General features: G+C 36.9%; 3 protein-coding genes across 4 annotated transcripts; 1 reads left to right on the forward strand and 2 right to left on the reverse strand.

The window, feature by feature from the left end:
- Positions 1-24,964: 24,964 nt before the first annotated feature.
- Positions 24,965-69,646, reverse strand: SLCO1C1 (solute carrier organic anion transporter family member 1C1; the record flags this gene model as incomplete). 2 transcript variants are annotated; one of them, XM_082635864.1, is made up of 14 exons in its annotated part: positions 24,965-25,259; positions 27,037-27,154; positions 31,229-31,293; positions 32,879-33,063; positions 35,301-35,466; positions 38,465-38,660; positions 43,951-44,115; positions 45,115-45,360; positions 47,200-47,298; positions 48,845-48,991; positions 52,551-52,675; positions 57,601-57,733; positions 68,266-68,407; positions 69,518-69,646. In XM_082635864.1, the coding sequence occupies 14 exons, from the start codon at positions 69,644-69,646 to the stop codon at positions 25,037-25,039; spliced, it is 2,139 nt and encodes a 712-aa protein (XP_082491990.1). In that variant the 3' UTR covers positions 24,965-25,036. The 2 variants fall into 2 exon arrangements, with proteins under 2 accessions (XP_082491990.1, XP_082491991.1); XM_082635865.1 differs by lacking the exon at positions 48,845-48,991.
- Positions 69,647-126,091: 56,445 nt separating this feature from the next.
- On the reverse strand, positions 126,092-439,257 carry PDE3A (phosphodiesterase 3A). Its single transcript, XM_082636832.1, has 16 exons — positions 438,274-439,257; positions 250,178-250,228; positions 185,990-186,247; positions 183,854-184,008; positions 178,304-178,428; positions 161,912-162,131; positions 158,507-158,592; positions 155,163-155,317; positions 153,644-153,781; positions 147,851-147,962; positions 141,028-141,141; positions 140,692-140,891; positions 138,656-138,859; positions 137,817-137,972; positions 136,228-136,483; positions 126,092-130,184 (listed from the first exon to the last, which is right to left on the reverse strand). Exons 1-16 carry the CDS (start codon positions 439,234-439,236, stop codon positions 129,943-129,945), a joined length of 3,435 nt encoding a protein of 1,144 aa, XP_082492958.1. The 5' UTR covers positions 439,237-439,257; the 3' UTR covers positions 126,092-129,942.
- LOC309812199 (serine-threonine kinase receptor-associated protein-like) lies at positions 401,823-404,118 on the forward strand. Its single transcript, XM_082635835.1, is given in 3 exon segments — positions 401,823-402,386; positions 403,090-403,198; positions 403,202-404,118. Coding segments are annotated over 3 exon segments (999 nt in total). The 5' UTR covers positions 401,823-401,898; the 3' UTR covers positions 403,604-404,118.
- Positions 439,258-576,716: the final 137,459 nt, after the last annotated feature.

Genomic DNA, 576,716 nt, shown 5'->3' on the forward strand with positions numbered 1-576,716 from the left:
TTCTCAATTAAAGGGAACTGAGGAATGAAGACCTGGGCCTGGGAAGGTTAGGATCCAGTCATCTATAGCAGACTGGGGCCCACACTCAGGAGATTCTGATTCAGTTGACCAAAGATTATGATGTTTTAATAAGCACTTCAGTGAACTTTTATGTTATGCCAGATTTTGAGGACCACTGTAGCAGAGCTAGAGAACATTTTCAGTTGATTTTGTGAACTTCCTTTTCATTCAGAGTAGGGATATAGTCTACGGGTTCCAATGCTATTGATTTTCTCTTTAAATTTCTGTTCTACCCAAGTCACATCACTTTGTTTTGAGACAACTGTGTTGAAAGAATGAAGGTAAAACAGTACAAATTAGTAGACCCTTTTTAATCCCTAAACTAAAGCTTTCTGTTGAAATTCTGGAGTGTTTCCAGAGGTCAAAGAGCATTTGCTCTTTTTCTTACATGACTGTTTTAAGTACTTGAACTGTTCTTGTGTGACTTGTGGAAGGATATATGTGGTCAGGAAAGACGTTGCAACAGCTCTTTCAAGATCAATATTATGCTAACACCCATGAGTCAACAGAATTGCAAAATTTGCTAAAAATTATCTTATTGGTATTTACTTCAGAGATAACCATCCCAGTTCTGATGATATATCATGGTCTTTGAAATCTGATAGATTTTGATGCCAATTTGTCTCTGCTACTTGCTAGCAGTATGAACCTAAGTAGGTTATCTAAACTTTTCTGAACATGAATATCCGTATCTGTAAAGTAGGAAGACAATACTTGGGGTAAGGATTAAATAATGTATGCAAAGTGCTTTGCATAGTACCTGACAAATTACAGAGTTGATACCTAATAAGATTCATTGCATGACATTAGTGTATTATAAATACTCAAAGCAATTAATTCATATGAAATGAGTAAAAATAAAATCTCCATGACATGTACCCAGCAGTTTTGATTTCCAGAGTACTCAGAGGGGTCCGCAGGCATTCTTGAAGAGGGAGACTTTAGGCTCAAGGACAACCTGCAGCTGTCTCCTGCCATACTTCTCTTAGCAATGGTCAAGAGGCAGCCCCATAACACAACATTGTAAATCAACTATACTCTGATAAAATTAACTTTAAAAAAAAGAGGCAGCTCTGGGAGGCTGCAGACGACTCCTGGAAAGAACCTCACATCTTTCTACCCACTAGAGCCCTGGCATCGTCATGATTGATCTTATTGTGGCCATCATTTCTCTTGTGTTGGTCACCACCATGAGAAGTGAGGGATTCCCTGTTCAGCTCCTGTCTAATCCCCATATGGCTCTGCACCCTCCCGTATCTGCCCTCATCTCCTATCCCTCTCCCAACCCTGAACTGAGATACTTCTCTTGAGATGTTTGGAACTCATGGTTAATCACAAGTAGAATTCCCTCTACCTTCAGCCTCTTCCCTGACACATTTTGCTTCACCTTCTTTCTTTAATTTAAACCTGGCCCTTCCCTGATGTCATTGCCTTTCAAAGCTGCTGTGATCAATGGGGGCTACATTGTTCTCCATTTTGCTCCATACCAGATGCCTTGGTCTCCAATTTCCCTTACTGTGCTACTTCCTTTCTGTTTTCACACCCTCTTCTCTCAGAATCCATTGTTATGAATTTCATATCTAAAGACTCATATCACTTCATCTTGGTGGAATCATCTACCAGTCCTTGAGTCACTCCCACTTCTTCCATGAGTTTTAGCTCTTGATTCAAAGCCAATCTTTCAAAATATTCCTGCTGTAATAATTATCGGTAATTTTAATATCCATGAAGAGAATACTTCTAATTCCCTGACTTCTTAGCTTTTCAACTTTCTCTTCCTCAATAGTCTTGCTTCTACTCACTACAATGGACAGATCCTAGACTTTGTCACATCAAAACTGCAACTTCTCCATAATACAAGTTTCAAGAATTGAAGTTCCACTATCTATCTTGCCAGCTCACACACTGTAGTACCCCAGATGCTTCCACTGACCAGGATCTATCTGACCATTGATTGATTTTACCAGAGGTTTCACTGTGCCTTATTTCATGTTGTCATTTCCCTCCATATCTGGGTTAAATTTAATGGTCATGGTAATCACTTTCTTCCATATATCTTCAAGTCATTTGTGACCCTGGCATCATTTTAATTGCTTGACAAAACACAACCTAGATTAAATACAACTCTCAGACTACTCTGTCCATTCATCCATGCTGCTGAACGTGGTTGAAGAAAAACCCTCAGCCGTGTTGACTTTAAATTTAGGATCATGAAGTTCAAATGGGTCTTTCTTGGGCTTAGGTATCATGTTGCATTTTCCCAATCCATGTCGCCCTGCTTTCTCAGTAACTATTTTTTGCCTTCATCTCTCTCCTCAAAACTCTAACACATCTTTGCCTATCTGCACCTTCAGCTGATGATGATTTCACTAACAAAAATGAAGATCAAAATTTCCCAATTCTTCTTTCACCACATCTGTCTACCTATAGCATCAGTACAACATACTCTGCCTTGATGAACTGTCTATGCTCTAGCTAAGGCCAGCCTCCACTTATGCACCAGATTACTTCCTCTGGCATTCCCAAGGATAGCAGTTTTTCCTTTCTAGAGAAATGTTCCCCTCAGCATATAATCATGCCATCACTTTCCCATCTTCAAAAATCCCTCTTTTGATCCCATTCCCTTTCCTGGTATTAACATTATTTCTGTGCTATTTTTACATTAAAAAAAAACTCTTCTCAAAATGCATATGTATAATTAATGTTTTACATTCCTTTCCTCATATTCTCCCTTGTGGACACTTCAATCAAGTTTTGCCCCCAACTCCTCACTCAAACTACTCTTGCCTAAGTCATAAATTACCTAAATGCTACATGTAATGGTCTTCAGCTGACTTGACATATTAGCAGCGTTTTTTCAGAGCTGATTACTTTCTACTCAGGACACCATCTTTTGTGGTTTTCCTCTTAACTTACTACAATACAATTTAATGCAAATACAATTTAATGTTTTGACATATGTATTCACTGATGAGACCAAAATAATGAACATAAAAGTCACTCCCAGAAACTTTCTCCTGCCTTCTCTACTATTCCCCACCCTAGACCAAGCCATTGATCTGCTTCCAGCACTATGGATTAATTTACATTTTGTAGAATTTTATACTAATGTAATCAAATTGTACGTACTGTTTTTGTCTGACTTCTTTAATTGAAAATAATTATTTTGAAATTCAATCATTCTGTGTATATCAATAGTTTCATTTCTTTCTATGCTGATTAGTATTCCAAATATGAATATGTCACAATCTAACTATTTACCTGTTTATAGAAATTTAAGTTGTTTTCAGTTTTGGTCTACTACAAATAAAAGTATTATGAACATTGGTTTATAAGTATTTTTGTGTACATATGCTTTCATTTCCCTTAAAAAATACCTGGTAGTGGAATGCCTGGCTTACACAGGAGGTGTGTGTTTAAGTTTTTAAGAAATTGCTAAACTGTTTTCTAACATAGTTGTATCATTTTACATTCACATCAATAGTGTATGAGTTTCAGTTCCTCCACATCCTCACCAAAAATTGGTATAAATAGTCTTTTTAATTTTAGTCCTTTTAGTAGATGTGTAGTGGTATCTAATTGTGGTTTTAATTTGCATTTCCCTAATAACAAATGATGTTGAGCATCTTGTCATGTGCTTATTTGTTGTCCATCTCCCTAAATATAATTTTAATTTTGAATTGTTTTTCCTTGTGAAATGTCTGCTCAAATCCTTTGCCCAGTTTTTACTGGAATTTTTGTCCTCATTATTGAATGGTAAGAGTTCTTTAGATGTCTTCAAACAAGGCCTTTCTTGGATAAATGTTTGCAAACATTTTCAAGAGCAAAAGTTTAAAATTTTGATAGAGTCTAATTTATTTTTTCTTTACAGTTTATGCTTTTTGTGTTCTATGTGAGAAATCTTTACCAGAATCAAGGTCAATGAGATTTTCACATTTTGTTCTAGAGATTTTATATTTTTAGCTATTACATTTAGGTCTATATTCTATTTTGAATTAATTTTAGTATAAGGTGTGAGGCAAAGTCAAGGTTCATTAATTTGTCCATTGTTATCTAACTTATTTAGCATTGTTTGTTAAAAAGATTATTCTTTCCCTATTAACTTGACTTAGAATCTTTGTAAAATATCAGTGAAACATAAATGTGTTGGTCTATTTCCAGACTCTGTTCTATTCCATTGATCAATATGTCTATCTATACATCAATACCATAGTATCTTGATTACTATAGCTTCAAAAAAAGTCTTGAAATGAGATAGTGTTAAGTCTTCCTACTTTGTTCTTCTTTTTCAAGGATGTTGTGGCTATTTTAGGTCCTTGGCACTTCCATGTAAATTTTTTGATCTGCTTGTCAATTTCTGAAAAAAACCTCTGCTGGAATTTTGGTCAGGATTGCAGTCACTGTATAGATCAGTTTTGGTATAATTGGCATCTTAGCAATATTGCAACATATAATTCATGAACATGGTATATCTCTCTTCCGTTTAGTCTTGTTTAATTTCTCTCAGCACAGTTTGTAGTTTTCAGTGTACAAGTCTTTCATATCTTTTGTCAAATTGGTAAGCATTTCATATTTTTATACTATTATTGTTTTATTTTAATTTCAATTTCTGACTGTTCAGTGCTAGTATATAGAAATAAAATTGATTTCTGTATATTGGACTTGTGTCCTGCAATCCTGCTAAACTCTCTTTGTAGTTCTAGTGGATTTTTAAAAATATGTTTCTTAGGATTTTTAGTATATGTTACCATGTTCTGTGCAAATAAAGACACTTGTATTTCTTTCTTAGTGTACTGACTAGGACCTCCAGTGCCCTCTCTGGGCTCTCATATCACAAAATAAAAGTGGTGAGAGCAGGCATCCTTGCTTTGTTCCCAATGTTAGGGGATAGAATTTTCAGTATTTCACAATTAAGCATGTTGCTACCTGTACGTTTTTGTAGATGCAGGTTAAAAAACTTTCCTGCTATTTCTATTTTTTCTGAGTTTTTTTTCATCATTAACAAATGACTTAACATTCAAGAGTCAATCAAGGTAATTCACTGCATCAGTAGGATAAAGAGAAAAAAAATCCTTAAACTTATATCATCTCAAAAGATGAAGAAAAAACATTTGATGAAATTCTTCATTCACTTATGATAAAAACACTTAGCAAACTATGACTAGAAATTCCTTAAAGTAATACAGAGTTTCTACCAGAATACCTATATAATTATCATACTTCATTATATTTTTATTGGACATCAAGGTATTGATGGATAGGGAGAAAATAGAGGGTCCAATAAATTGGAAGTCCAATGAGTTAGGTGAAAGGCTATTTGAGAGAAATTGAGGGAATGAGATGAAGGAAAAAGGTGGAAATTTAAATACATTATTTTGGAGCAGTTCCAGGTGATGACAAATACCAGAATATGGCTACAGGATGGGGTGACTGCAGTTGAACAGAGGTGTGCATTTTCCCACTGCTCAAAAAGGCATAGAAATTCTACTCAAGGCTGTCTGTGTTGAGCCTTCAGGGCAGTGTTGTACAAATACACCTGTGATGATGAAAATGTTCTATAAGTACATTCTCAAATGCAGTAGCAAGTAGGTACACATGGCTATTAGAAACTGAATTTTTAACTTTATTTAATTCAGATTTAAGTCACCACATATATTTAGTGGCTACCTTATTTGATACCATAACTTCAGGGTGTCAATCTGTACCCTGGTGGAGCAGAAGAAGAATGGCCTTTTCCCAAGACTGTCACAAAATCTCACTTAAACAATTCCTAAGGCTTTTACCTTGAACCTAACTCTTTCCAAAGACCAAAATACCAAATCATTAGGCTGTTAAGACACAGAGGGGATAGGAAATGCTGATTACTTCTATTTTCATACATGATTTCCTTCTTTCTCCTCTATTTTCTCCCTTCAATTTCCTGCTGTCTCTCAGGATCAAGGATCAAGCACAATGTCAGATATTATAATCACTCAATATGTGGTAGCTATTATAATAGACTTTTCTAATTATAAACAATACCATAATGAGCATCTTTTAATGTAAATATTTGAAAACATCTATGATTACTTCTATGGTGTACTATTCTAGCACCAAAATTACTGATTCAAAGAGTGTAAGCTTTTAAAAACTCACTTTTCAAATAGCTTTCCAGAAGGATTCTATCAGTAACAGTCCCTCCATATATATTGCACTTCTCAATTTATATCTGTCATATCTTTTTTTCAATCTTAGATTATTAGTTGCAAAATGGAAACTCACTGTTATTTCATTTTTCACTTATTTGATTATAGAATATATTTATGCTAATTCCATAAGACCTTACGATAAAGTCCTCTAATATATTTCATATGACCCAGGTATTATTTCCTTCATCTCTTTCTAGTTATCTTTGGCTCAAACTCAGAATAATATTTTTTCATCCTCAAATGGCAAAAATGTGTGTCCTCTTGAACAGCACCAGTATAGCATTTGGTTTTCTGTAATAGGAATCATGATTAGCCCTATTTTCTGGTATATTCTTAATACTACAGGACACACAATAAACATTTTTTTTCTGGAAATTCTAACTTTACTGGATAATTCTCAAGTTATTTGCTCTCACGTGATATAACAAAGACCAGTCACAATCCCCAACATTGTCCTTGGACCAAAAGAATTACAGAATTCTCCTGTTCTCAACTACTGCTGATCAAGAAAAGCCCCTGAAATTCCAGTTATGACGTGACTTCCTTGAATCATCTTGTCCATTTTCCTCAGGCTTCTCTAAGTGTGTCGTGTCCCATGGACTTCATGGCTTCAGATGTTCTCTTGGATATCTGTAGCTGCCTAACAATTTTCATAACACAACACACTGGCTAGTTTAATCAATTATTCCAGAAGCGAGGACTAGAAGAGCTGGTAGTTTTGGGAGTAAAGAAGTCCTAAGTAGATGGGAGCTGACATTATGGCTACAAATCAGAAGCACATACCAAGACCCAAGTGGAAATTACCTGTATAGTACTGATGATTGTGAAATTCTTCAGCCAGTAGGTGGAAGCAGACTCCTGTCTGTAAAGAGGGAAACTATAAACAGCTCACATATCTGAGTAGTTATTTAGCACTTTGCAGTAAAAGCAGCTTTCATTCTCCAGGAATCTGCTCTTTCTTGGGCAATATTTATGCAGCCACTAATCCCTATTCAAAGGAGATTAGGAGCCTTCACAAGTTTAACCCATGCCTAGGATATTACAATATTTTCTATGCAACTTCAGGTTAGGTGAAGTAAACATAACAAAAGACTAAAACATCATCTGAGTAGGTTTTTAATGCTAATAAGTTAATCATTTACCTGGTAAATGAATTCTATCCTTACCTCATTCTCCTAAAAAGACAGTGCTATTTGACTTAGGGTCTGGAAGGCAGGATTGGACTAGGAAGGGCAAATCCACAGAGAAGGAAGTAAGTGGGAGGGCAAATGTGATTTAGTAATGGGGATGATGTTGATACCTATCAGGGTTCTTGGCCTTCCCCAAGCAATGGAAATTGATAAGAGGCCAGACAAGAAATTCAAGCAAGGCTCTATTGGGGCTCCTGCAGTGTCAGGGGTGAGTAAAAAACAAGTAACAGTTTCCCTTGCTCGCTCCTCTAGAGGGAAGAGCTGGTTCATTACATGGGGTGAAGATAGGGGTGTGTCAGGTTGAAGGGGGTTGCTTAGGTGGTTTGCCCACCCCTTTGGTGATATTCTGTGCAGAGGGCATGGGCAGTACCCTGCTTTTGCTCCTGGCTCTTCAGAAGTGGCAGTTGGTTGTTTTTGGTCTTTTTGTATCTTGCTGTCCATAATTTACCCCAACTGTGAATTCACACAGTTTTTAGTCCCTTATAGTTTCTTTGTATTCTGTTGTTTAAGGAGACTTTTGTCCAGGTGGAAGCACTGCAGCAAAGGGTCCCAGGTCCCAGGTCCCAGCCTGTCTCAGTGTGATCTTTGAGCTCCATGAGGGCAGGGATATACCTACAATGTTTGCTTCAAAGGCTAAGATACAGTTCCAGATACCTAGTGGATACCCGTTAAATATTTGTTAATAAAATTGTGAATAAGTAAATAGATGTTTGAATGGTGTCTCTTCTCAGGATTTGATAGCTCAGCAGTATCCCTTGTAAAATGTATGTAATAAGAAGTTGAAGGGCAATGGAGAACGATGATGTGGGAGGCTGAAGAATGATCCCAAAAGATATCCACATCTTAATCCCTGGACCCTGTGAATGTTAACTTATATGGCAAAAGTCATTTTACAAATATAATTAAGGATCTTAGTGTGAGGAGAGTATCCTGGATAATCCGGATGGGTCCTAAATGTAATCAAAAGTGTCAGTTAAGAGGCAGGTAGAGGGAGATTTGAACATGGAGGAAAAAGGTCATGAGTCAAGGAATACAAGAGGTCACTGAAAAAGCAAGGAAACAGAGTCTCTCTCTTCTGAGATTCCAGAAGAAACTAGCCCTGCTGACACCTTGACATCAGCCCAGTGAAACTAATTTCAGACTTGTGACTTCAGAGCTGTAAGAAAACACATTTGTGTTGTGTTAAATCACTAAGTTTGTGATACTTTGTATTGCAGTAATAGGAAAATAATACAGGCTTAAAGGCTGGGGAAAGTCAACTTTATTTCCATATGTTGAGAAATACAGGCTTGAGCTGATCTCTGATTATTTGTGTCATCTTTATACATAAGGAACTTTTACATCAGTCTTAAGATAATGGAAAGTAGCTGAATACTGGAGACTGAATACAGCCTACTAGTGCTGAAGAGTCAACTCATTCAACTGACACAAGTTTATTGAGTAGTACTAATATGCTAACCAATGTATGCAGAGCTGGGCATCAACACAAACAAATAAGTTATGTTCACATCCTCAAGAAGCTCACAGACTGATGGTAGCTAAAATGAATGACCTTCGGGTGTGCTGCTCCCTAAGGAATACTCTTGATCATGCATGGACAAACTATCAGATCCTTAAATTTCATTGAATGCCATTAACGAGTCAGTAAAACGTTCAAACTAAATGCTAGAGGAATAAAAATAGCAGGAGCTGGGGGTGGTCTTATAGTAATAGCTTATTGATCATTACTTTCTGTTCCTCTAGATCAGTGGTCAGCAGATTACATACTGAGGACCAAAAGTAACCCCTTGATGGTTTTCTCAAAAAAATGTTTTATTGGAACACAGCCATGCTCATTCATTTCTGTATTGTCTTTGGCTGCTTTCATGCTACGATGGCAGAGTTAAGTGGTTGTAACAGAGATCATGTGGCCTACCTCGAATGTATACTGTCTGCCCTATTTTTAGAAAAAGTTTGCTAACCCCTGCCTTTGTGAACTTTATCCCTTTCTAGCTATTGGTGTTACTCTTTATGCTGGGCTCCATATCAAAACCTATAATGAGTAAAAACCTATAACATCAATTATTTGGCGACTAGACTCAGAGTGGAGCCTGAGACTGACCTACATTCCACTCTCTTAGTCAAATTTTCTGTCTAAGGACTCTGTCTTTCCCAGGTTAATGACATTAAAACCTACCTTATCCTTCCATGACCCAATATAATAACAAGCATGGAAGTGTTTTCCTTATAGGTCTTCCCACTTGCAAAAGGCACAAAGACATAGTAATGTTGGGGTAATTTCCTCACAGGCAAATTAAGTTTAAGACATCTATGGTTAAATAGAAATGTGTCCAACAGACAGCTCTAGATTAGAGATGTCACTTTTAGGAGATATGGTAGAAAAAAAATCTTTGAATACAAAAGAAATCACTCAGGGGAGGGTGCAAGTATGAGTATAAAAAAGGGTAAATTCAGAAGAGATAGAAATGAAGAAGCTGAGAGCAAGCAGTCAGAGAAGTAGGAAAGGGTCCAAAAGAGAATGCAGTCAGGGAAGCCGAAAGAGCTGACGAGTGCTGAAGAAAGATTGAAAAAATGGCTAAGGGACTTCCCTCCTGGTCCAGTAGTAAAGAATCTGCTTTACAATGCAGGGGCTGTAGGTTTGATCCCTGGTCTGGGAACTAAGATTCCACAAGCCATGGGGCAACTAAGCCTACATGCCACAACTACTGAGCTTGCATGCCTCAAAGAGAGAGAGCCCACATGCTCTGGAGCCCATGCACCACAACTGAAGAAGAGAAAACACGCATGCCACAACTAGAGAGGAGTCTGAGCACCACAACGAAAGATTCTGCCTGCCTCAACGAAGATCCCACGTGCCACAACTAAGATCTGATGCAACCAAAAATAAATAAAATAAACTAAAAATAAATCTTTAAAAAAAAAGAAAGAAAAAATGGCTAAAATTCATATATTGAGTTGGAAACTTTGTTATCTGGAAATTGGATTATAGTGTATTGCAGGATGATTACGTATTGAGCTTGAGCATATCTTGGCCATCTTAGAACATGGCAGCATTGTAGCAAGAGTGTAGATTTGAATCCCAGGTCTGCTGTGTACTCTCTGTGCAACTTTGTCGAAATTTGTTAACCTCACTAGGCCTCAGTGCCCTCCTCATTTTGAACACAGGGATAAGAGTTGTACACACATCTAGACTGTCCTGATCAGTAAATGAGATGCTATATTTATATCAGTTAGCACAATGCTTATGCATAGTGATTAATAAATAGTTATTAATATTCTACAGAAATATTTTTGGAAACCTAGCTACAGTATAAGAAGAGGGATAAAACAGAAACTAGAGGGAGCTGTCGGAACTAGAGACTTGTTTTACTTTCTCTTGTCTTTTTTTTTTTTTAATATTTAATAGCTGGAGAGAAAGCAACTTACCATCTAGTGGGAATATAATGTAGGAGAAAAGCTGAAAGCTGGAGCAGTACTTTATTTTGCACCCAGAGCTTTTATGAATTTCCTGTGTCAATTTCTTGAGCAGTCTACAAGTTGGAGGAGCAGGAAACATGGAAATAGCAGGAAAAAGGAAGAATGCAGGTACAGGGACTCATTAACAGCAATGGATGTCCCTGACTATTTGGGAAATTCCTGAGGACTGTAGAATGTTTTGATGAAGGCAAAGAATGAGTGCCCCTGTACTGAGGGTGACTGGATTCCCTGAGGTACAGTGAAGTGGGGAGGAGGGTAGGTGTTGTCTAAGTAATGATACAGCACTTGCCCAACTCCTAGGTGATCATGGCCCAGATTTAGAATGGCAAAGACTCCATTTCAGAATCGCAGTAAACTATATACTTTCGAAACGGCCAGGGTTCTGGCAGGGTGTTGTTTTTTTTTTTTTTTTAATATGTGTTTCTGAATAAGGCAAAAACAGATGCACTTGTTCAACTCCTGAATACTTTTCTGTCTTGGAATTGGAATCTTTCACTACTTTGGATTTTGCTTATGAAGCATGGAGTATGTTCCAATCACAGTGGCCTTAGGCATGAAATAAATAAATGCCTGGATTTTTAAAATGTGGATTTAACCCAAGCCAGACCTGGCCTAAAGCACTGTATAACCTAAGATTTAGTTGTACTGATGTTGGAGGCTGAATGCTAGAAAATGCAATCTATTAAAGGGTCTTATGTGTAGATGCACCTGAGTAGCCTCAGTTGTAAAGTCCAATTAATTGTAAATAATACCTTAATAAAGCCTTTCTGTAAAGAGTAACTCATGTAAAACTTTGGGTAAAATGTTTGTTAGCTTCCAGTATGTAACATCTATTTACATATTTTTTCAGGGACAAATTGATTCTTTTTTAATGGAGAAGAAGTCTTCTACATCTCCAGACATTTCTCCATTGTCCTTCCTACCTCTTTCAAGTCTGGGATGTTTTATTCATTCAATCTTTGGGTGCTTACTCTGTTCCAAGTTCATTACAGTGGAGAATAACAACTATTCCTTGACACTTTGTGGTGCTTGCAGACAATAAATAAATTAGCAAAAAGATCTATATTGCGGAGTGATAACTGCTATAAAGAGAAATGAGTAAGGTCAAGGGGATAAAGAGGGCCAGTGCATGCTATTTTAGAGAAGGTGGTCAGGGAAGACTGCCAAAAAGCTGATGTTGGAACAAAGAAGGAGTGAAGGATCAAGTCCTAGGGGGAAAAATATTGCAGGCAGAAGACTCAGGAGGTGCAAAGACCCATGACTTAGGGGCCGTTTGATGTGTTGAGGGAACAGAGAGGGGGCCCAAGTGGAACAGAGTATGTATGGGTAGAATGAGAGGAAATAAGATTTGAGAGGCAGCTGTGATGGAAGCTGTTGATGGAAGGCCCATGAAAACATTAAATATATAGAATCAACAATTATAGAATCAACAATTATATGCCATATTAGTGTGAGTGCTCTATTTACAAAGTTATCAGAGTTTCTCAGTTTTTATCCCAGCCTTGTCCACCTTGAATTTCAAAGTCTTTGATTTTTAACTCAGGTTGATCAATGGCGGGCCTGGGTGAGAGATTACAGGACGTCACGTGCCCAGCCAGCAAGCTCAGCACAGTCAGTAAGTAACTGGATGTTTTCGGACTATGAGACCTTTCACTTCCGGGGCCCTCATCCTCCTATCTGTTCACTAACAATTTCTGAGATGCCCTCTAGTGCTGATACTCTAATTACCATGGTGATAGGTGCTCTGTGTTCATTAGCCAGCCCTACTGCTGTTACAGGGTTTTTTGCAGGGTGTGAGCTACCAAACATTCTTCTTTACCCACAAATCAACCGTTTTAGCCAGCCCAGAAATCTCAGCTAGAAAGAAAAAGGAAAAAAGAAAACAACAGGAGAGGAAAACTAATTTTGTTATTTAAGTGCAGGAAAAAATTGTGGAATGGAGGTAAAATTTGATTTTATCACAATCAAAACTGAATATCATGAATATGGCATCATATCACGGTCTCTGCTGGTTTGGGACTTTAAAAAAGTTTCAATCAGGTTTGGTAAGTGTCTAGAACACTGGACTAGGCATCAGAAGATGCAGGGTTTGGCTCTTGCTCTACCAATACCTGACTCTGTGACCTTAGCAAGTAAGGTTAACTTGTGTAATCCTCTTATAGTCAGGTTTTTCATGTATAATGGGAAAAAATATTATCAATCTTTATGTGAAATTTAGAGAAAAATATATATGGTAAAATGCTTTATAGACTTTAAAGAAATGGGCAAAAATGAAGAATTACATAGAGGGACTTCCTGGCGGTTCAGTGGTTAAGACACTGCGCTTCCACTGCAGGGGGCACAGGTTCATTCCCTGGTCGGGGAACTAAGATCCCGCATGCTGCACAGCCAAAAAAAAAAAAAAAAGAATTATATAGAAATGATAGAAATGCTGCAAGATAAAATACATATGTAAATTAAAATTGAGGTTTTTTTGGAAAAACGATTTGTAGAGTTCATCAAATATCTAGCTGCTTAGGTAATAGAAAATAGTGTTTCCTTATTGGTTATGTTTTTTCAGTGTGGTCAAAATTTCAAAGATCCAGAAAAACTTTAGAGCACTTAACCTATTTCTATTTCCATATTCTGTTTCATTCTAGTCTATTCTTGCCAAATTCTTCCTGCAGTGAATTCAATAAAGAATATAGAAATTTCAGGAAGAATTATGTAAGGTGTGATTTTTATTAATCTTGTTCACAATTCCTAAAGGAAGTTTATTTTTCCTATATCATTAGTTCATTCATTTACTCAACACCGAGTTTGTAACATGTGTCCAGTAATATACAAGATGGTATAGATTAATAAAAGAATCTCTACCATCAGTCTGTACTGGGCCACTACCTGGTACTTTGGGGGTGCCGTGAGGCTGAGGTCCAGGGAAGCTGACTAGAGATGACTGAACTAAATCGTCATGGAGGAGGAGGAATTAACAAAGTCCTTGCTCAGGATGTGATGCTGCTGGTCTGTGGGGCTAGTTAGAAGTGTAGAATCTCAGGCCTCACCCCAGAACCACTGAATCACATCTGTTTTTCAAACAAGATCTCCAGGTGATTCATAGACATAATAAAGTTTGAGAAGCCCTGAGCTGGGTGAAAATCTGAAAAAAAGGAGAAAGTGTTTTCTAGGCAAAAAAAAATAGCAGGTCTGAACAGCACATTTAGGAAACTACATGTAGTTTAATACAATGGGCCACAGGATCTAGTGAAGAATTTGAGTGAGGGTTTTTGTGGGAAATGGAGTGAAGAGGTTGTCATGGACCAGATCCTGAAAGGCCACATTTTACCAAGGATGTCTGAGGTTTCCTGAAGATGTTGGAAGGCTACCAGATGATTTTTTAAATTAATTAATTAATGTATTTTATTTTTGGCTGCATTGGGTCTTCGTTGCCGTGTGCGGGCTTTCTCTAGTTGTGGCGAGCGGGGGCTAATCTTCGTTGCAGTGCATGGGCTTCTCATGGTGGTGGTTTCTCTTGTTGCAGAGCACGGACTCTAGGCGTACAGGCTTCAGTAGTTGTGGCGCACGGGCTTTGTTGCTCTGCAGCATGTGGGATCTTCCCAGACCAGGGCTCAAACCCATGTCCCTGGCATTGGCAGGTGGATTCTTAACCACTGCACCACCAGGGAAGTCCTTACCAGATGATTTTGAATAGCAGATTTAAATCATAAGCAGATTTAAATTTTAGTTGTATGACATATATATCACTGGCTTTTCTATCAGACAAGAAAAAAATGACATAAGAAGTATCAACTTTGAAAAGGAGTCAAAATAACACTCTTTCATAGATACTCTCTCTGATTACCTCCCAAGAAACACCTGGAGAATCAATTGAGCAAACTAAACCAATAATGGACTTTGGTAAAGAAGGCCAGTTAAAATATTAACATGAAGCTCCTAATAGCTTTGCTAAATCTGTTACACAGAAAATATAATAAAAGATCCTAAATAATCTTTTAGAAAATAAAATAGGCAACACTGTGAAGCAATTATGCTCTAATCAAGATGTTAAATTAAAAAAAGAAAAGAAAATAGAAGAGAATAAAACATTCCAAATTATATTAACAACGTAAATATTGAAGACTATAAGTAAACTTAGTTAGAAATATTTGGTGTGTACATATTTTTTTAAAGTATAAAATTTTATTGAGAAACATAAACCATGTTGCTAATGGGAAGATTCAGTGTTATAAAAATATCGGTTTCTAGGGTTGGTGCTATGAGATTATGTGACATTGTGATTTATAATAAGAACAGAGCTCCTAAAACCATTGGAATTTCCTAAGTGATAAAAGTGATAAAGTTGAAAGGGGCATTTTTGTTCTTCATAACAAGCCCCTTTCAACCACCTGAGTTTATGTTAATGAGGTAATTTAAGGAAAGTCCCTAAGGAAATGGGGCTGGTTGCCAGGGGAACCAAATACTTGAACCACTGCAACTTTCAGCCCTGCCTCCCCACCACCTCCAGGGATGGGAGAGAAGCAGGAGGTTGAGTTAATCACTAATGGTCAATGACTTAATCAATCTTGCTTACTTATGAAACTTCCATTAAAAAAACCCAAAACGATGCGTGGTTTCAGAGAACTTCCAGGTTGGTAAACCCTTGGAAGTACCTGGAAAGAACATGAAAGCTCCATACTCCTTCCCACATACCTTGCCCCATGCATTTCTTCCATTTGGCTGTTCTTGAGTGGTATCCTCTCATAATAAATCAGTAATCTAGTAAGTCTTCCTGAGTTCTGTGAGCTGTCTAGGGCATACTTCATTTTATTGTGTGTATGGTCAGGCCACTCACGGTGGCTGTTCTCTTGCTCTCTGTACATCCCAGGCTCGACCAGTAAGCACCTGCTTCACCCTCACCCTACTCACTTGACTGACTTTCCTACATACTTGCTGCAGGTTCCAGCCAGTGATTGCTCTTATCAAAGGGGCAGTAAGGGGCGTGCCCCTCTGCTAGTTTCCCTGGTAACTGACGAGCCAACCTGACATCAATTCCCACTATAACTGGCAATCTCCCCCTCCCCGCTCCGGAAAAAAGACTGCCGCCATGTCGTGCCCTCCATCTGCTTCACTGGGTGGGGTGTTGTGTCAGGACCTCGCTTCAGAAAGGTAAGCTCCCCCCCGTCCCCCATCCGTTAAACCATTGATGTCTCTGCCACTGACTTCGGGCTCTTTCTTCAGTCTTGAAGCTGGGCAAGTACAGGTCTTGGAGGCCTGCGGCGTGCAGCCCAACTTGTGTTTCACAGATAATTGCGTCTTTTACAAATTGAGGGTTTGTGGCAACCCTGTGTCAAACAAGTCTACTGGCTCTGTTTTTCCAACAGCATTTTTCTCCCATATGTCTCTGTGTCACATTTTGGTAATTCTTAAAATATTTCAAATGTTTTTATTATTTGTTATGGTGAGCTGCGATCAATGATCTTCGATGTTACTACTATGCATGACTTGCTGAAGGGTGTTGGCTAGCATTTTTCTAGCAATATAAAATATTTTTAAATTAAGGTATGTACATTGTTTTTTTAGACCTACTGCGATGGCACACTTAATAGACTATATTCACTTTATGTCTGTGGTATGGAACCGAACACGCAATATCTCCGAGGTTTGCCTGTATTGAACCTGAAGCGGTTGTTGTGGTCATCTTTGATTTATAACCAGATGGTCAGAATCACAGGTGATTGTCCTCTGAAGGGGGGGGCCCAGTCTTGTCGGATGAGCTCTTAATCTGTGGGATCTGACAATTACTCCAGGTAGATAAAATTGAGTTAAATTGTAGGACACCCAGTTGGTGCTGGAGAATTGGTTGGTGTGCAGGAAAAAAAAAACCCTGCTTGAGAAAAATGAGGTTTTTCTTTTAGTTTAAATAGTGTATATAGTACAGAGAAGAAACAGGTAGTTTTTATTCTCTCTTTTAGATTAGTAGTCTCAATTGGATATTTTTGGAACCTGACAAAATAATCCTAAACTTATTCAGAAAAAAAGAATGAACATATTTAAGAAATTTTAGAAATGAATCATACGAAGGAAGACATGAGTTGTCAGAAATTAAAATGTATTTTTACATTTTACAGGTATAATTCTTATATAGAGTGATCCTGGACAGAAACAGTACCTTAGAACATGAATGTATTTGGTGATAGGATCTTTAAAGGTGTGATTAAGTTAAAATGAGGCCATTAGAATGGGCCTGAACACATTTTTTCTGGTTCTTATAACAAGAGGAGATTAGGACAGAAAAAGAGACATCAGGGATGCATATGCACAGAGAAAAGACCTTGTGAGCACAGTGAGAAAGCAGCTGTCTGCAAGCTGAGAGCCCTCAAAAGAAACAAACCCTGCCAAACCTTGACCTTGGGCTTCTAACCTCCAGACTGTGAAAAACTAAATTTCTGTTGTTTGAGCCACCCAGTATGGTACTTTGTGATGGGAGCTATAGCAAACTAATACAGCTCCCAAATTAGAAAAATAATTATTTTACATGGGACACAGTAATGTGTTATCTTATCATTAATAAGATAACTACCAAAACAAACATATAAGCAAGGCTGTGAACACAATCTCTAAAAGAAGAGATATGACCAGGATACATATAAAAGTTTTAACTCACTGGCAAAGACATGGAAATCAAAACATTGAGATGCCATTTTTAATTTATACAATTGATAGATTAGTGAAGTTTGAGGAGAGCTAATCTTTCAAATGCTGTTTGTGTAAGGCTCTACTGGCTTTGCCTTTTGGAATGCTGTTGGTTAATATGTTTGAAACATTCTATCCCTAGGAGTCTATTTTAAATAAATAAATAAAGATAAGGAAAGGATGCATGCATGAAATTTTCCTTGTAAATTTGTTTATACAGCAAAAAGATTTAGAAAGTAAAACTAATTTATTAATAACTTAAGTCTTAAATCCTTAATCACATTAGTAAAAAATCTTGGACTTGTGGGTAGGAGATGAGATAGGAAGTAAAAACTTCTTTTTAGTTAAATTTTTTTTTTAAAGTTTAGCTTTATTGATCTGTAATTGATGTATATCCATTCATGTGTGACAGACATGTAGTTGTTTTCATATCTTGTCTATTGTGAATAATGTTGCAATGAACATGGGAGGGTAGATATCTCTTTGAGATACTGTTTTCATTTCCTTTGGCTATATTCCCAGAAATGAAATTCCTGGATCATATGGTAGTTCTATTTTTAATTTTTTGAGGAATCTCCATACTGTTTTCCATAGTGGCTGAAAAATTTGTACATTCCTACCAACAGTGTACAAGGATTCTCTTTTCTCCACATCTTTACCAACACTTGTTAGGTCTTGCCTTTTTTGATGATAGCCGTTTTAACAGGTATGAGGTGGTATCTCATTGTGGTTTTGATTTGATGGTTTCCCTGATAGTTAGTAATGTTGAGCACCTTTTCATGTATCTGTTAGCTATTTGTATATCTTCTTTGGAAAATGTCTGTTCAGATCCTGTGCCCATTTTTTAATCATATTGTTTGTGTTCTACTACTGAGTTGTATGAGTTCTTTATATATTTTGGGTATTCACCACTTATATGATTTTCTTCCATTCCATAGGTTGCCTTTTCAGTTTGTTGAGGGTTTCCTTTCCTGTGCAGGAGCTTTTTAGTTTGATGTAGCCCCACTTATTTATTTTTGCTATCGTTGTGCTTGCTTTGGGTGCAAATCTAAAAAAACTATGCCATGACTAATGTCAAGGAGCTTACCCCAATGTTTTCTTCTAGGAGCTTTATGTTTTCAGGTCTTACATTTAAGTCTTTTAAATTTAACGTTTTAAGTGTCTAATCATACATAAAGAGACTCAACAGACAGTATTTATTATCTGATTCTTGGAATTTTTAAAAGAGAATATCAAAGTATATTTTTATAATTTGGGGATAACCAATGGCAGAATATTTTTCAGAGTGTGAAAGAAGAGGCTATGACTTCTATAATTCTGAGAAATAAAAGCAAAAAGATAGTACAGATAGCATATGGAAGACTGAAAGGAAAACATACGGGAAAAAATTTAATGAACAATATAGCAAAAATAAAGCCAAACATTACATGTGATAATTAAGTTTTTTTTTTTTGTTTTTTTTTTTTTTTTTTTTTGCGGTACGCGGGCCTCTCACTGTTGTGGCCTCTCCGGTTGCGGAGCACAGGCTCCGGACGCGCAGGCTCAGTGGCCATGGCTCACGGGCCTAGCTGCTCTGCGGCATGTGGGATCTTCCCGGATCGGGGCACGAACCCGTGTCCCCTGCATTGGCAGGCGGACTCTCAACCACTGCGCCACCAGGGAAGCCCTAAGTATCTTATTAACAGACAAAATTTTAGATAAAGTAAAAATAAAATTCAATTCTGTACTGTTAACAAATATCGAACCTTAAACAAAACACAGCAATTTTTTTAAAATAAAGCTAGGACCAAAGATATATCAAGTAAACACAATCAATAAAGAAAGCAGAAATGGCAATGTTAATTAATTGAGAATTAATTTATTTAAAATACAATTCAAATAAAAATTATTAACTCTGACAAAGTTTTAAAAATCAAATATATGAATTATAAGGATACAATATTTATGAAACACAACATTCAATTCTACAAATAAACCTTTTTTTAAAAGTGGAAGCAATTCACAAAAACTCACTCAATTGTAATCAGAAGATCTTGACTCTCAAGCCTTGAAGAGAAAACAGCAAAGAAAATAAGTATCAAAACATGTGAATGGGGGCTTCCCTGGTGGCGTCGTGGTTGAGAGTCTGCCTTCCGATGCAGGGGACACAGGTTCATGCCCCGGTCCGGGAGGATCCCACATGCCGCGGAGCGGCTGGGCCCATGAGCCATGGCCGCTGAGCCTGTGCTCCGCAACGGGAGAGGCCACAACAGTGAGAGGCCCACGTACCGCAAAAAAAAAAAAAAAAAAAAAAAAAAAAAAGACGTGAATGGTATAAAATTTAATTGATTTGGCTTGGTAAATATATACCTAGTATTAGCATCTATAATCAATGAACATACTTTATTTTTAAAATCTGAACATTTTCACAAATTGATGATGATTTGGCTTAAACCCTCAAATTTCCAAAATACTAAATTGAATAGGCTATATTCCCTAACTATAAATGTAACTAATCTAAAAATTAAAAGTTTAAACAGAAATATCTGAACACAGGAAATTTTAAATCATTCTCCTTTTAGAGCAAATAGGAATTTTGAATCAAATAGAAAATCAAGAATGCATTTGTAAACAGGAAAACATCATTGGTACTACAGCATGGCAAACCTTCTTGTTATGAACAAAGCTGGACATTGACATATTAAAATTTTTATTACTAAGCTAGAGCATACAGTTGTAAGACTACAAATTAAGTAGTTAAAGAGTTTTTTGAAAAGCATGCCTAAAGAAAGCAGAAGGAAAAGAAGTAAAGTAAAATACAAAAATTAAACAATTAAACAGCAAATCACAAATGCCATTTCTCTGAAAAGTCCAATGGAATAAGTTCCTGGCAAGCATAATATGCAAAAAAGACAAACCCAAATATACAAAATTAAGAATGGGAAAAGGGTATAATAATTATCTTAATTGCTCTAAGTTTATAGTATTAAAAATGTCTTTTAAAAATCTGGAAGATTTTTATAGAAAAAATACAAATGTTGAAAGTTGAATCAGTAAGCTGATTTTTTTTTAAAGCTACAATAACCAATCAACTTTTCAAGGATTATTTCTCAAAAAGGCTAAAAACATTTTTTCAAATGTAAAAGGAACAGAAAATTCCTATGTTATAAAATCTTTTTCAGACATTTAAAAACAAAATAGTTTTCTAGTTAATTTTTTAAAACTGCATAATCCTGACAGAAGCTGTTAAAGATAGCAAAAGATTTTACAAAGAGAAGGATAAACTTGTGTTTTCCAAATATATTGTACTGAAAATTAGTTAGGTCCAAGACTTGTTAATAAAACAGTGGATTCAATGCCAAATAAGTTTGAGATACACATCCCCTTTAGTAGACTGGAATGTACCGCATCACATTAAAGAATCTGAGAGATTCGGCAATCATATGAGAGCTATCATTAACTCAATATATTCCCAAATTATTCAAACATAAAACACTTTTAAACATCACACTTATTATTATTTAAATATGCTAACGTGCCCCTAATGCCTCATTAAATATGTTTTTCCCTCTTTTTCATTTTTTTCTAACGGTAGGTTTCATGACTTCAACAGTAGATGGCATCGGTCATGATCATAACTACTCAGGCCTTTCCTAGATTTAATGGTTGCAGAGTTGACTATAATTGTCATCATTCTTAACAATGTAAAAGTAAAGGTACTTTACCCAGAAAGAGGGAGATGGGCCAGAGTTTGGAGACACGGAGGGAAGGGAGGGAACCTCTAAGGTCTTCATTTTGAGAAATGGGGAAACATATGGTACACAATGTTTATTGAACAAGAAATGGAGGTATTGGTGTGACATTTGAGGAACTCAGAATAGTGACCCCAGCATGTACAGATTACCTGGGGAAGAACAACGGGGCATGAGTAAGTGACATTAGTTCTAATCTATCAGGATAGAGAGTCAGTAAACATTGCCCACGTTAATAAATCAAGAAAGTGGTATGTGCATATTATTTAAAGATACTGGGAGTGACCATCAGAAAAACCAACAGATCAAACTGGTTAGAAGTAATTCCCTTTGAGGAATAGAAGTGACGGTGGTGTGAAGGACTGTTACTTCTCATTTTAAATCATTTTGTACCATTTGATTCTTTTTTAACCATGGGCGTGGTTTAGCATGCTAAAACTTCTCTAATGTCTATGTACAAAATTTGACTTTCAGCGAAGTTAGTGGAAGACAACAATTTAGGATCTAGATTAATATGGGGATAACGTTGCTGTTTGAATTCGATAAACCTCAGTTTAAATCTTGGCTTTACCAGCTAAGAGAAAATATTGGCTTTGCACAAGTAACTAAAACTCTTTAAGCTTCCTCTGAACATACCAGTACTTTTACCTAACACGTAAGGTTATTTTGACCTTTGAAATTGAGATAATGTGTCTAAAGCACTCAGCACACATAAAGAGAGTGCTTAATATTTGTTATATTTAATAGTTATTATAACAATTATAACTGTACATGCTACAGTCAACTTATTCTTTCAATCTTCTTTTATGTCTGAGTCTATAAATTTATAATAAGTGGGGATTTCTTAACTGCTCATTGTCACAAAAATTCTTCCAGCTGTTTTTAGAGGTTTCAGATTGTTTGTTTTTATTACCTGCTTTAGAGGCATCATGATGTAATAGAAGAACCCAGCATTAGTTTGACTGCCTCCACCTTGGGCAAGTCTTTTAATCCAATTGAAGTCACTCCACTTATAAAATGATATTGCTGGAGTGTTTCCTGTCTGAAGATGAGAGTGAATCAGATGTTCATTTGAGGTGCTGGTCACCTCCAGGGGTCATGACTGTATAATAAATGAATAAAGTGGTGCAACTGTGGGATCCTACATGTCCATCAAGGCCTTACCTCTAATGCTTGGCCCTGGGGCTAAGGGAATTTTTTGACCTCTGAAATGGGGTTTGGTTTCTCAAAAACAAAACAAACAAAAAAAGAATCATGTGCTTTCTGAGGCATGAAAAGCCTGCTTACTTCTGTCAGCTGAATTTACTCATTTAAAACGTCAAGGTTCCTTTTAGTAAATTCACTTTGCCACTAAATGATACCCTCATATGCCATACAAATGAGTTTAGTATGTATAATTCCACTGTTGAATGAACGGTTATGCATAAAAATATGCTTTTCATTAACAGTTGGTGCTTTTATGAAAAAAATAATTTTAAATATGCTTTATGCTAATTTTTATTTTTCAAGGCATTCGAGAGTACACTGGATAGGATCCTGTTTAGAAATTTACTTGCAAAGAAGTTATTTTTCAGAATATTGCTACAAAAGCTTTGGAAAATAAAGAGGATGTGGGAGACAGGATGAGGAACTTGAATTTCAATTATATCTCTACAAAGAAAACTCTTGAAAAGTGTACCCACTCACCCATTCAGTAAATATCCGCTATGGGTAAGACTGATACTGAGATGACAAAAAGGATTCCTGCTCTCAAGTTAGTACAGCAGCAGCAGGTCTGAAGTAGGCCTGCTGGAAACAAACCAAGTCTATTTTCATTTTTAAAAATAGTAAAATATGAAATAATCTGGCACCACCAATTCAAATAAAATGACAAAATTAATATGTATTTAAAGGAAATTTTCCCTGCACTCCATCCCCACACTTTTCATCTCTAGTTTTTTCCATTCATCATATTCTCAGGACTGGTATATAAGGGGAAAATTTATTTGATCCTTCCACTGTGTGAGTAAGGCGACTGCATTTCTTTTTTATTTATTTATTTATTCATTTTTGGCTGCGTTGGGTCTTCATTGCTGCGTGCGGGCTTTCTCCAGTTGTGGCGAGTGGGGGCCACTCTGCTGTGGTGCACAGGTTACTCATGGCAGTGGCCTCTCGTGTTGTGGAGCACAGGCTCCAGGTGCATGGGCTTCAGCAGTTGCAGCACACAGGCTTCAGTAGTTGTGGCACACAGGCTCAGTAGTTGTGGCTCATGGGCTAAGAGCACAGGTTCAGTAGTTGTGGCTCATGGGCTAAGAGCGCAGGCTCAGTAGTTGTGGCACACGGGCTTAGTTGCTCCATGGCATATGGTATCCTCCCTCTGGGGCTCGAACCTGTGTCCCCTGCATTGGCAGGCGATTCTCAACCACTGTACCACCAGGGAAGTCCTGTGACTGCATTTCTGAGCTGGAATTTTGTTGCACTCAGGCTCCCAAGAAATACCTCAAAGAGACTCCTTGTTGGGAGTGCCCTGTTTGTGTGTTCTAAAGCCTGATAAGAATTGCGGCTGTGGATTCCAAGATTCCACTGCAGGGGAGGGGTGGATCTACCTAAGTTTGCTTTTCTTGGGAAGGTCAGGCCCCTTCTAGGGTGCAGCAGTGGTGGAGGAAGAAAGACATAACACATAGTAGAGCTGAAGATTAAAGATGGTGGACTGCTGAATCTACTAGTTCCAGTGAGAGCAGGACCAGGAAGCCAGTGAACAGGAAATACCTGGCATGACTTTTTCAGTTACAGAGAAACAGGGAGCTATCTGGCAGACTGTACCAATGGCACCACCCTGCCCAGAAGCCTTGTGACAGATGCCAGGGAGAGCACCAAAAGGGACCACACCATCACTCACCCCATCACTCTGTGTTCCTGTTATAACATCTAAGTTTATTGTAGACTTTCAGAAATTCACTATCAAATATATTTTAGGACCACATCACAATCATAAGCCTGGAGCTGCTTATATACATTAAAATATGGGCAGTATTTAACAATATTTTTTACTCCATTGAATTCATAGAAAGACAGGAAAGCATATGAATATTAATTTTATTACTTTACAACTATGGTCACTTAAAATCTCACACATAAAATACATGCAGAAGAGTTAGTAATGGTAGAAGAGTTAGTAATTCAAAATTCAAATTCTCCAAGATCATTTACAAATATACATTTCTATATCAATTATTGTATTTCAAAAGAAAGAAGGAGCTTAAAATGAAATCTTCCTCTACATGTTTTGACTCCATCCTAACATCATCATTAAGGTGATATTTGAAGGAGACCAAGATGTCGTTTAATTTTTTTTTTTAAGTTTTTAAGATTCTCTTATCCTAGGCAAGTATCTCAGTTTAGAAATTACTTTACACATAGCCATTAAACTATAGTGACAATTGTTCTACTAGGAGTACAGCTAATATATCAATGGGCACAGGCAAAGCTAAGCAGAATGAGTAAATAATATAAGGAATTTGTTTATAAATTAAAATATTTAAGATTAACTTTACCATCTATACCTTCTGTAACTTGATTAATTATATTTGTTATCACGTACGTTATCTAATACTTAGGATCAAAAACAAAGTAGACATCTGTTTGAAAGGAGAAAGAATTTACACATTTAAAACCTTTTTGATTAAAACTTGTTTGCAGAATTTCCAGAAATTGGAAAACATGGCTTCAAGTCATCATTTGTCTAAAGCTGCGTTTCTTTGCCTGGCCAATAGCTGGGTTGTAGCAAATGATCACTCGTCGTACAGTTTTCCTTCCTGATTCTTGTAGACACCATTGTTCTTTCTCTCTTGGTTCTGAAGCTTCTGTGTTTTGAAACATAATTTTTCTTTAAAGTGAAAAGTACTGCAATACTTAGGAAAATGGACATTGTGCCAAGGATCATGGTTAGTCCCAGATACATATGTCTAGAAGAAGAGAGAATGTCCATCTTAATTATTGCAACTATCCAACTTTAAATAAAATGTAATAATATCATCCCAAAATATCAATATCAATAAAACTATCATGAGGATGGTTTTAAGAATGCAGATTCAGTGGCTATAAAAGACCTTCCTATGAACATTTGACAGACTATTGAAGGCAATAAGCTAATATAAAGCAATTTTAGTAGTACCATCATTTTCAGTCACTGATAATTATATAATCTGTCCCATCCTCTCTGTAACTTATTTCCTTAAACCAGGTAACTATATCCCTGTTTGCCCAGAACAGTCCCAGATTATGCTAGTGTTGTCCCAGTGTAGTTTTTAATAGTGCCCCCTTTCACTCTCAAAAGTACCCAGGTTTGCATGATAAATTATGTGGTTACCCTCCCCTCGAAGCTTGCCCAAATTCACTTCTACGGAAAAACTGCAAGAAGCAACATTAAGGGGAAATCAGAGCTCTCAGTAGAGTAGACTGACTTAAGAACAAACCAGAGGTTTCAATCCATTTCTTCCATGAGTAGCCTTTAGTTCTACATTAGATTATAAGACACAAAGGTTTGAAAGGACAGGTTAAATGATTCATGCTGGTTACCTTGTATGTACACTCATAGTCTCTGATTGAATTACATTGTCTTTGCACTAAAATACAGCCTTAGTAAATGTGAATAAAGTGCCAATTCTCCTCATAGATCAGGTCCCTTTCAAAGACCAAAATAAATTTCTCACATAACATCAAAGCCTATTAAGTCAAGCAAATTTATTTGAGATGGTCGGCTAAATTCACATCCAGCTTCCAACTTACACAGTCCAGCACCAAGTTTATTTCTCTAGAGAATACTCAGCTTGTAAATTGAAAAAAAAATCCTTCTTGCTTTTAAGCCATTGAAGTATTGCTTTAAGCAATAAGGAAACTAAATGTTTGATGAATTGAACTGAATGATACCATAGTGAAAAAAACCATGCCCTCAACCCCATACACACTCACACACACAGAGAAAACCTTTTACTTTTATGCATTTCAAGTACTGGAATAATTGAACATCAGTTTGGCAATAAAAGCCGGACAGATTTACAGCCAAATCCAACTCTTGCCCAGAGGGATTATATCTGACGTAAATGGGACAGTTTGGCTCAGTTTGAAAAAGAATAGAATTAAACCCCAAATGTGACCTAGATTTAAATGCTTCTGAGTTTCAGGGAATTAACTCACTTGTGTGCACAAACTTTGAAAATTCTACTCTATTCTGAAGTCTTATGTCATATTTTTTAAAAATAATTACTCATTTAAAATGGGAGTCAAGATTAAGAATGGGGGAAAAATGAAAGATCTAGCCAAATAATCAAATAATAATAGAATTATTCTATAAAACAGAACAAACTTTTTTTAAAATTTATTTAATTTATTTTTATTTTTGGCTGCGTTGGGTCTTCGTTGCGGTGCACGGGCTTCTCATTGCAGTGGCTTCTCTTATTGCAGAGCACGACGCATGCGGGCTTAAGTAGTTGTGGTGCATGGGCTTTGTTGCTCCGCGGCATGTGGGATCTGCCCGGGCCAGGGCTCGAACCCATGTACCCTGCATTGGCAGGCGGATTCTTAACCACTGCGCCACCAGGGAAACCCCAGAACAAACTTATTGCTTAGACTCTCCTTTTCCTTACAAGCAATGAAACTACATGAGGATTATTAGTGCCAATTGCATTGTGCAAACCTGGGAAGTGGTAGCCGTGAGATGCGGGAATGAGTTTGATACGGTACCTAAAAGCATTTGAATCATATAATCTGCAGGATCCTCTACTTCCACATCTTTTAAATCCCCATTTGAGGCATGAAGTATCAATCAAAACTCCAAAATATACGGGAGCTGGGATTCCTGCTGTGAGAAAAACAAATAATTGCTACTAACAATATATGCATATCTTTTTGCTTAGCCTATAATTAATGATTCTTGGAAGCCATAGTCAGTCCAAAATTCACTGCTTTGGAGATGAGAGGGCATCTGTAGAAAACCAGAATATGTCACCCCAAAATATGCCTCTTGTATGAAGATTATTTTGAGCTGATAATTTTGAGAAACAGAAGTCATAGAAGAAGCTCTGAAGACACAGCATAAGTTTCCTTTTTGTAAGGAAGATGTACATTTACAAAGGAAAATATTTTCAAGGGTCTCTCCCTTTCTGTACCAGGGTGAGAAGAATTCCAGATTCAAGAAAGAGCTAACTGACCCTATTTTGCATAAAATTCTGTAAGCAAGAAGATCACATAGATGAAGATATCTAAGTCAGTTTAGATTATTTCGTATCTTAAATAAATATCCTCTTATATACATTGTCCATCTAAATAGATTATTTGCCACTGAAAAACATTTAGGTGATAACTAACTTTACATTGCTCTTAATAACGTGAAGATGTTCCTCAAGATTCAAATGCTTGCCATCTTCTGTATGTTTTAAAATTTTCATAATGGCAAATTCAAACATTCACAGAATTAAAAAGGATGATGTAATACAACCTCATGTACAGTCACTAACTTTAACAATTATTGATATCAATATTTTGCCACTCCTGTGTTATCTCTCTCCAGTCCCACAACCCAACGTGCATCCAGAAACTATTTTTTTTAATATTTTAAGAGATACCTCAGATATCATGTCATTCTCCTTATATGTATTTCAGAACACATCTCTGACATTTTAAAAAATATATCACTCTGCCATTTAACACATGACACATTTTATAATTTCTCACTTTCTTGCACAAAAGTTGTCCCACAATCATCTTATGCATTTTCTACCCTAGACCTTGGTCAGTTCTCCAAGGTGCTGTGGTTTCTTTACTGAGGAATGATACTTAGATAGCACAGATCATTGCTATGGGTGCTCATTTCTCCTGGGTTAAATAGGTTCTAGATTTTTCAGGAGACAGTTATAAGATACACATTATTTTAAAATAAAGCTATATGAGTTCATATTAACATTTTAAGTTTAAATTAAGAATGAGTTTTACTTAAATTTTTTATTTTATGCTTTTATCGCTTTTCTATTATGCTGAAAATATTGATCCCAAATGATATTAACATAATATCTTATTTACTTTAATCTTAAAATACACAATAGTTTTAACATAACAATGCCAAAGTTAATATTAATGACAAGACCATAAAATGTACTGAAGCAATGGGGATTTGGTAATAATTCTATTTTCCATGTAGTTTAAAGTTTTTTCTGTATGGTTATGTCACCCATATAATATAGAGTTAGTTTTGGTTTGTTTTAAGAATTTCTTTGGTTCTGTTAATTATTTTAAATTATATAAAATTTTTGCATGCTTTCAAATTAAAAATTATACAACAGTTACATTTACAAAGTCTCATTTCCATCCTGTTTTCTCTCCCCTTTTTCCTTTCTTCCCTAACAGGTAAAGTTTTTTTAAAAATAGTATTAGTTTTTAGTTTATGCTTCCATTGTTTCTTTTTGTTAACAAGAGCAAATACCTCTGTGTCTGTGTGTATAATATTTCCACCTTTCTATACTTACACCAAGTGCATCATACTATATACGTTGTTCTACATTTTGCTTTCTTTCACTTAAAAGCATATACTGGAGATTACTTGATATGAATTGTGTCCCTCCAAAATTCATATGTTGTAGCCCTAACCCCCAATGTGATTGCATGTGGAAAAAGTAATTAAGAAGATAATTAAGGTTAAATGAGATCATAAGGGTGGGGCCCCAATCTGATAGGAATGGTGTCCTTATAAGAAGAGGAAGAGACACCAAAGGTCTCTCTCTCTCTGTGCATTGAGAAAAGATCCAGGGAATGAACAGTGGGAAAACGGCCATCTGCAAATAAGGAAGAGAGGTCTCACCAGACATCAACCCTATTGGCACATTGATCTTGGACTTTACAGTTTTCAGAACTATGAGAAAATAACTTCCTGTTGTTTAAGCCCCTCAGTCCAGGGTGTTTTGTTATGACAGCCAGTACTGACTAATATACTTGGTAACATTAGAGAGAGATTTTCCCCATTTGTCCCTACAGCTGCATAGTATCCTATTATGTGGGTTTACTATAGTTTATTTAACCAGTCTCCTACTGATGTACATTTAGACTGCTTGTAGTCTTTTACTATTATAACTAATGTCACAGTGATTGAACATCCATAAGATTAGACTTACTTCATAGTTTTGCTAGCACATTTTTTACATCAATTCCTAGAAGTGGGATTGCTAGGTCAAAATATAAGTAAGTCTATATGTAATTTTGTTAGTTATTGCCAAATATCCCTCTCCAGAAATAGTATAATTTTCACAACAGCAGTGTATAAGTGTATCAATTTTCTATTTGTATTGTAATACATGACAAACAACATTTGGTAATTTGCCTATCTGATAAGTAAGAATCAGTATCAGTGTAGTTTTAATTTGTACTCTTCTTATTATGAGGGGCCTTGACCATCTTTTTTATATTGAGGTATTTACATTTATTTTTCCATGAAATGGTTGTTTATATCTTTTACCCCATTTTCTCTTAGGGTGTTGATCTTTTTATTCTCAGTACTTAAGCGTTCTCCTTACAATAGGGATATTAGTCACCTGTCTGTTATATAAATTGAAAAAAATTGTATGTAGCTTGTCGTTTGCTTTATGATATTTTTGTCATTTTCAAGTATATATATATATATTTATTTTTATACAGTTTTGAAGGTTACTTTCCATTTATAAAATATTGGCTATATTCCCCATGTTGTATAATATATCCTTGAGCCTATCTTATACCCAGTAGTTTGTATCTACCATTCCCTCACCCCTATATTGCCCCACCACCAGTGGTAACCACTAGTTTGTTCTCTATATCTGTGAGTCTACTTTTTTGGGGTTATATTCACTAGTTTGCTGTATTTTTTAGATTCCACATATAAATGGTATCATACAGTATTAAGTATATTATTTTCATTTTTATGGAATCAACTTTATGAATTATTTCTTTTACTTGAGATCTTTTTCACACTGTAGGTTATATCTGTGTTCTCAAAGGGAGGTAGATAGACTAATTACAGCCAGGGATGTACTTCAGGCTCAATAGCCTTTTTTCTAGATAATCTCTGTTTTTATATTGTAGAATTAGAGCCAGCCATGATGGCATAAACCTCCATTTTTGTTGTTTTCCCAATTTTATCAGGATTATATTCTATCTTCACATATATCCATTTTTATATCAAGATTTATTTAAACCACATTAATTTAAAGCTCTGAATTTGTTTTTCTTCCAGGTAGTTCCTCTCTGTCAAGTTACAGAGGAACATTTACAATGTTTTTTACTATCTTCTTTAGAATCTAAACTCTTTAAGGACAAAAACCTCATCTAACTTAATCACTCTGTTTTTTATGGGTTTTAACTAATGAATATCGAAAAATCTGGTAGTCAGAAGAAACCATTCCTATTACATTTAACAAATTGTGAATTCAAATCCACACTGCTTTTATTGTTTGAATGATCTTACCTTTCTACCAATGATATATCCTAGTATTGAGAGTAGCTCAAAAGAATTCCTTCCATCTAATAACTTAAAAAATTATATTTAGAGTTCAGCTTTTCTTACTGATTCAATTTTTGCTTTCCTCTCAGAGGGCTCTTTTATAACAGCAATGGATTTTTTGACACTAGACCCATGCTAGAAGAGACAAGATTGTTAAAAAATGTCAATACTCTTATAAGATCACTTTATCATGGGTACAGCATTTGTTCTCAATATTTCTGAAAAAAAGGAAGAGAGTAGTCAAGGAAAAGAGGGAGGGAAGAAAGATATGAAGGAGGGAAGAAGATTAAAAGAAGAGGGATCTACTACTGACATCATTTAGTATGTGTCATAATTCTGTAAAAATATTTAGAAAATTATTCAAAATACACTTGTAATGGCTACCATAATTAAAGCATAGATTATACTTACCAAGAACTCTTACTGCTAAGGTGTAGATACCCAGGGCAAAAGACTTAAGTTGTGGCTTAATGCACCTAAAATCAACAAAAGCATTATGACAAAAAATATAATAGTACATTAAAACAAATAGTAATGTCAGTGATAATCTACTGAACATAATCTACTGAACACATTTCATCAACATGAAATGATGTTAGAATTCAAGTAGCATTTATGGAGAACCCACTAATATTCTAACATAGGGAAAGCAAATTATGTAAAAGCCTTGTTCCATTATATGCAGTGTATCGAAGAATTTATAGTTAATATTTCTAAAAGGTAAATCACTCTTACATGACATATTCAAATGGTGTTAGGTAAAGTAAAATCAAATTTAATCAGTAAAATAACAAGGACTCACAGGGGAAAAAATTCTAAGAAATTATAAGAATTTGAGGCACAGTAAAGGATTAATAACCTATAACTAGTTTTTGTGGGTTTTGGTCTAAAAGCACAGGACCCTATTGACTCAAGTTGAATCAGAATCATTGTGACATGCTAAGTGTTTTTGCTAAATAGTGGGGACCTGAATTTACCAGTCAAGTACAAAAGTACCTGAAATAACAAGACCATCCTTAATATGACTGTATAACTTTAACTGATGGATTGGCCTATAGATTTTAAATGTAATAATCATGAGGATATATAATAACTACTGAGTGTTAACCATGGTAGTAAGTTCTTCATATGTATAATATTTAGTCTCTGCTTTAAAAGAGTCAAAAATTACAACTCTTCTCCTTGAAGCAAATGACATTTCCTTCTGACATCAAAATAAAGTGTGGTTTATTTGAGGGACTGGTGGAGAGGAAAATTCTTCCTCTATTGGCCTGATTATTCACTTGGCCCAGGTGACTACTTGGCACAAGGTAAGCAAATGTTGGAGAAATAGGTACCCATGAAGAACGATCCTGGTCTGAGAATTCTGGGGCAGTGCTTTCCCATCAAACCCATGTTTCCTTTTGAAAGCATCAATATCTCATGTTCTCCTTAAACCCTTTTACAAAAACAGATTTGTGGATGTTAGATCCTATCTTCTGTAGATCTTTCCTAATCAATTTCTATAATATGTTGTGGGAAATTAAAGCTATATACAATATTTTGATTAGTTTCATTTTAGAAAAACTTAATATCCATCTTTTGATATATGAATTAATTTCAAAATCACCTAATCCATCTCATAAAAGATTGATTTACAATAAAATTTGACTTTTCATGTTTAATAATTTTATCGAAATTTGTAATATCTTTAGGTGATTTCAGTCAGTTGTTTAACAGTAATACTTGCAACACTAATTCAATGAGGAGGAAAATTTTATCACTGAAAATACTTGTTACAAAACTAATATTTTAAAATTTGAATTTACTTATATATTTTATAAAGATCTAGGATAGGAGAGCCAATAAAAAATGTTCAAGCATAAATTATGGTAGAAAAACTTCTATTCAACCACATTATCTATATAAAAACCTAACGTGGGAAAAGCATACAAGTAGAATAAGTTTCCTAAGAGAGCTGTAAGGAATCATAATGATTCCACAAAGCAGAGTTTGAAATCACTGCTGTAGATGATCACAGTATGTCATATTAAAATTGGGGCAGGGAGAATCAGTGTTCACCTCAGAAGCAATATGTATCCAGGTATCCCACCTAGAGACAAAGTATAGGATGTGATGACTGAAATTACAAGGAAATACAGAAACATTTTGGGACATCCATTATCTTTTTGACAGCTGCCCACCATGCCTGAGGAATTTCCTGATTTTGAGGCGGCAATTCCCACACAGGTGCAGTTATCAAATATCTGTAATACAATAGGGAAAAATCAAATTATTGAGGTAACTTGTATATAAAATTAAAGACAAGTATTTATTTTAAAAGAATTTATAGTATACATTTATTACATAAACAATGGGGAAATTTTTATATTTCTGTGTTAGAATATATCAAGCAAAGCAAAATCTAGAGAGACAACATTTCATTATCCAAAGAGCAGTGATCTACAAACTATTGAACCTATAGAACCATCTCCAAGCAAATCCCACCAAATCCAACAGTACCTTATGTTCTTCTCTACCACTTCTAAGTCTAAGCCACCATTTTTGCTTGCTTTGATTATCACAATGGTCTCTTCATGCTCAACATGTTTCTACTCTCTTTTCCACAATAACCCAAATGAGCCTTTAAAAATAGCAGTCAGATTGCATCACCATTCTCAACCTTCCAATGACTTCTCATTGTACTTGGATAAAATCCCAAATCCTTATAGTGGCTTCCACACTATCCATGATGCATCTCCTGAATCCCACTCTGATCTCATCGCCCAATGATCTTCCTCCTCTCCCTCTACTTCAGCCACACACATGGGTGCCTATGGGGCCTTGGCCAACCCTCAAATATGGTGAGTCTACCCAGGGCTCATGGCCTTCCTATTTTCTCTGCTGAGCAATTCTTCTAGGGAGTTACATGTCCAGCACAAACACTTCAGGTCTCTGGCATGCAGTGTTTTCAATAAATGGAAACTCTGGTTAAGAAAAATCTTCCAGTGCAACTAGAGATTATCATATTAAGTGAAGTAAGTCAGAAAGAGAAAGAGAAATGCCATATGATATCACTTATATGTGGAACCAAAATATGACACAAATGAAATATGAAACAGAAACAGAATCACAGACATAGAGAACAGGCTGGTGGGTGCCAAGGGGGAAGGGTTTAGGGGAGGGATGGAGTGAGAGGTTGGGGTTAGCATATATAAGCTATTATAATATAGAATGAATAAACAACAAGGTCCTACTGTATAGCACTGGGAGCTATATTCAATATCCTATGATAATAAAGGAAAAGAATATTTTTTAAAAAAAGAATGTATATATACGTATAACTGAACCACCTTGCTATACAACAGTAATGAACATAACATTGTAAATAACTGTACTTCAATTTTAAAAAAAAGTAAATCCAAAGTAAAAGAGAAAAAGGAAAGAAAAACCTTCAAGCAGTTTGGGCCAAAGAGTAGTGGCCAAAGATCGGGTTTAAGGGGAGGAAAGGAAAGAAGGAAGAAAAGGAAGGGAAGGTGAAAACTCAGATTTCAGATGGGTGGGTGATCTTATATCACTGTTGATAGAGACCAATCCTTTCTGCTCCGAATAACATGTCAAAAACAACAATAAACAGAAAATCAACAAGGATGAATTTGTCTACAGAAGTGTTTGCCTAAGCATTCTTATCTAGTTGATAAAAATACATAAATATATGTGTGGTTTAATTTTCAGCCCTCTAGGGCTGTCAAATACAGGCAGGTTTCATCAGCCACAAGTATAAAGCCATCCAACCACTGTGCCATATACACAACGAGAGTAAGGAAGAGTCTCCGTTTGGGACAGGGATGTAAAGGTGTGATTAGAGGGATGAATTTATTAATGATTGAAGTACATAATACTATTCACAGCTGGTTTCCTACCTATAGTTCCAACCTCATCTTCCTCTTACACCCTACAGGAACCCTTCATTCCAGCCACCTACTCTTTTAATCATTACGCACATTGGCTTGATATCTCGGGCAGAGCTGTCCCAGAACCATCAACCTCCTCACAATTGGGTCCCTGACCCCTGGGTCTAGACCTTTTGGGCTAGACTTCCTAATACTGGCCTCTATTTGCCCTGTCCTCTAAAACCTGCAAAGACCAGGGGTCAGGAGAGATGGATCCCAATGCAGACGTTATTATATGATCTTGTGACTGAGACTTTCTCATTTGAAGCTAGTCTTCCTTATAAACAAAACGAGAGAACTAGATTATATAATTACAAAGTTCCTCCAGCCTATTTCTTTATTCTAATTCTGACGCTAATTCTTCCAACAACTCTAGTTCTACTAGCGATGCTTATATTTCCTGTCTCCACACAAAAGAACAAGGGCAGAGTCAAAGCCAGGGATTTGACTGGTGTGGTCTGCTCCTAGGTTGGTCCCTGAGCCCCCATAGGATTGTATAGTTAAGCATTGTCGCAGGCCTGTGGTCACACACTTTAGAGAAGATGTCTTACAGTAGTCTTTCCACTCCCGGTGGAGGTTTGACAACCAGCAAGACAAGCCGATGCATATGTAATTCCATTTGCACCACACATGGGTTCCCATTTTGTCTCTGAACATTTGCATCTTGAGTTGCAATCTGAAAAGAGAGCTCGTTCATGATAAGAGACAGGTTTGGTTCTGAAAAGAAATGTAATGGTATAAAATATTACCTCTTAGTAGGCAGCACCCTAATACTTTCAAAAATCAATGTTCTTGGGTGATATAAATGTCACTGCCAACAACGTTTGCTTTGGGGGAACACAACTGTCATCAGAAATGCCAGCTTCTGATCATTAAATGTGAATCCACTATTAAATAGCTTTCTCTTGAAAGTTATCTTTCTAGGTTTACAACTTCACATGATATCCAGTTCTTGGCTGATGGCTTTTACTAACATCTACTGACTCTAGAATCTTCTAATATTTTTCTATGCAGTGATGTATGAAAACAACTAACGATAGAAAAGTAAAGTAAACCTTAAGAGCAATTTATGACATTACTCTTATTATATATTAATATAATAACAAACTTATATAATATTCCATCTCATAGAACTACTATGGATTTTGTCACCTCAAATGTAAAAGCAAAAGACCTTTGAGATGTCTTCTAGCAGAATGAAAGGGTATTTAACTAGGCCTCCTAAGAAGTCATCCAGGAATATGTCATCTTATTCTCTTCTCTAAGGCATTAAGTTTTAACAGAGACTGTGTTGTAGTATCTGAAAGTATAAATGTGTCTTTGAAAGCCTAGAATCAGGCCACTATGGACACTGTAGGGCTGAGATTTTAGAAGGTTAGAGCTAAAAGAACTGTGGGTGTGATCTAGGCCAACTTCTTATTGGGCAAATCAGGAAAGTCAGGTCCAAAGTAGGCAGATAATTTGCTCAAATTCACATTTGTTAGTGACAAACCCAGAATTAGAACACTTCCAGGCCTCTGGATTCTACATTTTTGTCTTGCATCAGACTTATTCTCATCATTGCAGAAGAAAAATTTCTTCCACTATCATATCTAAAGCTTATCTATAGTGTTCCTGTTTAATGTCCAGAATCAAAACAGCCTTGTGGAACAAAGAAACTCTGGATAACCCCTGAAGAGCATGTTTATTTTATAAAGCCAATTCTTTTATATTACTGAAGGTGCATTAAATTTATCACTTAGGGCAATCTTGAAGCAGAAATTAATTGCATATATGTTTTATGTAGGATGTGTTGACAGTAGAGTTGTTATTTAAATTTTTAATTATGAGTTTTATCAAATATGCCAGAATGTTTATCCTCAAATGAGATTTTTCTTTCAAAATAGCCATGTTGGGAGGGGAGAGATTTCCCCAGTGATGTTGCCTTTTCTTTGCCTCCTTCCAATAACAAAGCTGCTCTTAAAGGTTAAATCTTTGCCACTGTTGAGAATATTCTAAAAAAGACATGGAAAGCAATTTCAAAGAGGAGTTTTAAACAATGATAGCATTATTGCAATATAGTTATAGTCTTTTAAGATGAACTGCTTTCAGGGGCTAGTACTCAATGAATAATTATTTTGTTTTGTTTAAAAATATTCTTTTATTATCATCTGAGTATACTTTTAATGTAAATCTCAAAATTTTTCTGTTGTTGTCTACTTACATATTTTCTTTGGCTTAAAGATAGCATAATGTCATAGAAAGAACATTATACTTTGAGGAAGTTACTTGACCTTTCTAATCTCAGTTCCCTTTAAACGTGGGTAAAAAAACTTACTTCATAAAGGCATCTGAAGGTAGAAGTGAGATAATAAAACTAAGGTGTTTTCTAAATTGCAAAATATAAAGTACTTTACCACTGTCCATCCACCATGAGGATCTTAGGGATAGTAAAAGATGGCACAGGGCTTCTACTCACTCCAGAATCTTCTTGCAGCTACAACTAACATTCTTAATCTACATTGCTCACTGTTACCAAGGCAACACTACACGCCATTAAGTCTAACTGTTGCTGTGATAACTCTTAGAAGCAACGATATATGAACTTTCATTCATTAATTTTCCTGAACATTTTAGATGGCAAAAGTGTAATTGATGTTCACTTAACAACAGGGGAAACCAGGATAAGGAAGATGATGGAACATGAACACAAGACAGATAGATAAATGTGGAAGGAAGCTGGAGAGCAAGCAGTGAGCAAGAAGCAACTGAACCATCAGGAAACAGAACATAATGTCAGGAGTGTTGGCCTTTGAACCACAGGTGGAATTTTAGGCAGTCAGGCAGATACAGTCAGGGAGGCTGGCCTGGCAACTAGTAGCAGCTCAATAATTTTTTTTAAAACAAATAATGTATAGATAGGTGGAAGGAGGAAGAGAACTGCCTCTTGTAATTCAGGTTCAGGGTAGAGTGATAGCAAGGGCTCTTGAAGGGGAAGGGTGAAGTAGTTTTAAGACCCAGCCTTTAGACTCTGGAAACTAATCACCCACCCCAGGCAGGATGGCATAAGTCTGAAAGCATCAATAAATATTCTTATGATCAGCTGCAGAGAGCTAAAGAGAGCTGGAATGTGGGTCACTGGGTTGAGGGATAGCCATTTTCTCCTGAAATTTCCCTTGATTTGAGTAACAGAGACTATAAAGCATGGCACAGAGACCATTCCAGTTATCTAGGTGTTCAAAGAAAAAATATACAATTGTTTCCATGAGTGGCACATCTATTTTGTGCCCGGTAAGCACTAATCACTTTCATGTATATCATCTCGCCTTACAAAACCTTAAAAGGCTGTTATTATTTCTATTTTTAAAATGCAAAAATTGAGGCTACATTAAATAACTCATACAATGTCACTTCACTAAGAACGGGCAGAGGCAAAATTCAAGGTCTGTATTTTCCACTATCAGGTTGCTGCCCTAAAGTAAGATGTGGATTTAGCATTCTTTATATTTCTCTAACACATTCAAATTCAAAGGAAATGACAGATTTTGGTGCCAATAACAGATTACATGTCATAAACATTGTCCACTATTCCATAATATCCACTATCCCATAATAAAACATCAACTTCTTTTTCTTAGTTACAATGCTTAAAAATTAAATTATCTTATTTTGAAACTCTATCAATAATTTGATTAAACAAGGCAATCTCCTCAGATTACTTAATGAGTGAACATACCCTTGGTAGGAGACTGTTAGTCCTGCTACATCAGAATTTTCACAGCCCAATGCAAAAAGAGAAAGGAATAGGAGGTACCCAAGGACAGATGATCCCAAGTAGAGCTTTGCGGCTCCACACACACTGATTCTGAATTTTTTCATGACTATCCCCCCAGAGAATATTCCAAAGGCCACTGCAGGTATATTGATGAGCCCTGAGGAAAAAGAAAATTTTGTGAATCTCTAAAAGAAATATGAGTACACTCACACAAACTTTCTAAGGGATTATAAAAAATTATACAATAGTTTCTGACTGATTATTAACTACTTGGTTAATTTAAGTTATAGAAATATAGAAATATTTCATAATTAGTTAATAGTTACTCTCCTGTGTCAAGATGACTAAATTATAACATGATTTCAAAAAAGATTAGTAGCACATTTCAAATATACTGTCAACGTGATTCTCCCTTTCAAGTTCCTTAAGATCTATAAGCTGTCCATGAAGGGCCAGTGTGATGGTAAAGTTACTGAACTGCATATGAGATGTGCTTATTGCCCCCCAAAGCTTCTTTTCTTTCATCTTAGGTATTTTTGAGTCATTTAATGAAGTAGAAATTTCACATTGATTTCTTCATTGCACAGTTTTTCCACTCACACCATAAAATGTGTTGCTTTTACTGTGTTCGTCAAAAAGTTCATTTGGTTTAAAGTAAAAATAAGACATTCTTCATTTTCACCAAGAACTTTATTGAACAACGTATTCAGTAACCAAACAAACTTTTTGGCCAACCCAATAAAATGTTTACCATCTAAATATTCCAACTGGAAACGTTAGTTGTAATTTACCCTAGCACCTACAGTTTGTTTCAGTTTATTTTATATGATTTCTCTTGAATTTAACATTTATGTTTATCCATATATCAGGAAAGCTACAAGATAGTTTATTATATATTTTAGTATTATTAATTACTATTACTATTATTATTATTATTTCAGCACACTTGTTCAAGTTAAAGACCCTATTCTTTGTTACTATCCCAAACAAGAGTTATGAGGAATGTGTAAACTGTTTGGAGATGCTCAGCAGAATTACGATATAAACTGGAAACTTTGATTCCCATACAGGTGCATGAAAGCCTTAGCCATTAGGATGAAACAGTAATGAGTTATAGTAATAATAGTACTTTAGGATGTTTTTAAAGCTTTTTTCCCAGAGAAGTAAAAGTCCTGGTTATATCATGGACCCTGACAATATTACTCTAATGTTAGAAGAAATAAATATTAAGATTTTTATTTTACAAAGAGAAAAAAATGCAAGAAAAATTTACATATTCATATAACCAGTTGGGTGCAGACAAAGAAGTAAAATTAACCATCCTTCTTGGGCATAATAAGAGGTTTTGTTTCCCCTCACAAATTAAGATAGTTTTCCATCACCTCACAGATTTTTAATGTAACTTTACTTAATTCTAGAACACATCATAATACAATTCTAAATTTACTATGCTAGCTTAGCCACAAAAATAATAATGCTTTCTCTTATGATCATCTTTTCTCAAACAATTCTCTTAATTTTTCCTTATTTGTCTGTGTAACATCTCCAGAAATTGAGAATGATAATCATTGTCAATGATAGTCAGTGTTGCTGTATCTTGTCTACTACTTACTATCTTATTTAATCAAAAAATTTCAAGAAATTAAGCAAAAATAAATAATTGCAATCTGTGTATTAAGAAGGAAAAGGAAAGATCATGTCCATGTAACTTCATAGTGATAGGAAAAGTCTAAATGAAAGAGTCAGCTGTCTAATCAAATTTCTTTCAGTAGAAATTGGAATGGAAATTTTTTTAAAGCCCATACCCTTTAAAAAAAAAAACATTTTATCACATACTTTCTAGTCCCTGACTGAAAATTTTTTGTTGTTTATTTTTCTTTCTTTTTATTTGCAAAATTAACACAAGCAAATGCTATTTCTAAACTTTAGAAAGAATGTGACCAACATATAAAAACATGTACAGTAAAATAAATTTTCATTGGATCAGTCGGCCCTTGAACACTTTAGGGAAATTTCTATTTATTCTTTCCTCCATGTCATATCAAATGCTTTCTCTGAGAGTAGAAGGGAAATGTGTCTTTTTTGTGCCTTTCCCATATTTTATTACAGAAAGGGTCATTCTCCCATAATCCAAAGAAAAAAGCTGAAGGAGAAAAGAGAGAGGGGTAGGAAAGAAAAAGCGAAGAAAGGGAGAAAATATATTTGTTGAATGAGAGCTATGTGCATTTACAATCCATTTTATATGTCTTTTTTCATCTTTATTTTAACCCAGTGATGCATTTCTTTTCACCATTCTATGGAAAATCAAAACAAGTGTTAGGGATGTTGAATAATTTACCCACTTCCCTTACTCTGCCGTATCCCATACTTAATAATGTAAAATTATAATGCACCCAGGAAAGTATCCTAGTTATAATGACATGGAATTACTAAACATTTTTTACTTAGCTCTCACAAAAGTACTTGAATTATCTATAGATATGCCAGAAACTATGAGGAATTAGAGTTCCAGGCAACCTTTGCTAGATGGCTCAAAAAATTCTAATGATGAGTTTGTTTGGATCTCAGAGTCCATTTCAGTATACAGAGTAGGCTCATGGATTAAAAGAAATCAATCAGCCACAATTCAAAAGATAATTATCAATCAGATTCTTCCTGACAGTTTTTCAAAAATAATTATGCCCAGTGAGGAAATACAACTCAGAAACTCAGGGGAAATAATTTTATTCCTGGCTACATCATGTATGTATGTATGTATGATACATATGCATGATATTGGGCAGGCCATTGAATCTCTCAGAATCTCACATTCTTTCATCTGTGCTAATTACTCTTAAAGATAATTTTACAGGCAAAACATATTTCATTTATTATCTACTTAATAAAGGAATGAGATTACATGTAATTGCATTTCTTTTCTAAGTAACTTCCCCCCCAAAGGGCACTTAATTCTCCTTTATGAAATGAACTTTTCAACTGGAAAATTTTAAAGAACTTATCATTCTAGTGGGAGCAAAATCAAAGGCCCCCAAATCTCTAAGTGTTATGCACATGTTGAATAATGAGAAATAAACATATACTTAAAGGTATGTTCTTCACTACAATTCATGGGGAGAAGACGGTCTCTTCATTTTTGGTAAATGAATCTTGACCTCCCTCACATAACACAAAAATACTTTGTATTATGTGAAAATACTTTGAAAAAACTACTTTGAAATGGATTATAACCTAAATGTGAAAGTTAAAACAATCTACTAGGAACAATATTAAGAAAACATTTTCATAACCTTGGGATTTGACAAAGATTTCTTAAAACAGGCTCAAAATAGCACTAATGAAAGAGGAAAAGATTAAAATTGGGCTTGATTACAATTAAGAAGAGTGAAAAGGCAAATTGAAGTCTGTGAGAAAATATTTGCAAAACATATATTCAATAAAGAACTTGTATCAAGAAAAAATACAGTACGCCTACAAACCAATAAGAAAAAGATTGACAATCCAATTAAAATGGGCAAACGACTCAAATAGAATTAACAAAAGGTAATGAAATGACCAAGAAGCCTGAGAAGAAATGCTCAACACAGTTAGTCAGCAGATAAATGCAAATTAAGCCACAGTAAGATACCATCACACCCCATAAGGATGGTTACAGTGAAGAAGACTAACAATACCAAACATTAGAAGGATATGGAGCAACTGGAGCATTCTTACACTTCTAATGGGAGTAAACATTTGCACAACTGTTTGATGAAATGTTTTGGCAATATCTGCCAGATCGAAACATATTCCCTATGATCCAGCAATTCTACTCCGGGATATAGCCAAAACAAATGAGTGAATCTGCCTACCAAAATATGTGTGGAATGTTCACGCAGTGTTACTTATGATAGCCCAAAGCAGTAAACAACCCAAATGTCCATCAACAAGAAAACAAATAAACTGTGGTATATTTATGTAATGGGATATTACACAGCAATGAGAAGAACAAACCACCACTACACGCAATAACATGAATGAATCTTGTAGATTTCACTTTCATTGAAAAAAGTTACAAAAGATTACATAACTTATTCCATTTATATAAAGTTCAAAAACAGGCAAGACTGATCGATAATGGTGGAGTTCAGAATAGTTATTAACTTGGAGAAGAACATTGGATAGAAGAAGTTTTGAGGGAGCCTTCTGGGGAACTGAATTGTGCTACGTGTTCTGGATAATGATCACCACACAGATATACACATGTAAACATTTATCCAGCTGAGCTATACATTTAAGGTCTGTAGACCTAACTGTTGCTTATAAGTTATGTCTCTAAACACAAAAGAAATGTTAAAATAAAAAGAATGTCAAAATTTCATTCCTCTTCTAGTCTTCTTAAAGTCAGTATAAAGCTTTGATTGGCGTGGATGAGGTGTGGGGTTAAAAAAAAACCCTAAAATATCAATATTTCTTCAGGTCAACCATTAAATAATAAAATTAAATTAATTTGAACCAATTAATGTTGAAAGTAAAATTCAACAGTGATTATAGCCTTCACATTTAGAATTTAGGGGAAGGACAGCAGTTCAAAGAGTCAATTAGAATTACATCTGCTAAGTGCCCATTATCCAGGATTAGTATAAGAAATTTATACATCCCAAAATATGCTCAGCTGTTTCCTCACACACACACGCACCCTGGTCTCTTTCAGAGATAGATGAATAGAGCAATTTTTAAAATATTTTATGAAGAAGAAATTATTTTAAGCCATTGGAGTCTCCTATCATAAAGGAACATGTCCAAAGGAATAGAATATGTTTTATACTTTGAAAGAGTAGCATTAAATAACACCTTTGTGGACTAAAGGAGCTAATCCAGGTTTTAAAGTATCCAATTGCTTATAGGATGGTGGTTATATATTTGGAGATTCTGGTTCTTCTTCATTCATCTTCTTTTTTTTTTTTTTTGCCCTTGAATATGTCTCTTATTGGCTGTCCTGCTGGGCTAGAAACACAGTCCTTTTAAATAACCCAAATGCCAGGAATCAGAGAAGTATTTCAACTCTGAGCAAACACAAACTTTGTTTTGCAATGCACACCTTTTAACCTGTCTGAATACTTACCTTTTGTAATCCTAGAAACTGTTCAGGTAAAATGGCCACTGTTATGAGGTTTCAGCTACACTTGAAAGACAAATATCCAGTACTAACAATCTCCTAATAAAATGCATATTTGGTCTATGTGGTATTCTCGTGGTCATTCACACAGAGTTCTGAACAATTTTTGTTACAAAGTCGTACCACAGACTATCTAAATATTTTACTCTGCTAGATTTTTTCCGCTTACTTTTTGAAATGCCATAAATTACCTTCAGTCTAAATATTGGAACAATTTCTCTAAAATTACTAAGGATTAACAAGACACAGCTGATATTGCCTATTGGAAAGCAGGAAGGACAGAGAAGCATACCGATAACAAAGTTGGCCTTAGAAGACGACTGCCCATACTGTTGCTCAATGTACTTCGGTTTATAAGTCACCATGCCAAATAAGGAATTGAACTGAACGGTGCTTGCACACAAATATAAGAAGTACACTGGATTTCCAAAAAGACTCTTCAGTGATGGCAGAAAATCTATGAGACAAAAATAGCATGGAGTAATTAAAGACAGTGTCACACTTGGCAGAAATACAGCCATGGCATCAGAGCTTAGAGGCTGAGTCTCATTGTCATGGTTCTGAGGAGCATTTATAACACGGTACACACACACACTCTAGATATTAAGCCATTGGCACAAGTCAAGGCTGAGTTCTGGCCAGGCTCAGATCCAGACATAAGCACTCACTTCTACAGGCATAAAATATAGATTATAAATTAGAGTGTCAGACAGGAACAGATTCCTCTGATGTGGGTAAAAAACACAAGGGATAAGAATACTCCCTCACCATTGAGCTGGGAGTCATGGACAGGACATTAAGAACTTGAGTTTTCTGGTCTCCTTCAAACTTGGGTCATGGGTGCAGAGAAGGGAATATGAAAGTTATCTCCAGTTAATTATTGTTAGAAATGAGCTTTGGCATTCTCCCTTCTTCTTTTACGCAGCCAAACAGAAATGTGATGATTTTCTATAAATGTCAATATTGCTGGGCCAGTTGAGGGGGACCAATCTTTCTCATGGCCACCCATTTCCACGTGGAGGGAATTCACTAGAACATGTCTGACCTTTGGCCCTATGCTACACTCCTTTGATTACTAGTGGGACACATGCACTGGAGCACATTTTCAAGTGGGTGGATGCCATCTGTTAAAAGGCCACAAGCCCTGAAGATTCACTCTTTTCAGTCCACCCAGGTGAATGTGAAACAGCCCTCCCAGGGAGGGGCAGTTGCAACGTCTACACTGAGGAGGTGTAAAGGTGGGGACAGCAGCAAAGGAGGTTACTAAGACTCTGGGTCAAGTTCTTCAGTCAGTTTTCCAGTAATAAAGCTGACTTTTTAATAATCTGCTTCCTGTACAGTTTCTCAGTTTTTTCTGAACACATGAAGTGGAGAGAGGGGTATTATTTATAGATCGCCTATAAAGTTTCAACAGGAAAATGGAAACTGTTTCAAAATCAAGGAGAATCTAGCTCACCTCTTGCCATTTCCATGATTTTTGCTTTTTCTCCAAGAGGTGTTTGGTAGTCCGTGTGATCATCCATAATAAACTTAGATTTCTCAGAGGAGGAATTGGAATCCTGTCTGCTCCGGGGTCTTGGTAGACTCTTTGGTAAATACCAGAAAGGCACAGCTGCCAGAAGACTTATGCTTCCTGCTATTAGATAACCAAGCCACCAGGCACCCACCCACTGTGGATCTTTTGGGGTGATGGTTATATGATCTGAAAAAGAGAGAGGGTGGCCAAAGAGCATATACAGCAAAGCTAGTGTGTTGAAAAGTCCTCTTTTTTTAAAAGAAAAATCCAAATGTTACCTCTATCACATCATAAAAATACTTAATAATTCATACATGATAAGCTTTTCTAATCTGAACATTATTGTTATCTTGCTTTTTGAAGGAAAGAGGGTGTTTTCAGAGCATGATTATTTCTCCTTTTGTTTCTTTGATTAAAAGTATAGAGTCTACACACTGGAAGGGGTCTCACACTTCTCTGGGCTTCTGTCTGGACCCATGACAGGAAAAAAGCAACATGTGAGAAAGAATTATGAGGGCTTAAAACCTTCTGCCAGCTACCCCACATGAGTACCACTTTCATATGATTTACACATTGAATGTCTAAGACTTTACTGGAAAAAAAAGTTACGCCCTACGCCCTCTGGCCCAAATCTAGTCTGAGCCACTCAGAATGTTATTTATTAAATGATGATTGAGAATACTTCAGAACTATTCTAGGTCCAAAGCAAGATTTGTATATGTAATTAAAACTTCAATATCTAATCATCATAAAATTTTGTTTTTGATACTATTTCTTATTTGACTAAAAGGTAAGCATTGACAAAGTTTTTTAACCAAATCAAGTTTTTTTTTCTATATAAGAACCTATGAAACATATTATTATACTCTACCTCTACAACATTCTATGAGAATCCTTTGACAACTAGGCTCAATTGGTACTACATTATACTCACTACAGTGTTTTAACTAGTTTACCACTGCATGCACATTGCTTCCCTTTCACAATTTTTCTCTGTACCACTCATCACACCAACACTTTCTTATCTATATCAGTCTCCACGACCAGATTTTAAACTTCATGAAGTAAAGGAACGCAACTATTAGGTTCACTCTGGTTTTTCCATAATATCTTACAGAAAAAGCCGAGTGAACTTTTTGGCCAGGCCAATATCTTGTTCGCTGTGGTAGAACATCACTTGAGATAGAGTAGATGTGAAATAAATTTGGTAGGAATAATGAATAAATGAATAAATAAAAATTTTGGAATGCATATTCCAGTTTATTTGATTAAAAAAGAACTAGCCCGTTTTGCATTCTTTGTTAACACACAATAATCATTTATAATACACACTAATGACAATGCAATTCCAGAATTTATAAAAGTGAAACTTGTTTTCTTGTTTTGTAACTGCTTTCTAGGGTGTCTTTTAAAAAAACAGATGAATTTTATCTATGTCAAGGGACTACATCTTATATAAGGAAAGAAACAAATGAATAACTATGGAAAGATGAGGCCTCCATTTATTCCCTCCACAAGCATTCGCCCAGAAGGAAAGTTAGTCTCACTATAATATGCCTTCTACTAAAAAAGACTCGTACATTAAATAAGGAAATTTTAGTTGCCAGAAGACTTTCAATCTTTGGCCTTTCTGACAAGTCCAGAAATATGTTATCAATTGATGCGACTGCAGTAAATGTTGATTCACCTGAAACCAACAAGAGCCAAAAAGTAGCCACAGTTGTTAGTCTTAACTAAGCTGGAATGCCTTTGAACTGGGAAACCAGAAGTGGAAACTGATACATCCGAATAACAAACCAGGGGTCATCCGGTTCTAATCACCACCTATTTTTCCTAGTCCATACACATAAATCATGTGTGATGATTGCATCAGTAATAAGTTTTCCATGGATTATTTGCACTTTATGAAAGACTACCATCCTGTCATTTTATAAAAAGGCAATTTGATATTTTCTATACTATTCCTATTAAAAAATTACAGTAACTAAATAAAGTAAATGAATAAATAGAAATAAACTCCCTTACCTAGATTTACAAAGCCAATGTCAACATACAGTTTGGCACATAATGAGCCTAACAGGAAGCCAAAGATCGGTCCTATAATTGCAACCGTCTGCACACACCCTGCACCAAAAAAAAAAAAAAAAAAAAGCAATTTCTTTGCTCTTGTAAATTAAGTTTTAAACAAGAAATGTGCATAAGATTCAGTTAGTCACTGAAAATGTTTCCTCAACTCTTCCCTTAAGTGTGCTTGATTTGTCAATTTTTCAACCTCATGAATAGGAAATAAGTCCTCCTCAGTGCTGGAAGAAGAATGAACATTTTTAAGGCATTAATTATCTCTTAGTAAGAAAACACTGAGACTCTGAAGAAGTTAATTTCCCCAAATGGAGCAAATTGTTCTCCCTAGGATTAGATTCCCCCTAGTGATAAAAATCAGAATTATACTATTTTGACAGTCTTTCAGAAACCTTTCATGGTCAGTTAAGCATAAAACTTGTTTTGACATTAAAATGGATTTCTTCCATGTTAATGAAATGTGCTTGCATTCAGTGCTTCTGGGGGACCATCTGCAAGTGCAGTAACTATGCAGCCAGCAAAGAGGTAGACTTGGGAGGGAGGAGAGGTGTCCTCTGGAATGCTCATGACCCACCTGGGCAGCTTTAACAGGCAGGTGGAGCAGATCTCCCAAATGACACCATTTCTAGTGACCAGAAAGATTGCTCTTCCTTGCAAAATATGGCCCATCTGCCTTTCATTTCATCACTGAGCTTACACACATATCCCTGGGAGAATGGTTTAAATTAACTGGAGGAGTAAATAGCAATTACCTGGTCCTTTTCAGAATAGAAGAGAAGGCAAAGCAGAGTGAGCGGGCTCTGAGCTCCTGGACAGGACAGGGACACCCTGATGCCTGTGTGTGTCGCTTGACCACAGTCTTTCCTCTGGTCCCCAGAGTAATTGCCTAGCATGTGCCATGGAGCTTCTGTTCTAATTCTGGGTCCTAATTTATGCTACAGTTTTCCATTAGAACTGGTGCCCTGTTTTTAACTACAGCATGCTTGGATATCATCAGAGACCTCTGGAGTTCTGTGTGAGTAGCCAGGGCAGAACCATACCATGGACCTACTTACAGCCCCTCAATGAATTTAAATCTTGTCCTTCTGTCTCTGAGGGTGAGACTCTCAAAAGGCCAGATCCCCCAAAATCAAGACTAATGTATGAAACAGAACAAATTTAACTTCCGAGACATAAGAGGCACTCAATAAATACTGCTCCCATTCGTTTACCTTTGGAGTATGCTATATTTGGGGTTTTGTGATTTTAGCTGCTGGTTTATCTGCTGGGGCCTATCCAGACGTATGGTTGGCTCAGGCCTTGCTCTTGTCCTTCTTCTGTATCCATGAAGATACTTGCACAAGTCATATATCACAGCAGTTGAGCTCACAGATATTTTCTTTTAATGTGATATTCTTTCCCTAATGCAATAGGTCCTTCTGACTGAAGTTTCTTTGCTATCCAAATCCTCAGTGTGGACTTCAGAAAAATGTGAACTGAATAAAAGAGTTGGATATGAAGTATAAAACCTTCCACACCCTATTTAGTTGAGAATGAAGTTGAGAAAACCAGGTACCCTGTATCCCAAGAAGATGAATGAGGTGGACATTACCAATATAGAAAGCCACATTGTCCTCATTAGCAAAATCATCAAGGTAGGCGATGCCTAGAGGCTGAATGGGAGTTTCTCCAATGCCACGAAGAAGGTTCCCCAGGAAGACGTAAGCCCACATGGAGGAGCTGGCATCAATTTCACATTCTTGAAAGGAAAGCAAACGAGGTTGAAACTCGATCACTATCGAAGTTAAACACTTATTCTGCATGTCAACAAGTTGTCCTAAAGTTGCATGAGAATGCAGAAGTGAAATTTGCCATAAACTTAATTTGATAGGAGTTTGAGCAAGATATTTTAGGCAGTGTAAATCTCCTAGAGAACAAGGAAATCTATTGCTTCTTGTTCCTGTCCCCTTATTTCTTATTTTCTTTCTTCTTATTTCATATTTATAATGAATTCTTTGAATTTCTACACTCCAGTAAAATTCAATATCCTGTCTGGGACAAAATACAAAAATTTGAACAAGGATTTTCTCACCTTAATCTTCAAACTTTTCTATTTTGCAACAGAAATCACTTGTAATTTTATTGCTGAACAAGTTTTATCTGAAATTCAAAATTTTATATGGGTGATACTTCAAATTTGAACAGCATTGCCTACAGTTATAACTGATAGTGAATGGCCAGGTTAAGGGCTCACATTTCAGAAACAAATTCATATAAAAATTTAAAACCTTATATGCCTCACTTGTATAACTATTCCAACAAAAAGAACCTTTTGACCATATTTTTAGAGGGAAATTCAAAGCTAACAATTTAAAAATGCTTTCATAAAAGTCATGTCTTAATATGAACATGTGAAGTAGAATAATTACTTCCATATAATAAATTAAATATACTTTGAAGAGTTTGGTGGCTTTAATAAAAGCAATAATATTAACCATCTATAAAAAATCACCACTTCTGGATTCTCCCTTTCTGCAAGGCACTGGGCTAAGTGGTTTGCAGACATTTTCAAATTGAATTCTCCTAATAACCCTATGAGGCAGGAGATATCTTCTCCTCTAGTAAACTTGAAAGTGACTTTTGAAGGTAAAGTATGGGTTATGAAGAACCGGGGTGAACGCTTTTGTATAGATGAGTCAGACTCTGTGACAGAAAAGATTACTATGTAGTCATGTTGCTTTTAGTTCTGATTCTGCCTCTTCTAGAAATGTAGCCAAGTGACCAGGGATTTTTCACTTATCTTCCTGGATTTCTATTCCACTCCCCAAAATATAATGGGGACTCCTTTTTAAAAATTGATTCCAGGGATTCCCTGGTGGCACAGTGGTTGAGAGTTCGTCTGCCGATGCAGGGGACATGGGTTCGTGCCCAGGTCCGGGAAGATCCCACGTGCCGCGGAGCAGCTGGGCCCATGAGCCATGGCTGCTGGGCCTGCGTGTTCAGAGCCTGTGCTCCGCAGTGGGAGAGGCCACAACAGTGAGAGGCCTGCGTACCGCAAAAAAAAAAAAAAAAAAAAAATTGATTCCAATGTCAGTTCCAGCCCTGACATTTGTGGGGTTCTATGCTTGTTGGTAGAGGAGTCTTGTAGATAAGTGCAGACACCTTAGCTTTGTGCTTTCCAGTACAGCGGCTACAAGCCACATGAGGCTATTGAAATTTAAATTAATAAAAATTACATGAAATTTAAATTCCATTTCTCAGTCACACTGGCTATATTTCAAGTACTCAATAGTCTTGTGCAACTAATAGCTATTGTACTGGGCAGTATAGATACAGAACATTTCCATCATCACAGAAGTTCCTGTGGAGAGCTCTGTTCTAGAGTATTTGGGTGAAATGGGGTTTGTGTGCAAAGTATTTTTGAGAAGAGCCCTCTATTTACCCCACTAACCCCTTTAGGATAAGCCTTGTGTCCGCTATGTCTAATATCCACATAAATCTATGACTTTAAGGGAGCAGGATCTCATCTAAAGGAAAGAAAAGTATTGAGTTGTGAGTCTTATACTCTGGACTTGCCTAATAACTTGTCTCTTTACGTTAAAAAATTTTCATTCCCCACCCTAAACCCTGTGTCTCTCTTTTTAACATTCAAGGCTTAAATATTTCCTAATTAGTTGTATTGTCATTTATACCATGTCTCTCCCCTGACTGTCAAAACCAAGAACAAAATAAAATATCTTCAATGACTGTACATTGTGTACAGGTGAAAGTCCAAATTCTTTAGCTCATCTCCTTGTCTCTTTATATGGACCTGAATTAAACTTACTATCCATTATATTCTTATATAAACAAGCCCTCTGTTCTCATCCATTGATTTTTATATGCCCTCCTGAATTTACCTATTACCTTCTTTCACATTTGCTTTTTCTTCTAGAATGCTTTCTTTTCATATAGCATGACAGGGTAAATTTGTTTACATGTTTATGGTCACCCCGTGTGATTTTCACCCCTCATATTTCAATATTTCTTTTAATCTTTTGACCCTTCCCTTCATTCAAACAGCCAGACTTCTCAGGTTCATTGACCAGGAAAAGGACATCTCAGAAGGAAGCATTAATGAGGATGTTAGGGGAGTGAAAAGGGTTTATGGTGTAGATAAAAGATTTAGATGAGTAGCAGGTATATAAAGAAGGACTTCCACACTGCCTCTGTAGAAATGGATTCCCCAGTCTAGGGTAGGGAGTAAGATGAGGGTGGCGGGGAGGAGGTGTTGAGCATATTTATGCTAAAAGGCTATGGAGAGAGGATTTGAGCACCTGCCAGTGCAGCATCGCAGAGACATAGCAGACACCTGTGGGTAGAGTCATGGACTCCATGAGTGAAGAGAACCTGTGCCACTGTGGCCAGGAAGAACTCAGGGATGTAGCAAGGTCCCGAAGATGAGATGGCTGCACCGTATAGCTAGGCATCCCTGCCCCTACCTCTTCACAAGGTTCCCAATGCCTAGAGTAACACAGAAGAGATGGTTCCCATGCTCCCAAGGGTGGCCCACACATAGCCTTGCTTTGCAGTATGGGTCAGCCACGTGGAACTCTGGATATGCTAATGAAATTCCCCAAATCCTCTCTTGTGTGGAAAGTAGAATTATTTCCATGTTTCCATGATGGTCACTTTTGCATCAGAGAGCCACTGTGCTAAAAAGGACACGAACATGGACATAAGATGACCCCAAGATGACATGTATGAACAAACAGTGTGGCCAGAGGGATTTTAGATATTTAGGCTGACAGAGGACTACTGATAACACCAAGACCTCCCCTCCCACAGTTTTCTCCTTTACTATAATGTAAAGCTCCCTGGAATGTAAGCAAACCCTGGGAACATGGATAGAGATTAGGGACAAATTGACTGAGATTATGTTTTTGCCATTCTGATGAAAAGGGGCTGAACACAGAAATCAAGTTGAGTTTGGGGGAAAAATGTATTTCTTTTATATCTGAGCAATGGGCTGAGGTTTGTACATGCTAAACTAGTTTTACCCTGTTTCACAACTTGCCTTGTTTGGAACCGCTGGAAGCTTTGCTCAGTCACCAGCAATTAATGCCCCATCTTTCCATAATATTTGATTGTCTGCATATTTCCTTAGGGCCTCATCTCTGCTTTATATTCTAGGAATTTTTATGGCACTATAATATCTCAACTTAAGTAGTAAAGCTTTTGACAGCAAAAAATCACATAGATACTTTTTGTTCATATTAAAGCACCTGTAACGTCTTCAAAAAGAGCTTGTTTAGTCAAGTAAAAAATAATCGTCTTACCATTATTTATTTTGGATTGTGATTTTTCCATAACTGAGATTGGTAATGGACTGTTTGACCCCAGGAAACATGGAGAGATGCTGAAAGTGGAATTGGAGAAGAGAGAATACCTTTCATATCTGTACCTGTATAAAAAAAGCATTTTCTTTACTATGAGCTCATTTAACATCATGCTAAAAATATTATATGTGTACTACTTGACTCATTAGGGGACCTGGTTGAGTTTACAGCTGTCGCAGAATCTGAATTGCTAAACCAAACCAGCATTTAGTTCACAGATATTATACCATATCTGAACCAATTACCCAGTGTCATGAGAGAAAATAAAAGAATGATTTAGAGAGGCTCATTTTAATATAAAGTAATGACTGTAATCACCTACTCGATTGGTGAAAAAATATCCAACACTTCATAAAATCATGATTATCTCTTAAAGCAATAATTTAACAATCATGGCCATTGGCACACTGTACTTAGAGTTGTAAATGTAGTAGAACACCTGAACTGTGGTTTCTAGAGAACTGATAATGATACATGGGCTTTTTGAACCATTTTCCCAGATGGTATCCTTTTCCTCTTCAGTTTATTAATCTGACTCTAAGTTATTTCTAACTTCACCCTTTCCTCTGTTTATAAGGTTACTATAGCAGCTGGATTGAAGAGCCAGTGCTGAATGGTAGGGTTGCGATCATTCTATCTCCGGCCCCCCAGTGCCATACTCCCTCTCAAATTATCCTTTAGGAGCCAATTTCTTTGCTCTACATGCACCCTTCAGAGTAGAGGTACCTGATAAAAGGACATCACATCACCTTGATTCTCATTTTGTTCAGGCACTATGTGACTAAAGGCTAATAATCATAGTGATGTTTGAAATATCAATAGTAAAAACCTATTCAGCATGATAGGGGCAAGATGTATTGAGTTATTAATGTATTCAGATCAATAAATCAGTTACCTTATTATCAGTCTTACATAACCTACACCTCAATGGATCTATGAACCCCACTGGAAAAGTAAGAACATTTTTGTATGTATGTGAGTATTTAAGGGAAGAGGTTCATGGTTTTTGTCACTTTTATCAAAATGGGTTCTTGACCAAAATTGGTTAAGAACCGCTTAATGAGGATAACTGTTTTTTAATTTCTAGCTACAGAGGAGAGCATTTAGTATTAAAATCATGGTAAATGTAATTTTCTTTCTTTAATATAATTCCAGAGATACCAGAGACTATTATAATGCATAAAGACTCTTTAAGATGACTGTCAATAGCAATTATGTAGTATTTTGAAAATTTTTAATTACTTGAGCTTTCAGTTTATTCTATCAAAAGGCAACTGCTGCACGCATAATTATTTCGATTTTGAATAAATAGAATTTTATGTAAGTGCTGCCTTTGTCACTAATTACTATATATGACACTGAGAAAAATCAATTAACCTTTCCAAATTTCGTTTTCCTTAGTTGTAAAATGGGGACTATAGATATGGTCTGTGCCTATTTAGGTTCTATTGGGTGAGACAAACAATTGAACAGGGGACCAATGGTATAAATGATTTTAAATCAGGGATATTCATTCTGACCTGGCTTCCAACTCCGACTGACACAATATGCGTGAAGTTCTACAGTAGCCTCCTAAATAGTCTCTCTGCTTTCACATTTGCCCCTCCTGAGTTATTTTCCCAATCTGTAGTCACTGTGTCCCCTTAAAAATATGTCAGGGGGCTTCCCTGGTGGTGCAGTGGTTGAGAGTCTGCCTGCCGATGCAGGGGACATGGGTTCGTGCCCCGGTCCGGGAGGATCCCACATGCTGTGGACCGGCTAGGCCCGTGAGCCATGGCCACTGAGCCTGCGCGTCCGGAGCCTGTGCTCCGCAACGGGAGAGGCCACATCAGTGAGAGGCCCGCGTACCGCAAAAAAATAAAAGTCAGATTGTGCTATTCTACTCAAAACTCTCCTCTGTCTTCACATCCCATTCTGAGGAGGTAAAGTCTTTGCAATGATCTGTGTCCTTACTACCCGAGGTGTGGTCTGCAGACCAGCAGCATCAGCTGAATCTCAACCCTAACCCCAGAGCTACTGAATCAGAATCTACATTTTACCAAGAGCGTCCGGTGATTCCATTGTCCATCAGAGTTTGAGAAACAACCTTGATGTCTCCTCTGTACCCCCTCACACTTTCCCCTTGCTCATCCCTGCAGTAGACCACATGCCTGACTCCCTCCTCCTGCAGGAATATCCCATTCACTGTTCATTTAGCCTGGAATCTTCTTCCCCAGATGTCTGTATGGCTCTCTCCTCATCTCTTTCAGCCCTTCACAAAGGTCACCATCTCGCTGAGCCATCCCCTGAAAACCCTACTTTAAACTGCAGCGCTCTGCACACTCTTATGTGTCTCCCTGGGTTATTTTTTTCTGTAGCACTTAACATTTCTGGTATATCACATTATTTCTCTGATTATTTATTATCTATCTCTTCCTAGTAAGATCCGTGAGAGCAGAGATTTTTGTCACTATTCTATCCCCGTTACCTAGAACAATGATCAATACATATTTATTAAATTCATGAGTTAGATGCGTAAAATAGATAGCTAGTGGGAAGCAGCCGCATAGCACAGGGAGATCAGCTCAGTGCTTTGTGACCACCTAGAGGGGTGGGATAGGGAGGGTGGGAGGGAGATGCAAGAGGGAGGAGATATGGGGATATATGTATATGTATAGCTGATTCACTTTATTATAAAGCAGAAACTAACACACCATTGTAAAGCAATTATACTCCAATAAAGATGTAAAAAAAAATTCATGAGTTAGATGAACTAACACACATAAGGCTGAACACAGTCTGTTGGGGGTAGTCCCTCAGTAATTGATATCTATAATTAATAGTATGTTTAGTTGCACATTGAGGGTATGTCTGCTAGGCAGACAGAGTACACTCCTCGTTGAGAGAACAAAAATTACATTTTGGACAAGTACCCAATTAGTGACTAATGCTGTGAAAGGTTGGAAAGAAGTTATTGTAGTAATCCTCAGTAGACAGCAAACTTCATGAAGGAAAGAACTGTGTTTGGGGGTTTTTTGGTTTTATTTCATTTTGTTTTTTCCCCATTACCTGGCACAGTACCAGGCAAATAGCAGACATAAATAATAAATGAACAAATATATCTTTCAACATATACAAGGTGGTTGATAAGAATCTGTGTTTTTTTGGCACCCTTTGTCAACACTAGCCTGTCTGGCTTCTCTTAGCTGTACTTCTCCTTCTGGTTTTCTTGTATTAGTACGTTATATTTGTCATCAACTTGAAGTAACACTATTATTAATCTCAATGCAACACCTTTGAGACAAATCATTGCTGTCTCTGGTTAAAACCAGCTGGCTTAATTATCTGAGGAGGGTTGAAAACAATACACAATAAGACTGACACAGCTCCTAGTTATGTCAGGAAACTTGGTAAGCATTTTACCTGTGCCATTCCATTTAATATTTGCAACAACATTACGAGCTAAGTATTATTTTTATTACCTGTAATACCTATTTTAAGGTATTATAAACTGAGGCCTAGGAAGGTTAGATGACATGCCCAAGGTCATGTAGAAGAGCTACTGATACACTGCAGAATGAATTACGTCAAGCGTCAAGGATTTATCTAGCCTCTGAAGCTACTTTCAAATTTTAATATTTTTAGTAGTGGAACTCTTTTTCCCCACTCTGAGCGAACTGTTGCATGGAATTTCAATGACTAGAACAGATAACACAGCTATGGATCAATCAGGAGTTAGGTGGATTGGAGACCCTTTTCCTCAGCCTTCTCCTTTGTCTCCTTCTTACCCACTGGCCACATATAACACCTTTGCATAACCTCAGTGATCTAAGGAAACTTCTGCCCTGTGGAAAGGAGGCCAGATAGGTGTCCAAAGAGAAGGCAGAAGTCTTGAAGCCACAGATCCCTCTTCATGTAAAGACAAAGGGGCCAGAGAAACCACCCAAATAGGTAGGAAAGATCCCACACAGAGGATTCTGTGAACTATCTTTACAGATTGGACACAGAAGTCAAGATCAAATTATATTTATATAAGTGACCTGGGAATCCAAGAAAAAGTTTGGACCAGATCATTTCTAAGTCTCTCCAGATCTCAAATGTCATGGTATGATGGTCTAGAGTGGACAGTCATCAAAGAATTACTTGATATATAATTTCCTAAAACATTCTCTTGCTTTAAAACCTCTTGGTAGTCACTTGGCTCAGTAGACAATGGGCAACCACAGAGGAGAAGCAACATGTATATGTGTGAAGAAGTCCTAATGCTGGTTTTAAGAATCCAATTCTATAATTAGAAGACACCTAACCCCGAGAAGGTCACCAGACTCTCCAGGTCATGGTCCTTAGCTCTAAAATTAAAAAAAAGATAAAATATGCTCTCCTGCCTCGCAGGTTGTTGTAAAGGTGAAATGATATGACAAAATCTTTGGAAATACTGAAGTTGTATGCAAGAACTAACAAATTACTAACAAAAGTATCAACAGTAAACTTCAGGGTTAAAGAATACAAGCACCCCCACTTCCACTGAGAAAGTTCTATGAGATAATATTTGAACATCGTATAGTTATTTCAGTTGGTCATGTATCCCTAAGTCAATGATCTGCCAGTCAATTGTACCATGAACCAGCATACTGTCTGTAGCATTCATTTATTACCCCTTTGACACTCATTTGACATTTACCACATAATTTATTACTTTCTCTTTACTTATATATTTTGCCTCCACACCTAAGTTAAAGCATTTGAAGGAAGGCATAATAGTGAAAATTTCCCTTTAAATTTTGTTGACATAAATACATGGTAGTATATTGAAAAAAATTTTTTACAAATGATTAAATCATAAGTGAAATTGTTAGCCTTTTGAAATTTTGCCCAAAGTGGATGTAATAAAAATAAGATATAAATTATCATAGTTTAAGACAGGAGTTATTTTCTTAAATTTAAATAATTAATTGTAATCATCATGCAGTTGTTTGTTAAGGCAAGAAAAAGATGTTTGCTTTAGACTTACTGCTCCATGAAGAACTGAGGCATTGCAATGAGCAATGTTCCAATGCCCATGATTAGGCACCCTGCTCCAATTATTTTTGGCCTGTGAAGTTTGGCTCCAAAGTAGCTAACAAATGTTATAACTAAGAGATTTCCTTTGGGGAAAAGAATAAAATGTTCATAAGTTAGACAACTTAGAAAAAGACATCAGCATAACTAAATGACTATAACTAAATGCATGAATGTGTATAGCAGGTTTGGCAATGTTTTGTTTTGACTAAACCATCTCCCACCATCTTCCCCATCATTTGTCTTTCTTTCCTTTAATCTGAGATGACTGTTGAACTTTCTTCAGATTCATTATTTCAATCATCTCCTCCTTTTATCAAAATATTGATATTTTTATAAACAACCCCTCTACCTTGTTTTCATCCACCTTAATTATTTGTCCATTTAAAGTGTTTTATCAGTAAATCAAATTGTAGAAGGCTTCCTTTAGTTGTTCTCTTAAATTTTCCTTGGTGATTTTGAAGTAAACTGTATTACTCTTTCTTCATTTGTTCACATTTTCTATTAAAACTTCTATTGGTTTCCCATTTACTCTTGAAACATACATCATATAGTATTACTTTAGCTGATATTCCCAAAAGAAAAAACAAACACAACTGTACCTCACTTTAAATGAAATCAAATTAAGAAATGCATATTTATATACTTTTTATAAAAATATAAGATTCAAAATACAAATAAAAATTACTCCACATAACTTCAGAAATACATCAATTATATAAACTCAATGTATGCTCATGATACAAATTTTATAAAACAGAAAGTCTCCATAAATTATACCCATCTTTTTTTTTTAAAAAATAAAGAATACATTTTTTTGAAGGTGGGACTTAAGCCTTTCTAAAATATCTCTAGTGAAGGATGTGATAAATTACTTTTAGTTGATGATGGTGTTAACTGATTAAACATCCTTTAAGGAAGATTTTCTAATGCCTTGCTGTGCACAAAAATTACTGGAAAGGAGTGGTGGGGGAAATAGAAACGTTAAAAATGCAGAATCTTGACAGCTCTCAACAGTTTCTGATTTCATGGATGGGGGAGGGGGATGCAGGCCAAGAAATCTGCATTTTTAATACTAGTTCAAATGTGTTGACAAAGATGGTTCCTGGAACATGCTTTGATAAACATTGCTTAGGGTCTTAGATTTCAAGGGGCTTTAAAGTTTTAGCTATTTGCATTTGGAATATTTAGTTTTTAAGGACTGTGGTGTTAGATAAAGTAAAACTTAGCAATTCTCCAGCAATTGATTGTGATGGCTGTTGGGTGGCCTTGCTTTGACGTTCTCAATGTTTTCAATTTTCCAGAAAGAGTAGTTTCCTTACATCTGTAAGCAATCATCTAATGTACTACTGTTTATTTAATTGCCAGCTTTAGTCAAGTGCAAAAAGAGCAGCAATTTTTATAGTCTTGAGGGCAATAACAATAGAGAAAAAAGCTTGCTCTAGGCTACAGTGGCTCCAGGCTTTATGGCTCCAGGAAGAATTAAGCTCTTTTGAATTTTCATATCAAAAGGACTTGAGTATGAAATTTCTCATTTGATATTTAAGTACTTAGTAGAAGAAATTTTTTACCATATTGATAATTATGTCTATTGTTTTGCTAACGTGTCACAGTAAATAAACCACACTAAAGTGAAAGTTGACTTTCAGTTTATAGGTAATGTGTCCCCACCACCACCACCATTATCTCCCTCCCCAACTCCCATACAACCAACATGTCACAATAAAGGACTCATGTTTACAGGCTGTTTCTGTGTTACATTAGTGGGTGTGCCAAACCGTACATAATACCATTTGAGCTTCTGTGATGTCTATAGAAGTTTTTGTTTCCTTTATTTAGTATCTTTTCTGAGTTCTCAGAAGATATACTTGGAAAAAAAAAGTGATGTATAATCTTTAAAAAATCAAGTTGGATATCAATATTCTTTCACATCTACTATCACTAACTTCTGAAAAAGACAACAGGTCCAGAGAGGTTTACAAATTCATTTTATCAAATTTTCAAGTACTAGATTTTCTCTCTTCCTCTTTTTCTCTCTCCACACCCACACACAGTACTTCAGATAACAGAAAAGAAAGCTACCCAACTCATGCTATAAGACCAATATACCCTTGCAATTCAAACTAGAGAGGGACAATAAAAGAAGAGACCAAATGCAGTTTATTCTAGGAGTGCAACGGTACCACCAAATAAGAAACAAATCTATTAATTAAAGCTCTATATTAAATAATGGAAGAGGAAAAATTCCATTGTTATCTTGAGAGATATAAAACATTTTATATAATTAACCATTCATAATAAGAAAAAATCTGAGCAAATTAACTTTTAAACTGTATCTATCCAAACTGCATAGCACAGGTATTGTTTAATGGTGAAATTTTTAAAGTATTTTCATTAAGATACAAGAGAAGGATGCCCACTGTCACTACTTCTATTGGACATAGTACTGAGCTAATGCAATAAGGCAAGAACAAGAAATAACAAATCTAATAATTAGAAAGGATGATATACAGTTGTCTTCTGTTTCAGACAACATGATTGTTCAGGAAACTATAGCATCTATAGACAATCGATTAAAATTAACATAAATTAAGCAAGACTGCTGTATATGTATAACATTAGATATTAATACTCTTCCAGTATTCCAGAAATCACTAAATAAGAAATGTAACAAAAATTCTTTTCACAATAGCAATGAAAACTTTAAGTATGTAGGAATAAATCTAACAAAAGATAAGTAGTATATTTATAGATTATAAATATAATACTGAAAGCTATATAAAAAAGGAATAACTAAATTGAGATATATACCATGTTCTTGGATGGAAAGACATAACATAAAATTTCAGTTATCTGATTTGATATATAAATTCTATGCAATTTCAGTCAAACCCAAATTGGATGTTTCAGAAAACTATTCCAAGTAGAGCCAAGAAAAAATTTGATGGAAAGGTTGGAAATTTTCCTACCTAGTAACAGAGCTAATTATAAAACTATTAATCAAGAAGACAGTCTTGTATTGAGTCAGGGATCAACAGACTTATGGAAAGATTTACACCTAAGTGATAAGTTAATATATGATAAAGAGGGTATTGAAAATAACTGGGTTAAGTATATATTGAATTAGTGCTGATTGGACAATTCATTATAATAATATAAAGAGATTGCTACCTGACTTTGTATTTTAAAAAATTGTATTTTAAGGATATGCCTTTTCTGGTCCAGGATGTAAGAAGCTAGAAGTATCCACTTCATCCTAAAACCAAGTAAAAAGTTGAAAAATCAACAACTCTTCTTAGATCAGTCAGAAAGATGGGGTCATAGGGCAAACCACTGTCCCCCAAATCGGAGAGACCAGTAGGCAAATGCAGAGAATTGTGGCCAGCTGGAACAAAAATTCACAACAATAAAGCTCTTTGGGAACAAGTGTTATGGTAAGAAAAACCTGAACTATAACTGACAGGAGGCTCAGCATCAGCAATTCTGAGAGATAAAAACTCCAGAGGGACCCAGTGATTGAGGGCACACACTGTTTTGTGAGTTTTAGTTCAGGAGCTCAATTAGATTCTCACAGTGAATATTGGAGAATAAAACTTTTGTGCTTGCAGCATGGGGAGGGGAAAGGGAACTGTTTTGAAATACACCAGAGCACTCTGTTTTTCTTAAGAAAGTCTGCTTTTAGGGGAAACTAGTAACCAGAGTCTAACCTGCTGGGGCATTATCAGAGCCCAACTGACCTGGGGGAAGGGAAATACCCAACTTCAGCTGCTCTAGCTATCCTGTCCCATCAATGAGGGATAGGGGGACTGAGAAGCACATCTGAAGTTCACAGTCCAGAGGCATAGGCTCACTAAGAGCCCGAGACACATAGGACTATAGAATACTTCCTCTCCCTCACACAATACCATCATATTACTAAAGGCCTATTTATAGCAGCTCCTTTTACCCAATACTTCATTTCTGGCTATGAAGGAAAAAATTATAAGACATACTGAAAGTAAAAAGAAAAACTTTTTGAAGAGACAGCAAGAATCAGAACCAGACATGGCAGAGATTTTGGAGTTGTCTGACTAGAAATTTAAGAAAACTATGATTAAGATGCTAGGAGCTCTAATGGAAAAACTAAAGAGCATGCAAGAACACATGGGCAATGTAGATCAGAGAGACAGAAATTCTGAGAAAAATCACAAAAAAAAATTGCTAGAGAACAAAAACATGGTTACAGAAATAAAGAATGCCTTTGATAGGCTTGTTGGTAGACTGGACACAGTTGAGGAAAGAATCTCTGAGCTTGAGGGTATATCAATAGAAAACACCAAAACTTAAAAGCAAAGAAAAAGAGACTGGAAAAAAAAAACAGAATATCCAAGGACGTGGAACTATAAAAGGTGTAACATACAAGTAATGGGAATTCCAGAAAGAGAAGCAAGAGTCAAAGGAATAGAAGAAATATTTAAAATAATGATGACTGAGAATTTCTACCAAATTAATATCACACACCAAACCACAGATCCAGGAAGCTAAGAGAACAATGAGCAGGATAAATGCCAAAAAATCTAAACAAGACATATCATTTTCAAACTACAGAAAATCAAATATAAGAGATAATTTATTAAAAAAAAGGAAACTCACCTTAGTTATAGAGGAGGAAAATAAGAATTACAGCTTATTTCTCTTCAGAAGCCATGCAAACAAGAAAAGAGTGTAGAAAAAAATTTTGAAGTGTTGAGAGAAAAAAAACCCACCAACCTAAAGTTCTGTACCCTGTGAAGTTATCCTTCAAAAGCAAGGAAGAAATACTTTCTCAGACAGACAAATATTGAGGAAATGTGTTTCCAGTAGACCTGCCTTTCATGAAATGTTAAAAGAAGCTCTTCAGAGAAAAAAATAATAATAAAATTCAGAAACTCAGATCCACATAAAGAAAGGATGAGCATCAGAGAAGAAATAAGTGACGGTAAATTTAAAACTTATTTTTCTTATTCTTAATTGACCTAGCAGATAACAGTTCAAAATAATAATATCAAAAATGTGTTCAATGATGTATTCTTATGTATGCATGTTTGCTTATGTATAAGTGAAATAAAATGAATAATAACAGTGATACAAAGGATGGGAGGGAGGAATTCAAATTGAAAGACACAATCTGCCAACACTCACATAGGGAGATACAGATAATCTGAATATACATATATCTATTAAAGAAATTGAACCAATAATTAATATCCTTCCAAAACAGAAAGTACCAGGTCCAGGTAGATTCACTGGTGAATTTTTCCAAACAGTTAATGAAGAAATTATACTAATTCTCTACAATCTCTTTCAGAAGATAGAGAGGGAACACTTCCTAATTCTACAAGTGCAACATTACCCTAATACAAAAACCAGAAAAGGCATTACAAGAAAAGAAAACAACAAACTAATATCTCTCCTGAACATAGGTGCAAAAATCCTCAACAACATATTAGCAAATCAAATCCAACAATATGTAGAAATAATTGTACATTAAGACCAAGCAGGATTTATCCCAGGTATGCAGGGCTGGTTCAGCATTAGAAAATCAATTAATGTAATCCATCATATCAACAGGCTAAAGAAGAAAAATCACATGATCATATCAATATATGCAGAAAAAGCATTTGACAAAACTCTACAACCAATCATGATAAAAAAAAGAAAAAAACTACATAAACTTGGAAGAGAGAGGAATGTCCTCAATTTGATAAAAAAAAAACTACCAAAAACTACAGCTAATATCATACTTAATGGTAAGAAATTCAAAGCTTTTCCACTAAGATCAGGCACAAGGCAAGGCTATCTCCTCTCACCATTGCTTTTCAATATTGTATGGGTAGTCCTACTTAATGCAATAGGACAAGAGAAGGAAACAAAGGTATACAGATTGGGAAGGAAGAAATAAAACTAGCTTTTTTCCCACAAGACATGATCATTTTTGTAGAAAATCTGAAAGAATTAACAAAAGAACTCCTGGAACTAATACATGATTATAGCAGGGTTGCAAGATACAGGGTTAATACACAGAAGTCAATCATTTTCCTATATGTCAGCAGTGAAAAACAGGAATTTAAAAACATGATACCATTTACATTAGCACCCCCTAAAATGAAATAAGTGTAAATTTAACAAAATATGTACAAGATCTATATGAAGAGAAATATAAAACTCTGACTAAAGAAATCAAATAACTCAATAAATGGAGAGATATCCTATGGTCATGGATAGGAAGACTCAGTATTGTCAAGATGTCATTTCTTTCCTACTTGATCTATGCGTTCAATGCAATCTTAATCAAAATCACAGCAAGTTATTTGTGGATAGTGACAAACTGATTCTAAAGTTCTTATGGACAAATAAAATACCCAGAAGAGCCAACAAGATATTGCAGAAAAACAAAGTTGGAAGACTGACACTACCCAATTTCAGGACATACTCTAAAGCCAGTAATCAAGACAGTGTGACACTGGTGAAAGAATGGATAAATAGATACATGGAACAGAATAGATAGCCCAGAAACAGACTACATAAATACAGTTAACTGGTCTTTGAGAAAGGAATAAAGGCAATACGATAGAGCAAAGATAGTCTCTTTAATATATAGTGCTGGAAGAACTTGACATCCACATGCAAAGAGAAAAAAACAAACAAACTGAATCTAGACACAGACTTTACAGTCTTCACAAAAATAAACTCAAAATGGATCACAGACCTAAATGTAAAATGCAAAACTATAAAACTTCTAGAAGATAACATAAGAAAAAACCTAGAAGACCGTGGGTTTGGTGATGACTTTTTAGATGCAACACCAAAAGCCCAATCCATGAAAGAAAAAATTGATAAGCTGGACTTTATTAAAATTAAAAATTTCTGCTTTATGAAAGATGATGTTGAGAGACTTAAAAGACAAACCACATACCAAGAGAAAATATTTGCAAAAGCCATATCAGATAAAGGACTGTTATCCAAAATACACAAAGAACTCTTAAAACCCAACAATAAGAATACAAACAACCTGTTTAAAACATGGACCAAATACCTCGATGGACAGTTCACCAAAGGAGATACACAGATGGCAAATAAACACACAAAAAGATGTTCAGCATCGTATGTCATCAGGAAACTGCAAATTAAGAAACAATGAAACACTACTACATATCTATTAGAATGGCCAAAATCCAAAACATTAAATGCTGCTGAGGGTGTGGCGCAACAAGAACTCTCATTTATTGTTGAACTCTCATTCCAAATGGTACAGCCACTTTGGAAGACAATTTGGTGGTATCTTACAAAACTAAGCATATTCTTCCCATAAGACCCAGCAACTATGCTCCTTGGTATTTACCCAAAAGAGTTGAAAATTTATGTCCCCACAAAAATCTGCACACACAGATGTTTATAGTAGCTTTCTTTATAATTGCCAAAACTTGGAAGCAATCAAGAAGTTCTTCACTAGATGAATAGATAAATAAACTAAGGTCCATTCAGAAATAGATTATTATCCAGTGCTAAACAGAAATGAGTTAATCCAGTCATGAAAAGACATGGAAGAACCTTAAATGCTTATTGCCATGTGAAAGAAGCCAATCTGAAAAGGCTACATACTGTATGATTCCAACTATATAACATTCTGAAACAGGCAAAACTACAGAGACAGTAAAAAGATCAGTCGTTACCAAGGGGTAGGGTGTAGGGATGGATAAATAGGCAGAGCACAGAGGATTTTTAGGGCATTAAAAGTGCTCTGTATGATACTATATTAGTGGATACATGTCATTATACATTTGTTCAATCCCACAGAGTATACAACACCAAGAGTGAGCCTTAACGTCAACTCTGGACTGTGGATGATAATGAGGTATCACTGTAGGTCATCAACTGTAATTAATGTACCACTGTGGTGAGGGATGTTGATAATGGGGGAGGCCATACATGTGTGGGGACAGGGGGTTTATGGGAAATCTTTGTACCTTCTGCTCACTTTTGCTGTGAACCCCAAACTGCCTTAAAAAACAAAGTGTATCTAAAAACATCTATGTCAAGTTGACTAAATACTAAAATGTAAAAAGCAAAAGTTTTAAATATTTAGAAGAAAATACACAGAAAAATATTTGAAACAAAGAATTAATATCTGCAAATATTAGTATGTCTTGATAAGAAGACATTTTATTTTCTTGGAAACTCTGTCATTTTTGGAGAAAGAGTCCTTGTTACAAGAAAATAATTTACTTGGGAAGAAATTGAGTATCCAGTAGGCAGATGTTAGATGATAATGCCAATTGATGTCAAAGGATAAATGAAATTGTTCTGCAAAAAAATAGAAGAATTTAAAGCTAGAGACAGAGAGTGGGAATGGGTCCAGAACTCTGGAAGGAAGAAATGTAAAGAGAGGCAAAAGGAGTAAATTTAAATTATGGTCAGGAAACCCACTTTTCTGGAAAACTAGGGATTGCAAATAACTAGAGCAAACCTGTGATGTTTGGGATAAAGTTTTGCAATGGAAGTCAGAGGACTTTTATTGCATCTAATCCAATAAACAATTTCTATCCTTAGAATGGTCTGGAAGAATTAATATGAATTTAGACTCAGGGCCCTTTTTTACTTCCTGTGCAACATTAGCACTCTCTATTAAATATAGATCCTCTCAAGTTTTGCATTGGGGTCTGGGAATCTAAGAAAACTTTGGACCAGATTCTTCCCAAGTCTCTTCAGCTACAAAATGTTTTTATACTATAATCTAGAGTGAGCAATAATCAATGAATCACTTCATATGTAATTTTCTATCTGCTCATTGCTTCTTTCTGTAAGTCTGATTTATTCTTTTGATCTACACCCAGCTTCCTCTTCATACTTGTTTCTTCTCCTGATGCAGTGTTACCCTTACCTTGACTCTCCATGGACTTTCATTCCATTTAGGGTTGTAGGCAGGGCAGTCATCAAGGAATAAATCAACTCTCCAGGCCTCTCCAATTAGCTTACACAAGGTAGTGATATGATCAGGTGTTTTAGAGACTTGTTACACAAAGTGCAGCCCGTTGATTAATAGCATCAACATCGTATTGGAGCTTGTTAGATATGCAGGATCTTACTTCCCTTCCTACAGAATCAGTCTATGCATTTTAACACAATTGTCCAATCATTTGCGTGAACATTAATGTTTGACTAACACTGAACCAAGAAATCTTTTTCTGGTAGGGTGATGAAAGATGGATTTGGTAAGTAAAAGCCTGAAGATAAAAGGTTACCTATTCACTCTTTTAATTCTTTCTCTGATATTTAGGGTAAGAACTGATATATACAGTATGAACTTGTAGGATCAGGCCACCCAAGATGGCTCTCCTTTTGCTCTATGTACATTCCCTGCTTAACCAGTGCCTGCTTCATCTACACCCTACTTACACTACCAACCTTCTTGTATATTTGCCCCTTCAGCTAGTGATTGTTCTAATTTTAGATCAGAACATCTCCACTAGGATAGCTTGTCAAAGCGGCAGTGAGGGGGCGTGCCACCTACTGGTTTCCCTGGTAACCAATGAGCCAACCTGAAGTCAATTCCCCCTATAACTGGTAATCTCCCCCTCCTCCCTGGGAGCGAAGACTGCCGCCATGTCCTGCCTGCAATCAGCCGTACACGGTGACTTGTTGCTCCAGGACCTTGCTTCAGACGTGTAAGTTCCCCCTATCCGTTAAACCACTGATGTTTCTGTCGCTAACTCTGGGTTCTTTCTTCGGTCTTGAATCTGGACAAGCACAGGGCTTGCTGGCCTGCGGGTGCAGCCCAACAGACCTAAAAAAGTAATTGTTGAAGAGTTGAAATATATTCCTTCACTCTTCTGAAGGTTTAAGTGAAGCTGAACCTGGAGCCATTAGAGATTTTACTATAGCATATATTTGAGTCTCAACAAGCAGAAAGGACCACAGAGACCATTAATTTTGTTTACTTCAAGAAGGAATCAAAGCCCCTTCGTTTATCAACTCAGGAAGCTAAGTGGGATTACACTCTTTAAAGTACTTCCAAAACAGTGACTAAAATCAGTTGGTCTTTTCAAGTTCAAAGTGTACAGTCAATGGCTAACCAAAGAACCCGGAGAGTAGAATTTTTATTGCCTGCTTTGCTCTAGTGTTCTTGTTAATAGAATCCCTTTATCTTCTTTCTAGGTCACTGGGCAGAAAAACTCCTTTTATAGTTTAACTTCTTCTTAAATCATTACAAGATATTTTTCTAGAGCTTCTTTGGATTCTTCCAAATTTTGAATCACAGGGCTTCCAGGATATAAAACTCTTCTGTAAGGACATTTCCCACATACTTTTAACTCAAAATACCAGCAGCATCTCAGTCTCCCTCCTAGAAAAGTTTCACTCTGATTGAAAACTTGTGTGAGTCATATAATAGTGAACACCTGGGGCAGGAAGTTAATTGCTGTTTTGCTTGGAGAGAAAAAATTGCCTGTACTGTAGCACAAGGCCATGGCAAATTCTGTCCAAATAAGATTTTACAGATAGAGTCTGATATTAGCAGACAGCAAAATGCAGTGAGGATGTCATTTAGTCATGCCTAGAAACCCTGTACTTAAAAGTAAAATCACGCATCTGTAATACCTACCAATTTCAAAACTACCGTCAATAACTCCCACCAGTGAAGAAGGGATATCAAACCTTCTCTCTATCTGAGTGATGGTGCTCTTCAGGTAGCCTTCTGCCAGTGCTTTGGCAAAGTAAACAAAAGACAGGGCACCCAAGAACACCTGAAAAATATGACAGGTCACACTTAGTCTAACTCCAGCCTGACATATGACTGGAAATTTACTAAACAGACAAAAAACACAAACCACAAACCAGGTAACAAGCCTGTTACCATTGAAGATTTCATTCAAGCAAAGTAATAGGCTTCTTCCCACCTCAAGCTCATGTAGAGTTTTAAAAATTCAAATAGATTTTCATTCATAATGTATGTTGAATTCCTTTTTTTCCCCCTCTCCCTCAAAGGGCATTCAAAGGTGTCTTCGCTTTGAAAAGAAGATTCATTGCATGGGGAAGCAGAGAGAGGAAGGAACCATTGAAAGGTAAGAAAATAAAACAAAAACCATCAGCCAAATACTTAACATCTTATCACAAGTCTAATAATCATTATTGTGTATTTCACAGCAATGGTTAATGTTCTAGCAGGGAACATAACAGACTGAAAAAGTAGAACTACTATTCTTTGTGTTTAAGTTCATATTCAAGTTAAATTCATATTCAAATTCTTATTCAATGAAAAAAATATTTTTTTTTGATATCTGGCTTGTGTGTTTTGCTAGACCTGGGTCTGTGATGGAGTATCCATAAGGCAGATTATATGAAAAAAAACACATATGTATTTGTTGAGTGAATATTTGATGCAAGGAAAACATAGGAACTTGGAGTCACGTTGAGCACCATTTAAAAGGGAATCCTGTCCCTTACTGTGTGGCCAGGAAAGTCAAATTTTTCATTTATAGAATGGGAATAATATGGATGTTTCATAGATTAAATGTTACAACTGTGCATAGCATAACATCTGGTACATGGTAGATATTTAATAAATATCATTACCTCTCTCCTTTCTGTTTCAGAGGGGCATTCAAGTGAGCCAGGAAAGTAATATTTAGTAATTTAACCTACATAGTCAGGCAAAGATTGCTTTCACTGCCCAGCAAAGTGTGGTTTTCATCAATTGCATCTAAGATCACTTTTTAAAGTGGAAAAAATTTCTCACTTCTAGCTATAGTGTGTAGAAAGTAACTGGATCAAGAACTGAGAGCATGGATTCCACCAAATTCTCTGATCTCTTTAGGTAACCACTTATGGTTGTTTATCATTTAATTGTTTGTTACCTTTAGTTCACCACAGCAGGGTTGTTTCTCCTCTGAGGAGGGATATTCTGTTTTAAAGGAAGGCCTCCCAACAGGTTGCATTGAATTTTTGCTGAATAACTGGATATTTTCTTTGGATGAAGTATCCATTATGAAAACATTCCTTGACTCTGATCTGTCAAAGTTGATTTTTAAAGTAAAAAAAAAAAATTAATTCAAACCCATGCAGTTGATTAGATAATGTTTTTATTTCACAATAGATCACAATTCTGTAGACATAACTTGATGTGAAGTTCCCTCATTTTACCACAGTAAGTTGGCAAAATTTTTCAATTAAAATCGACCAGGATATCTGATTAAGCAATCCTGCTCTTGGGACTCTGTAGCCAGCATTCTTTCTCAATCCCTCCAGTTTAAGCCTCATTATAGCAAAGAATAAATTTAAATGTTGCCTTTGGAATAAATAACGAGGAAGAATTTTGCTAACTTTGTGGGCTTGCCAGCTTAAACTAGAAGCAAGCAGGAAAGGAAGAAGAGGAATTCAGCCATTTGAATATTGATTCATTAGAATTGTCTTTAAAGCCTTTAAATCTATTATTTTAGCAGAATGAATAGACAAGATTGATGCCCCTGGTAGATGCCTATATCACACTGTGATTCTTATACGTTTGTAGTATCCAAAGTAAGGCTTAAAATAAGGCAAAAAAAAAAGAGGACCAATCTGTGTATCATTTTAGCTTGACAAATAGGGAAGCAGCATGATTTATACCTCAGGCTTAGATTTCATTCAGCCAAAAGTAGTCTTTGGCCTGCCTTAAAGTAAGAAAGATGCCTTCCTTCCTATGTCTAATTTCCCACCCTCCCTTTTCCTTACCAAGCCCTGGACAGGTTCACATAATCTGAACCTATTTTCTTTTTGTTCATATCAATATTTACATATCCTATGCACCCACTTCTTTAAGATTCCATATAGCTCAGCGCCTGCCTGATAAAGTAATCTAAGTGAAGGGATTTAAAAATAAAATAACTTCTGTATCACCCTAATGTTTACCAGGTGATGCATTTGTACATTAATAGAGATCTTCTGTATTCTCATCACACTAGCTGAAAAAATAACATCAGGGTAAAACTTAACGTACTGTGGTAGGAGTTTAGAGTTATTCTGTCTGTGTGTTTATTATCTTGACTTTATATAATGCATGTTCTGTGTTTACTCAACCTCATCTTTGATAGTTTGAATTGATAGATAATGTCTCAAACTGAAAAATCAAGAAATAGCAGTATACACAATTTATTTTGAAATATGGAGCTAAATATCAGAAGAAAGACCTAAAAGATTTAAAAGTGGAGGGAGTGAGAAATGGGTTGAGAAGGGTAGGGCAAGGACCTGTTTTGTTTTTTTGTTTTTAAACTTGTTATTAGACTTTTAGATTATTCAATTTCATAAACATGCATAAATTTACTTTTTAAAAATGGACAAGGGAAAGTGAGGAAAACAGAAAAATTTTAAAGCTAAACAAAGAGCAGAGAATCCTAAACAAGAGCAGAAGGCAAAGATACATGAATACAACATTAGTAAGACCTAAACACAGATGTTTAGGAGAATACAAAATAAAAATTATGCAAAATATATAGAAATAACTATAAAGTCTTGACAAAATGGATAACTTTCTAGCAAATATAAATTACCTGTATTGATACAAACCAGGAGAGAAACATACCTAAGGAAGACATTAACAAAAATACTCTAAAACTATTCCCTAAATAAAAATAGTAAGGATAGATGATGTAACTGGAGTGCTTTATTAAGGAATACCCTTCAAGGAAAAATAGCAGATAATGGAAACAGATGCTAATAGTCTCTATTCATTGGACCAAGCCAGAATTATCTTGATAGCAAAATCTCATTAAGACAACACAAAAAGGAAAACTGCAGAGCCAACCTAGAGATGCTAAAATCCTAAATAAAATACTAGCAAATACAAATTAATTAAAATTCCATAATTAAGATTTTTTAAAAATGTAACAATTGATTAATATTAGGAAGTTTGTTCACCTAAATCATTGCATTAAAAATTCAAAATGTTGGGGCTTCCCTGGTGGTGCAGTGATTGGGAATCCACCTGTCAGTGCAGGGGACGTGGGTTCAGGCCCTGGTCCGGGAGGATCCCACGTGCCACAGAGTGGCTGGGCCCATGTGCCGCAGCTGCCGAGCCCGCACTCTGGAGCCCATGCTCTGCAACAGGAGAGGCCACTGTGGTGAGAGACCTGTGCACCACAGCAAGGAGTGGCCCCCGCTCGCTGCAAATGGAGAGAGCCAGTGCAGGGCAGTGAGGACACAATGCAGCCAAAAATAAATAAATAAAATTAATAAAATTAAAAAAAAATTCAAAATGTTACATATGTATATCAAAACATCACATTGTATACCTTAAATATATACAATTTTTATTGTCAATCACATTTCAGTAGAGCTAGAAGAAATTCAAAATGTAAAATAATAAAATTTCAGTAGATGCAATACATCAGGTGATAAAAGTCAACAGCCATTCATGACTCAAAAAAAAATCTAAGAAATTCAGTACATAGATTTTTTTTTTTTTTTTTTTTTTTGCGGTATGTGGGCCTCTCACTGTTGTGGCCTCTCCCGTTGGGAAGCACAGGCTCCGGACGCGCAGGCTCAATGGCCATGGCTCACGGGCCTAGCCGCTCCGCAGCATGTGGGATCTTCCCGGACCGGGGCATGAACTCGTGTCCCCTGCGTTGGCAGGCAGACTCTCAACCACTGCACCACTAGGGAAGCCCAGTACATAGATATTGATACCAACAGCCAACTTCCTATATCCACTGAATCACTAAAACTAGGTTTTCAGAAAAATATTTTGCCAGAACAATGAAAGGGTATTTGGGAAGCAATGGATTAAATAGGTCTCTTTACTACAAAAATACTGAGTACCTTTAATTAAAATCCTGGAGAGACACATTGCTTATAAAAAAAAAATCAAAACAACAAAATGACCTAAATGTCCAACAAATTATGGTATACTCACACAATGAAATCTTTGAAACCATTAGAAATTAGTGTAAAGCAGTAAATATAGTCATATAGAAATATTTTTATTACAGAGGTGATTTTAAAAATACAAGACTTCAAAGCAATATCTATATAACACTCTTTTATAATAGAAACACACATACATTCACAGGTGTGTATACATAGAGACAATGCTTCAGAAAGTTTACAAAGAATAGGTTAACACATTATTTTTGGCTAATGACACTGCAGACGATTTTTTAAAAATGTTTTGTGTATCCATATTTTCTAATTTTTCTATAATGGATGTACAATTCTTATACAAAAAATATTTTAAATATAAAAGATATAGAAATATCAAGAAGCAAGAAATACATACCAGAAAGATTTTTAAAATACAAAATAACATCAAATTTACAGTGTAAAACGCAATTCTCTTCCACAAGTTAAACTCTGTAATACAAACTGGCCTACTGTTTTAGGAATTCAGATGTATTATTTCCGTTCAGTCATAATATTAAACCCAGTGACCAGAAAATGCAAATAAATTGTTTAATAATAAAATACACTATCGGGGGGTGGACCTTCAAGATGGCAAAGGACTGAGACATGGAGATCACCTTCCTCCCCACAAATACATCAAAAGTACATCTATATGTGGAACAACTACAGAACACCTACTGAATGCTGGCAGAAGACCTCAGACTTCCCAAAAGGCAAGAAACTCCCCATGCACCTGGTTAGGGCAAGAGGAAAAAGAAAAAACAGGGACAAAAGAATAGGGATGGGACCTGCACCTCTGGGAGGGAGCTGTGAAGGAAGAAAATGTTCCACACACTACGAAGCCCCTTCACTGGTGGAGATGGGGGGTGGCAGGGAGGGTTGGGGGGAGGAACCTTCGGAGCCACAGAGGAAAGTGCAGCAACAGGGGTGCAGAGGACAAGGCAGAGAGATTCCTGCACAGGGGATCAGTGCCGACCAGCACTCACCAGCCCAAGAGGCTTGTCTGTTCACCCACCAGGGCAGGTGGGAGCTGGAAGCTGAGGCTCGGGCTTCGGAGGTCAGATCCCAGGGAGAGGACTGGAGTTGGCTGAGTGAACACAGCCTGAAGGGGGCTAGTGCACCACAGCTAGCCAGGAGGGAGGCCTGGAAAAAGTCTAGAACTGCCTAAGAGGCTAGAGACGATTGTTTCAGGGTGCACAAGGAGAGGGGATTAAGAGCACTGCCTAAACAAGATCCAGAGAAGGGCACAAGCCGTGGCTATCAATGTGGACACCAGACACGGGCATAAAATGTTAAAGCTGCTGCTGCAGCCACCAAGAAGCCTGTGTGCAAGCACAGGTCACTATCCACACCTCCCCTCCCAGGACCCTGTGCAGCCCGCCACTTCCAGGGACCCATGATCCTGGCACAAATTCCCCGGGAGAACATATGGTGCGCCTTTTGCTGTTGCAATGTCACACTGGCCTCTGCCGCCGCAGACTCGCCCCGCATTCAGTACCCCTCTCCCCCCTCCCCCCCCTGGCCTGAGTGAGCCAGAGTCCCCTAAGCAGCTGCTCCTTTAACCCCGTCCTGTCTGGGTGGAGAACAGACACCCTCAGGTGACTTACATGCAGAGGCAGGGCCAAATCCAAAGCTGAACCCCAGGAGCTGTGCAAACAAAGAAGAGAAAAGGAAATCTCTCCCAGCAGCCTCAGGAGCATCAGATTAAGTCTCCACAATCAACTTGATGTACCCTGCATCTGTGGAATATCTGAATAGACAATGAATCATCCCAAAATTGACGGTGGACTTTGGGAGCAACTGTAGACTTGGAGTTTGCTTTCTGCATCTAATTTGTTTCTAGTTTTATGTTTATCTTAGTTTAGTACTTAGAGCTTATTATCATTGGTAGATTTGTTTGTTGATTTGGTTGCTCTCTTCCTCTTTCTTTTTAATTAATTACTTTTAATTACTTTTAATTACTTTAATTACTTTTTTATTTTAATAACTATATATTTTATTTTATTATTTATTTTATTTTATTTTTTCTTTCTTTTTTTTTTTTCTCCCTTTTCTTCTGAGCTGTGTGGCTGACAGGGTCTTAGTGCTCTGGCCTGGTGTCAGGCCTAAGCCTCTGAGGTGGGAGAGCCGAGTTCAGAACATTGGTCCACCGGAGACCTCCCAGCCCCATGTAATATCAATCGACAAGAGCTCTCTGAGAGATCTCCATCTCAATGCTAAGACCCAGCTCCACCCAACAACCAGCAAGCTCCAGTGCTGGACACCCCATGCCAAAAACTAGCAAGACAGGAACACAACCCCACCCATTAGCAGAGAGGCTGCCTAAAATCATAATAAGTTCACAGACACCCCAAAGCACACCACCGGACATGGTCCTGCCCACCAGAAAGACAAGATCCAGCCTCATCCACCAGAACACAGGCACTAGTCCCCACCACCAGGATGCCTATACAACCCATTGAACCAACCTTAACCACTGGGAGCAGACACCAAAAACAAAGGGAAATATGAACCTGCAGGCTGCGGAAAGGAGATCCCAAACACAGTAAGTTAAGCAAAATGAGAAGATGGAGAAACACACAGCAGATGAAGGAGCAAGATAAAAACCCACCAGACCAGACAAATGAAGAGGAAATAGGCAGTCTACCTGAAAAAGAATTCAGAATAATGATAGTAAAGATATCCAAAATCTTGGAAATAGAATGGAGAAAATACAAGAAACATTTAACAAGGACCGAGAAGAACTAAAGAGCAAACAATGATAAACAACATAATAAATGAAATTAAAACTTCTCTAGAAGGAATCAATAGCAGAGTAACTGGGGCAGAAGAATGGATAAGTGACCTGGAAGATAAAATAGTGGAAATAACTACTGCAGAGCAGAATAAAGAAAAAAGAATGGAAAGAATTGAGGACAGTCTCAGCCTTCTCAAACTCTTCCAAAATATAGCAGAGAGAGGAACACTCCCAAACTCATTCTACAAGGCCACCATCACCCTGAGACCAAAACCAGACAAAGATGTCACAAAGAAAGAAAACTATAGGCCAATATCACTGATGAACATAGATGCAAAAATCCTCAACAAAATACTAGCAAACAGACTCCAACAGCACATTAAAAGGATCATACACCATGATCAAGTGGGGTTTATCCCAGGAATACAAGGACTCTTCAATATATGCAAGTCAATGTGGTACACCATATTAACAAATTGAAGGATAAAAACCTTATGATAATCTCAATAGATGCAGAAAAAGCTTTTGACAAAATTCAGCATCCATTTATGATAAAAACCCTCCAGAAAATAGACATAGAGGGAACTTACCTCAACATAATAAAGGCCATATATGACAAACCCACAGCGAACATCATTCTCAGTGATGAAAAACTGGAACCATTTCCACTAAGTTCAGGAATAAGACAAGGTTGCTCCCTCTCACCACTATTATTCAACAAAGTTTTGGAAGTTTTAGCCACAGCAATCAAAGAAGAAAAAGAAATAAAAGGAGTCCAAATTGGAAAAGAAGTAAAGCTGTCACTGTTTGCAGATGACATGATACTATACATATAGAATCCTAAAGATGGTACCAGAAAACTGCTAGGACTAATCAATGAATTTGGTAAAGTAGCAGGATACAAAATTAATGCATGGAAATCTCTTGCATTCCTGTATACTAATGATGAACAATCTGAAAGAGAAATTAAGGAAACACTCCCATTTACCATTGCAACAAAAAGAATAAAATACCTAGGAATAAACCCACCTAAGGAGACAAAAGACCTGTATGCAGAAAACTATAAGACACTGATGAAAGAAATTAAAGCTGATACAAACAATTGGAGAGATATACCATGTTCTTGAAGTGGAAGAATCAATATTGTGAAAATTACTATACTACCCAAAGCAATCTACAGATCCAATGCAATCCCTATCAAACTACCAATGGCATTTTTCACAGAAGTAGAACAAAAGATTTCATGGTTTGTATGGAAACAAAAAGACCCTGAATAGCCAATGCAATCTTGAGAAAGAAAAACGGAGCTGGAGGAATCAGGCTCCCTGACTTCAGACTATACTACAAGGTTACAGTAATCAAGACAGTATAGTACTGGCACAGAAACAGAAATATAGATCAATGGAACAGGATAGAAAGCCCAGAGATAAACCCATGCACATATGGTCACCTTATCTTTGATAAAGGAGGCAAGAACATACAATGGAGAAAAGACAGCCTCTTCAATAAGTGGTGCTGGAAAAACTGGGCAGCTACATGTAAAAGAATGAAATTAGAACATTCCCTAACACCATATACAAAAACTCAAAATGGATTAAAGACCTAAATGTAAGGCCAGACACTATAAAACTCTTAGAGGAAAACATAGGCAGAACACTGTATCACATAAATCACAGCAAGATCCTTTTTGACCAACCTCCTAGACAAATGGAAATAAAAGCAAAAATAAGCAAATGGGACCTAATGAAACTTAAAAGCTTCTGCACAGCAAAGGAAACCATAAACAAGATGAAAAGACCACTCTCAGAATCGGAGAAAATATTTGCAAATGAAGCAACTGACAATCCCAAAAATATACAGGCAGCTCATGCAGCTCAATATCAAAAAAACAAAAAACCCAATCCAAAGCTGGGCAGAAGATGTAAATAGACATTTCTCCAAAGAAGATGTATGGATTGCCAACAAACACATGAAAGGATGCTCAACATCACTAATTATTAGAGAAATTCAAGCAAAACTACAATGAGGTATCCCCTCACACCAGTCAGAATGGCCATCATCAAAAAATCTACAAACCATAAATGTTGGAGAGGGTGTGGAGAAAAAGGAACCCTCTTGCACTGTTGGTGGGAATGTAAATTGATACAGCCACTATGGAGAACAGTATGGATTTTCCTTAAAAAACTAAAAATAGAACTACCATATGACTTAGTAATCCCACTTCTGGGCATATACCCTGAGAAAACCATAATTCCAAAAGAATCATGTACCACAGTATTCATTGCAGCTCTATTTACAATAGCCAGGACATGGAAGCAGCCTAAGTAACCATAGACAGATGAATAGATAAAGAAGATGTGGCACATATATACAATGGAATATTACTCAGCCATAAGAAGAAACGAGATTGAGTCATTTGTAGCAAGGTGGATGGACCTAGAGACTGTCATACAGAGTAAGTCAGAAAGAGGAAAACAACTACCATATACTAACACATATATATGGAATCTAAGAAAAAAAAATTGTTCTGAAGAACCTAGGAGCGGGACAGGAACAAATTTGCAGATGTAGAGAAGGGACTTGAGGACAGGGGGAGGGGGATGGGTAAGCTAGAATGAAGTGAGAGAGTGGAATGGGCATAATATACACTACCAACTGTAAAATAGATAGCCAGTGGGAAGCAGCTGCATAGCACAGGGAGATCAGCTCGATGCTTTGTGACCACCTAGAGGGGTGGGATAGGGAGGGTGGGAGGGAGGCTCAAGAGGGAGGGGATATGGGGATATACGTATACATATAGCTGATTCACTTTGTTATACAGCAGAAGCTAACACACCATTGTAAAGCAATTATACTCCAATAAAGATGTTTTTAAAAATTAAATAAAACAAATATATATTTTTTTAAATCTCTCTTTGGCTGCAGTAGGAAGAGTGGATTAAGATAATCCGGAGTTCCTTAAGGACCCTCTCTGAATTGAAAAAGAAAACAAAAATATATGTATATAGAGGATTGTTCTTTAATAAATGCAACACTATTTAAAAAATAAAATACCCTATCAGCTATACTAAAAATACCTTTAAAAATTCAAAGGGTCATATCTAGAATGCTAATGCTAAAGAGGGAAAAAAATGTTGAAAATTATATTAAAAACTTGGGACATCAAAACACAATGTCTTCTTATATTTACAGGTATTGTCACAAAAATCACTCTAACTCAAATCCAGAAGTGATAAAACAAGAGAACACCTAGCTGATGTTGTGTTAGGGCGAAATAACATCCAGGTTAAAATACTGACACTACATTGTTTTACTGAAAATACAGTTTCATCTTGATGGCTAATTTGCATATCCTCTCACGTATAGTATGTTTCAAGGAGGCTAGGCTACATTTTTGAGCACTGAGCTATTCATCCATCTGTGAAAAGAAGGGGAAAGGCGACGCTCAGTGACATGAATGGAGAGATCCTCCGGGCTTGCGGGCTCGCTCGCTCGCTCGCTCGCTCGCTCTCTCTCTCTCTCTCTCTCTTCCTCTTCCCCCCTCCCCCTCCCTCTCCCCTCCCCCTCCCTCCCTCCCTCTCCCCCCCCCCTTCTCCCCCTCCTCCCATTAGCAATTGCAGAAGTAGAGTGAATGCAGTTATTTAGCAGGATTTGCATTTGTCAAATCCTTACTTGTTCTCCTACCACTGGAACAGATTTCCACAAAGTTTTCCTCCAACACCCTGGGTTGGAGTATTACTTACTCTGGAGGCCAGAGAAAAATCAGCCAGTTTCTCTTCATTCCAGTTCCAAAAAATGGAATTCTCTGTTCACAGGGGTTTGGAAGGCAGTCCTCCAGTCTTTAAAGAGTACAGTTGCACTAGGAAGGTTGTAGTTGGATTGTGCAAATAGCATGACCTCCATGCCCTGATCCTATAACAGACTCCTTCCAGCAGTCAGCCTCCACAGACCCCAAAGAGAAAGTCAGAAAGGCAGCCACTCCCATCGCTGTCTTGTCTTGGTCATCTCACATGAGGAAAACCTCTGCACTAGCTTGTCTTGTGGACACCAGTATCTCTCCCTTCAGGAGGGAAAATAACCTCGTGGTACTTTCTAAAGAGTATGTGTTGTTAGGAAGCTGATCGCCTCACTGCAAGTAATTGTGTCAGATGCAGATTTAATAAGTACTGTTTATGTGCCACATGATGTATATACTTTGTGCTAATCCTTAAAACAACTCAACAAGGTTGGTATTATAATTCTCATTTTATAGTAAATCATATGACTCAGAGCAGTGAAGTGACTTATCCAAAACAACCCATCAAACAAGTATCAGAATCACAATTTGAACCCAGGTCTGAGTTTATCTGACTTCTTTAACCAGTATCCTCTCCCATTTCCACCATCCTTACAAGGGCCCCTACAAGTTTCATGAGAAGTGCTATGGATAAGACACGTGCAATGCAGAACATAAGGGTTCTTTGACTTCTCTCCTGTGAGACTCTGATGTGATCATCACAAAATACGAAAGCAGAGAACCGGATCTTACCTGGAGGTAGAGATCAGGCAGCCAGTTCCTCTCAGTGTGCCCAGCAAGAAGCTGGACCACACTCCACAGACTGAAAGAGGAAGCAGGTGGATCCTACTGCAGCTTTGAGCAGTTTTATCAGGTGGGGAGAGCCTGGTTGGACACAGAGCAGATCAGGGGAAAGAAAAGATGTAGGGCATCGTCTCACCCTTGGCCAATCTCTTCTCTTTTCTCTTTCCTCCTGGCCTCTTTTCTCTGGCAGTCTGCAGGGAACAGGCCACGCTGGCAAAGCCACTGACGTGCATCTCAGCTCCCAGGGCACAGAAAGAGCTGATGCCTTTGAGCCATTTCTTTGCAATTTGCTGCAAGTTTAAGGCCGCACGTGATAAAGCTTTCTTTATGGGAGAGAGTGAAAAAAGAAAAGACCACTTGTGATCTTACTTGCTGATTCCCAGAAAACACAACTCTGCAGGCGGCAGAGGGTAAGGGAACAGAAGCAGGAGGAGGGACGGAAGTTTGTAACAAAGATCTCTCCTTCTCCTTCCAAGAAGTTTTTAAGCCAGCCTCTCCTTGAGGACATCACTGGAATTCTTTAAAAAAAAAAAAAAAAAAAGCGCTCATGGACTAAAATCTCTTTATGGTTTCTTTTCCCATTGGGATTCTTTCTAGAATCTGCCGGGACCACAGATCTGGTGAGGACCAAGGCTCTGCAGAGTTCTTTCCAGAAAGGATTAATTCTCAAAGAGACATGATCAGTTACTTACACCCACAATTTCTGTGAATCTTAAAAGTAGAAAAAGAAAGGAAAACATTGAAATTTTGGCATTCAGTTGTTCATTCTACATAAATTCTAAGAAAAGAGAGCTCCTTGCACTAAGACATTCTACAATTCTAATAAATTCTTTTTTCGAGACTACCATTTAGAGGATTTTGAGCAGTACTAGCTTGCATGTGGTTTATACTAATAAATGAATTTGCTTCCAGAATCATCCAAGGTCCACCATTTTCTGACATGGCTGTAACTATGGCCTGGTAACTTTACAGTCTCAACTTCTTTGTTAGTGAGCAGAATTTTTATTAAAAAAAAAAAAAACACACATTCACAAGGTGGTTTAAGAATTATATCATGTACTCAACCATACATTTCAAATAACAAAGTACTAAATGACAAAGTTATCATCATTACACATATAATTTCAGTTCACATAATGGTCAGGATCATTAATTAATAGTCAAATATTATTATAAGACATTTTACTACAAAAGAAAAAAAGAAAAATACAAGGAAAATAAAGAAATAAGAAATCTTTTAATGAAGCAACTGTGTATCTGGAGTCTAAAAGACCAAATACTTTATTTGAGCCATCAGCCAACCTTTGCCATCAGAAATAGGGAGCAGGGCTTCCCTCGTGGCGCAGTGGTTGAGAGTCCGCCTGCCAATGCAGGGGACACGGGTTTGTGCTCCGGTCCGGGAAGATCCCACATGCCGCAGAGCGGCTGGGCCTGTGAGCCATGGCCACTGAGCCTGCGCATCCGGAGCCTGTGCTCCGCAACGGGAGAGGCCACAACAGTGAGAGGCCCGCATACCGCAAAGAAAAGAAAAGAAAAGAAATAGTGAGCAAACATCATAACAGGTCTTAGATTTTTCAATGTGTCCAACAGGTGGCTATTGGTGCATTGAAGGGGAGACACTGTTTACCAGCCAAAAAGCACAAAAGGCCTACTTTTTCTCAACAGGGAATGCAATTTTACCCCGAGAGTGTAAGTTGGTCTATTCCTAACTTGCTCAAATTCACTCTCTAACATGATTCCTTTTCTGACCTCTTCAGCCCGTGGTTCATGTTTCTATTTTGAATGCACATCATATACTTATTTTATACATGATATTCAGAGTTTCTCATAAACAACCTTGTACTGGATTATATTCTACTTTCATACTATACACCAGGGTTCAGCAAACTTCCCATAAAAGGTCAAATAATAAATAGCTTAGGTTTTGCAGGCCAATCTCTGTCACAGTCACTCAACTCTGCCACTGTGGTGTGAAATCAACCATAAATGAGTTAACCATGAATGAATGAATTTTCTAGGGTTGTGTAACAAAGTACCTCAAACTGCCTGGCTTAAAACAGTAGAACTTTATTATCTCAGTTCTGGAGGGGAGAAGTCCAAAATCAAAGTGTGGGCAGAGCCATGCCCCCTCTGAAACCTGCAGAGAATCCTTCCTTGGCTCTTCTATCTTCTGGCATTTGCTGCCAATTGTTGTCATTCCTTGGCTTATAGGTTCATCACTTCAGTCTCTGCCTCCATTGCCACATGGTCATCTTCTCCTTGTGTGTCTCTGTCTTCTCCTGTTCTTAAAAGGAAACCAGTCATATTGAATTAGGGTCTACTGTAAGGACCTCATCTTAACTTGATTACATCTGCAAAGTCTTTGGTTCCAAATAAGGGCACATCCATTGATACAGGGGCCTAGGATTTCAGTATATGCTTTTGGGGGGATACAATTCAACCCATAGCACTCATTCTCATTTGCTTCCTTATCTGAGGTGAGGATCACACAATCATTTTATTTATTTATTTATTTTTATTGAAGCATAGTTATTTGGTTATTTGGTTATATGTATAGTTATTTGGTTATATATATATAACCAAATAACTATAACTATATATGTGTGTGTATATATATACACATGAACACATACTTTTTGGATTCTTTCCATTATAGTTTATTAAAATATATTGAATATAGTTCCCTGTGCTGTACAGTAAATCCTTATTGTTTATCTCTTTTATATATGGTAGTGTGTATCTATTAATCCCATATTCCCAGTTTATCCCTCCCCCTTTTCCCCTTTGGTAACCATAAGTTTGTTTCCTATGCCTGCGTGTCTGTTTCATTTTGTAAATAAGTTTACTTGTACTGTTTTTTAGATTCCACATATAAGTGATATCATATAATATTTGTCTTTCTCTGTCTGATTTACTTCACTTAGTATAATCTCTAGGCCCACCCATGTTGCTGCAAATGACATTATTTCGTTCTTTTTTATGGCTGAGTAGTATTCCATTGTACATATGTACCACATCTTTATCCATTCATCTGTCGATGGACATTTAGGTTGTTTCCATGTCTTGGCTATTGTAAATAGTGCTGCTATGGACATGGGGTGTACGTATCTTTTCTAATTATAGTTTTGTCTGGATATATGCCCAGGAGTGGGATCACTGGATCATATGGTAACTCTATTTTTAGTTTTATAAGGAGCCCCCATACTGTTCTCCACAGTGGCTATACGAATTTACATTCCCACCAAGAATGTAGGAGTGTTCCTTTTTCTCCACACCCTCTCCAGCATTTGTTATTTGTAGACTTTTTGGAGATGACCATTCTGACTGGTATGAGGTGATACCTCATTGTAGTCTTGATTGCATTTCTCTAGTAATTAGTGATGTTGAGCATTCTTTCATGTGTCTGTTGGCTATCTGTATGTGTTCTTTGGAGACTGTTTACATCTTCTACCCATTCTTTAATTGGGTTGTTTGTTTTTTTTGATATTGAGCTGTATGAGCTCTTTGTACATTTTGGAAATTAATCTCTCATTGGTCTCATTGTTTGCAAATATTTTCTCCCATTCTATGGGTTGCCTTTTCATCTTGTTTATGGTTTCCTTTGCTGTGCAAAAGATTTTAAGTTTAATTAGGTGCCATTTGTTTATTTTTGTTTTTATTGACATTACTCTAGGAGATGGATTAAAAAAGATATTGCTGTGATTTATGTCAAAGAGTGTTCTGCCTGTTTTCCTCTAGGAGTTTTATAGTATCTGGTCTTACACTTGGATCTTTATTCTATTTTGAGTTTATTTTTGTGTATCGTCTTAGAGAATGTTCTAACTTTATTCTTTTATATGTAGCTGTCAAGTTTTCCAGCACCACCTGTTGAAGAGACTATCTTTTCTCCATTGTATATTCTTGTCTCCTTCGTCATAGATTAGTGGACCATAGGTGCATGGGTTTACTTCTGGACTTCCTATCCTGTTCCATTGATCTATATGTCTGTTTTTGTGCCAGTACCATACTGTTCTGATGACTGTAGCTTTGTAGTAAAGTCTGAAGTCAGGGTGCCTGATTCCTCCAGCTCCATTTTTCTTTTTCTCAAGTTTGCTTTGGCTATTCGGGGTCTTTTGTGTTTCCATACAAATTTAAAACTTTTTGTTCTAGTTTTGTAAAAAATACCACTGGTAATTTGGTAGGGATTGCATTGAATCTGTAGATTCAAAGCACAGGCTTTTAGGCTCTACACTACACTCTCCAGACCTGCCTTTTTCCTTCACAAAGCTACATTGGCCTATGTATGAGAGAATGTCAATGTCTAGCAACTGGGGTTCTCACTTATTTTAAAGATCTATTTAAAAAGTGCATTGATGTTGAGCTTATCTTTCCCTTCTTAAAGTCCCATATCTTTGCAAAATCTTTTCTCACTACTTCATTACACACAAACCTTTCCCTTCTTAAGCACTTTCTGTAATTACCACATACTGCCATTTAAAAGAGAGAAGACATTTTTTGTTGGGGTACAGTTGACTTACAGTGTTGTATTGGTTTCAGGTGTACAGCAGAGTGAGTCAGTTATTTGTATACACATATATATTCTTTTTCAGATTCCTTTCCATTATAGGTTATTATAAGATATTAAATATAGTTTCCTGTGTTATACAGTAAATCCTGCTGTTTATCTATTTTATATTAATATGTAGTAGTGTGTATCTGTTAATCCCAAACTCTGAATTTATCCCTCCCTGCTCCCTTCCCCTTTGGAAACCCTAAGAAAGAAGAGATTTAAAATTCATCAAGTGCTTACCTAGGTATCAGGTACTGTATGGGCATATAAGCAATCATTATATTAATTCTAACAACAAAAAACTTTCTGCTGTACAGCAAAGTGATTCAGTTATATATATATATATATATATATATATATATATATATATATATATATATATATATATATATTCTTTTTCACATTCTTTTCCATTATGGTTTATCACAGGATATTGAATATAGTTTCCTGTGCTATATACACAGGATCTTTATAGGATCTTGTTGTTTATCCATTCTATGCATAATAGATTACATCTGCAAATCCCAAACTCCCAATCCATCCCTCTCCCACGTCCCCCACTCCCTTTGGCAACCACAAGTCTGTTCTCTATGTCTGTGAGTCTGTTTCATAGATAAGTGCATTTGTATCATATTTTAGATTCCACATATAAGTGATATTGCATTTGTCTTTCTCTTTCTGACTTACTTCACTTAGTATGATAATCTCTGGGTCCATCCATGCTGCTGCAAATGACATTATTTTGTTTTTTTTTTATGGCTGAGTAGTATTCCACTGTATATATGTACCATATTTTTATCCATTCATCTGTCGATGGACATTTAGGTTGTTTCCATGTCTTGGCTATTGTAAATAGTGTTGCTATGAACATAAGGGTGCATGTATCTTTTCAAATTATAATTTTGTCTGGATATATGCCCAGGAGTGGGATTGCTGTATCATATGCTAACTCTATTTTTAGTTTTTTGAGACATGCATACTGTTTTCCATAGTGGCTGCCCCAATTTACACTCCCACCAACAGTGTAGGAAGGTTCCCTTTTCTCCAAACCCTCTCAAGCATTTGTTTTTCATCTTCAATTTTTTTCATCAGTGAATTACAGTTTACAGAGTACAGGTCTTTTGCCTTCTGAGGTAGGCTTATTCCTAGTTATTTTATTCTTTTTATTTTGATGGTAAATGGGATTTTTTTTCCTTAATTTCTCTGATCTTTTGTTGTTAGTGTATAGGAATGCAAGAGATTTCTGTGCATTAATTTTGTATCCTGCAAATTTACCAAATTCATTGATGAGCTCTAGTAGTTTTCTTGTGGTGACTTTAGGATTTTCTATGTAGAGTATTATGTCATCTGCAAATGGTGACTGTTTTACTTGCTCTTTTCCAATGTCTATTCCTTTTCTTTCTTCTTCTACAATTGCTATGGCTAGGACTTGCAAAACTGTGTTGAATAAAAGTGGTGAGAGTGTACATCCCTATCTTGTTCCTGATCTTAGAGTAAATGCTTTCAGCTTTACACTGTTGAGTATGATGTTGGCTGTGTTTTTGTCATTTATGGCCTTTTGAGGTATGTTCCCTCTATGCCAACTTTCTGAAGAGTTTTTATCATAAATGGATGTTGAATTTTTGAAATGCTTTTTCTGCATCCATTGAGATGATCATATGGTTTTTATTCTTCAGTTTGTTAATGTGGTGTATCACATTGATTGATCTCCAGATATTGAAGAATCCTTGCATATTATCATGGCATATGATCCCACTTGATGATGGCATATGATCTGTTTAATGTATTGTTGGATTTGGTTTGCTAGTATTTTTTGAGGAATTTTGCATCTATGTTTATCAGTGATATTGGCCTGTAATTTTCATTTTTGTGGTATTTTTGTATGGTTTTGGTATCAGGGTGATGGTGGCCTCATAGAATGAGTTCAGAAGTTTTCCTTCCTTTGCAGTTTTTTGGAGTAGTTTCAGAATAATAGGTGTTACTCTTCTATACATGTTTGGTAGAATTTACCTGTAAAGCCTCTGATCCTAGACTTTTGTTTTTTGGGAGTTGTTAAATCACAGATTCAATTTCAGTGCTTGTAATTGGTCTGTTTATATTTTCTATTTCTTCCTGGTTCAGTCTTGGGAAATTATACCTTTCTAAGAATTTTCCATTTCTTCTAGGTTGTCCATTTTATTGGTGTATATTTGCTTGTAGTAGTCTCTTATGGTCCTTTGTATTTCTTTGGTGTCGGTTTTAAATTCTCATTTTTCATTTCTGAATTTAGTGTTTTGGTCCCTCTCCCTTTTTTTCTTGATGAATCTGGCTAAAGGTTTATCAATTACATTTATCTTTTCAAAGAACCAGCTTTTAGTTTCATTGATCTTTTCTATTATTTTATTAGTCTCTATTTCATTTATTTCTACTCTCATCTTTATGATTTCTTTCCTTCTACTGACTTTGGGTTTGGTTTGTTCTTCTTTAGTTGCTTTAGGTGTAAGATTAGGTTGCTTTTTGGATTTTTCGTTTCCTGTGGCAATCTTGTATTGCTATAAACTTCCCTCTTAGAACTGCTTTTGCTGCATCCCATAGGTTTTAGATCATTGTGTTTTCTATTTCATTTGTCTCTAGGTATTTTTTTAAATTTCCTGTTTGGTTTCTTCAGTGATCCTTTGTTTAGTAGCATATATTGTTTAGCCTCCACGTGTTTGGTTTTTTTTTTTTTTTTTTGCAGTTGTTTTTCTTGTAGTTGATTTCTAGCCTCATAGCATTGTGGAAGGAAAAGGTGCTTGATATAATTTCAGTTTTCTTAAATTTGCCAGGGCTTACTTTGTGGCCCAGCATGTAATCTATCCTAGAGAATATTCCACATGCACATGAAAAGAATGTGTATTCTGCTGCTTTCAGATTGAATGCTCAATAAATATCAATTAAGTACATCTGGTCTAATGGTCATTTAAGGCCTGTGTTTCCTTATTGATTTTTTGTCTGAATAATCTGTCCATTGATAAAAGTGAGGTGTTAAAGTCCCCCACTAATATTATGTTGCCGTCAATTTCTCCTTTTATGTCTATTAACGTTTGCCTTATATATTGAAGTGCTCCTGTGTTGGGTACATATATATTTACAATTGTTATATCTTCCTCTTGGATTGAGCTCTTGATCATTATATAGTGTCCTTCTTTGTCTCTTGTCACAATCTTTATTTTAAAGTCTATATTGTGTGTCTTATGAGTATTGCTACTCCAGCTTTCTTTTGATTTCCATTTGCATGGAATACCTTTTTCCGTCCCCTCACTTTCAGTCTGTGTATGTCCCTAGACATGAAGTGAGTCCTTGTAGACAGCATATATATGGGTCTTGTTTTTGTATCCATTCAGCCAATCTGTCTTTTTTTCTCCCTTGGGGGGGTTTTATTTTATTTTATTTAATAAAAAAATTTTAAATTGAAGTATAGTTGATTTACAGTGTTGTGTTAATTTTTGCTGTACAGCAAAGTGATTCAGTTACATATATATATTCTTTTTTATATTCTTTTCCATTATGTTTTATCACAGGATATTGACTGTAGTTCCCTATACAGTAGGAACTTTTTTGTTTATCCATTCAATCTATGTCTTTTGGGTGGAGCATTTAATCTGTTTAAGGTAATTATCGATATGTATGTTTTTATTCCCATTTTTTTAATTGTTTCGGATTTGTTTCTGTAGGTCTTTTTTTCCTTTCCTCTTTTGTTCTCATTTCTTGTGATTTGATGACTACGTTTAGTGTTGTGTTTGTATTCCTTTTTCTTTTTTGTGTGTATATCTATTTTAGATTTTTGGCTTGCTGTTACCATGAGGTTTTTGTATAGCAGTCCATATATATATGTATATGTATATGTATATGTATATGTATACACACACATTATTGTTTGAAGTTGCTGATCTTTTAATTTCAAATGCATTTTAAATATCCTGCATTAGTACTCTCCTCACAATAACTGATTTTGATATCATATTTTACATCTAATTGTTTTGCATATCCCTTAACTGCTTATTGAGTATACAGGTGATTTCATTACTTTTGTCTTTTAATCTTCCTATTAGTTTTGTGTGGATGATTTCCTACCTTTACTGTATGTTTGCCTTACTGGTGAGCTTTCCTATTTTGTAATATTCTTGTTTCTAGTTGTGGCCTTTTCTCTTCCTCCTAGAGAAGTTCCTTTAACATTTTTTGTAAAGCTGGTTTGGTGGTTGAAATCTTTAAGCTTTTGCTTATCTGTAAGGCTTTTGATTTCTCCATCAAATCTGAATGCATGCCTTGCTGGGCAGAACATTCTTGGTTGTAGGTTTTTCCTTTTCAGCACTTTAAATATATTGTGCCACTCCCTCCTGGCCTGCAGAGTTTCTGCTGAAAAATCAGCAGATAGCCTTATGGGAGTTCCCATGTATGTTATTTGTTGCTTTTCCCTTGTTGCTTTTAATATTTTCTCTTTACCTTTAATTTTTGTCAACTTGATTACTATGTGTCTTGACACGTTCCTCTTTGGGTTAATCCTGTATGGGACAGTGCACTTCCTTGATATGGGTGACTCTTTCCTTTCCCATGTTCGGGAGGTTTGGGACTATTATCTCTTCAAATATTTTCTCAGGCCCTTTTCTCTCTCTTCTCCTTCTGGGACCCCTATTATGCAAATGTTAGTATGTTTGATGTTGTCCCAGAGGTCTCTTAAACTGTCCACATTTCTTTTCATTCTTTTGTCTTTATTCTGTTCTGCAGTAGTGATTTCCACCAATCCGTCTTCCAGCTCACTGATACATTCTTTTGCCTCATTTATTCTGCTATTTCTTCCTTCTAGTATATTTTTCATTTCAGTTATTGTATTGTTCAACTCTGTTTGGTTGTTCTTTATATTTTCTAACTCTTTGTTAAAGATTTCTTGTAATTTCTCGCTCTGTGCACCCATTGTTTTCCAGAGTTCTTGAATCCTCTTTATGTTCATTACTCTGAACTCTTTCTTGAGAATACTGCCTATCTCCACTTCATTTAATTGTTCTTCTGGGGTTTTATTTTGTTCCTTTTCTGGAACTTATCCCTCTGCCATTTCATTTTGTCTAAATTTCTATTTGTATTTTTATGTATGTGGTAGGTTAGTCATTTTCTCGACCTTGGAGAAGTGGCTTCTGTAGGGGATGTCCTATATACCCCAGAATTATACTCCCCTCTCATCACTCAAGGGCCAGGGACCAGCTGGCCCCAGGGTAGGTTCTGACTTGTGTTTGCAGACTCAGTTCTGCAGGCTGCTTCATCATAGTTTTCTTGCTTCTGTTTCTGCCGCCATAGTGGGTGACGCTGTTCTAGAGCCTTGTGCAAGCTTCCTGGTGGGAGGGGCCTGTGTTTTCCCACTATTGTGTGGAACTGGGTCTTGACCCTCTGTTGGTCAGGGCTGGGTCAAGAGGCATGTCTAGAGGCAGCCATGGGTTCAAGAAGTCTTTAGGCAGCCTGTCTGCTGATGAGCTGTGCTATGTTCCCACCCTGATGGTTGTTTGGCCTCTCAGCACTGGAGCCTACAGGCTGTTGGGTGAGGCCAAGTCTTGGTGCTAATGACCCAAGCAAGATATCAGCCCCCACTGAGAGTCCATGCAGATGAACATTCCCCTATACCTCTGCCACCAGTGTCCATGTCCCCAAGGTGAGTCACAGCTGCCCCCTCCTTCCCAAGAGACCATCCAAGACCAGCATGTAGGTCTGGCCCAGCTCCTATAAAGTCACCGCTTTTTCTCTAGGTCTCAGTGTGTGTGAGACCTTGTGTGCGCCCTCCAAGAGTGGAGTCTCTGTTTCCCCCAGTCTTATGGAGTTCCTGCAATCAAGCCCCACTGGCCTTCAAAGCCAAATGCTCTGAGAGTAACTCCTCCCCATGCCAGACCCCCAGACTATGGAGCCTGATGTAAGGCTCAGAACTCTCACCTCTGTGGAAGAACTTCTGGGATGTATCGGGTAGGCCAAAAGGTTCATTCGGTCTTTTCCATAAGATGGATTTAGTAGCACTTAGTTGTCTTTAACTTCATTCGAAACAATTTTTTTAGATTGCATGTGACAGCTGTCATACAAGCATGCATTTAAAAAAAGACTTATCAAAATTGGTGAATTTTTGTGTAGCCATTTTAATATTGAAGATAGAAGAAAGCAACATTTTTGGCATACTATGCTTTATTATTTTAAGACAGGTAAAACGTAACTGAAACACACAAAAAGATTTGTGCAGGGCTTCCCTGGTGGCGCAGTGGTTGAGAGTCCGCCTGCCGATAGAGGGGACGCGGGTTCGTGCCCCGGTCCGGGAAGATCCCACATGCCGTGGAGCAGCTGGGCCCGTGAGCCATGGCCGGTGAGCCTGCGCTCTGCAACAGGAGAGGCCACAACAGTGAGAGGCCCACGTACAGCAAAAAAAAAAAAAAAAAGATTTGTGCAGTGTATGGAGAAGACCAGACGTGTCAAAAGTGGTTCGCGAAGTTTCGTGCCAGGGATTTCTTGCTGGATGTTGCTCAAGGACCTGGTAGACCAATTGAAGTTGATAGTGATCAAATCAAAACAATAATTGAGAACAATGAACATTATACCACGTGGGAGATAGGCAATATACTCAAAATATCCAAATCAAGTTTTGAAAATCATTTACACCAGCGTGGTTATGTGAATCACTTTGATGTTTGGGTTCCACATAAGTTAAGCCAAAAAAACCTTCTCGATCATATTTCCGCATGCAATTCTCTACTGAAATGTAATGAAATGCTCCATTTTAAAACCAAATTGTGAAGGGTGATAAAAAGTGGACATTGTATGACAATGGGAATGGAAGAGATCATGTGGCAAGCAAAATGAACAATGACCAACCACACCAAAGGCCAGTCTTCATCCAAAGAAGTTGATGTTGTGTATATGGTGGGATTGGAAGGGAGTCTGCTATTATGAGCTAATTCTGGAAAACCAAACAATTAATTCCAACAAGTACTGCTCCCAATTAGACCAACTGAAAGTGGTACTTAACGAAAAGCGTCCAGAAATAGTCAACAGGAAACGCACAATCTTCCATCAGGATAATGCAAGACCGCATGTTTCTTTGATGACCAGGCAAAAACTGTTCCAACTTGGCTGGGAAGTGCTGATTCATCCACTGTATTCACCAGACATTACATCCTTGAATGTCCATTTATTTCAGTCTCCACAAAATTCTCTTAATGGAAAAAATTTCAATTCCCTGGAAGACTGTAAAATGCACCTGGAACAGTTCTATTCTCAAAAAGATAAAAAGTTTTGGGAAGATGGAATTATGAAGTTGCCTGAAAAATAGCAGAAGGTAGTGGAACAAAAGGGTGAATACATTGTTCAATAAAGGTCTTGGTGGTAATAAAAAATGTCTTTTATTTTTACTTAAAAAAAACCAAAGGCACTTTTTGGCCCACCCAATAATAATTCTCCAGTTTCTGGATTGCCCACCTTGGGAGGGGGGATGGATTTTATTATATCATGAGTGTGCCCGCCCCCCAATAGTCTCAATGTGCTTTCTTCTTTATGCCTTTGGATGTAGAATATCTTTTTTTGTAGGTTCCTTTTTTTTTTTTATCGTTGACTGTTCAGCAGTTAGTTGTGATTTTGGTGTGCTTGTAAAAGGAAGTGAGCTCAAGGTCCATCTACTTCACCATCTAGTCTCTGATCTCTACTTCTAAACTTTTTGATGATAGCCATTCTGATCAATGTGAGGTGATATCACATTGTTGTTTTGCATTTCTCTAATAAATAGTGATATTGAGCATCTTTTCATGTGCTTATTAGCCATCTGTATGTCTTCTTTGGAAAAATGTCTATTCAGGTCTTCTGCCCATTTTTTAATTGAGTTGTTTGGCTTTTTTTTTGATATTGAGTTGTATGAGCTGTTTATACATTTCAGATATTAACCCCTTGTCAGCCATATCACTTGTAAATAGTTTCTCCCATTCTGGTGTTGTTTTTTCATTTTGTTGATGGTTTCCTTTGCTGTACAAACGTTTCTAAGTTTAATTAAGTCCCACTTGCTTTTTCTTTTCTTTTGTTTCCATTGCCTACAGAGACAGATCCAAAAAATAGATTGCTACAATTTATGTCAAAGCGTGTTCTGCCTATGTTCTCTTCTAGGAGTTTTATGGTGTCTGGTCTCATGGTTAAGTCTTTAATTCATCTTGAGTTTATTTTTTTGTATGGTGTGGGGAAATGTTTTAATCTCACTTTTTCACATGTAGCTGTCCAGTTTTCCCAGCATGAAGTTTTGAAGAGACTGTTTTCCCTCCATTGTATATTCTTGCCTCTTTTGTCATAGATTAATTAATTATATGCATGTGGGTTTATTTCTGTGCTCTCTATTCTGTTCCATAGATCTATGTGTCCTTTTTTGTGGTAGTACCATGCTAATTTGACTGTAACTTTGTAGTATATTTTGATGTCTGAGAGGGTGATATCTCCAGTTTTATTCTTTTTCTCAAGATTGCTTTGGCAAATCGGGATCTTTTGTGGTTCCATATGAATTTTAGGATGATTTGTTCTAGTTTTGTGGAAAATGTCATTTTTTTTAAAATAGAATTGCATTAAATCTGTAGGTTACTTTGGATAGTATGGAAATTTTAACAATAGTAATTCTTCCAAGCCAAGAGCACAGGATATCTTTCCATTTCTTTGTATCATCTTCAATTCCCTTTGCCAGTATTTTATAGTTTTCAGAGTAGAGGTCTTTCACCTACCTGGTTAAGTTTATTTCTAGGTATTTTATTCATTTTGATGCAGTGTTAAATGGGATGTGTTTTTTTTACTTTCTCTTTCTGATAGTTCATTATTAGTGTATAGAAAAGCAACAGATTTCTGTATATTCATCTTGTATCCTGCAACTTTACTGAATTCATTTCTTAGTTCTAACAGTTTTGAGGTGGAGACTTAAGTGTTTTCTATATAAAATATCATGTCATATGCCAAAAGTGACAGTTTTACTACTTCCATTCTATTTTGGATGACTTATTTCTTTTTCTTGTCTGATTGTTGTGGTAGGACTTCCAATACTATGGTAAACAGATCTATGTTAAACAGACATGGCAAGACTGGGCATTCTTGTCTGGTTCCTAATTTTAGAGGGAAGACTTTCAGTTTTTCATTGTTCAGTATGATGTTATCTGTTGGTTTGTCATAAATGGCCTTTAGTCTATTGAGATATGGTCCCTCTATACCCACTTTGATGGGAGCTTTTATCATAAATGGGTGTTGAATTTTGTCAAATGCTGCTTCTTCATCTGTTGAGATGATCATGTGATTTTTAAATTTTATAATTTTTTTATTTTTTAATTAAAAACTTTTTTCTTATAGAAATTTTAAATGTTACTTTTAATTTACAGTTATCAAAAAATACTTGTTATAGTCCCTGTTTTGTACAGTACATCCTTGAGCCTATCTTACACCCAATAATTTTTACCTCCCACTCCCACATTCCTATATTGCCACCCCTGCCTTCACGCTGCTGGTAACTACTAGTTTGTTCTCTACATGTGTGAATCTGCTTCTTTTTTGTTATATTCACTAGTTTGTTCTACTTTTTAGATTCCACATATAGGTGATATCATACAGCATTTGTCTTTCTTTATCTGATGTATTTCACTTAGCATAAGGCCCTCCAAATTAGTATTTTCATCATATATTTAGGTATTCCTGTGTTGGGTGAATGTGTATTAACAAGTGTAATATCCTCTTTTGTATTGATCTCTTTATCATTATATAATACCCTTTTTTGTCTTTTGCTTTTCTTTTAATGACTATTTTGTCTGATGTGAGTATTGCTGTTCCCACTTTCTTGCCATTTCCATTTTCATGGAATATCTTTTCCATACCCTCACTTTCAGTGTGCATCTTTAGCTCTGAAGTGAATCTCTTGTAGGCAGTGTATAGATAGTTCTTGTTTTTTTTGTTTGTTTGTTTTTCATTTTATTTTGTTTTATCCAATCAGCCACCTTATGTCTTTTGATTGTAGCTTTTAGTCCATTGACATTTAAGGTAATTATTGACAGTTATGTACTTATTGTCATGTTATTACTTGTTTTCCAGTTGTTTTTGTAGTTCTTCCCTGTTCATTTTTTCTTCATTTTGTTTCTTCTCTTGTGGTTTGATGATTTTCTTTAGTTGTGCGCTTCTGTTCCTCTCTTTCCAGTTTTTATATATCTGTTGTAGGTTTTTGATTTGTGGTTACCATGGGGTTCATATATTTTGACCTATAACTATATCTGTTTGTTTTAAACTGGTAGTCAAGTTCAAGTACGTTCTAAAGATCTACAGATTTTAGTCCCCACAACCTCATAATATGTTTTTGATGTTACATTTTACATCTTCATGTTTATCCATTAATTGTTCATTGTAATTACAGTTGTTTTACAGTTTTTTTGTTTTACTCTTCATACTGGCTTATTTAAGTGGTTGATCCTCGGTCCTTACTATATATTTGCTCTCCTAGTGGGGTTTTCCCTTTTCTATAGATTCTTTCTTCTTTTTCACTCAGAGAAGACCCCTTAATATGTCTTTTAGGGTAGGTTTAGTATTGATGAATCCTTTTAATTTCTGCTTGTCTGAGAAGTCCTTTATCTCTCCTTCTTTTCTAAGTGATAATCTTGCTGTGTAGGGTATCCTACGTTTCAGGTTTTTCCCTTTTAGCACTTTGAATATATCATGTTACTGCCTGCCTTCTGGTCTGCAATGTTTCTACAGAGAAATGAGCTGATAGCTTATGGGAATTCCCTTGTATAAGACTCTGTTTTTCTCTTGTCACCTTTAGAATACTTTTTTTATCTTTAACTTTTGCCATTTTAATTATGATATGTCTTGGTGTGAGACTGTTTGGGGGACATAATATTTTGGACCCTTTGTGCTTCCTATACCCAGATATTTGTTTTTCAAATACATTTTAGATCCCTCCACCCTTCTCCTTCTGGGACCTCTACAATGCTGATATTTGTACACTTAATATTATCCCATAGATCTCTTAACTTTCTTCCATTAAAAGAATTTTTTTTGCTGTTTGGATGATTTCCATTATTCTATCTTCGAGATCACTTATGTGTTCTTTTGCATCACTTAGTCTGCTATTCATTCCTTCTAGTGTGTTTTTTTTACTTTAATTAAAAATTTTTTTATTGAAGTATAGTTGACTTGCAATATTAGTTTCAGGTGTACAACATAGTTATTCAATATTTTTGTACATTACACACAAAGTTATTATAAAACATTGACTGTATTCCCTATGATGTACATTACATCCCTGGGACTTATTTACTTTATAACTGCTAGTTTGTACCTCTTAATTCCCTTCACCCTTCTCCCTCTGGCAACCACTACTTTGTTCTCTTTACCTGTGAGTCTGTTTCTGCTTTGTTACATTTTTTCATTTGTTTTGTTTTATAGGTTTCACATATAAGTGAGAACATACAGGATTTGTCTTTCTCTGTCTGTCTTTCTTTGTCTTTCTCTTTCACTTAGCATAATACCGTCCAGGTCCATCCAAGTTGTCGCAAATGGCAAGATTTCATTCTTTTTCTATGGCTGACTAATATTCCAGTGTGTGTGTGTGTGTTTATTTGTATCCATTCATCTGTTGATGGGCACTTAGGTCGCTTCCATATCTTGGCTATTGTAAATAATGCTGCTATGAATATCGGGGTCCATATATATTTTCATTTTCTTCCAATAAATACCCAGGGGGTGGAATTTCAGGACTATATGGTAGTTCAATTGTTAATTTTTTGAGTAACCCCATATTGTTTTCCATAGTGGCTGCACCAGTTTACATTCTCATAAACAGTGCACGAGAGCTCGCTTTTCTTCACATCCTTGCCAACACTTGTTATTTCTTCTCCTTTTGATCATGGCCATTCAGACAGGTGTGAGGTGATATCTCATTTTGGTTTTGATTTGCATTTCTCTGATGGTTAATGATGTTGAGCATTTTTTCCTACGCCTGTTGGCCATCTGTATGTCTTCTTTGAAAAATGCCTATTTGGGACCTCTGCCCATTTCTTTCTTTCTTTCTTTCTTTTTATTGAAGTATAGTTGATTTACAATGTTGTGCTAATTTCTGCCATTCAGCAAAGTGACTCAGTTTTACACATATATATTGGTACATTCTTTTCTTATATTCTTTTCTATTATGATTTATCTCAGGAGATTGGATATACTTGCCTGTGCTATATAGTAGGACCTTGTTGTTTATCCATTCTAAATGCAATAATTTCTATCTATTAACCCCAAACTCCCAGTACATCCCTCTCCCTCCTCTCCTCCCCCTTCGCAACCACAAGTCTGTTCCCTATATCTGTGAGTCTGTTTCTCTTTTGTAGATAGGTTAATTTGTGCCATGTTTTAGTTAGATTCCACATATAAGTGATATCATATGGTATTTGTCTTTCTCTTTCTGACTTACTTCACTTAGTATGATAATCTCTAGGTCCATTTATGTTGCTGCAAATGGCATTGTTTTATTCTTTTTTATGACTGAGTAGTATCCTATTGTATATATGTACCACATCTTCTTTATCCATTCATCTGTCAATGGGAATTTAGATTGTTTAGATTGCTTCCATATCTTGGCCATATCTTGTGAATATTGTTACTATGAACAGAGGGGGTGCATGTATCTTTTTGAATTAGAGTTTTGTCCATGTATACGCCAGGAGTGGGATTGCTGGATCATATGATAGTTCTACTTTTAGTTTTCTGACAAACCTCAATACTGTTTTCCACAGTGGCTGAATCAACTTACATTCCCACCAAGAGTGTAGGAAGGTTCCCATTTCTCCACACCCTCTCCAGCATTTGTTATTTGTAGACTTTTTAATGATGGCCATTTGGACCCATGTGAGGTGGTACCTCATTATAGTTTTGATTTGCATTTCTCTAACAATTAGTGACATTGAGCAGCTTTTCATGTGCCTGCTGGTCATCTGTATGTCTTCTTTCGAGAAATGTCTATTAAGTTCTTCTGCCCATTTTTTTTATTGGTTTTTTTGTTGTTGAGTTGTATGTGCTGCTGTATGTTTTAGAGATTAAGCCCTTGTTGGTCGCATCATTTGCAAATATTTTCTCCCAGTCTGTACTTTGCCTTTTCATTTTGTTTATGGTTTCCTTTGCTGTACAGAAGCTTGTAAATTTGATTAGGTTCCATTTTTTAATTTCTGCTTTTATTTCTTCTGCCTTGGGAGACTGACCTAAGTAAACATTGATATGATTTATGTCAGAAAATGTTTTACCTATGCTCTCTTGTAAGTTTTACAGTATCATGTCTTATGTTTAAGTCTTTAAGCAATTTTAACTTTATTTTTTGTGCATTGTGTCAGGGTGTGTTCTAACTTCATTGATTTATATGCAGCTGTCCAACTTTCCCAGCACCACTTGCTGATCAGACTGTCTTATTCCCATTTTATATCCTTGCCTCCATTGTCAAAAATTAATTGACTATAGGTGTGTGGGTTTATTTCTGGGCTTTCTATTCTGTTCCATTAATCCATATGTCTGCTTTTGTACCAATTCCATACTGTTTTGATTACTGTAGCTTTGTAGTATTTTCTGAGGTCTTGGGAGAGTCATGCCTCCTGCTTTGTTTTCTTCCTCAGATTGCCTTGGCAATTCTGGATCTTTTATGGTTTCTTATAAATTTTTGGATTATTTGTTCTAGTTCTGTGAAAAATATCATGGGTAATTTGATAGGGATCGCATTAAATCTGTAGATTGCTTTGGGTAGTATTGCCATTTTAACAGTATTAATTCTTTCAATCCAAGAACATGGGATATCTTTACATTTCTTTGAATCCTCTTTAATTTCCTTATTAATGTTTTATAGTTCTAATGTTTCCTTCATTAATGTTTTATAGTTTTATTAATGTTTCACCTTCTTGGTCAGGTTTATTCCTAGGTTGTTTTTTGCTTTTTTCTTTTTCTAGTGCAACTTTAAAATGTATTTTTTTTTAGATTTGCTTTCTGATATTTCATTGTACATTTAAAGAAATGCAATCGATTTCTGAATGTTAATCTTGTATCCTGCTACTTTGCTGAATTCATTTATTCTAGTAGTTTTTGTGTGGAGCCCTTAGGGTTTCCTTTATATAGTATTATGGTTATCTGCATATAGTGACAGTTTTAACTCTTTCCTTCCAATATAGATACATTTTATTTCTTGTCTGGTTGCTGTGTCTAGGACTGTCAATACTATGTTGAATAGAAGTGGTGAGAGTGGGAATCCTTGTCTTTTTCCACATTTTAGCAGGAAGGCTTTCAGCTTTTCACTGTTCAGTATTATGACTGTGGGTTTATTATAAATGGCTTTTATTATGTTGAGATATGTTCCCTCTATATCCACTTTGGTAAGAGTTTCTTACATGAATAGATGTTGAATCTTGTCAAATGTTAAGTCTATTGAGATGATCATGTGTTTTTTTACCTTTCTTTTGTTAATGCAGTGTATTACATTGATTGATTTGCATATGTTGAACCACCCTTGCGAACTTGGGATGAATCCCACTTGATCATCATGTGTGATCTTTTTTATGTGTTGTTGGATTTGGTTTGCTAATATTTTGTTGAGAATTTTTGCATCTATATTTATCAAAGATATTGGCCTGTAATTTTCTTTTTTGGTGGTATCTTTGTCTGGTTTTGGTATCAGGTTGATGGTGGCTTCATAGAATGTCCTTTGGAGTGCTCCCTCCTCTTCAATCTTTTGGAAGAGTTTGAGAACAATCAGTATAGGTTCTTCTTTTTATGTTTGGTAGAATTCACTTGTGAAGCCATCTAGTCTTGGATTTTGTTTGTAGGGAGTTTTTGGGTTTTATTTTTATTGTTGTTTGTGTTTTTCTTTTCCAGATTCTATTTCATTTATAGTGATCAGTCTGTTCAAATAATCTAGTTCTCCTTGATTCAATTTTGGTGGGTGGTGTGTTTCTAGAAAATTGTCCATTTCTTCTAGGTTGTCAAATTTGTTGGCATATAATTGTTCATAGTATTCTTTTATGTTTTTTTATTTCTGCAGTATCTGTTTAGATTTCTCCTTTTTCATTTCTTATCTTGTTTATTTGGGCCCTCTCTCTTTTCTTCTTGGTAAGCCTGGCCAGAAGTTTGTCAATTTTTTTTACACTTTCAAAGAACCAGCTCTTTGTTTTATTGACTTTTTCCTTTTTTTAATCTCTATTTTATTTATTTTCTCCCTCATCTTTATTAGTTCCTACCTTCTGTTGATTTTAGGTATCGTTTGTTCTTTTTCTAATTCTTTTAGGTGGTAGGTTAGGTTGTTTATTTGAGATTTTTCTTGTTTTTTTTTGTATTGAGGAAGGCCTGTATTGTTATGAACTTCCCTCTAAGAACTGCTTTTGCTGCATACCATAGATTTTGTATGGTTGTGTTTTCAGTGTTGTTTGTCTCAAGGTATGTTTTAATTTGGTCTTTGATTCCTTTGTTGGTTTTGTTAGTAGCATGTTGTTTAGTCTGCATGTAATCATTTTTTTCTCATCTCTTTTCTGGTGTTTGATTTCTAGTTTCATGACATTACAGTCAGAGAAGGTGCTTGAAATAATATCTATAGTCTTAAATTTGTTGAGGTTAGTTTTGTGGTCTAGTATGTGATCAGTCCTAGAGAATGTTCCATGTGCACCAGAAAAGAATATGTATTCTGTTTTTTTGTTTTGTTTTGTTTTTTACATGTAATGTCCTGAAAATATAAGTTAAGTCTAACAGTTCTATTGTATGATTTAGGATCTCCGTTGCCTCACTGATTTTCTGTCTAGAAGATCTGTCCATTGATGGGATTGGGGTGTTAAGGTCTCCTACTGTCATTTTATTCCTTTATATCTTTTAGTATTTGTTTTATGTATTTGGGTGCTCCTATATTGGATGCATATATGTTGGTAGGTATAATATCCTCTTCTTGTATTGATCCTATTATCATTATACAGTGTCCTTCTTTATCTTTCCTTATGGCCTTTGTTTTAAAGTCTATTTTGTCTGATATGAGTATTGTAACTCCTGCTTTCTTGTCATTTCTGTCTGCATGAAATATCTTTTTCTATCCCCTCATTTTCAATCTATTGTGTCATTTGCCCTAAGGTGGGTTTCTTGTAGGCAGCATATTGTAGCCTCTTGCTTTTTTTATCCAGCCTGCCAGTCTGTATCTTTTGATTGGAGCATTCAGTCCATTGACATTTAAGGTAATTATTGATACATATGTATTTATTGCCATTTTAAACCTTATTTTCCAGTTGATTCTATGTTTCTTCTTTGTTTTTTTTTTCTTTTTCTTTTTGTGGTTTGATGATTTCCTTTTATTTTATGCTTGTATTCTCTCTTTTTGGTTTTTGTGAATCTATTGTATGTTTTTAATTTGTGGTTGCACCATTTTTCAAGTATGTTAACTCCTTCTTATATCTGCTTGCTTTAGACTGATAATCATATAGGCTCCAACACATTCTAAAAAAAAAAAAAAAAAAGTATCTACATTTTCTTACTCTCCTTCCCCACATTTTATGGTTTTGGTATCCTTTTTTACATCCTCATGTTTATCCTTTTGATGTTCCTTTTGTTTATCATCACTTTCACAAATAGTTTTTTTTTTCTTCTTTTTGATCTGTATCCTGGCTTATTTATGTGATTTATTTTCCAATTGTCATTTACTCTTTCCTATAGATTTGTGCTTCTTTTCTAGTTAGAGAAGTCCTTTCAATATTTCTTTTAGGATGGGTTTAGTATTGCTGTATTCTTTTAGTTTTTGCTTGTCTGAGAAATTCTTTCTCTCTCTTTCTATTCTAAATGATAATCTTGCTGGGTAGAATATCCTAGGTTGCAAATTTTTCCCTTTCAGAATTTTGAATATATCATGCTACTCCCTTCCGGCCTGCAACGTTTCTGTAGAGAAATCAGCTGATAGCCTTATAGAGGTTCAACAGTAATTAACTATTTGTTTTCTCTTGCTGCTTTTGAATCCTCCCTTTGTTCTTAACTTTTGCCATTTTAATTATAATACATAAGTCTGTTTGGGTTCATCTTGTTTGGAACCCATTGTGCTTCCTGTACCTAGATATCTGTTTCCTTCTTTAGGTTTGGGAAGTTTTCAGCAATAATTTCTTCAAATACATGTTTGATCTCCTTTTCTCTTTCTTTCTGGAATCCCTATGATGCTCAGATTGACATGCTTTATTTTATCCCATAGGTCTCTTATATTGTTTTCATTTTTTTCATTTGGTTTTCTGTCTGCTGTTTTGATTGGGTAATTTCCATTATTCTGTCTTCCAGATAACTTATTCTTACTTCTGCACTATTCATTCTGCTGTTCATTGCCTTTAGCTCAGCTTTCAACTTGGCAAGTGAACTTTCTAATTTTTCTTGGCTCCTCCTTATAATTTCTAATTTCTTTTTCCAGTAATCTTCATTTCTGTCCATAGCCTTTCTTAATTCCTTCTGTATTTTCATTACCTTCTTTTAGAACTTGGTGTCTACTAGGCTGAAGAGGTCTGTTTCATTGTTTATACCTTCATGGGAATACTCTTGGTTTTTTAACTGGGAATGATCCTCTGCTTCATCATTTTGCTTATATTTCTCTTACTCCGTGAGTTTAGGAGAAATGATTATCTGCTGTAGTCTTAGAGGGCTATTTATACACAGGATTGTTCCTGCATAGCTTGTGTGGGTTTAGTATTTTTTTGGTGTGAGAGCTGTTTTTGGCTTGGATGCTTGCAGTCTCTTTCCTCAGTGTAGATGCATGGCCCATGCATGTTCCCAGGAAGGCGGGGGGAGCAGTTGGCATCCAGTCATGGGACCCTCGGCAGTGGCAGAGCATTAGGCCCCATGTACTTTCAGGTAGCTGGGGGCAGTGGTTGGTGCCCAGTCGTGGGACCTGTGGTAATGGGGACAGCAGACCATGCACGCTCCTAGGAAGTTGGCAGCTGTGACTGGCGCCTGGTTGTGGGACCCTTGGCAGTGGCAGCTGTCCCTGCCTGCCTCTGGAGTCCGAGAAGGCAGTGGCAGCTTGTATTCACCCCCAGAGTTCATGTAGGAAGTGCCCTGCCACCTGAGAGCACACATGGAGAAAGAAGCTCCTATGGTGATCCCGCCCCTCTCTTTGCTTGCTCTCAACAATGGCACCTTGCCTCTCTGGCAGACCCAGGCTTCTTCCCATACTCCCTCAGTTATGGTGCACCACACCCTAACCCCCTCAGGCTGTCTCCACACAGCCAACCCCAGTCCTCTCCCCAGCGTCTGACCTCTGAAGCCTGAGTGAGCCTCAGCACCCAGCCCCTGCCCACTCCAGCAGATGAACATCTCAGGCTGGGGAGTGCTGGGCAGTGGCACTGACCATCTGTGCAGGTCTCTCTATGATTTGCCCTCCACATATGCTTTTTGTGCTCTCCTCTGAGGTTCTGAAACTCCCCCTCTGCCTAGCTGATCTCCCCACCAGTGAGGGGACTTCCCAGTGTGTGGAAACCTTTCCTCTTTCACAGATTCCTCCCAGGGACACAGGTCCCATCCTGATTTCTTTCTCTCTCTCTCTTTTTTCTTTTTTCTTTTTTCTCTTGTCCTACCCAGTTATGTGGAGACTTTCTTGTCCTTTGGAACTCTGAGGTCTTCTGCCAGCATTCATTAGATGTTCTGTGAGGATCATTACACATGTAGAAGTATTTTTGATGTATTTGTGGGAGAAGGTGAGCTCCATATCCTATTCATCTGCCATCTGATCCAGTCTCCCTTCTAGTGTGTTTTATATTTCATCTATTGAATTCTTCATTTCTTATTGGATCTTTTTTATATTTTCTAGTTCCCTGTTAAAATGGTCAGTGTGGTGGAGCAGCTGCAGCCAGAGATCTGGACTGCTTCTGGGGTGATGCAGAGTAAGCACCAACAATAGCCACCACCCAATTCCCCCGAGTTCCACCCTGGGTAGGCGCTGTGTCCCACAGTCAACTCTTTTCCCTGGGCCTGACTACCCCAGATCCAGTGCCACCCTGTGATGTCTTTTCCTTGGGCTTGATGACCCCAAATACAATGCCACCCTGTGATGTCTTTTCCTTCGGCTTAATGACCCCAGATACAATGCCACCCTGTGATGTCTTTTCCTTCGGCTTAATGACCCCAGATACAATGCCACCCTGCAATGTAAAGTGAGCAGAGCCAGAACGTTTACTTGGCTCAGGTTGGGGCACGAAGCAAGGTGATTGTGGGAAACCCAGCAGCCACTAGAGCAGAACTGTCTCTGCCATGTGGGCTAGCCAGCATGCGTGTGCTCTTCATGAGCATAGTCCAGGCATTACACAGCCCTTCTGTTTGTCTCAGTGGTCGTCCAACCAGCCAAGGGGACTTATCTCCCTCGTGTAGAATCCCAGGACTATGGTGCCCAATCTGTGGCTCTATCTACTCACTCCCCAGGCTGGGTGTCTGCCTATGTAATCTCCTTTTTTATCTGAGTTCCCTCCCAGGGGCACAGGTCCTGACCTGGTTGATTTGTTTCCTGTCCTATCCAATTACATGTGTATTTTTCTTACGGTCTTGGTTGTACAGGAGTCCTTCTGCCAGTCTCCAGTTAGTTTTCAGTGAGGATTATTCCACATGTAGATGTATTTTTAATGTGTTCATGGGGGGAGATGAGCTCCATATCCTCTTATGCTGCCACCTTGATCCCACCTCCAAACATAATACCTTTTAATAACCCAATCACTTGCTTTCCTGAATGACTTCTCTTCTCAAACTTTCAATATTTCTTTCCCAACTTTCATTGTCAGCTGACCTTGACTAGGGAAGTCACTGATGAAAGAGAAAAAAATCAGGAGAGAAATATTGCAACCTGCCTCACCACATTTACTCTCCACCTATATTTGTATTCATATTATCTGTCTTCCCTTCTGTTCCTATGGATGCTCCATGTTTCTAAGACCAAGCCTTCATCTATACTCCTCATTTAATTCCTCTTCTCTAATTCTTTTCCCACCAAATCAAATTAGTTTTTTTGCTTCCACCATTCCACCACAACTGCTTTCATCAATAACATCAAATGCTTCACATGAATAAATCCAGTGATCAATTTCCAGACCTCATTTTAATTGATCAATTAGCAGAATTGTATACCATTGATTGTGCCCTTCTCTTTGATCCATTTTCTTCACATGGTTTTCAGAACACCACACTCCCTTAGTTTTCCTCCTGCCTCAGTGGTCCTTTCCTCTTAGTCTTCACTGCTGGTGTACCCCACAGTTCAGTCCTTGAAATATCTTCTCTACTTTTACCCCTTTAGTAACCTCATGCAGCCTCATGGCTTAAAGTACCATGTATAATATAAGATAAATGAAGTTAAGAAAAACTTTATAGCCCTAAATTTCCGTTAGGAGTTTTCAGTCTGAAAAATGTATATATCGTAGCTATGGACAGAAAATATCTAGAAGCAATGATCAACCAAGAGCAATAAGTACAACTAGCTCTGAATTGGGGTCTATAAATACCACAAAATAAGGAACCATGGTTTTTTGATATGTGACTGTTACTAAGTCTGGGGACATAAGGTGGGCCCAGAATATCTTGTCATACTGAAAAGCAAGGAGACCTTGGAGACTAGATTGTGCCCAAAGGACTCAGGAGCCAATGTGAACAAGCTCCTGCTAGTCAAATATAGGAAAATTTGAGTATCAGTAAGATAATAACTGTAAGAGTTGAATTATATAGGATGTTTAAATTAATGAATTCATAACAACACTACAAAAAAGTCACATGGTCAACTTTGGATGCTTGTTAAGCACCACTTTAATACATTTAAAACTGGTACTTAGGGGGAAAATTGCATTGATCCTGCCTTTCCTATTCAATATGTTTATTAGAATTATTAACATATAAAGACAAATCTCTCTATAGAAGCATTCCAAATAATAAAAAAGGGGGATGAGAGAATTATAATTTTCAAACCCTAAGGAATTAATGAATGGTCATAAGTGATGAATAATATTGCAAAAAGGAAGCAGCTATTTTGAACATCTTTACGAAAGTTAGAAACTTGAAATATCACCTTTGAAAGAGCCTTCCTCCCTAACTCCAAGCAAAACTAATCTTATTAAGTGTCAGTTTAGATGTAAATACCACTTCATAAGGAATACAGGGAAGAGAATAACATGTTAAATTACACTATGAAAATACAGTCAGCAAAATCCAAAATGGAGAATCTCATTTGAACAAACAACTAATTTTTTTCCCATCCAAAAGGTGCAAGGGAAAAAGGAGATGGGCCTGATTTTAAAATGGGCCAAAGACCTTAACAGACACCTCACCAAAGGAGATATATGGATGGCAAATAAGCATATGAAAAGATGCTCCACATCATCTATCATCAGGGAAATGCAAGTTAAACTGACAATAATATACCACTACAAACTTATTAGAATGGCCCAAATGCAGAACACTGACAACAATAAATGTTGAAAAGGATGCAGAGGCACAGGGACTCACATTCATTGCTGGTAGGAATGCAAAATGATACAGACACTTTGGAAGAGAGTTTGATGATTTCTTATAAAACTAAAGATACTCATCGCACATGACCCAGCAATCGCACTTCTTGGTATTTACCCAAAGGAGTTGAAAAACTTATATCCACTCAAAGCCTGCACACAGATGTTTATAGTAGCTTTATTCATAATTGCCAAAACCTGGAAGCAATCATGATGTTCTTCAGTAGGAAAATGGGTAAACTGTTGTCCATCCAGACAGTGGAATATTATTTAGTGTTAAAAAGACATAGAAGAATTTTAAATGCATATTTCTAAGTCAAAGAAACCAATTTAAAAAGCCTACATACTATATGATTCCCACTATATGACATTCTGGATAAGTCAAAAATATGATGACAGTAAAACGATTAGTGGTTGCTAAGGGTTAGGGGTGGAGGGGAAGGATGAATAGACAGAATACAGATTATTTTTAAGATACTGAAAATACTCTATCTGATACCATAATGATGGATACATGTCATATATCATGTAATCAGACAGCTGTGTGAGGTTTTTTGCTAATGATATGAACCAAACCTTCAGTCCTGAAGGGTCAGTGTTCTTCATGGTCCTGCCTTTATTGGGTTGCTCTAGTTTTCTACTACTTTTACTGTTTGACACAGAAGTACTAAAAGACTCCATTTTAGAATCCTCTGGGCTCCAAATACAATCTTGCCACTACTTTGTAGCAGAACTCTTATTTCAACTTAATAAATTGGGATCAATCAGTTCCTCTCCTGTTGACTCAGTGAGAGAACAAAATGGCCATGTGGTAGCCTCAATTCCAGGTAATGGAAATATCATGTCCTCTGGTCAGAGTATCCCTCATTTGGAAACTACTTCCTCTCAACAAGCAAAACCAAAATTTTAAGACATGGGGAAAAATAAGTTGGTTATTTGATATAATAATGAGATAATTCCTGCTTCCACCCTTTAATTCAAATACCTATGTATTCTGGCTATAGGATAAACAGCAACATATACTGTTAGATGGTCAAGAGTATATACTGCATTATATCAAACCACATCCCAACAGCTTATTTTCTGTCTTTTTAAAAATTTATTTTCTTGAAGTATAATTGATTTACAATGTTGTGTTCATTTCTGCTGTACAGCAAAATGATTCAGTTATACATATATGTACATTCTTTTTCACATTCTTTTCCATTATGGTTTATCATAGGATATAGAATATAGTTCCCTGTGCTATACAGTAGGACCTTGTTGTTTATCAATTCTATATATAATAGTTTGCATCTGCTAATCCCAAACTCCCAATCCATCCCTCCACCTACGCCCATCCCCTTGGCAACGACAAGTTTCTTCTTTATGTCTGTGAGCCTGGTTCTGTTTCATAGATCATTTCATATTATCATATTTTAGATTCCACATATAAGTGATATCATATGGTATTTGTCTTTTTCTTTCTGACTTACTTCACTTGGTATGATAATCTCTAGGTCCAACCATGTTGCTGCAAATGACATTATTTCATTATTTTTTATGGCTGAGTAATATTCCATTGTATATACGTACCACACCTTCTTTATCCATTCCTCTGTCGATGGGCATTTAGGTTGTTTCCATGTCTTGGCTACTGTGAATAGTGCTGCTGTGAACATAGGGGTGTGTGTTTATTTTTAAATTATAGCTTTGTCTGGATATATGCACAGGAGTGGGATTGCCAGATCATAGGCAACTTTGTTTTTAGTTTTTGGAGGAACCTCCATATCGTTCCATAGTGGCTGCACCAATTTACATTCCCACCAACAGTGTAGGAGGGTTCCTGTTTCTCCACACCCTCTCCAGCATTTGTTATTTGTGGACTTTTTAATGATGGCCACTTGGACCCCTGTGAGGTGGTACCTCATTGTAGTTTTGATTTGCATTTCTCTAATAATTAGTAATGTTGAGCATCTTTTCATGTGCTTACTGGCCATCTGTATGTCTTCTTTGGAGAAATGTCTATGAAGTTCTTCTGACTATTTTTCGATTAGGTTGTTTGTTTTATTGTTGTTGAGTTGTATGTGCTGTTTGTATTTTGGAGATTCAGCCCTTGTTGGTCACATCATTTGCAAATATTTTCTCCCATTCTGGTTGTCTTTCCATTTTGCTTAAGGCCTCCTTTGCTGTGCAAAACTTTTGAGTTTAATTAGGTCCCATTTGTTTATTTTTGTTTTTATTTCTCTTGCCTTGGGAGACTGACCTAAGAAAACATTGGTATGGTTTATGTCAGAGAATGTTTTGCCTATGTTCTTCTCTTCTAGGAGTTTTATGGTGTCATGCCTTATTATTTAAGTCTTTAAGCCATTTTGAGTTTATTTTTGTGTATGGTGTGAGGGTGTGTTCTAACTTTATTGATTTACATGAAGCTGTCCAACTTTCCCAGCACCACTTGCTGAAGAGACTGTCTTTTCTCCATTGTATATCCTTGCCTGCTTTGTTGAAGATTAATTGACTGTAGGTGTGTAGGTTTATTTCTGGATTCTCTTTTCTGTTCCATTGATCTGTATGCCTGTTTTTGTGCCAATACCACACTGTTTTGATTACTTTAGCTTTGTAGTATTGTCTAAAGTTAGGGAGGGTTATGCCTCCTGCCTTGTTCTTTTTCCTTAGGATTGCTTTGGCAATTCTGGATCGTTTATGGTTCCATGTAAATTTTTGGATTATTTGTTCTAGAGCTGTGAAAAATTTGATAGGGATCACATTAAATCTCTACATTGCTTTGGGTAGAATGGCCATTTTAACAATATTAATTCTTCCAGTCCAAGAGCATAGGATATCTTTCCATTTCTTTGAATCAACATCAATTTCCTTTATTAATGTTTTATAGTTCTCAGCATATAAGTCTTACATCTCCTTGGTCAAGTGTATTCCTAAATATTTTATTGTTTTTGATGTGATCTTAAAAGGAGTTTTTTTATACTCCCTTTCTGGTATTTCATTGTTAGTATGAAGAAATGCAACCTATTTCTGTATGTTAATCTTGTATCCTGCTACCTTGCTGAATTCATTTATCAGTTCTAGCAGTATTTGTGTGGAGTCTTTAGGTTTTTCTATATATAGTATCATGTTGTCTTCATATAATGACACTTTTACCTATTCTCTTCCAATTTGGATAATTTTTATTTTTTCTAGTTTGATTGCTCTGGCTAGGACTGTCAATTCTATGTTGAATAGAAGTGGTGAGAGTGGGCATCATTGCCTTGTTCCTAATTTTAGTAAGAAGGCTTTCAGCCTTTCACTGTTGAGTACTACATTGGCTGTGGGTTTGTCATAAATAGATTTTATTATATTGAGATATGTTCCCTCAATACCCACTTTGGGAAGAGTTTTTATCATGAAGCGAGGTTGAATTTTATCAAATCCTTTTTCTGCATCTATTGAGATGATCATGTGTTTTTTTCTTTTGTTGTTTTGGTGTATCACATTGATTGATTTGTGTATGTTGAACCATCTTTCTGACCCTGGGATGAATCCAACTTGGTCATTGTGTATGATCTTTTTCATGTGTTGTTGGATTTGGTTTGCTAATATTTTGTTGAGAATATTTGCATCTATATTCATCAAAGATATTGGCCTGTAATTTTCTTTTTTTCGTGGTATCTTTGTCTGGTTTTGGTATCAGGGTGATGGTGGCTTCATAGAATGTCTTTTGGAGTGCTCCCTCTGCTTCAATCTTTCGGAAGAGTTTGAGAAGAATTGGTATAAGTTCTTCTTTGTATGTTTTGTAGAATTCACCTGTGAAGCCAAAAGTCCTGGAATTTTTTTGTAGGGAGTATTTTTATTCCAGATTCTATTTCATTTCTAGTGATTGGTCTGTTCAAATTATCTATTTCTTCTTGATTCAGTTTTGGTGGACAGTATGTTTCTAGAAACTTGTCCATTTCCTCTAAGTTGTTGAATTTGTTGGCATATAATTGTTCATAGTATTCTCTTAAGGTTTTTTGTATTTCCACACTATTATTTCTCCCTTTTCATTTCTTATTTTGTTTATTTGGGTCCTCTCTCTTTTCTTCTTGGTGAGCCTGGCCGGAGGTTTTTCAGTTTTGTTTACACTTTCAAAGAACCAGTTCTTGGTTTTATTGATTTTTTCTATTGTTTATCTCTATACTATTTATTTCTTCTCTGATCTTTATTATTTCCTTCCTTCTGCTGACTTTAGGTTTTGTTTGTTCTTCTTTTTCTAATTCTTTTAGGTAGTAGATTAGGTTGTTTTTTTTGAGGTTTTTCTTTTCTTTTTTTCTTTTTTTTTTTTGAGGAAGACCTATATTGTTATGAATTTCCCTTTAAGAACTGCTTTTTATGCATCCCATAGATTTTGTACGGTTGTATTCTCATTTCATTTGTCTCAAGGTATGTTTTAATTTCCTCTTTGATTTCATCATTGACCCATTGTTTTTTTTAGTAGCATATTGTTTACTCTCCATGTATTCATGTTTTTCTCATTTCTTTTTCTGTGGCTGCCTTCTAGTTTCATGCCATTGTGGTCAGAAAAGATGCTTGAAATAATTTCTATACTCTTAAATTTGTTAAGGCTTATTTTGTGCTCCAGTGTATGGTCAGTCCTGGAGAGTGTTCCATGTGCACTTGAAAAGAATGTTTATTCTGTTTTTTTTGGGTGTAATGTCCTGAAAATGTCAGTTAAGTCTAACTGTCCTATTGTATCATTTAGGATCTCTGTTGCCTTACTGATATTCTGTCTAGGAGATTTGTCCATTAATGTGAGTAGGGTGTTAAAGTCTCCTACTATTATTGTATTCCCTTCAATTTCTGCCTTTATATCTATTGTTTTATGTATTTGGGTGCTCTTATATTAGGTGCATATATGTTGATGGGTGTAATATCCTCTTCTTGTATTGATCCTTTTATCATTATATAGTGTCCTTTATCTTTCTTTATGGCCTTTGTTTTAAAGTCTACTTTGATATGAGTATTGTGAGCTGCTTTCTTGTCATTTTCATTTGCATGAAATATCATTTTTCATACCATCACTTTCAATCTATATGTGTCCTTTGCCCTAAAGTGGGTCTCTTGTAGGCAGCATATTGTAGGCTCTTGTTTTTATATCCAATCTGGCACTCTTTTTTTATATATATATACAGCAGGTTCTTATTAGTTATCTATTTTAGACATATTAGTGTATATATGTCAGTCCCAGTCTGCCAATTCATCCCACCACCCCCTGCTGCTTTCCCACCGTGGTGTCCATTCGTTTGTTCTCTACACCTGTGTCTCTATTTTTGCCCTGCAAACCGGTTCATCTGTACCATTTTTCTAGAATCCACATATATGCGTTAATATACAATATTTGTTTTTCTTTTTCTGACTTACTTCACTCTGTATGACAGTCTCTATGTCCATCCACGTCTCTACAACTGTCCCAATTTTGTTCCTTTTTAGGGCTGAGTAATATTCCATTGTATATATGTGCAACATCCTCTTTACCCATTCGTCTGTCGATGGGCATTTAGGTTGCTTCCATGACCTGGCTATTGTAAATAGTGCTGCAATGAACATTGGGGTGCATGTGTCTTTTTGAATTATGGTTTTCTCTGGGTACATGACCAGTAGTGGGATTGCTGGGTCATATGGTAATTCTATTTGAGGTTTATAAGGAACCTCCATACTGTTCTCCATAGTGGCTGTATCAATTTACATACCCACCAACAGTGCAAGAAGGTTCCATTATCTCCACACCCTCTCCATCATTTGTTTGTAGATTTTCTGATGATGCCCATTCTAACTGGTGTGAGGTGATACCTCATTGTAGTTTTGATTTGCATTTCTCTAATGATTAGTGATGTTGAGCAGCTTTTCATGTACTTCTTGGCCATCTGTATGTCTTCTTTGGAGAAATGTCTATTTAGGTCTTCTGCCCATTTTTGGATTGGGTTGTTTGTTTTCTTAATATTGAGGCTCATGAGCTGTTTATATATTTTGGAGATTAATTCTTTGTCCATTGATTCATTTGCAAATATTTTCTCCCATTCTGAGGGTTGTCTTTTTGTCTTGTTTATGGTTTCCTTTGCTGTGAAAAAGGTTTGAAGTTTCATTAGGTCCCTTTCGTTTATTTTTGTTTTTATTTCCATTACTCTAGGAGGTGGATCAAAAAAGATCTTGCTGTGGTTTATGTCAAAGAGTGTTCTTCCTATGCTTTCTTCTAAGACTTTTATAGTGTCTGGTCTTACATTTAGGTCTCTAATCCATTCTGAGTTTATTTTTGTGTATGGTGTTAAGGAGTGTTCTAATTTCATTCTTTTACATATCGCTGTCCAGTTTTCCCAGCACCACTTATTGAACAGACTGTCTTTTCTCTATTGTATATCCTTGCCTCCTTTGTCATAGATTAGTTGACCATAGGTGTGTGGGTTTATCTCTGGGCTTTCCATCTTGTTCCATTGATCTATGTTTCTGTTTTTGTGCCAGTACCATACTGTCTTGATTACTGTAGCTTTGTAGTATAGTGTGAAATCAGGGAGTCTGATTCTTCCAGCTCTGTTTTTTTCCCTCATGACTGCTTTGGCTATTCGGGGTCTTTTGTGTCTCCATACAAATTTTAAGATTTTTTGTTCTAGTTCTGTAAAAAATGCCATTGGTGATTTGATAGGGATTGCATTGAATCTGCAGATTGCTTTGGGTAGTATAGTCATTTTCACAATATTGATTCTTCCAATCCAAGAATGTGGTATATCTCTCCATCTGTTGGTATCTTTAATTTCTTTCATCAGTGTCTTACAGTTTTCTGCATACAGGTCTTTTGTCTCCGTAGGTAGGTTTATTCCTAGGTGTTTTGTTATTTTTATTGCAGTGGTAAATGGGAGTGTTTCCTTGATTTCTCTTTCAGATTTTTCATCATTAGTGTATAGGAATGCAAGAGATTTCTTTGCATTAATTTTGTATTCTTCAACTTTACCAGATTCATTGATTAGCTCTAGTAGTTTTCTGGTGGCATCTTTAGGATTCTCTATGTATGGTATCATGTCATCTGCAAACAGTAACAATTTTACTTCTTCTTTTCCTATTTGTATTCCTTTTGTTTCTTTTTCTTCTCTGATTGCCATGGCTATGACTTCCAAAACTATGTTGAATAATAGTGGTGAGAGTGGACATCCTTGTCTTGTACCTGATCTTAGAGGAAATGCTTTCAGTTTTTCTCCATTGAGAATTATGTTTGCTGTGGGTTTGTCATATATGGCCTTTATTATGTTGAGGTAGGTTCCCTCTATGCCCACTTCCTGTAGAGTTTTTATCATAAATGGGTGTTGAATTTTGTCAAAAGCTTATTCTGCATCTATTGAGATGATCATATGGTTTTTATTCTTCAATTTGCTAATATGGTGTATCACATTTATTGATTTGCATATATTGAAGAATCCTTGCATTCCTGGAATAAACCCCATTTGATCATGGTGTATGATCCTTTTAATGTGTTGTTGGATTCTGTTTGCTAGTATTTTGTTGAGGATTTTTGCATGTATATGCATCAGTGATATTGGTCTGTAATTTTCTTTTTTCTTTTTTTTTTTTTTTTGCAGTATCTCTGTCTGGTTTTGGTATCAGGGTGATGGTGGCCTCATAGAATGAGTTTGGGAGTGTTCCTTCCTCTGCAATATTTTGGAAGAGTTTGAGAAGGATGAGTGTCAGCTCTTCTCTAAATGTTTGATAGAATTCACCTGTGAAGCCATCTGGTCCTGGACTTTTGTTTGTTGGAAGATTTTTAATCACAGTTTCATTTTCTTTACTTGTGATTGGTCTGTTCATGTTTTCTATTTCTTCCTGGTTCAGTCTTGGAAGGTTATACCTTTCTAAGAATTTGTCCATTTCTTCCAGGTTGTCCATTTTATTGGCATAGAGTTGCTTTTAATAGTCTCTTAGGGTGCTTTGTATTTCTGCGGTGTCTGTTGTAACTTCTTCTTTTTCATTTCTAATTTTATTGATTTGAGCCCTCTCCCTCTTTTTCTTGATGAGTCTGGCTAATGGTTTATCAATTTTGTTTATCTTCTCAAAGAACCAGCTTTTAGTTTTATTGATCTTTGCTACTGTTTTCTTTGTTTCTATTTCATTTATATCTGCTCTTATCTTTATGATTTCTTTCCTTCTGCTAACTTTGGGTTTTGTTTGTTCTTCTTTCTCTAGTTCCTTTAGGTGTAACGTTAGATTGTTTATTTGAGATTTTTCTTGTTTCTTGAGGTACGATTGTATTGCTCTAAACTTCCTTCTTAGAACTGCTTTTGCTGCATCCCATAGGTTTTGGATCATCTTGTTTTTGTTGTCATTTGTCTCTACGTATTTTTTGATTTCCTCTTTGATTTCTTTAGTGATCTCTTGGTTATTTAGTAAGGTATTGTTTAGCCTCCATGTGTTTGTGTTTTTTATGTTTTTTTCCCTGTAATTCATTTCTAATCTCATAGCATTTTGGTCAGAAAAGATGCTTGATTTGATTTCAATTTTCTTAAATTTACTGAGGCTTGATTTGTGACCCAAGATGTGATCTATATCTTGGAGAATGTTCCGTGTGCACTTGAGAAGAAAGTGTAATCTGCCCTTTTTGGATGGAATGTCCTATAAATATCAATTAAATCTATCTGGTCTATTGTGTCATTTAAAGCTTGTTTCCTTATTTATTTTCATTTTGGATGATCTGTCCATTGGTGTAAGTGAGGTGTTAAAGTCCCCCACTATTATTGTATTACTGTCAATTTCCTCTTTTATAGCTGTTAGCAGTTACCTTATGTATTGAGTTGCTCCTATGTTGGGTGCATATATATTTATAATTGTTATATCTTCTTCTTGGATTAATGCCTTGATCATTATGTAGTGTCCTTCCTTGTCTCTTGTAACATTCTTTATTTCAAAGTCTATTTTATCTGATATGAGTATTGCTACTCCAACTTTGTTTTGATTTCCATTTGCATGGAATATCTTTTTCCATTGCCTCACTTTCAGTCTGTGTGTGTCCCTAGGTCTGAAGTGGGTCTCTTGTAGACAGCATATATATGGGTCTTGTTTTTGATTCCATTCAGCAAATCTATTTCTTTTGGTTGGAGCATTTAATCCATTTATGTTTAAGGTAATTATCTATATGTATGTTCCTATGACCATTTTCTTAATTGTTTTGTGTTTGTTTTTGTAGGTCCTTTTCTTCTCTTGTGTTTCCCACTTAGAGAAGTTCCTTTAGCATTTGTTTTAGAGCTGCTTTGGTGGTGCTGAATTCTCTTAGCTTTTGCTTGTCTGTAAAGCTTTTGATTTCTCCATCGAATCTGAATGAGATCCTTGCCGGGTAGAGTAATCTTGGTTGTAGTGTCTTCTCTTTCATCACTTTAAGTATATCATGCCACTTCCTTCTGGCTTGTAGAGTTTCTGCTGATAAATCAGCTGTTAACCTTATGGGAGTTTCCTTGTATATTATTTTTCGTTTTTCCCTTGCTGCTTTCAATAATTTTTCTTTGTCTTTAATTTTTGCCAGTTTGATTACAATGTGTCTCAGTGTGTTTCTCCTTGGTTTTATCCTGTATGGGACTCTCTGTGCTTCCTGGACTTGGGTGGCTATTTCCTTTCCCATGTTAGGGAAATTTTCTACTATAATGTCTTCAAATATTTTCTTGGGTCCTTTCTTTCTTCTCCTTCTGGGACCCCTATAATGTGAATGTTGTTGTGTTTAATGTTGTCCCAGAGGTCTCTTAGGCTGTCTTCATTTCTTTTCATTCTTTTTTCTTTATTCTGTTCTGCAGCAGTGAATTCCACCATTCTGTCTTCCAGGTTACTTATCCATTCTTCTGCCTCAGTTATTCTGCTATTGATTCCTCCTAGTATAGTTTTCATTTCAGTTATTGTATTGTTTATCTCTGTTTGTTTGTTCTTTAATTCTTCTAGGTCTTTGTTAAACATTTCTTGCATCTTCTCCATCTTTGCCTCCATTCTTTTTCTGAGGTCCTGGATCATCTTCACTATCATTATTCTGAATCCTTTTTCTGGAAGGTTGCCTATCTCCACTTCATTTAGTTGTTTTTCTGCAGTTTTATCTTGTTCCTTCATCTGGTACATAGCCCTCTGCCTTTTCATCTTGTCTTTCTTCCTGTGAATGTTCTTTTTGTTCCACAGGCTTTAGGACTGTAGTTCTTCTTTCTTCTGCTCTCTGCCCTCTGGTGGATAAGGTTGTCTAAGCAGCTTGTGCAAGTTTCCTGATGGGGCAGACCGGTGGTGGGTAGACCTGACTCTTTCTCTGGCGGGCAGAGCTCAGTGAAACTTTATTCTGCTTGACTGCTGATGGGTGGGCCTGGGTTCCCTCCCTGTTGGTTGTTTGGCCTGAGGCAACCCAACACTGGAGCCTATGTAGGCTCTTTGGTGGTGCTAATTGCAGACTCTAGGAGGGCTCATGCCAAGGAGTACTTCCTAGAACCTCTGCTGCCAGCCTCCCTGTCCCCATGGTGAGCCACAGCCACCCCCCACCTCTGCAGGAGACCCTCCAACACTAGCAGGTAGGTCTGGTGCAGTCTCCCCTGGGGTCACTGCTACTTCCCCTGGGTCCCATTGTGCGCACTACTTTGTGTGTGCCCTCCAAGAGTGGAGTCTCTGTTTCCCCCAGTCGTGTCGAAGTCCTGCAGTCAAATCTCACTTGCCTTCAAATTCTGATTCTCTAGGAATTGTTCCTCCTGTTGCCAGACCCCCAGGTTGGGAAGCCTGACATGGGGCTCAGAACCTTCACTCCAGTGAGTGGACTTCTGTGGTATAAGTGTTCTCCAGTGTGTGAGTCACCCAACCAGCAGTTATGGGATTTGATTTTACTGTGATTGCACCCCTCCTACCGTCTCATTGTGGCTTCTCCTTTGTCTTTGGATGTTGGGTATCTTTTTTGGTGATTGACAGTGTCTTCCTGTCAATCAATGTCCAGTAGCTAGCTGTGATTCTGTTGTTCTCACAGAGGGAGTGAGAGCACATCCTTCTACTCTGCCATCTTGGTTCAGGGCCCTGTACACTCGCTTATTTAGATGATTTACTTCCCAATTGTCATTACTTATTCCTATAAATTTTTGCTACTTTTCTATTTAGAAAAAGTTCTTTCAATATTTCTTTTAGTATAAGTTTAGTATTGCTGTATTCTTTTAGTTTTTGCTTGTCTGAGAAACTCTTTATCTCTCTTTCTATTCTAAGTGATAATCTTGTTGGGTAGAATATCCTGGGTTGCAAATTTTTCCCTTTCAGAACTTTGAATATATCTTGCTATTCTCTTCTAGCCTGCAATGTTTCTGTAGAGGAATCAGCTGACAGCCTTATAACGGTTCACTCATAATTAACTCTTTGTTTTTCTCTTGCTGCCTTTGAATCCTCACTTTGTCTTTAACTTTTGCCATTTTAATTATAATATGTCTTGGTGTAGGTCTGTTTGGGTTCATCTTGTTTGGGACCCTCTGTGTTTCCTGTATCTGGATATCTCTTTCCTTCTTTAGATTTGGTTTCAGCAATAATTTCTTTAAATACATTTTTGATCCCCTTTTCTCTTTCTTGTCCTTTGGGAACCCCTGTTATGCTCAGATTGGCATGCTTTATATTATCCCATAGGTCTCTTATATTGCTTTCATTTTTTTTTTTCATTTGGCTTTCTGTCTGCTGTTCTGCTTGGGTGATTTCCATTATCCTATCTTCCGGACCACTTATTCATTTTTCAGTCTTATTGAAAATGAGCAGCCTTATTCAGTCTGCTTTTTATTACCTTTAGCTCAGCTTTCATCTCAGTAAATGAATTTTCTAATTTTTCTTGGCCTCTCTTTATAGTTTCTTATTCCTATTTACAGTAATCTGCATTTTAATTGATATCCTTTCTTAATTCCTTCAGTATTTTCATTATCTCCTTTTTGAACCTGGTATCTATTAGACTGAAGTGTTCTATTTTATTGTTTGTTCTTTCAGGGGAATTCACTTAATCTTTAAATTTGGAGTGGTTTCTCTGCTTCTTCATTTTACTTATATTTCTCTTACTCTATATATTTAGGAGAAAAAAATTTTCTACTCTGTTCTTGGAGGGCTATTTTTATGTGGAAGCATCACTGTGTAGACTGTGTGGGTTTAATATTTTTGGTGCAAGGGCTGTTTTTAGTGTGGATGCCTTCCACCTCTTTCCTCCATGTGTGCTGGTCATTATCCCCTTGATAGGGGGTGTGACTTGTGTTGTGGTGATCAGAGCCTGCACTGGCTGTTGCACAAGAACTCCTCTTTGCTCTGTGATTGTCACAGCCCTTTTGGGGGCAGGTCTCCTCCTTAGTTGCTGGAGTAGAATTCTCCAGATCCATTTCTGAACTGCAGTGTGAGATAGGTGGGATATTGGAGCACTCCCACTGGGAGAGGAGCCACTGAGTATTCCTCCACCAGAGCTGTCCAGCAGGATATGAGCTCTGTGGTGTCTCTCTTTCACCCGTTGTGTGGGCTCACAAAGTTTACTGTTTTGGGCCCCACCTTCAGCCCCGCCTCAACCATGGGAAGGCTGGCAATCGGCCCTAATATGCCTGAGGCATTTTTTCCACAAAGTGACCAGCATAAATCCATAGGCTCAGATCCACTGACGTCAGCTACCAGGAGCACAGTAGCCATGCACCTGGACCTGCTGTGGGAGCAATGGAGGCAACCTAGACCCTGGCCCAGCCCAGCCTCCATGTGCACATACCCACAAAGCCCACAGCTTCTAAGGTCAGACACATCCCAGCCAGGGAGCACCCATTGTTCACTCAGATGTCCTGCAGGTTTTGAGTTTACAAAGCCATTGGTGGTGACATAAATCCACATATCTCACAGCCACAGGGAGAGGGCTCAGATTTCAGCCCTGCTTCCTAAGTTTCTTGGCCCCTGGTGATCAGCTCCGATTTTAGCCCTGCCTCTGCATATGGTCAACCCACTGGCACTTGTGCACTCTCAGAACTCGTAGAAGTGGTGCTGAGCCAGATGAGAGTGCTTGGCAAAAGTGGCTGCTGCGGTGGGCCTTGCCCTTCCTTTTGCTTGCATGTGCATTAACAATGGGGTTTCAGTGGCGGCACCATGCCCACTATGAGGAGGCAAAGAGTTAGACTGCAATGCTGGGCCCTACCCCTCCCTTTGCACACTCCTTAACAGTGGCGCTTAGCTTCTATGGCAGGCTCAGGCTTCTTCTGTGTACACCCCCTGGTTGCGGTGGTACTACACTCTAGCCCCTTCAGGCTGTCTCTGCACAGCCAACCCCAGTCCTGTCCCTGGGGCTTTCCTCTAAGGCCTGAGTTTCAGCATCCAGCCCTTGCCCATACCAGTGGATGCACTGGCTTGGGTGTGCAAGGTGGTGACACAGACTGTCTGTGCAGGTCTCTCTCTGTTCTGCCTGCCACAAACCAGTGGATGTGCTCTCCTCCGAGCCTGTGAAGCTCCCTTTCTTTCCCAGCTGATCTCCACACCTGTGAGGGGGCTTCTAATAGTGCAGGAACCTTTCCTCTTTCACAGCTCCCTCCCAGGGGTGCAGGTCCTGCTTCCTTTTTTTCCTCTTTCATCCTACCCAGTTACGTGGAGATCTTTCTTGCACTTTTAGGCGTCTGAGATCTTCTGCCAGCCTTCAGCAGGTATTCTGTGAGAATTGTCCCACATGTAGATGTATTGCTGATGTATTTGTGGGAGGAGGTCAGCTCCAGGTCCTTCTATCCCACCATCTTGATTGGAACACCCAACAGCTTATTTTGAATAGGCTGTTGCAACATTCTCAAGACTGGGCCTCTCCTGCTTTCCCCATTGCCACTGCTGACTTTTTAAAACTGACATGCCTGTTTCATTATGGACATGAGCTTTCTTGATGTGGAACAGCTGTGTAGTCCATATGCCTTCATTATCTTTACTGTGTTCCTCATTCTCATGATTTGTGAAAGATTAAATTATAGCCACCAAAGTTGTCTACCCCCTAATCCCCAAGAAACTGTAAATATGTGAAATTACATGGCAAAAGAGACTTTTCAGGTGTAATTCATGTTAAAGACTTTAATATAGGGAGAGAATCTTGGATCATTTGGTTCCAGTATAATCACATGAGTCCTTAAAAGCAGAGAACTTTCAAAAGCTAGAGACAGAAAGGATGCAGTGGCAGCTGAAGTTAGAAAGTCTCAGAGAACTTTCAAATGCTAGAGACAGAAAGGATGCAGTGGCAGCTGAAGTTAGAAAGTCTCAGGGTGTAAGAATGAATCACATGCCATCGCTGGTTTGAAGATGGGGTGGGGGCTGGGTGAGAGGAGGAATGCCTGGAGGAGTGAGGTGACCTTAAGAAGCTGAGACAGGTTCCCAGAGGACAGCCAGCAAAGGAATGGGACGTTAGCTCTGTAATTGGAAGGAACTGTATTCTGCCAACAAGCTGAATGATTCTAGAGACTTCAGAAAAGAGGCCAGGCTGGCAAACACTTGATTTCAGTCTTGTGAGAGACCCAAAGCAGAGAGTCCAGCCAAGCCCATCTGGACTTCTGACTGACAGAGTTGCGAGCTAATAAATTTGCCTTGTTTTAAGTTACCAAGTTTGTGGTAACTCATTCTGGCAGAAATAGAAAACGAATGCATAATCTTTATCTGCTTTGAAGTCCCTGAAGACCAGAGCCCAAGCCTTCAATGAATTTACCTTTGGCATCTGGTGGGGAAAAGCCAGTCAATTTGACAATGGAGGAAGGAGCAATCCCATTTCCTGAGTATAACTACAAAGTATGAAGAAATACGCCCCTCCCCTATCCAGTTCTGTCTGGTCCCAGTAGCCCAGAGGATCCCAGACAGCACGGGCCACTCAACAACTCTTCACATCTGTCAGATTTCAGCAGAAGTGGACCTGGGTTTCCTCTCTTAAGCCAGCAATGATGTAAGAAAGAATGATCTGGATATGGAGTGGTTCCAGGACTAAAAGAAGCAAGACTGTTTCTTAAAACTATCCTAACAGACAGAAAGTTCTCTAATCATTTAAGAACTGATTACATTTTTTCTTTTCATTGGTCAGGGTGTGGTACTGATTTCCTAAGCTCCAGCTCCTGTGGTTCAGTGGACGTAGGGTTGATCTGTAGAGTTGGACCAAGTATGGATTAGTGTGACCAAGGACACCCTTATCTGAACTCTGAGGCTATTTCAGACAATGGCCTTGGCCATCCCTTTCCTCTTGCCTGGATCTCAGGCTCCATTAGAACTTACCAATCATCACCTCTCTTACTCCATCATGTAAATTAACTTTTCCTTACCTAAGGCCAGTTTGACAGTACCTAAACACAGGAAGGAGATGAAAGTTCAGACTGGACCTAGTTATGGTCTCCCTTCCACTGAGGACCAGAGCATCACCATAAGAGGAAAGCCCTGGGAGAGGGATAGAATCCAGAACTCAAAAAGACATAGTCAATCTTGCCCTGTTGTGCTGCTTGTAGTTGGAAGAATTTGTGTATGCACAAAGGGAGAAAGAAAATGTATTTATACAGAGTGTGAAAATCCCCTACTAATTTGATTTGCCTAAGATATAGAAATATAAATGATTAATGGCTGGTTCCTTTGATAGGGACATTGTTTGAAGCCAGAGTGAAGGAAACTTTGAATATAACAGGCTTAGACATTAGAATTTTGTTTCATAGGTAATCGGGAAATCAATGTGTGTAGATTGAAGAATTGACTCCTTGGGAACTTTGGGTAGAAATTGCATTTTGCTTTTGTTTGTTTCAGAGAACTATATTTGAGTGTTTTCAAACCATTCAAAATTTTGTAAAGCTTTTTGTATATGTAGACCAAAAACAATTCTGAGTCTGTACAACCAACTATCCTGTATATTGGGCATTCATAGACAAACTTGATAGGATAAATTGTATTATTCATAGTATAAATGGCAGCACTGTGTATTTCACAGGACCCTGAAGCTGATTATTAGAAATCTGGTTATCTTGGTTTTGGTGCTAACTATTCTATTAGAGAAAGGGCACAGCTTAGCTGCAGAAAGTTAGATGAAGATTAATGCAGCTAAAAATTCATCAGAGATAGGGAGAGGGATGTGACCATGGGAATAGAAGTCTCCAGGAGTCCTTGGAAATTGTAGGAGGGCCAATGGATGTGTCATTATAGTGTAGGCTGGGTACAGGCTACTGCATTTGGATATGAGAAGAAAGGATGCCTTCAAAAGTGGATGGAGGACTTGGGTTGTACAAATGACTACATCAAACATGATACCACAGAATTATATTTATATTATACATTGTCTTCACATTGTAACATCCACATTGATCATCTGTGACACAATTCTACTAACTTTGAGTATATATTTACTATAACATATATATATATATATGTATGTGTATGTATATGTATATATGTGTATATATATATATATATATATATATATATATATATATATATATATATATATATATATATATATATATAAAACCAAGAGGCACTTCCAGTAATTCTGGCCAAAAAGGAGCATCATTATAGTGTCTAAGCTAAAAAATAATAAAAATAAATACAACTTATCTAATATTTTTTTCTGTACAGATTCTACTTTATACAAAATATTTATCAGCCATTAACTGAGTCACAACAAATACTTGTGATAGGATGATACAAAGTATTGCTACATGTATTAAGTGCAAGATACAGGTGAGAGGACTAGATTTATTTCAACTGCGAAATGATCACTTAAGTCCAACGCCTCACTCTTTTGTTTCTAAAAGTTGATAAATTTGGAAAGTTATTAACAAACATATTCAGGTTTGTTGAGAGTGATGAGAATTACATTGTTAAAAATTACCATGTACAAATGACATCCCTTACACTGTTACTTTGGTTGGCAGTTATTTGAAAATATTGCTTTATAGGAATACTAAATTAATCCAATACTCTCTGGTTTACAAATAATACAGAGACACATATTTGGGACATGCTAATCTGAACTTTCCAATGAAAGTTTTTGTCAGGAGGAGGTAATGACTGATCAGAACAACTGCCCCATCAGGAATCAGAACACATTTTAACACCAAAAACCAAATCAAATTAACCAAACCAGCCAAAACCTCAAACACTCTGAATTCAAATTAAAGTTCTTTCAGTTGCATATCCTAATATTATTATAGGAAGCCAGGGAGAGTCTCGTTTTCATTATTTTGCATTGAGAGTTTCAGAATATCTATAAAAGCACCAATTTTCATTTTGTGATTCATATGATAAAAAATCTATAGGAAGAAAATCAGGGGGTAGTTGGATTCAGTGATATTTATTTCCAGTGCCTGTCAACTAGCAAACTGTTCTTGTTGAAACAAAAATGGTATGCGTTCTTCTGTGAGAATGTATTAGGAAATGAACTGATATTCACAAATGGAAAAAAACCCCACCATTTAAGCAAATATAATATGGCAAAAATCCTATGCACATGTTTTACAGAGTATTAAATAGTCATTTTTTAAAACTAATGAACAAATTTATACTTAAAGTCAAGCCATTGAAACACACTGACAAGTGATATATAGATATATCAGGGTTGTTATTTAAAGATAGCAATACTATAGTAGTGGATTATGCTTATACATAGCTAAAATGAAATATCTGGTATAATATGGGTTTTTGAGTCATAAAAATAATGTTAATTTTTAAAAGAAAAGTGAGGGAAATTCTATCAACCAACAGCTGATATACACAAAGAAAACATCTTTAAGCAATTACTTTTAATTTCACATTAAACCATCTGAATAATTTGCTAGTATATAGAAAGTAAAATTACTAGAATTAAAAAAAAAAATCCTTCCCTTCAAAAAGTATTCAAGCAGCAGTTTCCAAGTGCTAGGGGCTAGTTCACATTCCAAAATGTGTAAGTGCTGATTGTAATAAAGGAAGTCAAGATTGAAATATGGATCCATTAAGTCCCTTTACTCGAGAATAACTGAGAATTAAATTGGTTTGCCACAGAAAAGATGAAGAGGTGTCCTGGGATGATCCTTTAAGTTTTATGTAGTGTTCACTCCCAATCCACAGCTCTGCTTTTTTTTCTTTTTCTTTTTCTTTTTTTTTTTTTTGCTTTTTAGTACCATGGGCTGCACAATGAAACTAGGTGTGGTGAGTTAAAACTTGAGGTGAAAGGCATCTTGCTCCTTATTATAGCAGAAGAGAATTTGTGATGATTTTTCCTTTATTAATTTTGAGTTAGAGAAGGAAAATTGGAGATAAGTCATACTTTTCTCCTGTAAGTTTGACTTTTTGTTTTGTTTTAAAGAGGAAAGAATTCCCTGCTATAGTGTGTTTCACTTGAGATAGGTATTTCTACTGACTCAGAAAATTTAAAGCATTTAAGCTTTAAAAACATTTTTAAAATTACTTTTCTATTTGTGAATCTCAAATTCCAACCTACCATTTGATCAGTCTTAGCAGATGAACGTAGTGCATGTGGTTTATTGATCGGTCAGTGCTTCCTTTGTGAAAGTCAAGATTAATAAGATTTAATTTTTCTTAGTAATGAAGATAAGTATTTGGGTTCTTAACTGTGTTAGAGTTTAGTAAAATATAATCTTCATTAGTAAACCATTTATTTTAAAACAACCTAAAGCATGACAAATCTCTGGATTTGTCATTCCTCTTTCTTGGGATAACTCAGACTCTAATTTATACCCTACATCTAATTAAATTATGGGGACTAAATTTATTTTTATCTATTTCATGTATTATTGGACTCTTCATAAAATATTTTCCTCCCTGAGGCATGCAGAGAATTAGATAAATAATTAAATATTACTTTTTACAGTTTTCTGTTACATAATAGTTCTGATTATATCAAAATGTTTAGCATCTCTATACCACGAAACATCATTTTGTGGGTTTCAATTGATTAAAATTTTTTAACAAATAATCAAATTTATTTGATTATTTTTTTGCTTTGCTTCAAATAATCAAATTTAATATTCTTGGTAGTACTTACTTATGATGATTTAATATTATTCTTTTTGAAGCATTTTTGTTTGAATTATTTACGTGATTAAAGAATCACTTCTTGATGTAAAACAATGAGGAAATCTGCCTGAACATGAACATGTTCAGTATTTCTTATCAATAAGAAGAAGGCTTGCCTTTTCTTCTTTGCTCCACAACTCCTCAAGGAAGCAGAAATCCATGATACCAATGCCTGTCAATGTAATCAACCTTAAAAGTATGATATGGAGAAAAACTAGCTGCCTTCAGATGGGGAATTTGGATTCATAAGAGCCTTAAGCACATGTCAAAAGCCAATTTTGTTTTCCATCTATACACCATTCCATATAGTTTATAGTCTTATCTGTACTAAAACAATCTATACCAGATCAGTATTTTTGAATCCAGATATTGAGTTCCACCAACTAAATAATGGCTTAATCTTCAGTTTTGTATTTTCAAACATATTTAGCAACAAAATTCTCAATTATTTTTTGCCACTATTGTTAACCTTCTATTAGAATGATTTTGTAGTGTGAGCGTAAATATCATAGTACCTAAAACTGGTACATTTCCCTCTGATTAGAAAAGCTAAGCATAGTTTAAATCTGGAATGTTCTTCACCTAAAATGGTGAATTGGTCTCCTAATCTTAAAGTTCCATTTTGTTGGACAGATTAGAAAAATGGACTGACAAACAGTATCAGCAAGGTCATAGTTTTACTTCATAGGGAAATCTCAAGAGAAATGAATGACTTAGAACTGGTTATAAAGTATCTTGCTGCTTGATAGGAGAGAAGGCAGTTGAAAGGAACTCAGTTTGGTTTCAGAGTATATAGATATTTTAGTGCTCAAATACCTGGAGTTGAGCTATTAGCATTTGAAAATTTGTTGATTTTTTCCACACCCATTAGCTGATAATTATATGGAGAATTTGATTTACTGTAGATTATGAAAGTTTACAGAACTCTGTTTTACTGGAGCCTTCTGCCCGTTTGAAAAGGCAGTTTATTTCCAAAATTGCATATAAACCAGGAAAAGTATTAAGTGGGAATCAGACTTAGGATGAAAGAGAAGGGCAATAAGACCCTTATTGTGGTTTTCAGTATTATTTTAGAAAAACTGAATGACAAGGACAGTGGAGATCCCCATATTGATATGGAAGCACCAAAAATACCTCCTAAAGCAGAATAGAAATGATATCTTGATTCTTTACTTCTCATTAGTTAGGAGTTGTTCATCACACAAATAGTTCACTTTTGTAAAGCAGTCGTTTCAAACTTTAGACTTTATTTACAATGATAATTTTCATATCTTTATTACTTAGAAAATAATTTATGTTTTTCCATCATTTAAACAAAAAATAGGCCTGAGTCTCATGCCTTTTGCACAGCTTTTACCTTCAAAGAAAGTTCTCTGGGAAAGTGACAGGGGACATCAGGACATTGCAAATCAAGAGAGGCAGGGGTGTGAGGAAATTGCAATACGTATTATACATGTAATATGAAGTCTGCTTGACATACCATCGTCTTTAGTTTTATTGAGATTGCAATGGTTAGGATTTGTTCTGGGATCCCATCAAAACGGAACAGACATAATTTCGTGTTCTGTGTTTAGAAAGTGGGTATTTTCTTAAACATAATATGAGGAAATTCCTTCACTTCTCAGATGAAGACCGATGTAGATAAATCCCTGTACAGAGCTACTGTCTTCATCTTTGACTAAGAGCAAAACCAGGTCTTATATAAATGACAAAAATAACTTATAGTTTTAAAATATGCTGAAGTGTTTTCACCAAGGAAACAATATTCTCAAGGTTGGCTTAGATCGATAACCAGAAAGACATTCTATCAGCATGCTGGAAATGACATCAATGACATTCTTAGTATACCTGGTCTTTTCCTTAACAGAAAGCAACCACTAGCATCAAGGCCACCAAATTCCAACTTTTCCTACCATTAGTTTCATGGCTGTCCATACAAGTCTTTTCCCTAAATGGGCTAGACATTCCTTCATTTGAAAGACCTGAGTTTATCTAATGGCACCTATAATTAGGCTCATATAAAAATGTAGTAAGTTGCAACAAATACACTGGCACCACAGGAAGCAAGCTCCGGAGTTGGAAGTGAACACAGTAATACTGCTGTCACCAAGGACGGGGAGACCATCACTAGCAGAAAATATCTTTTCATGTCCCTCAGCATCCTGTGGGATATACTGGGTGTGTATGAAAGTCAAGCACTTGAAGAATCGCCATTCCTTTTCTTGAACTGACTTTAGCTTTAATACACTGGCAATTTATCTTTCTTTGAAGAAAAAAAAATAATCTGCCTAGACTGGTGAGCACAATTCTGGAATGAAGAGGTTCTTACTGCTTTAGCCATGATTATTTCATGTACTTGAAAACAGAACAAAACAAAAACCAGGTAGTGTGCTTAGACCTCTACTCTGGCAGCCAGGCGGGCCCCTACTTGGGGTCATGGAGCGTTGAGGAAGCCACCAATATACGGTTATGAATGTATAACTACTCTGTCACCATTTAACTTGCTCCATACCTAGATTTTTCCTGGACTTACATTTATTTTAGAGACATATGGCATTTGGAGCAGGGGGAAAGATTAGTTTTGTTAAGTAATTAGATACAAGAGGCATGTGAGTATAAATGCTTTTTTCCCCCCTTCTGTTATTTGCCATGGAAGGAAAATAAATTCACTGGGGAAATGTATTTGACTCACAGTAAGTTTTGCAAACATAGAGACACACAGGCAATACTAAAAAAAAAATGGAAAACAACTCAGTAAGTCTAAATAATGAAGACCTGATGTTAACTCAAAAAAAAATATTCTCATTATTTAGGTAGAATCTGCATCTATTTGATCCTTTTCATATTTTCCTACTTTTGGGGAAATTTGCCTTGAAACTATGTTTATTTTGTATTGTATTATCTTTGCCTTATTTAAAAAATGCCACGGATTATTGTATAAGCATTGCTTTGGAAGGGAAGAATATCCATTTATGAGAAATGAAGGCATTTTTAATGTAAACACTCTTTTCTATGATTTGAGAGGAAATAAAAAGTAGAAATCACAAGCAAGATTTACTTGAAGCTAAGGTTGTTTAGATGATGAGCAGGCCAGGATAGAGTATCAAAGGAATGTTAGAAGCAAAAAGTGTTGGGAAGAAAGGGACACCAATTATAAACATTCCTCATTGTTTAAGAAAGTCTTTCGCTTGGGAGATGTGGATCCAGAAGTTACCCAAAAGTTAGCCAGAGTTACTAGTGAAAAAACATTCTTTGCAGCATCCTCATTTAATTGGCATAAAATAACTGTATCCGATTATCATTTAAATTAGAACAGGTAGATGAGTGGGTGTTCACAGACCTCCATGCAAATGAACCATCCATCTCTTACTGGGCTTGGAGAGAGCTACAATGTATAAAAATGGTGATTAAAATAGAACTTTATAAAAATGTTTCCCTTTTCCCTTTAAAAAAAAAGTTGACTATCTACAGAAACAAAAACAAATCTTTATATTTACATCAAGATAACTATTCATGACAAATATAACAATATGCAATAAAATATTGAAAGTGAGTATCAACTTTTTAAATAGAGGTTTGGCTCACAGCATAAACAAGTGTAGATAAACAAACCAAAAAAAAAAAAAAAGACTGTCAATGATAGGCCCAGTCCCCCCAAATCCCTCAAGTCTTCCCTGCCAAAAGAAACATGACAATGGGCCAGATTACAGCTAGAAGTCACCCCATCACACCGTGCGTGCAACAGTACAACAGGGTTGTCCGTGCGACCTTTGCCACCCAAAAGCCAATCTTCACCAGTTGCCAAGAATCAGGCTTTCATTATGTCAATAAACACCAAACCCTAGGTTGAAATTTTCCACTTCATCTCTCTCTCACTAGCTATCCCAGAGTGGGTTTCTGTTTGCCTTCCTTTCTTTTTTTTTCTTTTTCTACCACACATTTTGCAGCAAATTAAGACATAGGAGATCCCCGTTAAGAGCCATTTCCCAGGCCTTCTTTGGCGACCTTTTAGAACTGTAACCTGATGAAAAGACCTGACTTCAGCTCCTTCTGAGGTGTTTCTGTTTAAAGAATTCCATCCCCTTCCATCGTGATTTGATTTTTAGGTGAGTGACAGACAGACATACAGACAAACACCTCCTATACATTCATTCAGCAACTAGACTGGAAAATGCCTCAGTCTTCCCGGTTTAAGGCTGGTGACAGAGAGCCTCGAAGGGATGCACAGGCCCGTGGCCCTGTCCCCCAGCCTGCCAATCCCCTCCTTCTGCAGAGGGACTTTTACTGAAGCCAAGTAGAGGCAGGCAAGGATGGCTGCCTCTTAAAGACTCACCAGAGCGAACTTCATCTTGTTTGTTCACATGTGCTGAGTCGTCTGCTGCAGCAATGCTATGAACAACTAAAACCACAAAAATCTCTCTTTACATACACACAAATGAATATACACATGAGCATCCTTTCCATCTCTCTCTCTCATACACACACACACACACACACACACACAATGTTGGCAGGATGTATAAGAATTCAAACAATGCTCTGGAACTTTCATCCCTCAGTACTAAGAGCAAAAGCTTCTTAGTCGTAACCTACATTTGCTACACTGCTTCCCGGCTAAAGCTGCACCATCTCCTTTGGAATTTGTTTTCCTTTAGTTTTTCCTTTATGATTTATTATATCACAGTGACCACTATATATCTTAACATGAATGTTACTAAATCGTGGAGCCAGGAATCCTGGCTTTTCGGTGTGTCTGTGTGTCTGCGTGTGTGTCTGTGAATATGTTTTACATGGATCTATGTGAGAGCTTATATACACACACACATATATACTTCTTCCTTTAAAAAAATCCTTAGAAGCTGGTGTTGTTATAACGTGAAAGCTTCTCTGAGTGAGAGTTTTTTAAACCATGTACCTCACTGTAAAAATAAACACATAAGATGCAAAGAATCCCAAAATGCCATAGCCGTTTGCCCATCTTCTCATATTTCTACAGTGTTGTGTCTAAGTGTTGTGCTGGCTTGAAAAGAGTCTGTGACAAGTCACTCTGTTTAGAAATGTAGCTCATTTATCCATGGTCACTGGTTTGGCTTTGGGGTTGGGGTCTCCTCTCCTCTCGGCTTCCCCTTTTCTTCATCTTCTTCCTTGATGGCCTGGATCTGTTCTGAGGGGTGCTGCTGGGGGGACTGGTCCAGGGACTGATCCTCTATGCCCGCCAACCGCTGTTCCTCCTCAATGACTTGCTTCCACATCTTGTGGTTCTGCAGAAGGTGCTGAGTTATTTGGCAGTAGACTTTTCTTCTTTTGAAAGTTTTCTTTCCTGAGAAAACACCAAATTAGACTACTTATTTGTGTGTTGAGTAATGACAGTTTTTTCCCCTTATTCATAGGGGTCAAGTACCAAATGGATACATATATCCGTCACTTGATGTGTATATTGTACTAATCAGTTTTGAGAGTGGGGAAATAAGAGGAAGATGGCATGAACCATTAACATATCATTGAGATGTACTGTGAACAGTATTTAATATCTGGTAATGTAACATCCAATACAAGGTTTTGTCTGTTTCTTGGAGTTATTACTCTCACTCCATTCAGACTCAAGGTTTTCCACCTAGATTATTGAAATAATTCCTTGTTACGTGTTCCTCTACTTTGTCAACCAATTCAACTCACAAAAGTCTACAATATTCATTTTTTTAAAAAGACAGTTTTGGTAGTACTGTTCTGTTTCCTGTGGACTAAAAAATTAATTTCAAACTCCTCTAGCAGGGAGCTTTGACTCCAGTGGGAAAATAGAGAGTAAACAAGTAAGGACAATTACACTGAGTTGTACAAAGTCTTTGAAAGGTGGCAGAAAGAGAGGGAAATGACTTAGCTGGGAGGATGCTGCATGATGATGGTGGCTTGGACTAGGATGGGGACCATGGAAATGAAGGTGAGTAGATAAATGTGAGATACATTTGTGAGGTATAATCAACAGCACTTGGCAACTGATTAAATGTAAGGAAAAAAGAAGGGAGGAATCAAAGACAACCCTGAGCTTTCGGACGTGAACAGCTGAGTGGCACGATGTACTGAGAAAGGGCACATTAGATGAGCAGAGTTGAGGCGTATGTTGAACATGAAGTGTCTGGGAGACCTCCAAGTGGAGAGGTGAAGTAGGCAGCTATTCTTTTCTAAGCACAGAATACAATGTGCCTTCATTCAAGTGACCATTTTAGACATAAGCCAAGAATTTGGAAGTTAGTTAGGCAGATTCTCACATTGGATTATAAACTTCTCTATGGACAGAAGTTCCCCCCCCTTTTGCGTATATATCTGCAAAGCTCCAGACTTTAGTTAGTATTCAGTAAGAGTTTACTAAATGAATTATGTTCTCTTTAGTTTCTGTTCCACAGTTCCAAGTACATGGTGAAGTGTTGACAAGTGATTGATGATAAAAATAATAAAGGTATGAAAACGTGGTCCACAGGAAATTCTGATCTGAGGCTACATTAAAGAGTTAACAGTACAAGTTACCAGGATGATCTGCAAGGAAATTTTAATTTATTTAACTAAGTAGTAATGATTTACCATGTAAAATCTGGAAGGAAAAACAAAAGAAAAAAATAGTAACAATAACAACAACAAAAAAAGCCGATTGCTATGAGATATGCCATCCACCAAAATTTTTGTGGAAGTGCTAATGATTCCTTCAACAGTTTTATTATTAAAAAAGTTTCTTGTACCTTAAAATATGATAAGATCAATTTTTAAAACATAGTTCAGAAAAAGGACACCAAATTATTTTGAATTACTTTTGAACCATACAGACACATAAGGAAATTATTAAGTTGGATGAATGCCGGGGTGGGGGGGAAATGGATACAGGCAGACTCATAAGCAAGAATTTTTAAAAAATATTTACTATATTCATTATCTTATTCATGAGATGGACCCAACAATCAGCTTATATTGATCACCTACTAACTGACAAGCATTTTTTTGGATGCTATGGAAACGAAGACTAATGAGTCTCAGAGTTTGCCTTAAAGGAGCTTACCGTCTATAGAAGAGAGGGCCCAGAAGATCAAAACTGAAATACACATGCTATGTTTTACGATGGACCTAGATAAGTGACCAAGATGGCCTTAATGTTCCCCTCATCTTCACTAAACTTTAGATAGGTTTCTTCCAGACTCTAGGACCCTGATCTAAAACTTGTAATTGCAAATTCTTTCTCTGCCCCTTGGTAATGTAGATAAATCTTCTCCCAGCCTCTAGCCAGTTTGACAACCCAGGAAACATCTATCTTAAGGACCTGGGAGCCAGCCCTTTGAAATGCAATTATTAAGAAAGATAGGGTCCCTATCACCGATCTCTGTGGGTAGGAAGGAGCCTAACTTCAATAAGCCCTAACTAGCAAACAAAAATGGCCTCATCACATTGACCAACTTCCCTTTAAGGTCCTCAGTACTTTTTCCTTAGCTCATTCCAGCGTGTAAAAACTCTCCTGCCTTTGTTTTCAGTGGAGTTGAGTCCAATGTCTCTCTCCTATTGCAGTAGTCTTGAAGAAAGTCTTCCTTACCATTTTTAACAAGTATGCAGTGCAATTTCTCTCTGACACATCAAAGTATGGCAACATCAGGTACTCAACCTGTGAGGGAGTAGATAAGACTTTTTCCAAAGGACATGACACTTGAGCTGAGATGTAAATTATGAGAATTAAATACACTGGGTGAAGAACGGGCTGGCAGCATTCTAGGTATGTGAAGGGCATGTGTACAGGCAGAGGGCATGGGGCCCTGGAGCATAACACCAATTTCTTCAGTTATAAGATTCTTAACAAGGGCAATATATACATAAAATAAAATTGAAAAAAATCTGAATTCTTTCTATAGAAATCAATAAAATATATTAATCCATTCAATTTTTAAGAGCAAACATTTAAAATTACTTTTCTATCAAAGCTATCTACTTGTTTATTTCTACATTGTTTTTATTGTAGTTAAGTTCAATCTTTACATGTTAATATACTTTTTAACCTAATCCTTTGAGTCAAGCGAGTTACAGATGATCGCTGGGGGAAGGATGGACTTGAATCAGTCATAGCACATGCTCTACTGCTCAAGGTGATTATTCCATCCCAAAGTTATACACGTTCACGGTAGCGCATTCACAAGGAAGAAGCTAACAAAAGCTCAACTTTTCTCTTTTTCCTTTCAGGGCAGCCCCCATGAGAGCAGCTGTTCTCTTATTAATGCTGCTAAACATGAGCAATAAACCTCTCTGGAATTAAACTGAATAAGGTGACGTAGAAGAAAGTTTGTACCAAATAAATTTGCGTAGATTAGAGCCTGCAGGTGGTCTAAAACATGCCTGTATTGAGAGCCAAATTGTTCAGCACTGGAACCTTTTGAAATGAGAACAAAGATCCTTTCATTGCTCAAACTCTAAATGCAGCTTAGTATTTCATTAGAAACCTCTTAGTTTGCTGTAGGAATCTTTCAAATTTAATTATGAGGTGGGGAAAAAATGCCTTCTTTACCCAGGACACCATATTGAAATATTTTATTCTGTGTTTCCTGAGAGATCTCCAAGTTTTGCAAATTGCTGAAATTATCAGTGCCTATTTAATTTACATTTTTTCTGAAATCTAAGTTTCAGGTTAAATCAAGTTAACCATCTCAGTCAATATGAATCCTGAAATTAAAATTACTAAGAGTCAGTAACAATGGGGTTGAAACAAGGAGACCTGGGTTTCCTTTCTGGTTCTGTGGAATCCATCTACACCTTGGGTTGTCAAACTTCTGAGCCTCAGTTTCGACTTTTGTAAAATGAGGCAGCTGAACTGGATGATCACTGATTCCCCTTCCATTTCTAGAATTCTGTTATTCCATGTGGCCAATTTTTACTAGATACTAACACTGCCCAAGATGTATCATTTTCTTGGCTATAAAGGGATAGTTCAAATATAATTTTTCAAAAGCTATGGTTATCAAATCATTCTTGATGATGTTTTAAATTTTAACGTAAAGGTGACCAGTTGACTTTTAGAAGCCATTAGTAAACAGAATCCACAGAATTCTCATTCCTGCTTTAGTGAGCTTGATTAAAAATGGGAAGGTCAGTAGAGTAACACATCAGAATCTGAGAGTCAGTATGGCCACCCAACCCTACAGAACAGAGACAAATCGAATATTTGGTTGGTTGTTGTATTTGCTGCTAAAGCCAATGCTGACGAGTTGAGCCTGTTAAATCTCCTAACCTAGGTTCTTCAATTCTTGATGCCTAGATTATGTATGTGTTGATTCAATGTATTTGAGTTCAAATAGCAATCAAGTAGGGCCCACGGGAACAAAGCTTTTCCAGAGGCTAAGCTGACCACACTTTCCAATAACATTCAGTGGAAAAACTGTCCAGTCCTTAGTCAGACAGCAAATTACCTGGCTCTTTGAATGAAAAAAAAGTAAAAGTATAAAATTCATGCATGTTTATTAAACGAGAAAATGAATAATCCATGAATCCTGTCTTGGCTCCTACCTCTGAATCCCAAGATCAGCACAAAATTTTTAATAGACATCTTTTGATAAGCATCAGAGGAATAAAATAAAATTACTTTGATAATAGAATATTGAAGGAAAACAACTTTTGATTTTCCTCCCGTTCTGTATAATAGTTAATATATGGGTTAGACCTTAAGCAAAAGTCTGACCTAAAGCCAAACTTACCCCATCTCACCAGTCTATGGCTAATAATGAGTTCTTGATCTCTGCTTATGTGAGCTTATGACAGGGCCCTTTATATGAGGGCAAAATAGGTTAATACACACGTTAGAATATCTCTTTACCTAGATGGCCAAATGAACTAAGTCATGCATTTCCCTGACTGTGCTAGGAAAAAAAAAAAAAGGAAAAAATGATCATAATGTCTTTCATTGGTAATATTTTTGGTAAGAGCCTTGAAAAATATCAATATTAAGACTGAACTTCCTTTATGAAGGTAGATAGGAACCACATACTATACTCCCATGACCATAGGAACAGTATTTGTGCAACATCACTGTAAGGGTTATTGGTTTTCCTAATTATGCTATTAGGGCTTCCTCCCTATGGCAGGAGAAATAGTGGAGAATATTTCAAGATGTGAAGAAAAATAATCTTTATAGACAATTAAGTTGAACAGATTAGAACGGCTACATGATGCACTCCAAATCAATGACGAGATGTGACCATTTCTCACTGTCACTATTGCCACTACCCTGGTCCAAAGCCACAGTCATCTCTCACTTGGATAATTTCAACAGCCTCTTAACACACTGCCCTGCTTACACCCTTGCTCTTACCCCAAACTCGAGAATATTCTCAATGCAGCAGCTGAAGCAATCCAGTTAAAACATAACTTGAATCAACTAAGTCTTCTGCTCAAAACCTCTGATGGCTTTCCATGTTACTCAGAGTAAAAGCCAGACTACATACTGTGACCTGCAGAGCCCTATCTTCTAACCCTCCATCATCTCAGTCCCCGCTCCCCACCCCCCTTCCTCTGCTTCAGCCTCCCAGCTCTCCTGATGCTCCTTGAGCACCCAGCCAGTGTCCACATCAGGACCTTTACACGGTTTGCTTTCCTCTCTCCTTGAAATGCTTTGTCCACATCTCTTTCCATGGATCACTCCTTCCCTTGCTTCTTTCAGGTTTAAGAAAAAAAGGATCTCTTATTTAGACCGTCCATGGCTATCTTATCTAAGATGTTAATCTTTCTGCACAATATTTCATATCCTTCTTACTTTTCATTTTTATTTTTAAACTCTAGCATTTATCAGTACCTAACATATTACAGATTTACTGATTTGTCTTTCTTAGTGTCTGCTGACCCGACTGGAATATAAGTCTAAAAGGGCAAGGATTGATCGATTTTTCTTTTTTTTTGTCTGATTTGTTCACGGCTCTGTCTTTACAACCTAGAAGAATGCCTGGCACAGAGTAGGTGCTTAATAAATATTTGATGAATGAATGAGTGACTACTACCTCTTACCACTTTAGCACCTCCCCCGAAGCAAGCCAGGAAAAGCCTATGGCTGGTCTAGATAGTACTTGAGATTCCTAAATCATTCAGATACTCTGAAAAATAGGCTTTGATTACTTAATTGTCTTACTTCATAACAGAGAACATACCTTTTTATGAACATGGTATTATAATAGATTCCACAGTCTGTAATTTCCATTATCATGATATTGGGGAAGGGGGAGTATCCATAATCACTGCAGCAGGTGATGTTTGGACTCAGCTATGAAATTCACGAGAAGCATCAAATTTTTTGTGAACCTAAGTAAGAAAACAATCCCAGGAGAAGCACATTTGAGAGAGATTCTATAACTTACTTGGAGATTCACTATTTTTACAGGTTTCCTCTTCATTTGGTGCTTCCTCCTCCTCCTCTTCTTCTGGGTCATCGGTGTCTCCTGACTCATCACTGTCTTCCACCCATTTCCCTGGCATCAGTCCTGCTGAATCATAGGAGTTGCAGAGAGGACCCACAATGTGCGAGATGAAGGATTCCTGAAGGTTGGCCAACTGAGGAGCAGAACGGTCCATGAAAGGGCTTATTGGTAACCCGAGGCTGGCCTCTTCATCACCCTAGAAATAAGAATGTAACAGGAACAGTTAACTAGAAAGGCAAACGACAAGGAGAGTGTAAAATACAAATAAAGTCACCATTCCCTTGGCATCTAAAATTTGCAAATATGCAAGAACCCAGGCATATGTGTGAAGTCTTTCTTTCCTGGACCGCTAAGAGATTTTCCCCACATTACTAAGATTTCTATCAGACTGCTTTGTTGTCATTTACCACTTTGGTAATCTTGAGGGTTTGGTTTCTGATCAAGGGGAAATACAAGAAATGGTTTAATGTCTAAGTAGATGACCTTTCTTATCACACTAGTCATTGTTCCTTATATTAGAGTATAAGTTAGAATATAAAGGCATCTTAAAAGGCAATGCTGGATATAAATATCCAACAAATAGATAATCTATCATGTTTTCCTTTTGTTTTGCCTTGGCTGCCAGAAATTTTAAAGTAATTTATTCCTCAATTAAAGGTGCTACCTCAACCCAGCTTTGGGTTGAATTATGTCTTCTGTGATTATATAGTTTCTGATATTCTTATTTATCTATGTTTAACAGTACTACTGTATAAGTGTTTACTTTGAACTGATTCATTTCTGGAAAAAAAATATCAGCTTGTAAACCAGAAGTTACCTAGCAACATTAATGAAGGAATTATACCAAAATATCAACAATGGTTATGCCTATGTAGTGGAATTATTATAACTGGATTTTCTCCTTCCTTTACCTTTTTTCTATATTCAATATTTCAGGATTGATTATGAATTTATTCCGAGGAAAGGCAATACATTATTTTCTAGAAAGCACAAACATTTATTTTATATATAAGTCCGATTAATGCTCAAAAAAGTTCTTTCTAATCTTTCTTTAAAAATGTCCAGGGATGGGCTTCCCTGGTGGCGCAGTGGTTGAGAGTCTGCCTGCCGATGCAGGGGATGCGGGTTCGTGCCCTGGTCTGGGAAGATCCCACATGCCACGGAGCGGCTGGGCCCGTGAGCCATGGCCGCTGAGACTGCGCGTCCAGAGCCTGTGATCCGCAACGGGAGAGTCCACAACAGTGAGACGCCCGCGTACCACAAAAAAAAAAAAAAAAAAAAAAAAAAAAGTCCAGGGAAAGGCGATTTATTACTTAATACTTGCAAATAACTTTATCTTAGAGTTTTTATGCTTACAGTTTAGTCCAATTTTTGTCACTTTTAAATCCTCTGATTAAAATTGGCCAGTGCCTTTTCTGATGGTAGCATGAATATGAAGTAGACTGATCACGCTTTTACAGCTTTTGGAAGCTTTAGGGAATTTATGAGCAGCCTCAATATGGATTAAGAGAAATAGTTAAGTTAGTTACCTGTTCATAAAATTCATTGACAATACCCTCTGTCCACTGAAGATGAAGCTCTTTAAACTTAGCTGGCCCATTGATATCAGCCAACTTTATACACATTTGACAAACCAGTAGACGATCATTTTCATTGGTCCAATCTATTCCAACTTCATCATTCACCTGTTTGAGGGACAAAGTTAAAATGGGGTCTGACTCAATGAAAGCAAAAGTTGAACAGGAGCATAAACAACAGAATATTGATTGTCTTCCTACCATGTGCAGATTAGAATGCCAAGTAATGAGAAACATCTCAGCTGTTTCAAATAATGTTATTGGCTTGCATAAATTAATAGTAAAATAGCTCACCAAAAAAAGTAAAATAACAAATGATGGATAATTATTAATTATGGAATTGAAAAGCAATGCTATTTAATATTAACATAGGTTTTAAATTACTATTAAAATAATGTGGCTACGAATAAGAAATTTTGAGTTAACATTTGGGCATTTATGTTTGATGTTTGAAATTCTGCTTCAGGTTTTTGACCTTTACTACTGCCAGGTAATTTCTGTTAGCATTTCACAGAGAGGAGAGCAAATTAAATCAAACAGAAACACAATGATAGTTAGAATTCTATTATTTCTCTGCAGTGCAAAGTATAATCTATACAGACAGCACCTCAGCGTATCAGGTTTCCAGGTTGGGACCAATGCCTAAATATCTGCTTCTGGTTAAACATTTCATTGCCTTTCATTTTCACATTTGACATGTATGAGGTGACAGCAATGTTTTGTTCAACACTTTGATTCCATGACTTCTTTCAATGTGGTCAGAAAATGAAGACTGGTACAAATCTAGTTACCTTGGCATTAAATTTGGCTACGAAGTCAAAGTGTTTCTTCAGGTCAGTGGCCAAAATTGCTTCAATGACAAGGAAACGGAAATGCTTAAATTCCACATGGTCAAGGTTAACTAAGAAGTTATATTCCGGCCGGGACATGAAAAGATTCCACGCAGCAGCTGCATGATGATTCTCCAAAACTGAACGATCATTATAGAGCACCGCCTAGGCAAAGACGAGAGTGAAGAGTTCAACTTTTTAAATTAAAAAACAAAAATAAATGAGAATATGCAAAGCTTTTGGAATCCACCTTTATCATGGAACACAGGAATGTAATCTTGTGACAGCTAGTTATTAAGAATCACTTATTGCTGTACATTGTTTACTTTTCTTGGTTAAATTTCCTTTTTTTTAAGATAAAGTTCATTTCCTTGAAATGTTATTTCATTTCCTTGAAACTTTATTTCAAATTCTTGCAATTGAAGGGCTTAGAGTTAGCTTTTATCAGATTATTATTATTATTTTGCAGGGCACAGGAATTTAACCATTAAAATACGCAAATATTAAAATATGCAAATATACTAATATTCCTAAGAAGTAACTCAGTTACTTCCCACAGCTAGAATAAGAGTGACTTCCTTTTAGTTAAATACATATAACTAATACAGAGGAATGGACTCCCTGAGAAGCCCATAATTCAAAAGATTCTTACCCCACAATCAGCCATAGGAAATATCACCCCCTGTCTACTAATTGAAAGTATATAGTAAATATCTACTTGCTTGAAATTCTCTAGTAATGCTGAGGGAAGCTGCAAAGGAAAAGGAAGTTGCCTAAAAAATGCTTGGAGACTAGTGTGGTAGATTTAGATGGAGGGGGAAAAAGGTATAAGGACAAAAAAGAAAGACCAAGGACATGAAAATTGATATTTTATGAATATTAATAAATATTAATTTATCATTGCTTGCTGATCTGTAATCATTAATCACAGTTGAGAGGCTGGGAATAGGTTGTGTCGTGAGATACCAAGTGAGGCAAGTGAAAATGCATGCATGTGTAGGAAAATTGAATGGTATATGGTGTTGGCAAAAGGATTTGCTTATCTTTAGGGAAAATATGCTCTGGTGTATGAGCGGCACAGTGAAAGAAATTAAAGTAAGCAGTGAGAAAAAAAATCAGGATATTTGTATTGTATACAGATTGGAAGAAAATTCTAGACTAGTCTATAAGAGAGGGTGTGGAAATGGAGGAGAATGGGGAAAAAGACAAAAAGCAAACGTGACCAAAAAAAAAAAAAAAGAGTACTGGACCAGATTGGCCTCTAGATCCTCTAGAAAGAAAAGCAAGATCTTGGGATCTTTAGTAACATGGGTCCAGCTGATTAAATCAAGGTGAAGCTTATTGTTTAATTATATAGATGGAGATGCCTAAATACTTAGTGATTAATATTGGACTTAAATTTAAATACATGCCAAGATGAACTTTAAAGTTACTGTTTTTGGAGTACTATGTTCAGGTAAAAAATTTCCCTTAAGTGAATGAAATAAATTGATTTTTAATTCTTCCTAACCAATAAAAGTGCCATAAGAATAGTAATTGTTATAATGAATATATCTCAAAGGAATGGGATTTATATCCAAAGGAGCCTTACATTCTTAATAGTCTTAAATTTATATCCAAAGAAACTTTTAATTCTTAAATTAGAGAACTAAGAAAGATTTGGTTCTCTAATCTTTTCAGAAAGAAATTTTTGTATAGGTCAGATTTTCTTTGTTGGGGAAGTTCATTAACATGAATTCAAGCGGCTTTTCTTCCTAAGAAAATTGAGAAGGGATCCCCATGGGTGATAAAGTTGCATATGCACCATTGATGACTTAGAACAAACCATGATATCTTTTCAAAATGAGCATGGTCTCTAAGAATTTTATCTCAGGGCTAAATATAAACAGGCACCAAGTGAATATGAGCTAAAGTGAAAGTCAAATTTATAAAATTAATTTCCTTCAGAGAAATCTCAAAATTGAATTATTTCCCCTGATCAAAATTGAAAGATTTACCTGAGGGGCACTAGTTGCAACCAGGAAAGCGTTAGTCCTTCCTGGGTGATCAAAATCATGCATGGCTGCAGCCACATACAGGGCCATCAACTCCAAGGCAGGGATATTTCCAGACAAACATCCGTATTTATCATCTGGCACATTACACATTTTTGAGAATACATATCCCATATGTCCATGTGTAAACCCACTGTCAGAATCTGAGAAGAGACAATGAAGATAATAGAGCTTTTAAGAAAGTATTAAACTGATATCATTTGTCTTGATTTCCTTTTTAAAAAGACACTCTTCTGTTCCCATAATTTACAAGGGAGCACAGAGGGACTTCATACGTACCTGAATCGCTTGCTGATCCGTGATCATTAATCACAGTTGAGAGGCCGGGAATAGGTTGTGTCGTAAGATACCAAACAGCGTGTAAGACATCGGTGGCATGGATTCTGTTATGGTCTGTAACCAATGCAAAGGAACAGTCATTCATCTGTAAACGCTGGGGTCCGAGGACCAAGAGTGCCACCTACTGGATAAAGAGTTTAGTCCTCTCATTTTAATACCTCAGTGAAAGCCAAATATTCTAGGACAAATACTCTGTGATTGCTCTTCCATTCCTCGGTAACATCCAGAGTAACAAGAAAAAAATACAGCAATAACATTAATTACACATGCAGATGTCTGAAATGAAAAAATCTGTCTAGAGTCCACCAGAAACCTAACGTATGTAGGAAACTCACTCTTTGAATCCACTGTGATTTTTACCCTTGTTCTTATTCCCATGTTCCTATATAAAACTACACAGAGGACTGGAAAAAAAGACCCATGATATACTTAACATAGATCAGACCAATGGTCTATACCACCTAGTATTTCACCTCTGATAAATAGCATCAATATAATTTGTGAACTGAACATAGTGTTTTTCTTCTGTATCAAACATAAAACACTGTAATAAAATGAAGAACACATCTTTTATATGTATACTAAATCCACAAAGCAAAAGCAAAATCAAAATCGATAATGTTCTCTGATCTAGAAATTCTAACTTGGGAATAAAGTTCTAGGAAATACCTAAAGAGGAAAAATTAAACCTCTTTGTCGGGCTTCCCTGGTGGCGCTGTGGTTGAGAGTCCACCTGCCGATGCAGGGGACACGGGTTCGTGCCCCAGTCCGGGAAGATCCCACATGCTGCGGAGTGGCTGGGCCCGTGAGCCATGGCCGCTGAGCCTGCGCGTCCGGAGCCTGTGCTCCACAACGGGAGAGGCCACAACAGTGAGAAGCCCGCGTACCGCAAAAAAAACAAAAACAAAAACAAAAGTCTTTGTATAATAGCATAGGGAGTTGAGCCATTCCGAAGAGTAAAAGCTAAGGGGGAACCAAATCTCCTAGTTATAATGTCATTACCATGGGAAGGGGGTCCTATTTCTACATGTGCAGTTCAGCTTCTAGGGGACCATGACCAAAGGCCCACTGTGCTCTTGGCTCACCTTTCTCTGTGCAATTTCCCCATGTTTTTCTCTTGTTTTTCTGGCTTTTCAAAATATTTCATTGATTGGTATGCTTTACCCTAAATATGCTATCTTTATACATTTTATTCCTAATGACCAACCATGATACAATTTCCTTCTCTAATGTAATAGATTACATCTCTGAATAATACTCAACAGATGAGAAGCAAAAACAGAAGAGAAGAAGCAGAATGATAGTGGGAATTTGAGAGAAACACCTGTTCCATGGTCGGGGAAGAATGAAGAATCTATGACATCTGTGGTGTTGGTGGCACACAAGGGAACGTAGGAAGATGATGTCTATGTTCCTACATTTCTGGAACTATTAGGAGTCAGTCTTTAAGCTAAATCTTGGGTGAACGCTCCAGGAACTCAATGGGGGGGGGGGGGCTGTGAGGTCTTTAGAGGATGTCTTCAGAAGAGCTTTGAGAAGCAGACCTCCTAGGCTCCCAAGGGGTCAACAGCAAAACCTGTTCAGTCATTGCCAGAGGTGAATACGGATATTACCTAGTTTCCAAAGAACATTTTTATTCAAACTGGAGTCTCTATTTCTGTATATGGACTACCCCAAGTGATTTAAGACAATTACATTTTATGTCTATACCTGTGCCATGTACGAAGTTGATCACGGTAGAAGTTTCTATATCTACGACAGATCTTTGTCTCTGCTCTGACGTTTATTACCTGTGTTACTGAGTGAGTGACTTAAAACTTTAAGTCTCATTTCCTTATCTTAAAAATAGGGAGACAGTAAGATTGCCTGTTTCATAGTCCAATTGTGAGAATTACAGAAGGGAACCTATTTTAAAGTGGCTGGTATATAGTAAGCTTGCCATTGATGTAAATATCATTCACATAAAATACATGATTGCTCTTAAAACAAGATGACAGATTAGCACAGATGACCTGTTTTCTTTCAAAATCAATGCTGGGTTTGTAAGAATAGAATTGAAGAGTTAAAATAAAAACTATGCTAAGCCCTGGGGGAGGGAGAAGGCAGTGATGACCTGGTAGAGGAAGAATATGCAGCCCGGTCAGAGAGGGTCTGCGACTATGTTGGGAGGGAGCTTCTGGGTTAAGTTCTTTTCCCTTGTGGCAAGCTGGTAAGATTACTGTGTGGATGTAATTACCATCAACATTGCAAGTCAGGGAAACCTGCACTTGCACCCAGTATTACAAGGGTGGGTGGGTGTTAGTATCAGGGTGCTGGCCGAGTCTCTTTGGGGTGAGAAATAGACAATACCACGTACAGGTGAACTTGTTGCTCTTGAGTTATCCTGCTTCCTGCCCTGTTCCTCACCCCAAGGCCCAGGTCCAGAAGGTTTGATAGGTAAGTTTTATAAACTTGCAATGAACAATCGAAAGGATTTAGTGCTGAAAATGTACAAACAAGAAAGCGGCCAAACACATTTTATAAGTCTAGTATCATCTTAAAAACCTTTTTTTCTTTATACATTTTTTTGTATTTTAGAGATTAGTATAATCTTGATTAAAAAACTAGGTAAAGACAGTATACAGGAAAGAAAAATTCCTCCTTTAACTTTTGAGTATAGGTTCAAAAGTACTAAAGAAAACAATAGCTAACGAAGCCTAACTCCATTTAAATACATACATATATTTATAGATAGGTAGATAGAGATATAGTTTGGCAGGTATAGCTCTAAAAGAATTCTGTTGTCACTATCACTTAAGCAGGATGGAAAAACCATCTGCCTTTAAGTAGTCATTAACATGTTTGTTATACAAATATTTACTTCGCACGTACTATGGGCAAATACTGTGTCAAGTGCTGGTATCACTGTTGCTCTTGCCGTTAATTCTCTGGGGACCAGCTCAGGAGCAAAGACACCCAGGAAAGATGCTAGCTAGGTCAACACAGAGGATTGACAAGTTTCTCTAGGACATACGAATATGCTCAGAGTGCTCTTTTTTCTGGCCCTGGAAGGCAACTGACAGGGCTAAGGAATGATTTCAGAGCTCTTCTTATTTTATCATTATTATTCTCATCCTCTTCCTTCATCTCTGCATTTTGGACAAATCCCTTAATAATTCTCTCACCCACCAGGCAACCTCCCCTGCCTTTCTGACAACACATAAGCACACGTGCATGCACTAACACATCACCCGCCCTACGCTTTCCCAGAGCCCGCCCATCCCCTCTGCTGTCTTGATACACTTGTTTTCTCAGTTTTTCCTTATGTCTCAAGCAGTGGGTTGAAGCGAGGTGGAATGGAAGGCTGGGGTTGTATGTAAAACTTATAGATTTTTTTAGACCTGAATTTATAGATTTTCCATTGAGAATTCTCTATGCTCCTATTCACCAAAGGGTGAGGGAAAGTATTAATACTAAAGAACAGAAATGACACTTGAAATATTTTTTTTCTTTGGAATGTAGCTAACGCTTTGATAGTTCTGCCCTTCTAGCTTGTTCCATGTCAACTCAGTATCGAGCTTTAAAACTGGTGGGCACATCACATACAGCTTAATCGAACTGAACTAAACTAAGTTGAGCAAGACTATTCTCATGGCTGCCATTAAATAGTACATGGTGGTGGGATGAATTGGGAGATTGGGATTGACATATATACACTAATATGTATAAAATGGATAACTAATAAGAACCTGCTGTATAAAAAAAATAAAATTAAAAATTCAAAAAAAATTTTTTTTAATAAATAGTACATGATTGTAGGTATTTCTGAAGCATTATCTCCACTTCTCAAACTTGACTAATGAGAATGAGAGGTGCTAGGAAGAATATATTTTAGAGATGAAAGTCTTTGTAAATAGAAAATGCTCTCTTAAGAGTAACTTTGAATCCATGAATGAATATGACCTAACAATTTATCACCTTTACTAGCCAAAAATGCCCAACTGAAAGGGACTGTGAACAATATCAAACATTATTTTCTCTTTGTGCGATTGAATATAAACTATAATTTATCCTAATCTTTTTTGAACAAATATATTTTTGGTATCACATTTCTATCAGTGAGTTTTCTATATTTATAATTTTACCCACTGCTGCTCCATGAAATTATCTATTTATCTATCTATCTATCGAATCTATCTCATTTTTAAATCTATTAATAGATTTTTCAAATTTTAGTAAGGGTTCTGGGTACAAACTTAAAAGCTTTCATACCTTCCCTCTTCTCTTGGAAACTGTTAAACTTGGAACTGTAATAAAAATTTAGTTTCTAATATTTTAGCTCACTATGATAGTAAAGCTAATCTAACCCCATTTTGGTTACCCTTTGGTTTTTTTCATTTAGTTGTGTGGGTTTATACAGAGATATTAGAAATATAGTTCTCTAGGAGTAGATGTTAAATTCGTAGACATACAACAAATTTTTGCACATACTGATTTTAAATAATGATAAACAAAGCTCTTAATAAATGTCCATACTAGTCTAAATTTACAACCCTACAACATGCAAGGTATTATTATTTAAAAGTGATCATCAATTAAGTTAAAACTTTTCTCTGAGAAGATATAAATAAATTCTCTTTATGGGAAATGTCTGGGACTTCTAACAGAACAAGTAAAGTTATTATAACAATTCTTTTCACCTGGAATGAAGAACCTGATATTTCAGGAAAAATATCTGTTTACTTGTAACATATAAATATGTAATAAGACAATATAAAAATGAATAATAAAATTTGGAACCTGAAAACTTCTTTTTATACTTAAATAAATACTGGTCAAATTTCTCTCTGAGTTAATGGTATACTATCTAGAGAAAAGTTAGTAGTTATATCAATTTGAACTCAATGGAACTTGGCAATAGCTGATTATAGCACTAAAATATATTTTGAAATATAATATTAATTTGTAAATTTATTCTGATACTAGCTGTTCTTTAGTGTTTGCAGTGGCTTCCTTTCTTGTAAAAGCTTATTTATGCAATTCCTTAGCCTTTGAGAAATCACTAACACTTAGGTCAATCCCTGGCATCCAACCAGGGTGGGCCCTGGGAATGTGGTATTAAGAAAGCAAGGCTTATCTTGAAATCCTTTCAAACTACCCCTTTTTCATATTTCTTTCCCTACTTCCATGGCCCCATCGGCCAGACTTTCCCACGGCACCCAGCGCTCTTAAGTTCCTCTCTCTACTCCCACTGTCCTATTTTGTCTGCATTTGGTTCCATATTCTCCAACAAATCTCACTTGTAGATTTAATTCTTCATTCTCCTTTTCTGTCACACAATTTGTAGATGCAATAACTCATCCTTCATTTCTAACTCCTCATTCATAACTCATTCCTATCACACATCAACTGTGCACTTTCATCTTAATGTAGCATGTGGATGGCATTTTGAAAACCAACATCTTAATAATGGATCACTTGGTTAATGCACTACCCTACCCCTTTCTGAAAACACTTGTGTTCTAGTCTCCATATAATTTTTATTTAACTTCAGCTCCTTGCAACTACAAACAGACATGGGATTCTAAAGTCCAAGGTATATAAAAGCAAATTTAAAACTTAAAGGTTAAAACACAATTTAAGTAACACACACTCCAGCCAATATATTGATTTTTTTTTTTTTTTTTTTTTTTTTTTTTTTTTGTGGTACGCGGGCCTCTCACTGTTGTGGCCTCTCCCGTTGCGGAGCGCAGGCTCCGGACGCACAGGGTCAGTGGCCATGGCTCACGGGCCCAGCCGCTGCGTGGCATGTGGGATCTTCCCGGACCGGGGCACGAACCCGTGTCCCCTTCATTGGCAGGCGGACTCTCAACCACTGCGCCACCAGGGAAGCCCCTATTGATACTATTTTGACTAGTTTTCTTTCTGTGCATTTATTTCCTAAAAGAGCTACATGATTTCGGTACATTTTTGATTGGATTTACAGACATTTTCTCCAGTTCCATTTATTTTGTAGCATGTAGGACAATGCTACTTACATGTTCTGATGATAATCTGAAATGCTACATATTGAAAATTTAATATCTCTTCTGTGTTCCAATTCCTCATGATTATAAATGACAAACTTATTCTCACAATATTCAAAGTTCAGAAGTTTGAACCTTTGGTTGTGTCCTTTCCTTTGATCTTTACATTTATCTTGATTTTTAAAATGTTCCTAGTAATTTCTCTACAACCACTTCCAGATGTCTCTCCTATTTTATTAATTAGACCATCATCCTCTTGCCCCTCTACTCCCAGCCAGGTTTATCTTATATTGAAAAACTTTAATAGGTAGTGATTTAACTCTGTGGATGCCAGAATAAAGGTTGAGAATTCACCCAATGAGGGATGTGTATTATAAAATGAGCAATAAATTTAACATTTAATTATTTATTTAGCACACAATTAAATTGGAGTTACTATGGGCAAGGTACTATTATAACCCCTTTAGAATTATTACATCATTTTATCCTCCTAACAATCCTATGAAGCAGCCATTATGATCCCCATTTTACAGATTAAGAAATGAGGCACATTGAGATTAAGTAAAACCCAGGGTCTCCAACAGCTGATATGTAAAGGGACCAGAACTCTAACATAAACTATTATCTCCTAATCACTATACCATGTGGCCATACAGGGTATTTTCAATGTGTAATTCTGTGCTAGTAGCTAATAATTCAATACCCCATTACCCATAACAAATTCAATGGATTTTAAAAGTATTAATTCTTATACTTACAAGGAATTTCCCTGTAGCCAATCTCCAAAGCATGAAAATAATTCATAAATTCCTTAACTGGAATTTTAAAAGCTTCAAAGAGGCCCATGTCTTCAAAAAGTCTGTATGATACCTGTGAAAGAAAAAGACAAAGCCTTACAAAACATCCCTCAATGTGTATTAGACGTAAAGAGAAAAATGGGGAAAAAAGTATACATTCCATCAACCATATTAATGTACTGCCCATAGAGACACTTACTGGGAACAGTAAATAGATATTGAAGACCTCCATGTCCTAGCCCTTGTAGTCCCTGATAAGGGGTATATAATCTATTTTTAAAGGTAGAGACATAAAACCCAAGAAACAGCCGACCAAAAAATCCAGTATACACTATAGAAATATATCAGGGTACTAAATTGCATGTGATGTCAGTAATAAGAGAATAATATTGAGTAAACTGCTAATTGTATAATATATAAGTGCTAAATAAAGAATGAGAGAAAGCTTTAATTTGGACTAATTTTATAAATTAAAAAAAAAAGCTTTCTAGAGGATAAAGGATTCAGAGTTGTGCCTTAGTGAAGAATAAGAAGACAGAATTAAGAGAGAGAAAAGGTTGCCTTGGTTGAAATACATAGAGAAGAAAGATTTGTTCTAATCCAGTATGAATAAAAATGTTTAAACTATTTTCCCTCAATTGTCTTCTTTCTCCTTTGAATATCTATTCTCCTTCCAATTACTTTCATAGCTCTGGAGATTCAAATCAAGTAAATAGCTCTGGATGTAATTGGCATATTTGATATGCAAATGAGGGAGAAAGAAAAACACGAAAAAGGCACAGAAGAAGGTAATGGGGAGAGAAACGGTTATTCACATGGCAGAATGGAGTACAGCACCATTTAAAGTGGCCTCACTTTATGTCACAAAGGCACAGTACTGGTTGTAATTCAGGAGACTCTAAGAAAGAATTATTCATCCTTTTTGTTATTTGCATTCCTTCTTAAAATTCTCTTGAAATATTTCTTCTAAATCTTTCATATAATACTTCACGGTTACTTTTCTATTTTTTGTTATTGACTTTAAATCTGTTCAAATTCACTAACATTTTTTAATAGATATTTAATGTTCATCAGTTACATATATTATGTATGTATTTGTGTACATATATACACAGGTATATATAACTAAAAAAGTGATTTATTCATTCAGCATATGTCTTTTGAGTGCCTACTCTGTTTAAGACAATTTTCCATCTACAAGGTATATATATAGATGAACAAAACAAAGAAGTTTTCCTTAAAAGAGCTTATGGTCGGGCTTCCCGGGTGGCGCAGTGGTTGAGAGTCCGCCTGCCAATTCAGGGGACACCAGTTTGTGCCCCGGTCCGGGAGGATCCCACATGCCGTGGAGCGGCTGGGCCCATGAGCCATGGCTGCTGAGCCTGCGTGTCCGGAGCCTGTGCTCCGCAACGGGAGAGGCCACGACAGTGAGAGGCCCGCGTACCACAAAAAAAGAAAAAAAAAAGAGCTTGTGGTCTAGCAGAGTAGGGCAGTAAACCATAGACATAATTAGTAAGGTATATACTATGACTGAAAGTGATGTTATATGAAAAGAGAAAGGGAAGCAGGGAGGGAGGTTCAGAGTGCAAGGGAGGACATGGCAATTGCTGTTTTAAATATGGTGGTTAGAAGAGGCACATTCAGGTGACTTTGTGCAAATAATTGAAGGAGATGCAGAGTGAGGTACAGGGATATCTAAGGAAAGAATTTTCTAAGCAGAGGAAAAAGACAGAGCAAAAGCCCCGAGGTATGTTTGCTATACTCAAGAAACAGCAAGAAGGCCAACACGGCTAAAACAGAGTGAATGAGGACAGGAGTAAAATTTAAGTTAGTAACTGTAGAGTGGTACTGTGTGGGTTGCGGTCTTGCTGTTTGACAGCCAGATTGATCATTAGGAGGACTTTTACACTGAGTGAAGTATGGAGCCTTTAAAGAGATTGGAGCAGGGAAGTGTCTTTATTTATTTAACTTAAGTTCTAAAAGGAGCACTGTGGCTGCCCATTGGGAACAGAGTATGTATATCATACGTGCTTTTTTCACTCTGAATGGCAAGTGTATTTAATTTTTCCCCTTTTTCTGTGTTACATAAAATCTCCACCTCCTCTCTTTAAAAAGGTAACAGAAAGTTAAGTTTGTGGTTTCTATCATATTTCAAGCTAGTTCTTCTTTTATTTATCTTCTCCATACTATTGCTTTAAACTATATTTGAGCTCTTGTTTATAAATACCCAGTGGATTTAACTATGCATGTTACTTCAATAAAAATTATTTATAACAATAACAGCAGCTGCAGCTGTTGACATATATATGTGTGTGTATATATATATATATATGGCATTTAATATGTGTGATGCCTGCTCTAAGTAGTTTACATATATTAATTATTTATATTAATTAATCCAGAGAGCATCTTATGAGATAGATACTGTTAATTATTAACATTTGAAAGCAGAAGACACTAAGGCACAGAGAAGTTGAATGACTTGTAAAAGAGCACACAGTTGACACATTATCAGACCAGAATTCAAGCAGTGTGCTCTTAACTGCTCCAAATCCTACCACCATTATTTGAAAAGCAATACTGTTAGGATTGCAAGTGACTAAACTTTCCTATTATTGTCTTAAAACATTTGAAAGATGAATTGAAAAATTAAGACAAGATATTTAGAGTATGATTTTAAAATAGGAGAATTTTCACAAAGAAGCTGTTAAAAATCAACGGCCAATGATCCAAACTCGTGAATAAAGAAAAGTCACTGTTAAACTGGGTAAATACTGGTAACCAAAAAAGGTAAATACTCTTCCAAAATCTGAATGATGTCCTTTTAAATTTGTTAAAATAAACAAGATAATCATCAAAGAGGCAGGCAGTATGTTAAGGCTGAGAAATCATTTCCATTGCACATATGTCTCTTTAAAAGTCTTTTGAAGTGAGACTTTTTCTGTGTAGTCTCAGCCAAAAGGTGATTTCTTGGAATGTTCAAGTTAATTCATTTCAGCTGTCCTAAAGTCTCACTAAAGTGCAAAAAAATATGCCTTTACACAGTGAAAATTTCATGTTTTTTGTGCTTATAAACTCAAATCAAAGAAAAAAAACCCACAGCAAGGCAAATAAAGTTGTCTTTTCTCAAAGTTCAGTGTTTTGTATTTTGGAAAAATAAACAGTGACATAGTAAGGACCATACAGTTATGTATTTAGTTTTGAAAGATAACTGGAAAAAAAGATACAAAAATCTAATTGTTAATTATATCTAATCTTTCTATTGTCTACTTGTATTCACAACTTTTAGAAAACATTTTGTGGTAAAACTGGTTAAGTTGCACCCTCCCGCCCCACCACCCCCGTTCGCAGAACTCTAAGGGGGTTAGGTACCTGCAATGTTATTTGGTACTCTCACTTGTGCTGTAAAACCAACTGCTATAATAACCACTTTCTACTTTCTCAGACTCTCCATTCTGAGAGTTTGAAAATGTAATAAATAAATGCATTTTATGAAGGGCTGAAAAGGATTTGAAATGAAGGTAAAAAGCCTGGACTTCCGATATACAGATATATCAAATCCTGTGTCCAATATGACTTTAGATGAACAATATATTTTAAGTCTCAGTTTCTTCTTCTATCAACTAGAGATTTAAAGAAATACCTGCATCCAAGTTACTCTGAAGATTAAGTTGTAAAGTTTTGGGAAGTCTGTGACACATAACATCAAATACAAAACAATGTGAGATTTTTCTCTCCATCCCAGGGAACACACTCTCCAGTAGAAGAGAAAAAAGACTTCCTGGCTCACTGCCACATCTTCTTGTGGCACCATTACAGGCATATTTCCAGGTAAAATCACTCCCTCAGAGTTCTGGTATGCAATGAGTTTCAGAGAGTAGGATACAAAACCTCCCTGGAAAAGCCCCAAGGCATGAGGCAGAGGTGGACTGGATAAAACAGCTACCCTTAAACAAACCCTCAAGATCAGCAAGCATAAAAGATGCTGAAGATGCTGCTCAGCATTGAGGAGAAAGAAAGAGAAGAAAAATGGGGCTATTAATTTTCAAAAACATGCATGGATCTTGAGGATATTTTGCCAAGTGAAATAAGTCAGAAAGAGAAATACCATAAAATGATTTTACTTATATGTGGAATAGCACAAATAGCACAAAATTAATGAACAAACCACAAAAAAACAAACATGCAGACATAGAGAACAGAGTAGTGATGGGAGAGGGCAAAAAGGTAAAGGGGGTCAACTGTGCAGTGACAGATGGAAGCTACATTTTTGGTGGTGAGCACATGGTAGTATCTACCGAAGAAGAAATACAATGTGCACATGAAACTTGTATAATATCATAAACCAATGTTACATTAATAAAAAAAATGTTTTAACAAAAATAGAAAGGGGTAGTATCTCTTAGTCAAAGTGCAAGGGCTGCCACTCTGGTTCTCAACGTGTTCATGGTGAGAACAGAGTCCAGTAGAGGCAACAACTGCATGTTATGGAAACTGTAATTATTTTGAGCTTCACAAGCTATCTGTCATTTGAGCATACTTCTTCTGTAGGTAGCAAGTCATTATTTTGACACGTATCTAATTTCCCTGTTGGAATGGGAGTTCCTTTAAGGCATACATTTTTCTTCTTGGAGACTAGCCTAGCACTTCATGTTTGAGGAACTGAAGAGCAAGGGAAAAGCCCACTCTATCTTCTTCCTTCAAACCTTCATGGATCAGGAACCCTCACCCCAAAGTTCTACACTCATACTTGCTCCGAGGTCTGAAGAAAGCCTGTCTGCATTGCATGGAGTAGAATTGAGTCCAACAAGTGATTTCTTTTCTAGTGTTTTGCAGGGAAGGTTTAGAGGCTCCAGTAAATGTGGGTCCTGAATTCTCACCTAAATCTGATATTAACAAACCTGGTAGTCTTTAGTATCTTTGCTGTGATATTTCTTCAATCTGTAAGAACTCACCTAAAATATTTTAAGATAAGCTGATAAATATTATTCCATCATCCCCATTAATTAAGAGTTTTGATAGGGGCTCAATAATAGAGCAAATCCATTTTGTTCCATTTTATTTATTGAGAACAAACATGTTCAAATTCTTAATTTCCGTATGTTTTCTTTCTCCTTCAGAGAAACAAAACGTTTCTTTATTTGGGAAACGTTGAAAGTAGCTGAGCTTAAGGAAAAAATACTTAAGGAAAAAAAAAGGCTCGTTATGCAGTAATAGTTCGTCTTCTATATTTCTTGTGATACCTAAAGGTGTTTTCCATATTAAAATACAAAGAGCTCTAATGTGTTTCTCACAGCACTGGAGGAAACATACTACTGCATAATATCTTATTTTTGATAAGGTGTAAGCACTATACTATTCAAAAGTTAAAAAAACTAGTCGTTGGAAATAATCACAGACAATAAATTAGTGTTTATAAATTGGCAGCTTTCTTCTTGTGAGGGCTTGGGTCAACTTTTCTTTTGCTGAATTCTATGAATTTAGATCACTTCTCTATCTTGCTTGTGTATCCCTGCCCCCTCCATTTTGCCTTAGAAAATACATAATATTTTAATTGGAGAATATGATATTCTACTCACTTGAAGTTCTAATTTTTTTTGTTATCCCACCAGCAAGGAATCTACAGAATGTTGGGTACTGAAATTTCCTTTCTCCACCTAATATTCACCACTGATGTTAAGTATGTACAGAGATATAAACAAACAAGGAAATTTTTTTTACATTTAAAGTCATATGTATGAATGCATTTCTTACCTGACTAAGAATACGGCCACATTTTCTTCCTATTTTCTCCACCAAATCAAAAATTGGAAAATTCCAAGTATTTAGTTGCTCCATAATTGAGTCCAAGTTATCCATGACAAGAGGTTCAGGGGCAAGAATTGGTTTGTCCTGTAATGAAAATAAAAATATTTTAACAGCGTGCAGTTTTTCTACAAAGCAATTTGCTCCTTCTTTGGTAAATTCAATTCAACAATGGAGGTTACCTGAAATAAATGACTTTAGGGTGAATGAGTGATCTTCAAAAAGAAAATCAAAACGAACAAAACATCGACCCCCAAGGTAAGGAGAAAAGGTCTTAATGCTGTTTCAGACCATGAATTTTACATTATTAAGTGCCTGTCTATTCCTGGTTCATACACTCTATAGAAAAATTAGATGTTTCTTTCATAAATTAACACAACTGCTTTTCAGTCTTCTGTAGGGTTCTCAAATAAAGATTCAAGTACTTCAGAACACTGAAATTATATGCAAACTTAGCTCTATATTTTTATGTAAATTTTTCTGAGATGAGGATTCCTGGCTTATATTGAACTCTCAAAAGAAACACGAGTGGGGAGGGGGAGTAAATCACCCCTACTCTAGTTGGTCCAATTTATATTACTGCTTCAAAATCAGCATTAATCCTGTAGAGTTACAATTTATATAATTTTCAGGGATTTTAATTTAATTCCTGTGATCCATGGTTTCCAAAAAGCACACACTGTATATATGAGAAAACATTTTTATAACTGGTCCCAAATGAAGACATTCTTAAGTTTATTTACCAAAAAATAGAAAATAAAGATAATGAGGATAAGGAGACATATACATTATTTTATCTGACAATCTCTTTGATTTAGAAGTATAAATGGTAAATCAGGTAAAAGAAAAATGATAAGAGCAGCAATTGATAATCACAAGACAGTCAACTATTTTCTACCATTGCTGCCTCCCCCAAACTAACCAGACTCAAATATATGCTTTTATCCACTTTAAGTGGATCTTTTTAAACACACAAAATACATCATCATTAAAAGATGTTTTAATGGGTAGCAAGTGTCAATGTAAACCTGGTTTAATTTAACAAGGAAAATAAATATTGTCTCACTTTCTAAATCAAGGAGGTACTACAGAAGAACCAACAGAAGTCCTACAATAACTAATATATTTCATTTTGATTGCTTGATATTTATAAAATATTATTTTACTGATTGAAATAATTCATTTTCCTATGCACATTTACATTTTTAGATTGGGTTAGGAAATATCTGTAATCAGTTGTGGAGATGAATACTTCTGTTTTTAATCACTAACTAATAGGACCGTTAAGGTCCCAGTAAGACTTGGATAGAGAAAAATTATGTTGATACATATAGGGAGGGCTATCATACATGTATAACCCAAGTGACACAGATCTTCAAACCTAATGATTCAGGAATCTATTTCTAAGCCAATTCCTGTCATAGAAACCAATTTCTCAAGTAAATGAGTTAAGTGATTGGGGGGCTACCAGGAATATCATGGCCTCAGGAGTATAGGTGCTGCAAGCTGATGTCTTCCTCAGAGGCTCTCTGGGGCATTCAGTCTCATCTTCGTTCTGTACAATATCACTGCTATCACTGTTGTTATTGGTTTCATAATCAGAGGTAACTTGAGTGGTGTCATCTGTAATTAAAAGAGAAGAGCCTATTATGAAACTTGCAAAGGAAAAAGGGGTCCCATTTAAGTGAATATTCCTAAAATGCACATGGTAGATACAGTGTTTATGGAAATACTGCTTTCATGAGCTTACAAACCAAGAATATAGGATGATAGGGTGGGAAAAAGCACACATTTTTTAAACCCAGTAAAATAGGTGGAGTTATGATCTGTGATTTATAGGACATTCAATAATTCCTCAATAATAATGCTCAGAGCAGTAGTTCCGACCTTTTAAAAATCCTATGACTTTCAAGTTACACCTTTTTTTTTTTTTTTTTTTTTTTTTTGCGGTACACGAACCTCTCACTGTTGTGGCCTCTCCCGTTGCGGAGTACAGGCTCCGGACCCGCAGGCTTAGCGGCCATGGCTCACGGGCCCAGCCGCTCCGCGGCATATGGGATCTTTCCGGACCAGGGCACGAACCCGTGTCCCCTGCATTTGCAGGCGGACTCTCAACCACTGTGCCACCAGGGAAGCCCTACACCTTTTTTTTTTTTAATTGAAGTATAGTTGATTTACAATGCTGTGTTAGTTTCTGTGTACAGCAAAGTGATTTGGTTAGACGTGTAGACATTTTCTTTTTCAAATTCTTTTCCATTATGGTTTATTACAGGATATTGAATATAGTTCCCTGTTCTATACAGTAAAACCTTGTTATTTACCCATCTTATATATAGTTGTTTATATCTGCTAATCCCAAACTCCTAATTTATCCCTCCCCACTTTGGTAACTTACGGTTCCCCCTTTGGTAACCATAAGTTTGTTTTCTATATCTGTGAGTCTGTTTCTGTTTTGAAAATGACTTCATGTGTAGCATATAAAATCCTATGACTTTATATTTCTTTTTCCTTTATCCATGACCCAACACACTAAACCACCTAGTAGCTGACTAGAACCTTACCTCTAGAATGGGCACATGGGTGGGAGAAATTGAGTTGACACCCGAGAACAAAGTGGTCTGTAGAATATACCAGCCATAGCATGTGCTAAAGAGCATGGCAGGTCCTATGTATCCAATCTCGATTCCTAGGGATCTGTGCTTTCTTCTGTCTCTGCCCCTCTCCACGTATCTTTCACTGCACTCAGCTCTGAACTGTGCTAACCAAAGGATAAATCAGGTAATATCAAGTGTCTGAAGAACATGCTTCTGGGGTAAAGACCTCAGGAAGCTTCTCTCAGCTGAATAAAGTGCCTGAATGAAGTTTATGGAGTGCTTGCTATGTGCCAGATACTACGGAAAGCATTTTATTTGTACTAACACATTGAATCCTCTTAACAATCCTATGAGGCAGGTTTTATTGTGTTACTATTATCCTCACTCTGCAGATAGGAAACTGAGGCACAGAAAGTCTACGTAAATTGCCCAGGAGCATACAGCTGGTAAATTCTGTCACCAGAATTGAACTCATGAAGTCTAACCCGAGTTCCTATACTCCTGATGAAGCCTAGCTTTTTTTTCTCTCCTGTTTATTGCATTCCATGGCCTACAAAATCTTTGCCTTTCCCTAAACCACAAAGATATCTGCCTGTGTTTTTTTTCAGAAGTTTTATTGCTTTAGCTTTTACAGTTAGGCCTGTGCTCTATCTCAGAATAATGTTTCACATGGTGTGAAGTAGGGAGTGAGATTCATTTTTTTCCAGCCCTACTAGATTGGAAAATTGGATCTTTGTTGAAAGTTCAATGACTGTATAGGTGTGGGTCTTATGTGGGGCTTTCTACTCTATTCCATTTGATTCTATTTGTCAGCACTACACTTATGTCAGCATTTCACTTTGTCCATTACTGTGATTTAAGTCTTGAAGTCAGGAGACATATATCCTCTAACTTTGTTCTCCTTCTTCAAGATTGCTTTGGATAGTCTAAGTTTGTCATATGTCCTCATATTGCTGGTGAATAATGGCTTTTGTTATGTAGCCTATTCCAACCAGGAGTATTTTGTAGGACATTTCGAAGGACCCATCTGTCTCCCATATTTCTCATGCAACAGCTTTCTAGGTTAGAATCAGACACAGTCTGAAAGTGTAACTGACAAATTTCAATCCCAGAATTTGCAGAAAAATGAAGAAGCACACTCAAAGGCCGTAGCTCTGCAGGAGACCAAAGGTGATAAGGAAACACTCCCCTTATTCTATCAGCCTCAATAGAGTGAGAGATGAGGGACATAGAGAAGGGAATATTCTCACTTCAGAGAGCTACACTATCAGATAAGTCTACAATATCAGATAACTCTCAGAACACAGAACTCTCTTTTTTTATTTTTCCTTGCCTATGTCCCCGGACCTTTGTCCATTGCCGCAGCACACCATTCTTGTGGGCAAATAATCAATATTTATTGAGTATCTATCAAGAAATGCTGGAGCAGATAATTAAGAAACATTCTTAGGTCACTCTATTATGCTAAAGTCTAAAGTTCATGAAAGCCATTTTTTTCTACCTTGCAAACTTTCAGCAAACTTGGTTTTGATAGCAAATCCCCAGGATTGCATCAATAAAAATAAAATAATAATTATTACAGTAATTATGGCAGCAAACACTACTTACAGTGACCCAGATACTATAATAAGTGCTTTATGTGCTTTAGTAATTTAATTCTCACAATAATCCTGTTTGGTAGGTACCGTTTTTATCTCCATTCTACAGATGAAGGAACCAAGAAACAGAGATTACAGGTGAGTCAGAAGTTGAAACAGGATATAAACCAGGCTCCAATGCCTATTTTTCTGAATCTCTCTGTAATACTGCCTCAAGGAAAAAGTATGTTTTCTTCCCTAAGTTTACAGTGATCTAAGCAGGGTCATTTCTCAGGGTGTGCAATGGAGATCTCCACAGAGTACCCTAAAATAGATGACCCTCCAATGTCCAAGATAAAATAACATTTCTGTAGAGTTCTATACATTATATAAAATGGCCTCTCATTTCAAAAATATAGTCATTTGTGTGTAGATGTATAGAAACATTTTGGACAGCTTTGCATCAAAATTTAACCTATGATTAACTCTAGGTAGTAGGATTACAGACAATTTTGATTTCCTTCATTGTCTTTTTAAATTTGTAATCTAAAAAATCAAAAACATATGTTACCTTTTTGATCAGAAAAAGAATCAAGTAAAGCAATTTCCACTTTGAGGAACAGAATCCAATAAAGAATTACCGGTTCTGCTTGGTGTCCGAATGGCTGCCCCACTTCTCTCCAGGGGCCCATCAGCAGGAGTCCCTTGGGAATATGGTCTGCCACAGCTGAGAAATAATGGAACAGTTGTAAGTAGGTCCTTTCTTTTCAGAAAATCATAGACACACCATGTATGCATACGTTTAAGTATAAGTAACAATAATCAAATATTTCTACATTCTACTTAATCGTTTAATGGAAAGAAATCATTTTGTTTTATACATGGATGTTGATATGTAGGATGCTGGGGGGTTTTTTTGTTTTGTTTTGTTTTGTTTTGTTTTGTTTTGTTTTTGTGGGGAGGAGAGTGTGCTGTGTCAATACAAAGGATCAAAAACTCTGTTCAACTCTCATGCTCCTCCATGGTCTAGACCATGCCTGAGGTGAAACTACTGGCAATGTTTTTTTTTTTTTACATTATTTAGAGAATCCTGGAATAGTCTGCTACCTATTTACAGTAGTGATTTTTGAGGTGCCGATGTGTATTTGGTCAAAAATATCTTTCCCAATGGAATCCCTTTGTGTCTGCTTAAAAGCCTCATTATTAGATTTATTTCTATGGGTTATGAGATTTTATGTCCAAAGAGCCCTTTAAGAATAGATTGCATACATGAAAATAGAATAATGATAGATTAATTTTATTTTTGCCACAAAATAAGAATTATTTTTTCAGATTGATCAGTTCCCGTTAAGGCTCTAAGGAAATGAATAAAGTAGACGTACATTTTGATGAAGAGTGGACGTAAAACTGACCACAAAGGTTGCTAGTTGAGAAAAACAGGCCAAGGGAGTGCCCTGTGGGTAATGGAGAAAAATGAAGGTACTAGAGAAATGGGCAGGGTTCTTTAACAGAGGAGGCTGGAGGATGTAGGATACTTTTGCTTTTTCAACAGTTTTGACTGTTTAATAAATTACAAAGTAACCCCACGAATGGCCTGGCAAGTTTCCTCTCTCACTTATCTTATTTAGAGACTTTATGATTAGATTTTAATTCTGTTTTTCGCTTCTGGGTTCTTTCGTCCTGCCTAATATTAGAAAGGGTCTCAGAGAGTTTTTGTTTATTTGTTATTCAGCCACAGGTTACTCACTGTAAAAGGAAAAGAGAAGAGTGATATGTAATAAGTTAATATATTAAATATCTCCTCACCTTTTCCCCCTGAATTGTGTTTATATGTGTAGTAGAGATAAGCATTTCCCGGTTAGAGCATTTTCATCCAAAGCAAATTTATTTTTCAAGCCTTGAATGTAAGCAGAAAGCATCACACACAAAATATTTCTAATTATGAAATCCTATCAGCCTGATTTAGGGACTCAAAAGAAAATGACAGAACCCAAGGAAAAAGCCCATAGTTGTAAATGATGGGCTTACATGTTTGGATGAAACATGTAAAAGTCGAGTTTATTAGTTTGAAGATTTTTCTTTGCAAGATAATACTTAAAAGGAACATTTAAATGAGTAGTTCAAATAGACTACCTCTTTTGCCAAAAAACCAGCTTGTTGCATAGACATTACAGCGGCCAAGAGACTGGGATTCAACGCCAAATCCTTCAAGTTTAACGGGGGAAACCACAATAATTAGTCATGTGTTTCTGGAGCTCTCTGTGCCTACATGGGTGGCTGCCTTGAAGGCAATAATAAAACATGGTTTGAATTATAGATTTATAAAGCCCAAACAAATAAAACACACACTACTGGATTTATAAACATTACTGAACAAGTAGACAGTGAAATTCCCTTGTTTTTCTCCAAAACCTCTTTTATAAAATCCTATTACATTCTTTCTGCTAAGAATACAAAAAAATAGACTGTGGTGAGAAAAGCTAAGTGAGCGGTACATCTTTTCTGAACCTCTCTGTTCTTTTTTTAGGCGATTTATTTCGCACAAGTCTGGAGCTCACAGCGGGAGCGTCTCCCTAGAAACAAAGTGCTGGAAGCAGATGTCCTTGATGCTGGTGACTCCCCTAGGCTTCGTCTTGGCTCGGGAGGCACACCACAAAAAAAGTGTTTCTTGAGGGTGTTCCACCAAACACTAGCTCTAGGGGCAATTATTGGGTGTTAACCTAAAGAAATTGGTTCTGTGGTCAAATAAAGTCAGAAATCACCAGATGAAACAAAACTCAAGAGGTTTTCCTTTTGCAGCACTTCTCAGAGCTTTAAATAAAGTGAGGTGTGTTGTGAATCACTAAGAGCAAAATATGATAGGCCTGTTTTACCACAGAGCATACTTTTTTTGGGGTGGATAAAAGATGGGATTAACATCCCACAGAAATTATTTTATTAAAAATGCTATTATACAGAAGGCAGCAGAATAACTTTTGGATGGTGGAATAACTTTTCACTCTGGTCCTGGCCAAACAAACAAACACAAGTGATTTTCCCTTTGAAACTATTTGTAAAGAGAAAGGAAGGAAAAATAAAGATTATAAAAAGAAATAATCATTTAACATAGAATTTCTGAACAAATGATCAGAAAATGAAATTTGTGAGGCTTAAATCTGAATTCATTGATCAAGCCTGGGTCTGTGACCCAACATTTACTATTAGAAGATTAACATGTAACTAATTTATTCAAACAGTTATCCTCATTAACCTTAGGGGGGAAAATACCATTTTATTCAAGCCACTCGCACGATTATAACTTAGTTTTAAAACACTCAACTCTTTACTACTTAAAAAAAGATTGTAATGCTTTACGATCAGTTATTCAAGATAAAGTTATTACTGAAGAACAATAATATGTTAATCAGTAAGAGGAGGTATTTCTTTTTTAGTGACCGTGTGGGCAAAATAGTCTTATCACACTAGGCTCTTTTTTCTTATCCGCTGTAATAGACAATACTCTGTCATTCCGTTTCAATAGGACAGAGCAGCACAAGCAATTGCTTCACTGTATTCAGAGATCCATTTGAGTCCAGCCATAACGTGCCATGTGTTATCTGCATATTTTTAAAGCATTAAAATGGGAATTGCAAACTTGAGATAAAAAGAAGTACCTTTAAAATCAATATAAAATCCTCCCTGGAGAACAAGTAAAAAATATCCCAACAAAATATCAAATTATACCAAATGACTTGATACGAGTTTTTAATTATATGTTTTATGCATCCTCCATCAGCAAGCAGACAAAATATACGACATTATTTTGTATCATCTCCAAAGATTAGCTGTATGGACTATATGGACTCTCAAATTTCTGTTAAGGGAAAAGCACTGAAAAGTTTCTATGCCAGCCTATTCAACACAAATCACATTATTTGTACTTTCTTGTCAACTACTTTGGGCAACCTACACAGAGGTGCATGGACTGGTGGTAAGTGTTCCTAAGAGGAAAACCAGTATTAGTTTTATTATTAGTTAAACTCCAGCTAATGATATGAATTCCTTACCTGCTACATATAACAGGTGGAGTCAGGATCTGAGGAGAAAGGTCAGGGGCACTCTGAGTGTAAGTTACGGCCCTGTGAGAACTTAGGCCTTGTTTGGCAGTTGCATCGGCAGATTCTGGAAACTGCACTGCAGAAATTTTGCTGACTGGGCTGCTGGCAGGGGTCCCATGGAGAGGTGAGGAAGAGGGTGAGGAAAGAGGTGAAATTTTCACTAGGGAACCTAAGAAAGAAAGAGAGTTATTAAGTCCTAAATAAATGTCTTTGAAAGTCAAAATTGCAATTTTTTTTTAAAAACATATTTATTGGAGTATAATTGCTTTACAATGGTGTGTTAGTTTCTGCTGTATAACAAAGTGAATCAGTTATATGTATACATATATCCCTATATCCCTTCCCTCTTGCATCTCCCTCCCACCCTCCCTATCCCACCCCTCTAGGTGATCACAAAGCACCGAGCTGATCTCCCTGTGCCATGCGGCTGGTTCCCACTAGCTATCTATTTTACATTTGGTGGTGTATATATGTCCATGCCACTGTCTCACTTTGCCCCAGCTAACTCTTCCCCCTCCCCATGTCTTCAAGTCCATTCTCTACACCTGCATCTTTATTCCTGTCCTGCCCTAGGTTCTTCAGAACCAGTTTTTTTTTTTTTTTAAGATTCCATATATATGCGTTAGCATACAGTATTTGTTTTTCTCTTTCTCACTTACTTCACTCTGAAAGACAGACTCTAGGTCCATCCACCTCACTACAAATAACTCAATTTCTTTTACTTTTATGGCTGAGTAATATTCCACTGTATATATGTGCCACATCTTCTTTATCCATTCATCTGTTGATGGACACTTAGGTTGCTTCCATGTCCTGGCTACTGTAAACAGAGCTGCAATGAACACTGTGGTACATGACTCTTTTTGAATTATGGTTTTCTCAGGGTATATGCCCAGTAGTGGGATTGCTGGGTTATATGACAGTTCTACTTTTAGTTTTTTAAGAAACTTCCATACTGTTCTCCATAGTGGCTGTATCAATTTACTTTCCCACCAACAGTGAAAGAGGCTTCCCTTTTCTCCATACCAGCTCCAGCATTTATTGTTTGTAGATTTTTTTATGATGGTCATTCTGACTGGTGTGAGGTGATACCTAATTGTAGTTTTGATTTGCATTTATCTAATGATTAGTGATGTTAAGCATCCTTTCATGTGTTTGTTTGCAATCTGTATCTCTTCTTTGGAGAAATGTCTGTTTAGGTCTTCTGCCCATTTTTGGACTGGGTTGTTTGTTTTTGTGATATTGAGCTGTGTGAGCTGTTTGTAAATTTTGGAGATTATTCCTTTGTCAATTGCTTCATTTGCAAATATTTTCTCCCATTCTGAGGGTTGTCTTTTTGTCTTGTTTATGGCTACCTTTGCTGTGCAAAAGCTTTTAAGTTTCAGTAGGGCCCATTTGTTTATTTTTATTTCCATTTCTCCAGGAGGTGAGGCAAAAAGGATCTTGCTATGATTTATGTGACAGAGTGTTCTGCCTATGTTTTCCTCTAAGAGTTTTATAGTGTGTGGCCTTACATTTAGGTCTTTAATCCATTTTCTGTTTATTTTTGTGTATGGTGTTAGGAAGTGTTATAATTTCATTCTTTTCCATGTATCTATCCAGTTATCCCAGCACCACTTATTCAAGAAGCTGTCTTTTCTCCATTGTATATTCTTGCCTCCTTTATCAAAGATAAGGTGACCATATGTGCGTGGGTTTATCTCTGGGCTTTCTATCCTGTTCCATTGATCTATCTTTCTGTTTTTGTGCCAGTACCGTACTGTCTTGATTACTGTAGCTTTTTTTAATAGTCTGAAGTCATGGAGCCTGATTCCTCCAGCTCTGTTTTTCATTCTCAAGATTGCTTTGGCTATTTGGGGTCATCTGTGTTTCCATACAAATTGTGAAATTTTTTGTTCTAGTTCAGTGAAAAATGCCACTGGTAGTTTGATAGGGATTGTATTGAATCTGTAGATTGCTTTGGGTAGTATAGTCATTTTTACAATGTTGATTCTTCCAATCCAAGAACATGGTATATCTCTCCATCTGTTGGTATCATCTTTAATTTCTTTCATCAGTATCTTATAGTTTTCTGCATACAGGTCTTTTATCACTTAGGTAGGTTTATTGCTAGGTATTTTTTTCTTTTTGTTGCAATGGTAAATGAGAGTGTTTCCTTAATTTCTCTTTCAGATTTTTCATCATTAGTGTATAGTTATGCAAGAGATTTCTGTGCATTAATTTTGTATCCTGCTACTTTACCAAATTCATTGATTAGTTCTAGTAGTTTTCTGGTAGCCTCTTTAGGATTCTCTATGTATAGTATCATGTCATCTGCAAACAGTGACAGCTTTACTTTTTCTTTTTCGATTTGGATTCCTTTTACTTCTCTTTCTTCTCTGATTGCTGTGGCCTAAACTTCCAAAACTATGTTGAGTAACAGTGGTGAGAGTGGACAACATTGTCTTGTTCCTGATCTTAGGAGAAATGGTTTCACATTTTCACCATTGAGAACAATGTTGGCTGTGGGTTTGTCATATATGGCCTTTCTTATGTTGAGGAAAATTCCCTCTATGCCTACTTTCTGGAGGGCTTTTATCATAAATCGGTGTTGAATTTTGTCAAAAGCTTTTTCTGCATCTATTGAGATGATCATATGGTTTTTCTCCTTCAATTTGTTAACATGCTTTATCACATTGATTGATTTGCGTATACTGAAGAATCCTTGCATTCCTGGAATAAACCCCACTTGATCATGGTGTATGATCCTTTTAATGTGCTGTTGGATTTTGTTTGTTAGTATTCTAGTTGACGATTTGATAGTTGATAGTATTCTAAAATCACGATTTTATCATCAGTGATACTGGCCTGTAGTTTTCTTTCTTTGTGACATCTTTGTCTGGTTTTGGTATCAGGGTGATGGTGGCCTCATAGAATGAGTTTGGGAGTGTTCCTCCTTCTGCTATATTTTGGAAGAGTTTGAGAAGGATAGGTGTTAGCTCTTCTCTAAATATTTGATAGAATTCGTCTGTGAAGCCATCTGGTCCTGGGCTTTTGTTTGTTGGAGGATTTTTAATCACAGTCTCAATTTCAGTGCTTGTCACTGATCGGTTTAAATCTTCTATTTCTTCCTGGTTCAGTCTCAAAAGGTTGTGCTTTTCTAAGAATTTGTCCATTTCTTCCAGGTTGTCCATTTTATTGTCATAGAGTTGCTTGTAGTAATCTCTCATGATCCTTTGTATTTCTGCAGTGTCAGTTGTTACTTCTCCTTTTTCATTTCTAATTCTGTTGATTTGAGTCTTCTCCCTTTTTTCTTGATGAGTCTGGCTAATGGTTTATCATTTTGGTTTATCTTCTTAAAGAACCACCTTTTAGTTTTATTGATCTTTGCTATTGTTTCCTTTATTTCTTTTTCATTTATTTCTGATCTGATCTTTATGATTTCTTTCCTTCTGCTAACTTTGGGATTTTTTTGTTCTTCTTTCTCTAATTGCTTTAGGTGTAAGGTTACGTTGTTTATTTGAGATGTTTCTTGTTTCTTGAGGTAGGAGTGTATTGCTATAAACTTCCCCCTTAGAACTGCTTTTGCTGCATCCCATAGGTTTTGGGTTGTCGTGTTTTCATTGTCATTTGTTTCCAGGTATGTTTTGATTTCCCCTTTGATTTCTTCAGGGATCTCTTGGTTATTTAATAGTGTATTGTTTAGCCTCCATGTGTTTGTATTTTTTACAGATTTTTTTCCTGTAGTTGATATCTAGTCTCATAGCGTTGTGGTCCAAAAAGATACTTGATATGATTTCAATTTTCTTAAATTTACCAAGGCTTGATCTGTGACCCAAGATATGATCTATCCTGGAGAATGTTCCATGAGCACTTGAGAAGAAAGTGTATTCATTGTTTTTGGATGGAATGTCCTATAAATATCAATTAAGTCCATCTTGTTTAATGTATCATTTAAAGCTTATGTTTCCTTATTTATTTTCATTCTGGATGATCCGTCCATTGGTGACAGTGGGGTGTTAAAGTCCCCAACTATGATTGTGTTACTGTCGATTTCCCCTTTTATGACTGTTAGTATTTGCCTTATGTATTGAGGGGCTCTTATGCTGTGTACATAAATATTTACAATCATTACATCTTCTTCTTGGATTGATCCCTTGATCATTATGTAGTATCCTTCTTTGTCTCTTGTAATAGTCTTTATTTTAAAGTCTATTTTGTCTGATATGAGAATTGCTACTCCAGCTTTCTTTTGATTTCCATTTGCAGGGAGTATCTTTTTCCATCCCCTCACTTTCAGTCTGTATGTGTCCCTAGGTCTGAAGTGAGTCTCTTCTACACAGCATATATATGGGTCTTGTTGTTTTATCTATTCAGCCCGTCTATGTCTTCTGGTTGGAACATTTAATCCATTTACATTTAAGGTAGTTATCGATATGTATGTTCCTATTCCCATTTTCTTAATTGTTTTGGGTTTGTTATTGTAGGTCTTTTCCTTCTCTTTTGTTTTCTGCCTAGAGAAGTTCCTTTAGCATTTGTCGTAAAGCTGATTTTGTGGTGCTGAATTCTGTTAGCTTTTGCTTGTCTGTAAAGGTTTTAATTTCTCCATCTAACCTGAATGAGCTCCTTGCTGGGTAATCTTGGTTATAGGTTTTTCCCTTTCATCAGTTTAAATATGTCTTGCCACTCCCTTCTGGCTTGCAGGGTTTCTGCTGAAAGATCAGCTGTTAACCTTATGGGGATCCCCTTGTATGTTATTTGTTGTTTTTCCCTCGCTGCTTTTAATATTTTTTCTTTGTATTTAATTTTTGATAGTTTGATTAATATGTGTCTTTGCATATTTCTCCCTGGATTTATCCTGTATGGGACTCCACTTCCTGGACTTGATTAACTATTTCCTTTCCCATATTAAGGAAGTTTTCAACTATAATCTTTTCAGGTATTTTGTCAGTCCCTTTCTTTTTCTCTTCTTCTTCTGGGACACCTATAATTTGAATGTTGGTGCATTTAATGTTGTCCCAGAGGTCTCTGAGACTGTCCTCAATTCTTTTCATTCTTTTTCTTTATTCTCCTCTGTGGTAGTTATTTCCACTATTTTATCTTCCAGGTCACTTATCTGTTCTTCTGCCTCAGTTATTCTGCTGTTGATTCCTTCTAGAGGATTTTAAATTTCATTTACTGTGCCGTTCATCATTGTTTGTTTGCTCTTTAGTTCTTCCAGGTCCTTGTTAAACATTTCTTGTATTTTCTCCATTCTATTTCCAAGATTTTGGATCATCTTTACTATTTTAATTCTGAATTGTTTTTCAGGTAGACTGCCTATTTCCTGTTCATTTGTTTGGTCTGGTGAGTTTTTGCTTTGCTCCTTCATCTGCTGTGTGTTTCTCTGTCTTCTCATTTTGCTTAACTTACTGTGTTTTGGGTCTACTTTTTGCAGGCTGCAGGTTCGTAGTTCCCGTTGTTTTTGGTGTCTGCCTTCAGTGGCTAAGGTTGGTTCAGTGGGTTGTGTAGGCTTCCTGGTGCAGTGGACTGGTTCCTGTGTTCTGGTGGATGAGGCTGGATCTTGTCTTTCTGGTGGGCCGGACCACATCCGGTGGTGTGTTTTGGGGTGTCTGTGACCTGATTATGATTTTAGGCAGCCTCTCTGCTAATGATTGGGGCTGTATTCCTGTCTTGCTAGTTGTTTGGCATAGGTTGTCCAGCACTGTAGCTTGCTGATCGTTAAGTGGAGATCTCTGGGAGAGCTTTCACCATTTCATATTACGTGGAGCCAGGAGGTCTCTTGTGGACCAATGTCCTGAACTTGGCTCTTCCACCTCAGAGGCACATGCCTGACACCCAGCCGGAGCACCAAGACCCTTTCAGCCACATGGCTCAGAAGAAAAGGTAGAAAAAAGTAAAGAAAAAAAAATAAAGTTATTTAAAAAAATTTTTTTAATAATTAAAAAGAAAGAAAGAAAGAAGAGAGCAACCAAACCAAAAAACAAATCCACGAATGATAACAAGTGCTAAAAATTATACTAAAAAAAAAAGAAAGGAAAAAAATAAAAATGGACAGACAGAACCCTACGACAAATGGTAAAAGCAAAGCTATACAGACAAAATTACACAAAGAAGCATACAAATACAACTCACAAAAAGAGAAAAAGAAAAAATAACATCTATCTATCTATCTATCTATCTATCTATATATATATATATATAAAGGAAGAGAGCAACCAAATCAATAAACAAATCTACCAATGATAATAAACTCTAAATACTAAACTAAGATAGACATAAAACCAGAAACAAATTACATGCAGAAAGCAAATCCCAAGTCTACAGTTGCTCCCAAAGTCCACCACCACAATTTTGGGATGATTTTTTGTCTATTCAGTTATTCCAGAGATGCATGGTACATCAAGTTGATTGTGGAGGTTTAATCTGCTGCTCCTGAGGCTGCTGGGAGAGACTTCCCTTTCTCTTCTTTGTTTGCAGAGCTCCAGGGTTTCAGATTTGGATTTTGCCCCACCTCTGCGTGTAGGTCGCCTGAGGGCGTCTGTTCTTTGCTCAGACAGGACGGTGGTTAAAGAAGCAGCTGATTCGGGTACTCTGGCTCACTCAGGCCAGGATGGGGGGGGCGGGGGGGAGGGGTATGGAACGCAGGGCAAGCCTGCAGCAGCAGACACCAGCATGACATTGCAATAGCCTGAGGCGCGCCCAAAATTGCAACTCTTAAGCTTCACCTTGGACTCCTTTTAACTCAGTAAGGACCAGGAGAGTACTCAGGCCACTGGGCCAATCTCCTCTGTGTGCCACCATCTGAAGACAGGATGCACAGTGTGGGCATCTCCACAGCATGAAATACGAGGAATGAATCATCATGAAAAATCAGTGGCAATGTTGACAAGTTCAGTTAAAGCCTTGGTGTCTTGGAGTAACTTCAAAATAGAAGGATATTATTATTATTTTTTTAAATTATTAGGGCCTCCCTGGTGATGCAGTGGTTAAGAATCTGCCTGCCAATGCAGGGGACATGGGTTCGATCCCTGGTCCAGGAAGATCTCACATGCCGTGGAGCAACTAAGTTTGTGCACCACAACTACTGAGCCTGAGCTCTAGAGCCCGAGATCCACAACTACTGAGCCCACATGCCTAGAGCCCATGTTCCACAACAAAAGAAGCCACAACAGTGAGAAGCCCGTGCACCACAATGAAGAGTAGACCCGGCTTGCCGCAACTAGAGAAGCCCACACACATCAACGAAGACCCAACATAGCCAAAAATAAAAACAAATAAATATTTTTTGGCATATAGTTGATTTACAATGCTGTGTTAATTTCAGGTGTATAGTAAAGTAAATCAGTTATACATATTCATATATCCACTCTTTTTCTTTTTAGATTCTTTTCCCATATAGGCCATTACAGAGTATTGAGTTCCCTGTGCTAAACAGCAGGTTATTATTAATCTACTTTATATATAGTAGTGTGTATATATCAGTCCCAATCTACCAATTTATCCCCCCGCTCACCCCTGGTAACCATAAGTTTGTTTTCTACATCTGTGACTCTACTTCTGTTTTGTAAATAAGTTCATCTATACCCTTTTATTTAAGATTCCCCATAAAAGTGATATGGTATGATATTTGTCTTCTGCAGAAGGATATTATTTTCTCCTCCCATTTTGGTTTCTTCTTGGCATTCTGATCTGATGATATCAATAGTTAACAATTTCTCATGTGTTTGCCCTCTCTTGGGTTGTGAGGTTTTTAGCAGCAATAGGATCTGCCACTGTTTTCAACATTAATGTATCTGGAGCAGAGATTTTTAGCAGGCATTGGTTGCTTAAAATATGTCAAGGAAGAAGATGAATTTTTGAGAGGCAACTGGCTTTATTAACCATCCATGTTTTCAGTGAAACTAGTTTTTGTGCGTCAAACAGTACTTTGATCAGCATTGTTTCTGAAGGAAACATTTAAAAGTGGAATATGATCCATTTCAGATCAAACAATAGGCCTCAAGCTCAAATTATAAGTGTGGATATTTGTGTCAAACTGTGTTTACTCTCGATTGTGAAAATTTTACAAAACGCTGGCTTTGATTTCCAAGTGCTGAGGTTTGGGGACGGGACGCTGTCTTTTGAAGTTACTCTCTCCAAACACAGAGAAGGCAGCCTGCACTAAAACTGAAGAAAAGAGAGAAAATACTTCTGAACAACTACCTGCTTACTAATTTTCATGGTTGCCTGGCTGAACAATCTACTGTAAAGCAAATGAAATGAAATCATTAAAAGTCATTTTTCTGTTGCTCACCACTCCAGGGAAATGTACAGCCAGAAACATTCACATCATTGAATAATATGTGTGATGACCTGGCAGCTGGCCTACTTTGCTTCCAGTGTCCAGTTCTCTAAAAAGTTTTATTTGTCACACCCAGAGGTTTTCTGGTCCACTGATGGCCAGGCTTGTTGATGGACTTTTGTAATGTTTAAGTTTCTTGCTGGCACTGTTATTTCTTGTTTTGTTTGCTTTAAAAGATGAGAAATTGTACTCTTCCTTTGATTAAATGTGGAGGCCAACTACCCTTCCTAGTCCTTTTCTCTATATTTCTATTGATTCCTGATCAACAGATCAATCCCCTGCCTTATACTTAACAAATGAAACCACTTAGACTCAGGAAGATTAAATAACCTTCCCAGGGTCACAATGAGAGTAAATAGGAGAGTATGGAGTGAGCCCAGCTATTCTTGGTAAACTGTGCTTTATTAGCCCATTATTCTATCAGAAACTGCCCAAGGAGGGAGAAAAATTCATTACGTTTAAGGCTGCCTTTGTTTTGCTCTTTAAAATGACATGCCTTATGGTTTTTGTTTTTATTTCTATTTCTGTTGAAAAGGTTTAGCTATTTTACCAAAGACACCGATGAACCTTCTCATTGCATAATTTCCTGAGCCAAAAGAAAATTAAGTTCACTAGATTTTTAACTCAGAGTTTCCCACCCAACCTATCATTGTGTGCAGCAAACACACACATTACAGGTGTGCTGTGAAGTACTAATGGTTGTACATTTTTAAAAAAAGAAAGATCTGATTTGGATGCTCCAGAATAAATTTAATTTTTAATATTATCTCTAACATTCTATAATTAGATTTTATTATAATTTTATAAAATAAATACAATTTTTCACCAAGCTCTAAATCCCTTCCCATCTCTCCACTGCTACATAACATTATCATATTCACACATATTATTACACATATATATATGTGCTCTCATGTAAGAAAGGATGGAAAGGGCTAGTTTATTTATTTTTTTAATTATTTATTTATGTACGTATGTATGTCTGCACCGAGCAGCATGCGGGATCTTAGTTCTGCGACTAGGGATTGAACTGTGCCCTGTGCAGTAGAAGCACAGCGTCCTAACCATTGGACCACCAGGGAATTCCCAGGGCTAGTTTAATTTAGACTATTTATTAAATTAAGGCCGACTGAGTCTCCAGATCATCTTAGACAAGCAGCTTAACCATTAAGGAGCTGGATGCTGGTACAATGTGGTTTAAAGGATATCAAGGTATTTGCACAGAGTAAGTATCTCAATGATTTGTTCATTTAACAAATAATGATTGTGTGCCTGATTCCAGGGAGTAAAGGATGCGGTAGTGAAAGAAATAACATCCCCTGCTCTTATGGAGTTTTCAGGGGAGACAGAAACTAGAAAAAGAAGAAGAGGAGAAGGAGGAAGAAGAAGGAAAAGAGGAGGAGAAAGAAAAAGTTGGAGAGTTCTAAGCAATATAAAGAAAAAATAATACAGAGGGTAGAGAACAGAGAAGGACAGTATGCACTAAGGGTAAAATCTGAACGCTGGATGAAATAAGGAAGACACTTAGACAAGTAACGGGGAAAGCATGTTCCAGAAAGAGGGACCTACCTGGGGGGTGTCACAGGATCAGTCAGGAGGTCAATGTGACTGCAGCTTAGCAACGAGGAAGAAGAGGGCAGGGAACGTGGTCAGAAAGGTAGCTGGCAAGGCTACATGGGGCGCCCAGGTCAAGGCTAGGTTTTCATTGCTGCGTCTGAGACTCCTGACACGCATTGCTTTAGGTAATTCCTTAATTATTTTGATAACTAACTGTGAGTTTGGAGATAGTTTTCTACCACTTTTTAAGAGTAGTTGAAAGCCCGTGGGAACACCATCCATTTCTGTCTTGACACGATATATTTTCTGAAGGTAATTTATGAGAGGAGTGATTTTCTTCATTGCTAATTTTTAATAGCTGCCAGCTGATCCTCTCAGAGATGTGCAATTCACTCTTAAAACACAAATTGAAAAATCCACTCGATGATTAGAGTTCTTGGAACTCATGGATTAACTAAACTTAAACAAATAAGCAGAACTTCAGACTCCAGACTCACTGCCTGGGATGAAATTTAAAATAAACCTTGTAACAGAGAAAAAGCGCTTTGCTTTTGCAGTGCTGTCAGGCTACATATTTTGAACGTTCCTAACAAGCAGGGGTCTTGGCAACACCATGAAGAGCGGGGGTATTTTTATTCTCTAGGTGAGAAGATAAAGGTATAAACATATACATGTCTTTTTTCTCAAGCCAAACTATTTCTCTCAGTGTGCCTTATCATGGTTTGCTTAAAGTTTTAAAAACAGAAAGGGTTAGGAATGCCGTAGGAAATGGCCATATATTAACATATATTAGTCTTTACATAGAGAGATATAAGTGCAGATAATAACTAAATACTCTTTCTAGAAAGGAGAGACTGCAAATAAAATTATTTCACAGGAACAGCATATTCTTGTAAGTCTTCAAAAACGATTATTCTCTAAGATTTTTTTAAAGTGTAATCATGTCTAAAGTTAAAGAGATGAAGTTTATGACCTTTGAAGTCTCACCCAACTTTCTGTTACACACACACATCTATACATTCATACACACACACACACACACACACACGTGAAGGAACTCTGATGAATACTCATGCTCTCAAACATATTTATCTTTACTTTCTATTTGAATAATTTTAAGAGACTCCAGGAAAAAGACACAGCACATGAAATACAAACTTTTGGATGATTCAGATCACCCTAATGTGAAATATTTAAAATTAAAATATGACTTTAAAAAGTTCTAAAGTACCAACTCCTTTGAGTAATTGCCTCTTTAACTCCATGCTCCTGTGAACAGGAGAAAATGTGTATCAAGACACAAGGAACGTTGGGCAATCAAAAGGAGATGATAAATAATACTGGAGGGAAATGATTTAAGTGAATCCATCTGTTTGTGTTGTAAAACTCAGTTTTAGTTGAACGAAAAAAGGACTAGTATGTCTGATAAATACATGCCTCTTTTCCACACCCACAGGAAAACAGACAGCCCTAATATTTTTCCAAAACAAAAAAGTATCTAAAGTATAGAGATGCCAAAAAAAACAAAAAAACAAAAAAACACAATGCCATAATTAAAGTTCTCTCTCACTTCAAATTTTCCATAGGCAAAACTCAGTCTAACTTGTAGGTGTAGAGATATCTGTAATAGTTGTAATAGGATGATAAGAATCATAAAAATTATAGGAATCTGGAAAGGGACTACTCGCTGCAGATGTGATAAGCATGAAATTAGAGAGATTATAAAAGCAGAATGACAGAAAGACATCTCGACATATTCAGTGACTCATAATAGAAAAGCAAGATTGAAAATGCAAATTATATTTAAATCTCCCATTTTTAGGCTTTAATCAAAGGACTCCTGTGTGATTTCATCTATTTATTTTATATTAGTAACTGCATAATAATTGGTTGCGTTTCAACTGTTTAAATGAATGCTGACTGATGGAGCCAGAGGACACACTGTTTACTTGCAAAGAACAGATTTCATTAGTCCCGTCTGGAAACAGGTCATTTATCTTCCAGTGTTTCTGTTCTTTCAGTTTATGCTTGCATCCCCCTACCTCTTTTGCTTCCTGCTTCTTATTTTCCTCCTTAGATTCTCTGCACACTTTATTTAATTCCATTTCCTTAGACTCCTTGCCACATAAAGGGGCTTTTCTCAGCCCCTTCCCACAGTTTTCTTGACAACTGGGTGGCAACCACTGTCACTTACATCACACCTACTTAGGGAATCAACCCCAACTTGCCATCTATGCAGGGAAATGAGCTTCCAAACAGAAAGGCCCATCTGATCAGGGAGAAGTATGATTGAATTTCAGCTCTCTGATTCTTGTTGGATATTTTTCTCCCTTTTGGCAGGCTTTCAGGGATTTGTTTAGTTGAATTCAGCACGCATAGGATATAGGTTATTTTATAAATATTTAGCTCTGCTGTGACGGCAGTCTAAAGATGGCACAATGCAAAATCCCTTCCAAAGTAATCAGTGATGGAGTTTTTTTATGTACTTTAAGGCTCTTGCCATTCCCGTGGCTCTCATCTCTACCATCTGCGTTGGTGGTATCTTCCGTGGACATTCTTTTCCTTTCGCACTTTGCCCTTCTTGAGTGCAGGCATATGAAGTCGGGGGCAGGACACAGAATATGAAGCTGTTCCTCATATCTGTCCCATCATTTTCTCTGTTATTTCCAGTGAATATGCTAACCATAAATTTCTATCTTCTTGACTTTACCATGTTGGTTATTTTAAGAATTTTAATTTTATTACCTAAATGAAGAAACTGAGAGACAGAAAACCAAATCCTTTCATTATCTTGTCCACAGCCAAGGAAAAGCCCCCAAAATCCTAATTTTAAATTATCTTAATTTGTCATCCTCAATTTTTTTTCTAGTAAGTCTTTAGGACAAAAGAAAGAATTCTGGACTAATTGTGTGGCCTTGGGCAAGTTACTCAATATTTCTGTGCCTCAGTTTCCTTATCTGAGCCTGTCTTCTGAGCTATACAAGAATGTAGAACACAAATTCATACTTCATCTCTCGGGTTACATATTATTATTGTCTAATATTTTAATTCTTTCCATTAAAAATCTTTTAAAAATACCCACAGATCTGGAAATACTATTATTTACACATATAATGTTTGTCTGGATGGAATCATGGTTTTCAAATTTATGTGTTCACCATTTTTATTAGATCTCAGACTTTTTCTCCGCAATTACTTTTTTTTCTAGAATACATCCATCATACATTCCTTTAGTTAAGATCTGGTAGGTGGTAAGGTTCTGACTTACCTGAAGTTATCTTTAACACATTCCTAGTCTTCTGAGATAGATTTTCCCTACACACAATTTTAGGTTGACTAGTATATTCTCTCAGAACTTTGAAGAAAATATTTTCCTGTGTTCTGACACTCTTTATTTGTGACAGTTCAACTCTCAGACTGACTAAAAGGTAATGTATCTTTTCTATGGCTAACTTTAAGATTTCTTTTCATCTCTGGTGTTCTGTAGTTTCACTGTTTTGTGTCTATGTGTGAATTTTTTTTACTTTCCTCTCCTTCTCCTCAAATAGTTTATGTTCCCTATCCTCTACTAAAACTTTGATCATGTATATTACACTTTCTAATTCCTTCTCCTATATCTCTTAAGGTCTTTTACATTTTCCAGTTTCTCATCTATGTTTCATTCCATGGAATTTCTTCACATTCTCTGCCTTCCAGTTTACTAATTCTCCCTTCAGTAGTCTTTTATGCCATTTAACGTATCATATTTCCCTGATTACATTTCCAAAAGACATTTTGCTGCCCTACAATTATGTCTTCTCTCATTGCTATTTTTTATGACCTCATGTTTTTCTTTAAACATTTGAGTATTTTTTTTAGCACTTAAATATCTCAACCCTTTTAGAGATCTGTACAGGGTTTTGTTTTTTTTTTCTGTTTTCTCTAACTTGTGGTGCTTTCTTGCATGTTTACAGTGATCTTGGTTGTAAGCTCCAATTTGTTTGAACTTGATATGTTGGGGTTGCATGGCCCTTAACTGGTGATGCTCTCCTCCAAAAATTATCTGTACATATTTTTGTAGGGAGCCAAGGGGTCCTTCTGAATTAGAACCACTTCAGTGCCCCTTTAAAAGTCTCAGGTTTAATGTGGAATGCTCAAATTCAGTTCTTCCACCTTGCTGGGGTCCCAAATGAGTCTCTGCATTCCTGAGCTCATCTGCATTTGCCCTCAGTGCAATCCCAGTTTAAGTATTTGCCCACATTGTCCTGTTCCTGACCCTAGTGAAAGCTCATTTCTAATCCTCAGGTCATGAATGACTTGTAAGTTACACACAAAAAAAGTAATGAACATTTCTAAAGAGCAGAGAGGACCAGATTAATTTTTGGAAAATCAGATTACCTTTCATGGTTTCTTTCAGTAATGCAATGCCAATAAAATGGTACTTTGTGGAGGAAGTGTCTTCCTACACTCAACAGTAGAGATTTAAGTCAAGTCAGTGCTTAAATGGTTTCAAGGAATAGTTACCAGTATAAAGTGGGTGATCAAAGGGGAAAGAAAGTACTAAATTTTCTTTTCTAGATGTATGAAACAAAAGAAGTCCTTCCTTAAGTTAGTCTTTCCTTTTAAAATTAAGTTTATATTTCAAGGTGGTCTCTTGAAATATCAGTGGAATGTGAGTACTGGTTCTCTAACCCTTACAGAAACCCTACCATTTCAGGACTTCTGCTTCTGGCTATGATGCAGTAGTTTGTGGTAAATCCATGCTTCTTTGAGAACAAATAGAAAAATTGAGTTAAAAATTTTAAAAGCGATCAAGGGAAGGCAAACCAATTCTGAGAGACTAGGTTTCCAAATAGAAGAGACCCTCAGAAGGGTGAGCCAAAACCCTGTGAACTGTTCTTCCATTCAGAGCATTATTTACTGACCATTGGCATGGAACAAAAGGTTAAGAATCCAGGCAGAGGGATGCAGTTATTAGGAAGGCAAGCCAACAGAGCTTTTAGTAATGTCATGAGGCTGATGACACAAACATTGGAGTTTGGGGCTGCCATGGCAGCCAGAACTTGAATGTGTAACAGCCCAGTGGGAAGAGGGCAGCTTTCCCCTTGAGCCATTTGGGGAATTCTTGAGCTGCTTGAAGATTAAGAAGCTAAGCAGGGAGCTACTGAAAATCTCAGTCGAGTTTTCTGTAACACCGAGAGGTGAAAACTTGGAGTTTGAACATTCCAAGAAGGAGAGGTCAGAGTAGATACCCCAGACTCTCAACTGAGATTCAAGGAGGGGGCCAATTTGGAGATGGAATCTGACAAAAACTGTATTTCAGTTTTGAGTCAGCAGAGATTCTGATTAAATGAGGTAATCTTCCCTCCAAATCATTTTACTTTCCTACCTGAAACTTCATTGATACCTAAACTCCTTACCACAGCTCCTGGGTCCCATACGGCCTCTGTCCACAGACTTGCTTTCATCTCCCATTCTGCATTCAGGGCTCTCCCTTTCTTCTTGTTAGCTTTGCCAGCCATTTAGAATCTTAAGTTGCTGAGGCTTTCCCTCACCAAGTTGGGTCTTTATATCTCTTTTGTTATTTGAAAGTTTCCCCTCACTTCCTTATCATAGCCTTTAACACACTATGTATATAGTAATAGCTGTCCATCTGTTTATAGTCCCCACTAGAATGTAAGTGAGAATTCTGTGAGAGGAGGAACAGGGTCTGGTTTAGTCACTGCTGCTTTCCACAAATTAGTTCAGTGTCAGAGATAGTGAACACTCCACACGTACTTATTAAGTGATGCTTGAGGGAAGGGAGAAGCTAATGCTTAGAAGCACACGGGGTGCACTGACACCATCGTGGAAAACCCCATGCAGATCCTAGATGGGAGAGATGACATCAAATTTCATTCTGTACCTGTTTGAAAGAGAAGGAAAACCTCCTACCCACGGTACTCTTGGGTCTTTTGGTTGCTGGCGTGTGAGCTTTTTCAAAGGGCTCGCAAAGGTTCTGAATTGTATTTTCTCCAAATTTAAATACCTCTCCTTTTCTGTATTTCTATGTTTGGGGGGAGGTGAGTGACACAGAGTAAGAATTTCTTTGAAAAATTGTAATTTTCCTAGAACTTATAAATACCATACTTCTGGAAAATAATTTTCTTTTTTAACAGACACTAAAAATAAAATTGAAATTTGGTAAGTACTTCATTAGCTTTTATATTATAAGATGATGCCTCCAGAGATTATCCTTAACAGTGACACTGATTTCCTACTCATTCAATAAGTTCAAGATAGGATATTTGGTACAGCTACCTTAAAAGAATCTGTATCATCATATAAAGTGGAAATTTAAGTAACTATAGTTGGTTATTGAGGCTTTTGCTTTTTAGAAGAGTCAAACCAAGCACACCTGAGTGTTTCAACACTTGAAGCTTAGTTCATTCCACGACTGCACAGTCAATGAGTATGAGCTTTTTCTCCAATAAGTTACTTACCTGGTCGATTTTGCTTTTTAGCCTTTACGTGGTTAGAGGCAGCAACAGCATAGGACGAAGTGAAGGATCTGCTTTTGGTCAGAGTCATCATCACTGAGTTTTTCCAAGAATCTGGATTAATAGCACTATAAAGACAGGGTATAAAGAAAAATGAAGAAATTATTCATCAAGTATTGGGGCGGACCTTACCAGAACCAACCATCATTTCCATAGTAGACTTTCTAATCTGAGTCATGGTCCAGGTTCAGTGACAGAACCACTTTACTTCCAAATGACAAACAAGGTTATCTAAATTCAATCTCTGCTGCAGGGATACAGTACACACTCTTTAAGGATTCTGGGTTAACAAAAGACAAAAGATAGTTTTACTGTTTATCCCATTACTAGGTATCAATCACCTTCTCTTTCTACTTCTACAATCATGTTCCTCACAGATTTTCTAAAAACATGGCAAATTAACTAGTTAAGATGCAGGTGAACTTACATTAAATATGAATGGCATAATGCTTCCTTCTATACCCTTTTTAATTTATTATTCTTGGTGTAACTAAATTAAAAAATCAAGTGCTTATAAAATCATTCAAAGATAATACTCTTTGCAGTATTGTGAAGGAAAAGGTTAGTAAGAGGTCTTTTAACCTACCATTTCTTTTACTGATGATACCCTGGAAAGAAAGGGATGATGAGACAAATTCCCTAGCAGACACTAATGACAGACCTGCTACTAAACATACTGATGCTATTTACTAGAAGAAAGGTAATAACAGTGAGGCTTCACATAGGGAATGCTTTTAGCTGGATATCCTTGGTCTGTCTAGGTTATTACTGTAAATAAATCTGGAATCAATAAATCTCTGGAAGGTTGGGATGGAGAACATTACAAAACACCATGTAATTAATGGGATATAAATTTTGGAGCTGTACCAAACCAAAATTTAACTGCAGGCATTGCTCAAAACCTTACATGCTGAATCTGAAACAGAATCTATTGCAATTTGAGAGAGAAAAGAATTTGGGAAGTCATGTGGACAATCTTGGACCGCTGCAAAGGAAAAGTGTTTGGTTTGTGTTTGGCTGACACCTGTATGCTTTCAAGAATTAGTAAATTTGGTACTGGGTAAAATCCATCATATGCATGAGGATAATTGGACAATTTGACCTTCAGCCAATCTTAGACTGGCACTGTAAGCGGATGTACCTGGTCTCTCTGGGTGACTTGTAAATAAACCTGAAATGGATGGAATTAAAGGGCCATGAATGGGTGGAGATTGTCATGTAAGCTGTATAATTAATGAGGTATAATTTGGAGGTATTCTATAACCAAAGTGGCATCCTCTGTACAAGCATCATTATGTGTGCCTTGCTTACAATCGTGCACATTAAGCCCAAACCAGAACACATGCTAACATAGAGTAAAAGGACTTTTAGGGTGTTGTACTACCAGTTTGAGACCTCTCAAAGGGAAGGATGCTGAGCATTTGTTGGCTACTTCCTCTATCCCTTTATTATTAGTAAGTTTAGCAATGGGAGAGATCTATAATTAGTGTTGAGTCTGGTTTGACATTCTGCCACTTGTTACCTCATTTCTTCTCTTTCTTTTTCTTTTTTCAGAGAGATGTTTCTTCAACTGTTGACCCAGGTATTTTAAAACTTCATCTTTTCTCCTTATTTTAAATAGCATTTGAAATGTGGAATGAACTCCAGCAATTATCAAATACAATTAAGGAAAGCCTACAAAATAATATTTGTTTCATATCTTTCTTAGAAATCTCATCCTAGGCACTTCACAAATGCCTGGAATTTTGAAACAATAAAATCAAAGAAAACTTTGAATCTGAGATAGATAAGTACACCAATTATTTCCTTCTACCACTATTCTTTCAACTCCTTTTGCTGGATTGATTGACTCATAAGACTTAAAAAAAAAAAAGACTTACTGTGAAGAAATTTTATGTAATGTATATGTGGCCTAGATGTTTCCTTAGCACATTGTACAATAAATGGGTTGTGACTTTTCTATGTAGACTTTTAAAAGATAAGACCTTAACATTAACTGAATTTATTTTTTAATATCTTAAAAAGTTATATTATGAAAGCTAGCTCAAAAACTGCCTGCTACTGTTTTATACTTCTTTAATAAAAACATTTAAAATATGCTCATTTTGAGAAGTTTCATAAAGTGCAATAATGGAGCATCTTTAATGTATGGGAAGTTAATGAACTTCAAGATAAATAAAATTCCAGCTATATATCCTTTCTTAACATAATAAATATTAATTTATTAAACACATATTATTCATAAAATAACAAATCAATATATGTATAGGTGTGTGTATATGTGTGTGTGTATATATACACACACACATGCATACACACTCTGTAATTTACAGGTACTTTCAAATGCATTGCTTTGTGTGATCCTTGCAATAGTTTTCAGCTGCCTATTAAACTTCATCCTCTTGATTCCTGTTTAAATCTCATGAATATGTAATGATTTGAATTCCAGGGAGGAAAATAGCTTGGGGAAACCTTTACTTGGTCTTCCCACACTAACACAGCAGGGGAAAACTATCTGTGTGTCTATTGTAGAAGATCTCAACCCCCCTCCACAAAAGTGGATTTTATAACCTTAGTTCTATCTATAAAAACTTCATCCTAGGTCCTAAAAGTCTTCCCAGGTCCTAACAGTCTCTTTTACTGAGTTTACAGCATTCTTTCTGCCTAATATACAGACGCAGGGGTCAGTCAGTTCCAAGGGCAATGTGAAATGATTAGAGTATGACTTATTTCAGACTTTTTAATTTCTCTCAAGCCTATTTTTTTAAAGCACCTACTGGCATTCTTCCACCTAATTTTACTCCAGTTGTGCCACTGTTCCCTTTTTTCCTAAGAATTCCTTCTGGTGAGTACCAAGGCTCTGGAGACACATCTCTGAGTGATAGGGCCAAGATTCTGATTCTCAATCCAGTGTCTTTTCACTCAGCTGGATTTAAAACTACCCAGGAGTAAATCATCCAGCTCTGTACCTAAAGGAATATAAGCTGAGGACTGTTTCTACTTTTCACTTCTCACTCTTGTTCTTCTTTTGATCACTGCAGTCCTCAGAGAGCCTCAATGAAAAGACAGACATGGAAAGGAAGAAATAAAAGGGCTGCCAGGGAAGAAACTTCAAAGGCTAAAACTCAAATCAGTTTTGAAATGAGTCAGCAGGTTTAGGAATAGGTCTCCTAAGTGAAGAGGTTTTAAATTTGGTTTATCATCAGGGCTGGAGGCTATCTTTTCACTATTTTGACGCACGAGAAAGGATGAGTCAACCAAAACTAGCTGTATTTAATGGTGGTACCATTGCTACTTACTTACACATGGTTTTCCCTTAAAGGGCTCAAATTCTCTTCAGAATGAATCTTATTTCTTTATAATGGTGAAAAAGTTGTACCATTCTCAGATTTTATATCAGGACTTTTAATAGGATAGTGAAATTAAGGAATAGTAAGTTAGACAGTGGAAAAAAGCATACCCAGGCAAGACATCTATTAGTATTTTTGGGACAAAGAGAATGAATGGGATTGTATGCTATTCCTTATCTATTTTGAAAATATTTGAGCATGAGTACTTATTTCATAAAGCAGAATGACAAAATCTTTAGGAGTTAAGCTCATAGAAGTTTTTGAAAGCTTCTTCCTCACGATGATTTCAATGTCAGCCCCCAATCTCATTTAACTAAAAGAAGAGAGAAGTAGGAGAAAAGAAATTTGATGAGAAGTAACAAACAATAACACAAAGAAATGTGGCATTTAAGAATGCTTGAATGGATTTTTGGTAGAGTCATTCTACGGAAAGTAAGTAAAGGAGCATTCTTGCCAAGGTGTGTTGGTAAAATGAAGATATACACTGAGAACACAAATTCATTTTCTTAAGCAACGAATATTTAACTATAATTCCCTACTACTTATCAGTATTTGCTGCAGTAGAAGTCGACAGTGGTCAATATTTTCATAGGAAAATATCATCAATGACTTGTCATTTTAAACTTTAGGAAATGTTCATGAAACAGATGGGGTAACATCCTCCTGTGGTGATGCTTAGAAGTTTTACAAACATCCAGGTAATAAGACAAAGTGGAATTATACTGTTATGTGAAAGAAAGAATCATTCAAAATTGCTTCTGATTCTATAGGTTAATTAGACTACCAATAATATGTTAATATGGAAGAAACCAATTATGCTTTTAGTCAACAAAGCAAGAGAAGTTAGCCATCATTAAATTCTTAAGATTTGAAAGGTTTCCATTTCTTTGCCAGTCTCAGAATGATGCTTTACATATATTCAAAGCCAAGGTCAAGAGAAAATCATTTCTAATATTGCCACCATGTAGTTCAACAAAGATGTGGTAATTTTTCAGTCATTAGGTAATTAATAAAATTAATGCAAATGTTTCACAAATCTGAAATCATGTGGTAAATGTTCTCATAACTATTATTCACATAAGGTATGGTATTTCTATTCTAAATAGAAAAGGACAAACTCAGTAGCTCCCTCTGAAAACACCTCTTTCATGATGATGTTTGCTTCAAAACTCTTTCTAGATCTTTGTATTATCTTTCCTTTAGCTTTGGTAACTCTGACTTTTCAGTCACTTTGTAAAATTATCACTAATATACTAAATAAAGTTTATTCTATTTTTATTGAGGTACAATTGACATGTAGCATTATATTTGTTTCAGGTATATAACATAGTGATTTGATATTTATATATACTGTGAATGATCATCACAGTAAGTCTAGTTAACACCCATCGACATGCAGAGTTGCAAAATTTTCTTTTCTTCTGATGAGGACTTTTAAGCTCTACTCTCTTAGCAACTTTCGAATATACAATACAATATCATTAACCACAGTCACCATGCTGTACATTAAATCCCCAAGACTCATTTATTTTATAATTGCGTTTGTACCTTTTTGAACCCCTTGACCCATTTTGTCTACCCCCGACCCCCCACCTCTGGTGACCACCAATCTGTTCACTATCTAAACAAAGTTTAAATTACCAGCTGTTTGAAGATATTTAGGTGCTCTTAGAATGATGATCTATTTTTTGATCTGATCTTCTGCCTTTGAAATAATGCTAGGAGAGCTGCTCTGGTGGGCTGGGGGAAATCTAACAATCATTTGCAAATGTCAGGTTGGATACCTACCTTTGATTTAAAGATTCAATGTAGATCTCAGTCTAGGTAAAACCTAGCCCACCTTTATTCTGGGCTCACCCTTTCCACCCAAAGTGACAGTGGCAGGCATCACCTCAAGTCACTGTCCCCATTTATACTTAAGGCCATACAACACAATTTAAGCCTAATTATCTAATGTTAATCCCTATACTGCTCTGGATTTAAACCATACACCTTTTTCATTTTCAAAGCTGGCCTCCAGCCAACTATAATTGGCTGGGCCTACCTTCTACTGTAATTTATAACTCATTTTTGGTAAAAAAAAAAAAAAAAAAAAAAAAAAACTTCTCCAAGACATATGAAACCATCAGGAGCACTGCCTAACCTGGATGAAGGTGCTTCATGCAGTTTGATGCTGGCGCTACGGTCCCTCCGTACTGGGGCAGGCTCCAAAGTGGGCAGACCCGTGGCTGAGGTGGTGGTTGTCCAAGTTGATGAAACTCGTCTCAGCAAACCAGGGGGCAAACTCCTTCTCAGGCGCTGGGAAGAAGGAGCATTGATTTTGTTACCAAGCATATTTTCTATCACTAACTTCTATATAATGAAACAAAATGGCAATGAATTTATTAAACTACATTGGTTGAATATCATTTATCTAAAATTTGGGCACTCAGAAATTCAATAAGAAACTCTGGCCAAAATCAATGAATATTATAAAAATAACATTTTGGGGATCTTCATTTCAATGTTTACACAAATATGGGATTATGGGAAATGAGAATCAATTACCTTTGTGACAATTTTATAGTTAAATTAGTTCAATAGGGCTTATACAACTATACACACATCATGTTAGTTAGTTATTATGACCAGTAGATTTTCCTCAAAAGACACTCGTGTGGGACATGGATTAATTTTTATCATCTAGCACAACAGTAGTCGCTATATCAAAGTGTTTATTGATTTATTTTTAATTTCTTGATTCACAAATGACAGGAGCTAAGGGTAAGAGTATAACTCACAAGATGTATCACCTCTCTTGTGGTTAACATGACTTAAGACTGGCAAATGGGTAAAGTCATTAGGACCAACTCCTCTTAATAGAAGACTCTGCTGGTCAACCTGTGACCCCCTCTTTGTTATTTATTTTCCTACCATATCCTAAGTGGGATCTGTGGCACCATCAGCACTCAGGCATGGTTCTGAGCTCACCAGCATGAGCACTGGCCCTCTAACAAGAGTCTTAATCTTAAAAAATCAAAGGGAAGGTAATCTAACACAACTACAGCAATAGTTATAAGAGGTAGGAGGTCAATTCATTTTTATTTGTGGCCAGTTACTCCAAGGAGCACAATTGTGTAGGCAGAGTTTAACAAAGACTCAGTCTGCTCTTCCTGAAGATGGTAAAAACTCTGAGAAGTGAGGATATGGCACCTCAGGATTCAAGAAGACCTCTGATACTAAATAGTTTCCAAAATCTCTTAAAGATCTGGATATGTATCTTAGAACGTAATTCAATAGGAAGAGAAAAGGTCAAGCACTGTAAATATCAGGATTATTGTCTGTAAATCTGTCACTGACTTCATGTCTCTTTTGAGGCCCAAGGGAATCAGTTACTCTCTCCCCATTCCTTTATTGTTATATCATGCTTAGCCGTATCTTTCTCAGAGAAGTAGATGTTCGAAGGAAACTTAAATAACTTAATTGACAAAGTTGCATGAAGGACACTGTCCTGAATCAAGAGACTCACAATGGCAAAAACACAAATGTGACTGACTGACCACCAGCTCCAGAGGACAGCTACTTGTTTACCAAATAAATAAGTATGCTGGATGTACCTGAGACCACTGAAATTCTGATTCTTTTTTTTAGTCTTTAGCATGACTTGTTTTTAACTAATACTGAGGTCTAAACTGGGTCCAGAACCCTATTCCCTAGAGCTTACTTTTGTAAAACTCTTATATATTATATGTAAGAAGAAGAAAATATATGAATCACGAAGGCCATCTTTTACTTTAACTAATCTAACATCAACTAGAACTTTTCTAAGTTCAAAACTTGTTGGGTTTCAGAAAGACATGAGGGTACTATGAAGGCTACCATACTAAGAAATCAAAGAGCAAAGGAATCTTGTGTTTCAGAAGGCAATGAATTTTAAACAGAATCCACAAGAGTAGGAGCAGGGATTTCTGCTGTTTTTTTTTTAAATTTTTTATCACCACTATATCTTTATCCCACAGAACAAATCCTGGTATAGAGAAGAAAAAAATTTCTTGAACGTCTGAATAAAAAAAGGTAATGCAAAAAGGTAAATTTTTTTCATTACAGAAAGCTATCACATTTAAGGATGGAAGTCTTTATGTTTACATTAGTATCACTTTGGTCACCATGACTGACAGACACATCCTTGGGGAGTCACTGATATGAATCTCCATGTGGGTTTGAGGTGATAAGAAAGAGGCCCAGGAGACAATGGGAAGAAACAGTTTCACCCTTTCAGGAACATGTCATTAATACCTACCTTGGGAATAGCCAGCTTGTCTTTTTCAGAGCTTTCTTCAGAATCAGAGCAGGTATAGTTTTCACTGAAGGAAACGACGGGGTTCACTCTGGGCTTGTGAATTGCCTGGATGGTGAGCTGCGTGCTGAGAAGGTTGCTCACTGCCCTCAGGGACGTGCACACGTTGGGGGGCAGAGAAGGGTCTGCCAGGAGGTCGGTGATGAGACCGTGAGCCTCGCCCATCACAGCAATATCCACAGTGATACTGGTTCCTGGAGACTGAGACACCGAACACAGGAGGTCGGGCGAGAAAGGCCTGAGGCTGGAGGCACAGGGAGGGAAACTGGGCTTTTTCTGAAATGCAGACTGAAGTGACACTAGGGTTGCAGTAAAGTAACATTCAAATCACATTTCTGTTTCAAATTTTGCCAAAATTTGCCATGGCTTTTGCCAGTTTTGTGTTCAGGGCACATTTTTATTGTTAGAACCTATGGAGGCACTTTGAGGAGATACAAAGATAAACACCAGTTTTTAAAAAATAGAAAGTATCAGGAAACAAAAAAAAATTCATATTGATCACTCCTTATGAAGAGCTCAACATTTTAATGTATATTATTTAGAAAGCGTCCATTGATAGATGAATGGAAAAAGATGTTTTATACACACACACACACACACACATATATATACACACAAAATGGAATACTACTCAGCTATAAAAAAGGAATTTCATTCTGAAAAGCAACACTAATATAGTATAAAATTTTAATTTTAGTAATATTCTAGTGTGATATTTGAGCCGGGTGTGTGATAATTATTCAACTAATATTAGAGATAAGCACAAAAAGCAACTCAACTTGTTGTTCAGATTCACAAATTGTCCCTCTTGTGGTTAGTAAGAACAGAAATTTCAGTTCTGGAATTCCGTGGCACATCTGTCCCATTCTGCCCAACTGCCTATCAGATTCAGAGTTACTACTCTATATTTGCTAAAGAAATGAAGAGCATTAGAAACAGAGGACAGGACCGTTCCTCACCCTGCTGGTCAGGCAGGAACGTAGGCGGGAAGATGTGGGAATAAGGGAGAGCATGGGCAGGGTCAAGGTTAAGAAAGTAGGTGAAGCTTAAAGACGGCATGCAGATGACTGTTAATATTGGAATGCTACCACAGTATGAGGCACGAGGAACCCACAGAACTGTAAACTGAATAACACAGTGATTGGCGTGAGGTTCTGGAACTTGGCTACTTACATCCCAATCATGACTTCCTGACCCTACCACTTTCTAGCTGCATGATTTGGCAAGTTAGTAAGCTCTCGGTGCTGTGACTTCTCCATCTGTAAAATGGATATAGTAGAGTACCAACCTCAGAAGGTAATGATAAGAAGTAAAAGGGAGATTATAGGTAAAGCACTTACTGTTGTGCTGTAAGTGAACAATTATAAGTGTTCAATAATGATAATGATATAAATAATAGTAATAATAATTCTGGAGTTTTTCAAAAAGAGGCTATTAGACATTTGGCTATGTATTTGGGGGAAAATAAAGTTTAATCATTCTTTCACAACAGACTTAAAAATAAACTCCAGAGAGATGAAAAATTTTATAATCTTGGGATTAGGAAGACCATTAAAAATAATATAAATGGCATAAACTGTCAAGAAAACATCTAACAGATCTGACTAAATGAAGACATAAACTTCTCATAAGCAAATATGTCATAAGCAAAGGTAAAAAACAAATAGCCCATGAGAAAATATATGCCACCCAGAGAAGATAAAACATATGTAAATAAAAGGCTTTTTTAAAAAAATCAATAAAAGATAAACTTGGAAAAAGGAAATGAATATACAATTCAAACAAAAGTTAATAATCAAATATACAAAAGCTACTTGCCTCCCGAATATTTAAGACACAAATTAAAGTAATAAAAAAAGTTTACTTATTAAATTGCAAAATAATGAAAGACTGCTAGCACAGAGTATTAGTAATGGTTTGGGGAAATGAGCAGTGAGTAAAAAATAATCCAATATTATTGCAAAGAAATTCTTGCTGAGTCTATCAATCTATAGTTTAAATTTATATATCCTATAATCTAGCAAGACAATGTAGAAGACATCTAGTCCAAAGAAAAACTACATATATACAAAAATACAAAGATAAGGTCACAAAGCATACTGCAATACTCTGATAACAATCAAAGAATGTGGCCATAAATGCATCATCAACAGAGAAATTGTTTTAAAAAGTTATATTACAAATATACTATAAAGTATAATGCACTTATTTAAAAGATTTGGGTAGGTCTATAAATGTTTATTTGGAAGAATATTCATAAAATATTGTTTCATTTTTATAAAGTATGTCACAGAAAAAGTGAACATATTTTTGCAATCAGAAAAATATGATAATTATGAAAACACCCAACATCTGTGAAGGTATCTAGTCTTATAATAACTATAAGCAAGGATAAATTATTCTGTAAAGCTATCATATAGAAATTAGGTCTTTTCGTACAAGAATAATAAGAGTAGCAATAATAATAATGGTGGACAATAATGGTGACAGCTTATATTTATTCAGCACAGTCTACAAGGTAGGTACTCTTATTACATTCATTTTTATTAGTCAAAAATAACTTGCCAGGACTTCCTGGTGGCGCAGTGGTTAAGAATCCACCCGCCAATGCAAGGGACACGGATTCGAGCCCTGGTCCAGGAAGATCCCACATGCCGCGTAGCAACTAAGCCTGTCTGCCACAACTACTGAGCCTGTGCTCTAGAGCCCGCGAGCAACAACTACTGAGTCCGCGACCCACAACTACTGAAGCCCACGTGCCTAGGGCCCGTGCTCCACAACAAGAGAAGCCATCACAATGAGAAGCCCATGCCCCACAACGAAGAGCAGCCCCCGCTCGCCGCAACTAGAGAAAGCCCGCGTGCAGCAACGAAGACCCAACACAGCCAAAAAAAATAAATAAATTAAAAAAAAAACTAGTAAAAAAAAAATAACTGAGTCAAAAATAACTCAGATAGCTACAGCATGGAAACGTCAGGCTGCAAACACAAATACATACTCTCTTTCCACAGCTCAATAGCTGAACTAGCAGGCCGAAATAAATACTGAACGTTTTCATTGTACGTTACTAAATATATCTGTAATTATTTAATGCTTTATTTAATTATTGTGCCATGTTTTTCTCTCTTTGTAGGTTTAAATATCTTCTATGAACCAACATGAAAATTTAAGTGTAATATTAATAGCTTTAGGATATATAACTATGTGTATTTCACATTTTTATTTACATTGTTAACTTAAAAAATATTTGTGAGAAATGCCATTCAATTAGCTTAACATTCCCTTTTAGAAACGTATTTTCAAGTGCATCTCTAATTATTATGCTTCTGAAAAACTCACCCAGTGTGATCTTATAAAACAGTAATATTTATTCCTACCCATGTTGTTCTAATAATCTTAAACTAGTACATCACTGTACTATTTCCCTAAAAAATTAAATTTTAAGTCAAACTTTGTACCTAGGACATAAAATTTTAAGATGTTTTGACAATAAAATTAACAGTTTATGTTCTAATAGTTAATAGGTTTTCTCAAAATGGTCTCAGTACATAAAACTTACAAATCTGAAGAAAAAGTAGAATGTGCTCATTGACAATGATAATTACATTTAAAAATAAATTATTGGTGAGAAAACAAATGCATCTTATAATTCTCTAATTTTATGTCTTTTTTTTAAAGTAATGGATGTATTTCTTATATGCGCAGAAAAAAACAAATAACTAAAAATTTAAAAGTAACTTTAAAATAGAAACAGAACTGAAAACTCATCCTTGTAAGCCAATGTTAGTGTTACATAAGAACTTAGAAAACAAACACATTGGGTTTTCCTGGTGGCGCAGTGGTTAGGAGTCCGCCTGCCGATGCAGGGAGTGGAGGTTCGTGCCCCGGTCCGGGAGGATCCTACATGCCGTGAAGCGGCTGGGCCCGTGAGCCATGGCCGCTGGGCCTGCGCGTCCGGAGCCTGTGCTCCGCAATGGGAGAGGCCACAACAGTGAGGGGCCCGTGCTCCGGAAAAAAAAAAAACAAAAAAACCAAGCACATTATGTAATTCAATGTTACTTATACTGTCTGTAGCTTTTGTGAAAGCGAAGGTCTTCAAGTGAAAACAAAAGAAATACTCAGGCCAAGCTGCTTTGCTTTGTTGTGCAACAGAAACTAACACGGTATTGTGAAGCAATTACACTCCAATAAAGATCTATTTAAAAAAAAAAAAAAAGCATATTACCCATATTGGAATTGGCTAAGAAACCAAACACTTCAACTATTGGAAAAGTCTCCCTACTGTTATAAAGTCAGGTCTTTGTTTTATTAGTTTTATGATTTAAAAATTAAAATTGTGTAACAATTCAAAGTTGTATCACACATAAGAAGTTATCATCAGTTTTTGGCTCAAATAATGAAAGCCTTCAATGAGGCATGAAATCTAAAACCCACAATCAGATTTGTTTGCCACGAACTTGCCAAAGCTAACCACACACGAAATGATGAAAGACTGAAAGATAGATGGGCTGCTGTTTCAATAAACAGCAGGCAAATTATAAAGACCCAGGCACATCCAGGGAGTCACTATAAAGGAATTTCAGGGGAGAGGGGCTTAGGCTGATTGGTAGTGTTTTTTCATCATATGATACAAAATATGAAACAACACAGAGTGACTCACACAGAGGGTATTTCCACACCTATTCAACTTTCAAAATAATATAATTCAATTTCTAGGTATACCAAATAACTCTCGGAAAAAATTTCATTTAACTGGTGAAATCTTAGCTAGTGATAATAAACACTAAAGGTTAAGTTTATATTAAAGCGACTTTAAAGGAAAGTCTTAAGCTAACAGCCTGAAATCATCTTTGAGTGCAATAACCAACTCTACTGAGCATAAAACCACAGTTGAGTCTTTTTATGGTGCATATGATCAAATGAATCTTTTCCTTGAAAAGAGTGACCAGGCAATAAAAAACATTTTACTTTGCAGGCTCTCCTTATAATGGAAATACTTATATTTAACATTTAAGAAAATGCACGTATAATTTCCTGGGCACTATTTAAATGACAACCAAATTTGGATTGCCACCTCTAAATAGAAAATCTGGAATTTAAGTCTGATAAACAGTGGATTAAAGTGCAGTTTTATATATCAAACCAAAAATAACTGATTCTTTTGGTAAATCCACCACTTTTCAAAGCAACCCGTTCTTTCAGCATCTTCCTTTCCTCCCTTTATCTTCTTCTAGTCTACTTCACCATCTCCAGGATGTCCTACACAATGCTGGTTGCTATAGTAACAATCTAGCTTGCTTCCAAGTTACTTTACTCAACATAAACCAAGGGCCAAGAAAATCTGGAGTCAGAGATAAGTTAAGGAAACAATAACAAATACACTTAGAAATAACATTAGATGTAACTCCTAGACTAGGCATGTATCAATCAATTCAATTATAGAAATTTTGTTTTTACTGTCACTACTAATGTGGTAAAACTTTGAAATTACAGTTCTGGTATGATAAAGGGGAAAGCTTTGAAAATGTGTAGGGGTCAGAAAAAATTTGCACTCTATAAAGGGCATCTAAATTTCTAAACCACCATAAGCCGCAAATTACGAAAAATTTAGCTAATAAATCTATGTGGTCAAACGACTACTAGAATGTAAAACAAAAGTATATATCTTTAAGGAACATGACAAATTATTTACTGCGGCACTGTGTTTGGGTTTCTATCAACATATTGTTCAGAAATGGAGAATTTCTAAAAGAAAAATATCATTAAGAAGTCTTACGAAATAACTACTGGAAGAAGGTAAATGAAAACAAAGAAGTAAACAAACATCATTTCACTCCAAGAAAGTGAAAGTGCCCAAGCGGGAAATCATAAAGGGTTTGGGAAAGTTGACGTCAACAGCAATTACCGATTCAAAATGATTAGGGAGATTATCTGGTATATAGAGGGTGGGGTATAGAAGATAAGGCATCCAATTCTTGACTCCTTTTTTTGGGGGGCAGCACCAGTATAGTCACGTTATAGCTCTTCTCCCTATATATTTTGAAGCAAAGATTAAACTGATAACTTATTGAAATAGGTTAAATACATCCCTGCCCACGGGCAGAAGATGTAATAATTCTCAAGTCTTCCGACTTAGTGAATCACTTGATGTGTCACTTGCTTTGGACATTAATTTATTCTAACTGGAGGTAAAGAATTGGAAGCAGTACAAAAGTCTCTCTTCATAATTCTACATGAAACTCAGAGATAGGTTATAAACGCAAAAGCACTAGAACTGATATAATCATCTCGGTAACCTAGTTGAGACGGTTTATCCCTCAAATTAGGCCGCTTTTTTTTTTTTGTTCAGTATTTTAAGTTTTATGATGGTTTCCAAAACCAACCATGGCTTTTCTCTAGGTGATACTGTATCCATTGGAGCCCTCAGGCCCTGCCCCTGCAAAATCAGAGAACTCGCCTTTATCTTTCTAATATCCCTCCCAATTCTGTAAGCCTAAAGCATTTCTTTACATAACATACATACACACACAAACATCAAAGAAGAAAGAATCAAATAATTTTAAAACTTATTCCTTGGCTCATTAAGAATTTTAAATTTTTAAAAAAAGATTTTGATTTATTTACTTTTAAATTTTATTTTACTGAAGTGTAGTTGACCTATAATGTTGCATTAATTTCTGCTGTACAGCAAAGTGATTCAGAGATATATATAAATAAATTATTTTTCATATTCTTTTCCATTATGGTTTATAATAAGATATTGAATGTAGTTCCCTGTGCTATACAGACATAAAAAACCTTTTAAAATTATTATGTAGACTTCGAAAAGTCCTTGTTTCACCAATTGCTAATCTTACTCAAGCTTCACCTTCTAACTTATTATTGACTCACTGATGGCTGTTTCCCTCCAATGGTAAAATGTCTAGTGTACACCAAGTACTTATGGGGAATAGACTATTTTCTAGAACTTCCACTCCCAATAGTTGAGTTGCACATTTGCCAAGTGTCAGTTTTGTTTGGTCCTAAATCTGTTTAGGCCAGTTGCAACTGTCACTGTAACTTACATATGCTAATAAAATATCTATAAACCAGTGATATGTGAGTAAACAATGGAATAGTTTCTTTAAAAACTAAGTTGAATAATTTTAAAGACTTCATAAACAGACTCATAAAGATGAGGCCCCGACAATGATTTGTTAAATTAAGTAGGGGTGATATAACTGTAAAGATTCAAGAAGAAAATGATAATGTGCCTGAAAGATTTTCAACTCAGAATGCTTCCAAATGGCTGTCATTTCTACTGTAAAAAAAAAAACAACAAAAAACAAAGCAAAACAAAAACAACCCTGAACCTGGTAGTCATATACCATGAAGTATGAGTGTGCTGCATGTAACATAACTTGGAACTCTAATCAATATAGTAAAAATATACCCAAAGAGAAACATTCTTGGCTCTTCATCACAAATGTGTGAAATCTACATATTCATATGTATCAAGTTAAAATATCAACATATTGCTAGAGATATGGAAAATATGTTATATTTTTATGATTCTCTGTTTTAAAAACTTTTAAAATTAACAGATCAACTACTGATTACGAGGGCTCCATACTACTTTAAACCCAACACATTCTTTCACTTGAAATGAGACATAATATAATAGCTACATTAAAGCTATGCACTACCACTCCTGGAACAAGGGATAAAAAGTGAAGTTTGGTTTATGAATTAACACGTGATGTACAAAAAGGTACAAGTATATATTTTCATCATGTATGTAATTTGAGAGGTCATATATGTGAGAAGTTGGAAGCAAAGGTACAAAAAATTGGGATATAAGAGAGGAAGTTTTATTCATTCATCAATATCAAATTTTTATTTTATGAGGTAGTACATGGGACCTTTAAGAACAGGATCTAGAGTCAGACTGCCGGTGTTCAAATTTCAGATCTGGTGAGAAGTGGGGAAAGTCACTTATCTCCTTAGCTCTTGTTTTCTCATCTCTAAAAAGGGCAATAATAATTCCTGCTGTATAGTATTATTAATGATTCAATGAGATCAGGCACATAAAGACCTCAGTAGAGTGCTTGGCCTCCAGTACATGTTTGAAAAATATTATATAACACCACCATCATTATTATTATTGCACTGAAAAAGATTATGTGCAAAAAGGGAGGTATATGTATGTGTGTGTTTGTCTACTACACACACTGGGTCAGTAGTTTCTTTATAAATGAAGGCAGCATAGAGATATCATTTCTCTACTGACAAAACAAAACAACAAATGCAAAACCTTAGTTTCACTTTTTATTCTAGGTAAATGTAGTCATAAAGATTGTATCCCTTACTCCTATATACTCAGAGTAGTTCTGAGATTAATTTTAGGCTCTTAGAAAGTAATTGTACAGAAGTCCTGGTTTCAGTTAATATGGTTGACTGCACTGATATGATTTATAACACACTATGTGAAAGGAATTCTAAAAGTAGGCATCTTAGCTCCATTGGTGGAAGTTTTTTTTTTTTTTCTTTCTATTTAGTCATCTTGGGAGACACCCTGGGAGGCAAACATGGCATGGGAAGACCATTCTCAGGGTGAAAAGGGAATTGGGACAATGGAGGAATAAACAGTGTAAGGGACGACACATAAAAGGAGTCACTGGGACTTTTCTTACCCAGCTTTGGTCCTAATGCTGGGAAAAGATGCCTGAGAGGCTTTGGGGAGCTGTGTCATCCTATTTCTCTAAAGCAGTTTTCCACCCCCTTGCCCTCCAAATCTTTCTCTCTGATACCAGGAAGCAGTCTCTTCATCTAAATTCATTTAGAAGATGAGCTGGATTCAATAAATGATCTTTGGTGCATTACTGGTTCTGACCTCAGAGCCAGCAGAATTGCATATGTGTTTATACTTTCATAGGACCCATTTATAATTTTAGACTTGAAGTTGGTTGGGAAATTTTTTAAAAATGAAATCATGTGAACATTTTGCAGTAACTCATTGTAGGCTGAACCTTGGCTAAATGTCATCCTAAGGAAGCAGATGTTTGCTTATTTTAATTTTCTGGCAGGGAATATGAGTTGACCTTTGGATTTTCTCCTTAAGATAATATGTATGTACAGTAGGAGGAAAACATACAGGGCCCTTCATCAAACTGCTTTCTAAAAACATCTCAGTTGGTCGGGACCCATTTGAGATGTGAGACACAGCAAACTCCAGCAGTTACCAGAATTCTTAACCTCCTTCTCTTTTGATGGTCAGGGAACATTCCATGTCACCAAATAGGATGTAGTACATGCCTTGTGTCCTTATATATTTCCCTACAGTCTGTCTGCAAATAAGCCCCAAAGTGTTAAAATTGTCCCTCTGTTTATGTTTTCTAAGATCTTCCAGACACTAGCAAATTCACCCAACAACCTCAAAAATAACAACTATTACAGAATATTGTTTTATTATTTAGGAAATAAAACATACTTATGAAATCGCTTACTCGAGTAAGCACGCATATCTCTGAGAAGATAACCTTAGCTGCCTTTGATTTCCAGGCTGGTTCTCTCTGTTTCTTCTAATTATAAAAAGATGAGGTGGCTGGCAAAGCTAGGAGGAATTCAGGTAATGGACTCTTCCCAGGACTGCTCACGCAAATGAACTGGGAAGGCTTGGTTAAGTGTAAGTTGCTATGTAAATAAAAAGCATGATTATTTCTGTTAGTGGAAGAAACTGGATTCTCTGATTGAGCACAAGCTTGTAAATATTATAGAAAAAAATCAGACTCTCTGAAATAAGTATGAACCCCTAAAGGTGATGAATTTTGATGGTCTTTTGTTTGTTGAATTTTAAGAATTGCTGTTAAACTTGAACTTGAGGTTTCTGTTTGCTTAGCCTAGAAACAATTTCAGTGAACAACAGATGGCAGTATTCTGCCTTTAAAAAAGAACTCCAGTTGTCTGAACATCTTTTTGAATGAGTGCTGCTCCCTCATTAACATACAGAGTTTAGTTTTCTTTTTCATACAAAAAAAGAAAACACAAAAACTAAAACCAAAACAAAACACAAAAACCTTACCTAAGACTATTGGTAGAAAGTAATAAAAAAATCTTAAATTGTGTTATATCTCTCAGGATCATTGTTAAAGTGAAACTGGAACTACATCCTTAATAATTTTTGTCTCAATTACAAACATTTTGGCTCTTTTACCTTTCTCCATTTTTATAAACTACCCAAGGTAAACATGACCCATTTTCATACACAATTTGATATAAATTTTTCCACGTGCAATTCTCTACTATGATTAAAATATTCATAAAACAAAACCATCAAAATGCACATTTAACACAAGGGTTTTGTGAGCCTTCACTGACATTTTCTTTATCCCCACTGTGTTATCACCAGATTCTTTGACACCTCGTGTGCAGTGGGCACTTACTCAATGCTACTGATTTGCTTCCACTACTGTTGACCTGGGAGATCTTCCCTGCACTCTTTTTTTTTTTTTTTTTACATCTTTATTGGAGTATAATTGCATTACAATTGTGTGTTAGTTTCTGCTTTATAACAAAGTGAATCAGTTATATGTAAACATATGTTCCCATATGTCTTCCCTCTTGCATCTCCCTCCCTCCCACCCTCCCTATCCCACCCCTCCCAGCGGTCACAAAGCACCGAGAGCTCATCTCCCTGTGCTATGCGGCTGCTTCCCTGCACTCTTGCAGTAGCATCCACTCTGGTTGCCATATGAATGCCTGTCGAGGCACTCCTGTACTTCATCCACTGGAAGCACCAAAACCAAAAACAAACAGCTGAAAAACCCTGGGAGCTGTATGTAACTTCCGAGAAACCTTCCATCTCTGAGCAGTTCTCACATGTAGTCAGAGAACCTCTCTCACTGTATTTGTGACAGTTTTCCATTCAGCTTTTGGTATGTGATCATTTGATGAAAGTTGGTCTTCCTCTTTTAGGCTGAAAGTTTTAGGAGGACAAAGGCAATGCTAATTTTTGTTTACCAGTTTAACCCCGGAGCCTCACTTACTATCTGGTACTTTTTAGGCACTCAGTGACATCAGGAATGAGTTAAGTCATAAGTAGCATTCTCTAAACCTCTAAAGATAAGTAAATTTCCTCTCTCCAGTTCTATGTCTTAAAGAAGTATAGAGACAAACAAATTATATTGTCCAAGGTATTTCCTTAAAACAAATAACTGAATTTTCTTGAAGCCATCCTAAAACATTTAACCTTCTAGTACAATTTCATGTTCTAATCTTAAAGTTAAATAAAATATCGAGGACTGTTAGACTGTAATACTGAAATCATGAATAAAAATTATATTCAACAAACTGATTCTGGAATAACTACTATCCAGAAAAATAGTGAAACTGCCAAAGAGAAGTAATGGTACTGATCAAAAAAAGCAACTCTATATTTTTTTATAATCTGCCACATGTATGAAAAGAGTAAGTACAGGATTGAGGTATATGGATTAATATTTTCTGGAAAAGACAAAAATCTTAAAAGGACTGGAGGTAGAAAAAGAATGGCCTTTTGCAGACAAAGTTCAGTGAAGGTCAGCGTGCTTCAGGTTGAAAAGCCTGTTGTCTGTGAACAGCATGCTGACTATAGTTAATAATACTGTATTGTATATTTGAAAGTTGCTAAGATAGTAGATCTTAAAAGTTTTCATCACAGGAAAATCAATTTGTTAACTACATATCGTGATGGATGTTAACTCGACTAGCTGTGGTGATCATTTAGCAACATACACAAATATCGAATGTTATACACCTGAAACTAATATAATGTTATGTGTCGATTATATCTAAATTTATAAAAAAAAAAAAGAAGAAGAAAAGGATGTGTCTGGAGAGATTTGAGGGAATATATCAAGACAGGAAGATGAGCCAAATTCAAGAGCTTTGATGAGCTACTAAAGGCCATGAGAGGACTTCCCTGGTGGCGCAGTGGTTGAGAGTCCTCCTGCCGATGCAGGGGACACGGGTTCGTGCCCTGGTCCAGGAAGATCCCACATGGCGCGGAGCGGCTGGGCCCGTGAGCCATGGTCGCTGAGCCTGCGCATGTCCGGAGCCTGTGCTCCGCAACGGGAGAGGCCACAACAGTGAGAGGCCCGCGTACCGCAAAAATAAATAAATAAATAAAATAAAGGCCATGAGAAACCCTGCAGGGTGGTGATGTTATCGGTATGTATAAAGGAAGAAGTCAGGCTGATTTTCAGGCTTTGGGCTTGGGCAGATGGGCAGCTAAGAATCTTTCCCTAAGTTACTGGAGAAGAAAGAAGCTTTGGTGTGGATGCCGAGATACGCATCTTTGAGTAACTATGTGATGCTCACAGGATGATTCCAGTTGCACTTCAGGAGGGACACCTGAACTGGAAATACGCATTTGGGTACTGACGCCATAGACATGGCCATGGGAGTGTATAAGGAGAAAGAGAAATGGACCGAGGGCAAAGCCATAATCAACATCAACTTTTAAGGGCCAGGGGGGAGAGAAACCCACAAAGAAAAATGAGAAGGAACAACTGAAAACGAAGAGTATAGGGTCAAACGGGCGAAGGGAATGCTTTTGTCAAGAGGGGAGGAGTGGTCAGCAGAGACCGATGAATTTGAGAGATAAATAAATTTTGGAAAATATCCATTTGTTCAGTGTCTGGAAAGTCACTCGTGACACTGGAGAGAACAGTCTCAGTGAAGTACTGAGGTTATGAGTCACACTTCAATCAACTGAGCAAAGAAAGGAAGCTATGAAAATGAAAACAATGTAGACAACTCTTCTGTGAAAACTAGCTGCACAATGGAAGACAGAGATCTATCTGCATCTAGAGGGAAAACAGGCTCTAAAGAGCTGGTGAGCAAGTAAGCAGGCAAAAATGTTGAAGCGGGGAGGGACCCACTAGTGTGAGGGGTTTAAAATGCAGTAAAGACAATGGGATGATAACTGGATCAAGGTGCAAGAGAAGAAAGCAAAGGATAGGGGGACTAACCTTTCACAATAGGGCATCTTTCTCATGGTGACAGTGAGAGAGAAGAATGTTTGTAGATTTGCAGGTGAGAAGTTGGAGTTCTTACCCTTTGGCTTTTATTTACTCTGTAAATTAGTCCTGAGTCCCTGGTTGAGAAAGTAAATCAGGCAATGTTGAGGTTAGGGGTGCAAAAGAGAAGGAAGAATGTTTGAAAGAGGAATGAGAATGAGCTGGCTAGATTCTCTGGCGATCCTGAAGGTCCAGCTGAGTTTGGAGACCATGGAATCCAATATGTTTTCTGTGTACTTTCCAGGGTTGCTTGGCATGAAGTTTTATATGAAAAGGCAATGAACTGAAAATGGGAAGCGTCTGCCAGATGGGAAAGAAAGATCGGACAACTGGACTGGAGATCCTGGTGAGGTAGAAGAACAGGTGCAGGGTAGGTGAGAGAGTAGAAAGGCTTGAAGAAGCATGGCATCAGAATGTGGGGTGGTGTGTCTGCATGAGAAAGTTGGATGCAGGATTGCATGAGTGCACTAGTCTCTCAGGCAGGGAAGGTTTCTGCTTTCTATTAGCAGAAAATAAGGCTGAAAAGGAAATATGAGGCTAGATTTCAGATGCCGATGAATGAAAGGCAAAGTTTTCTAATTCTGTCAGTTGGTAACTGAGTGACGAAAGACGTCTGAGAAGGAAAATGATGTAATCCAAGAGGGCACAGGGCTTGAGGAAGGTGGAGTTGTGGCACAGAGGGAGGCAGATTTGACCAAGGCTGCCACAATAACCACTGTGCAGAAACTGGGTCACTTGCAGCATGAATAACCAGGAAGGGAAGGGTAAGTAAGAGTAACATCAAGGAGAATCAATTGCCCTTGTAATGTGACTGGATATTGGGACCTGAAAAATTGCAATCTATTTGTTCCTGTTAATAGTTGTCTTTACTCTGTCCACAGTATTCTCTCAGTTCCTTCTTCCAGAAATTTCTTCAAGTGCCCCTGCCCTCACAAAACAAAATGTGGATAGTTCACTTGTGAATGTATAAGTCCATATTGGGTCTGACCAATTATCTTTTAAAAAGTTTGCTTTTGGATTTATTATGGTAGTAACCCTTCACAACGTTAAACAACCAAGGGGGTGAGTGGATACTCTTAAGACCCCAAATTATTTTAATACAGCATTAAACACTTCGTAAATGTATTTTAAAAACTCAATACATTTCAGTTTCTACAACTAATCAAAGATACCATCAATTAAGTAATAAGGCTTACAAAGTTATAAATAGATTAAATGTTAAAACACTTGTAAATCAATTTTTTTGGAACTTAGAATGCATTTTTCTAGAGAAATAATACTATACATTGTATAGACCAATCCTAGGTTAGCTCACGAAAGTTTATACAACCACTTAATAATAGATACAATAGCATATTTTCATTGTTCATTGCAAATGCACTCTCTTTCAATCACATTGTGATATTTTTAGAGACAAAATACATTTTATCAATGGTGTGATTCTACAAACAAATGCTGGAGAGGGTGTGCAGAAAAGGAATCCTTCTTGCACTGTTGGTGGGAATGTAAATTGATACAGCCACCATGGAGAACAGAATGGAGGTTCCTTAAAAAACTAGAAATAGAACTACCATGAGACCCAGCAATCCCACTACTGGGCATATACCCAGAGAAAACCATAATTCAAAAAGACTCATGTACCCTAATGTTCATTGCAGCATTATTTACAATAGCCAGGACATGGAAACAACCTAAACGTCCATCAACAGAGGAATGGGTAAAGAAGATGTTGTCCATATATACAATGGAATATTACTCAGCCATAAAAAGGAACGAAATTGAGTCACTTGTATAGAGATGTGGATGGACCTAGAGACCGTCATACAGAGTGAAGTAAATCAGAAAGAGAAAAACAAATATCGTATATTAATGCATATATGTGGAATCTGAAAAAATTGGTAATAGAGGACCTTATTTACAAAGCAGAAATAGAGACAGACATAGAGAACAAACGTATGGATACCAAGGGGGAAGGGGGAGGGTGGGATGAATTGGGAGATTGGGATTGACACATATACACTATTTTTTTTTCATGGAAATGTACATTCTTATTTCTTTTATTTTTTAAAACATCTTTATTGGAGTATAATTGCTTTACAATGGTGTGTTAGTTTCTGCTTTATAACAAAGTGAATCAGCTCTACATATACATATATCCCCACATATCCTCCCTCTTGCATCTCCCTCCCGCCCTCCCTATCCCACCCCTCTAGGTGGTCACAAAGCAACAAGCTGATCTCCCTGTGCTCTGCGGCTGCTTCCCACTAGCTATCTGTTTTACATTTGGTAGTGTATATATGTCCATGCCACTCTCTCACTTCGCCCAGCTTACCCTTCCCCTCCCCGTGTCCTCAAGTTCATTCTCTACGTCTGCATCTTTATTCCTGTCCTGCCCCTAGGTTCTTCAGAACCCCCCCTTTTTTTTTTTGGATTCCATATATATGCATTAGCATATGGTATTTGTTTTTCTCTTTCTGACTTACTTCATTCTGTATGACAGACTCGAGGTCCATCCATCTCACTACAAATAACTCAATTTCATTTCTTTTTATGGATATATATACTATTGATACTATGTGTAAGATAGATAACTAGTGAGAACCTACTGTATAGCACAGGGAACTCTACTCAATGCTCTGTGGTGACCTAAATGGGAAGGAAATACAAAAAAGAGGGGATACATACCTACAAATAGCTGATTCACTTTGCTGTACAGTAGAAACTAACAGAACATTGTAAAACAACTATACTCCAATAAAAAAATTTAAAAAAAGGAATATGGAGGCACTGGGATACAGCCATTTCTGCCTCATTTATTCAACAAATATTAATTGAACATCTACTGGGTACCTGATACTGTCCACACCCTAGGGCTACGGAGATGAATAGGTCTGGGCTGCTGCCCTCAAGCAACTTCCTGTCTAGTGGAAGACATTCAGGGGGCTGTAAGGGATCAGAGGATAAAAGAGGAAACCAGGGGAACCCCGCGGATGTATCACCACTGCCTCTGGTTATTAGGAGAGTGAAAGAAGTTGTTTCTCAACATGAAAATAGGTCTCAAAACATCCGACCATGTGGTTCTTTTCCATACAAACTTTGAAAATGGCTGCCCTGAACTGAGTCGCCATTCTCATCCATATCTCCCCCACAAGTAGGATTTAAAAAAATAAAGCAATTCTCCAGAGAAGACAAGCATGAGAGGGAAGAGGAACTGGTTACAAAGATACTCATCACTCGAATACAGAAACCACTGATTTCTGGGCATTTCCCTCAAAATCTTCAGCCCTTGGAACTCTCATAGCTCCAGTACCCAAGTCTCAAGTAGGAAACATGGATTTCAGGCCTCATCAGCTTCCCATCCCCCAGTAAACAGTAGGAAACCTGAAGCCCCCTTGCTTCTTAGACAACTTGAGGGTCTCTTCCTGCTAACTGGTTTTAAGGGATGGGGTGAGCTGATGGGTGAATAATTTGGCATATAGAGAAGATTTGTGTAAACTATTAAAAGCTTATAATATCATTTCTTGATTTTCCAGAAGGCAACTCACAACTCTAAAAATTACATTATAAAGGGAGTGACTTTCAAAAAGTTTGAAACTAGTGCACAAAAGGTTAAGTAACTTGCCCAAAGTTACACAGGTAGTAAGTGGCAGAGGTGGCATTCCAATCCAGGAAGTCTGAACCTATACTATTCATCCATCGCTAAGCTGCCCATCAGTATTTAGGGTAACTGTTCCTACGTATGGTTATCTACTTTTGACGATATGAATGTATCTTTGTCAATTTGCAACACACTGCTAGTTGTGCAAATTCTTCCTTCAATTAATTATCAACTTAGGCTCTCGTTATCAAGGGGAACTTATTAACGTCATCAGTAAACTCCAAGAATTCCTGGTATACTCCCTTCCTACACATCTTTTCTGAAAATCAAATGAGACTCTTCCCAGAACTAAGTCTTAGGGAAGACTCCACTATTAATATTTTTCTACCAAGAAAAATGCCATTTATTATTTTCCCCATTTCTCCCACTTAAGCCAGATCTCTTATAATATTTGCTTCTGGAAGGAAAAACTAGTGGGCTTTTGTGGAGACTTCTCTTGCTAATAGAAAAGCATCTGTCTTCATTTTCCTTTTAGGTGGTAATGAAAATAAAATTTTATAATGTATCTGTCTACAAGTCTGGGTTAATTACTTCAGTTTAAGAAACTGGTTTTAGTTATAATCTGATTATATTCAGAATGTTATGAGACATTCAGATAATAAATATGATTATCTTTGGGTCAGCAGACCCCAGTAACTCACCAAGATATTTCATAGGCAGAGGTTGGGCAGGATTATAATGATTTTCTATGAGAAGCGTTTCAAAATGATACCTTCTCCCTCACGTTTAGCAACAATGTGTTGCTGAGTCAAGGAGGAAATCAGGCAAGAAAATAAGGCATTTGGTCATAAGTTGAGTCACTCAGCATTTATGTCACAGATTTGTTTTCTTCCTTGTGGACATAATTGCTAGTTCAGTCAATGCTCCCATATGCCGTGAGTATAGCAATAACAGCATACTTACGACGTACAAATGACTAACAATTTGTCGCGATTCAGGGCAGATTCTTTAAGACAGATCTATGCAAAGAAGACAGAATGATGTCAGGAATGATCTTTTAAGATTATAATCTTGTGAGACTAATAAAACTGCTGATTAAAAATGTGGGCTGATTTCTTTTTCTGTGGATCAAGAGGAAGGATCCAGGGAGAAACTGCTAGTGAATTCCTCCTCTTTGGCTATCATTTCAGTTCATTTTAGTTTCATGTCATCTTAAAACAAGCAGATGAGAATGGAAGTATGGTACAAGAGCCCTAATTAGGATATTCCATAGAAACAAATAAGCAAAGTGTTATTAAAGCGAACACAGAATGGAAGCAATGAACACTTTCACATGCTGATTCTGATGGCAAACTGAAGACGAAAATTATTAATACAGAGTGAGGTCTAACTAAAAATAGCTTCAAACTGTCTTTCTTCTGGTTTCAATATTTCTAATGAAGAATTTTAACGTATTATAGTGTCTTTATCAACAGCCACACTCTAGAGAAGATTACAAGAGCTTCTCAGATGCCCATCAAGCAGGTCTTGTGGCTGTTGAATCAATCAACAGACTTGCCAATAACTCTAGGGACTAATGTAGCACTTTGACATCAAGGAGGAGATGTCCAGAGACCTGAGAAATGCCTCAATTCTGAGCTCTCTTCAAACCACATGCGGTGGATGTTGCAACGACTCTCGACTCTCCGTACCATGGTGATTCCACCCCCCAAGGGCAGGAATTTGGTCAGGGATGGGTAGCCCTTAGTCGACGTGAGTCAATGAGACATGAGAAGAACTTTGCTTAGCACTTCCAGGAAAGGAAATCCTGTCTCTCCAGAAGGAAGCATTGTTGCTGCCAGCAGCCATCTTTGGGTCGTAAGTGGAACCAGTTTTGGAATGGAGCCAATAGTGTAACAGTAGCAAAGTGGAGAGAATTAGAAAACCTAGGTCCATCACACAACAGTATTGAGCCATGAATTCACTAATCCTGAAGACTCTTTGCCTCTGGCCTACTTATTGCAAGAGACAATAATACTTCTTTATTACTACAGCTAGTCTGAATAAAGAGTTCTTTTACCTATGGTTGGAAATAATTAACCCAGTATAAAATTTTACCACATGTATATGTGACTACTAGATAAGTAGGTGGTAATGAAAATAAAATCTTACAATTCATCTGTCTACAAGTCAGAGTTAATCACTTTGGTTTAAGAAACTGGTTTTACTTATAATCTCATTATATTCAGAATGTTATGAGACAATAAAAAATATGATTATACTGGGTTCAGGAGAGCCTGGTAGCCCACTGAGAGCCGTGAGATTGAAGCAAGGGACACTTTCACTCTAGCCCAGGGCCTCGCTTCTTTTTTTTTTTAACTTTTTATTTTATATTATAGTTGATTAACAATGTTGTATTAGTTTCAGGTGTCCAGCAAAGTGATCCAGTTATACATAGTTAGGGAGTTTTGGATTGACATGTACACACTGCTCTATTTAAAATGGATAACCAGGGCCTCACTTCTAACACCAGCACCCAGCACACTACCCACATCTGTGCCTGAACTGCAAATTGCCCCATGTCACGGACCTTATGTGACTTGTAATAATTGAAGCGCCATTCATAAAATCCTCCTGTGCAAACATACTCTATTACGCGTGTGTGGCTCTCAGAGGTTCTTGCAGAGAAGAATCCTTTCATATTTATTTTATTCTCCCACAGTGACTTTAACCAGACTCAGCCAAGAGGTGCCTCATTAACTTAAACATAAGAAAACATAACATTTATCCAATCCTTTACTGGGAATTTTAATTTAGCTTTCAATAAATTTCTAAATATAAGTAGGATTTCATCATTCTTGATTTTTCTTCCTGTTGTTTCAGTGAAATATTCTTTTTTCTTTTTAATATCAGTTCCCTACCCCTGGGGACTTTCAATCTCATCCTCCTACCATAGACAGCCCATTTCTTCTTTCAATTTGTGATTTTTTCATTTGATCTCTTTTTCCCTCTCCCTCCTTTCAACCTAAGAAATGGTTAGCATTTCCCCTGCTAATGAAATTGTTCTTCGACCCCATCTAAGGTGCTATTCATTCCTTTTAAAGTCGAATCTATTAAACCCCTGGAAAGAGAGCTCTCTTCTCTCTTAATACCCTGTTTAAAGGTATTGAGTCTTCCACTCATGGCAATCTGATTTCTGTCTCTTCCTGATAAAATAAAATTCTCTGTCCAATACAGACAATATCTTAATTACAATATCTCATGACAACATTCCTGGCTTTGTCTTCCTTTGCCTGGCACTGCAGTCTCTTTCTCCCACCTTGGCTCTGCCCTGGCCTGGCTTTCTACTGGCCCTCTGACAAGGGACCCTCAGCCTGCTTTGCTGGCTCTTCTTCCCTCCCTAATGGTTGTTCCTTTTTATTGTTTTTTCTCATCCTAATCTAAGCCCTTCCCTTCCAGCTCTCACCCTATGTTATAATGAATACCCACCAACCTGGACCTCCAACGCTGACCATTTTTCTGGACCTCAGGCCTGGGTTCCTATCTAGACAGGCCCACTCAAAATGTCTCCTGATTATTTCAGACTCAACTTTTCCAAATAGAAGACTTCCTCTCTTTCTTCCCAAACTCTTCTTTTCCTTCATTTCCTATCTTGGCTATCAACAAAAGCACTCATCAAAACTGGATGCCTTGACTTTTTTTTTTTAATCGATTTTTTTCTTTCTCATCTCCAGCATCAAACTGATCACTGCATCTGGCAATTTCTACTAAAGAGTCTCTGTCAACTACTTTTTTCTTTAAACTCCCTTCATCCTTGCGTTAATCCATTTCTCATTATTTACATGAGGGTGGCTGCAGTTTTTTTCTTCCACTTTTTTCCTACCACAAGCTCATTTTTTTTCCCAATACAAAGACATGAATACGCTGTTCTCTTACTTTCTGCGATGGTTTTCCAAAGTTATAGAACAGGATTCAACTCCTTGGTATGGCTTTAAGTGTCTTCAAATTCAACCTTTAACCCCCTTTTCACAGTTACATTTCCATATACCCGACTAATGTCTTTCCTCCCCAATAATCCTGAGTTATCTCAAATATGATACTGCCACCCCATGCCTTTGCTTATGGTGTTACTTCTGCCGGGAACTCCATTTCTCCAGTATATACATATTAATGATCAAGATCCAAACTTTAAAACATGAAAACATTTTACCTTCATTCTCAAACTGACACCACATTAATCACTTCCACCTCAAACCCTTCGTAGCACTTTGTTCCAACATCTATTTTCATTAATTGCTATTGCTAATTGTTTGCGACCAAATTCCTTGCCAGACTGTGAATTTGAGGGCAAGAATGATTTCTTTATTCATTTTTAATATAATCTTAGTACTCAGCAGACTATAAGAGCTGAAGAAAACAGAATTATTAAATGAGTGAGTTCTGCCTTCTAACACAATATGCTGTTCTTACAAATGGTTCTCAAAAGTTTGGAGACCGGATCATTCCAATCATTCTGAAGAGTGTGTTGCCACCTGGCCCTTAGACTCAGACAAGACCCCCTTCAAGTCCTCACCACCTCCTACTGAATATCCTGTTACTCGAGGCTACTGCCTGCCTGCGATAAATGCACCCAATTGACAGGCAAACACAGACTCCCATGAGCAATGAACAAAAAGGGAATGCTGAAGAAAAGAGAAGCAGCCTGGACTAATTTCCTTCCGACGTTCTCCCTGATTTCCATTAGTCCTTGACTGCGTGGCTCACTGCTTATTTTCAGGGCTCCTTTTATGATTAGTACTGAAGCATAGATGCACTCTTGACACAAAATGGCTTGCTTTGTAGTAAGGACACATTTACATCATGGGAAAATACTAAGATAGAAGGAAAAAAAATAAGAGTGAACAGATTTTGACTCATTACTAAAATAATAGTTTGATACTGTATACAGTATATGATTGCAGACAATAATTAAATTCCTTTTATTTAGTGCAGGTTGATCATTTATACCTTTAAGGAAAGGTGAGTCTGGAGGTCTAGCATCAATCCTTCTGCTTCCTTAAAAAAAATATTATCTTTTGAGTTTTCCGCTAAAGTCAGCACATAAGCATGCCAGACGCTCTTTGAAGACAATATTGTTTCTTCTTTCAGATTTGGGAAAAAATTTTTTTTAATTTTAAAAAAGCCTCTTCAATCTTTGAGTAGATAAGATTCACCACCTTTCTACAATATAACCCAGCTAAGATTGTGAATAATTGCCTTTGTTTTTGGGAGACGTGTTGGTATCCATGCTGGGACATTAGGAATAAACTGAAGATGCTATACTGAGAATTATGTTTGTCGTGAAGCATTTATTGTAGCAAATCTTTTTGTAAATATTAGTAATGATAAGGAATATTACAAGGGAGCAGCTGGAAAGGAAGAGCTTGTTTCAATGCAACTCAAATGCTCCTAACTGGCTAGCTTGAGTTTTCAAAAGAAGCTGGCAGATAAAGCCCTGACACTGACAAGGACACAGTAAGCTGAGGGCAAGATGACCATAACCATTAAGATCATCTGTGTCTCTTTCCTCTGAAATTACACTACCCAGCTGCAGTCTTCTGATACCAGTGTCCTCTCCTCAGCCTATAAATCTACCCAGGTTCCATCTTTTAGACACACTCCAGTCTCTCCTTTGTGAGGACATCCCCCATTCTTCTTTAATCCCATATTCTTCCCCCAATCTCCACTCCCCTGTCAACTGCCACCCAATCTTTCTACCAAACTTTTTGAAAGAACAAGTAGTACTCAGTGTCTTTATTTTCTCATCTTCTGTTCATATGCCAATCCACTGAGCCAGGCTTCTAGAACAAAGACTATAATTGCTCTTGCTATTACAGTGGCTTTTAATTGCCAAATTCAAAGGATACTTTTCAGTCTCTGCATTACTGGACTTCTTCATAGACGTTTTTGGGATTGGTGATGCTCATTTTCTGAAAATCTCTCTTCCTTCAGCTCCCATGCCATCATGACCTTCTAGCTCTTTTCCTATCTTCTGAACAGTCTTTCTCTGTCTCTTGAATTTCTCCCTCGCTTCCCATCCCTCTCAACATTTTAAATGCCAAGTCCCCACATTTCACCTCTCAGCCCATCTCTCTTCTAACACTCCAGACTCTCTCTAAATGTGTCCATGCACTTTCATGACAGCCATACCACCTCTTCTAGATAATGACTCTTAAACCATCTCCGGCCCCAAACCTCTGCCCAGAGCCTTATTCTGCTAATGGACTACTTGGCCACGTGCATTGTGGATCCTCAAACCTCGCTTTACCTGACTCTCCCAATCTGCTTATCTGACTGTAGAATCTCAGTCAGTGTGGCAACATCCACCAAATGATTCACACTAGAAACCTTATCTCCTTCCTCACTCCTTCATGTCATTAATCAGAGTCCTGTCATTTTAACCTCCTATATAGCTTCCCACTCTTTTTTTCACAACTAATACTCGAAGAGTACTTGATTACTTATGTTTTCCACATGCTAAGTTTTAATCATACATATCTTGACAAATGTAGTTACTTCTGTTATCTCCCTGCCTTCCACTCCTCACCATCACCTTCATTTAGTTTATCCCTACAACTCCATTACTGTTTAATTCTTCCAAAAACACTTTTTCTGATTCCCCACTCTGCCCCTAGCTGGGGTAGGTATACATCACCTGTACTCCTATAACACCCTAATTATATATCAATTGTTGCATTTAAGTTGAAATGATTTGTTTGCATATCTTTCTTCACTACTAAAACTGTGTATTTTATTTAACTCTTTTTCTCCAGTGCTCACATTGTATGGTACCCACTAGGTGCGTAAAAACATTTACTGAATTAATAAACACAGTTATTTATTCACTGATGGGTTTGCCCAGGTAGACTCTCCTACTCTGAAAACAAAATACTGAATACCCAATGTAAGCGTTATAATCTGTTTGGCTGTGATATTTCTCAAGAAAAATGATTACACTAACATTGTGGTTTATTCATCAGCCTCTCATGTTAAAATGCTTAAGTTCTTTGAAACCTGAACTCTCTGCGTGAAGTCAGTATGTAGTTTTTGAGTCAGAGAGGGAAAAAAAATAACACCTCTACCAGTCCTTCAGCTAGACTCATGGGACTCAGCCCAGAACAGCCTGACATCCTGGCTCCCCAACGATCTCTAACGAGGTACACATCTTGGCCATTTGCTGTAGGCGTGGGAAGGTTATGTCTGTGTGTCAGGATGAAGACTCTCCTGTGGTTTCTCCCTTGTAAAATGTAATTGTGTTTTGGATCTCGGCATGAGCACTGAGACACCAGGCACTGAAAAGTTATACATTAACTGCTTCTCATTGAAAAATGGTGTTGGTGTCATTAAAGTAAAATTGGATGGTGGTTTGACTGTAAGGTAGCTTGACAATTGATTATTCAGTTCTTTGTCCTGACACTGCATTAAAAATTGAGTGAAATCGATATATCATTTTTTACTGTCTTTAAGCTGTAGCACTGCCCAATGTATGTAATATATTACTGAGCAATGAAAAATTAATTTCATGATTAAGGGAGATAAATTAACGGAACATTACTCTTTGATAGCGGAGACATAAATGAGGAGCTGTTTCAGGACTTTGGGGGGACAACTGTAATATGGCCAAAATGACTATTGCCTAGAGTTATATTCAGGAACATACTGTTTTAATTCTGGCAATGTTTGGGCAAACCTTAACATGTTAGATAAGGGATGATGAATAATGACCATTGTATTATCAACAATGGCAATACTTATGCCTGGTACAAGTGCTTTGTACTTTCAGAGTGGATGGGGAGCTAGGACATGCAAAGTAGGACACTGATCTTAACACTATAGCTTTTCTAAGGTTGATCCTTGGGGAAACATGAACCTGACGTATAACAGACCTAACATGATTTGCATAATCTTGAGCTTTAGGCCCAAGTATACCCCGTGTGAAATATGTGTTTTGTGAATATATTTCTAACCTAAATTCTATCTGAAAAACACCTTGGTGCTGCTTAGGGTGGAAGTTGGTGACTTATATTTACACCGCTCCCTTTTTAATTCCCAACAGCCTTCCCATTTGGATTGTGTTTCTTGACACCTCCTTTTTTTCCTAAGAGTTATTCTTTGATGTCGGTTTCATATTCTTTGCTTCTAACCTCATGTCACCTCACAGAGCTGGGTCTGCTCATGGATACATACAAGATATTGATCATGCTCCTCCAATGTGCCCTTACCTCCTACAGTTGGGAGGGAAAGGGGATCAGAGGAAGCTGAAAGGGGCTGCTTCCACTTCCACAATCTTCACCATCACCTCCCAAATCTTCCTAAACCCTGAACCAGAAACTGAAATTAAAATGAGATGAACACATTCCCCAGCAACTCTGCTCGTACTGTTTATATCTGGAAAATATTCCATGGCGGAGCCTGTACATGCCTTTGGAGGAGGGAATGGTAAGAGCAACTGTATTTGTTTCATTTGCAACATAACAGGGCGCATGGAAAACTGCTTTAGGCTTGTCCCCCACTTGAGCCAGTGGTCTTAACATCCATGCCCCCTATTGCCACTAACAAGATGTCAAGAGATATTTCACTAAACTAAGATGATCAGTCCCATTGTAAGTACCCTATTATGACTGCCAGTGTGGGTGTAAGACTGAGACTAGGTAACATGTATAGCTAATTTTTAAGTCTTTCTAGTTTCCAGCCTCCAATTTCCCTTGGTATATTAGATGCTTCTCTGTTCAACCCAACACAAACCTACCACCATCAAAACTTCTACTTCTGAAATGTATCATATCTTGACTTCAGGTAAGAGTTAGGAAGAAAGTGACCTGGGTAATACAGTTCAGGGCAATCTTAGAATACCACATCATGTACCATCAGTAATATGAGTGACAGCCACAATCACAAAAACTTCTGCTGGTATAAGAACTTTATCCCTTTTTTCATTCTTAAACTGGCTGTAGAAATCAATTCATCCAATTAACTGTTATAGAAATAGGTACATTATAAAAAATATATACTTGTTAACCCAGTGAATGAAAAGTTTGAGAAATGCCAGACCTTAAAACAAAGTAAAACATGACAACCTCTGGCAGTGGGAAGGGCTGATGATGAAGAGGACAGGTCAGCCTGGCCCAAAAGAGTGGCCCTGGGTCAGTTTCTGAGAGCAGATCCTGGCATTTCAAACTGCCTTTCTATCTTCTATATATGGACCCACAGATTTTCTACAAGTTCCTTTTTGTCTGTCCCTCAAAATGGTGTGGGGATAAGAAGGCAGCGTGGGGCAAGATGGTGAGGACAAAGCTGTTTGTATATGTATATAGGGCTATTGTACGTTAGGTATTTTTCAGTCCTGGCATCAATTCACAGAAGCTAGGCTTTTGTTCTAGAGTCCATTGCTGCCATTTTAGACCCTTCAGGTGCTATTGAGTGTGTTTCTGAGGCTGTCAGGATCCACAAAAGATCTTCTGCAGAGAAGATTTTTTTGAATGATCACATTATAGTCCTAATTGAAGCTGAGTAGTTCATGGGTCCTCTGAAGCTGACAGTGAAACATGCCATTCTCCGAGCATGTGTCCCTTATCAGAGCCACTTAAGGTAACAACATCCTACAAAAGGCCCTCTGGGGGTCTCTGAAGGTACAGAGACCTCATTACTCTTACAGTTAGGAAAAGCTTTAGACCACTTCTGGGAATGCAAATGAATGAAATCCCATGCGACAGCTGTAATAAAAGGCTCCTGTCTTTTTGCAAAACATTCAAATGCCATCTGGCAATTTCGTTGACGTCAGCAGGCACAGAAAAACAACTGCCCCACTGCCTTCTTCATTATTGCCTTCCACCCCCAACCTTCCTCTCCCCTCCTCCCTGGCAAAAATCTCCAACTTTGAGTTATGGAGACAGACAGGAGCAGAGTAGCCTTTTAAACAGATTTTCTCTAGTTTTGGTCAACTCCATTTTCAGAAACAGCTTCAGCATCACAGGAGCAGTGGTATTTAACTCCCAGCTCTCCAAATGCCAGTTAGAGGGTGTATAGATCATTACATTAAAAGGAAATTTTAAAGCCTTTTCTATTTGTGTTTTTGGACTCGAAGAATCTTTATTCCGAGACTAGAGGTGTTAAAGAAAACTATTCATCTGACTTCTGATTCAACACAGGTTCTCTTTGATCATTATAAATAAACATCCAGTGTTACACCGAGAACAAGTTTGCAGCCGTAGGGTGCAGACACTTGCCTGAGAACTCATACATCATACATACATCTTTCAACAGTTCACTAGAAGCTTAGATGGACAGATTTTTTTTTTCAATGTTTAAATCATATGATATAGTTATCAAGCTATTTTGTCTTAGACAGGCTCCATGAAAAATAGACTTTTCTAAATTGTTGAACAAAAAGAAAATAGGTCAGTGAAATGTTTGTACCCCCCATCAAAGAAACATAGAATTATAGAAGGAACTCCATCGAACACGAATCCTTTCCAGAAGTCCTAATTAGAAAGGAAACCCCACCCTAGTATTTGCACACAGTATTGAAGGACATAGAAATTTTAAGTTACTATTGCCTATTATGGCTTTTTTTCTTAATTCACAAGGGAGAAGTTGAATACTCACAATACCTAGTCTGTTCCTGGAAATGAGCAGGCACTATTCACAGTAAAGAGTAAAATGGCCTCATTAAACAAGCCAATTAATCAGCCCCCTTTCCACCTCCAAATTGTTTTACTTCTCAAGGTAAACGAATACGCATTTGAATGAGATCCTATCATTTTATCCACATCGCTGGTACCTATTACTTACGTGGTCAGACCGTTATCAGATGAAAAAGGTTTTTGAAAAACAATTTTACATAGTAAATTAAGGATACATCTATTAGGTAAGATGAACCACTCTTGGTATCGCTTAGATACATTGCTATAGACCTAATTTTTTTGTCTTTCCTAATAAAAGTTTTGTTTTTTCACTTTAAGAAAAATCTTAAGCATTCTCATATAAAAGTTATAATTTAAAATGTATAATATAAAAGTTATAATTTTTCATAAAAATCCATTCATCACATAAGGTAGGCAAGTGATTATAAAGTACAGACATGACTACGTTGCTTCTAGGTTGCAGTTTTGTGCAATCACCCCCTCTTATCCATTAAACTCTGTATCCTGCTGCAGCTCACTTGAGGAATATGATACAGTCCCATTAGCAGAAAGAGCAAAGTTAGTAATGGACACCTGGGCTTTGGGGTTCAGTGGGAAGAAATAATGGGAGGGCTTTATAATTTGAAAATTTGTTCCCACTGACTTTAAAGAGAAGAGTGGTCCCCGCAAACCAAGGCCTTGTAGGACTACCTCTCCTCTCCCCACCACGTTCACCTTGACCCCTGCCATTCGTTTTCTTTTTATGAAATCTTTGTGGTTTCTTCCTCTCAAAAGGCTGTGGCTTGCCTGCTCTTCCTCCTTTAAGACTTTGCTCAGCAATTCCTCTCCTCCAGGAGGCTTTTGCTGACCCATGTCTCCTCTGCTTTGCAAACACCCTGTGCACATACCCTCATTTTAATTCCCCCATGTGATGGTGCATGTCCATTTCCCCATAAGACTGTGAACTCCATCCGGGTAGGGAGAGAGTTCTTCATCTTTGTATCCTCAGTGCCTAGCATCGGCGTGGTATTACGTGTTCACCAGACAATGATGGAAGGAATAGAAAAAAGAAGAAACGGTCAGATAAGCAAAGAAATAGAAAGAAAAGGTATCAACCCACGTGAAAACTGAAATGCCATTACTAAAGAAAGCAAAAGAAAAACAAATTCAAGAGATAATTTATTATGGCTGAAGGAAAACAGCTAGGACTTACTGAATATTGATTACTTGCCTAGCAGCATGCTAAGCATTTTCACACATGACCTCATTTAACGGTCAAGAAAAACCTGAGACATGGGATTTGTTATTACCATTTACATATGAGGAATCAGATTCAGAGAGATTTTGTGAATTACTAAAAGCCCCTCATCTGGCAAATGGAGGTGGAAGAATGGAACACAGTTACATGGACACTGTAACTTTACAAGATATTTAATATTTTATGCTGTTTTGCTTAAGGCAGAAGGAAGAATGGGAAAAGAAAGGAAGGAAATGAATAACCTATTGTTGAAGTTGAGGTGAATCTTGAACAGTCTAAGAATAAACCCATTAGACCATAAGATAAAAATTCAACAAGGTACATTTGGAAAATACCAACTTGAGTTTAAGCCTAAACTGCATTTCAGTTCCAAGACTTCATCTGGATTTCTAACAGCTCCCTAGAACAAAAGGTCATTAGTAGCTGCTGATTTAGAGGCAACATCTTCACTGAACATATAAACTAAGCAAGTTTTTCAAAAACACCTGTCACTTGGTAACTCCTGTTTTTATGAGCTGTGTGTATCAGTTTAAGGATGGAAAATAAGAAATCCAGAAGGCCCTGGAAGAATCAGGCAATGGAAAATGTCAATTTAGCAAGTGGAGAAAGAATGAGATCAAGGAACTATTAGGAGACTTGTACTTTCAAGCTTTTAATAATGGGCAGAAAGGTCTAACACACTTTCTAGAAAGTATTAAATAAAACATAGAAGCAAAGAATATTATGAGTACCTTACCTAACCATAACTGCTTTTTAGGGAATACTGTTTTTCTTATAACAGGAAAATCAAGGGAATAGACTCTAAAACTGTCCAGAAAGCAGTTAACATGTCTTTAGAGGAAGGAAAGCAAGAATGCAAATGATGAAAATCACCAGAAAAAGAAGATATTCAGAATTTTAGTGCCAGAACAGGTCTTATCTTGTCTAAGAGCTAGTTTGAGTCAATGTAAAACAGTGTATATTCATAGTAATGTTTTGAGGAGTTATTCCTAGGGTTGTAATATAATAAAGGACAACAGAATTTATACAGCAGTCTAGTAGTCAGTTTAAAGAAAAGGATATTTCAATCCAGTGTCTGGCATTCTACATCAAGTTAGGAAGACCGGATGCTACCAAGGGACAATCAATATGTATAAAGTCTGTTAATGTGCAGAAGGGGATTCTGATTTGGGGGAATAATGCTGCTCAACGTTACATAGATGGAAACATTCTAGAGATATAAGAAACTTAAGAATAGCACTTTGGGCTTCCCTGGTGGCACAGTGGTTGAGAGTCCGCCTGCCGATGCAGGGGACACAGGTTTGTGCCCCGGTCCGGGAAGATCCCACATGCCACGGAGCAGCTGGGCCCGTGAGCCACGACCATTGAGCCTGTGCGTCCGGAGCCTGTGCTCCGCAATGGGAGAGGCTACAACAGTGAGAGGCCCACATACCACACACACACACACACACACACACAAAAAGAATAGCACGTTCACATTGAAATAATCTTATGTTTTCCTCCCTCTGAGGAACAATTTGGGATTCTGAGTCGTGTCATGCATTACTTGATGAAATTTCCTGGGCAACTGACCAGAAGTCTAAAATATCCTCACAAAACTATCATGCAGTTTTGAGTTGATAACATTTTATCCCACTCGTAGCCTCTAATGAGTGAGTATTTCAGAGTTTGATTTCTAGGCTACCTCCCAAAAATGAATTTCTGGAACTGCAAAATGGAGGATGATACTTTTGAGAAAACTGTCCATGTTGGGGCTTCCCTGGTGGTGCAGTGGTTGAGAATCTGCCTGTCAATGCAGGGGACACGGGTTCGAGCCCTGGTCCGGGAAGATCCCACATGCCATGGAGCAGCTGGACCCGTGAGCCATAACTACTGAGCCTGTGCGTCTGGAGCCTGTGCTCTGCAACGAGAGGTCACGATAGTGAGAGGCCCGTGCACCGCGATGAAGAGTGGCCCCCGCTTGCCACAACTAAAGAAAGCCCTCGCACAGAAACAAAGACCCAACACAGCCAAAAATAAATAAATAAATAAATAAATAAATAAATAAATTAAAAAAAAAAAAAAAAAACAACTGTCCATCTGCGTGGCCGTGCTAGACAAGAGTAACAAGTCTTTCTTTGGATTCCCTTCTTGATGCTCCTGAGAGCATCAAGGACTTCACCTCTTCACAAAGTAGTCTCCTGTCATACTGGAAGGCTGTGGTCCTTAGAAGACTTCTGAACCTGAGCTGAGACCAACCTTCAGTTCTCGTTTTGTCCTCATCAGTCAAACCTCTCTTGTATGTCACAGTTTTTCACAGAAATTAAGCTGCTCTCCTGTTCTGTATTACACTAGAATTAATACATATCTCACACCAGTTGTGTTTTCTCCTACTCTTTGTAGACTATAAAAATGAAAGATGCTTTTTAATTTTTTTGTAGGAACATTAGCAGCTTCTTAAAATAACTTCCACTTGTCAATTTAAAAAGGCAAACAGGTCTTCCCTGGTGGCGCAGTGGTTGAGAGTCCGCCTGCCGATGCAGGGGACACGGGTTCGTGCCCCGGTCCGGGAGGATCCCACATGCCGTGGAGCGGCTGGGCCTGTGAGCCATGGCCACTGAGCCTGCGTGTCCGGAGCCTGTGCTCCGCAACGGGAGAGGCCACAACAGTGAGAGGCCCGCGTACCGCAAAAAAAAAAAAAAAAAAAAAAAAAAAGAAAGAAAGAAAAAGAAAGAAAAAGGCAAACAGAAATAATGGTAGGAAACTGAATAAAAATTAGCACTTACTGAGGAATTATCTTAAGCCAGGGACTAGTCTAAGTACTTTATATACATTATGCCATTTAGCCCTCATATCACTCTGGCAAAAAAGTACTAACATTCTACATATTTTACAGATGAGCTCATAGTTTAAATAACTTGCCCAGCGTCACATATGTAGTAAGTGATGGGGCCGTGACATGATCCCAGGTGGTCTCTGACTCCACCGTCTCCGCTCTGTTAATCATTATCCTCTATACTATCTCCTTACTGAAATCCAACTTAGAGAGATTCTTATCAATCCTCTCACTCCTAATGAAATCACCCGTAGGAATTTAAGTAGGGCAAATAAAGCAACTCCTTGAGGATAGTCTAGACATCACTGGAAAAATTATATACCTATACTTCATGACCTCCTAATTTACAACCGTTTATGGAAACCATAGAAAACATGGGCTATTAATATATATATAGTTTCTATAATCACGAATTTACACCCTGAATGAAGCAAGGTAGGGGTAAGGGGAGTATTTCAGAATCTTGAGTTCTTTTGGGAGGTGCCGTAGGAAGGGGGGGCAGTAATCCCAGCCTTCTGGCAGGGCTTGACTCAGTAGAATATGGATATGTTACAAACAAAAATCAGTTTTTGGACAATGAGTGGGGGTGGGAAAAAGGGAAGGATCAAGGAGTAAGTCTGCAATTTTGAAACTTTTCTGCAGAGTTCAAGAGTTCCTTAGTGGGTAGTTTCTCAGGAATAGTTTAGTTTTAGCGATTACTAAAATTATCTTTGTTCCCATCAGCATATTAAGACTGTGGGAGAATATTATTTTAAAATGTAATTCCTTTTATTCTTTCACCTCCATGTTCCACCATGAACTTCACTTTGTCACAGTGCACTTGCTTTCAAGTGCAATCAAGGATCACAGCAGAATAAATATTTCCACTTACAGACAGACGAGAGCAAACACAAAAATGAAAAGAGCTACAGTCCCCCAAATATTGCTATAAATGTCAATGTGTACATCTGCAATGACTATTGTTTCACATCCTAGTTTGTACCCTGGGACAATGGTGACAAACCATTCTCAGTTAAATAATTTACTATGTAAGTGTACATATTTGTATCACTATAATTTTATTACTTCGGTATTCTGGAATATTTAAAAATATAATTTAACAACAATAATAATAATATCTGAGAATGTGCTACTTTTACAAAATGACTCTAATTCTTTCCATGAAAATAATTTTCTTATATATCCTTTTTTTTATATCCATTTTTAAAGGAACAGATCATAGAAGGATAGTTCTATTACATCTTAATTTGGAGGGTAAAGTCTTTTTATAAAAATGTGTCTTCAGACGTCTCTGACTCAGAGAATAGAGACTTGGCAAGAGGATGAAAAATTTAAAAATTCCCCAAACGAAATAATCCAAATACACACCTGCAGAATGCAGAATTAAATCTCTGAAAGGAGCTTCTCTTCTTTATCCTATTAGTCAATGAAGCTGTGCTCAATTTAAAAATTCTGGTGTTTCACAATTTCTCTGTGGATTTTACATTTAGAAACATGCATGTACAAATGTAGATACTACATGCTCAATTCCAAAGGAAGAAAAAATTGCAAGCTCTATTATGCTCTCTATTTGCAATGTCTATAGATGTGTGTATTTAACTGATTTAGCAACAAATTCTAACATGAGGGAAAAGGCGTTGAGGTGGTAGGAGACATATTTGGCTCCAAGCTATGAAGCATGTTGTCCTGAGTTTCTTGTAACTGTATCAATATTAAAGAGTCACTTGTTGCTTGATGATCCTTCAGCAAAACAAAACAAAAACTAGAATGTTACCTCAAAATAATAAGAGTCTGAAAATACTGGGCAATAATAAGCATTCCATTTGCTATGAAATTTTTACCTGCTATTCGCAGTTAAATTTAATATGTTTGTCATGGTGATAAACTATTTCTAGTTTGCCTTTATTCTGCTGGTGATGAAGTCCAATATTCTGAGTGCCTTTCATAATTTTAAAAGGAAATTTAGAAAGAACAGTCTTCTGCTTTTTTTCCCAAGCCCAAATTAGTTCATTGTAAGGAAGGTTGTTTGAAAATCTCTGTAATAAACAAACCCAGAGGCTGTAATTTTCTTGACAGTGGAACCCTCCATTTGCTTCTGAAAGCTGTAGGAGGGCATGTCATTCTTCCTTCCATTTATTAGTCATAATTCACCGCTATCTTTTATGTGCTACCGTAGTTTTGAAAATGACCAAAGCAGATTCAGGAGGTTAATTTATACCATTAGCTGTCACTTTTAGGAAATGCTTTCACATTGGCATGTTTGTCAGGGAAGCCACGTGTATTGAGTGTGTGGAGAAGGGTGGAGGAACATTACTTTAATACCAGGCTGTGCGTTTATTCCTCTGACTTAGCACACACTATTGCTCTTGTTGTCACAAAAAATAAATAGCAAAATATAATTTGCAGTCATTTTTCTAGTTCCATGATCAACAGAAATAGAAACAGAAAAGAATCAGAAAGCCTTTGCCTGTCAAAATGCACACTAGTTCCTTGATCGCTATGATCATAGAGTTAAAATGACTAAATCCTTTTTGGACCTTAGAATATTTTGAATGTTACCAGGGTGGTGATGGAGTTGAATTTTGAAATGACCCTTTCTTCTCTCTCACCCCCATCATCTTTTATTCATCCTTCAAAGTCATCAGCTTCTATGAAATTAGCCCTGAAGACTTCAGCCTAGACTGATTTTTCTCTTCAACTTCTACCCACTATAGTCAACATTAGACCATCAAAATATTATATTGTTTTCTTAACTCTTATGTGTGCCTCATTTTTTTTCTAATCCAAATTTTAAGTTTTGAAAAAAGGCGTTCCTCATATCTTTGCTACTTCCCCACAACTCCCCATCCCCAAGTCATGGGTTCCTTACAACTGGCACAGAAGCCCCCAAGAGCTGGCTTATTACACAATAAATATAACATGAGTGCAGTGATTTTAATTTGATTGAACAGCTACTTCTTTAGTGATAACTACCCAATTTTAATTGGTCATACTTTTATATTACTAAATTTTTATCTAATACACAGTCTCATTTCTCCATCCCAAATAGTGAGGTGTTTCTTAAAGCTCTTGCAATTTCCTTTGTGAATGAATCAACTCTAAGCCAACCTTTTTTTTTTTTTTTTTTAAATTTATTTATTTATTTATTAATGGCTGTGTTGGGTCTTCGTTTCTGTGCAAGGGCTTTTCTCTAGTTGCGGCGAGTGGGGGCCATTCTTCATCGCGGTGCGCGGGCCTTTCACCGTCGCGGCCTCTCTTGTTGTGGAGCACAAGCTCCAGACGCGCAGGCTCAGTAGTTGTGGCTCACGGGCCCAGTTGCTCTGCGGCATGTGGGATCCTCCCAGACCAGGGCTCGAACCCGTGTCCCCTGCATCGGCAGGCAGATTCTCAACCACTGCGCCACCAGGGAAGCCCCCTAAGCCAACCTTTTAAGTAGGTCTTCTGCTTCCTGTCCAAGATGCCTTTGCCCACTTCCTTTCTAATTGGTTCTTCAACTGCTTTCTCTGCACTATAGATTGAGTCTAAAATCCTGACTTTGATTTTTAACAAAGCATTATCTAAGGTACAATGCAGAATCACTGTATATACACTCACTACCTACTAAAAGCCATTCAGAAATTAGCACACAGAAGTGGAATGTTGCTGTAAAAAGTCACGAGTGTATGAAGCAAAGCGTTAGTGACCTGATAGCAGATGGCGAGGAGCTTGCTATTAGAGCCTGGAGGGAGGTGGTCCCTGTGATGCCGGAGAGGACCACATGGTAACACTGTAGCCTCCAGGATCTCAGAAGGTAGACATTGAACCTAAGGAACTTGTAGCTCTAGCAGAGAGGTCGGAAAACAGGATATGGATAACATTAGCTGATTGCTGTGAGCTGTATTCTGACAGGGTAGGACAAGACAGAGATGACCTCAGAAAAAACTGGTATCATTTGCAAGGAAGAAGAAAAAGGAATAGAAAGGACCAAGAACAAAGAAGAGGCAACTGCTTCCCATTATCGGATGGCAAAAGAACAAACTGAGAAGGACACTGAACTAAAATTGCCTGTTGGGCTTCCCTGGTGGCGCAGTGGTTGGGAGTCCACCTGCTGATGCAGGGGACACGGGTTCGTGCCCCGGCCTGGGAATATCCTACATGCCGCCCAGTGGCTGGGCCCGTGAGCCATGGCCGCTGAGCCTGTGTGTCCAGAGCCTGTGCTCTGCGACGGGAGAGGCCACAACAGTGAGAGGTCCGCGTACCGCAAAAAAAATAATAATAATAAAAAAATAAAATTGCCTGTTATGACTCACCTTTGGTAAGAATTAATCAAGAATATGGTCATCACACCCATTGTTCAAACCTCTGAATGAAGATGTCTGAGAGCAAAATCAAATTAAGGTGGTAGTACTCAATCTATCCTTTCAGTGGGATAACATAACTCAGAGAAAAGAGACTAAAGATGCTTTTCTCATGAAAAAGCTGCCAGGGTCTCCCAACAAAGCCTGATAGGCTCACACTGTCAGCATCTAAGTTGGGAGGGAGAAGGACAGAGAGAGAGGAAATCTAAGACATGTATCCAGAAAAAAAGAAACAAAAACAAAACCCTATAGATGTAGTGACTGGTATATGAAACCAAATAGAATCTATTTTAAAAGGAGCTATGTTTTTGAGAGGGTTATACTACCAACACAACCCTTTAATTCCTAATGCTCTATGGGTAGTAAGTGATCAAATAGAGGCACTCAGCCCCCAAAGAGGGCAATGCTTCCCAAATACCCAGTTTACAGGTGGTCCCAGAGGATAATCAGATTAGGAGAATTTATGATGTTGGAGTGGGGTCGGGAGGTGCAGGAGAGAACAATAGGTGGAGTCTTCTGCCAGGAAGCAGAACCAAGGTCTAATAAAAAATGTATCTCATCCCAGAATATGGAACCTCAAAATTGCTTCCCAATGAGATTTTGGAATAGCTTCAGATCAAAGATGCCGTGTGACTTCCTTTCTTCCCTTTCCAAATGATCTTGTTTATTGTGCTGATCTTGTCCGTTTTCCATCTGTGAGTGTGTGAGTATTCTTTGGGGGAGGGTGGGGAGGCTGATAACCTGTCTTTTACACTCAGAGATCTCTGGACCAATAGTAACCACATCCAAATTTGATTTAGAAATGATTGCACAACACTCCCTGTTATGGGTTAAACTGTGTTCCCCCCAAAACTCATATGTTGAAGTACTAACACCCAGTACCCCAGAATGTGACATTATTTAGAGATGAGGTCTTTAGGGTGGTCCTAGTCCAATGTGACTGCTGTCCTTACAAACGGGAATTTGGAGACAGACACAGGCACACAGAGAGAATGCCAGGTGAAGCTGAAGCAGAGATTGGGGTGATGCTTATACATGCCAAGTAATACCAAAGATTGCCAGCAAACCACCAGAAGCCAGGTAAGAGGCATGGAATAAATTCTCTCTCACAGTCTTCAGAAGGAACCAACCCTGTGGATATCTTGATCTTGGAGTTATAGCTTTCAGAACTGTGAGATAAGACATTTCTGTTGTTTAAGCCACACAGTTTGTGGTACTTTGTCATGACAGCTGGAAAATTAATACATTCCCTAATGAGGAAACTATTATGTGCTATGTGAACACTGGTTAGATGGAACTTTCGGGTTGTCTCCCTTGAGAAGGACATAAGTGCATTTCTCTTACCCTGGGGAGAATATTTTTCTTACCCAGTGATGACTAGCAAGGCAAACTAAGGTGGTATGTGTCAACTCTTTCTAACCCGTCAAAGTGAGACCCTCCTTCCCTCTGCCACTGTGACCAGCAACGCCTGACCAGCGGTTCCCGACCTCTTTGGCACCAGGGACTGGCTTCGTGGAAGACACTTTTTCCACGGACCGGGGTTGGGCGGATAGTTCAGGTGGTAACGCGAGCGATGGGGAGTGGCAGATGAAGCTTCACTCGCTCGCCCACCGCTCACCTCCTGCTGTGCAGCCCGGTTCCTAACAGGTCACGGACCAGTACCGGTCCACGGCCCCAGGGGGTCCCCTATCTTACACCATAGCTGCTCCACCATCTCTATCCTGAAGTGAGGACAACACAGAACAGACCCGCGAGCCAAAGCATGATGGGCAACACATGGCAGAGAAAGAAATGACCCTGATGATTTTGAGAGCTGAGGTCTGTTTATCACTGCAGTACCAGCTTGTCTATCCTGACCGATCCTGTCCATGCATTAAAAATAAAAATGATAAGGGAAACAGCTTATTTATGGAGGCTTCCTTGGGGAGCATATTTAGATGAATAATCTGTCTTGTGCTACTTTGTAGTGTAAAACTCCCAGAGGAAGTGAAATCCAGTGCACAAGTAACCTTTAAGAATTCCTCTAACCCCATGAATCCTCAGTTATCCAGTTTCTCCCTGGAACAAGCAATGAAATGAGTGGAATTCTCATAGAACATCTCTTCTCCCACTCTGATAAATGTTCCAAACCCACATTTGTTACTAGTTTGTTTCCGATTTCACGTATCTACTTTTGTCCCATCTTTTGAAAACTGCTGCTTCTGATATATTTATATGTTCACCAAATTTTTCTTAATTGTAAATGGAACCAAAGACTTTTTCCCCCCTTGTTTATGGTAAATAAAATGACTGCACATTTCCACTATATGTCAAATCCCATTTCCATAGCACATAATACAGCCACAAAACTTTAAAGCAAGGAGGGACATTAGCGATAATCCAGCCAAGTTCATTATTTTTTAAATGAATGAAGCTGGAACATAAAGAAGTTATTTAACTCATCCACTAGAGATTATGATTTAAATGAAGTAAGTAAAACAGAGAAAGACAAATATCATATGATATCGCTTATATATGGAATCTAAAAAAATGATACAAATTTTCTCTTTACAAAACAGAAATAGAGTCACAGACATAGAAAACAAATTTATGGTTACCAAAGGGGAAACGAGGGGGATAGATAAATTAGAGTTTAGGATTAACACATACACACTACTGTATATGAAATAGATACACAACAAGGACCTACTATATAGCACAGGGTACTATATTCAATATCTTATAATACCGTATAATGGAAAAGAATCTGAAAAAGAATGAATTTATATATATATATATATATATATAAAACTTGAATATATATATATATATATATATATATATATATATATCTGAATCAGTTTGCTGTATACCTGAAACTAACACAACACTGTAAATCAACTATACTTCAATTAAAAAAAATAAACCAATAAAGGGGAAAAAAAGGAAGGTATTTAACTGGTCCAAAATCATGCTGTTAGTTAGGAGCTAAGCCAGTCAGTATCCAAGTTCAGGTCCTGATTCTCAGTTTTGTGGAAGTAATACAAGAACACACCTGAATCCTAATGTGCACTGATCCAAAAATACAGAGGTCAGTAACAGGGTGGGAGGAGGAGGGACTTATTGTAGGAAACCTTCCTTCCTTACCATCCTCCAATGACCTTTATTACTTACTGGTTGAATTCCAAACTCCTTAGCGGGACAAACAAGGAGTGTCACAGTGGTCCCTACCTAACCCACTGGTTCATCACTTTCCAACACTCTTGCCCAAGGATTACTTGCTCTGAAGGGCTGCTCTACCCTCTGCTCTGACCTTTCACTGGGCTCCCAAAGCACCGCAGCTCATTCCTACTCATGTAGCTTCGCTCTAACGAGATTTTTCTGTGATTCCTTGTTCGGGTAGTTCTTGGGTAATCTGGGGAGCACTTGTTCCAGTTTCTACTTGATATCATGGGAAGGTTTAATACCTTCCTTCTCTAAAATACTTCTGATACAATATTAATGTATTTACCACAGGCTGTGCTTTATTGCAGGCTGACACCTCCTATTCCCCTACTTTATTTGGGCAAACTCAACTGGTTTAGTTCATAAATTTCCAAATCTCTCTCTCTAGTCTGGACCTTCCTCAAGAATCATATGTGCAACTGCCTCTTAAATGGTGAGAAATTGAATCCATATCCCCAATCCCCACCAAAATTTTCTCCTCCTCCTGGATTTCCTAGCTCAATGATTGAATTACACCATACACCTAGTTGTCTCAATTAAAAAAACAGGGTATCCTTTGCCTGTTCTTTAATATATGGATAAATATTTATCAAGCACCTACTATGTGTCAAATATTTTGCTAGGCATTGGGAATACAACTGTGAACAAAGTATATATGGGTTCAGCCCATTTACAGGTTATATAGTCTAGTAGTGAGATAAATGGGTAAATCAAAAATTATTACAAATTATGGTAAATATTATAAAGGAAACAGAAGGCTGTGGTAGTACATAATGGTGAGGTATGGGGAGGGGAGTAGTACCTAATTTAATTTAGAGGAGATTGTGAAAGAAGGCCTTGCGGAGGGCATGACATGACCTTCCTCTGAATTTCTACACTTGGTCCAGCCTGTATTTTATCTGTATTACTGTCATAGAGTCTTAATTTGTCTCCTGCCTCAAGTCTCTTATTTTCAACTCATCTATTATCTGAGTGCTACAAGAGTGACTTTTAAAAGTGTTGAACAAATGATCTTCTATCTATGTTGCTACTGTAATAATCTTTCTAAATTTGGATCTAATTATATTAGGTCCCAATCCAAGGCCCTTAAAAAGCTTTAGAAAAGTATCATCTAAAAATACAGGGACCTGTAAGATGTGAACTCCCTCAGTCTCAAGCCACTTCCTGCCTGGAAGTCTTTCCCCTGTTTTACTGAACAACAATTCGGCAAAATTTTACACACCTGACCTTTGCCTGCAAAGTCCTCCACACCCCTTCCCTAATCTGGCCCCTAATCTGGCCCCTAATCAACTGTCAAGCCAACTCAAACGTAACCTCCTTTCTACCAGGGATCCCCTGACTATTTACATCTTTCTTATAGGCTTCTATCATTCTCAGAGCGTGCTGCCAGCAGAGTCCCAATCACAATTCACTCTATATGTTTCATCCATTAGACTAAGAACAGGGCAGTTTCATTTTTGTGTTCCTATTCCTAATGCCTTGCACAGTGTCTGCCATGCAGAAGAGACACAGTGTTGAATGAATGACTTAATGAAATGATGAATGATGATGTGTATCTGTTTTTATTTTCAGGTGTGCAAGAATCATGCTTAATCTCGTATTTATAGCACTTAACACAAAATACTCAAAGACTGTATTCTGAATGAACATTCACAGGAACACTGTATAGATGTGTGCTATAATGGTAACATAAAGATAAGTGTAACAAAAATTACAATAACTAACTGTAAACTCATGTGTGGCTCTAAAATTCATAATGGTAACATAAAGATAAGTGTAACAAAAATTACAATAACTAATTGTAAACTCATGTGTGGCTCTGAAATTCAACAATCTAAAAGTAGAAACTAGAAAGCATCCATTCATTCCATTTTTATGAATTTATCCTTTCTTTTATTCCTTTGTATAACTCTGTGTTACTCTTTCTGGGTTGCTGAATCTTGTATTCTAACAACTGGACACACTCCATTTGAAAAATGAGAAAGTCCACCTGTGCCTATAGTAACACGTGGCTAAGAAAGAATATATAATATTTTCATTATCACTGCCTTTAGGTAACTGACAAGAAAATTGTTTGCTGCTAGTCAAATTATATTTTTGTGAATTTCCATGAATTGAGCCTACTTAAAATGAAGACTATCTGTCTAATCTCATTTCCACTGGTAAATGACTTCTTAATACTCAAAGAGTCAGTTCCTCTTTTCTGTTTTTTGCTAGTAGAGGATTTAGTCCTTCCACATTATGTAAGACCAAGGCAATCTTTACTTCCTGTTTTCTAGATATCTTAATGCTTCTGCCAAGCTACTCATCCCTCTGTTTTTAATCAGTTTGTATATAGTACTGTCTTTATTTCAGGATGTATACATTTTAATTTTAGTCAATTTTGCTATTTCCTGCTCATCTAACATTCAGTAGGCAATGTAAAAATTATAATACATGAAATAGTGGTCACAATTCAATTAATATATACGACTAATTTTATTCTCAAATTCCTTGCTTCAAAGTGATAGACACTATTTTACTCCAAACCACATTTTAAAATCTTAAAGATCAGTAATGCTGCAATTTAAGCAATTCTCTCAGTAACATTCATTTAATAGATTAGTATAATGAAAAGCTCAAATTAAGACGTGGCATTAGTGGCTAGGTGTGAATTCTTAGGTTTGTGAATATATACAAGTGTTGACCTAATTACTATCATTTTTTAATGCATATGAGTTTAGCTGTACATTTTAAAAAAAACCTTCTCATCAATCATCAGGTGTGTAAGAAACTAAATGAAATTGTCAGATTAGAATTTGTAATTAGAGCTCATTTGTCAGGTCAAATCCAGTACTTTGGGCTTGAAAAAGATAGGAGGGTGAAAGAAAGGAATAGCTTCTCAGTGAAAATTGTATTAACTGCTAATTTTTACAGAAACTTGTGACATGATGTCACTCAGAATAAAGTAGAAAAAGAATGCTTTTCACATGAATGGATGTCTGTAAATCACTCCAAACAACCTCAGAAGTTAGTATGTTATATATTAAATTATATAACAAATTACATATATAAAATATATAAAAAGGATTCCCACTCTCCATCTATGAGGCCACATTATTACCAGTAAACAGCATCGGGTGATTTTTGAAGTTGCCTTTCTTTATTTAAAGTTTATACTTTTGTAATTGTTTATTTAATCAGAGCTTTACTTTCCTCTCGATTTTAATAGGATCTTTTTTTTTACAGCTTAATCTTAATTAATTTTATAGCTTAATTTTTAATACATTAGCCCTAATGAAATGGTTAGATAACTATTAAGGAAGCTGAAATTTACTTAATGTAAGTTCACTTTTGTTTGATGCCAAGTAAAAAGGATGTCAAGTTATGAAGTAAAAATTCAATTTTAGCAAGGACAACTTAGTCTTCACTTGTTTTGCAAATATAGGACATGCGAGAGTAGTATTCTCATTGACAAATAACTGAGAAATATTTTATGGATGATATTATATTCATTCTCATAAACTATTTGAGAAGTAGGCATTCCAAGTGAGACAAATAATTTATCTTACCTATGTAATCAGAGGTGACTCAATAAATAATACATTAAATGACATTTATAGAAGCTTGGAAGAAGGAGATTTCCATTTTGGAGCTGGGTTATTAGGCCATTTCTCGTCTATCAAAGAGATCTGTGTAATGGTAAACTCAACCTAATCATCTCTTCAGTGGAAGAGTTCATAAAGTAGCATCATCTCTCTTTGCCAAAAGATGATTGAGAGATCATCAAGGAAAGAAAGGACAAGGAAAGGACAAGGAAAGAAAATGCAATCAATTAATGTAATCGGAATATTTTGACATAGGTGACTGTGTAAGTTATTTCCCAAGGGAAAATGAGTAGTCTGTATTCTAGGGGATCAGGTGAGAGGGAAGGCCTGGGTCCTTCATGACACATAGAGTGATTAACAGGTGGTGGAAGTGGAGGTAGTGATGGTAGCAAATGATGATAATGGTGTTTCAAGCTACCATTTAAATAAGCATATTTATTCCAGATACTCTTTTGATTCAATGCCTTTACAATGTATTGTATCCACAGAACAACCCAACAAATTAGATATTATCTCATTTTCCAGATTAGAAAATCATGACTGCTAGTGGTTAAATATCACATTACAGCGTCATGTGTTTAATGGTGGCACTGGGATCTTTATGATGTCAAAGGTCACTCTATTAACCACCACACCAACCTGTCCATCATTCCAGTGAGGGTGGAATTCTGCAGGACTACACTCTGAAGTCTGTAGTTCCATGAAATTCCAAGCAAATTGAATTATAACCTTTTGCTTTGACAGGTGTGCAGCTTTCAGAAGACTAGGTATACACCTCCGTGGGCTGCTATTGGTTAAATTAGAGGTTGTAGCCCTTATAGAGGTCTTCCAGAGTTCATATTCAGAAGTAGTTTCTACTCCATCATAAATAAACTAACCTCCTTAACAATCCTGCTGCATACAAGGTAAAGTGGAAAGGTTAGAGCATTGTACAGGTTTGGAGTATTATTTCGTGCACTGTACAAAATAAATCTAATTTTTGGAAGGCAGGTTTGGCAGCAGAAAATGCAGTGGTATATTTCAGTTGGCTGAAACCACCATTTTTTGTCAGAAAAGCAATTCTGAAATGTTTATTTCCTGCACATTTATAAGGCTGTTTGGAAAACCCACCCCTCAAAGGTTGACCTTTCCGTTATTTAAATATTTCTGAGACTCTAAATGTATAACCTCCATCACAGTACAGTGCTTACAGTTCTAATGAAAATTCAGGTTTCATAATTCCTTAAATAAAAATGAGTTTATCTGTTTTAAATGATGGTAACTAGTATTGGTATTAAAAGAACTCACTTTCTACCTTACCTGGTAGTGTTTTGATGGCCTCATGACAAATCAGATCTTAAATATATCTTGGTGAGAGGTAATGTAGCACAGTAGAGTCAAAAGTAGCCCTTCAGAGCCACACAGATGTGGGATGAAATACAACTTTGCCTCTTTCTAGCTCTGACATCTGGCAAATCATATACACTGTTTTGTCTATCTCGTCATTTAGAAATGTGTAATGTGATCCAGAACTCTAGAACACGAGCTTCCTGAGGGGCAAAATACATCCAGGGAACAGCCTCACCACTAGCACAGTAGCCACACAGAGCAGGTGCTCAAAACCTGAGCTGAATAATTATTATTGGCCTTCTAGAATCGTTTTGGAGATTAAAATAAATTATGTGGATAAAATACCTAGCACAAGATGTGGCAAAAAGATACGGTCAATGAATGTTAGATTCTTTTCCATGGTTAACTCAAGATATGTTTTCAATATGTTATTTTAAATCTTTTATCTTTTGTAACAGCAAGCAATGAGAAATTACTTATCGCATAGGGAAAAATTACCAACAAAGTCAATGAAAAAAAAGGCACGAGGAATCTCCAGCTCAGCACATTAGCCTAAGATGAACCGAAACCCAAGTTTGGAAGAGATGCAGGATCACCATTTTGACTGGTAATGACTGATTAGTACCAATGAATATAACAACAGGGATGAGGGGGAGATATTAAATATTGACATTTCTGAATTTTGTATTTCATGCATTTTACAAAGATAACTTCTAAGTAAAGCACGAATACACACTTAAACTACAGAATTGGAATTTAGCAGCCATGGTGGTAAACAGTTTTGTCTGAAACACTAAAATCACTTGCATATCTTATATATAAATGACTTGTCTGCTCAAGTAGTTATTCTTTCAAAATATATTTATTATTCCGTGCTATGTGATAGGGTATTATATATTTCTATGTTCCTCCATAAATTTTAACAAAGAACCTTAAGAACTCCAAGTATGCAATCAATGCAGAAGGAAAATAGGGGAAAATGCAGAAAGAAGGACATTATTAATCTTTAGATAAATATAGATTTAGTACTAGATAAAGATAAAGTTTCACAACACTTGAATCATTTATTTTTGGGTGGAAAGATTGGGTTTTATTTGGGAGTTTAGTGAAATGTTCTAAGCTAATAAAATATGCTGTTTAACTTTCTAAGATAGTTTTGTAACTCTATAAAAATCATTCTAGAACTTTGTCTGTAAAGTTTTTTTCATCCCAGGTCATATTTTTGTTCAAAATTAACATTAAAATTAACCTAAGAAAATGCTTAAGAAGTTAAACAAGTTTATCATTGACTTGATTTCCATTACTTTCTAGGTTTCTTGTTTTTAAAGGCATTTCAATTCTCCTTCTCTAATATAACTCCTGTTGAAAATCTTTATAGAACAAAAAGGTTATTCAGACCTTGTTACGGTAGTAGCACTACAATTTGGTAAATCTCATCACCATGTATAATCAGTAATAAGGTATCTTTTAAAGTTCAGCCTCTGTTAGAACAATTCCCATTTCTTCAAAAATGTGCTTTCCTGAGTACTGATTGGAACTCCAGTTATCCCCAGATTAAAGCAAGGCCACACCACAGCCAGACTTTGAAGTAGGTTAAATGAAAGCTCTGTGTGCTCCAACTTTACACTGTACACCTCATTCACTCATTCATTGATTCAGCATTTCTTAAACAACTTCTGAGTGGCAGTCACTGTGGAAGATTCAAACAAGGCATAGTTCCTGAATATGAGAAGCTTGAGCCTGGCGGGAAATTCTGCATAGATTTCTAAATTCTATGATAAATGCATGATGGATGAAAATGTATTATGGGAGCACAGTTAATACTTAACTAAGGGTTGGTACTCAATGTTTCAACTGTATTGAAGTGGGATTTAACAAGATTAAGGAAAGGTATTTAAGTTACAGGCAGAGAAAACATGCTTGTAAAAGTACAGAAAGGTGGAATAACATGACGCCATCCAAGGTACAGGAAATGTGATCTATTTTGGAGAGAGAAGGAAGATGTTAGGAGAGAGCTAGAAGTCAGAAAATAACAGATGTTGTGGCCTTTTCCTGAGAGTTAATAGGGTGACACAATCAAGTTTAGGTCTTAGAATAATCATTCTGTGATGAGTGTAGAAAGTAGATTTAAAGGGCTAAATAGGGTCGCTTGTGCAGCTGTGCATGTTGTACACTGCACACCCCCAGGGGGCATCACTCATGTAGACTGCACTGTGAATGACTCTCCTTGTGGTTGTGTAACTTACTGCTCTGATGCCAGAAGAGAAACCAGTATCAATCCTCAGTATTATCTCCCTGTCTTTCAACTCCAGTACCATCATTACTTTCCCCTTATAATCTCATCAAACACTCTTCTCATTATGCTTCATTCATAGCAATAAATGACCAATATCAGTTAAAAAAAATGTAAGCTCCCACAATCTGTAGATGAACAAGCAAGGAGTAGCAGAGAAATTTAGCTCTAATTCCCAAATTTCAGGCAGGCGTGAGACAAAGGATATTATTTTAGGCACTGAAATCCACTCACCATTCATTCCAACTCCTTTAAGTCAATGGTATAATAATATGGGCACTCTTCATATCACCTGAGAAACTTCCTAACAGGAGATTTCCTAGGTTCATCTAAAACTTGTCAAACAGAATCTCTCATAAATTCTCTAGGTGATACTGAATGGATATTACTAATCCAAGGGAGAAACTGCTTTAAAATTGTGACCACCTAGAGGGGTGGGATAGGGAGGGTGGGAGGGAGGGAGACGCAAGAGGGAATGATATGGGAACATATGTATAACTGATTCACTTTGTTATAAAGCAGAAACTAACACACCATTGTAAAGCAATTATACTCCAATAAAGATGTTTAAAAAATAAAAAATAAATAAAAAATTAAAAAATGGCTCCCCCAAGTGGAAGTGACGACTCGACTCTACAGAATACAGTCCAGACCTGAGCTTAAAACTTATGGTATGCCTAGGTTTGGAAATTTCCATCAAATGAAGAGCATAATTATAGGATTCTTTTCTGAGGCACACTATTTACGAGACTGAGATTTCAGCACCTCTGGGCTATTCATCACTGTTCAGAAACAAACAGGAAACCCACCATATGAAGTTAGTTCATCTACTCTAATAGAAACTGTTCTATGTAATAATTATTTAAACGACTTCATATTCAGGAAAACAATTACCTTATTTCTAAATCAATTTGAATTGGCTGAGATTTGTATTTCTTGTATTCAATCAAAATCTTGATTCAAACAAAATCACTTGTGCTCTATCCATTTGTTCAAATAGTATCTTATAGGACTAAAAGGAGAAGAAAAAAAAGAACTCACACTTCCTTCTATAGCCATCACTTTTGGTGATTTGAGAAAATACACCTTTTCTCCCACACTGTTTCTAAATATTCTGATCTTCTGTGTGAGTGCATCAGCTTTCAATACCCCTCTTGAAATCTGGCATTCAGAATTGAAAGCAACACCACAGGTGTCATCTGGCCAGTATAGATTTTGTTGAATTAATCCTTCTGCTCTGTCTGCCAAAACTACCATTGCTAATGAAGCCCAAGGTTGCACTTGCTGTTAGAAAAGCCTTACAATGTTGGGCCTGAAGTCAACCCAAATCTTTAAGTCTTTTTCTTTGTTTGTTTATAAGCAAATATGCAGGCACTTTCCATACTGGAATTTAATTAAAATTTTATATGTAAAATTTCATTTCCTCCTCTTCAGTTTAATCTTATTAATTTAGTATTTTAACTGGAGTTTAATGAGAATACATTCTATACCCTTATTTTGTCATTCACACATTAGCTACATATTCCATTTTTTAACGCCAAAATGTAAATGCATCCTTTTGTCTATATTAATCGTTGAAAAAACTCTGAAGATAAGGTGTTGCCTTAGGAGGTTTTAAAGTTCTTATTATTTTTTGATTCTACTCTGCAAAAACTATTCTACTGTGTATGGAAACATGACAGCCCTTTTGTCATATATGAAAAAAAGATAAGATGAATACACAATCTGTAACCCTAACTCCCACATAAATGATTAAACTTTTAAAATAAAAATATATACAACATCTTTACCTTTTAAGCTGCTAAAATAACCATTAAATATTTATATAAAATCTATAGAAAGTAACACTGTTAGAAGACACTGTAGCAATAGAAAATAACATCAGTTTCCAATTATATAGTTTTTGCACATGAAGTTAATTTTAAGAAGTTGATCTGGTGACCCATTACGGGGTGATTTTCTAAAACATGATTTTAAAAAATGTTAAATCTGGTTAAGAAAGCAAATCTATTTGGAATAGAATATTTAATGTTCATAAAATTTCTTGTATTCTTTTCTTAATCTCTCCAAAGAGAAAATGATTTTATTTTTAATACAGGGCATGCTTATGATTACACTTAGGTATTTATGCTAACATATTTCTGGATACATATTAAATTATATAGTGGTCATATACCAGCTTGTTCCAAATGATATTAAAGTAGATATTACTTGATTACATATTTATCAATGTACTCTGAAAAACAAACAAAATGCATCTTGCTTGCCTCCTTGAAAAACTAATCTTGTCCATATTTCTTTTCATATTCTCTAATTCCCATATCTAAACTAATTTTTTCCATATTCTGTAAATTCCCACATGGTCAAATACTATAAAGTGAATTTATCTAAACACGTATCTATTAATGAGAAAAAAACTGTATACATTATGAAAAAGTATAATAAAAATATTTCTAAGCAATCATCTATCAATTAGAATTTTTGAATCAAATATAGAGTTCAAGGCTAGTGTGGCTCCTCCCTCCCCTCTCCCTAGATTTTTTTCTTTTTTTTTTTGCAGTACGTGGGCCTCTCACTGTTGTGGCCTCTCCCGTTGTGGAGCACAGGCTCTGGACGCGCAGGCTCAGTGGCCATGGCTCACGGGCCCAGCCGCTCCGCAGCATGTGGGATCTTCCCGGACCGGGGCACGAATCCGTGTCCCCTGCATCGGCAGGTGAACTCTCAACCACTGCGCCACCAGAGAAGCCCTCCCTAGACTTTTTAAATGCAGGAGTGATCATGTCTCAGGCAGCACAGAGATCTGAAATTTATATAAGGACTTTAATAGAAACTTACAACACATGATATGAGCAGGCTTTTCACTATTTTTTTGCCATTTATTTGGCTTAAAACCAATGGAACAAACTGAACTTGGCGTTGCTATTTCTGTTCAAAAAGAAGAAAAATATATAATTTTACTATTTCTTATGTTTTGGTTTTGGCACTGTGGCTTTTGTTTATGGAAAAAGACAGGAGATGAAAATGCATCATTTTAACTTCACATGATAAATAATCATACCAAACTGAAATTTCCTTAAAAAGCATTTGTTCCTTTTTTTCTTTCTTATTATTATAATGCAGGCTGTTACTAATTCAGTGCAAGCTTGAAAAAAGAAATAATATTAATATCATCTTTAAATTACATTATAGATATAAATGCATGAGAATATGGTTTTTGTACACTGTTCACTGTACTTTGCTGCATGTTTGAAATAAGTTATAATACAAAAAGAGAGAAAGGGGCTTCCCTGGTGGCGCAGTGGTTGAGAGTCTGCCTGCCAATTCAGGGGACACGGGTTCGTGCCCTGGTCCGGGAAGATCCCACATGCTGTGGAGCGGCTAGGCCCGTGAGCCATGGCGGCTGAGCCTGCGCGTCCGGAACCTGTGCTCCGCAATGGGAGAGGCCACAACAGTGAGAGGCCGGCGTACCGCAAAAAAAAAAAAAAAAAAGAGAGAGAAAGGCATCGACTATTTGATATTTAATGTAACACAGCATCTCATAAGTTCTAACTAAGCACATAGTATGTATAATACACTGTTCATTCTGGGAAAATTGTTCACTTCCTATACTGCATCTACCAATTAAAATTTTCATGATCACCAGCACATAAAATGGTGAAAAAAGAATTTCCTTTAAACACTGGAAAGTCAGAGATATTACTCATATTCCTATTTTTCCTTATTAGTATTTGGCAGAAATTCACTCTAGCTAAAACCAGTTATCATTTTAAAGTAGCTAAAAATATCCATAAAGCACTTATCAAGAAGAAAACAAAATTGTCCTAGGATTAGATTTCACAAGCGTACTTGGTACACTGGAATATTTATTTTAAAAAGTCATACAAAGGCCTAAAAATGCAATAAAAATGCATCATACTGTCACATTTTTCAAGAACCAGAGAACTGTCAACCTCCCAAATCATGATGTTCAAAATCGAAGGACTTTCATGTATGTTTCTGACCTTCTCAACATGGCTGCAACGTCATGTCCTTGTCTCGCTTTATGAAATGGTCTTTGCTCTATTTACTAACCCTGTTTCCCTTGGGTATCTTTGTATCATCTTTGATAGACAACTTCTTTCCATTTCTCTGCTCCCAATCCTTTGAGAACTAGAGCTTTTACAGCTGTTTGTACTTCTTTAACTTTCTGACTGATCACATTGGTTTACTTTTTTCCTTTTAATTTTATTTATTTATTTCACATTGGTTTACTTTTGAGATTTCTACTCCATTTGTCTCACCCACAATCTCCTCTTTTCATTTTCTCTCCCCAACTTTTTTTCTAAGTGCTCTTTTAAGTGTGTATCACAGACACAGTGTAAACAACTATCTGTAGTTTGGGGGTTAAAAGGCCTTGAAAAGAAAAGAATACTGTTACAAAATTCTAAAATGGAAATAGTAGAAATTGTAGAAATCCAAGTGTGAACTGTCACCAGAAGTATTTAACCATCATGCCACAAAATTCAGCAAGGAAATTATTTTGATTCAAGTTTGATAACCTGCAGATTTCCAATAAGAACAAACTTGAACTTGTAACACTCAAGAGTTTTCCAGGAATTGGTCATTGCATAAGGCATTACCACAAAAGCAAAAACAAAACAAAACAAAAAACAAACAAAACCGCCCCCTATGATCTGGAAAATCAAACATGTCAAGAAGCTTCTTTGTTGTGATTTTTGAGATAATTTCAGTTCACTAATATCTCTAATGTTGTTCCAGGATTTTGCTTTGTAATTATTACCACCAGTCCCGTGGATTTACTTAATTTTATATAATGGGTGCATTCTATACAAAATGCGTCAATCATTTAATGCTGAGGACAGAACTACCATGCAATCTTCATTCTCCAATATAAAATTTTGTAAAAAATCAATAGTTTTGATGACATTATAAATTCATGTGAGGAATGCTGTTGAATAACCTTTTAGATTGTCCCTAGAATGGAAGCAAAGAAGAATTCCTATGCATAACTAAGATTGTTATGTATTAGAAATATATATATTTTTACATATAACTTGGATATGCACTACTAAGAAATTAAATGAAAATATTCATTCTCTATAAGTTTCTATACATTGTACCAAGAAGATACTAAAAACCTGCATCTTGGTGCTTTCTTGTTTGTATACCAAAACAGATGTCGATATTCACCTTAAAAGATCAACCATTTCCCACAACTGTTTCCTATTTCTGTTGCCTTAATTCACCTTTTCTAGTTAACTGATCTTCCAACTGTCATATGACCTTCCTCACCCTCACCTTACCTCACCTTCACTTCCTGCTCTACCTGATGGTTTGCTTTAGTCAAATATAACCTCGTCTTAGGTTTTTGTCTCCTATGAAAATCTAATGATATTCAGCACTATCTTTTTCCATCAGTTTTATCTAAGAAGTAGAGTAAAATTTTAAAAATCCACCCCCTAAACTTCCCTTTTAAAGTATGTTTTCACAATTAATAAAGAATAAGATCTTACTCTATGTCAGAGATTGAATAAAATCCCCCAGCATGAAATAAAATTATTTCCCTCTGTCAGGTACTTCAATTCAAAGATAAAATGGACAGTTCTCAAGTTTGCATATCTTTCTTCTGTTATTCCAGCCAAGTGGAAGGCAAAACTTTAGAGCTGCAAGTTAGTTTTCAAAAAGTCTGTATTTACTTTATAGGAACTCACAAGCAAAAATACTTGCATTAATTAATGAATTTTCTAAATGTTTACACCAAGATATCTAAAAAAAAAAAGATACAGAACATAATAACAGCGGAAAATGCAAAAATGGTCAGAAACTATCCGTAGCTAAAGTGTTAGGTATTATTACACTTACTTCTTTCAAAGTATGCTTTCATAATTCAGTAAATTTGATTGTTGCTTAAGCTGTTTATAGCTCCTGCAGATAAATAGCTGTCATCTACAGCTGCTTACTTCATTTCTTTGTTTTGTTTCATATAATGTACCAGAAGGTTCTGATTTGGCAAAAACAAGCATAAGGCAGTGCACATGTCAGATGAATGATGTCCACAGTTCCCAAGATAAGAGGGTCATTCAATAAGTATTAAACAACATGTCTACTAATCTATAAACATGGGAGGAAAAAGCATAAATGCCAGTGGCAATTTTCCCTTTTATTTCTGTGGACTTGTTTGATTCCTGTTCATTGATGTCCTTTTAGAGAGACCAAGGCTTTAATAAAGAGTGACTTACTCAAGGTCATCCATCTGTTCAGAAACATATGTTCTGCACAACCACTGCCTGGACAGAGCCACACCCTCTCAGGCTGCTCCCCTGACACTTGAATGCTTAAGTGTGGAAAGAGTGCATTTTTTTCCTCCTAGTTTTCTAGGAGATAATTCTACTGTGAGTAATACTTCACAATGAAATGACTATGATTTTTAAAATTGCTATTTGTTAGACTTAAAGATGGAACCTGGGGAGGCTGGGGTTAGCAGATGTAAGCTTTTGTATACAGAATGGATAAACAACAAGGTCCTACTGTCTAGCACAGAGAACTATATTCAATATCCTATGATAAACCATACTGGAAAAGAATATTTAAAAAAGAATGTATATATATATGTAACTGAATCACTTTGCTGTACAGCAGTAATTAACACACTATTGTAAATCAACTATACTTTAATTTAAAAAAAGGAACCTGAAAGCTTGAAAGCATATATACTTGAAGAAGCATCTTCCCATTTTTCTATATGAAATGTTGAAACTAATCAGTAAATATCTATTTATTCTCTTCGATATGCATGGTGAAGAGATTATGCCATAATCTCAATACTAGTTCCCAACCAGAAGCAATTTTGCCTCCCAAGGAACACCTGACAAGGTCTGGAAGCATTTTTCCTTATCACAACTGGAGGGCGGGGACTCTGCCACTGGCATCTACTGGGGAGAGACCAGAGATGCTGAAGAAGTAATAAACTACTGGGTTTGCTAGTTAAAGAGAAACACCATTTTCCCTTCTCTGAACAAAAACAAAGAAAAATGTCTCTGCGTCCTTTTGACACCATGGATGTTGTGGACATTTCCAAAATTATCCCTACCAGGACAAACTCTCTAAGACTGTGCCTTGTAAAGTCTCTCAATGCAAATTAAAGACATAACACTAAACTCTAACTAGACCAAAGCAATTTCACAGAATGAAGGGGAGGGTAACTAAAGGGTAAAATTTTAAACATCTAGAGGAGGGTTTAATGGACAAGATGGGTGTGAAATACTCATCTTTGTTTTATTTCATATAATGTACCAGAAAGTTCTGATTTAACAGAAACAAGCATAACGCAGTGCACATGTCATGTGAACGATGTCCAGTCTTCAAGATAAGAGGGTCATTCAATAAGTATTAAACAAGCAGGTCCTTTCCTGCCACTAATGTATGTGATGACAAGGCCAGTCCTAACATGTATAGGGCCCAGGCAAATATTTGGTGTGTGGCCCTGTCCACATAAACAAAATTCAAACAAATTTCACAACACAACAATAAAAACAAAAAACAAAAACCTTTCCTTGGAGGGTTGCCAAAAAATGAAATTATTATTGGAACAATTTCTAAACCAGTGGCAACAGTTAGTAGATTAATGTATGGAAAAGTGAAAAAGGAGAAGAAAATGCAAATTAAAAAACACTCTCTTTGCAGAAAAAGTAGCACGGGCAGCCAACTTCATCTAGGGCATGAATTATCCTCGGTAACACATTAGGCATTTGGGTGACGTAATAATGAACTCCCAACCTGCTCACATTAATCCCCTGGAATAAATTATGGGGAAATCTGGATGACAGTCTTTCTAAAATGTATTACATGGAGTTAACTTTAATAAATTTATATAGCATTATTCCAGGTATGCCTGGAAGGCATTTAAATTACTCTCACACTCTCTTTTATCAAAAACAAATGATTTAACCTAGAAAGAATTGATCTGTTACCAAATTAGAGCACCAGGAGGCAAATGTTTAGGTTCATGAACTTTAGTAGCTATTATTAACAGATCCATTCTCTTGAATACCCAAGTAGACAAGATACTGACTGATAATAACTTCCAATCGAAATTCATCCTCGAGACCTACTATAATCCTGCAAGAGCTAACTGATGTAGATAGATGCTGCTTATTCTAGAAGTTTTATAGTGTGGAGCTTCTAGCATGTGGTAGATAATTAAAGCCATGCTACTAAAGAGGACACAGATCATTTTTAATTTTTAAAATTATTTTTTAAACATTGTATTTGGGACTTCCTTGGCGGCACAGTGGTTAAGAATCCGCCTCCCAATGCAGGGACACGGGTTTGAGCACTGGTCTGGGAAGATCCCACATGCCACAGAGCAACTAAGCCCATGTGCCACAACGACTGAGCCTGCACTCCAGAGCCCGAGAGCCACAACTACTGAGCCCGCGTGCCACAACTACTGAAGCCTGCGCACCTAGAGCCCATGCTCTGAAACAAGAGAAGCCACCACAGTGAGAAGCCCGTGCACTGCAACCAAGAGTAGCCCCCACTCACTGCAACTAGAGAAAGCCCACACGCAGCAATGAAGACCCAACACAGACCAAAATAAATAAATAAAATAAAAATAAATAGATTTTAAAATTGTATTCAATTTATTTAAACTAAAAAAAATTAAAACAGTTCACCCATTTCTCACACTCCCCACCCCTTGCAGCCATCAGTCTGTTCTCTGTATCTATGAGCTTTTAATCTATTTTTTTTAGATTCCACATATAAGAGAGATCATATGGTATTTGTCTTTCTATGCCTGCCTTATTTCACTTAGTGTAATGCCTTCAAGGTCCATCTAAGTTGTCACAAATGGTGACATTTCATTCTTTTTTATGGCTGAATAATATTCCATTGTGTATAGATACCACATCTTCTTTATCCATTCATCCACTGATAGACACTTAGGTTGTTTCCATATCTTGGCTATTGAAAACAATGCTGCAATGAACATGGGGGTCCATATATCTTTTTCAGTTAGTGTTTTCATTTTCTTTGAATAAATACCTGGAAGTGGAAATTGCTGGATCATATGGTGGTTCTATTTTTAATTTATGGAAAACCACTGTCTTCCATAGTGGTTATACTAATTTACATTCCCACCAACAGTGCACAAGGGTTTCCTTTTTTCACATCCTCACCAACACTTCATATTTGTTGTCTTTTTGATAAGTCATTCTAACAGGTACAAGGAGATAACTCTTTGTGGTTTTGATTTGCATTTCCCTGATGATTAATGATGTTGAGCATCTTTTCATGTACCTGCTGGCCATCTGTCTGTCTTCTTTGGAAAAATGTCTATTCAGATCTTCTACCCATTTTTAAATCAAATTGTTTTTGTCTTGCTATTGAGTTGTATAAGCTCTTCATATATTTTGGATGCTAGCCCCTTATTAGATATGTGATTTGCAAATATCTTCCCCTATTCATCAGGTTGTCTTTTCATTTTGTTTTTGGTTTCCTTTGCTGTGGAGAAGATTTTTCATTTGATATAGTTCTGCTTGTTTATTTTTGCTTTTGTTGCTTTTGCTTTTGGTGACACATTAAAAAAAATCATTACCACAACCTATGTCGAGAAGGTTACCACTTATCTTTTCCTCTAGTTTTATGGTTTCAGGTCTTACGTTCAAGTCTTTAATCCACTTTGCGTTAATGTTTGTATATTGTGTAAGATAGTGGTCCAGTTTTATGTGTTTGCATGCCATGGTCCAATTTTTCCCCACACCATTTATTGAGGAGGCTGTCCTGTCCTCTTTGTATATTCCTGGCTCTTTTGTCATAAATATATGTGTGGGTTTATTTCTGGGCTCTCTACTCTGTTCCATTGATCTATATGTCTGTTTTTATGATAATATCATAGTGTTTTGATTACTTTATCTTTGTAATATAGTTTGAAATCAGTGATGTGATGTGTCAAGTTTTATTCTTCTTTCTCAAGATTGCTTGGCTATTTGGAGTCTTTCATAGTTCCATACAAATTTTAGGAATGTTTGTTCTATCCTCTGAAAAATACCATTGGAATTTTGATAGGGATTGCATTGAATCTGTAGATTGCTTTTGGGTATTATGGACATTTTAACAATATTAATTCTTCCAATCCATGGACACAGAATATCTTTCTATTTCTTTGTGACCTCTTCAATTTCTTTCATTAATGTCTTGTTATTTTTAATATTCAGTTCTTTCACCTCCTTGGTTAAATGTATTCTTAGGTATTTTATTCTTTTTGATGCAGTTGTAAATGGGATTGTTTTCTTTATTTCTTTTCCTGACACTTCATTATTAGTGTAAAGAAACACAACAGATTTTTGTGTACTGATTTTATATTCTGCAAATTTAGTGGATTTATTAGTTCTAACAGTTTTTTGATGGGGTCTTTAGGGTTTTCTATAACTGATATCATGTCATCTGCAAATAGTGATAGTTTTACTTCTTACTTTCCAATTTGGATGCCTTTTGTTTCTTTTTTTGTTTTTTGCCTAATTGTTCTGGCTAGAACCTTCAGTACTATGTCGAATAAAAGTGGAGAGAGTGAGCATCCTTGTCATGTTCCTGTTCTTAGAGGAAAAGCTGACACAGTACAATGTCCACTGTGAGCTTGTCATATACAGCCTTTAGTATGTTAAGACACGTTCCTTCTATACCCATATTGTTGAGAGTTTTCATCATAAATGGATGTTGAATTTTGTCAAGATCTTTTCTGCATTTATTGAGATGACCATAAGATTCCTATCCTTTATTTTGTTAATGTGGTGTGTCACACTGACTGATTTGCAGATTTGAACCATCCTTGCTTTTCTGGAATAAATCCCACTCAATCATGTTGTATGATCATTTTAATGTATTGTTAAATTCAGTTTACTAATATTCTGTTGAGGATTGTTGCACCTATGTTCATCAGGGATATTGACTTTTAACTTCCTTTTCTTGTAGTGTCTTCCTTTTCTTGTCTGGTTTTGGTATCAAGGTAATGGTAGCCTTATAAAATGAGTTCAGAAGTGTTCCCACCTTTTACATTTTTTGGAAGAGTCTGAGAAGGATTGGTGGTAATTAGTGCTAATATTTAGTAGAATTCACCAGTGAAACCTTCTGGTCCTGGTCTTTTCTTTGTTGGAAGGTTTTTAATTACATATTCAATCCCCTTATTTATTATTGATCTGTTCAGATTTTTTGTTTCTTCATGATTCAGTCTTGGTAGATTGTATGTTTCTAGGAATTTATCCATTTCTTCTAAGTTGCCCAATTTGTTGGCATATAATTATTGATAATAGTCTCTTATGATCCTTTGTGTTTCTGTGGTATTGGTTGTAACATCTCCTCTTTCATTTATGATTTTTTTCAATTTGAGTCCTCTCTCTTTTTTTCTTGGTGAGCCTAGCTAAAGGTTTGTCAATTTTATCTTTTCAAAGAACCAGATCTTAGTTTCATTGATCTTTTCTATTGCTTTTTTAGTCTCTATTTCATTTATTTCTGTCTATTCTTTATTACCTTTTCCTTCTACTAACTTGGGTCTTTGTTTTTTCTTCTTTTCCTAGTTCTTTGAGATGTAAAGTTAGATTATTTGAGACTTTTCCTGCTTCTTGAGGTAGGCATTTATCTCTATAAACTTCCCTCTTAGAACAGCTTTTGCTACATCCCATAAATTTTAACATGTTATATTTTCAATTTCATTTCATTTTAAGCATACCAATAGCCTAGTGCCATCTATTACCTCTTTTCCCACCAGAATATTCAGTTAATTTCTTGTATTGTAATACAATACTCTAATGACTTAGAAACATACAAACCAGAATTTCATTGTCTAAAAAAATACCTAAATTATTTGAAGACTAGATAGATCACACGTAAGCTGTTTCTTCAATAAGTGGTCTTAAGTGTAATTGATAAAACTTGGCTGGTAGTATATATACATTAATATATATGTTAATATACACACACACACACTAAATGACTACAGAATCTGCTTGTCTCTAGTGATAAATAGTTTAGTATATCAATAATATACTAAATACTAAAGAACTGGCTAGTCTCTAACTATTGATAAATATGGGCCTGCTGGTTCCTAGCACAGTAAAGTGTTAGGAAGTTCTCAAATTCACAAATTAAAGTAATCTTTTCCCACAGACCCTTAGCTAAGTGATAAGTAAATTATTGGCTCCTTCAATGCCCTTCTACCACTTTTAAGCTTTCAAAGGAGAGCAATCTTCTATTGTTTCTCTTAACTTCCCACTGAAAAACTTTTCTTCAAGAATTTAGAGGAAAGAAAAAGCAAAAAACATAATTGCCTTCTGAGAATTTTATCCCCTGACTTCGTTTGGTATTACTGGAAATGCTGCCAGAGAAAAGAGTTCTTCCTGCTGCTGGAAGTTTAACCATCATTTAGCATCTTCCCTAATTTGGATGATCTACTATTTGAGACCACATACTTTAAAAAAAAAAAAAAAAGAAGAAAATATCAGCCTGAAAGCTGTGAGCTGACAAATTATGTCACAGAATTTTATTGAGTAAAGGGTAAATAAATCAATTTTAATTAAATTCTTACTGAGTTTGAAGAGTTACATGCAATTAAGTGTTGGAATTTACTTGAAGTAAGATATGTATTTTTCTATATAAGTATTTGATATGAAAGGTACACCTTATCATCTGTGATAATGCACATATAATGTTGGAAGATGACATCAAATTTGAGAAAATCTTTTATTTAGCAAGCATGTAGGAGGAAAGCCAGGAGAAGTTTAACTCTATCCTGGTAATGACGAATGCCCTCAATATGAGCTGATCATTTTTATCCTCTGAGTTAAGGCTGCCTTTAGGTAAAACTATATACTTCCTTCCTGAAGGCCAAAGTCATTTAGTTCAATTTTTGACTCCTCGAAGGCTAAAAACAGTTCCTGACATATATTGGTGTTTTTTGCATTAAAGTAAAATATGTTAAAATTTGTCTTGCAGGCTACCCACTCACATCAGTCATAGCCCACTGCTTTCTACCAGATATGTTCACACATCAAGTCAGTCCCGTTTTGGGAAATCTAAAACAAATGTACTCCATATATTTTCTACCATTCAAGGTTTTCCACTATAATATCCCCAAGTTTATGTACCCTTTCTCTAGCAAGAAAACTGAAGTCACTAGGCTCAAAGTATTTCTTTCATTTCTGTGCTACCTGTCCCTATTTCTTCTCTCTTTTTCTGGTATAGATGTGCCTACTTTCTTTCCAAAACTTCTTCATTTGTGCTTTTTGGTGGATCTATCCAGTAGTTCATTTGAGAACATGGTCAGTTTTTCTGAACTAGGGTAAATGGCGGAGTCTAGGGTGGGAACTGGTGGAGTGTGAGAAAAACACATAAACAGGTGTCAAAGGGACCAGCCCAAAGGACAACACTGGGAGAAATTGCATTCCCTTCCCTGGACTACACTATTTTCTCAGTCCTTAAATAGGTCACTATTTAGAATTTTCAGTGTCTTCTTCTCTCTACTGATTCTCTTTCTTTGCCATTAATAGTTATTAAGACATACATCCCACCTTAGCATAAAAATAAATTTTCCTCACTTCTGCTGCCACCTATTTCTCTTTTGTTTTATTGAAGCACAGTTGATTTACAATGTTGTGTTAATTTCTGCTGTACATCAAAGTGATTCAGATAGACAGATAGATAGATAGATAGACAGACAGACACATTCTTTTTTATATTCTTTTCTATTATGGTTTATCATAGGATACTGAATATAGTTCCCTGAGCTATACAGTAGGAACTTGTTGTTTGTCACCTCTTTCTTAATTCTACTTTTCTTTTAAAACAAAACTCCTCCAAGAGACCTTTCCACTATCTCACACTAATTCTCTTCTTAATTTCTGTATTCTGCTTTTCCACCTATTCTTTTTTTTTTTTTTTTTTTTTTCTATTTTTTTTGCGGTATGCGGGCCTCTCACTGTTGTGGCCTCTCCCGTTGCGGAGCACAGGCTCCGGATGCGCAGGCCCAGCGGCCGTGGCTCACGGGCCCAGCCGCTCCGCGGCATATGGGATCCTCCCAGACCGGGGCACGAACCCGTATCCCCTGCATCGGCAGGCGGACTCTCAACCACTGCGCCACCAGGGAGGCCCTCCACCTATTCTTGACCAAAAATGCATTCTCAGAGTTCACTAATGCCCTGCTCATCACTACATACAAAAGCATTTCCTACTTTTTTTGTTTTCTTGAAACTTTGGTTGTGGTCTCAGCCTTCTTCTGAGTGTAACTTGACAGTATACTCACTACTTCGGGTTCTGCATTACTTCTTCCTCTGGTCTCTAGTGAGCCCATGTACATGCTTTAACTCCCTCCCCAGGCTCCTCCCAGCCCTTACACTGAGTCTCCCTCAAGAATGAGCCTTTCTTCTGTTTTTCTCTTTTAATATCTTTCTTCTGGAATCCATTGCCTAATGTAGTTTGATTATCACACAAATGACTGGCATTCCCTAACCGACATCTTCTGCTTTCATCTGGCTACAGAGCCCAGAACAGCACCTCAAGTATTTGTCTGAAATTCCCTTTTGGAACTGTCATCTTCACTTCTCTCTTGACACTTCTAACACTAAGCTCATCATCTTCCCTGTGAACTGGCTGTGTTACTGGGACTCATTCTTCTTCTTTTTTTTTTTTTTTCCAAAACAACTGATGTATATTTGACCTAAAATATCTTAATTTCAGGTGTAAAACATAGTGATTTGATATTTTTATAGATTATACACTATACAAAGTTATTATAATATCATTGACTATATTCCCTTTGCTGTGCATTACATCCCTATGACTTATTTTTTTTTATAACTGGTAGCTGGGACCTCTTCATCCCCTTCATCTGTTTCTCCCACCTCTCTTCCACCCTCCCCTCTGGAGACCACTAATTTGTTTTCTGTATCTTTGAATTTGTTTCTGTTTTGTTATATATGTTCATTTGTTTTGTTTTTTAAATTCAACATATAAGTGAAAACATGAAGTGTTTGTCTTTCTCTGACTTTGTTTTGTTAGCATAATATTGAAGTACTGGATTACAAATTCTTAACCCTTCTTACTTCCTCCTCATACCTGATCAATAAAGAATGACATTCCCTGGATCATTCTTTCACAGTAGTTCCTGCAACAGTCCCTAGGCAGTAAGTGTTTATAAAGCAGTTATAAAGAAAATTCACAGAAATCCAAACAATCCCACACTTTTCCTGTTCAGACTTTTCCTCAAGCTTTTTTCCCTTTCCCTCTTTGCACTTCTGAAACCTTACTACCCAACCTTGAAGGCTCACCTCAGATACCACCAAATTTCCCAGTTCTACTAGGCATAAATAAATACTCTCTTCCACCTAAACTCTTATCACACTTTGTTTATATACTTAATTTTACATCTACCACTCTGCCTTATATGCAAATTACCTACTCAAGTATTGCTCTAGGGCTTCCCTGGTGGCGCAGTGGTTGAGAGTCTGCCTGCCAATGCAGGGACACGGGTTCAGGCCCTGGTCTGGGAGGATCCCACGTGCTGCGGAGCAACTGGGCCCGTGAGCCACAACTACTAAGCCTGTGCGTCTGGAGCTTGGGCTCCGCCACGGGAGAGGCCGCGACAGTGAGAGGCCCGCACACCGCGATGAGGAGTGGCCCCTGCTCGCCACAACTAGGGGAGACCCTCGCGCAGAAACGAGGACCCAGTGCAGCCAAAAATAAATAAAATTAAAAAAAAAGTATTGCTCTATTTCCAACCATACCTTGTAAGCTCTTGCAATGCAGTAAACTTGTCACTCAGTTTTTCTTCAATGAGACCTACCACAGTGCTATCCACATAGTAAGTGTTTAAAAACCTGTCTTCAGTTAAACTAAATTGAGATGGGATTGGAGTAAGGCCTTGTGGTAGTCGTAAAATATTTAGAGATCTGTGTTCAAATGCAGTCTGTCTGAAATTCCTTTCAAATGGCCGAAAGGCTTTAGACATATTGTCCAAGGAAATGGTAGCAAGATAAGAAGGGATCAATCATCTAAAACATAAATATACTGTCTTCCCCACCCCACCCCCTCACAGTGGAGAATCAGAATTAGATAAGAGGTTACTACTTTTCTGCTTAATTGACTTATCTGGAATGTCCAAAGAATAAAGTATTCTGTTGTAATTGTTATCGTTTTTATTTTTTGGTGTGTGTTTTTGCTTTTGACATTGACAATTTTTTTTTATCTGAGTTGAGGGTCAAGGGGAGACAAAGGTATAGCCCATTTCGAATGCTTATTTAGCTAGTTGAGAGGTTCATGAAAGACCTTGATGCTGATAACGGTAGTTCATGCAAGAACTTTCTAGTGCCTTTGCTTTTCAGAATCATCTCAAGCTTCTAAATATAATCAAACTTTATTTATGAAAATATTTTTCATGTGTATGTGGAATTCTGAAGTTTTTTCGCTATGTGCAATGGCTGGAATTCTAAAAATTTTCATTCTGGGATTTTTTACGTTTAAAGTTAACATAAAGCTGGGCCTTTGTGACATTATATTTCAATTTATAATGACAGAGTGACCAATCCAAACTTGAAGATAAATTATATCCAAATAGGTTACATGGCGAGTATATTATATGTTTTTTCAACAAATTTGAAAAACTAACACTACATTACTTTGAAAGGACATGTTCTCATCAAGTTGCTTGGTGTGTTCTGGTTCAAAATGTCTTTGGTGGCAATAATCAGAAACCACAGAGACTTTTACTGGTGCTCATCTTTACTTTTGATTGGTCTAGAATTACAAAGCATCCACCATGCATTAATTTCATCATTTCATTGCCAATTTTGCCTAAAATTCTGATTTAAAATAGTAAATGTATACAGAGGGAGAGTTGCCAGAGAAAATGGAGATAAGGAAGTGACAGTGAGGGAGAATGAGGCATAAATCCTTTTGGATAATCCTAATTTAATTGGACTGGTTTATATTATCTACTAAATTGATAATGGACAAAAATAAAACCACAGCTATTAAACTCTCCACTAAAAACAACTGACTGACTTGGTTGTATTTTCCTAGTGACTGAAATGAAACTGTTGTCCGTGCAATCTTAATGACAGCACAGGTCATGTCAGCTTGGTAAAACACTTGGGAGACGCTCACATTTCACAATGATCTTTCATATACGGTATCACACAGTAAACTCTCTCTTAACCATATTTTTTAGTGGCAAATAAAACATGTGAGCAGCAAAGATTAAAATGTTCCACCCACTTAATTTTTTATTTAGCATGTTTACAGTCAGGTAAGCACAGGCTGCTAAGAGAGAAATGATTTTTACCTTTCTTCACAAAATACCCTAGGAGGAGAGACAATTTTCTTAGTGTAAAACTCAGCCTTTATTCTGTCAGACAAAGTAATTATGGAAGCAAAACGAATCCACATTGTCTAATTAGGTCATTAAAAAGCATAAATGCGTCATGGAAGCTTTTCTCCTTGCCTAAGACATAAAGTAAGACAATGAGAACAGTCTGGTAATATAGAAAGTTTTATAATTTGTTTCTTTCCAAAATAATAGATCCTTTCATCTTTCTATGTCCCTAAGATGAAGACAGTTCATTTAGAGACAAAACTCTGTAATTAGTTTAGGGTTTACTCTCATTATATTTCAAAATATTTAACCAAAACCAGGAAGGTAGAGAAAAGAAGAAAATACATAGAAAAATTTTCAAAGGAAGGGAATAAAATCAAGAGAGTAGGTTGCTGATCAAACTGTATTCTGCAGAGACAAGATGAATATAAAATCTACATTCATATAAACACAACCAGTCTGGGATACCAGAAAGCTCTTCAGAGGAGTATACGGGCATCTGCCTTTGGGATTTGAAACCTGACTTTAATTACAGCTACCTTAAATAAAAACAAATGGCATGATTCTTTTGTCTCTTCCTCTCTCTCATTACTATTATTTCATGAGTTTTAGAAAACTCATGGCTCAAAGTGTTAAGAAACAAAATGCAAAAAAGGAAAGGAAAAGAAACCTACCTGTGATCCTCTTGGCCCTCGTTTGTGGTCCCATTCTGAATGTCCCATGAGCTGTAAGATAATATAATAATGACAGTAAATTAAATGATACCTATTTTACATGGCAACTATTTCTACTCTTTCTTTTAAAGAATAATGAGGTTTTTGAAATCTATGTTTTAATAGTAGGGTATTATATTGACCTCATGAGTAAATTAACATACCTGAAGTAATACACTTCTGGTTTGATAGCTAATAGTTCAACTACTAGTTGTTTTGAAGATATTTTAATATCACTGTGTGACAAAATGAGTCTGCTAATGTACAGCTTTATGGCTGTCAGGAACATTCTAGGTCAATGTTAAACCACGTTAAGCTTTATTTTCATACCATTAAGCTTCTAGTTTATTAAGAAAATATGCTACAGAAATCTACTAGTGTATAGCTTAGTCTACTGTCAAGAATTACAAGAACCAGAAGGCCAAAATATTTCAATCATTTTAAATTCTGTTTCAATAATATCACAAAAATATGAGAGTTCAAAGAAGCAAAATTATTTAAGGTGAAATATGCCCCCAAAGTACAAAATGTAAATTTTCATAAAAACAGAGACTACAAAACATTATCAAGTTATTCCCATAGTTGTAATAGTCCTGAGCTACTTTGCTTCAAAGCATAATATTTATTTATTGAAAATAACATTTAACTTGAAGAGCATTAAGAAAATACAAGATACCAACTGAGAGGAATAAAATTCCATTTCTCTGTCCAGTATACTCACTAGTCTTGTGTACCAATGGAAGAACTCCTTACCACTAAGAAGCTAGCATGCTAACAAGACATACTATAGAACATACTTCTATACATTAACTTTTCTGTACAACAGCAGTGACTCTTCAGTAGCTATATCAAAAAACAAAGAAACTGATCACAGTAGCAACAAAAAAGTAATATACTTTTGAACATTATCAAGAAATGTTTGATAACCATACACAGGAAATGGTAAAACTTTACTGATAAACATACAATGCTCCTGGTTAAGAAGAGTGAATTCAATAAAATTATTGTGTTCATTTTTACCTAAATAAATTTACAGCTTTAACTCAATTTCAATCAAAAGCTGTTTGTATTTTTTTAAGAAAAAAAATGGAAAAACACAAGCACCTAAATTTTATCTGAGAGAATGAACTTCTAAGAATGAAAATATTAGAAGAGATGAAAATGCCCTAGTGGTTATTGAAATGTATTATAAAATTTAACTCAAATTATAGGATAGTGATTTAAGACTCAAAATACAAATAAATGCAATGTGGTGGACAGTTCTGAAATAAATTCAAGTACATGTAGTAACAAAAGGTAAAAAAGAAAATATAAAAATCAATGGGTATTTGATGAATTATTCAACAAATGAAAAAAGAAAGAAAAAATTGGAGCTGAACCTTACAATATACATAACTTCTATATAGATAAAAAGAGTTAAAATTTTAAAAGATCAAACTATAAGTATAAAATAGAATAAAATCAAGACAAATACTTAAACTACTTTGGAATATATAAAGATTTTCCAAATTAAAAAAAAAACACAGATGAATTTATCAGACTACATGAAATCTTCAAATGTCCGCACAAATGTCAAATTGGCAAAATATCTGCAGTAAATGGTAGGTAAAGAATAATATCTTCAGTACACTAAGAACTCTACAAACTTGCAATAAACACAACTCTAATAGATAATTGGAAGAAAGGATAAGGACAATTTACACAATAAATATCAAGCCAAGAGGTTTACGGGAAACAACTGACTTTGTTGGATGTGAAAGAAATTCAGTATAGACAATAACAAAAAACTACTGTTGCCTATTTTTTAGCAAATTGATAATGTAGAGTATTAGGTTAGGATTTAGGGAGATAAGTATACACATATATTGCTAGCATATAGCATATATATATTGAGATATATATGCATATATATATAACACATAAATATAGACATGTACCATGTATGTCAACTTTAATACATATTACATACTACTAAAAATTCATACACTTTGACCAGTAAATAAAATCGTTAAGAATCTAGTAGTTATAATGTGCTAATCACTGTGTTTCCAACAAAAGGGTAACTATTCAATAAATTATAGTATAGAAAAGAATATAATATAGCAATTAGAAATTGTGTCCACCTAGAGGAGTGGGATAGGGAGGGTGGGAGGGAGATGAAAGAGGGAGGGGATATAGGGATATATGTATATGTACAGCTGATTCACTGTGTTATACAGCAGAAACTGACACACCATTGTAAAGCAATTATACTCCAATAAAGATGTTTAAAAAAAATTGACCTTCAGAGCCTTTTAAAAAATTACATGAGAAATGCTCATGGTATAATAAGTGAAAAATACAACTACGTCATTTTAAATTACTCATTTTTAATAAGACAGTCGATTATTGCAAACCTTAGAAGTATTACAATGATTTAATTATAGTTTGGCTAGCACGCAATTTTGGGTAAATTAGCCCAGATAATCATCACATAAAATTGAATGCTTAATGGATATTTCTTTAATGCTTTAATGTTTTAAATTTGTAGATTTATTGGCAATACACCTGCTAGTAAATATTCATTAATACTAATTTAAAGTTAATTATAATAAGATTAAATACTAATCAACCAATGAAATAGTCTGATTCAGAAACATAAATTAAGGATATTTAAGTAATTATTCACTAGAACTATCAAAACAATTCTTGACAATTTCAACCATTGTCCTACTGAGACTTTGGGAATATCTTTAATAACAGGGAGGCGAGATGCTTGCATTGGCAACTCTAAAGAGATAATAAACTTGAGTACTAGACTGATAAATAAAAATGATTTTTAAGCAGAAGGCTTACCTTCTCCTCTCTCTCACTATTTTATCTAAATCTTCTCAAGAAAATAGGTTATAAATGGCTGTTATGACTATTACCCTCTTGCTAGTGAATTTAAATGAACAGGGTAACTTGGTAAATTCTACCACGCATGAGTATCACAATTAAAAGAGGTAAATACATCAGAAACACGAATTGTCATCCACCTATGTGAATTTAAGGGGGAATATCTGATGATGACAGATACTAAGTCAAGAACATAACATTTCTCCAAGATCAGAACTAAGGTAAGAAAAACACGGGATTCACTGCCCTCTGCCATAAACTATCTTAAAGACAATTTTTAGTCAAAGAACAAAAACATCCAAAATGCAGACTCATTTGGGTCATCACTTACTACAGAAGAGAAGATAATTTACAAACCAGAACTTATAAACCTCCAAAAGTTTCACTCTCCAACCTTTTATTTTAAACTTTAAAATAGTAAATTTGCCAAATGTGTTACGTATCAGAGAGTTATTTCCTTGCAGTATACAATAGACTAATGAGAGAGATTTAGGCTAAGGGAATTCTATTCCACTGTATCATTATATATTTATATTATCTATTTAATACCATGATTATAATATATTTGAAAGTCTGAGTTGACAAAGCATGTGGTAATATTTCAAAATGTATTTTAAAATGATACTGCTGCTACTTTTTTATAGGTAATAAAAAGTTACATAAATCTACATGCTCTGTGAAATATTCAAAAAATAAAAAAACTCTGAAATGAGTAAGATCCTGGAATGTTCTCTATTCAATAAGAAGAAAGGCAAAGGAATTCAACAAAGATTGTATTCCCTTTGGACTTGAGGAAATCACACAAGGGCTTTATCATTAAAAAAAATATCTATTGATACCTTTCATTAAAAAAACCTGAGCCAAAATTTAACATTACTTCAGGGTTGACTATATGGGGTTTGTTACAGTATTTTCTCGCATTTGTTTTTTAAATGCAGAGAAAGGCAGGGAGGGCTGGATAGGGTGTCAGGACTCTGCTTCTTCCCATGATTATTGCATACCTGGCACAGAAAGGGGAGTGAGTATCAGCTTCATATTAGTACATGACAGCATTTGAATTTTTACCCTATTTACAGACACAGAATTTATTTTACTGTCATAAGAGCACTGTCCTCAGATCATGGATCCAGGACTAAAATAAGCACCATGTTTTCAGTAGCCTTTTAAAAAAACTATCCATAGTATGATAAACTGCCTGACTTATTTAATATTACAGATTATTTAAGTTAAAATGAAGCATTTGGCTGCTGGTAAGTATTCCTACTAAAGCAGAACCATAGAGCTAAATGTTTTAGAAATACAGAGATACCTCCTTAGCCCAACTCTCTTAACTAACGATTAGGACAAATGAAAAAAAGTGGTCAGTTATAATAAATAGTAAAGAGGAGAGCTTGCATAATAAGTCAGTGAATTACAGAATTAAGTGCAAACTGATGTTGATGTTATATCAGTGAGAAAGTTGAAACATCCTTTGAGTCCATAGGTAAGGTTAGTGTTAAGTTGCATATGTCCATTGACATATCATGGGATTAGATAAAAGACAGAAATGGGTCATGGACTATGAGGAACAGAAGTAGAATTTGTGGAATCATTTTTTTCTTTTTGCAACTGAAGTCACTTCAATGGACTACACTTTCAAGATAAGTGAAGAGCAGAATGATACTTAGGCCATTCTGGGAAAAGAGACAAAAAGTTTATTAACATGATGTGATACTCTTTTTGGAGGAGGAATGCTTCTGATTTTATGATCAATTGAAACGGAAAACAGAGAAAGAGAGAGAAATTGAAATGAAAAAATGAATAATAAATAGGAAATTCAAATATATTCTGGTTGATAAAGAGTACCTGGCTTAATTCAGGAAGAAAAAAATGTTTGTCTCTCACCTTCTATAAAAAATACCTTCTTGGCTATTTAACTATGATTATGCCTATGGGTAATAACACTTTAATAAACATCTCACCAGAAGGTTTGAGGATATATAGGTCACCAAGGTTATGCCTACACACGGCAAAGAGAAGGAATTCTCCATAAAACTGTCTATCTTTCCTTCTTTCTCAGCTCCCATTAATCAGGATGGGCAAAATGAAGATGCTTAAATTTATTCCTAGGAAATAAAATATACTTCCTTTCAGAGAAACACAATTTGCTATGTAAAGCATTTTGAAAATCCTAACTTCCTTGACACTAAGTCATTTTCATCCTTATGGAATAAATTCTTCTCTCTTTTATTTATTTATTTTTTTTCTCTTTTATTTTTAATAATAAATTTCTACATCACAGCCTTCAGCTAACAGTATGTTACACAGTACTTAGTTCCAAGGAAAACAAAACTGCTGCCAAACACTGAATTTAAAAAGTTCACAGGAGAAACAAATGAGAAGTTAGCATGGAAACAAAATGGTTCTGTCCAAGCAGAGATATTTTTAATAATAGCATGAGAAATGCAGAGTTGAAAGTATGTTTCTGTAGGTAAAATAGTTCCCTTTCTTGTTTATATTTTTCCCTGTGCTATGTTCTATTATTTTTTGTTTGTTTGTTAATATAAACATGAATACCTTTTTAGGGACTTTTTGGGCAAAAAAAAAAAAACCCACCTCACCAGACCTATTACTGAAGGGATGTAAGCTGCAGGAAACCACAACTAGATGCAAAATTTAAAAAAAAATAATTTCCATGTATTTAAAGAGGCGAGCGGTTTTAGATATGAAAAAATGTAATGATGGAGAGTAACAGTCGCACTGTTATCCTAAAGTTATTCTCAAGTAAACTATTATTCTACTTCATTTGTTGAAAACCTACAGAATGGGAGAAAATATCTGCAAACAATACAACTGACAAGGGATTAATCTCTAAAATATACAAACAGATCATGCAGCTCAGTATCAAGAAAACAACCTAATCAAAAAATGGGCAGAAGATCTAAATAGACATTTCTCCAAAGAAGACATACAGATGGCCAACAGGAACATGAAAAGATGCTTAACGTATCTAATCATTAGAGAAATGAAAATTAAAACTATAATGAGGTATCACCTCACACCAGTCAGAACAGCCATCATCAAAAAGCCTACAAATAATAAACACTTGAGAGGATGTGGAGGAAAGGGCACCTTCCTACACTGTTGGTGGGAATTTAAACTGGTGCAGCCACTGTGGAGAACAGTATGGAGGTTCCTTAAAAAAAGATCTATCATATGACCCAGCAATCCTAGTCCTGGGCATATATCCAGATAAAACCATAATGTGAAAAGATACATGCACCCCAATGTTCATTGCAGCACTATTTACAATAGCCAAGACAAGGAAGCCACCTAAATGTCCAGGACAGATGAATGGATAAAGATGATGTGGTGTATATATACAGTGGAATACTATTCAGCCATTAAAAAGAATGAAATAATGCTCTTTCCAGCGACATGGATGAGATTATCATACTAGGTGAAGTAAGTCAGACAGAGAAAGACAAATATATTACATCACTTACTTGTGGAACCTAAAATAATGATACAAATGAACTTATTTACAAAACAGAAATAGACTCACAGACATAGAAAACAAACTTATGGTTACCAAAGGGAAAAGTGGTGGGAGGGATAAATTAGGAGTCAGGGGTTAACAGACACACACTACTATATAGAAAATAGATAAACAACAAGTACCTACTGTATAGCACAGGGAACTATACTCAATACTTTGTAAAAACCTATACAGGAAAAGAATCTGAAAAAGAAGAAATATATATACTCATATATATATATATATATATATATATATATATATATATGAGTATATATATGAATTACTTTGCTGTAAACCTGAAACTAATAGATTTTAAATCAACTATACTTCAATAAAAAATTACAAAAAGAAAATTACTATATTTTTGAAAACATAAAAATAATATATATACACTATAATTTATATATTATATATATATGAATATATATTCTGTATAGTACATACATGGAAGTAAAACATAAAACCCTCTTTTAATGTAATCATTTATTCATTAAACAAATATTTATTGTGTGCCTATTATATGCAAGGAACTCTTCTAGACATAACCTATATACTAGTGAACAGACCAAGATGCATCTCTCTTCTCCTGGCTCTTAAAATTCTAATGAAAGGAGATAGAACGTACACAAATAAACACAGACCAGGTGATGATAAAGCTACAAAGATGCCTAGAGTAGCGTAAAGGATAAAGAATGAGAGGCAAATGGTGGGTCGGGGCTGGGAACAGAGCTAATTTTATTTAAGTAGATCAGGGAAGTCCTTTCTGAAAAAGTTACATTTATCAGAGACCTGTATAAAGTGGGAGAGCCAGACTCACAGGTATCTGGGGGATGGGCACGTGAGACAGAAGACAAAGAGGTGCAAAGGCCCTGAGATGGGAGTACAAGTGGTACAATTGAGGAGCAGCAGAGCATCCTTCACCTAAAATTTTAAAACAGTTGGACCTTTTAAATCTATATTTGGTATTTACTCCCTTCCTCTGGTATGAAATTGTCCAAAAAAGTTAGTCATTAACTCCACTAATTAAAAATAATAAAGTACCTTCTCTAGAGAAATACTCGTGGACCAGGGATTCTCCCTTCCCGGATCTCTTACTCAGTTTTATTCAATACAACAAGAATTTATGAAGCATATACGATATGCCACAAAGGCACCCTTGTATTAGTCATAGTACAATTTTGTTTTCTCTTTACACATCGGTTTTGTTTTTCAAGAGTCATAAAATGCATAAGGGCAGGGGCTGCCTTTTAATTGCAGTTACTATGAGAAGCCTGGGACTTTCAAATTCATAAGCAAATTAAAGCTCTTCTTTACCCTTGGCATGTTCCCCTTGGATTCTTCCCTTGGCATACTCTTTTCATAATCTCCTTAGTACTTATGCTTTCGCTCTCTAGGATTCTATGTAGGAAGATGGGCCTGGACTGCCCACTCCCCTGCCTGCAGGGCCCACTAGACAGCAGTCCCCTGGCCTGGGATGATCCATAATGGACAGTGTAGACCAGTGCAGCTCCCATCCAGTCCTTTTAGGGGAACTGCTCTTAATCCTTGATGTTTCTTTCCTTCTCCTCTTGTTATCAATGGGGGTCAAGGCTATATTGTGCTCTGCCGAAAAGGGAACTGAAAACCTGTACATTTAATTATAAAGGAGGGTAGACCTTTTCCAATACCATCTCTGTTGGGCCTTTTGAGGCCCCAAACCCCAGCGAAGAACCCTGGAGGACTGGGTGACAATGTGGGGAGCCTCAGGGATTTTCTTAACTACTTTGGCCTATGGTCCAAATCAAACACAGAATTCCTGGGAGACTCCATCAGCCTCCTTCATGTAAACCAGATACCATCAGCAGCCTCAGTTCTCACCCAGAGCCTAGCTTCACTACCACCATTTCATCACATCCCCACCCCCCCACATGCTAAATCCATTCCACTCTACAAGGCATTATCAAGTGATGGGGACATGATGGAAGAGCCAAGGGGAGACCGGACATGATTACACCACGCAGAATACTGCGAAAAGCCACTCAAATATCCATCAGGTATCTCAGAGGGTGTCACAAAGCATTTTTGTTTATTTTTTTATAACTGTTACGACCTCTTGCCCTTTACTCTTGGCGGGGGGTGTGGGCGGGAGGCACGGGGAGGGAAATGAGTCTTTTTCAGCTTAAAGGTCTCAACCTTTCATGCCTCAAGGATCCTCCCCCAGAGCTAAATCTCATTTTTTTATCATTCCCCAAATAATTTAGCTTTCTCCTATTCTCCCCATCTTGAATCTTCCAGACAGATTAGCAGGAGAAAAAGGATTCTTTAGAACTGACCCTCCTTAGAAAGCACTGAGAGCCTGAAAACAGTAAAGCACTACATAGGACTGAAATCAAGGGATATTTTTTCCTTCCACAGTTGGTGATAACTACCTAAATTCCATTCACTTGGCAGAGAATAAATCCCTGATCCTAACTCAGCGTTCCAACCCAGCAGCCAGTATAAATTTCATAAACACAGGGGAATGAGAAAACTTCAAATAGAAAGAAATTCAAATATTCTGGAGTTCGAAATCCCAGCCTCTCTACTGTTAAGTCCTGTATCTTTTTCTGATAATGACAATAATGATGCTCCCACAATTTGGTTTAGAATGTTTCCGTAATTCTATTTCTGTCCCTGTCATCACAATAACAATCACTACCCTAAACCTATATGCGGCTATTGAGCTACAAAGCTTCCATTATTTTTACTTAATAGATCTTGACTATGTTGATTACATGGAATTTTTGTATTTTTTATTGCTAATTTGTATTTTGGGTACTATGCTACCAATAATGCAATCACAACAGTATTGTGCTTAAGCAGTGTTCCCCTATTAGATATTTTATAAAGAAATGACAATACAGTAAAACAAGCTTGTGAAATTCTGCATAATATAATTAGTACTTGGATAGTCCCAATTCAAATTAGCGTTATTAAAGTTTGGTGAAGTATTAAACAAAGGAACTCCATTTAAATAACGTTTTCAACACATTTGAACAGAACACTTTTTTTTCGAAAGAGATTAACAGCTTTCCATGGAACACATTCTGAGGATTTTTTTCTTACAGTTTTCTTAATGTTTTTCTTATACATTTTTTTTCATTATCAAAGAATAGAGGCATATAATTCTTACTTTATAAATATGGAAATGAGTAAAGAGAAGTGAACTTGAAACATAGCCACTAGCCCACTGGATGGGTTAAAATTCAGTTCTGCTGACTACAAATCATATACTTTTTCTACTGTACAACCTTTAACAATAAATAATTATTGAGTTCAAACCAAGTATCAGGTCTTGGTCAACTAAGTATATTGGTAAGGAAAAAGAAAAAGACATGGGATTTGATTTGTCTTCATGGAACTCATGGTGGTAGTTAATGTGATAGACTTATTTCTCCAAAATCCATTTTCCACTCCTAGTCTCCACCTCCTTTAAAAATTGTGGAATATGAGAAAAATTTAATTTCTTGGAAAATCCTATGTAAATACTATAAATTAATCATATTTTTCAATGTTGGCTATGGAATTACCTCAAAATGTATAGTAAATCAGAGTTTAAGTTATGCCAAATTCTCTATTAGCATATCTCAGTAGTACCTATTATCCATTCCTGCATTCACTCACTCTTTCATTCATACATCCTTTCAACAAATATTTATTGGGTACCCACAATATCTAGCCCAGTGTTCTATGTAAACATAGCAAATGTTGCTATTCCCAACCCTGAGGCACCACAGGATCTTGAAGTACCTTCTGAATCATTAGTAAACTCTAGCACAGTAGTCAAGCATGTGGGTTCTAGAGGCTGGATTTGTTGGTTCAAATCCCACATCTGACATGATATTCAATCTTACTAGATACATAATCTTGGACAATTTCCTTAATGTTTCTGTGCCTCAGTTTCTGTATTTCTAACATTTAGATAATAATGGCATCTAACTCTAAATGAGTTATTACATAAAGAAGGCTTAGTATAGTATCTGGTACACAGTAAGTACACATTAAATCTTAGCTATTATTTTTATCATTTTTAATAATTACATAATTTTATTTAGGTGTTAATATATTCTAATTCTCTAAGAAAAGTATAATTCAAATGACATATATGTGATTACTTTTTATTAAGCTAGAGTGAGAAAAACCCATTCCCTGACCATGGCAACATCCAATTTACAAAACTTGATCAAATTTATAAGTAAAACAAACTTCATGCATCATTTCTCAGAGTAATATGTAACACATGTAACGTGTCCATGAGGTCTACTGAGTCTACTGAATCAGATTCAGATTTATTTTCTGTGTAATAATTGGAAAATCTAAATTTTAACATCACTAGTTCCCCTTAGTGACAAGAGACATGGAGACATGAGTTCTGGAGTGGCTTAATTTTCATGAGGCATATAGAATAGCAAAAGGCTGAGCATTGCAAATAAACATTTGGAAAGATCAGCTGAGGAAAAAGCTACTAGAGAGTCTGTTCAATATGGACAAGGCTTGTACCTTCAGGTGGATCTATTAATTGGAAACACAATGGAATTTCCAATGCAAGTGCCAGGCCTGAAAAAACAAGCAAACAAAACTAAACAAGTAAACCCCTCAAATCCATGCAAATGTTTCTAAAATAACCACAATAAAACGTTTTTAAGTTCTGAGCAGCAAAACAAAATGCAGTTTTCTTAGGAAATATTAAACAAGGCATTGTGGCTATACTTTATTAACTCTATCAAACTTACTTCAGGTGAAACCCAAATCTCTGAGCAGCATTGAACACAGCTATAAATCTGCATTTTACAGTTTGTTAAACCGCTTATATTATTTCTGCCAATTTGGGCAATTGAACAGAAAGCACACATACAAAAAAGAGTTTCATTCATTATTTCTAGCTCTTCTTCACCTGTGGTCTTTAGAATGGCTCTTGCTAATATTTCTCAGTTTCCCTATATACTCAGATCCCATTTATACAATGCCTTATTCAAGGCTCTTTTCCCCGGAAAGTTATTAAGACTCAGTCAAACCTCATGACATGAGGGCAACTTCATGAGACTAACCTATAAAACTGATCTTTCTTTAGAAGAAAAATTTGGAAATCCTAGGGAAAAATAATGAAATTTAGATATAGCCTCAGTTGTGGCAAAAATGTTACCAAGTTTCATGAGGTCTTGCATTTGGATAGCTTTAAGGTTTTTTTTCTTTTGCTTAATCAAACATTCTCATATATTGCATGTGGTATAAATAACATACAATTTCTTAAATTGTAGCATTAACATTAATAATGTGTGCTGGAAAATGGGAAAAGTACTTTGATCTCCAAAACACTTACTTTTCTGGCCCTTTAAAAATATAGATATGTTACCACTTAGTTTTTAAGCTGTTATGTATAGCAACAAAACTAACTAAATCAGAGAAAAATTTCCACTTAAACCATCTTTCTTAGAAATAGTCTTAAAAATCAATAGCGTGACTTTTAAAAATAAATCTCAATAATACACGACTTAAAAAATTAAACTCAATTTATGTCTGATAAATCACATAAAGTACTGAATTCATTTTCAAATGATTTCCTCTTAATGCGAAAGTTACTTCTTTCCAAAAATGTTTTTTGTAAAAAATATAAAGCCTTATTTTATCCAATGCTTAGCTACGTTTTCCATCAGTGCCAAAAAAACTTCAGCAAAATGACAAAATTCCACACATTTTCCATGCTACTTCTCTTCCCCAAACAGCCTCACTTTGGGGGGTTGTGGAGAAAAGCATAGATTGACTAAGTGAACAGTATATGCCAGCCCCATTATATGTCCCTTGGGTTTCTTCTTTTTCCACTTAACTTGATATTGCCAAAACTACTTTCGTTCCACTTCTACGATATGTAAGTTTTAATAAAACATGTGCATCTTGTCCTTAGCTCCCTAAATGCTGCTGGAAATAATTTATGATAAAGCCTGAAGACAGTTTCTCAGCTCAAGTTTAAGGCAGGGTATATCCACATCCCCAAATTTGATATAGCCCCTCAATTCCTCATGGCTCCAAGACTCATTTGATACGTTGAAAGTAATTTCATGGGTTTGTTTATACCACAACCAGTGTTCTTTTGCAGAAAGAAAAGGTTTCCTTGGAAATGTATTCCCTTTTGGGACATATTACGCGGGTCCCTAGGGATGAAGAAAAAGAAACTCGAATATAAGATGATGTGGCGAGGAAAAGGGAAGGGGGGAGAAAAAAAGGAAGATCAGAGCATGATGTAAAACTGTTTGTACTTTATGAACTGAGGGTGGGTAGAATTACAAGTTCAAAAAGGATTAATATGTTCTTCCCTACTTTGTTCTTACCTCAAGTACTAGAGCTAACTAATTCACTGTTTTTACCGTTTTCTTTTCTTTTTTTTTTAAAGCAACTACTATGTACCAGAGCCTGTATTAAAGGCAAAACATAGGAAAGAAGAACTTAAAAAGTGAATCTGGTGAGAAAAAAAAAAACACGAGGAAAAAGACAAGTAGCTACCTAACGATAATTATTTTAAAAAACATGATTCTGGGGAATTCCTTCGCAGTCCAGAGGTTAGGACTCAGTGCTCTCACTGCCGGGGGTCTGGGTTCCATGCCTGGTCGGGGAACTAAGATTCCACAAGCTGTGCGGTATGGCCAAAAAAACCAACAGGGACTTCCCTGGTGGCGCAGTGCTTAAGAATACGTCTGCCAATGCAGGGCACACGAGTTCGAGTCCTGGTCCAGGAAGATCCCACATGCTGCGGAGCAAATAAGCCCGTGCGCCACAGCTACTGAGCTTGCACTCTAGAGCCCGTGAGCCACAACTACTGAAACCCACACGCCTAGAGACCATGCTGCGCAACAAGAGAAACCACCGCAATGAGAAGCCCATGCACCACAACAAAGAGTAATACCCTCTCGCTGCACCTAGAGAAAGCCCGCGTGCAGCAACGAAGACCCAACACAGCCAAAAATAAAATTAATTAATTAATTAAGTAAAAACAACAACAAAAACATGATTCTGGGTTGCAGAAGAGGAAGGTTGATTAATGTATCAATTTACCACTGACCTTGTCAATTTGAATCAATAATATACAGTGGATGGTATTCCTGCTTTTTTGATTATCTAAATTGAAAACTCAATTTCAATTGAGTTTTGAAATGTTTTTTTGTGGGACGGGGGCATCCTAAAGGAAGTATACAATAAAACATTATTTTCTATTAAACACATTTTATTTGCTTCCAGCCATGACTGGAAGTATTAAATATTTCACCAAAACACGTGTTTCAACATAAATTGTTATCTAGAAATAGAGGGAGGAATGTAATTTGACAAATAAGGTATTTGTACAGTTATTGCTGTGTCACAGCCAAAGTTTTTAAGGAAATTGCCATAGAAAATACTTTGGTTTCTCATCTTTTGTTGAGGAATTTAAGACAGAATTGTGGGATTCAAAAACGATCATAAAGTCACATTTGAAAATTGAGAATTATTGTCATTGATGGAAGTATTAGGACGATTTTCCTGTTAGGCTACATTTCTTCTTTTTTGGAAGTGGTCATGGGGGAATGACTGTTCTAATATGGTTTCTGGCTGCAGGGTATGTACAAAATGCCCAAGATAGTATCCTTAGAAGATGACAAATTCAATTTTTCAGAATCAATAAATTACACAAGGTACAGTGACAGCTTTAGAAGTGTAGCTAAACTGAACCTCTAGCCTGTAATGTTTTTCCTCTTTCAAGCTACCATTATTCAAAACTTAAAGAAAAAAGTTTTTTTGCAAGTTCTGTATATTCAAAGAGCTCATTAGAACCATAAACTAGACCGCTTATAATAATCTAATTTATAATATATTATAAAAACACAATTTTGACTTCAAAAAATAAAGTCAATCAGGGGAGGCTCTGAGAGACTATACTATGTGTTCAATTCATAAGTCAGGCTAAGGAATGTTTCTAAAAATGCTTAAAAATTGAATCCATTATATTGGCAGAGACCTTATTTTCAGCCTCTCCTTCTTCCTGATTTAACAATACAGGTGCTGTTATTCAAGTTACTGTACATATTACAGTATATTTATTGAGTCTTTATAACATTGCTTTGAGGTTAAGATAGACTCTGGAGTCCAATTTCTTGAAATCAAACCCTAATTTCACTCTTACTAGCTCCATGAATCTAAGTAAGTTATTTTTATCATTTCTAGGTCCAGTTTCCACATTGTAAAATGGAGATAATAGTAAGATTACCAAGTTGACATAATATTTATGAAGATAAGATGAGATCCTCAATGTACAACCATTCAATGGCTTCTCATTTCATTTAGAATTAAATTTGAACTCACTGCAATAACCTACAAGGCTTGAATACTATTTACTGTGCCCGGAATGAATTTTTCCATTTCTTAGCATTGTTAGCTCATCCTTACCCTTCAGGTATCATTTCGAATAGCACTGTCTCAGAGATATTTTCCAAGACTAACGAATAAGCCACGCTTCCATCCATCCATGCCTCCATCCATCCAGCATCAGCCAATAGATACTGAGCACCTACCCTCAGCCAGGCTTGACACTAGGTACTGGAGTTAGTTAGGGAATAAACAAAAGAGGCCAGCCTTACCTTCATCTTCCCCAATTCTCTTCAGCATAACCATCTGTTTCCTATATTTAATGGCAATCTGAAATTATCTTGCCTATTTATTTCATTACTTGCTTATTGTCTATCTCCCATTCTAGAAAGTGAGTTTGAGGACCAAAAATCTTTTGGTCTTATTTTCTATATGCACTGTACCTGGCAGCAGTTAAGGGGCTCAATAAACATTTGTTTAAAGAATGACTAATTCGTTCGCCCAGAAGAAAATTAAGTAAGAGAAGTTCACTAGTTAGGAATTTTGAATAATGAGGAGTTGATTCAAAAATTCTAGAGCCGTGTAAAGACTTCTTTGTCTTCAATTTCATTCTCCCTAGAGTTCTCTTGCTATTAAGAAAAAAAAGAGCAGCATCTTGTGATATGTTTGTCAAATTATAATGAATAAAATGCCTACTATTTTAGTTTTAAGATTCTGTGGTACCCCTAGATAGAAATGGAGACATTCTGAGTTGCTGTATATCAGGATGCAAACAAGAGAACACAAGTAGTAAAGACACTTTGTCCCTTCACTCTCTAACTTATAATTTTCTTTCATTCCTTGCCTTATGAGGCCAAAGACTGCTAGTTTCCCATACCATATACATCTACTCTTACTGTTCACACAAACCCAATTTTTGCAGAGATGGCAATGTGCCTAGCTTAAAACGTTTCCTGACCTCCCCTCCCTTATAGATCAGGAAGCCATGGGACACAATGTTGGCCCATCAGATGTAAACAGAAGTCACTATGGGAAACTTCCAAGAAAGCACTTTAAAAGGGGGAAAGACTTGGCTAGCTTGTCTCTTTTTGCCCTTCTCCCTTTCTATTCTTCCTGCCTGGAAGCGCTTTAGGATTCTGGAGATGAAGCAATGATCACCTGACCCAAAGTAACCAGGAGGAAGAGATAATCGCCTCTGTCCCAACATTCTGAAGCCATGAAAATGTCATCATTGAAATAAATTTGAGCAGACATGTACAAATGCAAACACACACACACACGTGCGCATGTACGCACATACTCTTATGGAAGAGAAGCAATAATGCCAGGCAACCAGTATAGACCAGGAAAGGCCTTCGAAGAGAAACAGATCCACACATTAACTGAATTTGGATTCGTTCCAAAGCAAAATTATAATATTCTAACCATATGTTTGGTACACAGAGGAATCATTTATGTCATTAGTTTGATTCCCATTATGTATGTGATACTTATATCAAATTCAGCCTTGTGAACTCAACAAAGATGGTAGAAATAATCTGTGGATATCTCAGTTCCCTTTGTTGCCATACATCTGGTTCTTGAATAAAAAGTGACCGTCACTGTTTTATTTATTTATTTTTTTAAAAAGGACAAATGCCCAGAATGGTGAGAACCATGTAAAACCAGTTTGGAAAACAGATTAAAACAATGTTTCTGGGGGAAAAAAAACAATGTTTCTGCAGTATGTTTTATAGAACCTGGTTTAGTTGGTTTAGGGAAAAAATCACTAGTTGTTAGTAGTTGTTTTGGGGAAAATCATCTTAAAAGATTTTAGAAATATTGGGCTAGACACATGTTATTTTTAACACAGAACTTCCCATGTCCTTTAATATTATGACCTCAGAGTGAGAAATATAGCAAATGAATTTCTCAATAGCCTCAATTTCTCAAATACAGTTTATCTCAGAAACTGAACTCATTTCTCATAGAGCCCCTGTGTACCACAGACCACAGTTTGGGAAATAATGAAGAATTTTGTTTTTCAAAATGTTTCAATTCAAAAAATTCAGAATTTCAGAGAAGAACAATACAAAAATATATACTCCTAGATAAGTCAAGACAATGAACATTAACCTTAAAATCTAACATTTAGAATAATTTGTCTGCTTTTTGTTTTAAAAATAAACATGACACACACAATAATTGCATCAGAAAAGTAAAAAGACAACCCAGAGGGTTGCAGAAAATATTTGCAAATCACAAATCTGATAGGGGGCTTGTATGTAGAATACTTGTACAAAGAATACAGAATACTGAAATAATACAAATAAATTAACCCAATTAAAAAGTGGGCCTGCGGGCTTCCCTGGTGGCGCAGTGGTTGAGAGTCCGCCTGCAGATGCAGGGGACAAGGGTTCGAGCCCCGGTCCGGGGAGATCCCACATGCCGCGGAGCGGCTGGGCCCGTGAGCCATGGCCGCGGAGCCTGCACATCCGGAGCCTGTGCTCCGCAACGGGAGAGGCCACAACAGTAAGAGGCCGGCGTACCACAAAAAAAAAAAAAAAAAAAAAAAAAAAAAAAAAGTGGGCCAAAGGTTGAATAGACATTTCTTCACAGAAGATATACAAATACCCAACAAGTACATGAAAAGATGCTCAACATCACTAGCTACTGGGGAAAAGAAAATCAAAACCACAATGAGATACCACTTCATACCCACTGGGATAGTTATAATAATATTTAAAATACACATACACACAGAAAACAAGTATTGGTGAGGATGTGGAGAAAAATGGAAACCCTCAGGGTAAAGTGGTACAGCCACTTTGAAAAACTATTTGGCAGTTTCTCAAAATATTAAACATGGAGTTACCATATGATCCAGCCTTTTCACTCCTAGGTATGTACCTGAGAGAAATGAAAATCTATGTTCACAAAAAATTTGAACAAGAATGTCCACAGGAACATTATTCATAATAGCTGAAAAGTGGAAACAACTCAAATGTCCATTAATTAATCAATGGAGAAACAAAATGTGGTCTATTCATACAATGCAATTTTATTTGGCAATAAAAAGGAATAAAGTATTAATATAGGCTACAACATGGGTGAACCTTCAAAACATTATGGTAAGTGAAGGAGATCAATCACAAAGGGCCACAAATGGTTGATTCCTTTTATAAGAAAAGTCCAGGACAGGCAAGTCGGTAGAGACAAAATAGGCTACTGGTTAACTGAGGCTGGAGGTGGTAGGGAGGCAATCAGGACTGGGAAGTGACTGCTAATGGAGAGAAGGTTTCTTCTGGAGATGGTGAAAATGTTCTGGAATTAGACAGTGGTAATGACTGCACAACTCTGTGAAATGCAGAAAACCAATGAATTGTATACTTCAACTGGATAGTTTTCATGGTGTGTGAATGACACCTCAATAAAGCTGTTTTTAAAAAATAAGCACACACACCTCTATATACATACCCATTCCACACTAAGGGACTCCTTAAGGAAAATCATGAGCAGTAGATTCATCTCTTTTTAAATTTGAGGTGTATTATTGAAAATATTGCAGAATAGAGAATTATAATTACTTCTTTAGGTGTAAGATATTTTAACTGTATTAAACAGTAAATTTAAGCATGACTCATTTCTAGTAGCAAGTGATAAGCCTGTGCCTGGTAATTGCTACTCCTACTACTAGCTACTCTGGAATTATTTAGGAAACTTTCCAGTTATACTAGTTCTACCTACAGAATCTGAACCAAAGAGAGATTTCGTAAATACTGACATTGTTTTTATTTCTGAATTGGCTCCAGGGGTAATTCTCCAGTAAAGAGATACAATATCTGACATTTGGGGATTTGTTATTTTAAACTGTGTTTCACACAGTTCCTTTCATTTCCTTTTCTCTGTGAGCAAAATGCCTCTCAAAATACTTGAGTGTCAATAACAGCATGAATATGGGTATTGAAAACTTATTTTAATAATCTTCTTGTAATAATAATTCTTCAAATAATTAATGATTGGACCAGTATGTGACCTTCCATACATATTAACATCAAAAACCACATGAGCCAATATTGCATGTCAAGAGCTGTTGGATGCTTTACGTACAATGAAGACAGAGATGGAATTCTGGCCTTCTCATTTTAGTAGAGGAGAAAGACACATAAGCAAATTAAAATAATATATGAGCACACATTTGTTTTTCCTACTAGTGGTTCAGTCTTCACTGTGTGCCTGACATGCATTAAATATTTTCTATGCATTATTTTGAAAATCCTCAAAAGAATCCTCCTGGACTAATATCATTTCCCCTCTTGTATAAATGATGGAACTGAGACATACAGAGAGCTCCTTACTATGTGGCATCTGCCAAAGGTCCCACATCAAGAATGCGTACTGCAAGGTGTGCCTGTCAAACACTAGCTCTCTATCCTCTACATTTTACTCCCCACATATCATGAATGAATAACTTCCTAATGGAATCACAAATATGGAAGCAGAGAATTCTTCCTTGAGAGGTAGAGGCAATAGTGAAAGCTAAACTAAAGGCAGGATGCGATTGCTGTGATGGGTTTTTTTAGCGTGTACAGGAAATTACCAAGGATTCTAGGTAGGCTGTGGTCAAGATACTCAGATCTTTGTAAATGAAGTTAAAGGGTTCAGAAGATATTTTAAAGGCAAAAGGAGACATCAGACACTTTAAAGTAGAAATTATATGAACGTATGTATGCTTTAGAAAAAGCCAACTCTATAAATATAGTTGCAGATTGCTTGTGTGATGGGGCAATTTGTGGGAAGGAGATTAATGGCAAGATCACTTAGAAGACCCCTACTAAACACAGAATTAAGATAACATTTTCAACTTAAAGTCCATTCCCATTTCTGTCTCATCCCCCAAGGAAACGTTTCACTTGAAGATACATCTGAATTGGGATACAGCATCTCAGCCTTTCACATTCAATGATGAAGACCATAAAACACCTCATCAGTGTTTTCACTTGAGGTTGCAATATTATCAACAGGTATTATTATTATTATTATTTTTTTTTGCGGTACGAGGGCCTCTCACTGTTGTGGCCTCTCCCACTGCGGAGCACAGGCTCCGGATGCGCAGACTCAGTGGCCATGGCTCACGGGCCCAGCCGCTCCGTGGCACGTGGGATCTTCCCGGACCGGGGCACGATCCCGTGTCCCCTGCATTGGCAGGCGGACTCTCAACCACTGCGCCACCAGGGAAGCCCCTCAACAGGTATTATTAACCAGAGAAAGTCAAAGCCTAATAAATTAGAAACCCAACAAAAGGAAATAGAGAACAAAAGGAAAAGGGGGAATCTTGCTCTTTTCTTCCCTTAAACAGTTAATTTAAATCTCAACTGCAGCTTGAACACCTTTAAAGGATCCTTGAGCCATAAATTGTGCCCAAGGTCTAGAGTGGTTGACAAGCATTCAGATTTGCATGTTTTCAATTACACAGATTAGTGTAAGGGCTCTTCCCACTCAGAACACTGCACTTAAAGTGTGAATGTGAATATGGATGAGATGATAAAAAAAATTAATCTCATGACACGCATTACCCATTAGAGGTAGATCATACTCTGCTCATCAATTGGATAGCTCTGGGAAGAGTAAAGGGTGAATGCCTTTTAAAGCCCAAGACAGACATGTTTTGATGTAGAGACCTATAGTACGTATGTATTATTCACTAACTCCACAATTATTAAGCACTAACTAACTACCAGATGCTGGGTTATAGAAGAAAAACAAAAACTAAATGAGTGTCCATCTCAAAGGAAATCTCATTCACTAGAGGGAAAGAAAGATATAAATAAAGAAGTTAAATATGTTCTGGGTGAAATATGTCCTGGGTGAAAGTGCCGCCTTGCTGTGTGAACTCTGACTTAATTTTCCAGAAATAATAAAAACATTATGAAAAAAAAAGAATTAAAATACAATATTATGACCCTTAAAATATCTGTTCCTCAAACAAAGACTGCATAAACCATTTAATATGTGTTTTGAAGGTGTAAGAGGGTCTTGATAGAAAGAAATGGAGGGAGATCAAGGTGTCTGAAGGATTATCCCAGGTAGATGGAACACCAATGGCAAATGCTCAGAATGTGACAGTACATGGGTTATTTGTTCAGGAAAAGAAGACTCGTCCACTGATGGCCTGTATTTAGGATGCACTAAAAAAAGGTTGGGGCAGGGTGGGGGGGGCAGTCAAACTTTGAAGGGCCTGAAATGGCAGGCTAAGAACTTGGAATATTTATATTATGGGTTTAAGACAGTCACTGCTTTGTTCAGATTTGTTCTTTTTTTTTTAACATCTTTATTGGAGTATAATTGCTTTACAATGTTGTGTTAGTTTCTGCTGTATAACAAAGTGAATCAGCTATATGCTTACATATATCCCCATAACCCCTCCATCTTGAATCTCTCTCCCACCCTCCCTATCCCACCCCTCTAGATGGTCACAAAGATTTGTTCTTGAGAAAGATCTCATCTAAGAAAGTGTATAACAGATTGGGGTCAGGTGAACGTGGGAGCCTGCATGAAGACTGGTTAAGAAATAATTTCATAATCTGGGCAAGAGCTAAGGAGGATCTGAGCCAACAGGAATGGAGGAGATGGGGAAGAGGGAGAGAGCTTCATGAGGTAGAATTTGATTTACTTAAGAACACAAATAAGGGCAGAGGTAGAAAAAGGAATATATTACAATCTATTCAATTTCCATACCGTACTCAAAACATCTGTCTTAAAAAAATGCAGGGCTTCCCTGGTGGCGCAGTGGTTGAGAGTCCGTCTGCCGATGCAGAGGACACGGGTTCGTGCCCCAGTCCCCGGGAAGATCCCACATGCCGCGGAGTGGCTGGGCCCATGAACCATGGCCGCTGAGCCTGCGCATCTGGAGCCTGTGCTCCACAACGGGAGAGGTCACAACAGTGAGAGGCCCGCGTACCGCAAAAAAAAAAAAAAAAAGCAAACTCCTTGATGTCACGCCTAACTGCCATCCACTGAGCCTAACACTGTGCCTGGCACCTAGGAGATGCTCCTAAACTAATAAATTAATTCATTACTTAAATGCTGAAATATCAAGGTAATAATAGAACACGGACAAAAGGGTAATCATCTAGTGAAAACAGTGGTACAGTTTGAGTTCTAATATCTAGAGAATACTCTAATTGTGTTATGTTTGGAAGTTTCCTCAATACAGCATGGGACCCTTAATACAGTCTTACAGATTGATTTGAGGAAACTTCTATAAAGAAGAAACTAATACATGGAAACCTGACATCAATGTGCCTGTTCAACCCCAATGTTTGTCTCTCATGTCAGCACTGCTCATATTCACATGGAATGCTAGTCATTTGCCTGTCATTTCTAACCACATCAGTGTCGTCAATTTTAATTTGGAAACTCAAGAGATCAGAGACTTTGTCTAACGTGTTTTATACACAAAAAAGCACTGTTGGCTCTTAATAAATGCTGCTGATTATGGCCATTTAAAATAACTTCCAAAATAAAATTCAAAACTTCTCAAATCTCTGTACAGCACATCTACTAACTATTCAGTATTCAATGAGAATGTGACAAATGCCTGACATACATTCATATCTGCATAGTCCTTATCACAGATTTTGCCAGAGTTTGCCTTCTTATTCAAAGCATCTATCATTACTTTCATTTATAGCACTTCATTTAACTGTTGATGACTCTAGATGAATAATTACGTTGTTATTCAGAGAATATATTAGCAAATAAACATAAACTAGTTAAAAATAAAGTTCCTTAAAGTTTTCAATGTATTTGCTTCGTATTGATATTTTGTTGCTTGCTACCTGTATCTATGATGAGGGCAGAGGCTGGAACTTTAAGATAAAAATCTAACCATTTAGCAATCACAGGATACAAATCTATCAGACTTGGGCATGGGACATAAAATATTTTTTAAATAAGCTCTTATTTCATAGTTTCTAAAATTGAATAAAAATAGAAACCTAAGACATAGAATAAACAATTTAAAGATCACTCAAAATTTTCCATGTAAAACAGATCTTCTGACAATAGTCTCTCTGAGTGTTTAATTAACTTCTTAGGTGTTTTAGAAAGTCCTATTCCTGTCAAAATAGTGGTATCATTTACCTAATAATGGCCCAATATCATAACTGACAATAATTCCCTACTGAAGTTATACCATTCAAATTTCAAATAAATTGTTATAGTGGATTTCTTTTCCAACAGGACAAATTTCACATTATCCTTTAACTCTAAGCTCTACTATATGTGACCTTCAGAAATTCATTCCATTTTTCTCACCTTCAATTTCCAAGTAAACGGGGGGTGGTGGTGGCTACTTACCCATCTCATAGGGATTCTATTGCAGAGCAAATGAGAGAATAAACAAAAAGCACTTTCTCACACAGTATAATGATTGTGAGTCAAAAACATCTAAATTGTGAAGCAATTCCTAAAACGACTGACTACATGCTTTGTAAGTTTAATACGTGGTCATGCGTCAGAAATACAGGTCGATCTTTAAGATTACTCCTCTTCACATCAAATCAACATTATTTTGCCCTGTAATAAGGGAATACAAAGATAATTGTTTATGACTTGTTACAAACTAGCCTGCAGGAACAAATATGGGAAATATGTTCACATTGATGCTGTTTTTGAACACAAGGGACACCGATTTTGCTGAGATTAGTAGAACAAATATATTGGAGCACTTCTGTTTTGGAATGTCAAAATAAATAGAAACAGGTCTAACAGGATGAAGCTAAGAGGAGATTGTGTAGGGGACCAGAAATATGTCCTGATAAGGAAAAACCCTGTTAGCCTTTGGGAACTTCAAGTGGCCTAGTTTGGGTGACATTTCCAAGGATCAGACCTTTGGATTATTACAAGAGAGAGTGCTTTTCTTGGCTGAAATCTGAACCAGACAATAATAAATCTCTTCATTCTCAGGATCCCGATTCTGATACTATAAGGTTTTAATTAAACCCAGTCAGACCAAATGGAGGTGTTTAAAAACACGGTCGCTTTCTACAAAATGAACAGAGCATTATTCCAATTAATGTACACACGATGAAAAGGCTTGGGGGAGGACTTGATTGATCCACGTTCCATTTTTTAATTTGTTGAGTTTAGTGAGGCATGTACATTTCTCTTTCTAATTTACTAATTAATTTTAACTTGAAAGGGGGGATTTTTTCAATGGGATTTTCCATCATGCCAATTCTTAATAAAATGCATTTTTATAGGCATTCATATTTTGATTTGTAGACTCATTCAATCCTTGAAAAATTATTTTTGAATCTATTATTTGGTACTCACATTAGACTTATCTCATGAAATGTATACTCTGAGTCTTATGTCCACTTTCTGGAGAGGGGTGTACCCATGAGATACGGTCAGTCAAGTTTAGCTGACTCTCTAATTCCTTGACTACTATGGATTGTGACATATTTCATAAAGCATGATTTCAATATTCACACTTAGTAAAGGAAAAGATATAATAATAATAGTGTTCTCTAAATTTCACAGATCAACTGTGAGAAATGAATGACTGAAAAACTTATACCTCCTCAAGTTGAATTTTTCAATTTTCAAAGATGAAGTCTGAGCCTGAAATTATTAGATTTCAGGAACTTGTTATAAATGAAATAATTCATGTACAAAAGTAACTAAAAATGGGCAATAGTAAAATGATAGTCCTTCCTAACAATCTGTTAAATTTGATGCATTTACCTTTACAGGCAAAGAAGTGAAACGGATTATTTCTAGAAGCAGGCACTGAGCACTGAACCTGGGTCACAGAGAGAATGGGCTCCAGACTTCTGAAAGCTAGAAGTCTGAAATCTAGGTGTCAGAGGGCCACCACCCTCTGAAATCCATAGGGCAAGAATCCTTCCTTGCTTCTTCCTAGTTCTGTTGGTATACTAGCAATCTCTTATGTTCCTTGGCTTGTAGTTGCATCATTCTAATCCTCTGTCTTCACATGGCTGTCTTCCCTCTGTGTGTGTCTGTCTCTGTGTCCAAATTCCTATTTTTTATAAGGACACCAGTCATACTGGGTTAGGTCCTCCCCACGACCTCATACTAGCCTGATCACCTCTGTAAAGACACAATTTCCAAATGAGGCCACATTCTGAGGTACTGGGGGTTAGGATGTCAGCATATCTTTGTTGGAGGACACAGTTCAACTCATAACATATGAACCTTAGTTTTCTCAAATACAAAACTGGGAAGATAGGGCTTCCCTGGTGGCGCGGTGGTTGAGAATCTGCCTGCTAATGCAGGGGACACAGGTTCGGGCCCTGGTCTGGGAGGATCCCACATGCCACGGAGCAACTAAGCCTGTGCGCCACAACTACTGAGCCTGCGTGTCTGGAGCCCGTGCTCCGCAACAAGAGAGGCCGCAATAGTGAGAGGCCCGCGCGCAGCGATGAAGAGTGGCCCCCGCTTGCCACAACTAGAGAGAGCCCTTGCACAGAAACAAAGATGCAACACAGCAAAAATAAATTAATTAATTAATAAACTCCTACCCCCACCTTCTTTAAAAAAAAAAAATTGGGAAGATAGATTACCTAATGCGGTTCTCAGCCACTTATGGATGAAGCAATTTTTATTTCCTCAAAATAAAATATATACTTGATGAATGGTACTGACAGCATGTGCTGAATGAAAGATCCTGATAAGAGCTGTGCTGCCTTCTGTGCTTTCTAGACAAACCTGAGTAGGATCAGTTATGTTCAGTGATTTACCATGTAATTCCTCCAGTGGACTTAGAGATAGAGGATGACTGGATTAGATGATCTCCAAGTCCTTTACAGCCATGACTTTTACAATTCTAGAACAGTTTTTGGACTTGCATTCTAATTACACAGATGAAATGAACAAAAAAAGAAAAAACATCTGTCTTGTCCAGGAAATTTTAACATGAAAACTGAAAAATCAGAAAAAAAATCATTCTCATAATTCAGAACAATTTTCATATGACTCTTCTGAACACCTTTTCTAATGTTCCTTCAGTTTTCAAAACCTGAGTTCATTCTCTGCATATACTAGGTTTCTCCTATAAATATACCCTTCTCAGGGTACATACACTTTGGTAAATCAGAAGTGTCAGTGAACACCTATTGGCCAGGTTTTATGATCCCAGCTCAGCCTGCCTCTGCTGTGATATGTGCTCTGGGAAGGTCATGGACCTCTCCCTGCCTCAGTTTTCCCAGCTGTTAAATGGGGATGTTAACAAAAATACTATCAGGTATGTATAGTGAGCATATCTTACTTAGCAATAACTTATTACTAAGGTATTACAGATGCAATAAGGATTAGGAAGATAATAGCCATACCAAAGATTGTGAACAGGATAGACATCATCAACATTACAAAGACTCGATCATAAAAGGAGATAGATCATCCCAGAAGCAGCAGCAGCTTCATTCATTTACCTTGGCTACCCACTAGATACAACTTGCCTGTTCCCCTGCGTGTAATTCAAAGTGTCATCACTCCTCTGGCAGCAACTGCACAGCAGCCACCATGAGAAAATTTCACAATATATTATTCAACACCAGTGTGCTCATGCAGATCACAAAACGTGATCGTGGGGGCTTCCCTGGTGGCGCAGTGGTTGAGAGTACGCCTGCCGATGCAGGGGACACGGGTTCGTGCCCCAGTCTGGGAAGATCCCACATGCCGCGGAGCGGCTGGGCCCGTGAGCCATGGCCACTGAGCCTGCGCGTCCGGAGCCTGTGCTCCACAGCGGGAGAGGCCACAACAGTGGGAGGCCCGCGTTCGGCAAAAAAAACAAAACAAAAAAAAAACATGACTGTGTTCTTCATGCTAGTAGCTGGGGTTTGTGAAAGGGAATGAAATGAAAGCAGGGCAGCAATGAAAAGACCGAGATAGAGCAAATCAAACGAAACTCAACGTGACAAACTCCTAGGTTGCCAACTATTCCCACCCTCACTTTTTAGCAGTTGAGAGTTACTACTCCCAATAAAAAGAATAACAACAATGACCAAAGGAAACTACTGAAGTTGTCGGAGCATTCCAAAGCCTAGAGACCCTTTGATCATTGGGTTTCATCCTGCTCAGAAGGACTTGGTCCATTCTCACAAACTCCCCACTTTCCATCAGAGCCTGGGCCTCAGAGCACAGACTCCTTCCTGCTGGGCAGGCAGAGTTTGAGAAAGTTTTCTGGGGCTGGCTCTTTTTTTTTTCTTTCAAAGTTATACAGACGCATATAAATTGTCTGCTTCAATATTTTAGTCACCTCAATGTATGAAACGGTGGGGTTTCAACAGTAAAATAACAATATAAGCGGGGGAGGGCAGGCTTGCCCCTGGCATCAGGTATTTTAAACATCAAGGAGTGCCAGTGTAAACCTTTATTCAAGAGACTGGCTTCTTTGTCAAGCAATGCCTTTCTTCCAAAACATCCTCTCTGCCATATGTCTGCACCCGGCCAGCTGCAGATCTAATAAGAAAGTTCTTATTCATGTTGTATAATGTTTTACAGGTTTGCCACGGGGGTCACTCGCTGTGAGTTCTTTACGTCAGAGTCGCAGCTCTAACAAACAGAGAGGGGAAGATGCCAAGAAATGTAGGTTGGGAGGAGGGGAGGATCCAGAAGAAAGAAAGGAAACAGCGCATCAAGCTGACAGCCTTTCTATTTATCTTGCCCTCATTTAATGCCAGAAGCAGTGTTTTTATTATTAGGGAAGAAAAAGAGAGGAAAGGGGGCAACTGTTAGGTTGGATACATATTATCATCAAATATAAGATTAGGAATGTCTAACCACCTCCCTCCTGACTATCTAATTTAGAAAGGGGAGATGCATTAGTCGTTTCAGATCTTGGGTGGCTATTTAATTATGCTCCTGCTGTTGTACTTATCATGTTAAAAAATACAAAGAAAAAGAGGTTTCTTAATAGCCCTAAAACATGAAGATCTTATTAGGTTCATAATTTACTTCACTGAGGGACTGGGATACATCATTAATTAAAAATAGTACATTATCTAATAAACTCATGTTGATATGAAATGAGATGCAACAAGTGAAAAAAATCAGTTTAAGACTGGCTCTAAATGTTTTCAGAAAGTAAATGGACGATAGCTTTTACTGAGTGTTCACTCCCCCAGGAACCCAGCGCCTTGTTGTGAACTCATTAAGTACATGTGTGGGATCATTCGTGAAACAGAGATCCCTCTGCCAGATGCAGAGAGACGTTTAGAAGGCACATGACACATGCTCATATTACTTTCTTATGTTGACTTGCTTTAATTGTAATACTTTTTTCCTTAGGGAGTTTGATAAGAAAGAAAATTTTCGAGTGAACTTTTAGATCCTGGATACAGTCTTAAAACTTAATCCCAAGTACATTCTATCTTTGAAAAAAGATAGAATGCAATCTCAATAAAAAGGAAATACTGCTGGCTCATTAAAATACAGCATCTGAAAGCAAACAGACAGGTGCCTACAGCATTGCTGACTAGAAGTCAACTTGAGAATAATAAATATCATTAGGGAGAAGTGTAATTTTACTGGAGAAAAATAGCATCAACTAAATAGAAGATAAGAAAGTTCTACAAGGTACCTAAGCAATGTGTCATGGCAGTGAAGGTATGTATGAGTCATCAAGTGTGATGTTCATTTCACAAGAAAGACCTCAGACAATAATCACCACATGAAATGAGAGAAGGAAAAGTTGCATCAGGAGTTTCTAATATCATATTGGTGAATTTTATATTAGCATTCACAGCCTCAACGACTTCGAAATAAAGTCCTAGAGTAGAAGGCCATTTTCTTTTACTTGGAAATTTTTTTCTTATTTTTCATCCTTATCATTTATAAATAGAGAAAAAGCAAAAATCTCCAAGTGGGAAATTGTTCTTTGGCTCTTGATACCGATAAGATAGCAATTTTTAGTAACTCATTTTCTTGTTTTACAGTCTTTTTATGTTGCCAAATCTCCTCTTGTCTCTCTTCCAATCATTAATTCTTTCAGACTCTGAGAAGTACTCTTTAGTGAGCTCAGAAGAGGGCCCAATCTCCCCGCCCCCCCAAAAAAAAACAAAGTAATCTTTTGCAAAGTCTGTCACATTTTAATATCACTCTTCACTGTACTCAAATGCAACCAGTCAGCACTAATGTTACATAACTGAATAGCAACATCCTGTTAAGACTAAATCTTATATGGCCAGTGACTGGTGTTACATTTTGAAATAGTGACTGTGACACTGAAGAGTCTTCGCTCTAAAAAAAATGTTCTGTGGTGCTTCAAAGGAAGCATCTTAGAAAGGTATTTTTAAAGTCCTCAGTGACAAAGTGAAACAGATGATATCAAAAAGGCCCCAGAGAAATCAGGATGTTTCCACTCTGAATGAGTTGAAAAAGGAATAATAAAATGATTACTCTAGAAATCAACTTTTAGTCCTTCAAACTCCATCAGGTTGGCAACAATGAAAGTCTCTTAAATATAAAATTAAACATGATCCAGCAATCCCACTCCTGGGCATATATCTGGACAAAACTGTAATTCAAAAAGATACATGCTCCCCTATGTTCACAGCAGCACTATTCACAATAGCCAAGATGTGGAAACAACTTAAATGTCCATCGACAGAGGAATGAACAAAGATGTGGTACATATATACAATGGAATACTACTCAGCCATAAAAAAGAACAAAATAATGTCACTTGCGGCAACATGGATGCTACTACATATTATCATGCTAAGTGAAGTAAGTCAGAAAGAGAAAGACAAACACCATATGATATCACTTATAAGTAGAATCTAAAATATGACACAAATGAACCTATTTATCAATCAGAAACGGAATCACAAACATAGAGAACAGACTGGTGGTTGGCAAGGGGGAGGGGGTTGGGGGGAGGGAAGGGTGGGAGTTTGGGGTTTGCAGATGTGGGCTTTTATATATGGAATGGATAAGCAGCAAGGTCCTACTGTATAGCACAGGGAACTATATTCAATATCCTGTGATAAACCATAATGGAAAAAAGAAAAAAGAATGTGTGTGTGTGTATATATATAGCTGACTCACTTTGCTACACAGCAGTAATTAACACATTGTAAATCAACTGTACTTCAATAAAAAAAATTCAACATGATGGTAATAACAAAAACAGTAAACTCTTAAATAATGGTTGCTACACAACATACTTTTCTAAGCACGTATATAGGTGACTCATTTATTCCTCACAACAACACTGTGAGGTCAGTATAGTACGATTCCCTTTATACAGATGAGGAAGCTGAGACACAGAGGTTAATAACTTGTCAAAAGGTCCAGGACAGCTATGTAGCTCCATCCTCTTACCCACCAGAGCACATTGCATAGAGGTTCTGAGAACAAGGAAGGGGTAAGAAAAATTAGCACTCCATAGGGGCCTTCTAAGATTCTGAAATGTTTATTTTTTATGCCCAGTGGTTGGTATATGTGTCTCTGTTTTGTATTTAATTATTGTTCTTCTTATTTTAAATAGTATATATACACTTACTGTATATATATATATATATATATATATATATACACACACACACACACACACACACACTTTGTATATATAAACCTGTATATACTAAATAGTATATACAGGTTTATATATAGTCAAAATAATATTTGTTAAGAATAATAAGTATATATAGTACTATATATAGTATATATATAGTACTACATTTGTTACATGTACTCTTTTTAATATATGGTATATTTTAAATTTAAAAATTTAATGTAAGAAAATAGCTATTATACAAATTTTAGAAGTTGGCATAAGGGCATCCTGACTGAATCTGAGATGTAGAAAATGAACTTTATCATCTTTTAGTGAATATATATCATGATTTTAGTAATTTTTTGGTCACGTTGTGAAAGATACCTGAAGATCTCCTGCTCTTCTAAGAAATAAACTTTGGCAAGTAACGACCTCTCTAGGCTGTATCTTCCTCATTCAAAAACAAGAAAATTAAACAGATGATCATTAAAATACCTTACAGCTTTAGGATTCTGGGGTGCTGAAGATCTGAACAAAGCTGTAACTGCTAAAAAAAACAAAAAAACAAAAAAACTTGCCACTCAAATATAAACACTGTGAATAGCACCAGAATTTGTCAAATCAGGAGTGCTGATGAAGCCTCATTCCACTGAGAATGTTTTCTCTTGGTCCCCCTGCCTCACCATCCTTTCTAAGGCAATCCCCTGAGACTGCAATGGGTAGTTCCACAAGTGAATCTGCCACCAGGAGACCTGGGTTCAAGACATGGTTCCCCACTTAAATAGGCTTGAGACCTTAGATAAGTCATTTAATCTCTCTTCTCTTTACTAATTTGTTTTATTACATGTATGAAAGACCTTGTATCAATGACAGATACATGGAAAGTAATAACCCTACTATATAGACCGTGTGTCTTCCTAAAGAGGGGTATGCAATTCAAATAACATTTTAAATCTGCCCAAGAGAATTTGGTGAATCATTTTAAGGCAAAGAACTTTTCTATGAAGTGAATCATCCACTGATTATTTTCTTTCACAATTCAGGTTTTAAAGACATTTTTCACTTTAAGTGATACACTCCTGCATCGCAGAGGTACTGTTTTCTGAAGGAAATCCCAAGCATCATATGCCCGGTTAGAAATTTATAAATTTCATTGTTGCTTTGGTCAACAGCTCAGGACATTCAAATGACCACATCAAAAACCATCAAGTTCCAGACACCAAAAATCTACATTTTAATGCAATGTTAAGAAAGACATCTATCAGGGTGGACTAAATAAGCCAATTGATAAAATTATCTAGGTTCTTTTTTTTTTTTTTTTTTTTTGGTACACGGGCCTCTCACTGTTGTGGCCTCTCCCATTGTGGAGCACAGGCTCCGGACGCACAGGCTCAGTGGCCATGGCTCACGGGCCCAGCCGCCCCGTGGCATGCGGGATCTTCCCGGACCAGGGCACGAACCCGTGTCCCCTGCATCGGCAGGTGGACTCTCAACCACTGTGCCACCAGGGAAGCCCGATCTAGGTTCTTTAACAAAACAAAATTTAAATTTTCATTAAGCTCTGTGGACCAAAATATTTTCCTGGTGAGCATCCAAGAAAGTGAAAAAGAAAGAAAGAAGATTAAAGATGGCAACTGAGACAAGAGGAAATGAGCATTCTCTTCTCCTAAGCACAATTTTGTATGTTGTATGCATGGTCCCCTAGTTTCAAGGGGAGCCTACAGCAGACGGCTGAGGGAACCAGGCCTGATCCTAGAAGATGGTTGACCACCTGCCTGTATGTAGCACAAGAAGCCGTGGCTTGAGATATTCAGGACAGATCCTGTGGGCACCAAAGTCACAGGGAGAAAAGTGGCAAATTTAAGAAAGATGTTGAACCCAGGAGTGAAGAAGAATGCTGCCACATTAATGTATTGGTCTCAAAATAAGTACAACAAACTATTATTTTTCATTCATTAAATGTTCACTATCTTTTGCCTAACCTCTTTCCCAGTGTTGGTTGTACCCCAGGACTTGGTCTTCAGACAGTCTCCTTCGTCATGTGCATTCATTCCCTTGCAGATCTCATGGTAGCACATTTCTTTAACTACCATTTATATGGTGATGACTCTCCAGTTAGTATGTCTAGCCCCAACCTTCCCCCTGAATGGTAAGGTCATATATAGCTTCAAAGATTGCCAATGCACCTTTGAAACTCAACATTTCAGAAATCAAATGTGTTATCCCTCCCCCAAAGTCTGCTTTTCCCTGCCCCTCCCCATTTCCTTGTCTCCCATCTTACTATGAGGTACTGCCAGCCAATCATCAGTTGCTTAGGCCAACAACCTTAGCATCATCCTGAAGGCTCATACCCCATTTCCAATTAACTCAACAGTAAATTCCAGAGTCTCAACCTTCAGCATACATCACAATTTAAACCACACCTCAAAGCACTAAAAAGACTCTAACCTAGATGACTGCAAGGCCTGCACCCAGATATTCTCACAGTTTGCTTCCTCACATCATTCCAGTGCTCAAACAACAACAACTCAAAGAACCCTTCCCCTGACCACACCATATAAAACTGTACCCTTTTATACTTTTATACTCTATCTTTTTTCCCTGCTTTCTTTTCTTCCTAGAACTCAGCATTTCCTGGTGTACTTAATCATGTTTCTTATCTGTCTTCTGCTGAAGTTCTCGAACTCTCACAAGCACCAGGAACGTTTATGAAAAGGCAAATGACTGGGCCTCACCCTGCATGCACAGAGTTTCAGATTCAGTAGGTCTGGGTGGGGCCTGAGAATCTCTATTGCTAACAATTCCCAGGAAATGCTGATACTACTGGTCCAGAGATGACACTTGGAAAAACACTGCCTTACAGAGTATAAGCTCCTTGAGAGCAGGGCCATTACGTTTTGGGATTTTTTTAATTTACTCTATTTAATTCACAAACCTTATATAGCTTATTAAAATAAAAGAAAACAAAGCAAAACAAAAAACAGTAAAAACAAGATACTTTCAAAGTCTGGGCCCTTCCAGCCTTCCAAACATAAGAGTTCTGAAAGTTGTGTACACCAACTGGAAGAACAAAACAAAATTCAGAATGGTGCCATGACATTTCATAAAAGGAATCAACACTGTATCCCCCAGCACATGGGAAAGCATCTGGCCTAGTACATATGGGTGATGCCCAATAGCACTGGTTGAAAAATGAATGATTAATTCTAGAATAAACCTGTTTTAATGTTAATAGACATTTCCATGGACATCAGATCCTAAATAATTTATACCAAAACATTTCTAAAACAAAATGTAGTATAAATACCCACATGCAACTTTTTAAAATAACCTATTCATCAAATTGGAAATCTGGGTATTACCAATCTTTTTTTTTTTTTTTTTTTTTTTTCCGGTACGCGGGCCTCTCACTGCTGTGGCCTCTCCCATTGCAGAGCACAGGCTCCGGACGCGCAGGCTCAGCGGCCATGGTTCACGGGCCCAGCCGCTCCGCGGCATGTGGGATCTTCCCGGACCGGGGCACGAACCCCTGTCCCCTGCATCGGCAGGCAGACTCTCAACCACTGCGCCACCAGGAAAGCCCTACCAATCATTATTAAACACAGTGATAATCAAGACAGTGACACACATGCAATAATCACTAACTCCCGACTGAGTACTCAAATTTACTTAAACTCACTACCTCTCAAAATGATTAGCTAAAATGACTGATTGCTTCCTAACATCTATGGTTTTCTAGACTTTTTAAAATAATCTCCCTATTACTCATGTCATCATTCCTCTTCCCTGACATAAATTCTCATCCCATAGCAGCTGGATTGTACAGTAGTTCCTGGCTCCAAAAGACATGTACAAAGTTAAAAAAAAACATGTTGCCTGTTTTATTCCTGTCCAGCCAATCTGTTTCTAGAAACCTGCGAGTTAATCTGATGCTTATGAGCCCAAGATCAAAAGAAAGGTCCTAGAGAGACAGCCAGGAGCTGGTCAAGGAATGGATTTGAAGCAGAAGGAGAAGAAATATACCAAACAAACAAGGAAAGGAAAAACACGCAGCTACACTTGGAACAAAGTATGTTCTCACATGAGGAGCAAGGGCCTTGCTTGAGTCCCAGCTGTGGGTGGACGTGAAGAATTTTCCATTAGAGAGGTGGGGAAGGGGATGCGCCATGAATCAAGAACCCCTCCCTCCCCGCCCTCCCTGGTTCCTCTCCCTCAATCTCGGATCACTGACCCCTTTGTAGCATGAGTCTCACATGGGTGGCCCAGAACAAGGCAGGGAACTCCTCACCCCACAAAACACACACTAGAACTTCTCAGAACAACACTCGGCTCTGGTTTCTGCTTGCCTCACTCTGATCACATTGCTCATTTTGCCATAGAGCTGTGAACTAACCGTGGGGTGCTTTTGGGTTCAGGAAGCCAGGAAGCAGCAGAGGGGTCATCAAACCTTTGGCCAAATCCTAGAAATGACTTGGCAACTTGATCAGATACCTGTTGTCCTATTACCTTATGTTTTCACAAACACAGATGAAAACAAACCAACAGTCAAAAACACAATACTGTACAGCAAAAGCTTTCCATTCCATTGGTAGACATATGAAGAGCAATTAAAATTATTTCTCAAGTATCCACGTGTCTCTCTTGGTTGACTGTTCAAGGTGAATTTTTACTTCTACGTTAGCTGTTAGCACACACCAGAGTAGAATTCAACAACTTCCTAACAACTGTCCAGTTGGGAAATAATAAAGCCAATTAGAAGAGAAATTCAAGTCAAACAATTAGCCAGATCTGATGTTGATTTTAGCACCTGAATTTTGGGGGGAGCCATGATGCCATTGCCTCGTCGAAAACTAACCCTTCCAAGCCTCCACATCACTTACAGAAAAAACTCCAATGTATTTAAAATGTCACTGGTGGTTTTTCATGACCTTATGCCTCTACTCTACCTCTTCAGCCACTTCTCCTTGTATTCTGTGCTTCAGTGATCCTGTACTACCTGATTTCTCCAAAGATCTGGGTGGTTCATTACTGATACCAATGACGTATGATGCAATGCATGGGATTTGGTGCTGAACAGACCTAGGTTCAAAGCTCCCTCACTGAATAATGAAATTATCTTGGGCAACTTTCTTAAAAAACCCTGAGTGTCAGTTCCATTGTCACTCAGATGAGGGTAAGGACACCTACCTCAGGACACACTGGGAGAACTGAAGTGAGATAATGTCTCTACAGTTCTTAGTAAAGTCTCTGGACCACAGCAGGCCTTATCCACCTTACTCCTCCCCAGGCCTGCTTCTGCTCATCTTTCAAAGTCGGCCTCAAAAGTCATTTCCCTGGTAAAGCCTTCTCTGCCTGTGTCCCCTCCATCCTGCCCTCAGCCAGAAAAAAGTCACTTCTTCTTCCTCTGCTTTTCAAAGCTACACTGTACATACACCTCAATTACTACAGTTTCTTTTTGACAACGCAGCGCCTTTATTTCTTTCTCATCTTCATTAATCAGTAGTAGATTCATAAAGGCACACATGTGCCTAAATTATCTTTGTGTTCCAAAGACTCAAAATTAATACTTGCTACAAAGTAAGTTCTCCATAAATGCAGAACAAATCAATGACTATAGAGATCAAAGGGAAAATTCATACAATGTGTTCTATTAGCACACAGGAAAAGATGAGTTTTACATAGTATAGCCCTGTCTGTTTATTATTGTACATATGTAAACTTGAGATGTACATTCCTGTTTTACTTGAATAAAGATTTATCAGGAACCAAATGCATGCCAGGCACCGTAGATATCAAAGTCAATGAGACATTCCCTCCAGCTGTGGCACAGCTCATGAGGTAGGGTGGCTAGAGATGCTGCGTGCACAATTCCAGGGGCAGCATTCAGAATCTGGTCATTTCAAGTGGAGTGTTAACACTAATCTCCTGACTCACTCTATAACATCTACTTGTTTTAAGAGAGGGACTTTCAAAATAAAACCAGGGAGAGAAATAATAACCGTATCTCTAAGTATGAGAAAGTCAAAGAACTGCTCTCTTAAGAAGCTAACTTTATAAATTCCTATGCTAAACATACATAGAGCTTTCTATTCTCCTAAAGAAGTCAGTGAGCACTCCTAGAGGTATGAAAACTGCCTATTCCACTTTCTTCTAGAGCGATACAGTCCAATTTAGTAGTTACTTGCCACATGTGGTAATTTATATTAAATTAAAATGAAATAAAGTAAAATATTTAACTTCTCAGTTAAATTTCATGTCTTCAATAGCCACATGTAACTAGTGGTTTCCAGATTGAACAACATAGATATACAACGTTTTCGTCATCACAGAAAGTTCAGGAGAACTGTGCTGCATCTAGAGAATTAAAATGAAAATGTTTCTTAAAAATCTGATTATGCCCTTCTGTTCACTTAATCCATTATTAATTGGGTTACTGACTATCTGTTACCAAAAAAGCAACTGGTCACTATTATCCTTTACATGGAAAAGGAAAAAATATGGGAATATTTTCAGGTCTAAAACATCTGTTCATCTTTATTTACAGAGCAACACTCCAATCCACTATTAGGTTTTTTTTTTTTGATGGTAGGAGTTTGCTAAAATTTTAAAAAGCAGTCCTCTATTCATGATCTCTGTTGTTTTTGTTTTTCTTTTAAAGTTAGTTATTTTCTTAGGAATAAGAAAAAGGCTAAAGGTGGTTATACTTCAAGATCTTCTCCCAAATGGATCCTAATTTTTTCAGTGTTAAACATCCCTGGAAGCTTTAAGTCTGAACTCGCTAGAAATTCAGTCATTGTCATAACAAGGATTAGAAAACTTTCAAAAAGTGTCCTATAAAGATGAACATAGCCTTTATCCATAAAATTTTCTGTGCCTATAATACATCTGAATAGTGACAAGACAGATCTCTCTTTGTAAGCAGTCTTTTGATGAAGGAACAAGCAGTCCTTTCTGAGAATTGAAACACTGGAGAATTTTGCCTGCAATTTACCCTTGTGAGGCAAATTTACTGTATCTCTCAATTCTTAGGGAGACAAATATTTAGATATTCACGTAATGTACAGGAATTTCCCACGCCAAGGAGAGAGAGAAGTTCTCGTCTGTCTTCAGAAAAGAACACAGGAGAGTTGGTGTTTCTTAAAATGTGTTCTTGGACCACCCATGTTAGGGGTCCTTTTATCAGGAAGGTGTTACTAAATATAGACACCTGTGGGCCACTACCTAGGATCCAGGTTTATTAAGTCATAATCCTTATGTTTGGGCCTGGATTCTGCATATGACAGGTTAGCAAGAGACTTGTGTGCACATTCCAGTGTGACATCCACTGTCATAGAGAGAAGAGAAAAGGAACCTGCACTATGTATTCCCAACTTACTGAGCTTGTAGAGTGAAGAACCTGACATTTAAGGCGGTTGCAAAGGTTTGCAACACCAGACCCACAGATCACACTCCAATGACTATATATAAGTAAATAAGTATTATATATATATATTTTCCCTCCAAGGATATCCAGTAGAATTAGGGCATAATCAATATTTAGTTTGCTGCAGTGAGGAGCTATAAGAAAAAGAGCAGAAAATCAGTAAAGAAGCTTATTTATGTCATCATAATGAGACAATAATTGAGAAAAGCATTGCACATATGAGGTCTTGGAGTCACACATTTGTAAAACCAAGCAACCCTTGGGCTTCCCTGGTGGTGCAGTGGTTGAGAATCTGCCTGCTAATGCAGGGGACATGGGTTCGAGCCCTGGTCCGGGAAGATCCCACATGCCGCAGAGCAACTAGGCCCGTGTGTCACAACTACTGAGCCTGCGTGTCTGGAGCCTGTGCTCCACAACAAGATAGGCCGTGATAGTGAGAAGTCCGCGCACCACGATGAAGAGTGGCCCCCGCTGCCACAACTAGAGAAAGCCCTCGCACAGAAACGAAGACACAACACAGCAAAAATAAATAAATAAATAAATAAACTCCTACCCCCAACATCTTCTTTAAAAAAAAAACCAAGCAATCCAAACACACTCTGAGTGCAAGTTTACCCTCCTACTCCACTATTCAAAGAGCCACTGTAACCTCCAGCCTCCAACCCTTCCTTCATAGTATCTATGGCCAAGAACTGGGGCTAAGTCTCATTTTGTTAGTTCTGTTTTATTCCTGGATCACTTTAGTTATTAAATTAAACCGGTTGAATGGATGGATGGATGCATCAATGATAACCAGGAACAATAAATGGCACCTGATGCTCTGAAAGAAATCAAACAACTTTCAAAACTACTTGTTATTCCTAGTACTGCATTACAACATATGAAATAGAAGAAAGAACTCCTGTCATTGATGTAATCAAACTCACAACCTTGCCACTAACTAAATGCCTCTGGGACACCCAGCAAGTCCTGTATTCTCTCTGCATCTGTTCCCCATCTGTAAAGGGAGGGACAAGACAAGATGATCTTCTTGCTTTGAAATTCCATAATTTGTATTGGGAGAAGAGTTCCTCATCTTAGCTACAGCTTTCAGCTTTGCAGAATAAAATACACTTTCCTTTTAGGTAAATCCTTTCAAATAAAATTTATCTTGATGTAATTTGTCTTGGTGATTTATTAAAATTCCTACTATGTCTTTGTAACTAGTCAAGCTTACCTACATAAAGCAAAATATAACTCAACAACTTAGAAAATAAAAACACTTGATTCTGTAAACATCTTCACTATTTAATTAATCACAGTGGAGAAAACTTGAAAAGTTTGAAGAAACCTCATTAAAAAATAACTTGAAAATCCCATATGCTGAAATAACTGACTCAGTATAAACCAAAGACATTTGAAGTTTAACTTTTCACATATGTACATACATAAATATTCTATATTCTGGGTAATAACTATGTTGATTATAGTATATTTGAAATATATTGGAAGTAGAACTAGCCAGTACATTACATGATTATTTCATTAGCACTTTGAAAAATACAAATCTGGTGAATCACAGTTTATCTTTACATTTCCACTTATTTTAAGTGCTACTCTATTAAACAGGAAACAAATGAATTTCATCAATAGCTCACTAATTTACTTCATATCAAGCAAGACCTGGGGGTATTACTAGCTATAAAAGCAGAGACTATACTGAAATGGATACTGACGTTAAACAAAATACTCAGTATACTTTCCCCGGGTTTGAATAAAAATCTATGAGAAAAATGTATTTTCTAATATTTCCATGATAATTATTACTATTTCTTCTACCACTACCTTAGCTGAGCACAGGTCAAAACCTTTCCTTATGGCCTCTTGCCCAGTGAACAATAGGCAAGATATATTCTGAAGCAAATGGTGGGGCTGTACCCCATCAGGGAGTATTGGGTACTCTGGTCTCCAGCCCTGAGTTAGTTAGAACACTCCAAGTATCCAGTGGAAGGTCAGTTTATTTTATTATTTCCACTGTAGCCCAATAGTTCCCAAAGTTATAGCTGGGATGCTCAGAGCACTAGCACTTCTAATCTGTGGTTCTCTAACTCAGCATACTGGTTGAGCTCTAGAACTTCTCAAATCACCACCTATAGAGGTTTTTTTTTTTTTAAAGGTGGAGTCTTAGACATCCATCAACACTTGGCTTCATAAAAAAGGAATCACACATTCAGAAGCACATTTAACATGTTAGTGGTATAGGTATATCATAGTTATTATCAACAACCATTTCATGTGTATCTACTATGTGCCTGACAGTGTACACGCCTTTCACATTATCTCTTTAAATCCTTACAAGAGTCACTAAGATAGGTATTATTGAAAACATTTTATAGAAACTCAGGTTAAGTCATTTGCCAAAGTCACACAGCTAGTAATGTCTCCAAGTCCAAGGTCACTCTGCTCGCCACACGACAGGCCAATAAATTGGAGACACGGTGTTGAGACAAGGAAGACGACTTTATTCGTAAAGCTGGCAGACCGAGAAGACTGCGGAGTAAAGTCTCAAAATAACCTTATCGGGATTTGGATGCTAGTTTCTTTTATAGCACAGAGAGGGGGAGGAGATGAGGACGTAAGGTAAAAAGGCCGTAAGTTTTGCAAATATCACCTGGAATGGCCAGCCTGGTGGGGGAGGATGTGTTAATTTCTTCTTTCTTGCAGCCATCCCAGGTGGAAGAGGGTCAGGATGTTTCCCTGAACAAAGGCACTTTGGTTTAACATTCAGACAGAGGGGCAGGGTTCCCTGAGGAAGGCCATTATATATAGACAATATCCTTTTAATGAATAAAAGCAGTGAAAAGCAAAGGTTAAAGTAAAAGAAACAGATCCAACATGTAGTCCGATTTGGCTCTTTTCTGTTACAGTAACACACTGAATTAATATTGGAAGCCACATTTACCTCCAAAATCCATATTCTTAATACAATGCTTCACTGCCTCTCCAGCTTTGCCAGGATGCTTAATTCTCAATAAGTTTCTAATTTATCCAAGTGAAGTTCACACTTGATAAATCTATAATGGAAAAGCTAAAATAACGATTTTAGCCCTGGAAACTGAAGATCAGAAACTTTAAATGACTTTCACACAACTGTAAAGGTGATAGAAACAGGACTGAGATCCAAGACTTCCAACTTCAAGGGTGTGTTCTTGTAGTAATAGTAAACTCAATGTCGTTGCCTACACTATCATCACATCTACTGTTATGAACTACTTTAAACAAAAAATTTAATTCACACATGTGGCATGTGTATTTCTTGTGACTAATGACTTTTTAGGAAATTTAATCAATTTGGAACATTCATATGTGGTTTATAAAAAGGAGATTATTCCTTTCAAAGTATGCTATTTCCCAAACTATATTAATTAGTTCAGAAATCAAAGGTAGCACTGTAGGATGATTTGAAAATTAAAACACAATCAAAATATTTGGTATAGACTAAAGTATATTATTGACTTATTTGATTATGCCCTGAAATTTCTGATCTTCTCTTTGAAAAATTCAAACACAAGAAATAAACATATGAAAAAGAAAACTTGACCACCATATTCAGGAGAGTACTGAAAATAAAAGAATAAGACTAGAAAACACAAAGCCTAACTTACAAGCTTTTTATAGATGAGAAAACTGATGGTCAGAGAGGTGAAAGAACTTACTGGGAGACAGTAATTCTCAACATTAGCCACACACTGGCATCAAATGGAGAGCATTAAAAATACTAGTACCTGGGTCCCACCATTCAGGGTTTAATTAGTTTACAGTGCAGTGTGGGCACTGGGAGTTTTACATCTCTCCAAGTTATTCTATCAATACAATAGAATGCAGCAAGTTTGAGAGACTCTGCAAGTGTAGAGACCTACATGGTTAGTGGCAGAGATGGGACTTACAAACTAATTTATTCAGACCTAGTTGTGTGCTTTATGATTACCTCTTCTTTCAAGTAAAACAAAGTAACAATACTTTGAAATTGATGGTATTATAATTCAGAAACACTTTAATTTAGTCGTACTCATTCAAGTCCTATTGACTGATTAATGGATCAAAATTGGTCTAAATTGTTTAAAATCGCCCCAATAAAATCTCAGTGGAATCTGTACCTGATGTGTCAAAACTGCTCCCTGTCGTCCTAAGAAAGTTTAATATAATAAATACATTAATACAGTCTCTAATACAGGAGACATATAAGAAGGTCATCAAAATCTGGTCATAAAAACTCTGAAGTAATTTTTTAATGGCTATTTCCACAAATCCACAAGAAACTAATCATAATCAGGAAAACTACATCTGGTGGCTTACAAATTAAGGAAAATAATACAAAACCCATTTTGCAACCATTCCAAGAACTGAAACCTTTATCCAGAGAAAGTAAATGACATTCATGACTTTTTTAGCTATTAGAAAATCCTAAGAGGATGTTACCAATAAAATAGTTTATTTTCTGACATTCAAAAACAAGTTCTCATTAGCAAAATTTCAACACTGATATTTAAAGGATGAGAGAGTGACTACCATTAAAAGACTATGGTTTCTCAAGCAACCTAAGTGTCCATCGACAGATGAATGGATAAAGAAGATGTGGCACATATATACAATGCAATATTACTTAGCCATAAAAAGAAACGAAATTGAGTTATTTGTAGTGAGATGGATGGACCTAGAGTCTGTCATACAGAGTGAAGTAAAACAGAAAGAGAAAAACAAATACCATATGCTAACAAATAGATATGGAATCCAAAAAAAAAAAAAAAAGGTTGTGATGAACCTAGGGGCTGGACAGGAGTAAAGACACAGATGTAGAGAATGGACTTGAGGACACAGGGAGGGGGATGGGTAAGCTGGGACGAAGTGAGAGAGTAGCACTGACATATATATACTACCAAATGTAAAATAGATAGCTAGTGGGAAGCAGCCACATAGCACAGATAGATCAGCTCGATGTTTTGTGACCACCTAGAGGGGTGAGATAGGGAGGGTAGGAGGGAGACGCAAGAGGGAAGGGATATAGGGATATATGTATGCATACAGCTGATTCACTTTGTTATACAGCAGAAACTAACAAAACATTGTAAAGCAATTATACCCCAATAAAGATGTTAAAAAATAAAATTGAACATGTGGAGCAACAGCAAAAAAAAAAAAAAAAAAAAAGACTACGGTTTCTCATGATCAAAATCATATGCAAATTTCAGAAGTTTTTCAAGGTTGCTCAAGTTTTCAAGTGTCTGGGAAATAGACAAAAAGATTACTGAGTGTTTTTTCAGTGTAATTCTGGGGTGTTCCTAGTGATTCCTCTAGGGATTAAATACAAGAATGTGCATATGTATCTCTGACTGCTTTGGACTAGACTATTTTACAACTCTAGGGATAGACCTTAAGTTAGAGGAAACTGATAGCAATGCAAAAGTTTTCTGTCCACAGCAATGTAAGTGATTCCTGTTCATAACAATGCAAATTAATTTTGTCTGGTTGAGAACATAAATTCCTGCAAGTTAAATCCTCATCTGAACTGGGTTTAATACCTTACTGGTTGCCTCACTAGTCAATGAGCTAAATAAAATCTCTGACTTATGTTCATTTTATGTTTCTATAAACCTTGATTTTACTGTTGTGAAAATTATACTTTAACATAGGAAAAATGGTCTCTAGAGTTCCTAATTATGTTTCAATCGGAATAAATAATAAAATGCATTATATCATGAATATTTGATCATTTCTTTTAGCTATAAGATTACTAGAAAAAATGTCAAGTATTATTTCAGAGTTTCCTTCTGGGTTTCAAGTTGATAGAAATTAAACTACAAACACCAACTCTTCAAACATTTTTACTGATTCAGTCTTTTTTTTTTTTTTTTTTTTTGTGAGCAAACAGTAAGAACCCTGTTAGACCTTCACTGGTTAACTTAATAGCAGCACCTGGTAATTTATTAGAACAAATCACACAATGATGGGTTAAAGACAAATCCAAAACTCTTTTGAGAACGTTGATGTTATCCTCCATATTTATAATTATTTATAAAGCTGAAAAACCTTTATTCCGAGCTTCATACTTTTTGTTGGATGTCTCTATCCAAATGTTCCTCACAACCTTAAGCTAAAATTCAAATGAATTCATCTCCTCAAACCCCCTAATCACTCCTGTCAAACTTGTCTCTTTTCTGCATTATTTCTTATACTTCCCTCCTAGCCATCCAATCTCTAAGTATCTACAAGCTGGATCCTTTCTGCAGCTCCACTACCAGTCGCCTTATCTAGAGTTATAACTCTACTCCCAGTCCCATTCCAGCAGTTGAGGACTCACCATCAATCCCACAGTTTACATCAATTATGTTCCAAAAGATTTCTCCACCTCCAATCTTTCCATCTCACATTTGTAGTCCTCATGGATCACTGAGACAGAATCATTTATTAGATTAGAAATACAACTTTGACTTTGGCTATGTGTGTTGTCTATCCATGACAGGATAAAGGATCCTAAACATGAAAGGAAGATCCTCCAACAACTGGCCTTGTTTCCTTCTGCAGCCTCACTTCCCATCTCATGAGCCTTAACAACGAACGCTCCAGCAACAAACAGTAGGGTGCAGCTTCCCTGCATTTTCATTATTTCTTGAATATTTTTTGGCTGTCTTCCTCCGATCCCTAACCTCCACATTTTTGGCTTTTTATACAAGTTTTTTTTTTTTTTAATAAATTTATTTATTTATTTTTGGCTGTGTTGGGTCTTTGTTGCTGCACATGGGCTTTCTCTAGTTGCAGTAAGCGGGGGCTACTCTTCATTGCAGTGCCTGGGCTTCTCATTGCAGTGGCTTCTCTTGTTGTGGAGCACGAGCTCTAGGCATGTGGGCTTCAGTAGTTGTGGCTCAAGGGCTCTATAGCGCAGGCTCCACAGCATCTGGGATCTTCCCAGACCAGTGCTCGAACCCGTGTCCCCTGCATTGGCAGGCAGATTCTTAACCACTGTGCAACCAGGGAAGTCCCTATCTTTTTAAAAACACAATTCAAAGCATTATCACTGCCACTTCTATAAACAGTTTTCTAGGCTCTCCCCTATTTCAAGGATACAACTATTCAAACACCATGTACTTTTATTATTGCACTAAAAAAATCCATTTTAATTACCTGCTTAGGTGTCTAGTTACTTATGGAACTGTGAGCTTCTTAAGGACACAATTCAAAACCTATTACAAATTTTTAAAGTCTGTTACACGTTTGAGTTCAGCTCAAATAAATATTTAAGCACAGAAAATACATTTAAACAGTGCAAACACTATATAAGGTTACACCTCTTTTAGATTACTGACTAGACATTTTACATCAAAAATCAGAAAGAAAAATTATATAAGTATTTATCACTTACCATGCCAAATATTCTTACTGTAAAGGCTCTTCTGTTGTCATTATCAAGTAACTCCCCCAAACAACAAGTAAATTGATATACGAAACAAGAGATGTTATCCTACAATCTTTCCCAGTAACATTCACACCATCAGAGGGGCAGAGAGGTAGTGTAAGTGACATACAAGGGAGTATTATAAATATTACTCAGGTTATTTTTCTCTCAATCCTCACATGTTTTATACTTTCTTTTGCCTATCCTTTCTATCACATATTAAACTGTGATTTTTATTCATGCTGGTTGGTAGACATTATTAAATATTTCACCAAATCCCCTATTTTCTCTGGCCTTACCTCCCTTAAGTATTTCTAACATACTATGTTAACATACTTTACTGCTAAAATTGCATAGATTTATGTTATGAATATAAATATATATGCGTTGGATGACTATAAACATGGTTTGATTTTATGCTAGTGGGACCCAGATGTTTCAATAAATTAAGAGGTAAGATGTAAAACATGGAATGCTGAGAATCACTGCTCAAGGGCATATATGTTAAAAGAGAAATTAATAAGTAGGAGAGGAATAGGCCTTCAGCAATAACCTTTGGTAAGGTGGAAAGGACTATGTAATTAATTCTGGGAAAAAAACATATTTATTCAAAAAAAGCCTGAAAGACTAAGATTCTGGTGACTTTTACTATGAATAATGCTACATAATTGAATGGATATGTTTATATCATGATAGATGTTTTCAAAATAATGATACATAATATGGTTTACATTGAGTTTTTTCTCTCAGTAAACCATTTCCTTGGAACCTGGAACTTCTGAATCTACCATCACTCACTCTTAGGGTGCCAGGTCACCACCTAATATGCTGGAATTGAAATTTATTAAGTAATATTCTGATTTACTAAGCACTGATAATGGTAGATGTGGGCCTAACATACTCAGAAGTTCCTGGACGACCGTTTTGTTTGGCTTAAAATATGCTATATTCTCCCCGATATTGCATTCCATAATTAAACTCATTGAGGATTTCCTGGTCCTAGCACAGGGCTTGACATGTGTATTTGACATAAGTATTTGTTGAATAAATGTATGAAGAAATCCAGACATAAATAACATCTATCACCTTCCTCTTCACTCTCTGAGCATGCTTTCCTTCTTATTTCATGGACGATATAAAAGTCATGTTATGGGCATTGACTCAACTTCAGGCCTTTCTCCCTACAGATATATACACACCATATCCATCTCTGTTGTCTACTTCCTAACTCAGTGGAAACAGCGCCAGTCTTCAGCCTATGTTAACAGACCCGTCTGGGAGTTAGATTCCCTCCTGCCTCTTAAGGTATCTAATTCCACCAGTGCTTTGCCTGAACCATCCCACGTTGTAAATCTTTCCATGTCCATTTTCTCTCCCCTCTGGAAACACACTCAAGTCTCTCCCTTCTTTTTACAAATATAGATTTTTATCTCCAAACCACTTCCTTAGCTATTTTTCTCTTTTTATATTTCTCTTCATTACCCAGCACCTTGAAAAAATAGTCTAAATTAAATTTCTCCACGTCCTCACCTCCCATCTACTTCTCCACTCACTATTACCTGGCTTCTATCACTAATACAACATAATTTCTACCTAATTTCAGTGAGTTCTTCTTTATAATCCATTTTAATTGATCTAATATATTGTAAGCCAACAGAAAAGGCATATCCATTATTCAACTAAATTTGCTGACAATTCCGTGTAGCAACTCACAAAATCCCACAATTTTCTTATTTACATGCAAATTACCATTCATATAACTGAAGCTCAAAAGTATTCAAAAACTCCATGTCAAATCAAATCCCAAAACTTACAAAAAAAGATAATTAAATTTTTTCCTATCTGAATGAAGAGGGCTATTTAAGAATTTTTAAAATGGAAGAATAATGTCTAGATATAATATGGTAGGGCTTTCCTGGTGGCACAGTGCTTAAGAATCCACCTGCCAATGCAGGGGACATGGGTTCGAATCCTGGTCCAGGAAGATCCCACATGCCACGGAGCAACCAAGCCTGTGCACCACAACTACTGAGCCTGTGCTCTAGAGCCCTCGAGCCACAACTCCTGAAGCACACACACCTAGAGTCCATGCCCCGCAATAAGAGAAGCCACTGCAACGAAAAGCCCACGCACTGCAACAAAGAGTAGCCCCCACTCACCACAACTAGAGAAAGCCCGTACGCGCAGCAACGAAGACCCAACGCAGACAAAAATAAATAAATAAAAATAAATAAATAAATATATGGTTAAAAAATTGCATTTCAAAAATATATTAAGTAAATTATAAGGCAAGCACTGCTCTATTATCACAAAGAATATGTAAATATCAATATTTAAAATGTTAATGAGAAGACAATTCACAAGAAAACACAAATGGCTAATAAACATAAAATGTTCAGCTATATAATAAGTATGAATTCAACAAATGAACTATTCTTTCTTCACCTATCAAAGTTGTAAGTAATTCAAATACAGCTCCCAATTCTAGTAACTGTTACTTAAGATCAGCATTATACTAATGGCTTCTAGAAAAGCCATTAGTATATATAATTTTTACTTTCTCTATTCATTTCTAGATTTTTGAAGCTGCACTAAAAAAAAAGGAAAGAAGAGACATTTAGCAATCAAAAGGAAAACATTAAATGCCATCTAGTAACAAAATAACCAGAAGATACAAAATCGTCAGGATCAGACATTATAAAACAATGGAGTGGGCTGAAATACCTATCGGAATTGTCCTAGAGCCAGAACAGCCCTCTCAAAATAGTTCTCCTACCAACTTATTCATATCCAACTTTTTAACAGAAAAAAGACTATTTAGTTGAAAATTGAGCTATAAAAGCAAATACTTCCAGGATAAATAGTTCACACTAAGACATAAATGAAAACCTCTGGAAAAGAGGTTTTTAATGACAGAAACAGAAGGGAATGTAGTAGGAACCCAAAAATGACAGACAAAGTGGACTCTCTGTTAGGGGGGGAAGCAGATGGTTAACTAGAGGCCCAGAACACTAAACACAGGCTTTGCCCAATACCTAAAATTATGCTTTATGTACAGACTCTTTCAAAGGCCCTTGTCCTGAATATTATGCTATGGTTCTTGCCTAAAAGGAAGCAGCTGTGGACACAGATGTGGTCTTAATCTGTTATTCAAGCCCCCACTGGATAAAAGCAGGTTAATATAGCTTTAATGGTGGCAGATTAGATATCTGGCCTGTTTGTTAAGATGTAATTGATTCTGCGTTTTTGAGAACAGCTCTTGATGACGCACGATGTCACAAATCCAGCATAAGAATGGCAATTTAAGTTCTGGTGACAGAATGCATGTGTACTAACATGAAATGAATACAAAAATGCTGGGTCTCCGTGAGAAAGACATATGTAGATAAATCATGATGGAATTTTATGTTTTGATTTGGAGCTATATCAATACTTCTTTATCTTGAGAGGATGGCATCTTCAAAGAATAAAATGAATGTCCATATTTATGGATTTTGGATGCTTACAAAAAACAAGTACAGGGTAAAAATATTTCTAAAATCAAGATTTTGGGGGGCGTATCAACTACATGGCTAATTATTTTAAGGTATTCAGGTTGATGAAAGAATCAGAAAGCTGATGATCCCAGTGAGTTTTTTTTTTTTTTTTTTTTTTGGCGGTACACGGGCCTCTCACTGTTGTGGCCTCTCCCGTTGCGGAGCACAGGCTCCGGACGCGCAGGCTCAGCGGCCATGGCTCACGGGCCTAGCCGCTCTGCGGCATGTGGGATCCTCCCGGACTGGGGCACGAACCCGTGTTCCCTGCAACAGCAGGTGGATTCTCAACCACTGCGCCACCAGGGAAGCCCCCCAGTGAGTTTTTATGTGGCAGAAACAGCAATCAATCCGAGGTAGTCCAATTCCAAAGCTACCACATCTTAAATACTTAATCTATGTTGCTTTCCAGGTGTTTTCCAAATTGCAAATTGGCTACTCTCATTGCTGTTCTGTCTAAATGGGCTCCTTTTAAATAAATAGTATGGGATAAAATGTAAAGAACTCTAGGCATGCATTTTTTCTGATCTAATTATTGCTTCCCCAATTAATTCCACCAATATTTATTGAGCATCTATTATGTGCCAGACACTGTGCTAGATGCTTGGGAAATAGTGAACAAAACCAAAAAAAAAAAAAAAAAGTAACTCCATAATGGTGCTTTCTAGTGAAAGAGACAAAAAGTAGAGAATGAATATAATAAAGAAATTCTACCATTAGAAGGTGATTAAGTGCCCTTGGAGGAAGAGAGAGCAGGATAAAGAGGATTGGTAGTATAGGTGGTAGGGGCTTCAGTCTGAAAGGGAGGGACTGATCAGGCTAAACCATACTGGAAAGGCAACACTGGATTAAAGACTTGAAGACACAGGCATGGAGGAAATGAGCTTTGAGGATATCTAAAAAGCAAGTGTTCCAGGCTGAGAGAAGAGCCTGTGCAAATACCCTCAGTGGGGATGCATAAACAGTAGTATGAACAAGTGTAGCTGAAGCAGAGTAAGTGGTAAGAAAGGTAATAAGAGATCAGGTAATGGCAAAGATAAAGAAGACCAACTGCATAGGACCCTGCCGGTGGTTATAAGGACTTAAACGATTACTCTGACATGAGGAGTCATTAGAGGGCTTCAAGCAGAGGCGTGACATTGACTGATAGCTACTTTACTGTGAATCCATGATAAGTAAAGAAGCAGAGAGAAGTTTTGAGAGGTTTCTGGAGTAATTAGGGCTAGGAATGATATTGGCTTGACTATCGTTGTAGCAGTAAAGGTGGTGAGAAGTAGTCAGATTCTGGATTATTTGGCAAGTAGAACTGAACTGGACTTGCTAGTATATTGGGACTGATGTGTAAGAGAATAAGATGAGTCAAAGAGGCCCCCCACCCCCCGGATCTTTGACAGAGCACCTGGAAGGCTGGAGTTGCCACCAACTGAGATTAGGAAGGCTGCAGATGGAGCAGGTCTACAGGGGACTATTGGGACTTTTATTTGGGACACATGGAATCTGAGATGTGTTTAGATATCTAAGCAAGAGGTCATTTATTGCCACTGAATGTATGAGTCTGGAATTCAAGAGAGGCGTCCAAGCTGGAGATATAAATTTAGACGTTGTAAGTCTGAAACTTAATTTCTAGTTAACAGAATAAGAAAAGCCAAGTCACTTAACATTGGTCACTTAACATATGCCAGGCACTACACCATAAACTTTCACATTCCTTATGTCATTGAATCCTTGTAACTCCCCTGGTTAGACGAGACCATTTTACAGGCTAGTAAATTAAATTGAGAAAGTCTAAGTAACTCTCTGAGACTAACCAACTTTCCTTACGGCAATGAATCTTGGAAGAGGCAGAACTTGGACTCATATATACGTGTTTCCATTAGCTATACAACCTCTTAAAGGCCCAATACAAATAGAAACGTATCTTACATTCTAGCTGTGATAAAGGAAAAAAGGAATCCAAAAAGCAAATGCAGAACTGTGTACAGATACACCTTAGTATCAAAATATAAATGCCCTTAATAATGTGAATTAAGTTTAAAATTAAGTTTAATAATCCTTTATAAAGAAAGACTAAAAATACACAAAGTCTTTCAGGATTTGAATCAAAATGTTTAAAACATTTTACAGTTTTGTTTCTTAAATAAGTAAACTGTCTTCTTGAAAAATCACCTGCTTCTCACAAGTCACTCTATTTTGATATGCCAACATGAGCCCAAACTGTGTACACATATATGGAACAATAAGCAACCTATTTCTTCAAAACAGAATATAAAAATGGCTTATTCATTTGATACCATATTTTTTAATTGTAAAATTCTCCCTCTTCCAAATTACTTGGCTTTAAAAGTTTCATATGTTACTTCTCTTGTACTTTTTAAGTATATTCAGTTACCCAAGATATAGATCCTCTTAGACCAATGAACCAGGTAAGAGTATCAAATGTATGAGCCAAATTATAAATTCTACTATAAAATTATGACCACAGAAAACAAAATTTGAGAAAAAATGGAACTACGAGATTCTTTATTACAAACTAGATATGGTACTCTGACAAAAACTGTTTCCAAATTTTCCACTGATGAGATGATTAGTAAACATGTTTCATGTACTCATGTATACATTAACTATCCAAGACCAAGGGCTGTAACATCATAACCTCTATTCCTGCTGTTCATGGTGGCCAGATGAACAAACAGAATTTTCAAATTTACATACAGATATTTTAAAAAATTATATATATATGCATACATAATAGGCATACTATAACATAAACTACATATAAATGCATAGTTTATGAATTTACAATATAACTTTCAAGAAAATAACTTTAAATATAAATACTCACATGGGTTATGGTTTTATAGGAGAGGTGAACTCAGAGAACAAATATTGACTTAGCATTAGCATTTACAAAATAAACTTGTGGAGAACTCATATTTATTTAACCTGCTACACACACACACACACACACACACACACACACACACACACACACTTATAGTCCCCATAGCTTCCTGACCTGTACCTACTATATATTATCTTGTACAGTTCAGAACAGACTAAACACTTTACAAATAAATAAACATGGGTCATTGAAACCCACTGGGGGTGCCTTAGCAGATACTGGAATGTGTATTTATGAGGGCACCAACCCATGGACTTGATGCCTCTCATGTTCCCATTCAACCAGAGCAGCTCCACATACTTCTCTTTTGCATATGGAAGCTCCATGTAATATTTTGTTGCAAAAAGGCTTCTGTTACTTACAACTTGGAAAACCACTGTCCTAGAGATGTCTTAATTAAAGTATATTTAGAACTACTGAGGCATTAACGTTTCATATTTATGTAACAGAACTACAGAAAGAAAAGTGGGACCATCAACAGATTCACATTACTCTTCCAAAAGAACAAGGCAAAATAAACCTGCTTTGTATAATTTGACAGAAAGTTTACCATTTGAAGCGGTACTAAGTATTGATTTTACAGAATGCTGACTTATTTCCAGTAATGTGCTAAGATTCACCATTGTGTTTGTTTACATCAATATAAATAAAACACGTGAGTACAAAAGGGCCCTTTAATAAGGCCTTAGAGTAATACTATATATAGAAAGAGAGCTCTGTAATTTATAGAACATTCTTCATTAAGATCTCATTGGTTCTGGAAGCTGAGTAAGAGAGATCTGGTTATCATATGTAGTTTATACATGAGCAAATGAAATTCAGTGACAAAAAATTATTCACAAAGGATTGCAAAGTTAGCAGTAGGAGTTCTATCTCCTAGCATCTCCTAGGTCCAGATCCACAACGTATCACATAGAACCCTGTCACTATGAGGAACTAATTAATGTTTTACATATTTACTGTATTTTGAACTCCAGTGATAGTCCATAAACATAGGGTTATAGAACATAATTGGTGATTATACACTTGAAATGAAATCTAAGCCTGAAGAATGGAGCTCTTCTTTTTTGAGTGAAAACCTCAGACAGGTTTGTCCAAAGCTCTTGCATTTGTTAACCAAGAAGCAATTTCCCTGTGTAGTTACAAGGAAAAGAACTCTGGTGCTTCCGCTACTGGCATACACTCAGTGTACTAGGCAGAACAGAATAATGACCCCCAAAGATGTTCACACCCTCATCTCCAGAAGATCTGAAGGTGTTACCTTTTACAAAAGCAACTTTACAGATGTGATGAGGGACCTTGAGGTAGGGAGATTATCCTAGATTATCTGGCAGACCCAATGTCATCCCGTGTCCTTATAAAAGGGAGGCAGAAGGATCCTTTAATAGGAGGAGATATGAAGATGGAAGAGGTCAGAGCAATGTGATGTAAGAAGGACTCCATTTATCTTGTTGGTTTTGAAAGTGGAGAAAAAGGGTCACAAGCCAAGGAAACAGGGAAGATTCCAGAAGCTAGAAAAGCAAGGAAATGGATTCTACCCAGAGCTGAGAGAAAGGAATGCAGTCCTGCCAACACCATGGTTTTAGCCCAGTGTGATCAGTGTCAGATTTTTGACCTACAGAACTGTAAAATAATAAATGTGTGTTAATGCTGTCAAGTTTGTAGTAATTTGCAGCAATAGAAAATTTATACACTTAGCTTAAAGGATCTGTTTTCCTTATAAGTAAAGAGATATTTTAAAATTCATTCTAGAAGTATTTACTGAAAGTCTAAAATGTGTCAGGCTGAGGAACCTGGGACTGAAAGAAGACTAAGACATACTCTTTTCAGTTGGAAGTGAATAGTTTTTCCACATACATGAATTGGCTGGTATGTACATGTTACTGTGGGTACACAAACATTTACCTGCATGTAGTATGGCAACAGAGTAACTCAGAAAAAGAAGAGATTTTAGAAGTCACCTTAAGCCAATTATATAAGCCAAAGAGGAAACTGTAGTCCAGTTGGGCATTCATAAAGTGTGGCATCTACTTTCTCAGATCCAACTAGCACTTCTTTTTCTTAGTTAATAATGTAGAAGCAACTTGAAAACTTTCTCCTAAGATTCTGATATGAACATTCCCTAAGTTTCAATTGTGAATCAATCAGCCAAACACCCTTCTGAAGATGATCAGCTGTGTTAGCATTTTCCTCTTAAACAAAAATTTTCAAGCTAAGGAACTGTTTTATCTTTTCCAATGGTAACTATAAATTATTACAGATTCCATTACATTTGAAAAAACTACAGTTTAAAGATAATGGACCTCAGAATGGTCTATAAATTCTAACGAACATAAAAAATTATGTCTATTTTAAAATTAGAATCCAAAGTAAGCAAAGCTACCACACATGGAAATGTATTGATATAAAAATTATGACACTTTAGAAATATGCATCTGAAAAACTTAGTTTCTTAATAATATCAATTATTCCACATGACTCTAGGCTCAAAAAATAGAAATTCAAACTAGATGACACTTTAAGATAGAGAATGATCAATATGTATCTGTATAACTTAACTATGTCTAGAACGTTACCCATGCCTTCTCTTAATTGGTTCCTGACTGATGGAAATTTTTCTATTTAGATAAGAAATTGATAAGGAGAAGATAAAAGCATTTCACAGTTTCAACTTCTGTACCTGAACTTACATCCTACTTATTTCTAAAATCTATTGGCACTAAGAGAACAATCTTTCTGTGGAATGCCTGTGGAAACTCCAGGAATCAGAAACACTGGATTGATGACTATTTAATATTAATTAGTACTGTAAGCTAGTATAGTAACTAAAGGTTATATTAATATCATTTAGTATTCCAAACCAATATATCAATCTAGTAAACTTCATCTATCATCTCTGAGGAACTAAGGAGCCCTAAGCATGGTAAATTCAGGAGTAGTAATATTCTAGGAAGTAATAGATTAAACACATATATGATGTATATGATAATGACTAAATGATGGTGATGATGATGATGACAGCCATAGCAGTTTGCTTCAAGCCAGTTAAGGAAAATGACTTAGAAGGATTAAGTATCTTTCGCAAAGTCACACAGCTGGTAAGTGGTAGGTCTACGGCTCAAAAGCCAGGTCTGCTGCCTCGGAAACATCAGTTCTTAACCTTTTCCTATACCACCTCTTATAGGCAGAAGGGAATGTCATAGAATGAAGTACCAGATTGGGATTCTGGTATTTCCTCAATCCCTAGCTAAAGAATATGGAGAAAATCAATTAACCAATCAATCTTAGGCTTAGTTTTCCTTATAGAAATTAGAAAGATTAGACAAGATGATGTCAAAATTTCCTTTATAGTTCTATAATTCATTAATTCATTCCATAGATACATCCTAAATGCCTTCTTTTGGCCAGACCTCCTCTAGGTATTAAGGACACCACAGTGAATATAGCAGAAAAAGGCCCTAACTGATTTCACTCAGTTGAGGAAGGCAGACAACAAACACTTTTTGGGTGTGTTGCCTCAGAGCAGATACTTTTGGTAAGGGATATTTGAATAGAGACCTGAATAAAATGAGAAATTAAGCCATAGGCATATCCTAGGGAAGGGGCTTTCTAGGCAGAAGGACTCATTCCAATGGCCCCTTCAAAGCCTAACCAGGTTGAGCATCCTTTCAACTAGATATATTTTCTATATGATTGCTAGACTTTCACCTGAAATGACAAATTTAAATTGATTTTTTTAAAAAAGATAAAAGTGATTAGTAGAATTCAGCTGATCCTTACTGTTTCCTAGACCCTTTCATCTATAAACTGAAAACACTTGGGAATAGAACAAGTCATGTGATTCAGTAGAAAGTACCAAAATCCTAATAATAATTCCTACAAAAAATATGAGATATGTATATATATGTATATACTTACGTGAGGATAATCTTAGATTAATATTATTTTGTAAAGTTTCATTTACAAATAGATGAACAATTATTCATATTCCCTAATTTTTTAAAGTCCATTCCATACAACTGCAAAGTTTAACAAATACAGAGGTTACTGAAGTCAGAATAGAGGCTATAATACTATAAGAGGATGAGCCGCTTAAAGTTAGGCGAATTATTTAACATAAGACTGGAATGATGACAGCTTAATGCACTAAATTTGATATGTCAAAAACAATAATGCCGTCATTTCCATAACCATTATGTTCTCAAAAATCTAACATTCTTTTTCAATTCTATTACCATGGCATCAAACTAATGTGGATATTGTAAAATAGTCTGGAATGATCATTTAGAATACTTAAGATCACTACAAAATAGTTTCATTTTTGTAAGTGCTCCTTTGCTGTACTTTTCTAGGAAAATAAGAATAATAAAATTTAACTACTTCATTCTATGAATAAGTCCAAACCACTTCCACTGAACTAAACAGAAAATCTTACTGCATTTTAAAACCTCAAAGTTGATGTGAAAAGTTTGTGGTAATAATTTTTTAATCTATTTAGAGCAGTAATACTGTTCATAGCTGGTTAAAATACTGAATCACTTTTTCCTTCATTAATTTAATTTCACAGATATTTACTTAGCACTTTTCAGGCAATAAACCACTGGCTTTGCACTGAGTAGTGCTCAGTAGTATAGTACTATAGATACTTATCTTGAAATAGATAAAGAAAATACTACCTTTAGCTTAATGAATATTTTCTCATTTCTGATTTAATTAATCTACCTTACTGTTTCAGGATGTTCGTACACCCCAAGGCAGAGAAAAGTATTGTTAACTCCTTGCTCAGAGAATTTAAGGAGAAAATGCCTAAGCTTGACCATAATCCCATGCTAATATTATTTTTCTCTTGTACCTGTAACACTTGTACATTCTCTACAGTGAAAGAATTAAAGGCTTATTCACTTTAATCAGACTTAAAAAAAAATTAGAGAAGTAAAGCCCTGCAAGTAAGATACAATACACATATTTTTTTAAAGACTTCGAAGAAACCCATATGAACAAATAACTTGTTATACTCTTCTGCTTAGCAAATTGGCTGAAGAACAGTCCAAATAACAAATATAGAAAAAGAAAATCCTGAAAGAAGAAAGGAAAAAGAATTTTAGCCATACCAAACAGAAAAATATTCAGAATCTGAATGAAAAATGGTTAGGGGACCAAGTTTAGATTATGGACCCTTTTTTTTTTTTTAAGCTATACAGGCAAGTACTCTCTTCAGAGTATAAAGATTAATCATTTTCTTCTTCTTTTTTTTTCTTTTTTGCAGTATGCGGGCCTCTCACTGTTGTGGTCTCCCCTGTTGCGGAGCACAGGCCCAGACGCTCTGCGGCATGTGGGATCTTCCCGGACCGGGGCACGAACCCGCGTCCCCTGCATCGGCAGGCAGACTCTCAACCACTGTACCACCAGGGAAGCCCTAATCATTTTCTTCTTTTAAACAGTGTATTAAAGATTGCTTTTTATTATTTGAGTATCAAAACATATTGCCACCTGTCAATGGCAGCTTGCCATCAGTCAAAAATAACAGACAATACATATGCCAAATGAAGTGAATTGAACTAAATGTTAACTAGAATATTTTGCTCATGATGCATTCTGCTATATAATATATATACAAAAAATACGGTTTCTGTTTTCAAGAGGTCTCTTCACTTACAGGAAAACTTTTCAATTTCTCTCTATATATTGGATCCCATTTTGATTAAAATATATTCACAAAACAGAATGACTAAGAATTGTTTGATCATGAGAATTTGTGTCAGTTTCATCAGAGTAAAAACAAACTGTGGTCTGGCTTCAATAGTAGTGATGGAGATATGGTGGTCAGGGACACTAGCTTAGGTTCTAAGGCAGGCTCTGTGACTTAGGCACAGCAAGTGACTTAGGCAAGTCACTTCATCTTTCTAAGTTCAGTTCTCATCTGTAAAATGGGAATAACAGTAGTTTGAAATAGGGAGGATTATTGGGAGAACTGATGAACACATGGATTAAAAGTTCCATAGAAACTTGACAATGGTTATCACTCAGTAAGCGTTTCATGTTATTAGTGACGGTAAAGGGAATGATGGTATGAACAGAAAGAACATACGCAGGTTGTATGCGTTTGTCACACTCATTGAAATGTACACTTAGGATCTGCACATCTTACTGCACATAAATCGTATCTCAGTAAAATGACTAAAGAAAAAACAAACACACATAAAGATAGGAAAACAGGGAGAGAGAAAAGATATAGACTACTTTGATTCTATTAAACTGAACAAGTCTAACTAGAATGATTTGTATGAAAATATTTGTCTTTGCATTATTAATCGAGTTATATAAATACTAGCATTGACTCTTAAATCTGTTTTATATATACAAAAAATCAGTTTGTTAATCTCATTTTTCATCATTATAAATTCTGAAACAGACATAGGAACAATTTCAGGAATATTCCACAGTCAATTGGTAATTGCCTATCAAAGTCTCTATCTTTATTGCTTACCACCAACCATTTTGTAAGGGTCCGTTGAATGATATATTAGCAAAGATCACTAAGAATTAATAATCTCAAACAAGTGCATGGCAGCTAATGAGAAGCTACTGCACATCAAGCACAGTGCTGGCATTTGACATGCATTTTCGCATATAATCTTACCAAAAACTCTACAGAAGTAGATTCTGCAAGCTACCAAAAAATACGAAACTGTGGAACAGTTAGGCTAGGTAAAATGTCCAAGGTTTTCTGGTGTCAGAGCATGGATTAGAACCTATGTCCAATTCCACAGGCTTGGATTTTAATCACTACTTTCCACAGGGCCAGAAGTGCAAAAAACACATCATGTGCCAATTTTCTACCTATACATCTAACACAAGTGTGATCTTTGGTCCATCTCTTGCACGTGTCAGCCCAAGAGGGCAACCAGTTACTTTAGATTCCTGTTTTTTACTGCTGTTGCTTTTTTGTGTCTATATTTAAAAGGAAAAGAGGGAAAAGGGAATGGAGAGAGAAAGTGGGAGAGACAGAGACAGAGAGACAAGGAGAGACAGAGGAAAAGAAATATTGTTTTCCACCATGATATTCTACATCAGATATACAAATATACAGAGTTTAGTTCTATTGGTTCTAAGTCCAAAAGATAAAGAAAAATTATATATTATAGTGACCTGGAAGGCATTCTAATAAGCAGAATTCTGATTAGTCAAACACGCCTTCATCCATGGTAAAGAGGGTTGCCCATCTATAACATAAATGACAAAGGATGGCTTTGGGCTTTGAACTTCAGCAGGTTTATGAGTTTATCACTTCATCACTTCATTTATTCCTCCATTATGCATCCATCCAACTATTAAGTGTATCAAGTAGCCAGTGTCAGACATTCAGCTCCTGCTTCCCTCCCACAGACAAGGTAGGCATGTGGGCCAGCCCAGCAAAGCTGTCTTCGGTAACTCAGAATCAGCCCCCACCTCTCACCACCAACTCCAGTCCAAAGGAAAGGGGTCAGAACACTGGCACAGTATTTTTTAACCTCTTCTGGAGAAGTATGAATCAAATTCAAGGTATTCTTGTAGTCCAATGATCTAATGAGGCTAAAAATGTTATAATTTATTTTAACATGCAGAATTTCTTCAATACATTACAGAAATCCAACAGACCCAAATTTTCATCTTGATAGCAAAATGCCTGAAGAGTTATGCTCTCATCTTTGTTTTAATGATCAGTTAAATGTTGACCATTTGGTTTCTTAGCAAAGAAATCCAATTAAAAATTTAACAGGCACTCTCCTACACTGCTGGTGGGATTATAAATTGGTACAACCTTCTTGGAAAGCAATTTGGCAATATGTACAGGAAGTTTTAAAGTATTCCTACCACTTGGCCTAGTAATTCCACTTCTAGGAATATTTGTAAAGAAGATCTACAACTTGAGATTTTTTTAACAGTTTTAAAAATCTCATTATTATTTGTAATAGGGAAAATTAGGTAACACAAAATTAGGTAACACAAAATGTCTAATAGGAAAGTAAGTTATATCATAGCCATAGAGTAAATTGGCACATAACCATCAAGGATGTTTCTGAACACTTAATACCAGAAAAAAAATGCTTGTGAAATAGACTTAAGTTTAAAAGGAATACTCAACATTAAACATACTGTATTGTTGCACCTATGTAAAATACACAAAATGATGAAGATACATAAAACATTAACTGTTTATCTCAGAGTCATACGATGATAGTGATTTTTTTTCCTTTTCTTCTTTCTATTATCCTAACTTTCTAAACATTGAGCTTGTGGTTACAAAGAATTCCAAAATCTGAAAGCATTTCAAGTTTGGTTGCATGCTATGCTAGTTTCTACGGATAAAGGTTCAAGCCTGAGCCCAGAGATACAGATTATCAGAGCATGTGTTAAAGACCACAGAAGAGCAGCAAAATGGGCAGGAAAGGCAGGGAGAAGATAGCAGAATCCCAAGCAGGCACGGAGTAAACACATTTTTGACAGGCTGAGTTAGGGCAAAAGATACCACATGGAAATTCATGAAACAGTCTCTTTTCTGCTGTCTATTTAAAAGAATTCTCAAATTGAATGATTTTAGACAGAATGTATATTTAAATAAATAAATATGGTAGAATTTGTTTCTTTACAACAATCTCATGTGTGCTAAATCACTTAGGTGATGAAACTGAGTGGCACTGAATTGAGGACAGCTTGTCACCACCAAAACAGAGTTTTTCTGCAGTATTGTTTAAAATCTCATTTGTTCCAATTCTCTTCAGTTCATCCTTAACAAACACTAAGTGGACAGTTTTTTTTTCTCAGTCTAAATTCTCCACTATAGGACAAAATATTCTTAACTATTTCAATACAGAATGATATGTATTGCTATCCACCTGAAGTAGAGAAGTAAATAAATGTCATTTTTTTTCATACTTGGTCAACTGAATTTTAGAAAATGTACTCCACAGTAAAGGGAAAGTTTATTTGTCATGTAAGGATAAAAAAGTTCTAGGCCAAAACTGTATATATATATGTATATATAGTCAGTCATAAGATAGACACAGTCATAAGATATATTATCGCATTAAAAAGTTTACATACACAGAATGAGATTTCAGTCAATCACCCATAATTGTGCTTCTATGACCTCATTACAGTGAAATCAACTAGATCAAAAATTTGGCTGTGAATCTGTTTACATGATTATCAACATTTTGATAAAATACATGAAACTTGAGTGTACAGAGTATTATAGTATCAAGAAAATAATATTTTAAAAGTTGTCCTTCAATAAAGTTAAAGGTCATGAAAAAAATCTATAAAGCTTTTCTTTCTCTATAAATTTGAATGGGGTGAGGACCGATAAAAAATAAAAGGCTTCAGCCACTTCCAGAGCAGTTGTACTAATGTCACTCATTTACATTCCTTCTCATGAGAGAGTAGCCTGAAGATGATTTAATCTAGATGGCTCAAGTGCACAAAACATACTTGCTTCTCTCAAATCCAAAATTAGCAGTTAAAAGGTGAAATGTTCCTACAGCATTGTGCATAAGAGTGAAATAATGAAATTGTCCAAATATCCGTCTAAACAGCAAAGTTTAAACATATCATGGTACAGCCATACAGTGGAATACTCTGAAGCCAATAAAAAGTAGATAGAGTTCAGGATGTGAGAGAGTGAGAGTGAGAGAGAGAGAGAGAGAGAGTGTGTGTGTGTAGAGAAAGAAGTGGGTGTACATTTGTGTATATTCATGTATGTATAGGTATGTATAATGTATATGTATTGTGTTCGTGTATATATATATGTATATACATATACCGAGTGAGAGAGACGATCAAGATACATTGTTAAAGTAAAAATCACACATTTTTATGAATTTCATGTAAAATTGATTCATAAAGTAATAATTAATTAATAAAGTTATTAAAGTAATAACTTAATAATACTTGCTGACCCATGTCTATCCAGGTGGCACTCACACACTTTGTACATAGTAACTCATTTAAGCCTCACAATAATCCTGTATTATTGGTTCTATTATTCTACCCATTAAACTGATGAGGAAACAGAAGCACAGAGTCAATTGTCAATACTATTTCTTAGGTCATACAGCTAGTATTTTTGCTTGTAATTCTCCATTTGCCCCCCACCACATCTAACCTTCCTCCTCTGCCCTAAAGAGGCTGATTTCTATGCATGACAACACCAGGATTCCTGAGTCCACAGATTCTGTTCGGATTTAGCCGATGGGAGTGACCCTCAAAGGTGAGGGTAGGGCAAGGTGGTAGAAGTGGGGGCTTTATACCCATCCCCACTGCCCTCCCCTCCCCTGCTCACATCCAACAGGGGCTGTTTTCCTCTCCTCCTGACCATAGCTTCTGCTCAGTAACCCCTTTCCTACAGCTACTACTCTCATTGGGGTGGGAAGAGCTTTCCCCTCTCGCTAACCCAGGTTGCCTCACCATTCCTTGGTATTTCCCTTAATATCTCCATAACTTGTCCCTTCCTCAAAGTCTCCAGATCCTTTGATTTCCTGCCAGGGCCCTGGCTCATACAGTAGCAGAGACAGGATTCAAATTCAGGCAGTGTGGTTCCAGAATCTGTGCTTCATCTCTACCCACCATGCACTACTGCTTCCTCACTATGCCTTCTGTAGTATTAAAAGACTACACATTAAATTATTGATAGGAATTTTATCTGGGAAGCAGGATTACAAGAGAACATAAACTTCTATATTTTATAGTTCTACAACATTTAAATTTGATTTTATATTTTTCCAATAAAAATGCAATAAAGTGTTACATACTAACCATTAATGAAATTACAACAATGGGATTTGATACCGCTTACCACTACTGACTTCTCCTTTAAAGAAATTTGGTATACCTCTAGAGTAGCCCTTTTAGGACAGATACCCACTTTGTAGTTAAATTCTTTTTTTTACGATTTTGACTACAGGTTTTTTTTTATAGTCTAGACAATATGCTATATATTGATACTCTTGGGTTGCAAAAAAAATCCTTGAATAGGAAAATAGTACCTTGCTATTTCTCCTATTGATAATGTGCCAAAAAGACACTGGATACTGGCTCTTCTGATAAGATGAGAACCAAAGGAGAGAAACATTTAATATTATACTTTTAACATTATACTCCAGAGTTTAATAATGATGGAATCTTATAGCTTCCTGTGGGGCATTATTAATGTACAATAAAGTTTGCCTCCGATTTCATCACAGCTGCATGATCAGACTATATAAGCAATACTTTATAGGGAACTGGAGGCTAAGTCACATTCCAAGCTCATTCTGCAAGCACTGCTCTGCTTAGACACAATGCAAAGGAACCTTCTATTTCCCTCTTCCATGCTGCAAATACAACACTCTCACACCACTTCTTCAACACTCATGGAGAGTTTCCCACAGTGCAGAGGGCTTTAGGAAGAAAATGGAATTCAATTACTAACAATTTTGCCCCATAGCTAGATACTTCGGAATGCTTCCTTTCTGAACATTCAAGGATAACTGCTGTAATTTTCTGATAAGTTAAAAAATGCAACCTTCACTTTTAAATCATAATTAATAACAGATATATCTTCCTGACATCTACGGAGCTCAAGCAATGCTTTATATGAACACCTAACATCAGATTAACTAATTCTATTCAATGGAAGACATAATAAAAGACCAATATGTCTCCTTCAATTCTTCCAGTCTTTCAGTCCCTCTCAATGTGAAATGTGAAATCCATCAATTGCATTTGTGATATTTCCTAAAAGCCAAATCTAGCTTACCAGAAAAAATGCAAACCCAGAATTCCCCCACATCTAGGTACAGAAAGCCTCCAGATGTCACTCAAATCCAACTCTCCTACCAGGGATTTACTTATGAATGACTGCCAGCAGGGAATATACAAGAGCCCCAAATCCTTTAGTCTCTGTGACGTCAAGACCTCAAACATGTGGGAAAAAGCCAGGTCATTCATTATTAGAGAGTAAATGTTGGCCATGTCTCCAAGCCATGGACGCTATCCTGCCATAAGACCCATCTGTCATCAACATCTAAATCAGTGAACATTACTTTCAGACTTGTTTTTACTAGAATAAAAGCTATGTAGGCTATAGGTGAGGCAAGACTTAGAATTAAAACTATAAATCCTGAGTAAATGCTGTATCTTGCGATCAAATACAACTGTACATAAAATAGTTCAGTTAAACATTAACATATTTAGGCATGAATTATTTCCCTTCCTCTACAGAGACTGGTGGAAATCTACACATTAACTTTCCATTCTTTCAATTATATGGAATATATCAACATATAAGTTAAAACAAATGGTTAGCCTCGCTTATTTTCATGGCTACCGTAGTTTACTTATACCCAAAACAACATTTTTTAATTAAAATGGTAATAAGGCCCTGGCACAAGGATGGCCATCTTTCTTCATGCCCACCTCAAGGTTTGCTCATATTGTTAGGAGCTGACTACAAAGCTCGCTAGCTATGTTACTCTGACTATAGGTTACAGCCAGATGAAATCTTCAGTAGGAGTTTCCTATTAATAATTTAGTATTAATTGCTAGAAAAGACAAAAATGAATGCATTTTTCTCTTCTCTGGCCCATGCAATAAAATGAAAATGAAATACAGAAGTCATTAATGAAGGAAAAAGATGACCAAGAGAAATAATTGTTAATAAAAATCTATACTTGAAAGGAAACAGAAAATAAGTTCATTTTTAATTGAACTACAGTTAATTTATAAGGTTGTGCTAATTTCTGCTGTACAGCAAAGTGACTCAGTTATACATACATATACATTCTTTTATATATTCTTTTCCATTTATCTCAGGAGACTGGATATAGTTCACTGCACTAGACAGTAGGACCTTGTTGCTTATCTATTCTAAATGTAATAGTTTGCATCTACTAACCCCAAACGCCCAGTCCATCCCTCTCCCTCTTCTAAATGAGTTCTCCCTCCTAAAAATGAGTTCATTTTTGGACAGCCATATTCAGATTCAGATTGTATAAGTGAACTTGGAATACTATATTTGTAAGAAATTCCCAAAGAATTTATTAGCTCCAGAAGAATTATTAGTTAAAAATAGCTACTAAAATATAATGTATCTCCTTGACCCTGGATATTTCAGACAAAATAATGTGATTAAACACTGAGAATGATATTGCTTGCATTCAATGCTAAAGAAGCTAATTGTCTTAAAAGCTTGTTCCTTTAAAAGAGATATTTGCCTCATGGGAATAACAACGAAGATGAATTTTTGAAAAGGTGAGTAAAGATTAGGCTACTTTGGCAAAGCTCTGTAACTGCAGTGAAATAGAAGCTTTAAAGGTAAATGTTAAGAATTGTTATTTGCAGACAAAAACACTCTTGCATATATGGCTCAGATGCTGTGGCTGGTTTCATCAACTGAAGCAAGAAAAACTCAAAACTTCAAAATCAGGATTGGACTGATCAGGTTGGCTGTGTGTTTGGGGAGTGGGGGGAAGTGCATAAAAGAGCATAAGGGTGATGGGGAGACAGGACAGTGAAGGGGTGTTATACTGCCTGTCCCAGAGTAAAGAAAGGGAGGGTAAGGTAGGACTGTCTTTGTTTTATTTTTGTTTCCTTGTTTTTGTGTTAGTCTGTGCATGTCATAATGCTCATTGGTAACTATGTGGACAGTCATGATGTCAGTGGGAAGAAATACACATGGTTGATTTTCAATTACATTAGTTTTAGGTGGAAAAAATGTAAAAACAATAATTCCAATTGGTGATCTGGGTAGCTCTGGCTTTCACTGTCTCTGAGCCATTTTACAACTCCTAAGTAACAGAAAATTATAGCAATGCAAATTACTGTCCAAACACTGATCCTAGTAGAAATGCATGCTCTGCCCGCTGGAATGCAGTTGATTCTTGCCCTACAGATACTGATCAGTTTTGCATTAAAAAAAAAATTGATTCCATCATTCTTTATCTGGCTATAAATGTGGGATACTTTGACTTCTCCTCGGAATCAGCTGTCATACCTTATCTGTTCCCTCATTAATCAGTTAAGTGAAATATTTGGCATGTATTCATTTTATATTTGTGTTAGTCATGATTTACTTTTTAAAAAAAAATCATCCTTTAGCTCTACACATAGGCATGTGCGTTCACATTCACAGATATGTACAACACCAGTGAGATTTAAAAGTACCTACATTATGGGTAAATTGCAAGTACTTTTCCCAGTATACCTTTCTGCATTTTTCAAAATTTGTTTAATAAGCATGGATTACTTCAATAATTAGAAAAAATATTGTTTAAAAAAAAACCCCGAAAACCTAAAGTAATCCTCTGACAGTTTCTAAACTTAGAGCTAGCTCTCAAACAAACGTATGTTTTTACTATCTGTGATTAGGTGACCCACTCAAAACCAGCCAGGTTCTAAAGCACTGAACCAATCATTTTCATTTTTAAAAACATGAGATACATATGTACCAGGAACTAAGAATTGTTAATAGCAGTGACGGTGTATCATTACATCAATATAAATGTCAAAGCACTGTTTTTTTGTTTGTTTGTTTGTTTTTGTTTTTGCGGTACGCGGGGCTCTCACTGTTGTGGCCTCTCCCGTTGCGGAGCACAGGCTCTGGACGCGCAGGCTCAGCGGCCATGGCTCACGGGCCCAGCCGCTCCGCGGTATGTGGGATCCTCCCGGACCGGGGCACGAACCCGTGTCCCCTGCATCGGCAGGCGGACTCTCAACCACTACGCCACCAGGGAAGCCCAAGGCACTGTATTTTTAAAGGCCTGTCAGAAATAGGCTACCATAAGAATTTAGACTGTGTTATTTAAAAAAGAACAACTATACCTTGGATTTTATTTGGATAAACAGTGAAATACCAATAGAACCACAAGCAGCAGTATTCAGGTATTAGTGGGGTAAAGTCCGTAATCTAGTTGTTCAGGACACAGTCCCCTCAGTTGTTTCAAAGTACTCATCGAAATTTCTTAGATTATTTACTTTTTGCTAACCTAGAAAAAACAAATCTTTGCACTCCATAGCCTGCCATATTATAAAATAAAACAAATGTACTGAAATTAGTATAGTAATAACACTTAAAGGTAAAGTTAATAAGTAAGTGTACAAAGGAAAATAAATATCACAGGTTCTGAGGACACTGATTCCATAGCAAAGGTAGATAGGTAAATCCTTATAGTTTATTAGTTTTCGTAAAATACCAATATCAGCACAGAGATAACAGAAAATTGGTAACTTCATTTTGTATCATTATGAAACTTCAACCCATTTTCCCACTAAATAAATCAATATACTCGAATGGACTTTTTTTCTTATTCTGAGCACTCAGAATACAAATACAATGCATTCTGAAAATTAATTAAAATTAATCACAGAGGAGCAAAGCGATGGTTCAAGTATTGTTATGGGTTGTGTCCCTCCTGCACCCTGTCACAAAAATAAGACATTGAAGTCCTAACCCCAGTGCCTGCGAATGGGGCCTTCTTTGGAAATAGGGTCTTCGCAGATGATCAAGTCAAGATGAGATCGTTAGGGTAGGCCCTCATCCAATATGACTGCATCCTTATAAGTAGAAAAAAAATTGGACTCAGGGACAGACACACAGAGTGAAGATAATGTGAAGACACAGGGAGAACACTGCCTACAAGCCAAGGAACACCTAAGACCATCAAAACCTAGGAGACAGACACAGAACAGACCCTGCCCTCTCTGAAGGGACCAACCCTGCTGACACTTTAATCTCAAAATTCTATCCTCCAAAACTGTGATTATTAAACTATTTCTGTTTAAACTATTTAAACTATTAAACTATGATTATTAAACTATTTCTGTTGTTTAAGCCATTCAGTCTGTGGTACTTTGTTACAACAGCTCCAGGAAACTAATACAAGAATTGACATTTCATTGTCTAATTTCACCTGCTACTTATCTCAATAGAATACGCTGAATCTTTGCTATTGCTTAGGCACATTAATAATGATTGACCAAGAGATTTTCTGAAGACTCATTCCTTCTTCCCAAATCACCCTCCGTCAACACACACACACACACACACACACACAGAGACCAGGAAAAAAGAGCAAAAATAAAGAAATCTTTGAAAGAACAGTACTTTTTTTTAAACACAACTTACAACTCACTGGTCATTGTAACATCAATTAGTATTATTAATGGTGTTCCACTAACACCAGTTGTTTCATATTTTATTGCCATACTTTTAAATATTAAGAACATTTCAAAATTTATGTTTTAGCTTAGACATCATAAAAAATACAATTGGGACAATGGAATAAAGAACAAAAGGTTAAAGACAAGGCAGAGAGTTAAAAGTAAATCAAAAGTTTTCTGAAATGTTTATTAAACTTAATGGAGCTCATTATCCATTAATAGATACCAATATTAAACTGAGAAAGAACGAGCACACTGAGCTCTATAGAGAAACCCCTTTCTCACAGAGATCAAAGGTAAGCTAAAAATCACATTTTCCCTTACCCCCAAAGATTGGAAACTATAAATAAAAGTGTCATTGATTTGGGAGAATATATAGAGCTATATCTACCTCAGTTTACTATGAATGGCTTACTGTTTAATAAGTAAAAATTAAAATGTTAAGTAAAATATCATTTAAAAATAAGAACAGACTTTGCTACTGAGTTATATACTACGCAACTACCATTAAGCATAAAGTACTTCTGAGAAGTGGAAAGCTTCAAGGTAATCACATTAACTAGTTCCTTGTTAGTTTTAAATCTGGGTAACAACTAGATAACCAAAAGGGACTAGGATTTGGAGTGGGGAAATACAAATTCACATCCATTATAGAATTCTGTCTGCATTACCTACTAAATAAAGAAATTAAGAAATCCTTAGGTAACATTTAACAAGACTCTAATACACAGAAGGAGATCTTTGAAAATACTTCATAAAGAAGGCATAACTTTAACAAAAAAAACCCTCATAGCTAAACCATGAGTCAAGTGGGTATGTGAACAGTAAAGAAACAGATAGTCTAGGAGGATTTATTGAGCAAATCTAAACATTCAGCGCTCTCTAGACAAGACTTACATGAAAGATTAAGAGTGTTACATACTTTTTAAATCAAGGTTTAAGAAATCAAGATTATTCTATACATCTGCACTCGCAGTTCTATTTGGAGGATGAAAGGCTATGAGAAACAAAAGATGTTGAAACTGAGATAAATTTTACATACTATAACATTAATGCTTACCTTTCCCCCCATTTTTTTTTCAGTTTAAAAGAGACTGAATTTTAAGGCATGCAAAAGGATGAATTCTCCATAGCAACTGAGCCAGAAAGTAGATTTTTAAATGTTATAGGAGAAACAGAGTAATATAAGGAGATACAAGAGGACGACATATATTTTTACATTTTAATTTAATCAAACACATCAAGATATAAGTATCTCTATGTACTGAAAAGTCAAAGTTCTAATTCAATCAATAAATATATGATGCTGGTTAATTCTCAAGCAGATAATATTTAAAAATTAATGGGTATCATTTTTTTCTCATTTTCAGGTCATTTTTCAGAATCTGCTCTAGTTTACAGTGTTTTAGGAGTTTTGAGATAAAGACTGATATCCGGGCATCAAACCTCTTTATCAATGTGATATGAAAAGGATGGCTAAGAAAAGTAGTGCCAGAAACATGGGAAGTACCACTTTCATGTTTTAAAAAAATCAGGCAGAAACTTTTATTTGCCTAATTCCTACTTCATATCATACTTTGCACTTTCTAGGAAAAAGAAATCAAGCCTTTGCCTTCTACAGAAACATTGCTTTTGAAAGACTGGAAGCAACCAACTAAAAATTAAGCAGTTGTTGCCAATTAAATCTGTAGTACAGCTGCACCCATTTAAAAAGAGCAGCTGTTGAAGAAATAAAAGTACATTCTCTGCATCAAACTACAAAACATTTTTTTAAAAAATAGTGGCATTTGATTAAATTGATATTTATTAGAGACAGCTCCATATGGCTTTTACATAGATTCTTCTATGTAAACACCAGCTTCTCCTTTTACATTGGAAATTGAGAAATCCTTACCTCTGAAACAGACCTACTTAGCTCCAATTCTGTCCTTTGAGAAACAATTATTTTATTTTAATGTGTATTCTCTCCAGGCCAGCTTGAGTATGTATAACTGGGCTCTAATGTTTTCCATTTTTCAACTCTGTGTGCCAGAATCTGCTTTCTTCATCTAAAACTCAGTTTTCTCATCCTCAACTTGTACTTGAATTTTTTCTTTCCCACATTCTCCAAAATAAAGCTTTATCTGCTCATTTCGGGAAATACACACCTATAGGAATAGAGGGAATTTCTTTAAGCCATGTCTGTTTTTGTCAGTTATTTTGGAACAAAAATATTTGTGTTTCTGTATGGGTTAGAAATATTCTTCTATATCAGGTTTTTTAGGGCACAGGAAAAAGAACACATGTGCAATGCATAATTTTAGTCATTAAAATAACAAAATACTTTTCAGTTTCCAGCTAAGTGATCAATTATGTAGTCATAAGAGTCAGAGCAACAGGAGAAGTAATGTAGTGCTTTCCACACTTTCTAGAAAATAAGTCCTTTTGGGAGCTTGTTAAAAATATATATTTACCAGGTCACTTCCCTGGAGTTTCTGAATCAATCATTTAAGCCAAGAATTTGGGTAGAGTTTGGGGGATTTGAGAAGAGATTCTGTGTGCAATAAATGGGATTCACCTTAATATAATGTTTTAAAATGATAAAATAAAGATTAAAATACTTCATGTATTTATTTTTTCAAGCTGTTTCATTGCGTTACTTTATATGTAACTTGCAAAGACTGGTCCCAGGGTTAGGTTTGGTCAGGCTTAGATTTAATATGGCAAAAGTCTTCTTATCCAGGTGATCAGGACTGGTAATTGGTTAACAAAGAAAAATCAGCCATGCAGTTGAGTCATGCAGAGCAGAAAATCATTTAACCAAACTCAATGTACATATAATAAATATTTGGTTTTAACTTGAAATATTCATTATTCATACATTCTTTCACCAATCTTTTATAAAGGACAAGGCTCTACAAGATACAGTTCTCCTATTTGGTATCGCATGTCACCTTTAAAGAGAAGAGAACCTAAACATCTGTAATGCAGCAAGGTTATTTGATCTTTACAGCTCCTCAAATATTTCACAATTACATCACCTACACCTAATTTAACATGTATGTTATATCCACTTGGCCTCCATCAAGTCTTTCAAAGAAACCATTTAACCAAGTTTTCATAAAAACAGCAACAATATTTTTTCTGCGTATACTTCCATAGTTAATATAAATTTAATTAAATTATGTAATTACAGTAGTAAGTATAAGTGGGAACAAACACAATTGCTGGAGCAGTAAGTATAAGTTTGGGAACAAACACAGTTGATGGGCATCAGTTTTTATTTTCAACAGAGACTGGAGAGCACTGGCTAGTTAGGTAAGCCAGTCAGGGGGAAGGTCAGTGAAAAGAATTTCTCCTATGGTTTCATTTAGTAACTCGAATAGTGTTCTGTCTTCACTGACAGTGCTAGTTTTCTTTGGTTAGCTTCTTCCCCCAGAATTTATCTTTGTAAGAAGATGGTGGGAAATGTTATTCACACATAGTCCTCTCTTTACTGTCCTCCTATGGTTTTTAAGCTGAATGGAATAGCTTCTGGGCAAATCATTACTTTAAAAAAAAAAAAAAAGGAAGTTATGCAATCCAAAGCGAATATTAGAGGAAAACGTCTTTCCATGAGACAAAAATGGTCAATAGACCAAGTTACAGAAATTAATTCCTAATAGACTTGCAATTAATCAAGGCATTTCTTTAATAATCAAACTGCTAATTTTGCAAATCTTTATTTCCTTGAGAAATAACACTTTTAGAAGACATACTTGATTGTATTAAATTATACAATGCCTAGTATAAACAGCAGCTCATTTATAAGCAGAATACTTTTCAATCCTGGATGCTCTGGTATGTGACTGATAAAGAAGTTAAGGAAATAATTATAAAAGATGTGAAGTCAGAGGGCCTCTGTTACATAGCTAACAAATATCATTCAAGCAAGGAGATGTTCTATTACTTTGACTTGGCATTCTACCCTGTGGTTTTCTACAATTAACTGTGTCATTTTATAGCAGTGACACTAACTGTCAAATCCATCTTATTGTTTGGCCACTGACACATCTCCAAGAAGACCCAAACTGCACATTCTCTTCAAAGATAGTAGGGGATTTGGTCTCACAGCTATTAAAATAAATGAGGCCAGAAAGCAAGAGCAAGAACTTCATGGACAGATGAACTCTTCTTTATTGCCAGCCCTGTTGCCAAAAGTAAAGTTTTCCTCAGATACTTGTTTTTGTCAACATTGATGGAAAGGACTCAGGAAATGACGATGAAATCTTGAGAAACCAAGCCTTTTAATCATCTAGGGACTTCAGGTTTAGAGAGTCTACCTTCTTGATTCTGCACTCTTGTATAACTCCTAACCTCTTTGCTGCACTCACACTAGTCAACTTAAAATCATTTGAAGACGACTTATACAAGATCCAACTATTAACACAAGAAAAAGATTTCAAGTAATGGCGAAAATCTTCTAAGCAATCCCAGCTGCAGAAATCTCTGATCCAAGTGTCCTCAGTGTAATTTGAATCACTTTCCAACCACAGTTTTTGCCATGCTGGCCTCAGGAAAGCATTTTATACATGTACTCATGTTTGATCATATCAAAAGACCAAGATTTGGATAATATGATGAGGAATCAAAATATTTTTCTGCAATGAGACTCCTTTTCCATCACTTCTTTTTAACTCCCAACCCGGGGTAATTTTTCAATTCTGGCTCTCAACAACAGAGACATGAGCTGTGTCATGGTATATCTCAGGAGAACAAAGAGAAAGGAATTTAACTAGAAAGATATATGAACTTTGGCACTGATCAAGAAGGAGGATGGTGGCAGTATGATAACATTATATCCATGAAAAGAGAGGAGTCCATCAGTATCCCTTCCAATGAAACTTTTAGAGCACACTGCATTTGATACACTTCTTATAAAGGAAAAATGTGTTTTCAATGTTTTTCAACTTCTATTAACTGTGTCAGCTATCTTAAGAGAATGACTAAAAACTTGTTAAGAGGGAAGAATACTTGGAAGGGAAATCATACCTCAACTGTTTTTCCTAAGAAGTATTGCAGCATCACTTGAAAAATCATAGGTCATCCTCAGCTAATGCCATTTGTACAACAAAAGTACAGGTAAGAAATCTGGCCATAAGAAACTGAGAGTTTTGGTAAATGTTGAAAATTCACAAGTAAACATTCTTAAATGAATGTAATTACTTTCAGCTCTTTTCTTAAGATAATGAGGAAAAATGCATGAGAAACTCAGAAGGCTGACTTTTCAACTAACAAAAAACTTAGGCAAAAAAGCATATGCCAAAATTTTGACCTAGAAATGATTTGAGATTCATGAAAAGAGAAACTTTTTACACTAGTATTAATAATATTGAAATACAGCCCCATAAAATACTGTCATGTCCCCGGTGTTTATAAGGATATTGTAATATATAATTATTCCATTAAATTTTGTTCTGATTACCAAGAAGAAGAAATGTCATTCAAATTATATTTCAAATAGGTAGTATATTTAGATTAAAAGTATTCTTTCCTGTAAATTTTTACCATTACAATAAACACTTATGTAATACATTTACAGGCAATTTTTAATTTTGTGGACTACATCCAATATTTACTGAGCTCTTGACTGTCAAGCACTGTGATACGTACTAAAAATACAAAAAAAAAAAAGCAAGAAAGAAAGAAAGAAAAGAAAGAGAGGGAAGGAAAAGGAAGGGAAGGGAAGGAAAGGGAAGGAGGGAGGGAGGGAGGGAGGGAAGGAAGGAAGGAAGGAAGGAAGGAAGGAAGGAAGGAAGGAAGAAGGGAAGGGAGGAAAAAAGTCATCAGGGGCTCACAGGAGGCAGTATGTGTAGTGGGTAGAGTTATGGGCTCTAGACCAAATATTTATTAATTATGTGACATAACCTAAGTGTTTCCAGAAGCTTGATCTGATGGAGGTGTATAAAATGCAAATAGCTACCTAGGGTGTTTAGGTCTGATTATAACTATCACTATATCTTCTTAGTATCCTCTTCGGAATCATTACCCCTTCCAATTTAGCAGGCTGCCTCTAAACATAGCTCCCCTGTTTATTCACACAGACCAAGCTGTCAAAAGCCATAAACCATCCTTATTCCTAAGAGCACTTTAAAATAAAAATTTACATGAAGCATAATTCCTAAAGGTAATTATCCCTCTCTCACAATTATCATTATGGACATTGCAACTGTTGACAAACTATTTTGGAAGAACATGAGTCATCTGCAGAAACTTAAAGTCTTACACATTTTATTTATTTGTTTTTAATTAATTATTTGAGAAAAGAGCACTTGAGAGATTTCAAGAAGCCAACTTTGTGGCTTCTGGTGGAAGATTAGATCTGGAAAGAACTGCTTACTCTGGTGACAAAGGAGAAAGGCAAGCTGTTGGAGAGATGAATCATGAGAAGCCTTTTCAAGCTCCATTTTTGGTTGTTATAAAGGAAGGGCGGGGGTGAGGGGGACTAAGAAGTTTCTCAGAAAGGATTTGATTGCTGTTTAATGGTCTCCTTCCCAAGGCTAACATACTCAATGACAGAGGAAAGGGAATCTTTCTAGGTTTCGTCCCCTTAGACTTAAGAGTGTTTCTTTAAATCAAAAATATTTTAATTACTTTAAAATATACAAAAAAAATAAAAATAAAATATACAACTCTTTCACTCCCTTTAAAACTCCCTAGCATGTTGGACTTCCCTGGTGGTGCAGTGGTTAAGAATCCGCCTGCCAGTGCAGGGGACAGGGGTTCAATCCCTGGTCCTGGAAGATCCCACATGCAGCGGAGCAACTCAGCCCGTGCACCACAACTACTGAGCTTGCTGCGCTCTGGAGCCCACGGGCCACAACTACTGAGCCCGCACACCTACAGCCCGTGCTCCGCAACAAGAGAAGCCACCGCAATGAGAAGCTCGCACACCACAACGAAGAGTAGCCCGTGCTCGCCGCAGCTAGAGAAAGCCTGTGCGCAGTAACGAAGACCCAATGCAGCCAAATAAATAAGTAAATACATAAATTTAAAAAAACAAAAACTCCCTAGCATATTGAGTTACATATGGAAGGACACATAAATCTGCACAGGATTGTAAATCATATGTGTATAAGCTATAAGGTAGGGCAGACTTGAAAATGAAGGAATATGCATTCTCTAAATACGCAACAAAAACACATGCTCATTTATTCTTGGCAAAATATTAAAAAGTGAGGTTCTTGGATTACTCAATCGTATATGGCATCTCTTCAGGTAGGATTCAGTTGACATAACTCTACGTGGCACCTTAATTCATAACATGTTCAAAGACATTAGCTCAATAACCATAATTATATATAAATGTGTTAAGAAGTAGCCACCCTCCGCCCCCAACCCCTGGCAAAAAAAAAAAAAAAAAGGCTTCAAGCTGTGTTAGAAGCCTCTTTGCTAGAATTCAATGAATGGAAGCTTACATCTGAAATAAACTCCCTCAGTGGAAATGACATTGTTTCTCCTCATCTTGAACCTCAGAGTCAAGTAAAGGAAATGCTAGTAACAAAATTTAATGATCTTAAAATAAAAAGCATTTTTTCCCAATTTAATATAAGCAGTGTTTCTCTTAGGAATATTTACAGCTAAAAAACAAATATTGGGCTTCCCTAGTGGTGCAGTGGTTGAGAGTCCGCCTGCCGATGCAGGGGACACGGGTTCGTGCCCCGGTCCGGGAAGATCCCACATGCCGCGGAGCGGCTGGGCCCGTGAGCCATGGCCGCTGAGCCTGCGCGTCCGGAGCCTGTGCTCCGCAACGGGAGAGGCCACAACAGTGACAGGCCCGCGTACCGCAAAACAAAAACAAAACAAAAAAAAACAAGTATTAATGTTTTAATAATAATTTAACTCATCAATCCTAACATCAGGTTTTAAACAGCTTTTAAAAACAGGTGTAACTACTGTGTGTGTATGTGTGTGTGTCTGTGTATAATCAAGAGGGAAAAATTAAGATATTAGAAATGAGCATAATTCTGAACAATGAAGTTTATACTGGAAATAATCCCTTTAAGATATAACTGTCAGATTTCAACACTAATAGTAGAAACTAGCTTTTTTTAAAAACAACAAGGTCCTACTGTATAAGCACATGGAACTATATTCAATATCCTGTAATAAACCATAATGCAAAAGAATATGTATATATGTATAAACAAGTCACTTCACTGTACACCAGAAATTAACACAACATTGAATATCAACTATACTCCAATAAAAAAAGAAATTAGCTTTTAAATATTTAATATCAAATACTTTGGTATCAGTCAATAAACAACAGGAAAAACTAGGATGCACAAATGAATTGAGAGTGGCATTATTTCTATCTACTGCAAGATGAAGGAGGAGCTTGTAGAAAACCTTTTCTAAGTGTCATATCCACAACCGGAAATAAATAGATATTCTCCTTGGGTAATTTTGAAAGCATGGTGTCTATTTTAAGTATATTTTTAAACAAACAGGGGAAATACCTCAATTTTTTTCATTATCAAGATGTTGGCTTAGAAAAAAGAAACACAAGCAAAGGCCAACACATGTGGATGTACTAAATTCCAGCCTTGCTCTATACCGTGGACAAGTGATTAACCCCTACAAACCTCCATTTTCTTATGAAGAACATGAAGGTAATAAAACAAATTTATAGAGTTGTTGTAAGGATCAAATCAAATAGTATCCATAAAGTTCTCTGCATGGTAAGAATAATTGAAAGCTATTATTAATTCAATAAAACTGTTCTTTTCTGGTCAAATCTCAACCACTCGTATTTTTGGCACCTTTTTCTCCCCACGAGTACTTTAGTCAGCCAAGCATCTCTAGACTAGTTGTTTAAAACATAACTAGTTGTGGGGCTTCCCTGGTGGCGCAGTGGTTGAGAATCTGCCTGCTAATTCAGGGGACACGGGTTCGAGCCCTGGTCTGGGAACATCCCACATGCCGTTGAGCAACTAGGCCCGTGAGCCCCAACTATTGAGCCTGCGCGTCTGGAGCCTGTGCTCCACAACAAGAGAGGCCACGATAGTGAGAGACCCGCGCACCGCGATGAAGAGTGGCCCCTGCTTGCCACAACTAGAGAAAGCCCTCGCACAGAAACAAAGACCCAACACAGCAAAAATAAATTAATGAATTAATAAACTCCTACCCCCAACATCTTCTTAAAAAAATACTAGTTGTAAATACATACTGAATTCTACGTAATAATATGCATGCTGATAGATTTCAGGGAAGTGTACCCATACCTGCAACTTACTTTGAAATACATCCAAAAATGTAGATGCATTAGTGTACTGATAAAGAGAGATGGATGGGTATGTGATTAAGCAAACACTATAAAATGTTAATGGCAGAATCTAGCTGATATGTACACAGGCACTCAACATAAAGTTCTTACAGTTTTTCAGTATGTTAGGCATTTTCCATACACAAAGTTGGGGGGAAAATAATTACCCATCTCACCTCACTGAAACCTTTGAATCTTGAGAAATTCCAAGGTTCCATTCCACATAAAGGAATGGTGGGGAGTAATTTACTGCCTTCTTCTTTCAAGTCAAAAATAATACTTAGAAGTTGTTATTAATGTATTTAGAATTTTACACAAAACACAGGAAGCCTGAGTTGTCCGGCTGATGTATGAACCATATGCATGAAATCAATGATTATTTTCCTTTTTCTCATGATGTAAAATATCATGTCAGCTGGTCATGAGATTCCCTCTATCTTAAACTGACACTGTTGAAGAACATACAAATACTTGATGGCACTAGAGAGCATGTGTTGCAGAAAAGTGAGTCTTTGCATTTTCTATATTAACTTTTAGGGACCAGGTTACGTGTCTGTAACTCTCAAAATCATGTCTCCACTGCCTTCTGCCTCACTTCCCTCCCTCTAAGCCCAGATCAGCAGGTGGACACCATCACTTGTTTTATGTTTAAAAGAGAGTCACTTTGCTGTACAGCAGAGATTGGTACAACACTGTCAATAAACTACACTTCAATTAAAAAAAAGATAAAACAAAGAGAAGATTCTAGCAGAAACTCAGGGTTCCTTTTTTTCACCTTCTGTATATCTAGCTAGATGTTGGATTATTTCTTTTGACTTGTGGCTTTAATGGTTTGCCTATCAGCTAGAAGTGCTGTTCTTTATGACTTGGTAAAAATAAATTACTTGTTTAACAACGGGTGTGTTATTTCTGATCAGAAATTGGAAGGCTGGAATCCCTTACTTGCAAACTGCATGATAATTATCATGACAATTAGGGGTATAAATCTGCTGGCACATAGTATTTTTTTGCTGTGGTATTTTTAAAATTTTGGAAAAGAGATATTTATGGTGAAATATTTAACTCATACTTTCCTTGTGGCAGCTCCAAATTTCCCAGGCAATCCCTAATCAGATGTAGAGTACTTTTCTTGCTCCAAGAAAAGTATCCAATGGACTCTGAAACTCTTGCAAACGTCAGGAAGATGTTTTTCCTTTTTTGTACTCTACTGATGAGGAAGTGCTAAGTGTTTCCTGGAGAAAGGAATATTCTCAAAATGTAACTCAGCAGAGAGGCTATGGATGGAATGAAGTGTTGAAGGGCTGACCCACCTGCACTAAATTCCTGGACAGTAGTACTAGGAGACATGGCAATTTCTCCATGTTCTGTTTGTTTGTTTGTTTGTTTACCTCATGGCCAACAATGACCCCGTTACACCAAAGAAAGGAATGCTCAGCTGCCACTCCACTGCTAATGGCAGAAAAGAATACAGGACATTCAGCAATTATATTCTTAATAAATTTCAATGTATAATTTAATAAGTACTGACATTTTCAGCTCACAGATTCAAAACAATTTGATGGAATTTGCCAGGGGTCATAATCTTGTTGACATACCTTTCTGCTCTTTGGGGAAGAACTTTTCATCCAAACCCCAAGGCAGTGGTTTGAATCCCGGTGGACGCAAGCATATGTTCAAGAGACTCATAGTCCATCCTTCCTGGGTAATTTAGATAATTGTATGAAATGAATTCCCCTTCATGTCAACTTTATTCTCCTGCATTAGGTTCACAAGATATATGATGCCACAAGATGGAACAGGATAGGCAATGATCAAAACAGACTAGTGATATGAAACTTGCCTGTAAGTTCCCATCTTTAGGGCAGGAATATCATTGAATTACTCATTATACTTAGTCAAGTTTCTTTGAATGCCTCTTGAAATTTTAATTTTTTTTTACCCAAGCCCCGACAAACACAGGTAGGATCAAAAATAATTTCTACTAAGTAATGGACATGCTTTCATCTAATAAACAATTATGAATTACTAATTGTTTGGGTCTTGTTTTTCACAGTTGCTACTAAGAAGTTTAGTGCAAATTTAGGCTACCCACAGAAACTAAGTAGGCTTTGATAATTTTTAAGTTCTTGTTCTTGTTACAAATCTCACTTCTGGCTTCATTTTTATGCCTGTTCTTTTGTTTCACTTTAGCACATACTTTTAATTTATATACTTCCTTGTTTTATTTCATATGTTCATATAAACAATGATATGGTTGTAAATTTTTTTAAAGAAACTTTTTAAAATTAATTTATTTTATTTTTGGCTGGTTGGGTCTTCGATGCTGCACGCTGCCTTCCTCTAATTGCGGCAAGCAGGGGCTACTCTTCGTTGCCGTGCCCGGGCTTCTCATTGCAGTGGCTTCTCTTGTTGTGGAGCACAAGCTCTAGGTGCACAGGCTTCAGTAGCTGTGGCACGCGGTCTCAGTAGTTGTGGTTCGTGGACTCTAGAGCGCAGGCTCAGCAGTTGTGGCGCACGGGCTTAGTTGCTCTGAGGCATGTGGGATCTTCCCGGACCAGGGTTCGAACCCATGTCCCCTGCACTGGCAGGCGGATTCTTAACCACTGTGCCACCAGGAAAGTCCAGTTGTAAATGCTTTAACAATGGATTCTTCAGAAGGAAGGTGTGTGTGTGTGTGTGTGTGTGTGTGTGTGTGTGTGTAGCATAACACTGATATAAGGATGTATAGCACATATTTTATAAGTAATAATATGTATACCATACTTTTTATTGTAGATTTCATATAGTCACTTGATTCTCAGAGAATAGTATTGTTAATTTTTTCCTAACCTCTGTATCCTTAGCCACCTATGGTTGCATTTATCCTTTTTTTTAAATTTAATTTTTTATTAGCACACATCTTCCCTAGTTCAATACTGTAAGATACAGCCATGTTCATTCTCCTTCAGTACTGTATGGTATTTACTTAGCTCACTGTTGGAAACTCCGAGGCAGATCTTCAAAAATTATAATGAATAAGTAAAAGACTGAATCCAGGATTTATATAGTTATAGATACACACATACACATATATATGCTGGATCAAAAATAGATAGCATTTAAAAAATTTTTTTACTTCTCCCATGCCCCATACCCTGCCTCTGGTAATCACCAGTCTGTTCTCTGTATGTTTGAATGTTTTGTTTTTTGTGGGTTTTTTTTAAGATTCTGTATATAAGAGAGATTATGTACTATTTGTCTTTCTCTGAGTTCTTTCACTTAGTATGATGCCCTCAAGGTCCACCCAGGTTGTCATAAATGGTAAGATTTCTTTCCTTTTCATGGCTGAGTAATATTCCACTGTATATATATGCCACATCTTCTTTATCTATTCATCCATAGATGGACACTTAGGTTGCAAATAATGCTGAAATGAACACAGGGGTGCCGATATCTCTTCAAGAAAGTGATTTTGTTTCCTTAAGATATATACCCAGAAGTGGAATTGCTGAATTACATAGTTCTGTTTTTAATTTTTTGAGGAAACTCCCTACTGTTTTCTGTTGTGTCTGTACCGATTTATATTCCCATCAATAGTGCACAGAGTTTCCCTTTTCTCCACATCCTCACTCCAACACTTATTATTTCCTATCTTTTCTGATAGTAGTCATTCTTACAGGTATGAGGTGATATCTCACTGTGGTTTTGATTTGTATTTCCCTGGTGATTAATGATGTTGAGAATCTTTTCATGTACCTGTTGGCCATCTGTATGTCTTTGAAAAAAATGTTTATTCAGATCTGCCTATTTTTTAATCAGACGTTTTTTGGCTATTGAATTGTATGAGTTTTTAATATATTTTGGATATTAGCCCTTTATCAGATATATGATTTGCCAGTATTTTCTCTCATTCAGTAGGTTGTGTTTTGATTGTTGATGGGTTTTTTTTTTTTGCTATGCAGAGGTTTTTATTGATAGTTTAATGTAGCCCCACTTGTTTATTTTCGCTTTTGTTGCTTTTTCTTTTGGTGTCAGATTTTAAAAAATCATTGCAAAGACCTATGTCAAGGAGCTTACCACCTATGTTTTTTTTAGGAGTTCAATGATTTCAGGTCTTATGTTTACATCTTTAATCCATTTTGAGCTAATTTTTGTGTATGGTATAAGATAGTAGTTGAGTTTCATTCATTTACATATTTTATCCTTGACTGCCTAGTTTTCCCCAACACCATTTATTGAAGAGTCTGTCCTTTCATCATTGTATACTCTTGGCTATTTTTTCATAAATTAATTGACCATATATGGTGTGGGTTTATTTCTGAGCTCTGTATTCTATTCTATTGATCTATGTGTCTGGTTTTGTTTTGTTTTGTTTTTGTATGCTAATACCATACTGTTTTGATTACTAGAGCTTTGTCATATAGTTTGAAATCAGGGAGGGTGATGCCTCAAGCTTTGCTCTTCTTTCTCAAGATTTCATTGGCTATTTGGAGTTTTTTGTGATTCCATACAAGTTTTAGGATTATTTGTCCTATTTCTTTGAAAAATATTCTTGGTATTTTGATGGGGATTGCACTGAATCTGTATATCGCTATGGGTAGTACAGACATTTTTAACAATATTGATTTGTCCAATCTGTGAGCACAAAACATCTTTCCATTTCTTTGTGTCCTCAATTTCTTTTATTACTATCTTGTAATTTTCAGTATATAGGTATTCTACCTCCTTGGTTAAATTTATTCTTAGGTATTTTATTCTTTTTGATGCCATTATAAATGGAATTGCTTTCTTTATTTCTCTTTCTGATAGTTCATTATTAGTGTATAGAAATGTAACAGATTTCTTCACACTGATTTTCTGTCCTGCAACTTTACTGAACTCATGTATTAGTTCTAACAGTTTTTTGATGAGGTCTTTAGGGTTTTCTATGTAAAATATCATGGTATCTGCAAATAGTGCCAGTTTTACTTCTTCCTTTTCAATCTGGATGCCTTTTATTTTTCTTGCTTAATTTATCTGGCTAGAACTCTTAATACCATGTTCAATAAAAGTTGTGAGAGTGGGCATCCTTGTCTTGTTCCTGATCTTAGAATAAAGACTTTCAGCTTTCCACCACTGAGTATGACATGGGCTTGTCATATTTGGCCTTTATTATGTTGAGATATGTTCCCTCAATACCCTCTTTGAGAGTTTTTATCATAAATGGATGTTGAATTTTTTCAAATGCTCTTTCCATATCTATTGGTATGATGATGATTTTTACCCTTCATTTTGTTAATGTGGTGTATCACACTGATTGATTTGTGGATGTTGAACCATCCTTCCACCCTTGAATTATTTTTATAGTCCAATCACAGAAGAGTCGATGATCTCCACTTATTAGGATCACAACACCCATAAAATTCATCCCACAAAACTCAAATATCATAAAATCAAATATTAAATAGCACAGAGTACGTATCATACTTTTGTCCCCTTTACCACCTTGCATACCTATTATCAAGACACAGATTTTGCCCAATCTAAGGACATTAGAGATCAATTAGAAGTTTGTGACATTAGTATTTTGCTTGTCAATTACAGCAATGCTGTGCTGGTATTCTTCTAAGTATTCTCGAAATCTTCAAAATAAGAATAAAAGCCAGAAGAACAAAATCTTTCTTTTATATCTCGAAAGAAAGAATAAGTTATATAAAATGCAAGTGATTAAAGCAAAAAGATTTAAGTTAAAAAAACCACCTGAATTTTTGAAACTCTATAACTTCTAGCATGAACTAAAATACAAACTGAAGCAGTTAAGCAATTCTTGTGCTTATGGTTTCTTGTCTCCGACTCACTCCACTCCTGTTTCTATTTCCATGCTTATCTAGCACCGGTCTCTTGCATTCCCCACCAATGGTTCAAAGAACATCTGCTTTTCAGTTTCTTCCTTTATTAGCAGTAGAGCCTGTGTAGCCTGTGCTTTAGCCCATTTAAATCCTAATTTATCTTCAGACACACAAAACCAAAAGCATTTCTTTTGTCCACTATATACCAAGCATGTTTAAAGTTAATGAATCATTAGGCAGAGGTTGCAAAACATCTTTGCATCATTTTTCTCACTCTTTACTTAGATTTTGCCATAGACCAAAACTCACATGGAAAACTAAGTGTGAGCTCACTGAGGACACTAAACCCAAGAATTTGGACACTTCACTGATTTCAATGTAGGAGAATGGAGAGGAGCCCAGGAATTGTAAAAGATATATAATATACATACATACATATATATATATATTTCCCTACATTTAGCATAAAAGTAGATGATAGGAAAAGGGGAACCTTCCCTCATCATTAAAGGACAGAATTGTTTTGTCACTCATTTCTGATCAACAGTGATCCAAAGAGCTTAATTAACAAATCATTCAGCTAATCTGGCCTGTGAAGATCCAACCATCATAGCACACTCCCATCTACACACACACACACACACACACACAAAGCAAAACATAAGTTTATCTGCTGTAGTAAGCTGAATAAGGGCCCCAAAGATATTACATCCTAATCCCTGGAACCTGTGAATGTTATCTTATATGGCAAAAGGGACTTTGCAGATGTGATTAAATTAAGGATCTTGAGAAGGTGAGATTATCCTGGATTATCTAGATGGCCCTAAATGTCATCACAAGTTTCCTTATAAGAGGGAGGCAGAGGGAAATCTAAGAACAGAAGCAGAAGGCAACGGGAGGGCAGAAACAAGATGCTAAGCTGCTGGCTTTGCATATGGAGAAAGAGGCCAGAAGCCAAGAAATGCAACTCTAGAAGCTGGAAGAGGAAGAGAAAGCAATTTTCCCCTAGAATCTCCGGAGGGAGCAAGGCCTGCTGAAACCTTGATTTTGCACAAGTGAAACCAACTTCATACTTCTGACCTCCAGAATTGTAAGAGAATAAATGTATGTATTGTTTTAAGCCACTGGGTTTGTGATCATTTGTTCTAGAAGCCATAGGAAACTAACATAACTACAGTAAAATCAAAAGTATTTGTCACCAACATCAACTTAAAGAGAATGAAAATTCAAGAAAATACTAAGAAAAAGTACTCTCAATATGTATAATTAACACAAGATATGCATCTAAAATATATTTTTTAAATCTTATGAAATAATAAGGCAAACCACATAATAAAGTAGGCAAAAAAAAAACCAGAGGCATTTTAGGAATGCCTCTAAATATATGAAAAGAGGTTCAAACTCACTAAAAATCATGAACATAATGTTATAATTAAAACCAAAGTAAATTTCATTTTACATCCATCATGTTTGTCGGTATTCAGAACAACTAGAATTCATACAATCTGCTAGGGAAAATGTACATCATTACACCCACTTTGGAGTGTGGTTCAGTTCTATCATAGAAAGCTGAGCAAGCACATACAACACAACTGACAATTCACTCCAAGGTGTACACCTAAAAGAAATACTTGTACATACGCACCAGAAGCCACATACATTTTACTCTTATTGATAGAAAGTAATATTCTAAGCACATTGGGAACAATCTAAAAGCCGATCAAGGGAATTCCCTGGCGGTCCAGTGGTTAGGATTCCATGCTTCCACTCTAGGGGGCATGGGTTTGATCCCTGGCTGGGGAACTAAGATCCCGCATGCCTCAAGGTGCAGCCCAAAAAGAAAAAAGAGAAAAGTAAAGCCCATCAATACTACAATGGATAAATATGCTGTGCTAATTACCTTCACACAATGAATATATAGTGGGAAAATGAGTGAATGATAGTGATAGATATCAATGTACCTGAATCTCAGCAACAACACTGGGTGAAAAAAGTCATAGGAACACACACACAGCATTTCAATATTGTAATATTCAAAAGCCAAACTAAACTTTTTAAGGAATTTATATGATAAAGAAAAGCAAGATAACTATGTTTACAAGGCTCAGGATATGGATTAACTGTGCAAGGGGGAGAGGAGGAAGGGCTCAGGGTAGAACCCCCAGGGAGCTATAAAACCACTGGTAACGTTGAACGTCTTAAGTTGAACAGTGGAATATGAGTGCTAGTCTTCACACTGAACACGTATACTCTTTCAGGTGCATGATATTCACAATTAAAAGTTTTTATCTACAAGAAGTCAAGGATACAACTCACCAGAACTGTTATAACAGCCAATTAGATCCCTGTTTAAATTGTACATTATTGACTGTTGAAAAAGCTATAGGTTTTACAACTACATGTAAGATCATATACAACAAGCTTCCACTTAGTATCACTTAAAATATGCTAACAAACACATGTTGGTAAACAATCGTTTATTTAAAATGTGAACTGTGAATCCGAAAGTATACAGTCTTTAGTATCTCTGAATAGTAAGCAGCTTATGTGCCCAAATACTTTGTCCCTCAATCCAAGCCAATTCCCCCAAACAAGATTAAAAGCTAACATTCCAACATTTTTAAACTTTCAGAGGAAGCCCTGATAAGAATTAGGCATTAAACCGTTCTTTATTTTTTGTTCAGGGTACAGAGAGTCACTAGCTACTTACTGTTTTTCTGGGATATAGTTAAGATGAGTTGCAGCTGTGATAACGTGGTCATTTAGATTAATAAAACCCCTGAAGGATGACCAGATTCAGAGAGATTTAACAACTGAAGAGAGGAGGATTTCATATGTAACTGAATAGTTTTACCTTTAGGAGAAAAAAAAAAAAAAGCGATATCTCTCTTCAAGTTTCCAGATTTCCTACTGATCAGGGTTTGCATAAGGAGGGAAGGGAGGAACTGAAGTTGCTGGAATGTACAAAAGCTAACTCCCCATAAAACTGCCATCAAAGATGCCAACGATCAGGCAGCAAAGATTTTACACTAAAGACCCTGAAAGAAATAGATGAAAAATACATGACATTGACTAGAGTTTGGTAAAGACACTATGAATTGCTTTATGAAACTACGAAGGAATTCCTTTCTAGTTGTCATCCACTCTCCCAGGAAATATGTTTTTAAAAAAAATCAGATTCCTAAACCCCAGTTCTGATCTCCTGAATCAGAATCTTTGAAGTTTTACCCAAGAATTGCCTAAATTATGCTGACACATATTAAAAGGTAAGACTCTGCAAGGGTCTTTTCTTTTTAAAGTAGTTTGAGAACATGTATTTAAATGAAGACGTATTCATGTGTTGCTTTTCTATTTATTTACTTATTTATTTATGCCAGCTCTTTTAAGCAAATTTGTGTCAATTAGGCACAAGAATAATTTTGTGAAAATTCATGTTTAAGCAGCAGTTACCCTTTTTTTTTTTTTTTTTTTTTTTTTTTTTTTTTTTTTTTTTTTGCGGTATGCGGGCCTCTCACTGTTGTGGCCTCCCCCGTTGCGGAGCACAGGCTCCGGATGCGCAGGCCCAGCGGCCATGGCTCACGGGCCCAGCCGCTCCGCGGCATATGGGATCCTCCCAGATCGGGGCACGAACCCGTATCCCCTGCATCGGCAGGCGGACTCTCAACCACTGCGCCACCAGGGAGGCCCTACCCTTTTTTGGTATGTTTCCAAGGTATTCCTTTATCTGTTTCTAATTGAGGCAGTCACATAATGTTTTCAACAATCTACCTAGAGAGTGAGATACCAATATTTCTTTAAAAAAATTATACTCTTTTGATTATTTGAAATGCTGATTAAAACATGCCTCCTACAGTAAAACTGGTAAATATGGAAGCATCCTACATCCAGTAACTGTTTACTGTTCTTTTTTTAAAGATATTAATAAACTTTAACATCTTTCTGGGGAAAAAAAGGGGGAGTTAGAGATGTATCTGTCTCTTTTGGTGTTAAATTTGGGGCCAATATTCACCAGGAGGAACATAAGGGCTGTTTATGGTCTGTGTGCTTTCTGACTAACCATGTCAGTGTCATACCGGTAAAAAATATATACATTCTAAATGTTACCTTCTCACTTTCTGAGTGCCAAACATAGTAGCTAGGAGACATATAAAAGATCTTCAATAAATATTTTTTGAATGAGAAGAGAAGAAAAAGTCTTAAGAGGAACACATATCACATGTTAAATATTATTTCAATATAAAATCTAAAGTGCATTACTTCTTTGAACTGTGCAGCTTTAAGTAAATAATACCAATTTACGTAGAATCCAAAAACGTAGAAAATGCACATGTTTTTACTTTTAGTCCTGACTGTGGGATTTTAAGTACCAAAGAACTTGAGGCAATAGAAAAAAGATGGTTTCTGAAACTGTGGATTTGCTGCTCAGAAAATAACAGCAATGTTGCTCTGAGATGTAGAAAGGGGTACCCGGATAGAAGACGGTGTATGATCGGACAGGACCTCCAGAAACTGGGATTTGTAGAGCAGAAGCACAGAGGAAAGGTGGTTAATTTAACCCAGTGGTTCTGTCTGGCTGCATGGTAGACCCATCTGGGAAGCTCTTTAGAAGCACCAACCCCTGGCCCTACCTTGGCGGTAACTGATCTGGGAGGGAAGCTTGCATCAGCCGTAATTTAAAAGCTCCAAAGGAGATTTTAATCTTTAGGCTGAATGGTTGAAAACCACTTGTAGGCAAATTAAAAAATAGATGGTTCTCTACCCGAAATGCACACTACAAAATTCTATGGAGATTTTAAAGAGTTCAAATGCTACACTGCTCTCCAGACCTGTTGACTCAACCTCCAGGATAAAGCCTGGGAATCTGTACGTATTAGTCTGTTCAGGCTGCCATAACAAAATACCATACACTGGTGGTGGAAACAACAGATATTCATTGCTTCACAGTTCTGGAGACTAGAAATCCAAGATCAAGGTGTTAGCATGGTCAGTTTCTGGTGAGAGCTCTTTCCTTGGGTTGCAGATGGCCACATGGCTGTGACCTCACATGGCTGGTCGGGAGAGAGCTCTCTGGTGTCTCTTCTTATAAGGGTACTAATCCCATCATGAGGACTCTACCCTCATTTAACTCTGATTACCTCCTGAAGTCCCCACCTCCAAATACCATCACACTGGGGGCTATGGCTTCAACATACTAATTGAGGAGGGGGATGCAATTCAGTCTACAGCACTGCATTCTTTTTTTTTTTTTTTTTTTTTGCTTTATAACAAATTTAATCAGTTATACATATACATATGTTCCCATATCCCCTCCCTTTTGCGTCTCCCTCCCATCCTCCCTATCCCACCCCTCCAGGCGGTCACAAAGCACCGAGCTGATCTCCCTGTGTTATGCGGCTGCTTCCCACTAGCTATCTACCTTACGTTTGGTAGTGTATATATGTCCATGCCGCTCTTTCACTTTGTCACAGCTTACCCTTCCCCCTCCCCATATCCTCAAGTCCATTCTCTAGTAGGTCTGTGTCTTTATTCCTGTCTTACCCCTATGTTCTTCATGACATTTTTTTTTCTTAAATTCCATATATATGTGTTAGCATACAGTATTTGTCTTTCTCTTTCTGACTTACTTCACTCTGTATGACAGACTCTAGGACTATCCACCTCATTACAAATAGCTCAATTTCATTTCTTTTTATGGCTGAGTAATATTCCATTGTATATATGTACAGCACTGCATTCTTAGTTTTCAGAATTACTGTGATATCTAGCCTAGGTTGAATTTGCAGATTCAGAAATCAGAGATTGTCATTTGATTTAAGGAGAAAGAAGAAGAACCTTTCTACCACTTCCACACTTACATCCCTAAATTGTCCCCCACTCCTGTCTAAAATGCTTTAAAGTGAAAAAAAAATATTGTAAACTATGACATGCTTCCCTGCCCATTTATATATTGTTATGACAGACAATACAGATTAGCTATTTAATAATTTGAGCTTTGTAATCAGATGGTTCCAGGTTCACCTCCTAATAACAGTGATCATACTTGAAAGCAGGAAGGCCCCTGGGATACCATCCTCTTCCTTAATGTCTGCCAGCTCAGACATGATTTCGATTCTTATCTCCCTCTTTCCCACTGAGCCTCAGAGCCCTTCTTAACACAGCATTCCAACTCAAGTAGAAACAACACTCAAGATGAAAGCTATTTTCCATGCCTACTCTAAAAACTCCTATTTTATGTCATGAAGTCCATCAACAAATCTATTTCATTCATTAATCCTTTGGTATATATATATATATATATATATATGTATATATATATATGTATGTGTATATATATATATACATATATATATATATATATTTATACTACCTAAAAGTTAAGAAAAATAATGGATGATGCTGAATGATTGCTGTTATGCAAGTCGGAAAAAACAACCTAAGTTTTGTTAACACATGCAGCAGGGATAGAATAAACCAGGAAAGAGATTAATTTTTTCTAGCTTTATTGAGATACAATTGACACACAAAACTGTGTGAGTTTAAGATGTACAACATGTTGATTTGATACATTTATATATTGTGAACTGTCTACCATAGTAGCATTGGTTAACATCTCCATCACCTCAGAAAATTACCATTCTTTTTTGTAGTGAGAACAGTTAAGATTTACTCTCTTGGCAATTTTCAAGTATATGACACAGTATAATTAATTAGAATCATCAGGCTGTACCTTAGATCTCCAGAACCTAGTCATCTTATAACTTTGTACCCTTTGACCAGCATCTCCCACTCCCCCCACTACTACTTGGCAACCGCCATTCATTCTACTCTCTCTGAGTTTGACTTTTTTAGATTCCACATATAAGTAAGATCATACAGTATTTGTCTTTCTCTGCCCGACTTAATTTCACTTAGCATGATGCCCTCAAGGTCCATCCATGTTGTTGGTAATGGTAGAATTTCCTTCTTTCTCATGGCTGAATAATATTCAATTGTATATACACCACGTCTTCTTTATACATTCATTCATAGTCATCTAGGTTGTTTCCATATCTTGAATATTGTGAGTAATGCTGCAATAAACATGAGAGTGCAGATATCTCTTCAAGATTCTGACTTTATCTCCTTTGGATATGTACCCAGAAATGAGATTGCTAGATCATATGGTAGTTCTATTTTTAATTTCTTGAGGAACCTCCAATACTGTTTTCCATAGTGGCTACACCAATTTCCATTCCCACCAACAGTGCCTGAGAGTTCCCCTTTCTCCACATCCTTGCTAACATTTGTTATCTCTTTTCCTTTTTGATGATGGCCATTCTGACAGGTGTGAGTTGATAGCTCATTGTGGTTTTAATTTGCGTTTCCCTCATGATTAGTGATGTGGAGCACCTTTTCATCTATCTGTCCACAATTTGCATGTCTTCTTTGGAAAAAATGTTTGTTCAGTGCCTCTGCTCATTTTTTAATTGTATTGTTTGTTTGCTTTGCTATTGAGCTGTATGAGTTCTTCATGTATTTCAGATATAACTCTTTATCAGATATATGATTTGAAAATATTTTCTCCCATTTCATAGGATGCCTTTTCATTTTGTTGATGGTTTATTTTGCTGTGCAGAAGCTTTTTAATTTAATGCAGTCCCACTTTTTAATTTTTGCTCTTGTTGCTTGTGCTTTTAGGACCATATCCAAAGAAAAGTGTTGCCAATACAAAGAGATTAAATTTAAGATATGATTTCCAAGAAGAGGTGGAGATGGAAGCATATTTAGAAAAGAAGAAGACACAACTTTCCAAAGTCATTTTTGGCAGAGAATATCATTTAGAGCTCCCTGAAAGCCCATAAAAGAACAGTTCTGCCATGGGAATATCTATTTCGTCTGCCTTCATTCTTCAAACTGTGCTTCAACTTCAAATCTGGGGCAATATTTACAATCACAGCACTGCTAAGTGGTTTTAAATAATTTCCTCTGTTTTGACTTCCTAAATAACTTACATTTCCCTACTTCTCCCACAAAATATTTCCTTTCAGATGTCATCAAAAATATATACTGTGCCGAAAAATATTATGCTCCTCCTGACATTACCCAGTATGTAATGTCTTTTAAAAATATATAAAAGCACCTGTTTTTATTGGAAGGGAATTTTAGTTGTTTTTAAACTCTAACAGTTCCTAAATAATTATTATCGACAACATAGTGTTTGAATTAGTTTATCAAGTTCAAAAAGAGTCAGTCAGTGTCTATGCTGAATAAGTACCCTGCAGATGTGTATTTTAGACAGGTGACCATGGAGGCAATGTCAAAGGCTGAACAGGGGCAGGGAGTCATTAGCTACAAACAGAGGCCCATGACCACCAGCTAGGTGGGAGGTGACTAAGATGGGCTAAGGCTGAGGGAGTAGAGAGGAGATGACAGATATAAAATGGACAAGATGTTACAACATATGAAAAGTGAGCAGTGTAGTTCAGAGGACAGCAAAAATGGATCTTGGACGTCACACCCAGGTAAGTAGCAGGACACTAACTGTTAGATTACTGATTTCCTAGCTACTAGGAAAACCTGAACATTTCAGTCACTCCCAGGCTTAAAGAACAACTTATAAGTCGTTTAGGGTTAAACACAAACATATGTCTCAAAATCTGCCAAACAGATAAAAATGAACAATAACCTTGAGAATGGTGTGGAGTGATCGCCGCTTTCTCATACTTTATGATTAACAGCTTTTAAGCACACCATCACTGGGTTCTGAGGTTTACAGCCCCTGAGCACCAAGGATTTGGACTGACTTCCCAGTTCAGTGTGGAAGTGAGGGCTCAGATCATTAGACCACGTTAATGACACACAGTGCCAAAGCGGCAGCCTCAAGGTGTGCAAAATAAGCTATTTAGTAACCTCTCCTCTAGGGTCATTTAACACAATAACTCCTGCCAGAAAAGATGTTTGAAACTTTGAAAGGGTATTTAGTGGTCCTTCCATCCTTTGTGTAGAGAAATCCTATAAAATCCAATTACAGTGCTTGTCAATCCACCACTAACATGCGGCGAACAAACACTTCTTAAGTACTGGTTTCTAATTCCTCTCAACAGTAGCTAGGTTAAAAGTCATAAAAACAACAACAGTGAAATAATCCTCATAAATCTGGCATGCTGGAAGCTGCCTAATGGTGAAACAGGAAGTACAGGGCAAGACTATGAGTGTAACCTGAGACGTTAGGCAGACCTTTGTCTAATGTCAGTGTCAGGTGACTTACCTCTCACATCTTTACCTAACAACAATTAGCCGGAACTTACTAGGTTTCTGATTCCATGCCAGGTAATTTATCTTTATCACTTCATTTAATCTTTTCAATCAATATTATAGATCCATATGATCGAGGCAATTTTACAGACGACAAAATACGATCCAGAGAAATTCAATAACTTGCCCCGACCACATGCTAGTACTTAACTTGATCACCTGCCTTTTTAATTTCCAGACAGAAGGCTAATGAGAATAAGCAACAAATACAAATGCAAAATATATATGTAAATACAAAATGTAATTAAAATGCAAGAAGACAAGATTCTGAGACAGCTCTGAGTATAAAAGGGAATACTCAGAAGTCAGTTGCAAATGAAAACTAAATACCATAATGAATTTATGAGTAGATCTTAGTAGAACGATGTTGCTATTTTAAAACCTAAATAACACAAATTACTTTGCTTGAGCTTAAAGGACAAAATCACAAAGCTGGCTACAAAAGGCAGACTTGCTATTAAGTTAAATGAGTGTTTCAAGAAATGTTCTTGTCTGTTGACCAACATTCCACTGTTTAATTAGCTCAAATATTCAGATTAAAGTGGATGTCCCAAAAACGCATAAGAAAGGAAAAAGATGTCAGAAGATATATTTTCAATGCTTTTAAGAGACAATCACACACTTAGAAAAAGTAAATCAAAAAAGATTTTCAAAAATTCTCTTTTATATAATCAAGAGTAATAATCCATTTTTAGAAAACATTGAAGGTGGAAATATCTAGGACTATAGGGTACCGGGAAAAGTGCCAGGCATAGGAAATCATTATACAAAGCTTTGTGGTAATGAGTGGGTGGGCTACATAATATTGTACATCAACTATACTTCAAAAAATATTAAAAAAAGGGGGTTGGGCTAAACTATCTTTATAATTCATTTCAGAATTAAAGATTCCTAGATACACAAACAAGAGTAAAAGGACCACCGATCTCTTTTATCTGCTTCTTTAAAGAATCTCTTCCAGAGATCTCACATAATCATTTTAGCCAAGTCTATCTGCTATTTCTCCAATCAGAATTTTCTGAAAGATGAACACAACCAACAACTTAGAATTTATGTTTACCAACTGTCTTCTTTTACTCCCAATTAGATAAAAATTGAGTATACTTATTAAAATAACACACAGGTCAAGTAGTTCAACAACGAAGAAAAAACTGTGGAAGGGACATGTAACAAAAGCTGCCCACTCAATAATGAGAAAAACAAAGAAGCCTCCAAAAAGCGAATGAAATGTGTGCCTATTTCAGCAAATTTTGAACTCAACTCTGGAGTTCAAATGACCATTTATTTTTTTACCCTCATAACCACAGGATGAGAAGCACACACTGAAGTTCTCATTCCACCATTCAAACTAAAATGACTGATGGAGAAAGACAGATGCCCTTAGTAACTGGAGCAGGTGGTGGCCATTAAGAAGGAGAAAGAGGAAGAAACATTTTATCCTAAAATTCAAACTTTATCTCTCACACACAAAGCCACAATCAGGTAATCGTTAATAGACTGATTTCTATATTCAATTGGATTTGTCTAGAGAATCTAATACACAGAAACAGAGCCAGAAATACAAAAGTAAACAAAATGGCCTCTTACTATGAGACATTTTAAAATAATGTACTAGTCATAATTTAGTCTTATAATAATTTCTTTAAAGTGACACTTAAAGTAAAAAAAAAAAAATTCAGATTCAAAGCATTAATCATGGCCTATCATTATATCACATTATAGTCACCTAAACACAACTCAGCACCCTTTATTAGATGGTTCACCAAATGGTACCTCTTCCTCTTATTGGATCATGTGAGAATTATTACTTCCCACTAAACAAGAGTTCTTAATTACAGAGCTTTTTATTTTGGCTGGTATGCTTTATAAAATTAAAAAAATTTAAAACCTCGCTTATTTGTTCATTTATGAAAGGAGTTTCATTCACAGATCATAACTGTCAGGGTAAAGTGTTTGGGCTTCACAGAAACATCCTGTTGCTTTGCTTGACTTCCAAGAGTTTGGCTGTCAAAGACTGAACTGGGAGCAATTTCCCTGTTGCGTAACACAGTTCAGTGTCCTGGACAGAGGGTGGGGCCTCAGGACTCCTAGTGACTATTTGGATGGATCTCTAGGGAACATGCTTTTCAAGAGGCAGAAGAGAGAAAAATAAATGGGCCAGAAGGTCAGGTTTTAACCTGCTGACTTAGTTCATTGGCTCTTTACACACAGCAAAGGCCTCTATACAAATTCCATTTAAACAGGGTTTCTTAATGATTTAAAATCTCAAAAAGAGAGATCTCAGATGAGTAATATTTTTGGCATATATCTGTATTATTTATCATGCTTTCTTCTTCTGGTACATTCCTTTCAAGATAGTCTCTCAAGTTCTAAGAAGTCGGAATCACTTGTCCTATCTGCTTTCCCATTTTATCCATCTCCAGGACTTTCAACTTTATTGACTATTTTATTCAGGACATGCGGCCATTTTTCAAATTATAAATAAAAGTAGTAAAGATATTTAACATTCTAGAACATGTAAGGACTTAGCTTGGGGGTTAGTAGAAAGGGAATCATATCAGAGTTGTAGGCATGTGTAATGTTACAATTTAATATGAACTAGTGTAAAGGCTACTCTATGCTTGAAATACCAATACATACACTGTAGAAATGGAAAATGAAATATTAATGAAGAGAAGAAACTGGAGAGTAGCCTCCAATTTTATTCACTTCTATGTCCATAAAGGAAGGTTTGATGAACTAAGAAAAACACCCAGAATTTTAATAAGCTATATGTTGTTTCAAATTTCTAAAAAAAAATTAAATAAAGAGGGCATCATGAACCTAAAAACACAGAAGTAAACAATAACACACAAAGAACTTATGTCATGGCTAAGCTTTTAATTTCTTTTAAGGTTCTTTTACATTATCATATGTATTAACTGCTTCTTAATAATACTGTTATTTGCTTAATGGTATAAATGGAGTATGATACTTAATAGGTTCATAATGTGGTGAGAGCACTTGTCTGAAAATATTTGATTTACTCTCTATGAGACAAGGTTTGATGGTAATTAGTCAGGCATGTCTAGAGACTTTTGAATAACCCATTTTAAAGACCAGAACTTATTCACACATGAGATACTAAGGTCTGTGCCTTTATGTTTCATTTCATTCAATGGCAGATCAGCCATTTATAGTCCTACAGTCCAGTCTTGAAGAACTAAGAAAATTTGCATTGCACACTATTCTAGTATGAGCTTAGGGCCTATACAAAATCAAATAGGTTTTGCAAGCAATTATGATTTAACCCATAGTAAACATCTTACAATTATAAACATCCAGAATAAAATCTTACATATATGTATCTCATGGACCTACCAAATTACACTGTCACTATAATGAAGTACAGAAGGGAAAATTATGATGAAAATCAGCTGATTAATGGACAAATATTACATTATACTCAATATACGCAATATTACACTTATAGATTTAAAAAGCCAACCCTGAAAAAATATTTCAGGTATCGGTTTACTAATTGGCAGTGGACTTTGTTAGGTGAATACATTGTTTTCTAAGTACATAAATTCCCATTTTGAAGGGGGTATATTAAATTTGTGGGTCTACTGAATTACCATTTAAAATAACACAAGCCTACATCAATGCAATTACATTCGTGTAAGTTTAATATAATGCTAAGACCAATGAAAGTTCTCATCATTTCAAAGTAATTAATACAGGGCACACTTTTAGAAACAGTCACTCCAAGAACAGAGCCATCTAGTGGCAAGTGCAGAACCATGATTGTTACATCAAATTACCAACGAACATAAAAGCATGAGTAAATATCATCATTAACAACCTAAACTAGGCAAAAATAAATATAAAATCGTTCTGCTTTTCAGAAAAGGAAATTAAATGAAAAACCAAGCTACAAAAATAAATATACTCTTTATTTAGTAAGGTCCTTATCTGTAAAATTAAAGAGACTAAAACAAGAACTACATACACATGCTCACACACAAACAATACACACAGACACACACACAATGGAAGGAATTATGGTAGAATATTAACAGTGTCTAGGTCCGGGGTAGTGGGAATACGTGTGATGTTTTGTCCCCTTCCTGATGCCTTTCTGCATTTCCCTCAGTGAATAAATGCTACTTTTATAATTAGAAAATATAATATTTCAAAATACTCTGGGCAAGTACTGAAACAAATGTAAAAATTAAAAACAAAAGTAAAGCCATTAATCTTTGAGAATATTTGATGTTCCCCATTTCCTAATTCTACATATTTGTAGCTCTAGAGATTGTTCACTGATATACATGAACTGCTACCTCTTGATTTATCATAGTCATAGCTGATTCTTCATCTGGGAATAAATTTCAATAGGCTTAGATATAAGGCATAGAGCTTTGAGCCAAAATTTGAGCAACAGATAAAAATTTAACATATTTATGTGGAGTTTTAAAAACATATATAAATTACTTCCCAACATACTTAATACTGCAAATAGCACACTGAGGTAGAAAAGGAAAAGATAATTTTTTTCATTTCACAGATGCAGGAATGGAGATTGAGAAAGATGACATTATTCATCTCCAGCTCTGCCGTCAATAAGCTAAAAGTCTTCTGACTCCTAGTCTATTGCTCTGTATACTATAACAATTTTGATGCCTGGAACTTACACTACCTGTAAACTTCTTACATATTTCTTCTCGAAAGGTCTGATTGGAGGCAACAGCAGCTCTTCTCATTCTTATTTTCAGATGGACATAGATAATGTACTATAGCCGAGAAAATTTATCTTGAGTATAATAAGAATACAAATTTTACTCTCCTACCATGTGTGATATTTTACTAGAGTTTTTAACTAAATGAATACCGAATTGTAAGAGCACCTGACATAAATGTTTAACTAATGTAAATTGAGAATAAGGGGAAGTGTTGAATATTGAAAATTTTTCAAATAATTTTTAAAAACATTAAAAAAATTTTAACCCAAACTAAAATTAATAATGAACCAAAGAAATCAGAATGTTGTGTAGGGCAACCTTGAGGAGAAGGATACACTTCTGATAAGAGAACTGATCCTAACTCTAATCTTCATAAACAACCAAAGACTAGTTTCATTTTCAGTCTTTCCGATGTTCAAAATTGATTTGGAAATTCTGGAGTTAAGTACTTGTCAAGTAATACTTTTAATATATTTTCTACCTAAAATTACAAGTCATAGGTGAGATCCAGGACTGGTGATAACTCTTGTTTCGTGGTGATATAGACTATATCTTATATTATATACATAGCACCCAAAGTAGAGAAATGCAGCAGTGAGAAGGCAAAAGTACTTCATCTCTTTTCCTGCCTTTAACATTCCTTTTATTCCTACTCTAATTGCTATTTTAAAAATCTTCTGATACTATCTATATTTTGATATATTATACTGTAGATAAATAATAATAAATCACTTTTGGAATAAGACACAGTATTAAAAACTTGTCAACTGACATTTTGACACATACTTGCCTTTTGTTCATTTGGTGCATCAACTGGTCAAAGTTTGTTTAAATTTGCTACAAGGTTATCTGAATAGGAATTGTGGTTTTAAAAAATCATTAATCAATAACCATCGTCATCCCTTTTAATTACTGGGTTAAACCCTTTTAATAGGTTACTTATGGAAGAAATTAGGCAAAAATGATGGTTTAACCTTCAAAGCTGCAATCTTTTTTTTTAAAGCAAGTTTGGGAACAAATACATTTAATGCTTGGTAAATATACAATTCAACTAGTGGGAACTGAAAAAGTATGTGGATGTCTAAAAGAGAAGCCTACCCAGTTATAAGGTTTTAGTGTGCTGTAGTAATCTTACTTTTCAAGATAAGTGTATCCTCTTATGCTTTGTATCTTTACATAAAAGTAACTAGAAAGAAGGAGAAGATGGAAGTAAATGTACTATGTATCACTGTTTCCAAAATTTAAGTTATTCACATAGCAATCACCTTTGTGATTCTACCATATTATGGACTAACCACCCATAATATAGTACTGGTTCCCGGTGGGTGGCTGAGACTTTGGTTAATTCTTCTTACTGCTGGGAAATTAGAGTGACATGTGCCCATCCAAATGCCTAACAGTTACTCTCTCATTGGTTCTCCCTCTTCCCTTTCATCCTCTGCCAAATTGGCAACCTGTGCGAACCAGGAGGTTAAAGGGGCTGTCTCTCCAAGTTGGGAGATTGATAGTAAAGCAGTACACTTAAGTTGGAATTTTCTTCAATTGAATTTATTTTTTAAAACTTTATATCACTACTTAAATGGAGACTCAGTAACATTTTATATAAGTAGAAAGGTGCCATAAAACTAAATTCAATGAGAAACAATGCCAGGCCGTTACATTCCAGCAAGATGCTATTCCCTGAAAAACACTCTCAAGGCCTGTTTACAAAGGGAGATCAGTTAAGTGTTGGGAGGGGTACCGAAGGCATACTAGCACCAAATTGAGATCTGCTCCCTTTCTTTAATCAGAAATATTTGAACAGAATTGAAAAGCAAATAACTTATTAAACACATAGTATCTATAAGGATTTCTAGTTGCATCTAAAACAATCTTTTATACGACCGCTGATATGGACTCTACATTTCAAGAAATACCATAGTATATTACACGAGACACACATTACTGAGATAAAAGTTAAAGTTATAGTAGATCAAGAATGATGATGGTTAAACTAATAACACACTGGCATTCATCTGCGATCTGAGTGTCTGAGAAAGGACAGTGCTGGAAGTGAATGGGAGCAGTGAGTCAAAAAAAAGGTATGGAAACTAAAGAACACCTCTGAGGCCAACTCCCACGACCCTACTTAAATTGATGAATGATATAGTCTCAAAGTTAATTCAGCCGAAGTCATCTTTTCACTTAGCAGATGTTTTAAAGGGGTGTTGGTAATAATCCTGAGAAACCACTAAAATTATTTTCCATATCGAAATATGAAAATAGCATTGTTACATGACTTGTACCCTAACAGTAACAATGTTCATGCTCCTCCAAAAGCTTGAAGATCTCTCTCATTACCGGGATTTAAATTGTTCTATATAGCATTCTTCTTAGAAACTATGCATGAGGTGCTTCAGAGAAGTACATTTCTCTTTCTTGCTAGCATCCTATTTCTCCAACCATTCATTCCTAGCAATATTCTGCTTCAATAAATGATTCTGCCAAACGAGGCACTGGTTAGGAATTTGAAGGTGGAAGGAAGGAAAAGTTATTTTTTTGTTTCTATTTCTAAGTGAGAAAACAGCGGCAGAGCGCTCCTGTGAACCACTGCAAGTGACTGGCCTCCAACCTCCTTGCGGCAGAAATTTTAGCAGTTTTGGCTCCTCAGAGCCTACTCGGTGGCATCAGTACTGTTCCAACAGTGGCAGCAAAAGCAGCGGCCCCTCCCTCCAGCAACTCAGTATCAAATGCACTTTCCTGGCCTCTAGCCCTGAGTGGTAACAGCTTTCTGATTTGGGGGCAGCAACACTTTTCTCCCTTTGGCATCAAGGTAATTGATTCCTTTCATTCAGTCTCTAGCTACTTATATTAAAGTGGGTTCTGACTTTCTGAATGGGCACTACTAATACACAATAAAACCAATGTAATTCAAAGAGATATTCTCTTCCTATCATGACTGGCATTAAATTGGAAAGTTGTGATGTATATATTTTGGTTAATGCTACCAAATCTTGGAAACAGTATATATTTATATATGAATATACACACAAACCACATTCAACACAAATATGAAGAACTCTAAAATGTAAAACAATCTACTTATAGTCAAATTATATTGATACATGATCTTTTCTTTATATATTATTTCACTAATAAGAAAACATTAAAGGGAGAGTTGCCATATGATCCAGCAATCCCACTCCTGGGCATATATCCAGACAAAACTATAATTTGAAAAGATACATGCACCCCAATGTTCATAGCAGCAGTATTTACAATAGCCAGGACATAAAAACAACCTAAGTGTCCATCCACAGAGGAATGGATAAAGAAGATGTGGCACATATACACAACAGAGTACTACTCAGCCATAAAAAAGAATGAAATAATGCCATTTGCAGCAACATGGATGGACCTAGAGATTATCACACTAAGTGAAGTCAGAGAAAGACAAGTATCATATGATCTCACTTAAACGTGGAATCTAAAAAAATGATACAAATGAACTTATTTACAAAACAGAAATAGACTCAGAAGACAAACTAATGGTTACTAAAGGGGAAAGGTCGGGGAGAGGGATAGATTGGGAGTTTGGAATACACACTACTATATATAAAATAGATAATCAGCAAGGACCTACTGTAGAGCACAGGGAACTCTATGCAATACTCTGTAATAACCTACATGGGAAAATAACCTGAAATATGATAGATATATGTATAATTGAATCACTTTGTTGTACACCTGAAACTAAAACTACACTGTAAATCAACTATACTCCAATATAAAATAAAAATCAGATTAAAAATAAATAATACAAAAAATTTTAAAGGAAAAAAAAGAGCTGTATGTCTCTGAATCTTAGTAAAGATAGATTGTTTCCTTATTTACTTTCAGACAAGTATAGCAAAATTGGGGGAAGTACTATGAGTTTCATTCCACTTCTGTCTTCCTTATAGCTAGTGAAAAATCCTCCCAGACTCAGGCAATAGGTTGAATGTCAATCACAGTTTTCTGTGTATATCTTTTCCTTTGTTTCTCAGGGGGCATTAGTAGGAAAGTGGGAGAAAGATACGGGCCAGATGCCATTTCTAAACTATAACTCAGTTCACTCATGTCTATATAAACAGATTTTCCCAACATCACATATTCATCACCAAATATGCTTTGAAGTTCATAACAATTGATGAAATTCCAGATAAATCAAAGGACTATTTTTGAAAAAAATTAAAACAGTGGCAACAAATTCAATACTACATTGAACAGAAATGGAAATACCAGGTGGTATCACTATATAAAAGGCCACCCATAGAAGGGCTTCAGGAAATATTAACAACCTTGAAACAAAGCTATAAAATCAGCAGGCATTGGGCTTCCCTGGTGGCGCAGTGGTTGAGAGTCCGCCTGCCGATTCAGGGGACACGGGTTCGTGCCCCGGGCTGGGAAGATCCCACATGCCGCGGAGCGGTTGGACCCGTGAGCCATGGCCGCTGAGCCTGCGCGTCCGGAGCCTGTGCTCCGCAACGGGAGAGACCACAACAGTGAGAGGCCCGCGTACCGCAAAAAAAAAAAAAATCAGCAGGCATTGCCCAGCTAACTGGTTTGTAAATCATAAATCCATCCATGTGAAGATGAGAACATATAAGAAGATGAAAATTCACTAACAGATTAAAATATCCAAGTTCCTGAAATCCAGAAGGAAAAAATATCTGGAAATATTTTTGAAGAAAAAGATGTCAAAGATCACATCTGTGAGTTAGTAAAGTTAATCTCCAACGGAATCACCAGAATAATCATAATACCCAACTGTATAAATGAAGAACACTGTGAAAACTTGTGGAGAAGATGGGGTCATGAAGCAGCAATTTTAGGGAAATGAGAAGAGCTCTTCTAAATGGTAATTTATCTGACATGTTTACTCATTTAGTCAGGGCATAGATTAGAAGTTCTTTTTTAAAACTTTTACAGCATTGCCATAAACCAACTATGACAAATTTAATGACATTGTAAGTTATTTTTTAACAGATATAAGAACTCAGATAATAAAATGTCCTAACCTTTAACCTGCCAAAAGTAGATTAACCCTTAGAATACCTTGGAATAGAGACATTACATCCTTTTCTTCCAGGTGTGTTGAGAGTTTATGAAACCAGTATTCCATTCTGGACCTACCACTTGGGTATTATAGAGGACAATATTATAACTTATATATAATTATATAATAATTTATATATAAAGCATATGTATAGAAAATTATAGTAGCTCCTAAATGTATAAAACAAAACACACATGAATTAAGGTGTGTATATATATGTAACATATGTTATATGTATGCATGTACATACCCACACAAACTCATACATATATACATGCATTCTCTTAGTTCATGTACACTTTATTTCAATTCATAAGTGAAATACTGTAAGTATAATACTATTGGGAGTCCTAAAGAAATCTTGGCTGCCAATATAAATCCAAGGTCTAAATATAGAATTATTATTATTAAAAACAAAAGAAAAGAAATAAAAACATTTCCTCCTCAGAATTAGAAAACAGAATCCTTTCCTTGTAGTGCTTTCCATATTAGGAGGACGATTCTTTCTTCACTCAAGTCCTTTATCAGAATTTACTTGAGATTTTATCCCTATGTGAATTTCTGGTTTGTTTTTTGCTTTTCTTTTGTTGTTTGTTTTTTTGTGGAAAGTAGATGCATCTCTAGGAATGAAGTGATGGAGTAGCTTTTATAAAAGGGATTAAAAGGATGTCCTGGGAAGCAGGCTATGGCATCCATAACTCAGGCCAAGGGAGGACAAAGCAAAAACTAAGTTTAATTGACAAAAGCATCTCCATGCCCAGTCAGGGAGGGAGAACATTTCCAGAATGGTCTTCAGCTGGAAATCTCATCCAAGAGTATAAATCCTTTGTTTGATTCTAGCTGGCAAATCCATACCTGACTAAGTGTGACTAAGTGTGACTCTGTAAAGAAGGGAATTATAAAGGACCATTAAAATTTTATATTAATAAACTGAAATAACCAATACACTAGTTGTTCAACTACCATGCAATGCTTACCAGCTCTACCCGTGGACACACATATGGCTAATTGAATTTCCAAATCTTTGGTAAGGATTCTTTATTACCAATCTATCAACAGTATGGTCCTAAACTTGTCATGTTTTTAATTGCTCCAACTCTGACCTGTTACTTATAAATTGGCTTAGCTTTACAGCTTTCAACTGAGGTTATGTAAGGTTTGTTTCACCTTACAGCACAGAGAAATGCATGTTTTCAAAAAATTTTTGGAAATATAATTTCCTAAGAAATTAACTTTAAGGTATAGACATCGTGGTTCAAATGTTAAAATGCATATTGTATTAAATCCTCCCCAAATTTGTTTGCAAAATATCTCTCCTTTGATGATGTGATATATTACATAAGCAAACAAACTCCCAGAGAACAGACTACCAAATTTAGAAAAAACACTACTAAATTCATTGTTTTAAAATTCTACCTGCTTCTGTATTTTAGTTACATGACTTACTCTTGTCACTTAGCAAATTTATATGGGGCAGAACATAGTAAATGTCTCCACTTCTGTCTGTTCAGAAGTGTAGACTCTCTCTCTCTGCCTGTTAGAGAAGATAATCACCTACAAACAGTTTGTCAAGGTGTCCTGAACATACTGTTTAATGCGGCAGTTAAATTTTAGTTAACCTATAATTTTTCATATTTTCCTCCAAGTGTTTTTCATCACAGGGGAAAAAAATCATCTTTTGTGGTCAACTGCCAATTTCTTTATCATTGAAAACGTTACACTGATAGAAATGTTACAGGGATCTATGATGCTTTGATTGAGGAAAGCTTTAGCTAAATCACACAGTAAGAGTTTCTAAAATGTGGTCAGGCAGATTCAAGAGTTAACATCTGAATGGACTATTCTACTTTCTATTTCTTTCTTCCAACATTTTCAGCATTTTAAAACACTTGCTCACCGCTTATGCCACAGAAGAAACAGGAGAGCAACAATTCATAAGATGTTTACCTATATGTTTGTAATTAGAAAGCTTACCAGTTTTAGCATACACATAAAGCAATGACAGGGGTTTATTTAAAAGCAGCTTACCATTTCTTAGTCAATGTTGAGTGCCAGAACATGCAAGATGGCTCACCCATGCATTCTTTCATCATTCATTTATTTGGCAAGCATCTGCCACTTGCCTACTATGTGCTGGGAACCCTGTTAAGCACCGTTCTTAGGCACGAATAAGATAAGCCAAGTCTTCCTCTTATCGAGGCTGGAGCAGTTGGAGCGGACGGACAATAGGAAAATAACATACGACAAGTGGTAATATGAACAATTCAGAAAAGAGAGTCAGGTAAAGACAAAGTAATGAGGGTCAGTGTGTATTAATGGCTTTAAATAAGACAATCTGGGGCAGACCCCACTGATGAGGAAAATTGGAGCAGAGACTTCAAGGAAATAAAAGAATAAACCATGTGAATACTGAAAGGAAGAACAGTCCAGGCGGAAGAAACAGTAAGTGCAAAAACCCTGAGGCAAGGACAGTCTCAGCAAGTTCCAACAAGGGCAAAGAGCTGTGAGGAGAGGAGAAATGAGGAAAGTGCTAGGAGAGGAGGTCAAGGACACAGCAGGTAGGCAGGTCACAGCTGAGCTCATTGGCTGCGTGAAGGACACTGAATTTTATGCTGAATGAGAGGTGAGGCAACCACAAGATTGCACAGAAATGACGTGATCTGACTCACCTTTCAAAGGATTAGTTCTGGTGCCCTGTGATGAATAAACTATAAGGAAGCAAGGGCAGATGCAGAAACCTTTTAGAAGGCTATTGCAGTAACACAGGTAACAGATGATAGTGACTGAGACCAGGACGGTAACTGTGTAAGTGGTAAGAAGTGGTGAGATTCTAGCTATACTCTGAAGTTGGGTGGAATAGGATTTGAAGATAGATCAGATGTGGGATGTTAAGAGTAACAGAGGTGGGAAGGATGATGCCAAAATAGGTTCCCTGAGCAACTGGACAAGTGCAATTGGATAATCAATGTATCAGCAACAGGGTTTCCTGAATATGATCCTGATTTAAATTCCAAACAAGAGCAAAAAGTATCTAACATTTTACAGGCTTTCCTCTCTGGCTTCTTTAACCAAAAAAGTTGAATTTTCTAATTTACTTAATTCTTAGATACTCTGACAATTCATGATTCCCTCTTTCCACAGTTTCTGTTCCCTATATATCTTTACTCTAAGTGAAAGGATGGATGGATGGAGGGAGGGAGGGATGGATGGATGGATGGATGATGGGTGGAGGGATGGAGAGATAGACAGATAAACAGACAGACATAGAGAGAGATCTATCTATAGTTACAAATTTGGGAAACAAAAAGCCCATAAGCCTTCCACCCAACTTTCTTCTGGCTGGCTTTTAAATCCCTTTCATCTGCTGATTCAAACCAATGATGCGGGCAGTCACCGAATAAAAGGACCACGGTATTTTTTCTAAAGGCGCCTGAAGACAGAGGCTGTCAACTCTTTAAAATCTTACCAAGACAGCACCAAGGAAAGCAGGCAGTCCACAGCACTGTGAGAAGAAACAAGTGTCTTTAGCTGGTGAATAAGTTGCGTGCTTCCCTGTTTGGAGCCCATCACCTAAACAAGGTAAACTGGTACAAGCTACCGAGGGAGTGTAAGGTCAGAGGTCAGGCGTGCTTCCTTTCTGTGTGTTTGCTGCCGATGGCTGATGACCATCATTAAGTTAAAGCCAAACGATCCTGAGCCCTTGATGAGTAGTTTGCTTCTTCCCAGTCTCTGCCAGCATTTCCCCAGGTAAGTTCTGCAGATCATTAACCACATCAGATGCTCTGAGACTAAAAATGATTCTCTGATCAAATATATGTAGGAAATGCTCTGTCCCAGAGTCCTCATGTAGATATTTATAATGCTCCTTCATTAAAGGTATTGTCAAGTCCCATGGTACTCAAACCATGAACTGCTTAACCAGCATTTGCCCAACTTATTTTACCCATGGGCAAAGAAAACAAGGACCTTAATTAGGACAATGAGAAGAGGATGGCCACTCAGAAACACACTGCACAGGAAAACTGTCAAAACTTGGTGAATGATTTAATGAATGGGTGATGGGAGAGGTAGATATCAAAGTTGACTTCAATTCTAACACCATCAAATTGATGACCAGGTAAGGGAGGGACTTATATATTAAAACAATTGACTTCCAAATTTTAAAAAATTATTTTGATTCAATTATACATGGGCATTTATGGATTGCTGCGTTCCATACACGAAACCAGGCACCAAGAACAAGAAGAATGAACAAGATAGAGACCGTTCTTGCCTTTGCACAACTTAGCCCATGTGAACCCTTCCAGCTCCGTATGAGAACTCATCTGATAAGCATGGCGGACGCCCATGGTTCGGGAGCAATAACATTCAACTTGAGGCTGGGAATGTGGGAAGCACTCCAAGAGGAAGTAATATCTCAGCTGAGCCTTGAAGGAGCATTGTTCACAGGTGATAAGAGAGAAGATTGTTCGCACATAGGGAAGGACAAGGCAGATTCAGCAGGGGAAGGGCCCTGTCGGGCAGGTCAGGGCAAGGTAACAAGAAATCGAATACACGTGAGTGTAGCACACAAGAGGAAGGGATGAAACACAGAATTAAACAGTCTCTGTATTATGTTCAACTGCCAATGTATTATAGGCACAAATTTTCCTTAAAAATATAAAATATGAACATTTGCAAATGAAGTCCAACACTCTAGGGTTTTTTTTTTCTTTTTTTATCGAAGTATAATTGACTTACAATGCTGTGTTACTATCAGATGTACAGCAAAGTGATTCAGTTATATATATATATATGTATATTTATATATATATATTCTTCAACACTCTAGTTTTGTATGTGAGGAAAGTCTTCTAGACAGCAGGGGGCCATGTAAGTGGTGAAATTAAAGAGAAAGAAATGAATCCCCTTTTACTTTGGTTACTACTGACATTCAGAAAGGTCACTGGTCCTTTCTTCTAGAAAAGAAATTAAAAGCCAGCCATAGGTGAATTAGAGACCCCTGAAGAATGCCTAGGAAAGCTGTGAACACACTGAGGTCTGCAAATGTCCTGCAGACTGGAAGTTTGAACCATGTTCTTAAATACCTGATATTTTACAATTACTTCTGCCCTCTACAGCCTTTTTCAAGTGATCAAGGCATACTTCCAAATATTCGCATTGTTGCTGACATATTGGAAGGGATAAAAAGGTTCGATTTAAATTCTAGATTTAAACGGCGAGCTTTGTAAAAATGACACACCTCTCTGCAGGTAACAGGGCTCTCCACCTCCATACTCTGACTCAGCTTGAATTAAAAACCGTATCCTGCCTTAAACATGCTCTCAAAGTCCAAGGCGGATACTAATGTACCCAAGTAAACATTCAATTTTTTTCTAGGCACCACTTTGCTGTTATGCTATGCTTCTTACCCCCTAGCAAGACCTGATCAGCTCAAAATTTTGACATGCATCTCCCTTTGAAATAGAAATACATTTGATGTATTCACCAAATTATGAGCACATGCCCACCCTTGCCCAGCTACAGTCTATGCTTCACGTTACTCTTCTGAAAAGCAAGTCAGATCATGCCACTCCTCTGAGATCAGAATAAAATCCAAAGGCCTCAACATGGCCTCCAAGGGCCTCCACGGATGTCCCACTGCTTCGTCTATGACCACCTGTCACACCATTCTTGCCTTTGCTCCTAGGCTGCACCCTCACCTGTGACATTTACACTTACCATTTTCTCTGCCTGGAACGCATTACCCTCCCCCAGATGTGCACATGGCTTCTCCCCCTGAGAGAAGCAGCAGTCGCCACATCAGTTCGATCTTTCTTGAACATCCTATAAAAAACAGTACACGTGCTCCATCCCTACCTAGCAAAAAAACAACTCAGCCTGCTTGATTTTCCCTCACAGCACTGATTCCACCTGAGACGTGATCTACTAGAATGAAACTGAAAGTGCACAGAGGACTTACCTATTTGTTAACTGGTTTTTGAAATGCTTAGAATAGTCTGGCATATAGTAGGCACTCAATAAATATTTACTCAAAGAGAGAATTAATGGTCACTAAAAAGTTTTGACAGACCGAAAATCAAGGGATAAATAATTGGGGTCTGGGACACAAACTTAAGGGCACTGTACCAGCTACTTGCCAATCTTGTTCCCAGCCTTACCCAAAAAGTGAGATGATCTCCAGCAGTTAACCCTCCTGGGAAGGGTTGGATTCGAGATCACAGTTTATAAGCAAAGCAAAGAAGTTGAAGGAGAGCACAGAATCATGTTCCTCCCACGCCCCATCTTAAAACAGTCAACACACTATTCCCCACTCGGGAGGCACTCCATGATAAATGACTGTCTGGATGGATGACCATTTTTATGTTACTGGAGAGGAAAAAGGAATAAGGGACATTTTCTCATGATGCAAGCTTATGTGATTGGACAAAGGAAGAAAGCAGATATGTATTGTAGTAGGGGGAGGGGCAGACTCTTCAAATTCTCACCAAGTACAATTCCCTTGTTATGCTTTGGACGGGAAGGGCTTCATTTCAGGCCTGTCGGGGAGAAGGGGTGGAGAGGAAAATGCTATTTTTAAGCTCTTCAGTAAGAATGGCTGTTTTTCCCTCTGATACTCTTGAGCCACCCATATGGCATGTTTCCACGCACTGCTGTCTGGATGCTATCAGAGGCACTGCTTTGAGTGAGAGGAAGGGGTCATATGCTCATCTTCTCACATGCTGCTACTGCTGCTGATTTTTTTTAAAAGCTTTGTGACCTAGAAAGGAGATGGACAGTATGAATGATGCACAGCCTGCAGAGCGCATTGGGCGTCATCAGTCTATTTATACCTCCAGGAAGGAAAAAATGAGTACAGGCCAATGACTCTATACTCCATGGACTGAGTAGGCAAAGATCATCTGCAAGAAACAATAAACAACCCAGCAAGGAAGGCATTTATGCCGTCAGTGAGAAAGAAAAGATGAGGCCATATTCGCGTCTTCCTTGGTCTTTCCAAAACTTGTCGCGTCTAAAGAATTTCAAGTTGATCCCTGATGTTCCCCACTACTGTGGAAAGCATTCTGAGTCTTAGGGAAAGACACTGCCACCCACGTTTTAAAAACTGGCTTCACTCCATCTGTGCATACATGCTCACATTTGGCTATAATCAGCAGCCACTTGGAAATGCTGTCAGTTTGGGGGAAATGTTTTTCAGGCTTAACAAAGTATTTGGAAAAGCCTTACAGATACTTGGGTGACTTAACTCTGAAAAGGGGGAAAAAATGGGAAGATTTACACGGATTTGCACAATATGGTAGAGAAATCTTTTTCCCAAGGTATGTCATCAGTTCCTCTGAAATGGTTAAGTATTTCCAGGACAAAGCAGGGGAAAAGCACCCAGGCACAGCTGTTAACACTTTACTCCTGCAACAACTGGAGAATTTAATGCCAGGCTTTACCTCTAGACTTCTAGTTGTTTCTAAAGGAAGCAGTGTACTGTGGGGTCCAGTGGAAACGATGTTGTATAACTTACCCATTTTGCTCTTTTGTCACCCATTTAATCGTGCAATTTCTGCCACCTGGATTTGCCCTGGGAGTTATTTTACTAGCTGTGGTGATGGGTTTGCTGACAACTGGCGAGAGCATGAGATGTTTTCTAAGGCTGGAGATTAGGTACTTCTTAGTGTGAAATTTATTGATCCACATGGGCTCAAACCTGGAGCCTAAATTGCTTCGTAGAACATGAACTGATTTACTTTGAAAACACTCAAGGTTCATAATAAAACACTTCCTGTTTCTTTTACTATCCAAGTCTTCTCACCATCTCTGAGGCAGACAATTTAAGGCAGGCTTCACCCTTTCCCTTCAGTTGCTGAAATCATGTTTGGTTTTTAATTCACTGAGCGCATGCTGCCATTTCATTACAATCATGTCTTCCACAGCCTGACCAGTAAAGGGGGTGAGGCTTGAATTGTTCAGATCAAAGAGAATTAATGCTTTCATTCTGTAATTTCAAAAACTCACGAGGCAACTTCTGAGCTGGTAAATGTCAATCATTTGTTGCCGAGTCAATGATATTCTTACATCCGCTGCTACATACGGGAAACGTAGTGACTGATGGATAGTCAGTGAATTTAGCTAGAATAATAAACTTTCCTGACTGACTAGATTCCTCAGAATGTAAGTGGGCTGATAAAAACCAATACAACCAACTGGTTTTGTTTTTTGTGTGTGTTTCTTTTTCTGTTTGCATGAGCTTGCAAGCTTAAGAGGTATTGCTTACTTACTGTTCACATGTATCTGGTGCCAGAAAAGTGACTGGTGTGAGGCCTATTAGAGAAACATATTCAATGCACATGGAAAACGGATATCATGACGCAGAGGTTGGGAGCTGCTGGGGGAGAAGAGAACAGGGAAAGCTGGGCAGAAATGAAAACCCAGCCATAGGAACCTAAAACAAAGAGGTACTTGATAAATATTCGCTGGTCAATTACACAATAGAGACGAAAGGAATTACGGGATGTATCATCTTTGAAATCTCCTCTACTTGCATCCCACTACCAAGAATAAGAACTTAATTTTCATGTACTCTATAATTTTAAAGTTTTCTTGTCCTTTAACTTTCTACTACATAAACCAATACTGCCAGGTTCTCCCCTCCATCTTTTTCTTCTCTCACACTGCCACCAAGATCCTGCCTTTAAATGCAGATGAACATAGTACATCCAAGATCAGTTCTTCTTTTGGGAGGTTATGGAAATGCAGACCTTCAGGGGAGCACTGAATAATCTGGCAAATGTTCTGTGAGGCAGAAGAATGTTCCATAAGGAAATGTGCTAGGTGAGAAAAGCAGACCAACAATTAATGCCCACTTCTCCTTTAAAAAAAATTTTTTTTTGTTTTCACGGAATATTATGATTTCCACATGAATCCTTAATTTATGCTAAAGTATCTCTTGATAATGGTGACCAATTACTGTGAGAAAAAGAAAGCTAAGGGATCTACTCAGACATATTTAACTTACACACAAGAAATGGAAGGAGATATTCTTGTTGCGCAATAAAAACAAAACACAGGAAAAAGCAATTACTGGCCAAATTCTGTGGATCACACAGATACTGCTTTTGGATTTCCTCATTTTATGTTTGTATCCTTGATCACACTGACAGTCATTATTCATCCCAGAAAATAATGAGGTATTTCCTAAGAAGCTAATATTCACAAATAATTCTGGTATAACTATATTCTTAATTTCTCTTTTCACCCAAGTCCTCTCACATACACATGAAGATAGTCAAGGTAGGGGTGAGGACTTCAGTGATATACTTTAACAATATCCGTACATAGGACAGAGTAAGATTTCTCTCCATGTTAAACGCCCCCTCAAATCAATTTCTATATAACTTCTTCTTGCAAAAGGAAATAAACAGCAATTAATGTCAACAATTGCTGGTCGTCAATTAGTGCTGACAACTGAAAACAAACCAAAGGAGAATGAATATTAAGAAAAACATGATGTTTTTGTAAATTCAACAAATCTGTACAGGAGTACTTCAATGTGTAATTTTGACTCATTCAAACTCAGCTCATTGTCTTTGATGAATTCTAACTGATGATCACGGAAAAGAGGATCCTTCAAGCATGATATATAACCGAGGATAACTCAACCTATTTGCTGTGACACTGCCTTTTTCTTTGACATTATCAGTGGGCAAGATGGTTTTAGCATGTGTTTTTGTTTCCCAGACATTAAGTGCTTACATTTATTAAGTATAAGCATATACGTCAAATTCAATGTTTCCAACGGAAATAATGATTGCGAAAGATGCATAATCACACATCTTAGGATTTTTTAGTTTTAATTTCCAAAGTGCTAGTTTTGACTACATGTTTTCAAACTGCTAATTAACATAGTCTTCAACAGAATTGGCCTACAATTTCTAATTGTTAACACTTTGCAGTGCTGCTGACTAAATATTTCCATTTGTCCTCCAACTTTCCCACCATATGGCAGGATTGTACTTCCCTATCTCCTTGATGTTCAGTGAGGCCATGTGAGGTCAGGGAAATGTATTTGCAAGTGGCATAAATCACTCCCAGGATGAAATGCTAACAGCCATCATGTGATTTACCACGTTCTCTTGCCTTGTGTTTGGGGAAACACATGTCAGGGGGAGCTTCCTTTGGAAGTAACTATAATAAGCACAGTCTTCCTGCCAAGACACATGAAAATAAGAGGAAAGTCTCTTTTGTTATAAGTCATTACAATTTTGGTGATTGTTGTTATCACAACCTAACTTAGCCTATCCTGACTACTATACATACTTTGTTATGATATCACACACACTGGAAGTTCGAAAAAAAATTAAAAAGAAAAACAATTGGGCTTCCCTGGTGGCGCAGTGGTTGAGAGTCCGCCTGCCGATGCAGGGGACACGGGTTCGTGCCCCGGTCCAGGAAGCTCCCACATGCCGCAGAGCGGCTGGGCCCGTGAGCCATGGCTGCTGAGCCTGCGTGGTTGGAGCCTGTGCTCCGCAACGGGAGAGGCCACAACAGTGAGAGGCTTGTGTACCACAAAAAAAAAAAAAAAAAAAGAAAAACAATCTACATTAAACAATTGTAAAATCCATTTTAATATGGAATATGGAGTGTCGACAGTTAAATTCTATTTTGATGTAGAATGCATGTCTAGAAATTTTCAAATGTTATATCAACTAGAAAGTTAACAAGTGGTTCAATATTTAATAATAAATGAGAAGAGTGGAAGGGGATGGAGGATCCAGAGGTGAGAAAAGCATCCAGATGGAGGTGCTAACCTAGGAAAAGTAAAGTAATGAGAAGACAAGGAGATTTCAGAGAATGGAAAATAATTCCAAATGAAGCTATGCAGATTGGCAGGGCCTTATACACCACGGGAAGGAGCAGGAAACATATGCCGTAGACCTGCAAACACTTGTAAGAAAATGCATTAGATGATCAGATCTATAATTCTCAAAGGTTTCTCTCTGTAGTTTGAAAGCAGGGTTTGAAGACAGGAGTGGATGGAAATAGGAGGATGAGATGAGGCAAAAAGAATAATTGAGAAGAACACATTACTCAACCTGCTCAAAAATATCCCGTGAGTGACCACAGTCCTCATGTGGTACCAAACATCCTCCAACATCAGGAAACAGAGGTAAGTGGTTAAGGCCCCAGTCTCCAGCTTCAAGTTCAACTTCTGCCAAATACCAGTTGTACGGTGTCGTAGTTTCTCTCGCTATAAAATTCTACTTCTTGGGCTTATCATGAAGATTTAAATAAAATAATAATATATGTAAATGCTTATTTTAGCAAAGTACCTGGTTCTTAGTAAGGATTAACAGGTTAATCTAGTCCGTTTTATGACCATAACATAAGTAAGCCATTATTGCCTGATACCATATTTTTTTCATTCTTCCTCTACTAATGATGTTGCCTTTGACTGTGTCTTTCCCCAGTCTCCACCTGCCAAATTCCACTCACCCTTCAGGATCCAACTCAAATACCATCTGCTCCACAAAGATTTTTCTGAATGAATGCTCCCCACCTCTAGGAAATAAAAGTTTCCAATTCTGAACTAGAACATATTTTCTAACTGCTTCATGGCACTTAAATATAACCTATCTGCTGAATAAAAGATACATAAAATAAAACTTATTTTTCTCAGGTATATTATATTTTTCTTTAGCTAGTATTACTTCTTATCTATCCATGTATATTTCCAAAGGTACTTAGTTGTAATACCTTGAATGTATTGATCTTCACTGTTGAATAACTTAAGGAATTAGATCTAATTATAACATAACCTGATTAAGTTTAATAGAACAATATATAATATTTTTATTCACAAAGTTCAGAAATGACTATTTCACAAAACTGGTAATTTCCTCCTTCCTTTTATCTATAAATAATCAAAGGTTAGATAGGTTGACTGTTCTAAAATCCCGTGGCATGTTGATGATAAATCCTAAAGGAAAATTCACAATCTCTGATGGAAAACCCCTAATTCCTATATTCCAGGAGCAGAAAAGGAAGAAAGCTAATCTTCCACAACTGTACAAATAGCTTTCTTCACTCCCATAGCCCTCAAGATGTTATCAGGCAGAGAGGGATCTTCATAAACAACTAGCCATTGAAAAACAGTTTGTTTTTCCCCCAGATTCCACCAACAAATAAACCCTTGATACCCTTTGTGTCTGCTGTGATAAACAAGCATTCAACAGGTGTGGTGTAAGTGATGGGACTTATTGAGAAATAGATTTGCACATGAAAAGCAACCAGCCCAATAGTTTGATCACTGCATCCTGAAAAATATAGGGCCTGGCCCAGGCCTCTTTGGTTAAGTGATCAAATAAAATCCAGGTGGGAGGGAGGGAGATGCAAGAGGGAAGAGATATGAGAACATATGTATATGTATAACTGATTCACTTTGTTATAAAGCAGAAACTAACACAGCATTGTAAAGCAATTATACTCCAATAAAGATGTTAAAAAATAATAATAAATAAATAAATAAATAAATAAATAAATAAAATCCAAAGGGATTTAGGGAACAGTTCCTGCTTACCACCCTGATTGCAAATTTTCTAAAATAGACTTTGGCCTTTAATCTCCATCCCATGAACTTTTTTTAGAGCCAGCCAAGTAACCTGTGGGATTATAGAGCCATCTAACCAATTTCTTTTCCATTACAAATGACTTTGGAATTTAAGTCTTTTGGAAAGTAAAGCTTAAAAATGAAGTCTTAAATACTCCTTGTAAAACATAAAAACCAGGCAGTATCATAGACACATACATCACTTTAACTTTTCATACCTCACCACACATGTTAACTCTTTCAAATGTCCCTTGTGTAGGTACTCTCATATTCATGACAGTCAAAGCTTAATTGGATTTCTTTGGATCTTACACTATACTATGATTTTTAAATTTTTGTTATTTTTATAGAATGCCCAAATAAAAATAATCAAAAACAACTAAGCAAAAAACAATTGATTTTGAAAGCATATCCAAATAACTAGGAAATTTATATTTTATGTATAGTTAATTTAGCAAAAAAAATGTTGTCACAAAGCAGAGTTCTATTAGACAGTGCTAGCTGTCTGTCCCGATTTTTTCCAGGCTGACTTATGCAACATCCTGATGTTTAAAACTATCCTGTCATGGAAAATCTGTCTCAGGGGTGCAGGGCAGAGAGGAAGGGAGTCCCATTTTCTTTTTAAAGTTATAATTTGAAACAGATAGTTAAACGATATAATAAACTTGTACTTTGCAAACACTTTAAATTATGCACTGCAATACATACTGCAGTTATTTAAAAGAGATAACCAACAAGGTCCTACTGTATAGCACAGGAACTCTGCTCAATATTCTGTAATAACCTAAATGGGAAAAGAATTTGAAAAAGAATAGATACATCTACACACATGTATAACTGAATCACTTTGCTATATACCTGAAACTAACACATTTTTAATCAACTATACTCCAGTATAAAATAAAAAATTTTTAAAAAGACTACAAGGTAAAGACAGTAATATGCTTTGAAAGTAAAAACTCAGCAGATGCTCCTTTTTACCCACAGCATTTACAATACTGTAATATCAAAATATTTTGCTTTGCAAGATAAGCAATCAACAATACTCAGTGATCTGAATATTTTTAAGTGTAATACTTCATACATCCAATGGAGTTTTTCTTTGGTTTTCTCCCAATGTTACTGTACAAAATTAATGATTATTAAGAGATGAAAAGAATTTGCCTTTTCATTAATGTAAGGACTCACTACTGTGGGTATAATAAAACTTCATTCATGCTTCACCTCTTGCTATTGACTAGAAGATAAGCTGACATAAATAGATGAAATTCATATTGGATGTCATATATGAATGTTAGGACAAAAATAAGTTTCAAGTATTTTTCCAATTTGATCTTGGTCTCTCCAACAATTAAATCTTACTGCTCTTAACCCTTTCCTTCCAAAACTACCCGAGACGGATAAAGCTTTTAAAGTCATATCATCATTTTATGGACGATTATAGAAAAATTACATTTTCAAACTAAGGGGAGATTTTAATTTTTTACTTTTGCAGCTGACTTAAAGGCAAAACATATTAAGTGACAAGACAGAATACAAGAATCGGGGTCTGGCTCAGTGATTAAAAGCAGTAACTCAGCTGCAAGCAAAGCATATCATGTCTGGACTGTAGTTGCGTTAACAGGAAACATGCTAACTCAGTTCATATCCTAAGTTAAGAAGATATGACAGAAAGCTAAATCACTCTACCATTTCTACACCATAGTACGTGTCTGAATGCACACCATATTTATCCGTACTGAATTCTGCATTGCCTTTGAGATGAATTACTTTGGAACCGTATTTTCTTATATTACTAACACACTAAGTGCAATATCAACATCTGAAGATAATTATTTCTGTGTCTTCACATAACCTGGGAATGTTGAGAAATGTATTTGGCTTCAAACACAGCACAACAGCCATGACAACTCCACCTTAACAATATATACAGCAGACTTCTTTAAGGGAGAATTATTACATGGTTAAAACCTTTATAGTAAACACTCAAGAACAGGTTGTGCTAAAGATAAACTGAAATTTTAGGAAGGCTCAACACCTGTGGAGAGTTAGGAGCTTCCTTAAAAGAGAAACAGGAGTAACTTAGTGAACTCTGGAAAAAATGAAACTAATTCTTTCTAGCAACATTCTCTACATCCAATAATAGGATGCCTTCATTACTATGTGGAATCAGCTATAGGAGAACTTAAGAAAAGTCTTCATGGGAGCAATACTCTTGCATGGGTCTGCTTTGGAAGACAACTGTAATAAAATAATTACCCATTTGACTGGTAGTCTTACTGGGGAAAACAATCCTTTTTCTTTACATAAGGGAGGGTTAGCTAAAACTGAAACAAAAAGCTTTAATATAAGCAACATAGCGCTAACCCTCAATTTAGTTCACTTCAAACTTCTGAGTTGTGGGCTCTTTCAAAAGGATATCCACCATGATAAAATGTAAGCTGTGTGACTGAGTGTAAATCTCCAGTTTCTACACTAAGCCTACCACCTGTAATCTTACTAGCATACAGTAAGGACACAATCAGTATTTGTTAAATAAATGAGTGAAGGCTGAGTGAGGTACAGGATTGGTTCCCAAATGCAGGCCATGACAAAATTTCACTCAGGTGTAGCAAAACTGGAAAAATAAGGCCTGAAATTTTGTCATCAGGCATCTATCCATCTCCAATATTAAAGCTGATTTACCTTGCCTCACCCAACACTCTCAATATTTGTTTTCAAAGTCCAGACCTGGAATCAGCACACAAAGGAATCACATAGCATCTAGCTCAAAAAAATGTCATACATTTCACCCGGGGCCCCAGGCAGAAAAGAAAGAAAAAGGGAAGAAAAGAGCAAAGTTGCAACACTGTAATTACAGAAGGAGAAAGATTAAAAATTATTTCATCTATCCTGCAAAGAAATGTGCTGTTCTAAGGGAAGAGCTTATTCAATTCTATTTCATCCTAAACCTTGGTAAGACTGGAAGTGAAGATTAATTTGCAATTATATAGAAAAAGTCTGAATATTACATATAGACTCTGAAGAACTAGTTCCTGTTTACAAACATGCATGTGATCTTTAATGAGAATTTAAGCCACTCTTGGTCTCAATCAATTTCATTCTTCCCTTTATAATAAAATAAGGTATATTTTTTTTTTCTGCAAAATGCCAAGTCGCTGAGAATGTGTGCCTCATGGAACTTAGACCAGGCAGAGTAAAGCAGCACGCACTTACTCACCGTGCTCAGGGAGCAAAGGTGACTAGAAACCAAATCCTAGTGATGAAATCATACGGCTCTCCTGATAAATGCCCAGTTCCTCTGACTAAATATTTCCCTCCTTAATCCCAGCCACTATAACTGCCAGTCATTTTGGGTCTGTTATTCCAATATGAAAAATCTGACTTAAGCACCATAAAAGTCTTGGGAAAAAAACATTTTTGAACACTGGTGGGCTCAGGGGACTGATAATGGAATATGAACCTTTGACCCCTAAGATGGTTTCTTGGGAACAGAAAGCAGCATATTTTTTCTGTAATAACCCTCCTGCGCCCCCCATTCTCCCAGGTGGTGCTAAAGCATTCAGCAGCTGCTGGCTGTCAGTGTCGCTACATCGTCCTGAAGTCTTTTGAATGATCAGGATCGACTAAGAAAGAAATCTGTCCACCCCAGTGCTTGAGAAAATTTGCATATAATCACCTGGAGATTTGTTTAAAATGCAGAGTTTGATTCAGTGATAGAGGGCAGGGACTGGGAGTCTGCATTTTTAGCAGCTCCCAGGTAATGCTGATACTGCTGACCCATGAACCTACCTTTGAGGAGTCAGGATCTATCCCACCTTTACCTACATCATGGAATTTGAGGGACACGGCAAAAATCCCTCTGCACCAAAAATCTCAATCTTGGGGCTTCCCTGGTGGCGCAGTGGTTGAGAATCTGCCTGCTAATGCAGGGGACACGGGTTCCAGCCCTGGTCTGGGAACATCCCACATACCGCGGAGCAGCTGGGCCCGTGAGCCACAACTACTGAGCCTGCGCGTCTGGAGCCTATGCTCCGCAACAAGAGAGGCCGCGATAGTGAGAGGCCCATGCACCGCGATGAAGAGTGGCCCCTGCTTGCCACAACTAGAGAAAACCCTCGCACAGAAACGAAGACCCAACAGAGCCAACATAAATAAATTAATTAGTAAACTCCTAGCCCCAACATATTTAAAAAAAAAATCTCAATCTTGCCCAATACCAGAAATACACACACACACACACACACACACACACACTCACAAGGTGAGAGAAAACAAATTCCAGTTTCCCTTATTGAAGTTATTGGTCCAGATCCAACACCGCATTATATCAAGAGTGGTCACTGGGAGTTTGGGATTGACATGTACACACTGCTATATTTAAAATGAATAACCAACAAGGACCACTGTATAGCACAGGGAACCCTGCTCAAAATTCTGTAACAACCTAATTGGGAAAAGAATTTGAAAAAGAATAGATACCTGTATGTGCATAACTGAATCACTCTGTTGTACACCTGAAACTAACACAACATTGTTAATCAGCTATACTCCAATATAAAATAAAAAGTTCGGGCTTCCCTGGTGGTGCAGTGGTTGAGAGTCTGCCTGCGGATAGAGGGGACACAGGTTCATGCCCCGGTCCGGGAAGATCCCACATGCCGCGGAGCGGCTGGGCCTGTGAGCTACGGCTGCTGAGCCTGCGCGTCCAGAGCCTGTGCTCCGCAACGGGAGAGGCCACAACAGTGAGAGGCCCGTGTACCGCAAAAAGAAAAGTTCAAAAAAAAAAAGTGGTTACACCATACTTGTGTCCTGAAATCTGACCTTTCTAGCTTTGCACCTACACTACAATAGAAAAGCATCTGTGCAGTTCTCACAGGATCCTTACAACAGCTACAAGCTGAGCAGAGAACATATATGTAATTACTCTTTCAGAAAAGGAGAAAATAGATTGGTCAAGTTAAGCAACTGACTCATGACAACTCATAACTAGTATGAGTCAGATCCAGGAATCATACTCAGATTTTGTGACCCTCCCCCAAGTCTAGAGTCTAACCAATTTAACATTGCCTTTCACGTCGCCAGTCCTCCCTACGTCCCAGCCAAGTTTTCTTTGATGTTTTTTATTACACTATTGTTCCCCTAGTTGTAGAACAAACAAAAAAGTTGTATCAGTGTTGTATGGGGTTGTTTGGGGTTCACTATTTCAGAACAATCTGCAGCCTAAATGACTTTTTTTTTTTAATCTGGAAAAGAAGCCTGGATTCTGCTGGACAATAGAGCTGAAGAGACAAAAAGAATTAGGATTCTCAAGGTTTGATTTAACAGCAGAGTGATATTTTTGATCAAACTGAATACAAATGCCAGTCACAGATCATCCATGTTAGTAACTGAGTGAAAATGCTCCATGATCAAGAATCTCACAGTGACTCCCCAGTAATAGACAATGCAACTAGGATTCGCTCTGAAAGAATGAGAAATAAACAGTACTGCCTGCCTGTCCAGGCAGCTCTCAGAGGGACGTTCTCTCTGGAGTGTAAGTTTAATAGCCCGGGCCGTTTCTGCTTTGTTAGCTGTTGGACCCCAGCACCCAGAACAGCACCTGGTATATAGAAGGTGCTCCATAAGCATTCTTTAAATCAAATGAAGAACTGAAGTCTTATGATAACAATATACAATGTAATAAATATTAAAACGTGTTTCAAAATGCTACTCATTCCTTTCTTTCATATTAATGTGAACTAAAAGTTGTTTTAAATATTTTAATCTTTTGGACAACTAGAGACACTCTGCTCTGCATCACCTGATGAAAAAGTACTCTTTAATATCTAAAAGATGTAATCTCAATGCAATATATCCCATACCACATAAATACTATATCTAATCAAGTAAGAGAAAGATAGCAAATGACTTATATTTATTTCAAGCCTACTCTTCATGTTATCGTGGGAATTTAATTTCTGATTTTCCTTTAGATCTTGGCTCAGTCAGCATTTCATGAAAGAAATCTATCATAGGCTCTTCAGAGCATGACGTACCTCCCTTTCTTAAACATCACATTTTATGTGTATTTACTTTACCTTTGTTTGCCACTGGGCTACCCTCTCTCTGAGGACAGGGACTGTGCCTGGTTTTGCTCACAACTGTATCCATCGCCTCTGCCTGCTCGTGATCCTTACCAGACTAAAAACTAGCACATATCCTCTATAAACAATTCTCAACAGCCTCTTGGGCCCTTCCCTCACATAAAGATGAGTATAGAGGTTTCTTCGATAGTTTCAATAGGACCACACAAATTCAAAGCCTCTAGGGAAGTTTGATGGAAACACATTATAAACTTACAACATCACAAATGCATGTTCCCCTCCTGAGGGTCCATGGACGATTTGGGACACATGCCCTAGTCATGAACAAGAATGGGTAACAGATAGTCAAGGTTGGAGTATGAGACAGAAACTCAGTTGAAATGCAGAAAAGGAAAAGGTCACGTCAATATTCAATATTGCCTTTGCTGAGTTAACAAATCAACAGAGATTAGGTACTTGATTGACATGTCACAAGAACATCAATGCTCTACATTCTTTTAACAATGTAGGGACCTTGAACTTCCTAGGTGAGACATATTGAGTTTAAGGAAGAACAAATCAAATTCAAGTTAAATGAGAACAGAGCTCAGGGTGAAAAAAATAATTGATCACCCAATTTTTCTATAAGCAATTCTTATGCAAGAATTGCTTATAGAGTGGAGGTCAGGGTGGAGGAGACAACCATACTTAAAGCACTGCGACTGTCTAGGATTTCATCTGTACACAACCCATCTATGAAAAATTCCATTATCTGTTAAGTCATTAAACAGAAAACATTGTTTTCATGAACAATGAATTTGAAGGCAAACTGTAACAGAGAAGACATATATTTTATCTCGGTAGATACAGAAATCTTTCTTTCCAGCAGCCATTCACCTAAATCTGTCTTTCCAGTGGCCCATACTTTCCTCAACCTTACTAAAATTACATTTTGTGTACTTATTTTTTAAAACTTTTTACGCTGTTCTTAGAATTCTGACATCGAAATATGGTACAATATTTATTAAAAGTTTACTTAATTGGGTTTTAGATTTATTAAAAACCGAATTCCAGGCTAAATACATTGGAAATAAACAGCTTTTCTGAGAAAGCTGTGTTGTTTATCAAAATTTTCATAATACTATTTCTCTAAAGTCATCCTGCATATAGAGACCCTCTTCAAGCAGAACCAGAAGGTAATAACATATCACCACAATTGATATAATTTCTAAGACTGTAGGCCACTGATGTACCCTATATATTCCAACCTTCTTTTTCCTGCTTCATAATGGATGCTCAGACTCGCACACTTGCCTCTTTTAATATTAGGAATGCAAAATCTCCAATGTTTCTAAGGTGCAAGGTTTCTTGTCTGTCCATCACGGCCCCCACCCACTTCCTCCTCCTTCCTAGAGTCCCAATGTGTTGAGGCATCTACCACTTTCTCACGTAACCCAAGTGTCCCAAGTCTGCTCTGTCCCACCAAAGGTCAGGTTGGTCAGAGAGTGATTCCATTGCCCTTTCAGGGAATGGTTCAAAAGAGGTTATTCCAACTAATACGCTAAGAGGATGCTTTCCAGGGGTAGCTGGGAAAGTTCTGCCTCATCCACAGCTCATCCTCATGGTGCTTGGATATGAGGCCCCAGAAACACATCAGCTCCATTGCTGCCCACCAGAGGTGGGCAAAGTTAGAGAATCCCAGGGAAAATGGAACCAGAACTCGTTGATGATGTCAACCCTGACACCTTTTAGACTTCCATTTGTGAGACAATATACTTTTGTTATTATCACATATATCATTTGGGGGTTTTCTACTTCCTGTACACAAAAGCATACTAAAAGATACATTTTAATTATTTAATAACCATTCAACTAAATTTCAAAAACAATTTTAACTAGCAAATGGCAGAGTACCAAATTAAATATGGCTTTTGGAATATAATGTGGGTTTTGTTTTTTTTTTTATAAAAAGTGTGGTTTAGAAAGTAGGTTAAATAAACCAAGGAATTGGCCGACTGAATTTTTATGATAACATGGAAAAGGGGAAGAAGAGAAAGATAATTGAAGATCTTTTTTTTTCTTGAAGAAATTTCCCAGCATCTCATATAATTCCAAAACCATAATGAGACTTCGACAGCTGTTTGGAGGATAAATTCTTAGATTTTTGTCACAGAAAAGAGTACCTAAGTATCTGGTGAGCTGGGAAATTGGACAGATCTGCCTCTGTGTGACTTTGGGCAAATCATTCAACCACTTAGGCCTTAGCTTGTTCATCTGTAAATAAAAACATCTTTTCTAAGTTCACATGTTTCATCAACATTGGCACATTATCACTACTTTGGGGGAAAAAATTGCCAAGAAAAAAGACACTGAGCTCATAAGTGACTGCATGTTAAAAGTGCTTGCAGATTAATACTTGAAATCAGATCACCAGGCCACATAATTTCATGTGTCTTAAAAGTTTGCTTTACTTCTCAGCAAACAGCAACTTATGAACCTTACAGCAGTTGCATAATGTGTTATTAAACTAATGTATAAAATGGAAACACTTTCTTTCAAAAGGTTTTTCTACAACTGAAAAGATAAGGCACACAGATGATCTTTGATTTCATGATTTCTCTTAGTTTATGCTCTTCAAGTGAATTTCAAAGACCTGAAATATAATCTAATATCATGGAAAATTTAGACCTATTATAGCTACTTATATGTCCAAATAGTGGTGGTGTTTTGTTGTTTTTCCCTGCCCAGTCACTATCTGACAGGCACAGCGTCCTAACACTGAGTTTATCTGATTTAAATGAATCCTCGGGACTTCCCTGGTGATCCAGTGGTTAAGACTCCACACTCCGAATGCAGGGGGCCTGGGTTCGATCCCTGGTCAGGGAACTAGATCCCTCATGCCGCAACTAAAAGATCCTGCCTGCTGCAACTAAGACCTGGCACAGACAAATAAATATATATATATTTTTAAAGTTAGTAGCATGCTCTATAAAAACAATTAATTAATTAATCCTCACAACTCAAGTGTCCCCATCTTAAACAAAAAGAAATAGTCTCAGAAAGACTAAGTAAATTACTTTCCAGTTATGGATATAGAAAAATCTTTCATCTCCACCATTATATAGAGCATCCTCGTCCTCTCAAATGATAAGAACTTTTTTCTAACCCCACACGAACCTACCTGGCAGAACAAGATTTCAGTAAACAATCACAAAAATATCATCTTAAAAACTTTTATGGAGGGCTTCCCTGGTGGCGCAGTGGTTGAGAGTCCGCCTGCCGATGCAGGGGACACAGGTTCGTGCCCCGGTCCGGGAAGATCCCACATGCCGTGGAGTGGTTAGGCCCGTGAGCCATGGCCGCTGAGCCTGCGCGTCCGGAGTCTGTGCTCCGTAACGGGAGAGGCCACAACAGTGAGAGGCCCGCGTACCGAAAAAAAAAAAAAAAAAAAAAACTTTTATGCAGAAACTATTTTCAGAAAATAAACAAAACTTTTTTCTTTTGGTTCACTGATTTTGCTTCTGTGAGCCTAGTGCCTTACATTATGTGTGAAGGGCCAGGCTTAGCTCTAGAGAGAATCTCCATGCAGCCTCATTTCATTCTGTATCTTCTGTTTTCAAAACGTAAAATCAATCTACCTGGTTTAGACAGAATTACAGAATGGCAAGCAAACCAATATGTCAACTTTTATATTAGGGTGGTAATGTGGACGGGGAGGATGTTTCCTTCCACAAATGAGACAATCTGAGGGAGATATTATTACTGAGAATGAAAAGGATAGAAGAGAGATGTAAATAAAAACTTCCAATGAATCCAGAATATTTTAAGTATTGTGGCAACAAATACAGCACAGAAAGCATGACTTGCCTAGCATCAAGGAGTAAATCTGCTTCAGTCATGGACAAGAACACAGATATCAGGTAGTTTTCCCACCATAATTATCCCCACCCACAGAGCGACAATAGAAAAAGGCCATAAATATTAACTTTGCCACAACACAATTCTTTCAATAATTGTGCTTACATACATATTAAAAGTAGGGAACAGAGGTGCCTGGGGACTCAGTAGCAGCCAATGCTTATATATATACAACAGGGACCTATTTTTTTTCAAAATATCATACTTTAGAATAAAATGTTAAGTTTCTATGAGTAGCCCATTTCAACTGTGTTCACTTCCACGGTTTGGCAGCACAGTGCTTTTTGACTTTTGTTCTCATGTAGTAAAGTAACACACCGTGACCCCAAAACAAAGGATGAAAAATTGGAGTGCTGGGCTTCCCTGGTGGCGCAGTGGTTGAGAATCTGCCTGCTAATGCAGGGGACACGGGTTCGAGCCCTGGTCTGGAAAGATCCCACATGCTGCGGAGCGGCTAGGCCCGTGAGCCACAACTACTGAGCCTGCACGTCTGGAGCCTGTGCTCCGCAATGAGAGGCCATGACAGTGAGAGGCCCACGCACCGCGATGAAGAGTGGCCCCCGCTTGCCACAACTAGAGAAAGCCCTCGCGCAGAAACAAAGACCCAACACAGCCAAAAATAAAAACAAATAAGTTAAAAGAAGGCTCAACATGAAAAAAAAAAAATTGGAGTGGTATTTCTCCAAAACAAAATGGACGATTTTCTTTCAAACAAAAGAAAATCTTGTAAAACAGGTGTGTATCAAGAACTAGGGGATTCCATCAAGTGATTATTCTCAAAAAGTCCCTTGATTCAAAAAATATCTGCCTAAATGATGTAGTTTGTGAATCTGCCACACAAAGGAGCCATGAGTACTTCCTTCCTCCTAGAAAAGGTACCTCCATGGCACAGAAGAGAACAAGATGAGCATTCATTTGATACATTCAAAGTGTTCTTGAATAAAGACATCTTTGCTGGTGTCTCAGTGTATGTGGGCATAAACTCTGATGCATTAGGAGAGGCAGTAAAAACACAAACCATAAAAGGATCTTCCTCGTATAACATTTAAATGTTAGCAGTAAAAGTTCCCAATTGTATTCTCTTTATTCACTCATCATTGGTATGAATACCGTCTCATAAATTTTCAGCAAGATCGCCCTCTTCTATCTTTTAAAGAAGGGTTTCGTTAGAACCTTTGCCCAAAGGTAATCGAGAAACTAAATTATATCAGTGTGAGGTTTACCTTCAGCCCATTTTTCCCCAGCATCAGGACAATAAGGGGTCCAAAATTCCTCACTGTATTTTTTTTACAGTCCCTTAAACGAGAAAACGTATGTGTTTTCTGTTCCTTTTCAGATAATTTTCTCTTTTCATAAAGAAGCAATAAAAGCCGGTGTGAAGAGTAGCTTGGCAGTTAAACACACATTCAATTAACAGGCCCTGTTACTGTTATCTCCAAGTCAGACATGGAAATTTCCAAGACTGTAACATCAGCCAGGCCCGTTAGAGGGAGCTACAGGGAACAATAGTTTCAGAACTTGGTATTCAGATGAGCCACTGACAGAAAATGCAAGTGCTCCAAGAATACTAATGTAGGGTATGGAAAGCCTAAAGCCTCTGGGATCTTGACTCCAAAACACCCATAGATCACCATATCCCTGCATGGCCAAGACCCATTTGTGCTCATCTGTGCCCATTTGTGGTAGAGCTTAAACATGGGAGAGTATTGGGGCATCTGTTCTTCTGAAAGCAGCGATGTAAATTGCTTACCAGGATTTGGAACACCTGGATATTCCCTGACAGTTTCCTGAGAGCTTTTGCTGCCTTTCAAACTATGCAAGATGATGCCACCAAGTGTACACAGAAGAAATCCAGAATGATATGGGAATGGGTGGCACCACTAACCAAAATCTTGACATACAAGAATTGTTATTAATTTTCTCCTATATTAATAAGTAGTTCATCCTTTGTGAAATACTTAAACATCTAGAAGACCAATTTCTTATACTAGTAGCTTTTTTTTTTTAGTTTCCATATTTGAAATGATTTAATCACGTTCTGCTTTCCAAACCCTGAAATCAGACCTTGAGTTAAACATTAAACAAATGCTCACATCATCTTGCAAAGAAATCAGATTCTGCCTTTTACTGAAGACAGTTAACTGATGTTGAAGCAAAATAACATCTTCCTAAACATTACATAAACTTTTCCATTTAGGGGGAGAAAAATCCGTTCTTGATAATAGCCAAGGAATTGTATTAAAAATTTCAAAGCTGTGACAAAGTGAGAGAGTGGCATGGACATATATACACTACCAAACGTAAAATAGATAGCCAGTGGGAAGCAGCCGCATAGCACAGGGAGCTCAGTGCTTTGTGACCACCTAGAAGGGTGGGATAGGGAGGGTGGGAGGGAGGGAGACACAAGACGGAAGAGATATGGGAACATATGTATATGTATAACTGATTCACTTTGTTATAAAGCAGAAACTAACACACCATTGTAAAGCAATTATACTCCAATAAAGATGTTAAAAAAAAATTTCAAAGTGAATTTCACACTATCACTTCTCCAAATGTTTTAGTACGCTTTAGCTTTCTGTTTTTTTTTATTTTCTTGATGGTGAAAGTTGCCCCATTTAAAGATAAGTCACTTTAAGGCTAATAAATTGTCTATGGAGTTCTCATTATCGCATATGCTAAAATTACCTCATGATTCTAGCAGAATTTTAACAAATGACTTAACATATTGAGATGATTTAAATCATCACTTCCTTTCCACTTTCAGGAGAAGTTGTGGTTGATATCACTTTTTTAAAAAATTGATGCTGCACCAAGCCCGGTGCTAGATACTTTACATACAGCATCTCAAACTCTTCCCAAAACATTAAAGACACTATAACCATTTTGCATCTTATAGATGAAGAAATCAGGGCTTTGGGAGTTCAAATGATTTGCCCCAAGGCCACAATTCTAGTAACTTGTGGAGCCAAGATTAAGTCCATCTCAATCCAAAACCACATGAGAACCCACACTCTAGCCATACTACCATTTTGCTACTCGTCACATAAGCACAAACATGCACATTACCCTTGATCATTTTAACCACTAAACTGGAGTCACAGATACTACTAACAATGATACATCCTTCATCAAGTTTTGAAATTTTCGTTGTATAGATCTTTTTATGGCTGAAAAGATCAGAGTTTGCCCACCTGTTTGATTATTGCACATGGGGTACTATCACCTGATTTCCTGGGAAAAGCACTAAGACCACTGTACTAGAAAAGCCGGGCCATGATCATGACCTGCCCATTGATTATGTGTATGTTTTGGAGCAAGTCTCCAAATTACCCTGTAATGAGTATCTCTGATTTACAAGTGATCCATAATCACCCTCTAGATGTTTGCAGCTGTGTTTATGATTCAGATAGCAAGCCTAACACTTCACACAAAAGCCCTCCCAGAAGCCACACTTAGAATAGAGAATATGCATTCCAATATTAGTATGATTTGTTGTTGCAGGGCTAACAGTATAGAAAAATGCTAGAGACCCTTTCTTTGTGATAATGTGACAGGTAAAAGATGTGAGAATTCAGTGGGTTATTTAAAAACAAGGAAAAATGACACCAGGGGCACAATTTATGGAAAGCACTCATAGTCTATTAGGTCAGAAAATTCCAATCCTAGATTTATGTTTGACTATATTTTCAAATTGCATGCAATAGACTTTTTTTTAAAGTGCAGGGTCAATACTGGTTGGCTGCAATGTCAACTGATTTGCTTCTCTTCTGTTAGAGGCAAATACTTCAGGATGAAATGTCAGAAAGGTTATCTTGGTTGCAAAAATTGTATATGCTTATTCCTTCCCAAAGGTCAGATATTATAATGAATCTTGAAAGACAATGAAAGAGCATGCTAAGCCATAAATATTTTAATTTTCAAACCCATGTTTAAGCAATCAAGTCACCTTAGAGGAGTTCCTCTTTTTAACTGTAATGCTCTTTTGAAATGCTTTTGCACAAATATGTTTACTTGAGGAAAGCCACCCTAGCAAACAGTTAAATACCATATGCTACCAGTCATGGAAAAAAAAGATTTTAACTACAGTTCACATAAAACTGAGATCTCAAAGGAAGGTTATTTTGAAAATGTACACAAATAAATTTTAAAAAACATTTGGGGGCATTTTGGAGTTCAAGCCTATAACCATAAGCCAAGATGCAGCAGAACTGGCATTTGGATGCTGTGTGGATTCTGGACTAACATAAGAGAATCGGCGTCTAGGATATATGGAAAACGGGTTTGATGCTTTGGTATTTGAAACAAAATGAGAAATTGAAACGATAGAGATAAAAATCAAAAAACAAACATCAACAATGACACAAAAAAAGTAAACACAAGAGAAATAACCTATACCACAGAAATACAGATACCATAAGAAAATATTATGAACAGTTATATGCCAACAAAATGGACAACCTAGAAGAAATGGACAAGTTTTTAGAAACATATAACCTGCCAAAACTGAATCAAGAAGAAATGATAATATGAATAGACCAATCGCTGGAAGTGAAATAGAGTCTGTAATTTAAAATACTCCCTGCAAACAAAAGTTCAGGACCCGATAGCTTCACTGGGGAATCCTACCAAATGTACAAAGAAGAACTCACACTGATCCTTCTCAAACTCTACTGGCCAAATATATCAACTTCCTCTTTTACAATCCCTCCCTACCAAAGCATCTTGCATGTAGTAGGTGCTCAGCAAAGTGTTCTCTGTTTTCTCATTTAAAATGAGCCTATTACATTACTCAGGATAGTCTTCCCACCACACACGGTTAGTTGGCTTAGAAGAGCACTTCTCAATCACAGACATGACCAATACAATATTTACAACTAAACCGTCTTACACTCAAAATGCTCTTCATCTCAGAAGGCCCATACTTCTATTCTCTCAAATTTTTAACCAATTTTTTAAAAGGGCTGTTACGTTGTAGCACTCTGCCAAGGAATAATTTGAGACAATGGTTAAAAATTAGATAAAACAGCCCAAAAAGTAACCATTTAAAGAAAAAAGAAAGAAATCGGAAGTCAAACTCCCGTATTCTATTTTTCTGACTTATATTCATCAAAGGCAATATTAAGAAATAGAACTTAATTATACTCAAAACCATTACTTAATGAAATGCTTATTCGTACTATCAACGAAAGTCATTTTTCTCAAAGGTCCTAATGGAGGAAACAAGTGGCAGAATTATAACCAGAGGAGAAGAAAAGCTTTCTAGCATCAATGTTATTTAGAGTCAACCAACTCCACAAATCCCAGTTACAACATTTGCCTATTAATCTTTTCATTTTGTAGATGAGATTACATTTTTTAGAAGTTTTTTTAATATTCCAGTAATTAAACCCCTTTTGATGATGCTCATTCGACTACTTTTGAAGCAGAGGAACAGAGGAATTGATTTGCAATCTGAACTCTTAAATGCAAAATAACCTCACTCCTTTTGCACATATCTGGTCCCATGCTTTGGAACATTAAAAAAAAAAAAACCTCCAAAAATGTACAGATTGTAGTTAATATACACATCAATTATATCCACCTTTCATCTTCTCATCTGTATTAAAAAGCAAAATATGCATCAAAATTTTAATAATAAACATTCAAACAAGATGGTTTGATTTGTGATGTTTCTTCACAATTGAACAGATTACAACCAGAAGCCAAAATTCTATGGCGAGGACACAGTGCCTCACCAAGTGCTTAGTAATTCAGAGTTAAGGATATAAGTAGATGAGACCGAGACCACTGATAGGATGTGGAAACAGTTCCTCAGATGCATCCATTTCTGTTTCAAGAAGATGAAGAAATTCTTTCTCTGAAGAGTTTGGGAGGATTACAGAATATTCTAGATTATAAAAAACTCATGTTATCTAATATGGCAAAAGAAAAACATATGAACGTGACTTTTTAATTTTCTATTTAGATAATCTTTCTTTACTTTTTAGTTATTCTACCCAATGTGGAAATATATACATTAGATGGTTAAATTTATTAAATGACATTTTTAAATACCTGTCTTCTATGAGAAAAATGTAAAATTACTAAAACTATTTTATTGTTTTTTTCAAAAAAAGTATAACAAAATTGCTGAAACCAAACAATCTAATGTCTGAAACTTGGTAGTATAAATACAACAAAGGCAAACATTGTGACAAAACGAGTTGAAAGGAAGGCTAACATCTAGGACAAACCTAACCAGAAGAAAAGCTTATATCTGAAGTCACAAGAATGAGATATCACAAGAGAAACATGCCTGTAAAATATAAAGTCAGTTCCCAAGGCTACACCATAGCTATCTTCTATTATATTTTCCAGTAATATTCACTTCACTCATCCTTAAAGAGAACCTTTAGTGTACTGATATGAACCTCAAATATTGTTTGTATATGAAATTCAAAGGTATACAACATTTCCATCCTTCTTAATATTTCCACCCAGCTAGAGATCAGGGAACTCTACAGATTTTCTCTATAGTTTTCTATAGGTTTTCTCTGATCAGAAAGAACTATAGGTTTTCTCTGATCAGATCCCAAAACCATACAATACTCAACCAGTCTTTATCAACTATTTTTGTTGGCCTACATATAAAGAATTCTTAATAAGTTACTAAACCTAAGTTAAAGGAATTTATGAAATTTGGGGAAATACCATATCACCCAGCGTTCCTTGATCCCTTACTTAAATAAGATTTCAAAACCAGCCTGAATAAAAGTAAACCAATTATATAGATTTTTTTTACTCCATGCAGTCAAATAACAACCTTAAAAATCTTAATGAATTTTCCAGGGATTGTCACTGCCCAAGCCCTGTGAGGATATGAATACATAAATTTGATTCTAGTGAATGTGAGTAATGGAATCTAATCTTTGACCGCATACAGTAATTCTTCGTACAGCACTCCTGCAAGACCCAGCACCAGTACCCATCATTAAGGGGAGCAAACTACCATAGACCCTTGAACACAGGGGTTAGGGGTACAGAATCTCCGCACAGCTGGAAGCCTGTGTATAACTTAGAGCCAGCCTTCTGCAGATTCAACCAACTGCTGATCATGTGATACTGCAGTATTTACTGTTTTAAAAATCTGCATATAAGTGGACACAAGCACTTCAAACCTGTGTTGTTCAAGGGTCAACTGTACTCCCATTATTGGACTCTCTAGTTGTTATAAAGTTTTCTCCCTTAACATAGAGTTAAAATATGCATGTGACTTTCACTCTATTGATTCCACTTTTGCATTCTACAGCAATATACAAATGTGTCCTTTTTTTAATGGCAACCTTGTAAATAATTGAAGACAGGTGTTTTAGTTCCCTTAGTCTTCTCTTTTCTAGGCTACACAGTCCCACTTCCTCTGTTTTCTATATGATTTCCAGACTTCTGTCTCTCCAGTTTGTCAATGCCTTTCGTAAAATTATGGTGTCTTGGACAGAAAACAGTATTCCAACTGTGATCTGGCCAGTCTTAAGTACATCAAAGATATGACTTCCCATGATGTAGACACTTCTATTTATACTGCCTAAGGAAGGCTTAAGGGTTTTTTTTCTTTTTCTTTTTTTCTTTTAAACAACGGCATCGTACAGTTGGCTCATATTAAATTTGTAGTCAAGTAAAAGCTCCAGATGTTTTTCACAAGCTGGAAATTTTCATGTTCAGTTCTCACTTGCAGCCAGCAACCATTTACTCCAGTAACAAGCAGAGAATTCATAGGTATAGCTGTCTGACAGAGGGATCCATATCTGGATAATCCACTGTATTTTGTTATGAAACCTCTTCCAGTTGCCATTCTCATTGCTTACTTTTTTATCAACTGAATTAAGTATCTTCCCTTTGGGAATGTCTTGAGTATTCAAATACATATTTATGTATATTATTACTTATGTCGTATTTAATATGTGCTGGTCACTGTTCTATGTGCTTTAAAATTTTTAACTCATTTCATCTGGATAAGAGCTCTCTCAAGTTGGTACCATTATTATACACATTTAACAAAGGAAGAAACTGAAGGGCACACAATTGAAGTAACTTGCCCCAAATCACAAAGCCAGTATGAAGCAGAGCTGGGATTCAAAACCAGGTAGTCTAGAACCACACTGGGGCTCATAATCATTATATTATGCTGCCTCTTGACGCTACCTACATGCTTAGAAAAGCAGGCACTGCATCAGACACTTGGGAAGCAAACAAAATAATATATCATCATATTTCTATGTGTCTGTCTTTAGCTCCACTAAATAGATAATAGATAGATAAACAGAACAACAATAAGCAACATGGAAATAGGTCATAGACATTCTGAGCATAACTTTACAATGAATCCAAAATATAAAGGTCTCTTTTAGGGCTGTTGAAAGGTTTACATAAATTAATATCTATAAAGCATTTAGAGTAATATCTAGCCCAACCTGATTGCTAACAATTATATTTATATTATTTTATTAATAAAATAAATGTCAATTTTATAAATGTATTTTAATACAAATATACATATATAAACTCATATTTATAAATTACAAAGTTCCTTAGGGCAAGGAAAAAACAGATTTTTAATTAAATCATAATGAGACTTTATTTTAAAAAGTGAAATATTCTCTTAAATAAGGAAGAGAAGTATGGTGGAAATTAAAGCAGGCAGGCTATCAGAAACACTGCATGATAAAAAAAAAATATATCAATTTCTTTAGCACCCATCCTCTGGTGGAAAGAACTCCACTATCATTATCTATGTCACCAACTTGTTTGAGGTTTAAAGATAAAACTACTCTAAAAACATGCATTACCACCAGACATTATGGGTCACCTAAACCAATCTAGGAGCTTACCTCTTTAAGTATTCTAAATTGATATTTTTTGGCAACTCATGTACGTTCCTGCTAATCCAAGGTTATCTAAAACATGTGGTTTTTTAAAAATTTATTTTCTTTCTTTCTTTCTTTCTTTTGGCTGCATCGAGTCTTAGTTGCAGCATGTGGGATCTTCGTTGAGGCAGGCGGGATCTTTCGCTGTGGCGCGGGTTCTTTGTTGCGGTGTGCCGGCTTTTCTCTAGTTGTGGCCCGCGGGCTCCAGGGCGTCTGGGCTCTGTAGTTTGCGGCACATAGGCTCTCTCGTTGAGGCACGCGAGCTCAGTAGCTGTGGCACGTAGGCCTAGTTGCCCCACGGCACGCATGCGGGATACTAGTTCCCGGACCAGGGATCAAACCCGCATCCCTGCCTCGGAAGGCAGACTCTTTACCACTGGGCCACCAGGGAAGTCCCTAAAACATGTTCTTTTGCTAGTGCTTTCGAATGATGGACACAGGATCCCCTATAGACTGTCATTTTTGCTTAGGACTAAGGGCTACATACCAGTAAAACTTGAAGTATCTCATCACTAGAACTTCCTGAGCAAACTCGTCCTCATTTGGCTTTGAAGTGTGGTTGCTGTACTGCGTAAGGAGTCAGAGCAGAACATGGAGGCCACAATGGACAGGATTCAGGATGGAATTCTACCGTCATCACATCATGATCCACTGTCTTAATACGGCTATTCTGTTGTTGGTATTCGGGGGTTTTTTTTAGTTATAATCATTGTTAATATTTATCAAAGTTCGTTGCTGGCTGTTTGGTAGATGAAAACTTGCTTATTTTTTCTATGATTTTCCAATTAATAGATAGTCTATGCATAGCAGTTTCAATGTAAATCATCCATAAGGCAGCTGTAAACATTATTCCACATCACCCCACAAGCAATTTTTATTTTGGCACAGGTAGGAGAACGTCAATGTTGATTCATCACGAGTTTATGATAGTAATTGACAATGGTAGGATTTTTTTAATAAAACAAACTCCTAAGCACATGTTCAAATTCTTAGCTTAGAAAGTCAGCAATTTACATATGTTCCTCCACATCTATTTGTACTTATCGAATTATTTTCCTAGGGAGATAGAAACTCGTGATCAGGCAAATCAATTAAAAGGGGAAAGGAGGGAGAAAAAGAGACAGAAAAAGCGAGAGGTCTACTTATGTAAATTATCCCCCCAAATGCAAAAGGCACAAGATGCTTTGCTCCACTCCCGTCGACTGATCACTACCTACCTGTTCCTTTCTCGTCTCCGCCCTTGCCCTTCCTAATAACTAAGAACGGACCACCTTGTTTTACAGTCATTCTGTAATACAGCAAGAACTAATAGGGTTACTGTAACACTCTTAAGAATTTCGAGCATACAGAGTGAAGTCAGTCAGAAAGAGAAAAACAAACATCGCATATTAACGCATGTATGTGGAACCTAGAAAAGTGGTACAGATGAACCGGTTTGCAGGGCAGAAATAGAGACACAGCTGTAGAGAACAAATGTATGGATACCAAGGGGGGAAAGAGTCGGGGGTGGTGGTGGGATGAATGGGGAGATTGGGATTGACATGTATACACTGATGTGTATAAAATGGATAACTAATAAGAACCTGTTGTATAAAAAAATAAATAAAATAAAATTCAAAACTTAAAAAAAAAAAAGAATTTCAAGCAAAAAAAAAAAATTATCCTTTCAAAGTTTTACTTTGGTAATATCTATTGTCTCTGAATTCTGTGTTTACAATTATGCTAAAAAATGCAAAAATCCAACATTTTCTACTGCTAGTGTGTTTCATCTCTCACCAGCTTCCCCCTCACTGAAAGACACTACCGCTTCACCCTTAAAGGCGAACACAATGCCTCCACTCACATCTTAGTTATTTCTTACTGGGTTATCATGATGGGTACTGTCTGCTCTTTCTACACTGTTAGCACCCAAAGGAACCAAAAACCCACCTTCTTCCCCCACCTTTACCAGCACTAGCCTGACCTCAGCATGTGTTCAGGCAGAAGTGCTTATTATCTCAGCCCGTGGGCCCAGCATATCTCCAGGAGGTTACGAAAAGCTGGAGGGCTGTCTTTGGCCCACTTGCTACAAATGGAATCAGATTTGTAGCAGAAGACACATACATGCAGGTGTCACAGGGAATATGAAAGCAAGGGAGAGGCAAAACACAGATCAGCCACTCACAGGCACTAAAACCTTACGCATGAGAGTCCACTTAACCTTTATAATTATTTCTAAACCAGAATTAATGATTCTGAAAGTCTGTTTTGGAAGGAACACCTTTGTTTGTCCAGGTGCATGAGGTTGTTTCCCTCTGCCACAGAAAAACAAGTTCAAGGCATTATGAAAAGTGTGCACTTAAAAAGAACACTTTCATCCCAGCTGTCTGTGTGCTAGGAAACATTTCAGGATTAAAGTCTCAAGAAAGAAGTCAATCAAGGAAGACATGGGCATATGAGCGTGTACATTGTGTCTATGGGAGGGAGGGGAGGAGGGATATTTGGGGTGGGGGGGAATGGAGTTCCTGACAGAGATGTAACATCTAATCATCATGATTTTCTGTAACTTTCATATCTATGATAATACAAACATTTATAGGGCTCTATCTTTTTTTCTGGCTGCACCACGCAGCATGCAGGATCTGAGTTCCCCAATCAGGGATCGAACCCTTGTCCCCTGCAGTGGAAGCTAGGAGCCCTAACCACTGGAAGGGCAGGGGAGTCCCAGGGCTCTATGTTAAATATGTGTATATTTCATATGTATGTATACTTTACTGAAAATTTGATAAATTTGTATAAATACATTTTGGTAAATAAAAAGGCCACTTTTTTTTTCAGAAACCTGAATATAGAGGCTGGCATTATAATTTGGTACTGTATGAAACCAAACATAACTAAAATCAACCCAGGCTTCACTGGATAGACATACCAGTGATTTCTAGCATTCCAAGACTAATTATCATGCAACAAAAATTTTAAACTATTACTGTTAATTATATAACAAATTAGATAAAGGTATCGGTATTGCAAAATTACGATCTCTAAAAAATGTGTGTTATATTCTGATAGTCATAACCGTAAAAGACAGGAAATTTTTAAAAGGTAAATGCTAGACTATTAAATCAGATTTCAAAAGTCTATAGTAATTTAAACTTAATCATCTCTACAGTTTTAAGAATTGTCTCCAAGGCAGGAGATAAATATGCTTGTAACAGACTGGCGTTTAAAATTCATATACTCTTAAACATATAAAAATATTCATATATGTCTTCCCTTTGGGACAACTTAGCAAAATCAGCCTGTTTTTCTTTTCTTCAAGGGAGGAGGAGATAATAGCATTGGTAAGTGGGATATTCTCTAAGCATTCACAAAAGTCTAGCTGGAGCTACTGTCATGTCCTTCTATACACATATATGTTTTACAACATGACCTTCGTGAAAATAGTCTTTATTCAATTATGTGGGTTTTTTCCTGACAGAAAATATTTTCTAAAACAGGACATAGTACATATTATAATGGGTACCCTCATAGATAATATGCAGTAGGACAAAAGGTTTATCTTTATTAAATGTATTAGTTTAGTATTTAACCTAAAATTTACATTAGAATTCTTTCTTCTAATACTATGTCTAATTACCAAAAAAGGCACTCAGGGGCTGGACTGTCATTTTAATACACTGGACAAAAAATTACTGCTGCCCTAAAATCTAAAAATAAATACAGCAATAGCTCTATCTAAAAACACAAGTGAAGTCGAGACTTTTCAATGATTGTTACTTGGGAAACACATGCTATTATATTAGCAAAACTTTATAATTTAGGTGGGAAAGAAAAACACAGCTATGACAAAATCTGAGCCAAATTATCCTAGACTGGCTATTCTCAGAGCTTGGATTTTCCAAATATTTGCCCACTCTTGATTTTATGTTGCTCATTACCAATCTATGTTTTTAGGACTTCAAAGGCCAGCTATTCCAAGGAGCAAGAAGCTAGACAGACATGAAACTTGGATGCCACGCTTAGGAACACAGAGTGCTCTTGCCCGGCCACAAAACCAAGCCTCATTTCACCTCTCCCACTTCCTGTTAATAGCAAAGGTTAGAAACAGATTCTGTTCCCAAGCACAAAAGTCAGCATGTCTTTTTTTTTTTTTATTACCAATAAAACTGAGCAGCGCACACAGGTACAAGTGTTTTATGCTATTTGCTTATTCTCTACCAGAGTTGTAAACCCTTAAGACAGATGGCAGTATAATTGTTAAATTCTACAGATTAACTTGGCCACAATTAAAGCAACAAACCTCACAGCCAACAGAATATTCTCGGTCTTGAGTTGTTATACCTGGTGTGAACACAGATTTACATCTGATAGTGACATGTATAAAAACATTAACTAATTTGATCACCAACATTAGAGCTACTATTAGTAGAAAATGTGTCCTGAACAACGAAACATGAAAATTATATTTACACAAAGGCAAAATAAATGGTGGAAAGGTCAACTTTTGAGAAAAAAATATAAATATATGTGTCTAAAAATCAATGCCATAATACTTTAAGCTGGGTAATGTAACACTTTGACAATTTCTCAACCAGTGGAGTACATAAGTTCATCTAATATAACTATTCTACTGAACATATCATTACTATTATGGTTTTACCATTTCAACATCCTCTATTTTATCCTGACCAAACCCAGTTTCCACTTATGCTTAAACACCTCCCATGATCAGAAGAGCATTTATTTTTTTCCCTAGCTCTAGTACTTGTGACAATATTGAACAAGTCTATCACTCATATACCTGCCCTTCCCCCATTCCTATTAAAGGAGAGTCCAAATGCCTGTCAGATTTAAGACATATGACTAAAGAGTGAGACAGTCATGCTTCTATTGCCTGATAACGTATCTGGAATCTGATAGCAAAGTGGAATGACTAAACCTTAACCCAGAAGTATCCAGAAGCTTATATTTCTAAAGATAAACCTGAAGCACATCCAGCATGGGGACTTGCTTTAGCACCAGGGCAGCCAATCTTCAGGGACTCTGTTCCATATAACAGTGAAAAGCAGAGCTGGTGCTATGACCTCAGCAGTGCTTATGAAAACTCCTGTAACTGAGCCTTCACCTGACATCCCCCAGGGCCCTGGGATACAAGAAAAATTGCCTTGGATGCCCCCAAATTTGAGTCAGACCTTTACGCTTGACTAAGATTCCAGTTACTTATAATTATCAGTTGAGTTTTCAATCTTCTTGGACATTAGTTTATTCCAGGGTTGCCTCTATCCCACATCATATCAACCTCAACATGAAGCTCAGACCATGCTTGCGTGTTAAAAATAATGTAAAACTTGCAAGCAAGCATGCATGAATTTATGAGACTTGATTGAGCTTAGAGAATGGAGCTCTGAGGGATTTACACATTGCAGTTTACTGCCAACTCCTGATCCTGTCCTTTCTCCTTCTCTTTCTCTTTTGCAAGTTGCCAAGAAGATTCCAAAATATTCTCTATCACACAGTTTTTTCTCTCTTCTCTGAAGCCCTACCTCTCTCTGACATCCAAGCCCTTTGGGGACGAGTGGAATGAGAATAGAGTGATATTTTCTCCATACTTGCAACAGTATCTAAATATTTTTCCATACTTTTTTGTAAGAGAAATTTTGGTGACAGTTGTCAAGTTGGTAAAATATTCTTCACCTGATTTGAAAAAGTTCCTAAAACTACCCTCACGCCACTATCTTTCTTCATTAATATTAACCAGATTGCTGAAATTTAATTTCAAAGAAATTATTTATTAAATATGGTATTTAGGATATAATAGTGTTCAAAATAAATAAGCCTTTCATATTTCATCATAAAAATGAAACAAAAACACATGACTTTCATTTTTGTCAAATCTGACATTTTGAAAGTGCATCCGTTTCACTTGCTATAAGAAAGAGACATGAGGGACTTCCCTGCTGGTCCAGTGGTTAAGACTCTGCGCTCCCAATGCAGCGGGCGCAGGTTCAATCCTTGGTCAGGCTACTAGATCTCGCATGCCGCAACTAAGATCCCACATGCCACAACTAAAGATCCCGCATGCTGCAACTAAAAGATCCCATGTGACGTAACTAAGACCCGGCGCAGCCAACTTAATCAATTAATTAATTAATTTTAAAAGAAGAAAGAAAGAGACATGAAAAAAGTTACCTTCAGGGTACAACTCTTCCCTCTCAAAAGCAACCCCAAAGGAGATGTCACAGAGTACTTTAAAAACCACTGCTCTCGGATTTTTAAAAGAAAATTTCTTCCAGTTTTAACTATATACTGTAAACCATCACTTTAAAATACAGAATACTTAGTTTCTTTAATCCATAATCTCATATATAGAAAGGTACCTGGAAGAAATAATCAGAAAAGCAAACCAGGGTTTATAAAAATATTTACTTCAGTATCATTTACCCTGACAAAATCTAGAGATAATCTACCAGTCCAACAAGAGAGAAATGCTTAAATAAAATGATACATTCACACAGTGACTATTAAGAAGTGTACAAGTGATAAAAGTGATGCAAATTGATACAAGTATAAAAGTGATAAAGTTTTCATACTTTTAACGTTATAGAAGATGGTCAGAAAATACCATTAATTTAAACATATAGAAAACCAATCAATAAAAACATTACAGGGACTTCCTGGTGGTCCAGTGGTTAAGAATCCGCCTTCCACTGCAGGGGATGCTGATTCAATCCCTGGTCTGGGAACTAAGATCTCACATGCCTGTGGGGCAACTAAGCCAGTGCACCACAACTACTGAGCTCGCGCACCTCAATGAGAGAGCCCGCGTGCCACAAACTACAGAGCCCACGCGCCCTGGAGCCCATGCACCACAACTAGAGAGAAGCCTGTGTACTACAACGAAGAGTCTGTGCGCCACAACGAAAGATCCCACATGCCTCAACGAAGAACCCAAGTGCCCCGACTAAGACCCGACGCAGCCAAAAAAAAATTACAATCCTAATTATATAAACTATGAAAACACTGAAAAAAGGAATTGGAGGAACTGATAAAATACTAATGATAGTCATTTTCATTTTGTGGTTGTCTATTTCAGAAAGGATTTAAGCTAATGAACCTTTTTCAAATATAACTGCATTAAATAAAACATAGACAAAATGTATCAGGAAAGTGGACAACCAGAAAACAAGCAGAGGAATGCCAAGTTGCTGCCAGGGGTGAAGTTAGTTCACAAAAGTGTACCGCTCAAGTTTGGTGCCCAGGACCCAGGGAGACCACAGCTGAGCACTAACAGCCAATGTGATCAGTTACACAATGCACACTCCTCAAAACATCAACAGCTAACCTTTAGTGGGTGCCTATTATGTGACTAGCTTTGTGCTCAGCCATTTACATGCATTATCTCAGTTAATTCTCCCAGTACCTCTCTAATTGGCATTATTATCAACCCCACTGTGCAGAAGGAGATATTTTGGAGGGTTAAAAAAAATATGCTATTAACCTTATCAGCAATCCTGTAAGGCTTGATCTTTAGGATCAAAAAGTAATGAACATTTTAGAATCAATTTTCAGTTTCAGATGCACCTGAAACACACACCGATAAAGAATTAAGTTGTTTTAAACAGCATGTACAAGAGTACCCCTAAATTTGGAGGAAAACCTGTAAGTTTAGAAAATGTTATTTAGTCTACTATTCCTGGTACATAATGGCTGCTTAATAAATGCTTTTTGAATGTTTAATTCTGGCCTGATTTTAAATCATAACCATTTAATCATACACACACCCACAAACTCAACACACACAAAAGGGGGCTGTATGCATTTATTCTTAAATTTCTGAATTTGGCTTAAATTCATTTATTATTTCATTTATTGATTGAACCACTATTGATTCTTCCCTGAACACTTAAAATGTATTAAGTAGCTCTTGGGAATAAGGACAATAAAGATAGCTCACAAGAAAGCAATTCAATCTAGTTATCAAGTATTCTGCAAAGGAAAACAAACCTAATGACAGGGTTGTTGTTGTTTTTTTTAATATAATTTAGACCACTTATTGTCAGATCCTGAAATTCAAAGGGGCTGATATTCACAAGACTTTCAATCCCTCATTTTTCAAGTCCCTCATTCCTTCTGTGTCCACCCACAATTTCACATACATTCACACATCACCTTGGGAAATGTTTCTGCAACTAAAATTCAGACTGTGTTATGGGTATGGTTTAGCCATGGATGTATACCTTAGATGAGCAACTGTGATTTTATATTTATAAACGAAATAGTGATGGGGCCCATTGCATATTGGTTTGAAATCTACCCAAACGACTCCTTCTGGATCAGTTTCCAAAGGCAGGTAGTTATTACTTCCTTTTATACATGAGGAGGTTAAAACCCACAGATATTGAATATTATATCCACAAGCTAGTATGTGTCCGAGTTTGAACTAAACCTCACTTTGTCTAACGCTGAAGCCCATGTTGCCTCTCTGTGTCCCCAACTCTCTTCCCATCTCACAAGCTTCACTCACACTGAGTTTACAGAATCTCAGAGTCATCTGTCACCATGTCACCAAGGAATGAGGAATTCAGTGAGGAAGCTGAAGGCTTATTCAGAGTGAACTCAATACTTTATCATAAAAGGATCCCTGCTTTGGGGGTAAAATAAGCATAATCACCCCTATGGGAAACCTGATGGATTGTAGCTTGGCCGTAACTACTATTCAAACACGTGTTTTACTTGTCAAACTAAGGATCAATGCCAAACAACAGACAAAAAAGGAGCATGGGAAAGCCTGTGGGTTGGGTTAAGGGTTAGGGAAACAGCTGCTATGGGCATGATACAAAAAAAAAGGGAAAAATAGCAAGAGACAAATTAGCAATAAATAGAACATAACTATCTCTACATTCTGTGGTTTAAAGAGAAGGTCTTTAAAGAAAAGATATTTTGGAGGGTTAAAAAAATATGCTATTAACCTTATTGGCAGCCCTGTAATGTTTGATCTTCAGGATTAAAGAGTAATGAGTATTTTATAATCAGAATTTTATTATGTTTGACACACTTTTATATATGGTTTATATTTGCTTATGAGACTCATTTTTTTTTAAGCCAACATTTTGCTGCCCTCAATTCAAACCATGAGAAAAGACAGCTACTGGAAAAAAAGAACATTAGCTTAATTGTGTCTCTGCTACCTACAAATATCTATACTTGATCCAAAAGAAAAATGATTAATAAGTGAATATCTTTTAAAAACGTATAGTCTCTGAAATCTGCATGGTTCATTCATTCAGCAAATATTACCTATATTTTGCCAGGCACTGTGTTTCTCTGTATTCAGTGAATAAAAGAGAAGGTCCAACTACAGTCCAAACAAATAAGGCTTATGAAAGCAAGTACCTGATACACTTCTAAGCTCACAGAAGAACCGGGCTGAGCAACCAGGGAAAACAATCTAGAAGAGATGTCCAGGGAATTATTTCATTTGATAATTTTTTATAAGCAGGGACAATGTATATACTTAAATTTGATTACCTGAGAGAGATCTTAATTCTGCTACCCCTAAAGGGTGTTAAGTATAAACACAGGGAAGAAATTGATACACTCTAACAATTTATAATTCAATGCAGAAAAAATGCCAGTATGAGGCTGACGTGGATTTTAAAAACCTACACTAGAAAGGCAAACTTGAGACTTTTACACCATGGCTTACAGAAACTGTATCACTGAGGCTAACAGGACCTCTGACTCATCTTTACTTATTTATTTTATTTATTTGTTTTTTTATTTTGGCATGGTGCGCAGCAGGCAGGATCTTAGTTCCTGGACCAGGGATCTAACCCGTGCCCCCTGCAGTGGAAGCACAGGGTCTTAACCACTGGACCCCCAGGGAAGTCCCAATTCATCTTTATTTTGACTACATCAGATCAGAAGATGTACAAGATATTTTCCAGTTATGTGATTTTAAATCTATACTTATCCCCCCAAACGTACCTCTACCCTCTTTCTAGATATTTGTGTTTTCAAGAGTACTTCTTTTCTACAAATCCCCAAGAAACTGTGTCCAGCTCCATGGCCATCTGTAGAAGGATGATTCCAAAATCTGTACTCTAGCTTCAGTTTGGTGTCTCATCTACAGCCTATATCCCAGTTATTTTCTGAACCCTTACACAGTATGATAGGCATATAGTTCCATGTATATAGTTGACCACTGACCAATGTGGGGGGCTAGGGGTATTGTCCCTATGCAGTCAAAAATGGGCTATCCCTACCTCAGAAAACAAAGGAATTGATAAATGACTCACCACCCAAAGGCAGGAAGCTCAGTTTGGATAGCATCATTTCTTTTGATTCCACATAGTGTGATCTCTAATCAAACACAAACTTTTCCCCACACTTAGTTAACTTAGAGATCTGTAAACTGAACATACAGGTACTGTATTTATTTTTTTTTAAATCCAAGTATAATTAGACCTGCACAGTTCAAACCCGTGTTGTTCAAGGGTCAACTGTATTTAGCTTCAGTACTTTCAGTAGTTTAGTAGGTGCTCAAGCAGCACTCATTATTCTGACTTTGGGATTTCTGCTATCAGCCCAGGTTTCCCCAGGCATCACTTTGAAACCAGTAGCTCCATCAGGTCAGGAAAATACTTGCACAAGATACAGTTACCGTAACGACTGTGTTGGAGTTGGACTGTAGTTTGTTCTACAAGAGGAACAGATCAGCTGTCACTGACTCCTCCTCTGTTCCTGTTAATAAAGCTTCTACAAATGAGGAAGCCTGGGGCAGGCGCAAAAACAAAACCAAATTCAAAACAGAGGCAGTATATTGGGCTTATGATTTCTGACCTACTCCATACTCCTGGACTGCACTTCTGGGCCTTATTTTACGTCTTGTTTTCTTCACATCAGGAATGAGACCAATGCCTTGGACCATGAATTCTGAAATATATTCCCTTTGGGTAAGAGGTACAGGAAATGCATGTTCATCTGGAATAAACTGGATTTTCAATGCTCTGGTTCCACTATCATTTTTACACACGGCAGAGTATCTTATATACTACGCTGGGCAAGGCAGGAATTACTGTCCCCGCTAGAGAGATCAGGAAACCAAGGTCAAGAGAATTTAAGAAACTGCCCAAGGGTTCAGCTTGGTTTGTTTTGTGACTTTCAGACCCACATTCTCTACACAGCCATGGTGTCTTCCTCTCACTGTAACACACTGTCATGCAACCCAGATGACCTAGTATTATTTTCTGATTATTTCCCTGGTTATTATTTTATGGAAAATACATTAAAGAAGCTTGTAGTAAGGGTTTAATGTGAACCAAACTGAAATGAAATAAAGGACCCCTATATTTGTAAAAGATAAATATATATATTTATAAAATAAAAAACACTTTCTCAAAAGCCTGCACCAACCCCATAAACAAGGTATAAATCCCTTGCTATTCTCTCCCACAGCAATCAGTATTCTACATACCTTTAATTCACATACTTGTAATTACTTAAGATATTCCTACTAAACTATAAAATCCACCAGGGCAAACATGGTGTTATTTTGTTCGTCATTGTATTCCTAGCGTGAGATGCAACTGGTGATTCAATGCATTATTACTGAACTGAATTGTGTCATATCTGCTTGATGCCACATAGGTAGTATGAGTTAATATATTTACAGACTTTAAACATATACTCCCTCAACTTACAGCATTTGATCTTTACAGCTATTATGATGTTGTTTAATATTAACAGAAAGAAGGGAAATCAAGGCCAAAATGATAAATCCCATTCACCTGAGTTGGAGGAAAAGTATGAGTAATACTCCTTCTCACTCAACAACGACCTTAAGTTTAAGCTTCAGAGAAGGAATATGAGAGTTAAGGAAGACAGAATAGTCAAAAGAAACAAAAAACAAAAGAACTAAACAAGATTCTTTACACAATACCCCATTTCCCACCTACATAGGCGGTCCAGCATTCAAATGCTCTGATAGCAGTCCATTTCCTAGTGCCAACATTATTGTTCAGGTAGGTTTTTGTTTGTTTTTTCCCTCTCTTGTATATGTATCTAATGATAATCACCTACAGGTATATCAAATACTTCTCATTTTGGAATGATGCTGGGCTAAACAACAATTAAATCAAATAAGTCACCTGTGGAAAAAAAGAACACTAATAATTGTCTTAAATGTTTTCAAACTTAAAAGCACTTGCAAGTAAATTAAGCGTGGGTGGTTTAGAAACAAGAGTGAAATAGAAAGTGAAAGCTTTTATAGCACACCTATAATGTGTTCTATTATTGTCTATTAACATGAAAATGCCACTAACACAACAAATACTTATTGCCCACTTACTGCATATTTGCACTCAGCTTGCTAAAGTGGAGCTAGGAAAAACAAGCATCAGGCTTCAAGAAACTGAAATCTAGTTAGCAAACTACTAACCGGTATAACACAATCTATAGTAATGTATTTAAGGGTAAGAATGTAACTAAGTGAACTATAAATAGGGCTGTAGCAGTTGTGAAGTTTTCATGAAGAAAGTGAGCTACACAGAATATATGGTATTTGGATAGGTCAGGAAAGTAAGTTGAAATGTTCATATGAAAGGAATAAAAGGCAAAAAGAGGAAGAGACAACTATAAACACTGAATTCTGTAGAGGAAGTTAAATGACTACCTGACAGAAATGAAGGTCCTTGGCGAATAACAGTGATACATAAATTAAAACACAGGGTAAAGAGATTAAAAAAACAGAGTCTGACTAGATTACAAAGGACTCAAAAATTAAGTAGAAGGGGCTACACTAGATGGGGAATATCAGGAGAGAAACTGTAATGCTTTTAGCAAGAAGGGCTATTCAGAGCCTTTGTGTTGCACCAACCCATCCATGGGGCTCCATTCATGGTAACCCTGTGGTCAACGACCAGATGAAAACCACGCTTTCAAAGATGACTCAGACATCATAGTTTATGGCTGTAAGCAGGGGGAGGATCACCAGAGACTTGTTAAGACATTATTTCTGGAACTCAGGGGCAAAGTGATAAAGGCTTAGACCCCCGGTTGTCAGAGGAAAGAAGACAAAGGTTAAGTCAAAGAATAACATCAGCATGAGAAATGCCAATTTCTGACACATGCTACAACATGGATGAACCTTGAGGACATTATGCTAAATGAAATAAGCCAATCACAAAACAGACAAATACAAATACTGTATGGTTCCATTTATATGAGGTACCTAGAGTAGTCAGATTCATAGACACAGCTAGTAGACGGTGGTTATCAGAGGCTGGTGGAGGAGAAAATGAGGAGTTGTTGTTTAACAGGTACTGTTTCAGTTTTTCAGATGAAAACAGTTCTGGAGATTGGATAGTGGTGACGGTTGCCCAACAATGTGAATACACTTAATATCATTAAACTGCACATTTAAAAATGGTCAAGATGGTAAATTTTATATTATGTGTATTATACCACAAATTAAAGTAATCATTAAAAGAAAAAGAAATTCCAAAATTTTGTGTCAGATTGAGATTAAGGGAAGAAGGAGCAAAGAATTCCAAATGACTCTTAGATCACTAACTTAGAAGAGGGAGGGAAATTGAAATAAAATAAGGGAATCCAGGCTGACAGAGGGGAAGAGAGTCATAATTGTCAAATATGTTTGATAGGACCATCTAAATGGAAATGCTACACAGGCAGCTGGAGACAATAGATAAGGCTCTGTGGATGGAACAGGAAATATGCTGGTTTTTACTTTCGTGTCACCATGTTGATGGGTGAGGGGAGGAAGGGCTTGGAATCAATCACCAGGTTCAATTCTGAGCCCTAGAATTTAACAGAGATGTTTTTAAAATATACTGTTATGTTACATTTTTTCATATTTTGATATCTTTGAATTAGGGTGGTCTTACAATGAACAGTGTCTTTTTCTTTTTTTAACATCTTTATTGGAGTATAATTGCTTTACAACGGTGTGTGAGTTTCTGCTTTATAACAAAGTGAATCAGCTATACGTATACATATATCCCCATATCTCCTCCCTCTTGCGTCTCCCTCCCACTCTCCCTATCCCACACCTCTAGGTGGTCACAAAGCACCAAGCTGATCTCCCTGTGCTATGCAGCTGCTTCCCACTAGCTATCTATTTTACATTTGGTAGTGTATATATGTCCATGCCACTCTCTCACTTCATCCCAGCTTACCCTTCCCCCTCCCTGTGTCCTCCAGTCCATTCTTGAAATTGAGTTATTTATAGTGAGGTAGATGGACCCAGAGTCTGTCATACAGAGTGATGTAAGTCAGAAAGAGAAAAACAAATACTGTATGCTAACACATATATATGGAATGTAAAAAAAAAAAAAAAAAAAAAAAAAAAAGGTTCTGAAGAACCTAGGTGCAGGACAGGAATAAAGACGCAAACGTAGAGAACAGTGTCTTTTGATGAAAAACCATGGATGCAATAACAGAAACTAACTTGATATAGCTTAGGGCAGGGTTATTCACAGAATGGGGGGCAGGAACACAGTGCAGCCTCAGGGAAGAAGGAGAATCAGAGTCAAGAAAGCCCCGAGGAGATTCAGATCTCTCTCCCTTTCCCGCATTCTCTGTATCTGCTTCATTCTTTCCACAAACTGATTTTTCTCTCCTCCTTAGCCCTTAGGGGTTTTGGAAAGGGGCTTTTGCATTTTGGAAAAGACTGACTTAACTTACATTTGGTCCCAATACCAAATTACTGGATCAGAATTTCATTGCCCAGCTTGAGCCCAATCGAGTACAGTCAAGATAACAGGGTCATGCCAAAGAAGTGTGGCTTCCAGAGGATGGCTACTGTAAGTGTAGCCTGATACCCCAGTAGGCATCAAGTACCACTGCATCTCAGGGAAGAGGAAAGATGGTAACAGGACAATTGAATTATATGGACACCTTTAGTCAGGGGAGAAGACTTGAGAGTCCTAAGAGGCAAATGACAATGGTCTTTCACTATTTAACTTTATCACAAATAATAGTAAATAAATATTAAGAAAAAGGGATCAAAGTTACAACAGGGCAGTTTTTGACTCAAAATAACCATCCTATAGCAATGTTTTATTAAATGTTTTGTATTAGACATAATCAGTTTACGTTATCACTCAACAAACCTGCAGAGCTGGGATTTAATTTTTCATTTAATAGATGGAAAACCAAAACTAAGAAATTCACTAATTTGCCCACAATTTGCACCAATGTTCCTTTGGATTCAAAGCCCTTCTCTTTCTTTTTTTTTCTTCCCCAGCTTTACGAACGTATGATTGAGTAATAAAAATTGTATATATTTAAGGTACACAACACGATGTCTTGATATATATATATATATATATACACTGTGAAATGACTACCATAACCAAACTAATTAAATATCTATCACCTACCATTTTTTTCCCTTCTCTTTCTATTACACCCATCTCTTTGTATTGATTTGAATGTGGCATGCTTTCTTTCATTCAAGGTATTCAAGTAGTGGCTAAATAAACATTTGTCACAAAACTACTATAGGAATAATCATTGTTTTGGGTAAGAAATTTATCTGGCCTCTCTGATGATTTCCAACTATAATAATTCATAAGTTTACTATTTTGGATTCAGTGACCTCATTTTGAAAGCATTCATCATAAGCAAATATGAACACTTTTCCCATCTATTAAAGGTTTTGCAATCTTGATAATTTCCAAAAAGAAAACATTCCATCTATTGCATTAAAACTGTTGGTAAGCATTTTTTAAGGAAAAGAGATCTGGTTCATCTTTAAGTAAGAAAGCTAGTAATAGTAAATATATTCAAATCTGACAAACAACATTTTCTAGGAAGAGCTGTAGAAGTGACCACAGTTGGTGAAATAGAGAATTTTTTTAAATTATAAACTATTTTTCACAGAACTAGAACAAATAATCCTCAGATATGCATGGAACCATAAAAGACCCAAAATTGCCAAAGCAATCCTGAGGAAAAAGAATAAAGCAGGAGGCATAACCCTCCCAGACTTCAGACAATAATACAAAGCTACAGTAATCAAAACAGAGAGGTACTGGCAGAAAAACAGACATACGGATCAATGGAACAGAATAAAGAGCCCAGAAATAAACCCACACACCTATGGTCAATTAATCTTCGACAATAGGTAAGAAAATACAATGGAAACAGTACAGTCTCTTCAGCAAGTGGTGCTGGGAAAACTGGACAGCCACATGTAAATCAATGAAGTTAAAAGACGTCGTCACACCATACACAAAAATAAACTCAAAGTGGCTTAAAGACTTAAATATAAGATATGACACCATAAAACTCCTAGAAGAGATCATAGGCAAAACATTCTCTGACATAAATGGTACCAATGTTTTCTTAGGTCAGTCTCTCAAGGCAATAGAAATAAAACTAAAAATAAACAAATGGGACCTAATCAAACTTACAAGCTTTTACACAGTAAAGGAAATCAAACAAAAAGAAAAAAAAAAGAAAGAAAGAAAAGACAACCTACAGAATGGGAGAAAATATTTGCAAATGAAGTGACCTACGAGGGCTTAATTTCCAAAATATACAAACAGCTCATACAACTCAACAACAAAAAACAAACAACCCAATTGGAAAGATGGGCAGAAGACCTAAATAAACATTTCTGAAAAGACGACATATAGATGGCCAAGAGGCACATTAAAAGATGCTTAACATTGCTAATTATTAGAGAAATGAAAATCAAAACTACAATGAAGTACCACCTCACACCGGTCAGAATGGCCATCATCAAAAAGCCTACAGATAACATACTGGAGTGGGTGTAGAGAAAAGGGAGCCCTCCTACACTGTTGGTGGGAATGTACATTGGCACAGCCACTATGGAAAACAGTATGGAGGTTCCTCAAAAAACTAAAAATAGATTTACCACATGATCCAGCAATCCCACTCCTGGGCATATATCTGGACAAAGCAATAATTCGAAAATATACAGGCTCCCCAATGCTCACTGCAGCACTATTCACAATAGCCAAGACATGGAAACCACCTAAATGTCTATGAAAGATGAATGGATAAAAATGATATGGCACATATACACAATGGAATATTACTGAGTCAGAAAGAGAAAGACAAATACCACATGATATCACTTTTAAGTAGAATCTAAAATATGACACAAATGAACCTATCTACGAAATAGAAACAGACTCAGATATAGACTTGTGATTGCTGGGGGCAGGGATGGACTGGGAGTTTGGTGTTAGCAGATGCAAACTATTACATATAGAATGAATAAACAACAAGGTCCTACAGGGAACTATATTCAATATCCTGAGATAAACCATAATGGAAGAGAATATTTTTTAAATATATATATATATTTATATGTATAATTGGATCACTTTGCTGTTAAACAGAACTTAACACAACACTGTAAATCAATTTTTAAAAAGTATAAATTATTCAAGGTAGAATGTTGCTTGTGGCTTCAAGCTGGGTAATTGACTTATAAACGTAACAACCATTTAGACTTCAAATGATGAGAAAAAGGCTGGTGCTCTGGGTCCCCACATCCTTCAGTGGTTGGATCTGGTTGGTTTGTTTTAATCTATCACTCATTGGACTTACATAGGATTTCATAAGAAACAAATGTTTCATTTCCAGAAGGAGAAAGGGACGGAGGAAGGGGGGAGGGAGAGGGGACAAGGAAGAAGGGAGAGAGGAAAGGGAGAAAGGAAGAAGGAAAGAAAATATGTCACATTTTTAGAACTTTCCAGAGTCCTCACTCTCAATGGATTCATCACTCCACTTTGAGAAATTATGCAGCAGAAATTAGATATGTACAATAATTAACATTATCACAGATTTTAATTTTTTTGTGGCATTTAGAAAACTCTTTTCTAAATGTACAATGAGAAATGTATTTAATGAAATTAATATTGTGATAAGAAAAAGAATAGTAATAAATTATATAATCATTCAGGACTATATATTTTCCTTTAAAACTTATTTGTATATCTTACAGAATAAAAACATGGCATATTTCAGGCCAGTACCGGTGTGGACGGTGTGGGTCGTGGTCGCGGGTTCTGCGGTTCTCCCCCTCCCCTACTCTCCTCCTTCCCTCCCTTTCCCTTCCTCGACGGTCGGTCGTCCATCGCAGACTCCCTGGCCCGTCCCTAACCCCTTTCTGACCTTGGGGCCACCGGACTGGCCTTTTCCCATTTCCCGGCCCAACCCCAGAGTCCTTGAGGAGGCGGAGGCGGTGCCACGGAGGCGGGAAAAGACCAGAAGACCCTCGGCTCCCCCGCCAGATCTCCCGGCTCGCAGCCGCCATGGCAATGAGGCAGACGCCGCTCACTTGCTCGGGCCACACGCGGCCCGTGGTGGATCTGGCCTTCAGTGGCATCACGCCTTACGGCTATTTCCTGATCAACACTTGCAAAGATGGTAAACCTACGCTACTCCAGGGAGATACAAGAGACTGGATTGGGACATTTTTGGGTCATAAGGGTGCTGTTTGGGGTGCAACATTAAATAAGAACGCCACCAAAGCAGCTACAGCAGCTGCAGATGTGTGGGATGCTGTCTCAGGAGATGAATGGAGGACCCTGGCTCATAAACACATTGTCAAGACTGTGGATTTTACGCAGGATAGTAATTACTTGTTAACCGGGGGACAGGATACACTGTTACGCATATATGACTTGAACAAACCTGAAGCAGAACCTAAGGAAATCAGTGGTCATACCTCTAGTATTAAAAAGGCTCTATGGTGCAGTAAGCGTAAACAGATCCTTTCAGCTGATGATAAAACTGTTTGGTAAGTAATTTTTCTTTAATAATTTAAAGTTTGAAAAATATTTGACCTTAGAGCTTATATTTGAAAGTTTTTTATAACTACTATGTAGGAAGAATCGTGTCTGAACATTACAGCTTTGGCTGCGCAGGGGTGAGATTTTTCTGAAGCTATCCATTTACTGTTATAAACATAGAGCAGAATTCACAAGACAATTAAGACACCTTTATAAGCAGATACTCTTTATAAGACAATTACTGACACCTTTATAAGCAGATACTCTTAACCCGGGTCAGTGGGCAGTCTGGCCATAGGGTGTCCAGTAAACCCCTGAAATTCTATACACAGTTTTGTGAGCTGACACCTAATGTATTTTTCTGTGGAAAGATAACTATCAGACTCACAAAAATCAAGTGTAAGAACCATTATTTAGAGCAACGCTGAAATTGATTAGATTAGGAGTGTCTTAATAGCACAGTTTTGCTGAATCATTTGGGAAGTATATTTAAAGTATTAATTTTGATTTCACCAACAAGCTACCAAATAATTTGATGTTTTATAGGATCCCAAAATTTCTTAGTATCATCTGTAATTTATGAGTTGGAGTAGAGGTTGTTTTACAATTGTGGTTATTTCACTGGTTAATCTGTAGATGTAATTTAAGCTGTAAGCGTTTTTCTTAAATGAGTAAATACCTCCTTATTGTCCTCTCTTTTTTTTCCTTCAGCCTTTGGGATCATGCTACTATGACAGAAGTGAAATCTCTAAATTTTAATATGTCTGTTAGCAGTATGGAACATATTCCTGAGGGAGAGATATTGGTAATAACTTATGGATGATCTATTGCTTTTCATAGTGCAGTAAGTTTGGACCCAATTAAGTCTTTTGAAGCTCCTGCAACCATCAATTCTGCATCTCTTCATCCTGAGAAAGAATTTCTTGTTGCAGGGGGTGAAGATTTTAAACTTTATAAGTATGATTATAATAGTGGAGAAGAATTAGAATCCTACAAAGGACACTTTGGTCCCATTCACTGTGTGAGGTTTAGTCCTGATGGAGAACTCTATGCTAGTGGTTCTGAAGATGGAACGTTGAGACTATGGCAGACTGTGGTAGGAAAAACATATGGCCTTTGGAAATGTGTGCTTCCTGAAGAAGATAGTGGTGAGCTGGCAAAGCCGAAGATCAGTTTTCCAGAGACAGCGGAAGAGGAGCTAGAAGAAATTGCTTCAGAGAATTGAGATTCCATCTCTAGTTCAACTCCTGAAGTTAAGGCCTGAGCATCAGGCAGATGTACACAACTTATGGACTAAAACAAACAGAGAAAAGCATCAGCCTCCAGAGTTACTCTCTGCTTAAGGCAAACATGAGCAGTAAATAATGAGGAATATGAATTAGCTCCAGTGCTGGAACTAACCAACTTGGTGATACCTATAAGTGAAAATGCAGGAGTTGACCAGCTGAAGGCAGATGGAGTTATGCTCTTGTAGTACGATAGTCAGTTGTCTTTTTACTGAATATGTGCAAACCAACATCCAATTTCTCTTATTACAGGTAGATTTCCTGTAGCTGTTTATGTTATTATGAAGAGGGAAAATATATTGGCCTATTTTTCTGACTTTTCCCTTAAAGCAGAAAGCCATTTTTTTTTGCTTTAGTTATAAAGAAGAGGGGGAATACATGATAAAGTAACTGGTTTGATTTCTCTTTCATTGCACACTGCTTCTGAACATCTAATTGTTTTTAGTTGTCTAAATAAAATCCCTCTAAAACAAACAAACAAACAAAAATGGCATATTTCAAAAGAAAATTCTAAATAGGAGAAAAATAAGAACAGATGCTACTTTAAAATAGTTATTTATAAATCCATTTAATCTTTGAAATAAGAAAAATGACCCTCATGAAAAGCAACTCTTTAACAAAAGCTATCTGCAAATTAAAATCAGCTTGAGCCAATTTTCCACAAAGAAAAATGTGGAAATAATTAATAATTATTATTAATAATGAGAGTTTTCTCACATCTATAAAGCCAAACAACAGTGTAAATACCACAGTAATACAACATCATTAAGAATATCAATTTTTTAACTATAATATCAGTTTTCACTTAAGGTATATAGGTGCTATACCAGTATTTTATAAAGGGACACAGATACACATGTTTAATTTTTTAAATGTCATTCCCTACTGTTTTATAGATTTCTAAAGTATTAAGTTATACATGTGATTTTTCTAATCAAGTTTTACTCGTAAGAAAATACATTATACTGTACTTCAGTACCAGAGGAGTCAGAAACACTGAAATTCCACAAAAAATTAAACTATTTTTTTATATTTACTATTTGCTTTCCTTCATGTATTGAATAGTTACTAAGAATGTAGATATAATGCTAGACGCATGGAAATCACATGGAAGCAATTTTTAAACAACCGTAATTTTACAAAAACTAAAACTCTAAACTTAAGTACTCCAAAAGCAATTAAAAATTTAATTCCGAGCAACAGAGTCTTTGAGTTGTAAGGAACGGGGGAGTGCAGAAATATCTTCCTGCATGTATCCAATCTAACAAATTAGGCCCAATAACACTGCCAACCCCTTTCTTTACCTGGGAACCTTGGCAACCAGGTACAGGACATAACAAAAGACCTCATCTTGCTAGATTTAGAGCTACTACACTTATAGACTAAGAATACCTACTATCTTTGCAGATTAAGAATACAAAGTAGGGCTTCCCTGGTGGTGCAGTGGTTGAGAGTCCGCCTGCCGATGCAGGGAACACGGGTTCATGCCCCGGTCCGGGATGATCCCACATGCCGCGGAGCAGCTGGGCCCGTGAGCCATGGCCGCTGAGCCCGCGCGTCCGGAGCCTGTGCTCCACAACGGGAGAGGCCACAACAGTGAGAGGCCCGCATACCGAAAAAAAAAAAAAAAAGAATACAAACTAATCCTATCTCCTGCCTCTACTGCCTTTCTAAAAATCCAGCCATTTAACTGGAGTATAATTACTTAGTTGCCAAAAAAAAAAAAAGCTGTCAGTGAATACGTATTCTGAGCCTAGCCATGTACAAATAAAAAAAAAAAGGAAACAAGATTAAGTGTCTGCTAAACACTTGGCACTTTGGTAGATACTGTAAGCAAATTATCTTAAAACTAAATAATAACCTTATGAAGTAGGACCTACAATCCCCACGCCACAGATGAAAAAGGCTCAGAGTTGCTAAACAACTTCCCCTATGTCACACAGACGGCGATCAGCAACTGCCTTGACCCCAAACCTTGTGTTATAACAGCGTTAACTCCTGACACCAGTAGGGCAGAGAAGATGCTTAAGACAGGATGTCTATGACGTGGTCAGGGAAATAAGATCACACAACAGAGCAAGGAAATGCTGAAGTGTGAGGGGCTAGGAAGGCGAGTTCCAGTAAATGAGAATGAGCTGCATAGGTTCAGGAGGTTTGGGGAAAGAGGTGGGTCTGGAAATAGGGCATGAAGGATGAACAGGCTTTTAGGAAGTGCAGGCTAGAAATTAGGTCATCCTGAGGGCTGGCAGAGGATAAAGGTGGGAAGGAAGCTGGCGGGCTCCCAGGAAACGGCGTGGACACCGACCACAGTGCACACAAAGAGAGCGAGCGAGGCCTGGACAACCCCAGAAGTAGACCCTCCCGTGAGAGAATCAACGAAAAATTATGTAACAAAGATGGAGAGAAAATTCCTGCAGAGACAAAGGAAGGATTAAGAAGAAGTCGTGGCCTAAGGAGCCTGGATCATACTTCCTATTTCTCCTCTCCCATTTCCTCGATCACTTCTCTCTCTCCTTCACTCCAAATTCAAAGCTTTACACAGAAAACCTAACTGTATATTCATCCTCCGAATACAAGTTTGTCAGAATAAGAAGTGTTGGGGAAAGAGAGGAAGGAAGCCAGCAGAAAACTTTGTCTGTGATGGGCTTCCCTGGTGGTGCAGTGGTTGAGAGTCTGCCTGCCGATGCAGGGGACACAGGTTCGTGCCCCGGTCCGGGAGGATCCCACATGTCGCGGAGCGGCTGGGCCCGTGAGCCATGGCCACTGAGCCTGCGCGTCCGGAGCCTGTGCTCCACAACGGGAGAGGCCGCAACAGTGAGAGGCCCGCGTACCGCAAAAAAAAAAAAAACAAACAAACAACAAAACAAAAAAACAAAAACTTTGTGAATCAGCAAGCAGTAGGAACCCATTAGCAATTCTTCGTCAGGCATTAACCAGTAGACAAATACATATTCTTCAGAAAGGATGTATGTGCTAGTTTCCAACACCCACCCACCCCCCCTGCAAAAAAATGTATAGGCTGCACGGATGTGGATGAGCAATGGTGCTTGGCAGGTAGTCAACAGCTCAAGGCATATGAACCATGCCTCTTAAGGAAAATAATTTAGATATACACAAATAAGGTGATCTGAGGTTGACAGGTCAAAGAGTTAAACCTTTAAGCATGGAGATTTCCATTAAAGAAATACTAGTCAAGCCAAATTAGTATTTCTCCGTAAGACAAACAGTACATTTCAATACATTTATTTTGTAACCAATAAATCGATAAAAACTATGTAATGAGTGTCTATCATGCATGTAGTACTTTATTAAGTTCAATTCAGGATAAAGAAAAAATTAAGAGATGTGGTTCCTACCTCAAGGAAACTACAGTATTATATTTTTAACTTGGAAATCACCCAAGTTGTCTCATTTCTGTTCTGTATGTACAATTATATGGCTTCCTACCTAAGTGTGATTTTATTAAGTCCAGAACCCAATTAGTTTGAAGCAGGATGAAGCTCCAAAATTATAATTAAGTCACTTTTGCCAAAAGTTAACTCAGTAAAAGTGGGGGAGAAAATATTTCCCCTCTGAAACAAAGTAATAAACCTAATGAACTTATTAAAAGAAACAAAATTGTTATTAAATTATCACTGGAGTTTAAGAAAATAACACATATTCCTATTAATATGGCATACGATTTCTCTAGTTTAGTTTCTCCCAAAATTCTACCACTAGAATGCTCAGCCACCTTACATTTTTCTGTCTCTTAAATTATTCTTTTGCAGGAATCCAGCCAAATGATGTCATGTTAGATATGCAAACTTACCTGCCAAAAAGGGAGAAATTCCAGGAAAAGCCTTTGAAAGGAAATAGTACATTAGGGAGTTCAAGTAGAAAGCTAAATATTGAACTTTGACTAAATTATTAAATTTCAGAGTTAGAAAATGAAAATAAAAATTAGAGTGCCTACCATGTATCTGGTCTCTCTCTTGAAATAGATATATCTAAAAACAGCTACATATTTATATAATTGAGATTAAATTTCTGATTATCCCAAAAAATGTAAATAAAAAATTATTAGAATTGATAGTCCTCACTTTTTTTGTTGTTATTTAAAGCTCAGATTTGAAATAGCCCTGAAATAAAAATGATAAGTGATATTTTGTCTTATAAAAAAAGACAAAATTTAGGTTGTCATACTTCTAATTTCCTTCTTTATCACAGAACTATCATTTTGAGCATTCTGATGTTGTGTCTTCATTTCCTTAAGGAAACAACTCCAACAAACTCTTCCACTCATAACACAGCTGTAAATTCAGCTGTAATGGAGAAAAGGCCTCTGAATGGTAAGTACAACTGTGGTCACAGATCCTAAACTCTGCCCTACAAGGGAAAGATGTCTGTTCACCCTCAGGCCTCCATCTAGAGCTCACTGACTACAATTGTGAATAAATAAGGCCATCAAGTTAACAAGCGTGGTTAAGTGCTCTCCCTGCAAACTTACAGTTCTTCCTTGCAGCAGAATCAAAGATATCTGCTAAACACTTACGATAGCTAACTATCAGGGAGGGAATAAAAGTTTAAAGAGGCACCCATAACAATATGGAAGCATGACAGGTTAAGACATTGACCATCAAGAAAATATCTCTATAAACATTTTAATGGTCTCTGAGGATGTTATTGTACTGCTGCATTTTAAGATAATTCAAGTTGATAATGAAGACCTTGAGCTTGCGAGAAAAATTTTAATTAAAGTCAGTGTGTGCTATGTACACACCCACACACTAAGAAAATGAAATAAATAAATTTGGTTCCCACTTTACAGCAACGATAAAAATCCATGTGATGGCATTCCTTAAGAAGAGAGAAAAATAAGCCATTACTCTACAATGAGTAGGAGTTACATGTTATCTCTCTATTCCTATATAACTTTCTTTCAACAAATAATTTGCATTAATATATAAAACATTTTTCCTTTTTGGAGCTTTAAATATAATATTTAAAGCTTGTATTTCCCCAAAAATGTGCTGGCCCAGAGTGTCACATTATAAAGTGCTTAACTCTGATAGCTCAGAGTTAGGATCATATCAACGTAAATCTGTGCCTCTGAAGAGTTATTCTCTTACAACTAGGACATAGACCTATTTTTCAAGTCTGCATCAGAAAATACTTAATTTTTATATCCAGAAAAAACAAAATCTCTAATTCGAAAAGATACATGCACCCCAATGTTCACAGCAGCACTATTTACAATAGCCAAGACATGGAAATAACCCAAGCACCCATCACAGACAACTGGTTTAGGAAGATGTGTTATAGAAATACAGTAGAATATTACTCAACCATAAAAAGAAGAAATAATGCCATTTGCAGCAACATGGATGGACCTAGAGAATATTATACTTAGTGAAGTAAGTCAGACAAAGACAAATACTATATGATATCATTTACCTGTGGAATCTAAAAAATAATACAAATGAATCTATATACAAAACAGAAATAGACTTAGACATAGAAAACAAACTTAACCGTTATCAAAGGGGAAAGGAAGGGAGAGACAAATTAGGAATGTGGGATTAACAGATACAAACTACTATACATAAAATAGATAAGCAACAAGGATTTACTGTATAGCACAGGGAACTATATTTAATATCTTGTAATAACCTACAATAGAATATAATCAGAAAAAATATATATACATATACATAACTGAATCACTTTTTGCTGTACACCTGAAACTAACACAATATTGTAAATCAACTATACTTCAATAAAAAAAGAAAATACTTAATTTTTGATAATACTGTAGAAATAAAGGGAAAATGGAATGTCCATTTTATAAAAAGAAAAACAGGCCAACCATGAATGGTTGGGTCAAAAATGTTTAATGTGTTTATAATAGAAATTATTAATCTCTATCATAAATTTCTTCCATAAATTTGGAATGATGAAATATTTGTCAAAGTCATCACATTTAAAAATAAAAATACCAATGTCTGGGTACCAACTCAGACCATCAGATCAGAATCTTTGGAGATGGGGCTTGCTTGGTGAATAACTATCTTTAATTTCCTGAAGGTGAGTCCAAGGCACAAACAGGGTCCAGAAACCCTGAATTCAGTTGCCCTGGAGGTCCTTTTAGCTCCAAATTGCTTAACTCAGACTCCCATCTTGCCACTCTCCCAAGAGTAGTACTGACGCAAAGCTCCATAGACACTTCCTGAGCCTATCTCTGTAAACTTCCAAATGCCATCCATAAAATGCAGATAACCACCAAATTCCACCCTATTGTTGTCAAATTTAATAAGGAAAATGTACACTTCTCTAAATTTCCAAGCACTGCCTACGTGTAACTTATGATACTCTCTCATTTGTTGACCCTCTCCATGGCTCTACGATAAACACTGTGGCACACAGGACAAGTGGGCTCAATTATACACTGACATCCCTCCCATGCCAAGGACCTCAATCTCACTTATAAAAATATTTACAATCCAAGGTGGGAAATATAAGTGCCATTAGAAAGTAATTGGTACAGTGCTATGGAGACTCAGGAAGGAGAAAGAACTTTCAACTGGGATCATCAGAAAATGCATCAGGAAGCAGGTAGAAGATGGGTAAATTTTTCATTTACATCGATTGAAGATCAGGTTAGAGAGATGGGCATAATGTGATAACAGGAATAGAATCAAAAAATAGAGATTCCCCCTATCCATTAAACCATTGATGTCTCTAATGAAAAAAGAAAAAATAGAGACCTATATACATATGGGAAGAGAAGGAGAGAGAGGGAGAGAGAAGGTGGCAGGGCGGGAGGGGGCGTGAGAGCACGCAAGATCATGCTGTAGGCAATTCAAATAAGCTAGAAAATTGATGTGACAAAGGAAGCAAGCAGTTTGAAAAGGCTGAAGGGTAGGAAGAGCAGATGAGAGACGGTCATGAATGCCAAATTTAGAGGTGTTCACTTTATTTGAAAGGCAACTAAGAATTACAAACTGCTTTTATCAAAGGATTGATGTGATTTTTACATTAGCATTCGACAAAACTACTGTCGTGAGTAGAGTTGACCATGGGGAAGATACAGTGCAACAGTGCAAGGGATGAATGAACATTCAGAAAGCAAGGGGGTGGGAAAATCAGTTCAGAAGCTCCCACAATAGTCCATTCAAGTATGCTGTGCCCATAAACTAGGACAGCAAGAGTAGAAAAGGAAGGGAAGGGCTTGACATAATGATTATCACTTTGAAGAAAGTTATACCCTGGAAATTCCGGTGATGCCTTTGCTGTCTAGTGCAATGGAAACAGGAAGCCTTCAGAGCCAGACAGAACTGGACTCAAATCCAGGCTCTGCATCTGATAAACGGTAAAATCTTGGGTAAGTTACTTAACCTCCATGAGCTTCAGACAGGAACAATAATAGGTATCTCTAATGCTGTAATGAGAATGAGTTGTGATATCTGAAAAATGCTTAGCATACTGGGGGGAAATTAATAATAGGGAAGACAGCAAACCAGTAAAAGAGACAAAACTGGGGATTAAGATATTAACAATTTTAAGGAGTCAATGAGCTTTTATACCAGAACTCAGCTACCATCCTCCACATTCGTTAGCATCTGGCTGTCCCTCTCCTTCAGATATCAGGAGACATTCTCCAGTATCTCCCTGGTTCAAGGTACCTGCTCCTTATTTTAAAAACAGAGTTCAGGCAGACACATGACAGAACACAGAAACAGTTCTCCAGAAGGTAAAATGATACCTACAAGCTTGCTCTTGATTTCACTTGTGTTTGGGACAGAGAAAGGATCAGTGTTCAAAGTATCTACTGATGAATGTCTCAAAGCAGAAGTGAACATGATGGGACTCAGGGAGAATTGTACAGACAAGGCAAGTGGAGGATTCTGACAAAACTTTTAAACTAGACAATGAATGTGCTCTTCCCTTTGTCCAATTCAATCACTGTTAAACAAAAACTTTCCCTCATTTGGAATGACAAGACTGAAAATTAAGATGAATACACCATTGAGTGTTTAAAGCAGCCTTCAAAGAATATTTGTAAAAGGAGTGCCAAATATGGTGAAGCCATCTTTACAACAGTTATGAACTCAGAATACTGGTATACTGGTTTTATAGATGAAAAATGTAATTTATCTCCTCCTGTTGGAAAACAATAGAGAAAAGCAAAGCACTGAATGCTTTTGAAACAAATGTGCTATTTCTGTCCATAGTTTTATTTATTAAGAGAGGTTTCTTTGCTTCTATAGTAGAAAACAACTAAAATCATAGTATTTTGCAGCTTTTTGAATCAACTATTAAAATAGTCTGAATCCTATATGTAATGACCAGCCAAGCAATAAAATTTCAATTTTAACCCCAAGTTTACAGGTTCTAATTACTGTGCTAAAACTGTCCCATGTATGCATTTTATTCTCTTCCTATAATCTTTCATCATTCCATGAGGAGATGACTGATTAGGATCAGTTTGGGGAAAGTGTCCTCGTTAAATAAATGCAGTTAGGTCACCCGCATTTGCTGTAGCTCCTTTGTCAGCTTGATGGTTTTACATAAAAGGTTTATGTTACTACCATTTTTTAAGTCACATAAAAATCTTCTTATCTGTACACCCATGTTCATAGTAGCATTATTTATAATAGCCAAAAAGTGGAAGCAGTCCAGCTATCTAGCAATGGATAAGCAAAATGCTATCTACACATGAAATGAAATATTATTTAGCCTTAAAAAAGAATGAAATTCTGACACATTCTACAACATTAGATGAATATTGAAGACTATAGGCTCAGTGAGATAGGCCAATCCCCCCCCCAAAAAAAGACACACACACAAATACTCTATGATTCCACTTATATGAGGTACCTAGAGTAGTCAAATTCGTAGACACAGAAAGAAAAATGCTGGTTACCACGGGGGCTAGGGAGAGATGGGAATAGGGAAGAGTTATTATTTAATGCATAAAGAGTTTCAGTTTGGGAAGATAAAAAAGTCTGGAGATGGATGGCGGTGACGGCTGCACAACAACGTGAATGTACTTAATGCCACTGACTGTACAATTAAAAATGTTTAAAATGGTAAATTTATGTGATGTCTATGTCACCAAAATTTTTCAAAATACAATAAAATCTTCCTCTAGCTAGCACTGAAACTTCTTAGAGATACTGGAGCTCTAGGAATGAATGAGTAAAGAAAAGTTTGGGTTCCAGGATAATATGTCCATTGATGCTAAACAAACTTGTCCACATGTCTACTTTCATTCCCTTAATTTATGCATTTAAGAATCATTGTTCCCTCATAGACTTGGAATGAAGACCACTAAAAGAAAAGGCATTTAGCAGCCTACATCATTTTAGGGAATGCAGAGAAACCTAGAGTACAAAGTAAGTACAGTTCTTTAGATGGCCCTCTTTCTTCTTTTATAAAAACATTAGGCTTTTTAGAACTCAGAGACTCAGTACAGATTTTCAAAACAGTATTGGCAGGATTATCAGAATAAAAGTATTGGAGGTAGACATAAACGAATCAACTGATGACACAGAGTAAGGCACCTGAGATGTCTAAATTAAGAAAATAAAATAAGGTATTTTTATTACCATAGTTTCACTAACAGTAAAAAAAAAAAAAAAAAAAAAAAAGTGAAATACCAGTAAAGGTTTTGCAAGTGGGCTCCTCCAGAATAAAACTAAGTTCCTTCTCCCAGGCTCCCCCCCCACCTCCTTCTTTACCCATAGGCTACCAGGTATTTTCCTACTTCCTTCTAATTTGGTTTAGCCTTAGTAATTACTCATTTAGAAAGAGACGTCAGAGTTTCTGCTCTGGTCAAAAAAAAAAAAAGTTGTTAGAATTGGATAGAGATGGCCGGCACTCCTGAAAAAATGGGCATTCTCACAGACAAATGGATATCAGGAAGTTTCTATAGAATGAATTAAAGATTTGATTAAAGTTCCATAAGTATTCACCAAATCCTCTACTTCTTCTAGACCTCCCCATATTTAATCAATACGCTTGTGAACAACATTCCTTCACTGGCATTCATTTGAAACCTCATCTTTTCCAGAAGTGTTAAAATTAGCTTTGTTGGCATTTAAGAAAATGCGCTGATTCTCCTTTTCACTGAATTGCCTATTTTAATCATTTTGAATTAATGAGTACAGTTTACAGGCCATCTTTAAAATGAATACCCCGTACGCAATTCTCTCTCAGTCAATTCCTAAAACACCTCTATGGGGTAGTTTCTTTTTACATTATTTTTATATAACAAAACCTAAACTTTAGAGATTCAGCATTATAATCTACCCAAAGCCAGACAGTCAATACATGGCAGGGCAGGGATTTGAATAATTCTAGGCTTTCTGACCACTTTATAGTAGTCAATATTCCTTTTAAACTACAGCAAGCAGAACTGGTCAAAATGCTACAAATGCAGGAGGAGAATTCTGGAAATTATGCTACCAAAACCACATCTCACAAGACAGCTCGTAAGAGGCAGACAACTCACTGAACTTAGAGCCACTCAACCCTTAGTATTTATTCTTTATTTAAACAGGAATTAGATAATGGTCTAAACTCCCTCATCACAAAATTATATAATTATTTCTAAAACCAAATTTAAAGGAACTTAATTTCTCCTGTTAAATTTAATATTCTTATTTTTTTTCCCACTGTCTAAATCTAGCACAGCTTGATATTTATATCCAATCACCGAAACTATGATCTATACCTTCCAGTTTCAGAAAACCAGAAATTTAATAAATATGCTTCCTATGTATTTTATTCAAGACCTTAATAAACTGCTGAAGAAGATCAGGAAAGGAAAGCATCCTGGCTTTAGAGATTCAAGTTATAAATTCTCCTGTCCTCTCTTTTACTCACCACCCAGACCAAATTTCACGGGCTTCACTGACAGCACCACATGCCAAAACAGAAGATAAAGGCATCAATATGACCAGCTTTATCACGCCAGTAAAATTTTAATGGGTCCTACAGCTTCACCACTTTTAGAAAGATGACTACAGGGGGAAACCAACTAACAGAGATAAATTAGCAAAATGGGAAACTCTGTAAATTAGAAGAGGTATGTTTTAACAAGTATATTTTTCAACATTTATATTGGGAAACTCTGAGGGTTTTGTTAAAATGTTTGCAATGCTTGCTTTCTTAATTACAAAAAGAGTATAGGCTTTTTGAAAAAACTATTTAATAGAAGAATGTAAATTTTTTTTAAAAAGAGAAAAGATCCTTTTTTCTTTTGAATAAATCCCACTGGTAATTTGTGTTATTAATTTGGCATTTTTAAATGTTTGTTTCTTGTCTTGAAGATTGCATTATCATAGATCTTTCAGGTTGTCAAGTATTCTTTTCTAGTTCTTCAGATACACAGAGATAGAGATATATAGACAGGGATTCATATATTTAAAGACTACATTGCTTCATTAAATTGAAGAGAAATCCTTATGATTCATTCCCCAAAAATCATCTCTATTGATAATATGTCTACTATCTCATTCGCTATAAAACCATACAAATACCACACTACCAATCCCAAATTACTCTCTAAACATAACAGTGGCTACCATTTATTAAATGTGTCATATCTTCCAGGTTACAAACAGCATTTCATTTACCAGATCAAGCCTGTAAGGTAGATTTTATTATCCATATTTTACAAATGAATATATTCAGTCTCAGAAGGATTAATCATTTTATGATTACTTATAAATATTTAAGGTCAGACAGCTAGTAAGTGGCTGAAGTAAATATTGGAACACAAATATGACAACAAATCCTGCATCTTAATCACTGTACTGTACTTGAATCCCTCCATCAATAGATCTTGCTATCTGGCTATTTTCACACTTAGAATAAAAAAAATTAAAATTCAACTTCCATTTATTTCATCCTCCTGTCCATATGGAGTATTAATAAAAATAAATGCACAGTACTCTAAAGTTTTTCTCAATCTGGGCACTATTGACATTTTGGGTTAGATAATTCTTTGTTTGGGGGTCTGTCCCGTGTATTGTAGGATGTTTAACAACATTCCTGGACCCTGCCTACTACGTGCACCTTGGTAGCACCACCCTCCTCAAAGCCCTGAAAACTAAAAATACCCTCAGATTTGGCCAAATGTCCCCTGGGGGCAAAATTAGCCCCCGTTGATAACCAATGCAATATGCTATTTAAAACTTTGGAAACCCAGAGTAAGCAGAATAACTGACTCAAGTTCTGATATATTTACATTTAAAAGTATTTCTTCCACGAAAATTATAATTATAGAATTTGGCACTTCTGGAGGAATATGTAGAATTCTACACAATCAAAGTGCTTTTCTGAGAGCTCATATATTACACAAATCAATATTTAACTAAATTAGGTTAAAATATTTCAGGTGCAACTCTTTAGTGGTCCATTTCATTCCAATGTTAAATAAAGTAAACCTTCATTTATTGCCCAAAGTGGCACAAAGAGGTTTATTATTTATTCCAACTCATGAAAAAGTAATTCATACCATCTCTAATGAAGAGATATCCTTTTAGAACATTCAATGTTCTAGCTACTCTCTGCCCCATTTTTTATGATTTCCCTGTAAGTTACAAGCATGAACTCATAAACTATAGAAAATAAATAATGAAGCATAACTTTATGGGGAAAAAATTATGAAAATAGTCTGCCGTTCAAGGTTAGAAAACCAGTAATTAAAGTCAAAAGTAAAACCAAATGACCTGTAAAAATCAAGGCAAACATTGCCTCTTGCAAGAATATTTCACTGATGTCAAATGAAACTCCTGAAAAAGGCCCTTCCTCTAAACTATATTTATTTAAATCTCTCCTAACAGGAACTTTGTACAGGAAAGTAAATGCTCACTTGGTCCACAAATTAGGTTCATGCCCTTCTTGGATTAAGTCTATAGAGCTGTGATTTGCAAACCTTTTTTTTTCTCACTTCAACATACCTGATAGATGTGACACACACATCAGTAACTGTGGCTCACTACAGCATTGATTCAAGATGTGGGGAATTCTCCCTAGAGAGAACGTATCAGAAACAAGGGCAGGTTAGAGTTTGAAAAAACCTACCCTGGGATAATCACCTTTGTAGAAGACAAAGGGCCATTGTTTCTGCCATCTCAAAGAGCAGGCCTAGGATGAAAAGTTCATTTCACCACTGACAGTACCATCTTATGTGGATAATATTTTCAAAAGCACCCATAATTTGGTGCATCAAATCTCCAGCCTTCCTTTGCCAGCTATATTTTAGACCTATATGGGGTGATAGTTATAAATCTGTCAAATTGTTTTAATATTTGTATTAAGTATTATGTACAAAATCATGTCATATTGCCGTACTGGTTCTTTTCCTACCTATGTGTGTTGTTTTTCCTTTTTTAGCTAGACAAGTTAGTTTTTTTAAATTTTTATTTTATATTGGAGCATAACTGATTTACAATGTTGTGTTAGTTTCAGGTATACAACAGTGATTCTAGCTATGGTTTTGTACTAAGGAGAACCTTAGGCATTATTAAACTTGCTTCAGATTTCTATTGTGTTAAAGATCTATTTTGAATGAAGACCATGTAGGTAAATGGAACTACTTAATTCCCTAAAAACTGACCAAGTTTTATATACAGTGTTTCTTCCTCCCACTTTCCACTATTCTAGCCATACATAAATCACCAAAAGATACTTAATACAGCAAAAATGTTGGCTTTTTTCCTTGTTTTCATCTGAATCAAACAACAGGAGGGGGTTCAAAGTATCAAGCATACAACACAGATAGAGCTTCATGTTAACTCATGTGATGGTCTTCAAAGTTGTCGCTGACCAAAAATTAAATATATAGATTATTTTATTGACAAAAAAAAAACCAAATTCAGTCTTAGTATGTGTTAAGGGTCTTCCTATCTAGATGAGTGGTGTGTAGGTAGGTCTGTGACAGAATCACACAGCTTCCTCCTGATCACCCACATTTTGATAAGGTTTAGGTTTAGGACTGGTGTTTGGGCAAGTATACGCTGTAAAAAAAAAAAAGATGCATAAATTATTTTGGTACAAAAAGGTGACAGTCACACTCTGCTTTGTTCCAGTTAGACCACATCTAAACTACTGTACAAGGTTCTGGACTTCTCCAAAAAGAGAGGAGGAGAGGGGAGGGAGGGAGACGTGAAATGGCGTGGAAGGGAACTTAGCTCCCCATCAGGGTAGTGACTAAGCAAAAGCATAATGAGGACCATTTGTTAGGGATTTCATAAATTCGGCTCTACCTTCAATTTCCCTCCAACCCTGTAACAGCAGCAATGCTTTCTAGGAAAAGGAACACATAGAGAAACAAAAGAATTCCCCCCAAAACCCACTATGATATATAAGGACAAGTTTAGAAGAATACTGGGAGTGATGAAAATTTTACCAGGTGGGAATCTCCACCAAGTGGGCAAAGACCAGAAATCACACTGCAGTTATAGAAACGTGACCTAGAGTGTGTAGCCTAATTTATATATGTGTAATTATATATAAATTATATTCAATAGAAATATATGCTTATATATGTTAATTATATATATAAATGACATACATGCAATTATATATTATATAAATATAATAAATATAATGTATAAATTATATATGTTATATATTATATACAGAGACAAACCATTTATATATATATATATATAAACAAATCATTATAAGCATCTGGAATAACCCAAGAAAAATATCAAAGTGGAACCCAACCTGATAATTTCACAAGATTAACTGCTCTAGACTATCTAGATCATCTCAACTGATAAAATAATTTTTAATGATCCAGCATTCACTTGTTTCAAGAAAAAGAATCTTGCCCTTGTAGTTTTAAAATGTGATGGGGTTATGACAGTCTATCATGGCAGGGATTCTCAGAGGGTCACCCAGAAGCTGCGGTCTGTACTGACTCTAATCGGTCTATTTCCTTGGTAAGATCAGCACCAGGAGTACAAAGTTGTCTGCCCTGTAAGATTGAGGACCCTACTTAAAGTCTAATCTGAAATAGGGTGACAGCCTTTGTGCTTATTAAAATGGCCAAGGCTACAACCTTTCTGTGTTTGCAGTTGTAGACTGAACACAGGAGGCTTCTGATTCTAAAAAGCCATGTACATACAGAGCAAGGGAACATGGCGAGCAAATCTAACCCTGATACTAATATTTTTGTGAACGAATGAAACTGGGTGCCTTCAAGCAAACAAAAATCACATGAGGTTGTGAAGGCAACACACACAAATATGCCCAAATCAAACCCATACTTCATCCTCCCTTCCTTGCTCAGAACCTAAAACAAACAAAAACTGCTCTTCTGAGGCTTTTTCTCTCAAAGAACCGACAAGGGATTAACCTCCAAAATATACAAACAACCCATGCAGCTTAATATCAAAAAAAACAAACAACCTAATCAAAAAACAGGTGGAAGATCTAAATAGACATTTCTCCAAAGAAGACATAGATGGCCAAAAAGCATATGAAAAGCTGCTCAACATCACTAATTATTAGAGAAATGCAAATCAAAACTACAATGAGGGATCACCTCACACTGGTCAGAATGGCCATCATCAAAAAATCTACAAACCATAAATGTTAGAGAGAGTGTGGAGAAAAGGGAACCCTCCTACACTGTTGGTGGGAATGTAAATTGGTACAGCCATTATGGAGAAGAGTATGGAGGTTCCTTAAAAAACTAAATATAGAACTACCATATGATCCAGCAATCCCACCCCTGGGCATATATCCAGAGAAAACAATAATCCAAAAAGATACATGCACCCCAATGTTCACTGCAGCACTATTTACAATAGCCAAGACATGGAAGCAACCCAAATGTCCATCAACAGAGGAATAGATAAAGAAGATGTTGTACACATAAACAATAGAATATTACTCAGCCACAGAAAAAGAAAAAAATAATGCCATTTGCAGCAACATGATGGACCTAGAGATTATCACAGTAAGTGAAGTAAATCAGAGAAAGACAAATATCATATGATATCACTTATATGTGGAATCTAAGTTTAAAAATGATACAAATGAACTTGTTTACAAAACAGAAACAGACTCACATATCTCAAAATCAAATTTATGGTTACCAAAGGGGAAACGTGGGGGGGAAGTGATAAATTAGGAGATTGGGATTAACATATACACACTATATATAAAATAGATAATAAGGACCTACTGTATAGCACAGGGAACTCTACTCAATATTCTGTAATAACATATATGGGAAAAGAATCTGAAAAAGAGTGGAGATATATATATATATATATATATATATATATATATATATATAGACATATATAGATAGATAGATAGATAGATAAAACTGATTCACTTTGCTGTACACCTGAAACTATATACCTGAAACTAACCTAACACTGTAAATCAACTATACTCCAAAAATTTTTTTTAAAAAACAAAAAAGAACAGCATTCACAATCTTTCCTGTTTCCCGGATTCACAACGTTAAGGATTGTTCATGCCCTTTGTTCACACCTGCCACCATCAGTCACTGACTAATCCTGACAATTACAGCTTTTCATTTTCTCTTCAATCACCTTTCCTTTCCACCACCACTGTCCTAAGAAATCTTCAACGTCTGTAACCAGGACTTTTCCAACAGCCTCTTAAATGTCTCCTGTGTCCAGTTTGCCCCCATCTGAAACACTGTTATCAAAATCATGTTTAATCTATTCACAGTAGTCGCTGGCTAAAACCCTTTTAAAAACTTTCAGTGCCAAGAAATAATGTTCATCTTCCCCAGCCTAATTCTGAAGACATTTCCGTTTTTCATTCCCCACGCCCAACCTTGTCTGTCTTATCTCTTAAAAACGTCCCACCACCCCCTTCCCTCTTCCCACTACAAAGGCTAGGCTATCTGTTCCACGTGTTGTTTCCAGAACACAACATTGCTCCACACCTGGCATCCAGCTCCAAAACAGGCTTTATCCTATCCCTCCATCCTTCCCTCTGGAAGTCACGCCCACAGGAGAAAGATAGCAAAACATTCTTTTAAACATCCGTTCTTATTTTCTTTTCTAGATATATTTTTTTATATTGTACTAAAGTTCATTATAGTTAGCTTACTATCAACATAAACACATGAAAAAAGTTAAACATAAAAAGAGAAGTCAGGAAGAAAAGGAAGACAGAATATTACCAGAAATCCATGTGAAGAGGGTGATGGTATTTGAGCAATACATTTAGCTATGACCTCTCTGGAGGGCAAAGTTCTCAGGACTTTCTGTATTTTAAAGCATTTATCACTTGCCGCTGGAGTCATTTGTTAATGTAGTAGCTTTATTATAAGCTCAGGGAGGGGATGCAAGGGCAGTCCCTTTTGAACCCTCCCCCCAATAATCCCACCCTCTTCGGCATGTTATGGGCACTCTTCAAACCTTCTAGAATAAAAAACATGAACAGTGTCATGTTTCCAAGGGAAATTCTCATAAACCAGAGATCCGCAGTCCCGTCCTAGGAAATAACCATGCTAAAGGTGACTTTCCCACTAGGAACAAGAAGCATTTACCAGTAACTATTGGCACTCTGGTCTTCCTTAGAGCTAAGTTCCCCAGTGTAAATTAATAACCTGACATTCTGATTGATGAGTTATAGTTTTATTATTAGTGTTTTCTCAGCAATGGATAACCCCTGGTTCTATGGAAAAAGTGCATCTCTGGCCTGCAAGGCTGAGAGATGAGCTGCAGCCAAATGCAAACTTCAGTGGCAAACCCCCTCTCCACAGTCCCACCTCAGCCCCTGTCCCACCAGCATCCACCAAGCCACAGACACTCAGCAGAGAAATGCCTACCAGTCTCTGTAGCCTTAACTCAACCATCTCAAACAGAATCTGCTAGTGCTAATCTGCTAACTCTCTTTGGATAGAACAGTAAAGACAGGGTACAATGCTTGAGTAAAGGTTATTTTGTTCTGTTTAACTACTTTCTCTGATTCTATCATATTTATTTCTGGAAACTTTTTTTTGGAGGGGTTAAGTGAGACCCACAGTCTCTTTATTTTTTTAGGTAATTATAGAAACTGTTTGATATTCTCAAATTTATTTCCACAGAAATGTATAGTTCTTCAAACGAGAAGACATGTTAATAATCCTAGATGTGGAAGTGATTTGTGATTTGTTACACACTGCTTTCTTTTCCTATTCATTTATTTAAACAAGCAAAAACAAATGGAACACACAAAGTTCCTCAGTCTTAGACAGGAAATGCAAAGAATAATCAACAAATCCTGACAAGCAAAACTGAAATTAATCAATATTATACACAGAGTAGCTCAGATGCAGAAAAAGCAAAATACAGAAGCAACTCATTATATGTCTGCATATGAATTACGGATAAAATTTTAAACTATCCTAAAATTAAAATGCTTATATTTTATTTATAGACTATGCATAAACTATTAGAAAAATCATACTATGTATTAACAAGTATTTTGGCACACAGACTTCTTTCAAGCCAAAAAAATTTTTTTTTAATATTTATTACTTTGAAAAACAATCATTATGAAGTTGGTTTTTATTTGCAACTTTACTGGTCTAATAATCAGCAAGGTAGGCTCAATACTCTGCTTATATATGTGTTATAAAGAATTTCCCCTCCTTGGGCTTCCCTGGTGGCGCAGTGGTTAAGAATCTGCCTGCCAATGCAGGGGACAACAAGAGAAGCCACCATAATGAGAAGCCTGCTCATCACAACTAGAGAAAAGCCCGAGGGCAGCAACAAAGACCCAAGGCAGCCAAAAATAAATTAATTAACTAATTAATTAATTAAAAAAATAATTTTCCCTCCTTATAGAACCCAATTCATTTTCATGTTCATCTCCACATATCACAGTCATGATTAGTTTTGTTTCCACTTTTTAAACAAAAATAGGCCCAAAATCTTTTGTAAAAATTGAAGCATGTTTCAGTACATGTGTACATATTTCAGCACACATGTGTATTTTTTCATAAAACCTTACTTTCAGGTAAAGTTGCAAAAATTGTGTGTATGCCAATTTATAATTACAGGGACACATTTTTCAGGATCACATACCAATTGAGCCTCCAATCTTATAAGAAACTTACACCTTTCCAGCCACCTGGGTGAAGAATTGGGAATGCACATGGACTATACTTCTGAACATGTTTTACCCAGTACTGAACATCACATTACCATTCATAATAATAAAAGCACCTGGAGTTCCTATATCCATGTCTGCAAGTCCAACAACTAGTACTGGGTAAGTGGCCCTCAAAGTACTCTGTGAACATACGCAGGGGAACAATGTCAAATGACTACATTTCTTTATAAAGTTTTGTTTTTCTGATTATAAAAGAAGTATGCAGGGTTGAAAACGTAGACTCTACAGAATAGAAAAATAAACAAAAATCACCCACGATACCCTCATCCAAACAACAAGAAACATTTTGACTGCTTTCCTTTCTGCTATGCATTTGATTGTTGAGGTGAAAGCATGCCATATACTCCATTTTATTTCCTGATTTCCCTCTCCATTCATCAAAATATTTTCCCATGTGATTAAAAACTCATTTCACAGACTTGAAAATTCCTTATCTTTTGTGGCTTCCAAGCAGCATGGAAAATATTTCATAATCAGATACTAGCCACAATGTGGAGTCAAGCAAACTCTGAAAAGTTACAGTGCAATCAAGCTATCGTAATTTAAATATTTATATAGCACCTATCACTGAAGTGCTCTGTAGGTTGACAAATGGTCTGAGTTAATATGAAAACAAAATAGAAGCATTTCCTCTATAGGAAGGTCTGGGAAATACTGGCAACATGGCTTTAGATAAAAATGGGATTTGTCAGACTACTGAAAGACTAATAAAAAGAGAAAGCCTTGCATTTTCTTTGAAAGGTCTAATTGTTTGCCATATTAAACCTTAGGATATTACAGCATGAGTTATAAAGGTATCTGTTTAAAAGAGAGAGCGTGAGGATGACACTTAAGTGTGTTAAAATTATATTTTATTCAAATTTATTTTAAAATTTAAAAGATATTTATATAAGAATAAAATTTCAAAACTAAGTTTTATCAGACCAAATGTTATAAAACCCAGCAAACTAATACTTTATGCAGAGTTTAAGATACTTGATTAGAGTTTCAACATAAGGAGATCTGATGGTTTTCTGGAAACGCCCACAATTTGAACATCTTCTGAAAGGCAAAGACAGAAGGTAAAATTGAAAAGAAGAAGAAAAAAAAAAAAAGGTCAACCCAATCAGATTTTTTTTAAAGCAAGGAATGCTTAATATTAGGCCCCTAAATAAAAGAGAAAACATTAAAGGAACTCTCTCCCTACCTTCCAGGAGATCAGCCAGTCAATGCCAATCTTGGTGGCATTGCCTTCAATAGATATTTACAATCTTCTCTCTAACACTACCTCCTGGTATCATTCCCAATCCTCCCTGGATTACTGCAATAGTCTTCTAACTGATCTCCCTTCTTCCATCCTACCACCTATTTTCACTCAGCACAGATTGCTTGAGAGATCCCACTGAATGTAAGTTTGATCACATCCCTTCTTCACTTAACCCTTCAATGAATGGCTTTCCATTCTGCTTGGAGCACCAGTCTTGCAATTACCCCCACAGCCTATTGATCTACTGGCCCTCCTCATCACCTTTCTGACATCTCCTCCTGTATCACAGAAATGAAAACCAAAAAACTTCCTTTGATCAAGTTGGAGAAGAACATGATTACCCCAAGCAGAATTTCTAAATTGAAACCAATGGTGGTAGAGTGAGATGATACAGGATTCCTGCTCCTGTGGAGGTCAATCCAAAACAACCACCTCACTCAAGACTCAAAAGTCATTCAATGGGTGGGAAAATCTGGAAGAAAAGTGGTCTGAGTGTTGAGGCCCTGTGGAAGCTGGTAAAAAGAGCGAGTAGCTACAGAAATATTCTAATGTGGTGAGATCAGCACTCACTGAGGGTCACTGCTGAACTAGCACTGAACTAGCTGCTTTCCATAGATTATAAGCAGGAAGTCCCTATTATTTGAGAATAATGGTCTCATTGGCAAGTAACGAGCAAAAAAGAAGGGTATGACTAGAATGTCACCACAAAAACTTAAGCTAAAATTTTTGAGAAATAACTTTGTTTCTCAGAACAAAATATGGTGTATAATGGCAGCAAGAGGACAAATCAAGTTGCCGATGGGGTTATATGATACATGATTGCACAACTGACTCAAAGGAGCCATCAGCTATTTTGACAAACATGTTCAAATCCATCAATTTTCCTAAATATCCTCCTTCATCCTTTGTCACTCACATCTTTTTCTTCTGAAGCACCTGTCACCATCTTTGTCAAATCTTTCTTTTTCCACTGTGAGCTTGTCTGAATCTCCAGGCTCTTCTGTAATTTAACTGTAATTTAAGCAACTGTCTAATATCATTTAACTTAAGAAAACCTGCTTCTTTTGTAGACCTGCAAGTCTATTTTTTTTTATCAAATGCAAAATTGTTTGCATTGTTTTGCATTAAACTTTCTGACATTTACCAATAGCCTTCAATGACATGGCCCTAATGGGTAGGAATATTCTTGTTCAGTCACGGGGTGGGGGCGGGGGGAATGTTTGACAAGAACTAATGTCCATTGTTTCTATTAATTTAATCTTCACACCTTAAGAAGTAGGCTGTAGTATTCCTATGTTACAGATAGGATTATTCAAGTTCAGAAAGTTGAAGGAACTTTACATTATAAAGCCTCAGCCTGTCTCTGTCCAGGGCATATACTCTTTCTACTTAACATTTGTAGGGCAATATATTTTTATTTAAGCTTTGTAACAGCATATGAGATAAGTGAAGAAATTGTTACTCCTTTCTCACAGAAGAAGAAATTTATCTGCAGAGTGTCAAATAACTTCTCTGAGGTATCCTCAATGGAGAAATCAAAGTGAAAATTTTATGAATGTCATAGGTTGATTAACTATAATCTCTCTGTGTGTCTACGTATGTACGTATACGTGTGTGTTTACATAAATAAATAAGTTTTCCCCATGATACCGAGCCAAGTACTTTTTAACTATTTGCTTAATCAGATTGCAAAAGTCCCAACTTTCTGTCTAGTTTTAGTAGACAGAAGTTTATAGTCCTGTGTTTCTTCACTGAGGCAACAAAAATGCTCTAAAACTCGATTTCTGGACCCTGCTCTACACATAACTAAATCAGAGTTTCTGACCTTAGAACCTAGGAATTTGCATTTTAATAGGCTTCCCAGATCACTTTTATTCACACTAAAATTCGAGAACTACAGCATTGAAGACATATAGCAGCTCTATTTAGAAAGTGCCAGATAATGTGTAATGATAAGTAGGTGAGGTCAGGCCATCTCCTACAAATTCTGAAAGCATCTGAAGGAAGTCTATAAATCTACTAATCAGAGGCATTTACTGTTAGAATTCATAAACAAGAGTTTGATTAATATGGCATTATAATAATTACATAAGATTAATTAGCCCCAGGGAAAAAGAAGATAAGAATCCAGGCATATTGAAATACTTAGAAGGTAACAAAGAATCAATGTGAAATAGAGAGAGTCGATCTTAAATAAGATATAGTTACTTGCTGGCATTTTTCATCAATCTGGTCACATAAGAGGTAAAAGTTCACACAAGACTGCCCTAACGGTACAGTTATAAGTCAAAGTGATAAATGTGCTAAAGAACTAAAATGTAAGAATCGACGAATTGGAAAGTAATGAATGTCAGGAAAGTTCAGGAATAGCATTATGACCTCTGAAAAATGATCGAAGTGTTTTTGGTCTAAGCACAGATCCTAAGCCAACGCATGGCTGGACATCCTGCCCAGTGTCCAGGAGTGACGCCCGCAGGGTCTCCTCTTTCCAAATCCTAAGGAGTTCTAGATTTTAAGGGCACCAACATTATGTCCCCAAAAGACCATACAATAAATATATTTTTTTTTTTTTTTTTCTTTTTGCGTATGCGGGCCTCTCACTGCTGTGGCCTCTCCCGTTGCGGAGCACAGGCTCCGGACGCGCAGGCTCCGGATGCGCAGGCTCAGCGGCCATGGCTCACGGGCCCAGCCGCTCCGCGGCATATGGGATCCTCCCAGACCGGGGCACGAACCCGTATCCCCTGCATCGGCAGGCGGACTCTCAACCACTGCGCCACCAGGGAGGCCCAAATATATGTTTTTTAAACTGAGAAATTCTTTTGATTTTGATCTAGTCTTCTTTCTGCACAAGAAAAATACTAGCATTCATTTCTTTCACTTATTTATTGTGGGCAGTTTCCATTTCTGAATGCCACTTTATTTTTTAGATAATTTACTTAATCAGTGTTCAGTTATATCTGGATCCAACATTCCCAACCGAATTCTCACACTTTTCATTGAGGACTAGTTAATGGCTTCAGAAGTTCCACTGAAAAGATTTAAAAGCTCTCCTTGTCATTCTCTGAAGGGGTGAAGAAGAGCTAATCCCATTATTATTCAAGTAAAAAGGAATGAGAAGTGGACAAAATGAGGCTACTGCCTTAATAACTGTGCTATAATTTAGGTCCTGTTTATCTAGCAAAAACAATTTCAATGTAGCCAAAACAAGTCATTAAGAGGAAAAACAGACACTCTTCAAATGGTAAAGACATACAGTTAGCTTCCTGTCTCAAAATGAAAATAGAGTGGAAGGTTTTGCTCCTAAATTTTTTAGTTTATTTTACATTTGACAAAAATGTCAAAGAAATTTAGAAATGGCTCCTTTACCAAAAGAATATACCTTATTTCAAAAGGTGAATTAATTTATAACTAAATTCTCAGTTTGTAAATTATGTTTTCAAAGAGAAACAACATTTAGATTTTTTAAAAATAATATATTCAAAGATATCTCAAACTCTCAAAGTGTTCAGTAATGGCAGCCTTTCTAAAAGATCGACCTATGATATCATTTGACATCCACAAACTAAAAGAAACTTATTCCCAGAAAACAAAGTTGGAAATAACTTTTATTTCTAAACTGTACTCCTAGTTTATTTAAAGGCATGATAATCTGCCTAACATACTCAGAAGAGAAATGTCTGATTTCAGTGAGAGGAGATGACAATATCTCTATTAAGAATTATAACTACAGCAACAAAATATCCTTATTTGACTTAAAACTTTCTATTTTAACAAGTCAAGTTCTATTAAAAACTAGATGGACCAAAAAAAAAAAATTGACTAGATAAACTAAAACCTGTCATTTCAATAAAACCTTGTGAACTGTTGATTTTTAAATTCCTCTGGAGTCTGAAATATGCTACCAAACTTCTGGATTATTCAGCACAATTGGACTAGCGCTACAGATGGATGACATTTGAAATAAGCTAATTTCACAAAGTCATCTCTGGAAGCAACAGGCTCAAATTATATTTTGTAACTGAGCACAATTAAAAGATTAAAAAAAGAGATAGTATTTACTTTACATTAGACTTTTCAGAAAATGCAGCGATTGAATAAGAACCTCTAATAAGCATACAGACTGACTGTATAAAGGTGTAGCTGAACACCTGCCAACACTTTGTAGAAAGTGACAGACGGGAACAAATAACGTCAAAGCTGATTCTTTCTCAATTAATGTATTAGTTGCACATGAAAAAGACTTGAATTTTTATTTTTCTGAAAAATGTACCCTAATTTCACAGACCTTTCTAAAGTTCACACCACAGTGATCTTGGTGGTGGCTTTGGTTATTTTCAGTTGGAAGTGAGCTAAAAATAAATATCTAGGACTCATGCTGAACGTGGGATTTCCTACCATGAAAGGCACAGACAAATTCAGCCCCTTATCTGACACATGGAAGAGAATATTTTTAAAGTAATAAAATTACAAACATTAAAAATGTAAGTTCACAGACTAGTGAATAGGCTATTTCTTTTCTTCTCTCTATAGAAGTTTACTTCAATGGGTTTAATCAATCTCAGGAGATTAGGGGGATAAATATTTCAGATTAAAGTCATTTCATTCTTTTCTATCCATTTATTCTGCCAGTTAGCGCCTACCGCAAGCAAGACACTGGGCTGAAATTTTCTAAAGCAAATACTTATGGTTGACACAAGGAGGCCAAAAATGTTGATTCCTTTTATAATGAGAACGGTTGCGATGTGAATCTGACTTCTTCAGTTCTTGAGCCTAGAAAGCAAATGTTCAAGGAAGCCTAGGCAACTCAGGTTGCCTCTCCCAACTTCCTGGGAGACTGCTGCTGAGTCGGGACCCCAAAATACTAACTAACTCCCAAACAAGGGGATGTTTCATATCACAAGGACTAGCATGGCCTCCTGAAGACCATTTCCTAAGCGGACCTGTTAATTCCATCCTCTAAAATACTTAGTTTAAAAATAAGAACCATTTCCTTTCTCTGTGCTCAAGCTAGTTTAACAATGTCCAAAGGAGGCTGACTTCACAGGAGTCACCACAAAATAAAACATTCCCCCCCAAATAATACTGCTCTGACTTCAAACTTCCATTAGGTTTATTTAAGTGGATTATACCTGAAGAGGAGGAAACACCTGCCACTGATATAGCATAAATATTCAGTTATTTCAACTTACTTCAGAAGGTTGAAAATTTCTATTAAAATCCTATTAAATCAAAACCACAAGCTTCTTGCATAAAATTATTTCAATATTCTGACAAGGCACTGTGGGGTGTAGGGGATAGAAAGGCATTCCTTAAATTTTTAAACACACTCTGACTGAGAAGAATCTATTATGTTAAAAAAAACATGAAATAAAATGCATTTCTTGGAAAAAATTATATACATACACACACATACAGTACATTGTCAGACAGGAAGACTGGCCAAAAAAAAAATTACAAGACCAACCTTTACATTAATTTAAAGCAATTTCAAAATTAGCCAGGGCAAATGACTAGTTATGTTCAAATACAAACTCTTTCAAGTAACAGTTATGATTACTATGGCATTTTATTCTCCAGCTAGCTACTTCAAAAAGTCTAAATTAATCCAGCTTCACCAGGAGTGAGATTGAGTCCACATTATTTCATTTTAGACAAATGTGCTTCTTTGTATATCTAGATTCTATTACCTTTGCTCTTTCTAGCTTATTTCCTAAGTGATATGTAAAAACCTATGTATCTCACTATTTTTATTCTCTAATGCAAAGATAAATAATAGATCGTGCTTTAAAAGGGAGAAATTTATGAATCAAAAGTCATCATAAAGTCATTTGTAAGTTTGATTTATAAATCAAAAGTCATGATAAACATCACACAGATATAAACCAATATACGCAAAATAAATGCATACTTTAAAAAATAATTCTATACATCTGTGTATATAAAGGAACATGCTATATTTAAAAGTTGTTTTCTCATCACTTCTCGATGCAATATTGGAAATATGACTACAGTTATGAATTCATAGAGCTTGGGGAAAGGAGATGGAAGGAAGGTGACATTTAAAAGTTCTTCTTTTCCATCTGTACATTTTTTTTGAGTTTAGCCGGCAGTTTGAAATCACACAGAGCTTCAAAAGCCCCCTAATCTCAAGTCCTAGTTTAGAAATTCCACACTATCAAAATCTCCAGTCCTCTCTATACACAAAATGGAAGCATTTTCCTTTTGTATATCCATGAGAGTGGTGTTTACATAAGCAATAGTGAAGAATCATCAGCCCTTTACAGACACTGTTAGAATTTTCATCCATTAAAGCTACTAGCCGGTTTGCGGCTTTAGTTTCCTAAGTTACCAAGATAACGACCTGCATTACAAACATAAGCACTTTCATTTCTAAAGAGACATTAGATAACCCAATTACAGACTAATCACCATGAACAAGGCTGATCATGTGTTCACACTGTATATATAAGCCATTCCTGTTAACTAATCACACTTTGAAAGGCAAATTCATAATTAGCTGGAAATCCTGATTCTGTGTTACAAATCAAGTTAACAAAAAGCTTCCTTATTTAAGGGCTCTGTTAAACTCCCGCTCCAATTAAAATCAACATATTTTAAAATATGTGCAATAATGAGAAATGAAGAAAAGAGGGAAAACAGACTGACGTGCCAACTATAAGAGTGGTAAGTGGTACAAAAATGAGCTATCAAGACTACATACAAATGTGAACAGTTGTATATTAAGTGATATCATTAAATCTACATGGATTTTCCATTATAACAGAAGAGGTGACATTAGTATTCAAGTACTTCACCTCTTTAAAAATGTCCCAAAATGTAGCCATTAGCCACCCATGTCTACCAAGTACTTGAAATGTGGCTTCACCAGATTGAGATGTGCTGTAAGTGGAAAACACACACCACATATTTTGACTTTAGCACAAAAAGCAGAAAGCAAAATACCTTGCTTTTTTATGTTGATTTTCTGTTGACAGGATATAATGGATTAAGTTAAACAGTATTATCATGGATTTCACCTGTTTTTTTTTTTTTACTTTTTTATAAGGCTACTAGAAAATATAAAATACAGTACTTTGTTATATTTCTATTGGACAGCGCTTATCTATAATGTTTACAGGACTGTTTTCATCAAAGCCACTGGGTGACACTGTTTCTCCACTAAATTGATGCAACCAAAGCAATTTCCTGGCAGAGGAAAAAGTCTTGCACATACACGTACACACACACCAACGGACATCATGTGCTCCTTATAACTATTCATATTCTTAGGATGAAAAAACATGAATACATGTAAGTAACTTCATCACTATCTTAGCAGGACTGGCAACACTTAAAATCTGTAATAATCATTCAGATTCCTCAATAATAAATGATAGCTCTAATCAAATCAAACAGACAGAAGCTGTTTCTTTGTGACTTTTCCCAAATAGCTTTCCATCTTCTAAATGGTAATGTTCTTCATGACTTCCTCTAATATTACATCCTATTTACTTACATTTTAACAGATTCCTACAGAAACCATGCAAAATAATTTAGGTGAACAAAACCCACCAGCTGTTTTTTGCTAACAAAGAAATGCTTTACCCATGTGCAGATGACTTTTCAAACTGAAGTCTGAAATCCTGAACATTTTTAAATCAATTTATTGAAAAACTAAAATGAAAACCAAAATCAATATTTACACCACCATCGCACACTCTTCTTTGATGAGATAAAGAGTCTACAAAGTAGGACTCTGCAATGCAATTGGCATTCATTTCTGGGACAAAGTCCTGATTAATACATTCTAAAGGCTGCCTGGTACGTGACCAGAAAATTCACTGTAAGGGCTCGAAAGAGTTTTGTGATATGTGTCCTCTAAATGGGTTTTACTCAATCTTCTATTTCTGAAAGAGAATTTAGAGTTGAAAATTACAAATGCAATGTGGGCTTAAAGTGATCTGCCTTACTCCTTTCCTACTCTGTTCCCCCAGCGACAGATTCAAGTCCAAGAGAGAATTGGATAAAAGCCAACATTTTGCCGCAGGCTGCTACATACTTTTAACGGACTCTCCCTCAGTTTCCTTTTCTCTAAAATCAGACTAATTCTAGTCTCCTAACTACAGCCTGCACAGAATTAAGCATTTTAAGATCACATTACAACAAGTTCCTTACAGCCATAGACTACCTCAGGATAGGAGAAACATCGTTGTGGTACCTTGAGGTATAACATGTCCTAAATCCTATAAAATTTTTACCTGTATTTCAGAAGTCCTATTAGTGTATACTAAATTAATTTCCACTTCAAAGAAACAATTCTCCCTTGTCTTCAAAACCTAAACCTGCTCAAAATCTAAATAAAACATTTATATTTAACCATTATGTGTTGTGGACCTTCTGAAAATCTGTGAAAATATCAACATTTTCCCCAGAAAAATGAACAGGTGAAGTTTTACATGAAATTTCACAGAAGCGATGAACAGTTCTGGATCTAGATTTAAAACCTGCTCTAAGCTATTGTATGCATTCCTTCAAGGATTATCTAAGAGGTCATTTAGATATTTTACTGTGATTTCCCCTTTTCTTATGTTGATGTCTCATTACCCTAACTAGGTTCTAAGCTCTGCAGGGCTGAGGTGCTACATCATACCTGTGTGCAATTTGTATGCTTTCTAGCACAAGGCTTAACACATAGACAAAAATATGTTGATATGACTTTTTATAGGTTCACGGACCAAAAACTTTTATGAATAACATTAGCTAAGGATAGCATCTTTTAAAATAGTGTACATTTTGGGTGAACACTAATATTTTTAACAACTGCTATCTGACAGATCTTTCTCTGAACTACAACTTCTGCACATCTTTAAGATTTTTCCCCCCAGAGATCAAACCTGTGTATCTTACGTTGACAACAGTGCAAACGCACATTCTCAAGTGCAAAGTTAAGACCATTCCCCAGGAAAGCCTTACGGAAAACAAAAACAAACAAAAAATACTCCTTTAAAAAATACTACCAATTGTAAAAGTATATACTGATAGGTAGTTCCTACAAGGATTTTAATTTCTATGTAAAGGAACTAACGGTCATTTGAATAATTAACAGAGCACAGATTTAGGTGCAAGAATATGGAGGTGTCTGACTCTTTTGGCTCATTCTGAATTATTTGATAGATCTTCGCTGAAAACATGAATGTAGAAAATAAACGCAAATTGAGTTTTCAATCTAATATATTTGAGGCTTTTTTTTTTCAAGACACAATTATAAATATCACACTCAGAAGAGAAAAGGGAGGTGGAGACTCCATGGAACAGGAGACACATGGCCAATGAAAACAATTCACCAGAAACACATAGGATTATGTCTAATCTCGCAAAGCTCAAGAAACTTGCCCCATGCAAAAAAAGGTTTTCTGAAAAATCCAACTCCCACCCCTAAACCCCAAATAAACTCATTCTTTTGCTAGATTAAATATGCCAAGTTTTCAAGGAAGTCTACATAGACTCTACTGGGCTGTTACTGGCACAAACCATATTAACTGAAAATCTTAAAATGTAATATATAGGCATATTTCTAACTCTGAGGCTCATAAACATCCTACTTCAACATAATAAATGAGAACTTATTGAAAAGGGACATGAAATTAAATCTGGTGAGGCCTTTATTCACCTAGAGTCCTGAAGAGATTCTTCTCAGAGCTGTATTTCCTAACAGACTACAACAAATTCACACAAATGTCACTACAGATATAATGAATGTTTTTTCATGCCACTGTCACTCACCCTTGCCTGCCTGCACCCCTCCCCTTCAGGCTTTTCAAAATGTATTTCATACACAGAGTCACTGTTCTGGTTGTTTATTTAATTAACATGACAGCCCAGCATACACAGCATTTCTTTCAGTTCTACAGTTTTAACTTTTTTACACTTTAGGCTCAATACAGAAAGAGTAAAATTACTGTTTGCCTCCTTCCAACCTCTGTAAATTTATATAGATTCACTAACTCTTTCTGTCAAAACAGTTTTTCAGTATGCTTTAAATGTCTATATTCACAAAGTAAAATCACAATTTTGTCCCTACACACCAAAAAATTCTTTTCCCTCACCTTTCCCAAGGGATGAGAAAATATTGTTTTTCCTTTTTAGGGTTTTCAAAAATTGGCATTAATTAATTTTAATTCTGTCAGCAGGTCATAGGTAATCAATATTGTTCTTTGTATAGCCATGAGCAGAGTTATACGCCTGAAATGTGATAGAAGCTACAATTGAATTAAAAACCCATGGTTGTTTTGGAAACTTATTCAATTTGAGAAATGTTATATTATCCTGAAATGTATTTAGGAGTTTAAAGGACAATACATTCTGTATTTTCAGAAGCAATCTATACTGTAAATGCAAGTAAGTTATACTTTTTACCAATGATGTAAGAAGGCCTACCATATGCCTACCATTGAAAACTACACCTACTACTATATTCTACTACTTTTGTTTTGTTGTTGGCTTTTTTGCTTGAAAATACCTTTCTTACATCACTGATGAAATACTTGATTCTACTTTTGATAACCAACCACTAGACTCTTGCAAAAACTACTACATTCCTACAAAAATCTGCTAAAGATATTTTTTGCTAAAGATGTTTAATTGAGAGCTGTAAGGACTTATGTCTGGAAAACTATTTTGATTTTTAATTACACAATGTGAAGTATATAGCTGTACATTTCTGACTGATACTGTACCCATCACAAAGAATTTTGTCATGAAGTGGTAAAACTGCATTAACAGTGACAAGCGTACGGCTTGTGTTTATTTTATGTGAAACCATAGGCAAAGATATTAAATTCTTCTTAATATGTAACTAAAATAAAATGGCATTGGTTTGGAATCTTTCTTAAATCAATGTGCATGGTGGTCCCAGTAATTAGAGGGGAATGTCTGGCCAATTGCATTCATTGATGTATAAGGAGAACAGAGAGACATCCCTTCAAATACAATTTCCAAGTGTTAAAAATTGCTAAGTTAAAATTTTATGTTTAGAACTAACATATTTATTAATCATGCATAATATCTAATAATTCAAGAAATTCTAAGGACCTTAGAGTTCAGAGGGCACAGTGATACCTGCTCAGGGATGTGAACATCTGCTCAGGAAAGATACATACACCTTAATGGAACCCTCTGCCTTCTTAACCAAAATAGTACAGTTTGACTCACTGTTCTACAAAATCTTGAGGATACTGGGCTGGTAGGATTGAACTAAAAGCCATGCAAATGTTACCAACTTTGTTCTTTCCTGAAGTAGATACCTTCACTTGCATCTCACAGATACACCCCATGTCCCATTAATCCTGGGACTGAAGACTAGATCTATGGTTCCTTTCTTTGGTTGAAGCGATCTTTATGATCAATGCTGCAAAACTCAATTCTATATGTAATAGCTGATCTACTGTCTTCAGTATGGTTGGGGAAGGGAGAAAGGGAGTGAGGGAGGGAGGAAGGGAGGGTCAGAAATCCATCTGTCATTTGGTTTGCCTTATGAAAACTTTATCATCTATTCTCCTTGACCTTTTAGAATTGAGTCATTGCAGAGAGATAGTTCCCAAGCAAGTGGCCACTATCATTCATCTGGAAAAGAAAAGGCTGGAATTCTCTCACCTTTAAACCTCATAATGAGCAAGGTCCAAATAAATTCTCAAGAGGCCTCTGCCAGCCTCTCTGTGTTTTGTGTCCTCACACCTCTACTTAAAATTCACTTGTTGCCTGTGGATTGTCTCAGGTAGCATTCAGGCCAGTGTTATATATGTGTTTTATAATTATTTTGATTCTTGACTTCATAAAGCATGCAGACGACAGTGGTACACTTTGCACCCTTAATGAGAAGTTTGTTTCCTTGTGATAAAACAGATAAGCCATTTACTATATAGCTCCTGAACTTTTCACACAGGCTAACGTATGAGATATTGCCCTGTCTTATAAGATCCTAGTGCATATTAGTTCCCACCCACCCCCAACAATTACGCTCAGCAACAACTTAAATGGGTCATATATAAAAACTAGCCTTAAGTAACACGTACACACTTACCCATGCCCTCATTAAAACTTCCAGTAAATAAAGTTCTGCTAAATGTAACCTTGTTTTTCCATCAACCATAAGAGATAGTCTCTCACTTTAGAAGATTCTTCATAAACACAGGCTTTAAAAAAATAGCAGCCAAGAAAACTGGCCAAAATAGATTACAAATATACATTTTCAACAGAAATCATCAGCAAAACACGTAAAAATGCAAAGCTCAGATATTTCCTTATAAGTTCCCAGATGATTCAAATCCTCCATTTAACAATTTAAACCAGGGGAAACCAATAAAAATCTACAGGCTAATTAACGCTGCTGGTTAATTCCCCTAAACAACTTCTTATCTTAAGTCCACCCTTAACTCCTTAACTTCTAAATGTTACTATGAAATTTCAGAAATTTAATTTCAGAGGCTAAACGATATTAATTTGGAGTCAAGTTATTTATGCTTAAATCACAGATTTGACTTAGAAATTTAGGTTCAATTTTGCAATGATCAGATCACATTTCCTTATAAGTTAAAGAAAAGTGTGTTCAAAAAATATTTAAACTAGCAGTGTTTTCATTTAAAAGACATTCTCTAGGTGACTTTAAAAAAAATTAAAACGTTTTCCCCCCTAATTGGTTTACCCTTAAGTAGACAGCTTACTTTATTCTGGTGATTTCCAGATTTCTACCAAAACTGAGTATCAGTCAGTGGCCTGTTTTTAACTTCACTCTTAGAGTAAGCTAAACCCAAGAAATATTTGCTTTATCTAAACGAAAAGCTAAATAAGTACATTTGTTTTAAAATAAACAGAGACTATGATGTTGTCATCCATTCTGCTAAATAATGTCAAACAACCACATTCTGTGGATTCAACTCCATTTCAGAAACAAACTGGCCACCACACCATATGGTGACTGCTATTTCTTAGAAACACCCAAATGATTATCCACAGAATAACCTAAACAGAAAAAGCTTAGTATGTCTTAGGATACTCTCTCACTCCCTAAAGCTGTCCTAATAGTACCACAGGTAGGCATAAATTTAAATGGGAAAAGTGTAAATTTCCACTTGCTGTACATAACCAGCTCTCTGCCATCCCTACCCCAAGTGTCAAATCAGCTTGGAGTAGAGAGGCAAACACTGAGGTACTCCTTCTCAGATACAATCTGCTTTTAAAATTGGGATTTGTTCTTTTATGCCCTTTATAGCAACTATACTCCATGGTCTCAAAACACTTACTGATAATAAGGAAATTGGTCCCCATAATTCACTAAACTTTTATTTGGTATAACTTCACTCATAATTCTAGATTCCTCCTCCTCCTCACTGAAAGACTGATATTACCAGCAATTTAGAAATACTCTCCTGAATTAATGTTTCCTGTATAAAACCATTTCAATTTCTAAATATTCACTGAAGTATGTAGATAACTCAAGAGATATGTTTTCTGAAGTTGATACCAACAGCGCAGTCCATGATTCTGGCAAATTCCTAAGTTCAGACATATTGTTCCCCAAATTGAAGTTTATGATGATAATACAAAACACATGAGCATGTAATAATGTATGTCCCCAAATCACACTTAAAAACAAACTGGGCACCACCAAATGCAGTCTCTTCAAGTAAAACGTACTGCAAGACCAGAAAGCGTATCAGCACCTCACCTTCAAGCATTCCTTGCTTTAACTGTAAAATATTTATACTGACGTCCATAAACGTTTACCTGTCCCTTTAGAAGAAATAAGTTTTATAAAAAGGAACAGAAAGAAATCTAGTAAAAGCCTCGTTTTAAAAATCACCCATCGCTTAAAAAAATAATTAAACTTAATTCGAACGTTTCTGCTAAAGGAGGAAAGCATCAGGGCAAGCCATACGCAGGTGTAGCAGATCTAAAAAGTTGGCCCAGCTGTGGAAGACCCCGCAAAGCTCATCTAGTTTTATTACTTATTCGGGTTCCTGTTGTTCAGGTTATAAAATACTGTGTGAGAGGGGGAGGAAAACCCGCTAGTTTCCAACTAAGTCTGAAGTTAGAGCAGTTTTCTGGGCTATCTTTCCTTCTGTTCCCAGAGCTCGAATTCCCTCCACTTTGTGGCGGATACCAGGGGTTTCAAGTTTTCCCGAGAGGTGAGTGAGAGGGGCTTCCAGCGCTTACCTGTTCCCTCGGGATGCAGGGCAGGGAGGTCCTCCGATGGGACTTGCTGCTGCAGCCCGACATCTCGGCGGACACCACGGAGCTGGACCGCCTCCTCCTCTTAAACACTGGGATCTCTTCCTTGGTCCCAGCGATCAGCTGGGACCCGAAATGCTCCCTCGGAGCCGCCCCCGTGGACTGTGGCAAGATTTGCTCCACGTACCTGGCCAGGAGGATCCCCAGCGCTCCGGCCAAGTACGCCAGGTACGGTCTCCAGGCGACCTTGAACCTCTCTAGGGAAATGAGGGCCACGGTCCTGACCGCGCTAGTCAAGGCGATCATGAGGACGCCCAGCCTCAGCCTCAGTACCAGCCATGTCGCGGCGGCCAAGCAGCTGAGCACCACCCCCGCGGCGGGGAGCGAGAGTAAGTGATCCTCCCCGACGCCCAGCCCAATCTGGACGAGCGCTTCCCCCCCGCAGCAGGCGGCCAGCAGCGCGACGGCCAGAGGCAGGCGCACCCCGGCGCGCTGGAGGTACAAGCCCATCCAGAAGAAGGCACACAGGAGACTGAAGAGCAGCGCCGAGGGCTGCAGCCAGGGCCCGAGCGGCGCGCCGCCCCCGGGAACACCTCCCCGAGGCCCCGGGAAGACGCCCCCTTCTGCTCCGGGGGCAGCTTCCTCCTCCTCCGCCGCCGCCGCCGCCTCCTCACTCCGCTCTAGGTCACAGCCGATCTCCCCGCGGACCAGCCTCACCAGCAACGCTAGCAGAAAGGACAGGGAGCCCGCGCACAGCGCCGAGGAAAGTTTCTGCGAGCGCCGGAGGGGCCGCAGCACCAGGGCGCCCCAGCAGCCGCGGCAGCCCGGGTCCCGGGGCGATGAGGGGCCCGCGAGACGGTGGCAGCCCGGGCCCGCCGCGGGGGCCGGCCTCGCCTCTGCGTGGCCGGGCTTGGCCCCGACTCGGGCGGCCTCGCCCGGCACGGCCATGGTGCGCCCTCTTCGCGGACTCCCCGAAGTCCCCCCGACGCCCCCACCCCGCCACACACACACACACAGACACGCACGCACGCTCGCTTGCTCTCCTCCCAATCCCACCCTCGGAATCCCTCCTTCTTCTCCCAGGCCCGCGAGCACTGAAAGTTTCAGCTTTCGAATAACTCCTGGTGAAGACTAGATGCTCCAGAGATGAGCCTTCAAGTGAAAAGCTAGCACAGGCAGAAACGATCAGACTTCCTCTTTTTCTCTCTTGGAAAAGCTTTGAAAATTCTCCGCTCCACCCCCACCCCCGACTTCTGTCCTCCGGGGTCTCTTCGGACTTCAGGGTTTTAAAGATTGCCCGAGGCTTCCTGCGCGCGGGGTCCGCAGCCGCTGCTGGAGCCGGGGGCGCAGGGCGAGCTCGGGGCCATCCCGGGCGCTACTGCGCCCGGGGCCCGCGGCAGATGGAGGTCCCCCTTCTCTTCCTTCCTGCAGCTCTTTCTCTATCACTCTTTCTTTCTCCTCGGCCGATCCTCCCCGGCCCGGCCCCAGGAAGCGAACCGCCATTCCCTGGGGCAGAAAGCACAGCCTCCCCAGCGTCTGTAGGTCCAGTTCATGGCAAAGGGTGGAGAAAATGGAAAAGGGGCTGAGAAATAACCAAGAAGTTGCTAAGTCCCGTCGGAGAGAGACCCAGTCCGGGAGACGAGCGGCTGCCGCAAGGGAAAAGAGGGAGGGCGAGCGAGCTGGAGAGGAAGGGAGGGTGAGAGGAACGGGAGGGTGAGAAGGGAGAAGGAGATTTGCTCGCTCTCTCTCTCTCTTTTTTCTTTTTTTCCTTCTTTTTGGTGCGAGGTTGGTGGTGATTTGCAATTTTGCAGAAGGGAAGCGAGTGGAGACGACTAGTTACAATTGTATAAAAAGCAGGCAGCTGGACTGATCTGCAATCCCGCTTGCTTTCTTTAAGGCAACTCCCTAGGAAAGCTTTCCCAGCTCAGCTCCCGCCCCTACCCCGGAGGAGGCGCTGCTCTCTGCTCTGGCGCTCCTTTCCCCGGAGCCGGGCCGCGCAGCTAGCACCTTGGCGAAGGAGTTGCTCAGACCCGTCCACCGCCCAGCTCTTTGCATCCGGGGGGCGCGGGGGTCTGCGGCTGGCCCTCACGCCAAGCTGACCAGGACGCTGGGGGGAAAAAAGGACTGTGCTTGGATACTTAGCAGGCGATGGGAGTCAACAGACTTCCCACTGTTGTGAAAAATGACAGCCACATCTACTGTCTGAGTGATTCAAAGATGCTTATATCAGGTACAACAGCAAACCAATTTCAGGTGGCATTGTAAGGCCTTGACTGCTCCTGCTGGAAGGTCTGTTTTCAACAGAAAAGCCAAGCTTTTCTGTTGGGCCAAATAATGGAAAATCTCAACAAGTTACCTAGACCGTAATAGCATTATTTAAAAAAGAAGGGGGAGGGGAGAGCATTTTTAAAAAATTGTTACTTTAAAATATATATATAAGAATAATAGTCAACAGCTGCTGTTGATGGTGGATGGTAAACTACATTGAGATTAAGTGACCCTGGCCTCAAAAAGGTGTACCAAGTTAGGAAGCCCAAACAGCCAATCAGAAAGTAATATAAAGAAATCTCGGGCTTCCCTGGTGGCGCAGTGGTTGAGAGTCCGCCTGCCGATGCAGGGGACACGGGTTCGTGCCCCGGTCCGGGAAGATCCCACAGGCCGCGGAGCGGCTAGGCCCGTGAGCCATGGCCGCTGAGCTAGGAAAGATCTTAGAAGGCCGTCTGGTTGTGAAATACTATGTCTACCATGAATAAAGGTTATGAGAAAAGAATCAGGACCCTAGTTATTGAAGTTTACAGGCTACACATTTCATGTACTGTAGGAATGTAGTATTTGTGAAACCGAAGGAAAAAAATTTTAAGCTAACTTTTTTGGCAGATTATGAGAAATAATATCTGTTCAATGGACTTTTTTAAAGTCCATCAATGTGGGGAGCTAGTTTCTTTTTACACGTAACACAAGAATAGTCCATTCTTGTTCATTTTTAACATGGCTACCTTATGCCATTTGCCCTCAATAATAATAATCCAATTGTGTCTTAATTATCTGGACATTCCAGGTTAAAGTGTGTTTAGAGCCTGGAGTATTTGGATAATTGGCTCAATATGCCACTGTATTTTATGTGTAGAGATGAAGCAATATAAAGAAAAGGCAAAGGAGATACTTGAGATGAAATTAAATCATGGGATAGGGGAGAAGATGGCTTAAGTCTTAAGCTTAGCTTCATGGGAAACAGCCTGCTCTAGTTTGGGACAGGTATTAATATTAGGGCATAAATGGATATGAGGAGCTACAATGATACAGCTTCTCGCCATCAGATGTCCAGAACCATGTTTCCACATGGAAAACAAGTTGGGCAGCTAGTCAATGGCAGTGGGCACCATCTGTTTAATAATTAAAGAAACAGGAGCAGCGACGTCTTTGCCAAAGACAAAGGAGCCCCCTAACCTGCACACATACTTTTTTGAGTTTCCTTTTTAGACATATGATTCATATGCCAGCGCCTACCTGAAACATTTCAGAGTGAAAAGCCTTGATTGGAATATCATGCTAATATCCACTGGCATCAAAAAATAGCATATTAAAATGAGAAACTTAAAATCTGGGCATATATCAAGGTTAGAAAGAAAGGAATAGTGAGAATTTTAGAAGATTTCCATTTTCACTGTAGTCTACCCCCCACAATTATCTCAGTTCTTTAGAAAAAAACAATAAATCACCATAAAAACTGAACATGTAGGAGGTGGGATGTAGATATTAAAGCAACATTGTGACGGAAAAAACATAAGAATGGCATTTGTTAATGGCCGCAGAACAGAAACACTAGATTTGTATGTTAAACAGTGACATTCTTCAGGTGTTCAATAGTATTAGAGAGGCAATATCCTGATTTCTCCCAATTCTCAACATCACAACCAGAAAGTTATTTGTCCCACCAAAAGGAAAGAAGGTAGATTCCACCCCTCACCGGCATTACCATCCAGAATCTGGAGGCAGAGAAATGAAAACAACAAAATACTCTTCTTAGGTAGATGCAGAAAGCTGCAGTGCTGTACTACCTGAAAGAAGTGTCTAGCGTTGGGTGCAGCATATTAAGTGAAATCAGACCCAACTCGTAAAGCGGACATTGAGCAACCACATAGAAATAGAAACTTCCCATTTTCTGCAGACAGTGACTGATGAGTTCTAATTCAAGAAAGTGACAACACAGCCAAAAGATCAGGAAAATGTGGTACACACAGAAAAAGAGAATATGGAAAATGGAAAGAAAAATTCAAATTTGACTTGCTAAAGCCCTCCATTTAGCCAAAGCCAGGGATTGTGTTTTATTACTACTTTGTGAAAAGGATCTAGAAATTAACCCCATTGCAGATCACTTGCATTTGGCCAAATATAGTTATCATTAGGAAATTCTGTTAAATTCAAAAAGTTTACACCCCACAGTATGGGTTCACTCATTCTTCACTACACACCTGGCCTCCGTGCATGTAATCCAGTGGGTATCTAAAATATAATTTATCCAATAAACAATTCTTAACTTCCAGCTCCCTCCCTGCCCTTCCACTATCCCCACACGCTCAACCTATTTCTCCTTGGTCCTCTCCCACCCCAGGAAAAAAACATAACCAACTATCTAGTTGCTCAGCCCCCTAAGGAGGGTATTGCCCTCCATTCCTTCCTCTGTTTGCCTTGCTCTAGTTCCAGTCTATTAGCAAGTCCACTTGATTCTTTCTCTAAAATACAACCTGAATCTATCCACTTTTCACCATTCCTCTTATAATAACCAACCCAGGACCCATCATCATCCCTGGCCTGGACAATTGCAATAACTTTCTTGGAGGAGGGTGTTGCCCTCCTACCACTCATTTTCTACACGACAGCCAGAGTGATGGTTTTCAAATGTGAATCCTATGATGTCGTTCCCTCCTTAAAACCATCCAAAGGCTTCCCGTCACACCTGCATGACCTAAAGTCCCCCAACAGCCTGCAAGGATCTTTCCAAGCCACTCTCTGTGACTTCTCGTCCTATTCCAATTCTACTTCACTATGCAACACTGTCTATTAGAAAGTTCTTCTACAATGGAAACGTACTCTGCACTTCAAATATGGTAGCCTCTAGCCATGGGTGGCTGTTGAGCCCTTGAAACATGGCTAGTGCCACTGAGGAACTGAGTGGGTATTTTATTTTACTTTATTTTATTTTAAATTTTAATAGCCTCACATGGTTAGTGGCTTCTGATGGAGAGTGCATCCCTCACCCTCATGCCATCTTTCTGTTTTTTATCATGTCAAATCAGGACCTTAGAATCTACAGATTTTCGCATAGTGGGTTTTTCTGCTCCATCATTTCTCACCTCAATTATTACCTGTTTACAGAGGCTTTTCCCCAACAGTCTTATCAAAAAGTCTTAGGACTCCATTTGCATGCACATGTTTTTCATTCACTCTCACACAGCCTTGTCTCATTATATTTGTAGCACTTATCCCTACACAAAACGGTCTTGTTCATTTATTTGTTTTCTTGTTCATTGTTATTGTTAAAGACAATCTCCGTATATTTTTACATATAATTGCTCAAGTGGGCAGATGCCTCAAAATCTCTAATTGAAGATGTGGTTACCCAGATTGAACCCATAGGCAAAATCATGCAAGCAGCGCTTTTCACAGAAAGTTACTTTTTAAAAAATTGCTAGATAAGTTACTCATTTATAAGAGAAATAGGTAATAGTCAATGTTCTAAAAACTTTGTATTGCTTCTCAGATGAAATGTGCATCATCTACAACAGTTTTCTGGCAGGCACAGGGGAAAAGCCATTTAAATATATGCATTTGGTTAGCAAGTCAGCTGAGAAATCCAGAATTAGGAGATGTCTGAATATAAATTTCTGCCAAAAAGTCATAGCTCACATCATCATCTATGAGATAGCCTCTAACTATTCCAATTAACACTACTTGAGGAGTTTAATTTAAGTTAAAGAAAATTACACATTTTGGTAAGATAGACCTTATTAACACTAACTATTCCATGTCTAGTCAGGGAAAAAATGTAGAAAACTTGCATTTGGGGATGCATTGTCTCCCTCCTCCTCTGTGGAATGCCGACCCACTTTTTAATTCCCAAAGAATTTAAGAAACAGCTTTGGATATACAGTTGTGAACTAGTATAAAAACCCTAAAGAGTAAAAGCAAGATGCAAGAACAGGTTGCATCCACAAAGCTGTTATTCACAGAGTCAGACTGTCTATAGCAGTAAACCACCAGGAAGCTTCACTTCGGCTTATGTGTCCTCTGGTTCCCCGTTGTCTCAGAGTTGGCCTTCCTGACATCACGTTTTGGGTGTTAAAGTCTGTCTCTACCTTATCTAAACAAATCGTTAAGGAAATCTGAGTGCTTTAGGTACAGGGATTCCCAACCTTGTTCACCTGGTAGCACATGCAGAAAACAATAACATTTTGTTGTCACGTTGGATTAAAGGGACAAAGCTTTTTGCAGATAAAGTCTTCAGGCCTAGAGCCTGAGAGATTATAATCTCAGGTACACCTCTAACCTTTGGCACTTTAAATTTTTGAGACATATAGTATTTGACTCACTAATAAAATGTGTAATTCAACTGTATTCTTTATGAAGGCTGTTAAAATAAACATAGTGTAAATCCCAAGACCTTAGTAGCTTGCCAACTACAAATCATAGTTCTTTATCACTTCCCCATAAATTCCCTCCGTTGGTCTGCAACACAAATACATGATCTTTATCTAGTTTAAAAATTTGGAAATGATACACACTAAGTCTGATTTATAAAATAGATGTGATCATGATCAGGCCTAGAATCCAAATATTTCCTACCATACATTGATGTGTTCTCCATCGCATCCACATCCGTTACTCTGATTGATAACATCAGTAACTCTCTCCTCTGGACTTGCAAGCGTTGTTACTCTTTGAAAAGTGAACTATTCTGTAAAAATACAAATATATATTCTGTTAAAGTCTTACAAATAATGATAAATTGTGTGTGTGTGAAATCAGCATACTTTTCACTTAATAGTCTCATATACGTATATATCAAAAGGTGATGTTCTATTCAAAAGTGAAGACATGCTTTGCTTTACAGAATTCTTTGCACCTCCGTTTCTCAATCCCAGTGGATTACAAGGTTACTAAGGAAGAAGGAACTCAAAGGGTAAAGAGCACATGAATCAAACAAAAGAGTGTGAATGCATTTACTGTATATCTGCTTTTTTTACAGATAGCAAAATATTATGGATATTATGAGTAATAAGAGCTTTAAGATTGCTCATATTATTATTTTAAAGAGTTTTATTAAAATGAATTATTCCACTTCTCTGCTTTAGCACCGTCAGCAAAACACATTTACTTGAATCTTTCTGTGGTGATTCAAAATCTTATGATATCTCAGAGCCTCTCACTGTTATGGCCTCTCCCGTTGCGGAGCACAGGCTCTGGACGCACAGGCTCAGCAGCCATGGCTCACGGGCCCAGCCGCTCCGCGGCATGTGGGATCCTCCCGGACCGGGACACGAACCCGTGTCCCCTGCATCAGCAGGCAGGCTCTCAACCACTATGCCACCAGGGAAGCCCTCAGACCTATCTTTGTAAGTAGTAATTTTCAGTTGTATTTGTGCAGGTAAGTGGTGGAGGAAGGAAAGGACTGAATGTGAACTGCTTTCTGTTCAGTAATACTTACTTTTTAAATAATCCTAATCTCCAGCTTCCCTGGTGGTGCAGTGGTTAAGAATCCGCCTGCCAATGCAGGGGACACGGGTTCAAGCCCTGGTCCAGGAAGATCCCGCATGCCGTGGAGCAACTAAGCCCGTGTGCCACAACTACTGAGCCTGCGCTCTGGAGCTCACGAGCCACAACTACTGAGCCCGCGTGCCACAGCTACTGAAGCCTGTGCACCTAGATCCCGTGCTCCACAGAGAGGCCACTTCAGTGAGAAGCCCGCGTGCCACAGCAAGGGGTGGCCCCCGCTCGCCGCAACTAGAGAAAGCCCACGTGCAGCAACTAAGACCCAACACAGCCATAAATAAATAAATGAATAATAATAATCCTAATCTCAAAATATAAGCAATATGTTGGCAAAAGCCTGAGAGTAATAAAGATTTACTCTTGTGTCTTATTCTTTATGATCATTCACTTTAAAAACGAAATAAAAATTCTCTTCCACTGGACTCTGAATAGAGCCATACAACACTAGTGTAAAAAAAATCAAAGGGGGTTTCCCTGGTGGCGCAGTGGTTGAGAATCTGCCTGCTAATGCAGGGGACACGGGTTCGAGCCCTGGTCTGGGAGGATCCCACATGCCGCGGAGCAACTAGGCCCGTGAGCCACAACTACTGAGCCTGCGCGTCTGGAGCCTGGGCTCCGCAACAAGAGAGGCCGCAATAGTGAGAGGCCCGCATGCTGAGGTGAAGAGTGGCCCCCACTTGCCACAACTAGAGAAAGCCCTCGCACAGAAATGAAGACCCAACACAGCCCAAAATAAATAAATAAATAAATTTTAAAACACCTACTTTACTGAGATATAATTCACATATCATACAATTCACCCATCTACAGTGTACAAGCCAATGTTTAAAAAAAATCAAAGAAATTAAACATTTTTTTGTTGGGGCAAAGAATGGGCAGAGAGCATGTAATAGGGGAAGAGGTGGCAGGAATTTTCAGTAACATCATCTTCACGAGTGAATTACAGCCCATATTTACTATAATCTACAAAAATGAGCTTTTCTGTTAAAGGAACACCTCAAATCCTATTTTATGAAGAGGAATGAATTTTACTAAAATGTAAAAGGAATATGTAACAGTATGAAAAGAAAAAATCTTCTTTGGGGGGAGAGTTAGAAGGAAGAAAATACAGTGCCTGCCAAGTAAATTACTGATAAATGGTCCAAGACTGAGCTCTTTCTGACTTCGTGGGCAAATACCTCAGTTCTACAGCTGCCACTGATGTGCAGACCATTCTAAAATTTAGAACTCAAGGATGATTTGTGTTTTCAGTTAGAGAATATTTATAGAGAAAAATTTGAGGGTTGCTTGATAGAAAGGAAAATGTAAGTATAGGCTATTTCTTTTGATATTCCAATACCACTGAATTTTAAAGTTAGTTTTTACTTTACCCTCATAAGTTATAATAGCACCCAAACTATTACTTTTTGTACATGTGATAGTAGGATGCCAGGACAAAATTTATATACAGCCCAGAAACATCTTTGGTCTATAAAATTAATCCTCTTTTATATGAAATCTACTAGTGTTTTTAAAGGTTAATAAAGCATTTTGAGCTTCCTTATGGTTTCGGAGGAAACATCATCAGCCAAATGTCTAGAATTAGGCAATTGATGGAAGAAGAGATAAAAAGAAAGAATAGAGATAATTTACTAATTGAAAATCTTCACTGAATAATCCATCACCCACTGCTCTTTTCCTTTACAACGAACCTAAGGAGAAAGCATATTTAAAAATAGAATAAAATTATAAATTGGAACCAAAACTCATCCATAAAAAGATTAAATTATGTAATTCTGGAAATATCCTAATACAACATCTATATTGTGCTCTGCAGCTTTTAAAGTAATCCAAATTAATCTTCACAATGTATGTGTTGTTTGTGAAGCTTATATTATTATCCCTATTTTACACAAAAGGGAACCGAGACCCAGAGAGACTGAGATCTGCTCGAGCTAATGAAACATCAATGACAACAGAACCCAAATCTCCTGATTCTTGATTCCAGGGCTTGTTATTAATTGCCATAACATATTCTCTAATATAATCTGAGTCTAAGAAAATTTAGAGGTCACCATCTGTCTCTCACCTAATCAAAATTCTAACAGCTTGAAAATTTCCAAAGATGGGAAGTCCCACTACTTTTTAATTTTTAATTGGAGTATAATTCACATATCATAAAATTTACCTATTTAAAGTGCACAGTTCAGATGTTTTTAGTGCATTGACAAAGTTGTGCAATCATCAGTGCCAACTAATTCCAGAATATTTTCAGAACCCCCAAAAGAAACTCTATTCCCATTTGTAGCCACTCCTCATTCTCCACTCCCCACCACAGTCCCACACCTGCTAATCTACTTTCCATCTCTATGGATTTGCCTGTTCTGAACATTTCATATAAATGAAATTATATAATCTGTGGCCTTTTGTGTCTGACTTCTTTCACTTAGCATGTTTCCAAGATTAATCGATTTTGTAGCAGGTATCAGTACTCTTTTTGATGGCTGAATAATATTCCATTGATGGACACACTGTTGCAAGTGTTCCTTTATATTCTAGATACTAGTCCCTTAAACCCCCAGAATTTAAAAAAATAGATTGCAACAAGAGGCAGCTCTCTCATTCTGTGTAATGATTCTTTCATTGTGTACAAGTCTTTCATTGTGTACTTTAGTCAAAAACAAGGGGCCCCTAGGTAAAACAGCGTTCCCAGTAAGGGGTGTTTAGTATATTTTGTGGAATGTTACTCAGCAAAGAAAACAGACAAATTATTAACACACACAATAACTTGGATAAATCCCCAGGGAATTATGCTGAGTGAAAAAAACGAATCCCCAAAATCACATATTATATGATCACTCTTACCTAACATTCTTGAAATGAAAAAGAAATTATCAAAATGGAGAACAGATGAGTGGTTGGCAGAGGTCAGGGAGAAGGTTGAGAGGAAAACATACGTGTGGCTACAGAAGGGCAGCTGGAGGGATCCTTGTGCTGAATCTGTTCTATATCTTAACTATATCAATGCCAATATCCTGCTTCTGAATTTGTCCTATAGTTTTTCAAGATATTACCATTGGGGGAAACTGGGTAAAGAGTACATAAATCTCTCCGAATTATTACTTACAACTGCATATGAATCTACTATATAAAAAGAAAAATGGGGGCTTCCCTGGTGGCGTGCTGGTTAAGAATCCACCTGCCAATGCAGGGGACACGGGTTCGATCCCTGGTCCAGGAAGATCCCACACACCGCGGAGCAACTAAGCCTGCGAGCCACAACTACTGAAGCCTGGGTGCCGCAACTACTGAAGCACGCACGCCTAGAGTCCATGCTCCGCAATGAAGAGTAGCCCCCACTGGCCACAAGTAGAGAAAGCCCACGCACAGCAACAAAGACCGAACACTGCTATAAATAAAATAAATAAATTTTTAAAAAAGAAAAGAAAAATGTGTATTTTGCATTTTCTCTGACACTACTTGAAAGGGAATCACTACTATCTTTTGTGTGCTTAGGCATGTCATTTAAAAAACTTACCTTACTGGTTTTCTCTGTACTGTTCAGACATTGAAATTCTTTTGGTGTTTGGTTAATTTGTTTTGAAGTAATTGTTATATATCATATAAAGTAAAAGTATAACTAAAAAATAGAAAATACAATAGTTTACTCTTTTAATTATTATGAAACAGTTTGTCCTAAAAAGAAATACAAGTATTTAAGTATAGTTTTATTCTTTGCTTTCAAAGGTGATTCACATTGTTCACTATGAAATACACAAAATGGATGGAGCAGATAATAGCATCTTAATTGAATAAATATAGAAACAAGCACAGATGCCTCACTTAAGACACTCCACAATTCAGTCTGGATTCCAGGTCTGGTGATGCCATTGATCCAGCAATTATGTATTTTTCATCCTGAAGTCAAGGTAGCTAAAGAACACTGGAGCTTGACCATTTATCCTACACTCCCTACATTTACAATGTTCTTTTAACTCATAGATGTATCGGATCTGAAAGAATCTGGGGCTATTTGTTACACTGCCTCTTAAATTCTTGCCTCCCCGAAGGCATTAGCTCCAAAAGGGCAATCTCATTTATGACTCTGGTGTGGCGTGCCTTGAACACAGTAACTGTGTTGAAAGAATATAGCAAAAGTGTCAAAATGCAGCATTTAAACAACAATCACCTGTAGAAACTGTAGAAAAGAAGTAATCAGTGTCTACAAATTATTATTTACTCTTAAATAATAGACTTAAATTTAGATTTAAATGCAAATACAAAAAGGAAAATGCTCAAGTCTATTATTTCTCCTACTAATATGGGGTCCACAAAAGAAGGCATCATCTGGGCTTCTCGATATAATCAATATCTCACATTCAGGTACTGAGAGGGAAGTACCATGTTAATTAATCTGAGTTATTCTCTGCCTGAAACTGTGAGGCATTTTTTTCATCCTACTGGAACCACAGAGCTACGGTAAATTTCCACGGAAACTGCAAATTACCTACAGACCTTAGGCTCAATGATTTCCTTTAACCAAAATCTAGAAATGGGGCATTTTGAGCTCTGTAAGAATAGTGATTGTGGAAGAAAGCAATGTGATTCTTCTTCCATCCCAGAAAAGGGTGACTCTAGATAAATCTAGGAATGTGTAACTTTTCTCTGATAATCACTCTCCTCTCCTTGACCTAATCTTTATATTGATTTTATTTTTTCTCTTCATTTTTTCTTTTCTAAGGATCTTAGTCCACTTACTATTAGGAGCAAATTGTACAGTCTTGCTGTGATTTTTGTAATTATAATGTAAAATTATGGGTGACACATAGCTAAATGGAGGCAGGAAGAGCTTTCAGATTATTCTAAATTAAAATAATTATTATCTTTCATTATGTAACTTATTCCATATCCTATCCTAAACATCAATTATTCTAGGGGCTGAAGAAAAGCCCAGAAAAAAACACCCTCAAAATACAAGTCATTTCATCACCGTATATAAATCCTGGTGAGGGTCTTTAAATTAACCCTTATTATAAGAACTTATTAAGAAAGGGGATTTATCTCTCATCTACAAATACATTTATGCCCCAATAAGAAAGTCACTCAGGTATTTTATTTTGCTACTTCCTAAAAGAAGAGTTTGGGATACAATTTTGAATCAATCCATCTGAATATTCTCCCATAGAAATGTTAATCATCCTCCTGAAATTTCCATGCATATTTTTTTTTCTAGAACTTACTAAGAAGCCAATATTGCTACCCAACTGGAACCAGATTGTAGAACACAAGGATACATCCTTAACCTTATAAAAATGCCCTGGAATTTTTAACGAGCAGAAGTGGTCAGAACCTCAGTCTTACATCCCATCCAATAGATGGATCCCCTACAGCGCAGTGCTCTATAACTCAGGGCCGGGAGTTGGCTCCGGACCACCTTGGGATGGAAGAAGGCCACCTACTGAATCACCGCTACCACATCCTGCAGCATCTTCCATCCAAGTCTTCTCTGGGCCCAACCCTGCCGAACTCCCAAGGTCAGAAGAGATCCCAGCTTTAGAGCATTTCATTACAAGTTTTAAATTTCCAGTCTCTGGTTTTCATATTGCATTTCAAGATCAACATCCTTATTAGTAGAAGTATATTTTTTGCTTTAAAATTTTATAACACCTTTTTCCACTGAGAAATTCAAAGCAGGCTACTGAGCTTCATTACCACACAGGCAGAAATCCTCACAACATCTCTATGAAGAAGGTGTTAAATGAGAAAGAGAAAGAGAGAGGGGTCATCATCACCTCCTCTTACAAAAGCCCAATCCTCAATAACTAATGAATTATTAATTCATTTTGAATTAATAATTGACATTAATAATTGACATTTTGAATCCAGTGGTCACTGGGAGTAATTGGCATATAATTTCTCAGCTGCCTCTAAATTAAAATGGTAATAATTTAACCAATATATTTGGGCTGAAGGCTAAAATAAGTTTCCTCTTGCACCCAAGCAGTAGAACTAAGGGGGATGTGAACAGTCAATTCTCTGTTACCACTTGATTGCGGACAACTCACACGTTCTGCTCAGTAACCGGGGACTTCAAGTCCTGCTCCCAGTTACAACTGTCCTTCTCTGTCCTCATTGAAGAGGTCCTGACATGGGTCATATTTGATCTGATTTATTTCCTTTCCTCTGTCCTCAGGTTTACCTTATGTAATATTTTTGTGTGTCCAAACGATAGCATAAAATAAAGGCTAAAATAAAAGGGCTACTTTGAGTGATAAAAGCAATAGAGTCCAGCTATCAAGATAAAATCATGTGACATGAGGTATAGTTCATAGTACAGCACAATGGTTCTCTGCCTTATATCTATTGCCCCTCCAGTGTATGGGTTTTCCCCACACTCTCCAGCAAGCAATTCTTGGACACCAACTGGGTGCCCTACAGTTCAACTCAATTCTGACACTACCCAGTGATAGATAGCATCAGATCCCAAGGTTAATGGTTCAGTCCTGTAAGACTGCCCTCCCTCCCATGTCCCCTGCCCCACAGCCCACCTCACCACCACTTCAGAACCAGTCAAAAGCCCAGGTCATCACTGCTGATGACCAACCCACTGTAGATCAGAGGTTCCAATGACCTCCTCCACAGGTTCAGCTCATTTGCTAGAGTAGCTCAGAGAACTCAGAGAAACATTTTACTTACTAGATTACCACTTTGTTATAAAAGGAGCAGCCAGGTGGGTAGATGCATAATGCAAGGCATGGGGAGAAGTCTCAGAGCTCCCAGGCTCTCACCGAGCCACAACTCTTCCCAAATCTCCATGTGTTCACCCACCTGGAAGCTCTCCAAATCCTCCACTTTGGGGTTTTTAATGGAGGCTTCATTACATACACGTGATCCATTAAATGATTCAACCTCCAACCCCAATCCCTTTTCTGGAAGTCAAGGGTGGGACTGAAAGTTCCAATCTTCTAATCACGTGGTTAATTCTCCTGGCAACCTGCCCCATCCTTAGGTGAGGTCCAAAAGTCAACCCATTAACATGACAAAAGACACCTTTATAGATCTCATCACTTAAGAAATTCCAAGAGTTTTAGGAACCCTGTGCCAGAAACAGGGATGAAATCCAAATACATATTTCTTATTATAAATCACAATATCACAGCCTCCAGTAATATCAATGCAGCAGATGTTGTCGGTTCCCCTCCCACACCCCATGGTTGTACACACCAGTGACTTCTTATTGCTAATCTCTAACTGGAGAAGTTTTCTGGTTGCAGAGGGCACTGTCTCATAGACGACATGGCAGGCCAGAAGATGCTTGCCTGATAGAATGACCTCATAAGGTGCAGACAACTGGGGAGCAGAGGGTGGCTGGGGCACAGCCTCCACCCCGGGACACAACTGGGGTTTCATTACACCTAAAACTAGGGCTGCTGCCTAGACACATTGGGTGTCTCATGCCAGTAGACCAGCAGGCAAAGAAAGGAGTTACTCTACTGTACTGATTATCATGAGAAGAGAGGGTTGCTACTGCATAATGGGGGCAGAGAGAAATACAACTGTAACTCAAGGCATTTATTGAGGAGGCTCTTGGTACTTTCCTGCCCAGGGGAAAATAATCTGACAAGATCAAGGCAATTTACGGCTGAGAGCCCTCCAGAGGTAGCCTGTGATTCATCAGGCAGAAAACTTAGGCCAGTGGAAGAGCTGGCTGAGGGTGAGGAGACTCTAGAAAGGGTGGTAGAAAAGGCAGATTTGTTTTAGAAATTGTGTGTATGTGTGTATTTGTGTGTGTATGTACAGAGAGTGAAAGAGAAAGAAAAAGAGCCTGGCTACCCCTTTATAGAATCTGTAGCAGAGCTGCATAATTTCAAGCAGGGCATGAGTGGATTTGGGTGGTGCAAGGGGTGGACTGTAGCAGGTGTTTTCAGTGTCCCACTCATCAGCACTCCCTTTCCTTGAAAATGTCTACAGCCTCTTTTTGCAAGCACTGTGCCTCCCTGCCTGGGGTCTTTCTTTAGCCATAGGTTCATGCTTGAGCCACACGTGAGATAGGTGAGAAGTGTTTAGGAGTTAATGTTCCTGTAATTGACAAATTACATTCTATCTTCCTTTCACCTCAGGTGAAAGAGTTGAGGGACAGTGCTCTATGCTGTCTCTCAGCAGCTTCCAGTGAGATTGTACTTCAGTTGCTTTCAATGAGATGGTTACCTGCTTTTTAATGCAACTGATTTCTTCTCCTTTCTTGTCTCACTTCCACATTCCCCTACCAGTGTGTCCTGGGAATTACTTCCCAAACAAACTACTTGCATTCAAATCCTTGTCTCAGGGTCTGCTTCTTGGGGATCCTAACCTAAAACAATCATCTTTACTAAAATAAACTTCATAGATACCCACCTAGATAACTTCAAAAATCTATATAATCTCCTAGTTTTAATATAAAGGAGACACCTCATACCAGTTATGATGGTTATTATCAAAAAGACAGGAGATAACAAATGTGGTGAGGATGTGGAGAAAAGGGAACACTTATGCACTCTTTGTGGGAATGTAAACTGGTACAGCCACCATGGAAAACAACATGGAGGTTCCTCAAGAAATTAAAAATAGAACTACCATATGATTCAGCAATTCCACTTCTGGTTATATAGCCAAAGATTTGAAACCATTATCTCAAAGAGATATCTGTACTTCCATGTTTGTCACAACATTATTCACAGTAATCAAGGTATGAAAACAACCTAAATGTCTATCAATGGAGAAGGAGATAAAGAAAATGTGGTAATACATACCATGGAATATTATTCAGCCTTGAAAAGAAGTTAATTCTATTATTTGCAAAGATATGGATGAACCTGGAGGACATTATGCTAAACGAAATAAGCCAGACAAAGAAAGACAAATACTGCATGGTATCACTTACCTGTGGAATCTAAAAAAAAAATAAAAAGTTGAACTCATGGAAACAGAGAGTAGAATCGTAGTTGCCAGAGGCTAGGGGTGGTAGAAAGAGGGAGAGGCTGGTCAAAGGGTACAAACTTTCAGTTATAAGATGAATAATGTCTGAGGATCTAACGTATAACACAGTGACTATTGTTGATAGCACTGTATTGTGTTATAGTATACTTGAAATTTGCTAAGGGGGTAGAACTTAAATGTTCTCACCAAAAAGGGGGGTCATAAATATGTGAGGTGATGGATGTGTTAACTAACTCCACAGGGGGAATCCTCAACATACACACATGGCAAATCATCAGGTTGTACACTTTAAATATACTACAAGTTTATTTGTCAATTATACCTTAATAAAGTGAAAAAATATGAAGGAGAAAAATTTATGATAAATTAATATGCACTTCAATATATAAATTGTCAGGCATTACTAAAGAAGACATAATGAAGTTTTACCTATACTATCAGTTAACATGACCCCAAGAGAGACAAAAGCAGACTGACATGGGTGTGATTTATTGGCTGCCCAAATATCCATGAAATGGTTTCATAAAATGGTAGGCAATTTGGTAAATGTACAAAACAAAATATGATCCTTACTGAATATGCACTTTAGTTGATGTTAAACTGGAATAAAACATTGGAAAGGAAATTTTAATCCCCTTAGTATATAAATTAAGGAAACCTAGAGGGTTCAGATCATAGACAACACTACAGCAAATCTACTGCTTAGTGGAGATATGTATATGTATAACTGATTCACTTTGCAGTACACCTGAAACTAACACAACATTGTAAATCAACTCTACTCCATTAAGATTTTTTTAAATATGTTTGACAATGAAAAAAAAAAAAAGAATGATTTCTAGTCTATGGCAGTCCTGGACAATTATACTCATCTCCCCTCAACTCCTTTAAAGGCGTCATGTTGGTAGCCTGAAATCAGCTGTGCTAGCAGTACTTAGCCTGTAGAAATCTGCAAACACTACAAATCAGTTTTCCTCCCCCAAAGTGCCAGTTGTTAAACATTTATCAGCACAGCAGTGGCCATTAGGCTTGCTAACCTGGTGTAGGGGACAGATATTAGGCAGAGAAAAAACATCTCATTCTCAGGGGTTGTGGGAAGAAGGGAGACAAAATAGAGTGAGTGGGTAAGACACCAGGTTCTGTTTCTTTTCTGAATTTGTTGCTGAGCTTTAAGTGGAGTGACTGAGAATGAAGGTGGAAGTTAGCAACAGGGACAGTTTTCTCCCCTTGTAGCAATGGAAGCCTTGAAGCCCCAAGGAGAGTGACAGGCTTCAGTCAGAGCCATGCCCGAAGCTGCTAAGGAAAGATGTCTCAGAGGCACTTGTGGATGTTGGGTTTATCTATCAAGCTGAGGCCATGTTTTTGGTTTCCCCTAGCTGGTGTCTGGTGTTTAGGGGCCCCAGGAGTTTCCATATACCCCAGTGAAGGGCTACAGATGTGATGAGAACACCAGTAGATGAAGAGACTTGATATGAAATTGAGAGTGGGCTCTTCCATTCTGTGGGTAAAACTGCGAGGCCCCTGGGCTTCAGTGTTGAGTGCTTTCTTATTTGCCTGAAATAGTACATGAAACCACTCACCCCTCAGAATTCTCAAGTCTAAGAGGCAGATTGGGTGGCACTTCCCAATGGTCTGAGGCAACAGATGAGCTGAAGGTCACCGTGTGGATCTGAGGAAGCTTCTTCCTCAATGACAAGAAAATATAGCAAGCAGGTCTCACATACTTAGTCACCATCTTAGGGGAACAAAGACAGGGGTAAAATCTGAAAGACTGAGTAATTACCTAAAGAAATACAGCCATCACAAATGTCTTACTGAAAGTAGCCATCAAAGGGAGCTGAAATTTGGAAAGAATAAATGTTCTGCTTTGAATTGAAAGAGACAAATATTGTCCATTGGTAAGTTTTCGATGTCCATACTCCCCAGTATGCTCGTGTGTGGAGTGGGCAGGTATGAAAAGACTAGTGCAGTCATTGAGCCAGTAAAGGAAGTGCATTTTGCTTGCACAACCCTATTGTAACTGTTTTTGTGATCTGGACATAGAAGAAAGAACTTGCTAACAATGAAAGCCATTTGAAAATGAAAAGATCAGCAACTTTGGGAGTTGGTGATGTTCCTTCACCAAGGGTGTTTTAGCTGAGGATAGACAATCACTTAGTAAGATTTACCAGAATCAACCACCAAGCGTAGGAAACGTAGAGATTGGGGTTGAAGTTTGCGATCAAATGCAACCCAGAGAGAAGCATCCAGTAAGTGAAAGAAAGAAGATTAAAATAAAGGAATGAAGGGACCATTCGTGTTGATCAAAGCTGAATTCAATGGACATAGAACCCTAACACCCAAAGTAAAGTCTAAGGAAGCTCCCAATCTCCAAATAATGGAAAAGAAAGCAAAATGCTAGTTCTGTGTGTCTGGAATAGCTTTTACTGTAAAGACGGTGCTCCTCATCTTGTGCATAAGAAGACCAGTGTCGCAGACAGGCTGTGAGCCTGTGGTCCTCTGTTTGCTTCTGAACCTCCCTCTGACCCACTGGACTCTTTAATGTCTACTGAGCCCATTCTCCAACCAATATTTTGGCTCCCTCCCCACTGAGGTGCTCCATTCAATAAAATATCTTGGATCCTGAACTTTTTATTTAAGTTCTGCATTTTGGTCACTTTGTTCCTCCCTGGCACAGCATTTTTGGGTGCCGTCTTAGTCACTTTGGGCTGCTATAACAAAAATACCATAGACTGGATGGCTTACACAACATTTATTTCTCACAGTTCTGGAGGCTTGAAGTCTAAGATCAAGGACCAGCTGATTCATTATTTGGTGAGAGCCCACTTTCTGGTTGCAGATGACCAACTTCTTGCTGTGTCCTCACATGGCCAAGGGATGAAGAGAGGTCTCTGTGGTCTTATTCATGAGAGTTCCACCCTCAAGACCTAAATAATTAGGTCTCACTGCCTGATACTATCACCTTGGAGTTAGGATTTCAACATATGAGTTTTGGGGGAACACAAACATTTAGTCCATAATAGACCCCAATAATCAAGAGGTCACCATGGCACAGCCTTAGGACTCTTTTACTCCCAAAGCTTACTCAACTTTTCCAGATCCCAGAAATGCTGACCTAGATAACTACTGAAAAGATATTTTCTAAATAAAAAATTTTATTTCTATATGTTCTCAGAGTCACAGTGGAAGGGCCTTGATTTACTACAAATTTGGTCATCTCTAGCTACCTTTAAGAAGGTTGGCTAGGATTATATTTTTGAAAGCCATAATTATCCTCATGAGAATGGCAGTGGCAGAATACATAGGGTTCCCAATTTTTTAAAGCATTTAGGCAAAAGTGGTGACCTCTTTTCCTCTCAGGCACTATGGAAGTTTTAAAAGACGTTCATACTTGGTAGAATTGTTTTTGAACTTGATTGGGAATTAGAGGGGAAGAAAGAAGCAAAATAATATGTCACACAAATTATCTTCTAGAAAAGCCCTTAGGAGACTTATGCCAGATTCTTTGGGAAAAGGAGGCTGTCAGAGACTAAATCCATAAATCAAATAGGAAAGAAAAGAATGTGCTACTGTGGGAAGAGAAGGAACAAGTCTGTACAGCTTAATCTAATCGTGGAAGGTATTTCTCTTTATTTCACTATAAATACCATTGAAATGGAAAAGAAATCAAGGCTACGTCATAATGTGGGTGGTGTCACAAGGGGAATGACATCATGAGAGATGTGAACCAAGAGCCACATGATGAGCACAGGGGATAACAGAGGGAGACAGAAAGAAATGCCAAGAGATGCTGCAGCAGCTATGACAGTTTCTAGGAAATACATTTTTGTTTTTATCATTATTTTGCCCCTTATTCTTTCATTGTAACATCCTGTCTATCTATGCCCCCAGACTGATATAGCCTGGAAAAATTAGATGATAAATATACATTTTCAAAGGTATCCTTTGTTCCCTTTTTACTTTCATGTTAACTATTGATGTATCATCATATCTTTACGTCCTGCCCCCTGTTAGTACCTTCTTCTAAAGAAAGAAATTGTGTATAATGTTCCAGTGGCTAAACAAATACCACAGGCAAACATCTAAACTCATAAATTGAAAATGCTTCAAAGAAGTAAGCATAAAACTTAGCATAAAATTTTCAGTTATAGAAGTCATCCTTTTACTTGGAAAAATAACATGGCTTAAAATAGACAAATGTTTCCCTTAAGAATCGACAAAAATACCCAAATTATATTAAGAAACATTCATCAAAAGAACAACAATGGTAGATTTAGTCAGTAGATATCTGTGCTAAAGTAAAGAACTATAGATTATTAAAGAGGAATTACTCCCAAAATGATCTGAAGATTTCAAACCAGCTGGAAAGGAAGCAGTATACAATGATCCAATCACCAATATTGAACTCACCGATTCCCACAAATCTTTCTTTTTCATCCTATTTCTCGGATCCCAAATCAAGCCTTCTTAGGAAAGATCTTTTAAATATTCCAGAAGAAATGAACAATTCTTTACCTGAGTGTTTATTTCTCTCTTCTTGGACTGGGGCCTGAATTTGGTTTGGGAAAGAGGCACAGTTCAGATTTTTCCACAGGCCTTCTTGACCTACACAAGTCAGCTTGCTATAAACCAAACCCCTGAAGCTCTCCTATCCTGGCAGAGCTGGGCAAGCCATAAATATTTCTGGCAAAGCAGACCCTAAAACAAGACAAGGTTTTTTATTTCAAGATCACATAACATTGGTCAAAGTGGCATACTGAGGCAACTAGCTAAAACATATTTTTAAAGCAAATATGTGGTGATATAGAAATATTTCTCACACTAATCCATGTCAATGATCTAGTTGAAGGTTTCAAACACTTGGCTGTATAGGATACGTTGTTTCAGGTGGGGATTATACATGGCACTAGATTCTGTTGGATGGAAGGAAAAGGTGCCGATGTGCCCTGAGCCACTCAGAAACCCAGCTCCTACCTTGTCAGGCTTGAAGTCCCAGAGGCTTAAGAACAGACTCTGACCAGTGGTTCCCGAACTTCAGTGCATTTCAGAATCAACTGGAAGACTTGGCTGGGTCTTAGTCCCAGAGTTTCTGATTCATTAGGTCAAAGGTGGGCCCCTAAATGTCTATTTCTAGCTAATTCCCGGTCCTGCTGATTCTGCCAGCTCCTGGACCACACTTTGAGAACTCTTGAATTAGGCGGACAGGGATATGACAGCAACCCTTCAAAGGAAAAGGAATTTCAATGCCCCATCAATATTGCAACTTCCCGTCATGTTTACTTGTGCTAAATCCACTCAAATTTTGTAGCAGTCACTTACTTAGTGAATAGCTGATATTCAGTTTGTTGATGGATAATCATGTGTGCCAGCCAAGTTCAGAATTTGAAAGGTAATTGGAAGAACTCAGAGTAAAGAGTAAATCACAAACCCAGAGTTCATACTTACTGTCTTCTCTCCCTATGGGTTTTATTACCACTCCCAAATGTACTGAACTGCAAAGAACCACAACTGATCACTAGCCTGCACTGGAAAGATTTGGTTCTAGTTGACATTCTTTTTTCTCAGAGTGGTCTCATATTCTTAGCTATTCCATTGGGTTTACTATAAATGTAGCACTAAGAGATGCTAAAATGTATTTTTTTTTTCTTTTTTTTTTGTGGTACGCGAGCCTCTCACTGCTGTGGCCTCTCCCGTTGTGGAGCACAGGTTCTGGATGTGCAGGCTCAGCGGCCACGGCTCATGGGCCCAACCGCTCTGCAGCATGTGGGATCCTCCCAGACCGGGGCACGAACTCATGTCCCCCTGCATCAGCAGGCAGACTCTCAACCACTGCGCCACCAGGGAAGCCCCTAGAATGTATTTTTTCAATGTCTTATTCTTTCACATAAGAAATAGGCAACATAAGATAATATGTTTTTGATGTACTTGGGCAGTGAGTACCGTGGTAGATTGTATTGTTTTTTCTAACTCCTCCCTACCCTTCCCTGTAAGAGGATTACATATTCCAGGCCTTTGCCTTGTGCTTGCCCTTCTCGGTGAGACCAACTCAATTTCTACCAGACTGATACTTGCCTTGGTCATGTGACTTGCTTTGGCCAATGGAACACAAGTGGAAGTGATCTACACAAGGCCATGTGTTCTACCAGTATCCTTCCCTCTGCCATCAAACTGACCTTTGCTGGGTAGAAATTGTTCTTCCAGCCTTGTTCTTGAATGAAAATAATGTGGAGCAGAGCCCCAGCTGACATGTATCACAAGTGAGAAATAAACCTCTATTTTTCCAAGCCACTGAGATTTGGAGTTTATTTGACCGGACATGTAACAGCAGAAGTACAACATGAACACATACAACATGTAAAATAAGAGAGACACTTCAATGACCTCCTTTACTGAGAAAGTGTAATGGAGAATACGGAAAGGATGGATGGAATTTACATAGTCTCATTTGAAATTGATAAATCTGAGATTTAGAGATGTCAAATGATTTGCCTAAGGTTACACACCTAAGTAAATGGACTACTATTATTTTCAAGAAAAAGGAAGAGAAATAACAATAAGTGAGTGCCAGGGTGGAGGCAATGGGCCCATCTGTAGAGTTTAGTGAAGTCTAACAGATAGACATTAGAGTTCTATATTAGAGTTCTAAAATCAATTTCTGTTGGAAACTGGTTGACTCAAATTTAAAACTGAGTTTGCTTAACTAGCTAGAATTTTCATTATATGACAAATGTGGAAGACAATACATAGGTCTGCAGTGAGGACCCCAGCAACCAATGCCCGGATCACTTCATAGATGTACAATCAGTGTGAAGCTGAATACAACAGGTTGCTGCCAGGAAATATTTGAATTATATAACAAACTTTCTTTGATCTAATTCCTTGTCTCCCCTCAAAAAATGTCTAATATTTCTATCTCCATTTTTAGCTTGCTCAGGGGAAAAATATGCTGGTCAGGCTGAGGTGAATATTTAGTTCAGTTGTATTTTTCATTGTATAATGGAATTGCCTTTTTTTGCCCAGCATCTGTCTTACTTGCTAACAGTAATACATAGCATTTCCTTTGAAAAATAATGAATCCTTCCCCTTAGGCCACACAATCAAGGTGGGGTTGACCTCATCTTCAGTCACAGGACCAGCTAACATGAATCAGTACATCCCATCTTCCTGGTCTGGTGATTGGTTCATGGGTGGGTATGTGACTCTGTGGGGGCCATGACAATAAGATCCAGGGTAGTTGGGGAAGAGAGACTCTCCCTTCCACACTGGATGTGAAGTCTGGAGCTGCAGTGGTAAATTTTTAATAAAGAATAGTGATCATGTCTGCAAATGAATCCAACAAGTGGAGGGAAATCAATCCAAGACAGAGAACCAGGTAACTATGATATTGTTTGAGCCTCAGCATCAAGCCAACCAAACCTCAAACCTCCAGACTTTTTTGGTAATTTAAACTGATAAATTCCCTTTGTGCTCAAGCCAGCTTGACATTGGGAGCTTTGTCACTTAAGCTCAAGAGTTCTAACGTACTATAGTAACAAAGTTGGCAGTTTTCAACCTCTTATGAGTTTGGAAAATGCATGTCAGCCTCCTTGACATTCACACACTCTGGGTGACTGACAAGATTATTTTGGCTGGGATGTCAAACTCTGAGACCAGGTAAACTGACCAAGGTAAATGTCACTTCTAAGGCTTACTAACAGCCAACTGTTTTTCTCTTTCAAGGTTATCAAACATCCAATCTCATCTTGCTTTTTTTCTTTTCACTGTGTACAGATTATTGGGTAGCTTTATACTACTTTATTTTAGAGAGGAACTCTAAGGAAGAAATTCTTATATTCATGATATTTGGGGATAAACCAACAGGTTCTTAGTGAACAGCCACACTTGCCCAGCCAGGTGATAGTGCATTGTATCCTGGTAAGAATAACTTTTCAATAAAGAATGCTGCCCTGGTATGTCCAACATAGGGGCCAGAAACATGCCTGCAAGTTACTGGGTTCAGATTCTATCATTAATGATACCTAGAGGGTGTCTTTATCTCAAGACTCTACGAAGAAAAGTATTATAAAAGTGGCATTAGAGTTTACTTACACTTAAGGATAAGTATATGTAACAAACTAGCAATAAAATTGAGTAGAGTTTGGAAATTCTTTTCCAGTTCTGTGTTATTAGCTCAGTAAAACTAGTGAAGCGTCTCTATTCAGGTCCCGCAGAGAGGAGTTTTCTTCAACTGTTGTCAATTTGTCATCCATATCCTCTCTACACCCCTGGCTCTGCTATACTGAGATAATCACTTCTTTGTATCAAATTCCTTACCCTTTATAGCAGAAAACTCTTTGTTTCTATCTTTGATTGCTTTTCAGATTTTAGTATAGAGTCTTCCTAAACTGTATATAGTTCATTATGAAAGCAGGTTCGCTCCTTGCCGTCAGCTAACTGGCTACTGCTAGTATTTATTATACAGGGACTGGCTTCTGTCTCTACCTGAGCAGCCCGGCAACTTTCTGTCTTCTCTGAGTGCTCTTTGCTGCCTCTGTGTTCTGCCAGCGCCGAAGCTGTTGCAAGGACGGGGTGTATATTCTACTGCTTCTGGCTGGAAGAATAAATTCCGGCTTAGGTCCAAGTTGAAAATGAACCTCCCACTCGGCAAAAACATGGACTCTAGGATACTTCCTGTGTACCCCGCTAAAAACCCCTTTGGCCACAGCAACGTGGAGTTTCACAGTGGAACCATTTCATGCTTAATAACATGTTCTACAGTAGGCACCGTGGGAAAAACAAAGGCAGGAGGCCATGCTTCCTGAGTGGAGAAGTGCAAACTCCAGCATGGGAGACAAGGTTTGTATGTACACAGAAACACACATGCACGTGAGTGCACACACACATGTCTGCACACCTTGCAATGAATATAACATAGCTTACAAGATTATGATGCTGACTGCTTATTGGCGAGAAGAAATCAAGGTAATTTTAATTAGTCAGAAAGACTTCACAGAGAAAGCCAAACTTGAATTGTGCTTTGGGCACCAGGGAGGACTTGAGACTTTATGTGAAGTCTGGACTGGCCAAAGGCAGGATTCTCTAAGTAAGTTGAGAACTACCAACGATCTAGTTAAACACCTGGCCTCACAATTGCTTGTCATGATGTAGGCCACATGTGTATACACCAAATTCTTCTCCTTGAAATGCCTTACTTTGGCCCTGTAAAAATCCAGTCTATATCTTTTGGCTTTCATCTGGTGATGTAAAAGTTTTAAAAGTTTAAAAGTTTAAAAGTTTTAAAAGTTTCTAAGGTTGTGCTTGTTGAAATCTAACAGAACAGTGGTCTGTATTTTAAACATGATTGTCCTTGTGTGAAAAACCACTAAAGCTCTTTAAAAGTTTCAAAAAATATTTCATGTTTAAGAATCATCAACTAAGCAACTCTATCAGTTTTCTAAGTGAATCCATATGGGTGCAGTTTTCTTGGTTTATTAACTGATCTGTTGGTTAGAAGCCTTTATTATAAATCCAGTCATTCTGCAAATATTTCTCTAATGCATTTAAAATAAATAAAATCCAAACTTTGCCTTTTAGCACCAATAAAATCAGGAATGCATCAAAGCAAGAAATTCAAAGTGCAACTCAGTGTGCCTGTGAGAGAACACTGTTCAAAGGCACTGGAAAATGATCCTGGAAAGGTGTAATATTCCTATGTCAAGTCTACCTGACCACAGCTTTAGATCATATTTGGAAAAAAAAAAAATCCCAGCCATTTGCCATTGATTTTTTAGAATGTGCTCATTCATTTTATTTGTTCCTTGAACTTATTTATAAATATTTTCTGCATCATACTAGGTCACTTTTAAAAGTGAAACTATCTCAAGGGTTCGTTTTATCTAGTAGTGCAATAAGGCAAGCACAATTTATACAATTTACTTAAATAGAAGTATTCTACTTGTAAAGTCTAAAAGTAGTACTTTCTACTTCATGATTTTAACACAACAGCCTGATTTTACTCGGTCCAATGCCTTGATGAAAAAAACAGCATGGTGAGAGGGGTTAAAGGTGAACTTGCTACTCACTGATTCTAGAAATGACTAATTCATCATGCTGAAAGTAATCTCCCACAAGTCTATAGTATAAGTTTATTTTACCCATTTAGTGCTGATTTCAGCATCAGCCTCCTCCTTCTTTCTCACGGATGCAAAACTGTAAATGAGTCATGAAAGGATGCTTCCTATGAGAATGATTTTTTTCTCAGTAAGAAGGAAGGCCAAGGATAGCCTTATGCTTTCTTTCTAAAGTTTACAAGGCTTTTAACTAAGATCCTCTTGCTGAATAAGTTACTTTTCATTTACTCTAATTCAAGACATTGTTTTTTTTAAAACATACTTTCCAGAAAACATCTGGTATATTACTGCCTGCATCTACTAGTAGAATATAAAGTTAGAAACAAGGTAAAGCAAATTTAACTATCTTTCTTTCTTGTCCTTCCACAGTTAAAGCAGAACTCTCATGTACAAAGAGAATTTCTGAGAATATTATCTACCTAGTTAGAGATAATTTTAGCAAACTGAAATACTGGTTTTGGGTACTGATTAACATTCAAACATAAAATTTTTTCTATGTTTTATCATTGTAGTTCATTGTAATCTGACAGTCAAAAACTAATGGAGCAAAATGTTTGTGTAAAACTTATTAAGTTCAGAATGCTGGGCCTATCATCCTTGGTAAGTATAATCAATTGTGCAATAGGTCTTTTAGGAATATCTTTTAGGGATACATAAAAATATGCCAGTCAAGCTAATTGATGGACCCATTATTTGTAAAATTTCTTTTTTTAAATTGAGATATAATTGACATATAACATTAGTTTCAGGTGTACAACATGATTCAATATTTGTATATATTGTGAAATGATCACCACAATAAGTTTAACTAACATCCATCACCACACACAGTTACAATCCTTTTCTTGTGATGAGAACTTTTAGGTTTATTCTCTTAGCAACTTTCAAATATACAATAAAGTATTATTAACTATAGTCACCATGCTGTACATTATATCCCCAGGACTTATTTATTTTATAACTGTAAGTTTGTACTTTTTGACTACCTTCACCCATTCTGCCTACCCCCTCACAGCCTACCTCTGATAACCACCAGTCTGTTCACTGTATCTACGAGTTCAGTTTTTGTTTGTTTGTTTGTGGCATTCCTTCATTTAGGGAATGCTCAAGGAGATCATTCTTGTGTTTCTGTTACTAAATATATGTACTCTATATTCTCCCCTTATAAAAAAAAAGTACATATGAAGTTCTTGAAATTGAGACAATTTTTTTTATAACTTCTCTAAGGTATCAGCAGAAAACTTCACTTGAAAGAGTAATGCCTTTTCCACTCAACCATACCCTTCATTTCTAGGACACTTTTCAATTTTCTAAAGATCAAGTTTCTTATGGCCTTATCTAAGAATGTGTCTGTCTGTGTATTAATGAACCACTTGTGAACTAATACAACAAATATTCTTAAAGGACCATTTTTTTAAGTAAAAGTATAACTCACATAAATATAAAATGAACACAAGTCAAATATGTTATTTAATTCAATATTTAATGAGGGAGCCAGGAAGATGTTACAACTAAGTCAAAGGAGAGTTTAAAGAACCATATGTTCAGCAATAGGGAATGCTAAAATGAAGTTACAGATAGATGCAAAAGTAGCCTATCCATAGGGCAACAATCAGTTGCATTCTACCAGGCACATTTCACTTGTATTTCTATGGATAAGAATCACTTGCTCTGTTATCAGTGTTCTAGAATTTACAGAGTTCTGAAATAGTTCAAAGACAATGAAATGTGGTAATAACCAGGAAGGGTAAATAGACACTGTGGTAGGCAGAATTCTATGATGGCCTCATAATTGCTACCCCCTGGTGTTATTCCTATGATTATGTTATGTTACCTGGCAATATGGTTTTAGCAGATGTAATTAAGGTTACTAATCAGTTGACTTTAAGATAGGAAGATTATCTAGATGGGCCTAACTGATTACATGAGCCCTTTTTTTTTTGCGGTACACGGGCCTCTCACTGTTGTGGCCTCTCCAGTTGCAGAGCACAGGCTCCGGACGCGCAGGCTCAGCGGCCATGGCTCACGGGCCCAGCCACTCCGCGGCATGTGGGACCTTCCCGGACTGGGACACGAACCCGCGTCACCTGCATTGGCAGGTGGACTCTCAACCACTGCGCCACCAGGAAAGCCCTACATGAGCCCTTTAAGAGAAGTTTTTCTCCAGCTGGTAGCAGAAGGGGAAGTCAGAGATTTGACCTATAAGAAGGATTTGATATGCCATTGCTGACTTGAAGATGGATGGGGCCATGTGGAAATGATTTGAGCATGTCCTCTAGCTGCTGAAAGTGATCTCCAGTCAATAGCCAGACAGAAAATGGGAACCTCAGCCATGCATCTGCAAGGAACTATATTCTGCCAACAACCTGAATGAGCTTGGAAGAGAATTTTTCCCCAGAGCTTTCAGATGAACACTCAGCCCAAATGACACACTGATTTTAGCCTTGTGATTTTAGCCCTAAGCAGAGAATCCAGTCACATTGTGCTGGACTTAATCTACAGAACTGTGAGATAATGAATGCTATATTAAGCTGTTAAGTGTGTGGTAATTTATTAGGTAGCCAAAGAAAACTAATATACACACAAATCCTCTTTGTCTGTTTCACAAATACTAACCACAATAGTAATGATAATATTGTTAAATGTATAAAAAGAAGGTAACTATCCATGCCTTGCAGATTTTCCCCTTAAAACTGGTATTTTTGTATTGTTAAGTGTATAAAAAGACAACTATCCATGCTTTGCAGATTTTCCCCTTAAAATTGGTATTTTTTTCTATCAGAAAGCTTCAAAGATTTGGAGATACAAGGTCATATTTGAGAGATAAGTTGAAAGTGGAAGAACCTCTAATTTTATTAGATGTACTGTATATGGAATCCACAAAGGGAGCCATACCCGGAATCCATATTTTTCTTTTCTCTCTGGCCATGGTTTAAAACTTAATAAGCACTGCTTTTAAAAGTAGCTGACTACCAGTTTTTCTAAACACTATCCTGCACTGATAAATACCTTTCTTTCTAAAAGAAAAGCACTTGTGAACATATTGACTGCAGTCCTCTCCTGGAAAGAAGGCAGCTTACTTTCTATCACCTGCAGAGGCATTGGAATGAAAGCATAATCATTTGTATTGAGATTCTGAATCACATGTGCCAGGTTTGAGGGCTTTCAACCTGGATTGGCTGGCCTTTGGGAGCAGGAAAACAGAAAGAGGAAATGTCCATGTTTGAGCTGGCATGTGCCATGCAACCTTTATCCAGCACTGACAAGTCCCTGCTGTTGGAAACCAGGAGAAGTTGTGCAGTTTGTCTGCAGATATTACCATAGGCCAAATAAGTATGCTGTGTGCGTAGGGAATATTAAAGAATAGAAAAAAGATTAAAAATTTACAAATACACATATACACATTCTTAAAAATCAAAGTGTCTCATTCTGATTTGACTCCTGAAGCTATGACATAATACGTTTTTAAAAATCAGGTGGATAGTTAAGTTCATCTCTAAATCTTTGTTATCATATTGCAATATGTCAGAACCATTATGCAGCCTCTTTGAAAGAGGATTACCTGTTTATTTTCCTTTTAGACAAATGGAATTTTAAATAAAGGTAAAACTCATTTTACTAACTGATTAAAGTTCCTCTCTCTCATGTCTTTTCTTTTTCTTCTTCTTTTATTAAGGTCTGGAAACATCACTTTCAACTTCTTCTATGAGTATAAAGCAAGGTGCATGAGATAGAAATATTAATAATTATTAGTAAGTATTTGGTGCCTCAACACAGCAGTTTTAGCCTTTTGAAACAAAATTAACCTAGGGAATTGCTTTACTTTTTAAATGGCATGTTTTTAAAAGCCATGTATGCACTATGGTTGATGTATGGAAACATGCCCAGTTACAGACACTATATACACAGATGCTCCTCACTTTTTGCAGTGATGGTGCTCAAGAAAAGCTGTGTATATAAATCACACATTTATAAAATTGAAACGTTTAGAAATGCCCTGTGGGGGTTCTAGTTCAAGAAATGGTGTATTGATTCATTTTATAATACAAATAATCATGCCCAGAAATTATCTCTTTTGAAAGTACTGTGCCTGGCATATAATAAGTATTAAATCAGTAGAGAGGCAAAATCAAATTTAAGAAACAGGACTTTGAAAACAGAAAGAAGTTTTAGCTATTTTTTTTAAAGAAAAATTGCACTCAATAATATTAGCACAGTGTAATAATGCTAGCACGGTGTAATTATTTTTACTCTTTATTCAAAGAAATACATATTTTTTCTTCACTGACCCAAGGAGATATATATTATATATGTGTATGTCTATATATATATATATATTTTTTTTAACTGACTCATCTTTCCATTCAAGAATGTCTAATTTAAAATTTGGAATTCTTAGCAGAATATCCAATTCTTATCAGTTGTAATTATGCTGAGTTGAAAGATAAGCAAGGAAGAGGGTATAGTATGTTTACCTATAACCAGAGAGTTAAAGCAGAAAATTTTCTACACTGCTCATGTGATGAAGACAAAAATTAACCCTACATTTTTCAAAAAGTGTTTGCAACACATATTTGTATGCTGAATTGTAATTTTTCCATTTTCCATTTAAAAAATTTGCTTGGCCTGATAAAAAAAAAAATCAGGCCCAGCTATGTATATTAGTTACCTATTGCTGCTCTAACAAATTACCACAAATTCAGTAGCATAAAGCAACACCAATGTATTATCTTACAGTTCCGGAGGTCAGAAGTCCAAAATCATTTGCACTGGGCTAAAGTCAAGATGTCAGCAGGGCTGGTTCCCTCTGAAGTCTCTAGGAGAGAATCCCTTTCCTACCCTTTTCCAGCTGCTAAAGGCTGCCTGCACTTCTTGGCTCATGGTCTCCTTCCAAGCAAGCACTTCTCTCCAACCTCAGCTTCTTCTATCACCACATCTCCTTCTTTTCACTCTGGCCATTCTTACAGTGACCCCTGTGATTACAATGTGTCCCCCTCTGTATAATCCAGAGTCATCTTCCCATTTCAAGGTTCTTAATCACATCTGCAAAGTTCTTTTTGCCATGGAAGGTAATATATTATATTAACAGTTCTGGGAATTAAGACCTGGGCATCTTTTTTTCTTTTTTTTTTGGGGGGGTGGGGGGGACATTATTTTGTCTACAGCACTGTGTTAGAAGCTCATTTTAGGATATTAGTATCAAATTTGTTACTCTGCTTCTCCTTCTCAATGCACAAACAAAATGAATCATTTAATTCTCACCTTGGGTTAAAATTAGTCTATAAGAATGTTCCCCGAGCAGTTATCGAACACATTTTATCTACCAGGTAATATGCCAAGTGCTTTGAGTGTATCTACATATTTAATCCTTACAACAAACCTATACTATTAATTTTAGCTCATTGTCTACATGAAGAGATTGTAACACAGAATTCAGTTACTTGTTCAAGATTTTAAATCTAGCAAGTGACAGGGTCAGGATGACTGCAGAGCTTCTCCTCCTAACCCCAATGTTTTTTCTAGCTCTCTCAAGAAATTACCAAACAATTTACATGATTCTCATGTGCAAATTAAAAGTATGCATACAGGGCTTCCCTGGTGGCGCAGTGGTTGAGAATCTGCCTGCTAATGCAGGGGACACGGGTTTGAGCCCTGGTCCGGGAGGATCCCACATGCCGCGGAGCAACTAGGCCCGTGAGCCACAACTACTGAGCCTGCGCGTCTGGAGCCTGTGCTCCACAATAAGAGAGGCCGCGATAGTGAGAGGCCCGAGTACCGCGATGAAGAGTGGCCCCCGCTTGCCACAACTGGAGAAAGCCCTTGCACAGAAATGAAGACCCAACACAGAAAAAATAAATAAATAAGTTAATAAACTCCTACCCCCAACATCTTCTTTAAAAAAAAAAAGTATGCATACAGTACATTAAACTATATTGACTAAGATGTGGCCACATTTAAACTAGTTACTGGAGTTAAGGTGAGGCCCCTCCTTAGAAAGCTGATGATGTCTGTTTGTAACTGAGAGAGCATATCAGATGTTAATGGTATTAAATCAACTCTCTGCAGCTTAAATAGAGGATTAATCTATGAAACGTGAAGACTCTTGAAGCCACTTTTGCATTTATTCATGTGTGTGCAGGGGTGGTTTGGTAGGATTTCAATACCTGAATATCAGTTAATCAAACTGCCTTTTTTTCCCCCAACACTACAAGTTGGGTAAAGCATTTTGGGGGTAGTAAAGATGAGAAAACTTCCTTTTACCAGGATGCACCTGAGGGCAGCAGCGCTCTTAGAGAAAAGACCATAAGCCACTTCTCATCCAAACGCTGCCTACAAGTTTTAAATTCCTAAGAACCTCATTAGCAAAAATCGTTTCTTCTTTTTGCCATTATTATAATTAAATAATTTAAATAAAAAAATAATATTTTTAATTTCATATTTGTCCTTGGGTACATTCTTTTTTTCTCTCCCAGTTTTATTGAGATGTAACTGACATATAACACTGTATATGTTTAAGGTGTCCAGCATAATGATTTGACTTAACATACATCATGAACTGATGACCACAATAAGTTTAGTGAACATCCATCATCTCATAGAGATACAAAATTAAATACATAGAAAAAAATTTTTCCTTGTGATGAGAACTCTTAGGATTCATTCTCTTAACAACTTTCATATATAACATGCAGCAATGTTACTTATATTTATCATATTGTACATTGTATCGCTAGTACTTATTTATCTTAATAACTGGAAATTTGTACATTTTGACTGCCTTCATCTAATTTCCCTTCTCTCACACCCTGCCTCTGGTAACCACAACTCTGATTTCTTCTCTTGGTAGATCTTAAAGCCCCATGAAAACCAGAACAATATCTGTCTTATTCATCACTCCACCAGAGCAACTATTAGCGTGTATGGTGCATATGTACTAAGTATTTATTGATAGATGGGAGGAAAGGAAGAAAGAAGTAAGGGTGGGAAGAAGGAAGAAAGAAAAAAAAGAAGGTCCAGTCCCTAGTTTGGGCCCCGATAAGAAACAGTGATGCATAGGCGCACATGAAAACTAAAAATGAGACAAAAGGAGTCAGGATACCTCCCAAGATTAGAGCCATAAGCCAGCTACACAGCAGGCAAGGTTGAGAAGGCAAACATCCATTGATTTAACTCCCTATGTGGAGCCTGGGTCATCCTGTTCAAAATGGGGATGACTTCATAACGCATTTTGCGGGCCTCAAAGGAAAAGAGAAAATAAATTTTTGAAAGAAAGCATTGGAATAAAAAAGGCAGTGTGGGGAAGTTGGGCAGGATGGGAGAACAGCGTTGAATCTTCATTAAAAAGGCCTAGGGCTTCCCTGGTGGTGCAGTGGTTGAGAGTCCGCCTGCCAATGCAGGGGACACGGGTTCGTGCCCCAGTCTGGGACAATCCCACATGCCATGGAGTGGCTGGGCCCGTGAGCTATGGCCGCTGAGCCTGCACATCCGGAGCCTGTGCTCCGCAACGGGAGAGGCCACAGCAGTGAGAGGCCCGCATACTGCAAAAAAAAAAAAAAAGAAAAAAGAAAAGGCCTACATTTGATGTAACAGTATGGTAATTGTTTAGTTCCCCCCCCCCATTGAACAGTAGGCAAATAAAGAGCATGGCTTGTGTCTTTTATCTTTGAAATTCAGCACTTAATAAACATTTAACAAATGTTAATTTGTTAAATTTAACATGATGAAAATGGATGAAGGCCATGGTGGAAGTAAACCGGGCAAGATGGGTACAGAAGATCTGAGGAGCAGCTATCCAGTGGAGCTCATCAGGGTAATCACCCCAGAGAATTAGGCTTGGCCCAAGTCTTAAAAGATAAAGAGAAGGTTCCCAGGCTAAGAAAGAAGAAAGAGCGTTCTTCTCAGATGATGTAGATTGTGCAAGGGAGGGAAGGCTTGAGTGTATTCTGAGAACTACATGTGATTTGGTATGGAGGGGATAAATAATAGCAGGATGTGGTTGGACTGGGGGGAAGTGACAAGGAAGATGCTGAGGCTGAAAGAGTTTGAGTCTTAGGGTAAAATCACTGGGGGAATATTTAAGGTTCATTAGGCAGCCAACATAACTGGATCACTTCCCCCAGCTGTGTAGCAATTGAATGGTAAGGGGGTCGGGGATGGAGATTCTTTTACATCAAGAGAGAGGTAATTGCAACAGTTTTGACGAAAGAAATCATGAGCATCCAAGTCAACGTACTTCCATGGAGACCTCAGAGGAGAGGATGGTCGTTAAGGTGAAGGGTTAGACAGAGTCACTGATGTCTCCCAGGTTTCAGACTAGAGGATCTAGGTGATGCCATTCACTGAGTCAGGTGAGAAAGCAGAAGGAGCTTGAAGACATGAGTAAGCGAGTAGGGAGTATTGCTCAGATATACTGAGCTAGCGGACCAGCTGAAGATAACAACAAACAGCATTACTAACTGCTAGCTCTGTGCCGGGCTCTCTTCCTAGTGCTTTACATGTAATCGTGAACTCCAAATGAGATGATGTGTATCAACATTTTTGGGGAAAGCATAAAGTACAACATTATTGAGTGGATTAGTATTTATATCCTCTTTTCTATTTTTACTATATTTAGGAGAGTAAGGCACTAGGATTTTTTCCCCCTTTTTTCTCTTCTTTTCTCTAGACCAAGAAAATTATACTGTAAAAAACTGGAAAAGATAATACATCAACAAAGTGGCATCTATTACTCTTTTTAGAAAAATGACTTAATGGGACTGTATTTTTAAATGCTTCTAAAATAATGCCTTCCTCTATAGTCAGTCTCAGGAATTGAAAATGTGTTATTTAAAAATTTTTCATCAATTCAATAGGTAAAATATTTGAATCGAAATGTTAAATTACTACCTCTTACTTTTGTTTATTTCTCCTAAGTGTGAATCTCTTCACTGATACACAGTTGACAAAGAGCAACCTGATCACAAGCAGCTACTCCAGATGTTGTGTTCTACAAAAATCAGCATCTTTGCATAGCACGAATATTCATCATTTCACCAGTTCACATTTGCAGTTCTTTATGTTTTTCAGTCTATACCATAGTGCTTAAGGAGAACATATTGTTCTGGAATTGCTGAGTTTCACATTATCCTGATAAACTACTCATTGGAGTTAACCTGGTATATTGGGTAAACTGTTTACCATGGAATGAGAAGCTCTATAGTAGAAAAAACTGTTGAATTATAAATGATTCAACAGAAAAGAATGCAAAATACTGAATACAAAAAAGAATGAATTCTACCTTTTCCTCATCTGAAGGCAAAGGTAATGAAAGTCCACTAATGCAGCAAATGAAATTATCTTGTGCAACCTGGCCCTCAGGAATGAAAGTGAACAGAAGAAAAGGCTAGTAATATGTATTTCAGAGTTAAGCAACTGCAGAGCCTAGCCAATTAAATATATTATTATTATTAATATTATTATTATTATTTTTTTTTTGCAGTACGCGGGCCTCTCACTGTTGTGGCCTCTCCCGTTGCGAAGCACAGGCTCTGGACGTGCAGGCTCAACGGCCATGGCTCATGGGCCCAGCCGCTCTGCGGCATGTGTGATCTTCCCGGACTGGGGCATGAACCCGTGTCCCCTGCATCGGCAGGCGGACTTTCAACCACTGCGTCACCAGGGAGGCCCTAAATATATTATTATTAAGAATTCTGAATTTAGAAGCAAGGACCTAGGACCTAGGTTTGCACGCAACTATGTTGCTTGTGTGACTTTGCACATGTCTGTAATCCTCAATTCCCAATCAATGGCCTATGGCATTTTTGTATTTTTCACACTTTAAATATGCATTTTAAATTTATCATTATTATTATGAACACTGATAATTAGTACGATGTATATCATACAGTAAGTATACCAGTAATTTTTAATTACTCTTCATTGGATGACTTTATGTTAATGTTTTTTTGCTGAAAATGATTAAAATGAGAGCATGTTTTCTAACTGCATTAGTAAACTATCAAAAATACATTTCACTACTCTAATTTTTAATCAGCATAATAGAATGACATACCAAAAGTAAACTCTTACTTCTTAACATAATAAATTTTAACGAAATATGATGATAATGGCATTGACACTCTACTTATGAAGTTCTGTTTATCAGATGAATTACCTTGGGAAAAAAATGAATCTAGCCAGACAAGACTTTCTTGGCCATCTTAAATATAATAGATGGCAACATTCTCTTCCAAAAGTATTTTTATTAGCAATTTTCACCACCTTAAACATTATATTTAATTGTTTATTTGTACATTTTCTGTCTCTGTCCAGTAGCATGCAAACCCCAGGTGAGCAGAGACTTTCATTCAATACTGTGTACCCAGTATCTTGACCAGTGACCAGCACAGAGGAAGCTCTCAATAGATATTTGTTGGATAAATGAATTTCTTTCTGCTAGATATTGTGTTATTTTAACGTGTTTTCACATTTAATTCACATACTAACCCTTTAAGGACTTCCCTGGTGGTGCAGTGTTTAAGAATCCGCCTGCCAATGCAGGAGACACGGGTTCAAGCCCTGCTCCGGGAAGATCCCATATGCCGTGGAGCAACTAAGCCCGAGCGCCACAGCTACTCCGCCTGCGCTCTAGAGCCTGCGAGCCACAACTACTGAAGCCTGCATGCCTAGAGCCCCTGCTCTGCAACAAGCCACTGCAATGAGAAGCCTGTGCACCACAACAAAGAGTAGCCCCTGCTCGCCGCACCCAGAGAAAGCCTGCATGAAGCAACGAAGACCCAAAGCAGCCAAAAATAAAATAAAGGGCTTCCCTAGTGGCACAGTGGTTAAGAATCAGCCTGCCAATGCAGGAGACACAGGTTCAAGCCCTGGTCCGGGAAGATCCCACATGCCACGGAGCAGCTAATCCCGTGCACCACAACTACTGAGCCTGTCCTCTAGAGCCTGCGAGCCACAACTACTGAAGCCCACATGCCACAACTACTAAAGCCCGTGCACCTAGAGCCTGTGCTCTGCAACAAGAGAAGCCACCATAGTGAGAAGCCTGTGCACCGCAACAAAGAGTAGTCCCTGCTCACCACAACTAGAGAAAGCCCACACGCAGCCACGCAGACAAAAATAAATAAATAACTTTATTAATAAAAATAAAAATAAATAAATTTTAAAAAGTAGATAATTATAGTAGAAAATACTTAAGTAATGCTTTCTAGATGCTAGGCAGTATTCTCAGGACTTCACTCAAATAACATTAATTTCATTCTCATAGAACCTATAAAGTACCCCATTTTACAGATAAGGCAATGGAGGCACCAAGAAGTTAAATAACTTGCTCAAAGTCATTCATCCAGAGTGGTTGAACCTGGATTTTGACCTAGCCAGTGTGGCTCTAGTTTCCATGCTGATAACTACTGCCTTTCCATTTTTATCTTACATGTTACATAGCTAAGGCTGAGAGCATTGGATAGGAACTGTACTGTTTCCTTATATATGTTTTATATTTATGCGGTATTCATGTTTATCATTGATTAAAGAATGTCTTTTCATTATCAGTGACTGCTTTAATAGAAAATGAATATGGAAAAATATTGCAGAAATGTGTTTAAAACTAGCCATGGGGGCTTCCCTGGTGGCGCAGTGGTTGGGAGTCCGCCTGCCGATGCAGGGGACATGGGTTCGTGCCCCGGTCCGGGAAGATCCCATATGCCACGGAGCGGCTGGGCCCGTGAGCCATGGCCACTGAACCTGTGCATCTGGAGCCTATGGTCCACAACGGGAGAGGCCACAACAGTGGGAGGCCCGCGTACTGAAAAAAAAAAAAAAAAAAAAAAAAAAAAAAAAAAAAAAACTAGCCATGGTTAGAGTTATTAAATTGCAGAGAGTTAGAACTAAAGAAGACCTTAAATGTCACTCATTTTCAAATTTGTCATTTTACAAATGAGCAGCTGAGGCTCTGATAGGTCAAGGGACAGTCTGTGGTCACTTAAAATGTTAGTTCTCATGCCAGTTTGAGGTTCTTTCTCTTGAGCAGGATGCTTTCAAATAAGTAGTCCAGAGGACATACTTTTTCAACCCCTCCCTTTCCTGCTTGCTTCTTACTAAGGAAGCATAGATTGCTATGGTGATAGCACTATATAAATAATAAATGGAACAGAAAATAAACCAGACAGAAGGGAGGAGGGCAATGGTCTCTTCACCTCCTAGGGTTTAATGATTAAGCTGTGTGTCCTGTGGAGACAGAAACAATGACAGAAGCCATTTCACCATCATTTATCAATAGGTGCTTTCAGATTTTAAGGTTATTGAACTTACTGTATTAACTACAGCTGTACTATTTATTTGCGTAAAGAAACTCTGCCTGCAGTAGTAATTTTATTTTTTACTTTTGTTGTTGTCTCACTTGAAATAGATGACAAAAGGAGACTTAACACAAACGTTTCATATCCACCTGTCAGCTTTTGTAATGGACATTACTGTTTCATGCATTCACTCAACAGGTGTTTATCCCTTTCCTGCCAATGCCAAGGACTGTTCCATGTGCCCGATATAGAGTGATATTTAGATAAATAAATATAGAGTGTACTCTCAGGAAGTAACAACCATCAGAAAAGATAAAATAGGACTGAGAGGATAGAAAAACTACTTTTTTTTTTTTTTTTTTTTGCGGTACGCGGGCCTCTCACTGATGTGGCCTCTCCCGTTGCGGAGCACAGGCTCCGGACACGCAGGCTCAGAGGCTATGGCTCACGGGCCCAGCCGCTCTGCGGCATGTGGGATCCTCCCGGACCGGGGCACAAACCTGTGTTCCCTGCATCGGCAGGCAGACTCTCAACCACTGCGCCACCAGGGAAGCCCGAGAAACTACTTTTGATAGGATGGTCTGAGCAGGCCCCTTTGGAGAGGTGACATGCAATAGAGCTGGCTGGATTAAAGGGCTGATCTCTAAGAACATCTGGGCAAGTGTACGGAGTGTATCGGAAATAGGAACAAGCAGGAAGGCCAGTGTGACATAAGTGAGTAAGAGAGCAGGAAAACCAAGGCAGACACTCATGGAGGTGTCCAGGACCCTGACTAGAGAGAGGCTTGGAGGCCACTGTAAGAATTTAGGAGTTTCTCATAAAATGGGACTGGTCCATTTTGGTCCAATAGCAGGCAGAGCTGAATTAACCTGACTTCAGATTTCTCGAGTATAAAGTACAAGACAAAATCCCATTGGCAGCCCAGAAATGATGATGAATTCTAAAGGCAGAAAACAAATGGCCGCTGACTGACAAAGAAATGTGAAAAGGCAAAGCATATGAGGTCTCCTGGACAGAGATGTCAGAAAAGAAAAAAAACAAAACAGTTCAAACATTTGGGGCAAGAGCAAATAGTCACTTGGGAGCCCTGAAGGTGCTCCCATCCAAGAATCAACAAATGCAAAGAGAAGTAGACCATAGAAATTAATTTAGCAGCTGCTTTCAGATCACCTAGGGGAATTGTGTCCCTTACCCTCTTCCACTGCCTGTGTATTCAGCGTAGCTGGCACTGATTTCTTTTGGCTTAGGCTAAAACTTCAAGAACGTCTCTCTAAATAAAGTAGGATTACAACTCCCAGACTTTGGATCTGAGAGAGATGCAAAGGGGAACTTGAAGATATCTCAGAGCTGCTGCAAGAGATACAAGGGAGAAGGGAAGAAAAATACACCAAGAAACCCAGGCATAAAATACATTAAACCCTCCACTGCCCACGTAAAGCCCTCCTTATATAGAATACTGTAGGGATAACTAGCCAATCTGCCTCCTCCCTGTCCACATATCCTTAAGCATGTCTTGATTTTTGATATATATCATCTCTTTTTTTTAACATCTTTATTGGAGGATAATTGCTTTACAATGGTGTGTTAAGTTTTGGCTTTATAACAAAGTGAATCAGCTATACATATACATATACCCCATATCTCCTCCCTCTTGCGTCTCCCTCCCCCCCACCCTCCTTATCCCATCCCTCTAGGTGGTCACAAAGCACCAAGCTGATCTCCCTGTGCTATGCAGCTGCTTCTCACTAGCTATCTATTTTACATTTGGTAGTGTATATATGTCAATGCTACTCTCTCACTTCGTCCCAGCTTACCCTTCCCCCTCCCCGGGTCTTCAAGTCCATTCTCCACGTCAGCGTCTTTATTCCTGTCCTGCCCCTAGGTTCAGCTCTCAGTCAGTCCCCCATCCATAACTCTGAGGGATGATGGACGGAGGTTAGAGGATGCAGAAATGCTATAATAAAATATTTCAGAGAAACGAAGCCAATAAGCCAATGTGAATTAAATTAACATCAGACTTATCAGCAATCCTTTCTGCTAGAAGATAAAGAAATGATGTCTTCAAAACTGTGATGGAAAAATTATTGCGAGTCTGCCTTTACATTTCCAATCAAACTGTCAATTATTGGTTAATGCAAAATAAAGGCCTTTTGTCTATATTCAAGGACTGAAAAAAACTCTTCACTTATTTACCCTATAGGAAAAAGAAAAGCAAGAAAATATCTATTCAAGCAGAATAATAAGGGACCTTAGGAAAGAAGATGATATGGGTTACAAAAAAAATTGACAAGTGAATATGCCTAGAAAAAGCTAAGATGATAAGAAAAAAAGAAATCTCCTAGCTTTGATGAATATTCACTTTCAAGTGGCCTGTATTTAAAGATATGGGGTTCTATTTCCTTTTCCCTGAGTCCAATCAAAATAACAAATTCTGCTGTGAATCTGCATACAAGCATACCTCAGAGACATTGTGGTCCTGGGTCACTGCAATAAAGCAAATACTGCAATAAAGCAAGTAGCACGAATTTATTGCTTTCCCAATGCACATAAAAAGTTATGTTTATACTATAGTGTAGTCTATTAAGTGTGCAAAGCATTATGTCTAAAAAACAATGTACATACATAATTTAAAAATACTTTATTGCTAAAAAATGCTAACCATTATCTGAGCCTTCAAAGTTCTAGTCTTTTTGCAATCATAACATCAAAGATCACTGATCACAGATCATCATAACAAATATGATAATAATGAGAAAGGTTGAAATACTGTGAGAATTACCAAAATGTGACCTAGAGACACAAAATGAGCAATTGCTGTTGGGAAAAAATGGAGCTGATAGACATAGTGTTGCCACAAACCTTCAATTTGTAAAAACACAATATCTGCAAAGCTCAATAAAGCGAAGAGCAGTAAAATGAGGTATAAGGTATGCCTGGAATCATGATACTATAAATGGTATTTATTGACTTATAATCAACTTATGGGAAAATCTAGGAAAATAATTATAATTACTAAACTAAATGCAAGCTTATAAACTTTTATCATACAATAATAAGCTAACAAAAATCAGCAGGTGAAAGAAATGTCAAATGGGGGAAACAAATTAAAGATGAATTTCCTTGTCTTTTATTGTAGGGATTCAAATAAAATTTAATATCAAAATTGATGGATTAAAAAAAGAGAAGAAAAGTTACAAAATTAGACCAGAAGAATAAAATCATGCTAAACTCTGGTAAGATAATCTGGAAATAGGGTAGGATGAGGGTACTACCCTCAGTAGTATTTGTCTGTATGTCATCATGTGCATTCACTACTTTAATAATATATATAAGCTATTTTAAAAGTTTAGCTATTTCTATTATTTATTTCCAATCCTTTTGTAAAAATTCTTAAGGAAAAACAAAGACTGTTTAACCAGCTATTCATCTTCTCAAGAAGAACCAGTTGGTCCTAGTGTACTTACTAGTATAAGCAATGTTGCTAAAAGCTAATTATGCTGACAGCATTCTCTTTTTTAACAAATGTTCTAAACCAAAAATCAAAAAATGGCATCCCAGGGAAGGTTTAGTCTGCAAAAATGTTTTATTTAACCATCATAGATTTTGCTTGCTTATTTGTTCTTAACTGAAATGTCACTAACATTTAAAAAATCACATAAAATTCCATATGTCTGGCATATCTTGCAAACTCAGAAAGCTTTACAAATGTCGTTTATAGGCTCCTCCTGGCAACAAATGACTGGAACCCATAGACCTCAAAACCAATTTGTTTGGTTGGAGTGGCGATATTTAACTTATACATTCATCAGAATCACTTGGAGGGCCAGTTCTGGGTAGATTGCTGGACCCCATCCTAGAGTTTGTGATTCTCTAGGTCTGGGGTGGGGGAACAAAGGAATTTATATTTCTAACAAGTTCTCAAGTGATGCTGCAGTTCAGGAGACCACAATTTGAGAACCATGGGATTAGGCCATGTTCTCATGGTAGTCACCACTACCCTTAACCTTTCTGAGTCACTCACTTGTGTCATCTAGCTGGCCACTAAGTTTGTGCTTCCTGCTTTAAATCTTACTTGCAGTCATTTTTCTAATGAATAGGCAGTATTCCTCATTTGGGAAAAGCCCTTTCTTCAGAACTCAGGGGACCTACCAAATATTTGGTCTTATTTGAGCATATAGCCTCAAAGTAACCTTTGTTGGTTTTTTTTAAAGCATTTTTATTTTAAAAAGTTATTTAAAAGAATAAAAATACTCTCTTGATTTTCTTTTATACATCCTGGCTTATCTTCATTCATGTAAAGCTGGATGTGCCAGACTCTAGTTGCCAATACATCTGGATTCATGGCCCTGCCCTGATCCTCCTCCTGGCAGACCTTGGGTGCCTTGGGTTACAGACTCCATTTGTCTATGCCTCAGCTTTCTTACCTACAAAAGGGAGGATGGAATATTTACGGTATGATATCAGTAGGATTGATAGAGCTGATGGCCACAGAGCTTCTAGCTGAATGCTCAGTACCTATCTTTGTAACTATGAAGTTGAGGATTCTGATAATGGTTGTGTTGTTCAATCTCCATTCATGTAGCAGATGTGCATTTTTCTGACTATATAATAATAATATTACCAAGCAATATTGAACTTGTTTTGTATAGAAGGATTTCTGGTTTCTTGATTTGCCACAGGCAAATTTAACACTTCATGAATCAACCCAGTGACAGTGGGGAACTCTAGTATTGCATAATAGAGTGCACATTTGTAAGGAATCATAAAAATAGGAAATAGCAGAAATAGTAAACAGAGATTGGCATAAAGCAATACAAATAAAGTTGGTGACTGCTATTGTGTATAGCTGAGACCAAACGGTATGGACAGCCAAATTTCTCTCCATTTTACTTTTGTGAGCAGAAAGATCAGGGAGAAAGCAAATCTGCCAGCCAACCTCATGGGTGTTCAGTAAGTGGCCAGGATATTTCAAGGACATGATAACAAACATTGGAATAATTAGTAATATCCAGATGTTTCAATTGTTTTCCAGACACAGATATATTGTGTGAAAAGATATGGAAAAAACAGTGGAAGTGAGCAGGAACACAGAGAAGGTGGAGAAATATCAGAAGTATTTGAGGTCATAAAGCATAAATATGAGTTCCATTCTGATCTAGGGGGCATGACTTTTCAGTTTTACTTTAATTTTACTTTTGTTGAAACTAGCAATTTATAAGTTGCAGGGAATATGCTAAATAGTGACATTATTAGTGCATCTTTCTTAAAGACCTTTAAAAGTATTTTAAATTACGCATGTTAAGTCTTTGGGTAGAGATGCTACATTTGGCTTCCAAATGGCATTGTATAAAACAAAAGGCATAATAATAAAAGTCTCCTTAGAACTTGCTCATTTTCCTGCCCCGCTGTGTTTAGAAAAGATATATTTCAAGCTTATTCAGCAAGACTATTAATGTTTAGTGTTTTAGCAATATAATTATCTGGGCTGTGTGGAATGACGAAAGAATAGACTATTCTGAGGATATTTCCCTCTATCTGGATTTGAATAGTACTTGAATAGGGCATCAAGATCATTAGAATCACTTTGTGACTAATTTACTCAGGCTGAGAGAAATTTTGATGAAGCTAAGTGCTTATTTTTACCCAGTACTGAACATGGGTTGTAAATGAGAAGTCTCCTTATTAGACACATTGAAACAAACAAACAGTATATAAGAATACTAGTTGATGTATCAGAAGACCTGAATTGTAGCCTTGGCTCTACGGACCTTAATGTCTTCATCAGTGAAATGAGGGTTTTAAAATAAGTGATTTCTAAAGACCCTTCCAGTGATAAAGTTTTTGATACTAAGTGGACATCAATTATTTTCAACATATTTCATCAATTATTTTCAATGTATTGCAAATATATAATGATGATTGTAAAACAATGTAAGCTGACCTCCCTAAAACTAGGGTATTTATTGTACTTGGAAAAAAAGTTAATGTTCCTGTTTGCAATTCTAACTTAAAAGGACGGAGTTATCTAAAAATAACAACAAATGCATTGGAAGTTGAATAAGTCTTAAAAATCTGATGTACAACATTGTGCCTATAGTAAATACTATACTGTACACTTAAACACTGTTAAGAAAGTAGTTACCTGTTGTGTTCTTTCCACAATAAATAAATTTTTTTAATGAGAGCAAATGCTGATAGTTTTTACCAAGATACAGATCTTTCACTATTTATAATAGTGGATGTGACAGAGATTATGGTAAAAAGAATTACAAAAGCCTCACCCACTATGCTTGCTTTTTAACATCGCATATAGAATTATTATTTTTTTAAATTTATTTTTATTTTTGGCTGCATTGGGTCTTCGTTGCTACGTACGGGCATTCTCTAGTTGTGGCGAGCCCATGGTGCACGGGCTTCTCATTGCGGTGGCTTCTCTTGTTATGGAGCACGGGCTCTAGGGCACGTGGGCTTCAGTAGTTGTGGCTCACGGGCTCTAGAGCGCAGGCTCAGTAGCTGTGGCACATGGGCTTAATTGTTCCAGGGCATGTGGGATCTTCCTGGACCAGGGCTCGAACCTGTGTCCCCTTGCATTCGTAGGCAGATTCTTAACCACTGCGCCACCACGGAAATCCCGCACATAAAATTATTGCTCACAACTCAGTCTTTTTTCTTCTTCAACAACTGTTCACAGCGAACTCCCCAGCAACCTCAGGTACGGACTAAATGTGACCTTGGCCGTGAGGAACAGGTGGCCTTAATGAAGTTCGTAAAACTTGATTACAGATACCATTTCAAATGGCATGTCGCCACATTTACTGGGTCATGAAATAAATTTAGTGGGTTGCAACCAGAATTTGGAAATTAAATAGAATAAAAGAGAATTTTAAAAGTCACAGTACACTACACAGGTATGTAAGTGTATCTTTAGTTTTGAAAAACATTTTTTTTTCAAATACAGTTGCCCTTTTGTATCTGAAGATGCGAAACCCACAGATACAGAGGAGGGTGTCTGTATTCATTTCACTATGTCATTTTATATAAGGGATTTGAGCATCTGTGGATTTTGGTATCCATGGAGGGTGGAGGGGGAGCGGTTCCTTGAACCAATACCCCAAGGATACTGAGGAAGGACTGTATGAGTGTGTGAATGTATATGGGGGGGATGGTACCAATGATAACAATATTTCTTACTGTGGATCTTAGACAAAACCGTTTGAAAAGTACTCGTCTTAATAATTAAGTGGCATCAGGGGGCTTCCCTGGTGGCGCAGTGGTTGAGAATCTGCCTGCTAATGCAGGGGACACGGGTTCGAGCCCTGGTCTGGGAGGATCCCATATGCCGCGGAGCAACTACACCCATGAGCCACAACTACTAAGCCTGCGTGACTGGAGCCTGTGCTCCGCAACAAGAGAGGCCGCGATAGTGAGAGGCCCGTGCACCGCGATGAAGAGTGGTCCACACTTGCCACAACTAGAGAAAGCCTTCGCACAGAAACGAAGACCTAACAGCAAAAATAAATAAATAAATTACTAAACTCCTACCCCCAACATCTAAAAAAAAAAAAAAAAAAAATTAAGTGGCATTGAACTTGCATGAGTTAGTCACTAAATAAATACAAGATCAGCTAGTATCTAATTCGTGATGGTCAGTTTGAGTTCCACATCTCTAATATACTGTGTTCAGTCATTCAGTTAACATCCAAACCCAGTAGCAAGCCCGAAACTCTTTCTCAAAAGAAGCCTAGTTGCCTGCCATAAAGAAGTTGGCTTTGCTTGAGAGCTGTAAGGGGCACTGATCTCTTATGCGGCTTGCTGCAATGTACACAGCATGCCGATCAGCAGAGACTCTGTACCTGCTAGATCAGAGGGACTGAACTGTGGAGCCATTTGTATTGCAGGATGACTAATGGAGAGTCTTCTCTTGCTCTGAGCACCAGTGAAAGTTGGCAGCTTTTCTGGCCACCTGGTAAAAGGGTCAAAGCAGGACACCAAATGTGGCAGAAATTGCCTCCAGACTCTAAAGGGCCTCTCCGATAAAGTTTTCTTTTTCCAGTTTTTCTGTGTCTTTGTGTTTTAATCATGTCTCTTATAAACAGTATATAGATGGAATTTTAAACATCTGTTCTAATAATTGCTTTCTTTTAAAAGGGAAATTTATATATTTATATCCATCACCATATTCCAATTATCTTTACGATCTTATGTACTTATTCATTTCTTGGAACTCATTTTTATTTGTTGGTCAACATTGAATGAAGTCTGTGTAAGTCTACCCAGCAAACTCAGAATTTGGTTTTTCTAGTATGTGCATCATTATTGGCAAATTGATCTAAAGTTATGGTTTTTTTCACACTTTGAACACTCTAAAATTTCATTTTCATACATATTACTGAGATTGTTTCTAATGTATTTAAAAAGAGTCCTGTAATTCTTTTGTGTGGGCATTTTCCCTCCAGATTTGGACATGACTCCTGAGGGCATGTTGAGATGTAAATATATTAGATTTTGACAAAACGGGAGGTAGAATTGGCTTCCATTTGGAAGGTGATTAGGTAAGGAAATGATAGTGTTCTGAAGCTAGAAGAGGCACTGGCTAGTGAGGCAAAAGGGCGACAACAGTGGGAGGGTAAGGAGGAGTAGCTACTTTCTTAGGCAGAGAAGACTCGGAGGTAGTGAATTTGAGTTCTCTAGTTAGTCTTCTGATTTTCTTCTACATCCTCACTTTAATTGTCAAGGCCCCATTTGTTCCAGATCAATCCTCTTTTACATAAGAAATCTCTCCAGGTAAACTCTGAGCTTGATTTTGAGTTTCTTTTTTTAGCTTGTTAGTTACATCTTAAGAAATTCTTTCACTATGACAGTAGAAATTCTTCTAGAAATCTATCTTCTATTTCTGGCGATATGATGGTTTAGCTGCCTGAAGTAACATTCCCAGTACAGAACAGGAAAAAATTCTGGATCAACTAAACACACACACACACACACACACACACATACACACACACACAATCACCTTTCTATAGGCATGCATAAGCTAGTTGGAAAGTAAGGTGAATTCTTAGATGCAAACTACACAGGTGTTTGCCTTTGGGGTATCTGAAAATTCTTGACAGGGTAGAGCTTGAATTTTAACATCCTATGTAACAGGCAAGAGACAAAACGAGGGCACCCTCAATGTCTGAAGTCAAAACAGGATTGCCATTGTGTAAATCAGTGCCCCCAAAGCAATCCCTTCAATGGGTTAACTAAAAACATTCTCGCTGAAAAATAATATTTTGCCTGCCTCAGCCTTCACTCTGGATGGTGGTGGTGGAGAAAGGTGGGGAGGTAAGGGGAGGCTCCTAATCATAAGGCAGCCATCATGTGGATTTAGGGCAGAATATCTGATGGATTCAAAAAGCCTTAAGCTGAATATTTAAAGCTATCCTGCTAGTGCCCTCAACTGCCTAAAAAAAAAAAAAAAAAGTGCATTAATTTCAACCTCAGACCTCAAGGAATTCCAATAGATAAAGGTCCAAGAAACAGGCCTATGACTAAAAAATCACAAAATAACTCAAGAAGCAAGCTACTGAAAGTCAGCTGAAGTGAAAATTTCAGAATTAAACATGTAAGAAATTTTTAGAATTATCATATAGAAATATAAGATAACTATGTTTAGTATGTTCAAAAAGCATATCAAACTGACAAAAGAACAAATGACTATAAAAAATGATGAGGAACATTTAAAAATCTGCATAAAATTTCCAGAAACAGAAAATATTATAATACATATTAGGAACTCAGAATGTGTTAAATTCAATGAATTTGTTAAGAATACAATGAATGTGTTAAATAGCAGATTAGACACAAGTAAAAATGGTATTGATAAATAGCAAGACAAAACTGAAGATTACACAGAATATACTGCAGAGAATCAAAGAGACAGAAAATATGAAAGTGAGGTTAACTTTTATGGGGATATAGTAAATTGGTCTGGTATATATCTTATTGGAGCTTTAGGATGAGAGACTGGAGAACATGGTAGGGAGGCAATATTCAAGGACACTAAGACTGAGAATTTCCAATATTGATGAAAGACGTCAGAATTCAGTCTTAGGTAGCCCAACAAGGACAAACAAACAAAAATTTTTGTCATTGTATTATAAAATTGCAGAATACCAAGAAGAAAAAAGATCTTAAAGGCATCCAGAAAGAAATTACTGATAACCTATAAAATAATAAGAATTAGAACCAATCATTAAGTTCTACAAAACAACAAATAAGCCAGAAGATAAAGAGATAATGTCTGTAAATGTTAAGAGAAAGTAACTATCACTCTAGAATTATATTCCCAGGGAAACACTTGTTCAAGATTGAAAGTGATATAAAGATCATTTTATACAAACAAAAGCTGAGAATTTTAATACTAACATACATTGCTAAGGGAACTTCTAAAGGATATACATGAGAACTATAGAAAATGATTTAAGAAGGAAGATATGAGAAGCAAGGATTGGTGAGCAAAGAAAATAGAAACATGTGGGTAAACCTGACCAAACATTGACTATAGAGAACAATAATAATATCTAATGTGGGGCCTAAACAAACAAATAAAATATAACTAAAATATTGGAAGGCTGAGAATATGGGAAAAATGGGCCAAATAGCAACTACAAATAAATCAACCTTAAACAAGTGGAAACAGACTAAAATTTCCCAAAAAAGGCAAAGATGGGCAGGATGAGTTTAAATACCCAGATATTTTATTTCACTTAATCTAATATACTGAATTAGAGAGGTACTATTATTTTATGGACTACTAAGAAAGAAAAATGAAACACTACATATTAAACTATGACACTGTGTTTTAATGTTAATCCTCTGAATTAGCCACACCAGCCTCTTTGCTTTGAAATATTTTTTATCTATTCTGAGAGACTTGGGATTGTTTCCACCTTCAGTTGCATTTATTACTGTGATGTACACTACTTTTGCATGTATTTAAGAAACAACACATAACAGCTTTGTCTTCTTGTAAGTATCATTCTGAAGCCACTTCTCATTGATAAAACATTTGACATCTCAATAAGATATAATTTTAAATTTGTAAGAATGTCATAACATATTTTCAAAATACACAGAAGAGGAAATTGATGAATTTACCATCGTATTAGAAAATTAACATAACTGCTTCAATAATTTATAGATCAATCAGAAAAGAAATCAACAAGGATTGACATGATACGAAAAATACAATGATAAAATTTGCTCAAATGGATATACATAAATAATTGTATCCCCAGACTGCAAAATACATGTTATTTCAAGGATACATGAAACATTTTCAAAAACTGATCAAGTGATACACAATAAATCAAGCATCAACAAATTTCAAAGAATCAATATTTTATAGAGCATGTTCTGTTTTTAAAAATACACTTAATATGATAAGAAAAAAGATAAAAATTCATTCAGATAAAATTTAAAAATCACTACTTCATAACTCAGAGGTCAAAAAAATAAAAATACAAACTAGAAAATATTGAGTATCAAAGAATAATAATTATCCTACCTATTATTAACATGTATGTGCCTGACAACAGAGCATCAAATTATGTGAGGCAAAGACTAAAAGAATTGCAAAGAGAAGTAGATGAATCTGCTTTCAGAGTTGAAGATTTCAAAACCCCTGTCTCAGAAATTGGCAGTTTCAGCAGCTACAAAGTCAGTATGGACATAGTTGAATGCCATCAGTCAACTGGATATAATTGACATCTATAGACTACTTCAACCAATAACAGCAGAATATATTTCTACTCAAGCTCACGTGGAACATTTGCCAAGATCACATTCTGGCATATAAAACACACTCAACAAAATTAAAAGAATAGAAATCATACGATGTCTCCTCTCAGACCACCATGGAAACTAGAAATCAATAACAGATAACTGGAAAATCCCCAAATACCTGGAGATTAAACAATGCACATCTAAATAATACATGGGTCAAAGAAGAAATATCAAGATAAATTTTTAAATATTTTGAACTAAGTAAAAATATGACTTATCAAAGTTTGTGGGACGCAGCAAAATCAGTGCTTAGAGGGAAATATATGGCATTGAATGATATACAAAAAGAAAGATCAAAAATCAATAATCTAAGCTTCTACCTTAGGACACTAGAAAAAGGAGAGTAAGTGAATTCCAAAATAAATAGCAGAAAAGAAATAATAAAAGAGCAGAAATCTACAAAGTTGTAAACAGGACATCAATAGAGAAAATCAGCAAACCCCCAAACTGGTTTTTTAAAAAGCTCAATACAATTGATAAAACTCTAGCCAAGATAACTAAGAAAAAAAAGAAAAGACACAAGTTACTAATATCAGAAATGAAAGAGGGGGCATCATTACAGATCCCATGGACATTAAAAGGATAATGAAAGAATACTATGAAGAACTCTATGCCCACAAATTTGATAACCTAGATGAATGGACCAATTCCTTGAATGACACAATCTGTCAAAACTCATGCAAGAAGAAACAGATATCAGAATAGTCCTATATCTATTATTATTTTTTTTGTGTGGTATGCGGGCCTCTCACTGTTGTGGCCTCTCCCGTTGCGGAGCACAGGCTCCGGATGTGCAGGCTCAGCGGCCATGGCTCACAGGCCTAGCCACTCCGCAGCATGTGGGATCTTCCCGGACTGGGGCACGAACCCGTGTTCCCTGCATCGGCAGGCGGACTCTCAACCACTGCGCCACCAGGGAAGCCCATTCCTATATCTATTGAAGAAGTTGAATCAATAATTAATAACCTTCCAAAACAGAAAGCACCAGGCCCAGATGGGCTTACTGGTGAATTCTACCAAACATTTAAGGAAGAATTTATACCAATTTTCTAGAAGCTTCCAGAAGATAGAGAGAATAGTTTATAACTCATTCTATGAGTCCACTATTACCTTAATACAAAAACCAGCCAAAAACATTATAAGAAAAGATAACTGCAAATCAATATCTTTCATGAACATAGATGCAAAAATCCTCAACAAAATGTTAGCAATAGGATAGAAATAGAAATAATTATATACCATGACTAAGTGGGATTTATCCCAGGTATTCAAGGCTATTTCATCATTCAGAAATCAATTACTGTAATCCATCACATCAATAGGCTAAAAAAGAAAAATTATATCAATAGATGAAGAAAAACATTTGACAAAATCCAACACCTTTTCATGATTAAAAACTCTCAGTAAACTAGCAATAGAGGGGAATTCTCTCAATTGATAAACACTATTTACAAAAACCCTACAGTTAACATCAAACTTAATGGTGAGAAATTCAAAGCTATCCCATAAGATCAGGTACAAAGTAAGAATATCCCTTCTCACCACTCCTTTCCACCCTTATACTAGAAATCCTTGCTAATGCAATAAGGCAAGAAAAGGAAAGTAAAGCTACAAAGATTGGGAAGGAAAACAAAAAACTGTCTTTGTTCACAGACAACATGATCATCTATGGAGAAATTCTGAAAGAACTGACAAAAAATCCTGGAACTAACAAGCGATTATAACAAGGTTGCAGGATACAACTTAATATTCAAAAGTCAACTACTTTCTTACATACCAACAATGAACAAATGAATTTGAAAATAAAAACAATGCCATTCACATTTGCACCCCCCAAAATGAAATATTTGGGTATAAATCTAACAAAATATGTATGAGATCTGTATATAAAAAACTATAAAATTCTGATGAACAAAATCAAAGAAGAACTAAATAAATGCAAAGGTATTCCATGTTCATGGATAGGAAGACTCAATATTCTGAAGATATCAGTTCTTCACAACTTGATCTATAGACTCAATGTAATCTCAATCAAAATCCCAGCAAGTGATTTATGGATTCAACTAACTGATTCTAAAGTTTTTATAGAGAGGCAGAAGACCCAGAATAGCTAACACAATATTGAAAGAGAAGAACAAGGTTGGAGGACTGCCACTACCTGACTTCAAGACTTACTACAAAGCAATAGTAATCAAGATAAAGTGGTATTGGCAAAAGAAGAGATAAATAGATCAATGGAACAGAATAGAAAGCCCAGAAATAGATTGCCATAGATATGGTCAACTTATCTTTGACAAATGAGCAAAGGCTATACAATGTAGCAAGGATAGTCTCTTCAATAAATGGTGCTGGAGAAACCAGACATCCACATACAAAAAAATGAATCTAGACACAGACCTTACTCCTGCCACAAAAATTAAATCAAAATGGATAATAGATATAAATGTAAACCACAAAATGATAAAACTCCTAGAAGATAACATGGGAGAAAAGTCAGATGACTTGGGATTTGGCAATGACTTTTTAGATATAATGCCAAAGATACAATCAATGTAAGAAAGAACTGGTAAGTTGGACTTCATTAAAGTTAAAAATGTCTGCTGTGTGAAAGATTCTGCCAAGAGAATGAGAAGACAAGTCACAGACTTGGAGAAAATATTTGCAAAAGATACATCTGACAAAGGACTGTTATTCAAAATATATTAGAACTCTTAAAACTCGCCAATAAGAAAATAAACAACCAAATTAAAAAATGGACCAAAGAACTTAACGGGCCTCACTAAAGAAGACATGCAGATGAAAAATAAGCATATGAAAAGATGTACCACATCATGTGTCATCTTGGAAATGCAAATTAAAACATACTCTTACCATGTGATCCAGCAATCGTGCCCCTTAGTATTTACACAAAAACCTGAACATGAATGCTTATAACAGCTTTATTCATAATTGCCAAAACTTGAATGCAATCCTCAGTAGGTGAATGGATAAACTGTAGTCCATCCAGACAATGGAATAGTATTTAGTGCTAAAAAATAAATAAGCTATTAAGCTATGAAAGGACATAGAGGAAACATAAATGGGTATTACTAAGTGAAAGAAGCCAATCTGAAAAGGCTACATAATGTATGATTCCAATTATATGTCATTCTGGAAAATGCAAAACTATGTAGACAGTAAAAATATCAGTGGTTTCCAGGGCTTTGGTGAGGGGATGAGTAGATGAAGCACAGAAGACTTTTAGGGCAGTGAAAATACTCTGTATGATACTATTATGATAGATTCATGTCATTTTATATTTATCCAAACTCACAGAATGTACAACACCAAGAGTGACCCTAATGTAAACTATGGCCTTTGGGTGATTATGATGTGTCAATGTAGGTTCATCAACTGTAACAAATGTACCACTCTGGTGGAGGATACTGATGACGGGGTAAGTTATGCATGTGTTGGGGCAGGTGGTAATATAGGAAATCTCTGTATCTTCCCTGCAATTTTGCTGTGAGCCTTAAACTGCTCTAAAATTTTAAAATCTTACATAAAAAAGTAATTCTACCTATCACAGTTTGAAGTATAGAGCTAAGGTAGTATTACAGGAAAATATATCTCCTTAAGTATCTATATTAGAATACAAAAAATCTGATAATTCATTAATTTCCTAGTTAAAGATTTGTGTCCACCTAGAGGGGTGGGATAGGGAGGGTGGGAGGGAGAGGCAAGAAGGAGGAGATTATGGGGATATCTGTATATGTATAGCTGATTCACTTTGTTATAAAGCAGAAACTAACACACCAGTGTAAAGCAATTATACTCCAATAAAGATGTTAAAAAATAAATAAATAAAATAAAATAAAAGGCAAAAAAAAGAGAAAGGAAATAGACTAAAAAAAATTAAAAATATAAAGTACTTTCATAGAAATCAGAAGCGTAATCTTAAAGTAAGAGCAAAAGTTAAGGAGACAGAAAAAAAATAGAATCAAAAGATAGTTCTTTGAAGGGATTATTGCATATAATAAATTTAGAAAGAAGATTTAACTGCATATAAATCAGATATCAAAATGATTAGAAGGAATATTATGGACAATATTTAGCCAATACATTTAAAAACTTGGTTAAAATGAAATAACTTTAGAAAAATATGACAAATCAAAAGTAGCTGAAGAAGAGAAAACATTAGTGTTCCAATAATAATAAAAATTCTTCTCATGAATAAGGTATCAGGTGAAGATGATTTTACAGGTGAGTTTTATCAAACATTCAAAAAACAAATAATGTATTTTAAAACAAAGTCTTCCACAAAAGAGATAAAAAGAGACCATTCCCCTACTCAGTTGATGTGGGCAGTATGATGTTGGCACAAAAATCAAATAAGGAATATCAAAACAGGAAATATTAAGGACCAACCTCACACCTGAACATAGATGCAAAAATTCTAAATTAATATTAGCAAGCTCACTCTAGTAACGTTAAGCTTTGTCTTTAAAATCAGGAAGAAGCCATTGATGCCCCCTATAATCATTTTTATTCTATTATCCTGGAGGTATTGGCTAGTGTAATGTAATAAGTAAATTAAAGTATAAGAATTAGAAGAGAAGAAAGAAAACTTTTATTATTTAATGATAATATAATTGTCTATACACAATCTCAATTTTCTGCAGGTAGATTATTGGGAGAAGAGTATAGTAAAATTGCCAGATATAAGGATAATATACTAAAATCAGTTGAATTTCTGTATACCTATAAATAATAGAAATTTTAATTTCTAAAAGGATACTATTTATAATAGGAACCAAAAATATATGTAGCCAGGAATAAATATGAAGTAAGAGAATACTATACTGAAAGAAATTAGTTAAGATCTATATAAATGAAAATATATATCATGTTCATGGATCAAATGACTCAAAACACCATTCCATTCTCCCTAAATGGATTAATAGATTCAATTTAAAAATTCCCATCAAAATTCCCAAAGAATCTGGAATTGGACAAGCTTGGAATTTGATAAGCTCTTTCTAAAAATTTATATGTAAAAACAAAGGATCAAGAATACCTTGAATATTCACGAAGAGGATGGAGAAAGGGGAGGAGTAGAAGAAAAGGAGGAAGAAGAAAGTGAGATATAATAATGAGATATAAATAAATCTCATTATTAAAAAATTTAATTAAGACAATGCAGTCCTGGTATACAAGAAAAGACCAGTGGTACCAAGTGGAGGATAGGCCCAGCCTATTTGTATATGGCTCTCTGATGTATGGCAGAGATAGAATTCCCAGTCAGTTGGGAATGAATATTCACAAATAGTGCTAGGATAATTTTCTATGAATATAAAATATATTTTGAATTCTGCTTTTCACTAATACAAAAAAAATCATATCTGCTTAGACTCAAACTTAATTGTTAAAGACAGAACTTTGATGAAAGCATAGGAGAACACATCAGAGTAGGGAAGGATTTCTTAAATGAGGCATACAAAGTCCAAGTCATAAAGGACAGGATTAATATATTCAAATTCATTAAATTAAAGAACTTATTATTAAAAGACATTGTGAAAAGACAAACAGCAAACTAATTCAGGAAAAGATTGTTTTCAAAATACGTAACCAAGAAAACCTTATATCCAGAATATGTAAGAATTCCCCCCCAAAATATGTAAAAGCAAATACATTAAAAAAAAAGGAAAATATAAAAGAGACATTTGATAAAAGAAGAAATATGGCTAGTCAACCTAACTAATAGTTAAGGAAATACAAAAGAAAACAAAATAAGTTAATTCATATCCATGATATAGATAAAATCTTAAAAGATTGATAATTCCAAAGATTGGAAATCATATGGTGGAACAGGAACTTTGTAAAGAACCAGTGAGGGTATGAGTTGGTACACCAGTGGAAAACAACTAGGCATTACCTTGTAAAGTTGAGGTCATGCTTACACAAAACCCAGCAATTCTATTCCAAGGAACATAGCATAGAGAACTATTTCTAACTATATGCTTATCAGTTGATATATACAAAAATGTCAATAGAAGTAGGGTTTGAAATAGACAAGAAATAATCCAAATGTACATTGATGGGAGACTAGATAAATAAATCATCTTAAATTCATACACAGTAGACCCTTGAACAACATTAGTTTGAACTGCATGGGTCCACTTATACCCATATGTTTTTATACCTATATTTTTAATAAATAAATTAGAAAAATTTTTGAAGTTTGTGACAATTTGAAAGAAGCTCACAGACAAACCACATAACCTAGAAATATCAAAAATAAGAAAAAGTTAGGTATGTCAAGAATGCATAAAATATATGTAGATATGAGTCTATTTTGTCACTTAGATCATAAAATATATATAAATCTATTATAAAAAGTCAACATTTATCAAAACTTATGCAATTACATCCCTTATATGGTGCCATGCCAAGTAGAGAGAAATGGAAACAAATCGTAAAGATGCAGTATTAAATCATGACTACATAAAATTGACTGTAGCACATACTCCACTAATGTAGTAATTTTGTAGCCATCTCCTGTTGCTATTGCAGTGAACTCAAGTGTTGGGAATATTTGCTTAAAAGGCTCTGTGAGGTTAATCGTGTCCACGTGAGCAGTTTGTCTCTCCAGTAGATTGTGTATCACAGTAAAAAGTGATCTCTTGAGGTTCTTGAGTATTTTTCATCATGTTTAGTGCAATAGCAAAAACCTTGAATAAGACCACAGGACCCTAGAAAGTGTCTCTAGTGATGTTGGAAGTGCTCCCAAGAAGCAGAGAAAAGTCATGACATTACAAGAAAAAATTAAATTGCTTGCTGTGTACCATAGATTGAGGTCTGCAGCTGCAGTTGCCCACCATTTCAAGATAAATGAATCCAGCGTGAGGACCATTGTAAAAAAAGGAAATTCATGAAGCCATTGCTGCAGCCAACAGGCGTGAAAGCTTTGCACTTTTTGTGAAATACTTTTTTATCTCATATTGAAAATGCAGCTTTATGTGGGTGCAAGATTACTATAGGAAAGGCATACCTAAAGACTCTAATATGATTCAAGAAAAAGTGAAGCCATTATATCACAACTTAAAGCAAAAGGAAGGTGAAGGATCTAATGCTGGAGATAATTTTAGAAAGAGGTTTGGTTTTAGAGATGTCAAGATATCAGGAGAAGCAGCTTCTGCTGACCAAGAGGCAGCAGATGAGTTTCGATGCCATTAAGAAGCCTCATTCTCATTGACGAGGAAGGATGTGTACCTGAATAGATTTTTAATGCAGACCAAAATGTCCTATTTTGGGGAAAAGAAAGCCACAAAAGACATTTATTAGTAAGGTAGAGAAGTAAGTACCAGGATTTAAGGCAGGAAGGGATAAGCTAACTCTACTGTTTTGTGCAAATGCAGTTGGGTTTATGATCAGGACTGACCTTATCTGTAAAGCTGCTAACCTCCAAGCCTTGAAGGGAAAAGATAAACAGCAGCCGCCAGTCTTTTGGTTGTACAGGAAGAAGGCCTGGACAATGAAATCCTTTCACTGTATCAGTTCCATCAATGCTTTGTCCTTAAGGTCAGGAACTACCTTGACAGTCAATGACTGCCTTTAAAAGTTCTTTCGATACCAGCCACCCTGAACGCTGAGAGTTCAACACTGAAGGTGTCCAAGTGGTCTCGTTGCCCCAACACAACACCTCTAATTCACCTTCTAGAACAGGGGGTCATAAAGACCTTTAAGACTCATTACACATGGTACTCTGTGGGAAGGACTGTCAATACTATGGAAGAAAACCTTGATAGAGAGAACATCATGAAAGTCTGGAAGGATTACACCATTGAAGATGCCACCGTGGTGTTATAGAAAAACCCAAGAAAGCCATCAGCCAGAGACAATAAATTCCTGCTGGAGAAAACTGTGTCCAGATGTTGTGCATGACTTCACAGGACTACTACAGAGCCAATCAAGGAAATCATGAAGAGACTGTGGATATGGCAGGAAAAAAAAGGCGGGGGTGAAGGGTTTTAAGAAACAGATCTTGGAAAAATTCAAGAGCTAATAGATACCACACCAAGAGGAATGAACAGAAGATGACTTGATGGAGATGAGTTCTTCCCACCCAGGGCCAGACGATGAGGAAGAAGACATAGGAGAGGCAGTGCTAGAAAACAAATGGCCATCAGACAATCTGGCAGAAGAGTTTTGATGATTCAAGACCACTTTTGACTTCTTTTAGGACATGATACGGGCACTGAAACTAAAGCAAACGGTGGAAGAAGGATTGGTACCATAGTGAAACATTTTCAGAGAAATGAAAAAGCAAAAAGTCAAACAGAATTCTGATGTATTTCTGTAAAGTTACACTGAGTGTGCCTGCCCCTCCTGCCTCCCCTCCCACCTCCTCCTCCTCTTCAGACTACTCAACGTGAAAATGATGAGGATGAAGACCTTCATGATCATCCACTTCCACTTCATTAATAGAAAATAATCATCATACTGTACAGTTAATAGTTATCTGTTGTGTGTGTCTTCATGTGAAAATCTAACAAATATACAGAAAGAACTGTATGAGAATTTTTGTGTCATCATCATTGTCTAAGTATTCATCGTGTGCAAGACTTGTATTGAAGTGGATAGCCTATCCTTACATAGACATGTAAGAGAGTGATGTTTAGTATGAAATCTTAAATGTTTTAGTTTCATAACTTTGCTTTCAAAAAATCATGTGACCATACAGTATGGCTCTCTGGTAATTGGAGAAACTGCTTATCACAGATGTTTTTTTTAATGTAACAATATTTCCAATACTGTATTATGAATATGACTGTAATATCATATGCCATAAAAATTTTACACTGATTCACTCACTAGTATATAGGCTAGGCTACCGTGAAGCAACTGTTTCAATTACACGAGGCTACCATAAAACAATCACATTGCTACTTCTTCATTACCAGTGCATGAATTGCTACACCTGTAAATAAACATGAATTTCTTTTTCAAGTGATTTTTTCATTTTTGATGTCTGGTGTTAGTAATATATATAACATCTACAGTTTTTTGTATCATATAAGACAATATTGATGTAGCTACTGATGGATAGATGATTCGTCTTGCAGACAGACGATGTTGGTATCAATGAATATAGTAGAGTAGTGTAAATGTATTTTCTCTTCCTATGATTTTCTTATTATCATTTTCTTTTCTCTAGCTTACTTTATTGTAAGAATACAGTATATAATATATATAACATACAAAATATGTCTTAATCAACTATTTATGTTATCGGTAAGGCTTCTGGTCAACAGCAGGCTATCAGTAGTTAAGTTTGGGGGCAGTCAAAAGTTATACATGAATTTTCAACTGTGGGCGAGGGTCAGTGCCCTAACCCCTGAGTTGTTCAAGGGTCAATTGCAGTCATATATCACACATTTTTGAAAATAAATGAACCAGGCTATCAACATGGATGAAACCCAAGATATAATATTTTGGGGAAAAAGTCACTAAAGTGCATGTAAAAGAATGAGATATTATCAGCATATAAAAGTAAAAAGCAGAAAAAGATAACCAGCATTTTTAGGATATACGTATGTGGCAAAACCATGAAGAATATCAAGGGAAATGTTAATGAAAGTTTTAGAATATTGACTCCCCAAAAAGATGGGCAGGAATGGAAATGTACTTGACTTACATCTAATTTTCCAATTTTTAAAGCAGATGGTTTGTATATGCTGATTTATCATATTGTTCTTTGTAAGATTGTACATATATGTGAAATAGTCCCTTTTAAAGTATATTTCACAATAGGACAATTATAAGTACTCTAATTTTATGTCTGAGTCAAGAATATAAGAATTTGAGCTTGATTTTATCTCTATGATCTCAAAAATAGTCACCCTCTCCTGCAGTTCATCACTGAAAAAACTATTTAGTTTATCCTAAGTAATTCATCACTACAGTAAGTTCCCTAGATATGAACCAGTTCTGTTCCGAGAGCACATTCATAAGTCCAACTTGTTCCTAAGTCCAACAAATTTAGCCTACATACCCAACTAACACAATCGGCTATATAGCACTGTACTGTAATAGGTTTATAATACTTTTCACACAAATAATACATAAAAACAAACACAAAAAATAAAGAAAACATTTTTAATCTTACAGTACAGTACCTTGAAAAGTACAGCAGTACAGTCCAACAGCTGGCATACAGGGGCAGGCAGCGAGTGAACAGGCAAGAAGAGTTACTGACTGGAGGAGGGAGAGGAGGTGGGAGATGGTAGAGCTGAGGGATCGTCAGCAACAGGAGACGGAGGGCAAGCTGCACTTTCACTCACTCCTGACGTTGATGGCACAGGTTCTGGTTCCTCGCTGGATTCAATTCTATCTACCCTCTTGAACAAATGATCCAGTGATGTCTGGGTAGTAGCTTTTTCTCGTCATAGATGACACGGTAGCACTGGATTGCACCCTGAACGGCTGCTGCAAACTTCGTGTACCGACGTTTGGGTCCTGTGCCTCAAAACCTAACAGTGCCTCCTCAAATAAAGAAAATCCCCTTGCCATTTCCTGCACTGTGAATCTCTTCAGTTCTTCAGTTACTTCTTTTTCCTCTTGTCTCTCCTCGTCCTTTCTCTGGGCCTCCAGTTCCATCAGGTCTTCATTAGTAAGCCCCTCGTGTTGCACACAAGTTCAGTGAAGTCATCCTCTTGCAGATCTAGCTCCAGCTTCTCGCTGAGGGTCACTAAGTTGCTGAAGACCTCTTTGGACTCCTCATCCACCTTCTCAAATCCACGAAAATCATGAACAAACTGTGGGCAAAATTTCTTCCAAACCCCATTCATGGTGATGGCCATAACCTCACGCACATTCACATCTTTGAAAGTTCATAACTTAAAGGTTTATATGTAGGGGACTTACTGTATTTAGGAGTGGTAGCCATTCTGTGTTGCTTTGAGGTAATCACTGTGAATAATTTATCACTTCATGCTAGAGGCTGAAGTTCTAGAACATTCATGGGACTGTCCCTGGTTTCCACTGCATCTTAGACTTAACCGACCAAAATCCCTTACGTTTCCTGAAACTTTGTTTGAAACCTACTCTTAAATATCACCTCCCATATCATTCAGGGCTCTAACTAACCTGACACAATTGTTCTTACATAAACATGCAGATGTTTGTCAACCTTAGCAAGATATGAAAGGAAAATAACTACATATTTTGAAAAGATGACACATTAACTTCCAAGGACATGAAAGAAATTTAAGAAATAGTATGAACTTCAAATAGGCCCTGGTAGAGACAGGGAAACTAGAAAATCATAAACAACTATAGATAAACATCTGCCAAAGTGAAAGACCTCATGGTTGACAAATTTAACAGCCTTTATAGATTTCTATCCTAATGGACTTGCTCTGACACCCTGAATAAATTGTAATCCACAATTACTGAAGCAGCTACGTCTCCTTGAAGTTATATTTTGAAAACAGGCATGTCCAACTATGGCTAGAAACTGTTATTTTAAACAGTGAAAGGAAAGTCTAAGGATAATTCATTTAGGATAGACAAAGATTGGGATATCTCAGTGTTACTTGAAAACACATACAGTTTCAGTTAAGAACTTAATGTTAACTTTTTTTTTTCTTTTCTTAATGTTGGTCACATGAAAAGTGACCTGACAGGGAGACAGGATCACTGATACACTGTTGTCTCTCTCCTAGCAGTAGAAAGAAATATCAGAAAGATCTTTCTAATTCCAATATCCTGTCTTTTTTTTTTTTTTTTGCCGTACGCGGACGTCTCACAGCTGCGGCCTCTCCCGTTGCGGAGCACAGGCTCCGGACGTGCAGGCTCAGCGGCCATGGCTCACGGGCCCAGCCGCTCCGTGGCATGTGGGATCTTCCCGGACCGGGACACGAACCCGTGTCCCCTGCATCGGCAGGCGGGCTCTCAACCACTGCACCACCAGGGAAGCCCCCAATATCCTGTCTTCTTATAGCTACTGAACACAGTCCATCTCACATAAGTCCTGATTACTGCCCTACAGCACTGGTTCCAAAGGACTCTTCCTTTCCTCTGGGCAGGAGCAGACATAATTTGCCTGAATCTACTGAAGAGAAAAGGAACAGCTTTTGGAAATAGGTCAGAAGAAAGAAACAATCATTGCAAATAAGTAAAGACTGGTTGACAGACTAATGTAAAAATAGTCTCAGACTGAAGTTTATAACTGTTTGTATTTAGATTGAGAGTACAGGGTCACCATGAAACTTTAACTTTTAATATTGTAAATAAACAATTTCAAAAATAAGGTGTTGCAAAAGTAGCTACTATCATCATCTCCCATCATTCTCTATTAGGAGCTGAAGATGCCAGATCAGTCAATCACTTGCTGGGCATCTTTTCCCAGGTCCTCTTAGCAGACAAATATATGTACTTATCTGTCTGAGGGTGGTATTTAGTTGCTGTTTGTGCTGATGGGCTTTTCTCTTCTACTTTGAATTTAAAATAAAACCTGAGGAAATCTTGTTTAGCTATGAACATTACGTTATTAAGCCCTCAGCATTCACATCTTTGAAAGTTTCTTTATCTAACAGTGAAGGATATAGAAGACTATTGATACTTGTTCCTGAAAAGGCTATGCTGCTTCAACTTTCCAAGGCTGTTTACAGTCTGTTGGGACTAAACCTTCTCTTCTTTTCGTCCTTTACCTACTTAAGATTCAAGTTATTGCTCGTCAGAAGTCTGCTCGATGGTTTGTATGCATTGCCTCATTTGGTCTCCCATCCACACTTAATATTTGAGGAAACCAAAGCTTACAGGGGTTAACTTGTCACATGGCTCATAAATGGTGGAATCAAAGCTACTTCCGATTCGCCTGCGCTACAGCTGTGGCCCTGGAAGCGAAGGCCAAGAGACTTAAACTTCAAAGACATTTTTCTGTGACAACTGACAGGATTCAGTAATCATTTGGATCTGGGATTGAGAGGTAGGGAGTAATCAGGGAACACTGGAGGCTTCTGACGTGGTATCACCAATAACTAAAAGCAAATAAGAGCTCTTGAAGCCAACTCAATGGGAAAAGGAGTGAGTTCGGTTTGGACAGGCTGAGATATAAGCGGCTGTGGGACATCCAGGTGGTGTCCACTTACAAGTTAAACAAGGTCATATTGTAGTCCTGAAATAAGATGTAATGAAAATAAGAAAGAGGAATTTAGGATGTAAACTGCAAAATAAAATTAGGGTAAAAAATCCTTTTGGCTCTAAAAATAATACACACATATACGATACACACATATAATAAATGATATAATGCACACATATATTTATATTGTATAAATAAGTGTATAAATTTATATTTATAGTATAAATGAAATATATAGCCACATAAAAGAAATGTGCTAGCTTTCTAATCAGAACAAAAAGTTAACATTATAGGGCCTCCCTGGTGGCGCAGTGGTTGAGAGTCCGCCTGCCGATGCAGGGGATACGGGTTCGTGCCCCGGTCTGGGAGGATCCCATATGCCGCGGAGCGGCTGGGCCCGTGAGCCATGGCCGCTGAGCCTGCGCATCCGGAGCCTGCGCGTCCGGAGCCTGTGCTCCGCAACGGGAGAGGCCACAGCAGTGAGAGGCCCGCATACCGCAAAAAAAAAAAAAGTTAACATTATGGGGGCTTCCCTGGTGGCGCAGTGGTTGGGAGGCCTCCTGCCGATGCAGGGGACACGGGTTCGTGTCCCGGTCCGGGAAGATCCCACATGCCGCGGAGTAGCTGGGCCCGTGAGCCATGGTCACTGAGCCTGTGCGTCCGGAGCCTGTGCTCCACAACGGGAGAGGCCACAACAGTGAGAGGCCCACGTACCACCAAAAAAAACAAAAACAAAAAAAGCCCCCAAAAAACTTCTTGACTTATGCCACTATACCATATGTGCTAATTTCTTTTAATTGTTCCCAGGTAGACATAAATTTTTTTTAAGGGAGTTAAAGAAAAAGAAGAATGGAAAATTCTTAAACTGGATAGGTAATAATCTGCCTGCAAATTGTTCATTTATGTCACCAAAGGGAAAGGGGAGTTTGCATTAATACTGCATGTTAATATGCTTCCTCCAGCTTTTCCCACATACTTTAACCCAAATTGCTCATATTACTCCAGAGAAATGTCACAGATTGTCTGTGCAAGCTAATTTTTATAGATTTTCATGAAAAGCTTGGGAAACACAGACAGAAAAAGCTCTACCCATCATGGTCACTCACTAGATGACTTTCAGAACTCTTTGGATATAAAAAGAAACCCCATCAAAGCTTTTGAACATCCAACTGCCAAATACACTATGGCTTTTCGTTGACCAGAGTAAAAGGTATCAGACAGTTTTGTTCCTAAAATACATAAGTGATCTAAAAATGCTTAGCTGCTTTCTGTTGTATATGGAATGACTCAAATTTAAAATAAATCTCTCCTCTCTAATGGCTACTCTATTTAAACAAAACATATTCAAAATAACTACTGAAACCCATAATCTGTCCACTAAATACATGGGCCAGACTTTAAACAAATTCTGAAGTTTGTTAGCACTTAGTGAGTTTGTTTCATAGAGACACACAAGAATATTTAAGGATCTAGTCCAACTACATTTCACAGATGTGGAAAAACTGAGGCCAGTGAAGGTCATTAACTTCCCCTTGGTCTTAAAACTTATAAGGTGACAAGAGTCAGAACTTTACCCCACGTGCCAGCCTCCCAGTTCAATGACGTTCCTCCTGGTTTGATTTCTTCAGGATTGCTAACACACAGGAGGATAAAACTCTCATCCTGTGCACTGGCAATAACAATCAATTGTTTAATCCCCCAATTGCTATTTCTCTAGGAAAATGAAGTGTTTCCACCAGAATTGAAAATTTGAAAAGAAAATATATATATATGTATACATATATACAATATATATATATATATATATTTTTTTTTTAAACATCCAATTCCAATAGAACAGTCCTGGGAAAGAAAGACACACCAGAGTCCTGGTCTAGGAAAAGAGCATCAACAAAGGCTAGAGAGGGCTTCCCTGGTGGCGCAGTGGTTGAGAGTCCGCCTGCCGATGCAGGGGACACAGGTTTGTGCCCCAGTCCGGGAAGATCCCACATGCCGCAGAGCGGCTAGGCCCGTGAGCCATGGCCATTGAGCCTGCGCGTCCGGAGCCTGTGCTCCGCAACGGGAGAGGCCACAACAGTGAGAGCCCGCGTACTGAAAAAAAAAGGCTAGAGAGACTATAAGTTAAGTGAACAATTTTCAGCAACTAAATGGACACATAGAAATGAGGACAATTAATTTTGTTTCTGAATCCACTATACTGTGCATGTGACTCGTGCTTGCTAATGTTGAGTCACTCTGTGATGAAAATACCGGGCCCATTTCTTTCCGGTCTCACCAACACATATAACAAAAATGTCATCAAGTGTGTGTGAAAACATTTCTTTGCTGTTTCTCTTTCCTACTAGATTGTCAGCTCCATGAGTGTAGAGACCATGTTTGTTCCATTTATCTTTATAACTCCAGTGCCATGCAGTGCCCCATGCATCATGGGTACTCTTTAAAATTGTGTTAAATACACTAATAAAGAAGAGGTCTGTGTTCTAACAGGAATAGGGGCTACAGACTATTGCTGCTCTCTTCGGTTCCCACAAGCCTAAATTCCTGAATCCCTTTACTCAAGCTTAATCCTGAAATTAGACACAAGTTTATGCCATGGAACGCTTACTGGATTAGCAGGCAAGCCTAGACTCTGTTGACTACCTGGATGATGTAATTAACTTCTCTGGGCCTTAGTTTTCTTGCCTATAAAATGGGGAGAATATTTGCCATAGTTTCCTCTTAGGGCTCTCGTAAGGATTAAATAAAACAAAGCTATGTAGAAATTATATTCGGCTATTTAGCCAAAAGGCCTACCACTCCCCATGCCACCCTCACCGTCCTGGGACCCACTCTGGGAAGCTACTCTTCTCCCTTCTCTGAGTATACATTTGTCCCATGCACAGAAGGCTCTTATCAGGAGCCATTCCAATGCTAATGGCAGCAGCCACTTGAGTCTCCTGTGCAAATAAATTGTTAAGAAGGAAAGGGATATTCCTTTAAAATGACATTTTCTGAGGAATAACACAGTTTACTTTAGGAGTTTCCATGTGGAAACTTTCAATAGTGCATTGTTGATTCACTGCCTTTTAGTGGATTTTATTTCTAAAGATGTTTACCTCTAAAAATTTGTGGATGATGACAATGGGGTCTGAATCTCTGAGCCTCATATTGTGGTAATTCTTTGAACATGAATTAGCATTCCCAGGGAAAACACATTTTATCTTATTTTTATAGAGGCCATGGAGTTTTTTCAGGAGCTGAGTAGTTTTGAGAACTTCTGAACACAGAAATTAGTTTTTAAATTATGCTAAAAGATTTGAAATTATATTTCTTTTGTTATAGAGATGTTTCCTCTTCAACTGTAAATCAATTACCTCTGATAAAAATATATTGTCAAAGGTGTCAGCTACGGAGCTCATCATAATTCTTTGGTATACGGAAACAAAAAATCACTTTTTATATTAAATTCTCCAATGGAGTGCTTAAATTTGGCTTTGATAGCTTCTCTTTGTTTCTACTCTGTAAACAATCACTCTTCTCAGTAAGTTTAGAAAAAGGAAATATATCTAAAAAATTGAATTTTCTTTTTGCTTGAAAGTTATTGAAGTGAGTGGGTTTTTTGTTTTGTTTTTTGGCTTATTTTAACCTACAGTATGAAGCTTGAAGATTGACTAAGCAAGCAAATCATTCAGGCTCTTAATCTCAAGAAATTCTACAGGAGAGTAAGCTCACTATATATATATATATATTTTTAATTAATTTATTTATTTATTTATTTATTTATTTATTTATGGCTGCATTGGATCTTCATTGCTGTGGGCTCTCTTTAGTTGCGGTGAATGGGGATTACTCTTTGTTGCGGTGCACAAGCTTCTCATTGCAGTGGCTTCTCTTGTTGCAGAGCACAGGTTCTAGACGTGCGGGCTTCAGTAGTTGTGGCCCGCAGGCTCCAGAGCGCAGGCTCAGAAATTGTGGCACAGGGGCTTAGTTGCTCCACAGCATGTGGGATCTTCCTGGACCAGGACTTGAACCCACGTTCCCGGCACTGGCAGGCAGATTCTTAACCACTGCGCCACCAGGGAAGTCTAAGCTCACTATATTTTAAAGTACAACTGAAACACGTCTCAAAGCTAGCTAAGATTTACTAAGCCTACTTTGGAAGAAGACTCTTGGCACTGGTCATCATCATCATTTACAAAAGACTTTTTTGAATTACTACCTTGCATAGGACATTCTTAGAAGGGTTGCTTATAAAAAATTGTGCAAGACATAGTTTGCTCAAGAAGCTACTAACCCTGTTAGTATTCAGTACCTATGTGGTTCAAGTTAACCACCAATACAAGCAAGAGAGTAATTGCAGTGAAAAGACCAGATTTTTTATCAGAAGGGTCCCAGTTCTTCTGGTTTTAAGAACTTGGACAGCTTGTTTAATCTCATTCAGTCTCTATTTCCTCAACTGTAAAATGGGGTTATTGATACACTTATAGGATTTTTATGGATTCAAAAATGTGTTTTTGGATGTGAAAGCATTTTGTAAATTGTGCAATTTACAGATATGTACAAATGGCAAGTTTTATTTAAAGACAACATATGCTAGGGCCATGAACACTGTCTACACAATAAATGATACAGCAGTTCAGAGGAGGAAACAGCTTGTCCTGGCAGGGAGTGTTTTCAATGAAGTATATTGAAAGGTTTGTTTAAGCCTAAAATTAAGTTAGGCAAATTATGGAAAAACACTGCTTTGATTATGCTTCCCTTTCTCACCAAGCATAGCTTTCTTTTTCATCTTTACATTTGTGCCAACTGAAACCATGCCTAGATTTGAAAATGTGGTTTGAAATCCAGCCTCATCTAAAATGTATTTTCTTCGATAGAGATATCTTTGCTAATTTCAGCAGGAAGTGTGATAGAGACACGTGATCAGCAGAGAGATGGAGAGAATGTGACCAGCAGCTGATTGGACCTGAGCCCAAGAACAGTCATCAGATATTAAACACTTTGAGCCACAATCCTGAGTGCATGGAATGCATATGAATGGGTCATTTAATTTCCTATCATCCAGTCAGCTCAGTTCCCTTACATGGAATGTTCTATTTAGGTTCTTTTCTGTTTTGTAAAGTTCTTGATTGAAACATCTATATCAGAACTGAAATGGTAAAACTGAGAGATCTAAAAAGGACCTTCCATTTTTGTTTCTCCCTGCAATTCAACTGCCAGCCTCACTTAGACTTTTATTTACCATTTATATATTTTAATTTTTTTGTAAGCATCTTTTCTGTGCAATTACCATCCCTTCCCAAACAGTAATACTATTTTATTATTCTACTACCAATTTTCAGATTCTCTTCATGTTATGAAAAGTAAGCCTATACTTTTCCTTCCATTTTGTAGGTATACACTTTGATGAAAAAAAATAAAGATAGAGTAGCTTTCATGAATCCCTTAATTTTTTAAAAGAGGAACTTTATATTTTAATATGATATTCAAAACTGGATGCTGAGTCATGCCCTTGGTTACCACAAGATAAAAGGTTAAAGAAGGCAGAAATTTAATCAGCATATATCAGAATTTTGGAATATTTCTTACATGCAGTAGCTGTGGCCAGTAACAAATGTGACCAGCCTAGTTTTATTTTTTGGCAGAAGATACTTTTTATTTTAGTTTCCCTCAGATAGTCAAAAAATCAAAAGTTTTGGGGTCTGATGGACCTGGATTTGAATCCCAGTACCACTGTATACTGTGTATTCTTGAACAATGATTGACTTAGTCCCTCAACACCTCATTTTCTTTGTATAGAAAATGGAGACACTCCTGAACACCTTGTGAAGATTAAAAGGAGATAGTACATGTAAAGGTCATGACAGTGCACCTAGGACATATTATGTATTCAATAGCGATGAGCTCTCTGACTCCTTTTTCAAAATAAGCTTTTGTTATTATAGGTCACTAAGATTGTGAGATTAGGTTACTGAAGCATAACCTAGCTTATTCCTAATACTATTGGATTTAGTACCTAGAAATGGATGATATGTATGAAATAAGCTATAATATGTGGCATTGACTAGGGGGCTGATAGTGAGAAAATTGACATTTCAGGGTGGAAGGACAGCAGTGCATGATATGCACAACTGAAATAACTTAGAAGGTAGACAAGTTATCCAGTGAGCTTAGAGATTTAGGAGAAGCTGGAGAACAGGATGTCAGTTCCGTTGTTAATTGCCATTGTCTGCATATGCAAAATATAAGAAAGACATGACCTTAGAAAAGAGCAGACTGATTTACAAAAAGGAGTGAAAGGACATAGAGGGAGGCCACTATGTTAGAATTTTATACGAATGGAAGAGACAACTACACTTCTCAAGCTTAAACAGGAAAAACATAAAAAAATTTTTCATATATACATGCTTTACAATGTTGTGTTAGTTTCTGCTGTACAACAAACTGAATCAGCTATATGTATACAAATATCCCCGCCCTCCTGAGCCTCCCTCCCACCTTTCCTATCCCACCCCTCTAGGTCATCACAAAGCATTGAGTTGATCTCCTTGTGTTTAAAAAAAACATAAAATTAAGAACTGCTCTGAGAGGGGGCTTCCCTGGTGGCGCAGCAATTAAGAGTCCACCTGCCAATGCAGGGGACGTGGGTTTGAGCCCTGGTCTAGGAAGATCCCACGTGCCGCGGAGCAGCTAAGCCCATGCGCCACAACTACTGAGCCTGAGCTCTAGAGCCTGCGAGCCACAACTATTGCAGCCTGCACACCTAGAACCCATGCTCCACAACAAGAGAAGCTACCACAATTAGAAGCCTGTGCACCGTAACGAAGAGCAGCCCCCGCTCACTGCAGCTAGAGAAAGCCCACACGCAGCAACGAAGACCCAACACAGCCAGAAATATAAATAAATAAGTAAATAAATAAATTTATAAAAAAGAAATGCTCTGAGGATAAAGGCTGATTAAAAACTTGTCTTTGTAATAAGACTCAAAACAAGGGTATACTTATTCATTGTTAAAACTTCTGAATAGATTAGAGGGGTGCCCAGGAAATTCTTAAAATTGGACAAAATGATTCAGTGAATAGAGACTAAAGTTGTAGCTCTCCCACCAAAGTCTGATATTTCCAAGGTATTCATAATAAGGCAAGAAAGAGAAGGATGAGGGAGAAGAAAACAACAAAAAAGGGCATATATACACATAATATATATGTATATACATGCATACATGTACAGTTCTTGGATTTGTTTTATATATACTAATATATATATAATCTAAGAATTGTGTCTAGAAAAGAACAAAGGACCATGGCTAATAGTACATGGAGCTAACTGAAATTTAACAGATAAGAAGCCAATCATTTTAAGAAAGTTTATAGCTATAGATACCATGAGTCTGGGCTAAGAAAGACTTTTTCAAAACGGAAAATTAGCCTTCAGTCTCCACGTTTCTGCAGGCTGAGAATGCTTCTAGCTTCCAAGAAGAGGCAATTTTCCAATGCTCACTTCACATGGGGCCAAGGAGGATAATGAGTAAAAGAAACAAAAACAAACATGCAGACAAAGGAAACAAAGGCCACCAGAGAACAATGGACTGGAGAGCCCCTCCCAGGGAGCAGAACTGGACAAAATCAAGGAATATTCCCATCCTGCGGGCATAGAGGGATTTCAGAAACTAGCATATCCAGGTATACAAGAGTTTTTCCAATGGGTTTATAACTGATTCTAAACCATCATAACGAGTGTAAGCAGCATACATGACCACATTTTGTGTATAAACCTGCCTGCATTACATTCAGAGTGCACTTGTAGGAACTTAAAGTGCTAACTCTGATCGCTTTTTATACTATAGGCACCATCACCAACCACACACACACAGCAACAAAATGGTGAGCATGATGACGATAAAGAGTGGGCCATAAAATGGCACAATGTAGCCTTATTGCAAGTCAGAAAATACAGATTTAATAAGTGAATGCTTGCCACATTGATTACCTATTCTTCATAAATAAGTAATGAAACCGTCTTCAATTTAGACTTCTTATAACTTAAATTCCACTTGTTGAAAACATCACTAGCTGTGCCATTACCTTTTCTGCTTATTTTCTTTTTTTAATTAATTAATTAATTAATTAATGTAGGCTGTGCCAGGTCTTAGTTGCGGCACACAGGACCTTCATTGCGGCATGTTTAGTTGCGGCCTGTGGGCTCCTTAGTTGCGGCATGCAAACTCTTAGTTGCGTTATGCATGTGGGATCTAGTTCCCTGACCAGGGATCGAACCCAGGCCCCCTGCATTGGGAGCGCGGAGTCCTACCCACTGGACTAGCAGAGAAGTCCCCTCTGCTGATTTTCTTAACATTCAACTTCAATCACGGGACCTCCCTTCTCATAATCTTTCCATGGCTCCCCATTACCTTCCAAATCATGGACAAACTCCTCACTCTGGCATTCTAGGCTCTTCTCCTTGGGAACCCCTCTAATCTTTCCAGCTTTATTTTTTGCCTCTAGTATAGTTGCACAGAACTTCCACAAAAGTGGGCGAGTAGAATAGGTGGTGCCTTGGTGTAGAGAGCAGTTCCATCTACTAGGAGATAAAACTGAAGATGTTTTATGCCACAAATCCTTGTTGGACTCTTAGAAATAACAGCACCCCCTTCCTTACACTTTCAAAACAATCTGACCCTCATTGAGTCCCCTTTCTGGCCTATCAAATCTTTGTTTTAAATCTTGTTCCTGATGGTACTCACCCAGAGGTTTCAAACCCAGCTGGGCTACTGGACTTTTGCCTTTGGAAACTTGCCCTGCCCCTGTGTTGACACCGTGGCATCCATCCATTTCTGACTCCTGGTCTTTGCTCTCAGATTTCCTTTTGGCAACTGTGTAGTTCCTTCTGCTTCAGCCGGTCCTGACATCACTCTTCATGCGACTTGGCGCCATCTGTCATTCAGTCATCCTTCCCGCCCTTCTTGGCTTCAGCAACTGTTTACCCAGGATCCTGCCCTCAGGTAGGGATTGAAAACACCCTCCTCTGGGAGTCTGCAGCTGTCCTCACACTATACCCTATGCTACAGCCAAACTAGCCTAGTCATCTAGTCTGGTGTCTGCCTAGAATTTCCACCTTCCTGCTAGGGCTTTGAAGGGTGGGAAGATATTGTCTGTCCTTCTAGATCTATCCTAAATGTCACCTCTTCTGTGAAGCTTTCTTTATCTCACCCCCCTGGACAAAAATCAAGCAGCTCTCTCTCTGTACTCTCATAGAACTTTTTGTTTCTTCTAATTTGTATTAATTTCATCATTTAAAAATTCCAAACCAAGCAAATGCTTCATCTGCTTTTATGCCTTGGCTCAAATGCCACTCTCTGTACCTCTCTTTGGCTTTCTCCCTGTTCACAGCAGAAGGAAATAATTCCTTCTCCTGTTTCCTTGACATTCATGACAGATCTAAGTACCTCAATGGCAAGAATATACTTTGTTCTTCTTTGTATTCTATTCTATGCCCAGCTCAGTGTGTTGTCAATAGGTCTCTGTAAGACCTCACTGATGACATGAACTTTTACCTACATTATTTCATTTGATCCTCACAATGACAAATAAGGAAAAAAGAACAGCTATTCTCTTCATGAGAAGAGGAAACTGGGGCTCAGAATAGCTAATCAGGTTAGTACAATCTTGCATAGGTATAAATAGAACCAGGTCTTAAACAGACTATAAGTCTAATTAACTTACTACTATTGATCCATTCATTTATTCATTCATTATCTGGATATCAGAGTTTCAAAGGCAAGTGAAATGTGCTGTTACCCTAAAAAGACTCACTTAATGATGAAGATTAAAAAATCTAATAAAATACAGTCTAACACATGCTTTGGTAGGAAAAAAGCTTAGAATTGTGTCATAACACATATATGACTGTATACCCAGCTTAGATGGGGTTGGAAAAGGTCCTAGAAACAATTTTAGATGGGATAAATCCTAAACCAGATCTTAGAGGATAAGTAGCTGTTATTCAAATGAATAAATGGGGTAAGAAATTTCTGGATATGAAGAAAGCAGCTGTAAAGCCATGGACTTGTGAGAGGAGATGGCCCTTCTGGGGAGTTGCAAGCATACTGGAATAGCAGCTGTGCATAGTATGAGGAATGGGCAGACAGAGAGTTGACACACTTCTTGGAAGAGATTGTATCTAAATAACAAAGAGTGTCAGAGCATAATTACTCAGCTCATATTTGGCTTCTCTGTTGCCCATGAAGGGACGATGATATTTTTTTAAAAATCAAATCCATCTTGGTCATCATCAAGATTTAAAACTGAAAGCTGTATGATAATAGTTGTTTCCTCTCTCTGGTAAAATGAATATATATATATATATACATACACACGTATATATATGATATATACCAACTATATATCATATATGTCATATTGCATATCATTTTATACTATACATATATCTTGCTTTTTGAGTTATTCTTGGCAAGGTCATTGTTCTGTCACAAAATAACTCCACCATAGCTGAAAGTCTTTATAAGAATGATATTTGATATCAATATATGAAGTGAGTAAACAAAAATAATTTGGCTCAAGTGACATTCTTCCATTAAATTATTGGAAAGAACTTACACATGTTACTTTCGAATACTGTCAGATCTCTGCAGAATGATACAAAAGGGGTAGCAATTACTAGAATATAAGAAGTATTCTCCCAGTGTTCAGAAAGAACATAAAAATAATTCCCCCAAATACAAACCATTAAGTTTAATTTTGGTCCTCTTTAAAATTTTAATGTGGATTATCAATTGTTTTTTGGCTCTTATAAAGGTAATGCCTAGAAGCCAGCATAGGTTCACTTAGAGCAGACTATGTCACAGAGAACTCATTTGCTTTTTGTGGTTTTTTTAAACATTTTTTATTTCTTTAGTGTTGTATCTATTTTATTTATTCATTTTTGGCTGCTCTGGGTCTTTGTTGCTGCGTGTGGGCTTTCTCTAGTTGCGGTGAGCAGGGGCTACGCTTTGTTGCGGTGCACGGGCTTCTCATTGCGGTGGCTTCTCTTGTTGCGGAGCATGGGCTTTAGGTGTGTGGCCTTCAGTAGTTGTGGCTCGCGGGCTTTAGAGGGCAGGCTCAGTAGTTGTGGTGCACGGGCTTAGCTGCTTCGTGGCATGTGGGATCTTCTGGGACCGGGGCTCAAACCCATGTCCCCTGCATTGGCAGGCAGATTCTTAACCACTGTGCCACCAGGAAAGGCCCTCATTTGCTTTTTAATAGCCTGACCACACAGGTAGAAAATAGAAGTTCTATGGCAATGCTATAGTGTTAAATATCTATATTCAATCAAAATAATTTGAATAGACTCTTATAATGAATTTTTGGACATGCGTGATATAATTAAGTAAAAAATAAATTGTCCTGATTGAATTCTAGCCAGAGTGCTTATTAATAGAGCTAAATATCAACTTACACTGTAGTGTCCAGAGACATTACTTTAACCTATGCTGTTCAACAAGTTTGTCAGTTTAACAGCTTAGAAGGCATGCTTATTACATTTTTTAGTGATATAAAGTGGAGAAATCTTAATTCAGTATAAGAAAACCAAGATTCTAAAAGTCTTCTAAAGAATATAGACTGTTAAGACCAAATATTCAATAAGAATAAATATAAATAAAAATAGGGGGTTGGGACAAATTGGGAGATTGAGATTGACATATGTACACTATTAAAAAATCTATTAAAAATCTAATAAAATACAGTCTAACACATGCTTTGGTAGGAAAAAAGCTTAGAATTGTGTCATAACACATATATGACTGTACACCCAGCTTAGATGGGGTTGGAAAAGGTCCTGGAAACAATTTTAGATGGGATAAATCCATGTATAAAAGAGATAACTAATGGGAACCTACTGTATAGCACAAGGAACTCTACTCAGTGCTCTGTGGTGACCTAAATGGAAAGGAAATCCAAAAAAGAGGGATATATATATATATATATATATATATATATATATATATATATATATATATCTGATTCACTTTACTGTATGGTAGAAACTAACACAACATTGTAAACAACTATACGCCAATGAATAAATAAATAAATAAATAAATAAATAAAATGTAATCCTGTATTTAAAAAAATAATTGAGTCTGTATAAAATGGACATTACATTTTATTTTAAAAGTCTCAAAGACTTTGGAATACACTGGCAGAATTGTAATGTAAGACCAAGACAATGAGCGTCATATTTGCCTGCCCTCAGTTGTTCCAATGTGGATTTTAGATTTTAATCGAAATACTAGCAAAGTGTGATACATCTAGAGAAGAATGACTGAGATGGTGCTCAGGAATTGTTGAAAACTTGGGGACTTTTTTGCTCAGATGATTTGGACTTATAAATCCTATTTTTCCATCTTATAGTTCGTCTCCATGAAAATTCAGGAGAGAATACAGAAGAACTGTCATGAGGGAGGAAATAAACTTATTGAGACAGGAAAATGAGTATACAGGAAGCATACTTTTAACTTGCTGTAAGGTATCACTTTTTCCTAATTACAGATGTTGAGAACTAAACAGGCTATATTGAGATGATGAGTATGTATTTTTTTTATTTTAAAATAATTTTTAATTCATTTACTCATTCGATAGATATTGAATGACTAGCCTGTGTCAAGCATTGTGCTGCGTATTAAAGACACAAAGGATAATTACAAATAGGACCTGCTCTCAAGGAGCTCCTGAGTGGGAGTGGAAGATACATGATAAATAATTATAATAGAATGTAAAAGGTGCTATAGTAATTGTCTTCAACAAGCCATAGCAGTGGATAGAATTATGAGTTCTGTCCCAGGAATAAGTGAATATCTAGGAAAGCTTCATTACCATAAAAAATATTAGCTAAGAATAGTTAGCTTTTTCTATGTGTGACGTAAATTACTGTATTTACTTCCTAGTTCACTTGTTGGGCTGTTGGCAGGATTCAATTTCTTCTAGGCTGTTGTACCAAGGCCTCAGTTTCTCACACACTATTGGCTGGCAGCTTCCTTCAGTTTCTTGCCACATGGTCTCTCTGTAATCATGTCTCGACATGGCAGCTGGCTTCAGAGAGCAAGCAAGAGAGCAGGAGGGCCAGACAGTGTCAGCACCAAAAGAGGGATAACGAGATAGAAGCCATAGTCTTCTGTAACCTAATCATAGAAGCGACATCCTTCTACTTCTGCCATATTGTATGTGTTAAAGCCCAGTTACTAGGTCCAGCTCACACTCTGAGGAGAGGATTCCTCACAGGCATGAAGTCCAGGCAGTGGGTATCAATGGAAGTCAGGCCAGAATCTACCTAACATGAGCAGGCTATAGGTATTGAGAATTACATACCTCACTTCCCTTAAACTTGCATAATTAAACTTAAGGAGCTGTATGGGAGTGATTCTTCCACTGGCAGAAGATTGGCGTAGAGAAGCTTCACTGTCCTCTCCCTTTAAAACTCTTAAAATCTAAGTACTTTCCCTACAGCTTTGATAACCATTATTTCTAACACATAACAGTATCTACAACACAGCAGGCACTGTTCTAAACCTCTCATGAATATTTTAGCTCATTTAATCTTCAAAAGTACAATATGAAGCTGTCCAGTTTTCCCAGCACCACTTATTGAAGAGACTATCCTTTCTCCATTGTATATTCTTGCCTCCTTTATCAAAAATAAGGTGACTATATGTGCGTGGGCTTATCTCTGGGCTTTCTATCCTGTTCCATTGATCTATATTTCTGTTTTTGTGCCAATGCCATACTGTCTTGATTACTGCAGCTTTGTATTATAGTCTGAAGCCAGGGAGCCTGATTCCTCCAGCTCCGTTTTTCTTTCACAAGATTGCTTTGGCTATTTGGGGTCTTTTCTGTTGCCATACAAATTATAAAATTTGTTTTTCTGGTTCTGTGAAAAATGCCATTGGTAATTTGATAAGGATTGCATTGAATCTATAGATTGCTTTGGATAGTATAGTCATTTACTCCTGCACTGTTGGTGGGAATGTAAACTGATACAGCAACTATGGAGAACAGTATGGAGGTTCCTTAAAAAACTACACATAGAACTACCATATGACCCAGCAATCCCACTACTGGACGTATACCCTGAGGAAACCATAATTCAAAAAGAGTCATGTACCACAATGTTCACTGCAGCACTATTTACAATAGCTAGGACATGGAAGTAATTAAGTGTCCATTGACAGAGGAATCGATAAAGAAGATGTGGCACATATATACAATGGAATATTACTTGGCCATGAAAGGAAACCAAATTGAGTTATTCGCAGTGAGGTGGATGGACCTACAGTCTGTCATACAGAGTTAAGTAAGTCAGGAAGAGAAAAGCAAATACTGTATGCTAACACACACACACACACACACACATATATATGGAATCTAAAAAAAAAAGGTCCTGATGAACCTAGGGGCAGGACAAGAGTAAAGATGCAGACGTAGAGAATGGACTTGAGGACACGGGGAGGGGGAAGGGTAAGCTGGGATGAAGTGAGAGAGTAGCATTGACATATATACACTACCAAATGTAAAATAGATAGCTAGTGGGAAGCACCTGCATAGCACAGGGAGACCAGCTCGGTGCTTTGTGACCACTTAGAGGGGTGGGATAGGGAGGGTGGGAGGGAGATGCAAGAGGGAAGGGATATAGGGATATATGTATGCATACAGCTGATTCACTTTGTTGTACAGCAGAAACTAACACAACATTGTAAAGCAATTATACTCCAATAAAGATGTTAAAAAATTTAAAAATTTTAAAAATAAAAATAAATTTAAAAAAATTTTATGTACAATATGAGTTAGGTAGTATTATTATCACCTTTGTCTTTCAAATGAAGAAACTGATGCACAGAGAGGGCACAGAGTTACTGAGTGGCAGAGCTGGGACTTGATTCCAGAGAAAATGCTCTTGGTCACTATGTATAATAGAAGGCTTCCCATTGAATCTCCTAAAAGCTAGACCCAATGCCCCTTCTCTACCTCATCTTCTTTGATTTTCCTGTAGTATTTGGTCTGTTGACAACATAAAATTTCTTAGCATTTTCATTTCTCTTAGCTTTCAGAACACTACAACATCAAGACTATAGATCAGGCAATCCCTTCCACTGATATCAGATCATGGTACATATGTACTTTGCCTCCTCTATTAGATTTTAAGTCATTTACAGGTACAGATCAGTTAAAGTTGTCTGTGGAACTGTTAGAGTGAGTGCATAATAATTGACTGGCTAACCTTAGAAACTTTCCATTTATACTGAACGTAGGAATTATGCTCTCGTTGTGTGTATTCACTCCACAAACTGGTATCGGGCAACTACTCCATGTCAGGCACTGTTCTAAGTGCTGGGTGAATAGCAGAGAATAAACTAGACAAAACTTATCTCTCATGGAGCTTATATGCTACTTATATGACTTAAAAAAAATGAATACGAGAAATGGATTCTGATTAGCTCACCTCAGTGTACAGCCAAACACTAGTAAGTCATAAATACACAAATCACCAGAGAAATGGTTGCCAGAGAAAACTGAACAGACTTAGGTGTCTTTCTTTACATTCAAAATCATGAAATTCTTCCTCAGTAAAGTTCTGTGTCTCTACTGAATGTTCAGAAATGTTCTAGGCATTGATATAACAGACACCAAAAGGAAATGAAAAAGATTCTCATTTTTATCCTTGGCTGTAAGTGCTTCTATTGCCTGCTTTTTCAAGGAATAAAAGATAGAGCTTAATGTAATAATTTTCTTTCCAAAAGAATTCAGAGCCTGTTTTCTTATTCAGCCTATTACTTTCTCTGGTTTCCTGACTTCCCCTAGCACTATTTTCATATCAAATATTCATATTTTCTGGACAATCCATGTTTTCCCCAGCCAATGCCACCACCACCCCTTTTATTTTAGTTCACTAATTCTTAAGGCCACCCTGTTGACTCATTCAGCTGTTCTCGGTTTCAACTACGCAAGCACATTCTGGAATTATCTCATTATAATAGTCCAGAAATATGTCATAAATTAGGATTCTATTGTGGTTTAATAATTAGCTGCAACCATAGAAAGAATTTCACACCAGATGTGCAAGAGCATTTTGACCCTGCCAGGGGGCCTATTTTCTTATTCATTTGCAAATTTCCCAGTTCTTTTCTGCAAGATGGTTTCTAAATCCTACAAGGTCTAACCTACACAGCTAACTGGGGGCCTCATAAGGCTGCAATTACCCTTAAGTGATTTGTTTCTTTATTATAATCCTTGGCAAGTAATATTTATGGGACATCAGAAGTACCAAAGTTATCCAGGTCCTTTTTAAATTAGAAAAGAATCTGTGTTGCTACCCACGCACTACTTTGTGTATATGCCTTTGATGAAGCCTACAAGTTTTTCAAATAAGATATACTCTCAAAGATCGTGTCCTGTTTTGGATGACAAATGCTTCCTTAGGCACTGGGGAGGTCGGTGTGGAGACAGTCATTCGGTTTTTTTTGTTTCTTTGTTTCTAGCCATTCAAACAATTGAATGTAGTAATAGGGAGAGAAGAACATTTTAAAAATTTTTCTATTGGACTACAATTAATTTACAATGCTGTGTTAGTTTCAGGTGTACAGCAAAGTGATTCAGTTATGCATATACATATATCTATTCTTTTTCTAATTCTTTTCCCCTTTAGGTTATTACAGAATATTGAGCAGAGTTCCCTGTGCTACAGTAGGTCCTTGTTGTTTATCTATTTTAAATGTAGTAGTGTATATACGTCAATCTGAATACTTTAATAAGAGCTGTACTCACTATAGAGCAATGATCAAAATGCTTGCATTGTGTACATGTGGAAGCAAAACAGATGACGAGATTTGCTTTTAAAGGTTTATGTACAAAAGAAAGATCTGTAGCACTTGAAACCTTGAAAGAAGTTGGTATTAGATTTATTTTTTTTAGACATATCTGTTCTCTTTTCATGTTTACATCCAATGATTTTGCCATATGTGGCTATTTCCCTGTTAAGAAAGATGTGTATTCAAGATAATCTTAATCTTAAATACTTTCTAGATTGAGGACTTTAAGTATTGAATTCTTACTTTAATGATGCTTTTAAGTTGTCAAATACATTTTAGGTATCTCAAGTCCATTTGAATTCAGTTGATATTATACATTACAAACATGCATCTGGATGGACACAAAACCAGTTGCTAATGCGTATATATTTCTATAAATTGACTATTTTTTTCCTGAGAATAAGAAAACTTCATCTTATCAGCATACATGAAGTTAATGAGAAACTACGATCAAGTCTGATATATTTACTTTTCCTAACCCCTAAAATCTCTTCACTTAGAATTTAGACAAGTTAACTCCACTGGGAAAAAAAAAATGACCTTGGAAATACCGTATGATTAAGTGTGTGTCATTAAAAGAAGAGACAAGAGATTTTGATGAAGTGTTATAAAAATATTTTTCCATTTATTTTGCTCAAACTACTGTATTCTTTTGAAAGATGTATAAAAAATGAATTTATTTTATTTTTTAAAAAAATTAGTTAAGTTTTAGGAATACATTTTAAAATGCTAGAAAAGGTTTTCTCTTGATACTTTTCTTTTTATTAAGAATATCTTGGCTATTCTGTCTTGTTTATTATGAGATGAATTTGAGAATTCTTACATTAATTTCTTTAAATAGCCTATTTTTCTTTCTTTCTTTCTTTCTTTCTTTCTTTCTTTCTTTATGGCTGCATTGGGTCTTTTTTTGCTGAGCCTGGGCTTTTCTCTAGTTGCAGTGAGCTGGGGCTACTCTTTGTTGCAGTGCGCGGGCTTCTAATCACAGTGGCTTCTCTTGTTGCAGAGCATGGGTTCTAGGCACATGGGTTTCAGTAGCTGTGGCACGTGGGCTCAGTAGCTGTGGCTTGCGGGCTCTAGAGCACAGGCTCAGTAGTTGTGGCGCATGGGCTTAGCTGCTCCGTGTCATGTGGGATCTTCCCAGACCAGGCCTCGAACGTGTGTCTCCTGCATTGGCAGGCAGATTCTTAATCCCTGTGCCACTAGGGAAGCCCTATCCTGTTTTTTAATTGGAATTTTGTTGAAAATACATTAATTAATTTCTAGTGGATTTGATATTTTACAATAGTGAATTTCCCAAAACAGAATAACAGAGTATTAAAATTTTTAAATGAATTTATATAAACATACATATACTGTTTGGTAATCTATATCAGACCTTTCCTTGAAACATATTTTAGAGAATATGCAAATAAATCTTTGATTATAGCAAGTACATCTGAACTCTCCTTCCCATGTCATTAGTTTTTTCTGTATTGATTGCTGCTCCTCCAGCCTCCTCCTGTGAAAAACCCTCCCTTTCTCCTGCTTTTTTTAGCTAAACAAACAGTATGCAACATCTTCCAGGAGAGAGATTTATGATCAGGAAGTTTCCAGATTTCTATGATCATAGGAATCTACCCATTTTTTTCTCAGGGTTCCATGGTTAGTGGTATCCATACAGCACAGTGCTAAAAGAAACCAGGGAAGAGAAAGAATAGTTTTTGACTGGCTTCAGAAAATTTTTCCTTGAATTTATTTTTCCTTTTACTGGCTGTGATCTGGAAAACAGGACTATTGTTTCTCTGTAAGTTTCAGATTTGAATTGTTGCTTCCCCTAACGTTAAATTAAAAATCTTTCTACACATCAGGTTAAGGAAACAAGAGGCTGAAAACTGAAATAAGAAGGCTGAGGAAACAAGAGGTTAAACCAAGAGGCTAAGGAAGTTGTCGCAGCTCAAAAACTAACCCAAAATGGACTAACCAGCTGCCTCAGGAGGCGCCTCACAATTGTGCACTGCCCAATGATCATCACTATACAAGATCTGGGCCGAAGCCTTAATAGTTAGAGTTGATGAAAATTTGGAAGGATGAACTCATAATAACGAAACCCCAAAGAGGCTGATTTATAAACAAAAAGACTGATTAATTAATTAAGAGTAGAACTATTGAGAAAAAGGGGTCTCCCCCCCCCTTATCTTGTCAAGATGAAGTTCCTGTATTTCTCTTTATAAAAGTAATATATCAGCATTTTTGTTATAGGCTGAATTACGTCCCCTCCCCAAATTCACATGTTAAAGTCCCAACCCCAGTACCTCAGAATGTGACTGTATTTGGAGATAGGGTCTGTAAGAGGTAATTAAGTTAAAATGAGGTCATTCCAGTGGACCCTAATCCAATATGACTTCTTATTTCCTTATAAGAAGGGGAAATTTGGACACAGACCCACACAGAGGGAAGACCATGTGAAGACACAGGGAGAAAACAGCCATCTATAGGCCAAGGAGTGGGGCATCAGAAGAAATCAACTCTGCTGACACCTTGATCAAACAGTTGGCTTCCAACTGTGAGAAAATAAATTTCTGTTGTTCAAGCCACTCAGTTTGTGGTATTTTGTTATAGCAGCCCTAGCAAACTAACTCAACTGTGGAAAAACATCAGAAACTTAAAAAAAATAAACATATAAAGACAATAAAGAGTACATATAATTCCCATAAAGCTGTGGTTACAATATTGAAGTATGCCCTTTTATATACTCTCTGGTATATATATGGCTGTTTTTCTTTTAAATATGTAACTTTACTAGATGTCATTGTTAACTTGCATTCCCACTATTTTTATCTGCAGAATACCTTTAATAGCTGGGTAATATTTCATTGTATGATTTTATTTTTTATTATCTAGTCAAGCCTTTGGTATTGAACATTTAGGTTGTTTTCAGCATTTTTATTCTTACATATACAGTCTTTGGTTGAAAGCCCAGTGCTACAACTTTATGACTATGTGGATTTAAATAATTTAACTAGCAATAAATTTGGGGACCAAACAACTTCATTAAAAAGTGGAACTATCAGTTCTGAAATATATGGGCCAAAATTACACAAATGAGCTTAGTATTTTTCTCTTAGAAATAATTTCTTTTTTGGCTGATTCAAATCTTTAACACCGTATCATTGCATCTGAGTCATGTTGATAATATTCTTTGCCAAAGCCTGATTGCTTGCACATATTCAGGATTTATATCCTACTTTGTATTTCAGAGTCTTCATCACTCAAAAATTTAAAACGGGCAGTTGATAAATTATTAATTCCATTTTTCAGTGTAGGCTTAATCTAAATGTTCTCCTCACATCCAGCGTTCTAATAATATATGAGCACTCATACAACTTAACCTTGAAATTTGGGCTGGGATCACAAGCATCTACTCTGACATAAATTAAATACATTGGAGTTCTTTTTCACATTAGTAAAAAGGAGATTGGCCAATAAAGGATGGATTGAGGGATGAAGAAAAATTACGAGTATTTGAATACTCAGTGATGTGCTTATATAAAATGTTGTCATCACATTCTTAAGCAGCTTTAGCTCAGCTATTATAAAATTGAAACTTTTTTCATTTTGTCTTATTTCAAATTTGGAGATTACTGGAAATCAGTTGACATTTTGTCTCATTCTCCTAGAGCAAAGTTATGCTTTAGTTACCTTCTTAGTAACTAGGAAAAGGAAAAAAAATCAGCAGTAGTTTTTGTGATGTATACAAAAGACATGAATGATTTATTTCTATATATTTTTGAGACTAAAATAAAGCGTTTTTAATTAAAATGAGCAATATAAAATTCAACCTAAAATACTGTAAAACAAGGCAACTTGAGTGTTCTTATGCAGTTCACTCAGTACAAACAAAATTGATGCAAATACTACTATTCCAGGGCTACTCTACCTATAAGAGTTACTATCTATATGACTTAAGGAATTAAACTGGAATTTACAAATATAAACTAAATGTACTTTGTTTTCCTTGATTTATAGAACTCAGCTTTTCAGTCTTACTTGAAAGAGATAAAGGCAAGTACTAGAGGGCTTGCCTTTTTCAGCTATTTAGGAAGAGTGTGTGTTTGAGCCACACTGAGAGCAAGAAAACCCCTAAGGAGGCTGAGTGCTTCCTTCCAGAAATTAAGTTTGAATGTTAGGTACCAATTGCAAGGTGAATGTGGTAGGTGTTCATGAATTTGGGGCCAAGGTTTTGATCAGGACCGAAAAAATGAGAGAAACAAGCGCATAGCACAGAACATCTCCCCAGTACATTTTGCCTAAAATATAACTAAATATATTAATAGAATCAATTTTGATTGATTTCTAATTTCCACATAATGAAACATGCTAAGGAAGTCAGGGCAAGGTTTAAATTGTATGATACAAAGGTTCAAGTTAATTATGATTGTTACTAGGTGGCATTATAAAGAGCTTAACTCTTTGTTCCTACCTGCAGATTTACAGTGGGATTTTTATTTTGCTTTTTTAGTTATGATAGATGCTCATTATTTTTTTTAAAAAAGCAAACAGTTCAAAAGCAAGAAGGAAAAAGTAAAATATCATGAAAAGCCCACCACTTAGAGGTAACCTGTATTCAAACCCTGGGAAAAATCTCTCTATGCATATATGTGGTTAACAGACATTTGGTCCTATCCAAAATGACCATGAGCAGATTTAGTCCACAACAAATGGTTTTGGACAGTCCCAATTATCAAAAACCTTTTGGCATGGACCAGATGTATAATGGACATTTTGGACAGGACAAAATGTCTTGTAAGGATGTATGTAAATACAGAAATAGGGGTGTAATCTTACACGAATGGGATATAGCATAGGGGTAAAAAATATGGGCTTTACCGAGTACACATTTCACAGGGTATTATAAGAAAAAATGAATTAAAAAACAAAGAATTGTGCCTGGAACATAGTAAATGCTCCAAAATATTTGCTATTATTATGTACAGATATATGTAAGGGTCATAAGTTTGCAACCCCTGAACCAAATCTTCAAAATACACTTTTAAAAAAACTATAAATATAATTTAAAATGGTTTGTTAACAAATATGCCTATGATTCAAGATAATATTTACCTGAGTCAAAGGAAAAAAGGGTAGTGAGAAGAATCATCTAGATACATGATGGTCAGGGTGCTAGCTTTTCTTCATGGGGAGAGAGGCTGAGTATATTCTTGGGAGCTCATTCCGTTAAAGAAGTACATACATCAAATTAGAAAGAACATTGGGGGCATCCTGGCCTCAGGACATGTGTTTTTAACTTACCAGTACCTGATAAATGGTAATCATGATGATAATAAACAATTACAAGGTGGACTTTCAAGATGGCAGAGAAGTAAGATGTGGAGATCACCTTCCTGCCCACAGATACATCAGAAATTCATCTACACATGGAACAACTCCTACAGAACACGTACTGAACACTGGCAGAAGACCTCAGACCTCCCCAAAGGCAAAAAACTCCCCTCATACCTGGGTAGGGCAAAAGAAAAAAAGAAAAAACAGAGACAAAAGAATAGGGGCGGGACCTGCACCACTGGGAGGGAGCTGTGAAGGAGGAAAAGTTTCCACACACTAGGAAGCCCCTTAACTGGTGGAAACGAGGGATGTGGGGGGAAGCTTCGGAGCCACGGAGGAGAGCGCAGCCACAGGGGTGCAGAGGGCAAAGCTGAGAGATTCCCGCACAGAGGATCGGTGCCGACCAGCACTCACCAGCCCGAGAGGCTTGTCTGCTCACCCGCCGCTGCGGGCGGGGGCTGGGAACTGAGGCTCGGGCTTCGGTTGAATCCCAGGAAGAGGACTGGGGTTGGCGTGTGAACACAGCCTGAAGGGGGCTAGTGCGCCACAACTAGCCAGAAGGGATTCCGGGAAAAAGTCTGGAGCTGGATAAGAGGCAAGAGACCATTGTTTCAGGGTACGCGAGGAGAGGGGATTCAGAGCACCGCCTAAACGAGCTCCAGAGAAGGGCGTGAGCCGCAGCTTTCAGTGTGGACCCCAGAGACGGGAATGAGATGCTAAGGTCACTGCAGCCACTAAGAAGCCTGCGTGCAAGCACAGGTCACTATCCACACCTCCCCTTCTGGGAGCCTGTGCAGCCCGCCACTACAGGGTCCCGTGATCCAGGGACAGCTTCCCCAGGGAGAACGCACAGCACGCCTCAGGCTGCTGCAACGTCACAGTGGCCTCTGCCGCCGCAGGCTCACCCAGCAATCTTTACCCCTCCCTCCTCCCGGCCTGAGTGAGTGAGAGCCCCCTAATCAGCTGCTACTTTAACCCCATCCTGTCTGATAGAAGAACAGATGCCCTCAGGCGACCTACACGCAGAGGCGGGGCCAAATCCAAAGCTGAACCCCGGGAGCTGTGTGAACAAAGAAGAGAAAGGGAAATCTCTCCCAGCAGCCTCAGGAGCAGCTGATTAAATCTCCACAATCAACTTGATGTACCTGCATCTGTGGAATACCTGAATAGAAAACAAACGAATCATCCCAAAATTGAGGTGGTAGACTTTGGGAGCAACTGTAGACTTGGGGTTTGCTTTCTGCATCTAGTTTGTTTCTGGTTTTATGTTTATCTTAGTTTAGTATTTAGAGGTTATTATCATTGGTAGATTTGTTTATTGATTTGGTCTCTCTCTTCCTCCTTTTTTTAATATATGTAGATATACAATTTTTTTTTCATTTTTCTCTTTTTGTGAGTGTGTATGTCTATGCTTCTTTGTATGATTTTGTCTATACAGCTTTGTTGTTACCATTTGTCCTAGGGGTCTGTCTGTCCTTTTTTTTTTTTTTTTTAAGTATAGTTTTAGCTCTTGTTATCATTGGTGGATTTGTTCTTTGGCTTGGAAGTGCTCTTCTTTCTTTCTTTCATTTTTTTTCTTTTCTCTTTTTTTTTACTTTTTAAAAAAATTTTTAATAACTATTTCTTATTTTAATAACTTTATTTTATTTGATTTTTCTTTCTTTCCTTCTTTCCTCCTTCCTTCCTCCCTTTCTTCCTTCTTTCCTTCCTTCCTCTTTCTTCCTTTCTTTCCTTCTCTTTCTCTCTTTCTTTCTATTTTTCTCCATTTTCTTCTGAACCATGTGGCTGACAGTGTCTTGGTGCTCCAGCCAGCTATCACGGCTGTGTCTCTGAGGTGGGAGAGCCGAGCTCAGGACATTGGTGCACCAGAGACCTCCTGGTTCCACATAATATCAAATGGCAAAATCTCCCCCAGAGATCTCCATCTCAACACTAAGACCCAGCTTCCCTAAAGGACCAGCAGGCTACAGTGCTGGACACCGTATGCCAAACAACTAGCAAGACAGGAACACAACCCCACCCATTAGCAGAGAGGATGTCTAAAATCATAAAATCATAAAATCATAATAAGGTCACAGACACCCCAAAACACCACCATATGTGGTCCTGCCCACCAGAAAGACAAGATCCAGCCTCATACACCAGAACACAGGTACCAGCCCCCTCCACCAGGAAGCCTACAGAACCCACTAAACTAACATTACCCACTGGGGGCACACAACAAAAACAACAGGACCTACGAATTTGCAGCCTGCGAAAAGGAGAGCCCAAACACAGTAAGTTAAGCAAAAGGAGAAGACAGAGAAACATACAGCAGATGAAGCAGCAAGGTAAAAACCCACCAGACCAAACAAATGAAGAGGAAATAAGCAGTTTACCTGAAAAAGAATTCAGAGTAATGACAGTAAGGATGATCCAAAATCTTGGAAATAGAAAGGAGAAAATACAAGAAACTTTTAACAAGGAACTAGAAGAAGTAAAGAGCAAACAAATAATGATGAACAAAACAATAATTGAAATTAAAAATTCTCTAGAAGGAATCAATAGCAGAATAACTGAGGCAGAAGAATGGATAAGTGACCAGGAAGACAAAATAATGGAAATGACTACCTCAGAGCAGAATAAAGAAAAAAGAATGAAAAGAATTGAGGTCAGTCTCAGAGACCTCTGGGATAACATTAACTGCACCAAAATTGAAATTATAGGGGTCCCAGAATAAGAAGAGAAAAAGAAAGTGACTGAGAAAATATTTGAAGACATTATAGTTGAAAACTTCCTTAATATTGGAAAGGAAAGAGTCAATCAAGTCCAGGAAGGGCAGAGTCTCATACAGGATAAATCCAAGGAGAAACATGCCAAGACACATATTAAACAAACTATCAAACATTAAATTCAAAGAAAAACTATTAAAAGCAGCAAAGGAAAAACAACAGATAACATACAAGGGAATCCCCATAAGGTTAACAGCTGATCTTTCAGCAGAAACTCTGTAAGCCAGAAGGGAGTGACAGGACATATTTAAAGTGATGAAAGGGAAAACCCTACAACCAAGATTACTCTACACAGTAAGGATCTCATTCAGATTTGACAGAGAAATTAAAACCTTTACAGACAAGCAAAAGCTAAGAGAATTCAGCACCACCAAACCAGCTCTACAACAAATGCTAAAGGAACTTTTCTAGGCAGGAAAAACGAGAGAAGGAAATGACCTACAATAACAAACCCAAAACAATTAAGAAAATGATAATAGAAACATACATATCAATAACTACCTTAAATGTAAATGGATTAAATGCTCCAACCAAAAGATATAGACTGGCTGAATGGATACAAAAACAAGACACATATATATGCTGTCTACAAGAGACCCACTTCAGACCTAGGGACACATTCAGACTGAAAGTGAGCGGATGGAAAAAGATACTCCATGCAAATGGAAATCAAAAGAAAACTGGAGTAGCAATTCTCATATCAGATAAAATATACTTTAAAATAAACACTATTATAAGAGACAAAGAAGAACACTACATAATGATCAAGGGATGAAACCAAGAAGAAGGTATTACAATTGTAAATATTTATACATCCAACATAGGAGCATCTCAATACATAAGGCAAATGCTAACAGCCATAAAAAGGGAAATTGACAGAAGCACAATCATAGTAGCGGACTTTAACATCCCACTTTCACCAATGGACAGATCATCCAAAATGAAAATAAATAAGGAAACACAAGCTTTAAATGATACACTAAACAGATGGATTTAATTGGTATTTATAGGACATTCCATCCAAAAACGACAGAATACACTTTCTTCTCAAGTGCTCATGGAACATTCTCCAGGATAGATCGTATCTTGGGTCACAAATCAAGCCTTGGTAAATTTAAGAAAATTGAGATCGTATCAAGTATGTTTTCTGACTACAACACTATGAGATTAGATATCAATTACAGGAAAAAATCTGTAAAAAATACAAACACATGGATGCTAAACAATACATGACTAAATAACCAAGAGATCACTGAAGAAATCAAAGAGGAAATCAAAAAATACCTAGAAACAAATGACAATGAAAACATGATGACCCAAAACCTATGGGATGCAGCAAAAGCAGTTCTAAGGGGGAAGTTTACAGCAATACAATCCTACCTCAAGAAAAAAGAAACATCTCAAATAAACAACCTAAACTTACACCTAAAGCAATTAGAGAAAGAAGAAAAAAAAAACCCAAAGTTAGCAGAAGGAGAGAAATTATAAAGATCAGATCAGAAAGAAATGAAAAAGAAATGAAGGAAACAATAGCAAAGAACAATAAAACTAAATCCTTGTTCTTTGAGAAGATAACAAAATTGATAAACCATTAGCCAGACTCATCAAGAAAAAAAGGGAGAAGACTCAAATCAGTAGAATTAGAAATGAAAAAGGAGAAGTAACAACTGACACTGCAGAAATACAAAGGATCATGAGAGATTACTACAAGCAACTCTATGCCAATAAAATGGACAACCTGATAGAAATGGACAAATTCTTAGAAAAGCACCACCTTCTGAGACTGAACCAGGAAGAAATAGAAAATATAAAGACCGATCACAAGCACTGAAATTGAGACTGTGATTAAACATCTTCCAACAAACAAAAGCCCAGGACCAGAGGGCTTCACAGGCGAATTCTATCAAACACTTAGAGAAGAGCTAACACCTATCCTTCTCAAACTCTTCCAAAATATAGCAGAGGGAGGAACACTCCCAAACTCATTCTACGAGGCCACCATTACCCTGATACCAAAACCAGACAAAGATGTCACAAAGAAAGAAAACTACAGGCCAATATCACTAATGAACATAGATGCAAAAATCCTCAACAAAATACTAGCAAACAGAATCCAACAGCACATTAAAAGAATCATATACTATGATCAAGTGGGGTTTATCCCAAGAATGCAAGGATTCTTCAGTATATGCAAATTAATTAATGTGATACACCGTATTAACAAACTGAAGGAGAAAAACCATAGGATCATCTCAATAGACGCAGAAAAACTTTCGACAAAATTCAACATCCATTTATGATAAAAACCCTCCAGAAAGCAGGCATAGAGGGAACTTACCTCAACATAATAAATGCCATATATGACAAACCCACACCCAACATCATCCTCAATGGTGGAAAACTGAAACCATTTCCACTAAGATCAGGAGCAAGAAAAGGTTGTCCACTCCCACCACTATTATTCAACAGAGTTTTGGAAGTATTAGCCACAGCAATCAGAGAAGAAAAAGAAATCAAAGGAATCCATTTCAGAAAAGAAGAAGTAAAGCTGTCACTGTTTGCAGATGACATGATACTACACATAGAGAATCCTAAAGATGCTACCACAAAACTACTAGAGCTAATCAATGAATTTCGTAGTGTCAGGATACAAAATAAATGCACAGGGATCTCTTGCATTTCTATACACTAATGAAGAAAAATCAGAAAGAGAAATTAAGGAAACACTACCATTTACCATTGCAACAAAAAGAATAAAATACCTAGGAATAAACCTACCTAAGGAGACAAAAGACCTGTATACAGAAAACTATAAGACACTGATGAAAGAAATTAAAGATGATACAAACAGATGGAGAGATATACCATATTCTTGGATTGGAAGAATCAACATTGTGAAAATGACAATATTACACAAAGCAATCTACACATTCAATGCAATCCCTGTCCATCTACCAATGGCATTTCTCACAGACCTAGAACAAAAAACTCACAATTTGTATGGAAACACAAATGCCCCGAACAGCCAAAGCCATACTGAGAAAGGAAAACGGAGCTGGAGGAATAAGACTCCCAGACTTCAGACGACACTACAAAGCTACAGTAATCAAGACAGTATGGTACTGCAGAGAAACAGAAATACAGATCAATGGAACAGGATAGAAAGCTCAGGGATAAACCCACACACATATTGTCACCTTATTTTTGATGAAGGAGGCAAGAATACACAATGGAGAAAAGACAGCCTCTTCAATAAGTGGTGTTGGGAAAACTGGACAGCTACATGTGAAAGAATGAAATTAGAACACTCGCTAACACCCTACACCAAAATAAACTCAAAATGGATTAAAGACCTAAATGTAAGTCCAGTTGCTATAAAACTCTTAGAGGAAAACATAGGCAGAACACTCTATGACATAAATCACAGAACAATCCTTTTTGACCCGCCTCCTAGAGAAATGGAAATAAAAACAAACAAATGGGACCTAATGAAACTTAAAAGCTTTTGCACAGCAAAGGAAACCATTAACAAGATGAAAAGACAGCCCTCAGAATGGGAGAAAATATTTGCAAATGAAGCAACTGACAAAGGATTAATCTTCACAATTTACAAGCAGCTCATGCAACTCAATATCAAAAAACAAACAACCCAATCCAGAAATGGGCAGATGGCCTAAATAGACATTTCTCCAAAGACGATATACAGATTGCCAACAAATACATGAAATAATGCTCAACATCACTAATCATTAGAGAAATGCAAATCTAAACTACAGTGAGGTATCATCTCACCCCAGTCAGAATGGCCATCATCAAAAATTCTACAAACAAAAAGTGCTGGAGAGCGTGTGGAGAAAAGGGAACCCTCTTGCACTGTTGGTGGGAATGTAAATTGACACAGCCACTATGGAGAACAGTATGGAGGTTCCTTAAAAAACTAAAAATGGAACTACCATATGACCCAGCAGTCCCACTGCTGGGCATATACCCTGAGAAAAACCATAATTCAAAAAGAGACATGTACCACAATGTTCATTGCAGCTCTATTTACAATAGCCAGGACATGGAAGCAACCTAAGTGTCCATCGACAGATGAAAGAATAAAGAAGTTGTGGCATATATATACAATGGAATATTACTCAGCCATAAAAAGAAACAAAATTGAATTATTTGTAGTGAGGTGCATGGACCTAGATTTTGTCATACAGAGTGAAGTAAGTCAGAAACAGAAAAACAAATACTGTATGCTAACATATATATATGGAATCTAAAAAAAAAAAGAAAAAAATGGTTCTGAAGAACCTAGGGGCAGGACAGGAATAAAGATGCAGATATAGAGAATGGACTTGTGGACTTGAGGACATGGGGAGGGGGCAGGGTAAGCTGGGAAAAAGTGAGAGAGTGGCATGGATTAGGTATACTACCAAATGTAAAATAGCTAGCTAGTGGGAAGCAGTGGCATAGCACAGGGAGATCAGCTCAATGCTTTGTGTCCACCTAGAGGGGTGGGATAGGGAGGGTGGGAGGGAGATGCAAGAGGGAGGAGATATGGGGATATATGTACATGTATAGCTCATTCACTTTGTTATAAACTAGAAACTAACACACCATTGTAAAGCAATTATACTCCAATAAAGATGTTTAAAAAAATGTCAGATGGAAAATTCAGAAAAAAAAAAAATAAAACAATTACAAATAACAGTCATTAATAGGTAATACTACTTGACACCTTACTCTCCAAAAGGCACTGTTCCAAGCACATTAGCACATTACATACATTAGCTAACTTAATTCTCACAACAACCCCATGAAATAGGAACCATTATCTCCATTTTAAAAGTGAGGGAACTGACATGATAGAGTAAGGAGCTTAACAGCTTCCCAGCAAAAATGATATAGAAATACAACCATTTAAAAACCTCTGGAAGTGACCCTATAAGAATACAACAAATGAATAAACATTTATTGAAGAAAATCTATAATATTCTGTAAGAAAAACAAGAGTCTCTGGTGTTTGAACCCAGACCACTCCCGCACACCTCCCTCCCACCTCAGTAAGGCAAAGATGCCACTTCAGACTGGTACAGCCAACAGCACAGAGAACCTTCTAGTTACAGTCTCCAGCTGGACGGCTTTCTTCCAAGGAGGAGCAGGATGTCAGCATTTCTTATCCTGCTCCCAGTTACCTGTCACTGAGGCTATGTTCCAGGTGAGTGTTGTCATAGGTGGCTTCTGCCTAGCCCCTACTCTGGGAATGCAGGCTCTGCCACTGAGAATGCTGGGGCCCGGGCACCCTTGCTTGGCTTCACAAGGTGGAGGTTCCATATCAGGAGAGGCAAGCTAAGAACACCTTGGGTACTGCTTCCCCTCTACCTAGCACTCAGGAACTAAACTGAGTGTGTCAGTCAGGGAGAATTGTGTCACTGTCCCCACCCCCAGATCCAGAGTCATGGCTCAAATATTTTTCCTGGGACAGAATTAGGCCATAAAATGGATAGCTCCTAATGTCTTCCCAAAGGACCTGACTTCATTTGCAGCAACCTGAAAATAAAAGTTAAAAAACAATTCCATTTATATTTTATGTTACCATTATAAGGAATAAGATACATAACTAAATTAAACAAAAGAAATGCAAATTTTACACTCTGAAAATGAAAAAAAATAGTTGGAAAAGTAAATAATATCTAAGTAAACAGTAAAAACATCTCAGGTTCATGGATTGGAAGCCTTCATATTCTTAAGATGAAGATATTCCCAAATTAATCTATAGATTCGCTGCCATTTCTAGCAGAATCCCACATGACTTTTTTTGTAGAAATTGACAAGCTGATTCTAAAATTCATCTGGAATTGCAAGGGATCCAGAATAGCAAAACAATCCTGAAAAAGAAGAACAAAGTAGGAGGATGCATCCCTATTCTAAAACTTGCTAAATCTAGACAGTTTGGTGCTGACACAGGGCATATAGATCAGTGGAATAGAATAGGCAGTCCAGAAATAAAATCATGTATCAATGATCAGTTGCCTTTTGACAACAGTGCTGAGACCAAAAAACGGTGCTGGGAAAAATTGGATAGCTATATGCAAAAGAATGAAGTTGGATCCTTACCTTATATCATCTGCAAGAACTAACTCAAAATGTATAATAGAGTTAGATGTAAGACCTAAAGCTATTAAACTCAGAAGAAAACATAGGGGTAAATCTTCATGACCTCCAATTTGGCAAAGGATTCATAGATATGATACAAAAAGTCTAATCAACCAAAGAAAAAAAATAGATAATTTGGACTTCATCAAAATTTTAAACTTCTATGCTTCAAAGGACATTATCAAGAAAATGGAAAGACAACCTGCAAAATGACAGATCAAAAAATGTCTGCAAATCATAAAGTTAATAAGAGACTTGTATCCAGAATGTATAAAGAACTCATAACTCAACAATAAAAAGACTAATACTTAATTGAAAACTGGGCAAAGGATCTAAATAGACACTCTCCAACACACAAATGATCAATAAGCACATAAAAATATGCTCATCCTCATTAAGTCACTAGGGAAATGCAAATCAAAACCATGATGAGAGGGCTTCCCTGGTGGCGCAGTGGTTAAGAATCCGCCTGCCTATGCAGGGGACCCGGGTTCGATCCCTGGTCCAGGAAGATCCCACATGCCACGGAGCAACTAAGCCTGTGCGCCACAACTACTGAGCCTGCGCTCTAGAACCCACGAGCCGCAACTACTGAAGACCGCGCGCCTAGAGCCCGTGCTCTGCAACTAGAGAAGCCACCGCAGTGAGAAGCCTGCACACCACAATGAGGAGTGGCCCCCACTCGCCGCAACCAGAGAAAAGTTCGCACGCAGCAAGGAAGACCCAGCACAGCCAAAATTAAAATAAATACAAATTTAAAAAAAAATTGTTGTCATCTCTATTGAGATTTACTTCTAGTAAGACGACTAAAATGACTAGTTATTTAACTTGTAAAAATGCCAACAATAAATTTAAAATAAAACCATGATCAGAGATATGACTTCACACCCACTAGAATAAAAAAATCACATAGTAACAAATGTTAGTGAGGACATGGAGAAATCAGAACCCTTATACACTGCTCAAGGGAATGTAAAAAGGTGCAGCCACTTTGAGAAATAGTCTGGCAGTTCCTTGAATGAGTAAACATAGTTATTATATGGCAATTCCACCCTAGGTATATGTGCAAGAGAAATAAAAACATATGTCCACACAAAAAATTGTTTATAGCAGCATTATTCATAATAACGTTTATAGCAGCAGTATTCATGATAGCCAAAAAATGGAAATAACACAAATGGCCATCAACAGATCAATAGATAAACAAAAAGTGCTGTATCCATACAATATAATATTATCCAGCCATAAAAGGAATGAGGTACTGATACATGTTACAGCATGGATGAATCTTGAAAACATTATGCTAAGTGAAAGAAGCCAGTCACAAAAAGCCATGTATTATAGTATTCCATTCATATGACACATCCAGAATGGGAAAATCTATAGAGACACAAAATAGATTAGAGATTGCTTGCAGCTGGAGGAAATTGGAAGATAGGTGGATAATATCTGAAGGGTACAAAGTATCCTTTTGAGACCGATGAAAATGTTCTAAAATTGACTGTGATGATAGTTGCAATCTGTAAATATACTAAAAACCTTTGGATTATATACTTTAAATGGGTGAATTGTGTGGTGTGATGGTTAATTTTACATGTCAACTTTGCTAGGTCATGGTACCCAGATATTTGTTCAAACATTCTAGATGTTTCTGGAACAGTATTTTGTAAATGAGATTAGCATTTCGATCAGTAGATTTTAAGTAAAGCAGTTTACTCCCCATAATGTGAGTGGGCCTCATCCAATCAGTTGAAGGGCTTAATAGAAAAACACTGACCTTGGAAAGCAAGAAGGAATTCTGGCACCTTTGAACTTGAACTGCAGCTCTTCCCTGGGTCCTAGGCCCTGCCTAGTTTGGGCTTTGCCAAGCCTCCACAATCACATGAGCCAATTCCTTAAGATCGATCTCTCACAATGTCTCAATCAATCTCTCTCTCTCCCCTTCTCCACCCCCCCCCACACACATATCCTGTTGGTTCTTTTCTCTGGAGAAACCTAATACATCTGGTGTGTGACTATATCTCGGTAATGCTGTTTAAAAAATGAGGAAACTCAGGAAGAGTGAGGCTAATTAACTGCCCAAGTTTCCACAGCTGGAAAGTAGCAGAATGGAAAGCCTCTGTTTAGTACAACCTGCCACACAAGGTGTTCATTTGTGCTCTTGCTAACTTTGGGCCAGGCGTGGAATGTTGTTGAGAAGTTTGCACTAAGTCTAGGATGGAAGCATCCTGGGTACAGACATGGGGGATGCTACAGCAGGGATACTGAACAGGAGGAATCAGGCTCTGATGAGATTCAACATGCTTAGCGACTGTTAGGGTACACACATTAGCCTGTTAGAATGGATCCCAGTCATGTCCAACTGGGACTGGACGGAAGTTCACATAAGCTTAACATCAGCCCTGACCTCTAAAAGGGTTCTGATTCGTGGCATTCTCCTTGGAGCAAGTACTTATCACGTGGCAGCTTTATTACTTACTACTTCCCTCGCTGAAGCACGGCAGAGGTGCCAAGTCACAATGAAATGATTTCTGCAACTGACTACGGAAATACACACATATTCTTCTTAAGGTAAGGAAACATTACTCTAACCATGAGAAACATTTAATTGCTTTATGTTTTAACCATTTTGTAAAAATTACACATTTCCTGCTTTTTTTTAACGAAGTAAACAGAATGTCATATTTTCATGCATCATCATTATGATCAGAATGATGGTAGAATTCCCCAGAAAGGCAGGGATACCCTCAGAGGTCATTGAGATATTCTAGGCTGGTTGCTTATATATTAAATGGCCCTAATGCCTTTTGAGTGGTTATGCCTGGTCTCAAAAAAATAATTTTTCAATAGCTCACAGATTTTCAGACTGTTGCCCTTTCAGCCGTGAAACGTTTTTGTTTTTGCTATGTCCTTCCTCATCTGGGACTGAGAGATTAGAAAACTAACATGCTATGATTTTTGAGTCATGGGCCTTAACTTTATTTATTTATTTGTTTGTTTGTTTGTTTGCGGTACGCGGGCCTCTCACTGTTGTGGCCTCTCCCGTTGCAGAGCACAGGCTCCGGACGCGCAGGCTCAGCGGCCATGGCTCACGGGCCCAGCCGCTGCGCGGCATGTGGGATCTTCCCAGACCGGGGCACGAACCCGTGTCCCCTGCATCGGCAGGTAGACTCTCAACCGCTGCACCACCAGGGAAGCCCAGGCCTTAACTTTAGTACATGTTTTTTTGTATCACTTACGCTGTCCATTCAGGTGACTTTGCCCTCTTTTCCAGAATTCCTTCTGCAGTGTTTGATATGGCAAGATTTCCAGATCAGATGAACTTTGCTCGTGGTTATGTAGCATTGCTCAGCTGATATTTTCAGGTGGAGCCCCGCAAGGTAGAAATCATAAGTATTTAGTCTATGGGGGACTGATTGGCATTAACCAAATTCTCAAAGACCTGTTTAAATTATTTCCTATATTTATTGAAGACATTTTACAGAAAAGGAATACTGCAACACACAAGACAATGTGATAGTTATCGGGGATGAAATGCCCTCATGAAATCCACAGGACAAAAAAGGGAAAAAGACATTCATTTACGTATCTATGGAGTACAACTCTACAGCAATCAGTACACTGAAGCTTGCTTTATAGGATTTCCATGATCAGGGTAGCTGAAAGCCAAACAATTAATCAGAAAGATTTCTGATGTTACCTGAATCAGGGAACAGTGATCTTTATAGTCTTCTGGGGCCACTTATCCTGACTAAAACTTATCAAAGTATTGCTTCTTTCTAGAAACTGTAAAACAATTAGAATGCCCTATTCTCTTCCTTTTATTTATTCATTTGCTCATTAATTTATTCCATACAGGCCACCATATAGTGACATGTAATGTTTATAATCCCCAAAGGTGCTGGGACAAGGGACAATGAGGGTCTGAAATCTAGTCTGTGCTTTGTTCACCAAGCTGTTTCCTGAGGGACCGTGACCTTTGTCCAATTCATCTGCCGAGAGGGGAGGCCTTTTTAAAATCTTCCAGCTCATAGGTCTGTTTGTGTAATCCGCGGTCCTGTGCTTGGGCTTAGGTATAAATAAGATATGTGGTCTAACCCTTAAATGAGCTTGAAGTGTAGCAATGCTCTATGTATTCCTCCTCTTATTTACACAGTTTGGAATAGACCCTGATATACCTGTTCTAATTCAGCTCCTTTTTATTCAATATTCCTTATCAATTATAAAACATTTCAGTCATTCCATGGGCTCATTCATTTTAATAGGTTGCAAATAGATGACAACTTGTTTTATCTGAGTCCCATTCTACACTGATGACTTAAGGAGATTTATATCCTTCACTGAGCCCTTTGGGAGAGGTCATAATCAATAAAACATTTCTAACATAATTTAACACCGTGGATCACTTCTCAGAAGGCACAAGCATAATGTGGACTTGAACTTCAGAAGGGTGCCGTGTCCCTAAATTTTGGAGTCTGCTTGAGGCTGCTAGCTTCCCATACCTTGACAAATCCTCCTGCTCTATGCCAACAACCTTATGAGGGGGAAATATTAGATTTTTCTGCATTATCTCTGCTGACTGATTGCGTAGCTGCTGTAACTGTTCCATTCATGGAAAATTTTGTATTTAGAAGCAGACTGTTCCATCTTCTAAACACTGTGTTAGGATCTTTTTTCCCTTAAAATATGTCATTACCTGTCTACTCATTGTGTCTACCTATACTGATCCTGGACCTATTTCATGGGGTACGTGCAGGACAAGTCTAATTGCAAATCAACTTGAAATACCTCCCGGTACTGAAAAATTTGAGTATACTCATCCACCTAGTTTTTCCTCCAAACTTCTCTTCTTTCAATAGATATTAAAATTAATAGGTAATTTAAAAAATACTGGCTTGGCAGACTATTCCATTAAATCTTATGAATTAAATACATATTTCCTTAAAATGAGGCATTTCAATCATTTAAGTGGTTAGGCAAAACAAACAAAGCAAAAAGAATCAACAAGTTCTCTTCTAAGGCACTGGTTATGACAATTTAAGTTACAAAATTAGTTCTATATATTAACTCTGCACATACACGAATGTTTCGGTGTTATTCATTGGGCCACTATAAACAAAGGACTAAAAAGATAACACAGATCCTTATATTGCTTGCCTATAAAATGCACGGCTTAGACAGTTAACAGTAACAGTATGTACTGTAAAGTGTATTTCTTCTCTGTGAATTAGCGATTAACATACACCCCTCACAGAGAGAAAAGTTCGGGTTTTTTAAGCTAAGAAACCTTCTCAAATTCCATCACTGGAAAATTTTGTTTCTTTTATCTTTAAAACTCTATACATCTGTGCTTCTCATCCTATGATATTGCTGAGATATCACATATTATACTTCTAAATAATTGTATTAAAAGCAGCGTTTATGATTTGTATCAAACTACATGCTTTTACTTTTGTTGCTCTAAGACATTTAACCCCTTGCCAGTATGACAGGGGCCTTATTGAACAAGATGCTGCCGTATGAGGGAAGTATGCATTGTCATTGGACTTTACTATCAACATAGCATAATCAATTATTAACACAAGTGACACTCAATGGGATTTATGCCAATTCTTGTTCAGTCTCGTTCCTTCTGTGGCTTAGCAGAACTTAGCAACAAACTGAGCTACTTAGGGAGAAAAACCCTCTGCGCATGGATCTATTAGAAAACGGGAAACGTGCTCTAAGAGAAGATGCAATTTTTTGGGTGGGGCAAAAACTGCCTTCGGTTTTTTAAGTAAAGACACGTTTTTCATTTTCACCAAGACCTCTATTGAACAACGTATTCACCCTTTTGTGCCACTACCTTCTGCCATTTTTCAGGCAACTTCATAATTCCATCTTCCCAAAACTTTTTATCTTTTTGAGCAAAGAACTGTTCCAGGTGCCTTTTACAGTCTCCCAGGGAATTGAAAGTTTTTCCATTAAGAGAATTTTGTAAAGACCGAAATAACTAGAAATCTAAAGGTGCAATGTCTGGTAAATATGGCGGATGAATCAGAACTTCCCAGTCAAGCTGTAACAGCTTTTGCCTGGTCATCAGAGAAACATTCAGTCTTGCATTATCCTGTTGGAAGATTATGCGTTTTCTGTTGACTAATTCTGACGCTTTTCGTCGAGTGCTGCTTTCAGTTGGTCTAATTGGGAGCAGTACTTGTTGGAATTAATCGTTTGGTTTTCCGGAAGGAGCTCATAACAGAGGACTCCCCTCCAATCCCACCATATACACAACATCACCTTCTTTGGATGGAGACCAGCCTTTGGTGTGGTTGGTGGTGGTTCATTTCGCTTGCCCCATGATCTCTTCCATTCCACGTTATTGTACAGTATCCACTTTTCATCGCCTGTCACAATTTATTTTAAAAACGGAAAGTTTTTATTACATTTCAGTAGAGAATCCCATGTGGAAATATGGGAAAAAGGGTTTTTTTTTTTTTTTTTTTTTTTTTTTTTGCTTATGTGGAACCCAAACATCAAAGTGATTCACATAACCAAGCTGGTGCAAATGATTTTTAGCACTTGATTTGGATATTTTAAGTATGCCGGCTATCTATCTCAAGGTATAACGCTGATTCTTCTCAGTTATTGTTTTGATTTGATCACTATCAACTTTAGCTGGTCTACCCAACCGTGGAGCATCGTCCATCGAGAAATCTCCAGCAAGCATGAAACTTCGCAAACCACTTTCAACACGTTCAATCGGTCACAGCACCTTCTCCATATACTGCACAAATTTTTTTTTTGCATTTCAGTTGCATTTTTACCTTTCTTGAAATAATAAAGCATAATATGCTGACATTGTTGCTTTTTTTCTTCCATCTTCAGTATTAAAATGGCTACACAAAAATTCACCAATTTTAAGTCTTTTTTTAAATGCACGCTGATATGACAGCTGTCACATACAATCTAACAAAATTGTTTCGAATGAAGTTAAAGACAACTAAGTGCTGCTAGAGCCATCTTACGGAAAAGAACGAACGAACATTTTGGCCCACCCAATACTATTTTACTTCTTAAAATATGCCTTTTCATTACAAAGACTGATTATATATATTGTGAAAGTGAGGAGGCAATATATTTGGGGCCCGGATTCCAAAATAAAATACAAATTCTGTTCTGTAGTTATCTGGGATCATTTGTTAAGACTGTTGACTATATGCACAAAAAGATGTTGGACATAAATTTGATTGTGTAGTCATGCTCCCCAGTGGCAAGTTACACATTTTTTTAAATTAAAACTTTGGCTCAGGGCCTCCCCGGTGGCGCAGTGGTTGAGAGTCCACCTGCCGATGCAGGGGACACGGGTTCGTGCCCCGGTCCGGGAAGATCCCACATGCCGCGGAGTGGCTGGGCCCGTGAGACATGGCCACTGAACCTGCACGTCCGGAGCCTGTGCTCCACAACTGGAGAGGCCACAACAGTGAGAGGCCCGTGTACCACAAAAAAAACCAACTTTGGCACAATGTGTATAAATATTTGGATATGTTCTTCTATTGTACCTTTTAAGCCAAGATTGCAATCAACACCATATTAAAATAATTAATCATCAAAGCCTGTAAAGTTGGTAAAACCCTTTTGGATAGCTAAAAGGCTTTCTCTGGGATACACTTATTGTTTAAATTCCAAAAGTCCTAGTTCCTACTTATAGCTCTTGGAATGTCACAGACTTCAGTAAGTTTGCTTTCATGCATTCTGTGGTCTTGTAGCAGGAGCAAATAGCCTGTGCCTTCATGAGTGCCCCTGTACCTTTAGTCACTTAAAGTCTACAGGAGATTGTTACCAGGTGTGTGACATTTTAAGGTCTAGTTATTTTTTCATTGGAAGAAGGAGTCAAATATTTCATATTGGACGATGTGACATATTCTAACAGATGGTGTCTTCTTCCTTTTGCAGATGCTTCTGATTTAATTCATGTATTAGAAGAAGCCTATATTTGCTGTTCTAATGGCGAGGATGTCAGAAATTCTTTCTTAAGTTAGGAGATGAAAGCCTGAAAGAACAGTTTTAATCTCTAGGTTTTTTTTTTTTTTTTTTTTTTTTTTACCAGAGGAGAATATTATGGGAAAGACATTCTGCTCATCATCTTCACACCCTATATATTCTTGGGAAATGGAATGAGAAAACACTCTCAGTTTTGCTAATACCCTGATTCTATTCTTAGATGTTAACAAGCAAGATGTGGAATATAAACGCCATGGCAGAACTGCTAACAAAAACAGGGTCAAGGTCTTTAATAGCAAGGGAATAACTGGAACAAAGCTCTGTAAGTCATGTTTATTCAACTTCGGAATCTTCCATTACAGACGGCACATTCTTGCATGGTCATCTGCACCCCAGATGCTGGAGTAGTTACCATCTCAGAGAATAACTGGCCCTGGGATTCTAACGAACTCTCTGATACATGTGAAGCACAAGTACTATTCTTCTCCACCTTCACAAGCTGTCAAGGAGGGAGCACACTTTTGGTTGCAAAATAAGAGTTTCTGCAAGAGGAAGAGGGGATGGAGATAGGATAGATGGAAAGAGAGCAGCCAATGTCAGGGACAGGAAAGTGATCGACAGTTGCTTCCCCATCTCTCTATCCAGTCTATAGATGTGACTTAATGGAGGAATTGAACTTTATGTGCACAAAGAAATGTAGCCTGACTCTGTGGGATTAGGTCCCAGTTCTGCAATTTACTGTCTGTGTAACCTTAGGAAAGTCACCCAACTCCACACAGCCTGAGACTCTCCATCCATTCTTTTTTAATTTGGAAATAAAGATTTTAAATCAATACATTCTAATTATTTTTTAAAAGTACATAAATGAATAAAATAAGAAATGTAAGTCCAGGAGCATCCATAGACACACATACCTAACACATTTCCAAGAGTTGGCTACTGCTTACCTCTTGGAAGGTATCCTTTTGTTTCTTCATCAGTAAATTGGAGATGTAAATAACTGTATCTTAGTGTTTGTGAGAATAAATGGAGATATTTTAAATGCCTAGACCATTAGGAAGTTTTCTTTGTCTTTTCCCTTTCGCTCTGCTTCCCTTTCTAATTTTACTTGTTTTACTGAATCTGATGCTTGTTCATAACCAGACCAATTTTGAAGTCCATAGTGTATTGTATTAGTCAGATGTTGCCAAAAACAACCCAGTATCTCAGTGTCCTATTACCGCCAACATTTACTTCTAGCTCATGGGTCTGCAGTTCGGCTGGTCTCTGCTGTTTCAGGCTACAGATGGGTCAACCGCCCTCTGAATTTCACTTAGTGCTGGACCCAGGCTAAGTAATGACAGCTGCAGGGCATTTTCTCTCATGAGGGATGGCAGAGGCTCAAGGGGGGGCAAGTGAAAGCATGTGGATGCCTAATTTTGAGAAAGAGAAAGATATATAACAAGGGTTTTTAATCAGTTTAGTTGTACAGTGAAAGGTGTGACTCTCCCCTCTAGTTTCCCTCACCTGCTAAGAAGATGTTATGGACTATTTCTTACTTTTCCTTGATGCTTTGTTCCTGGATCTTCTTAAAGAAAGCAGAAAGAAGTGCTAAGATCTATTCCAAGACTGATGTCAGTGGGCAACAGAAGCTGCTTGGGAGGACAAGCAGACACTAAGTTAAACATGAAAGAAGTGTAAGATGGTGTTACTATTAGAAGGTTTCTACTATGGGAGGATTGCCAATGAGCAAAATAAAAGAGAGTGGGGGGAGGGGAATGGGTGTTTGGGGGAAAAAGAGTGAATTAGGGCCAGTGGGAGGAAGCAATGGTCCCAAAGAAAGCTAGAAATGAAGATGGTAGAGTGATAAGGAGACATATGCTAATCAAGGAAAGAGGAGGTACCTTGGATTCCTCAAACTAATCTTGTTTTTTTTTTTTTTCCAACTTCAAAAAGAAAAAATAGAAGGAATGGGAAAATAAATATTAGGTGCAGATTGTCAAAAGGAGAGGATTAGCTTTTTTTGAAAACTTGTATTCAACCACCATTTCCCAATTTTATGAACAGTTTAATCTCTTTTATTTTCTTCCACTCTTATAGAGAAGTAAGCAAGGGAAATAAGCATGGTCTCTTCCACTAGCTTCTGCTGCCTCATGACTACATGGACACCATGAATAAAAAAAGAGGTTTCTCACTTGTGTGACTAAGACAGTAACTATGGCAATTTTTTTTCTTCCAAAATTGTCAATGATAATGGTAAAAACATCTAAGTATCTCACTTAAAACATGCCTTTCTTCCTATTTGACCAATTCCTAGTAGCTTGGAAAAGTCAGTTTCATTCTGAGATATTTTATATAATCCATACTGTATAAAAATATTTCAAAAAAAGGCTTTTTTAAATTACATTGTTTTAGTAAATTCCAGATATATGTTATGAACACACACATGCATGCACGTGCACATACATCCTGTCCTTAATTTGTAATTTCAATTTTTAAAAAGGTAAAAATAAATTAATAGATTGGATATTAGATAGCTGTTCCCTTCCAGAATAACATTAGGTATACTTAATTTTGAATCATTCTTGGCACTCCAACTGGGTTTATTCTAGCTCAGTTGTCAATCTCCCATTGCACTGTCAAGGCCTGCCTTATTTAAGATATTTCTTTTAGCATTATAAATTTACTAATTCCCTTCTCTGTATTCCTTCATCTCAGTTTCTCACATTTAGTCAGGTAAACTTAATGATAGTAGTCAAGGTTATCTTTAAAAAAGACTATCCACTGAAAACATAAAATAATCATTTGCTTTCTTTGTTTTTTACATACACGCATGGATATGACTATATTGCTCATAAAACTGACCCAAAGCAAAATACTTCTTTTCTGGTTTAGAAATCTCTGTAGGAACATTTTTAGGCACACAGAATATTGTGTGGGGACAGCCAAGTGGCTCTCTCTAGGGTAGGAAAACTTTTAAGTCTTATTCATTCTACTCATCTTATTTCCACTTAAAACAACTGTGATTGTCAACCTAGCTGAAAGACAAATTTAAGCTTCAGCATTATAAGAAAACATCTTTCAAAGGACTTATGTCCCATTCCACTTCTGTAGATGAAAGGAATATCAGAGAAGGCTGTACGAAGGGAGAAAAAGTCATAAACAGTTCTCAGATTTCATTATTTCAAACCCGTTTACATTTTTCCTTATAGAGCACACCTTTAAACAGACCTTTACTGACTTTCCATCTAGAGCACTTGCAGTTTCTTACTGAATTAGAAGTTACTTTTAAGATTAATTTAGTATGTTTTACAGCCAATCAAGCAACTTTAAGGGTTACCTAAAGTTATCAGTAGTGAGGGGTTATCAGTAGTGAGTATTCAAAAATTATTCAGAGAGACGGTGTCAATTACTCCCAAGATGAGAAGGGAAAAATATAATCTATTAATTCATCTCCCAATTAGGTAAACTGTTAAGGGCAAAACTCCAACTATAATAGGCTTTGTGAATGTGACTGACGGAAACAAGAAAGACCATTAATCATTTTGACTAGAAAGAGAACAGCATAATTTCAGGAATAAGTTTTAGCTATTTCTTCTCACTGGCATTAATCAAGAACATTAGGTAATTTTTCTCCAGGTTATTTCCCATTATATACATTCAGAATTATGCTGCATAAAAATATCCAATATCACAAAATAAAGTACTCCCAGGTTTTTAGAGATGGTAAAATACCAGAAATAGTAAGTGATGCTTTATTTCTATAATCTGTTATAGCTTTTAAAAGGCTTCACATACATTATCTCATTTAACCCTAGAAATGATCTCTTTCAGGTAAAATTATTATTAATCTCTCCTCAGAGAAGTATTGGGACTGTCTATCCAGATAATAACTAACAGAACTCATTTGATTCTAGGGCTCTGGATTTCAAAAACTGTGCTAGTTCTAATTTATCACTTTGCATTCTTGATTTTATGAACACACTTACTCATTAACCACAAATAGTAGTTTGGAAAAAGATAGCCATAAAAATGTGATAATTTATACTTGGTAGTTTTTTTGTATCCTTATTGCTCAGCAGTACACAGTTGACACATCATTAATTCATTTTTGTGATGTTTTTAAAACTCATGAAAGTTATTTTATTTGTATCTAATTATCTAACTGCAGTTCAAGCTATTAAATATGTAGCAATGCAAGACAGTTAAATGCAATAAAATTTCATCCATTTATTTACTTAAACTCATGCATTTCTCACAGTCTGTGCAATAATTTCTGTATTAAATGCTGGGGATATAAAGCCCATTAAGAAGTAGGCCCTTTTCCCTATATGGGAAAAGAATCTAAAAAAGAGTGTATATATGTATATGTATAACTGATCCACTTTGCTGTACACCTGCAACTAACACAACACTGTAACTCAACTATACCCCAATAAAAATTTTTTTAAAGTAAATTCAATAATATATTGGAAAACAAATAAAAAAGAAATAGGCCCTTCTGTCAAGGACCTTATAATTTTCTGGAAGAAAGGCAAGTAAATCAAAGATTACCATAGTTAGATTAGTGCTCATAAAGCTATTCAGTATGTCATTGGTGCATAGAAAATAAGTGATACATTGTACTAGAATCAAGACATATTCATTGAGAAGGTGATACATGGGGTAAACTTTTTAAGACTTAACTGTGAAGGATAAGATGGAGGCAGAGTGACTAGAAGTGAGACCTAAAACAGGATAACTCTTTCCAGGATACTCAGAATCACTTAATCACGAGATCTGATGTTAGGTGGGGATTTTCCCGGGCTCTGGAATCAGCCAGTAGGGCCTATGAGGACAGTGACGTATTGAGTTAAAAAGAAGAAGATAAACAGAGGTGAGAGAGAAGTTGGGAAAGCAATGTTCCCAGGGACAGATTTTCCTTCCCTTCCCCTCTGGAGAAGGAAGGAATGGTGATCCTCATCCTCCAACGAAGAAAGTTCATTGAAAAGGGGCTCCAAGGGGTCTAGCAAAACACAGAGACCAGTGTCTCATTGCCTGTTTGGACCTGTGTGCTGGCCGTGCACTTGTTGATTTTCCCACCTGTGCCTCCTTGAACAGGAGAACAAGAGATCTGGGGGAAAGATGCCAGGGCGTGGGGGAGGGGAAGTGGGCAGCAGGGAACATCCTCTGACCCAATGTCTGGTCATGATAAGAATGTGTGAGCTGCTTGTGGATGAATGGAGTACTGTGAAAGATAGTACGGGCCATCTGTCCAGTGCCAAACCAACAGAGCAAGATGATGGGGAGCGGCGGGGGAAAGTAGTAAAAGGCTGGTGGCGTCCTGACGGACGTGGGTAGAAGAGGCCCAGGTGGAGCCGGCTGTCTCACAGCTGGGAGTTGTCAAATTAGAAGACTCCCAGGAGAGCTGCTGAAGGGCTTCAGCATTTGGATTTCAACAACAGAGGGGCCCTGATGGCCTGTCACTGTTAGCCAGGGAAGCAGCCACCACCAAAAGCAAACTACCAAAGTGTCTGATAAGGAAGAGACACTATTTTACCCCCTCCTACTTCCCCCAGCACACGGCGGGGAAGAGCTGGAGCCAGGGAACAGGAGACAAAGGAAGTGCCCCAGAGACACACGTGCTGCTTCCACTTTCTGCTCTAAGGCGAGGGAGTGAGAAGGGGAATGAAAGAGCAAATCAGCCCCCTGAACCACAAAAGTGACGGACCCTGGAGGTGGGAAGTAAGAGAGGTGTAAAATACATGAGCTCTGTCGTCTAAAATGGAGAGATTTTACATAATCAAGAGCCTTAAGGAAATCAGTGAATTTGTATTTTGTCATGTACTATCCAGTGGGTGGAGAAGTTTGACATAGTAGAGTTGAGGAGGGTGATTGGAGAAAACAAAATTAGGTTTATGTGATATCTCCACTGAACACTGAACAGTTAGCTGATTCTAGCTGGACACTTGGAGAAGAGCAGGAGGTGAGTCTGGAGAGGGAGGTGGGAGGGAGGACAATAAGGCTATAATGTGCTAAGCTAAGGGGTTAGAACCTTGGACTGAAAGCCCTGGGGAGCCATTGAAAGAATCTAAACAGGGAAGTCATATAATCAGAGTGTAAAATGTACCCTTTGGTATCAGTCACTGTTTACCTACCTACCTAAACTCATCTAGTTTAGGCAGGGGAAAAAAATGTAATAAATAAAATACCATTTTGTTAGCAAATGCCTAGGTCAGTCTTGGCAACTGTGTCAATAAATTACAATATTTTCTTTTCAATGTAAAAAAATCAGCTCAAATCTAATGACAAAATAATTCCATATGTCTTCAATGTATACTCCAGTAAAATGTGCTTGAACTTTTCAACAACTATGAGTTAATACAATTTGTAACTGGTTTAAATTGTATGCCTTAGAAAACAAATGACTATGTAGAAGTCAGAAGCTAGAGACATGTAACTAGACAAAATTGGGACTACTAATCATGATTGAATAATATTTTTTAAATTTCCAGGCAAGTAAAGCTCATAAAGATATTAGTTCAATTATAAGCATATTTGCTCAAACCTATACATTTTAACATCCTTACACAAAAACAATATAGAATGCTAAACTAAGTTAATCTGTCAAAATTCTATCTTTTACCCCCACCATTGACATGAAAATATTCAGTAGAACAAAGGTAGTACTCTAGAGAGAAAACTTCCCAGTGGTATTTCCAAAAATTCATCAGCAGTCTGGTCATAGTTAACAATGTTCCTGAAAACTGAATGCCAAATAGAAAAGTATTTCTAATCAACATTGCTGAACATGGGCATTTTTACCCAATTAGATACTCACTGGAAGCTGAAAAGTGAACCTGGTTCCAATTTCTCGACTTCAGGGAAAGTAGAATATATTGGTGAAAATTTGATTGAAGAAAACTGGGAGGTGGTTTTAACCCTGTACATTTAAGAAAACAGGAATGAGTCTGTTATATGCAACATGTATCACTAAAGTGCTCTAAATTAGGAGATAGGAGAGGAAGAGGAAATGTCTAGGTCAGTCACCGACTGTTCATTTAAACTCCTTCCCTTTAACTCGGGCGCCTATAGTACAGGAAGATGAGATTGAGATAAACTTTGCTTTTTTTCATCTAACTCTAGAATATTATGCCATTTATTTATTTTTTTCATTTCAGTTTAGCAGGCAAAAAAAACACAGGCAAAAAAAAATCCAAAAGGATAAATATCTAACATTTAATTAGATGAAACATGTTGAATGTAAGGAGCATAATAAAGGAATGAAGGTATTTCTTTTTGAAAAGTCAAAATACAGTAGAAAAACAAAAATTAAAACAATTAGGAGTTTCAAATTAAATCACTTTTTTTCAGTTATCAAAAAAAACTGAAACGTCTACAACATTGTAACTCAAAGTGTGGTCTTCGAACAGCATTATTGGAATCACCTGGAAGCCTATTAGAAATGTAGGCTCTCAGGCCTCAACCAAGTTGCTGAATTCGAATTTACATTTTAACAAGATCACTAAACAATTTTTTAAAATTTTTGTTGAAGTACAGTTGACTTAAAATATTGTGTTAATTTCTTCTGTAAGGCAAAGTGACTCAGTTTTATATATATAATACACACACACACACATATATATATATATATACACACACACACACACACACATATATATATATACTTTTTCATATTCTTTTCCATTATGGTTTGTCACAGAATATTGAATATAGTTCCCTGTGCTATACAATAGGACTTTGTTCTTAATTCTTATGCCCGTTGAAGTTTGAGAAGTTATAGAAAGCCCTGTTGAATGGCTAGAACACCGATGAGCGGTTTCGACCTCATAACTTAGCCCAAGTCCATTATTAATAAAGGAACACTTTATTTTTCCAGATAGCTAAAGCAAGTGTAAGTCTGCTTGTTTGCACATATTTAATTTTTTTCAAATTTTCAACACATTAATACCTTTATATATGGAAACTAGTTTTGTTTTGTCAAATAAAAGGCATCCAATCAGCTGATTTGGGGGAAAGGGTTTCTAGAAATAAATCCCATGTTTAGAAATCACCCTCAATAATGGAAAGTTCCATTTCTCATTGCTGAGACCTGGCCCCAGGGTGCTAGAATGAAAGAGGGTTTTCTTTATGTCAGCTGTGCTTTTTTTTTTTTTCATTTGGGCCAAGTTAGAACACAAAACATTAGCTCATTTTTATTACTCTTCCCCCTCTTTCTTTTGCAAGAGTTGACAGCACCCCTTCTTCAGGTGACTGCCCTGAGAGCAGGAAAGCCTGGGAGAAGGGGATCACCCATTTGCACTTTATTATTTCAAAGACTTAAGGAAAACATTAGAAGAATCATGGAGGAGAAATGCGCTGATGAAGATAAAGAGCAAGAATGGGATGCGAAATGTTAAATGGGAAAAAAAAAGCATATTGTGTACAAACTCAGATGTACAAAGTTGCTCAGAAACACAGCTTTCTCTCTCTCTCTCTCTTTTTTTTTTTTTTAACGTTGTTATGTCATCTTATAAGTTTTACTAAAGAACTTTTATTCTGCATGGTAGTTTTGTGGTTACAAATCTAAGAAATAGAGACCGCATTACAGCTTTTGTTTATTAAAAGAGTATAGTGACTTTTAGCTTTTAAAATGCCAAATGTTCTTATTCACCATTGTTTATTCATTCAGTCATACAATCATTTCTTCAGTAAATCTCTGCTGAGTAAACTATGTTTGCTCAGTAACCATTCTAGATGCTCAGAAGATATCAGTGAATCAAGCAAAGAACCCCCGCCACACCCCCACTCTTGAGCTTGTGTTCTGACAGGAGGGAGACAGAGACAAAAATAACCTATAAACAAAATAAATAAATAATTGCTGAGATTGTTAGACTATCATACTAAGTGAAGTAAACTGGACAGAGAAAGACAAATATCATATGGTATCACTTATATGTGAAATCTAAAGAAATTATACAAATGAACTTATTTACAAAACAAAAAGACTCAGAGACATAGAAAACTATGGTTACTAAAGGGGAAAGGGGGAGAGGGATAAATTAGGAGCTTGGGATTAACAGTTACAAACTACTATATATAAAATAGGTAATCAACAAGGACCTACCATATAGCACAGGGAACTATATTCAGTATCTTGTAATAACGTATAGTGGAAAAGAATCTGAAAAAGAATATATATATATATCTGAATCACTTTGCTGTACACCTGAAACTAACACAACACTGTAAATCAGCTATACTTCAGTAAAAGAATAAACAAACTGAAAAGCAAAGGATATTGAAAAAAAAAGCTATAGACTATTTTGTTAGAGGATTCCATTATAAATTAAGTTGGCAATTCACTTCCTTTCTATTCCACATGAATAGAATAAGTATGTCCAAGCATGAAGGAAATAAAGTGCATAGCATTATACAATGAAGAATCTAAGTGTTGCTCTTAAAGACCTTAGTAACTGAGTGAATGAGATACAACAGGAACATAAGTAAATATTACAAAAGGCAGATTATTCCAAGTGGTAAAAAAAAAAAAAAAAAGGGTTTCAGGGGACTCAGGAAGAAATTTTTTATTTAAATAAATGAGATGACAAGAAATGAGGAAATGGAATATTCCATCAGAGAAAGGAAGTGCTAATTTTAAAGAGCTTAAATAATAGATGTGACAAGTGTGCTTAAAGAAAATATTTCAACTGTGTAATAAAAATATATTTCCCAAGTTGAAAAATATATTTTAAAAATCTGGCTGATTTCAAACTTCAAAGAATGAACACTCTGAGCTTTGACTAATCCAAAAGGAATATTTATATAAGGTTTTATAAACGGCCAGTATCCTTGTTTGGAGACTATTTCCTTTCCGTTATGTACCTTCTACTTTCACTGTTAGTATCACTCAGCAACCGTGTTTTTGTGAAGTGTAAATGAAAATTCAAATTTAATTTTCTTAGTTGGCATAGAAGTTGCTTCATTTGTTAGTGAAATCACTTTTGAAATATAGGACACTATTAAGTAAAGGTGGAAATTGTGTTAAAACTGCCAATCAAGTAGAAAACCAAGGTCTAAGAGGATAAATCATCAGTAAAACACCCCAGCAATAAAGACTTCCATTGTTAGGTTGATGTTTTCTTAAGGTCTCCAAGAAAAGATGAATTCACTCTGATTCTCTAAGGAAATGGGTCTTACCTGATTCTTTTCTTTTCATTTTTTCTGAGCAACAGATGGACAAACAAGGAAAGTCAGTGTAGTGACCATGGAGAAAGCCAAACGTGCACAGGAAGAGTACAGACTTTTTGAATTGCAGGAGGCAATGGAGGAGGCAATAAACATTAGGCCAATATAAAAATGGTAGAGAGTATTAACAGTTAACTTTTGTATTATACTTCACAGCTTACAAATATTTTTCACATACCATAATTAACTCAAAACAACTCTTTGCTTTTATCGATCATTAATTATCTGTTAGTCATTATTCTTCATTAAATAGACTCAATGTAATCCCACTGTCACCTATGGCTAAGCCTTGAACTGTGGCTGTTTTGAGTTACTTCTTGGAATGGAAGGATGGAAAGAAGCCTCTGAAAATGCCTTGTCCATAAAATCTGATACCATCCAATGATCTGGAGGGGCAGTAAAACAAAGGGCCATACAAAACTTCTTCCAGTTGCAGAAAAACTAGCCCAAACTGACTTCAACCAACATGCGTCCAAGGTTAGAGAGGCAAAGCTTGATTCAGAACACACATGATGTCACTAAGGTCCATCCCTTGGCTTTATGTGCTTGGATTGCCTCTATTTTCAGGCTGCAACCAGAGGGTCAGCTTCAGGCTCCCATCATTACAATACCCAGTGCATCAGAAGATAATCTGCTTTGTGGCTGATTTAAAACTAAGTCCAGAATTGAGTTTAATTGGCTGTTTTCCTTGCTTTGGGTCATGTGCCTCTCAGACCAATAACTGCAGCCAGGGGAAGGGACAGAGTGTCTTAACTGCCTAGGATAAACATAGGTCAAATGCACCATCCCTGGAGCTAAAAGGAAAGATGTAACATGAGGGTTCTGTTGCTACAAGAATGGAGGCAAACAGGCAAAAGCAACAAATATCTATTATTTGTAAAACGCAAGCTGTTGCAAAGAAAAGTGTTTCACACCTTGCTATTATTGCATTCTCTTCACCGTTGTTCTATTCCTTCTCCCATCCATTTTACGTACTGCTCCCAGATTAATTGTTCTAAAGGACAGTCTTGTTAATGTCACACCTCTGTCCAGAAAACTCAAAATCTCCCTGTGATTTAAGAAACAAATTTCATACCCCTTAGCCTGATGTTTAAGGCCCTCCACAATCTGGTCATGCCCAAACTTACCTTACCATTCCTATCTCTAGACAAACAGAATTTCCCTAGGCCTTTATTTCTGCTGCTTTCTTTCTTTTTTTTTGCTGTACATGGGCCTCTCACTGTTGTGGCCTCTCCCATTGTGGAGCACAGGCTCCGGACGCGCAGGCTCAGCGGCCATGGCTCACGGTCCCAGCAGCTCCATGGCATGTGGGATCTTCCCGGACTGGGGCACGAACCCATGTCCCCTGCATTGGCAGGCGGACTCTCAACCACTGCGCCACCAGGGAAGCCCTCTGCTGCTTTCTTAAAAAAAAAAAACAAAACCCACTTCTTCTTTGCATCTCTGCTTGCCTAAAGTGTACTGATAGTTTAATAGTTGAAGCGAATGTCATGTGTTTTTATGAAGTAGAAAGTAATTTAGCCCTCCTTTCAACTCTCAGAATGGTAACCGTCTCCTGCAGTCCTCACTACTTTCTACCTGAGTCACAGTTATTTACAGATCTGTCTACCAGAGTCCCTATTACCCACTGAAGGTGGGTTTATACTCAAACATCTTTGCTACTTTTGAAAAAAACAAAGTACCTTCTATTCAATAATATGAGTGTTTTCAATAAACAAATAAATATGGAGTACACAGGAAAAAAAGACATTCTATCTCTACTTAGGCAGAAATATTTTTTCTGACACTGGAAATAGAGTTTTAGCAAAGGTGATGAAGACACAAAATTAGGTTTGCTTCTCATCTTCAAGGAACTCATGATTTAGGTGGAAAGACACACAGGTAATTCCAGTACAATGGAATAAGATGATGTGGGACCACAAATGGGGAAAAGATGAATTATGTCACAAAAATTCTTTAAAATCTTCACAGGAAAAGAAATATTTGAGTTGGAAAGAAAGGACCAGGAGAATAGCAGGCATAAAATCAACGAAAAGCTGTGTTTGGGAATTGTGAGAGTTGAATGTCATCACTGTTGAGTTTATTTTCGAGTACACAGAAAAATTAGTTTGGGAAAATGTATCAAAGTCAGCTAATAAAAGGCTTTATATTGTATTAGAAGGAGTTTATATTTCATCATGTAGGTAAATTTGCATTAGCCAAAATTTTGAGGCTGGAGATTGGGATCAGATTAACAGTCTCGAAGGTAACGTACAAGATGGGGAGGGAGGTGGAAGGGAGTAGGAAAGAGAAACCAGAAGATGGTTAGATTCTAGTCTGGGAAACAGGATACATTTTAGGGTCATTAATTGAGGCAACTAATATAATAGATTTGGGGGACAGGGAAAAAATGATCATGCTGAATTTGAGATTCATGGAAACTTCAGGTGGATATATCTAACAGGTGAAACAAAAGACTAGAAGTCATTATGACCTTACCTATTCCACCACTGGTTGTGAAATTAATAAAAATGGAGATTTTTTAAAAAGTAAAACAAGAAGTATATAGTCTCAATTAATACACAGAAGTTGGTTGCATTTCCATACACTAACAACAAAAGATCAGAAATATTTCTGAGAAAGAAATTAAGGAAACAATCCCATTTACCATCACATCAAAAAGAATAAAATACCTAGGAATAAACCTACCTAAGGAGGCAAAAGACCTGTGCTCTGAAAGAAATCAAAGATGACACAAACAAATGGAAAGATATACCATCTTAGACTAGAAGAATAAATATTGTCAACATGACTACACTACCCAAGGCAATCTACAGACTGAATGCAATCCCTACCAAATTAGCAATGGTATTTTTCACAGAACTAGAACAAAATGTTTTTAAATCTGAATGGAAACACAAAAGACCCCAAATAACCAAAGCAATCTTAAGAAAGACAGACAAAGCTGGAGAAATCAGGCTCCCTGACTTCAGACTATACTACAAAGCTAAGTCATCAAAACAGTATGGTACTGGCACAAAAACAGACATATAGATCAATGGAAGAGGCTAGAAAGCCCAGAAATAAACCCTTGCACCTAGAAAGGAGACAAAACTATACAATGGAGAAAAGACAGTCTCTTCAATAAGCAGTGCTAGGAAAACTGGACCGCTACAGGTAAAAGAATGAAACGAGAACATTCTCTAATACCATACACAAAAATAAACTCAAACTGCATTAAAGGCCTAAATGTAAAACTGGATACTATAAACTCCTAGAAGAAAACATAAGCAGAACACTCTTTGACAAAAATTCCAGCAATATTTTTTGGATCCGTCTCCTAGAATAATGGAAATGAAAACAAAAATAAACAAATAGGATCTAATTAAACTTAAAAGCTTTTGCACAGCACAGGAAACCATAAACAAAACAAAAAGACAACAAACAGAATGGGAGAAAATATTTGCAAGTGATGTGACCAGCAAAGGATTAACATCCAAAATATACAAACAGTTCATACAGATAAATATCAAAACAAAAAACAAAAAAACAACAAGCAACCCAATCAAAAAATGGGCAGAAGATCTAAACAGGCATTTCTCCCCCCAAAACCAAAAATACACAGATGGCCAAAAGGCACATGAAAAGATGCTCAACATCACTAATTATTAGAGAAATGCAAATCAAAACTACAATGAGGTATCACCACACATGTCAGAATGGCCAACATCAAAAATGAACAAATAAATGCTGGAGAGGGTGTGGAAAAAAAGGAACCCTCCTACACTATTGGTGAGAATGTAAATTGGTACAGCCACTATGGAGAAGAGGTACGGCAGTTTAAAAAACTAAAATAGAGCCACTTCTCGGCATATAAACAGAGAAAACTATAATTTGAAAAGATACATGCATGCCAATATTCATTGCAGCACTATTTACAACAGCCAAGACATGAAAGCAACCTAAAGTCCACAGACAGATGAATGACTAAAGAAGATGTGGTATAACATCCAAAGACAAAGGAGAAGCCACAATGAGATGGTAGGAGGGGTGCAATCACAATAAAATCAAATCCCATAACTGCTGGGTGGGTGAATCACAAATGGGAGAACACTTATAAAACAGAAGTCCACCCACTGGAGTGAAGGTTCTGAGCCACATGTCAGGATTCCCAATCTTGGGGTCCAGCAACGGGAGGTGGAATTCCTAGAGAATCAGACTTTGAAGACTAGCAGGATTTGATTGCAGGACTTCAACAGGACTGGGGGAAACAGAGACTCCACTCCTGGAGGACACACACAAAGTAGTGTGCACATCGGGACCCAGGGGAAGGAGCAGAGACCCGATAGGAGATTTAACCAGACCTACCTGCTAGTGTTGGAAGATCTCCTGCAGAGGCAGGGGGTGGCGGTGTGTCACCGTGAGGACAAGGAAAGTGGCAGCAGAAGTTCTGGGAAGTACTCCTTGGCATGAGCCCTCCCAGAGTATGCGTTAGCCCCACCAAAGAGCCCGGGTAGGCTCCAGTGTTGGGATGCCTGAGAACAAACCACCAACAGGGAGGGAACCCAGCCCCACTCATCAGCAGACAAGTGGATTAAAGTTTTACTGAGCTCTGCCCACCAAAGCAACAGCCAGCTCTAACCACCACCAGTCCCTCCCATCAGGAAACTTCCACAAGCTCTTAGATAGCCTCATCTACCAGAGGCAGACAGCAGAAGCAAGAAGACAGCAGAAGCAAGAAGAACTACAGTCCTGAAGCCTGTGGAACAAAAACCACATTCACAGAAAGATAGACAAAATGAAAAGGCAGAGGACTATGTACCAGATGAAGGAACAAGATAAAACCCCAGAAAAACAACTAAATGAAGTGGAGGTAGGCAACCTACCAGAAACAGAATTCAGAATAATGATAGTGAAGATGATCCAGGACCTCAGAAAAAGAATGGAGTCAAAGATTGAGAAGATGAAAGAAATCTTTAACAAAGATCTAGAAGAATTAAAGGGCAAAAAACAGAGATGAACAACACAATAACTGAAATGAAAACTAAACGAGAAGGAATCTAGGAATACCAGAATAACTGAGGCAGAAGAGCAGATACGTGACCTGGAAGACAGAATGGTGGAATTCACTGCTGCGGAACAGAATAAAGAAAAAAGAATGAAAAGAAATGAAGACAGCCTAAGAGATCTCTGGGACAACATTAAACACAACAATATTCGCGTTATAGAGGTCCCAGAAGGAGAAGAGAGAGAGAAAGGACCAGAGAAAATATTTGAAGAGATTATAGTCAAACAGTTCCATAACATGGGAAAAGAAATAGCCACCCAAGTCCAGAAGGTGCAGAGAGTACCATACAGGATAAACCCAAGGAGAAACATGCTGAGACACAGAGGAATCAAACAGGCAAAAATTAGACAAAGAAAAATTATTGAAAGCAGCAAGGGAAAAATGACAAATAACATACAAGGGAAGTCCCATAAGATTAACAGTTGATTTCTCAGCAGAAACTCTACAAGCCAGAAGGGAGTGGCATGATATACTTAAAGTGATGAAAGGGAAGAACCTACAACCAAGATTACTCTACATGGCAAGGATCTCATTCAGATTCCATGGAGAAATCAAAAACTTTACAAACAAGCAAAAGCTAAGAGAATTCAGCATCACCAAACCAGCTCTACAACAAATGCTAAAGGAACTTCTCTAAGTGGGAAACAAAAAAGAAAAGGACCTACAAAAACAAACCCAAAATAACTAAGAAAATGGTAATAGGAACATACATATTGATAATTACCTTAAACGTGAATGGATTAAATGCTCCAACCAAAAGACACAGACTTGCTGAATGGATACAAAAACAAAACCCGGGCAACCCTGGTGGCACAGTGGTTGAGAGTCCGCTTGCCGATGCAGGGGACACGGGTTCGTGCCCCAGTCTGGGAGGATCCCACATGCCATGGAGCGGCTAGGCCCGTGAGCCATGGCCACTGAGCCTTCACGTCCGGAGCCTGTGCTCCATGATGGGAGAGGCCACAACAGTGAGAGCCCCACATACCGCAAAAAAAACAGGAAACAAAACAAAACAAAACAAACAAACAAAAAACAAAACCCATATATATGCTGTCTACAAGAGGCCCACTTCAGACCTAGGGACACATTCAGGCTGAAAGTGAGGGGATGGAAAAAGATATTACATGCAAATGAAAATCAAAAGAAAGCTGGAGTAGCAATACTCATATCAGATAAAATAGACTTTAAAATAAAGAATGTTACAAGAGACAAGGAAGGACACTACATAATGATCAAGGCAGCAATCCAAGAAGAAGATATAACAAATATAAATATATATGCACCCAACATAGGAGCACCTCAATACATAAGTCAAATGCTAACAGCTCTAAAAGAGGATATCGACTGTAACACAATAATAGTGGGGGACTTTAACACCTCACTTACACCAATGGACAGATCATCCAAACAGAAAGTTAATAGAGAAACACAAGCTTTAAATGACACAATAGACCAAATAGATTTAATTGACATTTTTGGGACATTTCTTCCAAAAACAGCAGATTACACTTTCTTCTCAAGTGTGCATATAACATTCTCCAGGATAGATCACATCTTGGGTCACAAATCAAGCCTCAGTAAATTTAAGAAAACTGAAATCATATCAAACATCTTTTCTGACAACAACACGCTGAGATTAGAAATCAATTATAGAGAAAAAAACATAAAAAGCACAAAGATATGGAGGCTAAACAATACGTCAGTAAATAATCAAGAGATCACTGAGGAAATCAAAGAGGAAATGGAAAAATACCTAGAGACAAATGACAATGAAAACACGATGATTCAAAACCTATGGGATACAGCTAAAGCAGTTCTAAGAGGGAAGTTTATAGCTATACAAGTCTACCTCAAGAAACAAGAAAAGTATCAAATAAACAACCTAACGTTACACCTAAAGGAACTAGAGAAAGAAGAACAAGCAAAACCCAAAGTTAGCAGAAGGAAAGAAATAATAAAGATCAGAGCAGAAGTAAATGAAATAGAAACAAAGTAAACAATAGCAAAGATCAATAAAACTAAAAGCTTTTTCTTTGAGAAGATAAAATTGATAAACCATTTGCTAGACTCATCAAGAAAAAGAGGGAGAGGACTCAAATCAATAAAATTAGAAAGGGAAAAGGAGAAATAATAAGTGACACTGCAGAAATACAAAGGATTATAAGAGATTACTACAAACAACTGTATGCCAATAAAATGGACAACCTGGAAGAAATGGACAAATTCTTAGAAATGCACAACCTTCCAAGACTGAATCAGGAAGAAATAGAAAATATGAACAGACAAATCACAAGTAATGAAATTGAAACTGTGATTAATAATCTTCCAACAAACAAAACTCCAGGACCAGATGGCTTCACAGGTGAATTCTATCAAACATTTAGAGAAGAGCTAACACCCATCCTTCTCAAACTCTTCCAAAAAACTGCAGAGGAAGGAACACTCCCAAACTCATTCTATGAGGCCACCATCACCCTGATACCAAAACCAGACAGAGATACTACAAAAAAAGAAAATTACAGACCAATATCACTGATGAATATAGATGCAAAATCCTGAACAAAATACTAGGAAACAGAATCCAACAGTACATTAAAAGGATCATACACTATGATCAAGTGGGATTTATCCCAGAGATGCAAGGATTCTTCACTATATGCAAATCAATCAATGTGATACACCATATTAACAAATTAAAGACTAAAAACCATATGATCATCTCAATAGATGCAGAAAAAGCTTTTGACAAAATTCAACACCCATTTATGATAAAAACTCTTCAGAAAGTGAGCAGAGAGCGAACCTACCTCAACATAATAAAGGCCATATATGACAAACCCACACTCAACATTGTCCTCAATGGTGAAAAACTGAAACCATTTCCAATAAGATCAGGAACAAGACAAGGATGCCCACTCTCACCACTCTTATTCAACATAGTTTTGGAAGTCCTAACCACAGCAATCAGAGAAGAAAAAGAAATAAAAGGAATACAATTTGGAAAAGAAGAAGTAAAACTGTCACTATTTGCCGATGACATGATACTATACATAGAAGATCCTAAAGATGCCTCCAGAAAACTACTAGAACTAATCAATGATTTGGTAAGGTTGCAGGATACAAAATTAATGCACAGAAATCTCTTGCATTCCTATACACTAATGTTGGAAAATCAGAAAGAGAAATTAAGGAAACACTCCCATTTACCATTGCAGCAAAAAGAATAAAATACCTAGGAATAAACCTACCTAAGGAGACAAAAGACCTGTATGCAGAAAACTATAAGACATTATTGAAAGAAATTAAAGATGATACAAATAGATGGAGAGATGTTCCATGTTCTTGGATTGGAAGAAACAATATTGTGAAAATGACTATACTACCCAAAGCAATCTACAGATTCAATGCAATCCCTATCAAATTACCAATGGCATTTTTTACAGAACTAGAACAAAATATTTTAAAATCTGTATGGAGACACAAAAGACCCTGAATAGCCAAAGCAGTCTTGAGGGAAAAAGATGGAGCTGGAGGAATCAGACTCCCTGACTTCAGATTATACTACAAAGCTACAGTATTCAAGCAATATGGTACTGGCAGAAAAACAGAAATATAGATCAATGGAACAGGATAGAAAGCTCAGAGATAAACCCACGTACCTATGGTCAACTAATCTATGACAAAGGAGGCAAGGATATACAGTGGAGAAAAGACAGTCTCTTCAATAAGTGGTGCTGGGAAATCTGGACAGCTACATGTAAAAGAATGAACTTAGAAGACTCCCTAACACTATACACAAAAATAAACTGAAAATGGATTACAGACCTAAATGTAAGACTGGACACTATAAAACTCTTAGAGGAAAACATAGGAAGAACACTCTTTGACATAAATCACAACAAGATCTTTTTTGATCCACCTCCTAGAGTAATGGAAATAAAAACAAAAATAAACAAATGCAACCTAATGAAACTTAAAAGCTTTTGCAAAGCAAAGGAATCTACAAACAAAACAAAAAGACCACCCTCAGAATGGGAGAAAATATTTGGAAACAAAACAACGGACAAAGGATTAATCTCCAAAATAAACAGTTCATGCAGCTCAATATTCAAAAAACAAACAACCCAATCAAAAAATGGGCAGAAGACCTAAATAGACATTTCTCCAAAGAGGACATACAGATGGCCAAGAAGCACATGAAATGTTGCTCAACATCACTAATTATTAGAGAAATGCAAATCAAAACTACAATGAGGTATCACCTCACACCAGTTAGAATGGGCATCATCAGAAAATCTATAAACAACAAATGCTGGAGAGGGTGTGGAGAGAAAGGAAACCCTCTTGCACTGTTGGTGGGAATGTAAATTGATACAGCCACTATGGAGAACAGTATGGAGGTTCCTCAAAAAATGAAACATAGAATTACCATATGACCCAGCAATCCCACTACTGGGCATATACCCAGTGAAAACCGTAATTCAAAAAGACACATGCACCCCAATGTTCATTGCTGCACTATTTACAATAGACAGGTCATCGAAGCAACCGAAATGCCCATCAACAGGCGAATGGATAGACAAGATGTGGTACATATATGCAACGGAATATTACTCAGCCATAAAAAGGAATGAAATTGGGTCGTTTGTAGAGATGTGGATGAATCTAGAGACTGTCATACAGAGTGAAGTCAGTCAGAAAGAGAAAAACAAATATCGTATATTAACGCATATATGTGGAACCTAGAAAAATGGTACAGATGAACCAGTTTGCAGGGCAGAAATAGAGACACAGAAGTAGAGAACAAACGTATGGACACCAAGGCGGGTAAGCAGCGGGGGCGGGGTGGTGGTGGTGGTGGGATGAACTGGGAGATTGGGATTGACATGTATCCACTGATGTGTATAAAATGGATGACTAATAAGAACATGCTGTATAAAAAAAATAAAATTAAGTTTAAAAAGAAGATGTGGTATATATGTACATACAATGGAATATTACTCAACCTTAAAAAGGAATGAAATAATGCCATTTGCAGCAACATGGATGGACCTAGAGATTATCATAATAAGTGAAGTAAGTCAGATAAAGACAAATATATATCACTTATATATGGACTCTTAAAAAAATGATAGACGTGAACTTATTTACATGACAGAAATAGACTCACAGACATAGAAAACAAACTTATGGTTATCAAAGCGGAAAGAAGGGAGAGGGATAATTTAGGAGTTTGGGATTAAGATATACACACTACTATATATAAAATAGGTAACCAGCAAGGATGTACTGTATAACAAAGAGGTTTATACTCAATATTTTATAATAACCTATAAGGGAAAAGAATCTGAAAAAGAATATATATATAATATATATATTTTTTATATATAGATATATACATAGATATACACAGATGTATCTGAATTACTTTTCTGTACACCTGAAAGTAACACATTATAAATCAACTATACTTCAATTAAAAAAATAAATAAAAATATTAAAACTTTAAAAAAAAGGAATTGAGCATGGTATCACAGGTATACCAATGTCCAAACTCATCAAGTTGTATCATTTAATATGTGTCGCTTTCTGTATAATAATTATACCTTAATAAAGCTGTAAAAAATGTATACAGTCTTAAATACAGCATAAAGTATTTCTGCACAATGAAATTTATTGAATAAGATAGATAAAAATGTAAATTTCCATTTGACTTTGTTTATTTCACAAACGGGTAGGTGATTAATAAACTGATGACTAGATTTGTAACGTTTCACAAATTTAATCCAAGTTGTACAATATGGTGACTTCAAGACCCTGGACTGGACTCCCACCCAATTTATACAGCCCAGAAGGCTGACGTTTTGCAGAACATTTTCTAGTCCTTTCTGTTGAGACTTTATCATGTTTTCCTTTGCTTTTACTCTCTGGAATTTTATCCCAGTGACTGTCACTTTCTGTGTACCACAAAAACTTACTCAGTACTTTGGTTTGTTCAGAAGGGTTACATTAGTGTTCAGATATTTTCAGTTATTTCGTCAGAAACCATTGAAACCACAAAAAAAGATAAACTGAAAGTTAAGAATTGGTCTCTCTGAAGGAATTATGTTAATCTTGTAAACTATATGGTGAGAACGTTTTATACACAGGTTAAATATCGGTCACCTGTGAAGTTAGAATGATGAGCTCTCATTTGATTGCTTACACACTTGGGAAAATAATCTTCTTACACATTAAAATACATTTTTGAATACCTAAGCTGTTGGCAGTCATTGAAAACTTGGCTCTCAACTCTTCTATGCTTCACTGAGGAAATTATGACAGTGGCTGGAACTGAAGTCTGATGTGGATAGTATTAAGTTTGCCAAGTTAATTAAATTTAACCAAAAAGATTCCTAAGACAAAATCCCAACTTATAGGACATTATGCTCAACTTTAACTAACTGTGATATAAATTTAAGACAATGAAAAGGTAAGCCACAGACTGGGAGAAAATATTTGTAAAACACGTGTTTGATAAAGACTTGTATCCAGATATATTACAAAGAACTCTTAAAACTCAGCAATAAGAAAACAACCCAGTTAATGGGCAAAAGACCTGAATGGACACTTCCCCAGAGAAGATACACAGATATGTAATGATATCACTACACACCTATTAGCATGGCTAAAATCCAAAACACTGAGAACAACAAATGCTAGTGAGGATGCAGAGTAAGAGGAACTCTCATTCATTGTTGGTGGTGATGCAAAATGATAGAGCCATTTTGAAAAATACTTTGGCAGTTTCTTATAAACCTAAACATATTTTTATCATACAATCCAGTAATCAAACTGCTAGGTATTTACCCAAGTGAGTCGAAAGCTTACATCCACATGAAAACCTGCGTGTGAGTGTTTGTAGCAGCTTCATTCATAATTGCTCAAACCTGGAAACAACCAAGATGTCCTTCAATAGCTGGATGGATAAACCAACTGTGGTACAGCCACACAATAGGATATTACTCAGTGATGAAAAGAAATGAGCTATTATGCCACAAAAAGGAATCTTAAATCCATTGCAAAATAAAGAAAGCCAATCTGAAAAGGCTATATACTCTATGATTCCAACTATATGACATTCTGGAAAAGGCAGGGTTAGGAGGGAAGAAGATTGCCATGGGGCGAGGGAGAAGGAAGGGATGAATAGGTGGAGCACAGAGGACTTTTAGGGCAGTGAAACTATCTGTATGATAATGTAACGATGAATATGTGACATTATGCCTTTGGCAAAACTCAGAGAACTTTACGATAAAGTGAACCCTAATGTAAACTATGGACTTTAGTTAATAATAATGTATGAATATTAGTTCATCAGTTGTCATAAATGTATCATATCAGGGGCTTCCCTGGTGGCGCAGTGGTTAAGAATCCGCCTGCCAATGCAGGGGACACGGGTTCGAGCCCTGGCCCGGGAAGATCCCACATGCCGCAGAACAGCTAAGCCCATGCGCCACAACTACTGAGCCTGTGCTCTAGAACCCACGTGCCACAACTACTGAGTCCATGCGCCTAGAACCCGTGCTCCGCAGCAAGAGAAGCCACTACAATGAGAAGCCTGCGCACCTCAACAAAAAGTAGCCCCCGCTCGCCACCATTAGAGAAAAGCCCGCACACAGCAATGAAGACCCAACAGAGACAAAAATAAATAAATAAAATAAATTTTTTAAAATGTATTACTCAATACAAGATGTTAATAATAGGGGGAAATGAGGGTGAGACAAGGGATGTATTTGGGAACTTCTATACTCTCTGTTCAATTTCTCTGTAAATGTAAAACTGCTCTAACAACATAAAGTTTATTAAAAGCAATGATACAGGTGACTATATTATTTGTGCTCTAAGAAATGTGAATAAATGATATGAGAGTCTTGGTGAGTTCCAGAAGGATTCTAACTAGAGGTGCTTATGAAGACTTCATAGAAGTAGTGAGATTTAAGTATTGAACCATGAGCTAAATTCAATGAGAACAACTAAAGCAAAAAAATATTTTATCAGGTAACATTTTGTAAGCAGAACTCTGTGTGCAACGACAGTCATTCAGACTGTATTGCGTTCTGCTCTATTGAGAGAAAAAGGGGGCAGATCAGAGAATGACAATGTCTGTTGCAAGAATTATTTTTCTTATATAATTTATTCCAATGTAATCATATTTTTCCTTACTTGTTTAAAAGGCGTGGAGAAAAGAGTCATGCTAGGAATATTCATGAAAGTTTGTGGAGGTGTTAAAATCAACAAATTAATCTCCCCCCATCTTGGAAATATTTTTCCCTTTGCCAAGGCTACCTTTACTTAGCATTATATTTTTCTTTCTTCTGACTGCCCATATTTTCTAATATGTGAATTATATTCAATTTTTCAGTACCAATGCTTTATTATTTCCCACGTACCTACTTCTGCTTCTTTAAGAACCAGTCTCAAGAAAGAGTTCAGTAGTCTCTTTCATGTCAAACTCAAAGGTCTTTTCTCCTCAGTTTTGACACTTGCTGAGCTCTTACCTCTATTGAGCACTCCATTTTTCCTGAAAGCTTCTATTTCCCCAGATTTCAAATATATGGGATTTCCCTGGCCTGTCTTGACTATTCTGGTAATAATTCCTGGACGGATACAACAGCTTCCTTTCATTCTCAGACTGCTGTTCTGTGAGTATACAGATATGAATAAGACAGATTCCTGGGACCTCACCACCTAGAGGAGTATACAGATATGAATAAGACAGATTCCTGGGACCTCACCACCTAGAGGAATGCAAGACCAGCAGGCCTATCTGCTGTAGAGAGAGGATAAACAGAGAACTAAGGGGGAGTTGGTGGTGCTGGCTTAATAAATGTGTAGGAATAGGTAGCATGGGATCAGGGTACATAGCAATATCCCATGGTATATCAGATACTGGCTGAGAAGTTCAACAAGACTAGAGTTTAAAGGTTGAAGATTAGGAGAGCTGAAAAGTAGACAGGACTGGGTTGTACTGCAGCAAAATGGATGGACCTAGAGATTATCATACTAAGTGAAGTAAGCAAGACAGAGAAAGACAAATATCAATCACTTATATGTGGAATCTAAATAAATGATATAAATGAACTTATATACAAAACAGAAATAGACACACAGACATAGAAAACAAACTTATGATTACCAAAGGGGAAAGGGGGGGGGAGTCTGGGATTAACATACATACACTACTATATATAAAATAGATAAACAACAGGGACCTATTGTATAGCACAGGGAACTATACTCAATATTTGGTAGTAACCTATAAGGGAAAGAATCTGAAAAAAATAGATATATACGTATGTATAAGTGAATCACTTTGCTGTATACCTGAAACTAACACAAAACTGTAAATCAACTATACTTCAATAAAAAAAATTATTATTTAATTTAAAAAAGATCTTAGGTATTTGCCCTGTAACTAATGAACATAGTCAGTGCTCAATAACTGACTGCTAAGTATTGGTTAAAATCAATTAATCAGTAGAGCAATTAGCATGTATTAAATAGGAAGGGAAAAATAAGAAAAGGTCTCTCATTATGAGAAATTTATGATCTACTTGTAGGAGGCAAACAATTAATAGTATAAGAGAGCATAGTATAATTCCATGCTCTCTTTATATGGGGCATTTAAATAAGCATGGGAGAAATGAGTAGTAATCAGTGTTTCGATAGTCAATGTATACTGACTGTCACAAGTGAATTTAGAGTTGAATTAGGTCTTGAAAGTTGAGTAGGATTTGAATAGGTCAGAAGAGAAAGGAGGATGTTTTAAGTACATGGAAAACCTCCAGCAAAGACATGAAGCTGAAAACTGGCCAACGTTGGAATGAGAACAATACTGTCATTGGCCTGTACGACACTACAGTGTGCTCAGGAATGTGATAGTCATTGATGGCTGTGCACCAAGCTGGACCCAATGACCCCCTCCTCCTGATATTGATCAAAAGGCTGCCAAAAAAAAACCCACCTAAGATAAGCTGTAAAACTTTTTCTTTTGCTATAAGATATTTTTTAAATTGAAGTGTAGTTGATTTACAATGTTGTGTTAGTTTCAGGTGTAAAGCATAGTGATTCAGTTACATATACCAAATATTGAGTACAGTTCCCTGTGCTATATGGTAGGTCCTTGTTGGTTATCTATTTTATATATAGTAGTGAGTATATGTTTCTATATATAGAAAACAAACTTACGGTTACCAAAGGGGAATGGGGGGAGGGATAAATTAGGAGTTTGGGATTAACATTTGCAAAACTTTTGATAAGAATCAAAATTGAAGGTAGCAAAGACACAGGCACAATGAGCATCATAAGAAGTGTAGGTTGCTGTCAATAGAACAGACAGGCGTGAGGCAAAATTTGGAATTGTTCAGAATGAAACTCAAGTCACTTTAGTATAGGAACCCCTGTCCCTACCCCTCAGACCTTTTGTAAAATCCGTAGGGCCAGACCACTGACAGACAAAGGCCTTCCCCGTGTGTCTTCTTGAGCTCCCTGAATAAGTCTTTTATTATCTTGCCTTCTTTGTCACTGTGGCATGCTTTAGTCTGGATGGTTTTCTTTCTTCCACTTGACATTCTGCTCTGCACGCCATTCTGCTCCAGGAATGTCCTGAGCCTTGATGTCTATTCAAGTCCTGACCTTTTTTTTTTTTTTTTTTTTAACAGTCCAACTGAAGTCATCTTCTTTTTAACCTTAACCAATAACTTCTCAGAACTCTTACTGCAAATTAGGGAAGTTCCCTTCTGAGTCAGAAAAGTGCTCCTTTTGGCTGTAAACAGGGTGAGAGTAATGACTTGCTACCCACAGTCGTTTTACTTGGTGGGATTAAATTTGTTCTTCCAGACCTAAGTAAAAGCACTACCTGTTACAAAAAATCAAAATGTAGATTTTCACATATTTTCTAAGAACTTTCCTCAATTCCTTTCCGTTTGCCTCCAAATTAGTAGTATATCTTGCCATCTAGAAGAATTTCCATTATTTATAGTTCCTTTGCCAGCCTAAGGTCCAGCTTCCTCTAGTGTAGACAGAGAAAAAAATCGAGTTTATACATATTCCCTCTTACCTCCTAGGCTTGACTTGGAAGTGCTTCTTCCACAAATCACAGCAGAAGTATAATAAAGGGATTGGCCATAATTTCCAATAACATCAAAGCATAAAGCTATACATGTATACTGGACCTCTCAGAAGGGTGAGATAAGTTAATTACAGTATGTACAAAATAAACCTAAAGATGTATGTTTTATGAATATTTCAAGGTAAAAGATTCTGAGATATTACACATTTCAAAGGGAATCTCTTGGTGAATTCGTCCTACTTTCTGACATTACTTTCCTCTCCTTAGATATTTTCTTATTTGTAAAACACACTCCTGATTCAAATCTCCTAATGACAGATTATCTCACCAAGTCTGAATAATTCCATGTAGACCTACACTGTCTGATAGTAGAGTTCTACATACTACACTGCTGCCACTAGTCATGTGTGACTACTGAACATTTTAAATGTGGCTAGTCTGAACCCTCAGAATGGGAGAAAATATTTGCAAATGAAGCAACTGATGAAGGATTAATCTCCAAAATTTACAAGCAGCTCATGCAGCTCAATATCAAAAAAGCAAACAACCCAATCCAAAAGTGGGCAGAAGATCTAAATAGACATTTCTACAAAGAAGATATACAGATTGCCAACAAACACATGAAAGGATGCTCAACATCATTAATCATTAGAGAAATGCAAATCAAAACTACAATGAGGTATCACCTCACACCAGCCAGAATGGCCATTATCAAAAAAATCTACTAACAATAAATGCTGGAAAGGGTGTGGAGAAAAGGTAACCCTTTTGCACTGTTGGTGGGAATGTAAATTGATACAGCCCCTATGGAGAACAGCATGGATGTTCCTTAAAAAACTAAAAGTAGAACTACCATACAACATAGCAATCCCACTACTGGGCATATACCCTGAGAAAACCATAATTCAAAAAGAGTCATGTACCACAATGTTCATTGCAGCTCTATTTACAATAGCCAGGACATGGAAGCAACCTAAGTGTCCACTGACAGATGAACGGATAAAGAAGATGTGGCACATATATACAATGGAATATTACTCAGCCATAAAAAGAAACGAAATTGAGTTATTTGTAGTGAGGAGGATGGACCCAGAGTTTGTCATACAGAGTGAAGTCAGTCAGAAAGAGAAAAACAAATACCGTATGCTAACACATATATATGGAATAATAAAAAAAAAAGGTTCTGAAGAACCGAGGGGCAGGACAGGAATAAAGACACAGATGTAGAGAATGGACTTGAGGACACGGGGAGGGGGAAGGGTAAGCTGGGATGAAGTGAGTGAGTGGCATGGGCTTTTATATACTACCAAATGTAAAACAGATAGCTAGTGGGAAGCAGCCACACAGCACAGGGAGATCAGCTCGGTGCTTTGTGACCACCTAGAGGGGTGGGATAGGGAGGGTGATGCAAGAGGGAAGAGATATGGGGATATATGTATATGTATAGCTGATTCACTTTGCTATAAAGCAGAAACTAACATACCAGTGTAAAGTAGTTATACTCCAATAAAGATGTTTAAAAAAGTAAAAATTAAAAAATTAAAATAAAAAATAAATGTGGCTAGTCTGAATTGAGGTGTGCTTTAAATGGAAAATATCTACCAAATTTCCAAGACTTAGCACACACAGACACAAATATAAAATAGTTAATAATTTGTACACTGATAGCTTATTGAAATGATAATATTTTGGATACATTGCATTAAATAAACAATATTTTATTAAAATTAATTTCACCTGTTTCTTTTTGCTTATTTCAATGTGGTTATTATATATACATGTAGCTCTCTATAATACAACATATATAATTCTATTGGACTTTGCTTGTCATGAATAATGAAGAGGGCACTTGAAGGAGATGAGGTCGGGGGTAAGCTGGAGAAAGAGAGAAAAAAATGCCTCAGTAGGACAGTTTGTGGTGGTCTTTGGCCTAATTCTAGCAGAAAAAGTCTGGGGAAGATTTTTTTCATGTCACAGTCAAGTTAAAGGCATAGGCACTCTAAGTCTCATCTGCTTATGGGTATACCTCACCCGTGTGAATCACAGAATAAAAAAAACAAAAACAAAACTCCCTGTCATTAAGTCATAACCACACACATATACAGATTCCGAAAACAGCTCCAAAAAACAAACTTTACTTTCCACAGACAATGTCCTGTAAAGCAGGGACAACACACTCTAACACTAATAGGGGTTAGATGGGTAACTTAAATAGTCAACAGTCCGTGGACCAGGTGAGATCTGTGGTAGACCGGAGAACACATTTTGCATGGAAAAGGGGCACCTGGTGCTTGCCTCCAGACAATTGTCACCATGTGGGAATGCTGGCCCTGTGTTGCCAGACCTTCTGATACTTTTAGAGAAACTAGAAATCCAGATTTTCAGGTGACCTTTCCTTACTTAATCTCTTAAATAATAATGCCCATAATGGGCCCATGTATACTTTGGGTTATAAATCTGTTATCTGCATCTACCTTTAGAGAGAGAGAATAGTTTTCTAAATAGCCCCATGATTTCTCAAGTTGCAACAAAGTTTCATCATGATGGAATCAGTATTTAACATAAGGATTCAGATCATGTGGTTTTCCTTCATCTTCTTTACCTTGCTTTCAGACTTGGACATTTTAAGGACAGTTAAGCCTCAAAAGAGGCAGTTCATTAGTCATATATTTCTTATTTATTATTTTTTATGAATGAAATATTTCAGACATTCAACTAAATCAGAGAAAACAATATAATGAATGATCATACTCATTACCTGGTCTAAGACAGAAAACTTGACAAGTGAGTAAATTGGTACAACCTCTGTGGAGGCCACTGGCAACAGTTATTGAAATTAAAATGTTTCTACCCTTTGTTACCATAATTTCACTGTGCTCTTCTTCTCAATAATATTCAATTACAACAAGCACTGCCTCTATCCTCAGTAATCACTATCCTCAATTTAGTGCTTATGATTCCCAGATGATGCTTTTATATTTTTGATATGTATTCATAAGTGATACTGTGTATATGGTAAAATTTCTTCTGCAACACTGTTTTTCTTGAGGGCCCTATGTCTTTTCTTATCTGTCTGTGTTGTATGTGCCATTTCCGTACTTACTATTGCCACTGAGATCAAAGAATGGGCCGTATTGTTTTGGGTCCTCAACATTATGTTTCGTGAGATTTATCCATTTGATGTCTTTATTGCTAGCTCCTTTTAATAGCTATAGAGAATTCCATTGTAGGAATAAAACAATGTATTTAGCCGTTCTTCTGAGAAGTACCTTTAAGGTCTTTCCAATTCTTAACTACAAGCAAGGCTGAAACATTCTTTTACATGCTTTCTTCTGCACATGTGGCAAGTTTTTTAGGGCAATGATATTCAAAGTGTGCTCCTAGACCAGCAGCATTGGCATTACCTGGGAACATGTCAGGAATGCAAATTCCTGGGTCATACCTTAAGGGAATTAGATACTCTAGGGATGGAGCATTGCCATCTGTTTTCAGAAGCCTTGCACACTAAAGTTTAAGAACTACAGCTCTAAGGTAAACCTAGATGTATTAATGGCTCACAGAATAGGCACATCATTAATTATGTGTTTTAAAAGTTGTTTCCAAGGTGGTCGAAGCAATTTATAGGCAGGAGGTTTTATGTTATCTGATAGGGCATTAGGTGGTAAAATAGACTCCAGTGTCTTAGTAGTTAAAGGAATGCAGTATTAACAAATGAGTAGCATGAAGAACAATTGTTCAGAATCAAAAGAACAGAAATAGACGCCCAGCATGTCCACAAGTTTAGCATGAGAATATGGCAGCATCTTTTCTCAGAAAAGATGAACTTTTCTCTGATTCTGTTTAGACAGCTGGGAGACATATGGAATAAGATAAAATGAAGTCCATTTCTAGGTAAACTGCAAATCAATAAATACAAGATATAGACAGGCAGATACTGTGTGTGTGTGTGTGTGTGTGTGTGTGTGTGTGTGTGTGTGTGTAAAATCAAAAAAGGGCTAGGAGAAAAGAAAATACGGAGGCTGCCTCCCGTCAGAGTAGGGAAGACCTTTCTGTCACATAAAGTTCAGAAGCCATAAAATAAAATTCAATTAAGAAAAAAATAAAAACCTTTAGAAGTGGCAAAAGAAAAGCAAAGTAAAAATACTCAAATTACACACATGGAAAAAATGGAACCTATCACAGACAATGGACAATTCTCCCTATGGAAAAAGGGCAAAGGATATGAAAAGAGTGTTCTCCCAAAATGAAATACAAATCTCTTTCAAACATATGAAAAGATACCCAGATGGGGTTGCATTAAGAGAAGCTAATTCAAACAGCAGTGAAACAAAATTTGCATCTACCTGATAGGCTAAAATCCAAAATATACTGTGTTGGCAAGGCTGTAGGGAAATAGCAACTCTCGTAAATATTTAAAATTTTAATCCCTAGAGATGCTATTTGGCAGCATTTATCAAAATTAAAATGTATATACTCTGTGGCATCATAATTCTACTCCTAGGATTTTATCCTAGACACAGGATTTCACACGTGTGTAATTTCACAAGTGTGAAAGTACATATGTACATGATTAGTCATTGTGGCATTATTTATAATATTAAAAAAGTAAAAACCTAAATTTCCATTAATAGAGGGCTGTTTACATAAATAATATCCATACAATGGCATACTTTTTAATTTTTAAAAAGAATGAGGAACTACTTAATAAATGGATTAATATGAAAAGAACTTAGGTGCAAAAGAGCATGTATGCTACAAGAGTAGGATAGAAACTTCATTCCAGGTATATTTTTATATTTTTATGACGTTTGAACTATGTGAAAATGTTACCAATTCAAAATTGTATGTGTCTGTGTATGTTGCAATGGATTTGCTCAGATTGTGTATTAGAGAAATTAACTATATTACATTCACTCCATTAATACAGTATAATATTTACTTAGTGATGTCTAACAAAGGGGTAGATTATGTTGATAGTATACTACCATATTCCACTCTCTAAAATTCATTTGAGAATTTGTTTCCTTTTCTGCATGACATTCTTGATTTTTTCTGCTGTTACATGAAGCATATTCCAAAATACTCTACCAGAAATTTTTTATAAAACTCCTCTGCCATCAGTGAAATAATCTATCTCACAGAATATTTTCACAAGTTGATTTATTTCAATGTATTCTTAGATATTACATATGTTTGAACTAGGGTTTTGACTGGGATCTGCCATTTTCCCTCTTCCATGTTCAATAAATCCCTCTTGTTCCCTAATCATCTCTTTCCTGTACCTCTCCCCTCATGCTCTGGTCCATCTCCTTTCCATTGTTTCTTGCTATTGAATACATCTTCCCTTAATAGACATTGAGCAATTTAGCCTGATTTCTTTTCTAAAATTTCTGACATTGATTTCTGATTAAATTATGAACCACAATAAAATGTATAAACATCTATTTTTAAAACTTGCCATTTTTTCCCAGGATTCTCAATGACTAATCAAAATTGTGTCTACTTACTTTAAAGCAAGAGCATGGATGGGTTAGATCAAGCAACTGATTTTTAACCCTCCCACTCCTGGTAATTTCTCCACTTATCTCAAAGACCATATGCAGGTACATCAACAAGTTATGTGACACTTCCAGGATTCTACCTATACATTTATTAAAACTAGCTATTGGTCCAACGCCCTCTGGCACTGTCACATGATAGCATTCTGTGACATCAGGCACCTCCTTCAGGTCTTTATTCAAACATCAGTTTCTCAGGGCTGCATGCCCAGCTCATTCTATTTAAACTGATACCTTTTTTCACTCTCAATTCAGGGACCACCACTTTCCATTTTCTTTGTATAAAAGGTGTGTGTGTGTGTGTGTGTGTGTCTTCATTCTTGTGTGTTCTATTAAAAAACAGATTCAGTTTTTAATAAAAATATTTTCACATAAAAGTAGAGATATGCACATTTACTATAGAAGATCCATGGGAGCAGAATGTTTGGTTTGTTTTTCCTTTTTTTTTTTTTTTTTTTTTGTCCACTGCTATATCTAGAACAGTGTCTGGTACATGGAGGCACTCAGTGAATATTTGTTGAATGAAAAAGTATAATTTTCATGGAACCCAAGAAGCCTAAGACTTCAAATTGTAAACCCAATCAGATTACATCTTCACGTATAATTAAAAGGTTGAGCTAAAATCTACAAATTGAAAATTTTGAATTTAATCATTTCCTTGATAAACATCCACTTTTTACAGCAAATGTTAATGAGAAAGTCAGTTCCAAAACTGGGCCAGCCTGGGAGAAGTACAAGAAAAGAGAAGCCTTGGAGGAAAAGTAAGGGTGAAGATCAAAACAAGAGAAATATAAATGAATATCTAAGCATTCATTAAAGCATTATAGGGTTACCATCAAAAACAAAAATGCCAACTGTGCTGTAAGTACTTTGGTTATAATTTAGAAAAATCTAGATGTCCTCATCTAGACAAAAATGTACTCATCATGTGTATGCTGATTGAATGTGTTATAGCAATGAGCTATGTATCTAGAGCTCATTTCTATCAGTTTTAGCTGGAGATATTTGAGAAGGAGACATGCCCAGCACGTTTGAAGACATCATGACAGGATATTCTCCTCTGGAATCTTGAATCACTCATTTTGTTAAGAGAGTTTCAAACATTTCTGTTCTGAGTTGTAACTAAAGTTAACAAAAGCCCTATTTCCTTGTGAGGATTTGCTCAATTCCCTCTGGCCAGATGGCTTCTATACCCTGGGTTTCCTTCCAATGCTAATCTTTGGTGATCCACAGCTGCATGCTGCCTTGAGTACTTAACCTCCTCTCATTATGCTGTCATCCTGCTGAAAGGATTCGCCACGGAACAAACCCTAAACAAATCTCTTTTACATAATTGCATCCAGAAATAGAATTGAAATATTACATATGAAAGCAGTAATTAAGCAAAAATTGTATAAAATAAAAGCATAAAAATGCACACTCTGTGTATGACAATCTGTATTTTTTTTTAAGATTTATCCCAAAGAATTTCCATTGCAGATAATATTACTACAGCTTTGTATGCACAGTGGCTGGCAAAGTCCCTGCTATATAGTTACTATTTTTAATACCATACCTCCTTAAAGAAAATCATTTTGATAGCTGACCAGGTTTATATGTATAATTAATGATTATGTAATATAAACATATGGTATTAATACAATTAATGAATGCTTGTTGACTGCTAGAATGAATAGTTGTTTTGTTTTGTTTTTTAAATAAAGTTTGGTGTTGTTTTTGTTTTTTCCCCATTACAACCTCATTGTCTCTTCCTCAGTTTTCAGAAGGCACTCTTCACTTTACCACGAATGGCATGAATCTTCAACAACTGGATGTCTGGTCTTGGAACACTTTCTCTTCCCTAGGTATTTCTAAATCACTGAGGAATGCTGACAGGGTTCCAAAATTATTCTAGTTATCACTGCTGCCCAATGCTTGGTTCATTGGGGCCAATTTGGTCTCCTTTCTGCACTGGATTTCCCCTGGAGGCCTGGAAACTTCTTCCCTCAGGCAGTTGCTGCTCTCCACTTTGGTACCTCATTCCAAACATGGGCCCAAAATATTCCCAAACTCTCCACAGCACAGCTAAGACCAGCCAACATGATTGAACAAGACTTCACTAAAAGTTTGGGTAGGAAAAAAAAGAGGACTATAGTAAAAACACACACACATGCACAAACACTTAAAACTGGATTAAACATACCAAATCTCTCAGAGTTCTTAGGCCAGGCTACTCTACAGTTACTCTGAGACAGCTCTCAATGGAGCAAGCTTCCATCCAACTATCGTATCACAAGGACCACCATATTTCCCTCGCTGTGTCTTCCTACCGGGAAATCTAGACAACTGCTCTCAGATGCCCCCAAAAAGGTGTGAGGGGGATTTCCGGCAACTCTTCCCAGAGTAAAAGTAACCCTTTATAATTTTTATTCTTGATAGAATAAATTTTATTGTCTTGAACTTCCTATTCCAGAATACAGGCTTTAGGTTTGCATAACCTCAGGCCAATTAACAACAAAGCCATTTTCCCTCCAAACAGAATGTATTATCCATCTATGAGAAAAACTTTCAGCTTTGAAATAATATTGACCTGTATCCCACCCCCATCCACACAAACACTCATACTCACATGTATATTAAAGCCAATGATATGACCAAGTATGAGTCTGGTTTCTTGTACACTGAAATCAACAATACACTCTCTGATCACGTGGGACATGCTCTTACATTTTATCAAGTTTTAGTTATATTTTTTCAAATATTAGCAGAAGGACATGTCATTTTTTTAAGAAGACAGTAAAATATTTTCAAGCCTCCTTTTTTTTAAAAAAAAGTCACAGTGACAATTTCCTTTATGTTTAAAGTCTGAAAACTTTGGGAGGAAACGTCTAGAACAAGTTGATATCTAGCAGCTGGAAAAGCCTCTGTATCAGTGTCTCCAAATAGTAGCCGTACATTTGAATCATGTGGAGAAGTTGGGAAAAATTCTGATACTTGAGCCCTACCCCCAGCAATTTTGATTTGTGTGGGGTGTGTCCCAAGCATCAATATTATTGCAGAAAAAAACTCTCTAGGTGATTCTACATGTAGCCAAGATTGAGAATTTCTGTACTATATGAATCCAGTGAAAGGAAGGAGGAGATTACATACTGTTAGCTGAAAGGACCACCAAATGATGTCAAAAACTCAAAAGTAAAAGCAACAAAAGTATTCTCTGTATTTGATCAGGAAGACAAACTTTTTTTCCCAGAATTTGAGCAAATGTTTACTTGTGTTGCTTTTCCTAGAAAATAAAACCTTTTCCTATGATTTTTAGAAATCCATATCTAAATCTAAAATTTATCTACTTTATTTTCAGAGAAAGAAAACTTCTAAAATTTTACATTGTA

Source organism: Mesoplodon mirus, assembly GCF_964341445.2.
Source record: "Mesoplodon mirus genome assembly, chromosome: 11".
In the NCBI taxonomy this organism is placed as follows: Eukaryota; Metazoa; Chordata; class Mammalia; order Artiodactyla; family Ziphiidae; genus Mesoplodon; species Mesoplodon mirus.

Excerpts from the sequence above, each read along its gene's own strand:
- PDE3A (XM_082636832.1), bottom strand. The coding sequence starts at position 439,236 with ATGGCCGTGCCGGGCGAGGCCGCCCGAGTCGGGGCCAAGCCCGGCCAC. Across the intron at positions 250,229-438,273 it reads CCTGCATCCCGAGGGAACAG|CTCATGGGACATTCAGAATG; the intron begins GTAAGCGCTGGA and ends ATTATCTTACAG. Across the intron at positions 140,892-141,027 it reads CGGATCAGCAAGCGATTCAG|ATTCTGACAGTGGGTTTACA; the intron begins GTACGTATGAAG and ends GTCTCTTCTCAG.